Source organism: Equus caballus, chromosome 1 (assembly GCF_041296265.1).
Source record: "Equus caballus isolate H_3958 breed thoroughbred chromosome 1, TB-T2T, whole genome shotgun sequence".
NCBI classification, from domain to species: Eukaryota; Metazoa; Chordata; class Mammalia; order Perissodactyla; family Equidae; genus Equus; species Equus caballus.
The window spans coordinates 9,091,284-9,653,884 of NC_091684.1; the positions used below are offsets into that span (position 1 = coordinate 9,091,284).

A 562,601-nucleotide genomic window follows, 5' to 3' on the forward strand; every position below is an offset into this window, starting at 1 on the left:
ACGACTTGAGCACCCTTTGGAGCCAGCAGATTGTGAGCAACTCAGACTCTGAGATATGTCTTAAATGTGCCATGTGTCTGAACTGAGATTCATTGTTATACTCACCAGGGCGTTGGCTTTGATGTCCCAGGGCCAGCAGGGTGGGTGGGGACTCTGAGAAGGTGATTCTGTTCTTCGTGGCCCTCTTAGAATGCATCTCCTTCAGCAGGCAGGTGGTTCCATTCTCGACCAGGGTCCCGGCATGGAGGGGAGCGGGCAGCTCTCTCAGGGTGCTGGTCTTTCTCAGTCCTGAATCTCTTTGCCTTTCCTTTGTCTTTCCAGGGAATTGACCACACTTGGCCATTTCCTGAAAGAGCCCCACCCTGAGGGTGAGTGGCCGATGGGGAGCTGTTTCTGCTGGTGTCTGTCACCTTGGAGGTGCTCAGGACGTCGCCGCTGCCCAAGGCTGTCCAACTGAAGATGGCTCGTGCCCACCCTGGAATGGAGCCCAGCGCCTGAGGTCCTTACCATGGTGATGATCCTAAGTAAAAGCCTCGACAAACAGGGAGCTGACTCCATAGCATGCAGGACCTTCAACCCTGAGCTGGTAAGGACCCACTGGGCCTCATTTCTCTGATGGCCCTTTTTGAGGCCTGATGTTCAAGTGGGGCTGTGGACTGAACATGTAGGCTTAGCACGCTGAGTCCAGAGTACCCCAGAGCAGAGCTCTGTGAGACATTGCAGGCAGGCCAGTGGGGCAAGGTAACCAAAGCCTGGCTAAGTATTTGCAAGAAGGAAGTAGCCACCCCAGATTGGAGTCCTCTGGTGAGTGAGGAGGGAAGGCCAGCACCCTGGTAAATAATACCAAGCATGGTTCTGCTGCCTCTGCCAGGCTGAGGCCAACATTCTTTCTGGTCTCCACCCGGTAAGGGGAGGTGGTTTCTAGAAGGGGGGTGGTGCCCCGAGTGGGGGCCAAGATAAGGCCATACCTCCAAAGGGTGGTGCAGAGGGAGAGCTGTTGCCTCAGGAATGTCAAGAGTGGGAGACGATGGAGAAAGAAGGCGTGGCCTGGCGGCCAAGGTGGTGGGCCATGGTGACAGCTGCCCTCCGGCTGCCCTCTGCCAGAGTTGGCCTCTGACAAAGTGACCTGATGGGCTGGGCCAGAGAGGCAGACAACACGGCCTTTTCAGACTGAGAACAAAACAGCCTCCTAACCCTCCTTCCAGCTCTAATTCCTCAGAAGTGAGTGGGGCTGCTCTCCTGTGGAGGGAGCAGGAAGAAGTCTTACTCAGGCATAAACACGCTTGTGGAGTTTTGCAGATGGGTAAGTCCCCAGGACTGTCTGCAGCGTCTATGGTCAGCGGGGGGCCCACTGTCCAGGGTCACTTTGCCCAGCACCCTTCATGACGCCCTTCACAGCCCCTTATGAGAACCTACACTAGCACCTCCATGGGCTTCTCTCCTCGACTTCACACCAACAACCAAGCCGAGCACAGGCAGGCGGGTCTCTGGCCCTCGCAGGAGTGTCTGAAAACACCGAGACCTGTGTCTACTCCATAGGCCTTCACAGAGTACCTTGGGTGTGTCAGGCACTGGGCTGGAGGAATTCCACAAAGAAAGATGCGTCAGGTCTCTGCCCATCACTGCTTCCTTTCCAATTTGCATTTAATATCTAATGTAATTAGATTCCCTCTCACTGTCCCCACTGCTGCCACTCTGGTCCTACCTGCTGTCCTCTTGCGCCTGGTAACTGGTCCCCAGTGTCTGGCGCTTTTAGCCTGTTCTCCACCCAGCAGCCAGAGGGAATACAAGTCAGATCTGTCCTCCTTCTGCTCAGAACCTTCCACTGGTATTCCGTCTCAAGCGGAGCAAATGCTAAAGCTCTTACTAGGATGTACAGGGCCCCACAGACTCTGTTCCCCAAGACCACTCTGCTCTCTCTCTGCTACTCTCCTCCATTCAATCTCTTTAAGCCACACTGGGCTCATTGCTCAAACATGGCAAGCATGAGCTTGCCTCAGGGCCTTTGCACTTCTTTCGTGGCCTGGGACTCTCCCTTGTAGTAGGAGTCTCTCTCTCCCTTCCTTCTCTGATGACTTGGCCTAAACTGTGATTCCAGCCTGCCCCTACTATCCCCCAACACTTTGTCCCTTCCCCTATCTGCCCTTTCCTCTTAGGCACTTAGGCTTTTAGAACATTTTGATCTTGTTTGTTGAGTGATTCCTGCGCTAGCATGTGAGCTTCATGAAGGTGAGGAATTTTGTCTTTTGCTTGTTGCTGAATACCCAGTGCCTGATACCGGGGCCTAGTACATGGCAGGTGCTCAGTGAACATCGTAGAGTGAATGAGCGTGGGTTCCAGGAGCCCAGTGCTTCTCAGCTTGTCATTGTTTTAGTCCCTCTCTGACTGCCGCTCAGGTTCACAGCTGAGGTTGCCCTGTTTTCTGTGGTTGGTGGCTGTTTTCCTGGTGAAATCTGAACACATCTCCAGTAGCTCTGCCCAGAAAGGAACGTCCTCCAGAGTGAGGGCCTTCTGAGGTCCCTAGGGAGGACCCCTGCCCAGGCCCAGCTGTGCTGTTGGGACAGCCCCGCTGAGCTTGGTCTTGTCTCAGGTGGCCTGGCTGGGCTTGGCCGTGAAGCTGGATCCAGGGCACATGGGCCCAAGGTCAGCTCAGACACTCTTTGAAGAGACATGGCCTGAGGCCCTGCCAGGAGGAGCATGGTCTCCTGGCCGTAGCCAGGAAGGAAAACTTGTCTTCTCAGAAAAGGAAAGGAAGGGAAGTCAAGGGAAGCAAATGGGTCGTCGAAAGGGGCTCTGCTGTGCTCACTCCTGCAGCTTTACAGATGAGGTCCCTTTCTTCCCAGACCCCCCCCCCCCCTTCCTGGGAAGTCATAGGCTTTTCATTGTCGCCCAGCCCCTGGCACAGTGCTCGGCCATCCTCCTCTTCCCTCCACTTCACTCCCAGATGGCAGGGCAGCCGTGGGGAGTGGCTCCCTGTGGAGAGCGGGCTCTCTTGTCTGTCTGTTGGCGCATCACACCTTGTAGGCCGTGTACCTGGCCTGGCCTAGTTCTGCTTGCACAGCGCAAGTGGAAGCACAGTGTGGGCAAGCGGGCAGGCAGGCTTGGGTGGGGAAGCGTGTTCTATGTGCTGTTTGCAGAGGTCCTGTCACCCCTCCCTCTCCTGGAGCCCCCCCACCCGCTGAGGGGCAGGGGTGTATCTGTCTCTATCCTGTTATACAGACAGGAAACTGTGGCTCAGAGAGCCCAGGGGACGGGGGCCCAGGTCGCACAGCTGGCAAGCAGGGTGCCAGGGTGCAGGCTTCAAGTCCAGGCCCTTGTCTACTCCGTGCAAGGCCTTCACGCACACCCCAGCCTGGCTTCTCAGGACTCTGCTGGGCCCTGGGGAGAGGCACAGGCTGTAAACAACCAAAGAAAGACCCAAAATAATCTCAGTCTAGTGGTGACATCCACAAGACAGAATGTAAGATAAACCCATGTTAGAATTTGCTCTGAACAGCTAGTGAGCTTGAGAGGAAGTTGAGGGGGGTTTTGCTTCAGCTTCCTAAACTGGTAACATCATCCTCATGTAAATACCATCAAGATAACAACAGGAAAGATGGAAAAGCATTTCTCTTTTGTTTTCTAATCAGACTAAGAAGATAACAGAAGTGGGGGTTTAAGATTAAAAAAGAAAACCTGAATCACCACAGGCCACTTTGGAATTATGAGAGCAGGCCCCAGAGCATAGCAGTGGGGAGAGAAAGTCTAAAGCTGCAGGTGAAAGTCACCGGGCACCACCTGGGGCGACTTGGAAACGCTATGTGGAAAAGCCCAGAGCTCCCTCCCCTGGGACCTGTCCGGGGCCCCTCCCTGTCCTCTTAGGGGCATGTGCAATGGTCTCTTGTTCTCTTTTTCCTGAAAACTAAATACTGGTGACAATAACTGCCTCTACTCCTGAGAGAGATATAGGAAAACAGAAAAAGGGACTGACATGCGCTCCCCTGCGTAGGGCCCACCTGGCCTGGGAGAGATGGCCGAGGGCCCACTGCGCCCCCAGCCCTGGCTCGGCTTGCACAATGAGCAACGATGACGGCACTCAGTTCCCCTTTTCCCCACTCCGCCAGGGTGCTTTCCTCTGCCGAGTGGGCTCTTCCTTCTAGAGTTCTAACATTAGTTGCTGCTGCTGGAAGGCAGCCCAGACGTTTGACCTTGGGAGCAGCTTTCCCCCAGCTCCTTCCGCACGCCCACGCTCAGGCCCAGGGCCTGTTCTCTCTCACCAGAGTGACCATCTTCCCTGGCCAGGCCTCCCCAGCAAGCCTCCTAACCCGCTCTCAAGTCTGGTGACCAAAGAGGGCTGTGGGCGCACTGCTCCAGGGTGGAGGGCAGCATGTGCCTCCAGGCCTCCTCACTTTCCCCAGACTCGAGTTTTTCCCACAACAGCTGGCACTGGTTTTGGGAGCAGGTACTTCCTTCTGCGCTTGTCAGATTAGGATGCCAAGGTTAGGTTATTTATCCAGTCGGAAGAGTTAGTGGCCATGTCAGGCCTTGTACCCAGCTGCCTGGGCACCGAGGGTCTTCACAAACAAACTGGTGCGTTGGCTAACCCTGAAGCCTGGGGAGCGAGGGCTGCGCACCATATCTCCATCAGTGTCTTTGAGAGCCTCCACCCAAGGGCACTGCTCCCTTCTCAGCTTCTCTTCTTCCTCTCTGACTAGCTCTCCCTTCTGCTTCCACTGCCGCAGTCTCACCGTGTTCCGTTTCGGAGGCTGGGTGCTCCGCCTGTTCCCCTCAAGTGCGTGAGTGTGAGCTTGTCTGCGTTGCATTGTGCTCCCTGTAACGCTGTGTCAAGAGAAGGAAAAAGTGACGTGACTGCTTTAGTCAATAATCTACAGAAGAAAGTTATGAAGAAGCACGATTATAGCCAGAGAGGAGCTCTGCCATTTTCTGTCTGAGCTCGTTCCTCATTAAATAAAGACCTGAATTGTGTCTTTATTAAAGTCAGGGCTTCTTTCCTTAGTCGGACAGATGGCCCCTGAAGCCTCCAATTTGATTTCCAGCTTTTGCCTTTCTTAGGGAAGATCTGATTCCAAAACCTTTCTCGTGATCTTAGGAATCTCACAGAGACCAGGCTCTGCCTGGGGCTAGGCTTGGGAACAGAGGCCTCACAGTGGGAGAAATACCAAGGGGAACTGTGTTCATTGTCCTGTTTCACTGCAAACACCAGGCAGGGCCTGGGTGCTCACTTCTGTGTGTATGCTGAGTGTCTTGTGAAACCTTAGAGGGTGAGAGTTTCCCCCAGGGCCTGTCCGGCCTGACCACACAGTGATTGGCTCATCCTTCCTGCAGTGGGTGTGGAGGGTTCGAAGGGTTAGGAAGGCTGGCTGCAAAATGGCACAAACCAGTGGGAATTTTATCATTTACCAAGTATAATGGGAATAAAACTGGAGCCCAGTGGGAACCTCAGTGTTGGACCCAGGGAAACCTGCCAGTAGTCAGATACCCTGGGAAGCCATTGGGTATATGATGTTCTGCCTGCCCACTGCCAGCCCAGCCTCATAGATGAGGCTCAGAAAGCGAGATGAGGACCCTGATCCCATCTTGAAGTCTGGTCAAGCACGAAATTGGCCAGGGTTCCTCAGTTGTAAGCAACAGAGACCATCTCTGGGTAACTTATACCAAAAGAAAATTCACTGGAGTGACCCAAGAGTGCTATAGGCCTGGAGGAGAGTTGGTGAATGAGGCCCCAGAAAGGGCAGGACAGAGCAGCTAGGAGGATTTTGGAAGCAGGTACTCACGGCAGGCTCAGGACGTCCCTGCTGGGTGACCAGTCCCAGCACCCCCTTGGTCCAGGAGTCAGAGCCCTGGACTGAGGATTGTCTGGTCAGCCACATCTGCATCCTGGGCCCACCCCGTGCCAGGGGAGATCAAGGCATCGTCCCATCAAGACATTCTCCAGTGAAGGAGGTGGGGGGAGGAGTCCCAATGCAAAATTGGAATGCTGTTAGAGAAGAAAGGGGACTGCACCGTGGGGCCATGCATTTTTACATGCTCAACAAGGGGAGCAGGAGTGGGGCTCACCTGGAAGAGGGGACGTAGAGAAGGTGTTCCTTCAAGTTGTAAAATCTCAGTGTGAGCAATCGCCAGTCCACCCATGCTCTTGGGTGTGGAGTCAGAGGTCGGCATAGGGGTTGACCCCAACTCTGGCTGGCTGGTGCTCTCTCCCCTTCCCCACTGAGTTTAGATTTGGCATGAGCCCAGCAATTTTGGGAGGCACTAGGTTCTGCCCAGTGAAAATCTGTTTCCATTGGCCCTGCGTCCGCTGGGTTTGTGGCAGCAGGAGTGAGACAGGCTTGGGCTGACAGGTGTCCATAGCAGTTGGTCAACAGATAGTTATGTGGCACCTGCTCTGTGCTAGGAATATTGTGGACAAGGTGGCAGCTTCAAGAAGCTTGGTTCTTGGAAGGAGCAGAGAATAAGCAGAGAAACAAACAAACTGGTGCCATTGCTAAACATGTGCAGAAAGGTGCTGGTGGGGAAGGTGCCTTTCCAGCCAAGATGGTCAGGGAACGCCACCAAGGTGGCCATATGACAGGAATGAGATGCAGAGCCCATCAGGTAAAGACCTCACTGCAAGGGCCTGAGGTGACAGCGAGCTGGGTTGGTCCCCACTGAGCTATGTGAGTGAGGATGGAATGGACAGAGGCAAGGTTGAGGATGCCAGGGCTTGGCTCATGTGGGCCTGGTGGGCTGTGGGGAGAGGGGGTGGCCTGGATTTTATTCTGGTTGCCATGGGAAGTTGTTGGAGGGTTGTAAGCAGAGGAAAGACTTGGGCTGGAACTCTGCTGGGTTCTGGGTAGAGAATGGAGAACAGGCCCAGGGCACAGGTGGGGACCAGTTAGAAGACTCATTTGGTCTTTCTGGTGGAGGGTGGTGGTGGCTCGGGTAGGGCAGCAGAGGAGTGAGAAGTGCTCACATCCCAAGTGTGTGTTCTCCAACCTGGGAAATGGGTGTGCAGCAAATGCAGGTAAATCCATGCTGAGCGAACAAATGAATCAATGAGTGAATGAGGGCCTGCAGAGCCCCTGTGCGCTGGCCCAGTGGCTTCCCTCTGTGGGTGCAGACCCCAGCACCTCTGACTCCCACTCATGTGTCCACATTCCCTGGGAGGGCCCCGAGGTGCCCCTCTGTCTGGAACACGCCAGCTTAGGGGAAGGAAAAGACCTGTGAGCGGGGCTCCACTGACCATCAGCCAGTTGAGTCACTGGTTTGCTTCCTGCTATTTCTCTAAACGCCAAGTCTTCCTCAGTGGTATGTGCGCGCCACCGCAGCAAACAAGCCGCCCCAGTGTTCTTGCTCTCTTCTGCTTTCCCTGGCCCCATCCTGGTTTGGGTGTGTGTGGGCTCTCAGCCTGGGTAGCGTTGCACCCCCCAGCACAGGGGTGGGGGCTGTGGTTCCCCAGTGGGTACTCCTGTAGGGTTGGAGCTGTCTCCCTCAGCAGCCAGGGCGCGTGCCATTGGCTGTGCCCAACTTCTCTCTCTCTCTGCACCCTTCCCCTAGGAGCCGGGCTGCACTCTCTGGAGGCAGGACTCATGAGTGTTTGTCACCCACTCTCCCTTCAGTGATTTTGGTGTGGGCTTTCAGTGCGCATCCTGCTGCCTTCACTGTCAGCTGGGAAGGAGGCAGATGCAGCTGTCTTTAACTCTTTCCTGGTATTTCCCCGGATGGCTATAGATTGGATGGTTAGGTCACTGTGGAATCCAGAAGGGTGACCTGCCCTGAAAATATAAGAACTGTTTTAAACTGAGGAGAGGGGACTGGAGAAGGACTGCCCTGCCCCCCTTTGCCCTTTGTGAGCTCCTTCTGGTCCTTCGACCCCAACTCCTTCCCCCAGGAAGCCACCCCTTACCTCCAGCACTGCAGCACCCACGGCCTGGGTCATCTCCCCTCCGATCCCACTCTCTCTCTGTTGTCATGGTTTGTCTGTGTGACTGTGTCCTCCGTGAAATGGGAACTTCTGAGGGCCAGGGTGGGTGTCTTTCAACTCTGTGTCCCAGGCTGGTCAGGACAGACCCTTAATAACCTGAGTGGATGAACACATTGCTGACTGGGGGCAAAGGTCCCCAAATTGGGCAGCTGGGGACAGGGGTCGGGGAGATGGTGCCAGGCACTTGCCACTCTCTTATCTGGGTGGGCCAGGTGTTGCTAGTCAGCCCCACCCTTGTCCTTCCAGGCCTTAAAGAACCAGGGCCTGGGTTCCCATCCACTTCTTGAACTAGAAGCCTTGCGTGTCCCTGTCATCTGGGCCTCCTCTCAGAAGTTGGAGCCCTCTATGACTGCTGACTCCTCTGGGGCTGAGAGCTTTCACCATCGCATGATCAACCCCTAGCACAGCCTGCACGTAAATACTTACGGTACATACTTGTGGAATGAATGGATGAATGAATGAGTGAGTCTTTGGAATACTTGAGGCAGACCCTTCTTCCTAGAGCCCTGAAGGGCACAGTCTTCTCCTCACCAGAGCTCGGAACAGGCTTCTTGACCTGGGCCTCAGCTAGTGCAAGGAACCCTGGAATGTTCCATGCTCAGGTTACCGTGTAGCCGTGGAGCAAGTGCCTAGACCTGGGGTTCTTCTAGGCCTCACTCGCCTATTTTTCACCCCATGGCCGTAGTGTTCAGCTGAGGCTTAGGTGTGGGTTTGAGGGAAGATGTAGAATGTTTACAGTGGGAAGGGAAACCAGTGTGGAAATAATGGTGCCAAGGAGTTCAAACGCCATAGCTGTATGTTGAGACCAAATATAACGTCTGAGTTTCTGTTTCAGTTCAGAGAGGATGCCTCAGGGGGCCGCATAGCCACAAAGCAGCTTGTAGAGCAAAGGGCCACCCTCTTGGGCTTTACTTGATGCTTCTATGTGGAGAAGGAAGAGCCGTTCTCATTGTATCTTGAAGTGAGGGATTCGGGGGTGGCAGACGGGCCTCTGCTCTTCACTCAGGGTCCTTCCTGTCACCGCGAGGTCCCCTCCTCTCCCAGCCTGGGCTGTTGGAGGCCTGTTTACAGCCCAACTCAGTGAGCTGTTTACATCACACCTCCTCCTGTGCTCTCTTCGACATCACTCACATGGAAAAATCCCCCGATGTCAGAAGTCATGGGGCTTTCTGGTGTGTTTTTAAAGCCCATTAACTTGATGGACTCCATAACTCACTGGAGACTTCGGACGAAGAGTCCAGGCCTAATTATGGGCAGATGTTGTCTCTTTTAATACTTTTTTCTCCTTTCCCTAGTCTGACGTCGGCAAAAGGCAGTCACCCTTTTAATTATGACTTTAGCAAGGGATCAATACAGGGTCATGTGCAGACGTGCTTCTTATGATTTGAAGAGTGAATAGCTTTTCTGGTTGTTTTCAGCACACGCCAAAGAAGATGAGTCAAGGACCGACACTTTTCTCTTGTGGAATTATGGGTGAGTAACCAAGGCGGCCCTGAACGGTCCTCCTCTAGTCCTTTCTCCAGGGCCTGAGTCCTCCAGGTGAGATGCTGGAAGCACTTTCTGGACACAGGTTCAAAAAGAGCAGCCATGGGGACTCTTTTCTGTGTGTTTTAACTGTTTCAGTCCCAGCAGTGCTGGAGTGGTGCAGGGGGCTGCTGGGGCTGCTGAATGGATGGGCACTGGTGTGTGGTTTACAAATGTCATTTCCAACGATAACATTGAGAGCTTCTTTCTGATTATTAAAGTAATCATGTTCATCATTTTAATTCAGAAAACACACCATAGTGTAAAGTATAAAACAAAGTCTCTCATATCCCTAGTAGTCAATGATAACTACTGATAATATTTTGGTATATTTTTATGTTCTCTGCGTTTTTTTTTTTTTTTTTTTTTTTTGGTGAGAAAGATTGGCCCTGGGCTAACAGCTGTGGCCAATCTTCCTCTTTTGTGTATGTGGGGTGCCACCACAGCGTGGCTTAATGAGCAGTGTGTAGGTCTGTGCCCGGGATCCAAACCCATGAACCCCGAGTCTGTTGAAGCGGAGCAGGCAAACTTACCCACTGTGCCACCAGGCCGGCCCCTGTTCTCTGCATTTTTACACAGCCAAGTCCGTGATGAACGTGTGATTATATATAAAAAATATTTGTTTTGCTTTTTTCACTTAGTGGTAGTAACCATCATTTTGCCACAGCAGTAAGACAGCCCATTCCATGCCGTTTAATGAGTCTATAGTACTGCATTGTGGGATGTATCAAAGTGTATTTAACAGCTTAACTGTTTCTTGGTTGTTGGGTAAAAGGGCTGTTTTGTTTGCTGTTGTGATTAACAGTGACTAAGTGTCTAAGTCTTTGTCTGCCTTTTGGATTATTCCTTAGGATAGTTCCCGGGAGTGGGATAGAAAGGCCAGAGGGCAGGAACATTTTTAAGGCTCTTGCTTCATATTGCTGACATCTTTGCAGAAAGGTTGCGTCCGTCCCCTGCTGCCATGCAAGTATGGATTACTGTTTTTTATAAGAGGGCCGAAAAGATGACTGTATTGATTATATTGATTTCTCTATGCTTCAGATGATCGGGCACAGTTTCTCCTTTCGCCCTCTCTCCATGACTTCTGCCCACTTTGGGGACACCTTGCCAGATGAGTTTCTGTAATGTCTGTGTTGAGGCGGAAACCAGGCTTCCATGATGGGTAACCACTGCGGGCTTTCAGATCTCCACTTGATCTTCGCAGGACTGTCTGAAGTCTTCCTTGCCTTTTTTCTCAGCTCTTCCTCTCTGTGCACACTGTTTTCTTTTTCTTCTTCAGACTTAGTTCCCGTAGATGGGATGATGAGGAAAGAGGGGATGCTGGGTATGTCACAGTGAGAATGTGCTGGGCCACGCTTCTTACATGCACAGTCTGCTTGACTCTGCAGCCCACAGGGGGCAGGCGGGGGCGCTCCATTCATACATGGGGAAACTAAGGCCTAATGAGGTGACCCCCTCCCCCAAAGTCCCTGGGTAGGCAGAGTTGGACCCAGGTCAGGGGAGAAGGAAGATTGTTTTCTTCTCAATCACAAACCACAGCTCTATGGGAGAGCCCCAGGCGGTCGTCTTGATGCTGCCACCCAGAGGAAATGGAAACAGGGAGATCACCTGGCCTTGGTTTACCCGTGTGACACACTTCTGAGGCCTGTCCCCACATGGGGCTTGATTGAACCCCTCGCTGGTGGTTAACGGCTCTCAACAAACCCTTAGCAAGCCAGCCACGTGGTTCAGAAGGCTGCCTCATTGCCTGCTCCCTAGGCCAGACTCAAGCCTAGCTATGGTTGAGCTGCCTTCCTTTGTTGTGCCCAGGAAGGGGAGAGGCTCCCAGGCATGCCCAGTCCCTCTACCCAGCCTGGACTTGAGCTTCAGGCCAGACTAGCGCCCTGGCCTCTGGAGATGTTAGTCTTTATTTCACAGCCATCCACATGTTAGGCTTCCTTGCCCTTTACACTGAGTACATCATAATAAGGTGGAACTCTTGTGGGTTAGCAATGGGCGCTGTGGGACTCTGAACTACTTAACTTTTCTAAGCCTCAGTTTCCTCATCTGTAAAATGGCTATTTTGATAGCGCTTGCCTTGTAGGTTTGCTGTGGGGACTGTGTGAGATGATGTTTGTGAGAAGACTGGCACAGAGTGAGCTCTCCATAAGTAGTAGGTGAAAAAGAGGTCTGAGACCTAAATTGAGAATCCTGCTCCCTGCAGAAGGCCTCTGCGCCCAAGCAAAGGGACCACCATGGTTTCCTTGGAGAGGAGTATAAGTAGGGGGAAGATCCTCAGGCCCAGGGACCAGGGCAGAGGCCCAGGGACAGAGGCACGGGGGGGAGGGTCTCCTTTTAGCTTGTCCAACAGAATTCATCTGAGCCTGGGGAGCCCAGCTTTCTGCCCTGCTTTCTGCCAAGGAGGCCTGCTTTCCATGGGGGAGGCCTCTCCCCGGCCCAGTGTTTCCAGGAGGGTCTGTGCTGATGCTTCTCCAGGCTCTTGTTTGCATAGTGGCTCTCGGGAAGTGCTCCGTCACTCAGGGGCCCTATCTCGCTCCTGCTCTGCAGGCCAGTGCCAGGGCGCTGCCAGGAAATAGAGGAGCAGCCAGCGCAGCCGTGCTCGTGGTGGTCTGTGGATCCCCTCATCCTTCCCCTTGGCTTCTCTCTCCCCGACGTGCCCATCTTTCTGTTCTTAGCCTCTCCTTGATTCAGAAAGACCCTGGTCCATCTGACAGTGTGCAGTACCAAGGCTTTTGTTCACCACAGTTCAGTTCAGTAGCTTGTTCTAGTAGGTATTTATTGAGTACCTACTGTGAGTCAGGCACTTGGCTCAGGGATGGAGTGAATCAGGCCCTGCCCACAAGGGGGTTTCTGTCTAGTGGAGGAGAAAAATCGAGGAGAAGTGAATTCCCCATGGGCTAGGCCAACTTCCACGATACTTACCTACAGCAGGCCCTTAGAACTATGGGCAGATCAGCCCATCTTCCTGAGTCTCGATTTCTTCATCTTGGAAAATTGTTTGTGGGACTTAAAGAGACAGCTGCACGCAGGAGGTGCTGGCTCAGTCCCTCCCACCTCCGTCCCTTTCCTGTACTTGCGGAGGCCTTCCCAAGCCTGTGTGCTGGTGGAAGCTCAAATGGCTGCTCCTACCTATTTAATCCGTGAACGGGCGTGAGGTGGGGGGGTGGGAGGGGGCATCCCAAGCAGCAAGATTTCATCTTAGCTGTGCCTACTTTTCAGTAGCAGGGAAGAGAACACCCCGTGGGTCCAACTGGACTTTCAAGAGGGTTTTGGGCCCTTCCAGGGGTGGACAATGATGCTCAGCAAAGCTAAAATGTCATATTATAATCACCAAACCCCCTTGCCTGTCTGCTGGAGGTAAAGGACTCCTGTCTGGCTGAGGTCAGTGGAATTCTCCTGTGAGAGCTGGGGACAGCTTGGCCCTGTGACTCTGGGCATTTCCCTCCTAAGTGCCCATGCAAGGGTCCTAGCTGGAAGCCAGTACAAGTTGGAGTTTCCTAAGTGTTCCTAAGAAAATCCAGGCAAACGCATCAGGGTGGGGAGTGGGTGCCTGTTTGCCTCCTCTTAAAAAGCTACTCTTTCAAGTAGCTTAGCCTCCTCTGCACCCACTTAGATAAAATGCCTTACTAATATCATCAAGTGCTCACAACAGTGTTTTTTAAAGTAATTCACGCTCCATTATTGTGAGCTGGATTACAGGCCCCTCCCCAACTTTGTCACCCCTCCCCATCCAAGTTTGAGAACTTGATACAAAGAAGTGGTTTTCTGCTTTTCCAGATTGGGGGAGAGAACAAAGCTGGCATGATGTGTGGATGGGAGAAGCAGGGCAGGGTGGAGCCACACTGCTGCCCGGCCTGCTCTGTGCCCCTTAGTAGGGTGCCAGCCCAGCCCTGTCGCTGCAGGGCTACTTCTAGCAGAGACGATGTTTTGCCTCTTGGTTTCCTTTCTCACCTCCCAGACCATCCCCAGCACACCTTCTGTGCTGAACTGGAATTTCCTCTGCAAACAGCTTCTCTGGGGAAGAGCCATGTGCGTGACCGGTTATTGTGTTCTTGACACAGGAAACCTTGGTCAGGTGGCTGCTTCATTTGTGTGGCCCGCCCACTGCTCAGCAGGCCCAGCAGGCCTGCTGTTCCTGGCCATGATTTCTAGTGGATGCAGAAAGGGGCTTGGCTGTGCTTAGGGGAATCATTCTGTGCTGGGAGAGGCAGGGCTGCATGTGAATCCTTAGCACATGGCTACTTCGAGTGCTCTGTCATTTGCCATGGGAGATGCTTCTTCATGCTGACCCAAGGTCACAAGTGTGCTAGTTTAATCTTTTTTGGTGAAATAGGGCAAGTGGGATGAGAGCAAGCTCCATTCACCACCACCCGTGGCTAATTGCACCCATTAAATGAGTTCTGTATTGCAGGGACAATGCACTCTACACATTTCATTTTCCTCACCACTCAGGCGAGGAGAAGACCTGGAAATCAAATAATATGTGAGAAAGCACATGCAATATCAATTATTTCAAAAAGGCCACGAGGAAAGGTCTTGTAAATACCAGTCAATGGACAGAGAATAAAACAATTCATATGCTAAAAAAAACCTAGATGGAAACCCATAATTACTTTAGGAGTTATGGTAATAAATTATTTATTAATGTAAATTATTTCACAGGCAAAGAACATAGAAGAAACTTGAGCAGAAGGATCATACATTATGTATAAAAAGGAATTGTAAAAATATTATAGCAGCCCTGCTTGTGCCCCTCTGGTTCAGGTTTGTCAGCATTTTAATTATAAGCCCTTCCTTTCTATGTTTAATTACTTGGCTGTTAAAGTCTGCTCGGTACATAAAAGGGTTGTTCCCGGTGGCGCTGTGTTCATTTCTACAGGATAAACCAGTTGGCTGTGTTGAACCGTGCAGGACAAAAAGATTCCACTTGGAGATTTGGTAGTTTTTGGTCTTTTCCACTACTGTTTGTCGCTGAAAGTGGGATGTGATTGCCCCACGAATGAAGAAGCTGGCATTTGGAGGTGAAGCATGTTAGGTTTCTTACAACAAACAAACACATGACTGAAACAAAATGAACAAGAGCAATACCAAAACCAGAGCCTTTCAGGTCTGATTCTGGCCTCTGCCGCGTTGTCCCTCTCTCAGAGAGCGCCATTTTGAATATGATCATCAGACCAGGGCCTTCTGTGAGAAACTGCTTATTAACCAAAATAGGCTAAAGTGAGACTCGTTTTCATTTTAAAAAGTACATCTATATGCAAGTGTACATATGTATGATTTTAAAAAATTTACTTTTAATTTTTAATTTTTATTTATTGTGGTTATATGTGTGATTTTTCAATCTCTAAAACACTTTAAGGTTTGTTCATACAGAGTGCTTTAAATTTTTCCTTGCGCCATGTATTGGTTTCAGACAGTGTTTCTGGAATAAAGTACAGAATGGAGGTAGGTGCAAAGTGTAGTTGGCACATGAAAGCTGTTTACGGTGACAAGTGAAAAGGGAGCCTCTGGGCTGTCTTCTCACCCAGGCTGGCCTGACCTGGGGTGGGGAGGGGGCCACGTGGTGCCAGGGGACAGGGAATGGCAACTGCCAGACTGACTTTGGGTGCCACTTGCCATGGTGCATTGCCAGGTTGCCTTCCACGTGGAAAGATGGTCAAGATGGTGAAGTTAGGAGGCAGCCTGGCCCAACTGCAAGAGCATGGCCTTGGGATTGCAGACTCTGTCCTTTGCTAGCTGTCTGTTCACAGGTGAGATGTAACGCTGTTCTGAAGCTCAGTTTCCCCACCCGTGAGACGGGCAGTGCTGTGACCCCGTGAGATGAGTAATGTGCTTGGGATATACACTCATGCTCTTTCCCAGCTTCAGCAAGGATCCCGATGGGGTGTTAGTTAATTAATAGTTAATATGCATTTATTGACAGTTTCCTGACTAGCTCTCCCAGCTGCCAGTTTTCTCGTCTGTATAATGGTGCCAGTTTTACTCTGAGCATCAGTTTAGAGCTGAATCACAAGCAGCTGTCCATTTCCCATGCTCTGTGTATACCCACAACCAGGATAGGAATCCAAAGGAGATGGATAAAACTAACCTTTCTGTCCCTTCAGAGTTTTTGTTGCCACTGCAGCTACTATCTTTCCCCTGCACATTTCTAAATGCCCCTGGAGGTCGGGGAGTGGAGCAGGAGGTCTGGGTCAGAGCTGAAAGGGCTGTCACAGGGCCCCAGTTCACCTTGTCTCCTACAGATGGGGAGACTGAAGCCCACACTCCCAATGCTCAGTCTGGGATGTTTCTTATGCCTCTTCGCTGTTTGGGTCCTGCTGGGCCTCTTTTTTTTTTTTCCTGCTGGGCCTCTTTTTGTAAGAGCAAAGACTTCCCAGAAGCAGTGACAGCTGCCATGGGCCAACCCCACCCAGCTGGTGAGGGTAGGGCCCTGGTAACCACTCGGAGCCAATGATCCTCTCGGGCTTCTTCCAGGGCCCCTTGGGCCAGCCTTCCTGCTTCCCTCGATGGGGTTGGTGGAGTGTTATCTCCAGCCATCCCAATCCCTTGTCCTTGTGCCTTGGCCGAGGAGCTTGGCATCCTGTGTCACTGTCCCTGAACCCAAGACGCAGCTGACATTTTATAATTCATGACAGGTGAGAGGGCACAACCAGAGGCTGAGGCCTAGGCAGGCAAAGCCCGAGAAACTTTTCTTCCTGACATGGCTCTGAATTGAGTCTCCATTCTTGTGACACAGTGAAAGGGGTGCTCCAGTGGGCCAGGGGCTCTAGAGGACATTTAAAAATAAAATAGCCCATGGTGCTCATTGCTCCATGTGTTGTTCCCTCTGTGCTCTTCTCGTAAGATTGGTGTAGTAAAACTGCCTTCAGAAAGACTCCTCGAGTTTCTCATGGAAGGGTTGGTGAGCTTCGACCCCCAAATCAAGCACAAAGTCCTTGCAGCCCTGAGGCCAAGTTAGCACAACCCAACCCACGGGGCGGGGGAGAGACTCATCGTCAGCACAAGTAGACAGGTGTGAAATCCAGGAATGAGTCAGCCGGTCTCCATCTGGCTGGAGGCCTGCTACCCGGGCCTGGGAGGCTGCAAGAATCTTGTAGCTTGGGTCTGTGCTTCAGGTGCTTAACCTTTTCTAGAAACCACATTCTGCTGTGGTTATGTCACCATAAGGCAACCTCTAAAACATAGCCTAGAGCTATCCAGGGCTAACTCTCGTCTATCTTTTGAACATAAGAAGGCTCATAGTCCCCTAAGAATCTGGGCTCCTGGGAATTTCCCTTCAAGTTTAAGGGCAGAAATGGAGACAAGAACATTTGAGGTCAAGTGCTATTTGTGTTCCTCTGAGTGTTTTCTTTCTTTGAGCCTTAGATCTGTACACCTAGCAGCCTTCTGGCCTCCCTCGTCAAGGGATTGCAAGACGGAAGCCTTGTGAGTGCGGCTGGGGGCTCTGGGTTCTTGTCCCCATGTGTGTGAGGATTGGCTCTCCTGTGCTTCCCAGGGTTGTGTAGTCTTCCCAGAAGCCAAGCTCAGTCATCGAGCCTCAGCTTTGGAAGACACTTGGAGGTCACCGAGTCAGTCTTTCTGTGAGAGAACTGGATGGATTGTGTGATTTGTGTGTTTGTGTGGTTTGCCCTCCCATCTGCAGGCAGAGCCGTGTGTGTGTTTACAGTACACACACACATCACACACAATCCCATGTATAATCTCAAACTTGTGAAGATAGGCTCAGCAGGGAAATGGGGAGACTTCAGATGCTCCTGAAGGGTAAAGTAATGGGGCGGCATAGAACTTAAATGGCCAGTGCCAGTGCTCTCAGGCTGTGCACCATTGTGCTGGGCCCATGTCTGCCAGAGGCTTGGTGTCGGAGACTTCCCTGAGAAGCTTTAGGCCACAGCATGTCTCAGGGAGAAGGTGGGAGGCCTCACCTCTTCCCCTTCACATGAGTTGTTGGCTTCTCAGGCCTCTTGCAGTGGCTCTCCATCCAGAACATGCTGTGCAACTCGGGGGCCCCACCCCCTCCTGTGGAAAAGGGACCTCTAGATACTTGAAGGGTAAAGTTATCCTCCATAGTTCTTCTTTGTGTTATTGGCCCAAAACAAACATCAAAACACCAACTTTCAATTATGTTCTGAGCCTAAATTTGTAGAGACCAGAATCGTCAAACCTCCACAACGTTTCCTGGGTGTAGCTGGATTGTCTTGACTGGTCTACCGCTCTGACAGAGGTGTTGGAGAAGCCAGGCCCCTTTGTAGCCTGTAGTCTAGAGCAGTGATTCTCAACAACTTTGCATTAAAATAACCTGAGGAGCTTATTAAAATGCAGATTCCTAGCCCTAGAGATTCCATTTATCAAGTCAGGGACTGGGCCTAGGAATCTGCATTTTAGCACCCAAAAGGATGCTCTGAAACCACACTTTGAGAAACCTGGCATAGAGCACACAGGTTCCCATTCCAGCCAGGTCCCACAGAGATAGATACCCAGTTGTAGAAGCACCGAGCCTCAACTATACAAGCATTCTCCAGTGTTCTCATCATAGTCATGACGGCTGCCGTCATTGAGAGCCTGCTTTGTGTCCTCGCAGGCCCTATCCCAAGCAACTATTTAGTTCTCATAAGAGCTCTGTGAGGTAGTTACTGTTTCCTCATCTATCATTTATAGATGAGGAGACTGAGGCTCTGAGAGATTAGCTTGCAGAGCTGAAGTTCGAACCCAGGTCCACATGCTTCCCACCACACCAAGTGACCCCTGCTCAGTGCACTCCCCACGTCCATGGCCATTGTCACTTCTGAAAGAGTTATAGTTGTTTGTGCAGAAGTGATATTGAATGGAGGGGCGGGGGCGTCCGGTATCCTCTCCTCGGAGCCCTACCGAGGCCCTTTGTGCAACGTGACGTCGGGGCTGAAAGCTCAGGGCGGTTTGCCATTAAAAATTAGCTTCTATTCCTGTTTCTTTTGTCTGGTGACCTGACCCAACAAATCGCTTTCTGTTCTCTGAGCAAAGGGGGAAAATACAAGGGCTAAACATAGCCTCGATTGTTTTTACTTTTCTTATATTGTACTTCTTGAAGCGATAAAGATAGAAACAATTAAAATATTATCTGCCCCACAGACAGAACAAGTGGCCACCTGGCTGGTGTTGACACACAACGGCAGCACTCAACATTGGGCAGTGCTTTGCGTTTTTGAATTATCTTCGACATTATTCCATCGGCCAGTCTCCCTGCTGCTTCACACACAACCATCCATGGCCCCAGTGGCGTGGGGAGATCAAGGCAGAGCCCAGGTTGGATCTGCCTGCCCAAGAAAGAGTCAGCTATGCCCGGGACGAAGACAAGCAAGACCAAGGGAACACCTGTGACCTACTCTGCAGCTTTTATCTGCACATTATCCACTCCTTCCTCCACCCACCAGCAGCTGCTGAGGTCTGCTGTGTGCCAGGCTCCGTGGTCAGCATTGGGGAGCCATGCTGGGACTGTGCTTGAGAGCTTGTGTTCAGCAGAAGTAGCAGACATGTGAACAGATGATTGAGGTTCAGTTAACATGTGAGCCGTATGAGTGAAGCTCTAGGCAAGGAGTGGTGGTACCCAGGGCCGAGACAGGGAAGGCGTATCTACAGGGGAGTGATGTGTGAGTTGGCTTTGAAATGATGAGTAAGAGACTCTTGGTGGAAGGATAAAGGCAGGAGAAGAAGATTCCAGGCCTTTGCGAAGCTGTGAAGGCTGATGTTTGGGGGAAGCTGCAAATCCACAGCAGTCCTCAAATTTAACCAGTGAACTGACCTGAGAACTCTCTTTTAATCCTCCCTACAACAAAGACATCTTATATGTTAAGGTCATAGAGGCTCTTTAAAACAGAGTGGAGTAGTTCCCGCGGGTAAGCAGGAACACGTTAGAAGTAGCCATCCAACCCCAGTCCTCACTGGGGATTTGATAGTTAACTTAAAAATAAATTGAATGCCCACCCCTCTGTATATAGATGTTACCTGTGCTCATTCCGCAGTCCATTTGTTAAACTTTGGTTTTATAAAGAATTGCTGGTATGAAAGAGTTACTCTTCAGGGCTGGGTCCACAGAACCAAGAGGAGTGTGCTCTATGCGCTGTTTCAGAGATTTTCAAGGGTGATCTTGATTCCTCCTGATTCTTGTCTGACTTCCGATGTCGCAGGAAGTTTGGTGTGCCTGGTGTGTAGAGTCTCCTGGGGAGGCAATAAGTAGACAGGGCCCTGGATGCAGGCTCAGATGTTTGCGTTCTTTCTGTAAGGCAATGGGCAGCTGCTGAAGGGGATGGACTACGACAGGTGTGTTGGCCTCAGGAAGTTCTCTGGAGGCAGTGAGGAAGTGGGACTGGGTAGGGAGGCCTGAGGAGTCCAGTCAAGAAGCACCAAGATCACGAGATGGCCACAGGAGAGGAACAGCACTGCCAGATGAGAGAGACCACGTTCATGCTTAACTGGCTCCCAATTCCTCTTTCTTCTCATGATTTCCCTAGAGATGGGGAAAATTCCAGGCCAGTGAAATAAAAATGGAACAGAAAGTGGTGTCCTCCGAAGATGGGATCAATCTCTCTTAATTTCACGGGTTTCCCAGGGCCTGAATGAGACACATTCTGTAGTGTACTTCAGGCTCCTTACGGGGCTACTGTAGTGCCATCTTAGGGCCCTCACTGCTCTGTGGCTGGGCCCACTGGTTCCTTTCTCAGTCTGCCACATTCATGGCCCATCTGGCGCCTCAGTGCCTTGTCCCAAAAGAGAAGTTGGTGGCTAGCGTTATTCTACGGGAACTTCCCGAAAAACCAAAGGAGTAAACGGAGAGGAGGGTGGGGTTGTCGGCGTAGGCGTGACCCTGGCACGGTACAAGCAAGCTTGGTGGTCACGTCCCCCACATATCTGGAAATACATTTGTCCTTATGTGAAATGTCGAAGAAACTATAGGACAACAAAAAGGAGAAAATATAAATCAGCCAGCCATCTGCCAATCGTCTCTATCTTGGTTTATTTCCTTTTTATCATCACGTATAACATACAGATTTTACTAAGGAGGAATCATGCTGTCTATACAGTTTTACATCCTGTTTCTTTAAGCTCAGCTTTATATCGTTAACATTTCCCACATCATTGATATTCCCTTTTTTTTTTTTTTGAGGAAGATTAGCCCTGAGCTAACATCTGCTGCCACTCCTCCTCCTTTTGCTGAGGAAGGCTGGCCCTGAGCTCACATCCATGCTCATCTTCCTCTGCTTTATCTGTGGGATGCCTACCACAGCATGGCTTGCCAAGTGGTGCCATGTCCACACCCGGGATCTGAACTGGCGAACCCCCAGCCACCGAAGCAGAATGTGCACACTTAACCGCTGTGCCACTGGGCCAGCCTCATTGATATTCTTTTTAAAACTCTGCTTTTTTCGTGCTCCGTGCTTTTCTTTGATACTTTAGTTAACAAGTAGGATATTTTCGTTCTGTTTACCATTTTGCTATCACTCATATCATTTTGAGGAACATCATCGTACATAAATCTCTACTTTTTCCTGAGGATAACTTTTTTCTTCCAAATCAGATAACATGCCTCAGTCAGTGCTGGTTTGCCTTTCTTTTCATTTTACTTTAGCGTTAGTTTACTGCACTTTTACTGCTGACCGATGTCAAATTGAAACTTTTAACAGAATGGTGAATACTTAAGGGATGGTGGGTAGTGAAGACATATTTTGAACAACATATATGTTACTTGCAAAAAGTTAATTTTGGGTAATAATTTATCAAATTCAGTTAAAGGAACATGTATTGAGGTTTGCTGTGCACCAGAGCCAGGGAAGATTCAGGAATGAGGTGAACTGGATGTTTAGTGACAGTCCTGCTTTGTTCCCAGCTGGCCTAACTGGGCTTGAGGACAACCTCTCTCCCACACCTCCAGCTTCTGAGGCCCTCACGTGGGAGCAGCCTCTGGACAGTTCCTCCCGCATCCGCTGCCCAGGGTCCCAGGCTCTCAGGCTCTGCGTCTCGTGACTGCAGCAGGGTGCCCTAGAGGAAGGAGTGTCACATGTAGCCCTGATGTGGCTTTTCCTTTGGATCGTGAAGCTCCTTTTGGGCCTCACTGGTCATTCCCTTTGAACCTGTCAAGAAGCTGCCGCTTGTGACACTCAGCATGGGATCAGTCCCTCAGATGTGTCTCTCAGTGCCCTTTGAGAAGTGGCCACTGAGAGGAGAAAGATGTGTAGTCCTTGCTGCCTGGAAGTTACATCACAATTTTCTGAGCAAACAGCCCATCTTGCATGACTAGAAAGGTCCTTGAGAGCAGAGCCACCGTCAGGTTTCCCTGTGTTTCCCCTCAGTGCTGTAGTGTAGTGAAAAGAGCATGGGCTTTGGGTTGGACCAGCCCAGGTTTGCATCCTGTCATTTATTAGCTGTGTGGCCCTGGGCCACTTACTCAACCTCCCCAAGCCTCAGTCCCCCATCTGGGCAGTGGCAGTGTGGTGGATGGGATTACCCCGCCCATGGTGGGTGCTCAGGAACTGATTGCAGTGCTGTGAGGCTCCGTGTGCATTAAGTACCTGCTGAATATCGTTTCAGGTTTCACTTCTGTCCTTCTACTGACTGAGTCAAGCTGTGGCTTTCTCTGTATTCACATTTGCACAGTTTATAAATATATATAGATTAGAAAAAATAGAACATGTTAACATGTTGATCCTGGGGAGCACAACATATTTCTTAACTTTGCTTTTGTATTATAAACTTGAGTATGAGAACTATGTCAAATTTATCTTCATTCTTCTAAAATTCTCAGCACTTTTAATGATTCCATAGTAGAAAAACAGCAAATGGCTCTTGAATATTTCACTAAAATGAAGGTTCAAATACAAAGCCAGCATCTCATAGCTGGGTCAGCTTATTTATTCATGCATTCAAGTGGAGACTTGAATATGGAAGTTTCAATTGTGCCCTTAAGTCTCTGCTGCCCAAGGCTTGCTCCTCTACATTTTCACCACTTGACACATCCTTCGGTTCAGGGAGAAATCAAGTGCACCTGAGGAGAGTGCTCAGTGAATGGCCGCTACCTGGGTTGTTGATGTTGTGGAGGGGACATAAACCAGTAAAAGATCCAGTTTCTATTATCAGCAAGTATTTTAAAGATGGAATTCAGATGAACTAACCTGGCAGCACCCTCAGCCCCTTTTGACCTTGACCCTCTAAAATACCGAGGACTCATCTTTGGTCGTGGTCTTCTGCCCAGGCGTCGAGTCCCAGCTCAAGAGCAGCAGAGCGTTGAGATGGAGTGTAGCAGCCATGTTGCCCCAGCTTTGCTGCCGGCAGAGTATCAGGTGTCCCGGAGGATACCGGGATCCAGGTCTCACTCTACTTCTAACTCAACACCTTGGGACTTATGTCCCCTCTCTAAGCCTCAGTTTCTCATCTGTGAAGTGAAGTTGGACTGGATGGTTTTTAAAACCATCTGGCTCTAAAATCCTCTTTAAAATGGGCTCTTGGTGAGGAGATAAGAGGGCTGGCACGAAGGCTTTCTCAAATCCTGTTTTCTCTTTGTCATTTATAAACCAGAAAATGACAGATGGCGAGACCTGGACAGGAAATGCCCTCTTCAGATTGACCAGCCAAGCGCCAGCATCTGGGAGTGCCTCCCTGAGAAGTGTCAGGACAGCACTCTGTGGCACCGGGAGGCAGCAACCGCCTGTGCAGTGACCAACCTGATCAAAGACCTCAGCCTCAATGACCACAACGGGAACCCCTCAGCACCCCCCAGCAAGCGCCAGTGCCGGTCACTGTCCTTCTCTGATGAAATGTCCAGCTGCCGGACATCATGGAGGCCCTTGGGGTCCAAAGTCTGGACTCCTGTAGAAAAGAGACGATGTTACAGTGGGGGTAGTGTCCAGCGCTATTCCAATGGCTTCAGCACCATGCAGAGGAGCTCCAGCTTCAGCCTCCCTTCCCGGGCCAACGTGCTCTCCTCGCCCTATGACCAGGCGGGATTTCACCACCGATTTGGAGGCCAGCCCTGCCAAGGGGTGCCAGGCTCAGCCACCTGTGGACAGGCAGGCGACATCTGGAGTTCTGACCCAAACCCTGTGGGAGGGGGCCGGCTTGACATGCAGCGGTCCCTCTCCTGCTCACATGAGCAGTTTTCCTTTGCAGAGTACTGTCCACCCTCAGCCAGCAGCACACCTGCCTCAACGCCAGAGCTGGCGAGACGCTCCAGTGGGCTCTCCCGCAGCCGCTCCCAGCCGTGTGTCCTTAATGACAAGAAGGTTGGCGTTAAGCGGCGGCGCCCCGAAGAGGTGCAGGAGCAGAGGCCTTCCCTAGACCTTGCCAAGATGGCACAGGTAAGAGCCCCAGCCGCATGAAAGGTGCTGCAGAGGCATCTAGGTGCTCAGTGGAGCCTCCGCTGGTCCTGGCCCATCCCAGGCAAGTGCAGGCTGCCAGTTTCAGAAACGCCCAGGAGTGGGCCAATTTTCTTGTTTTTAAGTCCTATTCAAAGAAAGCTAAAATCAAGTCTTTTGTGTGTGTGTCTATTTTTCTGCATTTAAAATCAGAGATACTCTTTCTCTGTGAACACAGTGCTAGTGGTACAAGAGCAGACAGATGGTGAGAGTCAGGGCGTCAGCAGGCAGACCAGTGTTACCCAACACTGGTGGTTCCCTTCTAGCACTTCGCTGGAGCCTCTCCCAGGAACCCATCCTTGCAGCCGCTGTAAGAAATGCTCACACAGACCAGGATTCAGGGTCATTTGGATTATGCTGATCCTGAGATCAGGGACATGGGTAATGGCTTTAGAGAGTGCGAGATGGGGGGAGGCACTTACTCTTTTGATTAAATTGTCAAAAATGTGAGACCATCAAGAAATTGTGATCACTGTGCCACGTCTGTAATAGTCCTTGCCGTTTCCTGTAGGCGAGGCCTCCGGCCACATGCCCCGTCACTTGCATTTTATCTCTGTATCTTGGAGCCCTGCCTTGAATTAACATGATCTTGGGTATTGATTTGAATGAGATGAACTTGGAGTTAATACACCGTTGTCAGGAGTCTCTAAGCCTGAGTGCCACCTGCGTTTGGTTCTTATGGGGGAGGCCCGAGGATGAGAGCATTCTGGTGAGACCCTGAGAGTAGGGTTGGCCCTTGTGACCCGTCCACTCAAGGGCGGGAGATGTGGTGGGTGGAATGTGGTGCTCTGGGTTCTGTGTCTGGGCGGCTCTCAGGTGCTTAATGCCACAGTTTGACTATGGTCTTTTCTGGTTTTGTTACGTAAGCATTGGTCATTGCTGGGTTTGACAGGGATGGAGACCTTGGCAGTGAGAGCGTGGCCTTGCTCTCACAGCATGTGGCCACGTCTGGTCAGGCAGCCTCATCATGTCCACTCCTTTTCGGGTGGGCATGACCACCTTCCTTCCGTGCCCAGTGCTGCTGTTTCAGCTGGGCCTCCTTTCGTTTTAGAATGGCAATGCAGTTTCTGTTTATGAAGTTTCCTTCTCCCTCCTTTAGTTCCCCCTCCCAGCCTAGATCCCCCTCCCCGAAGAAAAGAGGTGCAGCTATCTCAAGGCTGGAGCACATACCTGGCCCCAGAGTCCAGACTTTCTGGCCACCTTTGCTCAAGAGCCCGGGCCACGGCCTGGCACGGCTGGAGGACGAGCTCGTCATGTGCTCCGCCTCCTCTGTGCCCATGGGGTTCACTTGGGGAAGAGCCCAAAGGAGGACTGGGCACACGTCCATTCTCTGCCCCTCATTTTCCAGTTTCCATTTCTTCCATCGCCGCTCCAGGTGTGTCCCTCTTTTTCCTAAGTGGAGGACATTTTTTACTTTAGTAGCTAGACAGCGATCGAACACGCTCATTTACATTGGACACGTGAGTGGAATTTTCCTTCTCTAGAAAAATTTAAATAGGTAAAAAGACTGGAAAGATGACAGATTTGGGTGACTTCTGAAGGAAACTCAGGGCCCCGAGTTCTGGGTGTGATAAATTTTTCAAAAATTTAACTGGCTTCAGTTAAATTTTTAATGCTGGGCTTATTTTATTAGCTAATAAGCTAGATAGGTAATAAAAACAGCTTACATGTGTTATTATCTTTTACCAGCCGCAAGTTGGAATAATACCACTGGCATCACTGGAGACGTTTCCCGTCCTCAATTGGGTAGAAATCGTTTAAAAATATATTGCTCGGTGGGCTGTGCCCAGATGTGTGGATTGCTTCATGGCTCTAGGCAGGCCTCCAAGAGGCTGAGGAGGCTGCCTGTCTTTCCCTGGCCAAGGCCTGGGTAGGGCAGAGTCTGGGGAAAGTGGAGAAGGGGCCCCTGGGAGTACGTGTGCAAAAGGGCTGTGGCCAGAGCCCTGGGGGTAGACCCTGAGTGCCCAACCTCACCCTAAGCCTCTAGACCCCTGCCAGCCCTCTCTCCATGGGGCTCTGTCTGCTTGGGCTCCTCCACTGGCTGACTTATGGCCTCAGGAGGTGGGTGTTGCTTTTCCAGGAGCCTTGAAAGCCAGGCCCAGGGCAACCCCTGTGCATTTGAAAAGAGCTCTGGACCCAGCCTGGAACCTGTGGGGCCCTGAGCCTGGTACCCTGTGAGCTGGCATGTCACTGGTGTATAGGGACGTGCTCACAGCCACATATCAGCTGACGTGGGCCTTACTGCCCACAGACCCTAGCCTCCGTAGCTGTGGCTTTACTTGGCATTTGTAACCCCCGGGCGGTGAGCAGGGTCTGCACATCTCTAGAAAGGCGGGCTTGTGCAAGGGTTGGCTGCTCCCTCTGCATTTCCTGCCATTGTTTTCCCAAGCAGGATCATGGACTCTCTTTCATGGGTTTTTTGATCTTGGTTTATACGTTCACTTTTTTGGGGGGGTTCTTTGATGTCAAAGAGCCTCTTTGTGCGTGGGTTCTGGGACCAGATGCGTGAGAACCTCAGATTGAATGTGAAAAATACCTTTTTGGTTAGACCTTTGGAATGGCTGGGGGTTCTGATAAATCCTGATTCCCTGGAGGCACTGACTGGGGCTGGGGCCTTCAGACCTCTCAGGGGATGTGTGAGCATGGGGCTTTTCTCTGGCCATTAGTTAGGGCACCCAGGGTGAGGATGGTAGCCAGAGTCCCTCCAAATTGCCTGCAGAAAATGGACCAGGGAGAGAACCCAAGAAAGTCTGACCAGCAGGGGAGGGCAGAAGCTCCGCGGTTCAAGGCCCTGCCCTTGTGCACACCCACGGTGAGTTTAGCAGGAGAACTGCCCTGGGAGCGAGACACTGCCCTGAGGTGCAGACTCCAGGGCTAGAAGCAGAGGGTGTGAGAGGTAGGTGTAATCTTGGGCCTCGTCCATTCCAGCCCCTTCTGAGGAAACTGAGGCCCTTCTGGAGCATGGTGGGTTTACCTGTAGATCTGCATTTGAGGGGGGGACATCAACAAATCAGAAGGCCGCCAGAGTAGGGGCAGGAGGCTGGCAGCCCTGGGCAAACTGCTTAACATCTCTGTTTAGCAAATACCATCACCACCAATGACAACATAGGATTGTTGGGAGGAACAAGGGAAATAACATGTGTGCGTGTGTATAATGTGTGTGCACACACATATATGTCCATGTGTATCTATATAGGGGTGTGCATGTGTATCTGTGTCTATCTATAGTACGTATGTGTGTGTATCTTTGTACACACACATACACACACCACCTCGTGCACTGGCTGGCACACGGTGAATGCTGATAAAGATTTATTATCATTGTCATAATTGCAGGACTTGGGAGGAAAGGCGTGGGTTTGTTCTGTGCAACTCTAGAGCCAGAACTGGGCCTGGAGGGTGGCGTTCCCAGAGGCATACTCAATCCATTATAAGGACTCCCTTTTTTCTTTATTTGTCCATCTTTTTCCTTCTGTTTTTACCCCCCCTTTTCTGACCTCACCCTTTATTTCTTCTTGTTTGTTCCTTTTCTTGCTTCATCCTCTTCCTTTGAAAATGGGAAGGAGGCCTGCCCTGCAGCTCAGAGCAGCCTGCAGTGAGCTCCGTGCTCAGAGCCGAGGGTTGTGACATGGTGACAGAATTGGAATAGCCACTTACCAGAGGATTGGCTGTGTGTGAGTGTTCTTGTTTTACATCCGTCGCCTGTGGAGCTAGAGTGGAAATGACCCTGGGAACCCACCAGATGCCCCTCCAGATGCCCTGTCCCTTCCCAGGCACACGTTTGAGGCACAGCTGTCCAGCCAGCTAGCAGCAGTGGCTCTCATCTCTCGTGGCAGTGAGGCTGGGATGCGGTGGATGGGGCTAGAAATTGGTTTCAGACTGTCTTTGCTCATGTCTTCTTAAAACCTCAGTGCCCAGCTCGTGGGCAGAGATGCTGAATGAGGCTGCAGGTGAACAGGCCATCTGCGTCCTGAGTGAGGGAGGGTGACTATAGTGAGGAGAGCCCCAACTGGGAGAAATGGTGCAAGGATCCAGCCCAGAAAGGCCCGCCCCTCCCTGTAATTGTAATTGCAACCACTTGGTTCTCAGAGCAAGATGCTCAGAGGCAGCCCAGAAAACCAGCCTGGCCCCATCCCTGCCCAGGTTTGATTCTACTAAGCTCCCCGCATGCTTTCCTCCTCACGTGGTCTGCTGAGGCCCCTTCTGCCTGGTGTTTTATGTGAAACCGCTCCCTCCCTTTTGCAAAATGACAGTGTGTGCCATTGAGGGCAGGGCTCAGCCTGAGCAGATGAGTTGTTTATTAGCAAGACTTTTGCTGACATTTTTAGTTATTGCTTTTTTGAGACCTGGTTTGACCACCAAGCGTTGTTTGACTCCCAGAGAGACCTGAGCTATGTGTGGCCATTTAGACATGGGTCACGTGTGTGTGAACAAAGATTTCAGAGACAGCAACAATGAAACATTACCCGCTGAATGCCGTGCCCCTGGCTGTCATGGTCCTTGCTGTATTTTTGACTCCAAGCTGGTGAGTTTGAAAGAGCAACAAATTGTATATCTCAACAGTGCTTTAAACAGAAGCAAGACATTTGTGAGGAGGGTCGGGATGCTGAAACAGAGGTTTGATTGATTGCAGCTGCCCACACACTGAGTCCCCCCGAACCCCCTGGAGCAGGCCTCAGAACAGGCAGCAACTGTTGTGTTAGCAGATGTTTGAGGGGCGCATGAAAGCTGGCCGGGGGCAGTTTGGGGTAGGAAAGAGGCATGAGGTAGAAACGACGCCAAGAGCTGTGGTCCTGTGGACGAGTCCAGGAGAATGGGGTTGGCCAGGGCCCAGGGACTCTGATGGGTGAGTGAGTGCTGCTACAGAAAGTCATCAGTTGGGTTATCTGAGATGCTTATCAGTAACTCGTGGTTCTTCGCTGGCAAGGGCATCCCTGGGTGAGGCTCCCTCTGGTCAGTCTTCCATTCTCTACCGTGTGCCGGTGGGGGCCACCTTTAATGAGGGAGTGGCCCTCCTCGGCCACTAGGTTGGGTGGCCCTTTACACCGTTGACTCCTCGACCTTCTTGCTCAGGCAGCCCCAGCAGCTGCAGGCCAGCTGTGCTTTTCCTTGGCAAAGTCCCTGGGCTCAGGCCTGGCTTGCCCGGGCCTTTATGGCCTTCTCCTGTCCACTCTGCCAGTGGCTGGCCACGTGGCTGTTTTCAGTTTCCTGCTGCCTTGCATCCTTAGCACCCTTCCTATGTGTACGGGGAGTTGTTCTGACAGCAAGCAGAGGAATCCAGAGGTGCATCACCCTTTACAACATGGAATGCAGACGGGTGTGAAGATCTGGTGAGGGGTAGGCGTGGAAAGCCCTGGAATCCCAACTTGAATGAAATAAATGCTAAATAAAAGCAAAGGCAAAAGATACTGTGGGCACATGAGAGTACTTGCTTCTGAGGAGGAAGCAGTCAGGATGGGCTTGAACAAGGAAGAGAGCCTTTAAGACCTGGACTCTCAGAGCTTACAGAGGCCAGGGAGTGGCAGCTCTGGGCACTGATCCAGTGTGCCGCCTCCGTGTTCTCGACAGACATCGCTAATCAATCGTGGCAGTCTTTCTGGTTGAACTCAGGAAGTCTTAGAATCCTCCCCTCAGCGATCTCGGCAGCCACTGCTAACTGATCTACCGTCTCTGCTCTTGTCTATTCCCTCATTTGAGGGTGAGGCCTCCAGAGGCCAGGATGAGTCGGTGACTTGCCCAAAGCCACGTGGTTAGTTAGGAGGCTGGGAATGTTGGAATGCGGGTTCAGTGCTCCTCCTGCTACCATGCTTCATCCTCGGTGAGGACTGCCCATTCAGCCCTTCCAGGTAGCTGGCACCTGCAGGGCAGAGGGCATGGAGGTGAACAGTGTGAGCTCCGGAGTCCGATGGGGCTCAGTTCCCCATTCTGCTTTTGAGCTGTGTGTCCTTGGGCAAGTCACCCTCCATCAGCCTCCGTTTCCTTGTCTAAGGTGGGAATGACAGTACCTATTTCCCGTGGGCATGGGGAGGAGTCATGTAGTGTGGATCCGGCCGTGGTTGGTGGTTGGCACTCAGTGAAAGGCAGCTTTGACAAAGCCACGCCTTGCAGCCTGTTTCCTGTAGCTCCCGTTCCGGCAGTCAGCTGGGCCTGCCACTCCTGTTATACGCAGTATCAGTGTGAGGCCCAGGTCCTGCCAACAGAGGAATGGGTCGGGGCCCGAGCCAGGAGACTAGTTTCAGCTATCTCTAGTCTTTCTTTTCTCTCAGAAATAGGTGTGTCAGTGACACCGTAGAACCCATGATGGAGATTCTCATAATTCGAGGAAACCCCTATTCAGACACCTGGGTCACTCCTTGCTGTCCCCAGTTGCAGTCACCAGGTTGCATAAGCAATTTGCTTAAGGTCACTCGGATCAGGGCCGAGTGTTGACACAATAGCTTTGATCTCCTAGGGAAATGAAAAATAGAAAGAGTTCAGCTGGGGACATGCCAGGGAGGCAGCTTTGAATGCCACTTGGTGATTTTCCATGCTTTAATTGAGAGCGTTTCTGAGTAGAAGAGTGTTTGAGAAGACGTGAGGCAATGAAGCTCTGGGGACACCCAGGGCTTTCTGGAGTCAGGGCCTCTGCTTCGTTAGCCAGTTGCCCAGTTGACGTGTTTGGAGCACCCTTAGCTTGCCAGGCCCTGCTCTAGCGCTGGGCGTGGAGGCCCCGGAGACACAACCCTGCCCTCAGGAGGCCACAGCCTATGGGTGGGAGGGAGAGGGAACTTTCCCAGGAGAGGCACATCTGAAGACATCCCAGTCCTGCTTCATGGAAGCCAGAGTAGGAAGGGCCAGTGAACCAACTGGCTCTTGCTCCTTTGCCCGGCTTGACTCCAAGGGCCCACAGAGGGTGGTTTAGAGACACCCTCACGTCACTCCCAGCCTGCTGAAGAATCAGAGTATGGGTTGAGACACCAGGAGACAGAGGCTTGTGGAGACTGGGGCCTTGTGCCAGAGCCCTGCCTAGGGGCTGGGCAACTTATGTGACCTCTCTGTGCCTCACTTTCCCCATCCATGAGGTAGGGTAGCAATGCCCTCTTTCATCGTATTACTGGCAGCATTAAAAGAGTTTATTTGTGTTTGCCCAGGGTGAGTGCTCAGTAAGAGTTAGCTACGATCGTTCCTCTTAGGAGTCACCTTTTAGGAGTATGGAGAGAAATTTGTCAGAAGGAAGAAACTGCTCTTCATCGAATGTGAGCGATCCTCACCATGGGGATTCTTTGCCTCTGCAGCTCTGAGGTTCTCAGCCGTATTCTGCCTCCCCAGAAGAGGGGCTGGAGCCCAGAGGCTTGCCTGAGGGCCTGAGTTGAGTTGCTGGGTTGCATCGTTGGGTTTTGAACCCAGGGCTCTCTGACTTCAAGCTCAGGGTTTTCCCCTGGTATTGCAGTGTAGATGCTTCCCATATCACAAGGGAGACAAAGTGTGGCCTGTTGTTGGAACAGAGCTGCATTTGGAGTCAGAAGACCTGGGTTGAGACCCAGCTCTGCACCGGCTGTGTTGTGACCTTGAGCCAGTTGTCCCGCTTCTCTGAGCCCCAGATTTCTGACCATAAGCACCTCTGCCCAGTGTGGCTGAGAAGCTGCAGCTTGCTAGGCTTCTCCCCGGAGTCTGAATCAGTGGGTCTGGGCCAGGCTCCTGGTACCTGGGTGTTTGGGAAGCTCCCCAGGTGAGTGGGGGTTTGGAAGCAGCAGAGATGGGCACAGGCCCAGCTCAGTGACTCTGCAGAGGCTGGGGGATGGGCTTGTCTCATGTGGAAACTGCATTGAGAGTTGCGGCCCCTCGGTCAGGAGGAACTGGCTCAGCCTGGATTAGGAAAGGCCTGACCTGGAGAATGGATTCAAGAGCCCAGTTTTCTAACTTCCAAGCCCTAGGACGGGGGCCTCCTGAGCCACTGTGCCTAGCAGAGCAATGGCATCCCCACCTGCTAGTGAAGCTTCCAGAGCACTAAAGAGGGGTTGGGGTTGACTTATGCTGAGTTGGGGATGTAGCTACCTCAGAATTGTCTGGAAAAACGTCTAATATGTAGTGTTGGACATTTCCAAGGCAAGTCCTTATGCATGGGTTGTTAAAAGCAGGTCCACTCGATATCCCGAGTTTTATGTTCGGCAGCAGGGTGAATGACCAGGACCCAGTGTGGGTGTTTATACCCTGTCCAGATGCTGTGTGTGGGGGGCTTCTCTGGTCCCTGGTAGTGTTTGAAAGAGGCCAGGCTTCCAGAATATTGTCATGGAGTGCACTGGAATCAGTATGATGAGGGAAACAAGCTGCGAGTCGGCCTTGGCAGGAGAAGTGCACGTGCAAAGATTGGAGTCAGGAGGGGGCTAGGAGGAGACCCGGTGTGGCTGGAGCAGAGTGGATGAGGGGGACACAAGTCCTGCGCACAGGGGACCTTCTTGGTAGGTCCTCCAGAGCTGTTTGGCTTTTATTCTGAGTGCAGCAGGAAGCATCAGAGAGTTTTAAGCAGGGGAGCAACAGCACCCCTAAAAAAGCTCCTTCTGGCTGCAGTGAACAGCATGGACTGAGGGGTTTGGGGGAAGCAGGAGGCTGTGGGCAGGCACACTAGTGGGCAAGACCAGGACAGGGGCAGTGGACATGTTGATTCCTGTTAGAGGCTCAAGCATTCTGGAGGTGGGATCAACAGGGCCAGCCGATGGGTTAATCCTGTCATTGGTTTCCAACCCACCCTAGTCATAGACCTCAATGGGCAAAGAATCAAGCACCCTGATCTCCAAAGATGATAGCATCCTTTAAGCTATCCTGTTTAGTGTTTGCTGATTGTAAGTCCCTCTTGTTATCTAACCCGCAGTCTTCACTTTGCTCACATTTCTTCTTGATCTTGTAGAAATGAAGTTTAATCGATCACCATGATTCATTTTGTTTCCACAAGTGTCCTTGAAGCCGTCCCACCCCCAAATCCTTGTGTATCGGTGCTTTGCCAGCCCAGGCTGCCCTTTCCTATCCTGTGGAAGCTTGATTCCTACCCTTTCCCATCAGTGCTGTCTCTGAGCCTCTGACTCCTTTGCTGAAGCTTCTTTGTCCCTGTCCACTTGAAACTGGGTGCCCCGTTTGGGACTGGGCCTGGAGAAGGCTGGGGTGGCATAAGGCCACAGGAGGATTCTCTCAGTTTTGAATGCTTGTCACTCTGGATCTCATCTCAGCTGTGCCACATCTGGTCTGTTTACAATAGCTAGGGCAGCATCTCTGGAAAATGAGGGGCCTTGATGGCCTGTCTGAATCTGCTAATAGAGCCACGTCATCCCAGCCCAACCTGGAAGGATGCAGGGCAAGGGGGCACTCGACAGACCTAGAAGGAATACAGCATTCCCTGTCCTGTTCCTGTTTCCATACTGGGATGGGATAGCGCCTCCTGGGAAGGATCTCCAAGGCGTTCAGAGCCCCAGGGAGGGCTGTGAGAGCCCCAGGGGCTGGAGGCAGGGAAGCAAAGAGAGGTGTCACTGAGACCGACATGTGATTAATTATGGGCCAGGCCCAGAGCCAATAGTTTTGATGCCTGCTGCTGGCTTTACCCAGTATAGGCCACTGCTTTTCGTGGGGACCAGCACAGAATGAAACCTATTTTTTTGGGGGGAGAGGAAGATTAGCCCTGAGCTAACATCACCCACCAATCCTCCTTTTTTTGCTGAGGAAGATTAGCCCTGAGCTAACATCCATGCCCATCTTCTTCCACTCTATATGTGGGATGCCTGCCACAGCATGGCTTGATAAGCAGTGCATAGGTCCTGGGATCTGAACCGATAAACCCCAGGCTGCCGAAGTGGAGTGCACAAACTTAACTGCTACACCACTGGGCTGGCCCCAGAATGAAAGCTTAATTTAGCCCATTTTGCCTTTTGTGACACAGTCCTCTGTCGTCCCCAGCAAGGCATCAACACAGGGTTTCCCCTGTTGACATGAGACATTTATCTATAACATTTTTGTGGTATTAGCTGCCCTGAATTACTGCCCTTTCTTGCAACTTCAGGCCACAGTCGAGAACTACAGAAAGCAAATGCCACACAGGAGGGCAGACCCTTTGCTGCCGTCCCCAAGCCAGCAGGAACTTGGTTTGACTGGACTTGAAGTGGGTGTTAATTGGCTATTTATGGCCAAAAGATTAACAATGCCTCCTTTGAAAGTTAGGCATAGTGGAACTCTTGGATAATTCCTTTTGGGGAGGGGTGACTTTTTTTCTCTTTTGGAAAACAAAAGAAATAGTTGGTTCCAAAATACAACGCAACCACCAGAAGCTGCGTTTGTGAGCAGTAGCAGTGAGCCCACATCAGTCATATGTCACAGAAGGCCACTGGGCGCCTAGCCCCTTCCCTGAAATAGTGCAGGGTCCCATCATGCATTTAATCTTCGTGGAGCGGGTGGGGGCTGTGGGGGGCTGCAGCTGTTTTCTTGCCAGAGTTCTGCACAAGGAGAGAGTGCAGCAGGCCGCCTGGACCAGCCGCGGCCCTGTCAGGGGACAGAAACCAGCCTGTGTGTCCACAGAGAATTCACTGTGAGCAGTGCTGACTAGGTTTCTGAAGAACTGAGAAGCAAAGACACTAACACCAGGTATCATAGAGGAAGCAACCGCAGGAAGCTGCTCCCACCCTGCCTGGGGCAGCCAAGGGAACAGGCTCCATTCTGAAAGCTTGCAGGCTTGGCATCCACGGGCCTCCCAAGGCTGGGACCCAGACCCTGACGAGATGGCGCTGGCTGCTGGGGTTGAGGAAAGGGAGGGTGATGAAGTTGGTTCTGCACGTGTTGGAAAAGCTGTGAACTGGAGGCAACTGCTGTGAATGGGGCAAACTGCTCCTGCTGGGTCAGGAAGCATGGCTGGGTGACAACGACAGCCATAGGAAGCAGACAGGAAGATGCTAGGCTGTCCTCCCTCCTCCAGCCTCAGGGTCTGCCCTAATACTCCTATTGGCAGAGCCTCTCCGGGAGCAGATGGAATAGCCCTGCCCCCTGAGCAGAGGGCTGAAGCAGGAGTGAGCCTGGAGCTGAGACACCTGGGGAGCTCCAGGATCTGAGCTGACCATTGCTGCCTGTGGGACTGCTTGCCCTTACCTTCACGTAATTCCTATGTGCGAGGGACTGGCCAGAGGGCAGACTGTCAACATCAGGCCAAGCATGCTTCTCTCACTCCCATCTCGCATCCTAGAACATGAAGCTAGGGATCTGTTCTCTCTTCTCCACCCCTTACTACTTCATCCTCACTCAGCAGGTACTTACCTGGTGTGTGCCGGGTGCCTGGCACTCGGCTAGGCCCTGGAGATATTTTTGCAAGACACACCTGATTGCCACTTTCATGTAAACTCCTTTCCAGATAGGGGATAGATAACAAGCAAGCAGCAGGTGACATCGGTTCAGATGGTGGTAGTGCCACGAAGGAAACAAACCAGGCCGCTGTGGCTGGCAGTGCCAGGAGGGAGGAGAGGAGATGGCAGTGGCTGGCTTTAGATTGGAGCGACAGAAGAGGCCGCTCTGAGGAGGTGACTTTTGTGCCAAGGGCCAACTGAGGAGACGTGTTCAGCCACGCAAAGGTGATGGGGGCGAGCATCCTAAGTAGAGGGAATAGCAAGCACAGGCCTTGGGAGGTGGGATGGATGTGGCAAGTTCAGGGCGAAGCAAGTCCATGTGACAGGGTCCTGAGCGAGGGGGTATGCAGGAAGGCCATTGGAGGGTTGGCAGGGCCAGCCCTGGGCAGGCCTTGCGCTAAGCCCAGGAGGAAGCCATAGGGGCTTCTGAGCCATCATCTGATGTGGTTCACTGGGGATGGGACCCTCTGCATCAAATGCCTTGGGAATTGGACCTCAGACTGCACTTGGGGGAGACTGTGGTGCAAAGAGGTCCTGGCAAGAAGGTGTGTGAGGGAGAAACCACACTGAGGGAAGCACTGAGGCAGGGGCCCAGGCACTGGGGGGCTGAGGGGCTGGAGGGGTAAGTTGGACACCTCCTGCCATGTGTCTCTCACAGTGGAATACCACCTCCTATCCCCCGCTGCTGGCCAGTGGCAGCGCGTGGTCCTTGGCTCATCCCCTCTCCACATTTTTACACATCATCCTGGCTCTGGCACTGGGAAGCGGGGTCCTGACTCCCAACTGTACTGGCCTGCGTTTGCAGGGGGCTTGGTTGTTCTGGGCCCTCCTTCAGGGGTGTGGTCTTCTCACTGAAGACCACAGGGAGAGGCTCCTCTGCTTCCTCTTCAGGGAAGAAAATTAAGTGTCAGCTGTCTGCTCACCTGCCAAGTGACAGAGCAGTGACTGGAGTCCTGTTCAGTCTTTGGCCCCCCCATGGCCCCTGGGCCATGACCTCTCCAAAGGGCCCGTTCCTGGGGTGAGCTCTGCCACCACTTGTGAATCACTGGCCCAGGTGAGTCTGGGACCTGTTCTAGGCTTCGGGTTCCCTGACAATAAGGTGGGGATGGTGACATCCTCACCATGGGACTGCTCACAGCCTTTGGCCCAGGGCCTGGTGCACAGGACATTCTCAGGAAGCATGGCTGTTATTTATCATATCCACTGGACCATACACTGATGAAGTTGCCTCGAGATTCTAATATCTGACCATCCAAACCCCATTGCCCAGACTCGTCCTCCCAGCCCTTGGGCAGACTGCGTTTCTTGAGCTGTGAGTTTTCTGGCTGGTAGACAGGGCACCGGGGGCCTTAGAGAGGCTTGTGTATGGCACTAGGGCCTCTCTAGGAGGGGCTTCAGCTCTGCCCAGGCAGTGTGCTTTAGCTGTCCTGTTCCAGGTCCTCCTCTTGTACAAGGCTGTGGCACAAGGGAGACCGGCCCGGCACTCTGACCCTGCTGTGCTGAGAGGAGGCATCCAGAAAATGCTATTATGTCCCTCAGGTGGACCTCTCCAGAATTTGGGATAATCCTTTTAGTGCCCAAAGCAGAGCCTTGCCTTCCCATTTTTTGCAACTTGCTGGAAGATCTCTGGTCCCTGGGCCACTGCCATCCAACCCCATCCCCAGTGTGGCTCTTCCTCACAGGGAGGGGAGGGGGTCCCAGCTGGTTCTGCACTTGCCCAGGCCCCGGGCCTGGCCGGCCTCCCCTCCGAGAACAGCCAGCTGTTCTGGACGCAGCCCCTGGGCATTCCTCTCCCTTCCCTCCTGGTCCTGCTCGTCCTCCCTGAGAGGCACCTCTGAAGTGACCGGCGTGCCTGGGCATGGGGAGAAGAGGCATGAGGAAAGGGCTTTCTGTGAAATGAAGATGCCTAGCACACCCCTTACTGAACTGACTTGGCAAAAAACGTGAGAGGTGGCTTTGAGGGTTGGTTGGGGGGCGCTCGGCCCGGCCTGGTCCTGGGCTATGCTCACACTCACACGAGGTGGGGGGCGGCCCGGGCTCCTCTCGGCCCTTGCAGCCCCACCTCTCCACGGTTCTCTTCTTGCCTGTCACCTCATTTTCTCGCCTTTGTCTTTGTCTGCCTGGGTTCCTATCTTGTCATGCCTTTCTGTCTCGGAGCCTTGCATGTCCCTGTGGAGGGATAGATCCTGCCTGGGGCTCAGTGCCATGGTCCAGTTGTCCAGACAGTTCTAACTGCACCCACTCTGGGCAAACGCATGTGTCCTGTAGCCCCTGGATAGTTGGGACCAGCTTTAAACAGGCCTAGTCCACCTAGAGAAATTCCATCCCACTTTAGTCTGGAATAGTCTTGAACAATGGAATTTTCCGAGAATTGATGGCAAATTAAAATGGGAACAAGTATGCAGGCTGGGGAGCTAGTGGAAGAAAAGACCCTTTTTTTGCTGGGTATGGGCCTGCTCAGAAACAGTCCAGGCAGGAGAGATACAGCACAGTGTGCTTTAGCAGATGTGGACTGATTATGCAGCATTAACTATTTGGCAAGAGAAAGGAGATGGTATCTGAAATGGTGTGAGGTTAATTGTCACTTGTCAGAGACACCACAGCTTCAGCGTGATGCACACGGGGAAACTATGAGCAAATACATGTGCCAGCATCTGCCCCAAAACCTAGGTTGCAGGAGATGGAAGGCAGGCCCTGGCTTGGATCTCCTGTGGGAAGGATCTGTGCTCCAGGGCCACATGGGCTGGTGTGGAATTTTGGCGTGCCCCTCACCAGCTGGGTGCCCTGGACAAGTCACTGTCCCTCTCTGGCCCTCATTGTCCTCTTCAGCATGATGTGAAGATTGAGCATATAAGTGTACTTAAAGCAGACCTGATACACTATGCCCTCAGGAGGTGTTGGTCCTGCTGGGATCAATATTGTCCCCACTATTGCTATTATTATTTCTTTGACCAATTGTTGGTTGTGGCGTTAAAGCAGGATTGCTGTTTCTTACAAGTTTCCCATTGGAAGCACATTGTCATTAGTTTGATGGGCAGCCCCGCGAAGGAAGCAGCATTCTCCCTGGTGGCATGGGACGCCTGGGGACACAGGGGGCACTCTAGGGGCAGCCTCTGACTACATGGGTGGAGTGAGAGGCAGCAGCTGTGAGGTGGGAGCAGATTTGCTGAAGAAACTCACCTATCGCATTTTCTCCTCAAAATAGCCTTGTGAGGTACACGCATCTGACCCATTTTAGGAGGAGGTAACTGTGTCTCAGAGGGTTGACATCAGCTCCGTCCACTGGAAACAGAACGTGAGCCACAGCGATCATTTAAGATGTTCCAGGAGCCTCAATGCAAAAGAAAAAAGGCACAGGTGAAATTAATTTAACAGTATATTTTATTTAACTCAATATATCCAAAACACTCTCATTTCAACATGTAATCAATAGAAATAAGTCATTAATGAGATGATACTCATTTTTTTGTACTAAGTTTCTGAGATCCGGGGCGTTTATTACACTTACAGCACGTCCTGGTTTACACTGGCCATATTTCCAGTGCCCACTGGCCGCACGTGGCTGGTGGCTCCCGTAGTGCACAGTGCGGGGTCAGATCATTTGTGCAAGGTGGCACTGCATTAAGGGCTGAGCTCTCAGACTCCAGAGCTTATGGCACAGCACGTAAGGAGGCTTTGGGATGTGGACATAAGAGATGGGACTGGGAATCGGCCTTGGTTTAAGTGACTTGGCCCTGCCACTCAGACCCTCTTCTTGGATAGGCCCCATGCGCCAGCTGGTAAAGGAGGGGGCTGGCGAGAGGCCCCTGCTCTGACCCCTGTGCTGGGTTGTCCGGGGCTGTGTGCTCTCTGCCGGGGCACCAGCCTGAGGGGAGAGCAAGCCCCAGGAGGCCTGAGCAATGAGCATTTGGATGCTTATGGGACAGCTCCATCAACGGAACATTGTGCGCTTGCCTGCCCCCGCCCCACTGTGGGGCAGATCGGGTCAAAGAGACAGGGCAGAGTGGGGGACATTTCTCTGAGATCCTACCCTTGTCTTTGGAGTGCTCGTTTCTACAGAAGTTACTGTACCCACGCAGCCCCACTTAGTCTAATATTCTTGGTGTATGGCCAGGGCAGGGCTGAGGGAGAAGGCAGGCTGCAGTAGATGGCGAGGGGTGGGGAGGCTGGCTCTTCTCATGGGGTCCAGGTGGGGATGCTGAGATACGCTTTGCAGCATGACAAGCCCTGGGCTGCTTCTGTATGCTGCAGTCTTGCCTTCTGATGATTGGGCTGTGCATCTGTCCCCACACATCTCCTGAGCACACCACCTGAGCCAGGCTCTGCACAGCTGACCAGCTCCAGGCCCCATTTCCGGGGGTGGGTCCCACGACCACTGGCACTCCGGCAGTGAGTGTGAGCCTAGAGGACTGCAACGGCACATGTGGAATGTGGCAGGGGAGGCCGTGGACCAAGCAGAAGGTTCCAGAGCAGTCCTGTCCTTGGGGCTTGGCAGCCTTCTATCCACAGTTTTCCTGGAAAACTGCATTTGTGGTTCTAGTTTGTGCTCCCTGCCAGGAGGGACTTAGAGGAAGGTGAGGCCTGCAGAATCAGTAGCCTGGGAGCTTCAAATACGGCCCTACGCACTGTGGGAACTTTCTGGCCCCTCAGACTCCAGGCAGCAGCAACCCAGCATGCGTAAGACCCTGTCCTTACCTTCAAGGAGCTTGCAGGCTCTGGGGACGGGGGTGGGAGCAGCTGTGTTTCTGCAACATCTGCAAGCTGATGAGATAGTTGTGTCCTCGAAGGCCTGGATTCAAATTGTGGCATTATCCCTTCAGTCAGCCACACTCACCAAGCACCTGCTGTGTGTCAGGCCCTCTAGGCTCCAGGGATGCAGCAGTAGACAGGACAGTCAACCCTGGCCTCCCATAGGTCACAGCCCCAACATGTTGTCACTTAGAAATGTATGTGGAGAGTGTGACCAGCTCTTGCAGCTCTGCCCTCTGAGCTTTTGTCTCCTCGCCTGTTAAACAGATGGCTGTGGTCAGGATTAAGTAAGATGATGAATACAGGGTGCTCACTTGGCTCTTAGGACACTTGCAGGAGTGGTCCAGGAATCCAGCAGGAGGGACAAGGGGCATGTCATGGATTCTCCCTGTCACATGCAGGGCTCAGCTCCTTTGTAGGGGAGCACAGAAGTTCTCTGGTAGGCCCAGGCATGGTGCCCAGCTGCAGTCCGGGCTGCACCTCACCTGGAGTGGAAAGGAGAGACATGGCACGGAGATGTTCCCAAGACCGGAAACCAAGCTGTCCAGCTGGAGCTGTGGTTGGGATGGAGCGTGGAGGGCCATGAGAGTGAGTTGGGGCCTTATTTTGTGTGCACCGGGGAGTCGGACAGTTTTGAACAAGGTGACTGGGGTTTTAAACCTCAGTCTGGCTGTGGGTAGGTTTGGGGAACATCCCAGGGCAGAGAGAGAAGGCTATGCCCATGTCTGTGGTCTGTGGAGAAGGGGGCTGTGGGAGCCCATGTTGAGTGAACTGCTTGGCCCTGAAGCCTTCAGAGAATTTCTTTTCTGGTTCTTACAGGCCCAAGAGTCCGGGACCTGATACAGGCTGGACTCGGGGGCCTGCTGGCTGAGTCCACCTCTGCATGGCTGCTCAGGAGAGCTCTTCCTTTCCCTCCCAGTCAGGGAAGTTCATCAGGGGAAGAGGAGGATGACCAAGTTTGTCTTTGGGAAGGCAAACTGAGTCACAAATGGCTTCCTTTTTCTCCGGGAGCCAAGAAAGCTGGAGGTGACACTCCTGAGCAGGGAGACAGTGGGGACTTGTGCCTTGGTTTGAGTCACCTGCCTGGTCAGCCTGCTGCCCATGTTGTCCCTTCTCCTCAGGAATGAGGACATGGTTCATGTTAGGAACCTTTCTCCCTGCACCTTGTGTGGTCTTAAAACTTTGGTCAATGTGCAAATGATAACATACGAGTCTCTTGTTGTGTGTGACAGCATGCTTGCCACTGTACCTGTGTTCCTGTGCTCCGCTATGCCCTATGGGCCAGGGTCAAGACTTGTGTTCTTGTAGTTACATGTTGTCTTCATTACAATTCTGGAAAATGGGGATTGCTTTCCCACCTTTGCACAAGAAAAGACCGAGGTTCAGAGTGGCAGCTGAGTTCACAGGGCTAGGCCTGGCAGAGCCAGGCATGGCTATGAGGTCCATGCTTATTCTACTCTCCATTAAGGGGCCTTGGCAGGGCTCAGGGTGCCAGGCCCATCCCATCTCAGGTGTCTGCATGGCGGGTCAGGCCAGCAGGGGCCGGAGTCACAGAGCTGCGGGTTGTCCAGGCGCAGGTCTTCCCTCCTCGGTGGTGGTGGGCCCTTGGTGGGACTGATTGCTCCTGGACACGTGAACTCTCTGGTTTGAGGACAGTGAAGCAGTTAGACTCAGGGGTCATTGCCCAGTTCTGGGACGGCAGCTGGGATCTCACATGACAACTCCAGGGGAGCCTGATCCGGCCCTTGCTCTGCCAGCTGTTGGAACCGTCTAGACGGTCTGAGGTGACAGTTGTCCCCATTCTGGATGAAGTAGGCTAAAATTGGATTATGACCGAAATCTGAAACTCTATTTTGAAGCTGCAACACTGAGCAGTGCCCAAACGGGGGCGCTAATGGTGGCCTTGGTGAAGCCTAGGGACTGGCCTGAGGAGCTCCATGCTTCTGAGGCCTAGCATGATGTGGTGGGTGGAGAAAATGAAGAGCCCTTCCCTCCTCTCCGTGGACCTTCCCAACTGCCCCAGCCCCGCACCCTGGAGAGACCCCACAATGCAGGGTGGTGGGTGTGAGGCTGGTCCCAGAGCCCGCCAGCTGGAAGAAGGAGAAGCACAGGGCGGAGCATGGTCCGCATCCCTGGTTTCAGAATCCGCGTTGGGCCTCTTGGGAGGGCTGGTGTCCAGGGCAGCTGGATTTGCCTTTGTTCCAGTCTCTTGGCGCCTCCTCTTCCTCTGGGGTTTTAGGTGGGACAGAGGGGAGCCATGAGTCCTTCCCTGCCTGCACCTCCCCCAGCCCTCAGCCCTTGGGCCTATGTGGGGAAGGGGGTATAGGAAGCGTCCTTGTCACGGAGCAGGACCTCAGGGGACTTGAGGCCTAGTGTCTGTTGAGTTCTGTATGGGATGTGACTTAATGTTTTGTAATAGTAGACTTAATCTGCCTAGAGCTCTGCCGAGTGGACCCCTGGGGCCTCCCGAGTCGGGGTTCATTGGTACTCTACGGTTTTAGCCCACGTCTTCCAGGAGTGGGCACAGTCATCACCTCAAACCATCTAGATCAGGGGTCGGCAAACCATAGGGCACAGGCCATTGCCTGTTTTGCAAATAAAGTTTTATTGGCACACAGCCACACTCACATATTTACTGTCGCCTGTGGCTGCTTTCGTGTTACAGCAGAGACCACACAACCCACAAAGCCTAAAGTGTTTACTGTCTAGCCCTGTAAGAAAATTTTACCAGCCCCTGATCTAAATGGCCCCATGCCTCAGTTTCCTCATTTGGAAATCTCCTGGAATTTGTTTGGCAGTTTCTCACTGAAAGCTAGTCCTAGAAAGGGCCTGGCACTATTATCCTGGCGGTCAGGAATGTGGGGTGATGTAACGCGGCCCGCCCAATTGTCTAAGGCCCTGCGGAGCCAAAACTTGGCCCCTGGGCGGCCTTTTCCTGTGCTCAAGTGGCAAATAAGAACGCAGTGCTGGTGAGGGGGCTGCAGAGAAGGAGCAGCTGGAGTGTGTGAGTGTCGGCTACCTGGGGCCCTGGCGTTGCAACAAGCTGTTCACTGTGTCCCAGTGCACAAAAGCATCTCAGGTTTTTTAATGAATCGCGTCCTCACAGTGGTGTTGCTCTGGGTTGCCTGTCCAGTCCCAAGGCCACTGTCTTTTCCAAGCTGCTCTGCCCTCCTTGCCGTGCTTGAGAAGCATGGGCCCAAGTGAGGCTTGTTCATTTCCTTCTGCTTTCACTCACTGCCTCAGTTTCCTCCTGTCCCTTGAAGATTTTTGGTGAGGTTGTTCTGCTCAGTATGGGAGAACAAAACTCAGATGCAGACAGCAGGGGTGGCCCTGGGGTTCTCGTCATTCATGACAAACCCCTAGAAAGTTCATCCTGGCTGAGGATCCACAAATCTCTCTGCTGGCCAGATGTGTTCTGGCCCCCAAGGCGGACAACCAGCTCGGAAGTTGCTAGAGGATATTAACTTTGTGGTAACAGAACTTGGCCTGCGAGGTGGTTTTGGAACAGCATTGTGAAAATAAGGGTGGGAGAGTTGGCTCTGACTTTTAAAAGCCTCAGATGGCCGTGGTTGTATCCTGTGCTCCACCTCAGATCCAGTCAACAGAGCCTGGCTTGTTCCAGGGCTGAGCCCCCTGTGCCTGAGAAATCCGCAGCAGCCAGCCCAGAGCCAGGAGGCTGTGGCCTGGGCCAGGGCATCTTTGGGGACCCAGGAATGTGGTTGGAAAGTTCTTAGTACAACCAAGAACCACTTCCACCATTGCTGTGGGCGCAGGCCTGCTGTGAGGCTGACATGAGAAAATGAGGTGTGAGGAAGAAAGGATGATGATGAGATGTGTATCTTCCTTTTATATAGAGCTGCTCCCATGTCCTCTTGTTCCTGCCTTATCCTGCAGGGGCAGCCTGCAGTAGGCAACTCTGCTTAGCCTTTAAGGGTCCTAAGCAGAGAAGCAGGAAGACTGGCTTGGGGGGTGGGGAGGGGGGTCACAATTTTCCAAAGAGGAGTTTAGCTTCACAGGTTGTACACAGTCTGTAAGTCCTGCCAATCTAAGCTAAGCTCCTACTGTGTACAGGATGCTGGAGGTGAGTGTGCATTAGCCACAGTCCCAGCCTGGGAGAGATGGATGCATAAGCAGTTAGCCAGAATGAGGGGGGGTGGTGAGGCCTATGCTAAACTGAGGTCCCTGGAACATTTTGGGATCCCTGAGAAAGACTGGGTGATGATAATGAAATTGCAGCCACTTCTCTAATGCTCCGTGTGCTCCCAGCACTGCCCCAACTGCTATTTCTGTATGAACTCGCTTAATGCTCACATCAACCCATGACACAGATACTGTTACTGTCATGCCAGGTTACCACCGAGGACACAGAAGCAGAGACTTGGTTAATAACTTGCCCCTTGCCACAGAGCCAGTCCCTGACGTGTATGGGATTTGAACCTGGGTGGTGTGGCTAGGAGTGGGTGCTGAGCCGGGTCATGGCACAGGCTCGGGAGATGCAGGGAAGAGGGTCCGAGGGCTGGAGGCTGGAGAAGATTTCATAGGTAGAGATGGGGAATGTGGGTGGAGGTGAGGAATGCAGCCCTGGAGTTCTGCCACTGGCAGCCTATGCCCTTCACCTCCCTGCACCGAAGCTCTGCCTCTGGGTCGCTGGGTGAAGTAAAGGTAGGTTTGCCAGAGTGCCAGGTCCGTTCCCAGGAACTCATGTGCACCTTCGTGCCTGTCTCCTGAGGTGGGCTTTGTGGACTCTTGTTCTGCTGGACTTGCACAGAAGGTTCTCAAAGGTCCAACGTGGTTAAAAAGGTCTCATTAGGGTGATGCTTCTCAGAGCCTGAACATACTTGTATCCCCACAGGGAGTGGAGAAGGCAGCATTTTGCATGAACATGTGGGGGCTGACCCTGTGGCAGAGCAGCCTTTGAGAAGCACCATTAACATGTTATCAGGGCTGGGCATGTGGCAGTGAGCAGAAGGGGACCCACTTGAAATCTCTTCTGGGGTCTGTGGCCTGGGACCTCTGCAGAGGTGACCCTGGGCTTCTGGTCCTGAAACCTCCCAGGGTGGCACAGTGTAGAGCAGTACAGAAGATGCAACTCCACGTTGCCTGGTAGGATCCCCCTCCTCCTAGTGTTTTCTTCAGTTTAGTGTCTAGCAATGTCCCCTCCCTGGGCTCCTTCTGGCCTGCCCCTTTCCCCTGCACTGGACAGTCTGCTTAGTGAAACTGGGAACTGACCTGGTTCTTTGTGGGAGAAAAGTCACCAGTCATGACCCAGATGCCTTGAGTGCCCACCCAGTTCCATAGTCTCTGAACCGTTTATGGTTAGTCTGACAGCTGCTTTCGGGGGCCAGGTAGAAAACAAGGCAGGTAAAAAGGAGCCCTCAAGTTTGCCCAGAGGCTGTGGAACAGATTGGCTGAGAGCAAGGCCTTTGGAAGCAGACAGAGCTGGGTACGGATTTAGCTGTGAGACCCTGAGCCTCAGTTTTCTCATCTGTAAAATGGGTATAATAATAGGGAGTTAAATGAGGTGATGTCTCTCTCACACTGAGGACATAATGGTACTTAACAATTCTTGGAATAGGGACAAACTTGTGTACCAACTCAATTAATTTCCAGGTTCATTGACATTTATTGTTTCTTCTGATTACAAAATCAATACATACATAGAAAAAATTTAACCTTCAGAAAGTAAAAACTTACAGTTCAGAAATGTAAAAACACAGTGAAATTCCTCTGAAATCCTCTTGCAGACATAATCGTTGAATCTTTGATGTAGATCCTTGCAGTCTTTTTTCTAAACAGCTAAACACTGAATGGAGACTCTTCACACCCCTTCTAGCCTCTGGAGTCTGTTGAGTCCTCAGGTTCAGATATGCTGTGTGTGGAATGACAACATGAAATAAGAATTCATTCCCTTTGAAAGAGAGAAATGAAAAAAATACTACTTATTAAAAATAGAAAATATCTGAGCCTACTACCAGTTTCTTACTCTATCCAATAAGAAAAGGAGACACATAGTTAAAAAAAGAAAAAGATACCACAAAATTCTTGGCCCTGCACAAATAGAGTCGAGTTCTTTTAGGCTCCTTGGTCCAAGCTCTGAATGTATTGATTCTCTTATATCATGAGTTTGTCATATGCTGTTTAACACCACAGAACACACTCCATGAGCTTGGACAACATGCCTTATGTGATTTAATCATCCCACCATCCATTCCGGGGGCTCGTGGGCCTGGGTACAAGAGCTGAGCTGGCCTGGCTGCTCTGAGCACAGTTTCTAGCCCATCCAAGCACGAGAGTCATTTCCAGCATCAGCCTTGTACCACAGACTTGGAGCAGGCATGTCGTGTGGGCAGGGCCCTGCTGCTGGTTCGGTTTTGTTCTTTATGCACGTGAGTCCACGGAGCTGGTTTGACTGTGTAATTTTCTCTAAGCAAACCATTCCGTTTTGGGGCTGTGGTGCCTGGGAATACCGGCATCCCCACCACAGCAGTACTCCCCGGAGCCCGAGGCCCCCTGAGCTCATTCAGGACACACTTATTTGTGGGGCTTCTTGTGCCTCTACACTGCCCCTGCACAGCCAGTGTGTGCATTTTGTGTGAGAAAACCCAGATTGTGTCTACGTACTGTCTGCTTCCCGGATTCTCAGGTCTTGCCCCAGGCCAGGGGCAGAATCTGGGCTTCTTTCTGAATTTTGTAGGGCCTAGGTTCAGGTCTATCTCTGTCACCTTCCTTTCAGTCCAGCACACCTCTCTCTGGGGACCTGTTGTGTGCTGGGCACTGTGCTAGGTGCCACAGAGCAGGAAGGATAGAAACCAGACCCCATTCTCTCCCTCTCAATGGATCCCACTCGTTCTGGGGCCAGTGTTGTTTGGTGTGTACTTGCTGTGTACAGGCATTGCTCTTGGCCCTGAGGATACAGTGTGGAGCAGGATAGCCACAGGCCCTGCTCTCCGGAGGCTTCCCGGAGACAATAAGCAGGAGCAAAAAAGATCAAGTCAGACAGAGTCAGTGCTGAGAAGACCAGAGACATAGGTATGGAGGAGATGATGGGCAGAAGCAGAAGGACTTTCCGTGGGGAAAGGTGGCATTAGAATTAACCCAGTGGCTGGCTGTGTTTGCAGCAGCTGGCTGGGGCAGGGGGCATGAGCACGGTGCGGGGTCAGGCACTCATACCTGGCCCAGCCCCAGCTCTGCCACTGAGCAGTGCCCTGGATGATGATGGTCCATCACCTGGTGCGGCTAAGAAGAGGCTGTCTCCCAGAATCCCAGTGCTGGGTGGTTTTTCCCCATTCTCTTTCCTCAGCATCCTGTATGTCCTGCAGCATTGGCTGCAGTGGAAGTCCATGGGAGTCCATGGGAGGGACTGTCTTGGTGGAGAAAGGCGACAAGGTGGGGAAAGGTGTCAAATTCAAGGAGCCCCTCATTTTCCTATTGACATCCAAGAGGGTTGTGGCTTTTGGGCCCCTCACCAGCCCAGTGGGTCTTGGCACAAATCCCTAATTCACGTGGAAACACCTAGCCTCAGAATGGACTGCCTACTGTGTGGGAGGGGGCATTGTCATGGCAGTGGTCCTGGGGTGTGGGTGGGAGATGGGGGATGACGGGGTCCTTGAGCTTCTTAGCAGCCCTGTCACCTGAATGTAGCAGGACACAGTGGATGGTCCACTCTCTCCGGCTGGGAGTGTCTGGTGTGGCAGTGAAGTTATGAATGGGCTGCTAGACCGAGGGCCTGGGGAGGCAGTGTTGGGCACTAAAGCTTGTATCCCGTGTCACCATCAGCTAAAACAGGATTTCTGAGAAGCCTGTGACCTGTGTATGCCTTGGGCTCATGTAACCTCATCACTGTTTTGGGACCCATGGCTCATGTCAGTCTTGACTGTTGGCAAAGCGATCCCCATGCCCTTCCTGCCTGTCTCACTTTTAAAAGAAACTGGGGTGCACTGCTCTGAACTCGCCCTCCAGCCTCCTCCAGCCAAACATGGATGGGTAAACGGTCACATGAGGGTTCCTTCTGTCAAGTGCCAGCCTGCAGACCCAGGAACTCTAGAGCCGGGAAATCATGAAGTCAGCAGCCACAGGCGGGCTGAGCCACCTGCAGCCCTGCCCAAAACGCATACCTCGTCAGCCCTGGCCATTGTGGTAATGGAAGGGAGCAAGTTCCTGCCACGGCCCCTTTGCACACGAGAGGACTCAGGTTTTCTGCCCTGGGCTGCCCCTGCATGTGCCTCACTGCCCTGGCCGTGGGAAGGGAGGGCTGTGGATGAGATGAATCAGAGGTGGATTCTTCCTTCCAGTAACTCACTTCTGTTTGTTCTACTCTATGTGGAAAATAAGCCCTCACCACCCTGCCACCCCCGCCACCATCCTCACACCTGGGAGCATCCCTTCCTTCCCGTCGTCTCCAGTGTGGCAACTGAGGTGAAATGCCCCGTTCCCAGAGCTCTGTTCCACTGCAGACCTGCTTTGGTCCCAGTGTGGAGAGAATGTCATTGCTCAGACCCAGGGGTTGGAAGGGCTGGTCAGGACCAAGACTTCGGGTCCTCTGTTTTCAGATCTTTTTCTGAGCACCGTAGCATTGGCTGAAGAGGACAATTGTACTTAGCATGAGCCGGGCACAGCATTTAGCTCATGACGTGTTTTTCCCATTTAATGCTTCATAATTATTTCCTTTGGTAATGATATGAGCCTTTTTCTTTAGGATTAAACCCAAGAGTTTCCAGAGCCACATTCTTTCCAAATAAGGAGAAATGTGACAGCCTAGCTAGGCTAGTGGCTGGTGTCCCATGGGTTCCTTAATGGCTCTGAGCATCCATCCTTCCTGCGTTCACAGGCTTTGGCCTGGGAAAAAGCCTGACTGGTGCTGCCAGAAGGCTGCCAGGTGGAACCCGGCCCCTGTGGTTTGCCAGCTGAGCCTTTGGCCAGTGCTGATCAGTGTTAAAACATAAGCTGGAGAGTCTGACCAGCGCTGGCCCTGACCTGGACAACAGGTGTTCCAGACGTGGTGGGGTATGCCCTCCTATTCATCTAATGCACTAGAGTCACAGAATACGTTTGTGCAACTTGTTTTGCTTCTTTTTCATGGAACACCAACCCCCCCCCCCCCCCCCCCCCCCGCCACTGGCCCCTTGAATAGGCTCTACTTGCCCAACTGATAGATGAGGAAAGTGAGGCTCCAGGGTAGTGGGCCTGCCCAAGGCCACACAGTGGGGAGGAGGCTGCAGAGAGGGCTTTGCAGGTCTGTCTGGCCCCTAGCCTGATGCTGCCATCCCAGTGGCACGCTAGTGACAGACCCATAGCCTATCCATCCTTGGCTACTGGCAGAGCCACTTGAAAGTAGAGGACAGAGAGTGAGGCCAGGCTGCCTGGGCCCCTCGCATTGTCAAGCTTTTGTTGGCTGCATAGATGCCCCTGTTGAGTCAGCATCGGAGTCCCCATGCAGGGCCCTTCTTGTAAGCCCCTGCCATACTCCAACCTTCTTGGCGAAGAGGAAGCCTGTCACCCTGGTCTCAGACATAGCTCTTCATGAAATCTGGAAAACACCACTTTCTAGTAGGCCTTGAGTTTGGGACTTCACCAGAGAAACTCATCAAAGCCTGACACTTCTCTCCAGGGAGCTGGAATGGGGACGCCGTTTCCCAGGGTGGAGATAGAAACCACCAATCTAAGTAGTTTTGAAGAACAAGACCCTGACCGTGTGTTTGGGGCGCCTGAGGTGCAAGCAGGCAACGCTTGAGACTCCCTTTAGCTGAGTTCTCTGCATGGCCCTGGGGGACCCTGTTGGAAAGCACTCTCCTGGTGTCATGGGTGCCTGGCTCCTCCTCTTAGGGCTGGCAGCAGGGTATCCTCATGGCCAGGGCGCCAGGTGCACCAGGGAAGGCGGGGCCTTTTATTCTCAGACCCTTGGAAGAGTTTGGTTGGTCAAACCCACGCCAACGTAGGGTATCCCGTGCCTGAGCAGCCATGGGCTGGAGGGAGGCAGGAGGGGCCTGTGACCTGGGGACTCGCCTGAGGGTGTCAGCTGGAAAGAGTGTGTTTCCTTTCAGTGGCAAGAGCATTCCCCTGGGATTCCTGCTGTTCTCCGTATTGAAGGAATTGGGTTCCCGAGCTGGGAACCAGATAGGGCAGAGGCCGCCTGCCATGATGCTTCCCTAACCATGTGAACACACACCATCCTTTCCCATCGGCACTGGACTTCTGGTATTAAGCCCGGCATGTTGGCACCCAGAAAAACCAAACATCACTCACCTTCTTCAACCACTCAACTCTGCAGGCAAAGCCACTGAGGCCTGGAGGAGGGAAGTGGCTATCCTACGGTCACCCAGCAGCTTGTTACCAGGGGACCAGATCTGAGGGCAGCTTCGGGCCAGCCTCCTTCTCAGAACTCCCCAAAGCCCACAGCAGAGAGGCCCTGGCCACAGCCTCGTCTGCCATTTGGCAGCAGCATGCACTGGACAAGTTCCAGGGCCTCGGTTTCCTGATCTGCGGATTGGACCCAAGTTGCTCGTTCTACCCACCCCCAGGGCTGGATGTGGATGTGCTGTGTGCATGATAAAACCCCACATGGCCTAAGCACTGTTATGGTGCAGACCTTCTGAGTAGAAACATTTGGGGAATGGATGATTTTCCCCTCACAAACTTGGGAAAGTTTCGGACCCAAGTGGAAAAGAGGGCTGGAAATGAAGAACTTGGGGAGATAATTTCAGCCTCAAAAAAACTCTCATTCTTATCGTACTTGGAGGAGTCCTAATTGTGCTGGTGTGTGTGGTGGTGAAACTCTGCAGGTGTGTCCTTTGGGAGGGGGCTCCTGGAAGCAGGGGCCTGTTTTGCTGGTCCCTGAGTCCATGGACCTCAGGACAGCACCTGGTGCACAGTGGGTGCTTCACGGATGGGGACGAGTAAAGGAGCCAGTGAGTGAAAGGCCTCTGGGTTGAGAATGGCCCTCAGTTTCAGGTCATCCGGACACTAGGGCTGGCATGAATATTCTGGGCTCCATCAGAGGGACCATGGAAGTCCCTGCCATGTGTCAGTGCTCGAGAAGCTGAGGTATGCTGACCTGGGTCAGGGGCCTGGTGTCTGCAGGGAGTGTTCACCAGCTGGCTTTGTGGCCTTGCCCCTCCAGAGAGATGAGGTCCCAGGGCAGGAACCACCACCATCTGACCATCTGCAGGGCGCTGCCCTGAGGAGGAAGCCAGGAGGCCACTGGATTGGGATGTCTGTTGCTGGGGAGGTGGGGAAGAGGAGGAGGCAGGAGAGTGGGGTGCTCAGTCTGGGTCCCTGGGGCATGTGTGTGGTCTCATGCTTTTGTCCAGCAGCTGAGCTTCCAGTTGTGGTGCCTGCCGGTCAGGAATAAGACTTGGCCACAGCCATGCCCTTGTACTTCTCCTCATAGCAGCCTTCCTCAGCTCCATCCCTGCCTGTCTCATGTAGCTTGGAGGCCAGGGCACCCCTGGGGAGACTGCAGGCAGCACCCTCCACTCAGCCCTGCCCCTCCTGCCTTCCTCCTGGCCTCCTCTTGCCCTTCCACACAGATGGAGATAGAATGTGGGGAGCCAAATTAGGGCATTTGGGGCCTCAACTCCTGGTAGCAGGCTGGCAGCAGGACCATAAGAGGCCCTGAGGGAAGGGTTGAGGGATGACCTTGCCCCCTCTCCCCATAGTGCAGAGGCAGAAACTGAGACTGGCAGGGACAAAGGGCTTGCTCTGCCTTAGTGCTAGAATGCAGGTGGCCCTCTCTGCCACTCTGCCTCATTGCCCCCTTTGCTGCTGTGGCTTTAGCCTTAGGGTGGTTTGAGCTGCAAGCAGCCTATGAAGGGAGGTTGGGGGGCCCTTGGTGAAGGGAGGTGCATAGAGCCCAGCAGCAGCCCTTGGTGCCCTGCCAGCACCCCTCAGTCCCCACTGTTCTTGCTTCCTTGTTGTATGAAGGAGTTTGCTTCCACTCTCATTGACGATGGCAGGGGAGGGGTCAGAGTCTGGAGCTCACAAAGTCCACTTTAGGACGAACGCTTTCCTTTCAGTTAAGCCTTTGCCTCTTAAAACAAATGCTGCTGGCTAAGGGAGGTTGGCTTGATGGGGGGATTGGGGACATTTGTACTGAGGAAATAGAGTCTGGAAATTGATCATCAGCAGAAGAAGTGGTTTCTCATCTGTAGTGGGTCACTTGGGGAAGCTTGAGGTAGAGGAGAAATAGCACCTTTAGAATCCGGTGGACCAGGGTTTGAATCTCAGCCTCAGCACTCTCACCCGGTAACCACTCTGAGCCTTAGTTTCCTTGTTGGTAAAATGGGGATAATAACAACTTACCTCAGATGGTTGGTGTGAAGATCACATAAGCCAAAGGGTTTAAAGCACCTAGCGTATTTGGCCACACTGTGGGTGCTCAGCAAATGGTAGCTGCTTGTCACAAGCACCACCATCATCATTGCCTTTATCATCAACAGTATCATCATTACCATCACCACCACCACCATCTCCACCATCATCACCGTCAACACTACCATCACCACGATCATCTCCACCATCACTATCACCATCAAGACTACTATCACCACCACCACGACTACTATCATCACCACCATCACTACCACCACCACCATCACCATCATCACTGCCATCAGTAGCACCACCACCATTATCACCATCATTTTCATCATCACCATCACCATTATCACCATCGTCATTACTGCTACCATGGTCACCATCATTGTTGTCATCTAGCATGGAGAGTCCAACCAGTACACTGAGAAGACTCAGTCTCATGCCTGGCTCTCTGAATCGTAGTGGAAGATACTTGTCATCTCACGGATATTGCAATGATCTGGGCTTCTGCCCCCTCAAGTAGGCTCTTTTACTTTTGACCTCCTCTAACTGGTAGAAAGTTCTTCCTTGTAGGGAGAGGTCCCAATGTTAGTTGCTGTCTCCTTAGTGCTTACTCTGGGAGCAAGGCAGAGCCTACAGTATCTTAAAATTATCCTGTACTTAATTATATTACTAAGAATAAAATATTCTGGCTCCATTAGGGAGAATAGTCTTCTGGTAGATAATTATGTCGTCTGTATGTGTCGCCAAATCATCTTATGACTTTAGCTCTTAATGCTATAAATATCTCAGTAGGTGACTGGAGATCTGCGTGCACAGTGGCCTCGGGCTGAGAGGGCCCTCCCACCTCTCTCATTCACTAGCTGCGGGATCCTGGGCAAGTTACTTCTCTGGGCCTCAGTTTTTTTTCCTGAAAAATGGTGCTAACAATACCTGCTTTGTAGAGGCATCGTGAGGGCTAAAGATGTACAACATATTTCCTGAGATAGATATGCATTCAGTAAATGGTAGTTGCATCTGGAGCCTGAAGGAATAGAAAGAATGAAGTGACACTTCCCAATGCGTGCCAGGGAGACCACGGCACTGTCAGAGTGCCTCCTGGGGAGGGCAGCTCTCGGGTCGTGAATCCTGCCATCTTCCAGTTGGGCACTGTTCACGGCAGGCATCCTTCACACAGTTGTGTGAACGCAGACTCAGGCTTAACCTGGAAGTTTGTTTAGAACTGGCATTGTCCAAATCTATGCAGTTGTTGGGATGTTGGCAACACCCTCTGGTATGTGGTGCAGGAAAAATATGTTGGGAGAAACAGCTGCTGACTCACGTGGAGTGGGGACCGGCCAGGACTGATCTTTCTGCTTCCCACCACTGCCTTTGATGCCTGGGCCAACGTGCTGGGCAGCACTTTCTCGACTCGTCCCCCATCCTGGTAGGTCAGGTGGCTGGTCAGAGGGTGCCAACCTGGTCCAAGAACAATACAGGGGCCCCTGCCAAGGTCAGTGTGCTAGTGTCTACTGAGATGACAGTATTTTCCTCTAGGAAGACAACATTAAAACTTCCAATAATCAGGGCTGGTTTCCCAGTTTTGAGGATGAAGAGGTGCGGAAGCTTCTAGCTAGAACCCATAAGTCTCAGATCCTGAAGAGTCCTTAGTCCAATCCTGTCACTGTACATCTGGGGAAACTGAGGCCCAGAGAGGGAGAAACTCTTTGCCCAGGGTCATATAGTGAGAGAGATGGTGACAGGGTGGTGACTAGCCCCTAGCCCTCTGTCACCTCTGTCGCCTGCCCTTCCCATCTTGGCACCCTCCCCAGCAGGCCTGCGGCTGTTCCTGCAAGTGGGTGGGATGTGGCCTCATCTCTCACTGCTTCTGTCCTGTCTACGCAGCCCTCGCCCTGAGCCTCTAAGTGTCTCTCTTGTTGTGGCAAGCACTTTCCACTGCTCTCGCCAGTGATGCTGCACATTCCTCAAGGGCTGAGATGGTGCTTTGTCTTCCCAGGGCAGCTTCCCACGATTCCTAATCCTGGCCAGGCCTCTTTGTGGCAAGAGGAGCGCTGAGCAGGCGGGGCAGGTCGCTGCGTCCAAGTTTTGGTGGGGCGACTTTCGGCTGTGGGACCTTGGGCAAGTTACTTAGCCTCTCTGAGCCTGTTTGCTCATCTAAAAGCGAAGGTCAGAAAAACACCTCTCAGGGCTTGTTGGTAGGGGCTTGTTGAGGGCTCTGCTGCTGCTACTTTAGTGGGTTCTCCCTTCCAAAGCCTCATGACAACTATTCTTGTGGCCTCCTGGCAATCCTACAAGGTGGGCTGGCCAGAGACCATTATTGCCATTTTGCAGATGGGGAGATGGAGGCTCTGAGGGGAAGGAGATGGGTGACGGCCTTATGGCAGGTGGTGTAGAGCCAGGCCGGGACACGGTAGGCTGATGTTCATCCCCCTGCCCGGCCCTAGGCTTTCCCCCTACTTGGAGACTATTGGCTCATGGGTACTGGGCCACTGCCCATCCATCCCTCTGTTTTGGAGTTTTCCTGCCCCAGGCTTGGCCCTTTGCTGTACCCTGGCCTGTGGTCTCAAACTTGAGGTTTTCCCACAAATGTCCCCAGAGCCAAAGAGCCTCAGTACCTTTGTTTCCTTCCAGAAGCTTGGGTGCTCTCAGTGCTCCCAGAAAGGGCCTTCTCAAGGAGGAAGGGTGTGCCATTTTGCCCTGCATAGGCGAGCAGATTTTCAACATCTGAGGGAGAACCGAGAATGCAGAAGTCTGGGGGTTGGCAGCGTGGCCTCAGCCTGCTTCTCGCACGTTCCAAATGCATTTCCTGTTGACTCCCTCCTTACCCACACCCACTTCCTTTCCCATCCCTTGCCCCACCCTGATCGCCCTGCTGGCTGAGAGCTAAGTATAGATACTAATGCGTTCTGTGTTTGCCTCCCTGCCTGTCCTAAGCCCTGTAGGGAACCCTGACCCCAGTACAGTGCCATCACGTGAATCCTAAATCTGCCACAGTGTGTATCTCGTGGAGCCAGACATGTTTCCTTGGCTCATCTTGGGTCTGCCCTCAACACTTCCAGCCAGGTGCTGGGGGACAACCCCAGGGGAGATTCCTCGTGCTCTGCTGCACCCTGGCTGTGACATTGGGCGTGTGCCCTTAGCTTCCACATTAGTGTGTGGGTGACATTTGTTTCTCCTCTCAGGGCTGTGGTAAGGACTTAATCATGCTCCTGTAAAAGATCCAGCACATAGTGGGTCCTCAGCAGGTCATCTTCCCTTCCTTCTCCTGCCTGCCCATTTGAAGGGCACCTCCAGTTAATTTGGTTCCTCAAAATGTACAAATCAGCATCCAGTTTGAGGCCCTGAAGCACCTGATCGTCATGGTGTGGGGGTTGGGGCAGGAGAACAGCCGAGGACTGGGGGCTCCCACAGTTCCTTGGAGGTGGGGAGACTTGCAGTGGCTTTCTGCCAGCCATTCATTCAAATTGCTGAGGCTCAAATTCCCCGTTTATGAAATGGGGATAATAATAAAGTTGAGTCCCTTAGGGAAGTGCTATATTAAATGAGATATTTCAAAAGTGTTTGGCAGAGCGCGTGGTACAGGCCAAGTGCTCTGCAAATGCTGGCCCCATACCCTGCTCTGAGCACCCCCTCACTGGCTCTGCCCCTTGCCCAACTGTGAACTCTGCAGTGGCGGGACTGATCCCTTCCGGTCCTGGGCTCCCAGGTAGGGCTCAGTGTCTAGTGATGGCCCTGTCAGGAGGTTTACCTTGTTACCCTGTCATGGTCCCTGGGGCTGATTCCAAGGGTGCCTGGGCACCTTGGATCCTCTGGATAGGACCTCACTTTAGACGTGGAGAGAGTGGCATCCATGTGTTCAAACTTTGACTCTGCTTCCGTAGGCACTTCTGCAGTGGGGAAAAGACACCAGCAGTACTCCCAGAATCCCTGGGCCTCTGTCATGACTGCTTCCAGTCTCCTGTAATCATATGAATCACCCTACTATCACAGGCTGACGATTCAGAAAGAAGGGAAGTCAGGGTTCACGTGATGGGGGTGGGTGCAGACTGGTCTCCCAGCAGCAGGAAGAGACTGGGGGAAAGAGCCACAGAGAGTGACCATTGCCACTTGGGCTGAGGGCAGGGACGCTGAGTCACCACAAACCCCTGTGTCCACTGTGAGCCTAATCTCGTGTCTTCAGCCCTTGGCCTAACATCACAAAGGCCCTGGGCTGGGAGCAAAAGGATGGAGGGGGAGTACACGGAGGGTGGAGGCCTGACAGCTGGAGAGCCCCAGTTTGGGACAGCTGGTCAGAAAGTGGCTCTCGTTGTTCTAGGATTCCTTCTATGCTTGGTTGTAGAATTGTGTGTTTCTCCTCCTCTCTACTGGCAGGCACCAAAAGCCTAGGGAAGATGTTTGCGCCACTGGGGAGCCAGAGCCAATTTAGCTAGTCTGCACTGAGCCACAGTGGGAGTATTCTTTGAGGCACCTAGCGAATGCCTAAAAGAAAGCAAGCTGCGCTTCCAAAAGGCAGGCAGAGGGAGAAGTGCTGTGATGTTAAGACACGAGCAGTTTCTCAGCCTTGGCACTGTTGACATTCAGGTCTTAATGATTCTTTGTTGGGGGCAGGAGAGCTGTCCTGCGTTGGAGGATCCCTGCCCCTACCCACCAGATGCCCATAGTCCCCGCCACCCTCCCCCACAAGTGTGACAGAGGTAACGTTGCGCTGTTGAGAATCACTGACGGGAGTGAAAGATCTTGACCTCCCTGGTGGCTGCAGTCCCTGGGGCCCTCTTGTGTCTGGCCTCACACAAGAAGTCCGATCCTTCTGAAGTGGGCAGTGGCAACGGAGAGGTGTCTTCTCAGTGTCCACTCAGCTCCAGTGCCATGCAGGGGGCGGGGCGCTGGGCAGCAGAGTGTCCTGGTCCCTGAAGACACAGGCAGTGCTGCACCTGTGCCCCCTGGGATTGGGTAGTTAGCAGTGTTGGCCCCATGTTTTCTCCATCCCTGAGTCCATGTCTCCAGGAGCTGGGAAGGATGTGGACACTGATGGCTTCTTGTCCCAATTCTCCCGCCAGCTCTCGGGCAATGCCAGGGTCTCCCCTGAGCCCCTCCAGGGAGGCCAGGCAAGCAGGCATTTCGCCAGACAGCCGCCAGCAGTGTGCGCCACTGCTTTTCATAAGAAAAGGCGCCTGCGTCCCACTGCCAGAGCTTTGAGCCATCTTGCTCATTAATCAGGATTTCGGGATTCTTGGAGCAATCTTAGCAGCTGCCTGGCACAAGCCCTCCTTGATTTACCATCACCTGTCTGCCTTCAGAGCTGGCTCTATCTATTGCCCCTCCTGGGGGGCTGGAATGGGGGCGGGCACTGCCACCAACCTTGGCCCATCCCTGGCCTGGAGCCTGTTTCAGGAGCTAAGGCTGTATCTCTCAGCAGGGCCTGAGGAAGCACTCACTTCGAATTAGTGTTAATTTTATTATGATTCCCAATTTTCAATTTTAAAAAACTTAAAAGAGAAAAAGGAAGATGGACTAGTAGTCCCAGATATTCTGTTGAGGAAGACGTTGAGAGAGCCGGAGCGAGGTGTGGCCACAGAGAGGAGGTGATGGCAGAGCCTGAGTTGCGTGGAGGCCTCCTGGGAGCTCTTGAGCTGGCCTCGGCTGCCCCTCTCTGCACTGAGGGCTCAGCCCAGCTCCTTGCAGGGCCCTGAGCACCCTGGGACATGTCCCCCCAACACACACATTGAGACTGAGTGTGGTCATTGTTCTCCAGCTGCCCCTGAGGCAGGTGACCACTGCTGGGGTCATTGCCTTTCGGGCCTGGCTTCTGTCCTGTGGACAGACAGTCACATGTAGCTCCTTTTCCTCTCATTCAGGGGACAATGTGAGAGGCAGGCCCCATAGGATTCTGGGTGTGGTGGGGGCCACCCTCACCCTCTCGGGGACAGATGCTCTAGGCAGTGCAGGGTCCCACAGCAGAGGGACCCAACACACCATCCCCTCTGTCTCCTGGCCTCCTGACCAGAGGAGGCTCTGGAAAAGCCGCCCCAGGCCGCCCTGCTTTGCGTCCCTCTCCCATTTTCATTACTGCTGCCACCTCAGGACCCGCCTATCCCGTCAGGCAAGCTCTTGGGCCTTGCTGGTCTCTCCCACTGCCGTCTGGGAAACCGACATCCCCAGCCTCTGTGAGCAACCGAGGGAGGTCGCCTCCGGCCTCCCTCTCTGGCAGAAACCTCTGAGTGTTGCATTTCTGATACGTTCCTGCGGGAGGACCTCATCCAGCAGCTCAATACCCGGGTAATTTGGAGAGGGGCTGCTGAATGCCTCACAGGTCAGCCGGAATTAACGTGCATTTCACTGAAAGAACAGAGTTGCCACCCACATCTTCATCCATTGCTGGGCTAGGAGCTGTCTTGGAATTCTAAAGGGCACTGGGAAGGCAGGAGGGAGGGCAGCGAGGGTTCCCCATCCCGCTTCCGGAGGTTCTGATTTACCTTTGTGGAACCAAAGCTCCTTGGTTTGCCGGCAGAGCTTCAGAAAGGGTGGTGGCCACTTGGTAGTGCTGTGGTCAGTTGTTGCAGCTTTGGCTTATCACTGGGTGAGGCTGTGTGTGTGCCATGCACTGCTAGCCCAGCAACTCTGCATGGTCGCTTTCATTATCGCCATTTTCCAGTTGAAACAGGTCCAGAGGGGTGGAGTGACTGGGCCTTAGATAAACAGCTAGAAAGTGGCTAGGGTCCCTTCTTACCGCCCACCAATGACTGTCTCAGTAGTCAGTGACCCCCTTGCTGACCCTCAGCATGCATCGGTTGGTGAATTTACCCCGGAGGCACATCAGCCTGGAGCAGGGCTGTGTGAGTTGAAGACCAACCTCCCATCCACATCGAGTTTGCCCTGTTTTCCTGAGCAGGTTTCGAGGCCTCTGGCACATGCAGGGAGCACTAGAATGTTCCAGAGACCTGAGGGGCCATGCTTTTCTGGGGACAGATGCCTAAGCGGGCCCTACTCCTTCCAGAAGCCCTGTGCCTCTGAGGATGGGGCGATGGTCTGATGCGGACCCATCCTCCCAACCTGTCACCCGCCCGTGGGAGAGTCCAGTATTCAGAGTTGTGCCTTGTTTTCTGAGCCTTCAGCCTTAGCTCCTCCCCATGAGCAGCCTGGGAGGGACCATACTTTTAATTAGCCTAGTTTGGGGATGGCTGCTCTAAAGCCCTGGGAGGTGAAAGCGGCTGTCTTGCTTTTGGAGTCCACTGCCAGTGGACACAATGTAGCTGTAGGAATGAAAACGAGGAAGAGAAAGGCCCACAGGCTCAAGATTTTAATTGGCACCATCCTCCCGGCCCTGCGCCTGCCCGCCGGCCCTCCCAGGACTCTGTTTGGGCGGCTGGGCCTGGGCTGCGAGTGATGGAGCCTTTCACAGCTGCAGACTGATTTAAGTGGACCTGCATAGATTCCTGCAGCCCTCGCTGAAAGAGCACGCGCTGATCAGCCCTGGGAAACGTATCAGCCACCTGCGAGCGCTGAATAGCGGTGGCCGCTGAGAGCCCGCAGAGCCGCCTGGGCTTCAATGGCCCCGAGGCCCTGCCGGAGAGAAAAGGTTTTCCTGAAGCTGCAATTAATTTTTTTCCCCCAATCAATTGGAAGTTGCTTTCTTGTTCTCAGCTGGGTGAGTGGGATGCTTGAGTCTGTGCTTCTCTGTTAACCTGAGCGCTCCAACAATTGATGTTTCTCTCGAGAGACAGTAAGCGCTTGCTTTCTCGTCGGCCATCGAGGAGGGGACTTTTTTGTTTGTGTTTTGTGTCTTTCTCTCTCTTTTTTCCTTTCTCTAAGATCATCTCAAGCTAATAGTGAGAAAAAAGGCATATGTGAGTGATTCCGCCTCGACAGGTCCCACAATACCTTCAGGAATGTCAGTTTTTCTTGCTTTCATGAAAACACTATGAGGTCTCACTTAGAGGGAACAATAGCGGAGATTAAAGAAGGAGGGAGAGCAAGTGAACACGGAAATTAGAAAGGCAGCGCTGTCTGACCGCCGAGAGCTTTATGATGCAGCCTGGAGGGGGTTATTCTGGACTCACCCCCACTCTGCCAGAACAGTTAGGGGGGCATTCTTGGCTCATACTTAGTTTTGCAGTGAGAACCAATTTTAAGTGCAAAAGAACAAGAAGGCCACATTTTCTCTCAGGAGTCAGTCTTACAGCTTCTGTGAATGTAAATTGTGTGTGTACATGTCTCGTGGTGGGTACTGACCCACAGGATTTCTGTTGGGCCTTTAGGGTGGGGCCCATAACCCAGGCCTGTTCTCCTGCAGAGAGGAGGTGCCAGGCTTGAGAAGGTAGCATCTGGGGCTGTCTGGGCTACACTAGGCAGCCCGTCTGTCGCGACAAAATCACTCTGTGCCCTCTACACCACCCTTGCAGCTGGCCTACTTTCCCCACAACGGCCCGGAGAGGTGTTGGTGTGGGAGGGAGACCATCACTGTGGACCTGTCCACATGCGTGGCTCTGGCTTTCATCCCCTCTTGTCTGGAGCCCCAGCCTCATTAAGATCCCTTGACCTGCTTGCTCTGCAGATTGCTGATAAGCCTCGGCAGGGCCAGTGTCCTTGAGAGGGAGAGAATAATGAGCGCTCTGTCTCCCGAGCCTGCCTGGCTCGATCACTGGCTTCAGTTGTAGTGACTTGCCGGTTAGGGCCCCCACGGCTCATTCTCCCTTGAGGTTTGCAGGGCAGTGTGTGTGTGTGCACGCTGGCATGTTGTACACACGTGTGTGCGCCTGTGTATGCACATGCCATTTTGTTCAGATGGAGAATGGCCTTAGGCTCCTACTCTTGCTTGGTGACCTCAGCAGGCTCCTCCGCCTTTCTAGGCCTCAGTTTCCTCATCTGTAAAGTAGGAGCACTCACACTTTCCTCCTAGCGGCTCTGGAGGAACGAGTGAGGCCACAGTGGGCGAAGTTTCTAGTGCAGAGCCTGCACCTAGTAGGCATCCAGTTCAAGGGAATATAAGTGTCGTCAGCTCTTGTTTCCTTGAAGACAGAGGGTAGCTGCTTGGAAGACAGAGGATAGAGAAGGGACTCTTTTTCTGTGGTCCAAGGGGCAGGTGTCCTAGCCTCTTGGGGGTGGGTCGGCTCTACGTCTGCTTTTCTCCAAGGCCGTGGTGGTAGCTCCCACAGGGATTTTAGAACCTTATCTCCCAAGGTCCCCCCATGGCTCTGGGCTCCCTTTTCCAAGAGAACCTGGGCCTCAGCTGATGATACTCCTTTTTGCAGTAGCCACTTACAGATGGAAAGTGAGGGACTTCCTTGTGGGTTCTGTGCTTTTTCCAAATCATCAGACATTTTCGCAAGACAGAAGGCTCATTTCCTGACCTGGGCTCAGCCAGTGATGGTCTTAGGCCAGAGGCTGAGGCCCTAGGCCCAGAAGCTGGTCTCCTGGTGGTGGGCACCTCTTCTACCACCACTGCTCCATCACAGCTCACCTCACCTGTCTGGACTGGGAGGACCACTGAGGGGTCCGAATCAAATCGACTGTATCATCATCAGTCATCAGTCAAGATGCTGCGGGAATTGCAGCATCTTGAAATGATTGCAAGATGGTGGAGCTGTTGTGTGTCTGAGATGTGCATGCACACTGACATGTGCATGCATTTACATCAAAAGGGAGGAAGGGAGCAAGGGTCAAACTGGGACCCTTGGGAAGACGCCGGATTCTGTGTGCATCAAGGGTTTTGTCACTGGTGCTCTGCTGGCTCCTTTTGTTTGTCTCGTTGGTTTCCTTCCTCCTTGGCACTTTCAGCCTCTGCCCCTGACACATCATTCATCACCTAGGGGTGGACTCTAGGGGAAAGTATAGATGCCTTTGCCCCTTTCTCCCATCTGGCCAAGGGCCTGGCTCCACGTGGGGTCAGCCAGGGCACCTCCTCTCTCTGGCCTCTTGCATAGCTGTTGCCTTGCTGGCATTCTGCACCATGGAGGCCCTGTCCTTTCTTTCTTTCTCTCCTTCCTGCAGTTGGGCACTTGGTCCCAGAGGCAGACTGCTGGGGTTCAGATCCCCCCCACTTGCTCCCTGGTGGCCTGAGCAAGATTCTGAACCTCCAGGGACAAGAGTGTACCTCCCCCACCACTCCCAGAGTTGTGTGAGGGTTCGGTGGAACAATCCCCGAGAAGCTCAGGGTAAATGCTTAATAAATGTTAGCTCTACTATTGTCAGAGGCCCCACAGCTGCTAGGACACGAGACAGACCCTGACTTTGAGAAATTCCCTGACTTTGGCCCTGGAACAGACAAGAGTCCAGGGAATGGTGGGAGGAATTTATGGTAGCTCAGCCTTGTGGCTTGGTTTGCTATACATGAAGAAATGTCTGGATTTAAGAGTGATTTAGGGTCGCTCCAAGCCCTGCGCATTCCTCGGGGGCCATCTTGGAGTCCTTGCCCAAGAGCCTTCGGCCGTTGTAGTTGGGAATTTTTAGCAAGGAGCAGTGGGGGTTGCTGGACGCTCTTGGGGGTAGAGTTTAGGTTGGGTTTCCATCCTGAATTCTGGCGTTTCTGGCAGCAGCGAGGTGCAGCGTGGTGGGTCAGGGCACAGGCTTTGACAGACAGAACTGGGCTTGAGCCTGGCCCTGCGCTGCCCCTCTGTGGGAGTTGACCTTGGGCTCTCTGCATGCACATGGGGATGCTGGCAGAGCCTGTCTCTTGGGATTAGGTGCTGAGATAATGGAGGCGAAAGGTTCCCCAGAGCTGGCCACTGGCATCCACCTAAGGTACGTTAACTTTGACTGCAAGGGCTTCTTGAGGTTTCTAGATGCCTCAAGATGCGGGTGCTGTGTTTGTATGTCCTGCCAAGCATTTAAATAGTAATGAACAAAAGGGAAAAAATAGAAAGGGAAAAAATAAGCCTATCAGGAAATTCACAGTTATGTTGAGGTGTGTCCCTGGGAAAGTCAAAGAAGCAGGGACTCGCCCTGGCCAGCCCTTCCGGAGCCCACGGTCAGGCCTGCAAGTGGGAACCACATTCTGTCAGCACACTGAGGCCTTGGGCTGGGCCCTCCACAGGCTCCCTTGCGAGGTCAGCATCATGATTCCTATCATGGTTCTGAGAGGGAAAATGACTTGCCCAGAGTCACTTGGAGAGCAGCATATCCTCCACTCCTGCGTCTATTTGGTGGCAAAGAGTGTGCTCCAGGCCACAGCTGTGCTGCTGAGGCCGCTTTCTGGCCTCTTTGGCACATCCAGTGCCCTTTAAGAAAATGTCTCCTGGGTGCCTGCCCCTGGCCCAGAATCTGGACCTCCTGCTGGGGTGGGGGGTTGTCCTGGTCCTGGGGGAAGATACAGAATCCCTTCCCATGCTACCCTACCCCCCACCCCTGCAGCCCAGGAGCCTCTGCACTAGGGGTTCCCTGCCAGGGCGTCCCTGGGCAGCAAAGACTGAGGAGTGTGTTGGGCTGGTGACCACAAGCATCCAGGAGAACTCTGGTGAGCACTATGCAGCCTCCCAGATCTTTGCACCCTCTCTGACCTCCAAGATTGTCCCTTGTCGTCTCTCACTGCAGCTCAGAGGAACTGGGCTCCCAGAGGGGATGAGAGACCTACTCAAGTCACCCCTGGGGCACTGGGCAGAGCTAGGACTCCAAACCACGGCTCCTGGCCCTCTACTGGGCTCCTGCCCAGCTGCCCAGGCACCCTGTGATGCAAACCCTGCCCTGCCACAGTTTGGTTGGAGACAGAAATGACACAGGTGAGAGGGCAGGTCACCCCAGGAAGGGTCCCTGCTGTGCAAGAGTCCGGGGTGACTCTTCCTCCACCCCCCATAGCCAATTAAGTGTCTTGCCTGCCTCCAGGTGAGATAAAGCTGTCAGGAGAGGCAGCCCTCTAACAGGGCCTCCAGGGCTCAGGAGCACCAGGGCCCCATAGTGTCCCTGCCACTCACCTTTGGCTCTGTGGGTGGGGACAGCCGAGCCCAGAGAGGCGGAATGTGCCCAGGAATGTCCTGCCGCACCCACCGCCAGCAGGCATGTCCATGGCCACCTGCCCTGCCCAGGCACGCTGGGACATGCTGGCCAAGCCCAGCTGGGCTGCCGCCTCTCCTCGCCCCCGCAGTGGCCAGCGAAGGCCAGCACAGCCTCTCTTTTCCCCAGCATGCCTTGGATTTCTGCTCTCACAGACCACTTCCAGGTGGGATGCAGCTCGGGTAAATGGTTCTCCTTATGCTGCTTCTGCTGGGGCTGCTGTGGCAACATGGGCCCTCCGCTCCATCTTGGTGCAGCTGGGCACCATAAAGTGTTGAAATCCTGCTGAGACAGGCCCTGTTTATGATGTCATTTCAGCCCTGTGAGGGCAGTTTTGTTTCCCCATTTTACAGATAGAGAAAGAAAAACTCAGGTTGCATAAGGAGCCCAAGGGAACACCAATCCTAGTGGCAGAGGCAGGATTCCACCCCAAATGGGTCAGTGTTTTCAACACTTCATTCAGCCACCCGACCCAGTTCCTCTAGTCATCAGGGATACAGCGAGCAGAAGCCTTGCTCCCTGGCTGAGCCCTCTGCAGCCCTGCCAGCAGCCCATGGATGTGGGTGTGGGGGCTCTAGGATTGAGGGTGTGGGGCAAGGAGGCTCTAAGAGGCCTTTGGAGGGGTGTAGGGGAGCGCATTTTAGCTGGACTGTGAAGGGAGAGAGAGGTTTATTAAGGGGGTTGAGGCAGGGCACCCCCAGGAGAGCATAGTGCATCCAGAGGAGCCTGAGTGGGCAGGGAGGGCGCGAGGAGGCAGGGATGGGGCTGTCAGGCCTTTGGCCCTGAAGTGAGGTGTTTGCTCTTCATGAGGGTCTGGGAAGGAAGGTGCTGGGTCAGGTTTGAGACTCGTGGAGCTGAGAGGCCCATGAAACGTTGGAGTGGAGGTATAGTTCCGATTTGTATTTGGTGCCAGGCCTCATGTCCTGTCGAAGCCAGTCTGGCACAGCAGCCTGTCAAGGAAGGGCAGGGACACCCTGGGCTCGTGCAGGATGACTCCCTCATTGTGTAGACGGGCCCAGAACCGGCAGGACTTTTCCAGGACACACCCAGTGCGAGGCAGGCTGGAGCCAGAAGCCAGGTGCCCACATCCCCATCAGGTGCCCTTAGAATGTGCTTGTTGTCTCCTGCTTTCTGCAGACTGCCATGAGGCCTGGAGCCATGAGGGACCCTGAGGGACCACTCCTCAGAACAGAGGACAGTTGGAGGCCCAGAGGGGAGCAGGGTTTGCCTGAGGCCCCCATTTCTGATGCCCCTGCCAGGGCTCACTATCCCACCAGCAGTGCCTTCCCAGGGGGTACTGTTGCCCTTGGACTCCTGACCTTGGACCAAGTCACAGAGCAAGGGAGAGGCTGGATGGCTTGTGACATGGCCAGCTTCGTAGCCAATGAGGAGCCCCTCTGGATTTGGTGGGGGAATTCTCTTGATGCTGCAGGAGTGAGGGCAGCCAGACATTTTGTACTGGCTCTACTATGTCCCTCTCAGGGGACCTGGGCAGACCAGGATGCCCTGTGGGTGGTCAGGGCCGGTCCACTCATGGGGGAGAGGCCCCTTCTTTGGGGTCTCCAGCATGTCCCTGCTCCCCACACCTGTTCTCCCATTCTGGCTCCGTTGACAGGCTCTGAGCTTGAGGTGAGCTCGTTCTGTGTGGGACTGGCCAAGATGGTGGCTCCTAGGAGTTAAGAGGGGTGTGCGTGCACAGTAGGGAGCTGGCCTTATCCTATGATCGTTGGCTCAGGCTCTCTCTGCCTCGGGTTTGCCTGGAGTTCAGTCTGACTGTGGCAAGTTGTGTTTGGATTTTCCAGTGTTTGGCCCTAGGAGACAGCAGAGGTTCTAGACAGCAGGCGTGGGGGGTGTGTTTCTTTTTCCTCTCCTGGCCCTCTGGCACAGGCCATTTAGCTTGGAATGAGTGCTAAGTGGCCATTTGCTGTGAAGTCCATTCCTGCAATGCCATTGATCTCGATGTGGAGGCTGGAAGGAGCCAATGATGTGGGATGGGTCCTGGCCATGCAGGTGGTCCTCCAGGTCCTGCTCAGGCACTGTCCTCCCTGAAGTGCGGGGCCAGGGCCCTAAAGGTGCAGAGCTCGGAAGGGGTTGAACCAAACCAGAGAGGGTGGGAGTGAGAGGGGCATGAAAGCACTTGATAGTCCTTTCGAGCCAGAGGGGAGTGCTTCACCAATGAAAAGGGTAGTCTAAGGGGCGTGGTTTGCTTCTGGAGTTTTCCATGCTGAGGCCTATTTGAGGAGATAAATCAGTCAATTGTGTTTCTGCAATGTTTGTCTGCCTTTCTTTATGATTTAAGTTTTTTTGTTGGGGAGGAGTGAAGAGATTCCCCCCACCCCCAAAGTGAAAGGAAATCCAGCTGAATCTGACACTTTGAACTTAATCTCTGCTTCTCATCTCTTTGCCAGGTGTAAAAATATGACAGGTGGAAACAGGGGCTCCGTGTTCACACGCACCAGAATTGTAGACACCTGGCCCAAACGTCCATCTTCCTCCGTGTGTCATAACGTTCCTGTGGCAGTGAGCCTCGGCAGACATGAGGGGCCATTCCCCCCAGACCATTTCTGACAAACAAGCAGCTTCCTTCTTTCGCTGCCGTGGGCAGGGCCAGGCAGCTGCTCTGAATGGCTGACGCTGGCCCATTTGGACAAGGCTGGTGTGCAGTCCAAGAGCAGCCTTGTTTAAGGAAAGCCAGAGTTTCAGGCACAAAGCAGCCCCCAGCCCCGCTTTGGGTCACCTACAAAGACTGGCAGTGTTCTCCTATGGAGCAAGAAGCCCCAAGCCAGCCCCTGTCAGGCAGGCAGAGGGCCTTGCTAACCTCCACAACAGCAAGATGTTTTCCAGGGGTTTCCCCTTTCTGTGTCCTATGAAAGCGCCTACCAGCTATGGGGAAAGGCCTGCACGACCGACCACCCTCATGCAGATGTCTGGCACATGTGTGGCCCATTTACCATACAGGGATTGGCTCTTCCTGATGTTTTCGCATTCTGTGCTTGTGTGAAACTCCTATTTAATTTGGTGATTATTAAGTGCAGGAACCTTGGGACTGGTAGGAGTTTTTTGTCCGAACAGTTTTGCAAAGTGCCGTTTTTAAAAATGCTTAAGTTTTGTTCCTGCCAATAAGTAGAGAAGAAAAGTCAAAAAGAACTTTGGTGGAGAAACATCAAAAATGATTTAGTATAGAGATGGAGGAGGGGCTTCTTTTTTGGGAAATATGAGTGGCGATTTGAATAAGATTTTGGCCTGTGGGTCATCCTTTTCTCCATTCCTAACTTATTGTGTCCCCTTCTCTTAAAATACACACACATTTTAGTTTTTGGTACATGGTACATTCACATCTTCAAAAACTAAAACAGTATACAGTGGAAAGTCTTACCCCCATCTCTCCCATCTTCCATGCCCTCAGGTTAACTGCTTATGTGTTTCTTGTGGTCCTTCTGGAATTCCTTTATGCAGATACAATCAAATAAAAATTTTGATTCTTATTTTATTCTGCTTTCTTATACAAAAGATAGCACGCTATATCTACCTTTCCACATCTTGCTTTCTTAAATAATAGATCCTGGAGGTTTTTCCATGTTGGAAAGGCTGCTACCTCCTTTTTTCCTGCTGCAGGATGTTCTGGTGCATGGATGTGCCCCACTTTCTCTCCCAGGCCCCTGCTAATGGACCCCTCAGCGGTGTGCAATCTCCTTCAGCTGTGAATTGCAGCGCTCATGAATCCTTTCAGATGTGGCAGGTATATCTCATGTGGGGCACATCCCACCAGTCGGATTGCTGGGCCACAGGTTGTGTGGTCTGTTGTCTTGGAGGATGTTGCCCAGGTGATGTTGTGGGAGCTGTGCACCGTGATGGAGGCTGGAGGTGGTCCATTTCCCCACTGCCCCTTCAACAGACACTGGTCTAATGTGGATTTTGCCAACTAGATAGGTGAAAAATAGTTTCTCTTTGTCATTTTAGTTTGTATTTTTCTAATCACTTGAGCATCTTTTTGTATATTTAAAGGCCATTCATAGGTCCTTTACTGTGTTCATTTGCCCTTTTAAAAAAGTTGAATTGTTGGTCTTTTTCTACTCTCTTGTATATTAGGGAGATTAGTTTTTGCCTGTGATATGAGTTGCAAGTGTTTATTTCTAATTTGTTTTGTTTTTTGACTTTGCTTTTGGCATTCTTTAACAGCTCTATTGAGGTATAATTCACATATTATAAAATTCACCCATTTAAAGTGTACAATTTTAGTGATTTTCAGTATATTCACAGAATTGTGCAACCATCACCACAATCAATTTTAGAACATTTTTCATCACGCCAAAAAGAAACCCTATGCCTATTGGCAGTCACTACTTATTGCCCTCAGCCACTCCCAGCCCCAGCCAACCAACCACTAATGTACTTTCTGTCTCTCTGGATTTACCTATTCTGGATAGTTCACGTAAATGGAATCATACAATATGTGGTCTCTTGGTGACTGGCTTCTTTCGCTGAGCTCCATAATGTTTTCACGGTTTATCATGTTACAGCAAGCATCAGTACTTCATTCCTTTTATGGGCAGATAATATTCCATTGTACAGAAGGACCGCATTTGACGTATCCATTGCTCGTTGATGGATTGGGATTTGGGTTCTTTCTGCTTTTTGGCTATTGTGAGTAATACTGCTATGAACATTTATGTACACCCTTTTGTGTGGGCATGTATTTTCATTTCTCTTAGGCATATACCTAGGGATGGACTTGCTGGGTCATTTGTGAACTCTGTTTATCATTTTGAGAAACTGCCAACCTGTTGGCCAAAGTGACTGCACAATTTTACATTCCCACCAGTTCTTTTATTTTTTGACATGTATATGTTTTTATCAAATTTATTAACTTATTTCTTTGTGACTCTGGATTTTGAGTTTTAGAAAAGCTTGTCTATTCCAAGATTATAAAGGAATTTGCCTGTGTTTACTTTTAGTACTTTTACGATTTTATATTGCGATCTTTGGTCCATGTGGAGTTTATCCTGTGTGTGTGGTGTAAATACGGATCCAAACTCTTTTTTTTTGATCTGGCACATTTGTCTCAATACCAGCTACTGAAAAGGCCATCATTTCCTCTCCGCTTTGAGACCCCACCTTTATCCTCTACTGAATGGGGTCTATTTCAGAACGTTCTTGGTGCGTCCTCATGTAGTAGTATACTCTTACTTATTGCGGCTTTGTTAATATGTTTTAGCACCTGATACGGCTAGTCCTGCCTCATTGTTCTTTACAGAGGTTTCTTGACTAATCTCATCTGTTTATTTTTTCATTAAAAAGTTGAGAATCATCTTCTCTGCAGATGGTGGGGGGAAGGGGGATGCTTGATATTTTAGATTGGGATTGTACGAGACTTATGAATTAACTTGGGGAGAATTGACACCTTCTTGAGCTCAAGTCTTCCTGTCCACAACACAGGATGTCTTTTTATTTGTTCGAGTCTACATTTGTGTTCTTTAAGGTTTTCTTCCTATCAGTTTTGCCAGTTCTTGTATTTTTATTCCTAGAGATTTTACCTTTTTTGTTGCTGGCATGCCTTCTTGCTCCTAAAAGTAGGTTACAGTTGAAAAGGGCAGTTGTGTTTGACTGCCTGTGGTATAGATTCTCTTCCCAAAGCTGAGCCCCTGGCCTCCACAGCTCCCTTTGCTGTGCAGCACTGTGTCCACAGGGAGCCACGGGCACAGCTCTGAGCCCGCGGGCAGTGGGTAGGCGGAGGGTGGGAGGGGGGTGCTCAGGTTTGCCAAGCATCCGCCCTGGCCTCCTAGGTGGTCTTGCTGCAATTAACCCTCCGAACAGTTCTGTGACTTTGGGGCTCTTATTAACCTTATACAAATGAGAAACCGAGGCTCAGAAGTTTAATGATTGTCAAGGTCCCCCAGAGGGCAGACCGGAGCTGAGATTCCAGCCCAGGCTTGTCCAGCCTTTCCTAGGCCACCGTCCTGCCCAAGGATCGAATGTTCTCCTGAGCACAGCCCAGAAGTCAAGAGGCTGGTTGCACATCAACTAGCTTGCAATTTGGGGCAAGTCTCATCCCCTCTCTTGGCCTCAGTCTGCCCATCTGCAGATGAGGTTGTTAAACTGGTTGGCAATTTGCTCATTTTTCCGAAAAGGATCCCCTTTCTTTGGAAGCCAATATCTGGAACGCAGACATGGAGCTGCTGGGGTGGAGCCGAGAGGGCCCCAGTGCTCTGCAGCCCATCTCCCTGTGCCCGATATGGCCCTTGGGGCACCCAGCTCCAGGCAGCTGAACAAGAACCAGTGCCCACCATGCCCTCTGAGGGCCTTGGAGCCATCTTCCATGCCCCTAACCCTGCTGCAGAAGCCGCCCCAGGTACTGCATGAGTCCCGGCAGCATATTAGCCTTGGCCTCCCGCCAGAGCCCTGTGTGCTTTGGAAAGGTCCCTCAACTTTTGTTAGGCAAAGAATTCTCTTCACGCCAAGCTGAGAGTGAGGTGGTTTCACATGTCCCGTCCTGAGTGTGTGCTGGCCGGAATGCACACCACAGAAACAAAATGTTTGTTTTCCAATTGTGAGAGTGCCGGAGGCCCTTTGGCGTCGGCTTCCACACCTTCTGTGTTTGGGCAGGCCATCCGCCCCCCGGGGGCCTGGTGCAGACACATCGTCCGCCACAATGTGGCCTGTGGGGTGTGAGCAGAGAGGGGCCTTCGGGCCACTGGGATGGCCACCAGTCAGAGGACGTGCGGGACTCTGGGCCACCAAGGCCTCTTCTTGCCCACAGCACCCTGGGGACCTCAGGGCTGCCTCGACACACAAGCTGAGCCAGGCGGGGCTGACTGGGCGGGTCCTTCCTTCCTGTCCCCTCAGGCTGCCCTGGGCACCTACTGTGAGCTGGCCTCTGAGCCAGGCAATGGGGCAGAGGGTCAGGGCTGTGCAGGGCCAGGCTAGGTGCTCATGGGCTGGGGCTGGCTTCCAGAGGAGACAAGGCAAAGTTGGGCGTTAGTGGGTGAGAAGGAGCCTGCCAAGTGAATAGGTGCTCAGTCAACATTTGTGGCCTCTGCAGAGTGAGCTGAGGAAATGTGGTGCAGGAAGGCAGGGACTTCCAGTAACTGCTCAAGGCCATCCTTCCACCCCACAGATCTTTCCTGCCCCCCTCGCCCCGGGCTGTTGGTGGTAGAACCTGTGATCTGGGAAGAGCCTCGAGTATCCATTGCCAAATCAGCAGTGCTCACTGGGCCCCAGGGGCTCCCCCCAAGGCAATTTTATTTCCTATTTTCAGGTTGCAGCAACCTGGCTTCCCTGTCTGGGTTGCGGGGCTGGCATTTCCCTTATTCTGGAGAGTAGGGAAGCAGCCCAGGCTCAAAAGGGCTGCCTCTTGTGGGGTCCAAAGGTAAGTTTTTCGCAGAAGCAGGCTGGGCCTGACGCAGGTCTGGATGAGCAGCTGACCCGGCCCGCACAGGAAGTGAAACTGGGCTGTAGCAGGAGCGCGGTAAGATGCCAAGAGTGAAGGGCTGGCCTTCAGCGGGACCTGTGCAGCAGCCCTGAGAGGGGTCAGCCCACGCCCATTGCGCTTGGCCCTCTCCAGCCCCTGCCTGACACCAGACCAAACACAGCTCCGACCCAGGGCAGCCTGGGGGAGCAGCCCCACCACCTGACCCCTTGTGCCGGGCCTTCCTGTGAGAGAGAGTCTGGCCTTCATGCAAAATTCAGATTAACCAAAGATGGATTAAAGATAGGCCAAAAATATGCTGGGGCCTTTTTCCCTCTTTTCTGAGAAAGTTAATAAGTGCCCCCCAAACCCCACCCCGGAAACCACATGCCTTGCCATCCTGGTTGTCTCTGTGCCAGCTTCCAGTGTGAATGAGGCTTAGAATATTTCCAGGCCACTAGCCATCCTCATGGCCTGGTATTTTCTTGATACTTGGAGAATTCTGTTCTTGTGAAAGTGTCTGTTTGGGAAAGAAATGCCTCAGCTTAGCTGGATCCCTCGGCCTAGCTTCCAGCGGAGTGGCTGCAGGGGGTCAGGAAACACAGGCCAGCCTGGGTACCTGGTCTGATGATCCTCACTTGCTTGGACTGGTTTATGCCCCTCTTTCTAGAGGAATTTGAGGTAGCCCCCTAGAAATCTGTAACACAAAGAGATCCATAAAACTGGGTTAAAAAGAGGGAGATAGCATTAAAAAGAGGAAAAGCGAATGTGCCAGCCTTGAAGAACTGAGCCAGGAGAGGGAAGTGGAGGGGACTCTGTCACACTTCTTGTCTGAGAAGGGGAAGCACACGTGCGCCTTGGGGAGATGGGTTTTGTCCCAGTACGATGCTGAGAGGAAGTTTCATGTGGGCACTATGCTTAGGACACGCACTTACCAAGGAGAGGTGTCCCCCACAACCTCTGCTCCCCAGCAGACGCAAGGCCAGCTGGTTCTGGCAGCTGGACTCCTGACAGCCCTGATGGCCACCTCTGGCCAGGGCCTGGTGTTCCTGTTCTGGAACGAACTGCAGTACTGATGAGCAGTTGTATAATGCACAACTACGTTAGCATACAAAGTGCTTTCACCTCCCTTCTTAGGCTGTTCCTTAGAAGCAGAGCCTGAGATGGGGATTCTGGTCCAAGTGATTGATTGGAGTGGCTCTCAGGAGAAACCTGGAGGGAGGTGGATGGGACAGGGGAAGGAGCTCTGCAATGTGAAGAGCCCTTGGGATGGGATCCCTCTGAGGCCTGGGGCAGCTCTGGCACCTGTGTCAGCCAGACCTTGGCTGTGGGCTACCCCCCCACCCTCCCCCACCCCCCCCACCAAGAGGGGTAACCTCCTAGACTTTCCAGCCCAGGGCAGTTCTCAGGAGGAAGGGGCGGGGAGCCATCAGCAGAGGGATGGGTGCCCCGTCTTGGCCTCTGTTTTCTCCTGTGAAGCAGCCCAGCCAGTAACAACTGTTCCTGTTTCCAAATGAGGCAACTGTCAGTGGAGGAGCCAGACTTGGGTCCAATTTCTCTGACTCCAGAATCTCTATCCCCGTGCTCTTCCAGCTTTCGGGGCATGTCAGGGCCCAGGGAGACAGGAATGAGCCTGTCCTCTTTAGGGCAAGACGACCAGGAGAAAGGGGGCTGCTGCTGCCCATTCTCAGCCACAGCTGCCGACAGCCCACCCTTGCCTTTTCCCCGGGATGCCCTTTACCCTTCATCTTGTGGGGACTCCAGGCACGCAGGCAGTGTTCCCAGGGAGGCTTTTTGTGCCCTGCCCCGCCCCTTACTTCTGGGTTATTACTGACACGGTGTGTGGTGCAGCTCAGCTGAGTAGACGTTTCTGGAGTCCCTCCCTCGTGCTTGCCCAGGCTGGCATGGGAGCCCTAGTACTTGGGGAAGGGAAGGAGCTCGAGCGCCTGGGACTTGGCAGGGTGGGTGGCCGTCGGCACACACAGCAAGATGGGGCTGAGTGTCTGCTGAGTTAGCGAGAGCTTTCCGAGGGGGCATTTGGTTTTCAGCTTGCAGCTCCAGGCAGAAGTGCCCTCCACTGGCGAGGAGCTGAGCCCTCTCCAGACTCTTCACAGTGGGGCGCACAGGCCCAGGCGTGGAGAGGAGAGCCAGGCCTGGCTCTCGGGGTATTCTCACTGCCCAGGTCTGATGGGCCTCCGTCTGCAAGGAGGGCTGCAGAGTTCCGGCGGGTGAGCACTGGGAGGCAGGGACCTTTGTCTCTGTCCCCAAAGCCTGGCCAGGGGCCTCCTACCCAGGAGGGTGTCAGAACATATATCTGCACAGAAAGGCTGTGCAGAAGAGGCCATTGCTCCTGGCTGAGAAGCCCTGGGAGACTGGCTGGGGTGGGCTGAGACGTGGCGGCCAGAGCTGAGGTCTGGAGGGTCTGATGGAACAACTTGACTTTCAGGGGCTCCATTCTGAAGTCATTCCAGACTCTAGGACTGGCGTGCTGACCGATGTCTCCAGCCACTAGCTTGAGCTCACGTGGACAGTCCCTCTGAGCTTTGTTACCTGGGCAGGCCTGAGCCTGTATGGGTGGGCCAGGGCTGGGCCTCGAGAGAACAAAATTTGGAGTGGGGGGCTGTTTGTCCCAGAACAGCCATTTGCCCTGGAGTGATGTGTTCATGTTGCACCTTGGGCTTGTTAGTAACTTTCCCCAGACATTTTTGAGGGCACACAGGCCTCCAGGGCTCCCACAGGCCCATGCAGCATTCTTCTGTGGGGGCTGGGCTTCTCGGCAGCTTGAGCTGCCAGGAGAGACTGGCTGGGACCCTGCCCCCAGGGCATGGTGGGCACAGGGCCTGGGCATGGGCTGCGCCCTGGACATGGCAGGGGATGGGCTCACCTGGGGATAGAGTCTCGGCAGGACACACGCTGCCTCATTGTGGCAGTCACATTCCTCCCTGGCTGGTGGGGCATGCCACCAGCTGGGGCATTCAGCAGGCGGGTCTTGGTTTTCATGGTGGCTGAAGTGGCTGAGTTTTGAGTCAACAAAGTTTTCATGGAGACACTGGCTTTGCAGCCAAGGAGCAGATGCCTTTGGGACGGTTGGGGGGTGGGGTTCATTAGCATCCTGGAGTTGGCTTGTGTTAACATTCACCAGCCAAACCTTGCAGCTTTTTGTCCTGCTGCAGAGCAAACAGGACACAGTAATTCCAGACAGCCAGAATGGAGGTGGCCCTGAGTGCCCTTCGCCCACCCCTTATTTGGCAGGTGGGCCAAAGCCCAGAAGTTGTGGAGTCTTGTCTGAAGCCATGATGCCTGTGTGTAGCAGAGATCTGTCACAGCCTGTGTGACCTCAGCCTTCTCTGGGGGATACTTGAGATAAAAGCTATGTCTCTGAAAGGTTCCAGCAAACCGGGGTCCCCCAGCACCCGGCTGCCGGCATGGCTAATGTTTAACATGATCAGTGCTCAGACACACACTGTCACATTTGCCATAAAGTCAGGCACAAGAGCTGCCCCCCAACATCTTAGGTATTGGAATGCACAGGGTCAGGCAGGATGATCTGAGCAGCATGAAGAGGTGAATGCAGACTCGGGGGCACTTTCTGTTCAGTTGATGCCAGTGCTTCCCACTGTGTCCACCTTACGGCTCACAAGACACAGTGACACTGTCTGGGTGTTCACGCTGGGGTGAAGGGATGTGGCCGATCCTGAGGGCCGAGGCATCAGTGTCTCCGTGTCACTTGTGGGCCATTCGCAGCTCACTGGACTGACAACGAATGTTATTATTTATACTAGCAGGAGTCACATTGCCCTTGAGGGAGATTTCTTACATACCACCACTTCTCTCAGGCAAAGAGACAGATTGCCCAGCCAAGTGTCAGGGTTGGAGCTGGCTTCCCGGCTCCTGAGCTCCATGATGCTTCCCAGCCTCACACTTGGGCCTCCTCCGCCCTGGGCAGCCTGGGCCAGCAAGGATGGGGACTCAGGTGGGGGTGGGGGTTAATGCCTCCTGCCCAGGCTGGGCTGTCTTCGCTCTTTTTTGTGCCCCTACCCAGTTCTCCTTCTGTCCTGGCTCAGCTCTATGCCAGCCAGGAGAATGGGGCTCAGAGACCCTCCCATCACAGGCATCTTGGGCCTTCACCCAGCATCAGGTTTGAATTCTGACCTGTTTTGCATGAGGAGCCGTTGCCAGCCTTTGCTGTGTCGAGGGAGGGGATGTGCTCTGTGCAGACTGGGGGGCCTTGCTGAACCCTACAGTGGCCCGGGGCGGGGGACTGTGTGGTCCCCAGTCCAGTGAGGCTGTGACTGGACTCCTGCCGTGGCCTGGGCCAGCATCTCAGGTCTAATGGGTGGCCTAGCCCTTCTCTCCTTGATCCCAGCGCTCTTTCCCAGAGCTTCCCAATATGCTAGCCTTCACTTTTCTCATTTAATCAAAAGATTCCATGAAAAGCAAACCCATCAGAACAGTTTTCTCTATGGAGTGTTTGGGAACAATGAGCGTGTGCACGACAGGCTTAGCCGCCTTCCTCCAGAGACGGCGCCTTTTATTTTCCATTTGCCGAGCCTGTTTCAGCAGCTTGTTCATTGTGATAGCAGTGGTCATCTTTATTTCAAAGTGACAGACACACTGTAGCCTGTGAAAGGACCAGGGCCCTCGGGACAGGCCTGTGATCTTGGCATCGGAGGCGTGTGATGCCCCACGTCCTTGCCTCTGTGCCTCCGTGCCCCACAGCATGCAGGGAAGAAGCAAAAGCCCAGAGTCCTCTCCCCTGCCTTCCACGCACATCTCTTCTGTTGCGTCCCCTCTGAGAAGGGACCATGTTGCTGCTGGTCCTATTGGGGATCTCCAGGGCTGGGCTGTGGGCGCCCCTAGCCACAATCCTCTGTCCTGATTTTGTGCTCTGCCATGAAAGCAGGCATTTAACTGAACCTTCTGTGCACAGTGCTGGGCCTGCCCCGCCTTGTGAGCTCCGGTAGCCCCGAGCTCCCTGGTGTTCTAGTTGCGTCTGCGTCCGCCGCTCCGGCAGGCCCCAGGCTGCCTACTTCTCCAGGCCAGCCCCACACAGGGGCAGCACTTGGGTGGAGAGCTCTTGACAGCCACACTCTCTCACTGGGATCTCAAAGGGTCCTGTGGGACAGGCAGGGACCATTGCTTGACTCTTACAGATGAGGCAGCCAAGGCCTAGGGAGGCTGATGGCTCTGCGTGACACCCCCAGCTGATGAGCACCAGAACCAGCCTAGAGCTGGGCCTCTCCTCCAGCAGAGCTGTGGCGTCTGCCACCAGAGGGCCTGTGGAGAGCACAGGGCCCGACTCACCTGGAGAATCAGCATCTCCAGGCGGGGCCCAGGGCTCCTGTGGAGACCAGCTCCCTGGATGGCTGTGATGTGCACCAGGTTGGAACGCCAGCTCAACCCTGTGGAGCCATCTCCCCATCTGCGGGGTGGCGAGTGAGTGGGGTGGGCATTACGCCCCTCCATGTGCAGCAGTGCAGCCTGGCAACGTCTCCAGTTGCATCCATCAATTCTCTCCTGCTGTGGACTTTTTAATTGCTGAAGAGCCTTCCCACGCCTGAAAAGACCTGTCCTGTGTAGCCATCATTGAGGGGGTTGGCTTGCTCTCTCCTTTCCCCTTTGGCAGCTTGATAGGAATGCTCACATCGCTGAATTTGTGCGTGCATCCTCAGTTGTTTTCTGTAGGTAGGAATCCTAGAAGTGAAGTTGCCCGATGAAGGAATCTGATCTGTTTTTACCACCTCACCCTTCAGAAAGCTTGTGCGGGAAGGGTTCTGAGCCTGCTCTTTTCTCTGCAGCCTCCGCAAATTGGGGAGTATCAAGTTGCGCTCTTTCCAATTTGTAGGTGAATAACTGAATTTTGCGTTTCTTTATTAACACGTATTCATTGGCCAGGGGTATTTCTTCGTGAGTGAGTTGCCGATGGCCCCTCTTCCTTGCCTAGCTGGTGGAGGAAGCCAGGGTTTGAGTGGTCTTCCACCCCCTGGCGACCCCATTGACAGGCCCGTGGGCTTTGTGGGGTGTGCAGTCCTTGGGTTCTGGGAAGGGAGTGTGACCCTTAGTGACCTGTGTGTCTGTCTCTCCCACAGAACTGTCAGACCTTCAGCAGCCTCAGCTGTCTGAGCGCAGGGATGGAAGACTGCGGCCCCCACAGCCCCTTTGCCCTCATCAGTGGCACCAGGTCCTGGACCGCCTTGCTCTCGGCCTCGGCCTCCGGCACGGGGGGCAGGACCCCTGCCGGGACCCCGGTCCCCGAGTCTCTCGCCCCGCCCTTTGACGACCACTTGGCCTGCAAGGAGGAGCCGTGCTGTGAGGAGTCAGATGGCTGTGCCCTGGACGAGGGCTGCGGCAGGAGGGGGGAGTCGGCTACGGCCTGGCGGGACCGCAGGGCCACCGAGAACAGCCCCTGCTCCCTGGACGGCGAGCTGGACATTGAACAGATAGAGAACAACTGAGGGGGTTGCGGGCCCCTGGTCAGGGGTGGGGGTGCATTAGAATCGACGGCCTCCCTCTGGGTACAGGGTGGGCACTGGAAGGGGGGAGCCCCACTCCTGGGCCTGATGAAAGCTTCCTGGAAGGCGCTGGGTCCCAGGGAGCGAGCCCACCCGCCTCCTGGAGAGGCTGTCCAGCCTGCAGGGGTCCTGGCCCAGGGCCAGGCGACCCGGCCGCACCACACGGTGGAACGCTCAGCCGCTCACAGCACGGCAGCCATGGTCCGCGAACTGCTGTCGCCGATAAAGCAGCTTCTTGGTTTGGGTCTCTTGCCCCTGTTTCCTTGTGGGACATCAGCCACCCCGCCTGGCACTTGTGGCACTTCCGGCAGGACTGGCCTCTCTGTGCGAATCCCGGTTTCTAGCCGGCGGGGCTTGTCGGGCGGCCTGGGCTCAGGTCCATCCAGTGGTGTCAAGGCCCTTCTTGGCCTCCTGCTCAGGTTCAGTTTTGGGGAGTCGGCCCCACAGCTCCGTTCACTCAGTTTTATTCCGTGCCTTCTCTCCCACATCTCCCTGCTTCAGGTTCGGGAAGGTTCGGGAGACGCTTCCTTCTGTAGTAGCACCTTGGCCTTAATTCCAAGTGTGGGAGACAGAGGCCCTGGGGTGCTGGGGTGGCCCTCCACGTCTGAACTCTCGGGTCCCAGGGAACGACTTGGGGTGCTTGTTAGAGGTCCCCTGCGCTGGGCAGGCATTTGCTGGATCTCTTGGCCAAAAAGACAGGCCCACTTGCCTCTCCGGTGGTGTGGAGAGCCTGGCCCCATGGCACTCTGCTACCCTGGGGGCCGTGCTGGCAGCTGGCAGCCATCCTCGTGGCTAACGTATCCCTACATGATTAGCTGAGTTGATTAAGGTGAGTGGAGACATGTCACCATAAAAGAGCGACCTCTTGAAAACGTCCTCAGGAGGCAGGAGCTATGAGCAGGTGCACAAATCTAGGCCCTGTCACATTTTGAGGGTGAAGGATGTCTGCTGGATGCTCGTGGGGGACCTGCGAGGCCCCTGCAGGATTCCAGGCACATTCTCCTTGGTGGGTGGGGAGAGCTGGCCTTAATCAAGGCGTGCCGTCCACCTCAAGACAAGCCCACCTGCTGGTCGGCTGTGGGACAGAGTGTCTTAAGTGCTGCCTCCTGCTGTGGTCCCACCACACGCACAGGGGTTGACGCGCACACCCGCCCTGGTTCCACCCGCGGACTCCCTGACCCCCTGAGGCTTTGCTCTCAGGCAGCCCTCCCTGCCTGGCCGGCAGACACACCACATGGGCTCTGCCCTCTTGGAATCTGGCTTTTAGTGAACTTGGCATCTTCTACAGACAATAGCAATTTGGTCAACTTATGAGCAACTTATGGCTCCTTTTCCCATGAGGCTAAAAATCACTGGGGTGTTCTCTCTCGGGTTTGCCAACACGTGATCAAGGCGCTTTCACGTTGCTGCTTCAGCTCCTCTCCTGTTGACAGCAAATGCCGCACTTCCACAGGTTGAGTACAGATGGTTCTCACCTTCTTTCTCCTAAAGAATGACCCTGTTTGGGAAACTTTATTTAAACCTTCACTTTTTTACTGCATCAAAAGTGTCATGGCTCAAGTTCTGATTGTAGGTGGCTTTTCTTAAAAATCAGCCTTAAGATGCTGGCAGAATCCCTAACTCAGTGGCCCTCTGAGGTTGCACTGAAAGCCTCTGTCTGGACAGTGTAATGGGTGTGCGGGTGCTGGGCCACCTTGCGGCAGGAACCAGCTATGCCTCGGTGGCTCCCACCAGAGGCACATCCCCTTGGGACCCTGGAGAGCCAACTCAGAGAGCTGGCGGCTCTGGGTCCACGATGACATCTTGCCTGATCCCTGCCTGGTGGGTTGTAGAGACCACATCTTAGAGCAAATCCGGAGGAGGCTGGGGCAGTTGTGTGATGTCTGGCAGCATGTGAACTCGGAGAGCATGAGCTGATGCCTCTGAGGTGGGAGGTGTGGCACCTGGCCCACACCAAGAGTGGCCACAGAGGAGCATGGCCTCTAAAGCAGCCCTTCCTTTGGGAAGGGAGGCAGGGCCCCATCTCCTGGTCCATGCCACACTGAGGGACAGAGGGCTGAGCGAGGATAGGCCTGGGCAGCAGCCCTGGCTGCCTCTCCTGGGACCAGAAGGGGAGGTACACGGTGGTGGGTGTGTGTCACAGGGCTGTGGTGCAGGTGACCTGCCCTCAGACCTTGCCTGCCGCCTCCCCCCTCTCAGGCCTCATGGCAGGGAAGGACAAGCAGGAGCTTGTGAAATGGCCCTCCCTGCAAGCCGGTCCCATCTACCCACAGGCCCAGCCCCAGGGCGCTTTCGGGCAGAAGCCATCCTGGCCCAGGGCAGGGCAGAGTTTGGTTGTTTCCAGCCTCCTCAGGTCCCTCTTGGCTGTCCCTGCCCCCTCAGAAGCTCCTAGCCCAAGCCCACACCAGCAGCAGTGAGGGGAGAAGACGGCCAGTGTCCTTTCTGCTCAGAGAAAGAAATGTCCGTCAGTTGGTTTCATGTTTGTCTTTGATTGGAGAGAGCAGACCCCAGCTAGAAGGTGCCCACACTGCCCAGAGAGGCCCGTTCGTGCACAACCCGCTGGCACCAAGACTTCTGCTCTTGGAGGAACGCTCGCCCAGGAGGCTCTCTCCGACCCCAGGTGGCTCTCTCCGACCCCAGGTGGCTGTCCTGCCGGGCCAGCTGCGGGCTGGCGGACTCGCCCTGCAGGAGCCTCACTTTTGTGGGGGCCCTGCCTCTCGCAGCCGATGCCCATAAACTCCTGCCTCTGCGGTAAGGCTGGGGGAGTTCAGCGCCAGGGAGGAGGGCTGTACCAGGCTGCCCGCCTGCCCGGGGCCTGAACCACGAGAGCGGGATCAGGGCTCCAGGAGAGCCGTGGGGAGGGGCAGCTTGCTGGCCCGCGTCTCCCTACTCCAGAGGAGCGTCCTCCAGCTCGGGCCATGGCCTTGCCATTTACATGCCTGCAACCCCCTTGCCTTATTCGCGGTGGCAGCCGGGCCTGGCAGGGCCACGGGCAGACGCACCGTCCGGCCACGGTGGAGCTTGTGCTCACCATATACATGGATTTTCATTCTCAGAAAGCCTTATTTTTCAACAAAATTTTTGTAGCAGGAAAGTTTTGTGAATTTGTATGCTGAAAAAAAAATTTAAATAAAGGAAAAGCCCACATTAAAAAGAAAAACCCAAATGTCCCGGTGGGTCCCCAGTGCAGGGGCCCCGCTTTTGAGCAGGCGGCCATGGCGTCTAGACCGCGCCCTGGGGGCTGTGCACTGGTTTGGGCTCGAGCTCCTCCGTGTCTTCCCCCAGGGTTCAGGTCGTCCGCACTCTGTGGCCTGGGGCTGGTCACCTGAACGGTGGAAGCTTCGGGCTGTGCCGCCGGGGCGTGAGCAGCACAGCCCAGCAGCAGGCTTGGCAGCCTCGCCAGGACCCAGCGGGTACCGCCCTGGCACCCGGCTCCCTTGTGGGCAATGATGCCACATCTTGCCAGGTCCGCACAGTTGGTCAAACCCCTGCCCTGGGCACCAGTCAAGAGAAAACCATGCCTCTTTAAAGAGAAAAGAAGAAAAAAAGATTTTTAAAAAAATCCCAGACTGCAGCAGAGATCTTGTAGCCTAGATAGGATAGTCTGACCTTCTAGCATAGTCTCTTTGGCAAAGAAGTTGTGTTTTCAGTGCGTGGAGGAGACGTCCTGGGGGCTCGGGTGACGGTGTGTAGGCTGTTTCTGGAGCCATGGCGTGCTTTCCCGAACCATACATTGTTGGTCTTGCAGAGCCTTGGGAGGTGTGGCGGCCAGCACATGTGCTGGGCCAGGCCCCGCCCGGGCAGAGTGATCTGGTGCGGAAGGCACTGGGTCTGTCCCCTCCCGCCTGCCGCAGCCTGTCCTCCGCGCAGGCCGTGACTGTCTTGCACTAGAGCCGCTCTAGTCTCTCAGGAATTTGCTTGTTACTTTTACTGTGTAAATAAAGCTTCCTGGTTCAGCACCTGCCCGTGGGAGCCTGCTGTGTGGTTTCTGTTGGGAGTGGTGCATCGATGGGTCCCCCCTCTGCCCTGGGCGCGCTGGCTCTGGGCTGGCAGGGACAGAGACTGGACCCTTCCGTCCCCTCAGCCTCAGGGTCTGGTCAATGAAACGGGGATGCGGACATCTCGGAGCTGTCAACAGCCTCGAACGCAGGAGGCTGTGTGAGTGACTGTGAGGGGGAGGGCTGGCCCCAGCCACCACTGTGGGCACGGGGGAGCCCTTGCAGAGGCATGGTCCAAGCAGCACAGCCCGGGGCTGTGTCCGTGTGTGTGTGTGTGCACGCGTGTGGGTGTGCATGTTCAGGGGTTGACAGGGCCCAGCTCCTCACTCCAGCCAGGAAACAGGGACCCCGAGACAGCAGAGTGGAGACACCCCTCTGTGTAATTTCCAAGTTAGGAGCAATGGGAAGCTGCCTTTCACAGAGCCCTCGTGAGCCCATCAGATCAGCCCTCAGCCGAGAGGCAAGGCCACATGGCAGTTGGCTCCAGGTATACTGTGATGGAGTGGCTGGCCTGGCTCCCTGTAGGGCCACCTGCCCACCAGGATAGCCATGGAGGTGGCATAGGCTGGGCCTCCACACTCCACGGAAGGCAGCCTGGCTCAGACCTGTACCACTCGGGCCACAGGGATGCCAGTGCATGCAGCTCAGCCCAGAGTGGCTCCTGGCATCAGTCCCTTGGCCTGGCCCTCCGTCGGGGGCCCCTGGCTAACCCAACTCAGGAGACCATGCTGTTTACAGCCTTGAGGACAGGCTGGAGAGGCTTAATTTTTGTGACCCCGTGTTTGCCCTCATGATCTGACCACAGCTTCTGCCTAGAACATCTTTGAGGTGCCTGAGCTCTCCGTTTAGACTCTTGTTTCTTTTGTGTTTAGCAGCAGATTCTTTTTCAAACAAAATGGCCTATGAACGCCTAGTTCACAATAGAGGGGAAGCAAGGCTGCTTGGGGTGCGGGGAGCTCCCCAGCCCCTCCCTGGCAGCCTGTGGCACCAAGGCCCAGGGACACAGGGACCCTGCCTCACCTCCCCCATGACTGGAAGGGCAGAGGCCAGGGGAGGCTCTGCAAGCACAGTGGCTCCCACACGTTCCCCACCCGAGGAGAGGGCACAGAGTGGCCTCAACAGGCCTCCAGCCCCTAACAAACAGCCCCTCAGCTGTTTCCTCAGGTGAGGCCCCTGGCTGGGCGCCGGCCTGGTGCTGGCCTGTGCTCTGGATGAGGCCCCAGGGGAGCAGCATCTGCCCTCCAGCCCAGCTTGCCCCGCTCTTCACCCTGGTGACTCCCGCAGCAGGGGAAGGAGAGTGCCACGCTCCCCTGCACCTCAAGATTTGCCAAGATCAGGATAGTGCCCGAGGCACAGGCCTGGGGGCTCCCTGCCCTGCTGTTGGTCCGGCTGCAAGGCACTGCGGGCGGGCCCCACTGTGCGCCTGAGCTGGGCCCGCGCACCTGCATTTGACAGGTGCTGTCTGCAGGACACCAGGCAGCATGCTAACTGAGCAGTCTCCTCGTGTGGACAGGGGCTGTAACACTTGTGGGGCTTAAAGGAGAGGAAGCAAAAAAGCCCCATACCATGCTGGGTGTATGGGCCAATCCAGACTGTTCAAACACTTCTCCCCACGCGGCAAGAGGGCCGAGAGGAAATGCCCAGACATTAGCAGTGCTCAGGCTCTGATGACTTCTGGTTTCTTTTTATACTTTTCTGTTGAATTTCCTACAGCAATACATATTGCATTTATAATCTTAAAAAAGAAAGAAACAAAAAATGAGAGAACGTCAAGTGCTGATATGTTTACCACCTAAAGCGGGACAGTTCCGAGGGACAGTGAGTGGTGGGTCATCACGCTGGGGTGGGAGGTGGAACCGTGAGCATGCGGTGGGCCGTGTGCATGTCCCTCTCTGCGTCCCCACCTCTGGTCCTTTCCTACCTGCCAGCTCCCGCCTGCCTCCCTGAGGGGCAGGAGTGGCCCAGCGGGAAGGACCAGCCTCTGCAGGGACCTTGTCCATCTGACCTGAAGGAGGAGGGAGCGCTGGAGCCGCCGGGCCTGGGGGTAGGCGCGCAGCTGGTGTTGAGGACCCTGATGTCCCAGCCGCTGCCAGCTGCACATCAGCACAATGGCAGTGTGGACGCCCCCTGTTTTCCTGTCCTCCTCCTGGTGCCATGCTGCCTCCCTCTGTCTTGTGGGAGTTTGGGTGGGGCGGCCCCCAGGTCAGCCTGGGACTTTCTTGGGACCCAGATCCAGCCAGGCCTGGACTTGTAAGTCACATGAGACAATAAACTCTCTTGTTGGATAACCAAGTTTGAATTGGGTTTTCACACAGGGCTGGTACCATGTGGACCCTTGAGTTGGAAGATCTGGGAGTAGATGAGGACCTTGTGCCCCCAAAGAGGTGACATACTCAGCCTCTCCTCTCCACCCACCCCCACCCCTCCCGACAGTGGCTCTGCTGGGTGTCCCTAGATCCTGGAACGTTCTGCTGGCAGGGGGGGCAACCTGGCCTGTTGCCTGGACTTTGAGTGTCTGTTTCTTAGCAGCAGGTCTGTGGTGCGTCACCTGATTGCAGACAGGTCCTTAGGCCATGGCCCGCCCTGAACTCCAGCCCCACACGTGGCCAGTGGCTACGGCCATCTCTGGCCGGAGAACTGTGCTGCGATGCTTGGGGCGTGGCTGGAGGGTCTGCAGCAGGCTGGGGCTGGGCAGCACTGTCACCCTAGGTGGCAGCAGGACAGATGTCATTATCCCCATCTGGGTGACAGCACCTCAGCATGGCCTGGCCCCCAGCAGGGCTCAGTGATGCCTGTTAGGGAAAGGATGAAGTAGCTGAGGCTTAGGAGTTACATGACACCCCCACAGTGGGGCCAGAGCTCAATCCCAAAGAATATTTTGTCTCTGGAGGGAGAACGCCACAGGCCACCCCCCACAGAAGGACTGTGGAAGAGACTAGAAAGGGCATGGATGTGGGGTCAGAACCTGATTCGGGCCTCAGTTCTGCCCTTACCAATTGTCGGCCCTCAGAAGAGCGGCTTTCTCCCTCTGCACCTAGTGTACTTATCTATCTGTAAAATGGGGGGACAACAGCATCCACTTACTGAACCCACAGCTCGGGGGTGGCACATTCTCTGTCCAAAGCAGGGGTCTGCACCTGCTGTCCCTTGGACACCCTCCCTGTCCCCACTCATGGGCAGCAGCCTGCAAGAGGAGACTCCTCTTGTCCATGGAGAGAGCGAGCGCCAGCCTCCTTCCTCCAGGGGGCGCTGCCCTGGTTGCTAGCTCCTGCCAAGGACGCAAAGGGGAAAGAAAAAAAAAGGGAAAACCAAAGACCCCCAAACCTGTCCCCCTGCAGGTGCCCTCCACACTGCAGTGAGCTGCGTGCCCGCTACCCAGCCACTGCAGAGCTCCCGGCGAGCTGTGACAAGGGACACCCGACAGGCCAAACGCCCCTGCTCCCTGGCATGCCAGCCACAGCAGCCGGCGCGGCCTCTCCTCTCCGTGAACAGGCTCGGCCCTGCCACTTCCTCCCCACCCCTACTTAATGGTGGGCAAGGCTGGGGACGCACAGCCCTGCTGCCGCCACCACCTGTGGCCTGGGGGGGACCCAGGCTCCGGGTCCAGTGTTCATCAGCGCCTGCCTTTGCTGAGTGGAAACCCGGCTGCGGAGGACTCAGGACTTCTTTTATGAGAAGCTGTATCCCAAGACTTATCAGTGGCTTCTGGGTCGATGTGGGGGGAAACGGAGCACTATCTATTGACAGCTGATGACTTTGAAACCTGAAACCCGGGCTGAGTGAGTGGGGAAGCCCACGGCCACGGGGCTGCTCTGTGAGGAAGGCCAACGTGCGCCCTGGCCCACCTGGTCCCTGATGGGGCCTCGGGAGCTCACTGTCCCCTCAGGGCCTCAGTTTCCCCACCAGTTAAACTCTGGGGCTGGGACAGGCGAGGTGTCTCAGGGTCCTGGCCCGCTGATGTTGGGGTTCAAGCACAGGCAGGCCCAGGGACGGTGCCAGGCTGCCCCCACCGCCCCCTACCCCCACGGCCCTCTGCAGTCAAGGCCTGAGTCGGCTGTGGGTCAGGGCAGAGCTTATTTAATTAGTCTCCTCCTGCCTGTGCCGGGCAGGACACACTCAAGTCTGAGCTGGGGCTCCAGAAGCACCCTCCGTGCCTGCAACCTCGACTCCAGAGGGTCATACTTGTGCTCTGTGGGAGGGTGTCTTTAGAGTGCCCGGGAGCTGGCCTGGCTTTTGGCTCCAGGGGTGACTTGCGGGGACAGGAAGGGTGGCGGGTGGAGGGTGGGCAGGGGCTGCTGGGCAGTCCCAGGGAGGCTGGCTCAGCTCCAGGCTGCATGGACTGTGCACGGGAGGCCCCTCCAGGCTCCTCCCTCAAGTGCACGGAATGTCTGATACGGAGGCAGTGGGCAGTGCCTCTGAGTCCAATCAGGTGGAGCAGTTAAAGGACCAGGTGCAAAGGGAGAGTGACGGGACCCGGGCTTCGGGACAGTCCCAGAGCACCCCCAGCCCAGGCCCGAGGGTTTCCTTCTCTGGAGGCCCCAGGTCTGTCCCCACTCGTGACTTCCCTGGGGTGCAGGCAGGGGTTCAGGCCAGCAGGTGGGGATGACCTCAGCTCAGGAGGTTGGGGGGCATGACTGGGGAGGGCGGACAGGGTACGGAGTGGGCAGGGGAGACAGAGGAAGGGGCTGGCTGGCACGGGCCCAGAGGCAGGGCAGCCTAGAGCTGCCTGGCTGGCGCCCTCTTCCCTGCCTGTTCAGGATAAAGGGCACAGGGGAGGGCCTTGGGTGGTCCAGGCACTGGGGGAGGGGTGGCAGGATGCTGGGGGCCGTCTCAGAGGGCCCATCACTTGTCCGCATGCTGCAGCAGCAAATCCACGGCCTCCGCGAGGTTGTCCACGTACCCGTCAGCCTTCACTTCTGGATGGTGCTCGTCACTGGGCCTGGAGAGCATGGCTATAGGTTAGTTGGTGGGTGACCCCATGGTGACCCCCTGAAGCTGCTTTCTTCCAGCATCTAGCACAGGCCTGGCCCTGCCCTCAGGAAACCTCCAGGCCCTGCTGCGTCTCATCAGGCAGCCAGGCCTGTGGCCAATGGCTCTCCCCCTCATCCCCACACCCCAGTCCCAGCCCCCCCAACTCAGGGCACATACATCTCCCTCCTGACTGTTCCTGGCACCTGCCCAAACCTTTCCACTGGAAACCTGCTCGGAGCCCTGTGCGGAGTGGCCGCTGGCCCCTGCTCCGTCCGTGCTGCCAGCAGAAGCAGCACAGCCTGAGAGCAGGGGTGGGAGCTCAACCCTGCTCCCAGCTCCCTCCTGCCCAGACCCCAGGGGCCCACAAGCCATCTGGCTGGGGCCCTCCGAGGCTGCTCCTGCCAACAGTGAGGGTCCTGGCGACGCTCCTCTCTGGCTGGGATTTTGTGGGCTAGAACCTCCCAAAGCCTTCATTCATTCCCCAGACCTTTCCTGAGGTCTGGCTGGATGCTGGGGACAAGGGAAGCAAGACCACGCCTATAGGGTCTGTGCAGCACCAAGGGGACCCTGTGTGGGGGCTTTGGGGAGGAGGGGCTGTGGGGTTCTGAAGTAGAACAGGGTTCTAGGTGGGCATGTGGGCAAGGGACTGTAATGGAGCTGGGGCCGCGGCCACAGGAGGCGCTCGGGGTGGGCTCCTGGGGACATCCCACCCAGAGTCTTGACAGTTCTGGAAGGAGCTAGGACCTTGTCCCCGTGGCCATGGCAGCCTAAGGGGGCCATGAGCTGGAGAGGGGGTCCTGGTGACTGGAAGGCCCTTCCACTGCTCTAGGCTGGAGCTGGGTGGGTCAGGGCCGCCCTCTGCACCCTCACTCTGCTGGGGGCTGGCTGCTTCCTTACCATGCAGCCTGGCCCGAGCTCCCTGGGAAAGCCCGAACGGCGCCCTCCCAGCCGCCGGCCCAGCACCTGGGAAGCTCCTCCCTTGTCTGGAAGGAAGTGGTTGAAGTTGGTTCTGACAACATTCCAAAAGCCAAGTTGTCCTTTTTGAAGGGTTTGGCTTCTGCAAAGCAATTTACCCAAAGACGGCCGTCATGGGCAAGGGCACCTTTTGTTTTTACAGAGTTTTCAGCCCAGTGGCCTGGAGGCCACTTCCCCAGGGGCTGCGGAGGCCCAGGACCTGGGGGGAGGGCAAGGTGGACACTCCTTATGACTGGGGGGGGCAAGCTTTGGCTCTGCCCTGTCCCCTGCCCCTGCCAGAGGACCCCCACTTACTCACCCACCCTCTCGTACGGGCCGAGGCCACTTTCACTTTCCCTCCTGCTGCCATCCCCAGGCACAGCCTCCACAAGTCTCATATCATCTTCTCCTCACATCCTCGGGGAGGAGGCAGGCACCCCATCTTAGAGATGAGGAAATGGGGGCTCAGAGAGGTTCAGAGACTTGCTCAAGGTCATGCAGCAGGGAGAGCAGAGCTGGGATCTGACCTGGTTCTTCTGACTCCCAGCTATATCCTGGGTGCCAGAGCCTCCAAGAGCATGCCTGGCGGCTGGACGTTCCCAACCCTCCAGGAAGGTCCTGGGTCAGCAGCGCCGGCTCTAAGCACAGAGACCACCTACAGGAGCCAGGGCCAGTGGGCATCGCTCCTCTGGCCTTCAAGGGTGGCCACCCTGCGGTTCGAGGATCAACATGCTCGTGGACAGATGCCCCAAGGGCGCATGACTGCCCCAGAGGTGAGGCCCCAAACTGTGAGCCTTGGGGACAAGACAAGGGGATGAGGGCACAAGGGTCCTCACCATCACCTACGGCATCAGCAACTCAAGCAAGAGTAACTCTCGTGTTGTGCACGTATCTTAAGGGATTGTTATTTTGTTCTTGCCATCACAGACACAAACAATCTAGGCACGTGGGAATTCAAGATCTCCGTCATCCTACGTCAGTGCCGAGACACGCACTCATCAGCACCAAAAGCTTGTATGTGGCCACTTTGGGAAACTGTGTGTCGGTACCTACTGTGACCAACCAGTTCCACTCCCAGGTGTACACACAATGAAAGTGCATCGACATGGTGCTAGAATGTTCTGAGCAGGTTTAGTCATAAGAGCAAAAAGGCAAAAACTGCACAGACGTCCATCAGCGGGAGAGTAGTGTGCACGTCAAAACAGCGCACGACAAGACTCGGAAGGAACTGCTCCTGGGCTGCGACGCCCATCCGATGTCATGCCCAGACCTCATGGCGGGCGCAAGAAGCCAGGCTCACAGACCCCGAATGGGATGAGCCCTCGAGACCAGTCTCCAGTGCAGAGGCCGGAGGAGGGTCACTTCCTGGGGGGTGCGATTGGGGTGCTGGCAGTGTTCTAGACCTTGACCTGGGGGGTTATGATGGGGGGCACACAAGGGAAATGCATCCTGCTGTTCATTGTCGTGCACTTATATGCACATGGACAAAGCTATCTAGAACATGCTTTTGAGGTATATTTTACCTTGAAAACTTAACTAAAATGTTGCACATGATCTCACAAATGCAAGGCGTCTATTTCCTGTCACTGTGGCCATTCTCTGCTGCCTGGGGGACAAATCCTGCCTGCAGCCTGTTTTTGTACAGCCCTTGAGCTAAGCACGGTTTTCATATTTTTAAGGCCTTGTAAAAAGAAGAAAATATGCAACAGAGACCACACGTCACCCACAGAGCCTCAACCAGCTCCTCTGCGGGCCTCTACAGCAGAGGCTGGCAGAGCCCTGGTCGGGCCATCCATCCTCCCAGGATGGGGTGCTCATAGCCTCCCACCTGCCCGGGGCCCTGTGGACGGTCCTTCCTGTGGGCAGCTCCTCCTCCGTGGGGACCCGGTGCTCTACACTCAGGCCCTCCTGGGGTGCAGGAGAGGCAGGCTCTGGGCACTGGTGGCATGCCTGGCTCCAGGGTGTGCAGACACCCCTCCCTGGTACAGACTGAGGGGCCGGGCAGGGGTCCCAGGTGCCCCTGCAGCTGCTAATGCACCCCCTCCCTCGCGTCTTTCCCGGAGCAGGAATTCTCTCGGCAGCTCCACTTCCCAGCCTGGCCCAGGACACACAAGGTAGGGGGCGGGGCCCTCTGCGAGAGACAGAGCACCTGACTGGACAGTAAACCCACTCCCTGGCAAACCGCCCCTCTGCCTCAGTTTCCTCATCTGTGCCCTGAGGATCAGCAGGGCTCCACCCCCACCCACCATGTGACCTTGGGCAAGGGCCGTCCACCTCCATGCCTTGGTATCCCTGTCTCTAAACGAAGGTGACAGCAGGACACACGCATGGACTCTCATGAGGAGTGCAGGAGCTGACCGGTGAGGCTGGGGGACAGGCCTGGCGTGGGGGTTCAGCACGGTTCCCGGGACCACTGAGAACCCAGCAAGCTGTTGGATTGTGCCCTAGGGCCAGGGCCGGGCTGGCAGGGAGAGGGAGGGTGACCCGGCCTGGACCCTACCCTGGCCCACAGGCTGGTGGGGGACAGACAGATGGGCCGGACGGATACACATCAGTCTTGGAGGCACAGGGAAGACAGAGTGTGTGTGTGCAGGGGCATGTGTAACCATGGGCAGTGGAGTGGGACAGGCAGGTGGGCTGGGACTAGGACCCTGGGGGGACATCCTGACAGCCTGGAGTGCCCAAGGAAGTGGTCACAGCGGGCTCCAGCCCGGCAGCCGGCTCTGCTGCGCTCTGCCCCTGCCCTGGTCTTGCCTCTTGCTTGGCCGGTGTGCCTGAGGCTCGAGTCCTGCGTCGCCCTGGATGCGCCCTTTCGGGCATCCCTCAGCTACCCCTGGGGCCCAAGGGTGGCCCCGGAGTCCTGCTCAGCGACGGGCCCCAGTGCCCCACTTCAGAGGGGGCCATTGGGGGCAGTGGGCGGCCAGGCAGGCTTCAGGCCCCGCCTGCCCGGGTGCTGACGCCCCTTGTCCCTGCTCTGTGCCCCCTCCCCCAGGTCCCCACAGTTCCCATCAGACTCCCAGCTTTTCTCTCCACCACAGTGAGGTCAGCGTGGCTGCTCAAAGCCAAACTGAACTTCTCCCAGCAAACACGCCCACCCCAATTCATCATCCAGGTCCCCGGGCAGCTGGCCCGGAGCCCCTCCTTGGACCCCTTTACTAGACCTTCGGGCCGGGTTTACTGTCCAGTCAAATGAACTCGACCTCGAGAGGGAACAAGAGATCCGTCCATAAAAGAAGACGCTTTGTAATGACATTCTAGCCGGTCCCACGGCATACGGTACCTAGCCGCATGGCGTGCATGGCTAATTATGTTTAATTACATATCGTTTAAATTCAAGAATCCATTAAAGGAAAGGATTGCATTAGCAGCCGGCGGTGTTTGCCAACACACAGAGGAAATCGTGGACTTTTATATCTTCATTATGTGACGCTGCCGTAGGCTGCGGCTCTCCGGGAGCTGGGGACGTGGAGGGGACTCATTATGGGCCTGCCCACTCTGAAGCCCCTGATGCAGCTAGGCTTGGCCTAATGGACTGGGCAGGAGAGGATCCCACTCCATGCCAGCCAGTGACCTATGACCCACGGGGCCTCCAAGACCTCACACTACGGAAGCTGAACCAGAAACCCAGCAAAGACTTGCCCCTCGGCAGTGGGAACCGAGCAGAGAGGGTGATGGAGAAAGGGGCCAAGAGACACATGGGCCTTGAGCAGGCCCTGCCAGGACAGAGCAAGCCATCAGGGAAGGAGGGGAGATGGGAGCGGGGGCTCGGGGGAAGAGACAGACAGAGGGACACAGAGATGTGCACACAGAGGAAGAGAGAGGCGAGAGGGAGGAGAGGCAGGAACAGGAAGGGCAGTGTGACAGAAACAGAAAGAGACATGGGGGAGGGAAGAGCAACTGAGTCAGAGACAGGCAGAGAGTGGGGGAGAAAACAGAGCAAAGAAGGTGGGAGAGAGCAGGGGACAGACACACCGGGTGGGGCAGGGGCAGAGAGAGACAGAGGCGGAGAGAGGGATGGAGGGAAGGAGGTGAGAAAGAGAGACGGGTAGAAAGGGACAGAGAGCACATAAAGTGTGTGTGTGGGGGGGGGACAGACACCAGAGTCTCCCGGGAGACAGATGAGGAAACTGAGGCTCAGGGAGGTGAAGAGACAGCTTGTAGGGGGCAGAGCAGAGAGCAGGCAGCACCTGGCCATGTCCCTGAGCGGGGCCGGGGCTGCCTCAGTGGCCCTGTTCCAGGCCACGTGTGCCCTGACCCCCTCTGCCCCCCGGGGACCTAGTGGACGCCCCCTTTCCCTGAACCCTAGGAGATCCCTGTGGGGGTCACGGGACTGCCCCTCCCCTGCTCCAGGCCTAGCCCAGGCCATGCAGGATGAACTCCCTGCTCTGTCCACCGCGAGCTGTCTCTTCACCTCCCTGAGCCTCAGTTTCCTCATCTGTAAGGTGGGCACATGACCCGGCACTCAGGGCCACTCTGAGCGAGAATCGAAGTGTGACCGAGAAGGCACCTGGCACTGTCTGCACTGGGGGGTGGGCCTCCTCCTGTCCTGCCCTCTGTCCTCCTGTGGCTCACAGCGGGAGGGGTCTGAGGGAATTTATGGGGGACCCAAGGGGTCAGGGAAGCTTCCAGAAAAATGGACATTAGGCTGGACAACCCCCATCCACTGTCTTCACCGCCATCCTCCTGAAGCATCAAAACATGGTCCTTGAGGATGTCTCCCTAACTAGGCGGGAGCGGGGCCCTCCAGTCCTGGCCCAAAGGTGGAGGCGGAGGCAGATGCCCCGGTGTCCAGGGGATCCTCTCTCCTCCCCGGGCTCCTGTGAGCGGCGATCTGGCGTCTCTGGGGGGTGGATCCTCCTTGCACAGCAGCTGTGAGTGGGTCCTGCCGCCCCAGTTTTGGAGCTGGAAGCGGAGGAGCAGGGCTGTGACAAGTGGTGGCAGGATCAGGAGGTCAGCCAGGAGCCAGCATGGCTTCCACCTGCCCCCTCGCTGGGCTGAGCCCATTTCCGGAGGGTGCGGTAGGGTCTTCTGCTCAGGCCTGTCCCTTCCCCTCACTGGCTCCTCCCTCCCTGTCCTGCAGCTCCCACTCTCCCTATGTAAACTCTGCTGTGGCTCCCTATTGCCCACGTCACAGCCCAGCTCAGCAGAGTAGACAGGTCCACTCTAACTGAGTACCCTCCTTCTACACGCCAGCCACCCAGCGTCCAGGGCCCGCTGGTCTTCAGACATTCCCTCTCTCACACATCATTGTCATGCTGTGTCCCGGAATGGCATGATCACTAGGTCCTGCTCCACCTGCAAACTCCTACTCACCCTTCAAGACCTCACCCACTTAATCCCATCTCCAACTCTGTGCTCCATCCCGCAGGGTGAGCTACTCTTTTCTGAGCACATAGGACTTGTCCCCTGACTCCCCTGTGCCATGCTGACTGGACATCTACTGGTGCCTGCTGACCTGGGCTGCCTAGAGGGAAGGGCCAGGCACCCAGGAAGTGTCCACCATTGAGTGAATGAACAAAAGGCCCCTGCCCAGGCAGGGCGCCGCCTGTCATTAGCCATCCCTCCCCCTCGTGCCCTGTGAGCCGAGGGCAGGAGGGAACGAAGGAGGCAGAGAAGGAGGCTGAGCCGGGACAGCTTCCCAGGCATGGTCTTTGTACCAGCGAAAGGAAATGGTGGCTGGACTCCCCAGTGGGGAGCGCAGCAAGGACGGTCGCCACTCCTGCCTCCTTCCCCTGGGCCCACGCGGGGCCAGCACCTCCTCCCCGGCTCTGCCGACTGAGGGGACACAGGGGCTACCTCTGCGTGTGGAGTTCTGGAGGGCTCGGCGCTGCCTGCCTGCCACCCCCTGCCCTGGTCCAGGGCAGGGCCAGACAGAGGCCACGGCCTGGCCCATACGGGAAGGGCACGCAACTTCATCCCCAGTTGTTTCGGAAGCGCTGGCCACACCACCAGCCAAGTGAATTCAGGGCCCTGGTGCCGGCACGGGGAGGGTGACGGCACTGAGACTGATGCCAGTGCTAGCTGTGCTGACGGCGTTGGAGGAAAGGACAGAGGGTGTCGATCCATGCAGCCGGAGGTGACGACACTGGGCAAAGGGGTCTTTCCATCTGAGCCCAGGAGTCCGAGACCCGGGGTAGGGCGAGAGCATGGTCTCCTGCAAACGCCAGGAGGACGTGCTGGGAGACCCGCCGCCACCCGCCCCAGGCACCTTGCTGCAGTTTGATTAAGGGACTCTGGCCTTTGGCCATGACCCAGACATGAGGCCCACGCCACAGGCTCCTTGCCGTCCACCTGCTGCCCCAGGATGCTCACTGTCAAGAGGGCAGCTTGCTGGGGCCCCGTGGGGCACGCAGCGACCCCTGGACCTGGGCTGGCTGCTGGCAGGTGCCTGCCGGTCAGTGACCTTATCTGGCCAGGAAAGTGGAGTTGGCCACAGATCTCAGACGGACTGCTTTTCCTCCTCTGTCCCCTGGGCCAATGCAGGACCTGGGCTCTGGAGGTGGGGCAGGCCCAGACTTGGGCAGACACCCCGGACTCCTCTGGGAAATGGGGTCCTGGTGCTTACAGAGAAACCTAGGCAGCAGCTTCTCCCCAGGGGCCTGTGCCCTCCTCCAGCCAAGGCCTGCTGAGCCCTGCTTCACAAGGGGACCCTGACCTGGCTCCTGCCTGCTGGGACGTCACCATGGAAACAAGAACCAGGCCCTGCGCCGTCCTGCCTGGATGCCTCAGCTGGGTGCCTGGTCCTCGGCTCCAGCCTCAAGCTCTGTCCTCACTCAGAGATGGGCTCAGCCCTCAGGCCTGTGGCCCCCAGCCTTGCCCACCAGGCTCCTGGACCCCTGGGTCCTGTGTCTCTTGCCATTGGTCCTCATTCCCAGTTGCCGGGGTCCAGCCTCTGCCTGAGGCCTGGCACAAACCAGCCTGGAGCCCCTGAGACCCACCTGGGGACCCTGCAGCCTGGGGCACCTCCTGCCACGGATGGCAGAGACCTGTCCTCCCCTGGCCCAACCAGCTCACACAGACAGGGGCTTCTTGGGTGCTTTCAAACCATGTTGGGGGGCTGGCCCCGTGGCCAACTGGTTAAGTTAGCACGCTCCGCTGCAGGCAGCCCAGAGTTTCGTTGGTTCGAATCCTGGGCGCGGACATGGCACTGCTCATCAAACCACGCTGAGGTGGTGTCCCACACGCCACAACTAGAAGGCCCCACAACTAAAATATACAACTATGTACTGGGGAGAAAAAGGAAAAAAATAAATAAAATCTTTAAAACCACGTGGGGAAAAATACCGAAACAAAAACCCTAGGCCTGAAAGAGTCCTCGGCCCAGCCCACTGAGGCCCATGGCTCCCTGGCCAGGAAAGGGAATGGGGACACACACTTCTGCTGGCTGGGACCTCCCTTGGGGTCAGAGCTCTGCCAGGGGAGGTGGCCACGCCCCAGAGCTCCCTTTCCTGGCAGGCCCCAGGGCCTCCCCTGTCAGTTGGGCCGTCTGCTCATCTGTAACAGGCAGGAAAGGGGAGGGGGGAGGGTGGCCCTCCCCCAGAGCACACCCCATGGAGTCTGTGCAAACAAGAAGGCAGAGGCGCACCCTGAGGATGTGCCGGCCTGTACCCCCCACACGCCTTCCCCACACCACCCTCCTCGCACCTCACGTGAGCCAGGCCCCTCAGGGCATGAACGTGGGGCCAGGAGCCTGGCATTGAAGGGAGGGACAGGGGCTCGCAGTTGGCTGCCTCCCCCTCCCTCCTGCCTCTGCTCGACAGAGGAGCTAAAGGCGGAGTGGGGTCCTGTGCCTGCCAGCTGGGAGACACACGGCATGTTCACTGTGGGCTGGGGTTCCCCCCCGGGGAGGGGGGGGCACGTTATTTGTGCTTTCTGCCTCATGGGCTCCGTGGTCCCTCCAGTGTCCTGGTGGTCTGCTTCATCTGGATGTGGTGATGAGTGGGGGCGAGGGGCAGGGCTGGGCTAACGGGTGCCCCTTTCCTTCAGGCAAGGGGTGCTCCAGGGCCCAGAACCCTGGCCTGACTGACCTGACCTCCAGCTGGGAAGGACCAGGGGTCTCTCTGAGGCAGAGGAAGGGACTTGCCACAGACTGGAGCTGCCACCCAGCCAGCAGGCAGGTCCCAGGATGCGGGCAAAGCTCGCCTGGCTTGAGGGGTAGGTGAGCCACAGACGCTGCACCACAAGGACAAGGGGACAACTGGAGCCCGTGTCTGCCGCGGGCAGGCTCTGAGGAGCATTTCCCATGTACCCTGCACGGCGCCCCATGAGGTGGGCACAACTGGCCCATTCTAGAGATGACAGACACCCAGATGCAAGCAGGGGTGGAACCTGCCCAAAGTCACAGCAGCACCTGGCAGAGCGGGGACTTCAACGTCCGTGTCTGGCTTTCACGCAAATTGAGATCGCGGCTCGTTCTAGTGCTCTGCCCTCAGCGCCCGGGACATGTTTTGCATCTGGGAATCACTGATGCGCTGGCTGACCTCCAGCCAGACTGAGTGCCTGTGGGCAGGGACGCCCTCCCCTCCGGATCAGCTCAGGACACAGGTGGCCCCGGGGCGTGACCACCAGCTTCAATGAACGCAGTGCGGACAGCACGGTGCTGTGGAAAACCGACGAGGAAAACGAAAGAAAAGTACTACGCACGCTGGAGCCGGCCCCAGGCAGAAGCACAGAGCCGCCGGTCTCCTTACCAGGCCGTGCCGTCCATCTCTAGCACTGGGGCCAGCCAGGAAGAGGGCACAGGCCAGAGCCCAGCCGCAGTGGGACTTCCCCATGGGCCCTGGCACCCGCCCTTAGGGCCACTCTGTCCACAGGGAGGAAACGGGCCTGTTGACGGCGGTTTCAGCCTGGCGGCACCTTGTCAACCAAAACCGACCCCCGGCACCAGCTGTTTCCTGCGCGGTTTGCACCGCCTGCGGGCGGCCGGCACCTGGAGGTGCTGAGAACAGAGACAGGACGCCCGAAAATAGTGGGTGGTGCTGCATGGCCGCCCACTGGTATTTGGAGTGGGAGACTCCCTCCCACTGACACACGAGCCCTCGGCCCCGGCTGGAGCCCCTGCCTAGGCTTTGCCCAGTCCACACGCACAGTACGGCCAGAGGCACAATCCAGGGACCTTGGACATGTCTGCGTGGGTGAGTGTAGTGTTTTCCAAAAACAGAAGCTGGAAGTCTGGCTTCTTTTGAAAATCTGGAAGATCCAGTAACAACGGGCTGGCATCCCCCAGGCAAAACTGAGCTGATGCAGAGGCAGCTGCCCCCTTAAATGGGGCAAACAGCTGATGGTTTGCCATACTCCCCACCACTCTCTCTCGTCTCCCTATTCTCAGACCAGGCCTGGTTCCCTCCACTACATTTCCTGCCTGCCCCTGCAAGTATCTGAATTTGCTGCCCTGCCGGAAAGTGTTGGCTATCTGGGACATACTTCCCAAGGAACAAGTCACCTCCTCCAGGAAGGCTTCCCTGAGCCCTTTCCTAGCCCTCACCTCGGCGAGGTGCCCATTCTGTGCCCCATGGCACCTGTGTCGACCCCTTCAGAGGACCTGTCACTCTACTGCAATTGTCTGGTTGCCTGTGTCATCCCCCTCCAGACTGTGCTCCCTGAGGTCAGGGGCATCCCAGTGGTGGTCCCATGCTCCCAGCATAAGGCCCTGGCTCCTGGCAGAGACAGGAATAGCCAGCCAACCACCTGAGCAGGCGAGCCAGCAGCCTCCTTCCGTCTGACCATCTGGGGCTGTGTGTTATCACCCATGCATCTGGCTCCCTAGAGATCTAGGCGTGGGGACCAATCTGTCCCCATAGCCCAGGGGGGCTGGGCAGAAGGGCAGGTGTCTGAGGGTTGGGGCCTTGGATCCCTGGCCTGGCCTCACCCTCCTGCTTCCCTCTAGAGCCCAGGCCCCAGCATGGGGCCATGTGCACTCCGAATTCCTCACCTCCTTGGGGAGGCCCCAGTGCTGAGTCCCCAAGCACCTGGGCTCTCGTCTGGGTGGCAGGGCCAGGCCAGAGAATTTCCTTCTGGAGAACCACTTACCAGGGTGAAACGTCCTCTCCCCCCAAACCCTGACTGTCAGAGCATGCCACCCACCCCAGGGCCAACCCCCAGTCTAAGTGAGTCCCAGAGGCAAGCCCCCAGACCCCAGGCCTGCAGCTCTCTGCGCCTGCAGGCTGAGCAGGCTCCAGCACTGAGGGCAGCATCCTGAACAGAGCTGCAGGTATGGGGGCTGCACACAAGCAGCAGCGGGGGCCGAGAGGTCTGGGCAGGGCACCCATCGCCCCTGCAGCGCCCCATCACCAAGACCGAATCCAGGCTCCCTAGCGTGGCCCATGAGGTTACCCCGGAGCCCACCTGCCACCCTCTTCTCTCCTTCCCTGTCACTCTCCAGCTTTGGTGTTCATCCTGTCACGTGCCTCAAACTGTCCACACGGCTGCCCAAAACTTCCTCTCACGCCCACTCCTCTCTGCAAGGCCCAGCTCAGATTGACCCCCACCACGTGGCCTTCAGGACGCAGCCTACCCCCTGAATGAACAAGTGAATGAATGAATGAACACCTGTAAGGCCTCTGGAACACAGGCCCAGAGAATCCAGTTGGGACCTTCCAGAATGGGGGCCTGACAGGGTCATGGGAGAGCACCCCAGCATGGGCGGCTCTGTCCACGGAGCTCCCTGGGAGGCAGGGCAGCCCCAGAGCACCCCAGGTCAGGCCCGAGCAGTCAGCCGTCACACCACAATCACTCCCACAGGTCGTCTAAATAGCAAGGGCAGTTTCTCTTTTCTTCCCCCTTTTTGTTGCCAGAAAGCATTTCAGGTCTGACCTGAGGTCCCCGACTATAGCCCCACGCAGGACTCAAGCCTCCCACACTTGGGCCAGGGATGGGCAGGGAGCTGGCGGCCCTCCTGCTAGTCTGGCCTGCTGGGCCTGGCAGAGGAGGCCTGAGCCGGGTTTGGACAGGGCTGGCCCTGACTGCTGTGTGACCTTGGACAAATGTTTAGCCCCTCGGAGTCTGGACTCTCTCATTTGTAAGTGGGGCTGAGACAACCTCCTCCGAGGGCTCAGTGGAGCCGGTGAGATGATGCAGCCGGCACAGGGTGTGGCCCCCACAGATGCACCATCTGGGTGGAGGGATGGACGGCAGGGGCTGGACCGGGTGGGTGGAGAACCTCAGGGGCCTGCTCTGGCCGGGGGAGCAGCAAGGTCCACAGCTCCTCACGGGAAGCTCATCTTGGGCTTGGTGTCTGGGAAGCAGATGCCATGTTTTGAGAAGGTGGCAGGTCCTGAGGGCCAAATACCTTAGGGGGCTTTGCCCAAGGGGCTCTGAACAGGAGCCAGCCAGGCTAGGGACAAGCGCCATGCTCCTACCTGGCAGGTGATGAGCAAACTCGGCGGTGGCCAATGCCAGGCCTGCAGAGATGCCCGTGTGGCTGTGCCCAGGGACAGGTGGCAAGGGGCCTCTCTGACTCCCCTGAGAGAGAGAAGGGGCACCCCTAGGGGCTGCTGACGCAGCCTGTGCCCCCGAGCCTGCCCTCGGGGCCCACTTCTCCAAGCTGACGGGATGCTCTGCTCATAATATTATTCATAATAGTGACAATCACTGAGGCTTCTCCCTCGGGGGACCTGGCGAAAACCCTGCTCCGGTTTTCGCAGCAGCATCTTACAACTGACAAAATGGAGGGTCAGAGAGGGTAAGCTGCCTTCCTGGGGTCACAGAGCCAGCTGGAAGGTCTGCTGCCCCCCCACCAGGAGCCAGGTAGCTGGGCATGTGGCCTCGTGGCTGAGGAGCTTCTGACGGCTGTTTAGAATATTTTGATAAAAACATGTTGAACACCTGGTGTGTGTTTTGATTAAAACAAGCTGGCCCAGCCCCCTGCAATGTGCTCTCCAGCGGCTGAATCCCCTGAGAGGTCCGCCTGTGCCTGCACCCAGGCCCCTAGGGGCACCGGGCGGGGCGCTCACTTGCGGCCTCCCCAGAAAAGCCACCGCACCCCCTCCTCCCCCCGCCTTTGAGGCTAAACCACTCGCCATCAGCCCAGCCGGCCCTGGGATCCACAGCCAAGTTATGAGTTCTCCACTGGTGGCCCAGGAGAGGGAGGGCATGGGTGGGGCCCCTCTCATGCTGGGGGCATGGGGGTCAATGGTCCCACACACGGAAGGCTGCTGTTGTCACCGCTACGTCCGGACTGGGGAGCTGGGCTGGGGACCCTGTTGATGACGGGGGTTACTATGGGTGGGGACCGTGCTGGCGCCTCCTCGAGCTGTCCTGGGAGGTGGTACCCATACTCCCCCTGACAGGCGGAGAAACTGAGCTCCGGGCGGCTGAGAGCAGGGCTCCCCCAGCACCTGTCCATCTGTGAGCTTCGGAGGAAGGTCTCCTAAGGCAGGGTGCCCACAGCCGATGGGCTAGGCTGCCCTGTCCTGGGTGCTGTTTAGGGTCCAGTAAGGAAGCTCTCATTCCACAGAAGCGCACCCTGAGCTGAAAAACGCAGTGTCACAAACTCCACGGCCTCAAGAGCCCCCATGGACTGTGGGCTACCAGCCCTTACCTACTCTGCGCGTGCGCCACTGGAAAAGGGTTGAAACCAGCACTCCACCACCAGAAGGTCCGACTGGCCACTGCGCCCGCTGAACAGCGCCCAGCATCACGAGCCGTCAGGGATGTGCAGACGCAGAGCAGCACCCACCGCACCCACACCAGGATGGCCAGAGGGAAAACCCCCGAGTGCTAGAGGACGTGAGCATCGGGGACCCATGCTGGTGGAGTGCAAGATGGGGCGGTGCTCTGGAAAAACGCCTGGCAGAGCTGTCCTAACGCTGGACACAGGAATACCGCGTGACCCGGCGATTACAGCCCGGGCGTGTGCCTGAGAGAAATGAGGCTCCGTCCATGGAAAGACAGGACGGGAACATCCCATCAGCTCTGTTCATAATGACCCGGAACCGGGAACCACCCAACTGTCCGTCAACAGCAGAATGAATAAATTGTGGCCCAGCCATACAATGGAACGACACACAGCAAGGGAAAAGAACAGGCTCCTGCTACACACAGCAATGTGGATGAAATAAAGAGTTGGTTTTTTAAGTGTCCCAGGCAGCCTAAAAAGGCACACAGTGATGTTTATACTAGCACAGAGCCAGAGGAAGTTAGAGAGGCAGCCCAGAAACCACAGTGAGCAAGAGGGGAAATACCTGTACCACAGGCCTGGGAATCTGAGCAAAAACATGTAGCTTTGAGTTCCCTGGCAGCCAAAGCAAAGAGAGAAACCCTGGGGGTTACACAGAAGCAGACTGTCCAGGAGGGACAATTCTCCTAAGGAGGCTCTTGTCCCTGCCTCAGGTGAGGGCATGCGTGGCCTTATGCAGGTGAGGCTTCAGCAGGGGTCTGCAGAAGCTCAGAAGTTGTTCTTCCCAAACGAGCAGACCCCTGGGCCTCTCAGTCCAAGGTGCCTGTTGCATGGCTCCGAGACTGGCTAGACCCACTCCCCTGACTTCCCGATGCCTGGCACCGTGAGCGGTCACTGGGTTGCTCAGCCCAGGTTCCCCAAACTGGCTCCCACTTGTTCCCTTGCTCCCACCTGGCCCCCACCTCGTTCATGGAAGTCCCTCCTCCTCTCTGGGCTTCAGAGTCTCCCCTCAGAACACCAAGGAGCTCCAGCTGACCTTCTGGCTCTCCCATTCCTTTCTCCCATCTGTGGGTGGACGTCTCACCTCAGGGGCTGACAGGGGACAGAGGCAGATGTGGCCCTGAACAGACAGTACGGGGAAGTGGGCACGGGCGGAACAGTGCAGTGCAGGCAAGCGGCGAAGGCCCCAGGAGCCAAGCGGAGTTTTAGAGCCTGGGTTTAATGAGCCCCATGCAGGGATTTCATCGTTCAGTTCCAATCCTGCACATAACAAGTCTCAGAGGGTGCCCTGGGGTGGGGTGACAGCCACTCCCCTCCCTGGCAGCCTCATTCACCCAGCTCGCCCCAGGGCCTGCATGGAGGAAAGGGGCTGAGCCGATCTGCCTGCAGTGCAGGCCCCCACGTGCTCAAGAAGTCCCCGCAAAGGCCGATGTGATGGCAAAGGTGGACCCGAGGCCCTCGCATGGAGAGGACTCTCCCGTCACAAAGAGGCAGCCCGGGCCCACTGAACGAGATGGTGAGCTGAGCATCCTAATGCTGGGCGCTGAGCACCAACGTGCTCCGTTGTGAGGGTCCCAAGTTAACTGTCTGTCGCTCACTCACCATCATCAGGAGCCTCCAGCGCTAACAGGGCAGAAGAAGAAACCTCAGCCAGCTTGCTCCCAACGTCAGTCTCCAGCCGGAGCAAGCGGGGAGAGGAGGGCCTGCGCCAGGCAGGGAGCAGCGCACCGCTGGTCTGGCTCCCACCCATGACTGAGTTCTGAGTGTGAGCGCCTCTTGCGCCAAGGGACCTAAGGAGACCCCCTAGGCCCCTCGCAGTTGGTGGGGCTGTGGGGGCAGCGCCTGGATGCAGCATTTTGCATGCAGGCTCTGGACTCCTGTGGCCAGGGTCCAAACCCCTCCTGAGAAGGTGACTCCCTGTCTCAGGAGCAGCGACGGGAAGCCTGAATAAGATGGCGGGTGCTGAGCACCTGGGTGGGTGGTGGGCTACCTAGGGGTAGTTGGCATGAGCACTTGGACATGATGCGGCCACGGTGCTGATGGCCTTCACAGATGACAGCACAGGCAGGACAAAAAGGACCAAATTGCCCCAAGAAACACTGCAAAGGGGCTGCTCATTCATTTGAAACTGACACCCTGGTTCAAGAGGATGGTCCCCTGCGGGTGGGTCTCTTCTGTAGCATCCCCGCCTCTGGGACGGCCTCCCTGTCCCCTGCGCAGGCCTCTGCGGCCACTGTGTAACTTCTCCATTTGTTGCTATACACCCTGCCTGGGGAGCAGACGCACACTGCTTTGAGGCCCCCTTCCTGGGGATGCAAGCTGACAATGCTTCTGGTGGGGGGTAATTTGGCTGTAGATCCATAAAAAGAATCACAATCTTCAACCCCATTTCTGGAAATCTTTCCTAAAGACTTAATTCTAAAGAGACCTCATACGGAGTCTGGCATGTGGAAAATTGCTGCACCGAAGGAAAAAGCTATGGGTGCCATAGAGATGGCCATGCCGGCACTGTGTACAACAGAAGGGGCCAGTCAGATGCCCAGCACAGGGGAGGGGTTACGGCTAGTATGTTTATCTGCTCCATAAAATATGATGCAGCTATGAACAATGGCCGGGGGCGGGGGAGGTAGACGAGGAGAGTTATCTGTGCACATGACCATGGCTACAGAAGGGAGCTGGCAGAGGCTGGAGGAGACAGCTGGCTGTCTCAGGGAGGTAGGATAATGGGTGGGACCTTCTCTCTAAGTTCCCTTGGAGGCTGCAGGAATGCTATGTTACATACGTTATAAGAAAAGCAGTTTCTGCAGCCCAGCCAAATAGGACAAGGGGTGCAGTGGCCCTCCTGGACCCAGCGGCTCACCAGCCACAGGAGGGGCAGTCCAGGCCAGCCCTGTTCCTGGGGCCCAGCACCTGGAAAGGCGCCTGCTCTGCAGAGCGTGTCAGTTAATTACAGAGCACCCTTAGCTGAGCCAAGTGCCCCGGGGGTCCCTGCAACGTCAAACAGACGTTGACCGCCACCCAGAGACTGCCCAGGGCTGGCCCTCACTGGAGGCCATCAGATAGGCCCAAACCCACCACCTTCAGGACAGAGAACCCTGGGGGCACACAGCACGTCCACAGAGGCACCTCATTCCTGTCCACCCGGAGAAGACTCCACATCCCACCCCTGGGAGGAGCACACAGGAGTGAGCGGTGTGCTTCGGGTTACGTGGCCGGCACGTGGGGGAGCTGGGACTCACGTACTGGGCTGACTGCGATGCTGGCATCTTCCCTGTACCCCTGGACAGAACAAGCCCCCAAACAAGGCAGATGAGCCCCCAAACCCAAGGGCTGGAAGGACTTCAGGGTACAACCCCTCATTACTCACTGAGGCCCACGGAGGGGCAGAGGCTGGCCTGAGGCAGCCCAGCAAGGCAGCACCGAGATGGGAAGACTCTATGTCCTCGCAGAGAGCTGAGCCTGGTTCTGCACAAAAGGCCGTCCGCCTGCCACTCACGGGCAGAGGCCCCAGCAGAAGGGGTCCCTGGGTTCCCTTCTCCCCGGGACTCTCTCTCTCTCTTGCCTGTACTTGCAACACTGGCTGGGGGTGGGAGAGTGGGTATTCCTCATCAGTTCCTCTATACAGATGGGGAAACTGAGGCACAGAAACGGAGGGCTTGGAGCAAACCGGGGGGGAGGCCAGCGCCCCTCCCCCTGTATTTATTTAGCATCTTCCACCCAGGCCAGGTTCCCCAAAAAGCTGACGGACACCACCTCATTCATCACAGTCCAGACGGCACCTCATAAATGGTCAAAGCCGCCCAGTGAGGGGGCCATTCATTCCAGCCCTCGGGGACGCCAGCCTGCCGGGGCAGCGTGCCCCACACTGGGTCGATTGTGCGTGCAGGGACCCCATCCAAGCTGCCCTGGCTCCTGGCGGGCCGCCTCGCCCTGGACGATTCCTAGATGGAATCTTGTTTTCTTCAGTTTCATCTCCAGTCCAGGAAGACGAGCTGCTCCTCCAGAACGTTTACTCAACACTGCTTTGATTTTCCTCAGACCCTGGTCCTGTCCCACGATTCATTGGGAAGCCATAAACTGGCCCCAAACAAGCCTGCCCTGTGGCTCGGAAAACCCTGGAAGCAGCTCCAGCAGCCTCCATCCACCGGCCAGCTGTGGGTGGGGATGGTGGCAGCACTCAGATGTGTTTGCTCAGTGGTCCTCAGGGGGGCGCTGTCCTCTTTACAGATGGGGAAACTGAGGACCGGGAGGGGGAGTCTGGCCGTTGGCAGTGGTTTAGGTTCAGGCTTCTGAGGCCAGGGCTTTCCCCAGGTTCAAGGAACACCCCAGTGACTGCTCTTCCCCCAACCCTCTCAGCCTCAGTGCCCTCCAGTGACCTCTCGGACTCGAGCCCCAGGTTTGGTGTATTTAAGGGCTCAGGGATGGTGGGATCAAGGACTGGCAGGCCAATTTGGTGACGGGTGGGAAGGTAACAGGACCCTCTTCCTCCTGGTGCTGTGTGGGTTGAGGGTTCCGTGGGAAGCAGGGCCCCAGATGCATCGTCAACCCGATTCCTTCCTGGGCACCAGGTGCTGGGCACAGGGCCTGGCACACACAGGAATGCGATCCTTCACTGGTCCCTTGGCCCGGGCGTGTGCCAGGACCACACTGTTCCAGTGACTGAGGCTTTACACCATTAACATCCGAGAAGGCCCATCTCCCTCATGCCCCACCCCACCAAGGTTTCCAGACTATTTCCTTGATTATTTTTCCATACATACTTGAGAACTAACTTGTCCAGTGTGTTTTACGTGGTGGGGAATGGAGGGAGCAGAGCACATGACCCCGCTGGTGTCTTAAATTGTCCCTAAACAAAGTTCTTCAGCAGGAAAAGCCTAATTTCCTCCTCAGAACTGTAGGAAGTGGACTGGGAAGTGCTGCCAGCTCCATTTCTACAGGCCCGAGATCAGACGTGAGATGAGAATGCTGGTTCTCAAATCCGGCTGCTCATGGGAATCACCTGGGGAGCTTACAATTAGAAAAATGACGTGCCTGGTATCAAAGCTGCGGGGTGCAGCCAAACAAGGACCCAGAGGGAAATTTATAGCACTAAACACTTAAGTTAGGAGGAAACGTCTCAAATCCATCATCAAGCTCTCACCTTAAGAAACTAGAAAAAGAAGAGTAAATAAACCTCAGACAAGCAGAGGAAGGAAATAATAAAGATCAGAGCAGAAAACAATGAAACTGAAAACAGAAAAACAATAGAGAAAATCATTGAAACAAAGAAGGAGTTCTTTGAAAAGATCAATCAGAAATGCTAATTGAATGATACCTAAACCTCCTCCCAGAGATTTTCACTTAGCTGGTCTGAGGTGTGGCCTGGGGGCGGGTGGTCCAGTCTCCCCAGGAGATTCTGATGGACAGCGCTGTCTGAGGACCACCTTGCTCCCACGTGCAGACCCCTTGAGGGCTGTCCTGCAGGAAGAAAGAGCAGCCTGCCACGGGATAATGCCACAGTTTCCTGTAAGACAAGGGAGGCAGCACAACGCCAGCCACTGGCTGTGTGGTCCTGGGCAAGTCCGTTTCCCTCCGGGCCTCAGTTTCCACACTAGACTCTGACCTAGACCTAACGTTCTCCACTGTGCTGCTTGGAGCCTCAGCTTCCCAGACGAGGCTGGGGCTGCAGGGTGGGGGTCAGGCTGCCAGGCCTCAGGAGCCCTGCCTGCCCGCCTCTTCCACTGGGGGGTGGTGTGGACTCTGCCCTCGCACCCCAGGCCCTGGGCCTGTGAATGCAGCCCCTCAGGTCTGCTCCACTGTCAGGAGGCCCTGCCCCGTGCTGTGGTGGCCTAAGTGGCCCCTGCCACCGTGATGGCCGAATTCGTCTCCTTCCAGAACTGCACGGGCCTTCCCTCCGCACGGCAGGGCCCCGTCTTTTCTCTCTGTCAGGCCACCCCCGCTGGACACTCACAGGAGGCTCGCTGGAGGGGCAGGCGCGGGGAGCCGACCCTCCTGTCCTGCCTCCCTTTCAGTTAACAAGCCCGGACCCCGAAACAGCACTGCGTGCAGCCCCACCTCACCGGTTCGGCGGCTGTGCCCTGCAAACTGCACACCCTCTCACGAGGCTGCTCTGTGCACCCCAGCGAGAACCGAAGAGACAGGACACCTCACCCTCAGCCATGGCGGAAACGGTGTGAAAGAACGGTGACCTTGGGCCTCAGGAGGGGAGGGAGTTTTTCTCTCTGGGACAGGGCTCCTGTTTCCTGCCAGGAGGTGGGCGACGGCTTTACCAAAAGCACAGTGCCCTCCCCGACATTACGGGGCACAGCCAAAGCTACGAACCCACTCTTGGTCCCACAGCAGTGCTGGGCCTAGGACCCTCAGTGACACTCAGCTGGGGGAAGCGGCAGACCCTGACAGAGGGTCCAAGGCCCAGCACTGCTGTGGGACTAAGAGGGTTTACTGCCCCTTTCTGAGCTTGCTTCCTCATCCACAGAGCAGAGGCCCGACCACAGCACTGCACGAACTGGCGGGCAGAGTGGGTCTGCCGCGTCTCTCAGCTGGGTGTCACTGGGTGCCTCCCGTGGGACGGGCCTACCGTGTGTACGTCAGGAAGCCCTGGGCAGATGGGATAGACCCTACCCTGCCTCCTGCAGCTCCTGCCTGGGGCTGACAAGTCCCAGTCCCAGCACGGGTGGGCCGTGGGGTGCTGGGCTGGGGGTGGGGGGTGCTGGGCCGGGGGGAGCCCTGTAACCCCATCACAGAGGGGCTGTCTCAGCGAAGGCCTGGAGATGCTCGCCATTGCCAATGCCCACATCACACTTTGACTCAGAATTCTGGGCCAGGAAAAGTTCTTTTGGCTCTGAGGGCACCTTTGGAGCACAAGCAAGACCCCCTTGACTGTGTATCCTTCATCCCCTCGCCGCCAGGAAAGGCAAGGGCAAGGCCAAGTGGAGAGCCCGCACGGCGCCGCCCCTCCCACCATGGGGAAGAGGTGGGCGTATAAATACATAGAGGGATTATTAATTAATCCAGGCCTTTTAAAACATCACAGGCATAAAGAGGAATGCCAACAGGGACATCCGGCTGCAGCAAACCCCTTGTGGAAGGTTTCAGCATTTCCCGGTGGCCACCCATGGGCACCGCCACTCCCTGGCATTCGGTGGCACTTTCCTTTGCACAGACCTCAGCCAGTGCTAGTTCTGCACCCCATCCCCAAAGTGCTCGCGGTCTGTGCTCTCCCACTTCATTTCATGTGCGTGTGGAATGAGACAGAGGAAGAGAGAAAAACGTTATGTGAATGAACGAATGAGCCCTTCACACTATTCTTTGGAAAGAATGATGGATTAAAAACCTGCAAAGCCAGTCAATTGCACATCTATTTTTCTAAGGGGGCAGGGTAGGGGTGGAGAGAACTTTCCTGAAAGGACTTGGCCTTGAAACATTAAGTCAAGCAACTGGATTTGGCAGCAGCCAGCTTCCGAGCACGCCAGCCTGAAGAAACTGCCGGACCAGCACGCTGCATCAGGGCAGGAATAATAGACTCATTCAAAGCTGAGCCCCGGAGCTGGAGAGCTAGTGCACGCAGGGGGCCTGCAGATCAGAGGGGCTGCAGCCCCGGGGACCCCGACCTCAGCTCTGCAGCCATGGCCAAGGCGCCCAGTGGGGACCACACAGATCTGTCCCCACAGATGTAGGAGAGCCAACAGGTCTGTCGAGATGGACAGGAAAAGGCCTCGCTCCGTCCATGCTATGAACACAGCAAGCAAGTGCCAGTGAATGGGACTTCCACTGTCCTTTCCACTGTCCCTGGGGCCACCCCCTGACAGGCGATTGAAGTCTCGAGGGGTGAGCCCTCCAGCACGACGGCCTTCCACGGAGCCCCATCCTCATATACATCAGAGGTCCAGCTCCTCCCCACTCATCCGGCCTGAACAAAGGGGCAGTGCTGAGCCTGCGTAGCCACTGCCCACACTTTCTCCTGGTTGCAGTCCTGCGTGGGCCCCTGAGATCATCAACTGTGTCTGAGTGACTCCGTGGCTGAGCCCGTGTCACCTTTTGAAGCCAAGTTTCAATTTCTGCTGATGGCCTTCGCCTTTGGAGGTACAACAGAAGCCAGAAGGGTGGGCACAGCGGAATCAAGCATTGGCAGCTTTGGGAACAGATGAGAGAAATGAGGACCTGGGACGCATGCTGTGAGCAAGTCTGGCCGCCACCAAAGGGGCTCCGTCTTTATGTTCTGAGCCGCTTATTTCGGAAAAGGTGCCTGCCACACATAGTCCTAACTCCCTTCCTCCTCTGCTCCGCCTGCTTCGAGCAGCTCCTCCTTCTGCGCAGACTGCCCCAAAGGCTGTGTGTAGACCCTGCAGCACGGAACAAGGTCTGCCAGGGGCTGAATGAGGCTGGGCAGAAGCCTCGGGCCTCGCAGAGGACAAGCCTTTTTCTCTTAGATAGTTCAGCAGAGAGGGCCCCAGGAGATCATTTTGGAGTCCACATTAGCTGCACCGCCGGGCAAAAGCCTTGATTTATGGACCCTCCACCATGGCTATAAATAACCACGCTTTGCTGGCAACACAGCAGGTCAAGAAAGCGAGCGTCTGGTTTTCCCCAAACTTTGCTCTTCCTTCCTCAGCTCCCAGAGCACACTGCAACGTGGGGACCAGCCCCTGTGGAGGGTGGGTCAGTGCCCCTGGTGCCCCTCACTGATGCCCTCTGTGCCCCTCAGTGCCCATCCCCAGCACCCCCCGTCCCCCAGTGCCAGGTGAGTGCCAGCAGTAGAGGGAGGGGATGAGGTTGGGTTGTGGTATGTCCCCCCTTGGAAGGCAGACTTATCCCCTGCAAGCTGTTGTCATGGGAGATCCTGAGGAATGAGAAGCCACCAATATGGATATTTTTGTGCAGACATTTGCAAAAACTTCTATTTTTTTAAATTAAAAAGTATAGATTGCTGCTCTAGAGAGCAATGCTTTGCGGTGGCTGGACCCCATGTCACCTTGGAGGCGAGGCCCAGGCTGACACGCGCTGTGCCCATGGCTCCCCCGGGCTGGGCACGCATGGAGCCCTAGACCTCCACGAATACCTGTCCAGCGGGTCACACTGCTCAGCCTTTGGCTCTCCTCGCACGGCGCCTGCGAGTGAGGTCTGCTGGGGCTGGGGGGCAGTGGGACTCTCCCTCGTGGCTGGCAGTGCTGGTGTGGGGCCTGCGGGTCGGGGATACCCTCATTACAGAGGCTGGCAGCCCTGTCCTCAACCTGCATCCGCACTCCGCCAGGGCTTCCACGCTCTCCTTGTGCTGGGGAAGGCTTGCAGGGTCAGCGTCAGTCCCGAGACGTTTCAGCAAACGTTTCTTGGCTTTTCTTTTTTTAACTCAGGGTGAGTTCTGGCCATACTTGAGAATGAACAGCCAAAGCAAAGGCCATAGGGGCAGAAAGGGGGACAGCGGTGATGGGGGAGGAATCGGGGCAGGGCTGGGGCACATCTCAATGGGGGCATGGGCCAGGCTACCGGCTGCCACACCGTCAAGGTCACCCTGGCCTCAGAGTTGAAGGAAGGGGTGGAGAAGAAGGGATGAATCAGAAAGGGAGAAATAAACATTCAGACTGAATCAAGGAGCAGGAGGTGAAGTGACAGGGCCCAATGTGAGAGAAGGAAGGTGGCTTTGGCCAAAATGACAGGGCAGAGGTGCTCACTACACCCCCAGGAAAAGCTCTCCTGCCATGGCCTGTTGAGTAGGGGCAGCCTCACTCCTCCGTGGGGGCCCACACACCAGCCCAGGCTCCCACGGCCCTCTGGACCTACCACCCCACTCAGTCCCAGGTGGCGCTCGGGAAGGCCTGAGGCAAAGGTGACCTGGGAGCCCTCGTGAAGCTGCCAAGGCGCTGACAGGGGCCGCGCCAGGGCCTCCGCGCCCAGGCTTGAGGAGAGACAGCTGGAAGGGGCACTGTGCCAGCTCCAGCACGGGCTCCAGCTGGGGCTCCAGCTGGGGCTCCATCTTAAGGGCACTGCTGGCTGGGACCAGGGTCCAGAGGTCAGGGGCAGAGGTGTCTGACTTAAGGCAAATCCCCTGACCCCAGAGCCTTCTGAACTCCTTGGGCTCTTCTCCAGATACCTGGCCTCCCCATCTAAGCGTTACTGAGAGTCATCAGACTTGGATGGCGGAGGGGTCAGAGCCTAGCAAACGCTCCTGCTGGGTGGCACATCTCACGGACTTGGGAATTCTTTGCTCTTTCCACCTCCTCCTCGTCCCTTCTCTACAACTCACCCAGAAACCCCTTTATTGGTTCACTTCTGACTGCTTTGTGCTCTGCAAAGACTAGACCTACAGTGTCCTCTCTGCATGACCCCCATACATCTTCTCTCCCAGGGTTATGTCAGCGCAACCACTGACAAGCACTAAGGATGAAATCAGCTGACATTTACATGGCTGACACCAGTTTCACCCCAGAAAGAGCTGTGGGACTGAATTTTCTTTACTAGAACATAAATTAAGTGGGCTGCACACAGTGGCGTGCTGGAGCTGGTGTGTACTGACTGTGCGCATCTCCTCCCAACTCCATGTTCAGTGACATTGCATTGATGCTCAAAATCAGCCACGATGGCAGTATTTACACCGTGGAAAGAGGCAAGTGCTACCAATCAGGGCTTTTTTCCCCTGAAGGGCTAGTTGTTAATTTAAAGCACACCACTTGAACTTGTTAATCCTCCAAGTTCCCCTTAGTTAAAAACAATTCCATGGGATGATGATTTATATGCTCACGTATACATGGCTTGTGTTCCCAGATGCACGGTAGGGCAATTTCCAAGATCATGACAATAAAACTTAATTACTATTAATCCAGAGAAGGTCTGTTGAAATGAGCAAACCTTTACTGTATAAAATTGTTCTGAGTCACTAACATTAACATTAGCAGGTGAGGTCCATGGGAGAGCTGCGGCCTCCTGCCCGCCTGTGGGCCTCCATGAAGGCCGTTTCCTGACCGGAAAGCCTACCCCTCTCTACCCGTTCGAGAATCTGCCTTTCCTTCAAGACTCAGCTCAGACATCTCCTACTCTGTGAAGCCTCCTTGGTCCTTCACAGGAGTGGCTGGCTGTGCCCTTCACTAGGCAGACCCCCTCCTGGGCACAGAGCCACGTCCCCGGGCCAGCCTTACGACTCTGTGCTGAGTCCACGTCTCTCTTCTCCACAAACCTGGGAGAGCCTACAGGGCAGGGTCGTCCCTCTGACCTTGACAAGTGATCACCGTCCACACGAGATCAGGCCTGGGGTGGGGGCGGTTTCCCTCACCTCTGCTCCTGTGCTGGGAGGGAGGAAGAGCAGGGGAACCCTTCAAGCCTTTCTCTCCCCCGGCCACACCTCTACACGGAGGAGTGACTAACCTCACTGACCTTTCCCCCGCCTCCCTGCCTCTCATGGACAGAAAGGGATCAAGGCAGGGACCCACTCACAACATCTGGAGCAGCTGCTGGGCCAGGACGGGGAGGGGCAAGGCGCTTCAGGACTCTCCTGCTTCACCATCTGGGACCCTCAGCCTGCCAGCTTAAGAAAAATGTACTCTAAAATGCTGTTTTAAAAACAACATCTAACAGGAGTGCAATTCTAATTACAACAGCATCAAAAAGAATAAAATACATAGGAACAAAGATTAACAACAGAAATGTAGAACTTATACTCTGAAAACTACCAAATATTGTTAAAAGAAACTTAAAAAGATCTAAATAAATGGAAAAACATCCCATGTTCATGGAATGGAGGACTTAACATTGTTAAGATGGCCACATTCCCCAAACTGAGCTACAGATTCAGACAATCCCCATGAGATCCCAGCTGACTTCTTCGTGGATTTTGACAAGTTGATTCTAAAATTCATACGGAATTGCAAGGATCCACAATAGCCAAAACAATCTTGAAAAAGAACAAAGAGGGGGATTCGCACTTCCCTATTTCCGAGCTTACCACAAAGCAACAGGAATTAAGTCAGTGTGGTACAAGGATGAACAGAAAGATCAATGGAATAGAACTGAGAGTCCAGATATAAAACTTTGTGTGTGGTTATCTGATTGTCAACACGGATGCCAAGACCATTCAAAGGCAAAAGAACAGTCTTTTCAACAAATGGTGCTGGGACAACTGAACAGCCCCGTGCAAAAGAATAAAGTTGTATCCTTATCTCACACTATGGGCAAAAATGAGCTCAAAATGGCTCAAAGATCTAAATGAAAAACTAAATACGAAACTCTTAGGAAAAAACCTAGGGATAAATCTCCATGGCCTCAGGTATGTAAAAGATTCTTAGATAAGACACCAAAAGCATGAGCAACAAAAGAAAAAATAGATAATTTAGACTTCATCGAAATTAAAAACTTTTGTGCTTCAAAGGACACCATCAAGAACGTGCAAAGACAACCCAGAGAATGAGAGAAAATATTTGCAAATCATATATCTGATAAGGGCCTATATCCACAATATATAAAGAACTCTCAGAACTCAATGATAAAAAAGACAAACCAATTTAAAAATGGGCAACGGATCTGAACAGACATTTCTCCAGGGAAGATACACAAACGGCCAATAAGTCCATGAAAAGATACCCGACCTCATTAGTCATCAGGGAACTGCAAAACCACAATGATACCACCTTCCCACCCACTAAGATGGCTAGAATCAAAAAGTCAGATAATAACAAGTGCAGACAAGGGCATAGAGAGATCAGAACCCTCACACACTGCTGGTGGGAATGTAAAAGGGTGCAGCTGCTTTGGAAAACAGTCTGGCAGTTCCTCAAATGATTAAATGTAGCTACCATACGAGCCAGCAATTCCACTCCTAGGTCTATACCCAACTGAAAGAAGCCGGTCACAAAAGACCACATATTGTATGGTTGCATTCATACGAAATGTCTAGAATAGGGAAATCTATAGAGACAGAAAGTGGATTCATGGTTGCTTAGGTTGGGGAGATGGGGGGTTGCTAGATGAGAAGGGTGGTACACGGTTTCTTTTTGAGGTGATGCAAATCTTCTAAAATTGACTAATGGTGATGGTGTGTGAAGATACTAAAAATCACTGAATTGCACACTTTAAATGGGTGAATTGTTCAGTTGTGGATTACATCTTAACAAAGCTGTTTTAAAAATACACATTTAACTGGATGATAACAAATATGGAAAGTTGATATATCACAGAGGTGGCATCAAAAATCATTGGGAAAGGGTGGGCTATTAAAAAACAGTGTTGGAACAGCTGGTCATCCACACAGAAAATAAAATTAATTATTTTCTATAATTAGTCCCTGCCTCACACCATGCACACGAGTCAACTTCAAGTAGATTTAGCAAAGCAAAACTTTAAAACTCTGGAGAAGAATGTAGAATATCTTTCTGACTATGGGAAAGGGAAGATATCTTAGACAAGGTGCAAAATGCATGAACCATAACAAATGATTAGTAATCTTATTGTATTTCAATTTAAAACTTCTGTTCAATAAGATGCCATAAGGAAAATGAAAAAACAAATCACAGACTGGGAGCAAATTTTTGCAACACAGATAACTGACAAAGGAGCAGGAGTAGAATGTATAAAGAATGGTTACAAACTCATTTAAAAAATGACAAGCATTCCACAGTAAAGGGTACAAAGGACAAGAATAGATAATTCACAAAAAGGAAACTGGAATGTCACTAAACATTTGAAAAAGTGCTCAACCACACCCAAAGTACGGGGAACACAGATTATATTAAAACGGGATACTGCACACTCTGCAGATTTGGAAAAGTTTGAGAAAAACCTCACAGTACCAAGAATTGGAAAGGATGTGGGAAAATGGGATTCTTTTCCACTGCTGGAGGGGACAGAAATGGGCACTCCGGAGTGGCCGACGATCTCTCATTAGTACACTGTGAATGCTCGTCCGCTCCGAGCCAGCTCTCCTGCCTCGGAATCAGGGTTTACTAAACTTGCCTGATAACAGGAACCAATGAAGCATTGCTGAAAGAAAGAAAAGATTCCCGGGTCCAAAACTCAGACCTGCCAGGGACAGACCTGGTATCTGTATATTTAACAAGCTCTCCAGGGTGATGCTTATTACCCAGCAAGTGTGGGGAAAATTGCCCTAAAGAAAGCCCAGCACATTTGCACAAGGAGGCCTGCCAACACTTCACCACCGCGTGATTTATAATCATGGAAACGTTGGAAACCATCTACACGTCCATCAACAGGAGACTGGAATACAAATTGTGGGGCAGCCATACGTTGAAACGCTACAGCGTAACTCTGGCCTCCTTCCTGGCCAACCCTGAAATGCTCATTGCCAGAGGCTGGCCAGGCCTCTAAATAAATAGGTCCTAGGTGCGATTTCCCCTGATGGCGCCATGTCGCATGAACACAGCTGAGGAAGGCTGGACAGCGTTCAGTGCTGTGGTTCTTCTACCTTCCCAGCAGCTGACTGTTTCCATCAGGAGGCAGGAGTGACTCACACCCACGCGTTCCAGGTGGTGGAGGGGCTGCCCGGAGCAGGAGTGCCTTCTGCAAAGGGCACGCCAAACCCTGGTGCCGTGAGATGCTCCTCGAAAGAAAAGTTCTGTGGTCAAGCTAGTTTGGGTTGCTTCTCAGCCAGGTTGCCTACCACAGCACTGGGAAGACCTGCCTTACAGACCCAGGGACCCAGTGACAGCGTCTGGGACACCTCCAGGGGCACATGTGTCAGCACTGGACCGTAAGCACGTTAGTCTACAGCAGCCAGCTTTTCCCAGACTAGTCCCTGCAGAACCCCTTTTCTGTGGAATCCCCTTTACTAGACACCCCTCTGACCTTCGATGGGGCCTCTGAGCAGCCTGATATGGGTGGGGCCAAAGATCAATGATGCACAGCTCATTGATCTTTGGATAGATGCTTTTGGATAAATGGTGCCTCTTCCCAAAGGCCAAAACCACAGTGTGTGAGCCACGACTGAGTGCCCACTGGCGGCCAGGCTGCACAGTGGTGGGGGCGCCAGGGCAGAGCGCAGAGGCCCAGCCCTCCAGGTGCCCACAGCACTGCTCAGACCCCACCAGCTTTGGACGCACGGCACAGTGTGAGTTCCTCATGGCCAGTGTTTGTGCCTGGGTCCCCTGGGGTCTGTGCCCCCTTGGCACCTGGCACAAGGCACACAGGTACCTGGACACAGGTCACAGGGAGGACACAGGAATGTCCTTCCCAACTGTCATCCCTCCTTACCCCTGCCAACGCTGGGTTAGGTGCTGTCCTGCCAGCTCCTTTGGCCCCTGAAACCCCGAGTCACGCCTGTGCCCTGTGGCTCATGTCAGGTGGGGCTCACAGAGCCACCCCTGAAGGCCCATGCTCAGCACATAGCCAGCAGCCCCCGTGCGGAGTTATACACTGGGAACCAGGGCAGGGGTCGCAGGGAGAGGTCTCTGGAGGATTCCTGGGGGCGACACATCTGGGGGGCCTGGAAGGGCAATGGGAACTGGACCCATGGCCATGGGAGGAAAAGCACCCTGGTGTGTGTGCTGGCTCCTGTCCTGAGGGCCAGGGAGCGGGGTTCTGAGCTGGGGACCACTCTCCTAGGGCCCCCAGGCCCCTCAGCTAGCCACCGCAGCCAGGCACTGAGGAATGCTCAGTCCAGCCTCTGGAAAGAGCAGCTGGGACAGGTGAGAAAAGGCCTAACCCAAGTGCTGGTTGTCATGATTTCCTCAGTCAGCTTCCCTGGCTGGGCCAGTGCTTGGACGCTGGTGATCATGACAGTGTGACCTCACCCCAGGGAGCTCACAGCCTGCGGGACGGGGGACACACACACATGGACGAATCATCAGGCAGCAGTTAGAGTAGCTAACCACAGTGTGAATGCAGCTGCGATAGAGGAAACGCCGTCTGCTGAGAAGGGGATCAGGAGTGAAAGTGTGTGCGTGTGTGCGGGTGTGCGCATGCGTGTGTGGGTTTATGCAAGAATGCGCACATGTGTGCAGGCATGGGCATATGTGTGCAGGCATGTGCACATGTGTGGGTCTGTGTATGGAAGCATGTGCTTGTGAGTGCAAGCATGTGTGCGTGTGTGTATACATGCATGTGTGTGCAAGCATACGAGTGTGGGAGCATGTGCACATGCACACGTGTAGGGTGGGGAGGAGCCTATCACCGCCTCACTGTGAGGGAGTGAGGCGCCCACAGCATGGCGCTGCAAGGTGGGGAAGGCAGGGCCAGGCCAGGCTCCAAAGGCCACCTGGCACCGTCTGAAGAAGGAGGAACGAGGGTCAGACAGGCACACCTGCGTGCCGCCAGCTGAGGCCTTGGGCTCCCCAGGGACCCTGGGAACTGCAGGCAGGCCCTCTGGAGAGTGTCAAGAGTGACAGTTTATGAACCTTATTAAGTTTTTTCTTTGGATCAATAAAATCTCAGGGTGGGCTCACTCCAGGGGAAGTCTTGATTTAAAGAGAAGGTTACATGGGGGACAGGCCATGTGGGTGGGCTGGGGGTGGGGGTGCCCTCCATGCTCAGGAGGCTGGGGTGGATCCAGGGACAGCCCGTCTCTAGGGGGGCTGGAATGGGGGCGAGTCACCCTGGTCCTGGTTCTCAGGGCGCAGAAAAGAGTGGCCAGCAGCAAGTGCTCAGGAGCAGCCAGCCCACCTGGCTCACCTCCTGGCTGACCACAGATGGCGCGGGCTGGCGCCTCCCTGGGCCTCTTCCCCAAGCTCCACAGTGGGGATGATAACATACGTCCTTCCCAGGAGTGATCAAATGAGTCCGCGCCAGGCCTAACGACAGTGAGCACTCAGCGGGCACTCCTGTTATTCTTCAATTTCCCTATCCTTAGAATGTAAATAATAGGACCTGCTCTGTCTCCTTAGAGGCTGCTGGGTGGGCTGGACAACATACCTGAGAGCTCAGGATGATAAACAGCCAGGTCACCTTGACCCTGGCAGATGGAGACCTGGCTGTGGCCTGTTGTTCAGCAGCCCATCCCGGGCACAGGCCAGATGGGGTGGAGGCAGAGCCTGGGGGATGGTGGGCTGGGGACGGCGGGGGTGGCAGGGCTCTTCCTCAGCAGCACAGACACTAGCCATGGGCACCCCGTCTGGGACGGGCCTTCCACCTGCAGCATGCCACTCTGCAGAGCCCTCCCTGGTCCTCCAGCTGTCCCTTGCTCAGGGATGTGCACACTCTCTGTGTGTGCATGTGCAGGGGGGGCCAGGAGACCCCTGTGCCTGTGTTTCCCGGCAGGCCTGGGGCAGGGGGTGGAGGGGTACCCGGGGCAGGATATGGAGGGGGGGTCTGGCCCAACCACGTACCCTAAGCGTGCCCTCCACATCCCCTCATCCCCTCACTGCCTCATGCTTTACACTAGTGCTTTATGTTCTGCTGGGTTCTTAACGTTTTTTTTCTTTAAATATATTTCTGGGAAAGCTGTATTTTTACTCTTGTCCTGCCAGGCTTTTTTTTTTTTTTTTTCTAATATGTGTGCACTCCATTAGGCAATAAAATCTCCACATGAAGTCATCCTCGGCAGCTAATAATCAAAACCCTGGGTGTTCAGAGAACAAAGCGATTAAGAGGACCAGGTCTGAGCGCTGCAGACCAAGCAGAAACGACCCGTGCGGTTGGGATCCACGTTTCCGTTCGGCTCATAGCTGTTTTATGAACCGCTGATGGTTGAATATCACAGCAGACACCCAAGGGGCGGCGAGCCTCTTGGTGGGCCAGCAGGCTGCCTGGGGTGCCTGCCCAGCCCCTGGCCCCGGCCGTCCAGACACATCACCACTCCCGCTCAGACGCCCACCGCGCCACCAGGATAAGCACTGACTCTTGCTGGGAGGCTTTTACTTATCCACACACATGGCGGCTTCGGAGGCCAGAGTGTGCAGGAGCAAGACACGGCCCCTGCCCCCTAGAGCGGGCGACGCGGGGGACAGCAGGTCTAGGGCAGCCAAGTGCAGGAGGGGGAAGTAGACAAACAGAGGGCAGGAACGCAGGGGAAATATGGACACAAGAGCCGGCCCCTTACATCCATCCTACAGACGCCGACACCTCGATCCTGGAAGTTCAGCCTCCAGAACTGTGAGAAACAAGTGTGTGTGGCTGAAGTGCCCCCTGCACCCCTGGCATGTGGTGGTTTGTTCTGGCGGCCCGAGCAGACCGACGCATGGCATCTGAGCAGAGGGAAGGGAGGGGGCAAATGGGCCACTCCCCTGGGAGAGTAGGGACCATTTTGTAGAATGTCCTTCAGTTTGTTTTTGTAACAGATTTATTGAGATATAATTCACATACCATATCCTTCACCTATTTAAAGTGTACAAATCAATGGGTTTTGGTATACTACATTATTAGTTTTTCTAAATTGTGGTAAAATATATAGAACATAAAATTTCCTATTCTAGTCATTTTTAAGGGTACAGTTCAGTGGCATTAATTACATTCATGATGTTGTGCAACTGTCACCACTATCTAGTTCCAAGAGTTTTTCGTCGCCCCAAACAGAAACTGTGTACCTGTTAAGCAATCACTCCCCATATCTCCTTCCCCCAGCCCTTGGCAACCTCCAACCAAATTTCTGTCTCTGTGAATTTGCCTATTCTGGTTATTTCACACAAGTGGAATCACATAATGTTTGCCCTTTTGTGACTGGCTTATTTCACTTAGCATAATGTCTTTAAGGTTCACCCTCGCTGTAGCGCGTCAGAACTTCATTCCTTTTTAGGGCTGAATAATATTCCATGACAGGGATAGACCACATTTGGTTGATCCACTCACCAGCTGATGGACATCTGGGATGTTTCCACCTTCCAGCTGTTGTGATGAATAAGGCTAAGAACATTCATGTACAAGGATCAAGTCCCTGCTTTCAATCCCTTCCTCTGTGTGCTTATGTCTGAGGCTTTCCCCTGACTGATGGGGAATGGCACACAGGGCTGAGGCGCCCTCTCGGTGCATCGTCGGGAGTGCGTGATGTCTTATGGCAGTGACACTAACCTTGACCACTTGGTTAAGGTCGAGTCCACCAGGATCCTCCACTGTAAACTTCCCATTTTTCCCTTTGCAATTGCTAAATATTTGGAGGAGGGGGGATCCTTGAAGGCTATGCAAATATTCTGTTTCTGCTTAAACTTCCAAAGGACTCTGTTTTGCACCTGCCACGTTGGAGATGTTTAATGATGGGTAACGGCAGAGGTCACGAGGCTACTGATGCCAACATCCAGAACGTGGGAGGGCCAGCTTCAGGCAGAGGTCAGGAGGCCTCCTCTGGCTGGGTTTAAGGCCGCAGGCCTGGCTACGTCACCTGAGGGAGAATGGAGAAGGAGAGCAGTGGGCCTAGGCAAACTGCCCTGGAGCCTGCAACATCTGACAACCGGGAAGGAGAGGGGCCAGCAGGGAGCCTGAGAAGCAGCCCCGTGAGTGGACTGCGAGGCTGAGAGGGGCGCATGGCCTCAGCAGGTGAAACACTAGAACCCATCCTTAGCTCTTCAGGATGGCAGGCCCACGCGTTCCCACCTCTGCATGTCTGCCCACACCCTTCCCTCTGCCTCCCTTCCATCCCTTCCCGGCCCCTGGCCCTGCATACCCTCCCTCTCACCCTACAGGGCCCAACTCAGATGCTGTGCCTTCCAGGGCCATTCCAGGTGCCCAGTGGGATGTGACCACTCCCATCCCTTGGCCCAGACTCCTCTGGACTTTGGTTGGGCCCTTGGGACAGCATGGATGCTGGGTATCAGTCCCCGTGAACTTGGACCCTGGGGAGCAGCTCCCACATCTGATTTTCCACTGTCCTGACTCACCCACCACCTCTGCATACGGGATACCTTGTGAAGTTTAAAGCCAGTGATACTCCCACAGTGGTCCTCTGAGTCAGGCTGTCTGTGTGTGAAGTTCTGGGGATCTGAGGTGACCATAACGAGGTTCCTCCCTCGAGGGCCCTGCTCTAGGGGAACGAATGAATTCTGTGTGCACCTGCCCACAGGGAGATGATCCCGCTGCTGGTGATGTTCCCGACTCCCACTTTCAGGCAAACCTGTAGCCCTCAGTGCTGTGCGGCTTGTTTGTGTAGCTGTGTGTTGAGAGCCATATGTCAAAAACGACTTACTGCTCTGTGTAACAACAAATATTTTGGCAGGCAGGTCTCCTCTGCTTGTCTGGCAGGTTTCACACATGTGCACACAGACAACACACGTCGTCCGATGGCAGATGTAACTCACACAGGCATCAGGAGCCAGCACCGCCGTTTTGAATCACCTGTGCTGTGCCAGGTGCGACCACAGACACAGCTCCCATGGCACTGGGCACCGGGAGGCGAGGCCTGAGCCTGGCGGGTTCATGGGCATGGCATGATGGCCAAAGGGTTCGTGGGGCTGTGCTGTGGCGCCTGGGGCCTGTGTGCCTGGAGGCTGCGAGGGCGACTGTTCATTCCCAGGTCTCAAACGTGAACTTGGACCTGTCCAAGTCTCAGGCACACGAAGCCATAGTCTGGGAGTGCAGAATCCTCCGTGTTTCAGGCGTGGAGAGGGAAAGCTGCCCAGCTCCATCCTGTCCCTGAGACCAGCTGCTGCATAAGTGGGGGCAGGGACCTCGCCTCTTTGGGCCTTGGTTTCCTTATCTGCAAAATGGCTGGCTTGGCACAGGGGACCCCAAGTCCAGCATTCCATCTGGGTCCACGATCTTACCTGGTGACAATGCTCAGCAGCCGGTGAGGCTGGGGCCACAGGCCCTCATCCATTGGGTGGGGTGATCAGTGGCGCCATATTTCTTGGGAGCGATAAGGCAACGGGTATGAGGGGTAAAATACATCCCCTCTGACCCCGCAACTCCACCTCGGGGAGTTTACGTTAAAGAAACAGTCAAACCAGTTACAAAAATATATGTTTGTGGTGAAATCCAAATAAAGTCAGGAGTTTAACAATATATGTCCAACGTTGGGTCTCCACTTGTGACAAGGGGACCATGGAAACGTAAGATATTGACAAGAGAGGAAAGTGGGTGGAGCACGCCCGGGAACTCTTGGTGCTACCTTAGTGACTTTTCCGTAACTATGAAATTATTCCAAAAGAAGGTTTATTCTTAAAAATACACACACATATGTCTGTATAGGAATTTTCACTGCCACACTGTTTAAAATAGTGAAAATGTAGAAACGGCAAGGTCTACCAGTCTGGGAGCTGTTAGATATGTCAAGGTACCATGGGGTCACACATACCACGCAGGTACACAGAAGGAGGTGGGAGCTCCACAGACACCGACCCAGGCACCCGGGGGACATGAAGCAAGAAAAACACTATTGAACTTTATACTCAGGGTATGTCCCATTAAGGTAAAAAGTGTGTGTTTCTACAGGTGAAAGAGTCTAGGAGGACCGATGTCGAACTGCAACAGTGGTGACATCTCTGGGAGGGCAGCCATGAGGGGATGTCCACGTTCTAGTGCATGTATTTCTGTGTTACTTAACAGGGCGTTTCTTTACAACGCGCCTACGGTACTTTGTGCAAGCGAGCACCCCCCCATGGGGATTACAGCAGAAGGCTCCTGACCGGTCTCCCTGGTCCGCCCTCACCCCCCTGTAATCTTCTCTCAGCACAGCGGCCAGAGGGACCTCTTTGAGACCTGAAGTCAGATCACGTCTGTCCTCTGTGCAAAACCCCGCAATGGGCTGTCCTGGCAGCACAGAAGAGAAAGCACTGACCGCTCCCTCCCTCTGCTCCAGCCACCGCCTCGGTGCTGCTCCTCCAACACTCGGGGTCTCCTGAAGCTGTCTTGCCACCTGGAATGGCTCCCCCCACAGAAATCTGCACCAGCCCCCACCATCTCCTCCAAGTCTTGGCTCAAACCTCACCGCTTCCATGAAGCCCCCCTGAACCCACGTGCTGACCCCACACCTGTACCCACAGTGCCCGGCACCCTGTTCACTGTCTAGAGCCCCTCTCGTCCTCTCACATACAATACAGTCTGCTTATTTGCCATCTCCACTGTCCGTCTTCCTCGGTCAGCATGTGAGGTCCAGCGGCAGGGACCTCCATCTCTACAGAGCAGCTATCCCCTGAGTTCTGGTTAAAGGAGGGAATGACTCAACAGAAAAACCATAAAACACTTCCCCTTATGAGTTCTCTGCGCTCCCTGATGGGCTGGACGTTACTTAACCTTTCCACGAAGGGCCTCTGAAAAAGGGGATGACTCCACCTTGCGCTGGTCTGCCTCCCGGACAGGTGGGTGCGGGGCTCCAGGGACTGCGGCCTGCACATTTGGGCTGTTGGGCCAAGGCTCCGGAGGTTCTCTTTTCATGTTATTTGGTAAGTTGCTGAATGGAAGTGACTACATTCTGTCTTTTCCTTACATATTTCTTATCCAGTTTTTAAAATTGGCTGCTGCTTCCTCAAAAAGTTAAACAGAGTTACCACATGACCCAGAACTAGGTACATATCCAAGACAACTGGAAATATCTGTCCACTGTCCATTGTACACGGATGTTCACAGCAGCTTTATTCACAATATCCGAAACAGTGGAAACAACCCGAGCGACCATCAATGGATGAATGGACAAATAAAATGTGGTATAGATGTGGTGGAATATTACTCAGCCACAAAAAGGAATAAAGTACTGACACACCCTACAACACGGACGAACCTTGAAGACATAATGCTACATGAAAGAAGCCAGTCAACAAGAGACCACATATTGTATGATTCTATTTATAGGAAACGTCCACAGCAGGCAAATCCAGAGACTGAAAGTAGACTGGAGGTATGGGCTGGAAGTATGGGGAAATGGGAAGTGACTGCTAATGGGTACTGGGTTTCTTTGTAGGGTGATGGAAATGTTCTGGAATTAGATGGTGGTCGTAGTTGTACAATTACAAATATTCTAAAAACCTAAAATCCACTGAATTGCACACTTTAAATGGAATTTTATAGTATGTGAATTATATATCAATAAAAAAAATTTAAACCTGGCTGCTCATAGGATAAAATCTCTGATTTGGGACCAATCTCAACTCAACTGTCCCCTTCAACTCCCCAGGCCCCGGACCAGCTCCATGCCTAACTCAGAGCAGGTCCTTAAGGAATGCTGGCTGCATGGAACTAACTCAGATGGAACCCAATTGAAGATCTGTGTGCTGGGGCCATGGGCATGGGCGAGCCAGCGTCATCCATGTGGTGGGGGAGACAGTGAGTCCACAGGCAGCAGTGACCAGTCAGGAGACGGGCAGGGAGGGGCCACTGTAGGGTGCTGTGGGGACAGAAGGGGAGCTCTTCCTCCAGTCTCGGGGAGCAGACTGTGGGGGCAGAGGGCACCTCCTGGAGAAGTGGCGGCTAACCTGAGATTTGAGGGGCTGGTGCCGGTAGCTCAGGGCGGCGCTGTGTCTGGAGTTCAGACGATCTCAAGAGTAATCCTGGAGCCACTGAAGACACTAAGGTGGGGAGGGACTTGGCCAGATCTGCCTGTTAGAAACATGTCTTAAGGGGCCAGCCCAGTGGCACAGCAGTTAAGTTCGCACATTCCGCTTCGGTGGCCCAGGATTCACTGCTCAGATCCCGGGTGTGGACTTACGCCTGCTTGTCAGGCCATGCTGTGGCAGGCGTCCCACATAAAATAGAGGAAGATGGGCACGGATGTTAGCTCAGGGCCCATCTTCCTCAAAAAAAAAAAAGAAAGAAATACATCTTTTTTTTTTTTTTTTTTTAAGATTTTATTTTTTCTTTTTTCTCCCCAAAGCCCCCCAGTACATAGTTGTATATTCTTCGTTGTGGGTCCTAGTTGTGGCATGTGGGACGCTGCCTCAGCGTGGTTTGATGAGCAGTGCCATGTCCGCGCCCAGGATTCGAACCAACGAAACACTGGGCCGCCTGCAGCGGAGCGCGCGAACTTAACCACTCGGCCACGGGGCCAGCCCCAAGAAATACATCTTAAACCTAAGTTAATAGCCAAAGTTTTCCCCAAGTAAAAGGCCTTCCTCCCCAGCTGTGAGGAACAGATAAAAGTGGAAAAGCTGATCTATGGGCTGCAAGCCAGACCAGCGGTTACCTTGGGGGCATACTGACTGGGAGGGGGTGCGAGGGAACCTTCTAGGGGCTTGAATGTTCCGTATGTTGATCTGGGTAGTGGTTCACAGGTGTACACACATGTAAAAACTCACCAAGCTGCAAACTTCAGAATAATGCACTCTACTGTATGTTAGAACCATCTTTAAAAAGAACAGATAACACTTACTGATGACAGTCATTCGTCCAACCATAGCTTGCTCCCCTGTTTCTCCCTTCTCTGCAGTCATGGTGTCTGTGCTTGCGGGGTGGGAGACACCTGTCTCCCTGCTGGGCTACAGCTCCGAGAGGGCTGGGTCCAGGTCTGTCTTGGTTACCGTGATACCCACAGCGGGGTGCCGAGCACATCAGGTCACCAGCAAATGCTTGTTAGTGACTGAGTCTGTATCCAGGCGGCCTGGTCCTCCATGCCCCCGCCTGCTTTGGAAACCCCGGCTCCGTCTTCAGACAGGGCACACGCAAGCCCAGCGCCGGCCAGCCCAGGATGGCAGAGCTGGGGTCCCGCTGCAGCGGACTGCTCGCTGACTGCCCATGCGGCCACTGTGCCAAGCAGCCCACAGAGACCCTGAGGGGCCGAGGGGCCTCACAGCTACACCTGTTGTGTACATCCCCAAATACCTGACCCAAGACTGGGGAGAGGAAAAACTCCCAACCTTTCCGAGAGCCTGGGCCTCTCAGCTGCCGAGCTCCCGCCGTCTCACACCACAACCTTGAGCCACTCATGGTGGTGGAAGGACAGCCACTCCGGGTCGGGGCCCTGCCCACAGGACGGGGTGCTGGCCGGAGTCGGAATGAGCCCGACCCAGGCCGTGAGTGTGGAGGGGATGGGGCCAGGGGGCGCTCAGAACCCCAGGGCATAGGCCTGGAGCCCCAGGACCAGCTGGCCCTGCGCTGCCCCCTGGGGGTCTGTTGCCCACGCACTGGAGTGAGACCCGGTCCTGACAGCCCTGCAGAGTGGAAGGGGGCTGAAGCGTGGTGGTTACAGCACAGCTCACTACAGACAAACCTGGGGATGCATCCTGTATCCCCAGGCATGTGCTGTCATGTCATCTGCTGTGCCTGTTTCCTCTTCTCTGAAATAGGGAAAGGTCACCGCAGCAGGACTGCTGTGTAAAGACTAAATGAGCGGGTGTCCTCCTCCCTGGCCTGCATGGAGAGCATCAGACGCTTGGCTCCCCCTCTGAGCACACACCCAGCAGAAACGCACCTCTTGTGCACCCACAACAGGTAGGAATGTTCCCGTGCACTGTTCCTAAGGGACCCACACACCCACGCAGGATCACGGAGAAATGGCGGAAACCGCACAGCAGTGAGAGAAGATGGGGTGTGTGACAGGCAGCACTCGGGACTCACAAACTTGGGTGTAGCAACAGCAGCCAGACACAACGGAGAACGCACTGCGGGGTTTACCCATATGCAGTGAAGAGACAGATGGAAGAGACCACGGAGCCCAGTCAGGAAAGTGCTCACCCTGGGGCCAGGGGTGTGACGTGAAGGGACATGTGGTGAGGTTCAAGGGCTGGAATGTCTAGGGGGCTGGAAACGTTTCTTGATCTGGGGCTGATTGCAGGGATGTATTTCACTTTGTGAAAATATACCAAGTTGTGCACTTCTCTATATTATGTGATTTTTTTTTTTTGAGGAAGATTAGCCCTGAGCTAACATCTGCTGCCAATCTTCCTCTTTTTACTGGGGAAGACTGGCCCTGAGCTAACATCTGTGCTCATCTTCCTCTACTTCATATGTGGGATGCCTACCACAGCATGGCTTGCCAAGCGGTGCCATGTCCACACCCGAGATCTGAACTGGCGAACTCGGGGCTGCCAAAGCGGAACGTGCAAACTTAACCACTGCACCAACGGGCAGGCCCCACTATTATGTGATTTTTAATAAAGCTAAAGAAATTTTTTAAAGAACCATGGAATATTATACAGCTACAGAGCAGAGCACAGGGAGCTGTGGTATGCATGTGCATGAGCCTGTGTGCACACGTGCATGAGTGTGTATCTGCGTGTGTACACAAGTGTGTACATGTGTGCATGAGGACATGCATGTGTGTATGTACATGTGGGCTGATGTGTTTGCTTGTACATGGTGTGTACATGTGTGTGCATGTGTATGTATGCATGCCTGTGTGTCAGCACTGGGCTCCAACCGAGGAGCATAACGCTCCGTCTACCGTAGGAGATCACAAGCCACAGCTGGTAACACAAGAGGCCACCTGAGGCTGACCGGGACGTTAACCAACAGTGCTGCCCCTTGTCACGCCAGAGTGCAGCTTTGTGGTCATCCAGGGATATTAAAGACTCACAGGACACCATAAAGGAGACCACAAAGGACATTTTCATTAATAATAATCAAACTAGTTCCTACTCACTGAGCATTGCTATGTGCCGGGCCAAGAACTGACTTGCATTTCCTATTCTGTTATTTAGGCCCATTTACAAGCGGAGGAGCCCAGGCTGAGGGGCAGCCAAGGTGCACTGAGAGCAAGAAGTGGCTGAGCTGGGGTTTGAACCCGCCCGTGCCTCTCGTTAGCCCACGAGCACACACTCACTCCCGGTTAGTGTCCTCCTCCTTATTTAAGAATGTTTATCACGCCCTGCTCTGCCCAGGCCTGTGGACACAGAGCTGACCAAGGCAGGACCCAGCCCCCAGGGAGCCTGCAGTCCACTTGTGGGGACAGACCCAAACAATTAGCCCCAGCAGAGGTCAGGACAAAGCGGTGGGGCGTCCAGAGGACAGGGGAGCTAGGTCCATGCTGTGTGGGACTGAGACTCAGTGGGAGCGCCAGCTCTGAGCTCCTGGGATCCCAGGGAACTCACCCTTCACCTCAACCTCCCCTGCCACCTCATTGTGGGACCCCCTCCCCAGCCGTCCTCCCCGCTAGACTGGCAGGGAGCTCTGTGGACCGGAGCTGGACCTGGCCCTGTCGGGGTCCTGGTACCTGGTGAACACCATCTGGAGAAGAGCTGAAAGGACGAGGCTAGCAGCCTCCAGTTTCCCGAGTGGCTTGTTTCTCCCATGGAGCTACACTGACAAGGTGTGTACTGTGTGCCAACACTCCTAGAAATGGGGGGCCTGACCGAGGGGGCAGGGTGCTGCTCCTGGGCAAAGTGCAGCTGCCCAAGATCTCCAACAGAAAGGGTTTGGGTGGCCGAGATGACCATACAGCCCTCAGGCTTTGCTGCTGACCCACGGCCTCCGTGTCTAGGTCACCCTAGACAGCCTCACAGTGGCCTAGCCAAGCTTCTGCTGGGATTCCATCAGCTCTGCACAAAAGACCGCAAATGCAGAGGTGTGCTGGTGAACTGGCTCCCTGAGGGCACAGGGGAAACTAGTTTGCAGCGTTTGCCAATTGCCGTGGTGTAAATACATACCTCTACCACAGCGGATTTCAAGCTGCCAATGTGACACGGCTGAACAGAGCTGGGAAGACGTGCACAACTGAGTCCTCCAAGCTGGTCCCTCTGGCTCCACACCCCAAAGGCCTAAATCACAGTTGCATATATCACCTGAGCCACACAGCTTGGTGTCGATGCTGGGAAAACCACAGGCAAGTGGGCAGAAGCCTCACAGGGGTTGCCGGGTGCGGTCCCCAGCTTAGCACCCTCCGAGGACAAACGAGCGGTATGCCCCTAGGGGTGCAAAGACAACCCCTTCTGAGAGTGGGTCTCCCCAGGGACCCAACGATGCTAACCAGACTCCTGGTACTGGGGGAGAGGGGTGCCCGAGCATGTGGAGGGGACATAGTGACATGTCCAGTCTTCAGAATCTGGGCCCCTAAGGGTAACTGGAGAAGGTGCTGCCCGCCGGCCAGGCCGGAGAACCCCTGGGCTAAGCCCCACCTGTCCCTCGGCCTCGCCTGCTGAGACGCCTGCGTGTGGCATGGCAACTGCCACAACAAACACTGAAGGGGCCAAGCCCAGCTCCGCAGGCCACCCAGGGGCCACACAGCCACACCACGCCCACCTCCCCACAGGCCTCTGAGGACAGCAGGGCACGGTCCACATTGGCGCCTTGGTTTTGTTAGGTTTCTGAAGGTGTAAAGTCCAATTTTCTCCTCAACTCGCACAAGCACAGAGGGGCAGAAGGCCCTCCAGTCTGGCGTGGACCCGCTGTAACCCAGTCCCCGGGCTGGAGCAGGTTGCTGGCAGCAGTACTCCAGGCTCGGTCTGCCAATCTCTCCAGCTGCCTCCCAGTGACCTTGAGCAAGGCCAAACTCCCCCAGGTCTCGGGCTGCACGCAGGACAACAGAGCTGCGCTTCTTCCCCTCCTGACAGAGCTGAATGTGCCAAGAACTGATACTGTAAGCCTAAATATAAATGCATTCAGCAGAGAAAGGCCAGTAAGTGAATTCCCGGGGACCGTGACCTGCACAGCAAGCCCGCAGGTGCCTGTGTTCTTTATCAACTTCCAGTAACGGATGGCAAAGAAGACTGTCCTTACTTCTGCAAGTAGTGAAAGAGCAAACAGATAAATAAAACCTCTATCTCAACCAAAAAGACTTTCCCAGGGAGGAAAAACGCCCTCTCACACTCGCCTCTCAGCTGGCTGCAGGTTCCTGCGGGAGGGGAGGTTTGCCCAGGGAAGGCCCTTGAGAATCTCGTGGGGCCTCGTTGTTGCCCGGCGGTACGTTTACAAACATGCAAGCAGAGTGGGCGGTGAGGATGCACGGAGGCTCCCATTCATGTTTTCAACATCTAAGCAATTCTCCGACCTCAGCTGGGCATCCTACAATCCGACTCAGTTCAGACACTATCTACCTGGAGATAGCGGCAGGTCCCGTGGGTCAAGGGCTCAGTCCCATAACACTGTCTCCCCACTCCCAACTTCAGATGTCAATCACAAGCCCGAGTTGTCACCTGTGCTTCTGACTGACCAGCTCTAAAGTTGGAGGTTCCCACAACCCCCTCCTCTGGTTCAATTAATTTGCTAGAACAGCTCAGAGAACTCAGAGAAATATTTACTTACAATTACCAATTTATGATAAAGGATATTACAACAGCCAGACGAAGAGGTACACAGGGCAAGGTCTGGGGAAGGGGCGAGTTCCCATGCCCTCTGCAGCCGTGCCAGGCCCCCAGCACCTCCACGTGTTCACCAAGTCGGAAGCTCCAGGAAGCCGTCCTTCTGGGTTTTTATGGAGGCCTCATTACGTAGGCACAAGTGATTAAATCATTGGCCAGTGGTGACTGAATTCAATTAGTGCTTTCCAAAAGTCACCTCATTAACATAAACTCAGTTGCGGTTGAAAGGGGCTTGTTGTGAACATGAGACACCTTTATCGTTCTTATCACTTAGGAAATTCCAAAGGCTTTAGGAACTCTGTGCCAGAAACAGAGATGAAGACCAAATATATATTTCCTACTATAAATCACAGAGTCACAGAGCCTAACATGGGATACGTGCAGGTGAGGACATGACCGCTGAATGAAGACACACGCTCCTGTGACAGTCCCCGCCGCACTCCTGCCTGGAAACTGCCTTCCGGTTTACTGCCTGGTGGGAGAACAGGTTAGAACAGGTGTGGCTGGCCCAGGTGAGCACACCACCAGCCTGGGATGTGGGTGTGTCAGGGAAGTACAGGGCGAAGCCCCAGCAGCAAGTGGTCAGAGCGAATCCCCCAGCCCCCAGCAAGTCCCCAGAACCCAGAGCTGCTGTGAAATGACTGTCTAGAAACTGGGTGCACCGTATGAGCTCCCCAAGAATGGCTAGCAGAAGAGCTTTACTTTGCTTTTGTGGTTTCCCTTTTAATGTATAACTTCATCCATCATAAAAAAATAATGTAACCATACCACATGCTTGGAACTTAGAGATAAGAAGAAAACACTACCCATAATTCCACAGTGCAGTGCACTACCCCAACCCCAGGCTCAGCATCCTGCAATGCAACAACCTCATTCCTCGTCTGTCTCCCACTGGGGACCCAGGAAAGACGGCAGGAGATGGATGTCCAGAGAGATAAACGACAGGTCGACGCCAATCCTCTAACTCAACCACATGAGCATCTGGGGATGCTGCCTTCCAGTCTCTTCCCCTGACAAGCAAGCTTATTCCAGAGTTATCATCGCTCTTCAACAAGCAAGTTTGTCACCAGCTCCTGTCACTTCAGATTACATCATAGGCAATTTTCCGGGTGGCTACTTACAAATGTTTTTCTTTTCCTTGTTCCACTGTTTTTTCAGTAAACTTTTAATTTTGAGATGCAGTTGTAAGAAATCTACTAAGTATAGATTTACCCAGTTTCCTCCAATGGTTACATCTTGCAAAACTACAGAACAACATCAAAACCAATATATTGACAAAATATAGAAGATTTCCATTACCACCAGGATCTCTCATTCTGCTCTTTATAGCCACACCCACCCCCCTCTGGCCCTGACACCCTTCCTAACCCCTGTCAGCCACTAATCTGTTTTCCATCACTACAATTTTATCATTTTAAGAATTACATTATATACGTGGAGTTGGATAGTATGTAATCTTTTGAGAAAGCTTTTTTCACTGGAGATTCACCTCGTTTATCAACAGTTTGTTCCTCTTCCTTGCTGAGTCGTTTTCCACTGTGCGCATGTACAGTTAAACTATTCACCCACTGCAGAACATCTGGGCTGCTTCTAGTTTAAGGCTTGGAGAAAAGCTGCTATGAATATTCAAGAACAGGTTTTTGTGTGAATTACAAGTTTTCATTCCTCTGAGATGAATACCCAGAAGTGCCCTTGCTGGGTCATATGACAGTTGCACGTTTAGATTTTTAAGAAACAGCCAAACTATCTTCCCAAGTGGTGGTACCATTTTACACTTTGACCAGCAACGTCTGAGTGCTCCCGACTCTCAGCATCCTCATCAGCATTTGCTGTTGCTGCTGTTTTTTATTTTAGCCATCCTGACAGGTATGTAGTAATATCTCATTGTGGCCTTCATTTGCATTTCTCTAATTACTAATGATGCTGAACATTTTTTAATGTGCTTATTGGCTATTTGTATATCATCCTTGGTGAAATACCTGTTCATTTTTTTTTGCAGTCTATTTCTACTCTGTTCTAATCGGGTAACCTCTATTTTTCTATCTCACATTCACAGATTCTTTCCTCTGTCCCTCAATTCTGCTATCAAGTCCATCCACTGAGTTTTTTATTTTGGCTACTGTATTTTTCAGTTCTAAAATTTTCATTTGGCTCTTCCTTACATCTTCTATTTCTTTGCTGAGACCTCCAACTTCTTTGTTGAGATTTTTGACTGTCATTTTTTTCAAGCTTATTGGCAATTGCTTATTGAAGCATTTTTATAATAGCTGCTTTAAAATCTTTGTCCTAACATCTGTGTCATCTCAGTACTGGTGTCTATTCATTGTCTTTTCTCATTCAAGTTGAGATTTTCTTGGTTCTTGGTAAGACAAGTGGTTTGTATTGAAACCTCGACATTCTGGGTATTATGGTATGACACTCTGAATCTTATTTAAACCTGCTCTTTTAGGTGGCTTTTTTTTGGATATAACTCTGACAGGGGAAGCAGGGTACAGCTGCCTCATTACTGCCAGGTGGGGTGGAAGTCCAGGTTCTCCACTTGGCCTCTGTTGACACTGAGGTGGGGGAGGGGCTCTTACTACTGCAGGTCAAGGGTGGAAGTTCTGCCCTGGTTGGGAGGAGCAGGAATGGCTCATGATTACTTCTTAGATGGCCTCCACTGACACTGTGTGTGTTGGGGGGGTGGGGGGGGTGGCCTTATTTGCCACTGGTTGGGGGCAGAAGCACAGGCTCTTCATATGGTCTCCACTGACATCCCAGTTGAGGGGCTTTCATTATCGCCCAGCTCCTGGGTCCCTACTTGGCCTTCTCTGACACCCCACAGTGGTGGGGAGCTCATTATAGCTTCACGAGGCTGGAAGTCTAGGCTCCCCACTTGGCCTTTGCTGGCCTGGATGAGGATGGACCACAGCTCTTCCTGTGGTATTTGACTGGCATAGAGCGGTTATCGTCTACAAGTTTTCTGTCTTGGTAGGCTGCCTGTTTCCTTTGTCTAGAGAGAGCAACTTATGTGGGGATGTTGTTGTCTGTGCCCACTGGCGTTTCTGGATTGCTGGCGTCTTTAGCTCCAAGTCTGGGATCTATGAGGCAAAAAGAAAACTCAGGGGACACACCACTAGGTTGTTCCTTGGGTCCCTAGATCCCTAGCTGGTCTGCCTTCTTCTCTCCATCTTTCAGAGTCTCCTAATGTCTGTTCTATACCTAATGCCCAGGGTTCTTCACTGTGCTTAGCAAGAGGAATAGGGAAACGTACTTCTACTCCATCTTGCCAGAAGCAGAAGTCTCTATAAAAGCTTTTCACAGTTTAGATTTTTTTCTTTTGCAACCAGGGTGAGTCTTAGGTGAAGAAGCAGCATACGTCTCTGACAGAAGACCCAAGAGAGCTCCTGAGGGACTCCCCAGGAAGGAGCTGGGCTCCAGGCCCCCTCCACAGCCGGGCCAGGCCAGGCTCCAGGACTCCTTCGGTGACTGCCCCTTCCTTGTCTTCGGGCTTGATGGAGAGCACAGCACGCGGTCTATGAGCATCAACGCCAAGCACCCATCACGAGGTTCACTCTTTGTCTTGGCTGATTCGGCCTTTATTTCACTGGAAAGAAAATGTGAGGCCACAGTGCTCCTTGTGCAAGGCCAATGAGAAGGATATTTTTAGATTTCCTCCTCCCACAGCTTCAGCTAAACCTCAGAAATCTGGTCTTTTCCTACAGCCCTTATAGACAACGCAGATGAGTCTATTTCAAAGCTGACAAATACATGCTGTAAACTTGTACATAAAACACAATCTCAATTATCTTTAAAAAATACTAAGTAAAGGAAGAGGTTGGAAGGAAATATGCCAAAATGTTAACTGATGTCTTTGGTGAATTACAAAAGGACTTTTTCTTAGCTGCTTCTTTCAGATTTTTTATAATTTCCAAATTTTCCATGTGAACATATGACATTTATAAAATTAAAAAACAAAAATTTAAACCAAAAAACAGTTCTCTCCCCTACAAAAGCAGACTAGTGACTATATGAAGCCATCACAGGCTGTTCATCTCATCTGGATCTGGGCTCATTCCTGGGGACCACAAGCTGTGGTCAAGACAGGACTCTGGTGCCATTGCATGTGATGCAAACCAGATGCACGGCTTGGAAAGTGGAAATTACACTTCTTCCCTGGGCACCTGAAGTTGCCATCTCGCTCAGCGCCAAGGCTTTCCAGTTTCGGTGGCACCTCAGGTGGCAATGCCCCTGTGGGGAGTCGCTTTGCAGCTCAGGCTGAAGATGAACCCCATGGAATCTGCTCTCCGTGGGCTATGGAGACACTGGTTGGTGCCCTCGGGCCCTGCAACAGACAGTCAGTGCCATCAAAAGACCAAAGTGCCGTACACCCAGCACTGCCAAGAAGCAATCTCGCATCACGGCCTGCCCCAGACTTGCCGGAGGAGGCCCTCCAGGATGGAGGTGAAAGCACTGCTCATTACGCTCCATGAAGCAACTCCACAGCAAGGTGGCCTCTGGCCTGGGCAGACCAGCGCCCAAATGTGTCATCTTCCACGTCCGTGGCCCCACCAGCAGACCCCCTCTGTGGCCTTGTGGGTGGCCTCCATTTCAGCAGGGAACTCTTGGTCGTGGCTTCCCTGGAAGGGTGTGGGGCCTGGGGAAGCCAGCCAGTCCCCTGGCCGGGAGCCTGGGACGCACAGCCAGGGGAGCGCAGGAACGTGATCACAGCTAAGAGCCAGCTGGTCTGCATCGCAGGCAGGTGCCCTCAGCCCCACCCAGATTCCTCCAGCAGTCGGTCAGTGTGGCCGGAGAGCTGAAGGGCCGTAAAGACCCAACACTTCCAACCTCCAGGACGGACTCAGCAAACATCCAAAGCATTCAAACACACCTTGATGGTACGGGCTTGCCGGAAGCCACACCTCTTAGATCCCCCAGCAGCGATCTCTGCCACTCCCTCTCTCTCGGATCTCTCCTTCCTTTGCTATCCTTGAGGGTGGAAACCTTGCTCTCTGCCCCTCTGCTATCTGGAAACGATCTTAACTTCCTCTCATGGAGGCGGGCCTCGGCAGGACCCTCGTGCTTAGTAACATCTGCGGAGAAACCACTCGTGGCCAGCTGGGAGAGCAGGGCCAGGCCTGGCCATTGGCTGAGTCTTTATTTATAACTTCTTTTACTTCTAGTGTTAAGGCCCTGCAATTCCAACCAAAAAGGTCGAGAGAAAAATGAATGCCTTGACATTTTTTCCAAACATCCTCCCAACGAGTGCTTGGCAAGGGAACTTGGTTTTGCTGAGAGCATGAGAATGTCTGTGGCCGCACAGCCCCCCTTGGATCGGATCTATTTTTGTTTAGTGAGACATCTGTGCTCTGCTAGGCTCGACACTTGGGACCATAAAGGAAAAACAAAACATGTTAATGGGAACTAAAAGCTCCAGCAAAATACAAGTGGGTCTGGAGCCGTTTTGTGACATGTTCACTGGGTGGTGGGAGCCCAGGGAGTGTGGTGACTGCCCCCTGCCTGCTGCCTGCCGCCACCCCCGCAGGGCCGACCAGGGCCTCAGCTCAGGGCTCTGCTCCCGTGTTTTCCTGCAAGCCTTTCCAGGAGGTTCTGTGTCTGAACTGAACAAACACAAACCAAGCGCATCCACCCACGGGAGAGGCTGGGACTCCTCATAACCAAGAGGGCAACAGCAGAGCGGCTCAGAGCACAGCTTCCAGAGTCAGAAAGCTGGGGGCTGAAGCCCGTCCGCCTCTCACTGGTGGGACCCGGGGCGAGTGGCTTATGCCTCCCACCCCTCCTTGACCTCATCGGGAAAGTGATGGATATAATCAGGGGCTGTGCAGGACAACCCATCACATGCATGGATACCATGTGAGCTGCATGCAGACCCACTGTGAGGGTGAGGTAGATGGTAGCTCCCTGGGGACAAGGAGGCCCAACAGCCACGGGAGGATGTCCACTCAGGGAGGACACGGAAAGCCTTCCAGCCACGCCCCAACATGGGGCTCAGATTCTGGACGTGTCACTGCCTCCCTCCCCGAGAAAGGCTGCTGAGAGCACTGCCGGGGGAGCTGCTGGGCCCATTCCCTGGGCCTGGTGGCCCAGCAGCTGCAGAGTAGTCCTTGAAGCGGCTGAAGCAGCTGTCCAGTTGCGGCACAAGAATGCAGGGCCACGTGGCTGTTTCTCTCTCCCAGCCTCATGTGCCCTCAACTGTCACCCAGAGTCGTCAGGAGGCCTCTCTTCTGTGACCCTGAAGTGCCAGCCAGAGAGGACGGCAAAGATGGGGAAGAAGCTGGCGTAAGAGGACAGGCTCCACCAGCCACCCGGGGTTGGGACACACTGATAGGAGGGACGGAGGCCACACCCCTTGGCTGCCTCTGCACCGGCCCTCAACTCCCTGGACTCCCACGGCTCACATGTCTGGTCAATGTGCTCCACCACTCAGCCCAAGACCACCATGTGGGTCCCCTGTCCCCCGGAGCCCCACAGTCCACCCCCGTGTCGCCTCCCCCGCACCATGTGCTCTGCACCCCTCCTCACTGTGGCCAGCCTTGCATCACTGCAGGGTACAGATGACCTGCCCCACCAACGGCCACTCCAGGGCTGAGCCCACCAGCTGGCTAATGACAAAGTCACACGAGGCTTCAGCCCCTAGCACCACCCGAAGACCAGCACCCAATCCTCTTCTAGGAAATAGATTTTCCAAATGGACTATGATTTTCTCCACGACAGAAATCATTTATTTCCGTATCCTTGTCTCTCCAATTCCTAGGGACACAGTGGTTGAGGACAAAGTAAACCCACGAAGCCGTGTGTGGACTCGAATTCTGAACACAAACAGAAGGGGCTGGTCTATGTGAGCCGGACGGTGCACCCAGCGAGCTCTGGGACCGCAGCCCGTGCAAACCACCTGGCACCACCACCCACCCAACAGGCATGTGCTGAGCATGGCTGAGCACCAGGCCTTCCAGAGGCCCAGATCCACCAGGCATTTGCTTGTGCCTCCATTCATTCATTCATTCACTCATTCATCAGCTCAAACCCAGGTCTGGAGCACATTCCAGGCCTGCCCCTGGCTTGGACACTGGGGACGGAAAAACAAAGATGCCCTGGTCCATGCGTGACCAAGGCACGGATGAGGTGTCTTGGGGAGGGGAACAGACGGGAAACACCTGCATTTCCCCAGTGGTGCCAGGGAAGGCTTCCTGGAGGAGGCTGCACTCACAGAAAGAGTCGTTGCCGGGAGTGTGAGAGAGGAGGAGGGCCTTGCAGACAGGGGAGACCTGAAATAGCACGGCTGTAGTTTGCCTGCCTGGAACTCAGTGTGTGAGGGAGGAGAGGGGAACGAGACCAGAATGCTTGCTAGGGCTGTTCTAGAAGGATCTCAAATGCCAGGGGTAGGAGTTCAGACTTTATTCTTTGAAAAAGGTGCAGCAGATCCTGGACAAGCGCCTGCAAAGTTGGTTTCAAAACTGCTCTGAGATACTCGATGTGGCCTCACCTCCTGATGGAACCAAAGGCCACTTGGGTGGAGGCCACAGTCCCATCATATTCACTGAATCAGACCCGCATGACCCTACACAGTCTCAGAGCTGCCTGGGCACCTTCCTCCCTCTCCAGCCTGATGGGGCCCGACTGACGCACGAGGCCCAGGACCAGGGGGCTAAGAGGCCAGGCCTCGCCTGACCCCTGCTGCACACACTCAGAACACGAAGCAGGTGAGGAGGTCCTTGCTGGGCACAGACTCAAAGACCCTAACGCAGGACCACGTCCAGAACGAGCCACAGTCTTGGCTCTGCCACTCCCCAGCTGCGCTTTCTTGGGCAAGCCATTTTCCTCCCTGGGCCTCAGTTTCCTGACCTGTAAAATGGGGCTAAGACAGCATCTGCCTTCACGCTCAATAAATGTTCATAATTATGAGACTACTGGCAGCAAACCGGAACATCCTTTCTGCCCACCACTCAGCTGCAGATCTCTCTCGCTTTCCCTCCCCCTGCGGCAGACCTTTAGCACATCCAGGACCCCTGCTGGCTTCCCTGGCACGCCCGACATAATTAGCACGCTGATGCCCCAGCAGTGATGCAGCCAGCTGGTTTGAGTCACGTCATTCAAGCATTCCATCCTCAGCTTCCTTCCATTTGCCTGACATCTCAGGCCATCAGGAGCGATGCCCGACCCAGCACCAGCCATATTTGAAAAACAGCCTCTCCCACAGCTTACTGTAGAGTTTTTTTCTCTTTTGGTGGGTAAGATCCACCCTGGACTAACAACCACTGCCAATCTCCCTCTTTTTTTGCTTGAGGAACACTGTTCCTGAGCTAACATCTGTGCCAATCCTCCTCTATTTTGTAGGGGGGATGCCACCACAGCATGGCTGACGAGTGCGTAGGTCCACACTTGGGATCCCAACCTACAAACCTCGGGTCGCCAAAGTGGATCGCACCAAACTTAACCACTATGCCATGGGGCCGGCCCCTGTAGGTTTTGATTTGCAACAACTAAGATTTTCTTTACAAATAACTAAATTATACCCCCTTCCAGACTAAAGTGGCTTTTTCTTCTCATTTATTCAGGTATCACCAGTACCTGGGGATGAGACGGAGGCTGGAGATAACACTGGCAAAGGTTCACCGAGTGCTTACTGTGTCGGGCGCAGGACGAGCCACAGCACATCCGCCCAGACCTCATTGACACTGCTTGGCAACCCCAGGGGGGTCCTCATTCTAGGGCCCTGAAAATGAAAGTTTTGAATGGCTGAGGGGCATTCCAAGCTCATCCTGTCTGAAAGTGGCTGAGTGGGGATTTGAACCCTGGTCAGTGAACCCAGGCAGCCTCACAATTTTGAGTAACTGGGATTGAAATATAGTTTTCTCGGCTAGGGTCCTCCAACAAACCGACCGCCAGTCTCGCTTGCCAGACATTAATTTGCCAACATCTTTTACACTTGGTACCCGACTAGATTAGAGAACAAAAAAGAAGCATCTTTTCCAGAGAATAAATGAGCCTCAGACTCTGCGTTCCATCTTTGATGAAATGCAGATTTCTCATTAAAAGAAAAGCCTTGGTTTTAAAAACATAACAATGAAGAATGAGAAAGGATATAAATATGCAATTTACAGAAGGAAAAATATCAGTGACCAAGGAAGATGAAAGAAACCTTGAGTTTCATTAGTAATCAGACGGTACCAGTTTTTTCTATCAATGGAAACATTTATGAAAACGATGACACTGATCACTGGTATTATTTGTTGGCGAGTGTGAAGAAACAGAGCACCATCTACACTGCAGACGGAGTGCAGTTGATGTTGGGGGGGAGAATTCTGCAGAAGTACCAAAAACCTTAGAATTTTGCATACCCTTTGACCCAGCAATTCCACATGCAAGAATTTGTCTTAATGCAAAATCACAACTAAGTGCAAGGCCATGCTCCAAAACAGGCAGCACAGCCCTGTTCACACTAATGAAGAGTTGGAAACAAATGGAACGTCAAGCAATACAGTGGGTCCACACGATGGAGCTGGACGCGGCCGTTAAAACGATGACATGGGAGCACAGCACTGATGTGGAGCACTCTTCTGGAGCAGTCACTGGAGAGAAGCACCAAAAACAGCACGTGCTCCTGACCTCACTTTCGAATAGAACACAAAACCCACAACCTGTGTACTCTGCCCAGGAGCTCTGGAAGGGACCCCAGGCTTCATCAGAAGTCTCTTCCAGATGCTGAGCTGGTCTGAGGGTGACTTTCTTCCTTTCACTTCTTCCCTTTTTCTACATTTTCAACAGTGAACATGAGCACAGGATGGGGAGCCGCACGGCCTGAGTTTGAATTCTGACTCTGCCACCTTGTAGCTGTGGCTTTGGAGGTTGTAGGGACAAAAGGAGCCAGTGCACATAAGCACTGGGGTCAGCTGGTGAGGGGCTAGCACGGTACCACGTCCCAGCTGCGTGACCTCAGGCAGGTGGCTGAACTCATCTGTTTGGAGGATAATGACAGCATGCACACCGTTGGCTCAGCGTGTGGCTTCAGTGAGGCACACAGGCAAACAGCTCCTCCCCTCCCAGGACAGGAGCTCAGCACTGTCCATAGTGTTAGTATTGATCAGAAAAAAATACGAATTATTATATCAAAGTTTTGAAAAAATAAAGAGGCTAACAGTCACGTTGGAGTGATTCTCCTGAAACAATGGTATTCAGACCCTGGACAACAGACTGTGCAGGACTGCAGTCCCAGAGGAGGGAGACCAATGAAGCCAGGCCCCCAGCTGCCCCAGGTAAAGGGAAAGGGGGCCCTGCACCTCTGCTCACACTCGGGCTGCGTCCAGGCGGAAGGTCAGGTGTGATCCCACCTCTCTGCAGGTGGCCCCATCCTATAGGTTCCTTCAGGGAAGAGGTGGCCTCGCTGACCCCCAGCCTACCCGGCGGGCCCTGAGCAGGGTCTCCAGGGTGCAGTTCCCATTTCCCCTAGAGAGGGGCCTCCCCCAGCATTCTGCAGGCTCCTCCCCCTGGTCCAGCCAGGGGCTGTCCACCTTGCCCTGGGCCGGGCCCCCTGCAGCCCGGCCCTGCCTCCTCCTTCCTATTCTCCACTATGGGGTGAGAGGAACATCCGCATGCCCACCCCTTTACCCAGCCCCTCTGGCCCACCCAAGAGAGAGCAGGTGGGAAGCTCCCCATGGAAGGGAGAGGGTACAGTCATGGTGAGAATGACTGGGTTCAAATTCTGGCCCAACCACCCCTTGCTGGACAAATTCAGATGAATGACTCAACCTCTCTGAGCCTCAATTTTCCCATCCATGAATGGGAATAAAATGCCAACTGCATGGAGCTGCTGTCAGGAGTCAGTGAATGAGTCTATGCGGTGCTTAGCCCAGAGTCTGGCACACAGTAGGTGCTCAATAAATGCCAGCTGTTATCATGAATTGTCATTTTCTCCTGATACGTCTGTGCGGCCCCTGACCAATCACCTGGTTCCCATGGAGAAATCCCTGTACCCACATGCCTCATTCCTCCATTAAAGAACCCCGTCCTGTATGCAAACTTCTGCCAGAGTTGCAAAGTCTCTGGCACCCAGAGACGGGAAGGTGTGCAGAAATGAAGGGAGAAGAGCCAGCGCCAGGACCCAGGTACCCCAGACTCAGAGTCGGCGTGCTGGGGACAGCCGAGACACCTGTCCCTGTAACAGCCCACCTAGCCCCCCACCTGGCCCTGCCCTCACCTGGCCCCACCCCCACCTACCCCTGTGTCCTTCAGCTCCTCCAGGGCTTTTGTCAATGACAGTGACGACAAGAACAGTGGCAGCAGCATTGGCTGAGCATTTATTGTGTACCAGGCACTATGTTAAGCATGTCATGTCCATTACTTAACTTAGTTGTCATATTCCCATAAACTGAGACTTAAAGTGGTTAAATAACTTCTCCCTGGCCAAGGTCACACCAGCTCTAAGTGGCACAGGCAGGATCTGAGTCCAGGCAGCTTGGGCTGAGAGCGGCCCTGCCACACTCCCTCCTAGGACAGGCCCTGGGGGCTCCTTCTATCTACGCCAGAATCCCTCCCACAGGATCCATGGAGCACCTGGTTCCCAGAGGACAGCGCTGCAAGGACAGCAGGAGGCCCTGTCCCTCCTGGAGCGCTGCTGCTTCCAGAGCAGGAAAAGGGCAGATTCCAAGTGGATTAGTCTGCGGTAATCCCACCGCGGACACTGCCTGCTGGGGCTGCCGCTTATCTCTGCTCAGATGGGGTCGGGGGCGGGCGGGTGGGCCTCTGTGCAGCTCACAAAGCTGATGATATTACCAGGAACCAGGCAACATCCAGGAACAGGAGCGACCCTGGCCCTGGCGCACAGCTGTTGACTCTCCCTGGGGCTGGGAAGGAGTGGAGAGAGAAGAGGGCAGAGGTCTGGAACATTCTGTATTAGAGAGGGCTCCTTCTCCTGGACACACAATTTGGAGATTATGCAAAAGCCACAGACGAACAAGGGCATCTGGATTTCCTGGCTGGCTCCCCCCAGCCCCAGCCCACGCACGGCCCCTGAGCACTGGCTGTGCCTCCTTGGTCCCTGCCTGGCCTCTCCCCCTGCCACCTGCAGCCTCCCACACCCACCAGGCCCAACTCTCCCTCTCCTGAGGAGGAGCCCCAGGGACAGAATAGGGCACAGTGAGGCCAGTGCTTGAGGGCAGTCTGTCCTGCCACACTTCTGCCCCTGGGGCAGGGAGGGAGCACAGGTGTAGCTGCAGGTGCAGAAGCGGGACAGGAGGAGCCCGGAGGCAGACCCTCTTCCTCCGGAGGCTGGGGAGGAAGCTCCATGTTCTCTCCAGTAAGAACCTGAGTTTGGTTTTGCCTCTAGTTCAACACGAGGATTTCTCGTTCTCTTTCTCCAAGATCTACTTGTCAGGCTGAGTCTATTGAGCCAGAACACAAGCTGAGCACTGGGGACAACAGAGTCACAAGGATCTGGGTCCCCTGGTGCCACCGTCATGAGCCGGGTGCCGGTCTCAGAGCCCTGGGGTGGAAACGGCGGGTGCTGACCCCACCCCAGAGAGGTAAGGCGCGAGCACTCTGTACCCAGAGGCCCGATGTGCAATCAAAGAGCTCCAGGAGGCCGCGGAGCGCTGAGCGGCCTCATTATCAGCTCGGAAGGCCAGCTTAAAGGATATTCCAGTAATTGCCAGGTTTTTTGTAAATGTTAATTACGGTTGCCTTAATTAGCTGCGAACCCATTGATCTATGGATTATATTAGGTTTATAAGTGTAATTACCTTAACAGGCATATGGATTACAATTATGCTCCAATTAAACCCCAAGCATATAGCATATAAATCAGCAAAGGGGGTCCTCCTCATTCTTCGGGGTGAAGCTATTAAAATGCTGGCGGTACTTTGAGGGCCTTACACTGGGGCTGGCCCTGTGCAGGCTCAGGGGCATTTGGGAGGTTAGAGGGTGGGATGGGGGAAAGCAGTCCACAGTCTCTGACATGTTCCAAAGGATGGTGGCCACACATCCAGTCCGTCTAGGCCTGATTTAGAAATGATGGCCATGCAGGTCAGGGGATGGCAGCCCCCCCCTGCGAGGCAGTGACTGCAGGATTAAGAGCTGGGCCCGGCTCAGCTGCTCCTCTGTGAGGACAGCCCAGAAGCCCCCTCTCTTCCCTCAAGGAGATGGGGACACTCAGCTCGTTAATTACGACTCCCGGCACCTCCAGGCAGAGCTGGCTTTCTCTCCTTATCTCACTGGCGGCGGGGGATGTTATTAACCCACTTGCCAGAGTGGGCAGTGGGCAGGCCACACGGCCAGCGGGGTGCGAGGGCAGGAGCGCCGGGCACCCCCACCCAGCAGTCTGGAGGATGGGCTGACAAGGGTGACAGTGAGAAAAAGCTCAAGAAGACAGCCCAGCGGAGAAGGGAGGGAGGACAGGAAGTCACTGTAGTCGGTGGGGATGTGAAGGGTCTCAGGGCCTCAGGACGCTGGACCTGCCCTCAGTCCCTAGTAAACCCGCTGTCAGGAAGCTGCTCACAAGACCGCAGAGTGGGCAGCCTGGCATGGTGCGTCTGGATGTCCCCTGTGTGTCCCAGCGATGAGCCCAGGCTCTGAGGGGAGACCAGCAGCTCAGCAGGCCAGAGGTGGGCGTCCCTGCCAGGGCCAAGCCCCATCGCTACCCAAGGAGGCCTGCCAGGGGTCCCCACACTGCAGTAGAGGGGCTGTGGGCCCCCCACATGCCCACCTCAACCAGTCCTCACAGCTGTGGACTTTCTTCCCATGGAGGCCAGCCCAGCCCAGCAGGGGTCACTGGCATCAGAGCTCGGAAGTCTGTAGCACTTCTGCCACCCCGGCAGAGCCAGCTCTCCCAGCCAGGGCCCCAGGCTCCCTGCCCACCTTGGCTCCTGTGGTTCTGAATCTCCCACTCGGGATCCTGTCCCATCACCTGGCCCTTACCTCCTCTTCAGAACAAGCAGCGAGGAAGGAGAGCCCACAGGGAAGGTGTGGGGGGTGGGGTGCACCGGGTCAGCAGGCTTCCATGAAGCATGAGGGCGAGCATGGGCACCTGGGAGGCTGGGGTGTGGGGTTTGCTGATGGCAGAGTGTGACCGCCAAGGGGGCAGGGGAAAGGCTCGCTGGGCAGAGGTGAGAGTCCAGAGCCCAAGGGGTGGTGGGCAGGCTTGAACTCTGGGGGGCCTGAGGCAGATGGGACAGGGCCCCAGGCCTCTGAGGAGAGAGCTAGCTGGCCATCAGTCCAACCTGTCTTCATGTCCACTTGGTCTCAGAGACAGGTGGGTGGGAGGCTTGGGGGCCTTCTCCCCAGGAAGCCTGGAGGGTGGACACGGCACTGATGCCAGTGGGCATGACAATGATGACAACAGGCACTATTTCTGGGATATACGATTCACGGCAGGTGGCGGCTCCCAGGGCCCCATTTCACAGATGGGTTACATAGAAACGGAGGCATAGCAAGGCTTACACACAGAGAGAACCCAAGATGGCAAGGTTATTCAGCGGTGGACCAGGGATCTGCGCCCAGGCTGTCAGTTCAAAGCTGGGCTCCAGACCCCACCTAGCCCAGGGCCCTCTGTGGGGCACAGAGCTGGTCCCTGCTTCTGAGTATGACTGTTACCTGGGGGCACCGAGGACACGGCAGGGCTGTGGGCATGGGGGCTTGGCCGTCTCAGGCCTCTATGGGCCGCTGGGCCCTTCCCTGCTCCCTGGCTTCCCTCTCCCCGAGCTGGCATTCCGGGGTCCCTCTTCTAGAATCACAGCCTAAAGAGGGATAGCATGTCTGTCTTCTCCAGGGTCAGGCAAGGGAGGGAGAAGCCGTGCAAACACACCTGTGCACACGTGTTCACACGTAGGAAGGAAGGGCCCTGTGCACACAGCCTCGCTGTGGCTGAGCTTTTTGTGGTGGCCTCTACACCCCTGCAGCTGGACCATCCTGTACATGAGACACACAACGTCCCTGCGGCCACCTGCACGTTTCTAAAAAATCTTATGAACAAACAAAAGCAGACGCACCACTGAACACAGGCGCTGCAGAGAGAGTGGGGACGGGTCCTCTCCCTGACAGCACAAGAAGGGGTGGGTCTTGGGGGGGCAACATCCTCAAGCCAGGGTAACACCTCAACAACCAAGACTGGGATCCCCCACGAGCCCCCTGCCCCACAGCTGCCTGACAGCAGAGGCCACAAGGCATGGGTCAGGAGAGAGGGTACACAGACGACGGTGTCAACAGCAGACCAGGCTCCCTCGGGCAGGAAAGAGCTCCTCATCACTGGAAGTGTTCAGGCCCAGTTGCAGGCACAAAGAGAAGTGAAGCGCGTCCAACCCCAGGGCTCTGAGGGGCTGGGTGCTGGGCCACCAGCCCTGCTCACGAAGGGCAGGACATCTGTGCCACCCATTCCCCGCAAGGCCAGCGTCGTCCCATGGCCAGCAAATACCACGCGAGATGCTTTACGTACACAGCTTGACTTGATTTTATCCTCACAACACCTGACCAAGGAGGCATTACTGGCCCCACTTACAGATGAGAAGAACAAGGCTCAGAGGGTCTGCCACCTGCCCAAGGCGCCCTGTCAGGCCGTGACCGAGCCGGGAGTCAAAGCTGGGCTTTTGATTCCAGGCACCACGCCCTTGAACACCTCCCGAGGCAGCCGGCCTGGCGGACTTGTCCAGGGACGAGAGGCCCCATTCTGCAAACCACACTACTGGTCACCACAGGAACCCCAGACATTGCCCCCAACGATGGGAAAAGAGCACCAACTGGTTTCTTCGATGAATTTTTAAGGCTTTACAAATAAGAGGAGACCCAAAAAAGAAAAGAGAAAGCTTTTTTTTTTTTTTAAGAGCCAGGGTTCAGAAGCTGAGTTCCTTCCTTTCCCTTAAACTTCTGACTCTAGCAGATAAGATTCATTCATCAAAGGGCTTTTGTGTCCACGATGCATGCTGGGAAATTGTTTTGTGGGAAAAATCTCATTAGGCTAGATTTTTATATTACACTGATTATTTCCCATTCAGGGCTAAACACAATAATCACCATTGGTAGTTAAAAGTTAAAAGAAGCCATGCCTTTAAAAATACCTGTGTTTCTTCTAAAATGTCCCCCTTCTCCGTTTCTCTCCAGGCCAAGGAGGCTCCAAGGCCATGGACCTTGACCTGTGAGGGGACAGCAGAAAGAGCCGGCCTCGCTGTCTGGGGCCCGGGTTCCAGTCAAGGCTCCGCTGGACAAGCTATGTGGCTGATCCCAGCCCGGCCTGCCACTCGGAGCTCCAGACTCCAAGACCGCACAGCCCACCGGGTCTCCACCTGGGTGTCTAACAGCCTCTCCATCATAACACGGTCCCCAGCCGCCCCAATGGCCCAGCTCCCACCCTACCCCCACCTACTGCTCACGCCCCACCCGCCATCTCTCTGTCTCCCCTCTCCCCAGCCCCTCCCCAGCCTGCCAGTCTCTAGCTCTGGACTGAAATGTTTTCAGATGAAATGATATGGCATCTGGTATTTCTTTCAATTAGTACTAGACAGGCCTGGCTGATACTAATTATAACAAAGTACCACAAACTGTGGGGCTTAAGGCAACAGGAATTTATTCTCTCACAGCTCTGGAGGTGAGAAGTCTGAAATCAAGGTGCTGGCAGGGCCGAGCTCCCTCCAAAGGCTCTGGGGGAGGACCCTTCCTCGCCTCCTCCAGCTTCGGGTGGCCCCAGGCATCCTTGGCTTATGGCCACATCACTCTGGTCTCTGCCTCCATCTTCACGTGGCTGACTTCTCTGTGTCTTTCTGTTCCTTCTCCTCTTCTTATAAGGACACCAGTCACACTGCATTAAGGGCCAGCCCTACTCCAGTATGGCTTCAACTGAACTAATTAAGTCTGCAACAACTCTATTTCCACATAAGGTCCTGTTCACAGCGCCATGAGCACCCTCCCCAGCTGGGGGCGCCCTTGCCCTGGAACTTTTTTCTGGAGGGAGACTGTCAGCCCAAACCTCCTCCTTGAAGCTGGAAAGCCGCCAATCTGAGGCGATGCTATGTCACCGAGCACGGAGCCAGGTCAGGGGCCCTCAGAACAGGTCCCAGGGAGCCCTGGACTGGAACCTCACCCAGGAGACTGGGGGACAAAGGTTGACCCCCTGCTCACTCAAACCTCGGCCCAGTGGACACTGGGGGAAGATAAGCTTTGGACTTTTCCAGAACTCTTCCTTCCTCCACAAAGAGTTACATGAATAGAATTAATAGAATCATTACTAGAATCTAAAGTCCAAACCATTTAAGTGAGAAACTGGAAAGAGTTTTAAAACACGAAAATAAGCTTAAGAAAGCATATTTTTTACTTGCAACGGAAAGAAAAAAAAGGAAAGAAAAAAGCCCCAATATCCATTAATGGGCGTTTGGAGGAATAAACTGGGATGTCCACCTCAAGGACACACGTGCGCTATCACAGCGCGAGGCTATCAAAGAGCCCGAGTTAGTGTGTCTGCGCGGACTTGGCGGGGCGTCCAAGATGCGAAGTGAGGAACGCAAGGTGCAGAGAAAAACAGTATGATTCCATTTTCTAAAAGGCAAATAAGACGACCCCTCCTGTGTGTGGGGTGTGTGTGCAGGCGCGAGCAAGGAGAGGGGCAGAGCAGATGGATAACTCAGATTGGCCTGGACGGAGGTGGGGGGAGGAGAGAGGAGGGAGAGTTGGCGTAGGAAATTTTAAAGACCACAGTAAAAGAGAACAACACGCCTGCATGGTGGAACGTTAAGTGAAAATGCAGAGTACAAAATTCTAACTACAACATATTACTGCTAAGTATCTAAAAACTGATATGAAGAAGTCCCGGGCTGGCCCAGTGGCACAGCAGTTAAGCACGCACATTCCGATTCTTGGCGGCCTGGGGTTCGCCAGTTTGGATCCCAAGTGTGGACATGGCACTGCTTGGCAAGCCATGCTGTGGTAGGCTTCCCACATATAAAGTAGAGGAAGATGGGCACGGATGTTAGCTCAGGGCCAGTCTTCCTCAGCGAAAAAAAAGGGGAGGATTGGCAGTAGATGCTAGCTCAGGGCTAATCTTCCTCCAAAAAAAAAAAAGAAGTCCTAAACATGCAGATGGACAAAGAGCAAGAATGGAGAGACAAGGCTGGGGGACGTTAGGGGAAGGTGACAATGGAGACCTGCATTCTTCACAGGCCACAAGACACCCGTGGCGGCGTTCAAGCTTGGGAGCAGCTTGATCGCATTTGCATTTTAGGTCCTTCTGGCTCCCAGGGAAGATGGATTGGAGCGTGGGAACAGGACGGAGACAGAGGACCAGCCAGCAGCTGCTGCCACTGTCGGTGTGACTGAGCTTGGGGCATGGGCGGGGGTGCAGAAGAGGGACGGACTCGGGACTGGGGAGAGTGACTGTAGGACACGGTCTGGGTGAGCAGTGGCACCAACAAAGGTGACACAGAGGGGTGAGGCAGAGGGGCTGGGTGCTCAGTGACAGGCACGGGTAGTCTGGGGTGCCCTGGGTGGAAAGCTCAGGGAAGTGGAATCCTGGGATGGGGCGTGGGAGCCTGGTGAAGGCCTCGGGGTCTGGAGCAGGCACAGTCATCTTCTCAGGGCCCTGACTGGGCAAGGGCCCATCCGAGCTGCAAAACTGGTCAGCCTCAACTTTGTGTGAGGCAGCAATGGGCCCATTTCTAGGCAGAGTGTCCCGGCTGGCTAAGCTGGCTGTGGCCTTCCCCATCGTCCACCAGGTACTTCCCTCTGGAGAAGCCCTGTAGCCAGGCATGGTCATGCGATGGAAGTGGACGTCTGTTAGGGAAGGGGAGCACCTCTGGGAGAGCTTTTGCATCCATTTAAAAGGGACACTCATGAGAGTAAAGCTCACCAGCACTGCCTGGAAGGTGACTATGACACCCAGTGCCATGGCAGCCATCTTATGACCATGAGGTAACAAACGAGAGAAAGACAAGCCAACATGCCAAGCAGGAGTGGATTCACCATGAAGCTAATGAAGCTTCCGTTTCAGGCCCCTCGATGGCATGGGCACCTTCTAAGGCCCCAGCAATGTGTTCACATAGTCACTTTTTAAAAATTGACGTAAAATTCACATAACATAAAATGCACCATTTTAAAGTGCAAAGTTCAGTAGCTTTTAGTGCATTCACAATGTTATGCAACCATCACCACTATCTCATGTCGGAACACGTTCCTTGCCCTGTACCCATTAAGCAGTCATCACCTTTCCTGGCTACCCGGCAGCCCCTGGGAACTGCCAGTCTGCCTTCCAGCTCCGTAGAGGAGCCCATTCTGGACATTTCCTGTAAGTGGAAGCGCACGATACATGGCTTTCTGAGTCTGGCTTCTTCCACTTCACACAACGCTTTCAAGGCCCATCCACGCTGCTGCGTGAGCCAGCACTTCGTCCTGTTCCGTGGCTGAGGCCCGTTCCACTGCATGGCTACGCCACATTCTGTCTATCCGGCCACCAGCTGAAGGACATCTGGGTGGTTTCCACTTGGGGGATATTATGAATAACGCCTCTCTGAACATTCGTGTACATGGTTTTGTTCGAGCATGTGTTTTCAATTCTTTCAAACCCAACTTTGTATTCATTAAAACTAACACTGAATTCTTCTTCTTGAAGCGGCCCCTTCCACCAAGTTGTCTAAACTCCAGGCCTCAAAAACCGCAGATTCACACTGATATTAGGGCTGGTGGGTCAAAAAGAGAGAAGATGGCCCTTGTTACACGGCACTGCAGCCCTGAGTCTGAGGACCCCCAACCATTTCCTTAGGGAAACAACCAGCCACTGCTGGCTGAGCGTTCTGTCGGCCGCAGTCCAAGGCGTCCGATGGCACAGGAGTGTACAGGGGACCCAGGCCAGAGGCAGTGTGGAGTGGACAGGGCCCCGACTTGAAGCGTTGAGAGGGGAGGACTCAAGACTTGGCGACTGAGGACCTGAGCGGGGAAGAATTTAGGACGACTCTGGACTTCTCTCATCAATCACAAATCGATAGTGAATCACCGTGAAATAATTCACTGTCTTCTTATTTAGCTCACAATATGAGCAAATATCTGGCTGGTAGAGCTCAGAGCCGGGCAGCGGCCTTCAATAAATCACAGGTGGCGGCTGATGGCCACTGATGGCAGGATGTGCACAGCACCCGGCACGGCCCCAGGTGACAGCAGACACTAGGCCACCCTCCTTATCCTGTCCATTAGCAGCCACCCAAGGTCAGGATAGGGTGGTGGTCCAGTGGCGCATCTTTCCACCCCACACTGCTCCTGAAGAAGAGATGCCCCTGCAGACCCCATGCCCCTCACAGAGTCCCGTGAACGTTGGACCTTCCTACCAGCTTGGCGCAGCGAGGGAGCGAGGGCAGCAACTGAGCAACGCCCCCATTCCAACAGTGCATCCCTGAAACAGACGCCTCATCATGCCCCATCTCCTCCCTCTTCATGAAGTTCAAGCCGAGCTGCGATTACCATCGTCCGGGGTGGACTTCATGCGCTCCTAATGAGAGCAAAGGCGGGTGCATTTTCTCCCTGACTGAATTTCTCACCTCGTTCGCCACAGGATGACAAGGTCCGCCCTCACAGATCTGAATTATGCCTGACGATTTGTACTGATTTTTGGAAACATTAAGAAAATCGAAAACCACAGGAGACATGCTAAAAAATATTTATCCTCCAAATGTGCTTACGAATATGCATGTGCACACAGACTTGCATACACACACGGATACACAAGCGTACACACACACACTCTGCTGGGTCTTTCACACTGATACACACACACACGCTCTGCTGAGTCTTTCACAGTGATACACACACACACACGCTCCGCTAGGTCTTTCACGCTGACTGCGGATTTCGGCCCTTCCTCTTACATCTCAGTAAGGCACCCGAGTATTCCTGACACTAACGAGAGCACAGGCTCGCCCAACGCTGTGCTCCAGACACCCAGCAACTCCCTGCCCGTGAACCAAGATCAGAGTGCCAGGCTTCGTGGCACGGCCTGGACACGGAGGCAAAGGTAAGGAGCTTCTGAGTGCGCAGCGGGCTGCTGAGGGGGAGCCGGTGGTGAGCTACAGAGAGGAGACACAGGGCCCCTCCTTGAGGCCAGGAAGGCCCCTCACCCCCCAGGAGGAGGGAAGCTGGAGGCTGACGTACAGGACTGCAGGATGGCCCCAAACAGGCGAGTGAAAACCATTTGTCACATGCATGATCTCATTTAATCCTGCGCTGCCGTGTGAAGTCCACACCATTGCACGTCCCCATCCAGGGAGGAAGCAGATGCTCAGGGAGGTAAAGGCCTCAGCGACAGGCCCAGGGAGCTGCCTCCCGTCCTCCGGAGTTTCTCACAGGCGCAGGAGGCCCTCTTCACTGTGAAGGAGCTGTGGGGTCAGGCAGGGGCTGACGCCTCTCTCTGCCCTGTGGGAGGGTGACTGTGGGGGGCCCCGGCAGAGCTCTCTCAGAAGCTCCATCTGTAACTCCGCTCTTGGCACTGACAAGGGAAGGGGATAACAGGGGGATATGGCTGGGAGCCGCGGTGCCCCCAGGCGAGCTGGCCCCCCGTGCAGCACAGTGGCGGATGCAGATCGTACCTCCAGGGGTGCACTCACTCATGGGACCCAACTCCACGGGTGGGTCAAATGCTATTGGCTCCCATGTGCTGGTATCCATGCCAAGAGGGATGGCCATGTCCTGACTGAAGGCTCGATGGGCACCCCGCACATCACACCTGCAATCTCATTTACCTGTGAGGCCCCGAGAGGTAGGCAGCCTTCTCCCCACTTCAGAGATGAGGCCACTGAGGCCTGGCCCACCTAGCCACAGGGCCAAGGCTTGTGCTCTGGACAGACTCTTCCTCGCACCTCGTACAACCTCACGGTGATAAATACAAAAACAGGAGTCAGGTCTCCTGCAACGAGGGGCTGCCAGCCAAGAGGCAGATTCCGAGCCTGTCGGTGAATCAAGACAGTGGAGTTGGCTTGAATAGAGGGGGCCTACTCGGCATCAGCATCCCAAAGTGGCTCCTGGGAGGAGGCTGAGCCGCCCAGCTCCTCAGAGACTCTGGAGGTGGAGCGAGGAGGGGTCCCTCTCTTACACAAGGACAAGATCAGTGGCCCCTGCAGGGCATGAACCTGACTGACTCAGTGGTACTTCTTGGATGTGTCCTGGCCTCTGCCAAGGTCAGGGCCCATCCAGGGCAAAGTACAAATGGGGCACTGGCCTGTCCTGCCCCACAGAGCATCCATAATTCCAGGGAACAGAGTCTGAGATAGCCCCTCACACAGCTCCTTATCTCAGAGCGACGCCATTTATACCATCTCTGCACATGGGCCCCTAAACCCAACCACAGCCCGTCTCCAGCTCTGCCACGCAGTCCTGCTTCCCTGCGTGCCCACCATCCCTGCCGACCCACATTCAGGCACACAAGGCCTTACATTGTGATGCTGCCCTCCGTCTCAAGTGCTCACCATGGGTGATGGACCCTCAGTTATTCACACCACACATCTAATTGGCAGGTGGTCAGAGCTGGAAGGAACATCAGAGACCTCTCTACCCAACTCCTGCCTCTTCTGGAGGCTCGGCGAGGGGCAGGGCCAGGCCAAGTCATGGCACCCTGCTCCCTGCCCTGTCCTGCATCACGCTGTCATCATTCCCAGAAGCATCTGCCCTAAGCCTTAGGTCTCAAGGTGGAAGAAAAGGCTCTCCGCCTGTTGAAAGAACATGGGGAGACATTTTTGACAGAGTTTCTTCCTGGTTCCTCTGGGAATCCCAGCACATCTCGTGTGTGCTGCTGGCTTAGAGCCCAGGAGACAGAGGCCCTGGCCCAACACCAGGACACATGGTGCCGAAGAACGGGCCTCCTGTCAGAGCTGGGTGGGCAATGAGCTCCACTCTGGCTCCTGACTTGACTTGATATGTAGCTTCCTGGGCCCCCAGACTCAACAGGGACAGGGCAGGGGTGTGGCTGGGTCTGCATGAGCCAAGGCCATGCTGGGAAGATGAAAGCTCATGCTCTTCCTTCTTCCTGACTTGCCCTTTCTCCAGCTCTTGTCCCTCTGGCAAACTCTTCTTCATCCTTCAGAACCCCACTCAGGCTCCACCTCTCTCAGGGAGACCCTGATCACCATCTGCGCTAGCTCTGTTTCCTGTGGGCACAGCCCCCATGCCATCCAGCCCCAGAAGGAGACACTGCCTATTTACATATTGGCTCCCTGCCCTGTGGACTGAGAGTTGCTACAAAGCCAGGCCCTAGCGTCCCTCACACTGAGCCAGCGCTGGCAGGGAGCAACAATCGGGAGCCTTTGCAGAGTGACTGAACAAACTCACCCACAGGGGCAGTTGGGAGAGGCATCGCTGCCCACCACAGATGCCAGATGACACCGCATGGCTCAGCCACACACCAGCAGAAGCCCCTTTAAAAGTCTGACCATAAGAAAGAAGAGCAGGGCTGGCCCCGTGGCTGAGCGGTTAAGTTCACGCGCTCCGCTGCAGGTGGCCCAGTGTTTCGTTGGTTCGGATCCTGGGCGCGGACATGGCACTGCTCGTCAAACCATGCTGAAGCAGCTTCCCACATGCCACAACTAGAAGGACTCACAACGAAGAATATACAACCAGGTACCAGGGGGCTTTAGGGAGAAAAAGGAAAAAAATAAAATCTTCAAAAAATCAAATCAAATCAAATCAAATAAAGAAGGAAGAGCATGTGCGGTATGGTTCTATTCATAGAAAGTTCCAGAACAGGCACACTACCCTCTGCTGTCGGAGGTCGTCAGGGTCGTGGTGATCTCATGGGATGTAGTGACTGGAAGAGACCCAAGGGGGCTTACAGGAGGCTGGTCACGTTCTGTTACACAGGTGGGTTCACTCAGTAAGAGTTTGTCTAGCTATACACTTAAGTTCTGTGTGCTTTTCTGTGTATTATGTGTTAATAATTAAGTTTAAAAAGCATCCTGACCACAGTAAATGGAACCCCGCCCAGGGGCTAACAGCAGCCAGGGGTGTGTGGAGGCCGCTTACCACCCCCATCAGCACGGCTGACACTGCAGCCCAGGGGCACCCATTCTCTGCCCTCTGCCACTGTTGCCCACCGGGCGGGCCACCCCATGAGGGTACGTCCAGGGCTGGCTGCGCCCCACGGCACTAGGTGGGGTGGGGAGGAGAGGCACATGTAGACCCTCCCCCGGGATCTCCACACTCACCGCCCAAAGACACTCACTCGTCGAACGGCACATAGAAGTGGACGTGGAGCCTGCCTGTCACCACGCGTCACAGCATCCTTCCCACCGTGCCCCCAGCCGGTCAGCTCCTGGCCCCTGGGGGCTCCAGGCTAGCAGGCTCCCCCAGAACCATGGAATGTTCATGTCCAGGGCACAGTTCCTCCCACCTCAGGGGTTTCAGAGCGGGGAGAAGTTCCCCTCCATTCCCAGGAGAAATGATGGGATGACCAGCTTTCCGCTGCACTCAGGGGCCAAGAGGCCTCCCTGCTGGGCTGGAGGCTGGGGAACGTGCCTGGCTCAGACCTCGGCCTCTTGGGGCAGCCTGGGTCGGGAGTGCCCTCCAGCCTGCCCTCCGGCTCTGCTGGGCTCCCAGCTTCCTGGGCAGGCTCCACCCTGGAGGGCTGCAGCTGGGAGGGCACAGACACATCCCCGAAATGGGAACACGCTCAGATACAAGTGACTCTCTGGGGATGATCTTAACTCCAAAATCGTGCTTTACAAATGATTGCATTTAGCACAACTTTTTTAAAGAAACAGGATGAACAAAATGGTAACTGTGGCTCCCTCTGGGAGGTGGAATTGTGGATTATTTTCTTCTTTGTGCTTTTCCGTATTTCCCAAAGAGAGCTTCCATTTCTTCCATAATTAGAAAAATTACATTAATTAAAAAAAAAAGAAAAAAGAACCATTGGAGGCATTGTCAAAAGTGCAAAAACTAAGATGATTAATGGAGTTCTTCAGGGTAAATATGGCTTTTCCACGGGCTGCTGAGCTCGGGCCCAGACAGGCCCCACTAAACCCAGCCCGCAGCGGATGAGAAAGGCAAGAAAAACCCCGTGCGCGCTCCCCACCAGCAGCTGAATTCCGTGCTGTGAGGGGCCCTGGCAACCAGGATATTTCTTCTTGGGAAAAGAGCTCTGAGCCCAGAAAGACGCCCTGTTCCCAGGCTCCAAGGTCTTGCCCTCCTGGGGCCCTTGGACCTCACCTTTCTGGGGCATCTCTGCAGACGCAGTCACCTGGTCCCTGGCATGACACCTCGAGATGGGGCCTGGATTTCGGTCTCAGGCTGGCCTGGGCCGGCAGGGGGCGTGCAGGGGCTGGAGGACAGGCAGCGTCTCCCTCAGGTGGGTCATGAACTCGGGTCCCTCTGGGGCGTGTATCCGGCCCCCGCTGACAGGAAGTGAGCTGCCCACCCCACGTGGGAGACTGTGAATGTGGACGCTGAACAGGAAGCAGCAGCCCCGTGGCTCAGGGCCCAGACCTCAGGGACGCAGAGCTGTGTTCGGGAGGATGGAGACTTGTGCTCCGGCTGCAGGGGAGACATTCTCTCTCCTGGTCCCTGAGGTACATTTGCCGAGCCCCTCGGACAAGGCCCTGCGCGGCTGACCATCCCCCCCACGGTCCTGACTGAGGACCAGCTGTCACACACCCCAAGGTGGGCATCACATGGCAATGAGGACCAGCACAGGTGGCCCCTGCTCCCAGGACTTGTGTAGCATAGTAGGGACAATAGACAGTCACTGCATCCCAGCTGTGGCAGAGCTCTGGGGCAGGCGGGTGCCACGAAGAGGGCATCCGCGACGGGCACAGACCTGCAGGCCGTCTCAGTTCTCAGTCAGGAGACAGCCGGACACCAGAGGCACAATGCAGGTGGGACACACCTAGAGAAACCCCATGAAATGGAGGGAGGTCACACAGGGAGGGGCAGCAGAGCCCCAGGAAGGAGCTATGGTGAGAGGATTCCAGGGAAGATGGGCCTCAAGCCAGGATAGGTCCTAGGGGTGTAGGGGGCCAGGATGGGGCCAGCGGAAGACCCACTCCTCCAACTGTCCGCTCCCTTGGGCAAGGACCCGTCCTGCCCCTCTGTCTGGACTCTGCCTGAAGAGGCAGGAGAACTGTGGGCGAGGCCAGAGCAGGACTGATGAGGGAGGGTGGCTCTGCTCCCCCAGTATGTGCTCTCCAGCCCTGAGAGATCACCAACTAGAACCCCAGTTCCCCCTCGGCATCACTGCCAGGGAGAGCCCCAGCCTGAGCACACAGACTGGGAACACAATGCCACTTGCTGCTGTGTACTCTTGGGTAGGTAACCCAACCTCTCTGTGCCTCAGTTTCCTCACCTGTAAAGTGGGGATATATTAGCATTCACTTCTTTGGGCTGTCGTGAACATATTTGTAAACACATATGTCAGTAAATGAGTGGAAGTCACCCAGTGGCTGAGCCCCACAGACAGCCTCAATCAGGGTCACAGTCTGGTGTTGTGGAAGCCACGTGCACATCCAGGCCAGAAGGCACCCACACCTCTGTGCTGGTCCGAGTGCCAGCCCTGGGCCCTGACTGCCTCGGATGCCTGTCAGGTCTACTGCGGGTCACAAGGCAACGAAGTCGAGAGGGCAAATGAGTGACAATGGCCTTTGGTGACTCAACTCCCGGCCTGAGGACTTCCAGCTCCAGGAGTGTCAGCTGGAGGCGAGTCTCAGGAGAGCCGCCCAAAGCCCTGTGGCTGCCCTCCGTCCCATCTGGGCAGGGACTGTGTGTGAGCATAAGTCCCTCAGGGAGGGAGCAGCCCTTCAGAGGGAATGTGGGGTGAAGGGGACTGTCACCTCCTCCTGGCCCACCAGCCCTCCCCACTCTGGCCTCCAGCATCACAAATCCGTGCAGACAGTATTTAGAACTGCCCCATCCGTGTGTTCTGAGGCCCCTGTAGTGTGTATTGAGGGCGGAGGTCACAGGAGCTCTGAGCCCGCAGGACCACGGTGCCCCGCCTGCCCACAGGAAGCCCCAGGCCTCAGGGCCCCTCGCTGGCCTAGGCCTTTCCCCAGAGGCAGTCCTGAGTCTACACTGCTGTCACGCAGACAGGCAGGAGACTTGCGAGCCTGGCTGCCACTGGAGCTGCGGGTGGAATCCCTTGGGGTGGCCGTGGTCCCCATCACCGTTAGGTCACGGCTAGCAGGAGCTGGCTCCTCCCCAAGCTGTGGAGTTCAGAAATTCCATCCCACATGGCCATTCTGAACCAAAGGCAACGTTCCTGCAAACTGGAGCCTGACCCGGCTCCCTCCACACAGCAGCTCTGGGTGAAAGTTCCCACTGCTTGGTGGAGTTGAGCTCAGACCTAAACTATCCGCAGGCCTGGCGGGCTATCTCCTCATCCAGCTCTCCTCTTGCAGCGGGGCCCCCATCCTCGGGTGGCTCACGATCCGTGGCTCTCGGGGACGCACGCCTGCTGTGGGCATGGTGGGCTCTGACACCCCAGGCCGCTTTATGACTCTCAGGCCCCTTCCTCCATAAAAATAATTTTTAATAATTTAATAGATTTCTATGGGCCTTAAAAATATCATTTATTTCTGATGTGAGGAAAAACATTAGAACATTTTCTTCCACCTTAAAAGTTTGGGAGTTTTTTATTTCTAATTTTAAAAGAAGTTAAAACATTTTCACAAGCCCCTGATGGTATTGTGGGCTCCAGGTACTGTGTCTCGCAGCCTGATGGGTAAGGGGGCCCAGGATACTCTGGCTCCAACTCCTGGGAGGGTCTGGAGCCCAGACCTGTGGCCAGAATCTGGGAGTGGCTCAGGGAATGGATGGAGAACAAGTGTCCTCTATGTACCGCCGAGCACTCTGACCCGCTGGTCCTGGTACCCGCACCTGTGCAGGGCCTGCTGGAGAGGACACAGGTGCTCCCTGGGCCCTGGCCCTGCCTGTAGAGCCCAGGTGCTGGGGCGGGAGCAGTGATGGGCAACATGAGCCCTTCTCCAGGCAGCCAAGGTGGGTGGGTGGTGTGAGAGGCTAGCTCACAGCCACCCCGATCCCCAGCAAAAAATTCACTCACACTGCAAATGGCAGCACAGAGTGAACGGAGCAGGCTGCAAGGGGGGCAGGAACGTGAGACCGGGCCACGTCGACAGGGCTTGGGGGCCTGGTGGAAGGAGCCAGCTCCCCAAGGCACTGTTCTTTGTGGCTGTGACTGCCCCGGCACGCTTCAGAGCAAGTCCAGAGGCCAGTGAGCGCAGGCTCCAGATGCAAGGAAAGGCCCTCTCTGCGTGGCTCCCCCGGCCCCACCCTGGCCATGAGAGAGATCAGCCCCACCACCACCTGGTGGGGGCCTGAGGCCATGTGGACCTGCAGGGACAGGGTGGCTGACCCCTGGCCTCTGGAAGCCTGACAGCACAGGCACCTGCCCACCCGCCCAGAGCATCTGTCCAGAGACCGCGGCTCCCAAAGCCTCAGGAGTACAGTGACACTGCAGGGACAGGCTGGCCCGAGGGCCTGGGAAGTGAAGCCCCTCCCCTCCACGTTATCCCGGGGCCTGTTTCCCCAAATAACCACACTGACGGAACACCAATAAGAACAACAGCTACTATCCGCCTAGCACTGCAATGTGCCAGAAATGTACTGAATGCTTTCTGCAGAATATTCTGTTCTGTTCTCCCTGACCTGGGAGTCAGTACGCTTTATTATTCCCATTTTAAAGATAAACTGAGGCCTGAAGTGTCTGGGGCTGGATGTGACTCAGGCAAGAGGCTCTGACTGAAGGTGCCCCGCGGCCTCCCCTGAAGCATTCCTGATCCGCACCCTGGGAACTCGGGGGGTGGGGAGCATTTTGGTTCCAAGAGGATGGGGGAGTGACGTGGAACACTTGGGGGCCCTCTGGTAAGCCTCGGGGGCATCCCACATTTCCTCAAATCACCTAATTCTCTCAGAAAGAGGCACTGAACAACCAACCATTCTACGCTTGAAGTACGTCTGCCCAAGTTGCAGCAAACTTATTCTTAGATCCCATGAGGCCTGGCTAAAAATACTTCGATCCCTACAATCTTTAAAGAAATCAAGTGCCCTGAAATGTCAGGGGAGGCAGTGCAAAGTGCTCAGGAAGTGTTCCCTTCCTTGGCCAGCTCCAGCTGGGGCAGCTGCCAAAGAGCTGTGCCACCTGGGCACGCCAAACCCCCCTCAGGGCTGCCTTCTGTACCCTGGCGTGGGAGGGAGGAACCTGGAGAACGTGTGAGTCTCGGGACAAAGGTGGTATCAGGCCACATATCGTCATCAGGGGTCTCTTCCGGCTCCAAGGAGCCGGAAACAAGCAGCAAAGCCTCGTGGGGAGGGCACTGTCAGGACAGCTGTGAGGCCCCCATCTCAGGGCGGGGACACTGTCCGCCGTTTCCTGTCCGGCCAGCTTGGGCAGAGCGCTCGGAGCAGCAGCCTGCTCTCCTGAAGCTGCTGGAAGGGTGCAGACCAGGGCTTCATGGCATCGGGCCTCCTTCCCTCACACAAACATCCCACCAGGTGAGAGGAGAAGGCGACCAGGAGACCAGACTGTGGGAAGGGCAGAGGCAGCGCAGAGCTGGGAGCCAGTCAGGCCATGAAGAGGCCTGCTGACCGCAGGAAAAGCGACAGAAAACTGCTCAGCAGCACCACGTCCTGCAGGGCCCCACCCTCGGCACCAGGCTGTGAGGCTCGGCGGGGCCACCCAGGAGTGGGAAGCAGGAGGAAGCCCAGAAGAGGGCTCGGTCACAGCAGAGGGTCAAGGACCCTGCCTCGTCTGGAGGGTCTGCTTGCCCACCATGGTCACGGGCCACACCCTCATGTCTATGCCCTGTGTCCACTCTGTGGTGACACATGTTTGGGGCACAACCCCTCACCCCCACGTGTATAACAGGGCAAAATAAACCCAGCGGTTTTTGTTTGCGCCACAGCCTAAATTGCTCACACCTGGCTGACAGATCCAATTTCTTGGGCAATATCAGCCCCCCCACCCCCAGGGCAGTGGCACAGAAATGGCCCACAGGAGCAGGAACTGGGGAGCCTGGCTCCTGGGGCCAGCCCTCACACTGGCCACCAGCTCTCTGGCCTCGGTTTCCTCATCTGTGAGGTGGGGGCAGTGTGATGGATGAGACAAGGCCTGGCCAGTATCTCTAAAGGGCATGGCCTCAGATTGCATCTCTTGATGGAGCTGTGGGAGGGCTTATGGAAGCTCTGGGCTCATGGCGTCTGCCTGGGGCCTGGGGCTGGGCAGGTAGGCTGAAGAGGCTCCACTGGGGCCAAGAGCCTTCAACAGGGCCCGGCCTTCCCCCCAACACTTTGCAGCCCCAGTTCATGCTGCCCGGAGCCTCGCCCAGGTCCCTACTTCCAGCAACAAGAAGGGGCCCTGCCACCTGGGCTGAGCTCTGACACTCCCCACCGCTCCCCGTGGTACCCCGGGACCTCTCATGGCAGCAGGGAGGCAGAGAGGGCAGAAGGGGAAACTGAGTCTGGCAAGGCTGAGTGGGACTGCAAGCAGGGGCTCTGGAGTCAGACACATCTGGTTTGACTCCCAGGTCCACCAGGTTGTTAGCGAACATCTCTGATGCTCAGATTCCTTATTTAAAACCCAGAGACAACAATATTTACCTCACGGGCTTGTTTCACAAGGGAGGAAGTGGCTGTGCCTGCACATCGCTACGTGCTGGATTATTCTAAAGAATGACTACCATTTTTATTACAGAGAGGTCAGGAGGCCTGAGCTACCACCTGGCAGTCCAAGTGCCCACCTCTCATGGCTCAGCCCCTCCATCTCTCAGCAGCAAAAGGAATGCCCATAGCTTCCAACAGGACCCGTCAAGGGCCACTGTCCAAACCAAGACCTGTGGATCCATCCAGACTCCCCCAGGGCTCAGAGCTGGGCCACAAGATTTGTTTAAATATCTCAGGTTCCCAGTGGTCTTCTCCCAAATGGGGGCCTGTCCCGCTTCCTGCCTTCAGAAGGTTCCTTCCAAAGTGTCTCCCCCCGCTCCCCCACCTCAGTTTCACCAGCCCCCAGCTCACAGAACCCTCCAGGAGCCTTCCACTTTGGCTCTGGGACACATCAGCTGGTCCCTGGAGTCCCCAGGCCCCTCAGGCTGCCCACGTCCAGCCCTGCCCACAACCTGCAGGCCGGGGGGCTCTCTCAGGCCTGCAGACAGAGGTGCTGGGACACTAGGAGGCACTCATGAGCTTCCATCCGGTCCCAGCAAGATCCTTCTGGAAAGGCCTCAGAGGGGCTGGACAGGAGTTTATTTTAAACTATTTCATGTGGAAACACTGATGCTTCCTCTTTACTGGCGGGTTCCAAACAGGTTAACCCCTTCTTCTCCCTCCAGGCTGACTCTGGCCAGAACAAAACAAGGAATGACTTCCATATGCCGCCCAGATCCTGCCAGCCCCCAGACACAGCATCCATGAGCCCCACAAGGCCCCGGGGTGGAACACCCAGGAACACGCCCAAGGACCGGCCAGACCCATTCGGCTGTGACGTGGGCTGCTCACACCAGTGGGGGCCCTGGTGCCAGTGCTGGCCCTCAACTCGCAAGCCTGCCCCCCTCAGCCTCGTCACCTGTAAAAGGGCGGGAGGGGAACACGGTCTGGAGAGATCAATGCTCCCCAAAGCTTTTAAATGCTTTTCAGGTTTTTTTGGTGAGGAAGATTGTCACTGAGCTAACGTCTGTGCCAATCTTCCTCTGTTTTGTATGTGGGAGGCCACCACAGCATGGCCAATGAGCAGGATGCAGGTCCGTGCCCCAGAACTGAACCAACGAACCCTGGACCACTGAAGCAGAGCCAGGGACCTTAACCACTTCGCCACTGGGCCGGCCCCTTAAATGCTTTTGAAGCAGCAGAACCTTCCACCTCAGCCCAGTGGAATTTGCAAGGAACCTCCCCGCCCCCCCCCCCCCCCCCCCACCGCCCCGATACAGACCAGAGAGCTACTCCCATTGAATTAGGGGCAGGACCAAGAAGCCCCACCTCAGTCCCCTAGTTCCCAGCCTGAGGACCCTGAGCCAGCTGTTCTCTCAGCCCTGGGGCTCTGAGCTCCTTGGGCAGCTGTGAGCTGCTCCTGCCGGTGCCAGGGCACCCCCGCCACCCATCCAGAGGACTTCACAGCATGCGCCCTGGAGGCCAACACGATTTAAAAATCCACTGGACTAACTTACAAATAGCAAGACAGCAATCACAGGTAACACCATCCATGGTGGAGGGGTGCAGAGCACGGACTGTGGAGCAGACTCTGAGGGCTCAAAGGCTGGCTCTCGCCAGCTCTGTGACCTCGGTGAGGTACTCGATCTCTCTGAAACAACAGCAGTTAGCCGTCCCGTGCAGTTGTTTTGAGGTAAAGGAGCTAATGGAACCATCTCTGGTGGAGTAGGCCCTGTGTCTGTCCCTGTCACAATTAGGGTTTTCCCAACAACCTTAGGATGGAGACACAGTACTACCCTCATCTACAGTGAGAAAGCTGAGGCACAGAGAGGTTAAGTAACCAGTCCATGGCCACACAGCTGAGAGCCCAGAGCCTCTATGCATAACCATTAGGTTCCAAGGACCAGGGCACATGAGAAATTACCCAGATCCTATGAGAATCTTTATTTGGAACTATTTCTAAGGTCTAACTGCTACATTATACGCCAGGTCAACAGGCTCTCCCCAGTCCTGTGTAGGCTGGAGCCATGCTACCGACAGCACCAGACACTGTGAGCTGACCTCTGGTCAGGCACAGGGGGCAGACAGGGCTCACTTGGGGCTCACCTGTACCTCACAGCATCCTCAAGATCAGCAGCATCTGGATTTTGCAGATGGGAACGGAGGACGGAGAGGGAAAGTGCCCTGTGCAGGGCCACACACTGGCAAGGCAGTGGCTCAGAGACTTCCTCCCCTGCCACGGACCCCAAAGCCCAGGGCCTTCCCCAGGGCCCCTGCCGCCCATGCAGGCCGCCTGCCCCTGCGACTGCAGCTTCTAACAAGCCAGCACTGCCCCTTCCTGCCACTGGCTCTCTACAATCTCACACCCACAGGAGAGTGAAAAATTAGAGCAAACCCTGCGGTGCTGTGGTGGAGGGAGAGCCGGGCCGACCCAGCGCTGTCCCCCGGGCTGAGCTCCCCAGCACCAGGGGAAGGATGGCGATGCCAGCCTCCTCGCAGTGGCCCGTCCAGCAGGCCCCACGGGAGACATCTGCTCTTGAAACATGGGTGACCCACACTGCCGGGCTCTCTCCGCTGCCTGCCCACCTCTGTGTCACGCTCTGGGGCCTTTGAGGAATTCCCATTGCAGCAAAGGGCCGCCGTCCCTGGGCTCCCACCCCAGGCCCCTTGCGTCCTCAGCCCCAATCCCCAAAACTCTGCCACTGAGAGCCCGCAATGTGTCCAGCCCTGTGCCCACAGTGGGTAGGACACTGACCAGGGCAGAGACATGGTCCCTGCTGACCAGGTGACCCCTGAGCTGCCACTCCCACCCACATGCCTCGTCCCCCTGCCTTCTGCATCTCACTGAGTCCTCCTAGGCACCCCCAAGTCCCCCTGGACACGCACAGTGTGCCCAGCACTGGGCTGGGGACCCTCCAGGCCCCCTGGTTCATTCATCTCATGTCCCTGCACACTGCTGAGCACAGAGTAGGTGTTTGCAAAGCTGAGTGGCCTTTCGGATGCAGTCTGGGTGGTGGGAGCAGGCGGCCTGGCAAGGGGGGCTGCATCTCCCTACATGGGAGTGAGGGAGGCCAGGAAGGGTGCACCCCCCCACCCCCGCCATGCAGTAAGCCCAGATATAGCCAATCGCGGCATATTTAAAGAAACGCCAACTTTTCTGATCAAGCATCCATCCTCTGGGAGAGGCTGGCCCTGCAGCGTGCACCTTCTGCCCAGCTGCCACAAGGTCATGAGCAGGAAGAGAAATCTCACGTGGTTGTACCTGTCCTTTTTCCTCCCCGCGTCCAAGTATGTCGTCCACTCACCCACACAGGGAAGGCCAGGCTGGGATCCGGCTGGGAGAATGTTTTGGAAATCAGAGGACATGGTCTGTAGGGCGAATTCTCATAGTGGTGCCCTGACCGTCCTGGTTCCTGACCCCTGTGCTCTGTGCAGGAGAGGGGACCTGGCCAAGCTGGCCCCCAGGGATGCCCTGGGCATCTGGAGGGCCGGGCAGCAGCCTCAAGCCCTGCTGTGCTGTGGTTTCCCTGACACACCTCCTGCAGTCGTCTATGTGTTGAGCTCCTCCTATACTGAAGAGGCTGAGGACACCAAGGCAATACTTCCAAAAATCCCCATTTTACAGATGAGAAAACCGCGCTCAGCGCTCTCCCAGCTGGTAAGCGGCAGAGCCAGGATTTAAGCCCTGGGCTCTTCTCTGTCTTCTGAATGTGTGCTCTTCCACAAACGCACCAGCCCAGGGGAGTGTCCAGCTGCCAACAAGAAATGGCCGCTGTGCCCCGGCACTCTTACACCACGAGGCCAGGCTTTCACGGGGCACAGGGACAACCGTGACAGACACACTGGTAACTGCCCTGGAACACCCTTACCAGCTGGGTGACCTTGGGCAAGCTGCCTTCTTCCCCAGAAAACAGAAGGCTTCCTCTGCCTACCAGTGAGGCCTGGACAAGAACCACGAACACGAAAATGATCTGGGAAGCTCAAAGTCCTCTCCCAATGGGAAAGACCACTGTTACACATTTAACAAAAAGAGTGTCCACCATGTGCAAGGCATTGTGGGGACATCAGCAGTGGCATGGACCCAGTCCCTCCACTCAAGAGCAGGGTGGGAGAGAGTGGGGAGACAGACAAGCCAGCAGAGGCCTGGGGTCTCCCTTCCTTCCTCGTGGGAGGGCAGCCCACGGTGCCCGGCATGTGAGGGGGTAGGGCCCCACGTAAGGAGGGCTTTGGGACAGTGGGTGGGACGGTAGCCCAGCAGGGTCAGAGATTGGCTATATACAAGGGGACTCAGAAAATCAGTAAACAGAGAGAGAATAACGTAACTAAGTTTCTCCCTGTCAGAGGAGAAGGTACAGATTTGCGAGGGTGTAGGGCTGGGATGAACCCTGTGGCGCTGGGACGGGATGAGGTGTTAGGGGTGAACTCAGGGGTTTGAGAAGTAAAGGTACAGAGACATGTACTGATGTGTGTGAATTACACGTATATACACATGTATATGTTTCCTACCTCTGACCACGAGAGGGTCTGAGAGCAGTGACACCCAGAGGCAAGATAAGAATATTTAGCACCCGGGTGTTCGATTATAAATATCACTTCCCACTAAAACAAACTAGGGCTCCTTGGAGAAATGGCCGACTCCAGGGCTGAGGCAAAGACAGCACCTGATGAACCTGAAACATCTTCTTGTGCCAGAAAGTAAGGAAGGGCTCAAGGACGGTGGGGATGTGTCAAAAGGACACCAGGCCAGCTTGAAGGGGCTGCCACTGGCCACATCAGGGACCACTGGAGCATCAAAATAAATAATGATGGTAACAGATTATAACCCATTGAACTAAATGGGAATCCATGAGTCCACACTGGCATAAATGAATGAAGGGAGAGAAGAAAACCTTTTTCTTTACAGTAGAATGCCAACAACAAATGTAAGAAGGAATGACAGAATGACCTGGCAGCCATCACAGAGATAATTAATTCAAGAAGCAGCAACAGACATCAAAACTTGTAGATGAAAGTAGGGTGAGGAAAGGGACTTCACAAAATCTCAGAGTATCTCTCCCCAAGTAGTTGTTAATCCCACAGGGAAGAAAACCCACAACTTTACGGCAGTCACCATCTTACTCAAATAATCCTGTTGACATCACCAATACTGGGCAAACGGACATGGCATGCCTCCTGACAGGACGCCCTGGGAAGCACGCAGCATCACTTCTGTGAGATGCTGGCCCCAGAAGCATAACCTGGGTCACATCACGAGGTGACAGACAAACTGACTGCCTTGTAATCGAAAAACTGTCAAAGTCGTGAGAGTCGAGGCAGTACGGGCAAAGTACTCAGACTGACGGAGTCTAGAGACGGGAGCTGGAAGCTGCCTGCCCCCACTGGATCTTCCTCTCTGTGAAGGAGCTCATGGAGCAACGAGTGAAACCCGGGCGGGTCTGGCTCTGGAGGAAGGGTACATGGAATTTGTCTATTCAGGAAATCTCAAAAATGGTTTGGAAAGAAGGCTGTGGGAAGGCAAGGGAGTGCCAGATAATTCTCCCGGAGGTGAAGTGTGTTTGAGTCCAACAGCAACAGCCCTGGTGTGGGAAGGAACACAGACCCCAGCCTGCCATGGGGTTACCCTTGACCTTGAGATGGCCCCTCTGCCGCTCTCCCTTTGCCAGAGGGCTCCCGAAGGGCCTGTCCAGGTGGGAGAACTCTGGGAATTCCACTGTCGGGAAAGGTCTGGAGGGCAGCAGGATTGAAGCAAGCTGAGGTAGGGGTGGTGGGAAGGTGGAGAGCAGGGCATGAACAAAGGCTTGGAGGCAGGACAGGGATGGAGGGGAGCCCGGGTGTGCTGGAGGGCCGTGCTTGAGTGGATGCCGGCTTTTCCTGCACCCGCAGGGCACACGGGACCCCATGCCAGAGCACTGGCCGTTCTCAGGCTCCCCTCCCCCGAGAAAGGCCAGCTGGGAAAGGGAAAAGGTGCTGGTGAGGCTGCCGTGGGGCCACTCACCTGCTTTAAATCCCGGCCCGCCAGCCCCCAGCACCTCTGTGTTCTCCCCGCCTCAGTGCCCGCGCCCACGAGGGGCGGCAGAGGAGGGAAGAGCGGAGGGGTGGGCAGGCTCGGGGGCGGCTCTGCAGTGGGACCCAAGGCCTGGCTGCCCCAGGCTTGGCAGAGACGCACAGCAGCTGCGAGCAAGGGGCGGGGGGGGCGAGGGGGGGGCTGGGTGGGAGTGTGTGCAGATGTGCCAGCAGGCCCACGTGTGCCACCTGAGGTGCGTGTGTGAGGGGGGCCCGGACGTGAGTGTGCATGAAAGTGTATGTGTAGGGAACCTGGTAGTGAGTGTGTGGGGGACCTGGGTGTGAGTGTGCATGAGTGTGTAGGCGTGGGGCCTGGGTGTGAGTGCGTGTGTGAGTGTATGGGGCCTGGGCATGAGCACATGTGAGTGTGTGAGCATCCGGGGCTCTCCCTGCACTGGAACAGGCACCGTCTAGTGGCCCCAGCAGAAAGCAGCGTGAGGAAGACAGGAAAAGGAAAGTTGACCCTAAAAGATCTGGAAAGAGGCAGCCAAGCCAAGGGCAGAGATGATGGTCAGGGAGTGGGGACAGGAGGAAAGAGGCAGGGAGAGAGTCTGGAGGAGAAAACAAGAGAGGGCCGGATGTGTGCTCCCTTGGGTCCTTGGGGAGCAGCGGGTCTTGGTGGCTCACACTGACCCCCTGCACACCCCTCTGGGTCTTCTCCAGGCCTCTCCCTCCACGTCATCTGAGGTGTCCTCTCAGATGACATGGGGCTGATGGGCTTGGACTGGCCTCACACGACACGTCCGGGCTGCCCTGGTCCTTCAGCAAGGGGAGCCTCAAGTCTGCCTTCTGACCACTGCTCTCCAGCCAGCGCTCAGGCTCCTCTGCCCGATACGCACCCTGATCCCCCATCCTGGGTCTGCAGTCTGCAAGTCCAGAGACAACAGCCCCAGGCACCCATTCCATGCTGGGCACAGGGGTCCCACCCTCAGGAGGCCACCCTTCCACAGGGCAAAATGTGTGTGTGTGTGTATAAGCCAGGGTGTGGGACCTGGGTGTGAGTGTGGGACAAAATGAGGCCACATCCCTGCCACGCCTGGGGGACAGAGAAAGCCACGGGGAGGTCAGAGACAGCTGTGTATGTTTGGTGGCCCAGAGAAGGCACTGATTTTAGTCACAGGGACCAGAGCCCCTGGCCCCCAATCCTTCCTGCGTGAAACTCCTCAGGGTACAAAGTGAGCCTCTGGACGTGTTCCTGGGGAGTGAGGGGCGGCAGGAGGAGCAGGGCAGGCCGAGCGCCGGCTCAGTGGGCCAGCCGGACTGGGGCTGGCTGGGCTCTCCAACACGAGGTGGCCCATTTTCAGTGATTCACAGCCTTGAGCGGGAGAGAGAGCCTGGCTGCACGTCTGGGGGCCAGGTGAGAGCCGCACGGAGGCTCAGGGTGCTGGCAGACTTGGGTTGGTGTCTGTTTTTAAACTAAGGAAGTTGTACTTTGGGTGTTTTTCTTTTTAAGAATCCCCCCAATTCACAAACCTACGGGGGGAAGGTGGCACAAATGTACTGTAAAGAAGAACTCTTGTTCTGATAAAAGCGTTATCCTTTCTAATATTTAGAAGACACCCAAGGATGCAAGCACAAGACCAAACAACCTGCAACTAGTGAGGTCTTCCCTGTTGGTCTCCTTGCTATGCAGATACCTGCACACCTGCATCGACACCTGTGGTTTTAACTGTGGGGCTCCAGCTCTGATGCTAACAGCCCGTGACCTAGAGAAGGAGGTCACAGGCTGGCTGGAATCCAGGGCTTGAATGATAGTACCAATGCCCCTGCCCTGTCTGGGCCTCGTTTTCCACATCTGCAAATGCAAGGTGGCGACACTTGTACTATCAGTGTCCATCAGTGGGGAGACAGGACCAGCCTCCCAGGGCTGTCCCAGGGACCAGAGCTACAGAACCGACCTGGCACCCGCAGGTGCCAGCTAAAAGTCAGCAGCCTCAGGAGGGGCTGAGGCTTTATTTAGTCCTGGACCCTGGCAGCTGCAGTCCCTTCTTCAGCCGCCTCGGCAGGAGGTCCGCCAGCCCCTGCGGGAAATCTCTAGTGATGAGGACTCTCCCCGCTCCAGGCAACCTGTTCTATTTTGGGACAGCTCTGACACACCTTTGTGGGCAGTTTCCTCCAAAGTTAAATGACGTCCTTTCCAACACTTTCCAGAACATGGAGAAAGTCAGCAGTGGCGTGAGCTGAAGGCCGTTGCAAAGGTCTCTATCTGGCCCTTGGAAAGGGCAGCATGGACCAGGCCTTCCACACCACATCACCCACATGCATAAAGAAGGCGGAACCCTGAGGCAGGCTCCTCAGTGGGCATATGTCAGAAAGAAGCCCACGTGGCTGACCAGCCGGGGAGACCTCAGAGACTGTCTGGACCAATTCTGAGGTACCACAGTGCTCCCTGCTGCATTGCTCACAAAAATGCTAATTTATCGGCCCACGCCACTAAAAAGGCCAGAAGTAGGACCAGCTTCAGGCAGAGCTAGATCCAGGTGGTTGAACGATGTAATTGGGAGTCTCTGTCTCTGGGCTGTGCTTTCCTGCTTGTCGGCTTCACCTGGGGAAGGCTTCCTCCTGGCGTAGCAAAGATGGCCACTGGTACTTCTTGGCTTTTATTTCACTGGCCACCTTCCTAGGGGTTCTGGAAAATCCTGGGCCAACTCACTGGCCTGACTCAGATCACATACCCATCACTGTGGCCAGGAGCTCTGCGTGCTCCAGACTGGTCAAGCCTGAGTTCCAAGCCCAGGCCTATGGCTTGGTGGAGGGCTGGGGGTGGAGGAGGGTGACCCCAAAAGCACGCAGGGACCACACGCAGAGCAGGGAGAAACAAGTCCCCACCCCGCACCCTGTGTACGTACCACGGCCCTCTGGGAGGCTACAAAACACCGTAACATCAAGTTTTTTTACTCCTAAGAAGCATTTTGGCCCCCTTGGGGGGAACATCACCCCCGTTGGGAATGCATGGGCTAAATGAGGGGGCCAGACACTGAGGCGGCTGACACCCCTGACCCACAGTTGAGGCGCAGAGAGGCAGCTGGGCCCAGCCCTACACTGCCTGCCCCCGCCCCCGACCTATGCACCAGGTGGTCAGCTCGGCTGCCCCAGGGACCACTGCCAGGCAGGGGCCATGGAGGTGAGGGTGACTGGGTCCCAGTTTGGTGGGGAGACAGTCTGAGCCCAAGGCTGGGGGAACCCATGAGGGACGCTTTTCCCAGGAGCTTCCCAGGAGGGGAGTCAGGCCCTGAAGGAGGAGCAGTGATCTGAGGACCCCTGGTGTGGGGCAGTCCAGGCTCTGGGAAGCATGTAAGCAGGACAGGGGGTGTGAAAGTCTGCCTGATGGGGCAGCTGGGCAGCGACAGGTGACGGGCTGCCAGGAGAGGAGGCTGGCAGGCTAATGGGTGTCAGGAAAGGGCTGTGGAGCTCCATTTCTGAAAGGATCTTGCTTGTGGGTTTATCCACTTATTTACTGCTGCCCCCTCCCCACTAGAAAGAACAGCTCTGGAGGGAAGCAGACCCCATCACATTCCCTCTAGTTCCCTGTCCAGAACAGAGCCTGGCACATGGTGGGTGCTGTGTAAATATTTGGGGAGGGGGAGAGAGGTGTAAAGGCAGATGGACTTGGGCTCCTCCCATCAGCAGTGGGAAGGATCAGGTCTACGCTCTGGAAACCCACAGTGACCACTGGGTGGAGGGCTCCCACGGAGCAGAGAGTACCCCGGAGGCGCTGAGCCCAGTGGGGAGGCCCAGGGAGTCCAGAACAATACCCCATCAGCCTGGTCTGGGCTGGGTGGACAAAATGGGACCCACTAGGGGGAAGATGCCACCGGCGGGGGTGGGGGTGGAGATGGGGGTCGTATGCCTAGCCTAACCCTCCCCTGTGCACCCCACACACAGAAGAGGGGAGCCTGAGGGAGGGGAGGCTCCTTCCCACTCGACAAATGAGGAAACTGAGATCCCAGCTCACACCATTAGCAAGTGGTGGAGTGACTGAGACTCATGCCCAGCTCCTTGAGACTCAGCTCTCACTGCCTCCCTCACGACGAGGTCTCCGGCCAGCTGGACTAGATGCCCTCAGAAACAGGAGCCAGGCCCTGGGTCTCCCTACTGCCCTGGTCTTGGCACAGGTAGGTGCTCGTGCATGGTGAAGGCAGGGAGAGCCACCGGGTCACGTGGGGTCCAGCCCGGGGCTGCGAGAGGAGCTTGGGGCAAGGGCCTTGCCCCTGGGTGTCCCCACCCAGAGGAGCCCACTGCCACTGGGACTGGGGAGCATGCTGAGATCACACAGGCATGATCTGGGTCCTGCCCAAGGCATAGATGAACCTCAACACAAAAACAAACTAGGTATCGAGTGATCGGCAGAAATAAGAACCGGGTGGGGGCTGGTCCGGTGGCACAGTGGTTAAGTTTGCATATTCCGCTTAGGTGGCCCAGGGTTCGCTGGTTCGGATCCCAGGTGCGGACATGGCACTGCTTGGCAAGCCATGCTGTGGTAGGCGTACCACAGATAAAGTGGAGGAAGATGGGCACAGATGTTAGCTCAGGGCTAGTCGTCTTCTTCAGCAAAAAGAGGAGGATTGGCGGCAGACGTTAGCTCAGGGCTAATCTTCCTCAAAAAAGAAAAAGAAAGAAAGAACTGCGTGGAGCTGTGTCTGTGAGCGCAGGCTGGGGCCCCAAGCCACCATCTTCCTTTCTGAGGAAGATGTAGAAACCAGAGACCCCATCAATGGATCTAAAATGCACCTTCCCTGGTATGCTAGAAAACAGCAGCAACAAGGACAGCTTTGGGGGACTCCTCCCCTCCCCTGGCTCCCTGGGCTGGCTCACGCCAACCGCACTGACCACGTCCCTGAGCAACAGCACTCCAGCGAGGGGGCAGCAGTTGTGCCCAGGTCTCAGAGGGGCTCTGCCAGCAGGTGGCTCTGCCAGCCCTGGGGGCATCCAGCAGAGCCCTAGTGGCCCAGGTTCATGCTAGGGTTAGAGACCACTGCAGGTGGGCGGCTGGCCCAGCGCCGGACAGCCGGTCCACAGTCCCTGCTGCACTGTCAGCGCAGCGTCCCCCGACTTCTCTGGCCCACTGCAGCCATCCGAGCTGCCCAGACCTGCCTGGCACCCCCTCACCTCCCCCCTACATACAGGAGGTGTAGGGAAGGCTCGGGTTTAGCTGGCTTTAACCACAATGGCAGCAAAGACATGACTTCTGGGGAACCAGGCCCTGGGTGGGGTCAGGTGACCAACTTCCGGGCCTCCCAGGGGCCAGCCCCTGCTCAAGTCACAGCTCATCTCCACTCGGCCCCTTTCCTCGGCCACGGTGAGCACAGGGTAGTTTGAGGAGGGGGCACAATGGGGCGAGGGACCTACACAGTCCTGCGAGTCCCACAGTGGCCACTCTTGCTTGGCGAGACCTGGCCCCGGCTCGGAGCTCCACTGAGACTTGGCTAGCTGGGGGAAGGGGGCAGCAGGGTGTGAGAGCATTCAGAGCACAGACCTTGGAGTCTGGCAAAGAGGGTTCGAATCCCAACTCTGACACTGGCGGGCTGTAGGCCTTGGGCAAGTTGCTCTACCTCACTGAGCTTCCATTTCCACGTCTATAAGGTAGGGTAAGAAGAGGGGCAGCCCCCCAGGCAATTGGGAGGTTTGGACGAGCCGGGTGAGACGCAGGGGGCACTGGCACAGGCCCTGATGTGTGAGATGCTCTCTGTGAGGCACCACCCTATTCTTACACCTTCCTTGCCAGCTCGTTGTAGAACAGGAACCATGACCCCGGTCCCCTCCTCGGGACATCATGAGGGTGAGGAGCGAATGGGAGTGGGAGTCCCAGAGCACACACCTTTGGACATTTGCTCAGGGACTCCTGGAATGTGCCAGCCATCCAGAGGGATTGGAGGGCCCTGCTGACCAGTCCTCCCTCCCTGTCCTACCACTCCAGAGCCTTCCAGGACCCCTGAGTTACCTGCAGGTCCCCAAGAGGCAAGTGCCTGGGACTAGGAGGCTGCCGACGGGGTCCTAACTTCTGGGCCACCCCCTAAGCCTCATGGCCTTGCTCTGCAGCCACCTCCTGGCCTCTACCTGGGACCCCCCCAGCCCGGAGCCCACCAGCCCTTGGCCCGCTGGTTTCTCCATGACCCACGCAAAGCCCAGCAGGGCTGTTTACGGTTTGAAGACCATTCCCCTCTTGCCCTGGGCTCGAAGCAGCCTCCAGCAGGGATCAAGGATAATGAGCGTCAGGTACCAGAAAGTGATACTATTCCTAGTTCTGTACCCCTCGACCCCCACAGCTGATCAGAAAGCAGAGAAACCGAGTAGGTTTGGATGAAGCCGCCCAACCCAGGAAAAGCCGGAGGGGCTGGAGGGGGCCGGCAGAGCCAGAGCGGCGGGGCAGGTGGAGCCGGAGGGGCGGGGCCAAGATAGGCCAAACCCACCTTGACAAGCCACTGACCTTGCCACAAGTGTCCCCTCTGCCTCTCCAATGCCCTCCCCTGGGGCCCCTCAGGGTCCTTCCCCAACCTCTCAAGAGGCCCAGGGTCTAGGTGAACTGGTCTGTACCCAGCATTGTCCCTGAGACCCCTTGGGACCATAAACTGGGAAGAACACCAGGCTCCCTCCCAGAACAGCCAAGTGGTGACGAGCACGGGAGCGAGTGGGGCTTGGCCCACTGTGGTGCGGGTATAAACAGGCACAGCCGATTCGGGAGAGTCTAGTATTATGTGGTAAAGTTGACCATACGCATGCCCCACGACCCAACAACTCCATCTGTGAGCAGATCTATCCTAGAGGGGCCGTGCCCAGGTGCCCTGGAGGCACGGACCAGAATGCTCCTGGCAGCACTGTGCAGAATGGCCAAACCAGGACCCACCCAAGTGTCCCCTCTGGGAGGGGCAGAGACAGACGTGTCCACATCCTGGAGGACAAAGGGCACATGGCCACAAGGATGAACCAGTGGCACATGTGGTGATTCTGGGTGGATAAAGGTCAGGAGACCAACTCCATCGTGGAGGGAGGCAGACCCACGAAGGAGAACCACAAAGAATACCAAGACATGGCTGTGATCCCGGGCCCCATGGTCTCCTCAAGGCCAGGGCTTGATGAGGGAATGGGGTCTTCTTGGAGCTGACAATGTCCCAGTTCCTGACCTGGGGGAGCTTCCTTCCTTATTCATGTATAAAGTGTGTATTCAGATTTTATTCACATCACAATTTTTTAAATGGCAAATTTTACGTTATATATATTTTACCACAACAAGAAATTTTTGAAAAATGTTTTTAATGAAAGGAAGTGGCAGAAAGTAGACTGGTGGTTGCCAAGGGCTGGGAGGGGTGGAGGGGATCTGGGAATGATGGCTAAAGGGTACGGAGTTTCTTTTTGGAGTGATGAAGTATTATAAAACTGACTGTGGTGAAGGTTGCACAACTCTGTGAATATTTGAAAATCCACTGAATTGTATGGCATGTAAATCATTTCTCAATAAAGCTGCTACAAAAAAAGACACAAGAAAAAGAAGGCATATAGGCTCAAATCTGGGCACACCCCTACTGTGTGACCTCAGGCGAGCTGAGGGACCTCTCTTGAAGCCCAGGAGTGCCCCCGACAACCCGAGCCCACAGTCTCCATCTACCTGCAAGACCGAGGCTGCCTAGCAGGCTGACCAGCTGGCCCACTGACGCATTCCAGTCAATATTCCGCAGGTTTGTCCCCACTGCCCTCCTCTGACTGGTAGACAGGACTGGAACCTGAGACACCCAGGGGTGAGCCCCCAAGTTTAGCATTAACCCCTTCTCCCCTGCTGGACCAGCTTGGATGCAGCTGGGGTGGCAGCTGGGCCTGTCTCCAGTTTGTGCCTGGCCTACTGCCCCACCTGAAGGTGCCCAGGGCTTCCTCCCCAGCCAGGAGCATCTCCCAGCGTCCCAAGGCTCAGGAAGTGTTCATCCACGAGGACAGGAGATTCTGCTCAGTGCACACATGGCAGTGCTGTGACATGACACAGGGATGGAGGGCTCCTGATTCCTGTGTCTGCTGACCTGGGCCACCACCCCCAACCCCAGCCCTCATAGCTAGCACTGTGCCTGCTGAAAAATTAACACCCAGCTCACTCACTTCCCTCAAACACTACCTGGCACTAGAAGTAAAATCTATTTCATTCCAAAGAGAAAGCAGAGCCTCTTCGTAAGAAAAACTTTGAACTCAGTGGCTGCAAAGCCACGGGAGCCCCAGGGGGATGCTGGCAGTAGCTGTTTCAGGGTGCATCTGAGTCGGGCTCTGGGGTAGTTCCACTCCAGTCTCCAGTTCCTCTGTCAAGTTCTCTGCATCCCCTCATCTTCCAGCCTCTGTAAGGTGGCTGGAATCCCAGATTTGTCAGCTGCCCCACTGGGCAGAAAGTGCCCAGCAGAACCCGGGCCCCAGCTAAGCTTTGGGGCAAATGGAGCCCCGAGCCCCAGCCCAGGAGGGGCCCTTGGGAGGACATCTGGAATCCCGGTCCCAGGAAACTTTCCCTCTCGAGTCCAAAAGGGCAAACTGTCAAAAATGTTCTGGGCTCATAAACCATCTTCCAACCTTGAGTAAATAGCAAGAGAAAATCCAATGCGGGCTCCGTGTAGCTGGTTTATTTATACAGCAACTACACAACTGGAGGGGACTTTCAGTGACACCTATGACTGTGCCTAAGAACCCGGGTGCCGGCTGTGGTGTGCAGCGTGGAATGGGGAACGGAGTGATGTGGGGACAGTTCAGGGTGACACTATCCCGTCTGTGGCATGTCCCCAGGAGGGGCCAGGTGGGGACATACGGAGGTATGAAGGCTCTGTCACACACGCTGCCAGCTACTCCTCCTCCACTGGGGACAGACAGGCCGTCTCAGAACTGGGAAGAGTGTCCCTTGCCTGAATTTTCCAGAATGGGGTACACAGGAGCCAGCCCCGGCCCCCATGGAAGATGAGGCCTGTCCCTCAGAGAAGGAGGGAGAAAAGGAGGGGGGCTACAGTGCCCGGGAGTGGGGGAACCGGTCCGCCCAGCCAAGCTGCCCATCAGTCAGCCATGGAGCCCTGCCTGGGCCCTGAATCGAGGCTGGGACCGTGACTGCTATGGCTGCAGAATGTGACCACAAGGACAGGATGTTCCCAGTAGGAAAAAGGTGGTGGCAAAGGCACCCAACTAGGGAAGGAGAAGTCGGGCTCCAGCCCAACCTCTGCGAACCGTCACGAGGTGGCCCTGGGCCAGGCTTTAGCTGTCTCATCTGAAAAGGCCCCTGGTAGTGCACAAGCCAGCACCCTCTGGGTCTCCAGGACACACTGGGACCAGAAAGACTTGCCAGCAATGGCCACAGGGCCCCCAGTGAAGGAAACACCCTTGTGTGTCTGGAGCCTGTGGTCAGGGTGGGATCTCAAGGAGTGTGGAGGAGTAGCAGCCTCCTGGCCTCAGGCTGGAGGACGGTTCTGCCAACAGACCCAATGCGTCAGACATGCCAGGAACAAGGCAGGTGGGCAGAAGGCCCAAAAGGCCTTCACCTGCCAGCCAGGTGAGGGCCACACCCTGGCTGGGCTGGACTTCCAAATAGAGCAGGTATGAAAAGAAAGCTTTGTGTCGTTCCATCCACGGCTCAGGTCGCCTGCTGGGCGGGGGCAGGTTTGCAAGCCGTCTGCCCTGTGAGCCTCTCCTGCCCGAACGTGTGGGGTTGGCATAGTGACCCAGCCCTCTGGGCAAAGTGCGAGGCCCCTCCTGCGAAGGAGCTGAGCCTTCCTGGCGGGGCAGGCCCTCGAAGCCCTCCTTCCCAAGTTGCGGCCGCCCTGTGGCCTCTCCAATTCTGAGGCTTCAGTCTCCTCTCTTTGGGCCATTTTGTGATAAAAGCAGAAAGAGGCAAGGGGGATGAAGACATGGAAGGTTACAGGGAGATCTCACAGCCACGGGCAAGTCCAGATCTCACACCCACCAGCAGACATCTGACTGGCTGCCTCAGAAACAGAATCGTTCATGTGTGTGTGCAAGCACATATGTGTGTGTGCATGTGTGTGCACAACTAGAAAACACTGGCCTAAGGGGGCATCCTCAGCGGGGCCATCAGGAGGCCCTATGTCACCCCCTCCAGCCTCCCTCCCTTTCCAGTGCTACAGACTGACAGTGCCCAGATTCGCACTCGGCTCAGCCTCCCCATCCTGCCCTGGGCCTCAAGCCAGCAGAAAAGCCCCTTGGCCCCAGGTAAGCGCCAAACCCACTCACTGCACGGCTCTCTGCACCTCTGCCCATGACAAGGCCATTCTCCACGCCCCCCAGCCCCCAATTCAGCCAAGGCTAGCCCAAGGCCACCAAGAGAGGACATGGGACCTTCCAAAGCCCAGCTGACCCATCCAGTGACCCTTGGCTCCTGTGAGGCCATGCAGGGCCTCTCAGAGGAGAGGTCCTAGCACACAGGAAGGAGACACCTTGCTCGCATATGGGACACAGCCTCTGCCCCTGCCTGGCTTACGTCTTGTGCAGACATGGGCCATGCTGACCTCCAAACCCAGTGCTGCCCGCTCAACAGAGGGGCGGAGAGCTCCAGGGGTGGGCCAGGACAGCCCGGGAAGGAGCTGCCTGGAAGGGTGGAAGGAAGGGACGATGCTCAGTGGCGAGGGTGCTGGCTGACTTCTGAGGCTGTTCACCAGCCCTGAGCCAGACACACATCTGCAGAGAGACAATGCAGGGTGCCACGGAGGCCTCTGTGGATTTCCCACCTCTTAGGGGCTGCAGAGCACACAGCCGGTCTGGCCAGCTGGCCATGCCCCGACCAGGGTACGGTCCACGCTCCAAGAGTGCCATCTGCAGGGAGAAGGGGGCAGTGCAGGGGCCCCTCTGTCCAACAGAAATACACCGACCTCTAATGTGAGCCGAAGAGGCAAGCTAGAACTTTCTAGTAGCCACATTAACAAAGATAAAAATATCAGCACTTCAACATTTCAATGTAATTAGTACAAAAAATTATGAATGAATGAGCTCTTTCACATTCTTTTCCTCCCACTCAGTCTTTGAAATATGGTGAGTAGTTCACATTTCCAGCACATCTCAATTAGGACCAGCCACATTTCAAGCGCTCAGCAGCCACCTGCAGATTGTGACTACCGTACCAGACAGCTTGGCCTTATATAGTGGCCAACGGCAGAGACGTCTCCCGCCTGCTTTCTCACACACAGAACCCGGCCTCCTGCTCTGCTGGGTGACCTCCCCCGTGGGTGGCTCACTGGCTACCTTAACTGAGCGACAGTTCTCCTCCCTCCATCCTGCATAGTTAACAAAGCAGATTTATGTCCTTACAAACAAGCAAATCAAAAGATCTGAAATTGGGGCCAGCCCGGTGGCATAGCGGTTAAGTTCGCAGGTTCCGCTTCTCGGTGGCCCAGGATTCGCTGGTTCAGATCCCAGGTGCGGACATGACACTGCTTGGCACACCATGCTGTGGTAGGCATTCCACGCATAAAGTAGAGGAAGATGGGCAAGGATGTTAGCTCAGGGCCAGGCTTCCTCAGCAAAAAAGAGGAGGACTGGCAGTAAATTCAGGGCTAATCTTCCTAAAAAAAAAAAAAAAAAAAATCTGAAATTTTAAATACCATCAAGAAAAGAAAAGCCTCATCTTCTCCACTCAGGGCTAGGTGGTTGTATCTGAAAGTGAGACGGACATCACCATCCATCATCACCTCACCTTTGCTGAGGGCTTGCTGGGTGCCAGGCAGGAAAGAGGACTTACATATAGTATCTCCTTAGGTATTTAAAATTATGAAGAACAGTCATGAAAATAAGCCATAAAACATCGTTCAAGAAAAAAGTCGGTTATGAAATAATATAATCCCTTTTTGTAAAAAGAAAAAAACCAAAATATTAGCCACATGTTTATCTACACAGAGAAGGCAGTCTGGAAGGATTTGGCCATCCGTTAATGGGGTTTCTCTCTCCGGGGGACAGGGTCATGGGAGACTGAAAAGTGCCAACCCTGGTGGTGTATGGTGGGATACAGCCTCGCACACACCCCCCTGCCCACTTGTGGGCTTCCCCACTGTGTGTGTGGGCCTTCTTCAGAGTCCCAGCAACCTAGAAGCCTTCTTGGGGCCTAGGGCAGGGCCAGTACATTCAGTTTATAGGGGCACAGCTTAGGCTGGCCAGAAAGACCCCCAAGTGAGTTCACATTCAATTGGGACAGATATGTTTTCTCCCCAAGAAATCAGAAATCCTGTGCAAAACACCGCATAGTTCTCACTCTTCACCTCCTTCAGAGCCACACCGCTGTGTTTTCAATAAGGAGGTGTCCCTCCTGTGTTTATCAGTCACTGATGCTCACTGAGCAGGTGCTGGCTGCTGGGCTGGGCTCCTGATGGGACAGTGACCCTGGGGCGGCACCACGAGCCAGGCAGCACTGAGGAACAGCATTACCTAAAGGGCGCCCAGTCCCACTGCTCAGCAATAGGACTAGGCCCTGCAAGTTTGGGCGAAAGGCGAGATTAGGGACCTTGGGGCCCCCAGCTGCCCTCCTGGAGAGAATGTTTCTGAGGTTTGTGAGTAGGGTCTCCCTCCTCAATTAGGCCAGACATGGCAGAGGGGACTCAGGAAACCCTTCTTTGAGGACCTGGGGAAGAAAGAAGCTCCATATTTCAGGCGTGCCAGGGGCTCCAAGAGGGCCTCTAGTGCTCTGGGATGGTCTAGGAGGTGGGTTCCAGAACTTTCTGGCCCCAAACCCCAGGTGCACCGAGACTTCCTCACTCACCTTATGTCCATCTACGGCCCCAACCCACAAGTTCTTTGGGTCCCTCACATAGGAGAGGGGCCTCAGAGTGAGAGCCAGCCCTCTAATATATTTCTCTGACCCTGTCTAAGCAGATCGCTAGGGACACAGGTAACAACCCCTCCCTCCAAATCCAAGGACCCCTGGGTAGCCATGTTTTAACCAAGTCTCTCCAGCATCCAGAAAACTGTCCTTTCTCTGAATGGCCACAAACGATACTATCTAGAATAAGGCAAGACAACACTTTGACATCTAAGGCACTCTCAACAGCCAAGCGAGCCAGAGCCGGTCACCACAGGGCACCCCCATGTGCCCGCAGCGCCCGACCCCCAACAGGCGCCCATCAGCGACCTGCTCACGACCAGACTGACTTTTGACCAAGAAAAGACACAAGCTCCTCTGGAGGCGGTGGTTCAGTTCCAAGCGTCCCTGACTGAGGATTGTCGCCTCTGGATTCTGTGTCTCTTGCAGATCAGAGAAGTCGGGGCAGAAGGAGAAAGAGGGTGACGAGGCGGGCAGAGCGCCCACAGCGGTAACCTGCAGGCGCATGCGCAGCGGAGGATCCCACCGCCCTGCCGAAATGGGGCAGCTCTAGTCCCGCCAGACTGGCTGCCGGCGGGGCCTGCGTCGCCGGAGCCTTTGTTTTTGTGTGCGGTACACAGCTATGCACATCCTAGTTTCGAAACTCGGACCGGATTAAAAGCTGCTTTCCCTTACCACTCTCCGCTACAGGAGGGCAGGCAGGCCCGTCCTTAGAGCACAGTTACGTCAAAGTCAGCAGATGCCCACATATTGCTCTTCTACTTGGAAAGAATAACCCTCTCTATTTTGAAGAACAAAACAGAAAAATGTGGCCACGCGGGGAATCCACGAGGCAGGCAGGCAGGCTGAGGAACCAGGCCGCGCGGCGACTCACCTGAACTTGCCGGTCCGCACCTGCAGCGCTCTCATTCCACACTGCTGGGCACCGCCCACGTCACCCACGATATCGTCCCCAATCATGACGGCCTGTCAGACAGCGAAATGCACTCAGAAAAGGTGGCAGAAGGGTTTTATTCCTGTGCTCCTTCATCCTTTCTGGCATCATAAACTGCTTGACTTGATGTTTAAAACCACCATAATACAAATTAAACAAAGTAATATTGTCATCGCACTGATTAAAAGTCAACTCACCTTGAATATGTCTCCCACTGGCCCCCATGGGCCGACACTCTGAATGGTGCATATTTAGGCCATTTAAAATCGATCAGCAGACATCAACGTGATATGGTGCCCATGACACGTGATGAGGCTGACACTGTCTCGCCTCCACTTGAACATAAGCTGAATTCTACCTGCAGCTCAACACCGTGTAACCAGGTTATTTTGCCAACTGTTGTTTTTGTGAAAACTAAGTAAATCTCTTTCTGTTTTTTGAGTTCATAATAGTTTACATCAATGTGAGGTTTCAGTTGTACATTATTGCTTGACTGTCACCATATAAGTGCTCCACTTCATCTGCTGTGCCCCCCCAACCCCCTTCCCCTGGTAACCACTGAACTGTTTTCTCTGTCCATGTGTTTGTTCATATTCCACATACGAGTGAAATCATCTGGTGTTTGTCTTTCTCAGTCTGGCTTATTTCGCTTAGCATAATTCCCTCTAAGTCCTTCCATGTTATCGCAAATGGGATGAATTTGTCTTTTTATGGCTGAGTAGTATTCCATTGTATGTATATACCACATCTTCTTTATCCAATCATCATTCAAGGGGCACTTGGGTTGTTTCCATGTCTTGGCTATTGTGAATACTGCTGCAATGAACATAGGGGTGCATATTTACTTCAGATTGTTCATTTTAAGATGTTTGGGTAGATACCCAGTAGTGGGATAGCTGGGTCATATGGTATTTGTATTTTTAGTTTTTTGAGGAATCTCCATACTGTTTTCCATAGTGGCTGCACCAGTTTGCATTCCCACCAGCAGTGTGTGAGGATTCCCTTCTCTCCACACCCTCTCCAACATTTGTTATTTTTAGTCTTAGTGATTATAGCCATTTTAACAGGCGTAAGTAAGGTGGTATCTTAGTGTAGTTTTGATTTGCATTTCCCTGATGATTAGTGATGCTGAACATCTTTTCATGTGTTCATTGGCCATCAAAACTAAGTAAATCTCTTGGCAAATCTTTGTAGCCCACAATTTAGAAGGTTTTACTTTCAACAGTGGAGATACTACTTATAAAAAACAAAATAACATGCAAATAAAAATACACACACACACACAGGAAATGCTCATAGCCTGGATATCATTTCAAAAAGCGGCCTTTGGTATATGTATTCTCCCACCTGAAACAACTAGAAAAGCAGTTAAACTATGAAACGACGGTTTTCAAGACACTGGGCATCAAGTGATGAAGGACGATTTCGGCGAGTCAGGAAACCAATGAACCAAGGAACCCTGCGACTCCCCACTTACTCCCTTCAGAGCTTCTAGACGCACAGGGAGGGTGGAGCCAGGTGGAGGCTGGCACACTCCCTGAATTGAGGAGATGGAGCCAAGAGCTGGGAGACCCGGACAGCCGGCGTTGGTAGGACAGAGTATCTGGGAGAGAGGGCTACCCAGAGAGGAATGCAGAGATCTGCAGAGGGTCCCCAAATGATGCGGCATTCTGCCAACTGCTGATCAGCACGTGCGAGCAAGGAAACCATCCAAGGCTAGGGAAAGCAGCACACTGAAAAATGAAAGAAAACAGTGCCTGGACCTCACACAGTGTTGAGAATCAGGCCTGTTCCCACCAGCCAGACTGGAAAATCTCATCATTCACAGGGCACTGGGTAGCCTTCTCAGAAGCATCCTGCCTCAGGAGTGGTGAATAACTGGCCCTAGACTAACCTCTGCTCGGGCGCTGCCTCCCAAATCTTAAAATCAGACCTGGAAGGATCAAACTGTTTCCAAGTAATTTAACTGCCTCCCACAACAAAGCTCAAAAACATTTATGGGCATACGAAAATATCCAGCAGCCCTAAACGTAAAATTCACAATGTCTGGTATGCAATTAGAAAAAATGATCAGACACACAAAGAAGACAAATATCACACATAATGAGAAAAATCAATCGAAACTGACTCAGAGCTGACACAGATGTGAGAATTAGCAGACGAGCGCATTACCTCAGTTACTGTAACCACATTCCATATGTTCCAAAAGTTAAGCAGAGACATGGAAGATAAAAGAGAAGATCCAAATCAAGCTTCTAGAGATGAAAACTACCCGACTGCCCGACTGGTAGGATGTCTGGAATGAAAAATACACTGGCTGACAATAATTCCAGATTAGACAGTGCAGAAGAAAAGATTAATGAACTTGAAGGCAGCAATAGAAACTATCCAAAATGAAACACAAAGAGAAAAAGTAATTTAAAAAAAATGAACAGAGCATCAGCAAGCTATGACATGACTCTAAGGGGCCTAATATGCATGTAATTGGAGTCCCTGAATGCTAGATGAGAGAGGAGGAGACAGAAACAATATTTGGGGAAATAAAGGCTGAAAAACTTCCAAACGCAATAAAAATGATAAATCCAGAGGTCCAAGATCCCAACCAACACCAAACACAAGAAACATGAAGAGAAGTACATTAAGGCACAACATAAACCAAATTGCTGAAAACCAGTGACAAGGAGAAAATGTTAAAAACAGCCAGAGAAAAAGAGATGTCATGTACAGAGAAACAAAGACAAGACCTCAGATTTCTTGTTGAAAACAATCAAGTGAGAAGACGGGGGCACCCTCTTTCAAGTACTGAAATGGGGGAAAAACACCAACCTGGAATTCCATACCCAGCAAACCTATCTTTCAAAAACATGTGAAATAAAGATGTTTTCAGATATCTGCAGCTAAAAGTCTTCCTCACCAACAGATCCACACACAAGAAATGTGAAAGGAAGTCCTTTAGGGAAGAGGACCATGTTACTAAATGGAAAGATGGATCCAGAGAAAGGATTGGAGGGCCTCAGACAGGGTGACGCATGGGCACGTGTTGACCTTTCCGCCTGCTTATGTCCCTACATCTCCTGGCCAACGCCGACCAGTCTTTCAGGACTCAGCTCAGGGCATCACCACCTTTCAACCCCCTGGCCGGTTCTGGGGCCCTCCAAAAGCACACTCTGATTACCCCCAGCAAGGCATGCACCTGACTGCATTATACTGGCCCTACCTCTTATCTCACTCCAGAATGTGTGAGCTCCCTGAGGGTGGGGCCCCGTGCTGATAACTGGCACTTAGCTGACGACCAACAAAAGCTTAATGAGTAGATCAGTGTTCTGAACTGAGGCATGGCTGTCCATGTCTGGAGACACTCGGGGGGCATGGCCAATAGGACTTCTCATTGGTCACCAACAAAAAGAGTTGGGGGGTAGGTAGTACAGTCCACTTCAGTCTTGCTGAAACTTGAGTCCGTACTGGGTCTCCTTTTGCCATATCAACAGGATTGTCAATATTATTGTTTAAATTGATTTATACTTTTTTACATAAATGTATTTTTAAAGGAAAAAAGAGCAGCCTCCCTCACTCAACTACCACAAAAAGCTGATTAAAAGCTTCGAAATATTTTCAGGAGATTCTGCCAGGGGAAGAAGACTCGAACACCTCAGACACCAGATGTGTTCCAGATCTGCTCTCCAGCCCAGTCAGGAACTTCCCTGGTCAGAGGCCAGACAGGCCTGAGAAACCAGACTCCTGTGACAGGGTGAGCGTCCCAATGTTGCTGGGACAGCAGCTCTGAAAGCGACAGTTACTCCACAAGCTTCCTCTCTGGAACTGAGATGCTAGGCAGGGCTGACCGATGAATAAACACACAAACCAAAATCAAGGAAAATCAAAATGAAGACCATGAGGCACTCACAAGTGGGGGTGTCTTACCATGAGTACGGACCCTGCCTGCGAGGACTGAGTCCAGATAGAACTGCCTTCCATCTCGGAGTGGGGGGTAAGGGGTAGTGGAAACAGAGACAGGCCCTGTGTGACCAGCAGAACGAACACACAGAGCTCAAGTCTCAGACGGGGCCAGAGCAACTAGGCTCAAATCCCAGCTCGGCTCTTTGCAAGCTCTGTGATCTTGGGTAAGCCTCCACTTCAACCTGAGAATGGGTATAACTGGTGTGGTGTTTAAAGGAGATCATATAAGTTAAGCATCAAGGACAGTGCCTGGACATAATAACTTATCTATACAGGTTTAAAAGGAAAAAAATATTGGGAAACGTTCTGTTAAGGAAACTCCTAGTCTGGCCCTGTTGGAGACAGTCCACAGTCTTTACAACGGCACTCCATCCTCCAGTGACCCAGCACCTGGGTATCCTTTGTGTGCCAGGCAGGAAGGACACAATCAGTGAAAGAGACACTGTCCTCACTCTCGTGAAGCTCCCAGTTAAATGCAGAAGGCAGATGTTCACCAGATAATTTCACCGACACATAGCCAGGCCCTGTGACAAAGCACAGGGAAGAAAAGTGCAGGAAGCTGTGAGTCCTGACCTTGTGGGTTGGTGGTGGTCAAGGAAGGCTTCCTGGAGGAGGTGAGGTTTTGAACTTCAAAACCAGGGGTCAACCAGGTTAGGGAGTGTAGCAAAAGGGGTAAGAGCATTCCAGGCAGGGGACACCACACATCTGCTAACTACCCATCTGCCACCATTCACCAGAGAAGGCCACACAATGAATTCCAAAAAGCACAGGCTAATAAGCCTGAAGCAACTATCCTTGGAAACATCTGTTGAATAGGCCTTCAAATAACTGGAGGAATCACGAGGATCTTGTGGAAAAGGACAAAGACTGAGCTGGTGCCAGGTAAATACGAGGCTTTTCTAACCATCAGCACGGGATACCTTGGGGGTAACAAGACCCATCACTTAATCATGTTCAACAGAGGCCAGAGGGACCTCCATCAGAGAGGCCACGGGGACACTGGCCGAGGGAGAAAGCCTGGAGGAGCTGGCCAGCGACCAGCAGTGCTGAGGACTCTGCCCACTGCAGGCAGCCACAGCCCCTGCGGGACACAGGAGGCACCTCAACAGCACTGTGAGCCTCCCCAATGAATAACGGAAACTTCGTGCATTTCACCCGTTTTCTCTGACCTTTTCTCCATCTAATCCCATGTTTACCAAAGTGAGTTATGCATCCTGGTGATATACTACTTGATTTTTGGTAGAACAAGAACATACATTTTTAATGTACGTGTTTTGTATTTATTTTTAGAGTAATCTATTTCTGGTAAGTGAGTGATTCTAGTTTTCCATTTATAGTAGTGATCAAAAGTTCTTTTAAAATACATTTATTTAAGTTAAAAAAAAAAAAAATCAATTTTGGGCTGGCCCCATGGCCGAGTGGTTAAGTTCGCGCGCTCCGCTGCAGGCGGCCCAGTGTTTCCTTAGTTCGAATCCTGGGCGCGGACATGGCACTGCTCATCAGACCACGCTGAGGCGGCGTCCCACATACCACAACTAGAAGAACCCACAACGAAGAATATACAACTATGTACCGGGGGGCTTTGGGGAGAAAAAGGAAATAATAAAAAATCTTTAAAAAAAAAAAATCAATTTAAAGAAACATTAAGTATATAATAGCACCAGTAGCAAGATTTTTTTTCTAGAATGACGGATGTTGGAGAAGACACTACCAAATCCAAATCTGTGTGTTTATCAAGCTGCCATACATCTGTGTGGAAATCATCAGTCACCAGAGGAGACAGCCAGAGGCTACGTGTGTTCCCTGAAGTGGGACCAGCAGCAGAGCCTGCTGCACACACAGGCGATTCTAAGGGTGCATGTGAAGCCAAGGTCACCCGAGCAACCGCACGGCTCACCTGGGAGGAGAGGGCTGGAGCAGGGAGGCCCCGGCGCCTGGGCCAGCTGTACACGCCAGCATGAGATTCTACTTTGCCCTTCTCAAGAAGGTGTCTTGGAACCTGAACATTCACAGTGTTCCGGCTTAGGCCCCTGTCCATTGCTGCCAGAGGCTCCAGGGGCCATTCTGCTAGAAGGTTCCTTGGAAATGAAACGGGTCTTCCCATTATTACATCAGCATCTTCCGTGCTTTTGGTGAAAATAAAACATTGTGCACATGCACACATGCGTGCACACACTAAGGCAGCAGAAATTCTTCCCCCTCAGAATAGAGACTCCCAGAGCTTCCCTGATGAGGACACTTGTTGATGTGGCCCACAGAGATGGAACCAGAGGGACCCGGGCCCTTGGAGGAAGAACTCACATTGAGGAGCAGTAGCTGTGGTTCCGCATGACAAACTGATGCCAAATCCAGGCAGAGCCCCACAGCGTGTGTGGTGGGGGGGCGCGGGGCGTGGGATGCTGGGGGTGCAGCTGCCCGGAGCAGCGAGGCCTGTCTGGGCCAGCTTGTGGGCTCCGCATACCAAAGTGTGCTCAGGCCCCCGGGGATTTCACAGATTTACTATCGGTCAAGGGCAATAATCACGCAAGGAGGAGCAATTATTGCCAAATCATTTAGGATTTAAAAAATCATTGGCAAGAAGATAGAGGTCAGGAGGTGCGCTGCCGGGGGAAATAAAAAAACCCCACCTGTCAGGCCTGGGTTGCAGTTCCTTTCTGACTGCAATATGGTGAAAGGAAGACAGAGACACACGGGGAGGTCGGACTCCCACAGAACACGGAGAGCAGAGAGCTGGAGGGGGCACCACAGCCCTTCAGGCAGCTTTTTTGGTTTGGGTTCAAAAAGCCTCCTTGGGGTTGGCCCAGTGGTGCAGCGGTTAGGTTCTCACATTCTGCTTCGGTGGCCAGGGGTTCATCCGTTTGGATCCCAGGTGTGGACATGGTGTGCCTGGGAAGCCATGCTGTGGCAGGCGTCCCACATATAAAGTAGAGGAAGATGGGCATGGATGTTAGCTCAGGGCCAGTCTTCCTCAGCAAAAAGAGGACTGGCAGCAGATGTTAGCTCAGGGCTAATCTTCCTCAAAAAAAAAGAAAAAGAAAACAAAACAAAAGCATCCTTCTTAAATATCTGTCTGCCAGCCACAGTCTCCTCTTCCCCATCCAAGGTGCAGGGGCAGCACCCATTCTACAGATGGCGATGTCTGGGAGTACAAAACTTCCAGCACCAAAGAGCTTTCCCAAGAAAGCCCACAGTCCACAAGTTTCCTAGTTATCCCGGGACTCTGCCAGGAGGAGGACTTCCTCTCACGGGCAGCAAACAGCAGGGCTGGGGCTGAAGGGGCACCAGGCTCAGTCTGTACCTCAGCCCTGAGGGGCACGCACCCACAGGGAGAGGCCTCAAGATGACAACCAGCACTAGACCTGCAGCCTGCAGCCCAGAGGAACCCGGGCCCCGCAGACTCCTGGAGACGCCTCCTGGCTAAGGAATGTGCACAAGGAACAACGTCAACACAGTCAAACTCAAAGACCACTATTCTATAAAAAGTAAGAAACAGGCGTGTACGCGAGGATGCGGGGAAATGAGCACTGGTATGTGCAGCTGGTAAGGACGCGGACTGATACCTCCTTTCAGAAATGGAAACAGGCACTGAGCCTCATGGCCCCACAACCACCCCATGAGGACTGCTAAGCAAATAATCAGGAATATAGAGAAGGATGTATATACAAGGGTATTCACCTGGGCTGCGTATGAGAGGGAAACTGGAAGCAATTTACATGTCCAGTAGGGCACTGGCAAGGAACGCTATGGCAGGTCGTGATGCAATACTACATAGCCACGAAAGTTACTTAAAAGAGCTTCAATAAGGAAAAAGGAAATTGCTTTCAATAGAATATTAAGGGGGGAAGGTCAGGTTTCAAAAAGCAGATACAGAATTATCCCAATTTTGTGTTAAAAAAGACGTATATACAGACACAAAGAAATTGAAAAGGTTAAGCATGATTTGCATTTTTCTAGGTTAGTGGAACAATGAATGGTTTTGGGGTTTTTTTCTCATACTTTCTGAGTTTTTCCTATCTCCTTTAATGAACATGAGTTACTTCATAATCAAATAAAAACATACTTGTGTTTTGAGGACAAGAAAATAAAATCTACCCAAAAATGCTCTAGGAGAGAAAATGTCTTAGGAAAAGTGAAGACATGAGGTTTTAAAGATACTCTATGACTGAGATGAGCACAAAGACAACCTCAGAACAGGAATTTCCAGAAGCTCCTGGCAGTTTCAGACCCACTGTTGCGGTGTCACTGAGCACTCCTAGCCTGCGATCTCCCGGTGCTGGAAGCTCACACTGGCCCAGCCAGGGTCCCTAAACCAACACCCTAAGACCATGCACACAGCTGGAGGGGCGAGACCTGGGCCAGCAGAGGGGCTCAGCCAAGAGGGGCAGGGGAGGGCTATCCATGGACATTCTTGAGGCAGAGGCGGCCACGAGAGAAATGAGAGGCCCCAAGCGGCCCCATGTAGACATTCACTCCCCACACAGGCCTCCGCACCCGGGGAACAGGCTGTGCCCAGAGCCCCACAGCTGGGATTAACACCCTGAGAACCAGGGAGTGGACGATGAGGCCCAGTCCATGTTTTATGCCACCTGTGGATAAACCTACAAACCTCGCCCCCATGTCCAACAGGCCAACCTGAGGGCACTTACCCTCACCATCCAAGACCTTGTCTAACTTTATTTTCTATAGTTTATGTTCTGCCAACAATATACATTTTAATATTTTTCAAAATAGAAAATGATATTGTACTACTAACTATGCCTTTTCAAACTTCATTTCCCAAATCTAAAAATTCCACTGGCCTCTCCTTGAGAACTGGGGTACAGCAGAGCCCTGGAGGGGACTGGGTCCCGGCCTCACTCCTCCTCAGCAGAGTAATCTCAGGCTCGATGCTAGACTTTTCCGTGACTTCTCCAGTGCTGTGGTTCTCCACTGGGGGTGGTTTTACTCCCCGGAGGACATCCGACCAAGTCTGGAGACATTTGTGGTTTCACAACTGGGGGAGGGGGTGCTACTAAGCATCCTATAATGTACAGGACAGCCTCCCACCACAAAGAATGATCTGGCCCCAAAATGTCAACAGTGCTGAGGGTGAGAAATCCTTCCCTAAGCTTAGCATGGAAATGCAAGTACCTGCAACAGGGGATTGGAGAAAGGATCTCATGAAATAAATGGGTCAGTGACAGTACCCAGGTGTGCTGTGCCCAGCACACGTGGGGCTCAAATTATTCTAGGTCCTTCCTCTCTCAGCCTCAGGCTCCTCATCTGTGAAACGGGCGCCCAGCTTGGCAGCCCCAGGCTGCCTCCTGCGCTAACTAAGCACTCCGGCTTCAACGGTCCCAATTTCCATTAAACCTGCACAGTTTACAGCTGATGGAACTTCTTATGATTACGGAAAACTGCCAAAACCTTCACAGCATTTGGGCTTCACTACAAAGCTATTAAACCACCCACTGATTCAGAAGGCTTAAACCAGGAGAATTAGGTATTTCTACAAGTAACCTTTAAGGTACGTTATTCTTTGCTTTTATTACCAAATCATAGAAAGAGCCTGGTTACCTCTAAGAGGTTTGAAGTTCCAATCTATTAAGAGTAATACTGGCAATTCGTTATTTCTAGGCGATGGAGGGAAGGTTAAAATGAAAATTGGATTTGGGGAGTTATATCCATTCCGAGAGCAGGCTGGAAACTCAGTGGCAAGGAGCAAGCCTGGGTCTGGGAAGAAGCGGTTATCAAGGGAAATGACTGGTGATAACTTTATTGATTAAAGCGCCTTGAAAAATTTAAGGTTTGCCACAGCCTGGCACTTCGACAGCAAGATAGCCACTCACCGGCATTTTTCATTAAACAAAAAAAAAAAGAAGCAGGAACAGAGAATTGTTACCTTGTGCATAAAACGCAGTTCATTTGAAATGGCCTTATTTTGAAATACTGCTTTAAAATGTCTACACATCCTGAGGCTCAAATAACATCAACGAACATTTTAGAAAAACTGTGGGGCGGGAGTGTTAAGAACCTGTAATTGCTGCTCAGCTGTCTGTCAAGGGCAGAGACGAAAATGACATTTGAGGGTGAAAGGGAATGATCGCGTGGGAGGTAAAGAAGATTCAGCTTTGCCACGTGCTCAGAGCCACAGAGAAAACCGTTCCTTAGCTACTCAGGGCCCCAGACGCTGCGATGGACCGGACAGCACAGGGGCCACAAGCCCAGCAGACACAAAGACCAACTGCCAGGAATCCAAAAGCAGCCGCCAAATGAGAAGCCCGGATAACCTCACCCCGATAAGGGCGTGGGCTCCTCCTCGGGGTGTGGGGAGGGCAGTCTCTCATTCAGAATGTAAATGACGCCAACTGTGAAAATCCTGGAAAATGCCAAACAGGGAAAAAAAGTCAGGGGAAGAATCACGCACGGCTAACCTATCCAATACAGCCGAGGATGCCGTCTGGGTCTTTGGTTCCTGTGGTCTCATTTCCTAGCAGTGGCGGTTTATTGCTTTTGCTGTTTGAGATGGTTGTCACACTGCTTATGTAATTCTAAATACTGGTTTTTTAACTCACATTACATTAGCCTTTCTGCTACCCGATCACAAGTTATCTTAAGACTTTATTCTCTCTTAAACTCATCCTATGAGTAGGATGTAAATATATATATAGTTGTTTACATGTTAAAAATGGAAAGATCAGCCATGAGATATATAAAAATGGCTCCCTATAAGATGGGTGGGAAGAGAACATAAGGAAGAGCACAGAAGTAGACTTCCTTGAATACATCTCGTTTTATGGGTTTGATTTTGGAACCACATAAATATCTTACATATCTATAAAACAAATTTAAATAGTGAAAAACCAATTCCCTAAAAATGAGAAGTAAAGTGAATTCAAGGAGGTCCTGTTGGTACATACGATCCAGAAAGGGACTATTCATAGCAGCTTTAAAATACAGTAAATCTCTAGAGGGATATGCTCTAAGCAAAAAAAGAGCTGTGAAAAAAGAAATCTTAAACAGCACGGGTGACCAGCCTCACCACTCCCGGCCAGCAGTCACGACAGCAATGCTGGGTACACAGCCCGGTCCACGGGCACGGCAAGCACAACTCGCCCCAGTCCCCGAGGCACCGGTAGCACGGGGAGTGGCATGCTCTCTTCTGCCCCCGGCTTCTTTCACACAGCATGTTTTTAAGACTCAAGGCTCGTGTGTATTATGGGCTAAAGCAAATGAGTGATTATGTTGGTACTTCTGAGAACCAGGATTTCTGACGTGGAAAAAGGAAATACAGGTCTAAGACTGATGAGATAAGTAAAAACCCACAGGACTGAATGTGCACCAGAAGATCAGTACGAACTCATCATGTACTTCATGTTTAAAAACACATATTTTCCCGAGTCTTGTCAACTGAAAACGCTTAGAAATGATGACCAACCCAGGAGCAACGAGACCAGGACTGTGCCCACTATGGTTCCTAGATACTACTCCTCATCAAAGGTAAGTATGGCTCCTTGGAAGGAGGGTGGATTCCAGGCTCAGGAAAGGCAATGTGTCAGGCAGGTGTGGAACATCCTGCAATAACAGAGAGTTAAGGAGCCTCAGGCACCACTGGGTGGGGTCAAAAGGACTCAGATGCTCCCCTGAAGAGGCTCCCACTGGTCAGGGGTGAATACTTCGAACAAGAAGAAGATGAGAACTGCAATGGATAGAAACACATCAAATATGCTTACGTCTAATTATTTATAATGAAATATGTAGTTTTAAACCTCCTTTGTCACCTTGGGAGGGTGCTAGAGAATCAACTCCTTATTCTGAACACTAATAAATGATGGGAAAGAAACAGGCATTTATCTGGAGTTTCCCATATGAACTGTACCTCAGGGTAACAAAGAGTTGGTGAGGAGAAGTTTTCCTGTTAGAAGTAATCCAGAGAAAAATGAAGGAGTGACAGAATTTGAATGTCACCGTCCTACAGCCCTCAGTGAGTCACTGGAGTTAGGCAGTAATCATCAGCGGCTGCTGACACTGTAAAGGGATGTGACTGGACACTCTGTGCCTCCTGATGGAGGACACACCACCACCTAGAAAGTGCTCGTCAAAGAATTGAACTGGACTCTGACCAAGCTTCTAGGTCTAACTGCCAACATCCCGGAGGCAGAGAGGACAGGGGAGCACGTGAAAGGACACCACTGAGGCGCGACCAACAAAATCCACACTGTGGGAAACGCTCCAGGACATGCAACCCAGTTTCTTCTTCAAAACGTTACAAAAGGGAGATGGACTCGCACTAATGAATCACAATGCAAGGACCTCATGTGGATCATGATTCAAACAAACTGTAAGAAACAGAAAACAATTAGAAGACAATCAGGGACATGCGAAGAATGACTAGATATTGGATGACATTAAGGAATTATTGTTAGTATTATCTAGACATGACAATGGCATTATCTATGCTTTTAAAACCAATTTCTATTTTTTAGAGACAGAAATATTTACAGTTGAAGTGATAGGATTTCTGGGATTTGATTTAAAATAATCTAGGGGAGAGGAATGGGTGGGGATATAGATTAAACAAGTGGCAATAAATGTTGGAGGGGTCCCAATGGCCAAATTTGGCCCAATTTAAGCAACAAAATAAATAACAGTAAGAATGGATTGTGGGGGCCAGCCCCACGGCCGAGTGGTTAAGTTTGCAAGTTCTGCTTTGGTGACCCAGGGTTTGCTGGTTCAGATCCTGGGTGTGGACCCACACACTGCTAATCAAGCCATGTGGTGACGGCATCCCACATAGAAGAACTAGAATGACTTACAACTAGGATATACACCATGTACTGGGGCTTTGGGGAGAGTGAAAAAAAAAGAATGGCAACAGATGTTAGCTCAGGGCCAATCTTCCTCACCAAAGGGGAAAAAAAAGCAAAAGAAACCCAAATGGATTGTAATTCGTAGAATAAAGCAAATATCCTTGAGTCCATGTTGGAATAAATAAATAAACAAGTAGGGGCCAGCCCTGTGGCTGAGTGGTTAAGTTCGCAGACTCTGCTTCAGTGGCCCAGGGTTTCGCCAGTTCAAATCCCGGGCACGGACATGGCACTGCTCATCAAGCCATGCTGAGGCAGTATCCCACATGCCACAACTAGAAGGACCCACAGCTAAAAATACACAACTATGAACCAGGGGGCTTTGGGAGAAAAAGGAAAAATAAAATCTTTAAATAAATAAGCAAACAAGCAAGCAAATGGGAGAAAAAAGAAAGCTCTTTCTTACAGTAAATTCCAAGTAGTAAACGTGGAAGGAACAATGGAAACAGGAAATTGCCATATGGCAAACACCACAGTAAGAACTGTTTCAGGTAAGAATTATCAATGGGTGCTAACATTAGGAGGGGAAAGAATGACAGGACAGAGGACATTTACACAGTGCCCAAGTCCTTTCCTACAAGGTACTCATTAGGTACAAAGGGACAAACAGTAACTTGCAGTGGAGAACCCTGGCAGACACGACCTCGGCCTCGATCAGAGGAACATCACCCACCACAGGGCAAAGTGCCATCATGTGCTTCTCGATGGGACGCACAGCATCGTTTCCATAAGATTCCTGCCCACGCTGTATACCCTGAATTAAACTATGAGGAAACATCGAGAAAAACCAAATTGAGGGACATTCGAGAAAATAACTGACCAGGATTCTTCAAAAATGCCACAGTTATGAAAGACAAAGACTGAGAAACCACCCCAGAGCAAAGGACACCAGGGGACATCTGCTAAATGCAATGTGTCCCCAAAAAGGATACTAGCGGGACGGCTGAAGACGTCTGCAGAAGGTCTCCAGGTTAGTTGATACCGCGTATCAATGCCAATTTCCTGATTTTATAATTGTTCTGATTGTTATATAAGACGTTAGCATTTGGGGAAGCCGGTTTAAGGGCATATGGAAAATCTTTCTACTATTCTTGCAACTTTTTTGGAAGTGTGAAATTACTTCAAAATGAACAGTTAAAAACAATTTTTAAAGTGGTTCTTAGTTGATAATTATTGAAGCTCAGTGATGGGCACCGGGGGTTCATTACGCTGTCTCTACTCATGGAGATATTTGAAATGCTCCACGATAAAAGATTAAAAAGAGAGGTTTCAGAGACAAAACCACCACATGCCAGGTATGGACCTTATGTGGATTTGATTCAAACAAATCAACGTAAGAGAACATTTCCAAGACAGCCAGGGATGTCTAAATGCGGACTGCTACTAGATAATCCAGAGGAATTACTGTTGATTGTGTTAGGGAGGGGTTTTTTTCATCGTGATAAAATACACATAACATAAAGTTTACCAAAATTACCATTTTAAAGTGTACAAAGCAGTGGCATTAAGTATTCACAATGTTGTGCACCATCACCACCATCTAGTTCCAGACATTTTTATTACCCCAAAAGGAGACCTCGTACCCATTAAGCAGTCACTCCCCATTCCCCCCTATGCCCCCAGCCCCTGGTGACCACTAATCTATTTTATGTCTCTACGGATTTGCCTATTCTGGACATTTCATATAAAAGTCAAGTAATGTATAAAATATGGCCTTTTGTGACTGGCTTCTTTCATTACCATAACATTTTCTTTTTTCAATACTTTTTTTTTTTTTGCTGAGGAAGATTAGCCCTGAGCCAACATATGTGCCAATCTTCCTCTATTTTTTATATGTGGGATGCCACCACAGCATGGCTGATGAGTGGTATAGGTCCATGCCCAGGATCCGAAACCACGAACCCAGGGCACTGAAGTGGAGTGCGCCAAACTTAAACACTACACCACAGAGCCAGCCCCACCATAATATCTTCAAGGTTCATCCACGTTGTAGCATTTATTATTACTTCATTCTCTTTAGGGCTGAAATATTCCGCTGTGTGAATATACTACATTTTGTTTGTCCACTCATTTGTTGATGGACATGGGCATTGTTTCCACCTTTTGGCTATTGTGCACAGTGCTGCTATGAACATTCGTGTTTAAGTTTTTGTCTGAACACCTATTTTCAATTCTTTGGGATCTATACCTAGGAGTGGAATTGCTAGATCATATGGTAATTTTATGTTTAACCTACTGAGAAGCCGCCAAATTGTTTTCCATAGTGGCTGCTCCATTTTACGTTCCTACCAGCATTCCTCTAAAAGGGTTCCAATTTCTCCACATCCTTGCCAATACTTGTTATTTTCCATTGTTCTTTATTAAAACAGAACATCCTAGGGGCTGTGAAGTGGCATCTCACTGTGGTTTTGATCTGCATTTCCCTAATGACTGAAGGCACCAAGCATCTTCTTGTTAGGTGTTTGAATGCACTGTGGTTACGTCAAAAATGACCATGTTTTTTTGAGAAGCACACTATAATATGAAAGGATACAACAACAGTAAGTCTGCGATTTGCTTTAAAATATGACAGCAAAAAATAAGTAAATTTTTAAAAAGAAAGAAAAGGGAGAAAAGAAGAGAATTTGACAAAATCTTTTTTTAAGTAATTTATATATATATATTTTTTGTTGTTGCTTTGTTTTGTTTTTTGAGGGAGATTATCCCTGAGCTAACATCTGCCGCCAATCCTCATCTTTTTGCTGAGGAAGACTGGCCCTGAGCTAACATCTGTGCCCATCTTCCTCTACTTCACATGTGGGACACCCGCCACAGCATGGCTTGACAGGCAGTGCATAGGTCTGCACCTGTGATCTGAACCAGCGAACCCCAGGCTACGGAAGCAGAACGTGCGAACTTAACTGCTGCGCCACGGGGCCAGCCCTGACAAAATCTTTTAATTGCTGAATCTGGGTGATGGATACATGTACCATTCTCTCTACTTCTGTGTGTTTGAAATTTGTCACAATAAGAAGACAAATTCAACTCTGAGAAACAAGTCCTGAAACCCAGGCTGTGCATGCCTGCAGTCTTCACTCACTCAAAACACACGGTTCTCCTTCTCCACCAGCCCCACAGGGCATATCCCGGTGTTTCCTGGGGACCCACAAGACCCCACACCTTCTGCCCTCTGTGAGTCTGAGGGGAAGGGGGGGCACAGAGTTCCAGACTTCCGTGCCCGTGGGCCGTCTTTTTCTAACCATTAGATCAGAACACATGCGGCAACCACGGGTCCAACGGTAAGGGAGTGCACGGTGATCCTGGGGCTCAGCCACGCCGTAGGATGCTGACACCGTCCCAGGTGCCATGTCCAAAACAGACAGCAGGATAGCCGTGGGCCAGCTGCAGACACGTGCCCATTGTTTCAGCTATGCTTTCAGGAAACCACTGGCTGGAGGGGACCAGCTCCACACTAACTGGGAAGGGGCGTGGGCACTGTGGATGCTAAAATCATAACCCCCGTTTTTTTTGTTTTCAAGACATATGTTTGGAAGGCAATCTGTCTCACAAATAGTCATCCTGCAAAGGCGGCAAGATGTGTGATTTCTCTCTTAGAGTGTTTTAATTTTGCCATTATATTGTCTTCCCAATGAAATATTTCTAATACACTGATAGGACTTGTCAATTCTTATCCTTCCAGACAAGAAGTAAAAGTTGCTTAGAAAAAGCCACAGGCATTTCTGTTTCTCACTCTTACACTGAAACATTTAACAGGCTGAACACGTTCAGGGGGCCTCCTGTGCTATCTTTTTTCCCCCTTTCCAGCCAAATCATCTCTCATGGTGGGTCTGCCCTGGGCTGCCTGAGCCCCCAAACCCATCTCAGGCCCCACGGCTGCCCCAGCGTGGGCACCCTGGGCCTCCCCCAACACTGCTGCCTCTACACGCGCCCTTGGTGAGGGGACACCTACCTGGTGGGCTTCCAACCCCATCTCTTGCAGGGCAGACTTGAAATACTCAGGAGAAGGTTTCCCCACCACTTCGGCTTCAATGCCACAGGCATACTTGGAAGGAGAGAAGGACATGGCACGGGTTTCGGACAAAGCACCAGGTGAATGCCCGACCGGAAGTGAAGGCCTCCCCCTGGGGAAGCAAGGGAAGACGCCCCAAACATGCGCCCAGGGGCCTCCAGGGGGCAGGACACTTGGGCTGAGAGACACATCTCAGAGGCAAGAGATCACAACTCCACCGGGGCTGCCCAGATGCTTGGGGCCCCCCATCAGGCGCCCTGCCATCTGCTCAAAAGCCTGACCACAGCAGAGGTAGCCCATAGCTGGCCAAGTCACAGGTGTCACATGGGCCACCCTGACTATGTTCTCACTGGCACTCTTGCCTCTGCCCCTCCCTTCTCCCCGTCTCCCCCCGCAGGTCTGTTACAGGCCCTCCAGGGGAAAAGGTCCAGGACTCCATCTGCCTGCCTGTCCACCTTCCCACCTGAGTGCAGGTGGGCGGCAGCCAGTGTAGCAGTGAAGATGGGAGGTGACATGAGCTGACCTGGGGCAGAAGCCTGGCTGGGGCAGCTGACAGGGCATGGGTCAGAGCGGACGCTGGGGAGCCTCATCTGGCCTCGCCTTGGAAATGGGGGAGGGTGTCGGGAAGAGGCCCGTTAGGACCCATCAAGCTCAAGGTGCTGCAGATGACCAGTCCAGGAATGAGGAAGATGTTCCACACAGATACGGAAGCCAGGAGTCAGAGAGGAGAGTGGCAGAGAGCATGCTGGGAGGGCCAATGGGTCAACGGCAGGCAGTGCTGGGTTGGGGAGGAGTAGGAGCGACAGGGGAGCAGAGTGACTGCCAGGGCAGCTGAGGGGCCAAGCTCCAGAGGAGAGGCAGCGCTCGGCTTGAGGCCCCAAATAGAAGGGCCTACTTTGAAAACATAAAAGGCAATTTTGGATGCTGAGCACACCCCTTTCTCCAGAAAGACCGGAAACATCCCTGACGGCCCTGAGATCTGAGGAGGGCTTGGACAGACCCCGGGTAGGTACCTCGAGCGCCTTCACGTAGGCACCAACGTCCAGCATCAGTCCAGAAGTCTCCTTGTAGTAGCGTCTAGAAAAGAGCAGAAGTGGACAAGGTGAGCTGAGCCTGGGGTCTGGGAAATGCCAAGAGAAACCACTCTGTCCTGGTTCTGCCAGCTCAGGAGAGTCTAGTTCCAGGCAAGGGTCAGTCCAGATGCCAAGCTGAGAGTAACCAATGGAGGTCAGCCCCACAGAGCCCAGTGGTGGGTTACCACACCTGGGTGAGTGAGACAGCAGGCAACAGCTCTCAGTCACAATGGCCCCCTGCTGCCAGCCTTGTGGGGCCCCCGCCGTGGTGATTAACAGGGGACCCCAGGGGCAGATGGATCCAGTTGCTAACAGAGAGAAAGACAAGTAACCTGTGCTCTGGGAAAGGACAGCAGGTCCACAGAGCATGTGGTGAACCCCTAACTGCTAATAATTAAGCCCTAATTGCTGTCTGAAGAAGAAAACTCCATTGGTTCCACAGCACCCTGCCCCATCTCCTATTAGCCAGAGGCCAAGAGAGCTGTCGGGTTCCACAGGCGCCAGATGCTTTTAGGGGAAGACAACTGTTTCTTCCCCATCTCACTAAAGCCGAGACAGGCCGGCTCCCAGGAGCACGCCTTTCTGAAGATGGTTCACCGCTCTTGCAAGCACTGTGCTGAGCCCCGGCCGCCACTGCCTGGCCCACCTCAGGCCACACGCAGACCTCTGGGGACACCCAGTGGACCAAGCCCTGTTCTCTCTGAGCAAAGCCGTTGGACTCTGAAGAGGGGAGAAGATAGTTTAACCCATGCTGCTCTGAAGACAGGGTCAGTGGAAACTCAGGACTACGCAGACGTTTCGAGACCCGTCGCAGCAGTTAGCTCTCTCCCGTTCCCAGGCCCTTTGAACACAGGAGACATTACACAACGTGTATGCAGAGAGCCTAGGAGAACACTAAAGCATGCTGACTCCAGGGTTCAAATCCTCTCTCCATTTCTTTTTAACTAGGCTTTGGGTTGCTTAAGCCCTCTGGGCCTCAGTTTCCTAATCTGTAAAATGGGCAAAAGAAAACCCAGTACCTACCTCATGTATTGTTGTGAGGCGTGAACAAAATAATGCACGCAAAGTTCCTCACACGATGCCTGGCATGTGGAAACTGCTGAAAAAATACTAGAGAATATTGCTATAAATAACTTTCGCCCAGACTGAGACGTGGCAATAAGACCTGAGCTGGGGAGGACAGAACGAGCGCAGGTCTTTCTTTCCAACCTGTGGGAGTGACACCTGGTCTGCACCTATTTAAAAGGTTTGAACTGAGCTCTCAGAATCCACCCAGGGCTGTGCTCTTCCTCCAGCTCTGCCACGCCCAGGGACTCGGCCTGTCCCTCTCCGCCCTCGTGAGGCCGTGAAGGCTGCGAGGCTGCACTGCCCGCCACTTGACCCGGCGCTCGGGGACAGGCGCTCTCCCGCCCTGCGCTCTCCACTGCCTGGCTGGGCTTCCACTGCGGCTTCAGCCACACCCTGGGCCTCAGCAAGGACTGGTTCCCTGCCACTCACTCCTGTCCAGTGGATTTGGGGCCTGGAGCCCGTCTGTGGAAGCCCTGGGAGCGTCTCCTGTCGTGACAGGCTTCGCTGGTCTTCAAGTGAACCCGAGGCCTCTCCACGAAGGTCCAAGGCTCTGTGCTCTGGAGCCACCCCACAAGGACAGGGACTAGCTGGGACACTGCACACGGCAGGAAGGTGCCTGGTAGCCAGAGAGAACTACCACCTGCTTACAGAGGCAGGACCTCCAAATGCTCCCCCTTTTAAAGGGTGACCCCAAAACAGAGTCTTAGAGATCCCTAATTGCATTTGTCTTAAATCCAGAATCTAGACACGTATTCTGCATTCATACAGCCTCAAAAGAGTGTTTCCTTTTATTTTTCCCATTTCTACCACAAACTACTTTGTATGACCATTTCCTTAGCCAGGTCCCGAGTTGTAAGGGAGGAGTGAAGGATGAAGTAAAGCGGAGTCTAGCCGAGAGGAAGAGGGAGACGCCGGGCGCTGGGGCCTGCGCTCGTGGGCATTGCAGTTGGTGTCCGTTAACTCAGTCCCCCAGACACTCAGGATGCAGCTGCCCCACACCCCCTGCAGGACTTGGCGACACTCCCAGACCCAAGCCGCCCCCAGGGACTCCCAGTCTGATGGGGAAGCAGACAGTCCACAGACAAATCTAAAGGGCAGGACACAGGCCATGACGAGGGACCCCGTGCTCTGGGCACCCTGCGGGAGTGGGGCTGGACACCCTGGGGACAGGGAGGCTCCCAGAGAAGGAGACATCAAAGCTGAGACTTGAAGCCCAAGGGCAGGGAGTGGAAGTGTGTGGGCCTGGGGAGCCCCTCAGAACTGAGTGCAGCCCCCTGTTGGGGACCCGGTGGTCCAGACCCTGCTCTAGGCCAGGCCTCAGTCAGGCGCTCGAGAGCTCCACTCGTCCCCTTGCCCTCCACGTGATGACCGCTGCAGGAGGGGAAGAAGGGGGCAGTGGGAGCACAGACTGGGAGGGAAGGGGACCAGGGGGGCCTCCCTGAGGCCGGGACAGGTGGAAGGGAGCCAGGGCGGAGGGCAGAGGTGAGGAAAGCATGCAGCCGCATAGGCAGGGCTTACCCAGAAGCCAAAGAGCAAATTATGGGACAGCGCCACCCAGTAGCCGTAGGCCCAGCTCTGTCTGGAGCCGAGCATCCGGGGGCCTCCGGGCTGGCTGGAGGGGGCACCTCCCCTTTGGGAAACCCTCCCCAGGACACCCACGTGGCACAACTTCTGCCTGCCTCATAGGTGCCAATTCCTTCTTCCAGTGACAGAAACCTGGACTTTCTTAAGTATAAATTTATTCCTGATGGGAGGAAAAAACTGAACATGCAGCTTAAAATACACAATCAAGACCTTGTCTCTGGTACATTCATTTTTAGTTTAAAGAAAAATCTGACTTTCATAAATCAAAATTAGAAACCCAAATATTTCTTTTTTAACTGAATCTGGACTTGTTTTTATAGTGCCCAGAATTTTTCTTTATTTCTTATTCATTCAGGAAAACAAAAAGGCATCTTGAAGGCCATCTGTTAGCTGAAAACATTTTTAGAGATACAGTAAATACAAGGACCTAAGTTAATTTTTTTTAATCTAAAGGCCCAGGTTATTCCTGAAACACCGGAGCTTTGATATATTTATCTCTGGTTCCTGGCATAATGAAAGCCCCAGCAGGCCTGGCGAGAACCGGAGTGCTCCAGCCACAAAGAAGGGACTGTGGACGCCAGAGAGACAGGAGAAGGCCGGGGAGAAGCACTCAGATAGATTTTATGCTTTATTCTCCTGCCCTTCCGATTATTCAGCACAGCCTCCCTTCAAAATGACCACTTGACCTTTCCCACAAGAGCCATTAACCTTCCATCATCTGTTGCGTAAACAGCTTAATTTTCTGACGGCAGCATGACAGAAGAAATTACAAAGGCAATTCCCACTCTTGGTCCAAACAGATGCCAAATGTAAATCACTCCATTTCCAGGAGGAGGACACTCTGCCCCAGTGCCTCCGCCATCCTGCCTCTTCAGGGGCGCCGCTTGGCCCGCTCCGGTGGGGGATGGCCCCTCACCACAAGTGACCCCCACTCTGATGTGACAGCAGCTCCTCATGGATCCTAGGCTGTCCCGAGAACTGTGACCTAGGCCCAAAAGCTGTTAGTTCCTTTCTCTGGTTTTTGAGCACCCAGCACACAGCCCGAGTCAGAATGCCCATCAGCTGGCGGTCTCACTAACCACTTATTTGCGAAACAAGCCCTTGCCTACTACTGAATTTGCTGCAGAATTACAAAGCTGAATGCAACTGATGCCGTGTTTTTGTTTTTGTTTTCAACAACATATCTATTTTGACTACTACCCATAATCTGGAATAATAACTTTCAATAATTAGAAATAATTTTAAAGAAAAAAATTTTAACATAAATGTGCTCTAACAGAGCTTCTTAATTATGCTCTTCTCCAGCGAGGGGTTGGTAACTGTAGGGACCAAGCCTGGACCGTAAAGGAACCAGGCAGGCCAGGTGCTGTGGTTTGTAGTAACCCAAATTGCAGAAGGTTAGAAAGGGACAGTGATGGTTAATTTTATGTGACAAGATGGCTTGGCCACAGTCCCCAGATATTTGGTCAAACATTATTCTAGATGTTTCTGTGAAGGTGTTTCTTGGATGGGATTAGCATTTAAATCAGTGGACTGTGATGAGTAAAGCAGACTGCCCTCCATAACATGGTGGGCTTCATCCAATCAGTTGAAGGTCTGAACTGAAGAAAGTCTGACCTCCCTGAGCAAGTAGGAATCTGCCAGCAGACAGCCTCTGACTCAGACTGTAGCTCCTCCGCGTCTCCAGCCTGCCTGCCTGCCCTGCAGATGTTGGACGCACCGAGCCTCACGATCAATTTCTCCTTATATATATAACTCTCCACATCCTGTTGCTTCTGTTTCTCTGGAGAACCCTGACTAACACAGGACACATTTATTTTATTTGTATAAACACACTAGAATATTTTTAGTTCCTAAAAGAAATATATCCTCTCTTTTCTTCTTTGAAATCTCTTTCATTTGCCTATTTTGATAGAGACATAGCCATGAAGAAATGTTTCTCCACTATGAGAAAAACACAAACCGTATACGATAGTGGCAAGTGACTCTGAAGCCTGGAGAGGGGGACAACAGGAGGCAGTGCATTTGTGGTGAACTGGAACGAATGGAGGCCGTGGCTTTGGCTGAGCTGCTGTGCGCTCTGGAACATGGGGCCCAGCACTGTCAGATCTTCTGATTTTTCAAAAGAATCCAGAAATATGGGTATTTTATGTAAAATCTCCCACTTTTTAAACACAGCTCAAAAAATTTAAGATCTTGTGTGGCCCAAACATCTGCTCTTGAATGCAGCCTAGAAGTGAGGAGCACAGGCTCAGGGTGGCACTGCTGGCTGGGGGACCATGGCTTATTTCACCCCCTATGCCTCAATATACCCTCCCGTAAGATGGCAATAACACTGCCTACAGCTCACAGGGTTGTGGTGGGAATTAAACAAAATGGAGTACATAAAGTGCCTGCTAATGGCCGGTGGCCAGATTCCAAGTCCCTCCTTATCTATGCGAACAGCTGACCCCATTCAGCAGGCAGAGGTAGGGAGTTCTCAACCACCAGAAGTACCAAAGCTGGGAAAGGCTTCCCCAGAGATGGCCCCAGAACTCCTGCACTGCGTGAGAAGCTGTACATGTAGGGCTCCACAGTGTGCTTGCAACTTTAAGAGCCTGTGATTCTAAAATCCTAGTGCTGCTTCTGTTGATGACAGAACAAATGTGCACGGCTTTCTGGGAAGCAACCTGGCAATACACACCAAGAACCTCAAAAATGCACATCATCTGAAACACACAAATGCTTACCACAGCCTTGCTTTGGTACAAAACCAGAAACAACCTAAATGTCCATCAGGTGTCGGTTAAAAAAACTACAGGATATCCTGTAAAAAAAACTTATAGGAATGACCATCTACAGAGATATTTATTTATTGCATGGAAAGTTGTTCACAAAATATCGTGTGGTGAACAATAAAAAACGGACACCATCACTAGGTCAAGATGGATGCCAATGTGAGAGCACATCCGTTTGTAATGATCTGTCTGCACAGGAAGCCGCCTGGAAGGACACACACCAAACACTGACGGCTGTCTCTTACACAGTGGGACTGAAGATACTTTCTGTTTTCTTCTTTTTGCTCATCTGTATTCTCTAATTTTTCTTTAGTGAACATGTGCTGTCTTGGTGGTAAAAGATGTTGAGAAAGATAACCAACATGGTTTTTTAAAAGAAAGAGATGGCGAGGCCATGCTAAAGGCTCCGACAAAAACAGTGGTCACAAAGTCACAACTTTGCAGAGACTGTGGCCAGAGATGTGGGGTCTGGACCAGAGTGTCCCACAGGCCAGAGAACCTATTTCTCTCCACTTAGGTGTCCCCTTGGCACAGTCCTTCATGCCCTGTGTTGCGTCCTGTGCATGTGCACCTAAACTTGGGACAGTCAGCACCTGCTCTCTGAGATCTCCAAGAGGTCTCTGTCTGCAAGGACCCTCCCTGCTCTAGCCTCTCCCAGCCAAGGGCCCAAATGGAAGCTTGACCAACTAGCTCCTGAAGACAGAGTACGCTGATTTCCTAAAAAATTATTAAAAGGAAGGAAGGAAGAAATGAAGAGAAAAAGCAAGAAGGGAGGGAGGGAAAAGAAGTCACCTTGTGCCCACTCCATGCCTTCTCTCCTGATTCTTTTTTTTTTTGAGGAAGTTCAGCCCTGAGCTAACATCTGCCAATCCTCCTCTTTTCGCTGAGGAAAACTGGCCCTGAGCCAACATCTGTGCCCATCTTCCTCTACTTTATATGTGGGACACCTGCGACAGCATGGCTTGATGAGCGGTGCCACGTCCGTACCTGGGATCTGAACCAGCAGACCCCGGGCCGCCAAAGCAGAACGTGTGCACTTAACCGCTGCGCCACCGGGCTGGCCCCTCTCCTGATTCTTGAAGTTAGAGATCCATGGAGCACCGTCCAAAGCAGCCAAAAGCAACTCCCCCTGGAGCCGACTCACCCTTTCCCCAGAGATATGAGCACGGGATTCTCCAGCTCCATAAGCACCTGGAAGGCCTTATTCATGTTCTGATAAGAAAAGCTTTCTCCTGCGTCTGCAATGACCACACAGTTGGGGTTGGACGTGTCGATCTGATCAAATTCTGAGCGGATTCCTGGAAAGAGAGAGAGAGAAAGAGGGATAGAGCCTCTGGGTGATGCGGCCTGCCTCCCATCTCCTACCAGGGACACCTTCTGTCTGTCACATCTGCCTGTCCCATTCTCGGATGCTCTCTTTCCAATCCTCACTGCTGCCATGGGAGGTGGGCAAGGAAGGGGTGTATCCCCATTTTACGGATGAGGGAATTCCAGCTCCCCACAGTTAGAGAGCTTATTAGGAGACAGATGGGCCCAGCCCTGGAGCCCCACCCCAACACAAGCATCACTGCAAGAGCTCCTTTAGTTCAATACCACAGGCAGGAAACCTGTAGCTTTGCAACTAAGAAGGGAAATCTGTCTGAAAGACACAGATTCCTAGACGTAGCACGAAAAAAGGCTGCTGCAACCTTTATAGAGTTGGTACTGCTGGCCCCAAACTCTAAGAACCATCGACACATTGCAGCCAAACCCCACTGGAGAGGGGACAACAGGGGCACACACATCCTGAAAAGGAGCAGAATCTCATCCCCACCAGCCCGGTTCACCAGCCTCCTTGGGAACATCTCTTTCTCCTTCACCTTCCATGCCCTCCCCCATTTCATATTAAAAAAGAGAAAGTTGAAAGGATAAATCGGGTCATTGGCCTTATATCTTCAGTCCCTAGGAAGAAACACTCTCATCTATCTTGGTATCAGATGTTGACATTTCTCGACTAAAAAACTGAAGTAACCACAATGCGATACCACTTCATACCCACCAGAATAAGGAGAATTAAAAAGACTGACAACACCAAGTGCTGGTGAGGATGCAGAGCAGCTGCAACAGCTGGCAGGAATGTAAAATGATACAGCCCCTCTGGAAAAAGGGCTGGCGGTTTCTTATAAAACTGAACATACATCTACCCTATGACCCAGAAATTCCATTCCTAGGTATTTACCCAAAAGAATTGTACAGGAATGTTCACAGCAGATTTATTCCTAATAGTCTAAAACTGGAAACAACCCAGGTGTCCACTAAAAGAGGGATGGACAAACCAACCACAGTGTGTTCACTCAAGGGAATACCACTCTGCAAGGAAAGGAAGACACCTACTGACACATGCTGGTCTCAAAACAGCATGCTGGGTGAAAGAAGCTGCACACACACGACTACAGCGAAAGGGTGAAGTCAGCAGGCCTGGGCTGCTCATACCCTGCACGTGCCAAGGAAAGGCATCTCCATGACAGGTCCTCCAGCAGCTCCTGGGAGGTCACCTCTGAGCCCTTGGAATATTCTGCCTGGAAGGAAGGTTTTTGGAAGCTGGGGCCCTGGGCCATGCTGTGTCAGTTTGACATCTGGGGGGCTGGAGACTGAGTAGCCAAGGTCAGATATGCAGACACTGCATGCCTACCCAACTGACCCTTAATAAAAACCCTGGACACAAAGTTCCAGGGGGCTCCTCTGGGTGACAACATGTCACATGTGCTGTCACCCATCACTGCTGGGAGAAGTAAGCGCATCCCAGCACAATGCCACTGGAGGGGACAGGTGGAGGGTGCACCTGGAGGCTCCTGGAGTTTGCCCAGGCGTCTCTTCCCTTTGCTGAGTTGAATCTTTATTCTCTCACCGTGATAAGCCGGAACTATGAGCACGACCGCTTCTGAGTCCTGTGGGTCCTTCTCGCAAGTCTTCATGCCTGAGGGTGGTCTTGGGAACCCCCAACATAACCAGATGCTGTATGAGTCTATCCATATGAAATTCTAGACAAGGCCAACTTACTTATAATGGAAGAAATCCAAATAGTGAGTTCCCCTAAGGGGGTTGGGGGTTTGCTTCCTCTGGGAAGAGCATGCAGGAAATCCTGGGGTGACGCTAATGTTTTAGATCTGTGTGCTTCTGTCAAAAGTCTGCGAGTACACTTGAGATTTTTGCATTTCGTTGTAGGTAAATTTTACATGAAATGAAAAACTAAACAGATACTGAACTTTAGTTAACGATGTGCTGAAGTTTTAGGGCAAGTGTACCGATGTCTGCAATTTATTTTGAAACACATCAAAAAGATAAGATGGATAGATGGATGGAGGGATGGGTCGATCTATAATGAAGAAAATATAGTGAAATGTCATTGATAAAAATAAGGCGATGCGTATTCAAATATGCCAAGGAAAATTCTTTGAGCCTTGCTGTATGTTTGGAAATTTTCATAATAAAATGTTAGGGGGAATAAATTCATCAACAACAAAAGTTGAAAAAAGATTCGAAGTCTGAAAACACAGGCACATTCATGAAAAACACAGAAGCAGGATTCCAGCTAAGGAAGGGCCTCTGAAGCTCTCAGATCTGCTCGGGGCGGGGGCGGGGGGGGGCCCTCAGTGACTAAGGCCACCTTCAGGGCAAACCCTGAATTTTCCTCTCATCTCTGCTCCTTTCTCCCCCACCCCTCCCTTTGCCCCGCAGAAGGGGGTTTTCCTTCTTAAGTCTTTTCACTTCTCTGAGGACCTGTTATAAAGACGCTGCAGGGCGGGATCCTAGATCACAGAGGAAAGATTTTGAGAAACCGGATTTCTTAAGGCCAGGGATGTCACCCTCAGCTGGCAGCAGAGCTACGGATTTGACACCCAGGCCCTTCAGGGAGCACCGTGCAGCTCTGGGAGCCCCCTCCCGCCGGGGGACAGACAAGCGTGCTTGTCCCTGCCAGTGGTTTGTAAGCAAAGAGACCAAGTGCAGATGAGGGAAGGAGGAGGCCTCAGTGCGACGACAGGAAAGGGTCCTGAATTCTGAAGCACCGCTTCTGCCTCTTCCTAAATATTCAGAAGGCACCAGACAGTCCTGCTCCTTCCACTTCGTTCCAGAAAAACTCCCCCCCGAGGGTCAAAGGGGCTCTGTTCTCGCATTCAGGCTATATCAGGACGTAGACCTTGTTCCCTTTGCCAGGGTGGGGCTGGTTTTCACACATACAGTCCGAGGCTATGGGTGCCAGATGTTAGAAACCTACGGGCCTCAGGCTAGTTCTTCATCCTGTCTCTCTGTCTCTGTCTCTCACTCTGTCTCTCTCTCACACACACATACATACATACACACACACAGAAGCTAGATTTTTGCCCCCTTGACAATTCCCTGCCCCCTTGGTCCATCCTGGATCACAGAAAGCTGGCTCAGGGTTTTCCTCCAAGGAGCCACCAGGAACCTGCCCCTAAGGGCTGTGGTGTGAGACCCTCTGGTAGGAGGCCAGGGGATGGATGGGGCTGGATCCCCAGCAGGAAGCCCCACAAGATTTCCACCCCATAGGAGCCAAGTGTTACCTCGGTGTCCTTCCTAGTGGTTTGGCCCAGGTGTGAGTGGACACCCTCCCCTAGTCCCACCCCAGAAAGTGGGCGCCTTCACCCCCACGAGGTCCCAGGGCCCCGGCAGGCCTACCATCATGGATGAGCAGGTATGGCCGCAGACCTCGCTCCTTCAGGATCAGGCAGGTGGCCGGGGCCGGAGCAGTCACCTCCCCTTCGGAGATGTCGAAGCCCAGCTGCTGAAGCAGCCTCACGAGGTCTCCCAGGGACTTCTGCGACTCGTTGGTGCAGAACCTCACCTTCAGCCGGGACCGCTTCAGTCTGAAAGTGGAATGATAGGTGGAGGTTGCTGTCAACACCAGGGGCGTGTTGTCTCCTGGGGAGGAAGCTGAATGGATGCTTCTCGAAGGGCGATGGGTACAGTCCCAGAGAAGGCCAGGTCACCACTGGTGCCTGAGGTAGGCCTTGATTGAACCCAGGGATGTTCAGATTGGGATTTCTGAGCTGGAGCAGACCCTTTTCAAGGGACCTGACCATGCCCCACAACCCTCCTTTTCATCCTCACTGAGCATGGCACACCTGAGATTCCCCAAGCTTCCCATGTGACTTTTGCCCATGCCTCTCCTTCTGCCTGGGACACATCCCCACCCTCTCACCTGGGACATGTTGCCTCTCCACAAGTGCCAACTGTGCCAACTCTCCCACCCTCTGAGCCCCACTTAACACCTCCCCTTCACCACACCATCCTGCTCAGCCTGGCTAGAGGTCACCTCTGAGCATCCGCAGCAATCTCCCTGTACCTTTCCACAACAACTAGCACTGCCACTTTGCATCTGAGCTACATGTGCCGTATTAACTCTGGATCCATATTTCCCAAAAAGTGCAAAGGCTGAGGGACCAAGCTGAGGTGTGTCTTCTCATCGCTGTCACTGAAGAAAGGTTTGCCTGACAGAGTCATCAGGTACACGGACGATCCCATGCAGACCCAGAGTTAACGGAACGTGAACCTGAGATGCTGCCAAACGTCAGCAGCACTGATGTCTTTCCCGCCTGAGCTCACAGGAGAACGTCGTGTCCCAGCTGCACTGGGCAGGCTCTTGGAAGGCAAAGCCATAAAGCAGATGCATAAAGAGGCCCCAATGGAATAACACTGAGCCCTTCTACAAACGGTGATTGAGCTCCTACTAAGTGCCTGGCTGGGCTAGGGCATGGAACCGCCAGCAGGACCACAGGTAGGCTCTTGCTCCCCTGGGGCCCACAGTCTGGTGGGTGGGGTGCGAAATTGAGCAAAGGAAGGGGAGTTTGTGATTAAGAAAAGAGAGGTGCTATGAAGGAGGGAAACGGGTGAAGAGACAGAGGGCAGCCAGGGTGGACAGGAAGGTCGGGGGAGGCCTCCCGGGGGAGACAGCTCAGCAGCTGAGACCTAAAGGGAGAGAAGGCGCCAGCCATGCAATGAGGCAAAGGAAGAGCTACCAGCAAGGGAAGGGCGGACTTGGCCACAGTCAGCACTGTGGGCACAGCTGCCAGGAAAGGAGGCCAGCGTGGCTGTGCCCAGCAAGGGGGCCAGCAGGACGGGAGGAATCTCCAGAGGCACCGGCCACACAGGCCGCAGCTCAGGGCACACAGCCCTCCCTGGACAAACCCCTGACAGCAAGGGAGCAGTCAGTCACATCTGGCACCTGCGGAGAGCCACAGCATGGGGTCGTGGGAAAGACACCAGGCTGCCAGTCAGGAGGTCCAGGAAACCCTAGTGAAATTACCCAGGCATACTAATCGTCACCAGCACTTTTGGTACACAGGTCCCCAACACGCCCCTGTCAGTGGTCTCTGAAGATGCAGGAAGACATCTTTACTCGTCAGCCATCCTTCCCAGCTTTATATTTTTTATAAGTGATATATTAACACAGTGTTAAATACATAATCTATCCTTTATTATTTATAAGTAAATATATATGGAAGGTATGGGCTCCAACTTTGTGCTTACAGATGTAGCCCCATGTCCAGAGGTAACACACAGATTAGACCCAGTCACTCAGAACTATGGACTTGAAATCAACCTCCATTTGGGCAACTAAGTGAGACCCAACTAAAAATGCAACTCCACCTGAACCCAGCAGGAATATACTTTTTGTCCCGCTTTATGAATGAGAACACTGAGTCTCAGAAAGGTCAAGTGCTTTCTGCTCTTCCTCCTGGATCTGAGACTCCAGGCCATGGGCTAAGCCCTACTGGACCCTGACATGGATCCTGGGACTTCCCTGGAGTCGGGAACAGGCAGCACGTGCACCAGAGCTAACGTACAAAGCCAAGGGGTCCAGAGGTCTTATCCCAGGGCGGGTCTTAGAGAAAGCTTCCCAGAAGAGCCAGGTCTAACGAGAATCTTGCAGGAGGACAAGGAGATGGCAAAGGACGGTAGGCAGAGCAGAGGGAGGCACAGGCATGGTGCGGGCCCCACCCTCCCGGGCCCTGGTCAGGCATAAAGAATGGCTGAGCCGGATAAACAGGCTGGAGAGGAGGTTTGGGGACAGCTCAGGCACTCTGTTCACCCTGGGGTGGAGGAGATCTGAATGAAACTCCTTAGCAATGACAGCAACTAGGGAAACGGTCTGTCCATTGCCTCTTCTCCCACCACCCTGTGTGACACTACTCCCACCCCATCTCTGTCCATGGTTTTTCTTTCTTTATAACAGTAACCAATAGCTCCAGCCACCCCATTTATATATTTGTTTATTCTCTCTCTCCCAAACCTTTGTGCTCCATGAGGCCAAGAATGGGATGCTACTCTCCTCGGCATTCCCAGTGCTTCACACAGGGCTTGATGCACAGCAGGTCCCGGATAAATGTTTGCTGAATGACCGACTGATGGAAAGTCCAAATGACAGCCAGTGAGAGGGACCCTTCCTTATGATCATACCAACCACACAACTGCTTCCCCAAGGGTGTCCTGAGCACGGAGCCCCCTCCTAAGCCCTGAGGGAAACAGACAGGATTCAGTGGTGAAAATGCACATTCCCACATTACAATGCGCCTCCAGACCCTCCAGGTACTGGAGCCCACATGTGTGATTTGGGAAGAAATCTGTAATCTACAGACAACAGAGTGAATGAAAACTGAGAGGCTGACAATGTCTTAATCAATAGCCCAGGTGATTCAGTCCTTTCTTAGTATTTGTCTTTCCTAATCAGAGGGTTATGAATTATCAATTACGCTGAGTGGTTAATTGCCCTTCATAAAGACAGCTTTTGTATTTTTAAATTAGGCAGTTAATATATTGTAACTAATAGCATCACCTTGTACATTACGGATGGATCTTCATTGATTGGTGCCCGGAACGCGTGATTCGCACCCAAGTTAATGGAGCTGTTGAATGAAGACGTGCAGGGGGTGCCGGGGGACTAATTATTGCTAATGAATTATGATGTGACCTTCTCAGAACAGTGAACAATCCGTGTGACAGTGAGATGACAGTGCCCCACATCTGCTACTCCAAACACTTCAGATGCCGATGAAAACACAGTAAATAACAGAACCCACTTAAGGACACTTCAGCCACTGGTCTCCTTGGAAACACCATGTCAGTTCATCCAAAACATAGGCTTTAAAAGCAAAGTACATTTTAGGATTAAATCAGCCTCTGAGAAACGCTTGGCGAAGTCCCCTCCCTGGGGGTCTGTCCATTTGTGCCCCCCAACACACCCCCTTTTGAGGTGTCACCATTGACTATTTCTGACCACCTGGGGTGAGTCCCAGGTCCTCTCTTCATTTTTCTTAATCACTGAAAATAATAAAAGTGTTCATTATTATTATTAAAATGGTAAAGCATGAATACAACATTACACTGAGCCTCACCTTAGGCTCCATATCCGTGATCCAATCTTGTCCTCACTCCCTGAGGGCACAGCCACACAGTCTGTGTCCCCTACATACATCCCCAGGGCCAGGTGCCTGGCACGCAGGTGGCACTCACTGAATGAGCGATGAGGTAAGACCCATTATCCCCATTCTAGAGACAAGAAAATGGAGGCTCTGAGAGACAGACACCTACAATGTCATGCAACTTGTGAGCAGCAAAGCCCACGAGCTCTCGACCATCTCGTGGTGGCATGCAGGTACCCTCACACCGGTGAGCAAAGGCAGCTGGCACTTTCCCGATAAGGGAAGCACCATGCCAGGGCCCAACAGCCTCAGGAACACAGCATAGCTCTTCCTGCGGGAAGGGAAACTGACACTCTACAGGTGTGAGGTGCACCTGTGTGTGCATGGGGGCCAGAAGGCATGAGATGATGGTCAGCACTGCAGGTGAGGCCCTGAATGGCCAATGCTATGGACTGAATTGTGTCCCGCCTACCCGCCCCTCCACCCCGCAAATTCATATGTTGAAGCCCTAAGGAGGTAATGAAGGTTAAATGAGGTCATAAGGATGCGGCCGTGATATGAAAGGACTAGTGTTGTACAAGATCTATCCCTCTCTGTGCACAAAAGAAGAGGCCATATGAGGATGCACCAAGAAGGTGGCCACCTACAAGCCAGGAAGAGAACGCTCACCAGAAGCTGACCCTGTTGCCACCTTGCTCTTGAATGATCAGCGTTCGGAATGGTGAGAAAATAAACTTCTGTGGTTTAAGCTCCCGAGTCTGTGGAATTCTGTTATGGCAGCCCGAATAGACTAAGCAGAGGAACCAAATCCTCGGCATCTCTTGGTGGGGTCTGCAGCCAGACGTCACAGATTTGGCCTTGGGAGGCCTGGAACACAAGAATTCAGAAGGTCAGAAAAGCCCGAGGCAGTGTGGCTTCAGGGCTGAGGCACGGCCTTCAAAGCGCCCCCCACAGGGAGCGAATCCGAGGGGTTTTGGCATGGGGCCAAGCCCAGCTCTGGGACAGGCTGTGTTATCCTCGCCCCTCAACATCCAAGAAACTCACGGACAGGGGGCCAACAGCAGGGCCCTGGTGGCACAGGGCAGGGCTCTGGCCAGGTGGCCCCTCTAAAACCATGAATGCCACCTCAGCCCACTACCGCCTCCCCAGGATGCCCGTGAGAGTGGGATTTGCCCCCATTTCCTGAGGCCACACGGGATCTTTGAACTGACCTTTACCTCATCCCAGCAGGCCAGGACAAGCCTCTGACTGACAACGTCGCCTGGTGCAATTACCGTGCATCACATGAACCAGTCCCTTGCAAATCACCTCGGACCTCACACATCTGCTGGCTGTCGGCATCTGCCAGGGGCGCTCACCCGAAAATAATGGAAATCCTCTCATTATCGTTCAGTAGCAGGTAGAATGCTAGGACGATTACTGGACATCCTGACTGACCTTGGCATTGCTCCACAGCCTGCTGCCCTCTCGGCTCGCAGAGTCGGGGCTGGGAGGGGAGGATGCCCCGAACAACACCCCTCCCAGCTGGGCCATCCTCCCTCCCCACCCCACCCAGCCCTCAGGAACATCTGACCCAAGAGGCCCTGCTGTCGCCCCAAGTCCTTGCCTTCACTCTCCCCTACAGCCAAATCCTACTCATCCTTCAAGGCCTGGATCATATGTCCCTTCCTTCGGGAAGCCCCCCGAGCCCCTGCCCAACCCTGCACAGCCCATCCTCCTGCTCGGCTTTCACAGCCCTTGAAGCGTGGCAATGCATTTCCGTGAGAAGCACCTAACTGATCCACGTTCCAGATTTGATGGGCCCACCCAGTAACGGAACCAAATCATTCCGGTTCCAAGGGACCTCAAGAAGAAACCCACGCTCCCTGCCAATCCCACTCACGGGCAACACTGCTTCACCACTGCTCTAGTGTCTGCCTCTTATCCTTTCTGGTGTGAGGTTTCTAGAGAATTCCAGAGGAGAAAGTACAGCAGAGCCGGATGAGTCCAGACAGGGAGATGGGAGGATGGGCCTGTGTAGAAGAATGCAGGATTGATGCACTCCTTTCTACAGGCTGTGGAACAGATGTGCAAGAAGATGCTCTCTGCTGAGTGAGGAGGCCAGGGGGCCAAGTGGAGACAAGAGGTGCTTCAGAGTCTGAGGACTGTGGGCTGGGTCCCAGCTCTGCCACTTAATGGCTATGGTACCTCCAGCAAGCTATTTCTTTTCTCTGTGGCTCAGTTTCCTCATCTGTAAAATGGAGGTGATAATAGCCCCTACCTCACTTTCTGAGGATCCAGTGAGACCTGCCATGTGCTTGCACGGGCCTGGCACCCAGTGAGTGCTCACTAAACGCTAGCTGAGAACATCTGCCAGTGGGCAGTGGGCAGGCTCCTCCTGCCTTCCTCATTCCCCACTCCACCTGTCCTAACCTTTCAGAGCGGGCAGGGTGCTTGTCCACCTCACCCTAGACGCCCTGTAACCAAGCAGTGGTAGCAGAGAGGCCATCAGCTGCCAGGAACTCCTCCTTTCTTGCTCCCACCACCCTCGCCCACCTGGACAACCCAAGGAGCTAGGGGCAGGTCCTATGAAGGAGGGATGTGTGGAGGGTCTGGCAGACCAGGCCGACGGTGACTCCAAATCCCACCACCTCCACCCAGGAGGAGAGACCCCTATAGGACGGTGGAGGGGAGGAGGCCTCAAGCTGAGTGGTTCCTGGGTGGGAAGGTGAGGGCGCCAGCTGGCAGGTCACACTGGATATGACAAATGAGATTAGTGCCCAGAGGGGAGGGGTGACTCGGACATCTCAGAGAAAGCTGGGTTTGCTTTCTTTAATCTGCTCGTCCCCGGGCTGGTCTTCAAAGAGCTGCGTGAGGCCTCCGGGCCCACACTGGACTGTAATTCTGGTCTCCTACCGGGGCCAGGGCCACTTCTACTTCAGAGGCCAGGAACCCTCTCCCAGATGAGGCAGGAGAAACTCACACCAGAAGGAAAGGGGGCTGTGAAGGCAGGGAGGGCATTTCCCCTCATTCCTGCTCCCTGACCCACAGCCTGCTCTGCCCCTGGGGACGTTATCTGGTGGGGCAGAGGGTCCCTATTACTATAGAAATGGGAACAGCTGCAGATAAATAAAGCTCCAGGCCTCAGTCTCCTCAGAGAGGGAAAGCACAATCGCAAAACCTGGGGAGTGTTACGGACCTAACAGCAGCGGCCGCGCCCAGCCGAGGCCCGCAGTGAACACCAGCGTCAGCCGCCCCACGGCATCCAGACCTCGTCACAGAGCCGGGCTGGCAGCAGCACCAGCCGCTGTCTGATTTTGAGATCTCTGGCTGCTTCCCTTTAAGAAAGCCACAGAGACTGAAAACGTGTTTAGAGAATTGAACCCTGTGAAGTGCTTATTTGTCTAAGAACCCAATTTTTTAAAATAGAAGGTCAAATAGGAGCCCGGAAACAGAGCAGGGATGGTTCTGAGTAGAAAAATACAGTCATTCCAACACTCCAAGGGGCGCCTGTGTTGATCCGGGAAGGGACCCGGCCCAGCTCCCCATGTGCCCGGCTGATGGGCATCAGCTCAGGGTGAGGCAGCTGCCTTATGGCTGGAGCAGCTACAGAAGAGCTGGCTTTCTTGCCCCCATAAGAATGGGGTCTGGCTTCCCAGCTGGGGTCCTGCATCTGTACCTTGCACATGCCCTTGGCCAGGCATCCATGGGCCAGATTCTTGGGGTCCTTGAGCCCCAGTCATGAAATTGGGTAATGGCAGCACCTGGCCTGCTGGCTCCCCAGGGCTGGCCATGGCGGACACACCGTGACCCCTCCCTCATGCTGGCGTCACCACAGGACCACGGACGCTGAGGGGCACCGGTAGCAGCCTCTGTCACTAGCTCCAGCTGGGCCTGCTACACCTGCCCCTTCTTTCCACCAACCCCCCCCAGAGCAGACCTTTCAGCCAGGCTGATGGCATGCAGCTCACCCACCATGTAGGTCCCTCCCCATTCTCCATCTGACACTCCCCTGGGCAGCGATGCACATCATTGTGTCGTCAGAGTCCAGGCAAGAAACAGAGTCCAAACTCTGGGCGGAGAGAAGAGATAGAGCAAGAGAGGCAGTGACGCACATGGGCGGGCCCTGGCTGGGCCTCTTGGTCTGGGCCACTCGGCCAGTGACCTCAGCGGGACAGCGATAAGGTCAAGTAGACATCGGGAAGGCCTCAAGCCAGTGCTCTTACAAAATGCATGGCACACCTTTTCCATGCCCGTGACTGCCTCACCTGCCATGAAGTGTTATCACCCTGACCTGCCTGAGCCTCTGAACTCAGATCAAAGGGACATGCTGAGCCCACAAACGTCAGTTTACTATTTATTAACAAACACAATTAAAAGTCAAGTGCAGGGAACCTAGAAGCCAGAGACCTGGGAGACTGTCCAACCGAGTGGCTCATTTCACAGAGGGGGAAACTGAGGCCCAGGGGGCACGGGGTGCCTAAGGACATGTTTCAGGGAATCGTGGGCTCTTTGGACCTCTCCCCAACCTTGTAAGTTACCCACCAGCCAGTCACCTGAGCGCCGTCATGGGCCGGTTCAGTGCTGGCCACTGCAGGGGACAGAGGCCAGACATCCTCAGGGTAAGTGGGGAGCCTGGCTCGGGAAGCAGACACACCCACAGCGCCTCCACTGCCTTCTCATTTGTGACAGAGGCTCGTCACCTAACCCTCTCCAACCTTGGTCTCCGCATCCATGAAGTGGGGCGCTAATAGTAGCTACCTGACAGGGCTGTCATGAAGACTATGTTAAAAAAAAAAACATGAGAAGCCGCTGGAACACTGCAGTGAAGACGGCGACAACGACAACCACACCTCTGGTAAGCTGGGTGCTGGGGACATCTAGGCCCTCGAAGCGGACAGTCTGGCAGGAAGCCAGATGCCCAGTGAACCAGGGACGGCAGGGGGAGCCAGGAGGCAAGGGAGGCCTGCTGGAGGGAGCCCAGACAGCATCACCCAGGGGCACCGTTAAGAAGGCGGGCAAAGTTCAATCCAGCAAAGGGAGCCTAGGGTGAAATCCGGGGCTCAGTGACCTGGCGGACATCCCTGGGGCACCCAGGACAGAGGGAGCTCCCATAGTAGCTACCACAGCTCCCAGTGACTGGCCGCCACCCGCTACCCATGGGTTAATGACAGGCTCACACTGAATCCTGGCAACAATCTGAGAGATGGCTCAATATCCCCACCTAGAGATGAGGACCTGGGGTTTGGAGGGGCTGAGTGCCTCGCCCAGGGGCAGGGCTTGGACGAGAACCTTTAACATCAGCCTCATGAAAATATATACAAATGTGAAAAAGACAACTCCCTGGGCAGAACAGAGCGATTTTGTTTCAAATGTGCACCAAGTTCCACAACCAAAAGACTGCTTATTTGCAAAATAACCACCTCTTCACCATTATCTGACCCTTCAAGCAACAAAATGCTCCTTTAGCTCCCAGATGTGGAACAAGAAAAATTTTGGTTTAAGAGAAAATATCTCACTTAACTCTTAAACCCCATGACGCAGGTGTTACAGGCGGGAAACTGAGGCACAAAAAGGCTAAGAAACCTGCCCGAGACCATATCGCCACCACAGGGCAGGGCTGGGACTCGAAACCCAAGCCCTCGCCCACAGGAGCTGACACCTACCTTTTTTTAGGTGACAGGTAAGAGGTAGCACCTGCCCTGGCGAGGATGCTGGCCCCACTCTCCTTCCTCACGAGGCGAATTTGAGCAAGTCCCGTCACCTCTCTGAGCCTCAGGTTCCTCCCGGGGCAGCATCCTGCCAGCCCCAGGGTCATGGGAAATCGCCCTGCACACCATCAGGGGAAGGGCCTGGGCACGGCTTTGCCAATATGGCCTCTCCATACATCCTTGGGGTGCTGGGGGATCATGACTCCACTGATGAGTTTCATGAGGAACCGGTGCCATGCTCAGCGCCTAATCAGTGGGCTTCCCACGGACGGCAGGCCTGTCGGGGTAAACTAGTAACTGTTCCAGAAGCCCCGCCTGGCTGCTCTTGATTTCCACAGAGCCACGCCTGCCCACCAAAGCCAAGGTCAGAAAGTGAGAAAGAGCTGTGTCTGGTGCGGCCTCACCATGCGCCACCGTCCCTCAGTCTCCCTCCACACAAGCCATGTTCGAGGTCCTGTTATTACTCTACCCCAGATACACACAGGTGATGTGTCTCCTTTCTCTATCTTTTGGAACAAAAATGGTATTTCATACACATCATTCTATAACTTTTTCACTGACTATATTCATGTCATATAAACTAACGTCAACACCAAACGGAGCTACCTCACTCTTGTTAACAGCTGCAGAATATTCTCCCGTCTGGATAAACCAAAATTTATTCCCCCTCTCCCCTGCCATAGACACGCAGGTTATTCCCAGCCACACATATAAAATTATAAACATATAAGCTGTGTTGAGCTGCCCACTGCTCCAGACTTCAATATTGTTATTCATCAAAACTCTTGCATCATTTTCACTGACTGACTTTATAATCAATATTATAGATTGGAACCCAGAAAATATACACTATTCAAACATTGCCCTTATATCTGTTTTTTAATTTAGGGGTTCTACCCCAGATTTCATTTGAAGAATAAATGCTCTGAGGCTACACAAGAGTCTGAAACCCCTGGATAGGGATGTGCAAGCGACTCTGGCCTCCAGCGACATGTGAATGAACAAAACATGTCCCCTGAGCATGGGGCTGCCCGAGGAGTGCGAGGCAGCAGCAGAGGGTATGACGGGGAACCGTCCGGAGGCGCTGGACCAGAGCCAGGAAAGGGAGGGGGCTGCATCTTAAAGTCCTCTGTGCTTTCGAGGAAACAGAGAGGAAGAGGTCTGGAAGGATCCACAGGGTCACCCTGGGGGAATGACTGGCACGGGGCAGGGAACTACAATTTGGACTTTTTACTCTGTACATTCACGCACTAGGAGGAGTGTTTACAAGGGAGCCGCCTTTGACTTCTGAAGCTTAAACAGCAGACGTTATAAAATAAGAACACAGCCCAGGAGGCGAGCGTTGAGCTCTCATCCACCCCCCACCTCTGAAGACAGCATAGTTCACCCCCAACAGTAAATGACAGCACGGGTGACAGGACATTCTCAATGAACACCCCTCGTCCAGAATCCAGGCTGAGTCAGGAAAGCTCCTGTTGGCCTAAACAAACTCAAACAAGCACCCACCCCTCCAATAAGCCCCCTCTGGCAGGTGCTGGGCCATGAGTCGGGGGATGGGATGATGCAATGCAGGTGAGGCTCCTGGCCTCGGTCCCTAGTAGCTTTATTATTATTGCCACTCCTGGAGAGCCGATGGTGCCAGGGCAGCAGAGCACAGAGGATGAGGTCGGTCTTAAAGGCTGTGGGTGAGTCAGACTTCAGACAGGGGTCCCTGGACCCTATTCCTGGCTGCTCCTAGACCTGCTGGGAGCACTTGAATTTTAACAGGGTCCCAGGGCTTCCGGTGCACACTGGGGTTTGAGAGGCCCCACTTGGAAGGATGGGTCTCAGGTCTGGTGGTCCTGGGTGGCAATTGCTTTATGAGGCTGCCCTGGGCCCAGGCCAGGCCTGCTTCCTTCCGCTGGCTGCGAAAAGGCTGGACAGGGCTGGGCCAGCAGATGTGCTTTAGTGGCCCTGAGACAGGATGCAGTAAATGCCCACCCGCCTTTCACATGCAGATGCCTCCAGGGCTATCTTTTGTGCTGGGCAGGCCCTAGGCGGGCCCCTGAAGCCCCTGCTGTGCCCAGCCCTGCCTCTGAATGGCTCCCCTCGGAGAGCCATTCTGCCCGAGAATGGGCTCCAATAAAGGGCCTGGTGGGGGGACCCAGGCCGGTTACAGATGTCCCATGACCACGCCCGCCCATAAGCCCTAGAGCAGCAGGAGGGCCCCACCTGGCCAGCACGGTCCCTGGCAGCTCCAGGAAGGAGTCAGCGTGGCCTCAGAAGCCTGGGCTTCCTGTTCTCTTGTCTGGGACACTCCTGGCCCAGATGAGATCTTGAGACCCAGCTCATACATCTCCAAATCTGTGAGGCCATGCTCCCCCACCCTCAGCTCCCTATCTTCCTGCAGGATCAGTCTCTCCATCTGACACTAGACTTTGTGGGTGCTGTTTACGCCAATCTCCCCATACTGGATCATCAGTTTCACAAGAGCCGTGTTTTTAGTATAGTAGAAGCACTCAATAAACACTTGCTGGGTGTGTACGTGAAGGAAGGAAAGCATCTTCACTGAGAGGCACTGTGGTACTGGGGGGAAAACTGGGGCTTTGGAGCCAGGTAGCCCCGGGGGGAAACCCTGGCTCAGCCCCTTTCCCTACCTCTGCCAGTTCCTGAATCTCTGAGCCTCAGTCCTCATCTTGATAAGGGGCGACACCCCTACCCCAAGGCTGCTCGTGAAGCTGGCATGTGTGGCAAGCACCTACCTGGGACAGGACAGGCCTCCCTCAATCATTGGTGACTGCTACTATTGTGGTCGACGTTGTTTTAAAAAGCAGAGTTTATACTCCCCGTGTGCTCTGTGTCCCAAACAAGGTAGGAACCTTTCAGAAAATCTGGGACACCTGTCATCACAGAAAGTCTAAGAAGAAGAGTGGTGAGTCGCCCCCTCCGGGGTTCCTGGAACGGAAGGTGCTGTCTGAGAACCCACAGTGCTGGGAGCTGCCATGGAGGCCAAAGCTCCCAGGACCCCGGGTCCCCCATCATGCTTGTCACACTCTCCCCCCCCACCCCCGCAGCGCTGCTCTCACCCCAGGAACTTCCTTTGAGCTGCTGGCGACTTCAAAGCAGGCCGTGAATATCAAGGAGGCCACAGAGAGCAGGGTGCAAAGAAACCTCACTCCTGCGCTGCAAACACCGCACGGAGCAGCCGAATGCCCAGCCTTGTGCACCTGGCAAGCAGGCGTCTCCCAGAAAGGGCTCCTGGTAGAGTCCATTCCAGGCTCAGCCACCACAAGGGAAACGTGGTGTCCTGCATGTCTGAAACACCCCCACGGAAAAGTCCAAGTGCAGGCATGTTTGACCAGAGGGAAGTGTCCCGCACACACTCGCTGCCACCAAGCTCCTGGCCACTGGCCCTTGTGGAAGCCGAGGCCGCCCATGAGGAGGACCTGTGGGGCTTCCTGGATCAGTGGGCCATTGGAGGCTGGGCCCACGTGGAGGGGCCTCATCTTTAAAGAGCGGCAGAAGAGCCAAAGAGAGAAAAGGACCGTTGGGAGAGCCAGAGGGCACTGCCATGAGGCGGCCCAACTCTGGGTTACTGGAGGCTCGGGGCTGGGTCAGTGAAACCCCCACCCGGAGTCTGTGTAACTGGGAGCAAGGGGTGAGGTGGGCGGAGGGGGAGGAGAAGGGCCACAAAGGGGACTAGAGAAGGCCCGGGTAGGCCGCGAGCAGGGGCCAAGCAGGGGACGTAGTCCTGTGCCATGGGAGCCCAGGGAGGTCTCAGGGAACCTGGCCATCATCCTCCAGGCCCCTGGGCAGCACAACGATAAAATCCCCGGGGGAAGGAGTACCATGCCCGCTCACAGAGAATAACCTCCCCGACCCCCACGCTGGGGAAGGGACTCCCTCTCAGCTACATAACCGGCGGGGATGGATTTTAGGACTGCTGTTCTATCGCCGTTAGGTCTGCACAGTGTAGCTGCTACCAGAGACACCCCAGCTAGATGAGTCCCCCAAGTCCCCGCAAATCCAAACAACACCCTCCGGGGGATGAGTCGGAAGATGCCAGGGCAGCACCCACAGAAGTGACGGGACGAGGGACCACCCTCCTAACGCCACACCCTGGAGTCTGTGCCTGCATTTGCTGGACAGTTGTGAGTCGGGGGGAGCAAGACTCAGGAGAGGCTGTCAGAGAGGAGCCCCTGACCTTTCTCAGTGCCCCCTTCTCCCTCAAAAGATTCTAAGGACAATCTGACTCGGGGGTTAGGAGGCAGGAAGACCTGGGATCCTGCGGTGCTGGGCATCCCAGCTGAGCCACTTGCAAGCCCTGAGCTGCAGCTGCTTCAGCTGATCCCTGGGGATAACAATGGCTCCCCCTTGGACTGCCAGGGGACTAAAGGAGACAGGCAGGGACGCCCAGCACAGAGGAAGTGCTCTGAGAGCAGCTTCACCCCCAGGAGGGGAGGGGGAACCCCAGACCCACTCCTGACAGGAAACAAGGGCTCAGCAGGCAGCCTGCCTTCCCCAAGGCCACTGCCAAATCCATTCTGTGCTCCTCGGCAGAAGTGGACGGGAAGGGATGGAGGATCCACCCATATTCTTGACCTACTCTACTTCTCAGGTGTTTTTAGAGGCAAAGTGACCGTGCTAAAATGAAAAGCACTGACAAACCCAAGTGTTGAGGACGCAGAGCAACTGGGACCCTCACACGGCAGCAACTATGAAAGTCGAACACGAACCTCTCTCATGACTCAGCAATTCTACTCCTAGGTCTCTACCCAACAGAAATGCATCCGTGCACTCACCAAAAGACATGTTCTGGAATGTTCACAGCAGCACTATTCATAATAACTGAAAATGGGAAACTACATCCTATCAATAGGAGAATACATCTAAATTTTAATAAAAAGTTGCTTTTAAGTGACCCAGGTTTTAAAAGAATTAAAAGCCTATAGAACAGGAATTCCTAGATTAATAACATGGGACATGAGATTTAAATGTTATACTGTCGTGGGGTCTACTGTGTGCCAAGTGTCAGGAACCTGACATACATCATGAGCCATCATGGCACCTGCCCTGAGCCCTCCTCCTTGTCCCCTCTCCATCTCCTCAGGTGTTCCAGTCCGACACCAGCAACCATTCTTTACCTCATCTTCTCTCTGGTATCCACAATGTCCAATATATTGGCAGGTCTATTGGTCCTACTTCCAAAACATCTCTTTAACTCATCAGCTTCTCTCCATCTCCATCACCCACCCTGGTCCAAGCCCTGTCACCTCTCCCTGGACCACACAACGGTGCCCTAAGTGGCTCCCCTGTTTCCTCTCCTGAGCCCTGCTGTCTGTCCCACTCCCAGGCCATTCCCCACTTTGCAGCCAAGGGAGCTTCTTAAAATTTTCCAATTTTTTTTTTGGTGTGGTATTTTTTCTAGCTTTATTGAGATATAATTGACAAAATACTTGTAATTTCATATTTTGAATGGGAAATACATTCACGTGGTTCAAAAACTTTTAGAAATGGTCACATACAAAGTGGTACAACAAAGAGTTTCGCTCCCACCCCTTCCCCACCCCACAATCCTCCCCAATTGCTTGCCCCCCAGATCTTCACACAGGGAGGCTCCTCCCTCCAGTTTCCTTATGCCAACATAGCAGCAGGAATACACACTTGCATTTCTGCCTTTTCCACCCAGAAGACAGCACACTACGCATCCTGTTCTGTGCTTGCCGTTTTCACTGACAACAAGTCTACATGGCAAGAGAGCTCATTCCTTTTTATGCTGCACGGTATTTCCCCATATAGATGAACCATAATGCTCCCCAATTGATGGATACTTGAGCTGTTTCTATCTTTTGCTACTTCAGAAGGCACTGCAATGAACAACCCCAGACTTACATCACGTCTCACGCATGAGACAGGACAAATTCCCAGGAGCGGGACTGCTGATAGATAATGACAAACGTATCTGCAATGAATGCCAGGGTCTGCTTCCGCAAACTCTCGCCAAGTGGATGCATCCCCAAAGTTCTGGATTTTTGCCAATTTTCTCTAACTGTTGAAAGATGGCATCTCCGCATAGTTTTAATTGCATTTCTTTCAATATGCTTAGGGGTCATTTGTTTTTCTTTGTGAACTGATTGTTTATATCTTTGTGCATTTTTCTATTGGGCTTTGATTTTTTGTTGTCGATTTCTAGATTTTGAGGCATAGTTATGAAAGTCTTCTAGTCCAAGATTTCCAAGGAAATCTCCCCTGTTTTCATTTAGTACTTACATAGTTTCACTTTTTACACTTAAATTTCTTTAAAACAAGTCAGATCACATGACACTCCTGCCTAAAATCTTCAGTGACTTCCCACTGCACTCAGGATAAAATCCAGACACATCTCTGTGACCGTCAAGTCCCTGCCTGCTACAGCCTTGCTCCCCCTCACTACTCCCTGAAGGAGAATGTGCCACGCTTACTTCTACCTCAGGCCTTTGCAGCCGCTGTTCCCTCTAGCTGGAATGCACTTCCTCCGCCCCGTCACCCAGATGGTCCTTCTTCCCTCTGGTTCAGTCCAATGCCTTCTCCTCACAGCTGTCCCTGGACCCTGGCACAGACAGCCTCATCCCTGTCACACTCTCTCAGTACCCACTTTTTTCACGTCACCTATGCCAACCTGGTAACATGGTTTATTCATTTGTGTCCAAATGAAGTTGGACACAAATGAATAAACCATCTTTTACTGTCCATCTTCCCTCCAGACGTCACCCCATGAGGCTTTCTCTGCCTCAGTCACAGCCCTGAGGCTCTGGCCTCCTGCTCCCCCACACTGGGCCCACTTCACCCCGAAACACAGCCCAGTGTCCTCTGCTCCATTCCCAAAGGCGCCACCCCCATAATGCTCTTGTCTGTGACAGAGCATTCTGAAACCTTGGCATAAACAGAGACCAAGGCAGAGAACACTTAGACCCAGACTTCGGGAACTGCGCCCCCAGGGCCGCCAGGAGTCTCCTAGGTCTGGATGTCCTTCACATGCTTTCCTGCAGGCCCTGTCTTCCTTTCCTGAGTTCCTGGCCTCCCCAACACGTCATGCTCTGCTATGCAGGACAGTTTGGCTTTTGTAAAGACAGCTGGGATGGGATCTCTGAGAAGGACCAAGAGGCTCACTTAACTGCCATCTACAGGAAGGTAAACTGAGTTCCAGCCAGGTCAAGCCCCCAAGCCACGGTCCCCGAGCTTGTGACTCTGGGAGGTGAAGTGTTGTGCAATTAGCCCTTCCCAGCTTCCCATCAACATCATGGCAGCAGTGGCCCACGATGTCAATGGCAACTACAAAATCCAGGGTCCAGTGGTGCCAACCTTGGTCCTGGCAGCATCCTCCTACACACGACTTGGTGGGCAAGACGCCCTTCTCCTCCTCCTCCCCTGTAAAGCAACGCAGTCCAACTGAATTACAAAGCCAGCCACATATGTAATTTAAAGTGTTCTGGCAACCACATTAACAAAAGTCTAAAGAAACAGGTGGAATTCATTTAATGTATTTTATTTAACCTAATATATTCAAATTATTATCGTTTAAACATGTAATCAATATAAAACAATATAATGAATTATTTCACATTTTTCTCTCTAAGTCTTTGAAATCCCCTGCCCCGCCTGCCCCCCGCCAGCGGCCTGCAGCGGCCAGTGGGTCTCGGCTGAGCACCGAGCCCGGCGCCCTTGGCTGCCAGCGCGGCCCACTCACCTCGCCACCGCCTCCACGGAGCCGGCGATCGGCACGCCGCTGCCCTCGGCGCCGTCGAACAGCACGCCCGAGACGTCGAGCAGCACCCCGCGCACCCCGGCCAGCCTCTGTCCCCACGCAGCCATTGCGCCCCGCTGTGCACCTCAGCCCCCGCGTCCCAACCGGCTGCTGGAAACTGCGGCCGCGCATGCCGCGCAGGGGCGCCTGGGAAATGTAGTCCGCTGGCCACCACTGGGCTCAGCCTCCCTGCTCAGGGGTCACGCGCGCCCCGAAATGAAGCCCTTTCCGGGAGATTAATGGACAAAGAGCAGGAAAAGCAGAAAACAAGCCTCTGGGAAGTAGCTAACTTCCCTAAAAATCAGAGCAAGGCAAGTTGAGACAAAAAGGAGGCACCTGTAAAAGGAGCAAAAATCAAAGAGAACAGGCAATACCAGTACTTCGGATGGTGTTCTCATCTTTCAGCGAGAGAGTGTGACAGTCCTTGGAAAGCAGTGGAGATACTTGGACCCATTGACCGAACAACCCCGCGCATGGGAAGCGATGCTAAGGAGACGATTCCAAAGACAGCTGCAGTGTAAGTTATCAGGCCAGAACAAGATGGAAAAAAAATAAATGTTCAAGGACAGAAGTTGTTCAAGAAATTCTAAGATAGCTTCTGAAAGAAATATTATGCCATCAAAAATGAAGACTAGATAATAACATGGAAAATGTTCATGTTATAACGTTATATGAAAAAGTAGAACACAAAATTAGACAACAGCCTGCAAAAATAAGGATGCATAGGAATAGGGCTGAGAAGAAAATCAGAATACTGCAATGCGTTAGGCCAGTGAGATTTTGGATAATTTTTACATTCCATTTAATGGTGCATCATTTTTGCAATAAATAAAAATTGATAGAAAAGGAGAACTTCCTTGACTGTCCTTCTGACCCTTTCAAGTATTTAAATTGAAAAAATTTGACTTCTCCTGGCCTGACTTAGTTTTGAGGTTTCAGAAGAAGACCATATTAGGATGGCCCCTCCACTTCAGGCTCTTGATTCACTAATAAGATGAAGAATTTGTCAAAATGCTAGAACTTTGACCCAGTTCAATGAATTATGCATACCATGTTGATAAGATTACTAAGAGAATTGTGTACTCTGCTGATTATACAGGAGAAATATAAAAAGTACTTCCTGTTCTTTGGGATTTACAATCTGGTTGGGGAAGAAAAGAATGTTAGACCTTGTATTGGCCATGGTTCTTAGTTGCAGACAATCAAAACCACTCCAACTAGAGGGGTGCATTTACACAGGGCATTAAGGAGCTCACCAATTTCCATGGAGATTGGGGAACCAAGCTCAACCAATACAGACAAGAGCCATGCGGCTATGAGAAACGCCCAACTCATGGTTCCATTGGCTCCTAAGATGCCAGGGATCTGATTGTACAGCCCCCAAAATAACCAAATCTGCCCACCACTTTGCTGCCAAAGATTCTTTCTCTCCGCCTGTGGCTGCCACCTTGCTTTCACTACATCTGGCTTGGTAGAACCTAGTCCAGCCTTCAAGGGAGTCTGGGAAACGCAGTTTACAGCCTTCCAGATCTGTGGTATAGGAGCTGAGTGAGTCAATCTGGATAACCTACCACAAAAATCATGATCCAGTAATGAACTTTTACTCTCTTGGGGGCTCTAGGGGTGCAAAAAAGTCTAAAGTGTGATCTTTGCCTTTGAGTCAAGACTGGGCAGAGAACAAGATGTACACCTTTAAGATTGCTGACCAAATGTGTGCCGAGCACCAATGAGTGACATAGACACAGTCAAGAGGATGGGCTCTGTGGGCCGTGGAGGGCAGCAGTGGTTTCAGAACACAGGGGCAGCCTGAAAGGAACCTGGCAGAATGGTTGGGCTATAGCTTCATGCCAAGGAGGAGGAGAAAGGGCACTTCTGCCAATCGTGGTGAGCCTGTGCATCGTTCTCCCACTTCCACCAGCACTGTGTGTGACCTTGGGTGAATTGCTTTCTACATCTACGACTATGGTAGACAGAATAAGGGCCCCTTGAAGATGTCCACTTCCTACTACCCAGAACCTGTGAATGTGTTACCTTATATGGCAAAAGGGACTTTGCTGATGAGATTAAGCTAAGGATCTTGAAATGGCGAGATTATCCCAAATGATCCAAATGGCTTCAGTATAATCAGAAGAGTCCTTATGAGGGAAAGAAGGAGGCAGGAGGGTTAGAGTCAGAGAAAGAGACATGACAACAGAAGCAGAGGTGAGTGAAAGAGATCGGTAAATGCTACACGGCTGGCCTTGAGTATGAAGGGGCCATGAGCCAAGAAATGCAGGTGGCCTCTAGGAGCTGTAAAAGGCACAGGAATGGATTCTCCCCTAGAGCCTGCAGAAGGAATGTAGCTCTGCTGACACCTTGATTTTAGGACTTCTTACCTCTAGAACTGTAAGAGAATAAATTTGTGTTGTTTTAAGCCACTAAATCTGTGCTAATTTGTTACAGCAGCAATAGGAAATGAATACAGGGACCCAGGTCCCTCACTTGAAGAATGACATGTTGGTCCAAGGCGACAGGTCTCTGAGCATGGGCCACTGATGGGCTGAGACTAACCCAAAAGGCCACCTTTCTTTGGATGTAATGGGCAAAGGGCATTGTATAAGCTAGGGTTACATTTGACTGCATGTAACAGAAATCCAACTATAGTTGCTCAACCAAATAGGTTACTTTTTCTCATATGTCAAGAAGCCAAGAGGAAGGCAGCCCTGGGCAGGTACAACAGCTCCCAGGAGCATCAGGGAAGAGGCTACTTCCACCCTTTGCGGTACCATCCTCAGCATGCGGCTTTCATCCTCCCCCTCTCAAGGTGCCTGCTGCACCCCCAGGCATCATGTCTGCATTTCAGGCAAGAAGAAGGGGAAGAAAAGGGGGAAAAGGCCTGTGACAGCTGAGTCTTGCCTTTATACCAGGAAAACAAAAGCTTCCCCTGAATCCTGATCCAACAGACTGTTGTTTACATCTTTTGGGCCAGAGCTGGTCACGTGGCACATTAACACACTACAGTGTGCAGGGATGTATATTTCATCAACAGAGCTTTGGGCCTGTTACATTTCCAGTAACAAATCTACAAATCATATCTGAATTTCAGCTCAAATATGAATCCATCCAATCTTCTATTGCTACAGTAGATATATGTTTAATCCTTCCAAATTTGCTCGTATTAGCTGGGACTATTTGGTTGCCAGTGACAGAAACACAATTTCAATTGGCTTAAACTTACAAGGAATTTATTGGCTCATGTAACCAGATAGTCTAGCCATTGATGGCTTCAGGCATGGCTGGTTCTAAAGCTCAAATGGTGGTGTTCTGGGCTCTCTCTCCATGTCTTGGCTCCGCCCCGGTCTGTAGGTTGACTTCCTTCTCTCTCACTGCGGCCAGGCTTTCTCCAGGCAGTTCAAGGAGACAGCTGTGGCAGTTCCAGGCCAGCAGAGTCCAGGGTAAACCACGTGGTGAGGAATCTTTTCCTCAACTTGGTCTGATAATTCCAGGAAGAACTCTGACTGGCCCTCTTGTGTAAGAGCCCCCAAATCCTTATGTCTGTGTACAGAGGGGAGTGGTACCATGATGATCCAGCCTGGCTCAGACCCCCTACCAGGGCTGGGGATGGGCCCCTGTGTACAGTCCTACCACGGCCACATGGGATGGGGGAGGAGAAGAACCCCAGCAAAAAGCAGAGCACTGTAACCAGAGTGCTGTGGTCTGAACGTTTGTGTTGCCACAAAATGCATGTGTTGAAATCCTAACCACTAAGGTGATGGTATTAGGAGGTGGGACCCTTGGGAGGTGATGAGGTCATGAGGATGGAGCCCTCATGTATGGAATGAGTGCCCTTATAAAAGAGAGCCCAGAGAGCTAGCTGGTCTCTTCCACCCTGTGAAGACACAGGGAAAAGCTGGCAATCTACAACTAGAAGAGGGCTTTCACCAGAACCCAACCCTGCTGGCACCCTGATTTTGGACTTCCAGCCTCCAGAACAGTAAGCAATAAATTTCCATTGTTTATAAGCCACCCAGTCTGTGGTATTTTGTTATAGGAGCTGGACCAGACTAAGACAAGGAGAATGAAAGAAGAGACACTGTGCAGGCAACATGAGCAGGTGCCCACTACCCACAGGGACCCTTTATTCTTATTATCAAATTCTGTCTCCCCTGGAAAGTGAGACCAGACCAAGTGAGGCCCATGTGGGCCAAGAGGTCTTCTGTCTTCTTGAGATGGGCCATAGTGGGAAAAAAAAGTAGAGAGCCATTGGTCTGGAAGTGCCTCACAAGCGTTAGTGTGCATTCGAATCTCCTGGAGGGTTTGGATTTAGGGGGCCTGAGATGGGCCTGAGAACCTACATTTCTAACAGGCTCCCAAGCAATGCTGATGCTGCTGGTCTCTGGATCTAGATCAGAGTTTCTCAGATTTTAAGGGGCATGTGAATTACTTGGGGGACCTTATTAAAATGCATATTCCAATTCCGTAGGTCTGCAGTGGATCTTGAGATTCTGCATTTCTAACAAGCTCTCAGGTAGGCTGTTGCTGCTGGTCCACAGACCACACTTTAAGTAATGAGGGTCTAGATTCTAGACTCTAGAATGACCTCTCATGCCCCTAGCAGCTCTGATATTCTATGATCCTGTGATGGGTTTTTTTTTTCCTATAAAGAGATCACTTTGCAGAGGAACGGCATGTTTGAGACAGTACCCACGTGTACGCATGTTGTTAGTAGAAGCGCTTTATGTCCAGTTTGTAATTATGCTCATCATTTGCTTCTTCCCTCCTTCCTGTCCCTGCTTGGCAGGGTGTCCTAGCAGACAATGAGGTGAGGCTCAGGCTGTCTGCACCAGTGCTTTGAGCAACCTGGATGAAGGTTGGTAGGAGAGAACACCGTGGGTGACGCTTTTCACGGGATTTATGTGTTTCTTCAGCCTCTCTTTGGCCCCGGAGCCACCTGTTCCATTTGTATAAAAAGTGGGGAGTTAGCGGCTTTAAATAAGCATGCTGAAGTTTTAGGATCTGGCATCAGACTATCAGCACACTCACATGAGATACTTTTTATTGAAGAGGCTATTGACAAAGACCTGGGCAGGGTCAGGGAAAGCCGCAAAGAACTTGCACTGGGAGCTTAGCAATAGTGGAAATGTTACCACCCCCAGGCCTGAGTTCTTACTCAACTACCCAAGAGCTGTAGCCATGGGAGAGCTATGACCTTGGGTAGAGGAATGCAGCCACTGCTGACCTGTGGCTGGGTAGGGAAGGAATAAATCTAATCTCTTTCCTCCCATCTGTTTTACCCCTGCAGATTTCTTTTGCAAACAGCAGGATTACCCGGCATGGATGGCCTGCTTAAAAGCATAAGGTTGTTCCACAAATGCATTGGATTTCCCCTTAGGAAGTTGGATCCATTATGAACCCATATCCATATCTAAACATTTCTGGATCCTATTTTTATTCTCAGCGTAGCCTGCACCACTTCTTAAGGTGGCATCGTTTCCAATCCATCTTAATCAGACTGTGGAGCTTTGGGTTTATGCTATTGGGCCACCATTTATTCCTTTCAGCTCTTCAATCTGCTGAATGCCAGTGCGCTAATGGGGCACAAAGACAAATGCTGTGTGGCCCCTGGCATTAGGCAGTCGGAGGACCAGACAGTCTGTATCCCTGCAGTGTGATAAACGGTGTGCCAGGCGGGGTTCTTGACCCTGCCTAATTGAATGCCAAATGGGATTTGGAGAGAGCTGGGAAGAGGAGAGCTGAGAAGGCGCTAAGACAATTTACAGATTCAAAGAAATGCTGAACCACCAGACTTCAGGAAGTACTGGACCCATCAGCTCCAGGAGCGGGAAATAGCAGACAATTTCTCTCAGGTGTTGCTGCCAGGAGGAAGCAGCCCCTCCCTAGAATCCCTCTGCTTCCCATTCCCAGGGGAGAGGGAGCCTGATTGGTCCTGCAGGAGCCCACTGCCACCCCGTGACGGGGAGGGTAGGGCCCTTGATTGGCAGTCCCACCCCTACCACATGTAAAGAGGAGTGAGGTGGGGCCATCTGAGCAAAGCCAAACTACCAGAACCAGAAAAGGAGGCGAGGATGCTGGTGAGGCAAAAGCAAGAGATGCCCACCAAGGCTGGGGGGAAGCCTGGGATCCTGTGAGAAGGAGGACCTGGTCCACCTGGGTGAGACAGGGGAGGCCTCACAGAAGACACAGCACTTGAACAGAGGAGACCTGAAGAGGAAAGGAGGCTCCCAGGTAGGCACAGGATGGAGAGAGCATTGCTGGAGCGACACGCACACAGGTGTGACAGCGAGTTCTACCCAGGGGTCTTCCAGTTGCCAGGATTCGAACCCCTCTCAAGGTGTGTGATGGTTAATTTTATGTACCAATTTGACTGGGCCATGGGGTGCCCAGATGTTTGGTCAGACATTATTCTGGGTGTGTCTGTGAGGTTGTTTTGGATGAGATTAACATTTAAATTGGCAGACTGAGTAAAGCAGATTGCCCTCCCTTGTGTTGGGTGGGCCTTATCCAATCAGTTGAAGGCCTGAAGAGAACAGAAAGGCTGACCCGTCTCTGAGTTAAGAGTGTTCTTCCTGCCTGACAGCCTTCAAACTGGGACAATGGCTTTTTTCCTGCCATTGGACTTGAACTAAAACATTGTTTTTTCCTGGGTCTTCAGCCTGCCAACTCACCCTGCAGATCTTGGGACTTGCCAGGCTTTGTAATTGTGTGAGGCAATTCTTTATTAAAAAGTCCTTTTGGGGCCCGCCCTGTGGCCGAGTGGTTAAGTTCACACGCTCCGCTTTGGCGGCCCATGGTTTCACGGGTTCGGATCCTGGGCAGGGACACGGTACGGCTTGTCAGGCCATGCTGGGGAAGTGTCCCACATGCCACAACTAGAAGGACCCACAACTAAAATATACAACTACGTACTGGGGGGACATGGGGAGAAAAAAAAAAAGCAGAAAAAAAGAAAGTCCTTTTATATCTATCTCTGTCTCTGTATCGACACACCCTGTTGGTTCTGTTTCCCTGGAGAACCCTGACTGATCAGGGTGGCTTACACCAGAGTGGGGAGGAGTGTTTGTGAGGATGGAGAGAGGCTCACTGGGAACCCACAAGAAGCAGAACATCCAACCTCAGAGAGACCAGAACTCAGGCAGCGGTTGGTGCTCGCCCATCTGTCTGGGTCTGTCACAGCTTCTCTGCTGTGCTCCACACATCTGTTCTGTTCAACTCTCTCAGCTCTCACTGAGTCTCAACTTCTTCATAACGTTGATGCTCATGTGGCCCCTTCAAGAGCCACCCCATTTCCATTTTCCTTGCCCAGTGAGCTCAAGCACCCCCTACTGGCAGGAAACATGCCCCTGGGTCTTAATCCAGACTCCTGGAGAGGGGTTTGACTGGTCCAGCTCACCCGGTTGAGCTGATTACATTAGGCAGCCCAAGAATAGGCCAGCCATGGGTCAAGTGTCCCCTCACCTGACCCACTGCCCACTCAGCAGGCTCCAGGGGCTTGGCAGAATCTCTGAGAAGGTAGCATGCATGGTTGGGGGCCCTACACTCATCTCACACAGAACATAGCCTGTCCGGGGACCAGGGCTGCACAGGCAGTTGGGTTAGATAGAGATAGAGAACCTTGTATTCAGTGCTAAGGCATTTAGTCTTCACCCCGTGACCACAGTAGCCATGGAAATGCTGTGAACAGTGAATCAGGTGAGGCCACTTGGCATGTACACAGCTGAGGTGGCCAACTCAACCCACAGACCTCTTTCTGATGGCCTGTTTTTCAAAATTTTGAATTGCTGGCCAGCATTTAAAACTTTGGAGATGCCACATGAGAATCCAGATTTCCAGTTTCTTTTGGGCAATATGGAGACCTGGCAGCACTGATCAGGGTTCCCACAGGGTCACCATCCACGAGTGGAACAGCAGCGTCGCCTTTCCATAGACCCCAACACTCCAGCCTCTAGGCTCCTTGCCCAGCTGGCTTTGCTCTTGTGGCCACAGCCTTGCCCTTGGAGAGCTGGAGTTTGCACACGCATGTGAGGCGAAGGGCCTGTGGACGTGGCAAAGCTGGCGGCAAGGAGAGCAGGGAAAAGAGGATGAACTTCGGGCACCGATGTGGAGAACAGAAGGGCTTTCCCTCTGCCTTGCAGAGACCACCTAAGAATGACAGATCATACTGGTCTCCATTCAGCTGGGAAGCAGGTGCTTCATCTACTTGCGAAGTCCTACCTTGCTTGCTTGTCTTTATTCCGTGCACGCCTCCTTTGGCATGGTATTAACAGGACGCGCGAGGCTCATGGTCAGAAAGAGCCTAGACCGCATTTGTTTCCCTGTTCCTTCTTGCCCTGTCTTTCACCAGTTCTCTCCTATGTCCTCAGCTTGTCACGTGGCATTCCCCACCCCACCCCCCCCCCGCCCCCGTTCTCTTTCTTCCAATTACATGTCTCTACTTTTCCAGAGCAATTTGGCTTGCCTGGCAATTCCCTGCTCTTGAGCTCCTCCTAGGAATATCTTAAAACGTTAGAAAACATTGAATGTAAGAGCTTCCAAGACTGGATCCCCAAACCTGCACCACAGTATTCTCCCAGGCAGAGCTTGGGCTCATTTATTTTCTTGGAGGTCCTCTTACATATCCCAGCTATGTGCCCAACTTTGAAGGAAAGCCATGCAATAAATGTCTGCAATTGGATTCCACCCTGGGGCAGCAAGGTGACTTCCTTGATAAGAACCTTACTGAACCGGGCTCTGAAACCTCACTACCTGGGTTCAAATCTCAGCTCCATCACTTCGTAGCCCTGGGGTTGTGGGCAAGTGACTGAAGTTCTCTCAATTCGGTTTTCTCAACTGCTAAGTGGGGATAATAGTGCCTACTTCATGGGGTCATGGGAACAGTTGAATGAAATAACCCAAAATAAGCAAAAAGCTTAGCCAAGTGCCCGATCCAGAGCAAGTGCCCAAGAAAGAATAGCTAATATTGTTAATACTAATTGTCATTATGGAGGGAGGGTGCTTAACACGCACTGTGCTTACCAATATAACCCCTATCGCTTTATCACTTTCTTTGATGCTTCCTTGATGTTTCTAAGATAAGGAAGCTAATTGTTTTTTTAACCTGTTGATTTCCAAGAAGAAACACTGATTTCTTAAAGCAAAATATGTCGAGTAAACATTTTGATTTTGGTTGCAGTCTGGGGATGGGTGGGAAGGCTCCGCTCTTGAGCTCTTACAAATCAGGCTCCGAGGTGGGTTTTGATAGGAGTGCTTGCTCCGCTTGGCAGCCTGAGTTCAAAGCCCTGGTGGGAAATGGTAGATACTGGCCTTTAACTGTAGATAAACTCTCGGCAACAAGGGGCACAGAGTCAGGCAAACATTTAATGACTGATCTGCGGCTTTCAGGAGTTCAGGAGTCTTCTTTTCAAATCCAGCACATTCCCCCTCTCATTTTGAAGAGCGATTTCAGCTGAAGGAGCACATCTTGGAGAAAGCTGGCTGAGGTCATGGGTTGCCCTCATGGCTGGCTGTCCCTGCAGATGCCTTCTCCCCGTTTGTCACCACGCTGTGCTTTATGAAGCTGTCTCTTTGGCACATAAGCCCTACCCCGTGGGCTGCCCCAAACCACAGGGTTTTACCTAGAGAATTTAAGTGCTATTTTATTTCATGAACATAAGATTTTTATCCAAGGTACTTTATTTAATGCGGCTCATTATACTGCTCTCTTTCTGCGTAAACTGCAAATTCTTTCCACTGTTAACACTGCTCATGGCTCGGGCAGCAGCTCCTCAAGGCTGTGCTGGAATTATAGGCCACTTTGTCTATGGAATAGCTCGAGAAGCTTGGCATCATTGATTTGCATCAGTGCCTCCGGAATAGCCTTTGCCTTCTCCTTAAAGATACTATCTAAACTGTGAAATTCATTAAATAGCCCCAGAAATGGATCAGGTTATTTAACACAACATCCCTAATGGTGCAATATCTCAGCTGTCTGCGCTGATAGTGAACATTGTCTTGGACGGTGTTATCAGCCCAGGACACCCGCTATGAATATTGATCCCGAGCTTGTTACAGCCGTCGCTTGCCATCGGGACAGGTCAGGGTTGGAACCCACCTAGCATCAAAGCAATTTAAAGACTGCACTCAGGCGGAATTTTAATGTCCACGCTGAAAAAACAAATCAACTCCACGCACTGAGGGAAAGTGGCTTGCTGGGTATGGATATATTTATTATATAGGAATACCTTGGGCATAAACACCTGTGTGAGGACGTTAGCGTGTCAACGCATGGCCAAACTGTACCTACAGGAGGTCTCACTGCCTCCTCGTCATTTATGAAGCAGGTGGCCAGAAAAACAATTGCCCAAGGGCCCCCCACCCCTCACCAAATTGAAGAATTTAGCCTGTTCTTTGGTTGAGGGGTTTCTCCTTAAGTTGGGTGAGTAAGAGGGCGCATTTCCTATTCCCTCAATGTTGGTGGGAGACACTGCAGTGTTTCTTCTGTGTCATCTGTTTCCAGAAGTCAACCAACATAACTTGTGGTGCACTGAACACACATATCAGAAATACAGAGAAAATAAAGGGCAAGAAAAATAAAAGATAACTTTAAGAAGGAGTTCTTAAAGATTGACAGTCTTAAAGCACATGGCCTCGATGTGTGATGTGTTCTTGACCTTCCAACTTCTTGCTTCTCCCTTTTCTGCTCCTTTTCTATATTTAACACCTGTGGACCTCAAAAGAAAGATGATTCATGTCATTTAAACAAAAATTTTTGAGGCAATTTATAAAGTGAAATGAAAACGCCCCAGGCTGGGGCTGCCCCGGGCCCCTGCACCTTCCCTGTCTCTCTGGGTGGGGGCAGAGGGTGCCCTCTGGAATGCCAGCCCTCCTTCCTGTGAAAACGGCTTCAAGGTTTCTTACAGGAGAACAGAGAAGAAGAGGGATGTGGGAAGCCACAAATGCCATCTGGAGCTCCCTTAAGGGGATCCTACCCGGGAGAAGCTGAATATGAAAAACATGAACGTGGGGAGAAAAAAGTAAAAGGGGGCTGGTATCAATATGGGGAGGGGGAGAAAGAAAAGAAAGATAAAAAAAAAATCAGTGGGAAAGTTGTCAAAACAGAAAACAGAGTACCCTATCTGCCTGTATTGGGGAGGGTCAGTGATTTGCAATCGGCTTCCTGGGTGTCACTGTTGCTGCCAGGGCCACCTTGTCTTTGGTTTTCACAGGCTCATTCCCTCTGGTGGGAGGCAGCCTGGCGGGCTTGGGCAGGGCACTTCCTTTCCTGATCTCCTTTAAAAGCACAGTCCATCCTCGCTTTTGAACTGGATCCGGCTTGAATTTCCACAGGGCTTTAAAGTCCGCAGGGAATACAGTGGCCGCCTCTGGGAGGGGCCACGAGGTTTGAATGAGAAAAGCTACAAGGAGCTGCACGGTAAGGCCTACCCTTCAGTTAACAGATGGGATTAGCCGCCCCTCGCACTGTAATGAGGTTTCTCCTCCTCTTCCCACCCCTACCTTCTCGAACAATATTAATTGCCAAGTCATTGTTTGGAAACCCCATGGGGCAGGGAAGAAAGGACCAGCAGAGTCAGAAGTGGTTCTGGGCCAAGGGGTAAGGGAAGCATCAGAATTTGCCGCTGGGATAAAGGCTTACTGCTCACAGACTGCACCCGAAGTGACAGGAGGAAAAAGGAATGTTAAGATGGGCGTGGCTGGGGGAAGCTTCCCCAAGGACTGGGGTTCGCCATTCCACGGACTGGATGGGACAGACGGGGGCCATTTCAATCGTTTCCATTCTCTGAGCTTAAATGCAAACCAGATAAGCATCTTTTAACCTTTTTCTTCTTGGGGCTGGAAGGGGATGGGGATCAAAGATGTAACCTGGTTCCCAGAGACCCAATGTCTGTTACAAAGGATCGAAGTGGTGACTGTGCCGAAGGTCTGAAGGGCATCAAGCGTTGTGCTTGGCAGCCGCCCTCACCTGGCTCACCTGCTCTCACCAGGGCATCTCACCTGGCTCTGAGCCCGCAACCCGCCAATATTTCCAAAGCGGCGGGCACCTTGGTGGGGACTCAGACATCTCTCCAAAACTCCCGCTGCTTTATGACCCGGCCCACTCAGAGTGGAAGGGAAAGCCTGGACACGGCAGGGTCTTCGTCCTCCATTTCTGAGACAGCGGGATGGGTACTGGAAAGGGTACTGATCCAGGAGTAGCCCTGGGTTTGAATCTAGACTCCGTCATCAACCAAACAGTGACCCTGGGCAACCACTTCTCATCTTTGAACCTCAATTTCCGCATCTATAAGACGGGGATAACAGTCTTGCCAGGCCACGCCCACCTCACAGGGATGCTCAGAGAATCAAACGAGATGGTGAAAGCCCAAGGGCTTTGTAAACTAAACTGAGGACACGAGAGCTTTTAAATCCGAGGTGACCGGGACTGAGGCTATCGCTCTGAATCACTATCGGGGCAGGAGATGTGCTGAGCGTTGCCTTGAAGTAATCAGTGCTGGCCTCAGTTGCATCCCCAGTTCAAGGGCGGTGCACAGGGGAATGGGCGCAAACCCAAGCCCAAGTCAGTGTGTGTGTGTGTGTATGTGTGTTGGGGGGTCTCCCGAATGAAGTGTTCGGCCCTCCCTCTCTCCCTAGTGCACACCCGGAGTCCCCGCGGTTGGGCGGAGGCGCGCGGAGCCAGCAGCGCTGTCTGGGCGCGCGCGCGCGCACGAGTCTCACTGAGGCGCCCCCTCTCCGAGGCGAGCGGCCCCAGCGCAGCGCGGGGCAGTCTCCGGGCTGCTGCGAGCGCGTCGTGCACGTGGCGGGGGCCTGGGCCGCGCAAGTGCCAATCCGCGTGCAGTCCCCCGCCCCCGCACATCTCTCCCCGCCCCTCCTCCACATCCCCCTCCCCAGCTTCACTTGGCCGCCCCGACCCTCCTACCGCCTGGAGAGCTGCGGCCGAGCCACTGCCGAAGGCAAACCCGAGCGCGGCCATCCCGGACCCCGCGCCGCCGGCCTCTGGCCCGCGGACGGCGGGCATGCTGGCATGGCAGGACGGCGGGGCCAAAGCGGCTCCTTCCCACCACAAGATCTCCTTCTCGGTCCTGGACATCCTGGACCCGCAGAAATTCACCCGCGCTGCGCTCCCGGCCGTGCGCCCTGCTCCCCGGGAAGCCAAGAAAAGTTTGGCAGAGGCCGAAGCGGGGAAGGACGCCAGCCCGGGGGACCAGGCCTGGCAGCGGGAGACCCCTGGTAAGGATGCGAGGAGGCCTCCGGCCCCGTGAACCCCCAGCTCTGATGACGCGAAGGAAAGGTGTGTGTGGGGGGGACAGCCAGGGACTCGGTAAGTGGCCCTTAGTGGCGCCTTGCCCAAAGGGAGAAGGCGCACAGGACGAGGTGAGAAGTGAAGCCCCTGTCTTGGAATTGGATTGAGGCAGAAAGGAGGCCCCCAGCATTCCAGGCCAGGGATTTGCCACCGAAGCCCCATCCCTGCTCACCCGCCGAGCGAGTAAGCACCACAGCTCTGATTTGCTCGCAGTGAAAACTAACACCCAATGCCCACCTTGCCCAGTCTCATTCATTTATCGGGTATTTCATGCGCCTGCCATGTGCCAGGACCTGGGCTAGAGACTTGTAAAAGTCATGGAAAACTTCAGAACCTGCGAGGTAGACAGCATCATTAACTGCGCCCCCATTTTACGGATGAGGGAGCTGAGGTTAAATCGTGGGTAGCGAGGTCAGGTTTACGCACCTAGTGCCCCACTTCCAACCATCTAGTAGTGTGAGACTCCGCTGCCACACGCTCACGCTCCCCAGACCCAATGGGGTGGAGTAATGGGATGTTTTTGGTCCTTTCTCCTCGAAACTCCTTTTGACTTACTGCTAACTCTGGCGGACACCTGATGAAGGGTCCAGGAAAGTTTGTGTCTTGAAAGAAGGACAAAAGACAGCAGGACCCGTACTGAGTGGGGCGTGGGCACTAGATTCCCTGGAAGGACGCCGAGAGTCAGAGGCGCAAGTCCGGGAGAGGCTGGCTGCCATGCAGCCCCCTGCTTCCCCTCCCCAAGTTTGGCGGTGATTGTCTGGGGCTCCGGGCGCCTCTGGCGGCTGCGCTCGGGCCCAGGCGGTTCGCCTGGTAATTGTTCGGATCGCCCCTCGGAGGGGCCGCGCTCCCCTCCCCCCACCCTATGATCGATATTCTATTACTGGCGCCTGCATATCTCCTGCCCGCAGCTTGCAGGTACCGACTTCAAAACCCCTTTCCCTGTCTGATCCTAATATTGTTCGATTAAAACTTACCTTTAATAGATGACATCTATCGATCCGGCCCCGCACAAATCTGAAACTCTATTAACACGGCAGGAGAGAGAAGATGGGAAAAAGGGAATTTCACTTTAAAAGGGGGGGAGCGTAATAACTTCTTTTTTAATTGCTAGGAGTCCCAGACCAAAATAGGCTTCTAGGGACTGGGGAGACACAGCCCAAAACGCACTTGACGTCTGGAAGTCTTAATATACAATGACCCTAGCCCCTCCATAAGGTTGTCCAATAAGGTCATTATTTTTCTTAACGCGGGGTGTCATTCATTCAAAATACACTTAGACGCCTGCTAGGTGGCAGATGCGTAAAGGGCAAGAGGGCACTGCACCCCTACACCCAAATTCCTGGGAAGCGCTTTCAAGGATGTGCGGTCGAGGGTAGGGGGAGCACAATGCTGGAAGAGGAGCAGAGCTGGGGGCGAGTTGCGCGCTCTGGGGAGGACAAGGAGGTCTGGAGACCTGCATCGGTCGGGTGGTTCGGGGCTTCTGGTCACCGCCCCCTTCTCCCCTAGATGCTGCTGCGTCCCCCCTGGAGGGCTCGGAGGCAGAGGAGGCGGAGGAGGAGGAGGAGGAGGCGGAGGACGCGGGGCGGCGGCGGCGGCGGGAGAGGGCTGCGTGCCTGCAGACAGGCTTGGCGCGCTCCCCCGAAGCCCCGGCAGCGGCGTTGGCGGCGGGGGAGCATGGTGCGGGAGGCCTCGCTGGCTCCCCGGGCTCGCCCGGCTCCCCGCGGCCCCGGCGCCGGCGTGCGGAGCCCAGCTGCGCCAAGCCGCGGCGTGCGCGCACCGCCTTCACCTACGAGCAGCTGGTGGCCCTGGAGAACAAGTTCCGGGCCACGCGCTACCTGTCGGTGTGCGAGCGCCTGAACCTCGCGCTGTCGCTCAGCCTCACTGAGACGCAGGTCAAAATTTGGTTCCAGAACCGCAGGACCAAGTGGAAGAAGCAGAACCCCGGCGCCGACGGGGCGGCGCCGGCAGGGGGCGGCGCGCCCCAACCCGGGGTGGCGGCGGGGTCGGGCGCCGGGGGCAGCCCTGGTCCGCCGGGCCCCGGCGCTGTGCCCTTCCAGACTTTCCCCTCCTACTCCGGGGCCAACGTCCTCTTCCCAGCCGCCGCCTCCTTCCCACTGACGGCCGCCGCCGCCGGGGGCCCCTTTGCGCCCTTCCTCGGGCCCTCCTACCTGACCCCTTTCTACGCCCCGCACCTGTGAACCCGAAGCCTCCCTGGGTCCCGTTTCATCGCGACTCACGCATGATTGCTGTCGTCGTGAGGTCCCCACTCCACCGAGGGGCGCCCACGCGCAGGGTCCGCCCCCTCCTGGTGCGCGGGTGTCTGCGCGCCCCTGCCCCTCCAGCTGCCGGGAGGCGCCGCCAGAGGGCAGGGAGAAGCTGCCTGCCGACTCCCAGCCGCGCTCCTTCCCGCCGCGCCGACCCCCTAAATCCACGCGGTCCACAAAGCGGGTCAAGGATCTGTCATCTTTCAAAGTGTCCTGAGATGGAGGCTGTCCTCAAATCTTCCCGTTTCTGGACCTTGCTTCTCACTTTCGGGCAGACTGACTTCTGTTCAAGGGCTTTTGTTGAGGGTCTGCGTGTTCCGCGCGGGGCTAACAAAGCTGCGAGGACGGAGAAGCCAGGGACCCCAGGCCCGTGCCGCTCTGCTCACACCTAGTATGGAATCTTCAAAGGTTTTCGCTCACTGGGAGGGTAAGGAGCTTTCCCTTTTCATAGCTGATTGTTTCCCTTTTCATACTTGATTACTGGCCCAAACCCAGCTATCCCTCCCAAATACTGAACAAAGCTGGAGAGGGCTGGGTCCACGAGCACACACTGCCGCTGTGAAATGGACTATTTTTTAAATGCATAAAACTCTGCATTTTTAGATGTTCATTTAAGATTCGGACTTGAGCTGAATTTGTTCCAAAAAGGCTCTCCATAGGCTATTCCTGAGAGAATGGTACCTTATTTTCTAAGAAGACCAGAAGTTTGTGCTAGGAAATGTAACTGCTCTGTAGCCAGACTTACCTGCTGGAGTAGACACAGTTCTGCTGCGCTGCGAGTTTTCAGAGCATCTTTGACAAGCCACCGCCATGGCCCCAAATGCATTGAAAAATGATAATGAAGGGACCAGTGGCTCAACTGAAATCTTCAAGTCTATGCATGAGACTGCCCATTTTGATTTGCAGTATTTGATACTTTAAAACTTCCGTCCCAGCCCTTCCTAGGCTGCAAATAGTGCACAAAGCTGGGGGAGAGTTAGCGCCTGCAGCACACATTGCCGTCATGAATTGGGCTGTTTTAAGATTCTGGCTTGAAAGCAATTCTTCTTCCAAACAGACTCCGTGATGGCGTGATGAACAAGCAAAAAGTTGTAACAGGCTGTGAAATAAATACTTTGAGTGTAAAGAGCTACCGTGGAAGCAAAAAGCACATTCATGGTGAATTCAACTGCAGGAACGTGATATGTGGGCATGCATTCTCACTGCTACTTTATCTCCCTTAAAAATTAGTTCTTCTGCAAAGTTCTCTTGCCAGCTTTGGTTGGAATACTCTTCCCTTAGTTGTCTATGTAGTATGGTTTGTAAGCCCATATGTCAGAAACCCAGATGTCCCCGACTAGGTCATGTATGTTTCGTTCTCACCTTTCTTTGATTACCTGAGGCCTGCTGATATCTATATGGGTACCATATTCCTTGCTATTTCTTGATAGCCTATGCCATTAATAATTGTATTTAATGATCAATGGCTTTATATAAAGGAAAAGCACACTGGTATTATGAACACATGATATTATTATAATCTTGAAATATTTAGATCTATTACTATCAGGAATGAAAGAAAATATCCTCCCTTTCTCCCAAATTAAATGGAGACTTCATATTCATGTGGCTCTCACAAGATCTGAGAACATGTATTATTTGTATTATTTACTAAACTCTTTGTCTTCTATTCTAAAGAAGAAAAGTGTCCCCAAACAACACACTGTAACTTTCTAAAAGACAATTGATGCCAGATGAGATTAAAAATGCCGTTAAAAATCTAGTAGAGAATATTGTTTTATTCACTTTACATGTTGCTAAACACCCCCTCTGTAACCATTTGTTGGTTTCTCAAAAGCAACACATTCCCTGTGTTGTGAACAGACAATTCAAGGGCACAGAGGCAAGATCTGTAACAAAGAAGCTGAATTTCTGTAAGATGTGGGAAACATTTCATTCCTCTCTGGTACCCGAATCACAGAAGACTCCAGTTGAAGAGAGGGACAAGGCAGGGAGGCGGGAGGCTATTGCGTCTGTGGACCAGCATGGAGGGCTGTCGTTCCCAACTTTTCTCATTTCTACAAATTGTAACACAGCTCAAAGTGGGTGACTTTGGACTTCTGCTGCTTTAAAAGGCCCAGTGGCTTTCCAACCAAATCCTTAGACTCAATCTATTGATGTGTTTGTCTAATAAATTCGTTTTGTAATGATTTCTCGTTTAATTAATTCTTGTTCTCCATTAGCAAAGCTTTTAACTAATTTTATAATTATCAGAATTTGTATGTATCCACTTCCCCTGCCAGCTTGCATTCACAAACAGAGGGTATTTCAACCCTAACAGGACTTTCTTATGCCGTCCTTTTCAGACTCTTGCTGGATATGCACATACTGGCTACACCTGCAGGCAGGATATACAAACACACATTTAGGGCCATTTTCATACCAAAAGCAAAGTGTCTATACAGAATTTTTATCAGTGGCTACCAGTTAAATCAATACATACCTACCAGATTTCTAGGACATTAACTTCCTAGTACTTAGCAAGTTCTTAATACCCCATAAAAAGCCTGGTAGATAACTTTTCAGATTTGGGCCGTCTACCGGTCACAGATTTCTGATGTTAGAAATGACCATTTTAAGGGCCGGCCCTGTGGCTGAATGATTAAGTTCATGTGCTCCGCTGTGGCAGCCCAGGGTTTCACCGGTTCGGATCCTGGGCACAGACATGGCACCGCTCGGCAGGCCACGCTGAGGCGGCATCCCACACGCCACAACTAGAAGGACCTGCAACTAAGATATACAACTATATACCAGGGAGGATTTGGGGAGACACAGCAGGAAAGAAAAAAAAGATTGGCAACAGTTGTTAGCTCAGGTGCCAATCTTTAAAAAAAAAAAAGAAAAAAAGAAATGACCATTTTAGACCCTCCCTTGAAGTTATGTAGCCAAGGAGCCTTATATTTAAGAGGGTGACTGGAGAGCATTTCTTACGTTGAGAGACCCTCATCCATTTTATGGGCACAGATCAACGTACAGTAGTATTTGTCTTATTAGAAATAACTTGCAAGAACATTTTAACTAGCTTTTAAAATTCTGAGTAGGCTGACAAGCAATTCTTCAATAAATGCTAAGTACACTTAAAGACGTAAGTTCACCTTAAGGTCAGTTGAAGGGAAGCATCTAAGTGTCTAAGAAGTGGGAGGACACAGTTTCCAGGAAGGAGAAACAGAAAGTGCACCCATGCCCCCTCCAGTGGGAGGAAAACAGAAGGCGCTGGGCTGTGGAGAGAGAGGGGGAGGGAGGGCCAGCTCCAGACACCCAGTAGGGTCTCTCTGCTGGGTATCAGCCAGAGAAAGCCACACTTGTCACACCCAACCCTTCGTGGTTTCCTGGGGCTGTGGTCTTCAGGACTACAGGTGAGGCATCTGGCCTCTGAGTAGCTGGGTTCAAAGCCACTTCGACCCCTCAGTCAATGTGTGACCTTGGCAAGTTCCCCACGTTTTGGGGCCTAAGTTTGCTCTCCATAGTGCCTAGCTCAGAGCACTAAAGAGAGGACCACGCGACCAGGCGAGAGGTTATGTAGCGAGTGCTCAGTTTAGTGGCTGGCACAATGAAGACAGTTATTCCTGTTGAAGCTGGAAAGAATGTTAAAGATGCTGCACCGAGCTCAAAGTGGGTGACTTTGTACACAATTTTTACTGCAGTATAGTAGACATGCAGAAAACTGAATATATTGGTTGTGTACAGCTTGGTGCATTTCACACACAGAACACCTTAGAACCAGCACCCAGATCAAGAGACAGAACTCCCTTGTGTCCCCTTCCGATAATTACCTCCCCGAGGGTCATCACTATCCTGACTTATAACAGCAGGGATGAGTTGTGACTGTGTTTTCCTTTTAATCATAAAAATTTTGAAATCTTTTGTGTCCGGCCTTCTTTGCTCAACATTATTTATGAGTTTCATCCATGTTTTCTGTGTAGTTGTAGATTAGTCATTCTTATTGCTGTTGGCATATTATTGTAGACACGCACCACAACTTATTTATCCATTCTGCTATTGATGGGTAATCAAATACTTTCAGGTCATTTTGATTAAACAGTCTTATACATATCTTTTGGTAAATTTATCTTCTTATTTCCATTGGTAATATATCTAGGAGTGGGGTTACTGGTATGCATATGTTTACCTTTAGTAGAAATGGCCAGGTTCCAGTGAGGTTGTAGCAATTTACATTCCCATCTGCAAAGGACGAAAGTTCCAGGGGTTCCACATCCTTCCAGTGCTCAGGATTGACCACCTTTTCTATTCCAATGACTCTGGAAGGTATGCAGTAGTATCACATTGTGGTTTTAATTTTCATTTCCTGGTAAGTAGTGATGTTGACAACTTCTCCATATGCCGGTTGGTCATTTGGGTATCTGTTTTGGTGAAGTGCCTGGTCAGATCTTCTGCTCACTGCTTGACCCCCTCATTTACTGGTAGAATAAACTGAGCCTTAGAGAGGAGGTGACTTGCCCAAGGTCATCCACGTTACCTAAGAAACTGAGGCTCTGTGAGGTTATGTGACTTGCCCCAGGTCACGCAGCTACTAAGAAAAGGGTAGAGCCTGAAACCTGGGCCTAATAACTCCGGGGTGATTTAAATTGTACATGGGGCTGCCAATCATATAAAACATTTTGTGAAAAATATTTTTAAACAATCTGTGAGCTGTCTGGGCATTCTGTAGGTACAGGTAAAGTGTCAGTACCGGAAAGAAAGGTGTTCCCTCGCTCCTGCTTTCTCCCTCCCTCCCTCCTTCCTTCCTGCCGCAAACACGTATTGATCACCCATTCTGTGCCAACGACTGTTTTGGGTGATGGGAATTTATTTAGGCAAATGGGGTTCCAGGCACAGGGATGATTAATCTCTATTCCCTTCCTTTCCTGTGACCAGGGTGGTTTGTGGAGTCAAAAGAGAACGGCCCTTTATTTCCTCTCTCCCCCATTTACTAGCTCTGCAATCTGGGGCTAGTTTACTAAATTTTCTAAGCCCCGGAGAGGCACATAGTATGCTCTCAGTAACCTTTAACGTCCCTCCTGCCAATTTATAAACTCGCGTATTTAGGTAACCGTGGGGTTTGGAACTGGGTCCCCAAGTGTGGACTGCATTTTAATAAACCGCTCTCCCAGGCGGCTGCTGATCCTGCTGGGGTCCTCATCTGCAAGCTCCCTGCCCCCGCTGAGAACACTGGGGCAGGAGATGCCAGTCCACACGAAAGAGCTGAGTGGACAATCTTGTGAAATTACTTATTTAAAAAAATCGATTCCCTTCTCGTGGCCATTTTCTTTCTCGTGTAGTTAATACATTTCCAAAAGGGGCCAATGTTCTCTTTGCTTCTAAATAACATGCAGATCCTGAGGTAGAAGGTGCTGGATCTGGGGGAAATTTAGACACCACTTTCACAAGTCCATACTCATGAAGTCTAAAATTACCACAAATGTGCAGGAAGGTTTTAAAATAACTGTGTAAAGGAGAGATTATTCCCTTTTCGAAAGTTCTGTTCTTTCACTAATGCATTTTTTCTAAGGGTTCTGGTTTTGCATAGGGGCTTTTTCGGGTACCTCATCGTGGCTGACTAAATCACTCTGAGTTCAGGAATTCAGGATACTTAATCCCTACAAATATCTCTGTAGGGGGAATAAAACTAACCAAAGCTTCTTTAATCTTAAAAAACCCCACTTAGGGGCTGGCCCCGTGGCCGAGTGATTAAGTTCGCGCACTCCGCTGCAGGCGGCCCAGTGTTTCGTTGGTTCGAATCCTGGGCACGGACATGGCACTGCTCATCAAACCACGCTGAGGCAGCGTCCCACATGCCACAACTAGAAGGACCCACAACGAAGAACATACAACTATGTACCGGGGGGCTTTGGGGAGAAAAAGGAAAAAATAAAATCTTTAAAAAAAAAAAAAAACCCACTTATCTCCAAGCAAGATTTTGGTGGAATCTTTTTAAAGACTTCAAAATTCAAGCTGGTCTCTAATTGAAATTAGCTTTCTTCCATATACATCAATTCAGTAATGGGTGAATGACAGCAAATAGCAACTCTGCTGGAGGAAATCCAAAGACGATGTGTCTTGTGTGATAAATTCACAGGCTGACTTAATAAAAATACCCAACATGGAATCACATTTCTAAATCTTTCAAAACACTGTTTGTTTCAAATGGTGGAAAAATTTACATGACATAAAATGTACCATTTCAACCATTGTAAGTGTTTGATTTAGTGGCATTAAATATATTCACAATGTTGTGCAACCATCACCTCTATCTAGTTCCAGAAATTTTTCATCACCCGGAGCAGAAACCCAGTACCCGTTGAGTAGTTACTACCCAGGCTTCCCATGCCCGCTCCCTCCAGCCCCTGGCAGCCTTTAATCTGCTTTTTCTGTGCATTTGCCTACTCTGGATATTTCATATAAATGGGATCGTATAACATGTGGCTTTTTGTACCCAGGTTCTTTCACTTGGCGTAATGTTTTCAAGGTTCATCCATGTTGGAGCCCGTGTTATACTTCATTGCTTTTAATGGCTGAATGATTTTCCACTGTGTGGATAGACCACATTTTGTTTATCCATTCATCTCTTGATGGACATTGGGGTTCTTTCTACCTTTTGGCTATTGTGACTAGTGCTGCTGTGACATTCATGTGCTAGTTTTTGTTTGAATGCCTGTCTTCAATTATTTTGGATCTATAACTAGGAGTGGAATTGCTGGGTCATATGCTAATTTTATGTTTAACTTGAGGAGCCACCAAACTATTTTCCACCACTGCTGTGTAATTTTACATTTCCACCAGCAATGTCTGAGGGTTCCAATTTCTCCACATCCTTAACAACACTTATTATTATTATTAAAATTAAAACCATCCTAGTAGGTGTGAAGTAGTATCTTATTGTGGCGTGCAACAGAAAGACCCTAGCTGGGCATGGAGAGAGGAGCTCAGGTGAGTGAAAGACAGGTGTGCCGTTGGCGCAGTGGAGTGTAGAAAATGCCATGACCTTCTCAGCCATTTCTGTACAAAGAAACACTTTCTTTAGCACTGACATCATTTGGAATTCAGGCTGGAAAAAAATATGCTAATAATTTTGCCTTTGCCCTCTTGGTTCTACACAGACTTGGTCTGTGTTTTAGAAAGGTCTTGCCAGGCTTTCATAACTCCCAGACAGTGGGAAAACATTCCTAACAAAGAAGTTAATGGTAGCACCAAGATACGTTCAAGAACCAGCGTTACTTGTTTTCCTGAGGTGAATCATAACTGCATTTTCCCCCTTAATAAGTTGTTAGCTTCCATCATGGCTTTCTAAAATAAGCAGAGTAGAACTGCTTTCAATGATTTAGAGAAATCTATGCCTTCCCGGCAGCAAGATTCCATCTATTTATGGAGCATAAACCCATGTCATTTGATCTGCCGGCTGGTTTCTAATTTTTCTTTTAACCTAGAAGGCAAAAATACTATGCGTGAACAACAACTTCACAGCTGGACAGACATAGGATGTTTTGTCCTCTTTCTCTCTTTCTTTGGAAGCGTAAATATTTAGCAGCCACACCTGCAGAAGCTGGACGCAGACACACACTTGCAGAAGCCTGCAAGCACCTTGATGCAGGGACATATTTTTAAAGCTGTGTCAGAGCCCACACTAGGACTCTTGGCTTGCTGTGTGTCAGGCCCTGTGTCCCCAGGGGTGCAATGGTGAGCTGGACAGACCCAAACCCTGCCCTCTAGTCCCTCCACGTATCTAGGCCAGGGGGCCTTTCAGCCCTTCAGATCTCATACCTTTCAGAATAAAAAATGAGGAGGCTGCATCCCCAGTATAGATGTTTGTTTAAATTGTCTACGTATACTACAGTGCTAACAGATTATTTACTTTGCAAAATAAAAATGTATATTTAAAAGGATAAGATTATAAAACATAAATAGAATTTCTAACATTTTCTTCCTGCACATTACTATTTCGTCTTACACCTCCTTCCCATTTTTTGGAGCTTGGTGTCCTGGCAGACAGGATGATTCCTGACACATTGCTTTTCTGCCCGGGAGCCCAGAACCCTCTGCGATGAGGCCTCACCATGTCACCTAGCACCTCCTGCACTTTGTATTGTGTCATTGTCTACTTGCTTCATGGGGAGAGGCTCTCTCTCTGCCCCTGGTAATTCATCCATGTACTTTGTGGGTCTTTTATCTCCCACATCAGAATATGTTGGTATTCAATCAAATGTTGTTAAATGATTGAAATATGTTTTTGCTTTTGGGTTAGCCTAATTTTGCTTTATTCTTTGGTGTTTAGGGGTAGTTCTATTTTTCCACAACTTTTTCAGAAGTTTGGATAACAAACTTTACTGAATTTGAAATGATTGGAAAGGAACTGTCATATTAATAAAGAAGTTGTTGATAACTTTTGCATAGCCATAGAAGTAACGTTTCTATTTCCAGTCATCAGAGGTGGATAAAATCAATGAAAATCAACTATTTAGAAAAATGACCATGCGCTTGGATGTCATAGCAATGGAAAATCACTGAAAGTTTTTTAACTACTCTCAATGTCTGCACTAGCCCGTTGCAGAGGCTGGTACCACCCCATGGAGCACACATCGAGGAGCCTGCTTGACTGTCCGAGCCCCGGCTTTAGCTGTCTTAGCCTTGACACTGGAAATGTAGGCCCGTCCTTTGACTCAGCAATCCCGCCTCTAGGACTTTATCCTAGAGATATACCTTCATGAAATGTCAGAGATGAGGTGATCTGTAGTGACACTGTTTACAACAGTGAGAGATTGGAAATAATCCAAGGGTCCAGCAATATGGGGCTATTAATGCAGCTATAAACAAAAGAATGAGGGCAATCTCTCCAATCGACACGGAGAGAGCACCAGGACACATTAAGAAGCACGGTACAAAGAGCGCAAATAACCTGCTATCTCGGGTGTTATAAAGTGGAGAAAATAATGACATGTATTGGTATTTGCTTCTATTTGCATGAAGAGTGATCAGAAGGATAAACAAGAAGCTCAGATAAAGGGCTGGACGGGGCTGGGGCAGGAGGAAGACTTCTCAGGGCGACTTTTTAATTTGTGTTGGTTTGTAAATGAAGCAAATGTATTAACTATTTACAAAACAAAAAGAAGTGATTGGGAGAGAAAATGTCAGAGAGGAAAGTAGTTCTATAGAGTTATCAAAAAAAAAAAAGAAAGGAAAAAAGAGCTAGATACTTGCTATAATGTGAAGGCTTTCAAAGTTGCTTCTAGTATCAACCGTGGAAAGTTAAGGAGAGAATTGAACCTGTCTTTCGACAGTCTGCCCGGTGAAGCATGGGGTTACCTCCCTGGATTTATCTCAGCTTCCTTTAGAAAATTAACAGACATGGGAAGCGGTTACCAAAGCTTGTCTAATGATCAGAAGAAGGCCAGCTCAGAGTGAAGCTCCTAACGTGTAACCTGGCCCACCGGGGCTTCCCAAACTCCATTTTACAGGATGGGTGAGTGAGCGGGTCTTGGGTCACCCAGCTAAGGAGCGGTAGAGTTGGCATTGAATTCTAGATTGTCTGACTCCAAAGCCTGCATCTTAGCCAGTATCGGCTGGGATGCTAGGTGCTCTGGAGCCGGCTAACAGGTTTGTTAGAGCATTGTGTCAGACTCACTCCTCCGCAGGCGGGAGCTACAATTTCTTCAGTCCCCTCATTCTCTCAGAGCTCAGCCAGGGGCTTTGTGAGTTAGGAGGCACTGCATACATAGTTCAAAATTAAATTAAAAATGGGGAGACTAGTGTAGCGGAGATCTTCTGGTGCTTGAATCTATATCCAAACTAATGCAGACGTCAGAAAACAAAAGTAAATTAGTTCAATGAGTGGAATAAGTTAAACTTGAGGTGGCAGGGAAGAATATAATTTCTCACCCCTAATTTAAGGGTTTAATCCATCTTCATCACTAAACTCCTTCGAGGGGAGAATCCAAATCAGAAGAAATGAGAAGGACCATGTGCCATTATTAACGATGTGACAGCCACAAATGCACAGCCTACTAGTTACTCGAATATCAGGCTGGCAGCGCTGTCTGTCACTCAACTTTCTAAAATGATGAGCCCTCTTGGCAAAATTCTGAGCAGAACACACTTACTGTCTTCAATAAAGATGAAATGATTTATAATACCATGTTATAATATATTTATTTAATAGCATTTAACGGAAATTTCAAAAATCTTAAAACTACCTTTAAGTCAACAATATCAAGAGAAAAGTTGGAATTGTTTTTAATTAATAAGTTATTTAAAAAAAATTTTTTTTTACTGTAGTCCAACTGAAATGAGTCAGAATTAAAGCTCTCCAGAGAAAAGTTATAAAAGTTATCCCAAGTTTTGGCACTCAGAGTTAGCCTTCATAGAATCAATAAAAAAAATCATTGCAAAATACACTGAGGTTTTTAGTACCTGAATAGATAAGGATGTAAATATTTAACTAGTACTTGAGGTTTCTCATATTTTATTTTCTAATTAAGGAGCGATGCAAATATTTTCCAAATAAATGCTACTGCTAACTCACTACTTAAACTTTTGCCAGAAAATTTCACTTTTACCTTTTTTGTTGCTAGTTGAAATTCTTTTTTCTGATTAAGTGTCTGAAGCATGGAACATGATGGTGTGGAACACCTGGCTTCTTGGCTGCCCCATTGTCTATTTCGTAACACTGGCTGGGGCCCTTTGCCTTGGAATCTTGGATGTCTCTGTCTTTAAAAGTGTAAGATTAGGTCTTTAAAGCTCTTCAGCTCTAAAATCTATTCTGCACTTACAGCTCTAGTTCATATGTTCAAAATAACATATTCATTATCTTTCAGTATTGAGAATTAGCTGACTTTTCGGGTCCACGAGCCAAATCTCTCTTTGAATATTTGCCATCGAGCTGAATTACACCTTCACCTTAGAGCTGGCCTGGTGCGTAGTGGTTGGGTTTGCGTCCTCTGCTTCAGCGGCCTGGGGTTCGTGGGTTTGGATCTTGGGCGGACCTGCACACTGCTTCTTGGGCCATGCTGTGGTGGCATCCCACATTCAAAAACAGAGGAAGGTTGGCACAGATATTGGCTAAGCAACAATCTTCCTCAAGCAAAAAGAGGAAGATTGGCAACAGATGTTAGCTCAGGGCCAGTCTTCCTCACCAAAAAAAACCCTGAAAAACAAATGAGAAAACCCACTTTCACCTCTAGCTCTTGGAGCCAAATTGGCCTGGTTTGCCTCCATCTCTCTTCTGGTATTTTCTGCTCTCTTTTTCTACTCAGCTTTCCAGGCACACAATGTCCTCCACCTACAGTCGACAACTCCCAAGAACCTCCCCTTCTGGACCCAGCTCTGTTCCAGATCTCATCCCCCATGCTAAGAATTGGTCTATCCCCTTCCGTCTAGCACATAACTTTATAAACTTACTAGGACTTTAAGGAGCATGGAAACGGGTTCTGGGAGGCTGTAAAAATCCTGCAAGACAGGATTTACCTTCAAGAACTTAGAGTCTGGTTGGGAAGATAAGACTTAGATAGACCCGGAGATGTGGAGTAAGTTAGTCAATGGCCACAGGCAGTACTGTGACAAGTGGACAGGCAGAGCTAAGGGAGAGGGGGACGTGGGGAGTCAGGGAAGGTGTGTGGGGGGGGAACAGGAGCTGCAGCTGGAGTTCTTGGGCGGAGTTCAGCTATGAGGGAGAGAAAGCAAGTACTCTTGGCAGGCACATCCTCGTATGAGAGTCAATATTTTCACTGCAAAATTTCTGAATCTCTGCCCATCGTCTCCATTTCAGACTTCAATTCAGAACTTCTACCAGCTTCCCCTCTCCTACGCTCATCACCACTTTGCTTCACTCACTCCTGCCAGATCCCTGCCATTCTGGACTTTAAAGAGGTTTACTCTCCTCCAGATATAAACGCCCTCCCCGGCTCAGGGCAGTGGCCCCAGGAGGAAAGAGTTATGTATGTCACCGAGTCTTTTGTTGGAAGACATCTTTTTAGAGTGATCATAATCTGGAGCAAAAAAAAAAACTTCTCCTGCTGGATAAAAATCACCAAACACTTATTTTCTGAGTCTCTTTACCAGACTTTCTCCTTGGCTGTCAGCTTGGATTTTCCTTTTTAATCACTGCAAACCAAGGATATGTAGGCTATACTGATAATGAGTTGGACACTGTGGGAAGAAATGAAAAGCAAGAGGCTTGTGTAACCCATAACTTGTTTTTCTGGTCCTGGAATAATTGAGAGTTGACTGTATAAGGAAATTAAGAATTCTTTCCTTTTTTATGTAGTTGCAGCTTTTTTAGATGATCACAGTTGCAAGATTTCAGTTCATACCCATTGAAGGAGCATTTCCTGAACTCCTCCCTCCTTAGTAAAGAGACCCACATGCTCTTGCCTGGTGTGAAACCCCTTGTAGTGTCAGGCACGTGGGCACACAAGGGACATTTGTCGAACGTATGAATGAAATTAATTTAGGTGTTGGATATCTGCTACAGAGTCAGTCTTTATATCTTCCAGTTTTATGGTTCTCGTATGGTTAATTACTTGAATCTATGAATGGTTTTAGAGGATCAAAAATCTTTCTAATGTATGCTCTGTCCTTACATCTTTCCAGACTGAACAAATAAAATGCATACAATAGAACAGCTCTGTTTCTTGGTTGAAAACAAGCTGCTTTCAAGTCCAGGTCTCCAAGGCCACATTAAGCTGAAAAACAGCTGCTAATAGAGAAACCATAAAATATTATCATGCTCTCTGTACCTATTGTGTTTTTCTGATAAGAGAGAAGAGATAAAACCTAGACATTCTCAGCAGTTTCTCGAATATGAGAATTTTTTTCATTAAAGAGCACGTTATCTGTGAGTCCAAAGGGACTGCAAAATATTGTGATGTTTCACTCGGATTTTGGGTGTCATGTTCCCCTTCACGAACTCAGAAGCACCTGCTCCTACTTGTCAAGGCATACCGGGGATTCCTGGGCTCAGTCAGAGTTCCAAGAGCTGGGCTGGGCCCCACACACCTGCCCAGGTTGGTAGAGCAGGACGTTGGAGAAATCTTCTTCTCTGATCCCTTGGGCAGAACGACCCAGCTTCCAAGAAATTAATCACTCTGTATCAGGGGTGTGGAGGGCCAGCAAAAAAATAAAAGGCAAAGTCCTACTCTGCATGAGAGGGCACGGCCACAACCGTCCGAGTGAGTGGCCTTGGTCTAGGGCAGATGCAATCAAGGAGGACTGAATCCCTTTTGGCGTCTTGCTCCGGACAGACACCTGCAGACATGGGCTCTGCTGTTCACAGCTCTGCCTCTGCGCCCACCCCATTTTCCAGGCACTGCCATATAGCTTTCTACTTAGCTAAGACTTATCTTAGCTGGCTATGTGTGTTGAATGTCTGCCATTTGCCCTCCCACAGAATCTGCTCTCCCGCCTTCCCCACCCTGGCTGTGTCCCAGGAGGCTGACTTGCAGGGGCTGCCTTAAATGGCTCCCTAGGTCTCTGGGTTCCTAGTGGGTTGGGCTTATTGGAGAACTCTGGCAGGAGATGAGAGGTCAGAATGCTTACCACCCCGCTTCCTCCCTGTGAGCTCTCTCATGACCATGGCCCAGGCACGTGGCTTCTCCCTTCTTTCTCACTCTAGGTTCAGGAAACCACTCCCTTTAGGCCTAGGATTGACAATGGCTCTCCCTGGTGCACTAGCCGCGGGTTACTTCTCCACCCCTTGTGGTTTATCTGTCCACACTTAAGCAATTCCTTTAAACAAATACACCTCAAATTTCCAGACTTGTGCTGGCTGGGCCCTTGACCACCACAGGTGACCTGCAGTCCTCTGTCCCTGCAGCTCTGCGACTGCTGTCAGAGCAGGGTGGTGGTACACAGGGCTGGGCTGCTCCTCACCCTGGGATAACCCCCCGTAAGTCTCTTCCCCTCTCCCAGGCTCTGTTTCCTAGTATACAACAAAAATGGTGTAGACTAAATCATGCCCCAGTCCCTTCCAATTCGAACAGGAGGTTATCCCGGACCATCATTTTGAGTTTTGAGTTTTATGTCGGGTTGCGGAGGGCGCCGTAGACAAACTTCACTGAGTGCGTTGCAGTTGTGTAAGTATCCATCAGCACCACGAGGACGTGGGCAGCGCGTTTTCCAGCTGCAGTGAGGACGTCTGGGGGTGGACTCAGAAGTGCCACAGCGTTGCTGCACACCAGGGTTCAGGGGCGTGGGGCCCGGAGCTGCGTCTGGGGCGAGGCTGGGTCGGCGCCCACGTACGGCTCTGCGAGGCCAGGGGCGGGGAGCACTGCAGGGGAGCGCTGGGTTGGATGTCGAGCCCGCTGTCCGGGGGGGCCCAGGAAACGCCGCGAGCCCAAGGGGGCCCAATCGACGTTTCATCCCTTCGGGTCTCGTTTTCTTGTCAGTAAAGGGAGGGCAGTGAGCGACCGAGGGAAAGGCACTGGCCAGGTGGGCGCCCGAGCGCAGGGCCCGGGCGGCGGCCCCCAGCAGCCCCGCCCAGCAGGCGCCAGCGCGGCTCGAACTCTGGGCCCTGGCGGGGTCCGCTACGCGCGGCTGCGGGGCGGGCGGCAGAGGGCGGGCCACGGCGATTGGTGCCCAGCCCTCCGCCGCCAGCCAATGGGCGGCAAGGGCGTCTTGCGGGGCGGGGCGGAAGCCGCGCCTTAAGCTCCGTGACGCGCGGTCACTGCCGCTATCTCTCAGACGGCGCCGCGTGTCCCCGCTGGTGTCGGAGGCGCTGCCGGGTATCCGCGTCGGCGCGGCGGGGCGGGGGCTCGGGCGGGGCCGGGGCGCCGCCGACAGCGGCCGGCGAGGCGGGCGGCTCCGGGAGGGGCTCCGGGGAGCGGGCTGAGGGGCGCGCTGGGCCTCGGCGGGCGGGTGGGCTGTGCCTCCGCGGCCCGGGGAGGTGGCCGGCGGCGGGTCCCGCGGGCCGGCGCGCAGCCGCGGCGGGCAGGGGCGCGGCGCATCCCGGTCCGCAGCGCCGGGGGGGCGGGGCGGCGGGAGGCAGAGCGAGGCTGTGGATGTGGCAGCACTACCTGCCAGAGCTGGCGGCGCCGGGCGGGGCCCTCGGCGCGCGGCCCGTGGGGGCCGGCCCGCAGTCCTCCCGGCCCGCAGCCCCCGCGCCGCGGCCCCGAGCGCCTCGCGCGCGCCTCCGCGTGTCCGGGAAGGAGGAGTTTGGGGCGCCGGCGCCTGGGGTTCCTGAGGTCCGCAAGGAGCGTGCACTGTGGATGCGGGGAGCTGCTCAGTGAACGGTGGCTTTTGTTACAGGGCGGGGGGCGCCTATGGAGACTCCGGGGAGGGGGTCCGAGTGCCCCTGGGCAGCTCCTGGGCCCTGCAGCCAACCTGCCCATCTCTCCCCTCCCCCAATCTCTCTCTTTCCACGCCGTCCCCCCTCCCCCCCGCCTTTGTCCAAATAAAAAATTAGGGAAGTAGAGCCTTACCTTACAGTAAGGTGCAGGTTAATTTGACGATGTCAGGGGATTGGGGCCAACAGGGCTTTCAGCGCTAAGACTTCATCCTTAGCGTTCCTTTGCAATATGCTGAGCATCAGTCAATTCTGGTTGAATTCATTGGGACACTTGTTCTCGGTGACCTTCGGTGTCCTCCGTTTGTCACTCTCTCTCTTACCTTCTTGGCGTTCCTTTTTACCTCTGATAAGGGGAAAAAGGAGTGACTTTAGAATGAAGTGGCTTTACCTTAAGAAACTACTAATCTCTGGTTTCTCATTTCTGAATCTCTTCTTTGGAATTGTAAGAGTTCCTGTGGGTAATGTAGATCTCCCAGTTTGAACCCGGAACTTGTTCTTTAGGTATGTAATCCAAGTTCTTTACTTAGCCACTTGAAACACACAGTAGACTTCTTTCATTAGAATATCCTGGTTCCATCTTCAGAGAATCTAGCTCCTGACTATGGAAAAGATCCAAGTATGAAAGTGGAATCTTTTAATAAAAACAAAATTTAAATAAAACTCATTGTTTTGAGTTTACAGATTTTCGTGGTGTTCAAGGTTAATTTTGCATCCTGAAAAAATTCAGTATAACTTTAAATAGTAAAAGTTCTTGAAAAGGCGTTTTTTTCCCCCTCAGAGAGGCTATCTTTTTTTTTCTTTGGTTTTTCAAAGACTGGCATCTGCGTTAACAACTGTTGCCAATCTTTTTTTTCTGCTTTTTCTCCCGAAATCACCCCAGTATATAGTTGTACATATTTTTTTAGTTGTGGGTCCTTCTAGTTGTGGCATGTGGGACACCGCCTCAACGTGGCCTGATGAGCGCCCAGGATCCCAACCCTCAAAACCCTGGGCCTCCGAAGCTGAGGGCGTGAACTTACCACTGGGCCTGGGCCAGCCCCAGAGAGGCTGTCTTAAGTGTATTTCCCCTTATGGTCTGCCTTTATTACAGTTACTTGTGTCCATATTTTCTGCCCTTTACTGAGTTCTTGGAGATGGGCTAAATCTCATATGTTTTAAAATAGTGATGGACCAAATTTGGAGCTGTGTGGAGGGTGTGGTGTAGCCGAGCCAGTCCTTTTCCAATAGTAATGCTTCAGGTGTTTGCCAGTGACGCACTTGAGTTGAATTTTAGCCAGATTACGTAAAAAAGAAAGCCAAAAAACTTTTGTGGGCAGAACTTTTAAAAATGGACTGTATTTGTGAATGGTTACCTCCAGAAAAGTAAATATTTGACAAATATAGTAAAACCAGATTTACTCCTCAAGTGGAATATTTTAAGTGGCTTTTTGATGAATTTGCACTGGTTTTTCTTTTAGAGTGATTTTAAAAACTAGTATTTCATAGTGTACACTACATTAACTCTTAAAAATGCAGCCTTTTATGGAAATTCTATTTTAGGTATGTTCTCATGTAGACAGGATGGATTAGACAGGAGGGAATAAAAGTAGCTTGAAGAACTTTGTTCATTATGTGGATTACTGAAAACATTCAGTGTTAAATTTTTTGCTGTCAATAGCAACGTATGCCCTTCTCCGGGACCTGAGTGTGGGCCTGGCTTACATGTAGGACAGCAGCCTGGAATGGTCACAGATAGTATACAGGTTATTGGACTCTTGAAGGCTGTTAAATCTAATGGTGTGAACTCTCCATGGAAAGAGTGGTTCCTCCTGGTGACGTCTGAGAGAATGTTAGCCTCTGGAGCTAGACTCAACTCCATCAGGGATTGGGGACTTAATCTTCTCCCTGGATGGACTTGCTGACTTTCTGTTGCTGCCTTGACTCCTTCAGGAGTTCTAAGTGTATTTAGGAATAACCTTGTTTATGCAAAGTCAATTTTAAAACACACTTACTGTCCTTTTAAGGAGCCTAGTAGGATTCTGGTAGGGGGACAGGCATGAAAACAAGTGTCCTGAAGGGTTAGGACCTGTGACGTGAGTCTGTGCAACGTTCCTGGGAGTCTTCAGGAGGGTCTTATGTGGTAAATTCTATAGGGAAGTGTGGAAAAAAAGCTAATGTGTGTAGTATTTATACACAGAAAAAAAAAAGTTGATGGTTATCTCCTAAATATGGAATTGCAGCTAATTTTCTTGTCTGTGTTTGTAATTTTTTATCACTAGAAAACTTTTTTTTCTTTTAAGAAAAAACCTCCAGTTTAAAAAAGAAACCATGATACTGTTGATTTTTATATGGCAGAAATTGGCTAACTCTATTATGAATTTACAGGAGGAAGGGAACTAATTGAGTAGCCGTGTTGTGCTAGCTTTGGCCCTTATCATTATCTCTTAATCCTCCTTGATGACCTTGAATGGCTTCGACCTCATTTTACAAATGGTGAAATGGAAGCTCAAAAACATCCTCTTGAGAGCCCCAGCCAGAATTTAAATGCTAGTCTGCAAACTCTGTGGACTTTTCATTCTTCTCTCCTGGTTTTCCAAGGCTTTTTGGAAAAGGGAATTATTGATGTTGGCTATTTTTAAGCCCATCTTAATTCTGTTCTAATATTTCTTGTGTAGTGCCAAGCACAGTAACTTGAACACAGAAGCTTCTTTAACAGAAAAGTGCTTACAGGATTCTAGTACGTGTCAGCAGGCAACCGGCCACCGCGGACTTCTCCCAGTAGGATTAATTATCCAGAGTTGGTCTTTAAAAACCTTAAGGATGAGAATTAGTGATGTTTTGAATGTGACTATTTTGTCAGTAAGCTGTAGTTATCTTTAATAAGACGGCCTGAAGGCTGCAGATAAATGGATATTTTCTCCCATTTCTGTTGCAAATTAGTTGAGCAAATAACTTCTTGTATAAAATGAGAATGTTGAAAATAGATAACGTCAAAGATTCCTTTCACTTGCAATATTGTTTTAGACTGGTAATTAACTTAAAAGATACTAGTTAGAGAGTTTTTAGTGCTTTTTTTGTTTTTAGTCCCTCTCTGCCTGGTTCTAGTGAATTCGCAGACCTGCAGACCTTGATAGCAAAATCATCTTAGAGAATAGTTTTTATTTTAGAATTTGACCATGTCCCTTGTGTTTCTTTTAACCACAACCGGTTTTCTCAAGCTTGTCAAACCGTTTCTTTTTCTTAGTTTTGTTTTGTTTGTTGCCTAAGCTTTCTCTTTGTCTAATGTGACAACCTAGGCAGACACTGTTTCTTTCTCTTTTTTTGAAGAAGACTGGCCCTGAGCTAACATGTGTTGCCAGTCTTCCTCTTTTTGCTTGAGGAGGTTTATCGCTGAACTAACATCTGTGGCAATCTTCCTCCATTTCATGTGGGATGCTGCCACAGCGTGGCCTGATGAGCAGTGCTAGGTCCCTGTCTGGGATCTGAACCTGCAAACCCACGGCTGCCGAAGCAGAGTGCGTGAACTTGACCACTATGCTACATTTCATTTCATTTTTAATAATTTTTTAAATAACTTTTTTCCTGATTATAAATGTAATTCATGGTCATTAGTAAATGTGGGAAGTACAGAATAGTAGAAATATAACCACAGTGAACTTATTTGTGCCTTTCTGTATACTTTTTCCTTTTATTTTTTTCAGAGTTGAACATTCTGCATATATCATTTTGTTTTCTTCACTTAAACATCCTAAAACGTCTCTCCATGTCACTAAAAACTGTAATTATTTTAAATGGCAACATGTTACTATGGATGTGATTATTTTGAACTGTTCATGTTGTTGAACAACTTTCATGCATGAATGTTTCTCCCCATTCCCGAGTGTTTCTTTAGGATAGACTCTTGAGAGTGAAATTACTGGTCTAAGAGTACAAACATTTCTAAGGCTTTTATTGTGGCTACAAGGTTTTTCAGAAAGTGTTTCAGTTTAGAGTAAAACTAAGGAGTGCCATGTTTTATTGCTAATTTGATCAAGGCAAAAATTAATGTGTGGTTTTAATTTTAGTTGGTCAAATACAGCCTTAATTCTTAATAGAACATAAAGAGCCAGAGAAATAAAGTTAAAATCAATGTTTTAGACTTAGCAGTAGTATTTTGGGGAGATTCTGTCTAGTACTAGATGTTTTTGCTAGCAGCTATCTTCAGTCTAATGATTCTCATGCACCTTTTTTTTTTTTGGAGGAAGATTAGCCCTCAGCTAACTACTGCCAGTCTTCCTCTTTTTGCTGAGGAAGCCTGGCTCTGAGCTAACATCCGTGGCCATCTTCCTCTAGTTTATACGTGGGACGCCTACCACAGCATGGCTGCCAAGCAGTGCCATGTCCGCACCCGGGATCCGAACCAGCGAACCCCGGGCCCCCGAGAAGCGGAACGTGCGAACTTAACCGCTGCGCCACCGGGCCGGCCCCTCTCATGCACCTTTTTAAATTGTTGATACATACATCCTTGAAATAAAATCTGGTGAACGTTAGGGACCTTTTCCTTAGAAAAACACACTTATACATACAATTCTGCATTTTATTTCAGTAGCTATTGGACCCTCTGAAGACTGTCCCTGGATCTCAGGTTAGAAATCTGTATTCTATTTGGAACCGTGGGAAGAACGGATAGCTGGTGAGTCTTGACAAACCAGAGTGCTGGGTTTTGTTTAGTAATTGCAAATTCCTGAGCATACTGGATTTGCTGGGTCGTGCCAAATTGAAAGGGAAGTAAGCCAAGCTCCAAGTATTAAGTTTTGCTAATTTGGCAGCTCAGAGTGAGTGCTGGAAGATTATGCATAGTTTGACTTGTTGATAGAGTTCTGTTGAAACATGAACTCACTAGTCTTTTTAAAAAAATAAGTGTAGACATACTAAGTATACCTAGTTGTTGGCAATTTTCTATTAATCTTGAATTTGTCTTTTAAAAAAACACTCCCTCCCTCTATGATTGCTATGCATTTTCTCCAATTGCCTTTTTATTCTTAACTTGTTTTATAGCTTAGTCTTTACTTCATGGGTTATCATGCCTATTAATGTAGCGATTGGATACAAAACCGTAAGGGAGGCACTGTGGAGGGGCCAGCTGTAGGGCTGGTAGTGACAGGATAAGAGAAGCTGAGACTCTGACATATACACACTGCAAGTAAATGCCGATTTGCTCAGTGATGTTTAGGTTTTATTACTAAAATTCTTAGCTTATGGTACTTTGATGTTCTCTAGTTCCTAATTACCTTTTTTTCTTTTAAACAGTTGCTTTTGTGTTGCAGTTTTTTTGGGATTAGTTTTATAGAAATAACCATCCTAGCAGAGTAGACTCTTTCTTTTGGGAATTGCCTGTTTTCATTTCGTATATGTGTGTGTAATATATAGTTTATTTAACTTATAAAATTATATAACATATACCATGTGTAATATATACATGTTTTGCTCTGGTGAACTTATTGTAAAAGCTCTTCAGAGGCTATTCATTATAGATTACAAAACATGTTTTTCCTGGTCTTTTTGCCTTTCGCCTTTGTTTATGATAATTTTGACCTCCAGAAGTTTTAGATATTTGTGGCTAAATAATAGATTTTACCTTTTGTAGTTTCTATTTTCGGTGTTATACTTAGAAAGCCCTTCCCATCCCCCAAGAAATCACTTTTTCCTCTCCCCACGTGCTCTTTTTCCTTTAGGATGGTCCCTGTTATCTTTGTTTTTATTGAAGTATAATTGACACACAATTTTATGTTGATTTCAGGTGTACAGCATAGTGATTCGACGTTTATGTACCTTACTAAATGATCACCCTAATATCTTTGTAGAAACCAAATTCTGTAGTTTCTTCCCTCCTCACACACAGGGAGAGGGTGATGTGCAGAGTGGTTCTCAGTGCCTCTGTCCCGTCCCCGTGACCACTCTTGGCAGGCTGCCCCTCTCATTTGTCTCCTTTCCTCCCATCTCTGCCCTACAGTCCTGGCTGTCTGAGGTCTCGCACTCCTGCTAAATGCCTGTCGGGTGGTTGCTCAGTCTACAGGGCCAGGTGCCAACTCTTTAGTCCTCTGCTCTTCAGCCTTGCCTCACCCCCCAGATTGAGTTCCCTGTCCTTGGTGGGCTGTCGGCACTGAGGACTTAACACAAAGAGTGAGTGCGTGTGTGTGTTTGTTATAAAACGGTCAAGCGTGCAGAGGAGGGTAAGGGAAGAGTCAAAGCCCCTGGCCTCCGATCCATGGTTTCCTCGTTTTCCTCACGTGCTCTCTTGGACTTCTAGCCTGTAGCACTTTGTGCACATCCTGCCGTAGCACTTGTCAGGTCTTACTGTAAATGTTGACATGCTTGTTCCCTTTTTTGGCCTTCAAGCCTCCCAAAGGCAAGGGCTAGGTCTCAGTTCTCGTTTTCATGATTCTTCATCAGACTATGGTAAATGCTCAACACGTATGTAATGATTTGACATACATCACTCTGGGAGGAGTCTTACTCTTTTTTTTTTTTTTTTGAGGAAGATTAGCCCTGAGCTAACTACTACCAGTCCTCCTCTTTTTGCTGAGGCAGCTTGGCCCTGAGCTAACATCCATGCCCACCTTCCTCTACTTTATATGTGGGAGGCCTACCTCAGTATGGCATGCCAAGCAGTGCCATGTCCACACCCGGGATCCTAACCGGCGAACCCTGGGCCACCGAGAAGCGGAACGTGCGCACTTAACTGCTGCGCCACCGGGCCGGCCCCAGAAGAGTCTTACTCTTAATGCCTGCTCTTCTCTTTGGACAGGTTGGTGATATTCCTACTTGAAGGACGCGATGTTTTCCAAACTAGCACATTTGCAGACTGTTGCCCTGCTTCGTCGTGGAGTTCATTCTTCAGTGGCTTCTGCTACATCTGTTGCAACTAAAAAAACGGTCCAAGGCCCTCCATCCTCTGATTACATTTTTGAACGGGAATCTAAATATGGTGCCCACAACTACCATCCTTTACCTGTAGCCCTGGAGAGAGGAAAAGGTACATTTTGAATTAATCTAATCACCCCTCCCTGCTTTTTCGGCTTGAAACCTTTTGTAAAAATTGCTTTTATGTTTTCTCAGTATACATTTTTCCAGATGCACTTAATTTCTATATTGCAGACACGGTTAATTCAACATTTATTGAGTGCCTAGCTCTTGCTCTTAGGTGCTCTGGGGAATACAAAGATGAACTCATTTCAGACTTTGTCATGCTAGACCTTGCCAGGAGGGATGTAAGATACATAAGTAAAGTGCTATAATATTGCTATGCTTTTTTTCCTTTATTTTGGCATAATTTTAAATTTAAGGAAAGATAAATTGGAAGAGTAGTACAAAGAATTTTCTTTTGTTCTTCACCCATATTTCCCAAGTGCTAACATTTTACCACATTTGCTTTATCTTCTTTCTCTCTCCACACACGTACACATGCCACACATACACAGCACGCACGTGCACACACACATACACACACACACAGAATCACTACATTTTCTTCCTGAACCCTTTAAGAGGAAGTTGCAGACATGCTGCCTCTTTACCCCTAAATACTTAGTGTGTCTTTCCTGAAACACACGGACTTGCCCTTCTGTAACAACAGTGTGATTATCAAAATCAGGAAATTAGCATTGACACAGCACTGTTATCTAATCTACGGCCCTGATCCACATTTCATCTTTGTCCTGTAAAGCAGAAGAAAATCTCAGATCATGGGTTGCATTCAGTTTTCAGGTCTGTTTAGTTTTCTTTAGTCCAGAACAATTCATCAGTCTCTGTCTTCTTGACCTAATATTTTTGAAGAGTATGGGCCAATCATTTTGTGGAATGAACCTCAGTTTGGGGTTGTCTGGTAAGGTACTGTCTGCCAGGCTTCTCCACAGCAAAGTTTTTATTCTTCCCTTTTAAATATCTTGTGGGGTCATGGTCTGAGACTGCAAATACCCTGTTACTCATCAAACTTACTCACACTTGTAGCATCCATTAGCGATTCTTTCCTGAATAAGTGGTTACTGATAGTTGCCAAATGGTGATTCAATCTACATTTTGAAATAACAGCCTTAACCAAATAAAACCTAAGTATATTACTTAGCTTTGGGCCAGAAGATGATGTGTAAGGTATTAAACATTTTTGTCATTTACTTGTATTTTATTTGGGGCCAGTAGTGTCATACAGATAAATCTCCTTTTGAACAAAGGAAAATCTAGATTTATATATTACAAATTTGGAAACAGTTTGGTTTGCAAAAATATTCTTCACTTATAGCAGCAGAGCATGGACTCGGGCATCTGACTGCCTGGGTTCGGGTCCTGGTTCCATGAGTGCCAGCCTGGGCATGTTATGAATCTAAGCATCTGTTTCCTTATCTCTGTACTGCAGGGATGGTAGCACTCTCACAGGGAGCTTTTGATGAGAAGAGGTACAAAAGCACCTAAGACAGTGAGTTAGGCACATGGTAAAGGTTAGGTGTCAAGCCTCCCACTACATTTTAACATCTATAGTCAACTTTTAAAGAAAATTGTTGTAAATGTACATAACATAAAATTTACCATTTTAACCATTCAGTTCAGTGGCATTAAGTATATTTACATGTTGTACAACACTTCTAGCTCGTTCCAGAACTTCTTTATTACCCCAAAAGAAACCTCATACTCATTAAATAGTCACTCTCCATTCCCCCCTCCTCCTAGAGCCTGGTAGCCGCTAATCTACTTTCTGTCTCTATGGATTTGCCTATTCTAGATATTTCATATAAATGGAATCAGACAATATGTGGCCCTTTGTGTCTGGCTTCTTTCACTTAGCATGTTTTCAAGGTGCATCCATATTGTAGCATGTGTTCATACTTTCTTGCTTTTTATGGTTGAGTAATATTCTAGTGTATGTATAGACCGAATTTTGTTTATCCATTCATCAGTTGATGGACATTTGGGTTGTTTGCACCTTTTGGCTATTGTGCGTAGTACTGCTATGAGGATTCATGTTCAAATTTTTATTTGAACAACTATCTTGCACTCCTTTTGGGTATATACTTAGGGGTGGGATTACTGGGTCATGTGGTAATTTTATGTTTAATTTTTTAAGGAGCTGCCAAACTGTTTTCCACAGCCGCTATACCATTTTACCTTCTCCCTATCAATATACGAGAACTCCAGTTTTTCTACATCCTTATTAATGCTTGTTTTCTTTTTTTAAAAAAAAATTATAACCATCCTCGTGGGTGTGAGATGTTATCGTTGTAGTTTTGATTTGCATTTCTCTAATGACTGATGATGTTGAGCATCCTCTCATGTACTTGTTGGTCATTTGCGTATCTCCTTTGGAGAACTGTCCATTCAAGTTCTTGCTCTTGTTTTTTTATTTTGAGGAAGATTACCCCTAAGCTAACATCTGCCACCAATCCTCCTCTTTTTGCTCAGGAAGACTGGCTCTGAGCTAACATCCGTGCCCATCTTCCTCTACTTTATCTGTGGGACGCCTGCCACAGCATGGCTTGCCAAGCGGTGCCATGTCCACACCCGGGATCCGAACCGGTGAACCCTGGGCCGCCGAAGTGGAACGTGCGAACTTAACTGCTGTGCCACCGGGCCAGCCCCTTGTTCTCGCCCATTTTTTAATTGGATTATGTGTCTTTTTGTTGTTGAGTTGTAAGAATTCTGGTTACTAGATCCTTATCAGATAGATTTATGATTTGGAAATTTTTTTTCCATTCTGCTGATTATTATAGTCAACTAATTATAGTCTCTTGCAATGTATAACTTCTGCCTTTAAATTCCACACTCCAGTTTGCTAGAATTAAAGGTTTCACTCCACAGTTTATAAAATCTTTTCATGTTATACTGTTCTTGTTAAATGTGTAATTTGAAGCTGGCCAGATAAAATATAATTCCTTATAAACCAGAGTTTATTATGCTTGAGCTAAAACATGTCTTAAACCACAATTCTGTATTAAATAAGAGTTCCTGTGTAGGTATTCATAGGGCTTGCTAGGTGTCTTAATCTTTGAACTTTATGTAATTTAGTAATTTTCTAAAACGATTTTCCTTATATGTTATAGGTATTTACGTATGGGATGTAGAAGGCAGAAAATATTTTGACTTCCTGAGTTCTTACAGTGCTGTCAACCAAGGGCATTGTCATCCGAAGATTGTGAATGCTCTGAAAACTCAGGCGGACAAACTGACGTTAACATCTAGGGCTTTCTATAATAATGTGCTCGGTGAATACGAAGAGTTTGTTACGAAACTGTTCAACTACCATAAAGTTCTCCCTATGAATACAGGTAAAATGTTTCCTTTTTTTGTTAAATAGCTAAGAATATGATCTTATTATTTTCTGATAACTTAAAACATTTTTAAAACTGAAATGTTTTCTCTTGGTAGGAGTGGAGGCTGGAGAAACCGCTTGCAAACTTGCTCGTAAATGGGGATATACCGTCAAGGGTATCCCGAAATACAAAGCAAAGATGGTTTTTGTAGGTATGTGAAATTCAACATGATTTAAACATACAATGTTGCTTGCCACTTTAATTTACCTATTGTGTATTTCTAATGTGTTCGCCTCATACATATTTGCCAAGTGTTTCATAAAATTAATGAGGGATTTCCTTTGCTTGGGTTTATTTCCAAGTATTTATATATAAGATTTTTCTCTCCTAAATAGCTCCCTACTCCTCCTTCCCTAAAATGAGTTACTGTATGATTTATTTCCCATTCACTTATCCAGTTTTTTTAATAGTAGTTTTCTGGGTAATTAGATGGTCTTACTGGTGGAGGATTTTTGTTAGGTCGTTGAGGTTGGGTTATGTTAGAGTGAAGTCATGTCCTAGGTGTGATGGGAAGTTTGAATCTTAATGTTTGATGTATTGTATCGTGTTCTTAGAAGCTGTTGGAAGAGGAGGGCTGGGTTTGCCCTTGGATGTATTTCTGGGGATGGTTGAGAGGAATGACTTGAATACTGATTAGGGAGACTGAAACTCAATTGAGATGATAGAATCTGACTTTTGGAATCTTTATAATGCTGTTCAATTGATAGGTTCTGACTGTTTTTTAAAGCTTTGATTTTAATTTTTAAAAACATAAAGTATGTATGAATTTGTCACTGCACACAGTCAAAATTCATTGTTGTGATAGTTGAAATCATTAAATATTCTGCCTTGTGAGTAATACAGTTAAATTATAAACCCCACTACATAATAGAATCCAGATTTCAACTGAGAGGCCATAGTTGGTATTTGGGGGTGATAGATTAGTATTCCCAAAAAAGAAATCTTTGCACAGCTCTGTGACCTGCCATTTTGGAATCTTCTGCCTTACTTGCTGGATAACATAACTGTTTCGTAAACAAAAATGGCATTTCCAGTGATTTTAATTCTCACAGACTGTATCCAGTCTCTTTCATACTAGGAAAGGGTGCAAAGGTGTTTTCACCTGAGTACTGAGAGAAGCTGGTGAGTCTGGGGTAGAGAGACAGAGAAGACTGTCCCCAGCTGTAAGTCCCTTATTCCTGCAGGGTAAGCTACGGAGGATGAGACCCCTGAGGCTGGAGGGAGCAGAGCAAATAGGCTCATGGTGTCATTGGTGCATTTTCTCTTAAACATGCCTGGTCAAAATCAGTATGCTGTTGCTTGTGGACAAGTAAAGTGGGGATTGCTCACAGGTTAGAGAGGCTTTGCAAGAGTGGTATTTAGAGATGCTGTGAAGCCACAGTACAATAATTCAGTACTGGGTTCATTGAGTTGGTGCTGCCGGAGGTGGTGGGAAGATGTTAAAAAAATAAAGCGTAGGCGAACCCCCAACCTCTCTATTATCCTGCATGTTTCTTCCTGTCCTTGAATTGAACCCAGCTGGAAGGATCTCGTTTGTGCCCTTTACTGGTTTATGGTGTTTTCTTCCCTGCCAGAATCCAGGTTCCTTGAGGGCAGAGTGCCTGCCAGTTGTCATCACTTTTCCATCCCCGACACAGAATAGTGCCTAACAGTTAGGAGGTCCTCAATCCAACTCATTAATTCAATAAGTTAATGAGTAAAGAATGTTCCTGAATAAAGGCAAATGTCTGTCATTTAGCCATAAAAGATTATAATACTAGGGAAGGCAAAACTGAAAGTGTTTGGATTACCTGAGGATATTTTCTCCAAAAGAAATGTAAAATTCGTCCTGTAGGGTAGTTAGCCTGTAGTATTGGATTTTTAAAAGGAAAACTGCTGATTCTCTGTGAAGGATATTATCTTTCTCATATCACTATCATAAATGCACCATCTCTAGAAAAGCATGTGTCGAACGCCTCAGCTGTTAGGGGTCGGGATTGTTGGAAGAAAAGATAAGTATCTATCCTCAGGGCCATATATTACAGTCAGAGGTTCAGCAGACAAGTGCCTGAAATAGTAATTGCAAGGCCAGACCTTAGTGGTCATATGAACCATGGTGTTTAATATCAGACTTTGTTTTAACAAGTGGAGGCTCGCTGGAGGCTCTCTAAAGCAAACCCGTGGTATTTTAAAAATTAAACTTCCTGGAACCAGCCCTGTGGTGTAGTGGTTAAGTTTGTGCGCTCTGCTTCCGCAGCCTGGGGTTTGCAGGTTTGGATCCCGGGTGTGGACCTACACACTGCTGATCAAGCCACGCTGTGGTGACATCCCACATACAAAATAGGAAGACTGGCACAGATGTGAGCTCAGGGACAATCTTCCTCACCAAAAAAACCAAAAACCAAAAAACTTCCTAAGGTATTTTTGGGGGACAATGCTTATTAAATTTGGAGGTTTGTTTGGAATAATCGCTGTTTATTTCTCACTTCTAGCTGGAAATTTTTGGGGTAGAACATTGTCTGCTGTTTCCAGTTCCACAGACCCAACCAGTTACGATGGTTTCGGACCATTTATGCCAGGTTTTGAAATCATTCCATATAACGATCTGCCTGCTCTTGAGGTACTCACTGACGTTGTGATGTTTTAGCTCAAAGTCTATAGAAATTAAATTTGCTAAATGTATGAATTAAAAATAGACAATATGTGCCTGTAATGAAGATCTGTCTTAAGTTAGGCTGAGAAGATTTCAGACTTGCTCTCTGTAATGGTCAGTTAGTTTCCAGCACGGCACAGTCAGGTTCCATGGTGTAATCCTGATGACCAGCCAGTCACTTGAGATTTGCGTCCTGCAGAAGTATTAACTCAGATATTGCTTGTTCAATTACTCTCCTAAACAAAATCACTCAGTTTTCAGCCAGCTTTTTAAAATCACGTAGTAGAGGACATGTAAAATAAAAAGATTCACATAAAATGGCTTTTAAAAAGGGCATTTTCTTTAGTTTTTCTTTGCGGTACATTTGACTATATGTTAGAAAATGCAGGCTAGAGGAGGTTAAAGCTGAAGTATTTGGAGCTTCTGGTAATCGCGTGTCAGTCAGAAGTGTTATACTTTGAAGTCAGAGTATAAATTAGTGAGAACTTGATTTGCATACTTATTCTTAACAGGAAAATATATGCAGTGTATGAGATTGCAGATTTCCAAGTAGGTTAGAAAGGAAGTTACTAAAATGTGTTCATATTTTTTTGTAGCGTGCTCTTCAGGATCCAAATGTTGCCGCATTCATGGTAGAACCAATTCAGGGTGAAGCTGGTGTTGTTGTTCCGGATCTAGGCTACCTAACAGGCGTGCGAGAACTCTGCACCAGGCACCAGGTTGTCCCTGTTCCCACCCGCCTGCATCCTTTAGGGTTTGGCTGGTAGGATAAATGAAAAGATTACATCACCTTTCCACTAGAGGGAGACGTCATCCTGAGAGCTTCAGAACTTTCTAGTGCTCTCTATCAGCAGTCTGCACGGAGGCCAGGTTTTTACTGGCTCTGGAGCCTGGCCAGACCCTGGCCCTGGCCAAGCTGTGGACTGCCCGGCCCTCCCTCCCTGTGCTTCCTTCCCCTCCTCCCCGGCAGCCTGGGCTGCGATCCTTCCTGGACCCCTTGTTGTATCCCTCTGCTCCGACATTTAAGCTCTCTGCTCCTCTTCCCACCAAGCTAGTAAATATTTAATAAGAAATAAATATTTAATAAATGTTTATGGAATAAATAAGTGAATTAATTTGTTCCCAGAGAGTAGTTATCTCCAAAACCCCCCACAAAACCCTCACTTAGCACGAGTGCCTTTCCACTACGTAGAACAGTGCAGAGTGGGCCTCTGGGGAGAGTGGCCGACACAGGAAGTAATTGGTGTGTCTACAGGATTTTCATAGAATTCTGTTGAAGTTGTGTAGGTTGCTAAAATGTTTTCACAAATGCGAAGGAATCTCAGAATGACAGATTTGTTTGGGGAAAGGTAAAATAGAGGTCCTTCTTTTCCCGGTGGAAACGAAAATAATAATAATTATGTTATTTTCCAATAGGTTCTGTTTATTGCTGATGAAATACAGACGGGATTGGCCAGAACTGGTAGATGGCTGGCTGTTGATCATGAAAACGTCAGACCTGATATAGTCCTTCTTGGAAAGGCACTTTCTGGTGGCTTATACCCTGTGAGTTCTGTTCCCTACTCCCCTGAAATGTATCCTTAAGATATTTTTACGTCAGCTGATTTTGACAATAATATTTTCCAATGGTTTGGTTTTATTTACTGTGCTCTAGGTCACCTGAAATATATATAATGAAAACATTTCAGAGTTCCCTAGGGTGATCTGCTTAGTAAATGTTAACTGAAGAGTTGAGCAGGCATTAGAATCTGCCACAACATTTGCTTCGGACTGGAATGGAAACATTTACCCCCTAAGTACTCCTGTAGGCCTCCACGTTTTTTCCATTGTTCAGAAACACAGCATTACTAATTTAAAACCATGAATGATTCAAGTATAGATTGGGAAAAGTTAATGTTTGTAGTTCTGTTCTTGAGCTTGCTGTTCAGAGGTAGTGCTGGTGCTGGATTAGAGGGCTCTGATGTATTAAAGTGTGGAATGCTGTTTTCTAAGCAGTTAAACAAAGCATTTCACCTTGAAAGTGGAAAGAATTCTAAATTCCATCATTGCAGAAATAGCTTTTGTCTTAATTCAAAAATGCTCTTGTTCTGTGCCATTGAAGTATGCCTGATGCACTTGTACTCTTGGGGTGTTCCTCAGTTTGTCACTGTTAGTTAAGATGGCAGATGTGTAGCTCTTGTTTGTTGAAGCTTTATGTCAAATGTAATATCAGCTTCATATATATTTGTGTTCCTGGTGTGCTAAACATAAGAGTAGTTAGTTTGAGCCAGCCCTGATGGCCTTGTGGTTAAAGTTTAGAGCACTCTGCTTTGGCCGCCCAGGTTTGGTTCCCCAGCACAGAACCACACCACTCATCAGTCAGTAGCCATGTGGTGGTAGCGGCTTACATAGAAGAACTAGAAGGACTTACAAGTATAATACACATCTATGTTCTGGGGCTTTGTGGAGGGAGGAAAAAAAAAGAGAGAGAGGAAGATTGGAACAGATGTTAGCTCAGGGCAAATCTTTCCCAGCAAAAAAAAAAAAAAAGAATAGTCTGAGACATGACTTGGTTAGCACTGACTTCTCTGTCTTTCAGGTATCTGCGGTGTTGTGTGATGATGAAATAATGCTGACCATTAAACCAGGGGAGCATGGGTCAACATACGGTGGCAATCCTCTCGGCTGCCGAGTGGCCATTGCAGCCCTTGAGGTAAAAACTGATGCAGCCATGTGGTACCCATTCCTCTAGGTGGCGTTGAAGTGACTTTTAAGTCCGAGCCATAGGTGTAAGGAGAAATGTAATAAGATTGGCAAGCATGTGGAGCATGGAGTCTGGAGGAAAGGTTTTAGGGACAAGGCAGTCTCAAACAGTGACTTAGCCTTGGCCAGATAGACAGGAATCCTCTGGAGGCTTCCCAGGTCCCAGGTGGCTTAGGGCCTTGGGGCCATAGCCCTGGCTGGCCCTCGCAGAGCTCACTGTGTGACCGAGCCTGGCCTGTCGGGCCTCTGCTGTAGCACACATGGCTTTTTCTTTTAAAATGTGGATTTGAACATTTTTAGACTTATTCCTTAAGTGTCTGCCAAAGGCATAGAATTATTATGTAATCTCTAAAGATGGACTTTTTAGGGAGGGAAGGAAACTCTGTTGCAGTTTAAAAATTAAAATATATTTAGTTCTTTGATTTATTCAACTAATAAGAAAATATACCAGTTGTATTAAATTTTAATTCCTGTTTGCCATCACATCTGACTGATGATGGATTTGTGACTAGAGCAAGGTTCTGTCTGAGCTGGTGTACATTTAATGCGAAGTTAAACTGGGAGAGGCTTAGAGAAATAGAAACGGACGTGAAGTCACTCTCGTCGGCATCTGATCGTGTGCTTCCTTCCCTTACAGTTCACGTTCCCTTCCCAAGAACAACATCAAAAAAGGCAATCTCAACATTTGTGTAATTTCTCCTTAAACATAGGTCTTGGAAGAAGAAAACCTTGTTGAAAATGCAGAGAAAATGGGTACCGTCTTGAGAAATGAACTCATGAAGCTACCTTCTGATATTGTCACTGCCGTAAGAGGGAAAGGATTATTAAATGCTATTGTTATCAGAGAAACCAAAGGTACGGAGACACAACATTTTACTCAAAATATTGTTTTTATAGGGGTTGGCCCTGTGGCCGAGTGGCTAAGTTCGAGCGCTCCGCTGCAGGCAGCCCAGTGTTTTGTTGGTTCGAATCCTGGGCACGGACATGGCACTGCTCATCAAACCACGCTGAGGCAGCGTCCCACATGCCACAACTAGAAGGACCCACAATGAAGAATATACAACTATGTACCGGGGGGCTTTGGGGAGAAAAAGGAAAAAAAAAAAAAAAATCTTTAAAAAAAAAAAATATTGTTTTTATAGGAAGACCTGAACACCATTGGTGCTTTATCTGGTTGTCGGGTTCCTCTGTTCCAGACTGTTGACTGACCTCCTATTGACCGAGTCTTTTAGGCAGAGTATCATCTGATTTATATTAATGGTCTTAAAAAGATAGCTCTTTCCTGCGCAAAGGCACATTCAACTAATTTGCTCCATTTTTGTTCCTTTCAGTCATTTGTTATCCTGCCTGAGGTTGGTTATGCAGCACTGGGCGAAGTCAGGGTTTTTCTGTTAGTGAGTCTGCACAGAGCACTCTCCCTTTGTTTCCTCTTCCCGGTGCTTTCCCACCTCACTTTAGTACTTTGCATATCTGTAGAGGCGGCAGGAGCAGCAGTAACAAGATGATACTCTGCCTAAAAGACTCGGTCAATAGGAGGTCAGTCAACAGTCTAGAACAGAGGAACCCAAAGACCAGTTGGTCATAGAAATAACCACAGCTGCCACTTAATCGAGTGTTTGATGTTTTAGTGCGTCGTTTGTAAGCCTTGAGGGTTCCTTGCTGGATTTTCTTGCGATAATCCTTTTAAAGCAGTGATTCCATCCTTGGCTGCACTTTAGAATCACCTGGGGAGCTTTTTAAAAAATTAGTCTGAGCCTGTCCTTGCTCGGAGATTCTGATTTGATGGGTCTGGGGTGGAGCCCCAGCATCAGCAGGGGCCCTTTTGGTGATTCCAATGTGCAGCCAGGGTGGAGAATCATGCTGTAAAATAATGAGAGTCTAGGTCCACGAGCTCAGGAGGCAAATCCATGTTAGGAATGTGTTGCGTTTGCTGAGTGGTGAATATTGCTCATTCTCTGCCAGTTAATTATCTGTATCATACCCAAATTCTTTTTGCCTTGGTTCCTCATGTAATTAATACAGCAGCCTCAGCACATAATTTTTTTGCTTGGTCTTTCTCATTTATGAAAAACTAATAAAAACCATATGTCTGATCATACCATTCCAACCTAGTTAGGCACTTGCTGCAAAGTACTTCCTTTTTTTTTTTTTTATTTTAAAGATTTTATTTTTTTCCTTTTTCTCCCCAAAGCCCCCCGGTACATAGTTGTATGTTCTTTGCTGTGGGTCCTCTAGTTGTGGCATGTGGGACACTGCCTCAGTGTGGTTTGATGGGCAGTGCCACGTCCGCGCCCAGGATTCGAACCAATGAAACACTGGGCTCCCTGCAGCGGAGCACGCGAACTTAACTACTTGGCCACGGGGCCAGCCCTAAAGTACTTTCATTTTTAATAAGAACAAACAGCAAGCTTGCAGCCCGAGCTGCCTGTCTCAAGTTGGTACTGGGAATTCTGTTTGGCCAGGCTGCCCGTGCCCATGCACACTGTAGAGGAGTGTTTAAACATTTATCTTTGATCAGTGCATGTTTGGCCATCTTTCTTTAGATTATGATGCTTGGAAGGTGTGTCTGCGACTTCGAGATAATGGACTTCTAGCCAAGCCAACACACGGTGACATCATCAGGCTTGCACCTCCGCTCGTGATCAAGGAAGATGAGATTCGGGAGTCCGTGGAAATCATTAACAAGACCATCTTGTCCTTCTGAGTGTGGTGGCTGTTCTCACTGGTTCCTGGGAACCCGCTGGAGAAAGGCGGTTTGTTGATGTCTTGTAAAGCCCCTGCATTTCTCCCTTAATGCAGGCACATTCCACTCCCCTGTCTTAAAGAACATTTTTTTTAATATATATATTTTTCAGTTCATGCATAATAGAATGACATTTATAAACGTGCAGTTTGCTGTGTAGCGTAACTATAAGAGAATGTAATGGCATCTATATTTGATTAAGTGTTTTTGTGTGCCTGCGTGCTTTCTAAGGTGAAATATACATCTGTGTATATCGACAGCCTTTTAATCAAGACCTTCAGTATCATTTACATACGTTTGTATAACTTCCTTGCTGGTATAAATGTTTTGTATTTCAAAAAGTTATATGTGGTATTATATAGAAGACTTGCTTAACCTTATAAAGTTAAATCATAATCATTGAATTTTAGGAAAGATTAATGGTTAGCTTATATAAAATACTAGATTTAAGTAAACTTCATATTGGCCCAGACCAGGATATATTCTATGAAGGTCATTATTTTGAATTAAGAATTCATGTTTAATATTTCCGAATTAGTTTTAAGTCTTTGATTAATTTGTAAAAGGTTTATTTTCAGTTTTTCTTTAAATTTAAAATAAAGCTTATATTTACAATGTCTATTTTGTGATCAGTATACCATTACTGCAGTATTATCAATGACCTAATGTTTTAAAGCTCTTTGAGAATGTTCTTACCTTTCTTTGTTTCATCTGTTTTCTAAGGGCATTCAGATTCTTTGATAATCTCTGGAAAAACAGAAATTATAAAAAGAAAGTCTCTTATAATAATACTGCCTTCTCCCATTTCAAAATAATTGCTTTTTTCCCTTGTGTATACTAGTATTTACCATTTTTATTAAAGTATCCTTATTATGCATGGTATTTTGCAATTTTCTGAGGGTTTTTTTTTTTTTTTGCCCGAACAGAGCATTTTGGATGCTTTTCTATGTCAGTAATTGTAAGTTTATTTCATTCTCTAACGATGATAGTATTTCATCATACCTGGATACATTATAATTTCCTGCTGGGGGACATTTGGGCTGTTTCCAGTTTTTCACTCTTTAAACAAAGCTTGTTGTGACCACTTTGGTTGTGTCTGTACAGTTGTGTTTCTGTGGAGCGGGTCCCCAGATGTGGACTGCTGTGTCACAGGGCAGGAATGTTTGAATTTAACAGTGCCCGTTGCTCCCTGCCACCCCGCGTTCTAATGAGTTACCTCTTAGCAGCGTGGGAGTGGATGACTAGACGTGTGAGCTGCTACAGGAGGGTCTGCTCACACCATCGTGGCAGTGCTTACTGGGCTGCGTGCATGTTTCTGATCGAAAGGTCGCAGGGGCCAGACAGATCTAAGTCTTTATGAGACCCATGGCAAGCTGGAGTGTGAAGTCTGTCCTAAAACACTGAGAGGCTGCCAGTTCTCCACCCCAGGTTTGGACTACAGAATGGGGTATTCCCGGTGCTGGTCCCAGTCTCTCAGCCTGACCGCGAAACCTGCTGGAGCCCCCCGCTTGGGAACCCCAGATAGCCTGCGGCTGCACATTAGAATCACTGGGGCTGTGCAGGCCTTACCCAGAACGGCATCTCGGGTGGCACCAGGCATCGGTACCCTTAAAGCTCCACAGGTGATTCCGGTGCGCAGTCAAGGTTGAGAACCTGTCTTGGGAATCTTACTAAACTGCAGATTCTGGTTCAGTGAGTGTCTGTGGGGCTGGAGGGTACCTGAGATTCTACATCTCCAGCAACCTCCGAGTCCTGCTGATGCTGCCTTCAGGCGAAAGATCGGTGTCTGCAGTCAGCGAGTCTCAGCCATCAGAGAAGCCCTAAAGGCTTGGTGAATTTAACAAATCAGCAAGCCTCTCAAATTGTTTAAAGGCTTTGACAGCTTGAGAATGGCCCTGCAGGAGAAAGCTGAGGAGCCTGTAGAGAAGACTAGAACCTGGGGTGGAGGAAGACAGGCAATGACAGTGGAGAGTGGGATTCCCAGCAGGGAAGTGGGGAAGCCATGGGGTTGCTGAAGGGTGGAGTGATGCATGGAGGAGAGACGATCTCACAGCTGTTAGGAAAGCCCACTAGGGTGAGTGCTGTGGACTGCTTACCCAGTATGTGCTTACTGGTGTGCCAGCCCCCCTGGGGCTGGAGCAGGGGTGTGTGGACAGTGAAGGACAAGGCGGAAGGCCTGCATGCTTCGCTTTCCAGGCTCCCGGCCATAAGGTGGGGGGCCGTGTGATGGACAGCCCAGGTAGCAGGCAGCCAGGAGCAGGCGGAGGCTTTGGAATCAGACGTGGCGTGGAACGTCAGAGCCATTGCTGCGCGTCTTAGAGCCTCACTCTCCTCATCTGCGGAAGAGGGATGAGGAGAGGTTTTCAGGAGAGGTCTGAGGAGTAAAACGGATGGGGTAGGTAAAGCTGGCCCAGGACCCGGCAGAGCTGTAGATCAGTAAGTGAGTTGCTAACCCGCATGGTGCAGATGCTGCTGATGGCATCTGAGCATTGTCAGGAGTCTCCAGCACACAACCGGAGGGCGGGGAACCTCTGTATGAGGGTGATAGCCGGAGGAGGAGAGATGGGGTAGAGTTGATAGGACTGGCCATCCCCCAGCAGGGGAGCAGTGGCCCAAAGGAGAGAGAGAACCTGCCCAGAGTGTGGGATGCCCACACGCAGAATCGTCCAAAGAAAGAATAATCCAGGTGCTATTTTGCACATAAGTCCTCTATTAGTCGCCTGGGGCTGCCATAACAAAGTGCAACAGACTGGGTGTCTTAAACGACAGAAATTTATTTTCTCACAATTCTGGAAGCTGAAAGTCCGAGAGCCAAGTGTCTGCCTGGTTTGTTTCTTCTGAGGCCTCTCTCGCATGGTCTGTCATCTGTGTGTCTGTGTCCCAATCTCTTCCTCTTATAAGGACATCAGTCACATTGGGTTAAGGTTCACTCAAATGACCTCATTTTAACTTAACTACGTTGACAAATAAAAATGGCAAGTAATAGGATATATTGGAATATATGAGGAAGCCATTTGGTATAAACCTAATTCGGCCTGACCTTGTCTTTCCAAAAGGGCCTGACTGAGGCCATTGAGCATGCATTGTATATCTGCTTTAGAGATTCCCTATGGCAAGAGCAAAAGGCCCTTGAGATAAAGGTGCAACTTCCCTCCTCCTCCCAACGTTGGCGTCTCCTTAAGGATTAAGTATCTTTCCTTAGGCTAGAAACTGATTGCTGCGCCCACCTGTGACCACCCAGCTGGAGACAATAGACTTGCCTCCTGCTATGCCCACCAAGATAGCAGACCACTACCTGCTGTGTCCATCAAGCGCTGTGCCGACAGGGCAATCTTGTGACTATTGTGGGAGGGACATTTCAATCATATGTGAAACACCCTCTTTGAGGGTATATAACCACCCTTATACCCCCACTTTGGAGTGCTCTGTTCCTTTGTGGAAAGACTCTCCTGGGTTATAATCCTAAGATTTAAGCTCAGAATAAACTCACCCAAATTTTCATTTATAGATTGGTTATGGATTATTTTCGTCGACAACATCTTTAAAGACCCGCTCTCCAAATACAGTCACCTTCTGAAGTATTGGGGGTTAGGATTTCAATATATGAATTTGGGGGGGGAAATTGACATAATTCGGCCCATAAGAAACCCCAATAATGATTTGTTCTTTGGATTCTGACCTTCCAGAACACCTCATCTAAACTAATCATTGCACATAAGAAAACAGGTTGGGACAAGACTTGTGATTTACCTAGGATGATACACGAGGCAAAGTTACAGTGCATTGCAAGCACTCGGAATTTAAAATTCCCAGTGTCCTCCCTACACGATGGGGACACACCATGTGGGGGCCACTTGTAGGTTTAGAACTGAGCTTCTCAACCCTGGCTGCTTATTAGGGTGAGCTGGTGTGCTTAAAAATTAATATCAATGCCCAAGCCCCATCTCAAATCAGTTCCGCCAGAAGCTCTGGGGATAGGGCCCGGACAACTGTATATTAAACTCTCCCCAGGGGATTCTAGTGCAGGTTTGCAAATTGGATATTGAATATAGATGCATGAGTGGATACTGAGTGTAGGGCATGGTGTTGTCCACCAACTTACCTTGCCAGGCACTGGGTTTGCACAGAAAGTCTGCTGGTGAATAAGACAGACATGGTCTCTGAACTTTTTGGTCAGTACATGTATTTGAAAAATACTTATTGAGCACCACTTGGCTAACCCCAGAGGAGAGGCAGTGGTTCAAAGAAATAGCATTTATCAAACAGCACGTGCCAGGCACTGCTCCAAAAGTGGTATTTCACCACAGGTACAGTTAATGCCATTTTACAGATGATGAGGAAACCAAGGCTTAGAGTGACAAAGAAACTTGCTTTAGGTCATTGAAACAGTAAGTGGTGGAGCCCGGAGCTCTGGGTGGGCTGGACAAGGCTTCTGGGGGCAGGCAGGAAGTAGCCCCAGGTGCCCCAGGGGCTGGGGACACTGAGGGGCAGCTCCTCCATTCATCTCAGGAGCAGGCTGAGGGGCCCCAGGTGTGTGTAACAGCATTCCAATTTGTTTCCAACCTGGGGGAGGGATTCTTAAAAATACCAGCAGGAGCCATTCAAATGATAATATATACACTAAAGCAGCTTAATCACTTTAGGAAAAACTCTTTAAAACACATTTCGGGACTTAGATGTTGTTCCTGAATGTATAATGGCTCAGAGGAGTTTTATTAGCTCCACAGTCTTTATTTTGATTAACTTGCAAATGAGATTTGTTCCCCCATGCACTGGTCCAGTCCCTCAGATCGTTAATGAAATATGTGAGCTAAGAGTGCTTTTATAATTTGCATCACAATACTTGAGCGCAGAGCAGATGGGAGCTAAATGGAAGCGGGAGTAGGGCAGAACCCAGCTCAGAGCAGCCTGTTCAGAAGCAGCCTGGCTCCTGTGGAATGGGTGGTGGAGGGTCTGGGTGCCTTCTGATCTTGGTGGTCTCCTCCCAGGCCAGCCGAGTGGATCTTCCTCTGTGAGATGGAAAGTGAAGGGCGCTAGTAAGATCCACCGGCCCCCAATCTCTTCTGCCTTCCTTTTGATCACAAAAACACTTTAATTTAGTGGCTCCTGAGTGCCGAGCCACATACTTATTAATGACCTGGAAGTTAATTACTCCTGGGAGTAATTTAAAAATACCTATGCAAACAGGACACAAAGCTGCAGGATTTCAGCGGATGACCTCTGAACTTGAACCTGAGTGAGAGTCTGCACCTGCCCCGGGAATTCTAGAATCATGGAGGGTCCACTGCCAATCATTTCGTGTTAGAACACAGACCTGAGAGATTGGGAGAAAGGCAAGGACTTGCCCACGTGCGCACGGCCAGCGATGGCAGAGCTGGGATGGGGGTGGTTTCTCAGCCTCCTGGTTTCTTTAACTGTGGGATGAGGGTGGGGTGGCAGTTGTGCTGTCAGAGCTTTTCCCTCCCCGGAGCGGTGTGACCTCAGGCAAGTCCCTGCGTGTTTGTCCTTTATGAAATGAGGGTTGAATTAGGCCAGTATTTCTTAAAGCGAGGCCCCGGCCAAGAACGTCTCTAGAGGTGGTGCCCTGCACTGACCTGGGTGAGCCTGAGCCCCCAACCAGTGAGCACCCAGTGTCAGTGGTCTCTCTGTGCGCCTTGTGAAGGCCTGGAGGAGCCAGGGTCTGAGACCCCTGGCAGAAGATTTCAAGTAGGGACGGCCAGCAAACAGCCACTGCGTTTTGTGAGGTTCCCATGCCTGGTCTCGGGTTTTAAGATCCTCTTGTGACTTAGTTTCCTCCAAAGTCAGTTCCTCGCAAACGGGAGGCCCCAATTCTGCGTGCGGACAGGGAGCTTCGGAATTTGGGTGGAGGACAGGGCTGTGGCGAGTTGCCCCCTAGTCTCTAAGATCCAGTACTCCCTGTGCAACTCGACAGCACCAGGAGCCGGGTTTTGGGGTTTGGCCAGAGCCGTTCGCAGGCGCAGGGCCCAGGGCGCCGCAGGACGGCAGGGGGCGCTGTCCGCAAAGCTTTGCTCCCGTGGCCAGACCTGAGGACCGTGAGCGCGCGTGCGCTGGGGCCCCAGGCTCGCACGGCCGGGGCCCCGCCTCTGCGGAGCCGGGCTCGGAGCGGGTGGTCTCGGTCCCGGCGCTGCAGAGCCAGGCCCGGGAGCCCGCGATGCAGGAGGTCCAGGGGCTGCTGCAGCCTGCGCGAGCCTCGCCACCGTGCAGTGTGCTTTGGTAAAAGTTGTTTTATTATTATTATGAAAAGATCTCCTCGTAGGAAATTGGAAAACGTAGAAACAAATCTCCCACGGCCGCTCCCTGCCGAGACGGGTGCTGTTGCCGTGGGGGCGCCAGTTCAGGCTCCTGGGCCTCCACATGGTTATAGGGCTCGGCCTTCTAGCTTGCTGGGGGTCGCTGTGGATGGCTTCTGCCCTCTCAGAGCCCAGGCGTGGCCCCCTGCACCTCTCTGGAGCCCCTTTTTTTCCCCTGAGTAGAGGTGAGGCTTCCCGAGCGGCGGGAGGATCACCCACCGCGCCGGGATGGTGATTGTAAAGAGCTGTACGGCCAACTTGACAGTGATGGTCGCCTGTGCCTGCACCGGGCAGGAGACAGGGGGCGCTCTGACCTTGGGGGAAGGCCCCCCGCCCCGGAACTCCCAAAAGCTCCGTGGACTGGCTGCGGTGGGAGGGATTTGCAGCCTGAGGTCTTACAAGGACCGTGGGGTGGTTTTTTGGTCTCTGGGGGCCTCAATTGGGGGCACAATGGGGTTACTAATACTTGTCCTGGTGGTTGGGGGAGGGGAGTTGTGCAATGAGTGGGAGGATGTGGGGTCTGCTGCTCACCTGGCCTGGCTGTAGCCCGGCAGACCCCGGCTGCACGAGATAGTGACAGCATTGCCCGGGGGATGTCTGGCAGACCCCGGCTGTGTGGGCGCCAAGGGCCAGGCCCGTGGCTGGGGCCCAGACCTGAACTTAGTGCAGTCAAACTGGATAGATGGGGAGCGGGGAGCTGAAAAGGGCGAGACCCCAACCCCTCCAGGCGCTGCCCCGCCCCCAAGCTTTCTTCTGAGTCCTTGGAGCTGGGTACCAGCTCGGCCTTGGATAAGTTCTGAAACCTGTGTAGTTTCTGGTCCTCATTTGGAAGTGGGAGCAGGGTGTTGGGTGGGGGCAGTGCTGGGACCTTGGTCCTACCTGTCTCCCTTTCTTTCCCCACCTTCTCCTCTGGGAGGGCACTGGGATCACCCAGACTTGATAAACTTGCAGGTGCCCTGGCCCTGCTCCGACTAGCGGCTTCTGTAGGTCTGGGTGGCCCAGGAATCCTCCTGGGAAGAACCCTCCTGGGGTCTGGTGGTGGACCCCATGGGCCCCAGCACTGGGCAAGGAGGGGCCAGGGGAGTGGGGTGTGGGGAGGTGCCCACCCTAAGACCCATCAACCCGTACAAGGCGATGTCGAGAGTGAGGGAGGTCAGCGGTTTGGGGGACTCAAGGCAGCACACTGAGTCCATATTTCACCTGGCAGGGCTCCTTGCTCCAGGAAGTGAGGACACTCCGGACTTGGATGGCCTGGGGCCCAGGTCCTAATAATGGTTCACTGGCCTGAGGCCTGGGTTCTAATCCTGGTTCACTTGCCCGAGGCCTGGGTGCTAATCCTGGGGTCACTGACCCAAAGTCTAGGTTCTAATCTTGGGGTCACTTGTTTAAGGCCTAGGTTCTAATCCTGGGTGCACTTGCCCAAGGTCTGGGTTCTACTCCTGGTTCACTTGCCCGAAGCCTGGGTTCTAATCCTGGGGTCACTGGTCTGAGGTCTAGGTTCTAATTTTGGCTCACTTTCCCGAGATCTGGGTTCTAAATCTGGGGTCATTGGCCTGAGGTCTGGGTTCTAATCCTGGGTTCATTTGCTTGAGGCCTGAGTTCTAATCTTGTGGTCACTTGTTCAAGGCCTAGGTTTTAATGCTGGGTTCACTCACCCAGTGCCTGCCCCTCTCCCCATGGTCTCCATCTGATGAGTGCATGAGTAGGGATAAGGGTCCTGTCCTCTCTTCCCCATGGGGGCAGTTCATGCTTTCGAGTCAGGAACCCCCATGCAGCCCTGCCAGTTGGTAGCTCACGGGGAGGTCAGGCAGCTCTTGGCGTCTTCAGGCAGGAGTTAAGGCTCGACCCCCATGGAGCCTGGGCCCAGACGCCCTGTCTTGCTGTGGAGTTAACCGATACTCCAAACCCCATGCTCATGCCAACAGTTACCCCAAGTTCTCCAACCCAAGAGTGGCTGAGGCTGGTTTGGTAAGCAGGGCCCAGTGGGGGGCTCCCGCCTGTTCTGGAGGCCAAGGGTGGGGCCCAGGTAGCTTCCAGCCCTGGCTCCCACACTTCTATCCAGTTCCTGCTGCAGGAGCTGAGCCCCAACCCCCAGGCAGAGCTGTGACCCCACCCCACCTGGGGCCTTGCCCTCTCTGGAGAGATCTGCTGTTTCATTCCTTACTGGAGCTGGGCTCTCCCGCAGAGGGGAGGGGCCTTGCCTAGTCTGGAGGAATGTCTGCCTCACTGCAGCCCTCTCTGGCTGCTCTCCCTCAAGGTGGGGGAGCCCCTCATGGGGTGTGGGAGCATTGGACTGCAGGAGCAGTGTCTGCCCCCGTTGGCCAGAACTCAGTCTCCCCTCTGCCTGGCCTGGCTGTTTGCGCTTCTCACCTCCAGAGTGCGTTTGTTTGGGTCGACTCGCCCCCTGCCAACAGCCAGCCCAAGGCCTGTCTGCGGCAGCCAGACAGGGCCCCGCCTGTGGCCAGCCACTTTTCCAGAGGAAAATGGGGCCCCACAGGAGCCCCCACACGCCCTGATCGCAGCTTTGAAGGTGGAAGCCGGGAGGCGAAGTCAAAATTGCATGAAGGGTAAACAGCTGAGGACCCAGTCTGGCCTGGTCGGGATCCCGGCTGGCTACAAAGAGACACTGTGAGGGATCCCCTTGGAGCAGAAGAGGCCCATTCAGTTCTCCCAGAACGGGATTTGCCTGCTAATTAGGTTGGGAGGACCAGGACCGTAATGGTGGGTGGGCTGCAGGAAAGGATGGGATGGGTGGGGGAGCTAGTGACCCTGTTGGGGAAGAGCCTACTGGCTCTGACCGGCTAGAACCAAAAGTCCAAACCTGGTGCTGCAGACCAGCTGCTCCAGAACCATGCAGGGAGCTCATTAAAAATGGTGATGCGTCTGCTCTGTCTCAGACCTCTCTGTTGAGACGACAAAACCAGCACTGGGTGGGGGGCTTAGCATATGCTAGACCCCTGCCTGGTGCTTTAAGGTGACCAGGCCTTCTGCACCATTGCCCCTCAGCATCTTCCTGCATGTGAATGGGAACGGGGACAGAGAATGGGAGCCCTCCAGCTCTGGGTGAGGGTCTGGGCCAGGAGGAACCTCCAAGTGGTCTTGTTCCTTTACTCAGTGCATCGTGCAAATATTTTCACGTTCTGCACCCTGTCGTGAGAAAGGGTGTGTGAAGCACCAGATTCTTTCATTTCCTCTCACAGCCAGATGGTGCTGTCATCCTCCCCATTCCAGAGGTGAGAAGACGGGCTCCATGAGGTTCACTGACTTACAAAGGCCACACCGTGCTGGGGCTGGGTCACTCCCCACCATTCTGCCTTCTGGGGGTGGACAGGCCTGGGCACATGATGTTGTGAAAAGCTCCCTGTGATTTGACTGGGCAGCCCTGTGGAGAGCCACGGTCCAGGTAACTTCTTGCTGCTACTTCACATGGCCTCACTGCATGTGGGACATGCTTCAGGGCTTCCCAGGGCTCTGGGTCGGGGAGGTAAGGGAGATTCCCCTAAAAGTGCTGATGGATAGCAGGAAGACAAGCCTCAGGGAGGACCTGGCTTTCTGGGAAAGGAGCCCACTTCTGTAGAGGGACGTCCACTCATGTACAGGGTCCTCTGGTGTCCCATGTGGCAGTGGTGGCAGCTGAGAGTCATTTCTAGACCCTTCTGGAGATGCTGCTATTCCTGTGACAGCACCAGCTTGCTTGCTTAAAAATGGTCTGAATGGGGGCTGGCCCGGTGGTATAGTGGTTAAGTTCACGTGCTCCACTTTGGCGGCCTGGGGTTCGTATTTTCGGATCCTGGGTACGGACCTAGCACTGCTCTTCCAGCCCCACTGTGGCAGTGTCCCACGGAAAACAGAGGAAGATGGGCACAGATGTTAGCTCAGGGCCAATCTTCCTCACACACACACACACACACACAAATGGTCTGAATGAATCTTGGTGGGCATCCAGTGGGCTCACTCCAGCTCACCTGACTTTGTGCCCACCCTCTGGGCCGGGCTGGGAGGCTGGCACCCAGCAGGCATCGTTCAGCTTGTTTGGAGTGTGGTAAATGGATCCCGAAGGTGGGACTGAACAGGGTGGCCAGCTGCCTGCTGCTGGAGTTAGGGCCCGGGGCTGAGCAGGGCGTGGCAGGGGCAGAGCGAGGGTGAGTGCTGCTCAAACCGGGCCGAGGGGGTCCTGGGTGACTCCCTGCAATACACTCGTGGGTCTGCAGCAGGGTGTCTTGGTGGCCGGGTGCGGGGCAGCCATGAGTCGCTGACCACAGACACAAGCCTGGGGCTCAGTGGCTCTGATGGCTGGGTCAGCACTTGGTCTTCGGTGCTCCCTGACCTGCACAGCCGCACATCCAGGCCCCAGCCCCTCCCTGCCCCGTTGCTGATTTGGGTTGCAGAGGGAGGCTTGGGGACATCCCTGCAACAGGCTTCTCACCCTCCTGGGCACCGTGACTTCCTGTGTGAATTAGCCTGTGAACGGGAGCTGTGATTCCCATTATTCTCTCTCAGGGCTCAGAAGAATGTGCTGGGACAGGTGAAAAACGGGACAAGTTTGCTTAGCCAGCAGCCTGTTCCCAAAGCAGTGCACAATTTGCATTGAAAAATGGCTTTCTGTTGCTTAGGCTGTCCCTTGAGTCCTGGTAGGCTTCCGGCTGGAGGCCAGAGAGGGAACTTGGCTGGGGGCTGTGAGGCTGGCCGGAGCCCAGGAAGGCCCCTGCAGGTGTTCCAGTCTCCAGGGAATCTGACATCCGTGCTGGTTCCTACCTCTGCTCTGGTTTTGAATGAAGGATCAGTGGACTGATGGAATCGAAGATAAGAGAATGTGGAAATAAATGTGACTTCTTCGGCTCTGTAAGATCTTACTCTTGAAACTAGAGACTGAATTTCAGAGCTGCAAGAGGTGAAGAGCCCTAGGCGGCCCCCTGGTTGACGGAGAGCTGAGACTTGCTCAGGGACACACAGCAGGTTAGTGGCGGGAGCTTCCTTTGGAGTTGGAAATCAGAGCCAAGCGGCCTGGTTCGTGTCTGCTTTCTTTTAGACCCAGACCCTTATGTGCTGATGACATGTTCACTTGACATGATGAAATAGGAAAGAAATTGTCTAGTTTTCTACTGCGGTGTAGCAAATTACCACAAACTTAGTAGATTAACACACATGCCTTCATTATCTCGTCATTTCCATGGGTCAGGAATCGGCATGGCTTAGCTGGGTCCCCTGCTCAGGTGTTGGCAGCCTGTGTTCCTTTCAAGAGCTGGGCGCCTCTTCCAAGCTCACGGGATTGTTGGCAGAATTCAGCTCCTTCTGGTGGTAGGACTGAGGTCCCTGCTTTCTTGCTGGCTGTCGGCTGAGGCCACTCTCAGCCCCTAGAGGCTGGCAGTGCCTTGCCACGCAGCCCCCTCACACAGTGCAGCAGCTCACTTCTTCAGGGCCAGCTGGAGGGTTTCCCGCTCTGGTCTGCTAAGACATAATGCAGTGTGATCAAGTGAATCAGCTGAGGGACGAGCCCACACCTTTGCCATATTCTGTTGGCTAGGAGCAAGGGACAGGTTCCACCTGGACTCAGGAGAGGGCAGTAGACCAGGGTGTGTCTCCCAACATAGAGAAGGAGGTCTGTACAGAGAAAGCGTGAGAGAGCACACAGGAGGTCAGGGTTTCCAGGTAAGGAGGTACATTGACTTGAGGCATACTGCCCACCCCCCCACCTGCGTTTAAACTGTGCTTATGACTAACTGCATTATTTGGCTAATATGGGTGCTGATTTGGCTGTGCTGAGATATGACACTGGACCTGATACTGCTGCTGAATTTCAGGAGCCTGAAAATAATGGAAAGGTTGATTTCCGCTCTGTGGCCCCTCTTCCTGGAAGAACAGCCAAGGCTCTGTGTGCTGAGTTGGCCTCCTCACCCTGGGAGAGGATCAACAGTTTCTTTGTATATCCAGGGCCCCCCTCAAGACAGGCCCCCTCAGCCCCTCTTTGGGTCTGCAGAAGCAAGGACAATGGGCGTCAGGGCAGGAGGCCGTGTGCGCTTTGAGGGAAGGGCTGGGGTTTGGTTACTGTGATTGGCAGAGACTGGTGCCCTGGCACCCCCAGATGGGAGAGTGGCTGCACAGATGTTGGGGGTGGGCATGAGGCTGGATACCCGGGGCTGTGACAGCAGGAGCAGCAGCTAGAGGCCCCGTGGCCAAGCTCATGGTCAACGTAGCAAAGGCCCAGTGGAGTAAGCTGACCAAGGACAGGGCTTCTCTGCCATGGGCCCTGGGTTCATGTAGAACCAAGTCTTTGAGCGGCAGAGGGAGGCCCTAATGTTACTAATTCTGGATGTCTGGCCAACCCTGGGGAGCGGGGTGTTGAAAAAAACCCTAAGCAACCCAAGTTTGAGTGCTGAGTAGAAACGTTTTACTGTCAAGTGGGGAGTCCAGTCTAGACCAGAGATCAGGCTGGGGGGTGGGTTTGGGAGAAGAAACATAAGGTAGGTCTTCCAAAACCCAAAGACCTTGAACTGTCTGTCCCTTTTCAGGATCGCGAGGCTTCCGAGTGATGGCTGGCCGTGACATGGGCTGGCCAGAGGGGCCCGCTGCCTGGCTGAGGTGCATTCCTGGGCTTATGGTGCCCAGCTAACTCAGCTGTGCGTGCAACCTGCCCTAGTGGGGACTGTGGCACTCAACCAGGTCTGCCCCGGGGTGGCCAAGTGACCTGGCCAGGTTGGGATTTGTCAGCGGCCTTAGCTAGATTTAATTTTAAGAAAAATTATCAAAGGAGATATTTCTCGAATCTGAGTGTCATGGAGCAAAGCTGTGCTTGTTACATAAATAAAATGCTATTCGTGGCTGGCAGCTGCTTTGTAAGGTCTGCAGAGTGAGTTCCTGCGCCTTGGGTGGACCTACATGGTCAGAGGGGTCCAGGGTTTTATTATATCTGTTTTCCAGACGAGGAAGCTGAGATCCTGACCAATAAAATGAGCAGCACCAACTTCACAGGACTTCAGTGGCAGAGCTGGGGCAGTGTCCCCTGAGTCTGCCCATCTGCGAATCTGGTGGTCCTCAGGCTCCGGAGTGCCCTCGAGACCCGTGGGAGCATCTACGGCTCCTGCACGCCCCGCGCAGGGCGGGTCCACTGCGTGCATCTTTGTAGCAGCCTTCCCAGGTGCTTCTGATGCGCAGCAGAGTTGAGAATGCCTGGAGCGAGGTTTCAGTGCTCAAACCCAGCAGCTTTGCTCAGTGATGAGACGAAGAGAAGCATCATCCACCACTTGAGTACTGAGTGATTTCATCTAGGACAACTGTTCACAGATTTCTTTTCCTCGGACTGAGTCAGACCATGCAGGTATGACTACCTATGTGTTCCATGCTGACCCACTGCCCACACTGAGAGTTCAGAATCCACAAGTCAGCAAACTTTATTGGGCACCTGCTGAGTGTGAGGCAGGGTGTGCTGAGTTGGACACCACAGACAGCCCTCCAGAGGCCAGGAAGCTCCCCTTAGCTCTGCATAGTCTATTTGTTCTCGTAAGAGGCGCCCATCAGGGCAAAGTGGAGGAGGCTTCTGGGTGCTTTAAGGGACACAGAGAGCGACAGGTTCAGGGTTGCTGTGGGAGTGGGATGCCTGCTGCCTCCTGCAGTTTTGATCTCAGTAGGGGCTTGTCTTTGCCACCCCTTGGCTGCCTGTCCTGGCTCTGACATCACTGGCCTTATGACTTGGGTCGCTGCCTGACCTTCCCACCTGCAGTGGGAGGAGGAGCTGGGGCGCCAGGGGAGGAGCATGGAGGAGCTGAGGTGCCAGGGCAGGAGCACGGAGGAGCTGGGGCGTCAGGGGAGGAGCACAGAGGAGCTGGGGTGTCAGGGGAGGAGCACGGAGGAGCTGGGGCGTCGGGGAGGAGCACGGAGGAGCTGGGGCGTCAGGGAGGAGCACGGAGGAGCTGGGGCGTCGGGGAGGAGCACGGAGGAGCTGGGGCGTCAGGGGAGGAACACGGAGGAGCTGGGGCGTCAGGGGAGGAGCACGGAGGAGCTGGGGCGTCAGCGGAGGAGCACAGAGGAGCTGGGGTGTCAGAGCAGGAGCATAGAGGAGCTGGGCCCTTTAAATGGGGCATTATAGCCCATGCAGTAGTGTGACCGGCAACGGAAGGGGCTCGGGCCCAGAGGCTTGGCGGTGGGATGTGGGTGCTTCTCCCTGGCCCCAGAGTGGGCAGAGTTGATTGAAGGCAGGGACAGCTGCCATCCTGACTAAAGGGCACAACGGTATCACAGAAAATAAGCTTAATTGGCAAAATGTAATTGGATTCCAGGAGAGAAATGAGCGGCCTCTCCACACCTCCTCTGGCAGTGCCTGGGTTAGAAAGTCACATTCAGGAAGGGCTCAGCTTTGCACACAGTGTGGGAAGGATTGGTCCCTTCTCTGCACTTGACAAATAAACGTGAACACATGTATCAAGAATGTCAATCGGAAGGTACCAAGTTATCTGCCTTCGTGGGTGCCTGCTGCTTCTCTGGCCCTTAGAGTTGAGCACGTGCCCTGAGCTACAGGACACCCAGGTTTGGTCCCCAAGTGGTGCACATCCACATGCTCCCTCCACATCCGTGAGGTGAGGTTGTTGACGCTGCTCTCTGAGATGGTGACTTGGAAGCAAAGGGCCTGGGAAAGAAGCTGGATCAGACCCTTGGCTCTCGCTGGTGTCTGGCTCCTCGGGAAGGCTGCGGCTCTCTGCAAGGCTCTCGTCCGCCTCGTTCCTTTGAAACGGTGTTTGTGTTGGGCTAGGACTCCGGCCACCCTCGGAAAGGCCAGGGGCGTGACTATACATGCAGCACCTGGGATGTTTGATACTTACAGGGACAAGCCCCTCTCCCCTCGCCCCTTGGCAGATCTCGCATATGTTAGGATGCTGTCTGCCAGCTCCCGCCCCTGAGATCTCTGCCGACAACTGGCAAACTGTTGGGGAGACGAGAGAGTGATGACTAAACCTTTTGGGAGTTTCACACCCCGGATGCGTCCTCGGTGTCTGAAAGGCTGACAAGTGACCTCCTTGCTCAGCTATGGGATGTTCCGTGACGCCAGGCAGGCAGCATGCACGTGGCTCAGCTCGGCCCCAAGCTCGCCCTGGCTGCCGCTTCCCCTGCCCCATGAGGGGGTCTGCTCTGAGCGGACTAGGGAGCGAGGGAAACCCGACTCCATTACACATGCTTGTTTTTCTGATACAGTAATATATGCTGACTGAGAAACGCTTAATACAGAAAAGATGCACAGGCGGGCAGAAAAATCACGCATAACCCCTCTCTCAGAGAGAACCCCTGAGGATGTGTGAGCACCTTTCTTTCTGGGCTTCCTGTCTATACCCTCACATAACCGTTCCTGCCACAATCGCGGCACCGTGGGTAACAGTGTCTGGGAAGGCAGAGGTGAATTTACCGACTGTGTTCCCCTCAAGAGTCTTGTCTGTGGTCTCCCTGAATTTTGCAGATGGAGAGCAGGTGGTGCCCAGCTTGTGGGGGGGCATGAATCTTGAGACTCCAGAGAGGAGGTGTATAAGGAGCCAAGGCCTTTTGGGAAGACGCTGGGCACCAACTGCCCGGTCCCAGTGCCCCAAAATACCAGGTAGGGAGAGCTGTCGAGTGGTTCACTATGGCCCCCGTCTGCTTCTAGGGTCAGAGTAGGCTCACAATGTCTCTATCAGAAACCTGTCTTGAGGAAAGGGGGCTTCTAGGCTGGGGAACTGGGCTCCACACCGGGGCAGAGTGTCCCTGTGGCCCCCCTGTGGTCACTCTTGTCCTCTAGGACAGTGCTGCAGTGTCCTGGGTGGCCCCCAGGTCTCCAAGGGTAGTGGACATCTGTATGTGGTGGACGCATTCTCCAGAATTCCCTTCCCTACATGGTTTCAGGTTAGTGTGAACCACAGAGATGTTTTGCTGAGATTTCGAAGGCAGGAGTGAAGTAGCAGCCATATTCTCTCACACGTGGGAGACTGGAGCAGGGCACAAGGCACTGTGGCAGCTCACAGACCTCGCTGCTCACCAGCAGGCTCACCTCGCTGACCTGGGGCCGCAGCTCCTCCAGCTCCGGCTGGCTCTCCTCCTTCAGCCTCTGCAGCTCCTGGGCTGGGGGTGTGTTTGGCTGCACGATGAACAGCCCCAGAGTCAGGACACCCCCATCATCCAAGTTGGTTCCAGTCCATCCTTGTGGGCTCTGCTCATCTTGTTTTTCCTGACTTCCCCCACTTCACACCCACTTTCCCTTCTCGGCTGCCCACTTCAGGCTGTGGCACCAGACAGAGAAGGGACAGCCTCCCAGAGACGGTTTAATCAGCTCTCACAACTGGGCAACACAAAACCCTATAATAAATCATATATATATGTGTACATTATTTATATATATGTATTTATATAATCATATAATTTTGTGATAAGAAATTGTTATATTATTTATTATACAATTCTCACATCCAATTCTTGCCTGGGAAGTGACCAGGCTGTAGTCACACTGCTCCAGACGCCGGCTCAGCCCTGGCCATGAGGCACCACAGTCTGCTGAGGACATGCTCCCCACTTCAGGGAAGAAGCAGGATGGGGAGGGCGCTCCTCACCACCATCTCACCCCACTGTTGCTTCTCCGTTTCTTCAAAACGGTCAGCTCACAGGGCCAGAGCTGGGCCTTGGGCCAATCGCCACGGACACTTGGCTGATTCAGAAGGGAGGAGGGTGAGTCCCGGGTGGAAGAATGGGGAGACAAAAGCTCAGAAAGGAAAGGGTGCCAGGAGGGGAGCTCTCGAAGACTAAAGAGCCCCCATGTGGTCTTCACCCCAGGGGAGGGCACAGCGTTGGGATGCTGCCTGGTGCCAGCAGCTGGGCTCTCTGAGGCACGCACAGCAGCCTGGCAGGTAGCACTGTCCCCTGGCCCCTGGAGACCCCAGGCACCAGGGCAGAGTGAGGTCAGAGCCGCAGACTACTGAGGCCCATCTGGAGGGGTTTTGTGCTTGAGAGAAAACTCAGGAATACCTTCTGTGCACAACATGCAGGGGCTGAGGGGCTGGGAAAGACCCCCACCTCACAACCCTCAAGGTGGTGCCCAGAGCTGGGGCTGGAGCACACGCCACCTTCTTGAAGCCGAATAATAAAAAAGAGTTCCTTTATACCTAGGTTCACAAGGCTGTGACATCACATGGGACCCGGGGGGGTTGGGAATAAAGGGGCTCCCTGTCCTTGAGCCCCATTGGGTAGGCCCTCTGGATTTAAGGGCTAAGGGATTAGAGACTTCGAACAGAGATGGAGTCACCCACCTTCTTGCAGAAGTCACCTGACAGCTCTTCCAACACACGGCCTCCTGTCCCAAAGGCTGCAGCAAGGATCGTGGAGAGCCTTGCCCCCAGACCCCCACCTCGCCGTCTGGCTCCCGTGCTGCAATCTGGGAAGAAGTTATAGATGTGACATCTTTATTAATATTGCCTTCGGGAGAAAGCAGGAGGCGAGCCAAGAGGCCTGGGACGAACTCGCTCTGCCTCTACAGAAAGCCCGGTGGAGGGACTCCGAGGGGACCAGAAGGGAAAGGGCCTTAGATCTCAGTGGCAGAGCCCGTGTAGGGGACACCTGTGGGGAAAAGAGTCGGTCCACTCACTTGCTAAAGGTGCCTGGGTATGGCCCTTGGCCCCTGGCTCTCATCTCCCTGGAATCAACTAGCACCAGCCCTGCCACACTGGGCCCCAGTGTCCAGGTATTTGGTGATTGATCGCTGGGCTCAGCACTGTTGAGGGGCTGTAGGAGGGCGATGATGCGTAGTTTGAGATCCACTAGAGATTGCTGCGGGGCAGGCAATGCCGAAGTCCAAGGTTGCCTGTTCGTGGAATCTGGTCAAAGAATGCAGCTGGAATGGGCCCGGAGGCCCGGGCCGGTAGAAGGCTCAGGGATGATGGAGGGGAGGTGTGTCATGCAGACTCTGCTGTGGACCAAAGCTTTTGGGGCCACCCCATACGTAAGCTTCCCTGGACCCTGAGAAGTCCCTGTGTCAGGAGTGCCCTGTCAGCCGTAGTCAGATCCCGTGGCAGCTGGTGGTAGAGCCCTGCTTCGTGGCCTGGTCCTCAGCAGCCCAAGGCGTGGGGGTGTGGCTGGATTCCACGTGCAGTAGCAGTGCGGGCTCAGAAGACAAGCTCCCGTGTGCCTCAGCCAGCATCCTCTCAGGGACAGGTGTGCCCCTTCCTGTCCCCCTCATCCCAATTCCTCCAGCAGCAGGGAAGACCCAGCAGGAGTGAGCCTCAGCCTGGGCTCAGGAGACACCCTGGGCCTGCTGATGTGCGGGTGGCCACCAAAAACTGGTCAGAACTGTGGCCTCTGCCACACGCCAGGGCTCCTGCTGTGACGGATCGAGTCAGCTCAGCTACCCACAGTCCTCCCTCAGAGTGACGTGGATATTGTTCAAGTGAAGCGCACCCCAACCTGCCTGGTGCCTTCCACACCTGACAGCCCCCAGACTCCCCAGGTCACCACTCATGGACCAGCACCCCGAAGTCCAGATGACTAGGTTGAAAGAAGAGAGAAGGTCCAGTCTTCATCCTCACACCTTGCTCCAGCCCTGAGGAGGGGGCAATGCTGAAGGACTTTCTGCACAAACAAAAGATCTCAGCTTCTTGCAGACAGGGCGACTTCCGACATCGCACTCCTTCTTAAAGCCCAGAACCTGGGGCCTCAGATGATGCGCAACCCTTCCTCACAGTGCTTGGGGACAGCCCAGGGCTCTCACCTGATCTGCACGAGTGATCTATAGATAAAAGGAGCAGACCAGGTGGGCAGGAGCTCCCAGAGCAGTGGCTGGAGGCTGAGGGCTTGCTTGCCACTCGCCGTTAGCTCACATAAGCTCTGGAAGCTTCTTGTTATAGCAAGTAGCCTCTCAATTTCCCATTCTGGAAGAAGGATCTGGACTGTTTTGGTAAGGTGAGCACTAGGAATGATGAGTGACTGGTTTTGATAACAGTATTAACACTAGGAGGATGCACAATGTTCGCCTCAAATGATAAGAAGCTCAGGGTCTCACTTTGAGTCAACCCTCACTACATTCCAGGTTAGAGGAAGAAAGGAGGCAGTGAGTGGTGGTTCAGCTACGTGACTTGTTCGTGGTCACACGCTAGTGAGTGCAGAGTCACAAGCAAAGGCCAGCTGCCTCGACTCTACCCAGAGCGCTCTCCCCTCAGGACTGCCTGCCTCCACCTGGACAAGGAAGTGGGTTTACCCCATAGGGGAATACACAGATCTTCAGGCTGCCAAGCCCCACCCTGTCCCTCGGTACCTGACTTTTCAGGCCCAACTGTATGCCCTGCCTCCGCCCACCCAGGGCCCCCTTTCTTCACCAGGGCCTTTAGCATCTCAGCGTGTGGCTTCTCCCTTTCAGGGTCCCTCTTCTGCCAGACCAGCTGTAGCACGTGCACAGGCCCCCAATTCTCCCTGGAAGGAGAGTTTCATGCCCGGCACTCCAGGAACGGGCATAACAGGTCCAACTCCAGAGCAGAAGTCTCACAACCTCCCTGGGCCCTCAGGGCCACTGGCCTGGGCTGAGGTTTCTGCACACACCTCCCCTCGCCCCCTTCTGACACAGTTGTGGAAACCCCCAAAGGCTCTTTGTCCTCTCCCTCAGTCCTGAGGGGGAGCTCGGTGAACTCAACCTACCCAGCACCTGCTCTTCCCTTTGTCACCCTGAGCTTGCCCCAGGAAGGGACACGGCAATGCCATGGGAGGGAACAGTACACCAGTGCCCAGGCAGCTGCTCTGTTGACCCAGGGGGTAGTTTGCATCTCAAAGACCCCAGACAAGGAGATTCTCCAGTCTTGGGGCTTCTTGTCCCACAGGGAACCTTTCCACATAGATGCATGCGACTACGCTTTTCTTAGAAAGGGTCCTCAAGCCAACCATGATGTTCTTAAGTGACATAGGACCCAAAATAATTTAGACTGATTCTAGTAGGATACCCCATGGTGTTACACAGGAAGTGTCCAGGCGCCAGCAGGGGGAATTATCTTTAGGTGGGACTCACAGCAGGAAGTGGCCCTCCCTCCCAGGAGGGTTTCATGGCAGAGGAGCAGCATAGGATGTAGGGTCAGACAAAGCTAGAGCGCATCCTGCCTCCATCCTTCCAAGCTGCGTTGCTTTTGGCAAGATGCAGACCTTCTTTGTACCTCAGTTTCCTCCCTGAAACTGGGCACGAATCTCGTCCATGCGATAGCGTTGTGATGAGTAAGAAAAGGCACTTGGGATGCTCACCGCAGACCTCGCCTCCAGCGCCTCCAGCGCTCACTTAGTGAAGGCCTGGGCAATGGAGACTGGTTAGCAGTGGACCGGGGCGTTTAAAGAGGGGACAGATGTTGCTTCAAAACTGAGCATCTCAATAGTCGAGCAATAAAACTGCCCACAGCCTAGTCATTTTGCTTCTAGAAATCCATCCCAGGAAAACAACCTAGGATGCAGTCAAAATTCTGCGTGCAAATATGCTTTTACAGCGTAACTTGCAAAGTGGAGAATGGGAAATAGCCTAAATACCAAACAATAGGAGCATGGCTAAAAAAAACTATGGGAAATCTTCATTCTGGATGGTTAGACATTAAAGATCAGGCTCTCAAAGAATACTAATGACGAGGGAAAATGTCCACAAAAAGCATTAAGTGGGGCGCAGAATTGTGTCACCGGGACCCAGACTGAACCTAAGCTTGTCTAACGCTGGGGTTGGGGCCTGGGCAGGCTGGGGTGCATCCTGGTTGCAGGCAGCCATTTGACCACGATGCAGAGGGTGCCCTCTGGGGTGATGCGGAGAGGCACAGTGGACCTGGGACCGGGGTCCGCCTGACAGGCTAGTGGGACAAGCCAGCAGGAATCTGATCACATGTCCTGGGAAAGAAGCCTGGCAGACTCTGTCCCGGGCTCCGTGCTCGGCGCCTTGACTGTGTTTGTTCATTTAATCCTACATTGCTTGGAGACTACTCTACCGAGGGGAAAAAACCCAGTTCAAACCAGCCTAAGCTTGAAAGGAGGCTGACTGGCTCCTCTAACCGAAAGGTTCAGCAGGAGATTTAGCTTCACGCCCAGCTGGATGCGGGAGCTGGAAGGTGTCTCCAGTGCCGGGTCCTTTCGTGGATGCGCCCACGGATGAAGTCATTTGCCCGGGGTTGAGAAGTGAGTGCCGGCGCTGAGCATGGAGCCAGGGTCTCCCGTTTCAAGTCCTGTCGCAGGCTCTCTGCATGGGGACCAAGCCTGTGATGCTGGCTGCAAATGAAACCCGTGTTTTAGACCTGGCTCCTCATTTGCCTGAGATCACACAGTCAGCAAGTTTCTTGACCTTCCTACGTCTCGGTTCTCTGGGGAAAATAATCATTCTTCTCTCATAGGGTTTTTGTGAGGATAAAATATAATTCTATAGAGCACATAATAAATGTTGGCTATGTGGTAGCTGTTACTATTAGTGATACCAATAGGGCAGAACCCCAGATCTCAGAGCCTCCAAGGATGTGCACTGTGGCCCCAGGACGCCTCTGCTTCCTGCCTGCCATGCTCAGGCCTCTTTGTTCCTCTCTGTCAGCCAAGCCCCACTCATTATACTGGGCCTGACTCAGCTATCACCACCTCCAGGAAGCCCTCTTTGACTGTACCAGGCAGAGCTGGCTGCTTCTTTCCCGTGTTGGCACCTCCCTCGCCTCTCAGGAGCGTGGACATGGACGTGTGGGTGGAAGGAGCCTGATATTACCCTCCTCAGATCTGGGTTGGAATCCTGGGCCCATCACTTACCAGTATGTGGTCTCAGGGCTGTTCTCCACCTGATCTGTTACCTGTGACATAGGGTTGACGATGACAAGCTCTCTCTCAAGGTGCCCTGAGGCCTGAATGGGATCACTCTCTGGAAGCCCTGCCCCCGGATCTCGCAGATGTTAGGTTCTTGGTAAATGGTAACTGCATACAAGGAAAACAGAAATCTCACAGTTACTTGGGACTGATGGATCAAAGCACCAAGTATGTCTGCTTTGGGCTGGAATCACGTCAGTGTGAGGGCTTAGCTCCCACACATTGGACCCTAGTTACGGCCACCTTTGATGAGCAAAAATGGGACATCAGATCAATTGCTATGAAGCATGTGGGTTGATTGAAACAATACGGTGCTTAGCGGGAGTGAATATATTCCCGGGGTCCTTGGTGCTGTTGGGGGGCTCAGAGGCCGTGCCTCCAATGATTTTTCTGTCTACTGGGGCTATGTTTAAACGGTGGTGGTGGCAGTGGGCTCCCCAGGCCCCGGGAATCTGGTTACGATGCTGTGTGCCCCACCCCCAGTCTGTGGAGGTGAGGGTCCCCCAGAGCTCAGCCCAGGGCTGTGTGGTAACAAGGTGGGGAGGCCCCACCCCTGCACGGTGGGGTGAATGCTGCCCGGTCCCCCGCCTCTGAGCCTCCATCTCAGGGCGCTTGTGCTGACCTGCTTCTTTGCCCCCATTGTCTGGGTGGCCAGCCTCATAAGCTGAGTGTTGTCCTGAGGTTGTCCCGGGTCCATAAATGCCTTATAAAAATCGCTGGGGAACAAGAATACTCTATGTTGGATCCTCCAGCCCAGGCCATTAAGTCTGTCCCAACACAGGGCTGGGGCCTGTGGGGGCCCGGCTTGCAGGCTCTGTGTAAGACCCTAATTAGGGATCCTGTGCCCCTGGCTCTGGCACTGTGATCCCCTCGGGCCAGCCCTGCTGGGCTCTGCCCTCAGTCCTGGCAGACTCTCGGGCTCCTGGGGCTGGAGGCCAGAGGGCTCTGATTTATATTGTTTAATACCTTCTACCCATTTTTCCTGTTCAGTTCCCCTCCTGTCTCTAATTCCCATCCTCGGAAGTGACATTCTCCCACCAGCTTCTGCTTTTCTCTCTGTTTTGCCAGTTTCCTTGGTCTCATCCTCAGCTTGAAACCCTAATTCCTAGAGAAGGGGCTTTACCATGACATAGGGTGACCTGGGGATCTTGGTGGGTGGGGCTGGACCTCTGATGCTCAGGACAGGTGTTTGCCGGGTGGGAGTGTCCAAGGGGGCTGGAGAGGACAGGAAGCAGCCTGGGCGGGGGTTGGGCAGGGAAGGGGGTGCTGAGTCTTCCTTCTTTCAGGGTTGGACCCAGACGTGGAGGGGAGGATGGTAGGTGTGGAGGAAAGAGTCCAGACCCTGTTGCTAAGGTTTGGCGTCCAGAGCTGACCCTCTGCTTTCTGGCTGTGTGACCATGGCCATGTGCCTACCCTCTCTGAGTCTGTTTCCTTATCTTGAATTGGGCGGAATATCAAAAATCTCTTCTGCTTGCCTCACAGGGCTGTTCTAAGGGCCAGCTGTGATGAGGGGTAGGGGCAGGTCTGGCTTCATGGCGTGTGACCCGTGCAGGCATGCAGGACCCCAACTCAGAGGACCTCATGCTTGGTTTAATGCTCTCCTGTTGCTGTCTTGAAATTCTTAGTCGTTTGGAACAAGGGCCTGCATTTTCATTTTGCACTGGGCCCTGCAAATTACGTCGCCACTCCTGGCTAAGAGAATGCTTTACGGACTGCAGGGTGCTCTCCAGACGGAAGGCCAGGGTGGCTGGAGCCAAGTGAGCAAGAGAGATGGTAGTCAGAGATCGGGGCTAGCAGTAATGCTGTGGTGTGTATGAGGGGTGGCTGAGGACAGCATAGGGCCCTGGGGGCCCTTGTAAGAGGTTTGGCCCTACTCACAGAGAAAGAGGAAGGCAAAGGAAGGTTCGATGAGAAGAGTGATGTTGTCTGACCTAAAGTATAGAAAGATCAACTTAGCTGCTGTGTTGGGAAGAGACTCCAAGGGTAGAAGCAGGAAGACGAGTCAGGCGGAACCTGGGGAAAGATGCTGGAGACGGAGACTCGGCTGGGAGCTGTGGGGGTGGAGGAGGGGTGGCATCAGCATATATTCTCAAGGCCGAGCTGACAGGACCTGTAAGGGACTAGCTGTCAGCCAGGGGTCTGGCTGGAGGACCAGAAGGATGGAGCCGTTATCCGCTGGGAAAGGCGCTGGGGGAGCATGTCTCGGGGGAGATTGCGAGTTCAATTTCGGCAGGCTGGGTGTGAAATGTCCTGGTAGAAAAGTCTCTAAAGAGAGCCGCTGACAGTTCTCCTTCCATACCCCTCCTTCCATACCCCCTGCCACTCAGCCGTTTTTCCTCCCCCTCATCCCTGGTCCTTGAATTAGGGCTGGTCTTGTAACTTGCTTTGATCAGTAGGGTGTGGGGAAAGGATGCCATGTCGGTTCCGGGACTCACCTGGAAGAGGCCTTACGGCTTCTTCTTTTGCTGTCTTGGAACCCAGCTGCAATATAGTAAGGAAGCCGAGAGAGACCACTGGAGGGCAGGCCCATGGAGGACAGCTGAGGCCAACAAGCAGATCAACTAACCGCCAGGCATGTGAGGAAAGCCTTCTCCCACGGTCCAGCCTCGGCTGAGGTCCAGGAGGAATGCAGCTGTGGGAGGGACTCCAGCCGACATCACAGGGAGTGGAAGAGCCACCCCGAGGAGCCCTGCCCCAACCCCTGCCCAGCAGCATCCTGAGAAACAACCTGTTGTTCTTTTGGGCCACTAGGTTTTGGGGTGTTTGTTATGCAGCAGTGATAACTGACACAGATATCTGTTAGACGTCCAAGTGGAAATGTGTTCAGGAGGCAGCTGGATATGTGAGCCTGAAGTTCAGGAGAGAGATCCAGTCTGGAATGTCAGTTTCAGAACTTTTGCCATACAGATGAAATTAAAATCTTGAAACTGGATGAGATTAACAAGATTCAGTGTGGAGAGAGAAGAAAAGAGACCAAGGACCAAGCCCCAGTGGCCTTGGGGTCTTTGAGTGGGAGATGAGGAGGGGCCAGCCCAGGGGAGAGAAGGGGAGAGCCGCTGGACACGCACGTGCTGGCCTCTCCAGGCCAAGCTGACTAGCACCCAGCACCTCGACCTCCCTCCCACTCTCTTCGCTGGTGATGTTTGTTCTAACATGACTTCTCCTTTCTGGTGTCTCATGTGAACACAAATTCATTCAGCTGAGAATGTCAACTGTCCTTCTGGGCCTCATCCATTCCTGCCTTCTCTGGGTTGGGGTCCCAGCGAGCATTCCCTCTCATCCTCCTCCATCTCAGCCCAGGGCTTGCTGAGGACTCTGCATCCTGAGCCCCAGGCAGAGTTCTTGTCCTCTGTTGGCCCCACCGTGGTGGGGGGAGGCAGGTCCCTCCGAGGAGCTGACCCGCTCAGCTGTGCCCTAGCTGGGAATACCGTGTCTCCCCTCTCTCCAGCAGGAGCTGCCAGGCCCCCAAAGCAGGTAGGAACCCGCTTCCCTTGTCTAAACACACCCTCCTACAGCAGGCTCAGTGGCACAGAGCTGGGCATGGGATACACTGGTAATTGAGCCCAGAGCTTTGGCCTAGTGTTCGTGGAAGCAGGTGATGCAGGATTGCAGCGTCATGGGGAGAGCGTCCTGGCAGAGGGACAGCCTAGGAGAAGGCCCCGAGGTCAGAGAGAGAAGAAGGAGGTTTAGAAGAGAAGATGGGGGGCGGTGTCCACAAGGTCTCTCCCTCTGCCCTCCTTCCATCAAGCCCTTCCTTCTCCCCTAGATTCCACAGGCAGTTCCTTGGCACCTCTGCTGTGGGAGGCGCACCAGTCCTGTCCAAAGGCCCTCACTGCTCAGACTGTCACCCCCAAAAAGGTAATAATTGCCGACAAGGCAAACGAACATCATTCCCCCGACCGTGCCCTTCCACAAGCTTCTGGCCTTTTGCTGCTGCTGCCGCCGCCGGGGGTATGTGTTCACCCCCAGAGTCCAAGCAGCCTTGGGAATCCCTGAAATGCAGGACGGGCATTTCTGTTCTCTCATTTTACGATCATCTGAGCTGAAATCTAATTAACAAGAAATAACGCTCAGCAGTCATTCAGACAGCAGCTGAGACTGTGGCTGTCATCTGGGCCATCCTTCCAGGACTCCAGGGCTAGGACCCCAGAGGCCTTTGGGTCCCACCCTCAGTGTGTGCTGGGCTTCCTGGGGGCTTTGCTGAGAGGTGATGTGGGCAGGGTGTGGAACACCCGACCTCCCCAGTCGGCCCTCACCAGATACAGAATCTGCCAGCACCTTGACCTTGGACTTCCCAGGCTCCAGAACCGTGAGAAATAAATGTCTGTTGTTTATGAGCCACCTAGTCAGTGGCATTCTGTTATAGCAGCCAGAATGGGCTAGGACAACTTAAAACACACTCACACACACGCACACTCCCCTTTTCCATTCCTGAGCGATGGGCCCTACGACTCTTTGTCCAGTGAATACTCTGTGCTGAGCGCCCTTCTCCGTGTCTCCTGGTGGCCTGGCAGGCACATCTATGGGACACATCTGCAAAAGCCACACCCCTGTGTCCCATGGTGGTGCACACACTTAGTGGGTACTCCTGCCTGGCTGGCTGCAGTCCTGCAGCCGTCTGTCCTCCTAGCCGAGTCGGCGACAAGCTCCTTCTGCAAGCTCACAGCTGCCCTTCCTTTTGCCTGACCTCCGATTTTCTGCAGATCAGATGCCTGGGAGGCGGTGTCTGGTTCTGGTTTGGTCTCTGGCGATGGGAAGTAGAGATCTCCTCACGTCCTCCTCAGCCGGCAGGCGCTCTCTGCGTTAATTGCCTGTTCACACCTTTGCTCATTTTCCGGAGGGGCTGACCCTCTTTCACATGCTGATTTGTAGGCGTTAGTTGTATAATTTGCATACTTGATTCCTTCTCAGTTTCAGACATTGAAGACAAGCTTCCCGTCTGTCACTCAGCTGTTCAATTTGTCTGTGGTATTACTTACCACATAGAAAACTTTCATTTTGATGAAGTCCAATCTGTCGTTTTTCTTCTCATAGTTTGTTCTTTTGCATCTTGTTAAGCCACTCTTCCCGACTTTGAGCCTATAAAGCTTTTTCACTTTTCTTTTATTAGCTTTATAATTTAATTTACATATTTTAGTCCTTAAACTGTTTGGAATGTGTCTGTATATTATATTATCACGTGATATTATATACATATATACTATTTTCATTTTTATGTTCTTGTCTTTATTTGCAATATGAAGACTTTCTAAATACCGCTGACAGCTGCATCTAAAGAACGTTAGTGTTGTTTATTTTCTTTCTTCATAACCTGTACTGAGAATCTAAAATCTCTCTCTGTGTCTGAAGGAAGTCAATATCCAGAGCAAATATTTTTCTTTCTACTTCCTTTTGTTTCTTACTTTCCTGATGCTGTCTTGTTGGCATCGAGCGGCAATTGTTTGTCCCGGGTAGTTCTCCTTGGCGTTTTGAGAAGCCGCCGGCTCCAGGAGGCTACCCTCCCTCTGAAGCAGCCGGTTACTTGCTTGCTCAACTAACTCAGTGTAAGGATTTCAAGAACCTGCTTTTCGTTTAGAATCTGCTTCTTTCCACCACTCTCCCACGCAGGGGAAGTTTGGTTACATAAGCGCTCAATGTGCACTAAACACTGAAAAATATCACGACTGTATGTTGGAATTATCAGACAGGCTGCAATACCCAGACTAAAGGTTGTCAAATGGGCAACCTGATGTTTAGGGGGTAAATGTGGCCCCGAATCAAGCTGTGGACCGGACACTGGGCCGGGGGCTCTCCATTTGGAGTATAGTCTGTACACCGTAGGAGCCAAGATCTTCGCACAGCAAGCTAACAGCTAAGGCATCATTTCCTCAATAATTCATCTTTTCCTCTCTGATTTTTGATGCCACTTCCATCATTTTGGTATGGTTCTGGAATTGCTATCCTGTTTCTTTGATCCTCTCATCTCTTCCTTTGCCAATACCACTTCTTTGATCTTTTAGCCGTTCATGAATCTTTATTTTTCCTATGAATTTTTGAGTCAATTTGTAAAGTTCCTGAAAATACATTGCTGTGATTTGATTGGATTGTCTTTAACTTACAGATGAGCTTGAGGAAAACTGGCGTTGGCAATGTTCAGTAGTGCCACCTGAGAGTAGGGCACAGCGCTCCATTTTCTCACATGTTGTTTTGTGCCTTTAGTAGATTCGAGATCGTCTCTATAGAGATCCTGTGCATCCTCGCTTAGGCTGACTCCTAGATGCTTTCTATTTTTGTTGCTATGATAAATGCTATTGTAGTTTTGGCTACATTTTTCCAGTGAGTTTTGCTGGAACGGAGGGACGCTATGCATTCTCGTGCGTTGATTATGTGTCTGGGACCACACTGGACTCTGATTCGTTCTAATAGTCTGTCTGTCGGTTCTGTCGGGTTTTTACTTTCATGGCTATTGATTTATTCAATTTTTCTATTTTCTCTTGAGCCAGTTTTGGCACTGTGTTTTTCTTCCCCCCAGAAATGTATCTATTTAACCTGTTTTTAAGTGTCAGCTTGTGGTTGTGAATAATATCCCTTAAATATTTAATCTAAAAATATTTGTTATATCTGAGTTGTTCCCTGTTTTCATTTTATATATTTGTATTGGATTTGTATTTTGATAGTGTGTCTGTTTTGTTCTCAACTTTTTTCTCTTTTTTGTTCTCAATTTTGTTGTCTTTCTTACTGCCTTGGGTTGACTTGTTGCTCTTTGTCTGGCCCCTTGAGCTAAACTAATTTCCTTTCATTTTTTCTTGTTGGTAATTAATATATTAAAGGCTTTGAATTTTGCTCTAAGGATGACTTCAGCCACTATCCATGAATTTTTACTGTAGATGTTCATCGTGATTCAGCTTTTTTTTGTAACTTTAGCTACTCAGTATTCAGTATTCTGAATGATTATCATTTTCCCTCTCCTTGTTAACTCTCATTTTTAAAGTGGTGGGTCTCTTAAACTTTCAGCCTTTTAAAAAGTTATCCGTGGGATCAGCCAGGTGGTGCAGCGGTTAAGTTCGCACGTTCCGCTTCGGTGGCTCAGGGTTCGCCGGTTTGGATCCTGGGTATGGACATGGCACTGTGTGGCATGCCATGCTGTGGTAGGATCCCACATATAAAGTAGAAGAAGATGGGCATGGATGTTAGCTCAGGGCCAGTCTTCCTCAGAAAAAAGAGGAGGATTGGCAGTAGTTAGCTCAGGGCTAATCTTCCTCAAAAAAAAAAAGTTATCCTTGGCTTGAAAACGACGTGCTAGAAGGTATAGCCAACCCAGAGTGGGAGAGGCGGTGGGAGGCAGAGTGGTGCCAGCATCATGAGACCCCCGAGGCCTGACGGTCAAGGCTCCTCTCCCCATGTTCCCGTCTGTGGAGGGTTTTCTGTCTCTTGCAGCAGAACAACTGCACAGTCTGGGGTTGGGGGAATGCTGTTGCTCGGTGAGTCTGCATGTGCTTGGACCAGCAGCTGGGCCCAGGGCAGCCCACCAGGTCAGGGCAGGGCCAGGCTGGGCAGAGCCTGCAGGGAGACGGGTGGAGCAGAATGCAGCTCACGCAGGACAGGTGGCAGAGTTCTTCCACGTGTGGGCAGGAGGGCGGAGGGCCATAACCTCCGGAGTGAAGCTCACCCAAGGAGAGCTTATATATTGGTAACAATAACAATAACAACAATGACAATAGCAGCTAAAGCCTCTTCGTGAGGCTACTTCTGGGCCAACCTCTGTTCTAAGGTCTTTACAAGTATTACCTCATTTCATCTCCACAACAATTCACACCACAGGTGATGCTATAAGTTTTCTAATTATTTGGCCTTGAAAGACAAGGTAATGATGCTCCTGGCCCTCAATATGCTGCATGCTGTTTAGGAATCCAGCTTGTATCAGAAAGCCTAACCCAAACTGGCTTCAACAAAACATATTTTCAGGCAGATTCTCTCCTCATGGGCATAGAATGGCTGCCAAAGCTCCTGGGGCTACGTCCTTCCTTATTTGTGTCCAGTGGGAAAGGTTAAGTCTCTTCTTATTGCTTTCTTATGGAAGAAGGGGCCTCATTGATTTTGCCTGGCTTGGGTGCCCATTCCTGAGCCAATTATTGAGGCCAGGGAAAACAGAATTTGCTGATTGGCTTAAGAAAATCAGGGGCTGGCCCTGTGATTGAGTGGTTAAGTTCTCACCCTTCGCTTTAGTGGGCCGGGGTTTGCCAGTTTGGATCCTGGGGTTGGACCTATACACTGCTCATCAAGCCAGGCCATGGTGGTGTCTCACATAGAGGAACCAGAATGACTCACAACTAGGATATACATCTATGTACTAGGGCTTTGGGGATGAAAAAAAAAGAGAAAATAAGATTGGCAGCAGATGTTAGCTCTGGGCCAATCTTCCTCACCAAAAAAAAAAAAAAAAAAAAAAAAACAAAAGGAAAATCCGCCCCACCCCTGGATCAGGAAAGCAGGGAGGCATCCTCGGTGGAGCAGGTCTGTCTGGGCCTGGCTGATTAATGTCCATGCTAAGAGCATGTGGTCAGCACTTTGGTTTACACACTTTTCCAGGTGTAGGGGTTTAGTTTTGAGTTGGGGCATTTCTTTGTTTGGTTTGCTTATAGCCCTGGCTTTTGTGTCTTTCTTCTTTAAGCTGTACAACTTTGTAAAAGGTGTCTTTATGAACCTTGCCTAAATCACCCAATTTCATGGGCCAGCGGTCTCCCACCAGGTCCCTGACTAACACAGGGGTGGCACGTGGGGTCCTGACAGCAGTGGGCACCTAGGCCCCATGGCAGCAGTGTCCTGAGAGGTGGCAGGGCCTTGAGGGGTGACCAACCAGTACCCCTGGTCACCAGGTGCTCTGGCAAAGATGCCCCCTACTCTGCCCCACTCAGCGTGGGGACAGGAGAGCTCCCTGGCCCTGAGGATGCCAGGGTGGACTCAGAACTCACAGAGAGTTCTACTCTGCATGATCTCCCCAGGCCTTTGCAGGACCCTTAGGGGACGGAGATAGGGTTGGCAGATAAAGTGTAGGACACCCAGTTCAATTTGAATTTCAGATAAACAATGAATAATGTTTTAGTATAAGTATATCCCAAATATTGCATGGGGTATACTTATGCTAAAAATTATTCGTTTTTCATCTGGGCATCCTGTATTTTTATTTGTTAAATCTAGCTACCCTAGTCAGAGAGGGAGCCCTAATAATGACAGGGTGAATTTGACATTAGCCCCGAGGTGAGGAGCCTGGGGTCAGATTTAATTTGCTTTTGAAAAATACACAGTACCATTTCTTGGTGCCTTCGCCCATGCTGAACCCAGCAGAGTAGAGCCGCCTGGGAGACGCAGGATGTGGGGATGGTGCCTGGTCTGTGCAGGTCCCCCCGCCTCCCCCCCCACCCCCCCCCCCGCCCAGGGTTCCTTGAGGAATCTCAGGGCCTGAATCCCAGGATCCCCGTGCAGAGGGCTCCAAGTCACGCCTGCATTTCACACCAGCAAGTCAAGCTGTCTATTCCTCTGTGATGTTTCCTCTTACTGTCAGTAGAACATTTTTTCTCCCTGATTTCTGAAGTAATTCGTGTTCATTATTGAAAACTGGAAAATACAGAGAAAGATAAAAAAGAAATGACAAACCTCGTTCATTACCGCACCGTTCCGAGACAACTGCCATCGGCATTTGTGCCTGTCCTCACATTCACGGCAGATTTCCGCACATTTACATAAGCGTGTGTTATATTTTGAAGCTCAGGCTTCGAACCCAGTCTACACACTGTGCCTTTCACTTAATAATAGGAGGGGAATACTTGCCCATCATCGTTAAACGTTCTCCCAATCATTAAGTTTATGGCTGCATCGTATTCCATCTTATTAATGGGCCACGATAGGTCAATTATTTTGACTTCCTTGGTCAAACAGAAGGTTTGAGCGGAATCAGTTAGTTAATTAATTCATCCAGCACACACTCATTGAACACCTACGGTGTGCGAAGGGAGGAACTTGAAGTCCCATGGTGCCGGTTGCTCTCTTCACTGTCTTGCCTTGGGCAGCTGCTCTCACGGCCCTGAGGTGATGTGGGCCTGGGTTATCAGGATGACAGGCCCCCCAAGCCCTGGAGAATGTTTCAAAAACGGCTTAGCCTTTTCAACTCTACCCCAAATAGTCGTTGCCAATAATGAGATGAGCCTCATTCTTCTATGTTTTTAGAAAGCCGTAAAAACTTTGCCATAAAAAAATTAATAAAAAGCAACACGATGATTCATCCACCATCAGAGTTTACACTTCTGACTTTTAGCCCACAGCTGCCTCCCCTGAGGAAATAAAATATGCTTCTCATTAGCGGAGCTTTTACAGAGAAAGCTGAGCGCTGGGCTTTTCGAGATAAGGGGAGAGCGGGAGATGAGGCTGTTCAGAGCGCAGCGGCGGGCCGGCCGTGTGCCCCGGCTGCTGAGGCGCAAGGGCCTGGCCCAGGAGGGGCCAGGGCACAGAACAGCCGTCCTGCCCACCAACCACCTTCTCGTCCATCTTGCAGACCTGACGGGGCCATGCTAACTCCATGAAATGCGTGAAAATGCTCCGCTTCTGGGGAACGTGCTCTTTCCTCCAGCTTTGCCCCCTCTGCCTGGAAGCCCTATGGTCCACGGGCTGGGACCTGGGCTCTGGGTTTGAACCCAGCTCCACCTATCCCTGTGGGGGCCTGGGTACATCTGAGCCTCAGTTCCTGCATCTGAGAAATGGGCATAAGAACAGCTTCCCCAGAGGACCTTGGAGAGAACTAGAGGACGTGGAGGTGCCCTGAGGTCCTCATTCCTTCACCCCTCCTTTCTCCCTCCTCCACTGTAGGACAGAGTTTCTTCCAGCAAGTCCTTCCTCTTCCAGCCTCTGAGCCCTGGCCCTCTGACTTGGTTTGACCTCCCTCTCCCTTCTCTGCCCCGCCTCCTGGGAATAGATCCTGAGGCCAGGAATGGAGGGAGGGCGAGCGTTTGGGAGGTGATCCCAAAACACCCGGCGTGGAGACGTGAGCCAGGGAAGGAAGTTGCTGCGGGGGCTCTGGGAGACTCGGCCTGAGATAGCCCACCTGAGATGCAAGGTTGCTGGGGGCTTCACATGTCAACCCCTGTCAGTCATTGTTGAGCACTGCCCCCAGGGACTCCCAATTCCCGTGCTTCTCTGGGCTTGCAGTGCCTGTGGCCAGAGCAGCCCCATGCCCCCAGGCACCCTCAGCGGTCTGCATGCAATGTTGGGGCGTGCGTGGGTATCCCTTTTAGGGGCGCAGGGGTGGCTCCAGTCTTTGGTTTAGTAGCACAGCTAAGAAGGAGCCTGGAACAACAGCAGGGGCCCCAGCAGCTAGGTGGGAGGAGACTCAGGGTCCAAGGGCTGCTCTCTCCCGCAGCGGGGGTTAGATGGCCTTCCCCTGTCCTCAGCTCTTCTTTGATGATTCCCCTGTCTCGGGGGAGCTCCAGAGCATAGAAAAGGATGTCCTTTTACCCTCCTGGGGCTGGAGTGTCAGCAGCAGCGGGTGAGAGCTGGGTGGGCCCGTGGCTGACCTGGTTTCCCCAGGCTGCGCGGAGCCTGCAGAGGCCTGAGACCACATGCTGTGGGTACAGTGGGGAGATGGGGCACTCCTGCTTGGGGTCACCTTGATGCTGAGTCTCACCCTGCGTGCGGCCTGTGGCCTCCTCTGCTCCCTCCGCTCTGCCTCAGCATGTCTCTGGCTGCGACCACAGGAGCTTTAGGGGCGGGCATATGGTTTGAAGCCCACAGGAATCGTACCCTGTGGTCTGGGGTGTTGGGAGGGCCTCCCTCCTGCATCCCTAAACCCACGTGTGTGGTCAGGGGGTGCCTGCGCAGGACAGGGAGGCCGCAGGCAGCTGTGAGGCCTGGGGGGTGCTTTACCTGCCTCTGAGGGTAACCCAGACTGGATGTGGCCTCAGCTGGCCAGTGCTATCCCCACAGCCCAGGCTCAGGCCCGAAGGACTAACTGTGGTCGCCCGAGTGATGGGTGTTATGCCGGGACTCTTGAGTTCCGGATCCCCTGAACCCAGGGCCCAACAGCCGCCTGTCTCGGGGGCGGGGGGGGGGGGGGGGGGGGGGGCGTGGTGTGTGGGGGGGAAGCTTGGTGAGGGAGGGTAATCAAGGGCCCACAGGGAGGGAGCTGGCAGGGGAACACTCTGAGGACACCGCCTGGGACTAGGACTGCCCTGGAGATGGACAAGCCCACGAGGTAGCCTCGTGAGAGGAGAAGCAGAACAGAAGGGCTGGCTGTTTCCCAAACATCCCTGGCCTGGCCAGGTCGGGGGCAGGGAAGCCTCTAGAAGTTAGAGATCCTTGCCCAGAACAGGCACCTCAGACCTCAGGTCAAACCAGGAAGGCAGCTGTAATCTTCTCTTAGGTCCAGTGATCTCCTCCAGGTCATGCCTACCTATAGACTCATCTTGGCTGTTCAAGTGCATTTTAACAATCTCCTGGCCTTCCTGATTTGGTTGGAAAAGACACTCTGGATGTCCTAATGCTAATAATATTATCAATTCTGAAATAATAAATACGTAATAATGATGATGATAAGAAGTCTTTCATTTACACGACCTTTAACCATTTGCAGAATTCTTTCTCATGAATTCTCATTTAATCCTCATAAAACCTTAGGAAGTTCGTGTTCTTTTCTCCATTTTTATAAATGCAGAAACTGAGGCTCAGAGAGGTTAAGTAATTTGCTTAAGGTCACAGAGCATGAAAATGGCAGAGCTCGTGCCGCCCCACTGGCATGTTTGTGCCTCCCCTTGGAGGGTGTGTGCATGTGTGTGTGTGTGTGTATGCGTGTGTGTGTGTGAGTGTGTGTGTGACCACTGCAGCTAACTGCTCCAGTTCATCCTGGATTTTCTGAGGCTCCAGAGGGGTCCTCTCCCAGCCAGGCCCCAGGTTCCCCAGACACTTTCTGGTCAAAGTGGCACCAGGAAGATGGCTGCCAGAGAAGGGCACCAAAGACCCCACTGTTTGACATGGAGACTTGCCTGGGCTAAGGGACCAACTCTAACGACAAGATAGGAAGATCTGAGCTGTCTGGGAAATGTGAGCAGACAAGTGTCCAATGACTCATTGGCTTTGGGGCCAGATCCAGACTGAAGCCCAATGCATTGATTACTGGCAGTGAGTGTGGGCAAGCGTCTTCCCCTTGCTAAGCCTCCGTTTTCTCATCTATAAAATGGAGACATGTCTCTGGGAGGGAGGTGGTAAGGATTCCCTGAGGTAACAAAAATGACAGTGTTTGCTAATGAGAAGAACTGCCCGCAGGAAGGTGTTGTCATCATTATAAGCGTTTGACCTTATGAACTTCTCATTGAAGATAAGAACTTTGAGGTGGTTCTACCCACCGGGGGAAGACAGATGGAGAAATAACCAAAGGCTGCAGATCAAGAAAATGCTGACCAACCCGTGTTAAATAGGAAGGAAAGTTATCGCCCATCTTACATACTGAGACGTCCAAAAGCAGGATAGGCTCCTGGATTGGTCAGTTCAGAATCTCAGGAGTGTCATTAAGGACCTGAGTTATTTCCATGCCTCTACTTTGCCATCCTCAAAGGTCAGCTTTGTCTTCAGGCTGGTGCCTCTCATGTTCACAAGACGGCTGCTACAGCTCCAGGCATCACAGCTAGACATGACAATGTCTAGAGGAAGAACGAAGCTGTCTTTTCCCATACCTTTCTTGGCAGTGCCTTTCCCAGAAGCTCCCTAGTCAACTTCCGCTTGCACTTTGGCCAGAATTTGGCCACATGTGAATTCCTGTTCCAGCTGGAAACTTTCAAAGGGGACGGAATTACCACAGTTGGCTTAGAGTGACCATCTCAGATGGAACGGCTGGTGGAGAGTCACCACCATAGGCACTGCAGGCATGGTATGGTGAAGCAGAGAATCTACCCACATAAGTGAAGCTCATACGCACAGCTTGGTCAGTCCAATGTACAAATAATGTCACCTCACGTCAACTCCTCAAAGTCGACGCCTGGGTTAGTGGGAAGTCTCCAGTCCTTCTCCTGGGTCCCTCTCCCTAGATAGATCCCCAAATCCTCAAGGTGACTTTTGTTCTCACCACTCACTGATGGAGCTCAGATTTGCTGCCTGGGATTCTGGGGCACAGCACACTGGACCCCTGTGGGCCGCGATGCTGCCCCCAGCGCTCACAGTGCTGAGAGGAGCTGCCGGGACGCCGCTTGCTGATGGCCTGGATATATCCTCGCTCCTCTGTCTGCGCATCCGGCTCACGGTGCTCCCACTCCTGGGAACGCTGACCTGGGCTGAGGGGCAGATCGGCCTTCTCCTCCTGCTGTTGCTCAAGTGTGCGTCCAGAGCCTTCCAGCTGTACCGTGAGCCGAGCCAGACCACGGCCTCTTACAGGCTGCTCCCAGTGTCCCGCTGTTTGGGGGCTGCTGATTGCTTCCCACCAGGAAACCCTCCGCTCAGATGGCTTCCTACCACGAGACCGTCTCCAGGATCTCTACACCTCAGGCTTCAGCAGACCTACCCATGACACGGAGAGTAGTTTCTCTCCATGTGACCGGTCAAGACAGCCGTCCGAGCCTCCATTGCCTTCCCCCATCTCCATTCCCTCCGTGTGCCTCCAGTTCTTCATGTAACACTCTCCAGGGTGGCGGGAATATCCATTCCTTTCAGGGAACCCTGCTCCGCAAATCGTCCTCAGAGAGCCCGACTCTGGCCCACCTCTCCCAGGCTGGCTCCCAGCCCTTGTTCAGAGCTTGGAGCTGTCAGGATGGTCACTGGGGTGGAGGACGGTGCGAAGATTCCTGAGAGGGTGAGGGTCGGGAGCAAAGCCGCAGATCAAAGCAGCTGAAGGTGTGTGAAGAATTGGCCAGCGGGAAACTAATTGCATCCAACAAGGCAGTCTTTGAATTTTTGTCTTAACCTCACTTTGGGCAGCAAAGAGGATTGTGCTAAAGAAGGCCAGTCTGATACACGAAGATTACAGAGGAGATGGGGGAACTGCCACGTGCGCCTCAATGTGTCTCACTCCACGCCCATCCAACGCTGGAAAACCTTGAGTAAATAGCCATTAAATCAGTGTGTGTGCCTGCTATACAGAAGTCTAGCTTTCCAGATGAATTTGAAGTGTGGGTTGCTCTAGAAAAAAATCCAGAACTTATGCAGTGGGTTAAATGAGATCTATCTATCTATTATCTATCTATCTATCGTCACTTTCTTGGCTCGAGGCGGCCGCTGCAGAGGCCTTCCCTTCTCTATCTGTCTATCTACTTACCTATTCATCCATCCAGGTTGCTGCCTAGATATATATAAATATCTCTTTATAAAAATACGTAGATACACAGGTGTGTAAAAACAGAATTTTAGCACGTAAATGGTGGGGGGCGGTGGCTTGAATAATCTTATTTACACTTTTCTATTTATTTATTGAGGCATCAGGTGATTCCAGAAAGAATTTAAAGGAGGTAAACGCAGACGGGGTGATCCTGTGCTCGGAGTCCAGGGGCTGGGAAGGCGACTCTGGCAGCCAGGGAAAGGATGGTGGAGAAGGGGGAGAGGTGACGATAGAGGAGGTTGTCCTCATCCGTTCCAGGACCTGGGGAGCAACAGCAAGACCCCAGACTGGACCTGCACCCAGAGTCGTGGGCCTCGTCACAGCAGGGAGCAGGGTTTCAGAGAATCTCCATGGCTTGCACAGCCTGTGGCCTCAGCAGGGGGGTGTGTGTGTGTGGGTATTTGGACAACAGCATGTCCATCCGGGTCTTTGCTGCTGCATAATGACAGCTTATGGTGAGGACCGAGTGAAGGGTCCAAGGCCACCCTGGGGCGAGCAGTGGGTGGCCTGGCGAGGGCAAGGTCCTCATGGGTGGGGTTCTCAGCCTTCCATGGCCGCCGAGCCTGAGGCTTGGACAAGGCCCTGCCTCCCTTTCTGGCCTGCTTTCCAACGGAGAAATCTCTGTGTGCACTGGAAGTGGGGTCTGCAGGTCCACGGCTCCTGAGTCCCTCAAAGGAGGCCCGAGCCCCACCGCGACAGCCAGGTCCCGAGTGGCACCATCAGCTGTGGGGTGAATGGGGCCTGCGGCCCAGAGGTGGGGCTGGAGAGACAGGTGGGGATCCTGATGCAGGGCGATGAAGACGGCCCAGGAGAGGGCAGACTCAGAAGGGGCTCAGGACGGACCACGAGGGAACCCCAGCATTTAAGAACCCGTTAACACTGCCGAAGAGCCTGGGAAGGAACAGCTGGAGGGGAAGGGGGTGCAGGGGAGCCCTGGAAACCTAGGAGGAGGGACTTTCAGGACGCAGGGCGGTGAGCCAATCGCTTTGCAGAGGCGCTTGGGACAAGTAGCACACTCTGATTTCACGCTGGGGCCCGCAGCCGCCAGAGCCCTTGAGTTTCGGCCGGAGAGGCACAGGCAGCCGTCACTTTCTTGGCTCGAGGCGGCCGCTGCAGAGGCCTTCCCTTCTCTTCCGGCTCTCCAGGGCTCAGGAGGAACAGGGCACTAAGGAGGCCTCGCCTGCAGGGAGGCCGGGATGGGCCAGGCTTTCTAGGCGTTTTCTGGGGACACTCAAGGTCAGGAGGAGGATGGGAGAGTGGCTGCAGTCAGGGCCCAGAGGCAAAGATGGGTGGGGGCGGGGACTGCGACCCACCTTGAGGAAGATAATTACAGAGCGGGGGAGCTCCTCGGAGGGAGTTGTCAGGATGTGGCCTGGGCTGGCCACAGCTGCTGACAGCTGTTTTAGCGCCGTGCCAGCCACAGGCGACAGGCCCCGCGAACATGGAGCCGGCTGTTCCCTGTGCCTGCCTGGCCTCTTTTCTTGCTGAGGCTGGCAGTTTCCACAGTAATGACCCCTGTCATTACCCGGGGCCTCCTCCCTGCCCTGGCTGTCAGGAGCTTTGCCCTTGAGGGGTGTCCTAATAGGGCCTGGGTACACGTGGCCCCTGGCACTGCTTGAGCCAGTTCCTGAGGCTGCGTGTGTGTGTGCACGTATGTGCATGTGTGTGCATGTGTGTGTGAGAGACAGAAGTAGACCCAGCCTGGCTGCGGGGGTGGGGGAAGGTGGCTGCAGACGTGGGACATGGGTGAGCTGATGTCTCTGTTCTTGAGGTCACTGCACTAAGCCCCAGGCCTGGCTGGCACCCAGCTCATCTCCATTTCTCAGGTGTGCACTGATATGAATGTGCGAAGTGTGTCCCAACTAGCGACAGATAGCTCTGCACCCCCATGGGGACCGAGGCGGCACGAATGTCCTCGAAGCCTCTGGAAAAGGCCAGGTTTTGCCTTTCCTTGCCAACGACAAAGACCATGTAGCAAAAATTTCTTAGTGCACATTGCCAACATTTGGGAAAAACTTCCTTTGCAGAGCAATTCAATAGCTATTTCTAAATTGATCTTCATTTATCACCCCGTTTACAGATAAGGGAGCCGAGGCAGAGAGAGGTTAAGCAACTCACCCTGGTCACACAGCCAGGAAAAGTTTGAGCTGGGGACTGAACCTGAGGGGTTGGGCACCGTCTTGCCTGCCAGGGATAGATTCAGCTCCATCCCAAGCCAGGCGGCTGCTCCGCACTTCAGCAGGCGCACAGCGTCCAGGTGCGTCTACGGTGGAAGGCCGGGTCTCAGGAGCAATCTTCGGGAGTCATCGAACTCTGTCTTCAGACCCCAGAGCTCAGGCTGGGCTCTGGGCTGCCCAGGCCGGCCTCAGTGCTGAGATAAACGGCCTGTAGGGCCATTTCTGGGCCGAGGGTGGCCCTGGACAGGGATCAGACGTGGGCCCCACCTGCAGAGCCAGATCATTTAGGTTCAAATCCTGCTCTACTACTTGCAGTTGCATGATCTTGAGCAAGTCACTTAACTGCTCCATGCCTCAGTTTCCCCATCTGTAAGTTCCCTCGTAGGGTTTCGGAGAGGACTATATTACCTGTGAAGAGCTGGGACCGGTGCCTGGTGTAGGTGAGAACTCAGTGCTAGCTGTTATCCTACCTTGAGCCTTGGCACCCACGGCCCGGCCGTTGGGATGGCTGTGGCCCTGCCGTTAGCCAGGCAGCCCCTCTCAGCTGCGGGTCCTGGCACAGCATCTTTTCAGAGGGGTCTTTAGGAGGTCTTAGCACAATGGCTTCGTTTCTATCACAGCTGGCAGCTATTCTGTTAGTTAGTTTCTTCGATTTGCGTCTGTTTATAAGTTCCAGAAGGGAGGGGCCTTCTTGGTTTCTCTCACGGCTGAGTCCCCAGCATCTGGACAGAATGAACCTTTGCTGAGTGAGTGAGTCTGGCAAGGGCTTGGGGAGGCCCTGTCCTTCCTCAGCCGGCAGGCCGCCTGGGTGCTCTAAGAGACGGCGCTGTTAGAATTGTCCTTATCTCCCAGAAAAGCCCAGAGGGTGGGTCACCAGGCCTGTCTGCAGCCTCTCTCCCTCGGCTCCCAGCAGCGTGCGTTGTCACCCCAGGCCCCACTTCCTCCAGTGTCCCTGGAGTGGTTGCACTTGGGGTTCCAAGTAGAGGCAGCCGGAAGCCTTGTTTATTTTCCAAGGAGACTGATGCTGGTGAGGTCCAGCTCCTACAGCCCCCAGACCACACGTGGGGCCTTCGCTCTGTTCTGCACAATCCCAGGGAGGGGTTGCGGTGAGGACAGGCCATTCACAGGCGCTTTGAGCTCCCTGGTCTGCAGCCGCCATTCAGGCAGATTCAGGCCCTGCAGGGCAGCGAATTGCATGCTGTGAATGTAACCCGCCTCTCTGTAGAGAAAAAGCAAAGGTGCATTTTTTCCAGCATTCTCTAGTGTTAAAGCCTCCGGCTAAGAACTCGAGGGTTAGGAACCAACGTTTACCGTGTGTCTGCCGAGCCTGGCCCAGGACTAGGCTGTGGCCAAGCCCTGTCTCTAAACTAGGCTGAGCTTGCTGGAGGGGTGGGTGTTATCCTTCCATTTTTTGAGGAGGTTGCTGAGGCTCAGAGAGGGTAAGTAACTTGCCCAGGGTCACAGAGTGAGATGTGGAGGCAAAACTGAAACACAGGGCCTGACACCAAGATCCATTCTTCTTGTGCTTCCCAGCCACAGGGCACCTAGAAACTCAGATGGGGATGCCGCCTCCTGCTTCTTCAGGACATGGGCCCTGGAGTAGGTGGTGTCAACACTTTAAAGTCCACCTCACTCACTCTCAGGCTGGTGACTCTGTTGGAAGTCTGCTGGTGGGTGGGAGTTCGGGTTTATGCAAAGGAGTTGGCTCTGACAGCCTGCTTGGGGCAAAGGCCACGTCTTACTGGATGGCTAGTGGAGAGGAGATGACCCCTGGGAGCAGAGGCCCGTGAGCGTGGAAGCAATTGTCCTGTCCAGTGGGACGGTCCGAGGAAGGCAGGGGGACAGGAGGCCCTGCAGGTCGTCGTGCTCCTGGACCTGGCTGTGCGTACTTAGCTGTTGACGAGGAACTTCTTCCAGAGTTGATGTGAAAATAGATCTAGAAAAACTTCTGGGCACTGTTTAAAGATGAACCCCGAGGGGAGCCACACAAACCTTTCGTGCTGGCAGCCTGTGGGCATCTGTAGCCATCGATGCTCATGGATCCCGAGATGTTTATCTCTGCGGGCAGCAGGGACCCTGGTGGGCCACTGGGCAGGCATGGTGGTCCTGAAAAATCCTTTCTCAGCAGCCATCACGTGGACCCAGAAAGCTCTCAAGAGGCACCAGTGGTGATGCTATGATGTGGTGACACTGTGACCCGTGAGGTTGTGACTTCCCTGAGTCAGACCTGCAGTGTCTGGCAGGTCTGTGGGCTCTATCCAGAAGGAAATCCTTGCTGCTGGCCAGGTAGAGCTCATCCTGGTGGACACCTGGCACTCCTTGTCCTCTGGGCCAGCCTTCTTAACTCCTTGGACCACCAGAGTCCTGGTGGGGCACAGTGCCCTGTCCTGCCTCAGCTTTGCTGGGGAGACCTCCCAATTCTTTCAGGTGACCCTGGAGGAGGCAGGCGGCTCTCCTGCTGGTACTGGCCCCTTTTCATGGCAGGGTGCAATGTGCCGCACTCATGGGCTCTACGTGACTCTGCTCTCTGACTTCCCAGAAACCCTGCCCCTTTGGGGTGATTGGGGCTGGGCAGAGGGTGCAGTGGAAGAAGGAGGGTGTGATGGGAGGAGACTGTGCAGCTCCTTGGTGCTGACCCCAGGCCCTGGGCGAGGGGCCCCCAGCACTCCCACAAGCGGGGCCCCTGCTCCGAGCTGCTGACTTTTGAGTCCAGGCTTTGCAGCTGGAGACCATTTTGGCTGCTACATCTTCTCTGGTCCAGAGAGAGCTTCCTTACTTTCGGCCATGCTCTGGGGGGTCTCTGATTACCCCAAGGGATGCTACAGAGGCTGCCTCAGTTTCCTCATCCACCTACCAGGCTTTAGAATAGTGCCCATCTCTCAGTGCCCTTGGGAGGTGAAATGAGACAAAGTGCTTGGTGTGGCGGAAGTGCTGATCTGGCAGCTGCTGCCGGGCACGTTGCCCTCACCCCCAAGTTCACGCTGACGCTCTTGAATCGTGTGTCTGTAATCTGAGATCAGCTCAAGGCCCTGGAGGCACAGGTTAGGAGTGGTGTGGACGTCCCCTGTGGCTTGGTGAATGTCATCTCTGGGAGCATCCACCGCCCAGAGCTTGAGGTATTCCTGCTGGATTCCAGCTGGATGCAAAGACACCTAATGAACATCAAGTAATAGTTCTCTACATTAATTTAGTGGTTGGTGCGGGAGGTGGGTGAGCCCTGCTCGACCCTCACATTTCTGATCTTCACAGTGAAAATAGCTAGCCTTTAAGGGGCACTGGCCATTTTCCATGCACCATGCAAAGTGTTCTCCCCTCACTGTTGCATTTAATCTTCTTGGCAGTGCTGTGAGCTGTCCCGCTCACAGTAACACTGTCCTGGTCTCAGCATCCTAATTTCACAGGTCAGCACTGGGAGCTTCAGAGGCCGCTGATGTGCTGAGGTGTCCCAGCATGTGCTCCGTGGGGCCTGGTGGTTGGAGACCAGGACAGCTCCTCCCCTGGCTTTGGCTGTGCACCGAGCCTTTCTGAATCTTGAAGTCCGCAGGGGACCACAGGCAGGGGCTCTCGTTCCTATTGCTCACAGTCCATCATGGGCCACTTTGTCACAGTGGCCTCAGCAGGGTGCTGGACCATCCATCCTGGGGAAGGAGGAGTCATTCTGGGGCGGCCTCAGACCACACCCAGCACGGTCACTGTGGGACCTGCATGGACACCTTTATGAGGGTTTTGAGCAGCCTGGCAGCCCTGCCAGCATCACTGCTCTGGGCTGCCTGCTGTGGCCTCAGGCTCCACCAGGCTGCTGTGGCCCGAGGAGTGGGTGCTCTGGAGAGCAGCTGTGGCCTGCAGCGTGCTTCTCTTTGGAAGGCGGGAGCCTCAGGAGGGTGTTTACACAAGCATGCCTAGAGAAACATACATGTTTTGAAAGTAAACGATTCCATGCGGAAAGCACACTTGATCAGTCATGGGAAAGTGGCAGGTCACAGCACAAATTTGTCTGTGTCTGGAAGCTGCACAAGGACGGGGCAAGACATAAATGCGGCTCCACAGCCCCAGCTCCCACCCCCAGCTCCCACGCAAATCATCCAGCTTGCGGTTGCAGAGGAAGAGAGATTCATGGCGGGGAAAGGGGAAATGACATTTGCAGACCATGTGTTTCATGAAGTCCCCAGGCCCCGGGATTGGGACCACTTCAGAGGTCAAGAGTGGAGTGGAAAAAAGAAGCTCCTTAGGTCTGGACTCAGACCTGACCCAGCCTAGCCATGGGACAAGTTACCTCCTGTCTCTGAGACTCAGTTTCCTGATCTGAAGAATAGGGTGATAATTGCACCTTGTAGGGTTGGCCCAAGGCTACAAGTGAAGTTGCATGTGAAGTGTGTACAAATGTCAGCCCTGCGTGCCCTTGAATGGTGCAGGTACTGGCATTGTTCAGACAGTCATGAATCGCTGCCACCTGGCATCCAGAGGTGATGAGTGTGGCAGTGGTACCCTGGGGCCCATCGTTCCACTGAGGGGCCACCTCCAAGCCTGTGTGCACCATGGTGTCTGTAACACACTATGGCACCTGACAGAGGACTGGAAGTTCTCGGAGGCAGGAAGGGGCCTGTCTGATTCTCTTGTTGCCTGCAGCAACCTGCCCCGTACCAGGAGTAAGTGCTCAAGAACTGTGTGCTGGAGAAGTGAATAAACGCGGTGGTGAATGCCCTGCGAACCCATGTGAGCAGGTGCTGCCCTGCCTCAGGATGTCATTTCCTGTCCGTCTCCAGCCTCCTCCTTCGACTCCACCAGGCTCGCATTGGCAGCTCAGTAGTAGGGACGCTGTTGGCACATAGCTTTGCCAGCTCCCCACTTTCTGCTCACCTTGCCTGGCTGGTGAGCCTCAGCGGGGGCACCAATCTCCTTTGTTGAAGAAGGAGTGTCTGGGCCTGTCTGAGTTAAAATAAGCAGGTTGTTTACACAGGCCAGCCCAGCTGGATGGGAGAACTCAACTAAGCCCAAAGTTTGAGGCTGTTAGCTCTCTCGTGGCATGCGAAGGGGAAGTAAGCATGGCTCCTGGGCAGAGGGTGACTGCTGGGGATTGCCTTGTGTCCACCCAAGATCATATGTTGACTCGCTAAGCCCCAGTGTGCTGGTGTTCGGAGATATCTTTGGGTATCTTTTAGGTCCTGAGGGTGGAGCCCTCACGAATGGGATTAGTGCCCTTATAAGAAAATACACAGAGACGATCTCTGTCTCTGCCACGTGAGGACAAAGTGAGAAGATGGCCATCTGCAATGCAGGAGGAGAGCCCTCGCCAGATACCAACGATGCTGGAATCTTGATCTTGGCCTTCCAGCCTCCAGAACTCTGAGACATAATTTTCTGTTGTTTAAGCCCCCTAGCCTGCAGTGTGGTGTTATGGCAGCTCGAACAGACGAAGACAATGGCCCTCTAGGATAGAAAGGGAATGAATTCTGCTCTGGTGCTGAGGGCGGGTGGAGCTGCTCTGACTGTGGGATCTGAGTCATTGTCCCTCTTCACCTCTCAGAGGGACAGAGGGCAGTGCCCTTTATCAGATACAGCTTGCCCCTCCTGCCACGTGTCAGACTAGCCTGTAAGGGGCTCCTGTGACCCCACCCCTGAGCAGGAAGCCCTGAATCAGGGCTGAGCAGGGCAGAGAACTTGGCGAGGGGCGTCCTGGGGCGTGGCAGAGGAGTGCTATGAAGGTCGAGACAACTGGGACCAAGGCTCCGGGAAGGCTGAGGTGCTGCAAGGTGGGGACATCGAGAAGAGACATGTGGCCTGGGGGTGTCTGGAGAGAAGGAGAAGTACATGGATGGGGCCAATAGGGAAAGACCCTTGACAGCACAGTAAGAAGTACAGATCTAGGAGAAAGCTGACTTTCCATCTGTTAATCAGGGAGTTTTAGACTTGGAGAAATAACAAATGATGTGCCAAATATTTCTTTTTTAAGTTATTATTTTACTATGAGATATGTAGACATGAAAGGAGCTGGGGAGGGGATATGGGAATAGGGCAAGGTGAAATACCGCAATGCACACTGTCGTTACCGACATTCATCCATTTTTCTTTTTGAAGGATTTTTTCTCTGGGTGTAGAATTCCAGGTTGACTCCCTCTCCCCTCAATATTTAAATATGTAATTCCCTGGTCACCTGGCTTGTATAGTATCTGAGAAGTCTGCTGTCATTTTAATTTTTCTTCCTGTTTACGTCTTTTTCTCTGACTGCTTTTAAGATTTTTCTCTTAATAACTGGTTCTCAGCAATTTGATTATGTTGCGCCTTGGTGTGCTTCTCTTTATATATATCCTGTGTGAAGTTAGTTGAGCTCCTTGGTTCTGTGAGTTTATAATTTTCACCAAATTTAGAATAATTTCAGCCATTACTTTGTCAAATATTTTTTCCTTCTCCCCTCTCTCTGGGACTCCAATTACACACATGCTAGACCACTTGATCTTATTTTACAGTCCTCTGTCTCTCTGTGCCTCATTTTAGATAATTTCTGTTGTTAGTCTTTAAGGTTACTAATATTTTTTTCTGCAGTGTTTAATCTGTGTTACTCTCATTCAATTTATTTTTCCATTGTATTTTTCATCTTTGGAAGTCTATTTGTTGTTTGTTTTTTGCAGGGAAAGATTAGCCTGAGCTAACATCTGTTGCCAATCTTCCTCTTTTCTTTCCCTCCCCAAAGCCCCAGTGCATGGTTGTATATCCTAGTTGTAAGTCCTTCTACTTCTTCTGTGTGAGCCGCCACCACAGCATGCAACTGACAGACAGGTGGTTCTGTGACTGGGAAATGAACCCAGGCCACCGAAGCAGCTAGAGTACCAAACTTTAACCACTAGGCCCTCAGGGCTGGCTCTATTTGTTTCTTTTTTATATCTTCCACTTATCTCTTTCTCGTGTTCTTATTTTACATACTTGAGTATATGGAGCATATTTATAATAGTTATTAAAATATTTTAAAATTAATGTATAGTAAAAAACACTTTTTTGGAAGGTGTATAGTTCTATGAATTTAAGACATTATACATTGTGTAACCATCACCACAATAAGAATACAAAACACTTCCATTACCCCCAAAAAACTTCTTCATGCTCTCCCTTTGTAATGACTCCCCACCATAACCTCAAACCCTGAAACCCACTTATTTGTATTCTGTCACTAATTTTGTCAGAGAGTCTGTTTGAGAACTTTGTTTTTTGGGGAATTTTGTCTTTTTGAGAATGTCATATGGGTAGAATCATAGAGAAGGTAACCTTTTAATATTGACTTCTTTCACTCAGCGTAGTGCCTTTATGACTGGTTCAAATTGTTGCATGTGCCAGAAGTTGAGTTCTGTTCCATTACATGGACGCACCGGAGTTTACTCACTCCCTTGCTGAAAGAACATTTGGGTTGTTTCCAGTTCTTGGCTATTACAAATAAAGATGCTATGAACGTTTATGTACAAGTTCTTGCGTGAACATGCATTTTCATTTCTCTAGGCTGTATATCTAAGAGTGAGATTGCTAGGTCAAATGGGTGGCAGAGGTTTAACTCTAAACGAAACTTCCAAAACTGTTTTCCAAATGTCTGTACCGATTTGTATTCCTACCAGAAATCTGCGAGCATTCCAGTTGCCCTACATTCTCACCAGCGTTTGGTATTGTCATTATTTTCTGTTTTAGCCATTCTAGTAGGCGTGTAGTAGTATCCCATCATGGTTTTAATTTGCATTTTCCTAACAGCTAATGATGTCGAACACCTTTCATCTGCATATTTGCCTTCTGTGTATCTTCCTTGGTGAAGTGCCTCGTCAAGTTTTGCCCATTTTAAATTTTGGTTGTTTGTTTTCTCACTGTTGGATTTTGAGTTTTCCGTACATTCTGGATAGAAGTCCTTTGTTGTCATGTAATTTGAAAATATTTCTCCTAGTCTGTAGCTTGTCTTTTAATCCTCTTACCAGTGTATTTCAAAGAGCAGAAGTTTTTAATTTTGATGAAGTTCAACTTGTCATTGTTTTCTTTTATGTATTTTGCATTTTGTGTCATGTCTAAGAACTCTTTGTGATGAAGATTTTCTCCAATGTTTGCTTTAAAAAGGTTTGTATTTTACATTTAGATATATATTACATTTTGGGGGTGTTTTTATATGTGGTGTATAGATCAGTTTTTTAAAATTTATTTTTTCCCATGATGTCCAATTGTTCCAACACCATTTGCTGAAAGGACTGTACTTTGTCCATTGGATTGCCTTTGCAACTTTGTCAAAAATCTATTGGCCATATTGGTGAGAGTCTATCTCTCAATGTACTGTCCTATTCCATTGATATGTGTCTTTTCCTTCATCAATACCATACTGTTTTGATTAATGTAGATTTTTAGAAAGTCTTAAAATCAGGTAGTGCGATTCCTCCAATTTTATTTTCTTTTTCAAAATTGTTTTGGCTTTGCTGGTTTATTGGTCTTTCTGTTAAAATTTTAGAATCCATTTGTCTATGTCTATAAAAAAATCATTCTGAGATTTTGATTGGAATTGTGTTAAATCTATAGATCTCTCTAGGGAGAATGGACATCTTAACTTGGTGGCTCTTCCAATTCATGACCGTGGTATGTCTCTTGCTTTATTTCAGGCTTCTTTAGTTTCTTACCTCAGCTTTTATAGTTTCTAGCATGCGGATTCTATCCATGTTTTGTTATATTTATGCCTAAGTATTTTTTTTTCAGGATCGTGTAAGCTGTATTTTTAAATAAAAATTTGGTTTCTAATTGTTCATTACTAATATACAAATTTGATTGATTTTTGTGTTGATTTTTAGTCCTGCAACTTTGCTAAACTCATTAATTAGTTCTAAGAGAACTTTTTGGGGGCAGGTTGCTTGGGATACTCTACACGGACAATCATGTCATCTGTAACGGGCAGTTGCATTTCTTACTTTCCAATCTGTATGCCTTTATTTCTATTTCTTTCCTAATTACACTGTCTAGGACTTCCCATATGATGTTGAATATGAGTGGTGAGATTGGACATCCTTATCTTGTTCTTTAGGGGGGAAACATTCAGTATTTCACAAATATGATGTTAGGTATATGTATTTTATATTTGCCCTATATCAAGTTGAGGAGGTCCTAGTTTTGGGGGAGTTTTTATCATAAATAGATGTAGGATTTTGTCAATTGCTTTTTCTGCCTTAACAAAGGTAATCATGTAATTTTTCTTGTTTAGACTGCTAATATGATGTATTACATCAATTTATTTTCAAATATTGAGCCCGGCTTGCATTCTCAGGCAATGCTAAATCATGCTTTTAGTCATGATATACAATTCTTTTTGTATGTTGCTGGATTCGACTTGATAATATTTTGTGAGGATTTTTGCATCCATATCCATGAGAAAGCTTGCTTTGTAGTTTTCTTTTCCTGTCCTATTGTTGACTGGTTTTGACAGCAGGGTAATGCTGGCATAATAAAATGAGTTGGGAAATGCTCTCTCCTCTTCTATTTTCTGGAAGTGCTCATGTAGAATTGGGGTGGTTTACTTTTTAGATGTTTGGTAGAATTCACCAGCAAAACCATCTGTGCTTGGATTTTTCTGTTTTGAAAGGTTTTTAATTATGAATTCAACTTTGAAAATAGTTATAGGGATGTGCAGATTATCTCTTTCATCTTGGGGAGTTTTAGCAGTTCTTGTTCTGTAGGATTCTTCCATTTTATCATTGTCAATTTTATGTGCATAGAGTTGTTCATAGTATTCCTTTATTATCCTTTTAATATCTGTGGGGTTTGTCGTGATATTCTTTCTTTCATTCGTGATATAGGTTATTTGTGTCTTCTCTCTTTTTTAATTTGTCAGTCTTTCAAGAGGTTTATCAATTTTATTGATCTTTTCAACTATTCTTTCAATTTCACTGATTTCTGATATCTCTGCTTGTGTTGGGTTTATTTTGCCATTCTTTCCTGGTTTCATAAGATGGAAGCTTATATTATTCATTTGAGGCTTTTCTGATCTAAAACAAAATTTGTTTTCAAATCAAAATAGCTGTTTTGATGCCTTTTTCTACTCCATCTTCCCTGTTATTTCTGGGTCTATTTCTATGGAATGATTTTTCTTCTAGTTTGGGGACAAATTTTCCTGTTTTTTTTGTATGTGTAATAATTTTTGATTGGATGATGAACTTCATGAGTTTTACACTGTTGAGTGCTGGGTTTTGGTATATTCCTTTAACTAAGCAATTTGGTGCTTACATGTATTTGTTTAACTTTGAAGGAAAAGTGTTGAACTTTTTAGACAGGCAGTTAAGTTACTTAGTTTGAATTAGTGGGTTAGTTTGATTCTTTTGAGTTTTGTTTTTAGGATTTTTAGGCAGGTATCAAATATCCTTTGTTCTAAGGCTAATTTAGCTCCCACTCCTAAGGCCTGGCCCATCTGCGTTCTCTACTGAACGCCCTGTGTTTTGAATGATGTCTCTCCACTCTCTCTGGAGGGAAATGGACCAAGTCCTGGCCCTGTGTGAGCTTTTGGAATTGCTCATCGTACAGTTCCTCATTAATGGCTCTTTCCTTGAAAGTCATTCTTCTTGGCCTTTTGCGGGTGTCATTCTATTCATGCTCAGATTGGTATTCAGCCCAAGACTCAAGTGGACCCCTATTTAGATTTCTAGTTTTCTTTCTCTGTGATGCCTCCTCCTCTTGGGTATTCTCCCCCACAAATTCTAGCTACCTTGGCCTTCCTGAACACCAATGTGTGCTTCCTCGACTCTGTGCGATTGCAGGTCTCTGTTTGGGTTCTCCTTGCACCATGGACCAGAGTTGCCTCTACCCTGAGTAATACTGAGGTTCACCTTATTTGTTTCCCTTTTCTCAGAGATCATGATTCTATGCTGCCTGTTTTCCAACGTCTGGAAAGATGTTTCCAGTTTATGTTTTGTCCAGTTTCTAGTTCTAGATGTCCAGTTTCTAGTCCAGACATTCTTACTCTCTTATGGCTAAAAGTGTTTTTGTTTTCTCTGAAAAAATATCTTTGTTATGCCCTTGTTTTTGAATAATTGCTTAGTTACGCATACTAGTTTAGTGAAAACATATTTGCTATCAGTATTTTGAAAATATTATTCCACTGACTTCTTATTTCTGTTGTTGTCCTTGAGAAGCTTATTGCCAGTCTCATTGCGGGTAATCTGTCTTTCTCTTAAAATGCATTAAAGATGTTCTCTTTGCTTGGTGTTCTGCTATCTGTCTAGATGTAGTTTTCTTTGTGTTTATTCTTCTTGGGGTTTGTTAAGTTTCCTGAATATGAGTATTCACATCTTAAATCAGTTCTGGAGAATTCTTTTCTTTCCAATATGGCTCCTCTCCATTGTTTCCATTCCGTTTGTCTTCTGGAACACTAATTAGAAGTTTATTCAAATTTTCTTCCTATTCCTAAACTTGTTTTCTTTGCTATGTTCTGGATACTTCCTTCATCTCTTTCTTCTAGGTCACTAATTATCTCTTCAGCTGTGCCTAATATAATATATATGCATCTATTATATATAACGTGTATTATATACACATATGCATATTACACACACATGTGCACACACATTCCTCTCTAAGTTCTATTTGGTTCTTTTTCAAATTCAAATCGGCCTGGTCTCTGTTAAGAGTGTCTTATTCCTCATGTGTTTAATTTTATCTTTTGTTTGTTTGAACGTTTGAAACATTCTTATTTTGGATTTGGCGTGCAGCAACTCTGTTATCTGCAGTTTTGGGGACCTAATTCTTCTGGGTGTCACTTATCTTGGTTCTTGCACACACCACTTGTGTTCTTATACATTTTGTAATTTTGGATTGTGAGCTCACGTTGGGCCTGGGATGAGGTGATGTTTCACACAGAGTATGTGCATTTTCTTCTTGCAGTTTCCCTAAAGTGTTACCTTCTGGGGTTCACTTTATAATAATTTCTTGGCTTGAAGTTTCCTGCGGTGTACATGTGTAATATAAATGTTAATCCCAAATCTGTCTGAGGATAGGATTGCCCCCTCCCCCACCACCTAGATTTTAGGCCAAGAGAGACAAGTGTCTTTGTCATCTCCCTTTGTCACTGGGAGATTTTTCTCTCACTCCACTCCTTTACTGAAGATGTGGCCTTCAAGGGCTGGGCTGTAGGCGGAGGTTGATGTGGACCCCAGTGTGGGCCCAAGGCCTTGTCTCTATCCCTGTATTGTTCTTAAAACCTCAGCCCCTTGGTTAACAAGATTTGCATGTTCCCAAGGTAGATGTGGCAGCATCATCATTATTCTGATTTTCACTTTCCCTTTTGTGTTTGGCTTTTAATTTTTTATGAGCTCATCCAGGTGGGGGTGTCTGTTTTATTTTAACCAGCATTTCTAGATGTTTTATAGAGGAAGGCAGGCTAGTTTCTAGGGCTGCTGTAACAAATTACCACAAACCGGGCGGCTTGGCACACAGGAATGTCTTCTCTCCCAGTTTTAGAGGCTGGAAGTCTGAGAGGATGGTGTCGGCAGGGCTCTGCTCCCTCCAGGGCAGGATCCTTCTTTGTTTCTTCCTAGTTTCTGGTGGTGGCTGGCAATCCCTGGCATTCCTTGGCTTGTAGGTGTAGCATTCCAGTGTCTGCTTTTGCCTGGCCTTCTTTCTGTATGGGTCTCTGGGTCCAAATCTCCCTGTCCTTGCAAGAATGCTAGTCATCGGGCTTAGGGCTCTCCCTCATTCAGTATGGCCTCATCTTGACTTGATTACATCTGAAAAGACCCCATTTCCAAATAAGGTCATATATACAGGTTCTAGGTGGACATGAATTGTGGGAGGTCACTATTCAATGCAGTACGGATGGTTTTCAAAATACCTAGTCTGCCATAGTTCCAGAAGTTCAAGTCCTGCATGGGCAACCTGCAGTGGCTTCTTGGAAGCACTGGCACTAATTGGCAGCTGGGTCTGTTGGAGGCGCCCTAGGCTGGAAAGTACAGGCTGGGCTCTGGTCCTGATGTTACGACTTACCTGCTCCATTCTTTTCAAGGTGCAAAAAAAGATGGGGACCTCAGATCACCTGGACTTTGCTGAGCATGTGTAGTCAAATCTAAGATGGTCCCGAGGCCCTTGGTTGCCCTGTCTTCACCTCTGTTGCCTTGTGTGCTGCTTTACTTTTTCTCCATCTCCCTCACCCTCTATTCTGTCTTTTTTCTGCCTCAAAGGCAGGAATATTCAGCTGATGTTTGGCACATAGAAGAAGGCAGGGACTATGAGTGACCCTCTCTAGAATAAAGCCAGCACTGCGACCATCTTCTGCCCACACGATCTCTTGTCTGATCCGTGATAGGAACGGAACATATTCACTACAAAGGAGCTCAGCTAGTGTGACACTGTCAGTTCCCCCACAAATATGCATGGGAAGCAGCCCAGCCCCTTGCCTATGAGCAGCCATGGGGTGCAGCTGGCCGATCAGTGATGAGAGGATGGGAATTGCTCCCTTTCTACCCCTTCTGCATTTGTGAATCTGTTTCCAATTTCATTGTTGATCTTTCTTTTGCTTTACTTTGGAAATTTAAAAATGAGCAGGCCTTTTATAAAACCAGGAGTGGCTGGTCAGGAAAGGGATGAGAGCAGAGTGTGGAAAGGGAGGTAGCATGGCTGTGGGTTTTGGGGATGACGGCTTCTGCTTTCAGGGTGGGGATGGGGATCTCAGATCAGAGATGGTGGCCACCCAGAGATGGTGGCCACCGCACATCAGTACCATGGGGATCTCAGTTGCTGGCAGTCTCCTGGGAGAGCCCAGGGTGTGGGGAGTAGAGTTCCAAACAGGGACAGGCATAGGCTTTGTGGGTGACAGGCAGGGGGAGGCAGGGGGAAGTAGAGAGAATTCAATGCACAGAAGACTCTGGAGACCAGGAGAGTGTAGTTAGTTGTCCTTGTTCTTAGGGAGAGCACAAGCACAGAACTCTCTTGAGAGATGAAAGGGGTCAGGTCTGCAAAGAGCTGATGGGTTCATTGTTTTCCTAGAATCTCCTTTGCTCATTTCACTTTCCATGGGGCATGTGTGTGTGGGGAGCATATTCATTGGGCTGGAGATATATTCGGGCCCCTGGGGCTTTTCTTTGAGCTCTGACAGGGGTGGGACTTTTCTGCTTCCCTCATCACTTCAAGGAGCATGGAGCGCTGGCCTTTTGCATGTTAGGCTAACAGGAAGGAGCCTTGGGGAGGGCAGAGCAAAGAGACGAGACTCATGGCACCATTGCAGAGTTAAGGGTGGTCAGCCTGTGCAGGACAAGGTATGTTTGCCAGGTGGATACTTCTCTCTGAGCCTAGACCTGGATGGAACCCCCTTCCTTCATCTCTCAGGATCCCAACTTTCTCCTTGCTCCTTCCCCCCTGGGTTGGGACAAAGCCAGTGGGACTGAAACGTTGGCTGGGGCCAAGGATGAATAAGAAGTGGGATTCTAGGGTGATAGCAGAGAGGTTAAGAGAAGGATGGGGCAATGGTGGGGAGGAGGAAGAGAGAGGAGCTCCTTCTGCCCATTCAAGGTGGGCTTACTTGGCCCAATGGGAGATTTTGGGGAAAATCAAAGGATCCTTGGCCTCAATCTCTGGACTGCTGTGTGTGCTGAAAGGTCTAACAGGAAGACTTTATGGGTTTGATCCTTCCTTCCAAACATCCGGGGCATAGCAAAGGGATCCTATACCCACTCCCCAAAGAGTGTGGATGGGGTTCTTTGTACCCGACTGTAAGCCTTGCTGAGTAAGGCACTGGAACGCGAAATGAGTGGGACCTAATTCCTGTCGTTAAGGAGCTCAGATATCCAACACTTGTGTCAGAACCTTCATTTACGAGTCCTCAGGGTGATCAGTTTTATGGAAACTTGCTGTGGGTTGGCAGAGTCCACCCCCTCACCCCAACACCCTAGGGAATATCTAAAACATGGGCCGGAACTGGCACTCCTTCCGTCACATCTTAATAAGTTTAATGAAGCCAAGGCAACATTTGCCAACATTAATTCCAGACTGGGATCATGAAGTGAACTGTGCTGGCATGTTCTTGGCCGCAGGAGTTTCTGACAGCTTGCTCTGGGTGGCCCAAAATGGGTCGAACGTGTGCCCTTGTGTTTTCCATCTGGTGAAGCACACCTGCCCACCATTCCTCACGTAGGTGTACCAATTTGCAGCAGAAAATGCTACCTACACTCATCCTTCCAGAGTTGTCACTGTGCCCTTCTGCAGAGGTGTTTGCACATCTCTGCTCTGACCATCCACCCCTTCAAGCAGGGCCTGGAGACTTTATGCTGGGATGCAGACCTGCTCGAGTGTGCCCAGCCTAAATCCCAGGCGGAAGCAGAGTCCTGCCTCCCTGTGCCTGAAGAGAGTCACTGTGAGTGAGAGACAATTTCCTCCTTGGCAAGGCTCTGCCTGTGTTTCTCCTGGCTGCTCAGTCCAGCTGTGTGTTTAAGAAGAGATGAAAACAGTGCCCATGGCAACCCCTGAATGTTGGCTACTGTTCCATCTCAAACTGAACCATTTCCAACAGTCTTTTAGTAGACCTGACTGAGTAGCTTTGGAATCTGTGAATTCCACCTGGACAAAGTCATGGAACCATCAAGGGCACTGGGCTTCATAGAGACAGCCTTGTTGGCAGTTCCGGGCCACTGTCTTTGGGTGTGGGGAGTGCAGAAAAGTGATAGGCTACGTCTATGAATGGGAAATGAGCCCTCCGTGGGCAGAGAGGAGAGGGTGATGGTGAAAGTATGCATGATGTGGAGGGGAAAGGGACTCTGCTCTCTGAGAGGTGAGTCCAGCTGTGAGTGATGAAAGGGGAAGGACTGGAGACCTGGTCCATTCGAGGCCATGCAGCCCTGTCTCCCATCAGTGCAGTGATGCTGTGGTCACCCCTGTGTCATCTAAGCTTTGTCTGTGAGCAGAGACTGGGTACCTACTGTGGGTTCTGTTTGGGAGCCAAACCTATGTGAGGACAAGTCCAGAGCTGGAAGTCAGCACTAGAGTGAAGGTGACTCAGTCGAAGGCTGATTCAGCTGAATCAGTTAAGACTTTTCATCTCAAGTACCAAAACCCAGCTCAAACTGGTTTAAATGAAAAGTGACTGAATGAGTGAGAAAATAATGAATAAGGCTTACATTGACTTGTATAACTGACACGTCCATGGATTGATTGATCCAATGTCACCAGGGCTTAGTTTCTCTCTCTCACCTCTTTTCTTCTCCATGCTGGCTTATTTCCCAGGTTCTATGTGTTGGCAAGACAGCTTCCAGCAGCTCCAGGCTCATATCCTTCCAGGCTCAGGTACAGCAGAGAGAGAAGAGGCCTCTGTTTGGCAGCTCCTCAAACAATTAAACACAGTCATCCTAAGACTCAGCATTCCACAACTAGGTGTATACTCAAGAGAATCGAGAGCATGTGTCCACACAAAAACTTGTACCCCAATGTTCATAGTAGCATTACTCACAATAGCTGGAAAGTAGAAACAACCTAAATATCCATCAACTAATGAATAAATAAATAAAAAGTGGTCTATTCATACAATGGAATATGATTTGGCAACGAAAAGGAATGAAATATCTCTATCCACAAGGATCCCACGGTGTAGGTGGGGAGGGAAGAAGGAATTGTGAGCGAATAATATTATCCAGGGAACAGTGGTCTTCTGTCTCATCTGGATGGCCCACTCTCCCCATGATATGAAGGAATCTAGGTCCCTGGACAGGACAGGAGGTCTGAAGGCAAAGACTAGACTGGGAGTGGAGCCTGCAAGTATAGAGTAGGGAGGGAAGACATGATCAGAGAGGCAGCATCCAGGGGCCAAACCAAAATCCCAAAAGAAGAAGGCAGCTCAGTGGGCTGTCACTGATCTGTGGAGCTGAGCAGAGGAAAACTTACACCAACAGCAGGAAATGAGCTGAGAATGCCAGCCTGGGCAGAAAGGTCCAAGTCAGAGGGTAGCACAGGTTGAGAGAAGCCCCTGAATCATGTGGTACCACTGGCTGTATGGGGGTGAGGTGGATGCAGATAGGGCACCAGGACAGGGGTTTTCCCGGAATATTGTGCCTCATTCCATAGGAGGCAATGAACAGAGAGTTGATGCCCCTGTGGCAGTGCTGGATGAGTAAATGGAGGTCCAGACAAAGGAGAAGCTCACTCTGGTCAGAGTGATGAGGAGATGGTTCAATGCAGGAGAAGATTGGAGGGTGCCCTTGAAATATCCGTAGACATTTGACAGTCAGAAAGGTGGTAGAAGGCCTTCCTGGTTAGGAAAATAGCTTGAACAAGGCAGAGAGTTGGGGCGCACCCTATAAGGGGAGAGTGTGGAAGTTTTCATGCCAGTTGGGGAGAGCATAGGTGTCTCCACATCAGATAGGGGGAGTGTGGAAGTCTTCACACCAGATGCAGAGAGTGTGAAAGTCTTCACACCACATAGGAAGAGTGTAGAAATCTTCACATCAGATCAGGAGAATGTGGAAGTGTTCACACCAGATGGGAAGAAGTGTGAAAGACTTCATACCAGTTGAGGAGAGTGTGGAAGTCTTCACATCAGATGAGGAGAGTGTGGAAGTCTTCACACCAGATGCAGAGAGTGTGAAAGTCTTCACACCACATAGGAAGAGTGTAGAAATCTTCACATCAGATCAGGAGAATGTGGAAGTGTTCACACCAGATGAGAAGAAGTGTGAAAGACTTCATACCAGTTGAGGAGAGTGTGGAAGTCTTCACATCAGATGAGGAGAGTGTGGAAGTCTTCACACCAGATGCAGAGAGTGTGAAAGTCTTCACACCAGATAGGAAGAGTGTAGAAATCTTCACATCAGATCAGGAGAATGTGGAAGTGTTCACACCAGATGGGAAGAAGTGTGAAAGACTTCATACCAGTTGAGGAGAGTGTGGAAGTCTCCACACCAGATAGGGACAGTATGGAAGTCTTCACACTAGATGGGGAAAGTGAAAGTCTTTAAAGTCTTCACACCAAATGGAGAGTATGGAATCCTTCACACCAGATGGGGATAAGGGTAAAAGACTTCACATGAGTTGGACAGAGTGTGGAAGTCTTCACACCTGAACAGGACAGACAGGAAGTTTTTTCACTGGGAAGGGAGAGTGCAGTGAGATGCACAGTGCCCTGAGGATGGGGCCTTGAAGCTCCAAGGTCTGAGAAATGGGACTCAGGTTTGAGTGAGCTTATTTTTGGAGTCCAGGCTGGAAGGGCAGGCATGAGGTACTGTGGTACGTGGGGCATGAGACCCAGGGTCCACCAGCACTCACCATACCATTGAGGCGAGGGTCCTAAGATGGGGCTTGTGGGTCCTCTTGAAGGGAGAGGGACACAGTGCGGCGCAGAGGTGGGGAAGCCAATTGTACCCAGCATGGTGAGTGTGGAAGGTGGTCTGCCATGCCCTCTACCATGGGGAGCAGCAGGACCAGCCTGCCAGCACCAGGCACATAGCCAACTCCCGTTGTAGGAGGGGCCTGGCCTGAGCAAAGGCCAGTGTCAGCTGGGGCCAGCCAGTTGTAGGAGGCTCTAGTCAAGGGGAGGAGGGTGTTGGGCAATGGCCTGGAAGGTCTGGAAGCTCAGAGTCAGGCTGAGGCGAGGCCCCGCCCACCAGCCAGGTGGAGCTGGAGCAGCTGGAGCAGGAGCGAAGCTTGTCCATGCCACATGGGTGTTTAGGGCTCACCTCTGGAGCAACACGGCCTGGGATTTTGGGCAATACAGGTCCTTGGGAAGGAGCGACAAGCCCAGCATTCATTCATTCATTCATTCATTCATTTTACTCTTTTTAGCTTTTCATTCAAGCAGCAGATCTTCTTGAAGGTGCTATGTTAGGGACTGCAGCAAGCTGACCCCGTCCCTGCCTGGCCCTGTGGAACTCACTGACTGCAAAGGGAGACAGACAAGCCAACTAGCTCTTCTCTCTCAGAGTGACAGGGGCAGTGCGGGAAGCGGGGAGTGCAGGGAGCTGAGAGAGAGGGAGGAGGGGCATCTCTCCTTGTGTGGCAGTGGTCAGAGAGGGCTGCCTGGAGGAAGCACTATCCAGGGTGAGACCTGAAAGGCCCATGGGAATGAGCAGTGGGAAGTGGGCGGGAGGTGTCTGAGGCAGAGGGAACAGCATATGCCAGGCCTGGAGGCAGGAGAGAGTAGGCAAGGATTTTGGGGAGCATTGAGGAGCCCAGTGTCATGCTGTGCTTTGGGTACTGACTGTCTTCCCCACCCCAGATGATGGAGTTTTGCTCCCCTCTCTCCCTATAGTCACGGCTGCTGACAATCCCTCCGATGCCGATGACCTCGGACCTGGTGGTGGTCTGCCGCTGCAGGGGGAGGGAGGAGGCTCTGCTGTGGGGCCTGGGGCGTCAGGGGCAGGGAATTGGGGGGCGCTGACTCTGGGACTGAAATCCTGGGTGCGTCCGCGGCCAGAGCATCTGCAGTCTCTGGACAGGGCCTGGCCTTGCTGAGCCTGGAGAAAACACCGCATGTCTAGAAGGACGGAGGCAGCTGGAGACCCCACCAGAGGTTGCCGGGATTTACATCTGAGAATCCAAAGATGACAAATGTCCTTCCTAATTCCAGGTCGGTGGAGGGAGAGAGGGAGATGTAAGCCGGGCATGCCCCGCCTGCCAGCCGCCTCAGGTACAGATGAAGAGCAACGAGGTTTATTTCCCTCCTGACACTCGGCTGAGGCTCCCCCTGTGATTTAACTCGCCTCCATCCCGCCGTGCACCTTGGTGCAGATGAAAGGGTGATGCATCAAACATTAACAAGCTCCAGGCCCGGAAGGTGGTGTGCAGGCTGCAGGCGCCCCAGCCGGCCTGGCCCCATGCCCACCGTTCCCACCCGCCGTGCATCCTCGCTGGCTGAGGATCAAACAGTGCAGACGTGGCACAGGAAGCGGAGCCGCGGGCAGGGGCCTTCTCTGTGCACACGGCCCCCCAAACATGAAAGCAAGCTCCGCGAGTGCCAGAAACTGACCACAAATCAATATTTCTCAGTGATATGCTGCCTCACGCCAGTGAGGTAAGAATGTTCTAATGAACGCAGGTCCTTTCCCAAGCAGGAAGGAGTGGCTTTTACATTTTTCTCCCTCCTCCGCATCTTTCTGAAGCTTAAGGCCTGCAGTGTGCCAGTCGGCGGGCAAGGGGGTGTAAATATCTATTTGATCATCCGCGGCATTTAGGAAGCTGCCAGCAGGAAGAGTCAGGACCTGATGCCTCTGAACCTGCACTGCTGAGTTTGATGCTGGGTCAGTTCTGAGGGTCCTGCTCCCCAGCAGCCATGCAGCCCACACGTCTCCCCAGGGAACATGCATGGCCAGGCGTGCGGCTGACCTTCCAGGACACGAGCTCAGATTTGCTTTCTTCCGCTATGGCGTGTCTGAATGCCCCACCATGAGCTTGTCTGCTGCACCAGCGCAAAGAGGGAGGGTTGGAGAGGAGAGGCGGGAGGGCTGCGTCGGCAGGTTGGGCTGTGGGAGACGGCATGCGTGGGGAGGGCCAACAGCTGATAAATCTTGGACACGGTCGACAGTGGGAGGCAGGGACTTGCTTGGCAGGCAGTGATGGGTGAAAGCAGGAGGGCTGGGTGCAGAGACAACAAGCAGATCTTGGCCCAGGCTCTGCAGTATTTTTATTGCGAATTCTTGGGTGAAGCTCCTTTAAAAGGGTGTGGACGGAGTTGGTGGCATCTGGCAGATCCCAAGGGTTTTGTGGGCAAGAGGTGAGTGGAGGGAGGTCATGAGGTCTGAGAGGGGCCCCTGGCTCCCCGATCTTCATCACGCTGGAACCAGGAGGTCAGAGGACATCTCAGGGATGCTCTTGGGAGCTCTCTGCCCTCTTGGTGTGAGGGCAGGTCTGGCCCTGCCACTTATTAACTGTACAAGTGGCCAAGGCGACTTGAGATTGGGTTTCTCCACTGCAGGATTATGTAAGATAAATAATAACAGTGCCTCCCTGCTCTTGAGTACCTACTATGTGCTGGGACCTTTCATGTCTTATCTCAGGCAATCATCCCACACCCTGGAGGTGGGCTCCATCTCGTTTCATGGAGGACTCACATGAGGCCTTGGGGAATTCATTCACTCATCTAAGCTCAGAAACCAGGAACCTGGACTGGGCCTCTCTGGATTCAAGTCAGAGCTCTTTCTACCTACTGCACAGCTCTAATGTGTGTGACCGCGCCCAGCTCAGCACCTCACACGGAGGAGGTGCCCAGGAAATGTTAGCATGAACACTGCCCTCCCTCTCACCCCAAAGCCTCTCTTTCCTCCACTCTCTGGATATGCTCAGTTCAACACATGTTTATCGAGGCCTCGTCTATGCCCACTGCTGAGCCGAGGCGGAGATCTGTGCTCCCCTCTGCAGGGCTCCCTGCCCAGCGGCCACATTTGCCAACCCCGAGGGGTATGGTCACGTGGTGAGCTCTTGCTATCAGAATGTGAGTGGAACTGACACACATCATAGCCGACATGGTTGAAACCGGGCATGCTGGGAGGGTGAACATGGAGCTGTTGTTCAATGGGTAAGCGTGTCAGCGGTGCAGGAGGAAAAAGTTCCAGAGATCTGCTGCACAACAATGTACATGAAATTAACACTACTGTACACGTAAACTGGGTAAGATGGTAAATTTGATGCTTTCAATTTTTTATCACAGTGGAAACCAAAATCCAAACCCGGATGTGATCTCTCTGCAGAGAGGACTCCAAGGGTGGAGTGGAGGGTGGAGCCACAGGATGGATGGAGTCCTTGAATGAGCCTGTGGAAGGCGGCCCACCAGGAGCACCAACATTGGACGTGACATGAGTGAGACCTCAACGGTTACTGTGTCAGGCCACCGAGATTCTGGGTTTATCTGTGACAGCAGCTGGCATCGCCTCCACTGACCATGGGCTTCAGAGATGGAGACGGAAGTCCCCCCTTCCCTCCGGAGTTCACAAAGGTCGGAGGAGATGGCAAATGTAAAAGGCTGTAAACCAAAGTGGGTGGGTACCTTCGGGGCACAGGGAAGGATGTGGAGGAGCCAAGGGAGGGGAGGTCTCATTGGGGGTTGGGGAAGAATTCGTGGAGGCTGGGCTGGGAAGAGGACATTTCAGAGCTGCTAAGGAGAGGAGAGGCCACCCAGGAGGGGAGCCCCATCTGAGCAGAGGCACAAGAGCTGAAGTCCAGGAGATGTGTCAGAGGCCCTGGGGCAGTAGTAGGGCCAGGTCGTGCCAGACTGAAGAAGGTGGGCTTGATTTTGTAGGCAATGGGAGCCATAGAAGGTTAATGAGGGAGAGTATGACAGATATACTGTGCTTCAGGCAGGCTCCTCCAGTTGTCATGTAGAGGCTGCCTGGAGCAAGAGACGTAAGATGTGGGAGACAAGAAGGCTGATGGGGGATGGAAGGGAGAAGCCCAGGAGGGTAGAACCCCAGGACCTGGAGACTGTGAGGAAGGGGAGGCTGTGCCCTGCATGCGAGGTGGCACCTTTCACAGAGACCGGGAGCCCAGGGAAGGGACATCAGGATGTAGGGGGGAGACAGAGCCAGAGTTTGTTGACCCCAAAGTGGATGAATGTCCCTTTGTGTGGCCGAGGCCGAGTCCTGAGAATCAGCCCCCAGGCTCTGCCCTTCTCTTTGGTAGAGTCTGGAGCTTGTCCCTACCAGGGCAGATGCCTCAGGGGGTGCTGGGTACTAGAGGGCCCCCCAGAATGGCTGTGGTAGCCCCACTCCCAGGCCTCCTGCCCCACAGGTGCCCAGTGGATGCTTCCTGGAGCCGATGATGGTTTGGGGCAGGCGTGACTGCAGAGCCTGAACATGCAGGACCACGAGGTGCAGAAAAGTGATGCTGCAAACACATGCACTCAGAGAACCAATCACGTTTTCGTGTTACTTTTTAAAAAATCTATAGATTTTGTTTGGCTTTTCTGCATTTATGAGAAATCTACCTTGCAAATAGGTTTCAAAAATAACCCTTCTCACAGCTCCATGTAGTGCTCACCATCTGCGGGGACAGGGCATGGATGTGTGTGCACGCCTGTGGGTCCCAGCCTGGGGCAGGCACATGACTTGGAGGGCTCCCCAGTTGGCTGTGAGAGGTGGTGTGTCACGGGTCCACTGCACCAGGGACTTAGGCCTGGAGGGTCAAAGGTCAGGGGAGACAGACATCTTTAGGGGAAGGGGGAGATGACACATACACCCCAGATTCCGTGAGGATCTTAGGGCTCCCTCAGCTGGAGTGAACTGAGGCCAACATGACTCCGACAGGGCTCCCTCTCGGTCACCTGACCCTTTCACTCAGCTCTCCTCATTCATCAGCAACCATGGGGACATCCTTTCCCATTTCACACTGACCACTCTCCATGGCCTTAGCTGCAGAGATGGGAAGCGGAGCCCATCCCCATTGTCTGCAGGGAGCAGGAGGGTTTCCTGAGTGGCTGCAGCACAGGGCAGGAGGGGACGAACACGTGTGTGTTGGACAAGCCTTCAGACTGGAGGAACTGTCTCAAACCAAGCCTGGCTTCTTCCTCAAACCCGTTCCTGCTCCTGTGCCCTCTGGCTGGGTAACGGCCCCACCCCACCCCACTGGCACGCCAGAATCCTGAAGTCAACCCGTCCCCTCCACCCTCTCCACGTCCACATCCAACCAGTGACCACAGTGCTGATGCTCATTCCATTCTCTCCTTCCCCCAGCAGCTCTCCCCTGCGCTCTGGAAATCTCCGAACTGGTCACCCATGTCCAGTCTCTCCTTCCTCTGGCCATCCCCAGGGGATGTCCTGAAACTCATCTGCATGCCTGGCCATCACATGAACGCTTAAAAAACTTCCCTTGACCCCTTACTGTTTACAAGATGAATTTTAATGTTCCGGGGGGTCTGGATCCCCCTGTTCCCACTTTCTTCACAGAACTTTGCACCTTTGTGGCATCCCAGGCCCACGGGCAACCCCCTGTGTTGTCACCTCTTGCTCTTTTGGTAGGAGTGCTTTCACCTCTCCCCCGTCAGCAAGGCCTGGTGATGATTAGGGTAGCAATCCCAGAGTATACAGCATCTTGGCATGTGAGGGACCCCAAGGCATGCCATTGTAAGGGGGTGGGTAGGTGTGTACGTGTAAGTGGGTGTGATGTGTGCACTTTTGCATTCACAGCCTGGCTTCTGGGAATATCCTGCAGCAGGAAAGTTTTTTCCAAGCCCGCTCTGGGCTGCAGCCCCTGGGAAGTGTGCCCTTCCTCCTTGGACCTCTAACACTGCAAGCTGGGCCCGCGGCTCTGCTCCACTGCTGGACATCAGTCATATCAGACAGCAGCACCTAGCATGAGCCTTTGAGAAATGCGTACATCAGCGCAGCCCCATGGACCTGCTGGGCTGGCCAGGTGCAGGAATCTAGGCAACTGCAATTTGCACAGGTCGACCCTCAGACAAGCGCCGCACCAGTTATTTCTTGGTAAGCAGCTGCACCATTCTTTTGTGGCACAATAACAGGGAGTTCGGGGAGCAGACATCTGTGCAGGCTTTGGCTGGGGAGCTTTTTCTGCTGGCTCTGTCTTTGCCAGCTACTGTCACTCAGCAGGCACAGAAGAGACCTTGGCCAGCCTGCTGGGGTCCGCTTACAGCCAACCCGCAGCTCTTCTGGCACGGCTGCTCCAGGCCTGGCACCTGGCCTCATCTCCTTCTCACTGCAGCCCTTAGAGGTAGACGCTCTTATCCCTGATGAAGGATAGGGACGTTAAGGATTAGCAAGGGGCCTCACAGGGACTCATGGCAGAGCTGGAATTAAACCTGGGCATCTGCCTCTCAAACTCTGTCCCCTTCTGCTACACCTTCTGTCCCTGAGGAGTCAGGGATGAATGCCTTTCATACCTGCGCCTTGCCTATCTCTTCACCCCCATCCCCAGCTGATCCTCTCAGACACCTTACGCTCCAGGGCCATGGAGCTTAGGTCCAGGGAGGGCAGAGCAATACATGCTCTATGTCCCTGATGCATGTGCGCAGCCAACACGTGCTGGAGGCTTACTCTGTGCCAGATGTGGTTGACTACAAAAATGGCAGTGGATTCTTCCCCTCCCCAGAGTCACACATCCTTGCTATGTTTGTTTAGGAGCCCTCTCATTCTAACTCTGGACTTGGCCACATGACTTGCTTTGGCCGATGGGATGTTAGCAAATATGTCACAAGTAGAGGCTTGAGAAGCTTGCACACTGGGGCTAATGGTCTCTTGCTGCTCTTGGAACTCTGCTCCCTTGTGAAGAAGCCTGGGCCGGCCTCCAAGATAGTGAGAGAACCATGGCCCAGTTGCATCTTTTGCTCAGTTGACAGTCTGCCAACTGTCAGACCTGTGAGTGAGGCATTCTAGCTCATCCAGCCACCAGCCAACCCACCAGCTGACCACAGACACATCAGAGAGCCCAGGAGAGATCCACTGACTCAGCCCAAAGCATGAACTGCCCAACTGACCCACAGAATCATGAGCTAAATAAGTGCGTGTTGTTTTAAGCCACTACATTTTGGGGCGGTTCGTTATACAGCAAAAGCTAACTGATACAAGATATTGTATTTCAGTTCCTGTTGCAGTCTAACAAACCACCCCCAAACATAATTGCTCAAAACGACCATTTCATCACATTCCTGGATGTGAGTTAGGGGTTTGGACAGGGCGTGCAGGAATGACATGTCTCTGCTCTGTGATGTCTGGAGCCTCAGCTGGGAAGACTCAAGGGCTGATACCCCGGAGTATGGTCAGCTGGGGGCTGGAATCATCTGGAGGTGTCTTCACTCACTGCTAGGAGCTGATATTGTCTGTTAGCTGGCATCCCAGCAGGGGCTGTCCATTGGAGCGGCTGCACGTGGCCTCTCCCTGGGGCCTGAGTTTCCCCACAGAGGGGTGGCTTCCAGGTAGCTGGACTTTAATGGAGGCCCAGGGCTCCAAAGGCGAGTATCCCAGCCAACAAGGGGGACAGTGACTGCCTTTTATGACCTTGCCTTGGAAGGCAAGCATCACTTCTGCTCGCTTCCATTGGTTACAGGCCAGTCACAAGTTCTCTCCTGCCCCCAGATTCAAGGGAAGGGAATTGGACCCCATCTTGATGGGGAAGTGGCAAGGTTCTAGATGAGCCTGCGGAGCAGGAAATACACTGTGGTCACTTTTGGAGAATACAATCTGCCACTCATTATCTCACCCACTTCCCGCAACAACCCAACGAGGTAGGTGTCATTGTTACCCCTACTTTGTAGGTGAGAAAACTGAGGCTCAGCTGGCTGGTAAGTGCTCAAGGGCACATAGTGAGTGTGGGAGTTGAGTCTAGCCATCGCTCTGCTGCCTGTCAGAGGCTGCCTTTTCGTCCTTGGACGGAGCATCTCAGTAGACTTATTCCTCCTCTCTTTTAGCTTTATGTTTTATCTCCACTTTAATGCGACACCGGCTAACCAGCAGCTGCACTTCTCAGTGTCTTTCTCGACCCTGTTTGGGGTCTCTACCGCTTCCCTAATCCCCATCTGGAGGCCAGGGGTCTCTATCGTGGGGGAGGAGGGGGGGACTCAAATAGACACGATGGATCACCACCCTCTCTCCTTCTACAAAAACAGATGAGTTTTAAAGCTACCTAGTAGGCAACTTGAATTTAAATCCTAAGAGGACAGAAACAGGTTCTATCTCTGGACTTGGAAAGATTGATTTTCTGTGTTACAAAAATTACTCCTGCATGAGCATTTGCAGCCTTGTTTTCTACTCTGACCCTCCTCTCGGCCTACTGAAAATTCCAACTTGGCTCACCGACGTTTCCCTCCTCCCTTCTTAGGGAAAAGAATGGAAGGATCTACACTGACAGCAGTGTCTGTGAGGTGGTTTTTTTTTTTTTTTTTTTTTTTTAACTTTTATTAACTTACAAAATACACTTCTGATATGTTTTGATGGACAAAATGCCCATTAACAGGGGAATGGAATAGGGTTGTCAAATAAAATACAGGACACTATTAAATTTGAACCTCTGATAAACAGCAAATACTTTTTACTATGTGTGTCTCATGTTTATAAAAGGGCAGATATCACAAGCATACATTTTGATGAATCTTCACAAAGTGAACACATCTGTGGAACCAGCACCCAGATCGAGAGACAGAACATTCCAGGCTCCCCAAATGCCCCTGGTGTCTCCATGCAGAAACTACCTATCCCCCCACTATCTTGATTTCTAACAGCACGGGTGAGTTTTGCCTGTTTTTGAATATCATATAAATGGAACCACCCAAATTGTATTCCCTTGTCTCTGCCTTCTTTTGTTCATCCTCGTGTCTGTGAGGTCCGTCCACGTCGTGTACGGCAGCAGCACATTTTGGGTAATATTATGTATGGGACATACTTGTACTAAAAAATTATTTGTTGTTTATCTGAGATTCAGTTCTAACTGAGTGTCCTGTATTTTATCTGGCAACTCTATTCCATTCTCCTGTTAATGGACATTGTGTAGTTTTCTGTTTGCGGCTATTATGAATAAAGCTGCTATGAATATTCTAGTATCTGGTACGCGTCTTTTGACGAACATATGGACTCATTTCTTTTGGGTATTTACCTAGGAGTGGAATGTCTGGGTCATAGGGAATGCATGCGTTCAGCTTAGTGTATCCTGCCAAAAGGCGTTCCAAATGGTACCAATTTACACTCCAGCCAGCAACCTGTGAAAGTTCCCGTTGCTCTCCCTGCTCACCAATAACTTGGCATTTCCTGCCTTTTTCGTTATAGTCAGTCTAGTCAGTGTGTTCTGTTTTGATTTCATTGCGGTTTTAATTTGCTGCATGTCCCTGAAGACTCACGAAGCAGAGCCCCTTCTCGCTCGCCTAATGGGCATTCAGGCCTCCTCTTTTGTGAGTTGCCTGTTCTAGTGCATTGCCCTTTGTTTTATTGGGATGTCTGCCTTTTTCTTGTTGCCCTGTAGGCATGTCTCACGTAGTTGGGATACAAGTAATCTGTCAGATATACGTCAACTATCTTCTCTTGGGGGGCTTGGGGAACAGTTGAGAAAGGATTTCTGGCTAGCCGTGGGTCTTGGAGGTGAATTAGAAGAATTGAGCGGAAAGGGGAGTTTAATAAGGATTGCTATGGATAGTGAATTGGATCTCCTCAAATGGTCTTTAAGAGACGTAAGTGAAGACCAGACTGCTCCTTTGAATGTCTTACTCATTCTGAGAGTGGGTCACTTGGGGCCCTTACGTGTATTCAGATCTTGGCATGAAGGTGCAGATAGATTTCCTTGGTATTGAGACTATAATGTATTTTGGGAAATTTAACCCAAGAAAGTTGGAAACACTTCCAAGAAATTTGTGTATGTCCTGGCACAGACTGTATTGTGTATTCCCCCACGTGGAGGGCAGAGTTCATCCCTACGAGAATGGAGATCCTTATTTTTCATGGGAGAATAAATCCTCCAGAACACACACTTGATAAGAATAAAATATGTAATATTTGAACACTAGTGACATCTAAAAGGTACACTTAATTCATAAATCAAGGCTGCACAGCAGATGATATTTATGGCAATTCTTGCTGGAGGAAATATGAAAATTTGTAAGAATAGTAAATGCTGTTAACACAAAATGCTACAGTCACTGGTCATAATTGATGACTTCCTCGTGGATGTATTGAATAAATTAATTTCATTGCTATATGGATGACAATAATATGCTTTTATAGCTAATTTAGTTCTAAGAGCTGCTTTGGATGCCAAGATTTCACTGAAGGGAGAAAATGGCTCAAGGAAAAAGGTGACACGTAAAGAATAATTTTGAAATCGAATAGAAATAAAGAATAACTCTGTAATAGGAAGTAGCAGGCTTGGTGGGACCCTGTCACAAAAGAGAACAGAGCAGGGAATTGTTGGGAGGCAGAGACCAAGATCAGGGCTGCGTGAGTGTTCCCGACATTGCTGCACTTCCAGTGGGATTTCTCGTGCCCCGAGTCGGCGGTTTAAGAATGGATGTGTGGAAAAGCCTTCCTCTTCAGTGGGGATCTGGGAGCCGTGTTGACACTGGAGGCTTCCCTACAAAGCTGGGCTCAGAAGCAGCTCCAGCTCAAAGCGGCTCCAGGAAGGAGCATCAAATTGTCAAGGATGCTGCTCTCTGGGGAAGCAGGCTCCCTCCCAGTGGGTTCTTTATACCAAAAACAACCAGAAAGCAACATCCGTAGAACTTTTCCTCCAGGAGGCCCTTTGCTGAATTCTTCACATTCATTGTGTAATAGGATCATTTCTTTCCTCTTTTGAAAAATAACCCTTAACTTATTACAAAATAGTGGATATTTATTGGATATTCTTTAGAAAACGTATTTCAACAAATCCAGCCGTGCTGTCATCTCTGGGGTGCACCATTCGCAGTGCACCGTTCAGGGGGCTTTGGAAGTTGCAGCCCCTGGACTGAGGAGCTATTTGGCCATGGACTATTTTCCCCCAAATTTCTCTTTCCCTTAAAAGGATCCCTAAAATGTGTGGGGGCGGTTTGCTGGGAGAAAATCTTTTATGCTTTCGCCTCACCCACGTGCTTGACTAAAGCATAGGACTTAGACGTGGCCTGATTTACAAAGTCATATTTCGTTAAAAATCCCCCAAAGCATGGTCAGTTCAGATGCAATTTGCAGGAAAGAGAAATGCTATTTCTCTAATTCTGAGAAGCACGAGTTTAGGGCTCCGCACGCATACATGAATGCCCAGGAGGTGATGTTAAATGCCTGGAAAGATTAATTGGAAAAAAGGATCCCCAAATACAATTTCCCTGGACTTAATGTTTCATCAATGCTATCAACTCCGACAGAGCACCAGCCACATGCTGGGACCCTGGAGGGTGCTAGAGGGGCTGTGTGGTGTGTGAGTGTGCGTGTGTGAGCACAAATGAGGGTATGTGTGGTGATGTGTGAATGTGTGCTGTGGATGTGTGTGTATGACTGTGTGTGCAAGTGCATGTGACTTGTGTATTGTGTGCGCACACATGTGGGTATGTGCATGAGATTGTGACTGTATGTGAGTGTGTGTGAGTACATATGGGTTGTGTCTGTGTGACTGTGCTTGGGCACGTGTGTGTGTGTATGGTGTGTGTATGCGGCGTGCGTGTGTGTATGTGTGTGTATGGTGTGTGTATGTGTGTGTGGTGTGTGTGTGTGTGTATGTGTGTGGTGTGTGTATGTGTGTGTACAGTGTGTGTGGTGTGTGTATGTGTGTGTATGGTATCTGTGTGGGGTGTGGGGGGGGTGTGTGTGTGCGTGTGTGTGTGGTGGGAGAGGAGGGCATACGGAAGTGAATGGGACGCTGTGTCCTGCCCCCAGGACCTTGCCAGGGAGAGACTACAAGACCTGCACACAGCACCTGCTTCCTCTGATGCCCAAAGCCCCCTGACCTCCGTCCCCACCTTTCCCCTCCTCTGCCCTAAATTCTCACCACCCTGGATCGCTTGGGCTTCCTCATGAGAGCCCCCAGCTCCCCATCCATGGCGTCTCGGCTCTGCCAGGCCTTTGCCCAGAATGCCTTCTCCTCCGTTTCCTGCCTCTCCGCCCTGCCTGTCTGTGTGGGGACAATCCTGAAGGCATCACAGGCCCCACGTGTTCTACCCCTGAGACTTTACAGCGGTTTTAGAATGATTCCAGGTGGGAGGCAGCTGGGCTGCTGTGAATGTGCAGTGTTGTGTGAACGTAATAAGGGAGAAGCAGGTCGTATGTCAGTGTCTAAGGTGATAGAGAAACGTGTGTCCCAAACTGTTAAGCATAAGTCAGGGGCTGAGGTAGCGGAGGGAAAGCTAATCTAGTGAACAAATGAAAACCAGCAGCTGGGTCTGGTCCAGAGTGCTGGGAAGTTGTGTGGGGACACCCCGTGGAGAGGTGGGTCCCCACACTTGGGGGCCGGTTTGCACAGCTGGTGACCTTCGTTAGGCTCCTAGTTCTGGCTTCACACATGAGACTACATGCAATTGAGGGAGAAAAAAATCAAGTTCGCCTCCTTGAGATGAATCGCCTGCTGGACAGCTTCTACCTCAGAATTTGTGAGGAGACACCCAGCCGTCCGTTCCTCTATGAGCCCAGAGAGCTGTGTGCTCATGCCTGTTGTCTGTGGGGGCCTGGATCTTTTAGTCGTGCTGGCACCAAAGAGGCCAATGTGTTGTCTGGCCTCACTCCCGTCTCTTTAGAGATCTGGGACGATGAACTGCCTTTCCAGAGCCAGCATTTCCAGTCTCAGTCTACGTCCCTCAAGTGGACTTGGAGCAAAAGTTACAAAGTGTGGAAGGCAGCCTCCAAGATGGCCGCCTTGTGATAGTCATGCTCTTGTGTAATCCCTCTCCCTCTGGACTTATCGATTCTCTTCTAACGATAGAATATTGCAGAAAGGATGGGATGTGACTTCTGAGGTTAAATTACAAAAAGGCTGTAGCTTTTGTCTTGGTGTCTTGGGTCTCTCTTCTCTCTCTCCGCCCAATCTTGAATCACCAGTTGCTGTGTTGTGAGGACGTTTAGGTGGAGAGGCCCTGGTATGGGCTGATTGATGTCCAAAATGCATGTGTTGAAGTCCTAACCCCCAGTACCTCAGAATGTGACTGCATTTGGAGATAGGGTCTTTTAAGAGGTAATGAAGTTAAAATGAGGCCATTGAGGGCCCCTGATCCAGTATGACAGGGGTTCTTACACAAAGAGGAGAATAGGACACAGACACACACAGAGGGACCACCATGTGAGGACAGAGGGAGAAGACACCATCTACAAGCCAAGGAGAGAGGCCTGAGGAGAAACAATCCTGCTGACACTTTGATCTCAGACCTCCAGCCTCCAGAAATGCAAGGAAATAAATGTCTGTTGTTTAAGCCCTGAGTCTGTGGTACTTGTTATGGCAACTGGAGCTGACGAGCACAGGCCTGCAGCCATGTCAGCGAGCCTGGAGGCACATCTTCTGAAACTTGCCGGCAGCTGCACGAGTGGGCCTGGGAGATTTCCCAGCCCCGGTGGAGCCTTGAGATCTGACTGCAGCTCTGGCCGACAACTTCACTGCTGCCTCATAGGAGACCTTCATCCAGAGGCATCCAGCTGACCCACATCTGGGATCTTAAGCCACATGGTGTCTTGTCTATACTGTGAGATAGCAACTGTTGGCTGTTTTAGACTAAGTTTTGGGGTAATTTGTTACACAGCGATAGACAGCTAATAGGCCTCCTTATCCTTCATGGCTAGAGTGACATAGGTTTTATTGACACCACCAAAGCATTTTTGAGAGCGAAAGGAGATTCTAAAATAATTAAAATTTTGTATACTTTGAAAATATTTATTTCTCCACTGACAGATCGGTTTTATTACACTGGTGTTATAAATGGTTTTGTTAAAAACTATTTTCAGAGCCAGCCCTGATGGCCTAGTGGTTAAAGTTTGATGGTCTCACGACTTCAGTGGCCCAGGTCGTTTCCCTGTTGTGGAACCACACCACCTGTCTGTCGGTAGCCATGCTGTGGCGGTGTCTCATATAGAAGAACTAGAAGGACTTACAACTAGGATAGACAACCAGGCACTGGGGCTTTGGCGAGGAAAAAAAACCAAACAAGAAAACGAACTATTTTCAATAATAAAATTCCTTCTGAAACAAATATTAACATATATTCATGTACAATGAAGCAAAAGTTAAAAACACTTTTTTATATTGACTGTCTGAATATTAAAAATATCAAAAGCAGAATAGTGTACTTTAATCAGTTTCTTAAGCCATGTCTGTCTCTAATATGATGTCAATGGTATTAAAATCTTTTCCCCAATATGGTCTCATCATTTTAATTGTTTTTTCCATAATCAAAATTTACTGTAATCTTCAAAGAAACATTTTGTGGTTAGTAAATTTGAAATTATTATAATAATATTTTTAATTGGGGAAATGTTCTCTCTACGAGTGTTGAGGTATCTAGTTGGCTCTGGGCAAGTGAAGGCTCATCTCGGTGCTAAGTTTTTGGCATTAAAATGTGGAAACCGTTCAGCCCAAATATTTTACCAGGTACTGTCTTTTTGCCTCCTTTCAGAGTACCTTTCTTCAACAAATATTTTTCTAAGATAAAATTCATCAAATAAATTGCCTTTATGATTCTTCTGAATGCTTCATTAAATTTAGATGCTTCAAAATTGTAGGCTTTTTCTATTTCATGCCCTTTTGGGACAGAACGTAATTTCTTAAATTAAAAATAAGAGCTCCATCAAAAGATTCTTCTTACAAGTCAAGATATTCTGAAGTATCCTTATAGAATTTCAATACTGAGCTCTCATTCTTTAATGTATTCCTTTTCTCCTTTAGTTTTTAGGGGTAAATTCCAATGTCTTTTCATTTGCAAGTTTTGTTTTCAATTAGTGCAATTCTTTCCAAGCTTCAAAAACTGAAAGTCCATGTGCTCAATATTCTTTTTTCGTGTGTGGAACATTAGCCCTGAGCTAACATCCGTGCCCATCTTCCTCTACTTTGCATGTGGGATGCCTGCCACAGCGTGGCTTGGTAAGTAATGTGTATGTCTGCAGCCAGGATCTGAACCCGTGAACCCCAGGCCACCAAAGGGGAGCGCATGAACTTAACTTCTATGTCACTGGGCCAGCCCCCATGTGCCGAATAATTTGATCAAAAATATTTAGTTTTGAGCAACATGCATCCAAAATTTAGAGCACTCTCATTTACAAAAAAGTTCAATATCATTGTAGGACATTTAAATTGACTTCAAAACTCCAACTCTTCTAAAATCTGATAGATGGCAGGCAGCAGAGAGAAAGCACAGTAAACTATGCTGAAGTGTGTTTTTTGTTTTTTCATTTCTCATCATCGTTGTCACATAATGTTGGCAACCGCAGCTCTTACTTAAATTGGTAGAATATCAACCTATTTGGATGCGATTATGAGTGACATGCGCACCATCACCAATTCCATGTCAATTTCTGCTTCCTCGGTTTCTTAATTTAGTAAGGATGTGCTTTTTACCCTGACGTTGTGCTCCACCAAAAACCGTATTTGCATTGTCATTGCAAAAACAAGAACTACTTAATTTCAATGTCAGCTTCACAATAGTGTTCTTAATAGTCTCAGATGTTGCACAATTAATAACGAAAACTTCCAAAAGCTTTCTTCTGAGTCCATGACTTGGATGAAAAAAATAAAAACATTATTGGAATTAACTGATTTCCTATTTGAAGAATCAGATGACACTGGAATAAAACTTGCATGATTTTACTATTTATATAGTTTTTATAATGGAGCCAACACGTAAATAATAATTGCTTTACTTTTTGTACCTGAACATGATATTTTAGAATTGAAAATGAGTGAAATTTGAGCTTTACTTTTGATTAGGATGTAGAAAATGGTAGAAGACTGTCTCTCCTGAAGAAACACTAAGAACACACTGGATAAAAAATTATATGTATTTAAAAAGCTGTTGAAGAGCCGTAATGCAAAAAAGTTTGTATACCAGGGAGAGAGACCAATCCTCTCTAGAAGAGAAAAGACTGGTGGCTAATTTTATACCTGGAAGATGTTACCTACACAGTATGTGAGTGGGCAGAGGCATGAGTTTGCCGTAGACAAAGATATTTTGCTGGAATAAAATAAGCTAAACTTTTAATTTCTGTGTGAGCCAACATGAGGGATTGGAACTTTGAAGAGCACCAAATGGAAAACTAATCTTCTTTGCCTGCTAGTAAACTGAATAAGTTATGGCTGAGGGTGTGGCTAGAAAGCAGAGAGATCTCATAGTCTCATGATGCCTGGTCCCCAAACTGTGCTGGAAGGGGAGGCCTGATTTCAATCTCAAATATGTTGAAAGCAGAGGTAAATTGAAATTAATTAAACTTGCAACCCAGCTCCAGCCAACCTCAATTCCTAACTGGGTCAAAGTGATCAACTCTTTTTTTTTTTTTAAGATTGGCACCTGAGCTAACATCTGTTGCCAATCTTCCTATTTTTCTTCTTCTTCTCCCCAAAGCCCTGCAGAATGTAGTTGTATATTCTAGTTGTAGGTCCTTCTGTTTGTGCTATGTGGGACGCCACCTCAGCGTGGCCTGATGAGCGGTGCCATATCCATGCCAGGATCCGAACCAGTGAAACCCTGGGCTGCCGAAGTGGAGTGCATGGACTTAACCACTTGGCCACGGGGCCGGCCCTTGATCAACTCTTTGGCTTAGCTGTTTGACAGAAGAAAGGGCATGAGTTATCTACCCTTATCTCTACTTTTCTTTAATATTCAGTGTCCAAAATTCAATAAAAAATATAGAACATGTAAAGAAGCAGGAAAATGAGACTCATAATCAAGAGAAAAATATTGTAAATAGAGGCAGACCCACAAATGATCCAGATATGGGAATTAACAATCAATACGTTTAAGATATCTAATATAAACATGTTTAAAAATTAGAAAAAAATGAGCGATGTAGTTGAACAGATGGAGAATTTTAGCAGAGAAATGGAAACTCTAAAATGAACCCAAATAGAAATTTTAGAACAGAAAAAAACAACAGTGTGTGAAATAAAGAATTAGTTGGTTAGGTTTAACAGACTAGACAGAACAGAATAAGGGATTAATGAACTCAAGGATGCTCAGTACAAATGATCCTAACAAGCACAGAGAGAAAAAAGAATAAACAAGAGAGAACAGAGTTGAAGAAGCCATGCTATTTGGTGCACGTATTTCACACACACATTACTTGCTGTCTCTCATGTAACCTGCTGACCCCACTGACTGAAGGCCTGCCTCTCGTGGGCCGCGGCACAGGTCACAGCGCACCTGGCTGGTATACTAAGTGGCCAGAAAGAGCCGCAGACTGGGAGACTTGTCCCACCACCTGAGAGTGGAAGCTGTCCCTGGCTGCTTGTGTTCCTGAGGACTGATAAAACAACCAGGGAGGGCCCTGCACGGTCTTATGGAAAGGGAGGTGTTAGTTACTGGGACATAGGTCACCCTATTAATGAACCTTGACCCATGGCCTCCAGAAACTCTGTGTGATTCCTGCCGTGTAATATCTGCCAGGGCTGCCATAACAAAGTACCATAGACTAGGGGCCTTAGACAACAGACATTCATTTTCTGACAGTTCTAGAGGTTCAAGCTCAAGGTGCCGGCAAGGTTAGTTTCTTCTGAGGCCTCTCCCCTTGTCTTATGGACGGCTCTCTTCTCCCTGTGTCTTCACATGGTCTTCCATCCATATGTATCCACGTCCAATTTCTTCTTCTTATCTGGAGATCAGTTATATTGGATTAGGGCCCACTCTAATGATCTCATTTTAACTTAATTACGTCTTTAAAGGCCCTATCTCCAAATATAGTCACATTCTGAGGTTATGGGGACTTGAACATATGGATTTTCAGAGGACTCAATTTAGCCCATAACACCCTGCATTGGAGTAGCCTCTCTTTTCTCTGCACCTTTATTTAAACTTTCCTTATGAGACTGACCACCACTGTACTGCATCTTCTGGACACTCCTGTATGTGGCTAACCTCTTTTGTTAGAGTGGGGGCTCCCTGAGGGCGTGGTGAGTCCCTGTTTCATCCTGCATCAACACATCACCTAGCACACTGTTCAGGCTTTATCATTATTTCGGAGAGAGACATTGAGAGGACAAAAATATAAATGTGGCCTGAGACCCTCTTGGGTATGTGTCAGATGAAGACAGAGAGAATGAGTGCCATGAGCCCAGGGGAGTGAGAGGAGCTTCCTGGCTTTTCCGCACCCCTTCCCGTGAGGGCCTGTGTCTGCTCCAGCTCGTTATTCCCAGGGTAGGGGAGAGCTTAGCCGTCGAGGAGGCATTTGAGCTGGTCTATAGGTAATGAAACGGTCAGAGGAACGCAGTTTTATTTTTACTATGAAAGAAATGTGTATGCACATAAGAAACAACTCAAACAGCTCAGAATGGTACAAGGGAAGAGGGGAAAACTCTCCTAACCGTTCTCTACAATCTCCACCTGAAGGGTTACTTATAGAAACAGATTGCATTGTTTTCAGCAGTCCGGGGCTCACGGCCACGTCTCCGTGTGCTTTGCTCTCACTATTCTCTTTGTCAGGCAACGTCCCCTGCACTGAGCGGGTCCCTCATGTGAAAACAGGCTTAGCTCACTTCTACTACCCACTTCCCTTCACCTCGGTCTCTTCGAAACGTTTTCTTATTTTACTGTTTCAGTTTTACCGGTTCCCTTTAGAAATTTAAATTCTATCCTTGCGCCTCTATTTTTTTGTTCTATCCCCTTTATACAGATTTCCAACTGCCGACCATGTAAGGGATAGAATTAGTGTTCTTATAGTTTCTTTGTATCTTCTCTCTTTCTCCCACCCCTTCTCAAGTGTCTGTCAAGCACACCATAATTTCCACGCTGTTCATGTTTATAACATGTACCTTCCCTTCTTAGCTATAATTGAGTGTTTGGTGCTTTATCTATAAATTAGTTATTGAAGGAGAAAAAAATAAATGCTAGGAGAACATTTTAAGAGCCTGAGTGAAAAGGATTTTCTTTTGTTATATTCCATTGATTGCTTAAACTTTGCTACATTTTAGTTTCTTTATAATTAGACCATGACCTTTTCTTCTTCTTTTTTCTTTCCTTAGTGGAGTTTCTAATTGCCTTGTTTTCTTCTTTTTGATAAAGGAACTCTATACTGCCATTACATCTTTATGGCTATCCGTCACTCAACCATACTTTGTTAAAGAAAATGTTTTCTTCTTGAAGATTTTTTTCCTTCTCAGAGTTCTCTGATCTGCAGTTATGGTTTAGCCAGATTGTATCTAGTTCTGTGGCCCAGCTGTGACCGTGGAATTTTTTCCTTGGACTCCTGGAATGTTTAGTCTTTTAAAAAAATTCTCATGTCTTTTTTTCTTGCTTGGATTTCTTTCTCATTTTTCTGGAGCATATCCTGAGAGAATGTCTTTCAAAAAGAATGTTTGGGATGTAAATTTTCCAACCATTTTTACACCTGAAAATATTTGTTTTGTCCTTGTACTAATTTAATAATTTTTTTAAAGAAAAGAGGGAGTTGTAAGTTTAGAATTTTATATCTTTAATGAGAACTTGGGAGCATTGCTCTGTTGTCTTCTAGTTTCCAGCGCCGCTGATGAGAAGTCACATGTTGATGTGCTCGTAATTTCTTTGCAGATAATCTGTTTTTCCTGTTGGAAGCCTTGAGAATCTTCTCTCTACCGCTGGAGTTCTGGTTTTCAGGGGAGTATCTGGGAGCGGGTCTTTTTTCATTCATTCTTTGGTACCTGGTGGGTTCTAGCAATCTGAAGATTTATATGTTCCTTCAGAATTTGGGGATGTTATTCCATCATTTGTATAATTTATACATTTTCTACATTTTTTTTTTTTTAGAATTCTTAGTAAACGGATACACGACTTCTTAAATTGATCTTGTATCTCTCATATATTTTCTCTCCTATTTTTCTCTGCCTTCTTGATATACATTCTGAGAGATTTCCTGAAATTTAAGCTTTTTTCTATGGAATTTTTATTTTAGTAATCACACGTCTAAGAACTCTTTCTTGGTCTCTAATTGCTCCACCTTGAGCACAGCCTGTTCTCCTTTTTAGGGACACAGTATCTTCTTGAATTTCCATTCCTTGAACTTTGTCGGCTGGTTCACTGGGGTTTGCACCTTCTGTGCGGGGGGTTCTCTTCAGTGCCTGGTCTGGTGGTCCGTGTTTATGGACAGAGAACCGGGGTGAGGAAGGCTGTAGCTGGTGAGGGTTTCTTTGCCTGTAGGGTGGACTCATTCTGCGTGGATTCTGCTTGGACAGTGGATCCCATCCACCTGAAGATTTATATATTCCTTTAGCACTTGGGAATGTTATTCCATTACTCACATGTGTAAAGATGGGACAGTAACATTTTTGTCACTTAACTTTTCTAAACCTCGGGTGCTTCCACAATAAGTGGAACCAGGACAGTACCTCTCAGGGTGGCTGTGAGATGGGTGCAGCGCCCATGTGGTCATCACTGCTCCCAGGTCACACCTGAGGATAGTACCTAAGGTTTGGTGGCTCCCCTCTGGGCCACCATGGACCCAGGTTCCATGGCTGTGGTGGAGAACCTGGGACCTCCAGATCTTGGTCCAGTGCCCTATTGGTCCTGCCTGTTGAGCTGGACAGAGCTGAGGAACAGCCCGACTCCCTGCGCTGTGCCAGCTGAGTTCCTGCTCCTGTGCCAACAGCGCCTGTCTGCCTCCCTCGGAGAAGAAAGGAGAGTGTGAAATCGCCTTCCCAGGTGGGAATATGTGACCGCTTAGCAGACACAGGGAAAGGCTTCCAGCTCTGTTCTCACACTTTGACTCAGAGGGAATGGGCAGCCAAGTAAAGAAGAGCTCGGCAGAAGCTGTCACTGATGACATCCATCCTCCACTGCCGGTTCCAAGATCTGCAGAGGGGGACCAAGCTCTGAGCAGCGAGTCGGCTTTGACCTCCGAGCACCACGGAGCTGGACTGCAGACAGCCATGTCTGTTTTACAGCGCAGTGGCTGCTTGGAGAACTGTGTTATGATGCTGAGCTTGCTGGGTTACTGAACATAGTTCAGACTCTGAAAGGAAGTGGATTTTGTGTCATTCAAGCTCATTCGGAATCAAAATCAGCTCCCTGCTGTCCACCTTCCCGCTGGCGCTGGCTGCTCCCGCTGCTCCATGCCCATGCTCGTGGAGCCCAGGGGGCCGGCCTGCTCTCTCCTCCGGGTGCACATGGGCTCCAGAGTCACTGTTTATAAAGCATCTCCACCATCCTGCTTGCGCATGGTGTTCCCCAAGCCCCTGAGGTAGGCAAGCCAAAGCACGTTCTGCCCATTTTACAGCAGAGGCCGGGTCAGAAGGGCCTGTGCTTGATGTAATGCTCTTTTGCTGCCATCTTGAAATGTTAATAATTTTATCTTTGAACATGCGTTTTGTAAGGGAAGTCTGAAGGGACCATGGAGCATGCACATGGGCAGAGGAGATCCGTGCAACATACCCATCAGTTGTTCTGTGCTGCCCCACTTGCATAGAACGTTCTTAAAGCCCCGTGAGCACAGAACTCCAGGGGACCCCCATGCACTGGAGTTCAGCGAGACTCAGGTGAGTACAAAGCACGCATGTTATGTCAATGTCTGGGTGAGTGAGGGCGCTGACGTCTCCGAGAGGCTACACTTTCCATTCAAATCAGAACTTGCTTTGAATGCAGAAAGAAGGCAGTGATGTTCTAAGAAACATGAGGACCAAGTCTTAGCCTTTCTCACTTGTGTTACTTCCCCATGTTAGTCAGGCACTTGCACTGAAAATGATGAGACAGAAGGAAAGGGAGAGACAGGACCGCCACAGCTCCCTTTCCTTCAGTCCCTCTTACTCAGCAGTGAGGCAAAGGCACCGAGTGTGGGTAGAATGTCAAGGAGTGAAAGAAAAACCACTGAGTTTTGCGCAGCATTTTCACTGTTCTGGTAAGGACAAAAATAAGTTTGCATATGCGAAGTATGAAACACGAGGTGTATAGTTTCCATGATTCCACGTGTGAGTTAATTGCTCTTTTATTTGCATTGAAAACTGGCATTGCACCATATAGTGATGAAAGGTGTACTCAGGATGGCATTAAATAGCAAATAAAAAACACCATGACTAGTTGAGAGACAGACACAGAGAGAGAGAGAGAGAAGGAGAGAGACAGAGAGAGAAAGATGTCACGGAAAAAAGGAGAAAGCTTGGCATTTTAGTAACTTTCATGACACTTTTCCCTGGTGTTTGAACAAGGGTCTCACATTTTCATTTTGAATGCGGGCCCTGCAATTATGAAGACAGACCTGGCATAGGGAATGGAGCCTGAGAGGATGGGAGGCCCATCGAGGTCCCGGAATTATTCAGGGGTGAGCCAGGAGTAGATGCTGGGCTCTGATGGAATCTGGGGGCAGAATCCATCATGACGATGATGATGAAGAGGCAGATGATAAACGCACAATATCACACTGAGCGTGATACATGCAGTAGCGCATTCATCTCCATGGCGATCTGGGAGGCAGGTACAATTACTTTCCCCTTTTCAGAGGAAGAAACCAAGGCTTTGAAAGGTTGTGCCTGCATCCCTAGCTGGCAAGTAGTGCAGCCAGAAACCCTGGACCATCAGGCCTCAGTCGCCAACTTCTCTGCTTTCCTCCCTGCTGGGGGTAACATACTTGATTCTTTTGCCTCTGTCTGATGACCTCAGCCTCCTCTTGGTAAGACATAGGGCCATTCACTTTATTTACTTTTTCTTTTTATAAAAAAATGAATAATGAGAGTAATACATGATGAGAAATAAAATGTTCAAACTATATATAGCAGTGTTTTCAAAGTAGCGATAAAAAAGGTCTGCTGGTAACCCCTCCCTGGCCCCTCCCTGTTTGGTGTGTGTCCTTCTAGACCTTTCTCCATGCATGTATGTGCCAAGATAATTATCAAGATGGAACCTTCTTCTCGTTCTTGTAAGTATTTTCCTGCCTCCAGATCCTTAAGGTAGCCAAACAGGGGTTTACTACCAGCTTTTGGGGTTCAGGACCCAGAGCAGAAGATGCTAGGCACAGAGAACACAGCCCCGACCCAGGAATTTGTTTCAAAAGCCAAGCAGCCAGGAGCTGTGGGCTGGTAAGCTCTTAAAGGTGGAAGTGGACCAATGGGAGGAAGGGCGTGGACCGGGGCTGGGCCTGGGTCAGGGGTTTTGTGGGTTCTATAAGTAGGGGGAACCTGGCCACACCCCCCCCCAACATCTCCCAGAGTAGCAGTGGTGGGGGAAGGGTCTCAGAAGGGCATGGCTGTCTGGGGCACATGGAGAGCTGGTCTGCAATGGCTAGGGTTGCCATGCCTAAACTTGGCACAAAAATAGCAGAGTTGCCCACCTTCACACGACCATCGTGGCCAGATGCAGAGCCCTCAGGGAGGACAGCTGTGGCCTGAAGACCCAAGATCCCTCCCTAAGGTTCCTGGAGCTCTTGTCTGATGCCAGAGAGACCACTCAACAGGATGGCATTAAATTGCTTATCCATCTTGTTGCGTGGGGATTCCAAGACAGGTTTATGTCAATTTAGGACAAATTAAGAAATGTGACATCTTAATACCCAAGTGAATTAGTAACATTGGACTGGATGACCCTGAGGTCCCTGCCAGCTCTGGCTTCTTGGCAGGCCTCATCTGAGATCAGCTCTTGCCCTTGGGGGGGGGGGCCAAAGATGCTTCCTTCTCAGGGCCACATATCTGTGGCTCCCTGCCTAGGACCCTATCCCTTGAGAGATGGGCTTGCCCCACGGCTCATGACAGCACGTAGTTGTCTCATTGGGATTCCACACAGGGAGGAGGGAGATCCCACAGCAGCTCTTAGAGGGGCACATGCTGCACTCCTGTCCCGGCGAGGACCTACCTTTGATAACAAGTGGGTTGTCCACAGCTCTGTGAGGTGCTCAGCTGGTGGTGGCTATTGGGTCCAATTCAGGGAGCTGGTAATTTTCCCAGAGCTCCTCCCAGACAAAGACCCTGATGGCCAAGCCAAAGGCCACTCGCTGGGATCTGAACCAGGCCCGTCTGGCTCCCAAATCTAAGCTCTTGAAAGACAGGAGCCGTTATCCTGCAGGGGAGGAGGACAGTCTGGGTGGCCTTGCCCTCTCTGACTTCTCCCTACAGCCCAGAAGGGACCTCCATCACCGCTGGGGCACACCAGCTCTGCTCTTACAGCGCATTTGGGCCTGGGACCTGGAGGGAGGGCTACAAGGACTGGGGAGCCCTCCCCACAACTTGAGGCCAGCCTCCCCTTTCCCGTAACCTCGCACAAGCCCAGGCCTCCCAGCGTTCTCAGCCAGGCTGGGGCTCAGACTTGATCGGATCGCCAAGGGGTGGCAGAAATGGCACGGTCCAGGGGACCTCAGTTTCCTTTTCTGGAGAATGGGGACTGGACTTGATTGTCTCCCAGACCCCGTGTTCAGATGACCCCGCAAAGCCATTTCCCATAGGCCAAGTTTTCAGGTTAATCTGGGTGAGAGTTCCACCAACGTGCAGCCCCCACCCATTTTGGGGTGAGGCTGTGGGATCACCTGCCAGAGGCAGCCCTTGACTCCTCAGGGGAATGAGGTGGGTGGGAGGGCACCCAAATGAGCCTGGGTTGGAGCAGTCTTTACCAGCAGGCCAGAGGGGGGCCACCCGCCAGCCAGAGCTTTCTGGAGCATTGATTTACCAGATGCATCAATCTACCGGATGGTAACTAATTTAAAACACCATTTTATTAAAACAAACCAAGATATTATGAATTAAACATAAAGTCTGCGTGAACTCTGAAGATCAAACAGGAGTTACTGCAGAAATTTCACATTTTCAGAGAGCTGCTCTGAGTTACTGCTCCCAGAAGCCCACATTCAAGCTTACCCTCCTCTGCCTGGGGCTCCCCGGGGCCAGAGGGAGGCCGGTAAGGATCACTAACTTCTGCCCAGCACTCTGCAAACTCTCCATGCCTGTGGAAGTACCCAGCGTTAATTACCTTATGCATTTCATAGGCACAGAGAGGTTAAGCCATTAGAGTGGCTGCAGCTAGCCCTGCTCAGCCCAGATGGAACCCAGGCCTTCAGACAGAGCTCCCAACCTGTCTTCTGCACATGCTCCTTTCTGGGTCGTGTGCTCTAGGATGCCCCACGGCTGCCTGGGGGACCCGGGAGGATGGCCTTGGCTGCTTTAGGAATGTCAGGATTTGCTGGAGAGCTGTGCTGCCCCACAGTCCCGACGGGGGGGTGAAGGCTGATCTTGTCCACATGGTAGATGGGGGAGAAGGTGGCCCTCTGACCTTTGTTCAAGGACATGGCCACATGAGTGCACATGTGACGACCGAGTGCCACGCTGTTTCTCTTTGCCAAAGGAATGTTCCTGTCTCCCTTTTTCTTATCTGTACCAGGACTCGTGTGTGCATTTGGGGAGAAGTCTTGTGTCCAGCCAGGGATGGAGCTGGCCCGTCCTGTGTCCCCCTGGCCCAGCACCTCATCCCTGGCACACATTCCCCCCGGGCCCACAGATGGCTTCAGGGGCGTGGGAGGAGAAGGCGGGGCTGGGACTCTCGCTTCCCTTCAGCGGGGCTGGGGCAACGAGGTGTTTGGTGGCCGAGCTGGCTCGGATTGTCAGTGGGGAAAGGGCCTGTCAACCCCTGGTGACCTGACTTTGTTCTTCCCTCCAGCCTTGGTGGCGGCGGACAGCCCCGGGGAGGCGCAGGCCTGTGATGCGCAGCAACCTCTCCGCCCGCCTCCTCTGAGCCGCGTGTTTTTCCACTGATGAGAAAACAGTTGCGGCAAAGTCCTGGCGGGGCCTGCGCCGGGGGAAGGAGAGCTGTTTCCCAGTCTCTGGGATGTTGTCAGCACACAGACCATGACCACACCCTTGCTGGGAGAAGAGTCAGCTCCTGATTATTGTAATAAATGGCAGCTACTAATAACCATAGTCCCAAAAAGGTGAAAATAACGCTGGCAGCTATTCCTCAGAGCTCAGAGTGAGCTGGCCCCCCTGATGGGTCCTTCACGGCAGTGGCACATCGCAGTGATCTCATGATGAGTCCTGTTATCTGTCCCATTTTGCAGAGTCGAAAACTGGGGCTTACCAAGGCAAGTGACTTGCTCTGAGTGGCACAGTGACTAAGTGGCAGCCCTCGGGTCTGAGGGCTCAACCTCTGTGCTGTCACCTGCCAAATCCTGAGACTTTTCCGTGCCAGGCCTGGTGTTCTGGCTCAGCAGGCATCATTCCATTATCTCATAATGACCTTTGGGGCAGGTACTGCATTGATGTGGTCTTATAGGCAGGGGCACGGGCTCATAGAGGCTCAGTGACTTGCCCTGGTCACACAGCTAACAAGTGGTGGACCTGGCACTAGACTCCTGGTCTGTCTGACCCCAGAGCCCTTGCTTTTTAGCACTGGGCTGCAGCTCCGTGGCTGTTGAGGGGGCTCTGGGGGAGGAATATTCTTGCAAGCAAGGGGCCGAATCAACTGAGATCACAAGACAGAGGTGATGTCCAGGCCATGGTTCTGCTATCCACCCTCCACTGGGCACAGAGTAGAGGCCACGTCCCCCGTGAGGGCTGCTTAGGAAAGGCCAAGCCACCGCATCTCAAGGGGGACAGTGCATGGAGCAGGGCCAGATGCCTAACCAGCCAGTCAGGGCTGGCCATGAGCCTTGCCTTCCTGTTGAGTTGAAAACCACATCTGAGCTTCTCCCCAGCCCTCCAAAAAAGCACAATAACCTAGACAAGCTGATTTTCCCATAATTAAATTGTAACATTGTCATCCTTTCAACAAAAATGACATATTAGCATTTCCCTGTTCACCTAGAAATTCATTGCACACCTAGGGAATTCAGAGATGGGCATGGGCATTCAGGGCCCTTTTGCTCAGTGCACTGACTCAACGTCTCATGCATCAAATGTCCCAGGCTGGGGGCTGGGGACTCCCCTCAGGAGACTCAGTCCACCGGGTGATGGAGAAGTATCTGGGGCAGCTCTAGAACCAGGGCTGTATTGATCGATTGACTGATTAATTCACTCAATGAATATTTATTGAGCATCTCTTATGTGCATGAAATTGATATTTCAATTATTCATATTCTGCATTCATTTATTGGATTTAGAATTCAAAAGTGCCCTGTGATGTGCTCTATAAAAACCCAAAAGACTTGTGACCTTGTTCACTTCTGGGATAAAGAGATCATCTTCTACAAATTGAAAATTCACTTGAGTTTTTGAGCATGCCCCGTATGTCCAGTTTTTGAGTGAGAGCTGGAATCTACCCTGGTATTTCTCCACCCTGGCTACAAGTTAGAATCATCTGGAGAGGTTTTCTAAAAGATCCAGTGTAATGCCTGGATCTCATACCTATAGATTCTGATTTGATGAATTTGAGGTGGGGCCCTGGAGAAAAGGTGTGCTTTTAAAAGTCCCAGGTGATTTTCACGTGCAGCCACATTGTGGGCCATTGGTCTATACAGTAGTTCTTAACCTTAGCTGCACATTCGAACCTCCTGAAGAGTTTTTAAAATTTCCATGTCTGGGTTGCACCCAGTCCACTAAATCAGAATGTCTGAGAGTGGCACCCAGCCATCAATATATGTTAAAGCTCCCCAGGTGATTCCAAGGTGCAGCCAAGACTGAGAACCATTGGTCTGCACCTATATTATAATCATAAATCACAGAGGATGTGAGGTTGTACCTGGGTTTTGAAGGATGAATAGGAGTTGGCTAGGATCCTATAGGGGAAGAAGGGACATTTCCAGGTAGAGAAACCGGTATACACAAAGGCAGCAGAGCGGGAAGAAGAGTGGAGGATTTGGATTGCAAGGAGACTGGAGCAGGGGCAGGCAGGCTGTGCAGGCCAGGAGAAACGAGTACGGCAAGTGAGACAACTGGCTCTGTGGCCCTGGCTCTGCCAGAGGAGTCCCAGGAGGGAGCGACCGGACCTGCTTCTATATGAACATCCCTGCTGGTGATGGATGGCCTGGAGGGCGGGGCTGGAGTGAGGAGAGCAACAAAGAAGTTGCTCCACAAGCCCAGATGGGAGAGCCGGAAGCCCGGGACCATGGAAGAGGCCAGGGGGCGAAGGAGAGCCTACCTTCTGGAGACTCTCCTGAGACGGTGGGTGGGTTTGGAACAGGTTTGCAAATTTCATGACCCTCTTCTCATGGAAAGGTGGCATTCATGTCCCTTCCCGTTGAAGCTGGGCTGAACTTCTAGGTGCCAGAATGCACCAGAAGTGACAGTGCATAACTTCTGAGGCTGGGTCCTGGTTCTCTTGAGACACAACTTCGAGCCCTGAACATCGACTCAGAAAACTGCCCACCCCGAGGCCGCCATGCTGGGAGGGAGCCCAGGCTGCAGGAAGAGGCGCATGGACACGCTGTGTTCTGTTGGACAGATGCTGCTGAGGTCCCAGCTGACATGAGCATCAACTGCCGTTCATGCCAGTGAAGATGCCTGCAGAAGATTCTAGACTTCAGTCTCAAGTCTTCCCAGCTGAGGCCCAAGAGACCGTGGAGCAGAGACAAGCTGTCCCGCCATGCCCTGCCTGGACTCCTGGCCTGCAGAATCCAACCGATGAATGAAATAAATGGCTGTTTTATGCCACACAGCAATAGTTAGCGGAATGGGTGCACCCTGTGACTTGGTGACCAGTCAGAGGCAGGGGTGAGGAAGAAGGAGCAGTGAGAGATGCCCCCGTGCTTCTGGCCCTGTTGGATCTGAGGGACTTGTAGGCCTCTGGCTGGAGGCATCCAGAGGGTGGAGGAGCTCTCTGATGGCCAATGTCCCTGTCCCTCCTCAAACCATCAGGTCAGATGGTCGCGCCTCTGGTCGTCTTCAAAGAACTCTGCACGTCCCTTGACAGCTTGCAGCAATCCCCACTGAAGTTCGGTCCCTGCCCAGCAGCCTCAGTATCTCTGGGGCCTGCTTAGACATGCTGGGCCCCCACCTGGGTTGTCACAAGCTCTCCAGGTGGCTCTGAGCTGCCAGGGCCTGGGAAGTGCTGGTTTCCCTCGGTGCAGGTCCGGCCCTCCCTGTGATTAGAATCACCTGGTGTGTTTGCTAGCCATCCTCATGCCAGGGCCTCTGAATCAGAGGCCCAGGGAGGGCCTGGAAGCCCATGCGTGACTTACAGGGGATTCTTCTTGTTGGGGCTTTGAGAACCGCTAGGACAACAGGCCCCCATGCTGTGCTGTCGCTCAACCACTGTGGGCCCAGGGCAGCTTTAAGGGATGGAGCCCAGGAAGGGGGCTGTGGCTGTCACCTCTGAAGGGGTCTAAGGGCAGCAGGGGCTTGTGAGGCAGCAGCTGCTCCTGTTGCCGGTGCCCGTGGTCCGCCTGGTTCCTGTGGTTTCCAGTGGTTGGGGCCTGACCAGTTCCAGGGCTGGAGGGCCTCTGGTTGCTGGTTGTGTTTAAGGGCTAGCCATGGAGCTGTGGGGAAGCTTTTGAGGTGGAGAGACAGCTGGGATGGGGGAGGGAGGAGGTGGGGACTGAGAAGGAGCCCCCGGCCCAGGACCAGACCAGCCTCTCCAGGCGACCAGGAGGCCTAAAAACCAAGCCATTAAATCGCTTAGCTTTGTTTTTATTACCAAGTGTTGTGGAAGGTAAAACCCTCACCTGATGGCTGGGGCTCACCTTGGGGTGGTGACTGGGGATGGAGTCGGGGTCAGGGAGGGGCAGGTGTCCATGTGAACCAGTGAACACAGAGCTGGATGCAGCTGCTCAGTGGCCACATCCAATGAGCTGTGTACAGGCCCTGCTTTGCCTGTCGTGTGTGTGTGTTTGTGCATGTGTGTGTACGTGTGTGTGTGTGTATGGGTGTCAATGCATGTATATCAGTTTATGTGTCTGTGTATGTAAGTGTGTCTGTGTGTGTGAGTCTATGAATGTCAGTGTATCTGTGTATGTGGGGGTGTGTGTGTACATGTGTGTGCATGCGTGTCTGATTCTGAGTGTTAGAGTGTGTGTGTCTTTGGGTGTGAGTGTGTGTGAGTGTGTGTGCGTGCGTAGCTTCTCTGAGCCCCCCAGAGTGTCCTGACTCCTGGTAGGAAACTCTCTATCTGTGGCGTTGACTGACAGTGGCCAGGCCCTGTGCTAAGCGCTTCACATGACCATGGCTGATGTGCTACGAGGTCATCCTCATGACAGCCTAGGGGTGCACACCTCCATCCTCTCTGCCACCCAGGGGAGGAAGTGGAGGTTCAGAGGGGCTCAGGAACTCACCAGCATCTCCCGATCAGTAAGGGGCTGCTCTGGGCTGTCTGACTTCAGGGCTTAGTGAGGCCCATGAACCTGGTAGTATCCACCTGGGTAACTGTTCCAGGCCAAAGGGCAGGAGCCCTGGTCCACAGCCCAGCTCTGGGATCCTGCCCTGGCCAACGTCTCCCCCAGAGCCTCCCAGTCTGTCGTGAACACCCTGCAGGACAGTTCCCATGGGTTCACATACTCAACCCCGCGCTAGCCTCCTCAGGCGCCCGTGACCACAGAGGAGCTGAGTAAGGCGAAAACCTCAGCTGGCCTCACGCCAAGTAAGATTTACTGCGCTGCTGAGCCCGAGCTGGACATGGTTGGCAAAAGACAGTCTTGGTGTTTGCAGAGGCCGGCAGCCTGGCATTGGGCCAGGCCTGGGTGTCCCTTCCCTGTGGACACACCTGGGCCAAGAGAGTGAGATGGAGAGGACCACCAATTCTGAGATGTCACTTTGCTGCTGAAACATGCTGATCTAAAAGAATCCAAGAGAGTGGTTTATTTATTGCTGAAGTCATCTCAAACGGAATTAGGCACCTAAATCAAATTTGTTACGGCTACTTGTCTTTCTCCACCACCTCCAGAAGGTAGAGTTCGCATTAACTCTGTGTATACACGGAAAACTAGGTTCGTAGAGAAAGCTCCGGCTGGAGGGCCTTGGAGTCATGCAACGCGTTCACCTGTTCATTTATTATTATTAAAATCACGTGGATAAATTACAATGCAGTAGGACGGGGTGGCCCTTCACCTCTCCAGGAGCTCCTCCACACGGGACCTAGGGGTCGATCCTCCCAGCCCTTCTGGGAGCAGGGAGCGCAGGTTTATTGTTAGCCCCAAGTCGCAGGAAAGGAAACTGAGGCTCAGACATTAATGGACTTGGCTGGGCCACACAGCCAGGGACAGGGGAGCTGTCATCTGCCCAGGTCAGTCTGTTCCAAATTCAGGCACGTTCTCCAGTCTGATGATATTATTCCTAAAGCCACAACTTCCACCCCTGCCCATCACTCCACCGGATCGCCTTCGGTCACCAGGACCTCGTGTGGGAAGGGTGTGAATTCGGGCACCAAACCCCAGCCTGACCTTCCACCAGCACTATGGGGAGTAGTCAGGGATGCGGGCTGGGGCTGCGGGAAAGAATAGAGGACACCAGTTAGATCTGCATTTCAAATAAACCATGGACACTTCCTTAGAATAAGTATACCCCAAATACTGCACGTGACGTACTCGTGTTAAAAATTTACTAGCTGTTTATCCGAAGTGCAAATGTCACCAGACATCCTCTACTTGTGTTGATCAATGCCTGCACCATGAGGAGGGGAGGGGTCTTCTCTGGCTACTTGTTCCCCCTCAACCCCCAGAACCTCTCACTGTCCAGGGCGTGGGGCCCCGTTTTCCAGGCCAGCCCTTGGGGAGTTTGGGCCCTGCACTTATCAAGCAGGAGAGACTCCAGATCACAGAGGGAGGCGTGGGAGCCAGGGGACCTCTCCCAAGGGCTCCGCGGATGGACATAGACTCCACCCTTCTGGCCATGGCTTGGTCGACTCCGTCCTTGTCACCACTGGTCGGTAGGCCGACCCCGTTGGAGAGAAGGGTCAGCTTAGCCTTGGGCAAGTCCCTTCACTTCTCCATGCCTCAGTTTCCTCATCTGCCAAACTAGGGGGATGATGGCACCCATTCTCCCAGGATGTCCTGGGGACCAGAGGAGTCAACATTGGAGGGCTCTTGGCTCAGTGCCTGGTATGCGGGAAGCCCCGAGGAGGAGGTTGGTAACCAGGATGAATCACATGGGACCAGCCCATATGCCCTGGCTGTGGAGCGGGGAGAGGAGCAAACCCCGGAGAACAGAACGGGCCGGAGGAGGGGGGAGGAGGAAACATTAGTTACACGTATTTTAAAAGAAACACGATACCACCCGTTTACCTGCTGATTAGAACCCCGGGTTTGGGAGAGATGTTAGGACCGGGCGGCAGTCTCTTTGCAGAGGAGGCATCCCCATTAGATAAGAACGGACTGAAATTACAGCCCTCTGAGGTCCCGGGTGTCGTTCCAGCCCCCGGGGATACGCAGCAGCCCCTTGAAGCCCCCGGGGCCCCACAGGCCTTCTGGGCCTCCTCAGAGGGCGGAGTGGACGACTGGTCTCAACGCCCGGAGCCCAGCTGGCTGTGGCCCCTGGGGCAGGGACGGGTCCCAGCCACTGTGTACGGCAGCGCCGGGCGCGGCCATCACGTGCATCAACGTTTGCTGCAAGGATGCAGGGCAAAATGGGCCGTCTCCGTGGGCCTGAGAATCAGCTCCAGGACAAAGAACTCCCCTGGAGGTGGAGGGGAGTGTCCTCCATGGAGGGCCCCCCATGGCACACCAGTTCCCGCCGCGCCACTGAATTTTCTGACCGCCTGAGATGCTCCACAACAAATTCCCTCACCCAGCTATTATTGGACCCTCAGCCATATGTACATTTTTTTTTTCTTGAAACAGAGGAAACTTTAGCAGAGATGACAGAATGAGAGGGGCAGTGGCCTTTATGATAAACTATGCACAAAAAATGGTACTTTCTGAGAACTTTTTGTATATTCACTCATTTAATCCTCACAACAACGTTATGAAGTGGGTTTTATTATTTTTCCAATTTTACACATCAGGAAGTTGAGGTTCAGAGAGGTTAAGTGACTTCCTCAAGGTCACACAGCCAGGAAATGGTGGAACTAGAACTTGAATCCAGGCCATCTTGCTCTGAAGTGTGTGCTTTTAAACATCTCATGATAGAGCCCACCTTTAACCTCACCAAAATATCTGTTTTCTGGCTTTGTACCAGGGGCCTTCTGAGGGCAGATCCTTCCACTCCCAAACCAATGACTATTCCATTCATCAGCCTTCTCTGAGTAGCTCCTCTGTGCAGGTTCTGGGACAGGCATAGGAGAGAGAGAGGATTCAGACACAGTTCCTGCCCAGAGGTGCCTGCAGGCTAGGGGGAGACAGGCAGGTGCCACCAGCGCAGTGGGTGGTGGGCACAGGTGGGCACCGAGGGGAGGTGGCAGCCAGGTCACAGATGCCCACTTCCTGCCAGATTAGCAAGGGGACACCTCCCTTGCCTCCTGTCCACCTCCACCCTCCAGGCCTCTCCCAGGCCCTGAAGGCCGGGGCCCCAGCAAACTTTCTCATCCCTGTTTCTCAACCACCTTCCTGTCCCCGCCCACGCCACCACAGCTGGACTGAATGGCCCCATTCAGGGGGGGCAGCTGCAAGTCGCTGGCCACACCTGATCTTTTGCTTTCTGAAACCAACATCACGCATGAGCCCATGCTCCAGGGACAACCTTCAATTTGTGGCGTGTGCCCTCTGTTCTTCTTTTTCTGTTTCTGTCTGTCTGTTTCTCAACAAACGTAGTTAGATCATCTTGAATAAGATGTTTAGTCCCCGGGCAAGAAGCCCATACCTGGAGGAGTGGAGCCATCAGTAATCCTGAGATTTATGGCATCAGTTCCTGGGTTAGGGGAAAGAATGAGTGGGTCATGGGGCAGCCCGAGCAGCTGATGCCACCACTCATTTCTGCCGACCCAGATGAAGACTCCGCTTCTCCTACCCCGCCTCTTCCCTGGGGGGCTGGGAGGGCTGTCACGGGCTGGCTGCTGCCTTTTTTGAACATCTCAGGAGCTGCTCTCGTTCTGACTGTCAGAATTTGACATGTTCCATCTTGAAGCCAAAGTCTACAAGAATATAAGTCCTTTGAAACCAGACACGGTGGGTAATCTGGGGGAACGTGTTTCACCTTCAAGATCGCTCATGATCATGCAGATATTCGGAGAGCTTCACTTTGCCTTTTAACAGGGATTAAAGAGGAAAGCTGGCCGCCGTGGGCTGTGTTTCAGTCACTTACAAACAGCAGTGCAACCATTTGTTCAGCCCACAGTTATTTGCTGAATGCCTACTATGAGCTAGGCTCTGGGCCAGGCCACGGGGACTGAGACAGGCTGACACTGGTGCCTCCCTGGAGGCCCAGCCCTGCTGAGGAGCACTGCTGGGAAGACCACCACAGCCAGGGACAGCTGGGCCTACCCGGTGCTCTAACACAGTGTGGTGGAGGCCATCTGGAGGAAATGATTCGGCATTAGAGAACAGTTTACAGCCCATGTGCTGGGTATCTTCTTTCTGCCACAGGAAGAGGTTAAGAAAGAGTAGTCAAGGGCCTGGATTCAAACCCCTGTCCCTGCCACTTGCTGGCTGAGTGGCCTTGGGTAAGTTTCTTAACCTCTCTGAACCTCATCTTCTTTAGGAAAGCAGGGTTAATTGTCGTCCCCATCTCATAAGGGTTTTGTGAGGATAAAATGAAATCGTGCCCATACAGTGTTTTGCACATGGCTGGCACACTGTGTGCACAAACAGCAGCTGACACCGTTAGGCTGTCACATTCATTTACACTCTCTGCACCTGTGGGTTGAACAGTGAGGTTTCATGTGAGCGCCGGTCCGGATCACACTGCTGCCCATCTTGGAGTTTCCAACAGCCTCGTTGCCAGGAGGTTCTTCTCTTGCCATTCAGGACCCCTAGCTGCCACTCGGCCCCAGCCAGGCTGCTCCACTGAGGCTCTCTCAGAGCGCAAAAGGCTGCTCTTAAGCAGACATGGACTACAAGGCTCCTTGAAGACACTCTGCGCTTGCCTGCTCCCTGATGCTGGCCAGGCTACTCTCACTCTGAAATGCCTTCTGCCTTTGCAGTCACCCTGGTCAATGCCCTGTGGGTGGGCCCATCTCAGGGGCCACATCTCCAGGAAGGCTTCTTGGATTTCCCCTCTTTCACAGCCCTTCTCCTGTCCTTCCATGATTCCTCTCAGCTCGGCTGATGAGCCCTCCAGGGCAGAGAAGGGGGTTTCCTGATCCCTTGTCCAATGCAAGTTGGCACTCCTGCAATGCTGTCCCGGCCCGGAGCTGGGCCATAGATGGCTGGACACTGGCAGCGGTTGCAGCAGGGGGTGGCGTGCGTGGCAGTGAGTGGCCGGATGTGCTTGAGGTCTGAGGCCGGAGGAAGGAGCAGCTGTGTCCTCTTGCTGGTCTTCGACAGCTCAGTGCCCCAGGGCCGGGAGAAGCAGGGCTGAGGCCCCAGGTGGGCAGCAGTGCTGGAAGGATTCAGCCTATGAGCTGACCCCTGATTTAAACCATCATCTCCCTTCTTCCCTCCCCACCACTCCTCTCCCCTCTGCCCACCCCCCAATAAGGTATGGAGTGCCAGTGATGTGCAGGGAGCATGTCTGAGCACAGCCACTTGTTCTCAAGTCAGGGTGGTTGTTTCATGCACAGGATCCATTCTTTAAGCTACTGTATTGTGCACAAAGTGAATAATTCAAGACCTATTTCTCGCAGCATGGATAAAGGGCAGGGTACGATTATTCACTAGCTGTGGTGGTGCTGACATGGGCAGCACAGAAAGCTCCACTGACACCTCGTTCGTTTGCAGTTATGCAATTCTTGACACATTTTGAACATGTGAAAAGGGAGATTTGCATTATTTTAAATTTTGCACCACAGGAGGCTTTCCTAACATTTTGATGCCAGATTTTCTCCAGAATTCAAATCACCCAGAATGCACTGCACACCTGTTAGTTCCCCAAGGGCTGCGGGTCCTGTGATGCCCTCTTTGAGAACCACTTTTGTGGCATTTCATAGTGACAAAGTGCTTCCCCTGCTCCTGGGAACTCCCAGCCAAGCAAGACAGAGCACTGACTGCAGAGCTGGACGAGCGCTTCCACTGGTCGTGGCAGTGGGCGAGCAGCTTTCTCTTTCCTGCTCTTCTCCTGTCTCCCGACCTCTTAGGGCAGCAGCCTCAATGCCGGAGCACTGGGCCCTGGGGACCTCGGAGCTAGTCTTTGCCATTGATTGGCTTGGTGGGACTGGTTCTCCTCATGTTTTCACCACTGCTGAGTCAAGGGGCTTGGAAAAGAGCTAAGAGAGTCACAGCATTGGCTTTATTTAACTTCTTTTTGTAAAGTCCGCCAACAGCTAAGGCAAAGGGGAATTGCTTTCCTGAAGGTCCTCTGGTCCTCAGTTCAGATGCCCAAAGGGCTTTTCAGGAGTGCAGGCGCCTGCTGGCAGGTGGGCTTTTAAAAATCATCCTTTGAGCCCCTGATGTGTGCCAGGATGGTTCCAGGCACCTGGATCCTCTTCTCTTTCAATCCTGACAGCAACCCTACAAGAGAGGTTTTCTGGTTCCCATTTTCCAGATGAGAAAATCAAGTCTGAGTATGGTTAGGTCACTTTCCCAAGGCCACATGGCCAGGGAATGCCAGAACGAGGGGAGGAATGCAGACCCCAGGGTCGCAGACCCACGCTCCTTTCTCGCTCCTTCTGAGACCAAGGAAGTGTATGGTGATGTTGGACCAAACTGTGACGTCTTGCCAACCCCTCTGTGGAAGCAGGTCTCTCAGCCTGGGTTTGTCCAAATGCCATGCACACTGTGGTCTCCTACAGTAATAATGACCCTGTCTGACCCTGTCTGGCAGAATTCTAAGTACTTCCATGTCGGAGGCATGGCTGATGTTTCCGCCAGCCCAGCAGCTATTATCCATCCTTTGGGAATAGCCCCTCAATTTTCCTTTGGGGAAGCCCCCCACTCTCAATTGTAGGCCCCCCTTGAATCATAGAGACTGGCTCAGGAATGGGGATGTGGCTCAAGCTCAACCAGTGAGACCCAACCTTGGAAGTTTTGCTGGAAGGAGTCACTTGCTCTGTGGTGGTTGCCAGATGGGTAGAGCCTAAGCCTGAAGTCCTGGGACCGTCTTTGTCACCTGTTGGAGAGAGTCTGCTTAGAACAGAGCCTGCCTAGGAGAAAGCAGAGTGAGAGATGAAGGAGGTGGATGCCACACATCGGTTGAGCACCTGGAGCCAGCTGTGCCTGAACTTTTCCATTTCATGAACCAAGGTATTTCCTTTTATGCTTGAGCTTGCCTGTTTGGGTCTCTGTCACTTCTGTCCATGGGAGTCCTGTGTCATGCAATCTCCACTGAGAGGCACCATTGTAGCATGGTGGTTAGGGCAGATTCCAGACCTGTAGTCAACTCTGCTACTTGCTAGTTACTGTGTGACTTTGGGCAGGTTATTCAGTCTCTCTGTGCCTCAGTTTCCTCATCTTTACAATGGGGATTAGGACGGTACTCCCTCCTCATAGGGCTGTTGTGGGGATTAAATGAGTTGGTGCAAATAAAGCTCCCAGTACAGGGCTTGGTGCATAGAATGAGCACAATAAATATTAGCTGTTATTATCCATTATCTTTAAAAAAATTATCCTGGTCTCCCAAGAACAGATATGACCCCTTACGTTTTAGAGATGAAATGCCCGAGGGTCTCCTGAGTCCCAGGGCTGGGGAGTGCAGAGTGTGGTCTGCTCTCAACTGGCTCTGTGGTCCTGGCAAGTTACCCATCCTTGCTGAGCCTTGGTTTGTTCATCTGTACAATGCAGCTAACCAGAGGGCCCCCCGCAGAGTGTTAACTGAGACACTGCAGGCGAAGTGCAGAGCCCTGTGTCTGCCCAGGTGAGTGCTCGAGAGGTGAGAGCTGCCGTGGTTGTTACTGTTATGAAATGTAATTTCCAAAGAGACTCACTTCCACGGGGGGCTGTTCAGGCATCATGGAGGGCTTGGAGAAAGCAGAACAGGGGGCTCCCTTGTGCCCGCCATGACAGCATGTGGAGGGTGCTCCATCATCCTGGGGGCACCCTGTGTCCGGGCCTGTTATTCTCCATCTCCGGCAACAGCGAGCTCCTGTCCATATGCTCAGCTGCACTGAACTGAAATAAAAAACGATAAAATCTGCCAGTGGGAAGAGGATGAAATTTTATTTGGAGCTCAAATATATTTTGTTAAGATTGGTTTTTGCCACTTCCCCTCCTTGATCTGATGGCCTTCTCCTTGAGAATTCAATATGTGGTTACTTTGACAATGACAGGCAGATGGGAGGAGGAGGGGGGAGAACGGAGCCTGAGGGGATGAGCATTGTCTGAAATTGATTTATCCTAATTGGGTTCAGAGCCAACAACCTTTTAGACTGAAAGGGAATCGTGGCATGCTGAAGCTACAGGCTGCAGCAAGATCTAGTCTAAGCTGCGCAATTTTACAGATGGGGAAATGGAGGCAGAGAGCGAGGGAGAGGCTGCCCTGAGGTCCCGCAGCCATTGACTGGTTGAGCAGGGAGCAGGGCCCATCCCAGCACCCTGCCTCAGCCATCTTTTTTAGAGGACAGGAGCGGCCACGTCCTAACCAGCTGTGTGACACTGGCACTCCGGGACTCAGCCCCTCATGGGTGAAATGAAGAGATGGGATAAGGAGGGGTCCAGGCAGCTTTGAACATCCTCCGCTTCCCTGCAGTGAAGTCGATGCTGATAGGATCTTTCCCTTGCAAACTGCCACCTTATCCACGGAGCAATGTGTGCCAGCTCAGAGCTTAGCTGGGGGGCCTTTGGTGGCAGTCTCAGTGTCCTTTGACCCTCTGACAGGGGTGTAACGAGAGTCCACAAATGGGATACTGTGTCCTTGTGTCCCTCATTTTCCCTTTTGTCCTCCTAGGTCTTCATCCAGAGGGGACACACGTCCTGCATCCAGCTGGCTGTGGGATGTTGGGCAAGCCAGGGGCTTTATGAGCCTCAGGCTCCTCAGCTCTAAGGGCATGGGAGGCATGTGGTGCAGGCATCAAGTTCATAGCCTCTGACTGCCAGGGCAATCCTGCCTACCTCCTTGGCCTCTCTCTCTGCCTCAGTTTCTTCCTTTGTAAAAAGGGAATAATAATAGTTCCCACATCACAGAGTTGTTGTGGGATGTACCGCAACACTGCTGTAATCCAGCCGGTACCTGGCTCATGGAGGGCTCACTGCTTTCCCTGGAGAGCAGAGTGCTGGCTTCACTGTGACATTAAGGGAGGAGGTCACCGAGCTCTGATGCTGCCATAGCGCCCTTCACAGCTGGCCAAGAGCGGGCGTGCAAGGGTGAATCACGTGGAAGGGTTTTGCATTCCTTTAGCAAGTCAGATTTCATCATATAAGCTTCACATCTCTTTAGCTGCCCTTACCAAGTCCTCGGACACACAAAATCATTGCAATTGGCAGCCAACAGTCTCCTAAAAAACGTTCTTGAACTTGCCTTTCAAAATCTCGAAGGCCTGAGAACACACAAGGGGTCAGAGCCAATGGCCATCCCAGGTGTGTGTGGCATGCTGGGTACTGCGAGGCTGAGAGCACAGGACGCTGCAGGGGTTGGTCCTTCACCGGGAGCAGCACAGCCTGACTGGCTCCGGCCTCATTTCCTCAATTGTCAAATGCGTTATTAATGCTTGGCTCGAAGCAATTGCCGATGCCTTTCTCCTGAGCCTGGCAGCCTGTAAGCTGAGTCCCTGGAGCGGGTGCTGCTGTGGGTCTCTTCTGCCGTGGGCCCTAGACAGGAAGCAGGAGGGGGCCTGCAGGGCGCTGCGACGGGCAGGGGAGGACAGGGTAGCAAATCATCCGGGAAAGAATGCGGAAACCTCCCTTCGGACTGGGTTGGGAAGGGAAAAGGGAGCAAGCCCCCTAGAGACCTGTATTTAAACCCAGTTCTTACGGCCCTGTGACCCCGCAAGCCACTTCCTGCCTCAGAGTTGCAGTTTCCTCTTCTAGAAAATGGGAAGAACGGTAACGCCAGCTTCCCAAGCTTGTGGCAGGTAAACAAGATAGGGTAAACAAAAACACCTCACGTGGTAGGTAGTTAAAAAAATCCCCTTTTTTCTCCTCCTCTCCCAGCTTCTTTGTCCTTCCCGCGTAAACCAGGCGGCCCTGAGCAGGCGTTTCCGGAGCCCAGTGCATGCTGGGAAGTTAAGATGGCGGCACCCTTGGGGAAGTCATCTCTAAGGCTGTACTAGTGGTAGCTGAGTCTCCTCTCCATGCTAGTGTTTTCCATTGCCTGAGACGGGAGGCTCTCTGTTCTGCGTGGAGCCCCTCCTAGTGCCAACCTGCCTGCGGCCTCCCTGCCCTCTCTTCAGCCGGCCTTGGGCGCCTCGGCCGCTGGGTCTGTGGCCCAGCAGGTGGGGAAGCTCTTCCATGACCAGGGCAAGGCCAGAGCAGCCAGGCGAGTGGCCCGGTCACACCCAGGCTGCTCTGTGTCCCAAGAGCCACCCTCTGTTGAGGTGACCTTTCTATCTGCCGTCCCTGAGAGTCCAGGGCAGCGGACCTGGCCTGGCGGGGTCTGCGAGGCAGCTCCTCTCCGGTGAGGCGGACCGGCCTCAGGCGCCGTGCCCTGTGGGTCCGGCCAGGCGCTCGATGCTCCCAGGCCCTGGAAACACAGCCAGCAGGGATTTTCCACCCACCAGGCTTGCTTTTGGATTATTACATGTTATTAACAAAGAAAAGGAAATGTGTGGGTTTTCTCACACACAGCCGTCTTTCTCTTCCTTTTCTCCCTGTGAACAAACATGAAGAGGCACCGTGGACTCACACAGAGGAGGTTCCAGTCCCAGCCCTGTCCCTCCCTTAGTGGCCACATGGATTCCGACAGCTCCTGGCCTTCACCGAGTCTCAGGTTTCTCACTGGCAGGTCTGGGGAAATAATGCCCGCTGAGGATGACCCTGAGGGAACACGTGTGGAGGCCTCACCTGCACCAGGAGCAGAGGAAGAACCCAGGAAATGCCGGGCCCCCTCTCTGAACGGCTGGTGACTTGTCCTCTGGATGGAGGAGGTGAGAAGTAGGAGAGGAAGGTGGGGCCGGGGTGGAGTCCAGAAGCCCTGCAGATAGAGATGCAGCTGTGCCATGAAGCCTGAGATGGCTGGTGGATGGATGGGGAGGCACAGGATGTGGGAAGTCAGGAGGGTCTCAAAAATGAGGCCAGTTCAGAATGGAGAGAACACTGGAGCAGGAGTCAAGAGACCAGTCTTGAAGGCCTTGGTCCTCTCCTTCCTTGGTCTTTGGCCTCGGGGCAGTCGCTATGAAGTGGTGGCATTTCTAACACCTGCCCATGAGGCAGAGCAGGAGTGGGAAGATGAGCGGTGGGAAGGTGGTGTGTGAGCTTGCAATGCCCAGAAGCTGGGGTTTTGCCTACCTGTCCCTCGCATTCAGCATCTGAGCCTTTCCAGCTGGAGAGCTCTCAGAAGTGGGTAAGGACCCACAGAACAAGAACAAGGGTATGTGACTGAGGAGGTGAGTGGGGCTGAAATCCAGCCCAGCTCTGCTGGCCACGCTGTGCGTCTTGGATCGGGGCTGTCTCTATCCAGAGATGAGGGCACCTTTTTCTAAATCACCCCAAGGCATGTCTGCTCAACAAGCTGTGTGCTCACGGGCTGCATTTTCCCAGATGGGCGCTTTCTCGGATGTGCACAATGGTGCGACATGGGCTATCAATGGCCCGAGGCCTGACCGTCTCCTCTCCCTCAGCCTTGGGGCTGCTGTTTAGCTGCCCAGTTCACACAGGGGGCTGCGTCCTGCTCCGTCTTTCATCTCTTCTCCTGTCATTTAGGTACATGGAGATGAGCAGAGGTGCAAAGCGTAGCACTGTCACCATTCAGGGGATGTAGATCTCAAAGAAAGCATTCTTTTCTGATGATAAAAGTAATGCACATTTGTTGTAGAAAATTATGGAAGCACAAAAAAGTATAAGGCAGGAAATGAAAATCATGCATAGTCCTGTTGCATAGAGACGCTCCAAACTGTTAAAAAGGAGAGAGTTCTTTTAATATTTTTCCTCTATATATTGGAATATTGGAATCATATTGCATGTGATTTTTGGTTCTGCTTTTCTAACTTAATATTATATCATGAATGTTTTCTCATGGACAGAAGTTTCTTCTATGTCATCGATTCCATCATATGAATGATTTGTAATTGAATCAGGCAGCCCAGGTGGATTCCAGTTGTACGCTATTTTAAGCAGCAGTGTTGACTGTACATTTTCATACTTGTCTGGTTATTTCTCTTAGGGTAACTTCCAATAAGTGGAGTTATTGGGTTCATGGTTTATGAGCAGCCTGTAATCGGCCCTCCGTAATCCCCACCTCCTGATATTCCTATGCTTCTGTAATCCCCTCCCCTTGAGAGTGGGCTAAGACCTATTGAGTTGCTCTAATGAACAGAATACAGTGAAATTGGTAGGATTTCACTTTCAAGATTAAAGTACAAAAAGACCATGACTTCCATCTTGCTTACGTTTCTTACTTGTTTGCTTTGAGCAAAGTAGGCTGCCCTGTTATGAGCTGCCCTGTGGTGAGGCCCACATAGCAAAGAACTGAAGGAGGCCTCTGGCCAACAGTCAGTGAGGAACTGAGACCCTTGGCCCAATGTCTGGTGAGGAAATGAACCCTTCCAAAAGCTGTGTTAGTGAGCTCGGAAGAGGGTTCTCCCACAGTTGAGCCTTCAGATGAGACTGCAGCCTTGGCTGACACCTTGACTGCAGCCTGTGAGAGGCCTCAAGGCGAAGCCCCCATCCATGCCGTGGCTGAACTCCTGACCCAGAGGAGCTGTGAGATCATGTTTGTTGTTTTAAGTGGCTAAGTTTTGGGGTGATTTGTTACACAGCAATGGATATCTAATACAAAGGGTGTGCATAACCATTTTGATGTGTATTTTCATCATGCCTCCCAGAAAGTTTATCCCAATTCCTACCCACCTCCCCAGAAGATGGGAGTGCTAACAGTTTAATTTTCATCGGAGGACACTGCTGATGGCCAGGGCCACTGACCGTACCCCTCATTCCGAATAGCTCCCATCTCTAGAGAAGCCAGTCCAGGAAGTGTGGACAGGTTCCTGATCCAGCCTATGTCCAGGGAATTATCTTGGGGCATGTGTCCTACCATCTTAGCAGAGACTTTGGCAGGCTGGATGCGGGGAAGGAGGTCAAGTTTGGTACCCGTTCACTCTAATGGACTTTCAGGGCGTCTGAGCACATCCCAGTAAGCTGTTTATCAGTTTCCATGGTCCATGTCTTTTATTTTAATTGCAAGAGAACACAATTTGGTTCTTCAGATTAAATAGACATGTCCACATTTTGAATTCTTTTCAGAGCCCACTGTGTTTCTTGCAATCTCAATAATTTTGGAATTTAATGGAAATGAAGGAAATTCCATGATCCTCCAAAACCAAATGTCCTCTTTGGTGATGAACAGAGCAGTGGGAGGCCTAGCCATGTGCCTCTTTCCCTTCATCACTCCCCTTTCTCTGTTGTGACATCCCACATGGACACGTGCAGCCTCCCCTGTCCCCACCCCAGGCCTCTGGGAAGGTGAGACCACTGGAGGCTGAAGTGCTCTGAAGGGAACAAATGACTGTCTCCAGGCTCAGTCACTTCCTCAGGAGAGAAACCCACTTCCCTCACTGGCCGGGCTGTGGGGAGGATTAATGGCCCTCTGCAAGGCTCTAATGGATCCATAATCGGTTTGCTTCATTAGAGTCTGCTGCCTGGGGAAGTTAATTGTGCACTTGGAGATGCGATAAATGAAACTCTGCTGTGTGGCTCAGAGATGTGGAAATCTCTTGTGTAGACATCAAGCCTGTCCTGAGAGTCTGACCCTTCCTTATAAGCCAGAAACTTGGCCATGGGGAGCAGATTAGTACTGTTTATGTTCTTCATTCATCAGCATGTTTGAAGGTCTGAAGGAAATGGTTCTTAATCTCTCCTGGGTCATGGACCCCACAGAGAATATAAAAACTGCACGTATCTGTACAGCCCCACTTGTACACTGTTTTTTATTGGGAGAGGGGAGCATGGATGTTGCAGACTCCCTGAGCCTACTCATGGCTCCCTTGGAAAGTTCATGGACTGATATCCCACACCCCCTCCCAAATGGGACGTCTGTAAGATGATCCTTTTGTTCATGTACTCATTTATCCATTCTCTAATTTATTTAACAGATATTTATTGAGCACCTAGTATGTTCCAGGGAGATTATCTTTTTTTTTTTTTTTTTGCCAAGTTTTGAGCCAGCCCTAAATTGAAAGTAAATTAGAAACATCTTTTGAGGAGATAGCAACTATAACTGTACTTATTCAGGTGTTTGTTTTCTCTTCCTCTCTAAGTAAAGCCAGAGAGTCAAGGATAGGGGAAGAGATTAGTGAGCATTTATGCATTTGCCCACGCGAGAGGAGCCACTGACAGGGACCTGAGTTCCTTCTGAGGTCGAGAGACGTGGAGACATCATAGGGTATTTTAACTATCTTCTTTCTGTTATGAAACAAGGTATACTTGTTTCAGTCTGAATTCTAAGTCTCCAAATTCCACCAGCCCACGAGAACGTTAGGATAGCCCCTGATGCTGCCCTAGCAGGAAGGGTCAGCTGCTTTCTCCAATTAGACCAAAAGGTTAAAAGAGAACAAGGGCTTGGAACCATTCCTCCAGCTTCAGGCTTTTCAAAATGAAGAGTCCTCACTGCTGTGAAGTTCTTGTAAAAGCTCTACCTGTCATGTCTTGGGAGCCTGGCCACCAGCATCTTACATCACCAGCGTGGAACCTCAATGCAGAACTTGAGCAAAAATGAGGGCTGTGGAGCTGGAGGGGCAAGTCTGCTATAAGAGAGAGAGAGAAAAAACAAATACATTGGGGACTTTCATTTCTGCCCCAAATGGAGTAACCCATATCAATAATTACATCAAACACATACTACCAAATATTTAAGGAAAAATTTATACCAATTCTGCGCAAACTCTCCCAGGAAATTGAAGAGGAAGGCATACTTTCCAACTCATTCTATGAGGGCAGTATTGCTCTCATACAAAACCAAAAAAAGATATTGCAAGAAAAGAAAATTATAGACCAAAATCCTCATACATGCAAAAAGTGTTAACCATATTTTATCAAATTGATTCCAGCAATAAATTAAAAAGATAATGCATCATGACCTAAAGTGGTTTATTCCAGAAATGCAAGGTGTTTTAAAGTTGAAAATCTATAATTGTAATTCTCTCTATTAATAGGTTAAATAAACCTATTTATAAGAATTATGAATAAATCTCAATGGATTAAGAAAAAGCATAAGTCAAGATACTATTTCTGTTCCTGGTTAAAACTCTCAGAAACCTAGGAAGAGAAGGGAATTTCCTCACCAGATAAAGTCATTTATGAAAAGCCTGCAGCTGGTATCATACTCAGTGGTGAAGGGTAAGTGTTTTCCTTCCAAGTTCAAGAACAAGTCAAGGATGTCCAGTCTCACCACTTCCATTCAGCAATGCAGCCAGTTGACTAGTCAGTTCTAACCAGAGCAATATGGCAATAAAAAGAATAAATGGCATCTTGATTGGAAAGAAAGAAATTAGACTGTGTTTATTCTTAAACAACAGCCTTCTGTCTGTAGAAAGTCCTAGAGAGTCTACAAAAAAGCTATTAGAACTAACATTTGAGTTTAGTAAGGTTACGGGATAGAAGATGAATATGCAAAAATTAGTTTTTTTCTGTATACTAGAAATGAGCAAATGGAAATTCAACTTGAAAATTGTCCATTTATGTTTGACAAGCCCACAGCCAATGTCATACTCAATGGGGGAAAACGGAAAGCCATCCCTCTGAGAACAGGAACAAGATAAGGGTGCCCACTCTCACCACTCTTATTCAACATAGTACTGGAGGTTTTGGCCAGAGCAATTAGGCAAGAAAAAGACGTAAAAGGATTTCATTGCCAAATAGGCAATGAAGAAGTGAAACTCTCGCTATTTGCAGATGACATGACTTTATATATAGAAAACCCTAAAGAATCCATCAGAAAACTATTAGAAATAATGAACAATTGCAGCAAAGTTGCAAGGCACAAAATCAACTTACAAAAATCAGCTGCATTTCCATACTGTAATAATGAACTAACAGAAAGAGAACTCAAGAACAGAACCCATTCACAATTGCAACAAAAGAATACAATATCTTGGAATAAATTTAACCAAAGAAGTGGAGGACCTATACAATGAAAACTATAAAACAGTACTGAAAGAAATTGATGAGGACATAATGAAATGGAAAGATACTCCATGCACATGGATTGGAAGAATAAACATAGTTAAAATGTCCATGCTACCTAAAGCAATCTGCAGATTCAATGAAATCTCAATCTGAATCCCAAGGACATTCTTCACAGAAATAGAACAAAGAATCCTAAAACTCATATGGGGCAACAAAAGACCCTGAATAGCTAAAGCAATCCTGAGAAAAAAGAACAAAACTGGAGGTATCACAATCCCTGACTTCAAAATATACTACAAAGCTGTAGTAATCAAAACAGCATGGTACTGGTACAAAAACAACACATAGATTAATGGAACAGAACTGAAAGCCCAGAAATAAAACCACACATCTGTGGACAGCTAATCTTCGACAAGGAGCTGAAAACATACAGTGGAGAAAAGAAAGTCTCTTCTATAAGTGGTGTTGGGAAAACTGGGCAGCCACAAGCAAAAGAATCGAAGTAGACCACTATCTTATGCCATACACAAAAATTAACTCAAAATGGATCAAAGACTTGAAGGTAAGACCTGAAACCATAAAACTTCTAGAAGAAAATATAGGCAGTACGCTCTTTGATGTCAGTCTTAAAAGGATCTTTTGGAATACCATGTCTGCTTGGACAAGGGGAACAAAAGAAAAAATAAACAGGTGGGACTTCATCAGACTAAATAGCTTCTACAAGGCAAGGGAAACCAGGATCAAAATGAAAAGACAACTCACCAACTTGGAGAAAAATATTTGCAAATCATATATCTGACAAGAGGTTAATCTCCATAATATGTAAAGAACTCACACAATTCAACAACAACAACAAAACAACCCAATCAAAAAAATGGGTAGAGGATATGAACAGACATTTCTCCAAAGAAGATATACAGATGGCCAATAGGCACATGACAAGATGTTCAACATCACTAATCATCAGGGAAATGCAAATCAAAACTACACCAAGATATCACTTTAAACCTGTTAGAATGGCTGTAATAACCAAGACAAAAAATAACAAATGTTGGAGAGGGTATGGAGAAAAGGGAACCCTCATACACTGGTGGTGGGAACGCACACTGGTGCAGCCACTATGGAAAACAGTATGGAGATTTCTCAAAAAATTAAAAATAGAAATACCATATGATCCAGCTATCCCACTGCTGGGTATTTACCCAAAGAACATGAAATCGGCAATTCAAAGAGACTTATGGACCCCTATGTTCATTGCAGCACTATTCACAATAGCCAAGACATGGAAGCAATCCAAGTGCCCATGAACTGGATGATTGGATAAAGAAGATGTGGTGTTTATATACAATGGAAAACTACTCAGCCATAAAAAAGACAAAACCATCCCATTTGCAACAACATGGATGGAGCTTGAGGGTATTATGTTAAGCGAAATAAGTCGGACAGAGAAAGACAAACACTGTATTATTTCACTCAAATGTGGAAGATAAACACATAGACAAAGAGAATAGTTTAGTGGTTACCAAGGGGAAGGGGGTTTAGGGGTGGGCACAAAGGGTGAGGAGGCACATTTATATGGTGACTGACAAATAATAACGTACAACTGAAATTTCACAATGTTGTAAACTATCATACTGTCAATAAAAAAGTTTCCATTTACAATAGAATAAAAATATGAAACATTTAGGGATTTATTAGCTTCCTGTTGGTGGTATAACAAATTACCACACAATTCGTGCCTTAAAATGAATAAGACAAATTTGTTGTCTTACAGTTATAGAGGCTGGAAGTTTAAAATTTGTCAACATCAAGGTATCAGCTGGGCTGCATTCCTTCTGGAGGCTCTAGAGAAGAATCTGTTTCCTTGCCTTTCCATCGTTTAGAGGCTGCACAATTCCTTGGCTCATGGCCTTCCATAACAGTGACCTCTGCTTCCTTCATCACATCTCCATCTCTGACTCTGACCCTCCTGCTTACCTCTTATAAGGATCCTTGTAATTACTTTGGGCCCATGTGGATAATCCAGGATAATCTCTCTGTTGCAAAATCCTTAACTTGATCACTGCAAAATCCCATTCACCATGTAAGGTGACATATACATAGGTTTCAGAGATTAGGACATGCACATCTTTGGGGAAAATTATTTTGCCTACCACAGTCTGCTCTTTGACCCTCAAAGATTCACATCCATCCCAACATCCCTGAAAGTCTCATGATGATGTATAGCCGCAAAATCTTGTTAGCTCAAAAGTCCCAAATCTCATCATCTAAGTCATCCAAATCAAGTATGGGTGAGACTCTGGATATAATTCATCCTGGGGAAAAAATCCATCTCCATCTGTGGACCTGTGAAACTAGAAAACATGTTGTCTGCTCCCAAAATACATTGGGGGTGGGGAATGGGACAGGCATAGGATACCAGTTAAAGACATTTCTGCTCAAAAGGGAGGAAATAAAAGGAAAAAAAGGAATCACTAGTTCCAAGTAATTTCAAGATCCAACCAGGCAAATTCCATTAGGTTTCAAGACCTAGGAATAATTCTCTGTAGCTCTCAGTTCCGCCCTTTGGTTTTGAGGCTCCAACCTCTGGGTTCAAGCTTCTGTGTTCAGAGTTGTCCTTTCTTTTTCTTGCAGAGTTGCATGTGTTTGAGGCTGAGTAGTTTTATCAGCCTGTTTCCTGCCTATATAGTTTTGGGAGTCTAACATCCCTCTTTCATTTTGTCCTCTATCTGTGCCTTTCAGTCTAAGATGGCTCCAACATCTGTTTATACCAACATAAGTTGGTATAAAGTTCTTGACAACCCTCTGGGTCTCCTATGTACATCACAGGGATTCACTCCATTAGACCTGGCTCCTCCACAGGTTTTTCCTAGATAATCTCATCTCTGTCTTTGGCTTCTGCTGAGATGGCTGAGGGGATTCATGAATCACATTCCTAGTCTCTTCAAAGAACTCTCTGTGTGACTGAATACTGTGACTTTTGTTCCTTTCAACACACTATAAAATGTTGTCCGATATATCCTCCTTCCTCTCTCGAGTGTGATTTTTCTTGAGAGCAAATTTCCCAATTTAGTGTCTTTTGCCATCTGAATGGACTGATAATTTTCCAGATCTTCATACTTTGGTTCCATTTTGCTTCAAAGTTCTTCCCTCAATCTGTCTTTCCTCTTACATTTTAATATCAGTGGCTAGAAGAAACCATCCTGCACTTTCAATACTTCGCTTGGAAATCTACTCAGATAAGTAGTCAAGTTCATTGTTTACAAGTTTTGCTTTCCATGTAACCACAGGACACAATATCACTAAGCTTTCTGCCACTATATAAAGAGGATCCCCTTTTCTCCAGCTCCCAATAATGTACTCCTCGTTTTCTTTTGAAACCCCACCAGCAGTGCTTTTAACATCCATACTTCTAATAACAGTCTGCTTATGATGATTTAGTTATTCTCTAAGACAATATAGACTTTCTCTACCATACTCTTCAGTTCCTTCTGAGCCCTTACCAGCAGATATTTCTAGACTTTTTCTATCATGCTCCTCAAAAGTCTTCCAGCACTTTCCCACCACCCAGTTCCAAAGCCACTTCCAAATATTTAAGCATTTGTTACAGCAGTACTCCACTTCTGGCACCAAAATCTGTATTAGTTTCCTGTTGCTGCTGTAACAAATTACCACAAACTTAGTAGCTTAAAGCAGCACACATTTATTATCTTATAATTTTAGAGGTCAGAAGTCCAGAATTAGTCTCAGTGGGCTAAAATCAAGGTGCCATCAGAGCTGTGATCCTTTTGGATGCTCCAGGGAAATGTGTTCCTTGCCTTTCCAGTTTTTAGGGGCTGCCTTTATTCCTTGGCCCATGGCCCCACATCACTCTGCTCTCTGCTTCCAATGTGACATCTCCATTTCTCTGACTCTGACCTTTCTGCCTCCCTCTTACATGGACCCTTGTGATTACGTTGGGCCCACACAGGTAATCCTGGATAACCTCCACATTGCAAGATCCTTGACTTAATCACATCTGCAGAATCCTTTGTTATGTAACATGACATGTACACAGGTTCTGGGGACTAGGATGTGGGCGTCTTGTGGGGTAGGCATCATTTTGCCTATCAAGAGGTAAATCTGACAAAAGATAGGAAAGAACTGTGCACTGAAAACTGTAAATCACTTTTGAGAGAAAATTTAAACGATCAAAATAAATGATATGATATTGGTGGATTAAAAAACTCAATATTGGGGCTGGCCCCGTGGCCGAGTGGTTAAGTTCGCGTGCTCCGCTGCAGGCGGCCCAGTGTTTCGTTGGTTCGAATCCTGGGCGCGGACATGGCACTGCTCATCAAACCACACTGAGGTGGCGTCCCACATGCCACAACTAGAGGGACCCACAACGAAGAATATACAACTATGTACTGGGGGGCTTTGGGGAGAAAAAGGAAAAAAATAAAATCTTTAAAAAAAAAACAAAACTCAATATTGTTAAAATGTCAGTTCTTCTCAAACTGATCTATAGGTTCAACTCAATCTCAATAAAAATCCTAGGAGGATTTCTGTAGAAATGAATAAGTTGACTCGTATTTGGAATTTATATGGAAATGCAAAATATCTAGAATAGCCAAAACAACTTTTAAAGAAAAGAACAAAGTTGGAGAATTATGCTACTAGATATCAAGATGTATGATAGAGCTACAATAATCTGAACAATACGATACTGGCATAAAAATGGACATAAAAGTTAATGGAAAAGAATAGAATATCCGGAAATAGACCCATTTATATATTGTCAATTGACTTTTAACACTGGTGAAAGGGCAATTCATTGCAGAAAGGATAGTCTTTTTAACAAATGCTGTTGGTATAACTGGATATTGATATGCAAAAGAAAAGAAACACGATCCATTCCACACACCGTGTAGAACATTAAAAGGGGTCATAGACCTTGAGTGTAAGGCCTACAGTTTATAAAACTTCTAGAAGAAAACATAAGAGGAAACTTTTGTGATCTTGGGTTAGGTAAGTATTTCTTTGATGTGACACCCAAAGCACAATCCATAAAATTAAAAAATTGTTAAATTGGAGTTTACCAAAATTAAGAAGTTTTGTTTTTCAAAGACACTGTTAGGAGAATGAAAAAGCAAGCCGCCAATTAGAGAAATATGTTTTTAAATCGTATATTTGATAAAGGACTTGTATCAAGAATATGTAAATAATTCTCAAACTCAATCATAAGAAAAACCACCTAATTTAAAAACAGGCCAAGAGTGGGATAGTTACTTTACCAAGGAAGATATATGGATGGCAAATAAGCACATGAAAAGATACTCAGCATCATTAGCTATTAGTGAAGTGCAAATTAGGACTACAGTGAGATACCACTACACATGCATTAGAATGTCTGAAATAAAAAGACACTTGTCAAATGTTGGCAAGAATGTGAAAGAACTAGAACTCTCATACTTTGCTGGTGGAAGTTGAAATGATCCAACTACTTTGGAAAACATTGTCGCAGTGTCTTAAAAAGTTAAACACAGCTACCCTATGATTCAGCTATTCCATTCTGAGGTATTTACCCAAAATAAATGGAAGCATATGTCCATAAAGTTGTGTAAAATATTTATAGCAACTTTGCTTGTAAGAGTCGATGAGGGGATACAACCCAAATTTCCACCAACAGGTGAAATGATAGACAATTTGTGATACAGCCTTACAATGGAATACTACTTAGCTATAAAAATGAACTATTGATCCATGCAACAACATGGATAAATCTCAGAGTAATTATGCTGAGAGAAAGAAGGCAGACAAAAAAGAGTATGATTCTGTTTATATAAAATTCTAGAAAATGTGAAGTAATCTACAGTGACAGAAGCTGTTCTGATTCTTGACTCTTTGTCTGCTATCTTCCCCATCCCACCCTCAGAAGCTTTCAGCATCTTCAGAATGCTGAAAGCTGACAATGATGAGCTCAGATGTGGGTCAGTCCTGTCCTTTGTGCTACACTCTCCACGAGCCCTTTCAATCTGGAAACTCATATTCTTCTGCTCTGGGAAATGTCCTTCATTTGTTGTGTTAGATGATTGCCTCCTTTTGGAACTCCTATTGTTTTGATGTTGGACCTTCTGGACCATTCCTAATATCTTATTTTTACTGTTTCTCTTTTCTTTAAGTTTTTTGCTCCACTTCCTGAGAGATTTCCACAACTTTATCTTTCAACATTTCTATTAAGTTTTTCATTTCTGCTATTCTATTTTTAAATTCCAAGAGTTTTGTTTTGTTTTAAATAGTCCCCTTCCCCTTTTCGAACAGTGTTCTGTTCTTGCTTCATGGATGCAATACCTTCTTTTAACTTCCTTATAAGAGGTTTTATTCAGATGTTTTGCAATCCTTTACCATCTGTTCATGATTAAGAGTTGGGGAATAAAAAGCTGACTGGAAGCTCTGAGCACCTGTGTGTGGCTTGTCCACTGTTGACCTCACTGTTGACTGATCTGGTTGGCTGTTTACTTGGAAAACTCCAGATAACAGGATCTTTAGGTTTCAGTTTTTGGACCCACCAAATTTTCAACAGAAGGATCTCCTAATATCTGGATTGTAGGTGTAGGTCTGGCTCTCACTATGCTTGGAGCTGAGACAGGGAAGAGTGCTTGAGTGTGGGGCATCTCAGCATCAAGGATGCAGATGTCCACTTCATGTCCTGTGCCTGGAATCCCCCACTGCAGAGACCTCAGTTTACTTCACTCCAAAGAATGGCCTTCCAGGCTTCTTCCAGGATGAGGGAAGGGCCGTGCCTGAGCTGTGTGGAGTGGAGAATGAGATCTGGAGGTGAGGGCGGTCTAAGAGCTCTTTAAATGGCCTTTTAATGAATCCTCCAATTTTTAGCTCCATCTTCCTTCTACTTCCAGAAGCAGCTGTTGCCACCAATTCATGACCCTTTTGAGGGTTCTAGGGTGTAATTTGGGTTCTTTTTGCCCTTTTCCCTGGTGGACTTATGATTTAGATATTTTTGGATCTCCTAAATTACTTACTATTCATCCATCTGCTTCCCAATTTCTAAAATTTTGTGCCTGTTTTCTCTTCTCCTATTTTTTTGTCTTCAAGCATTTATGCCTTTAAAGAGTGAGAAAAAGTAAATACGTGTATTTAGTTTGCTGCCTCATCTCTAATATGTCTCCACTCCCTTCTGAGTGATTATCCCTTGAGTGTTTGGAGATAGCCTTTGATTGTGGGTAGTCAGAGGGGAGGAGGATGAGGAGAAAGGGAGGAGAGGCTCAGGGCATGGTGCCGGGGGAGGGTCTTTTCAACCCTGGGAAGAAGCAGGTGCTGTAGACAGCGCACCAGGCCATGGAACTGCAGCAGAATGTGGTAAGGGGAGTGGAGGGTCCCCCTGGGTTCTGACGGGGCTCTCCTGGGGTTCCCTCACAGCTGTGCTGGGCGGAGAGGTTACCAGAGTCTCTTTCCTCACAGGCCTCCAGGTTACCCTAGGTCTCCAGCACCACAGAGTGACCCTGGAAGAGGGAGTTAATCCTTCTGCTTCCCCCCCAACAGAATCTTCTCTGGAGGGGACAGTACTGGGTCCTTCAGCCACCTGTCACCTTACTTGGAGGGTCCTCTTGCCATCCCGTCACTCGCTTGACCCAACCACATTCAGAATGACATCTCCAGGCTATCTCCATCTCAGATTTCTCTCACTGCCCGTGTGGCCACAGCAGACAGGCCCGACACGGCCTCCTCGTTCCACCTTATGTGTTGTGTGTGCACAGGTGGTGTCCGCCATGCCCCTGCTCCAGCCTAAAAGCCTCCACAGGTCCAGGAACCTCCCATTATACTTGTGGCTCACCTGAAACCCAGTCCCAGCCCCCTTACGCTTGCCTGCCTCCAATGTAGAGGATGGAAAATCTCCATACCCGCTTTCCCAGCTTCCCTCACAGCTGGGCTGGCGTGTTGCTCCTTTCTCCTCTTGCTTGGGGTGTGCTGTTTGTTCCTGGAGCCACAGGAGCCATCTTGTAACTGCGAGCAGGAAGCTAAGAAGTCATGGTGGCTAAGCCACTGAACTGGTGTCAGGGGCCACCTCCTTGCAGGTTTCTTGTTACTGTGAGAAGATGAACACTGTTTCTTTCTGCCACCATTAGTCGGGTTTTCTGTTACTTACAGCAAAAGCATTCCTAACAGACCCACTGCCTTCTAGATGCAGGTCTGAACCAGCATCCCTGGATGATCTTCTTCTCCCCAGGATGAAACACCCCTGGTCTTCTAGGCCCCCCTGATTGGGGGCCGATCCAATCAGCATGGTCATGGTGTCAGCCCGCTCTCACACCCACCCAGGACCCCTGGGCCTGTCCCAGGGAGAACTGTGTACATGCATTTGACCCTGTCCCCAAGGAGTGATCTGGCAGGGGCAGGTTAGCCAGCTGGTGGCTCAAGGACACACAGGAAGTGCCTGGAGTTGTACTTGCTCACCATCGCCCATGGTCATAGTCTGTGGTTCCAGAAACAAAGAGAAGGATCTTCCGGGCCACAAAGGAGCCATCCAGCAAGGAAGATGACAAAGGTTGCAGTGGTCAGAGGTGGGAGGCCTGCATGATGTGGAGACGCAGTCTGAGCCCGTGTGGGGTTTTTGGCATTTCCATTTGTAGCTCAGAGGCAGGCTGGGTCTCCTTGCATGGTCTGAGATGGAAGGGGCAGGAATGTGAGTCTGCACCACCATTTCCTGGAAGTAACAGACTCTTCCATGCTTTCCAGGGGTGACTGAGTGTTAGCCTTGGAAATGCCTGGAGGTGAGAGGGGCTCAGGCTCCCCCCAGCCCCATTCTACCCCTGTGCATCGGAGCAGCCTCCTGGGGGCAGGGGTGGCCCTGGGTGCCTCTGGGAGCAGGTGCTTTGCTGAGAACTATGACTAGGGGGATGTTTACAACCAAGGCTCTCTGGGCCATGGCGGAGCACACACTGCAACCGCCCACAGTGATGGCCTGTCCTGGAGCCCATCCCTGTGGGGTGGGGGTGGAGTACTGTCCTCTGTGGGGAAGACCCAGCCCTGGGGGGACTCTGCATCCCAGCCAGAGAAGAATCCTGGGGCTGTTTGAGGAGAGGCCTGCGGGGAGCTGGCAGTGGTAGAATCCAGGGCGCAAGCTTTCCACCTTCCTTCAGTGAACAGCTCCCGTGGCTCGATTCCTCCCATCAGGCAGGTGCTGGGGTGAGGGTGAGGGGTCACGAAGATGAATGCTGTGTGGGAAATGCTGGGGCAGGGGAAGTGTCCCCTGGTTGGGGGATTTAACGCGAGATGCTCTTTCTGTACACAGAAGCTGGTGTCCTATGTGGTTCCCTTCCCCAGATGGGGATGGTTCTGCTCTCCCCGCCCGGGGGTGTAGGGACGAGAGGTGTGGCTGGTGAGGCAGGGTTTAGTCACAGCCTTGCCACTTTCTCGGCAAGTTTCTTAACTTCTCTGTAACTCTCCTAGCAGGGTTGCGGTGGGTGGCAGCTGCGGGCTCCTGGCCCAGTGCACGGCGCCCGCAGGCATCCAGTGGATGCTTGTAGGGTCTCTCACAGGAGAAACGAGGAGGTGCGCTGAGAAGCCAGAGGACAGGATGTTCACTGAGGATGGAAGCCAGGGGGGTTTTGGGAAAGGGGTGAGTGAGGTGGGTCTTGAGGACTGAGGAGGACTTCTGAGAGTGTGGGGTTGTGGAGGAGGGAGGCAGCCAGGAAGGGCTCAGGAGCGGAGCCTGGGGCTGCCAGGTTCTGGGAGGGGAGTCTGGGCAGGTCACTGGCAGCAGACATGGAAGGGGCTGGAAGCCAGGTCTACAGCTTCGGTCATTGATGGTTTTACGGTTAGGATATCATATCCTACCTGGGTGGGAGTTTGTTATTTGGATGTTTATCACAGGAACAAATAAACCGTATCAATAGGAGACAAACTCAGGCTCCTGCGTGGCCCAGGAGAGGATCTGAGGACAACCTGGGGCGACGGGGGAAGACCCCACGGAAGGAAGTGATCCGAGGATACACCAGCCTCTCCTGGAGAAGAACAGAGGACCCCTCCTGTTCAGAAGCATCGCCATCTTTGTCTTGTGAGCAGCCCTTAGTGTGACTGCGGCTGGAGTCTCTCCCCACAGAGGTCAAGTGAGGGAGGGAAGGCGGGGGCAATGGTAATAATCCAGTAAACTTTGTGCAGGGCACAGCACCACAGGTTCATTACCGCATTTAATTCTCACAGCAAGCCTTTGACCCAGGTACAGATATTGTTCCCATTTTACAGATGGGAAAACTGAGGTTCAGAGATGTTAACTGCCATGGATGGGCTGACTCTTGAGAGCAAGGCTCATTGAGCACCAAATATGTGCTAGGCTGTGTTCTGCGTATATTACCTGGGCCAGTCCTCACAAGAGCCCCTGGCAGCAGATGCCGTCGCAGCATTTTGGCATCAAGGAAGAAGCGAGTGTCAGAGAGGCAGGAGAGGCAGGTAGCTGTGGCCAGACCGTGTGGGGCCATGTGACCCCGAGGGCAGGGGACCACTGAGATCTGCATTTGGGAAGAGGCTGTGATGGCAGCATGGAGGCGGGGAGGCTGCAGGGGCGCCGCCGGAGGCTTCTGGAATGCTCCGTGCAGGAGATGACTGGCCAGAATTAAGGCAGGGGCTCCCCACATAGCAAGTGCTGCATCAGTATTTGCTGCTGAATGACAGAGGGGATGGCGAGGAGGGAAGGATATGAGGGCTGTCTCACAGGTGGAATCAACAGGCCTTGGAGGCTGGACGTGGCAGTGTGTGGGTGGTGAGGGAGAAGGGCGTCCTTTCTTGTCTGGGGCAAGTGGGAGATGGCAGTGGCCTTCACTGGGGTGGGGACACCTGAGGAGGAGCAGGTTTTGGGAGGGAAGGGTAAGATTCATCCTGGACAGGTTGAGTTGAACAGGTCGATCCCTCTCCCCTGAGGTCATGGTTTGGGGAGCAATTGTGAGAGCTGGGCTGGCTCCGGAGGGTCTTCCCCAAGCCCCAGATTTCACCTTTGCACAAACTGGGGCCTGGACGGAGAAGGGACTTGCTGGCTGAGGGCCAGCCAGGTGGAGATGCCTGCAAAGTGGCCCCCGCCACCCTCAGTTGAATCCCACTGGGATCAAGGAGCCTTTCAAGGCTTCAGGTGCTTCCTCTTTTTGTTCCTTAGTGTATTGTTCTGGACACAGCTGGAGACACCTGTCTTTCTTGCCAGTGCCTTTGTTATCAGAGTGGATTCTTCTGACCCCAAATCCCAAGGAAATGATGCTCAGAGGAACCTTGATAATGGCCAATCAAATGCCTCGATCATCATCTCTCAGTATGTGTTTTGGAAGTAACAGGTGTCCTTAGAACAAAAGTTTTTTGTGATTACATAAATTAGGAAAACTCTGGCCTCCACATGTAGAACAGGGGCTCTGTGTGCAGGACTTGTCAGGACCTTTAGTAGTGCCGAGTGGATCTCCCAGAGGGGGCTTTTGTGTGTAGGGTTTCCCACGGGCACCAGATCAGTGAACAGCTTTCCCATGGAGCACCCCTGTCCATCTCCCAGACCTAGTGCTCTGGGGGAACTATGGTCAAAGCTGGCCTGCCTTTGGGGGCTCTTCCTCAAGCCCCTCATTTCTTTGTTGGACAAACTGAGGCCTGGAGAGAGAAAGGAATTGCCTGGCAGAGCCAGCAGGGGGGCTCTGGGCTCAGGATCCCTTCTCCTTTGTGGGCTTCCTGCCCGGCAACATATGTGCTCAATTTCCCTGGGGCCCCAGAGGGGCCTGCTTTTTCTTTCCAATGGACTCTTCTGGAAGGGTGGGAGGTTGACCGGGGATTGGGCTTTGCCCCTGTCTGTGTCCAGGCCTCTGATGTGGACCTGTGTGAACATGCCCTTCCCCACCCCCAGCCTTAGAGAGAGTTGTGTCTGAGCACCAAATTGGACACAAGGCAAAAAGCAATTATGGCTCTGGCATTCCCCAGTGGAGCCATTTGCAGGCCAGTGAAGCAGGAAGAAGCCTGCCTTGGTGGTGACAACAGAAATGGGAGCTCTGTGGGTCCAGAGACAAGGGCCAGTGGTGGCCTCTCTGAGCCTTGCAGCGGGGCCTATACCATGAGGGCTGTGCATGCCATGGGCTCCATGGGTGCCGCTGGCCCAGAGCCATTGTGCTCGGCTGAGATGTACGTTGGCCCTGGCAGGGAGGGGCCAGGATATCAGGACACCCAGCTTATACCATAGTTTCGCTGTGTGCCTCTCCTGGAGGGATCTTTACCTGGCTGTGCAGAAGACAGGGGCTTCCTTAATTCATCCTGCAGATACTTATGGGGGATCTACTCCACTCCAGGCCCCATGTGGGGCCCAGGGGTGGGGAGAGAGACGGTGTCTTAGTGTGGGTTCCCTGTACACAAGACCCGAGACGAGGGCCAGGGTGCCACTGAGTTCACTGGGAGCTGATCCCAGGAAGCAGGAGTGAGGGAGCATGGAGAGTAGACTAGAAAAGGAGAAAAAACTAACACAAGGGTGTGGGAGAGAGCTGCTGTGGCCACGATGCCTTATTTCACTGGGACCTCCAGGGATGGGGACAGACTGTCCACAGGAAGGATGGAGGCAGGGCCCATCCACCCCCACCCACTGGCTCATCCACTCTGCCCCAGGTTTGCCCTGGGGCTTCCCCCTGCGCTCCTGGCCGTGTGCGCTGGCCCAGGCAGGCTTCCATGTGCATGGAGACGTGCAGCATGCAGGCGTGAGGCGGATGCTGTCTGATGTCTGAGGTCACTGGCACCTGCCCCCAAGGCGCAGCAGAGTCGGAGATGGGCCCGGGGGTGCCATGTGGGGCACCAGGGGTGTCTGCCTCATGCCACCTGTCTCCGGACGTGGTGAGGTTGGATGGTTTCGGGCTAGGGGTGAAGAGGAGTGAGCCCCGACCCTCCCGTCCTGTGGTCTTGCTCCCACGTGACTTTCTCTACAGGCCCTGCATTATCATCTAATGACTACTGTCACAACATATTACCTTGGAAGAAAGAGTTGTAAAAGGGCCACTTTTGGAAAATGTGGTTGGGAGACCCAGATTCCTGCCACCCCACTTCCTGTACTGCTAGAACATTCCAAGAAAGATCTGAGTAATGATTACTCACCACCTTCTGATTTGGGCAGTCTTATCTGGCTTCTTGAAAAACTGCAAGTTAGAAAACCAAGCTGGATTTTTTTCCATAGAAACTGAATTAGTAATGTAATTTGTTTTAACGTGGTCATGAAAATGTTAATCTAAACCCTGAAAACAAGCTCTGCCAAGGCTGCCGAGATGGCTCTTCAAATCTGGGGGCTGCCAGGTTATGAGAGGGTTCCCCCAGCTAGTGTATCTGGAATGGGCGTTTTTGAGATGCTCCTCACCTTCAGAGAGCTGCGTTGCAGAAAATGTGTGTCCTCAGAATCCAGTGAGTTCCCCATGTCTCCTCGTAGCCGGCGGAACGTCCTTGACGAGGGTTTCCTGTTGGAGCAGCACTAATTCTCAGCCTGTCACACAAGAGTCCTTCCTGGCTGGAGGAGCCGGGGCTGCCTGTGCAGTAATGTTTGGTGTCAAAACAGTTCAGGTGGAAATGTGTGTCCTTCCTGCCATCCAGGAAGGTTCCGCAGAGGGGCTCTGAGGCAGTGGTCTGTCCCCGTGTCTATGGGAGGGGCTTCAGAGGCCAGGGGCTGCAGGCTGGGACTGAAGCAGCCACGTGGGGAGCCCTGATGTGCTGGGGTGGGGAGCCAGGCAGGGGTGTGGAGGTATGTGGTTGTCAGAGGGCAGGGCTGTGTTGGGAAGCACCAGGCCGGGAGGGTGGGCAGCAAAGGTGGGAACCATGTCTATAATCCAGTTGGTCAAATTCTAGCCACAGAGGCCTAGGCAAGGACCCAAGGTTACCCCACCAATGCCCATCCAGCCTGGGCTAGCATGGTGGTTAGAAGCTTAGATGGGGACTCAGAAGATACATACATCAGACTTTGGAACAGCACAAAGGAGGGAGAGCATCTATATTTTAAGATAGAATTGGAATTAAAACAATACCCCATTGGCTGGTGAGGGGGACAATTTTGGAAGACGAAAAGATTCAGGAATAAGGGGATAAGCCTATATCAGGTCCATTGTGTAAGTACAGGGTGGGGCTGGAGAGATGGAAGGATCTGGTCAGCAGCATAGGTAGCACATTCCTGGGGGAGGGGAGGGTCTGCTCACCCACACCCTCCCCTGGGGGGCCCCTGAACTTTTGAACTCTGGGGCCCGCCCCTCCTGGGCCACAGCTGATTGGAGCAGAGAGGAGACTTAATCCAAGGAGAGCCAATCTCTTGGCGAGATGAGTTTATCAGCTTCGTCTCTTGGGAATTTGGGATTGGGATCAGAGATGTTCACCAGCTGGAGGGTGCCACTGGAGCTGGGGCAGCCAAGTTTGAATGTTTGAGCAGGGTGCAGAAAAAGAGATCTGTAGGAGAGGGAAGAATGAAGAGACTGATGGCCAGAGAGGAGAGATGAGAAACCGTGCAGGCCTGGGCTCAGCTGGGGTGGAGCTGGAGAAGGCAGCTGACTTGTCCCAGCCATCTGGTCCCCATTTCCCATACCTGCACTTTCTGCCCTCAGTTCCTGTACATATTCTCAGACCTCTGGTTAAAATCCACTTTTTTGTGAACTAGTTTGAGTGGGCTTCAGTTACTGGTATCTGAAACAATCCCTGGGAGAGCCAGTGTCCTCACTGTCATCAGCAGGACAGAAGCCTGTGGAGGAGGAGCAGGCAGGAGCAGAGCCTGGGATGGGGTGGGGGGGGGGGTGGTCCTGCCACTCTCTGCGTGGCTGGACTCATCAGCTCATCTGGGGCACCACGCCTGGAGAAGGGCAGACCAAGCTATCTTCTGCTCATGCAGAGTGACGCCAGTGTCAAGGGCACCTGGATCCCTGGCATGCAAGGAACAGCCAGAGGGTCACACATCCAGCCTGGAGAGAAACAGACTCTGTTCTAGACGTAAGAAGTATTTTTGATGTTCGAAGACTTGTTAGAGGAAAAGTGAAGACCGTGTTCTGTGCTCTCCAAGAGTGTTGAATTAGTTCCGAAGGTTAACGGCCTACTTTTGGCTTAGTGTAGGGGAAACTTTCTCCTGGAGCTGCCTGCCACAGGATGGGTGGGCTTGGGCACAGGAAACCCCCTGGTCCTGCAGCTGAAGGACACTTGAATGGGTGTTACAGGACATGCAAGAATGGAGTTAGTGGCCCGACTGGACAACCATAAAGAATATCTTCACCTCTAGGTAGGGCTCAGTCCCAGGATGAGGATACCTCCAGCCATAACCACGAAGATGACAATGACCACAGAGAACTTCTTCACCTGCAGGTAAGACATGGTCCAAGGCAGGAATAGCCCTAAGCCAGGACCTTGAAGATGACCATGACCAAAGAGACCATCTTCTTCACCTGAAGGGCAGTACCCAATGCCAGAGCAGGGACAGTCCCAAGCCACGACTGTGAACATGAGCGTATTGCAGAATCAGATGGGCCCTGTGACTCATGGGACAGGCAGGTGAGACTTGGTCCAGAGACCTTTGGCAAGGACAGAGAGCTTCTCCCAGGGGAAAGCTTGAGAAACTATGGCTGGTCATGGCATTGTTGACTATGTACATTTGGTGGCTGTTGTCCCACTGGGGGACATCTTGGAGGGATGGTGTTGGAGGGTGTTCTGTGGGAGCAGAGCAGGGCCAGTGAGGCTGCAGTGAGGAGGAGAGAAGTGTCTTAGGGACGAGGTGGCTGCAGTACGAGAGAAACAGGGAACAAAGAGATGCCAACGTGGGATTTTGACGAAGTATTGCATTGAGATGTGCAAAGTAATCCCCTCCTTACCTGCCTATGAAAATGCTTGTGTGGCTGGACTTCCCTCCAGGTGCGGGGCGTGTTTGGAGTTGGGGGGAGATGCAGTGACCTCTCGAGGTGAGAGCAGGTGAGGCGGAAGAGGGCCCATTTACTCCGTGGGCTACACACCTGCTTCCTTTCTTAGGCTGTGGGACCAACTTTTTGGTCAGGTGACCAGTGTTCCCCAAGGGCCACGTCCCAGCCAGCCTCAGCATGCCCTTCCCTTTCCCAGACAGCCAGGGAGGGCTCAAGCCACAGGTGAACCTCTGAGCCCCTTCATCAAAGCATGTCCCAGAACCACGCCTCTATAGCGAATGTCCCACTGCCTGCTGTCTGCTAACTGGAGGGAAACAGGCTATCTGAGAGGCCAGGTTAAAATCATTGTGCTGTATCTCCAGGGAGGCAGGTTATAACCTGGAGGAGCTTTCCAGTGATGGCAGAGAGAGACCACGGCCAGGGAAGGAGCAAGAAGAGAGAGCAGTGGAAAGTCCTGCCTGGTGTCCTTCCCAGAAAGTGACTTGTGCGGAATCTCTCTGGAGGGAACCCATTTATTTAGCGTGGTAAAGCGGATCAGGGCTGTGGCCATTTCTGGGGCAGCTGCAATCGGGCAGCTTTTCGCCATTATCGGTTAGTAATTATCTGCTAAGACTTTGGTAAACAGCAGTCTGTTTAGCCATCCTTGAAGAATTAAATCATTACATTTATTGCTCTATCCACTTGCTGTTAACCTCCTAAGAGGCTTTTCCACCTCAGAACTAGGGTTTTTATTTGATGAACTCTAAGGAGCGCATTAAGTCGGGAGGCATTGGGGGTGGGGAGAAGCTCTTTATCTGACGGCTGGCTGGAGGTAAATCTTGTTGATTGCAGCACTCCATCAGCAGGGCTGTGTCAGGAGTCCTCTTGTGACTAGCATCCTTGACAATGGGACGTGCTTTTCAGGGAAGTAGAAACTTCTCGTAGGGAGTACATCTTAAGAAGCAGAGAGCCTAGCTTGGAAGGGCCTAGAGACTTCTGGGGGGAGACACAGGCAGGCAGGCAGGCTGGGTCTTTCCAGGGATGGGATGGATGGCTGTGGCTGGGATGGTTGGAGGTCATGGTCTGAGGGCCAGAAGGATTGATGGAGTTCTTCATGTCCCTTAGAATGTGCAGTGAGCTCAGCTGCTTGGATGAGGGTCAGATGAAGAGCAAGGCCATGCATTCAGTGAGGACCTGCTCTGACTTTCCCTTCGGGCTGTGGTTGCCTTTTCCTTTCTGGACGTTTCAGGGATAGCCCCAACCATGACCTTGAAGGAGAGCCCACTGCAGAATCTGATGGGCCCCCAACCCTTGGGTGAAGCTTCTGGTCCAGAGGCCCTTGGCAGGGAGGGAGAGCTCCTCCGAGGGCCAAGCACGAGAAACCATAGATGGTCACAACATCTTTGGCTGTGTGGTATTTGCTGGCCATTGTCCCGTTGGGTGGCATCTGTTAGCTGAGGGGATTGGGGGGAATGACGGTGGGGGCTGTTCTGCGCTCTGAGCCACCTCAAGGGGCATGGTGGGACTATGCTCTCGGGGACAGGGGGTGCTGCACAGAAGGGACACAGACCTCCTCCCAGGGCTCACCGGCTAGGGAGGGCTGTGACTGGCTCTTTCCACTGGGGGCTTCTTGCGTTGGCAGGTAAGGCGTTGTGCTGTGACGTGGTAGGCAGGCAGTGGGTGTCCAGGGAGCCCGGAGCAGGGGTCACAAGGGGACTTATTCCTGAATGCCTCCTGTGTGCCAGGCACTGTGCCAAGCAGGAGATGCATAATGGTAAGGAAATCTAGATTCGGCCCTCACTCTCATGCGGAGGCTGATCTGGAGGAGAGGACCGTCATAGATCTCGAAATAGGACCAGGACCAGCAAGGACACCAGACACGGTCGTGGGGGCTGCAGGGTCTAATGGGAGATCAGATATTCAGGCCTAATTCTCTAGCTTGTTCCTGAGACTCCAAAGCCATTATCCATGAAGCGAAATTAGAGGAAATGAATGAAGGGGATCAATGCAAATTCATTTGGGAAGAGGCCGTTATAATGGCTTGTTTTGGAAATCCTTCTGAAGCTGACCTTCTCCATCGTCTTTTCAACATCGAGAAACCCTTGGTGCAGAGTGATGGAAAGCAGGAAAACCCCCAACTGGATCCAGGAAGGGTCAACAGATTTTTTAAATATGTAAATTAATTTAGATCAAGAACTTAGGTAGAAAATGAAATAATTCCCATTTTAGTGTAAATTACACTCATTTCATTCTAAGAAATGGTGATAGTATCGGAAAACGGGCTGGATAACGATCCTTGAGAGTAGGGGCTTTTAAACCTGGTTTGTGTCAAAATGACAGAAGGGAGATTAAAACAAAAATGCCATTCCCCTCCATCTACCAAATCCCAAATCTCTGTGGGCTCCAAATCCCGTAACCCTGCCGGGGTGTCCTGTGGAGAACTGGAGGGGTGTGCAGAAAGACAGCAGCATCGCGAAGGAGCCACTGAGGGAAAATGCTCCGGGGGCGGATTCTCTGAGGCTGCCTTGCGGGCCCTGTGGTCCAGCCCCTGCCCTCTGCTCCTTTCTGCCCCACAGCTCCTTGCCCACCCTGTGCTGCCTCTATCTTGCCCCTGCCCCTTGGTCCATTCTGTGTCCCAGGCCAGACACCCTTGTCCCGGCTCTGGCACCATTTGTTCCTTGTGGGGAGCACCCTCTAGACAAGACTGTGTGGATGGGCACCTCCTGCCCAACTCTGCCATGTTGTCTGGCTGAAAGGCCTCCTCTCCGACAGGTGGAGAGGGGCGGGAGGAAGGGCTGAAGGGGATCAAGCCTCCTGCCCTGTCCCAGTTACAAAGCTGCTCAGGTGACCACGCCCACCTTGGGGAGAGCACCTTCAGAGCTTGTGCATTTAATAGGTCACGGCCTCCTCCAGGAAGCGGCTACGCAGTTCTTCCCACGGGGCAGCTGGAATGCCTCCAGTTTGAAGCGTGCCCATCAATCACAGTCAGCCCCATATTGGCCCTTTGCTGCCCTCTGCCCCCACCACATGAGGACCTTCCACTGGGTCAGAACCTGTGCTAAGTGCTGGTGGAGTGTTGGGACAGTTTACAATGGACTCAGGCACAGGGAGGGAGCAGGTGGGGATCAAGTGATGTGTTGAATCCGTGGATGAAGAGCAGGATGGAGATGTCCGCCTCCCTGAGCCAGGATGGCAGCCCAGGGCCGACCCCAGCAAGGGTAGAAGGATTTTTCCAGACGCCCTGTGTGAGGGTCCCCACAGGGTAGCGCCAGAAGAAGAGCTCTGGGAAGGCTTTGCCCTGGACTCGTGTCTAAAGGGCCCCCCCACTAACTGTAGGAGAGGGTCCAGGAGGCAGGGGACCTTCGCTCTGGTCTCAGCCTAGCCCTGGAATTGACCTGCTGTGACTTGGGCAAGTCAATTAATTGGCTCAATCTTACAGCCACTCAGCACCCACTATGGGTGGACCCTGGCCAGATTCTCAGGCTATGCAGGTGGATATGTGATGCCTGGTCATGCGGCTGTGTAAAAAGCTGCGTAGGGGTCCAGGGAGGCAGAGGGTCCTGTTGTAGGTGGGTGGGTGAAGGCAGCAGAGTGAGGAATAGAGAAGGCTTTGTGAGGAGTAACATTTGACTTGGGCTTTGGAGGTTGAGTGGGAGCACTCTGTGGGAGAAGGGCGTGACAAACAGAGGGAGGATCACAAAGGCGTGAGCCCAAAAGGACCAGTCACATTCAGGGGACCTACAGAGAGTACCGTGTGCCTGGGCTTTGGGTTCAGTCCCCTCTTCAGCCCGGCCCCAGCTCTGATTCCATCCTGTGGTGGGCTTGCTTAGTTGGTGTAGGAGTTGACCTCAAGATGGCCCCCAGTGACTCTTGCCTCCAGGTATCCACGCCTTTGTGTAGTCTGCTCTGACATGGAACAGGGCTGACCTCAAGGGGAGAGCATTACAGGAGGGCATGAAAAACCACCCAGGAGGAATGCTGCTGAGGTGACGGTGCGTGACTTCCAAGCCTGGGTCATCAAAGCATTGCAGCTTCTGCCTTGGTCTCATGGATTGCACACCCTGGGCAGGCCAGCCGCCCTGCTGTGAGGACACTCAGGCAGCCCTGTGGAGAGGCCGGTGTCGTGAGGAACGGAGGGCTCCCACCAGCAGCCAGCGCCAACTTGCCAGCCATGGGAGTGGGCCGCTTGGCAGAGAATCCTCCAGCCCCAGTCAAGCCTTCCGAGGACTGTAGCCCTAGCTGACCTCTGACAGCAGTCCCACGAGAGACCCCCAGATAGAACTCCCAGCCAAGCTGCTCTGAATTCCTGACCACGGAAACTGCGAGATAAGTGATGATTGCTGTTTTAAGCCGTTAAGCCACTAATTTGTTCTGAAACACTAGATAACTGACATGGTTGATTGTTGTGATAGGCAGCTCTAAGATGGCTGCCAAGGATCCCAGGCTCCTGGCGGGTTGTTCGTGCCCTCCTGTAATGCCCTCCCCTGAGTGTGGAGTGGACATGGTGAGCTGCTTCTAATGGAAGGATAGGCACACCTGAGAGGCATCACTTTGAGATGACATTGCACAAAGACTCAGCTTCCTTGACGCTTGCTCTCTCGTGCTCTCACTGGCTCTGAGGGAAGCAGCTGCCATGTTATGAGCTGCCCGGTGGAAAGGCCCACACAACCGAGGACTGAGGGACGTCTCCAGCCAGTAGCCAGTGAGGAACCGAAGCCAAGAGTCCAACAACTTGTGAGGACCCGAATCTTGCCGCAACCATGTGGGTGAGCTTCGAGTTGAATCTTGAAATGACTGCGGCCCCAGCAGACCCCTTGATCCTGGCCTTCTGAGACCCTGAGCGAGAGGACTCGGAGAAGCCGGTTCCTGGTGACAGAAACCGTGAGGTAGTAAATGTTTGTTGTTTTAGAGCTGCTGAGTACAGGTGGCATTTGTCCCGTAATAGTGGATAACTAACACAGTTACGATGAATGGTGCCAGCCTCGCCCGTCCTAACCCCAGGTGAGCCACCCTGTCTAGGCTTGGGTCTCAGCCTACCACTCTACCCTTGGTCAGCCAGGGGCCCAGAGCAGATGGGGCCATTGAGGGAATGACAATAGGAGGGGGCACATCCCGTTACCTGCCACTTTCTGGAAAACCAAGCCAGCCTCCATGAGACCATCAGAGGCGAATAAGCATGTGGGTGAGACATAGGCTGAAGGCCAGGTTCTCTCACCTCATGCCTGTGTGACCTTTGAGTTACAAGACCTCCCTGAGCTCCTGTTCCCAAGTGGCCCTCCAGGAGCAGAGAGGGAAGCCACAAAGGGATCAAACCACCCAGTCAGCACCAGCCAGAGAGCGGACAGGAGGATTAAGCGAGAGCATCTTTGGAAGGAGCTTGGCGCTGGAACACGGCGGGTACGTTATTATACAAGCTTGACTCTGTAGCTGTTAGGATTCTTGGCACCATGGTCTTCATCCCAGCCACTGTTGTCACAAAGTCCTCTCAGTGCTGTCCTGGTGCTCGGACCTGGGAGGACCTAAGGAGGATGCCTCCTCTTCAAGGACGGGGAGGTCTCAGCTGTGCATCACCGTGACTTTGCATGGGGCTTTCCGAGGAACATTCTTCTGGATCAAGTCACCCCCGTGCCCAGCAAGTCTGAGCCTGAGCTTTGCACGACATCCTGCCTGGAATCCCAATGCCTCCGTCTAGCTCCCCAGACCTCTCCCACTCTCCTCCGCCGCGTGCGCGGAGGGTCTGCCTTGCTTGGGTGTTTATTTCTTGCTGGATGATGCAGATGATTTAATTCTTGCCTGGGGCATCATTCAGCCCAAGTTCGTGCTGAAGTGAAACATATCTCAGCATCCCCCGATTTCCATATAGATAAAAAAAAGAAGAAAAAAATGAAAGGAAGAAAATCTCAGCCAGCATCTTCACAAACTCTGCATTTGAAACGTTTCTTGAAGATGGATTGCTCCGTTAGGCTGTTAAGAGGTTTTTCTTGACTTGTCAACAGTTTTATCCCCCCCACAAACATTCCTGGCTATAAATTATTCATTGCCCAGTTAGTGGTTAAAAAAAAAAAAAAAAAAAAGAGATGCCTGGGGCTGAGGCACTTTCTTAATGCTCCCTCTGCTTTTCAAGTCCAAGTTGTTTTTTTCCTTCCTGCTGCTGGAAAAGTAGAAATAACTGGAAGTCTCTTGACTCTGAGGGTCAAGGCTGGAGCCTAATGAGAAAGTTGTGTGGAGCCCAGTGTGACCTTGGCTGGGCAGGGGTGGGGGGTGTTAGTCATTTACATTTGGGGTAAGGGAGGACCCTGGGGTATCAAATATATGTTAATGTAGGAAATAGGTGTATTTGGGGCTTTCTTCTTTTTTTTTCTGTTGGCAGGAACTCCAAGGTTTTCAGAAAAGCAGAGAGCAGGCTTCATTCCGTTCTAGTCCTAACCATTTCAAAGTCCACAGCTGAAAAGGATCTGAGACTTTCTCTTGACAAATAAAAATGGCAAGTAATAGGGTATATTGGAGTATATGAGGAAGCCATTTGGTGTAAACCTAATTCAGTCTGACCTTGTTTTTCCAAAAGGGCCTGACCGTGGCTGTTGAGCATGCATGGTATATCTGCTTTAGATATTCCCTATGGCAAGAGCAAAGGCCCTTGAGATAAAGGTGCAACTTCCCTCCCCCTCCCAATGTTGGCATTTCCTTAAGGATTAAGCATCTTTCCTTAGGTTAGGAACTGATTGCTGCGCTCACCTGTGACCGCCCAGCTGGAGACAATAGACTTGCCTCCTGCTACTCCCGCCAATATAGCAGACCCACTACCTGCTGTGTCCATCAAGTCTGTGCTGACAGGGCAATCTTGTGACTACTGTGGGAGGGACATTTCAATCATATGTGAAACATCCCGTTTTGGGGTATATAACCACTCTGTACACCTCACTTCTTTGGTGCCCTTCCTTCAGGAAGAAAGGCCTCGGGCGATGGTCCTCAGATTTTAGCTCAGAATGAACTCTCCCAAATTTTCATTTATAGGTTGGTTATGGATTATTTTCATCAACACTCTGCTCACCTGATCCCACTCTCCCTGGGCCCTTCCCCACGTGGGGGACAGCACCTCTTTGTGTCTCCCTCAAGCCCAGCCTCTCTTGTCCTGCAGGCCCCTGGACCATCCCCCCACTCCGCCGGCCTGGACTCTCAGGCTTACTGTCTCCGCACCCCCATGTGAGTGGGTAGAGGTGGCAGGGTGGGATTAGGCTTCCGAGCTTGGGGCCCATATTAGCTGCGACAAAGCCCCGCAAACTGTGTGGCTTAAAACAACAGAAATCCATTTTCTTGCAGTTCTAGAGGCTAGGAGTAAGCAAGCAAGGTGTCAGCAGGGCCGTGCTGCCTGGAGACTCTGGGTAGAATCCTTCCTTGCCTCTCCCTAGCTCCCAGTGGGCCAACGATCCCTGGCCTGCAGCTGGTGTCCACCTCCACTGTCACACAGCATTCTCTCTTTGTGTCTCTGTGGCCAATACCCTCTTCTTATAAGGACACCCATCATATTGGATGAAGGGCTTACCCTACTCCTCATCTTAACTTCACTAGTTACATCTGCAAAGATCTGATTTCCAAATAAGGTCACATTCACAGGTACCAAGGGTTGAGACTTCAACATATCCTTTTGGAGGACACAATTCAACCCATGACAGGGTTAGTGGAGCGGGGGAGCCCCCAGTGATCAGGACCCAGAGCAGAGCATCAGAGGGATCAGAAGGCCAAAGAGTGGGCATCCCGCTGAGACCTCATCTCCCCCATCTTGCATGTTATTACTCTGAAGGAGGGTCTGCGGCCCCCAGCCTTGAGGCACAGGACCAAAGGCCCCTTCTAGGACCCTGGCCGTGGAGATGTCAGGCTCTGGTGTGGGCCTGAAAACCTGTCCTTTTGCCCCTGCCTAGAGAGAAAATTGGGCTGACCATGGGACTAAGCTCTCTGGAGGGCGGCTGCCTTGGATGTTGTCCAGTGGCCTGATCTGAGGGCACAGGGTCCATCAGCCACTGGGAGCAGGAGATGTGGCCTCTTGTCAGTCCCCCCCTCGATGACTCCACCTTGACTCCCAATTCCTTCCCACTCCCCATGTTCTCCCCAGGCACTGGGGGCTTTGCCAGGGCAACATTTCTGGGTGGGCTCTGGGAAGGCCTCCTCACTCTGTTGCTCAATCTGGAAAGAACTGGCTAGCGGCAGCTAAACAGTCCCCTGTGCTGATGAAACCGTGCCCTGCTGAATGAGGCAGTTTCATGCGAGGAGTGGCGATGGGAACAAATGGCCAAGAGTTCTGGCTTTCAGAGAAAATTCCCAGATGCTGCATTTACAAACACCATTGGACATCGGATTTTATCAAGGCCATCCAGCGCCTGGCATCCATCACCTTTCACTAGTCCAGCTATGGCTACGGCATATGGGGTCCCATTACCCAGACAGTGGACCGAAAGAGGCAGGGACCCCATGGCCCCTATCCAGCTCATTGAATATGGTTGTTACTTTCTGGGTCACTCACCTTTGGTTCAACTTAAGTTTAAGTGAAACTAAGCAGCCTTTCACTGGAGACCCTCAGGTTTCTCTGAGCCCAGGCCTCCTCTGAGTGTGGGAGTGAGTCAGTGAGAAGCAAAGGCAGCTGAGGGAATGGACAGGAGATCGGTATGAGCCCCTGGCCCATGACAACTGAGGAAGAAAGGAAATAAGCACCAAGCACTCCCACATACACTATTTTACTTAATCCTTACAATAGTACACCCATTGCACAGATGAGGAAACAGGCTCAGAGAGACCAAGTGACCTGCCTAGGTTGCCAGGCTAGTAAGTGGCAGAGCCTAACAGACCTAAGTTCTTGAAGAAGAGGGTTGCTTCTTCAGCCAGCTAGCTGCTGTGTCCTTCGGATCACATGGTGGTGGGTGGTGGCCAAGTCCACATGGTCTTTGGGAAAATGAGCTTCCTTCCGGGAGTGGGGGTCTGAGTAGAAGCCTTAGGAGCTGAGCGCTGCCTTCTCTCTGGCTGTCTGGGAGCTGCACGTGTAACAAATTGGGTGTAGGCTGTACTGATGGTGGAACTGCAAACCCAGGATGGGCAGCCCCACCCTTGGGGCACCTGATAGGGACTCAGGAAGAAGATATAGCAGGGATCCAAGGGAATAGGTGCTTCTTTTTCCATTCAAGGGCCAAAGAGTCAAATCAGAGAAGGTCTTTTGAGATGAGGGTTTGTCAGGGAGCACTTGGAAGCATTTTGCCGAAATCTGGACTGTTGTGAAGAGAAATAGGAGTAGCAAGATGTCCAAAAATTTGTTAATTAATTCCATCCAAGTCACTTAGCTTTGTTTTTGTTGCATTATTTCCTTTCTTAAGACTGGATTCTTGGAAATAATATTGGGATGAATAAGTATTAATTTTCCGTATTCTTTTTTTTATATTTTGTTTTTTTATTGAGGTTATGATAGTTTACAACCTTGTGAAATTTCAGTTGTACATTATCATTTGTCAGTCATTTTATAGGTTCACCACTTCATCCTTTGTGCCCAATCCCCTTTCCCCTGGTGACCACTAATCTATTCTCTTTGTCTATGTATTAGTTTATCTTCCACATATGAGTGGAGTCATACGGAGTTTGTCTTTTGCTCTCTGGCTTATTTCACTTAACATAATACCCTCAGGGTCCATCAATGTTGTTGTGAATGGGATGATTTTATCCTTTTCTATGCTGAGTAGTTTTCTATTGTATATATACACCATATGTTCTTTATCCAGTCCTCAGTCGATGGGCACTTAGGTTGCTTCCACGTCTTGGCTATTGTGACTAATGCTGCAATGAACACAGGTGCATGGGTCTCTTTGAATTGCTGACTTCAAGTTCTTTGGATAGATACCCAGTAGTGGGATAGCTGGATCATATGGTATTTCTATTTTTAATTTTTTGAGAAATCTCCATACTGTTTTCCATAGTGGCTACACCAGTTTGCATTCCCACCAGCAGTGGATGAGGGTTCCTTTTTCTCCATAACCTCTCCAACATTTACTATTTTTTGTTTGGGTTATTTTAGCCATTCTAATGGGTATAATGTGATATGTTAGTGTAGTTTTGATTTGCATTTCCCTGATGATCAGTAATGATGAGCATCTTTTCATGTGCCTATTAACTTCTTTGGAGAAATGTCTGTTCATATCCCCTGCCCATATTTTGATCGGGTTGTTTGATTTTTTGTTGTTGAGTTGTGTGAGTTCTTTATATATTATGGAGATTAACCCTTTGTCAGATATATGATTTGCAAATTTTTTTTCCCAGTTGGTGGGTTGTATTTTTATTTCAATCCTGTTTTCCCTTGCCTTGTAGAAGCTCTTTAGTCTGATGAAGTCCCATTTGTTTATTCATTCTATTTATTCCCTTGTCTGAGAAGACATAGTGTCTGAAAAGGTCCTTTTAAGTCTGATGTCAAAGAGTGTAGTGCCTATAGTTTCTTCTAGAAGTTTTATGGTTTCAGGTCTTACTTTTAAGTCTTTGATCCATTTTGAGTTTATTTTTGTCAATGGCATAAAAGAATGGTCTATTTTCATTCTTTTTTTTTTTAGGAAGATTAGCCCTGAACTAACTGCTGCCAATCCTCTTTTCGCCAAGGAAGACTGGCTCTGAGCTAACATCCATGCCCATCTTCCTCTACTTTATACATGGGACACCTACCACAGCGTGGCTTTTGCCAAGCAGTGCCATGTCTGCACCCGGGATCTGAACTGGTGAACCCCGAGCCTACGAGAAGCAGAATGTGTGAACTTAACCACTGCACCACCGGGCCGGCCCCTATTTTCATTCTTTTTACATGTGGCTGTCCAGTTTTCCCAACACCATTTGTTGAAGAGACTTTCTTTTCTCCATTGTATGTTCTCTGCTCCTTTGTCGAAGATCAGCTGTCCATAGATGTATGGTTTTATTTCTGGGCTTTCAATTCTGTTCCATTGATCTGTGTGTCTGTTTTTGTACCAGTACCATGCTGTTTTCATTACTATAACTTTGTAGTGTATTTTGAAGTCAGGGATTGTGATGCCTCCAGCTTTGTTCTTTTTTCTGGGGGTTGCTTTAGCGATTCAAGGTCTTTTGTTGCCTCATATGAATTTTAGGATTCTTTGTTCTATTTCCATGAAGAACGTCATTGGGATTCTGATTGGGACTGCATTGACTCTATAGATTGCTTTAGGTAATATGGACATTTTAACTATGTTTATTCTTCCAATCCATATGCATGGCATGTCTTTCCATCTCTTTATGTCATCAATTTCTTTCAGGAAAGTCTTGTAGTTTTCATTGTGTAGATTTTTCACTTCTTTGGTTAAATTTATTCCAAGATATTTTATTCTTTTTGTTGCAATTGTGAATGGGATTGTGTTCTTGAGTTCTCTTTCTGTTAGTTTGTTATTAGAGTATAGAAATGCTACTGATTTCTGTAAGTTGATTTTGTACCCTGCAACTTTGCTGTAATTGTTGATTACTTCTACTAGCTTTCTGATGGATTTTTTAGGGTTTTCCATATATAAGATCATGTCATCTGCAAACAGTGAGAGTTTCGCTTCTTTCTCACCTATTTGGATTCCTTTTATTTCTTTTTCTTGCCTAATTGCTCTGGACCAAACCTCCAGTACTATGTTGAATAAGAGTGGTGAGACTGGGCACCCTTGCCTTGTTCCTATTCTCAGAGGGATGGCTTTCAGTTTTTCCCCACTGAGTATGATGTTGGCTGTGAGTTTGTCATATATGGCCTTTATTATGTTGAGGTAAACTTTCCTTCTTATACCTATTTTATGGAGAGTTTTTGTCACAAGTGGATGTTGGATCTTGTTGAATGCTTTCTCTGCATCTTTTGAGATGATCATGTGGTTTTTATTCCTCGTTTTGTTAATGTAGTGTATCATGTTGACTGACATGTGGATGTTGAACCATCCCTGTGTCCCTGGTATAAATCCCACTTGATTATGGTGTATGATCTTTTTAATGTGTTGCTGTATTTGGTTTGCCAATATTTTGTTGAGGATTTTTGCCCCTATGTTCATCAGTGATGTTGGCCTGTGGTTTTCCTTCTTTGTGTTGTCCTTGTCTGGTTTTGGGATCAGGGTGATATTGGCCTTGTAGAATGTGTTAGGAAGTGCTCCATCTTCCTCAATTTTCTGGAATAGTTTGAGAAAGATACGTATTAAATCTTCTTTGAATGTTTGGTAGAGTTCTCCAGAGAAACCATCTGGCCCTGGACTTCTCTGTTTGGGGAGGTTTTTGATTACTGTTTCAATCTCTTTACTTATGATTGGTCTATTCAAATTCTCTATTTCTTCCTGATTCAATTTTGGGAGGTTGTAAGAATCTAAGAATTTACCCACTTCTTCTAGGTTGTCCAATTTGTTGGCATATAGTTTTTCATAGTATTCTCTTGTAATCTTTTGTATTTTTGTGGTATCTGTTGTGATTTCTCCTCTTTCATTTCTGATTTTATTTATTTGAATTTTCTCTTTTTTTTCTTAGTGAGCCCAGCCAAGGGTTTGTCAATTTTGTTTATTTTCTTGAAGAATCAGCTCTTTGTTTCATTGATCCTTTCTACTGTCTTTTTTGTTTTGATTTTATTTATTTCTGCTCTAATTTTTATTATTTCTCTTCTTCTACTGACTTTGGGCTTTATTTGTCATTCTTTTTATAATTCTGTTAGGTGTAGTTTGAGATTACTTATTTGAGATTTTTCTTGTTTATTGAGGTGAGCTGTATTGCAATGAATTTCCCTCTTAGGGCTGCTTTTGCTGCATCCCAAATGAGTTGGTCTGGTGTGTTTTCATTTTCATTTGTCTCCAGATAATATTTGATTTCTCCAATGATCCACTGGTCATTCAGTAGCATGTTGTTTAATTTCCACGTCTTTCCCCCTTTTCCAGCTTTATTCTTGTAATTGATTTTTAGTTTCATAGCGTTATAGTCACAAAAGATGCTTGATATTATTTCAATCCTCTTAAATTTGTTGAGGCTTGCTTTGTTTCCCAACATATGGTTTATCCTTGAGAATATTCCATGGGCAATTGAGATGAATGTGTGACCTGCTGTTATTGGATGGAGTGTTCTATATATATCTATGAAGTCCATCTGGTCTAGTTTTTCATTTAATTCTACAATTTTCTTGTTGACTTTCTGTCTGGATGATTTATCCATCGGTGTTAGTGGGGTGTTGAGGTACCCTTCTATTATTGTCTTGTTGATATCTCCTTTTAGTTTTGTTAATAGCTCCTTTATGTACTTTGGTGCTCCTGCTCCTGTGTTGGGTGCATATATATTTATAAGCGTTCTGTCTTCTTGGTGAAGTGTCCCTTTTATCAGTATAAACTGCCTCTCTTTGTCTCTCCTTACATGTTTTGCCTTGAAATCTACTTTGTCTAATATAAGTATGGTGACACCTGCTTTCTTATGTTAACTATTAGCTTGGAGTATCACGTTCCATCCCTTCACTCTGAGTCTGTGTTTGTCTTTGGGGCTGAGGTATGTTTCCTGGAGTCAGCATATTGTTGGGTCTTGTTTTTAAATTCATCCTGCCACTCTGTGTCTTTTGATTAGAGAATTCAATCCATTTACATTTAGAATGATTATTGAAATGTGGGGGCCTAATGCTGCCATTTTATCACTCATCTCCCGGTTCTCCTGCATTTCCTTTGTTTCTCCTCCCATGAATTTTGGACTACCAATTCAGTTAGGCAGTTTTCTATGTTGGTTTTCTTAGTTTTCTTCTTATTTGTAATTTGTGTCTCTCTTCTAATTATTTGTTTAGTGGTTACCATGTGGTTTGTATAAAACATCTCATAGATGAGATAGTCTGTTTTCTGATAGCATCTTATTTCCTTAGACTAAGCCAGTTCCATCCCTTTCCTCTTCCCCTTCTACGTTGTTATTGTCACGTCTTTTTTTCTTCTTGTGTTGTGAGTTTGTGGCAAGATTATATTTATTCTTGGTGTTTCCCTTTCATTTATGTTTAATGTTATACGTAAGCATTTGCTAACCTGTTCTGATGGGGAGCTGCAATTTTCTGATTTCGTCTTTCTTTCTACTTATCTCCTTTGCTTCGGGTTTTGTAACCCCCCCTTTTTTTTTTTTTTTTTTTAAGGTATGAGGGCCTTCCTGAGCATTTCTTGTTGGGGGGGGTGGGGGGTGGGTCTTGTGGTGATGAACTCCCTTAACTTTTATTTGTCTGGGAAAATTTTTATTTCTCCATCATATTTGAAGGATATTTTCACTGGATAGAGTATTCTTGGCTGAAAGTTTTTGTCTTTCAGAATTTTGAATATATCATTCCACTCTCTCCTAGCCTGTAAGGTATCTGCTGAGAAATCTGCTGACAGCCTAATAGGGCTTCCTTTGTAGGTTATTTTCTTCTGCCTTGCTGCCCTTAGTATTTTCTCTTTGTCATTAACTTTTGCAAGCTTCACTACTATATGCCTTGGGGTTTGTCTTTTTACAGTGATAAAGTTTGGAGATATATTGGCTTCTGTCACAGGGATTTCCAGCTCTCTCCTCAGGTTTGGGAAGTTCTCAGCTAGTATTTCTTTGAACAAGCTTTCTGCTCCATTCTCCTTCTCTTCTCCTTCTGGGATACCTATAATCCTTACATTGTATTTCCTAATTGAGTTGGATATTTCTTGGAGAGTTTCTTCATTTCTTTTTAGTCTTAGTTCTCTCTCCTCCTCTATCTGGAGCATTTCTGTATTCCTATCCTCCAGACTGCTAATTCTGTCCTCCATATTATCAGCCATACTCTTCAGGAATTCCAGATTTTTCTTAACCTCCTCCATTGTGTTTTTCATCTCTAACATTTCTGATTGGTTCTTCTTTATAGTACCAAGCTCTTTTGTGATGTAGCTCCTGAACTCAGTGAGTTGTCTATCTGTATTCTCTTTTAACTCATTGAGTTTTTTAATGATAGCTATTTTGAATTCTTTGTCGTTTAGGTTATAGATGTCTGTGTCTTTGGGATTGTTTTCTGGGTACTTGTCATTTTCCTTCTCTTCTGGAGATTTAATATGGTTTTTCATACTGCTTAATGGCGTGGATTTGTGCCTTTGCATAGAGATAGAGTTTGGTTACTGCTTCCACTTGCTGCCACTGGTGGGGAGGGGGCAGAAGCTGCGTAATCTGTGCCAACCAGGATCCCTGTCAGCTGTTCCTGACCAAGCCTGGGCCACTCCTTGGGATTGCAGAGGCCCTGTGGGGTCTCCTGTAAACAACACAGGGGCTTTGGCTTGCTAGTACCTGTTCCCACAGACCCACCTAGACACACTCACTCCTTAGGGACTGCAGTGGTGTTATGGGCTTTCGTGGTAGCTGTGAGCTGGTTCACCCAGACTCGCAGCTCTACCACCATCTGGTCCTGCTGGATCTCACTTGCCCATTCTGGGCTGCAGCAGAGCTATGGGCATCTAATGGAGCCAGCAGTTAGCTCACCCAGCTGTTCCACTTCTGCTCTTGGGTTGCCCAGCCTTTATTCGTGGTGGGTCGTGCCTCTCCACTAGGGCCGAGCAGAGACTCTCCCTGGGGCTACTGTGGGACTGTGGATATTTCCTCTGGACCAAGGAGCACTCATGTTGAGGTTCCAGATTATCCCTGCCCACTCATGTGGTCCCACTGGATCTCACTTGATCCCTTAGGGCCACAGCAGAGCTATGGGTGTTTAATACAGCTGGTGAGTAGCTCACCCAACTGCATTACTCCTGCTCCCAGGTGTCCCAGTCTTTGTTCTTGGTGGGCAGAGCTTCTCCACTTAGGGCCTAGTAGAGACTCTCCCTGTGGCTGCCATGGGACTGTGGAATTTCTCACTGGACCAACGAGCAATCATGCTGTGGCTCTGGATTGTCACTGCCCACTTGCTTGCTCCTGCTGGATCTCACTTGCCCCCTTGGGGCTACAGCAGAGCTGTGGCTGTATAATGCAGCCAGTGGGTAGCTCAGCCAGCCACGCCACTCCTGCCCCAAAGTCACCCAGCCTTTGTGATTGGCAGGCGGGACCTCTTCACTAGGGCCAACCAGAGACTCTCCCTGCAGCTGCTGTGGGGCCATGGATTTTCCCCCTGGTTCACAGGACAATCACGGGGGGCTTAGGGCTATAGTCACCTGTTTCCACAGTTGCGCCAATGCACACACCCACCCTTGGGGCCATGGCAGTGCTATGAGCATGTCAGCCTGGAGAGAGTCGCTCACACACACTAGGCTGTCTAGGGGCTGGAGAGTTCTCACCTATCTTCACCTCCTTCCCGGAGGTAGTCCATCCACCTTCCGATGTATAGCAGCGCAGGTCTCTCATGCGTCCTGCGGTGCTGTGTGAGTATCCTCTGTTGATCAGTTAATGTCCACTTAGTTGTAGTTTGAAGGGGGAGAGACAAAGAAAACTGCGCACTCTGCCATGTTGCTGACATTGCCCCTGTATTCTTTTTTTTATTAACAATTTTGTTGAAATATAACTCACTTATCATATGATTCATTCATTTAAATTGTACAACTCAGTGGTTTTTAGTATATTCACCAAGTTGTGTATCCACCACCACAATCAATTTTAGAGCATTCATTATCTTCAGAGGGTGCAGCCTGGGCCATGAGCTCAGTCACCCAGGGCTGATAGTGGTCTTAGCCGGCCTCTATTTGTGTCTTTTCCTGATCTCTCTGTTGAGCTGTGTGTTTTATTTGGTAATACACCCAGCCCATTAGACTCCACTAATCACCTGCTGATTGCTCTCTTGTTTTCACAAATGCCATGGGGCATAAATTGTTCCACAATCAGATCCAATTAAATTCAGGCAGGGACACATTTGGAGGCCAGTCTCTGAGATTTGTTTGGAGCCAGGGGGGCTCTTCTTGGTTGTCTCTTTCCCTGCTTCTCTCTAGTGAACTAGCTAGCTTTGGGTTTAGCTTCTTGTTCTTAATTAAGAGGGGCTGTTGTTTTCAAGAGTGCCCTTAGGGCTGAACTTCCCCACATTCTGTTTTAAACAGAGTCAGTTCCTTTGGGAGAGCTTCAGAACTCTTTTCTCATGGACTGCCTCTCCCTCTGGGCAAACTCCCTGAGCTCTAACCCTGGATGCCTGCCTCTCCTATGGAACCCATGCCCTTTGAGCAAGCTGGGGTGAGGGTGGTTGGGGTCCCAGTCTTCTTGGCCTGCCCTTCCTTGTGTGAAGCCTCCATCCTATGGACAGTGGCTGGGAGGAAGGTAACCCTGACCTCTTGGCCACACTCACCAGGAATTTACCCTTTCAACTTGGAGGGTGTGAGAAATGCTGGTGGCTTGTCCTTCCTGGTGAGATATGGTAAGCCTTGACTAGGAGGTGAGGGAGCAGGAGCCCTGCCTTCTTGTCCACACCCACCTGGGGTGAAGCTTCTGTCCAGCTGAACCGCAGTGGGGGAGGAAGAGAGTGGATTGTGGCTGAAATGCCACAGACTCTTGCTGTTTTTACTGAGTTTGGTAGATTTTCTTGAATAAATAAGATTTTCTGGAAGATTTTCTTGATTTGTCATATGCCCTGGATAGTTCCCAGAGGCTTTAAATGGTTGTTTGTTTTTCTAAAAAATAGTTTTTGCTAGCTTTGTTGTTTCTCTAGGGAGTTACTATGGAGTTACTCATGCTGTCATCCCAGAAATGGAAACTGCATTGTTTTATTTTAGTACTGAAAGCATCTTTATATTATGAATTTACCTCTAAATACAGCTTTGATGGTAGGTGGTATGTTTTGACAAGTCATATTCTAATAGTCTGTTGTATTTATCATTTATTTTCTGAACTCAATAGGAAGAATACTTTAGTTTTCAAATGAGTTATCTGTCTATATCTATCTATCTAGATGGATCTCCTTTTGGTTTTCAGACTTTTTGCATTCCGGTCTAGCTATTGTGGCTTGGAGAATAGCTTGTGCAATTTCTGCTCTTTGAAATTTAGAGAAGTTATCTTTTTGGACACAAAATATGTGATAAGCTTTTGAAAATGCTCCATCAGAACTTGAGAAAAAGGTATATTCTCTGCTTGTCGGGCACAAAACTTAGCATCTGTCTATTAATTTGACTTTGTTAATTATATTGTTTTGATCCTCTGGGTATATGATAGACAATACTCCAACAGATAGAGATGAGGTGGAAGGAGCAAAGAAATTACAAAGTGAATTTGTAAAGAGATTTTAGTTAGCTCATGGTGATTTCATGGGCAATGCTACTTGATGCTACTTGAAGCTTTTCCAGGTAGCAGAGATTCATGAAACTTTTGGCTTAGAAGGGACTGTGGAGGTTTTCCAGTTCCACCTCCTTATTTTACAAACAAGGAAATTGCCTTGCCCAAGGTCACACAGCTGGCAACCTCTGAGGGTGTGAACTGAATTCAGGTCCCTGGATTCTGGTAAGGGCCTGAAGTCTCTGTTTTTGCCCTGCTTCTGGTGTGTTGTATTTTGTTTCAGTCTTCCTTGTTATCTCTGAGACCGTTGGTGCCTTAAGAATGGGCAAGGATTCATTTCTTATGGAAAAAAATGGCCTTATGTATTTATTTGTTGGTACTTTACAATTTGAAATCACTTCACAGTTTGCAAAGCACACTTTTATATGCCTCATCTCATTTAATCTTCACAGTCAAGTGATGTTTAGTGCAGTACTGACACCCCAGTCCTGTGCATTCAGTCTCCTTGGAGACTGGCAGCCCATGTCAGCATCTGGCTGTTCTGCCCCCTGAGGCCATGCGCTCATTTGCAGGGCCCTGGAGTCCAGTCCCACCTTGGCCTAGAGCCAGTGTTCAGACTCGTGCATTTCCTGAGTGGTTCTTTTGGGGTAAAATTGTAACATCCTGCAGGACTTTTCCGTCCTCCATTGGAACAATGTCCTGGACAGCTGGCTGAGTTTTGTGAACAAAGAGATAAGTCTGGGAAATTTTAAATTTTTAAATATCACTCTGCTCTCTGCACCTGCCATCAGTAAGTTATACTCGACTGGGTATGCATTTGAGGCATTTCTCTGCTTGTCTTCTGGGACAATCTTAGCTCCTTCACTGCGTTTGCTTCCCCTCCTCTGCAGGAGCGTGTAAGTAGCCGAATCTCAGCTGCACTCTCCCACCCAGTGCTGGTGCTCACCCAGTCTTTCACATTCTCATCCGGGTGTTTTGGATCCACCAAAATTGGCTATGGAGTGGCCAGAGGCTCCTAACCGCCTCTCCTCCAATAGTTGGCCTCGAAGAATAGTTGCTATGTAGTGTTGCGTTGGTTATCTCTTACTGAGTAACAAATTACCTTTGAATTCAGTGGTTGAAAACAACAATCTACAATGACTAACTCCAGCAGTTCCTGTGGGTTGGGAATTTGGGAGTGGCTGGGCTGAGTGGTTCTGGCTCGGGGTCTCTCATCAGGAAGCAGTCAGATGTCACCTGGGGCTGCTGTCATCTGAAGGTTTGCCTGGGGCTGGAGGATCAGCTTCCAAGTGGCTTCACACACGTGGCTGGCAGGTCACTGGCAGCTGTTGGCAGGAGGCATCAGCTCCTTCCATGTGGACCTCTCCACAGGGCTGCTTGAGTGTCCTCACAACATGACGGCCGGTTTCCCCCAGAGCGAGTGATTCAGGAGAGAGAAGTCAGAAGCTCAATGTCTCTCTAATGGCCTGGCCTTGGAAGTCACTCTGGTCATTTCTGCAGTTTCCAATTGGTTACATTTCTGCAATATCTCTATTCAGTGAGGGAGAGAGACTACACAAGGCTGTGACTACCAGGAGGTGAGGATCACTGTGGGCCACCTGGAGGTGGCCAACCATGCGCCAGAACCCACGCGAGCTACTTTACATACATTTCTCCACTCAACAGCTCTGAGAGGCAGGCCTACTTCATTGCTATTTACAGAAGGGGAAACAGAGAGATGAAGTAATTTGCCTTCTTTTTTTTTAAAGATTGGCACCTGAGCTAACAACTGTTGCCAATCTTTTTTTTTTTTCTGCTTTTTCTACCCAAAACCCCCCAGTACATAGTTGTATATTTTAGTTGTGGATCCTTCTAGTTGTGGTAATTTGCCTCTTGACCCTCCAAGTAGATTTGAACCCAGCTACAAAGCTTGTGCGTTAGCCCCTTGTCCTGTACTGACTCTTGGTGTCGCCTATGCCTTCTGTCTTCCAACAAGTGTCATGTTCTGCTCACCTGTTCTGTGAGAGACTCAGCAGCTCCCTGTGTGGGCAGCTGGGCTCTTGGACTGGAACACAGTACCAATGCAGGGTGGAGTTGCTTCATTTGAGCTCAGTTTGGATTAACAGAAATATGATATCTAGAATTTAGTAGGTGAGAGTCTCTGCTCTGGTCAGATTATATAGGATTGTGGTTACCTGGCTGTGAGAAGTCTAGAGATGCTGGAACCTACTTAGGGAGGGCAATCCTAGGGCAATGGGAAAGCTGAGGAACTGGAATGCCTAACCTGAAAAGAAAAAAAGATTTAAAATAGGGGCTGTGAAAAGTTTACGCACTATTCTGTGCTAAGGCCCAAGGCATGGAGGAGGGCCCGGTCAGATGACTATAAAATTCTCCAGACTGCTTTCTCCAGCATCTGACTTTGCCCCCTCCAGGCTAGGCGCCTGAAAGCCATCAAGGAAGTTCATTTTAAAGTGCAGATCTCACGTGTTCCTGCCTGCTCAGAACACTTGATGACTTTGCGTCAAGACTCTGGTTGTGAACTTGGCCATCGAGGCCCAGCTGGTCTAGCCCCTGCCTCATCTCACTGCAGGTCTTGCTGTCTGTGCTTCACCCAAACTGGCCTTGCTTTTCCTTCTGCAAACGGTCCCTGCTCACAAGAACACGTCCACACCCACTCATACATACACATGGACACACACATGTATACTCAAACAGACATGCACAAAACAGACATATATACTCTCACATGAGGAACATGTTCACACTTGTACACACAAGCACACACATACAGATTAACATACAAGAAACATGTTCATACACACATGCACACACATACTCACATACACAAACACACAGGACGTGTTTTCCACACTCATGCACACATGTGCACACAGACACACACTCACACATAGGAACATGTTGTCCACATTCCCCCACATTCAGACACCTGGAACACACTCATACATAAACATGCTCACACACATGCATATACAGACACATATTCACACAAATACATGCACACACAAGAACGCATTACCTGTGTTCACACTCACATGCACACACGTGGGCACACATGTTCATAGACATATGCTCACACACATTTACACGTACTCACACACTCTCACGTGCACACTCATGTGTACATCTATATGTTCACATGAACGCATATACTTACCCATACACACTTACTCATGCCTGTTCACACACACACACATTCATGTGTGACCCACACAGACTTCCACCCCCTCTCATATGCACACACACACTCACCCTCACACACATATTTGTGTTCCCATGCTCACCCTGCACACACACTTGCACATGCAGGCCCTGTCTTTGTCTGGGTAATGCCTGCTTGTTCTTCAGGTTGGGTCATGTTCTCAGGAAAACCTTCCCTGGCTCTCAGGATAAAGTTGACCCTTCTATGTGACGATGACAGTGCAGATTGTTTACAATTACTTGTTTGATGGCTGTCACCCCCACTAGACTGTGGGCTCTGGAGGGCGACTTGGGCTGGGTCTGCTCCCCTGCGTCTGAGGGCCGTGGCGTTAATGAATGGTGGGAGGAGTCGCCGTGGGAGGGAGCGCCTGCTCTAATCTGTGGGTGGCACCTTGTTGAGGGTGACCTGGGGAGAATTCAGTTATCGGGGTTGGGGACAGATGACCATTTGGCCTCTCTCAGTCCCGATAGTCTCTGAGTTTACTGTGACCTTGTGCCCTGGGGTGCACAAGCCTTGTTTTAGGAATTGACTTGACACTGATCCTGGCTGTTTGCTGCACTCAGAATCCCTCCTTGGAGTTGCCCGGCACCCAGCGCTGCTCATGTGGACACTGAGGATGCCCTTCTTTCCCACCGTCTGGCCTTTTTCTCGTTGGTAACACTTTTTGTCTACCACGTGCCAGGCACTGTCCCTCCCTCTTAGGTCTGGGTGGGATCTTCCGAGAGACCCCAGGGCCTCCAGGTGGCCCTCCTCTCTCCGAGGCTGCCTCTCGTCTTTCTGTGTGGCCCCAGACGAGGGGGCAGGCCCTCCCTTTGTTTCATCAGTGGACACAATGCGCCAGCCAGGGTATAATCGAGCTGGTGGTGGGGAGGGGCGGGCGGGCTGTCCCCAGCCCTCTGTGACGCCAGCGGGGGAGGTAGTTGGAATGGCCCAGTCAGCTCTGAATGAAATGAGGCCGGTGTCCGCTCTGCCTGTGGATTCCGAGGGGAGTCCTCAGAACATCAGTTTCCTGTTGAGCTGGGCCATGTGAACTCTTATGCAGACTTTCATTTTAAGTATTAAATTAGAGGAGACGTTTTCCAGGAGAGAGGAATCTGTGAGAGAGCCAACATGCTTCGGGCACCGTGGACAACACAACTCAAAGTCAAGGATGATTTTCTAGGTCTTTAAAGAACTGGAACTCAGTCCTGGCTCTGACTCTTACCTCTGTGTCACCCATTGCTTAATCTCTGTGGACCTCAGTTTTCTAATCTCTAAAATGGGCTAATAGGCTGCCTGGTTGGGGAGAGTTCCATGAGGTGACACATTGGAAAGCGCTGTGCGTGGATGTGCTGGCTCTGCCCCTCCCGTGCATGGCTGAGGACGCGGGGGGCCTTTGGACCCTGGAGTCATTTCCCGCCAGGCTCCACCTGGTGCACTCACCTGCCAGGCTTGCTGTGAAGTCAGAAGGGGCCAGCCAAGAGAGCAGAGGGCGAGGGCCTGAGTCTGGCTGGCTGAGTCCCAGGAAAGGGGCTGAATTCTTACTGTGCCAGCCCGCAGGTTAGATGGCGACTCCTGTAATTTTCTCAAGATGGGAGCCGCCTTTCACAGAGTGGCATGCGTGTGTCCTGAGAGGACGGCCAGGGTCCCTGCAGCGAGGCCCCAGCCAGGAGCTCACAGGGACCACCCCCTCCTCCCTGGAGGATGCCTGTGGAGAGGTGCCACCTTACTCAGCTGTTTGAACCAGGCAATGTGGTTCTTGAAGGTGATTTCACACCCATTAAGTTTGGGAAGCCAGCCTGGAAAGGGCTGAAGGGGGAGGAGGGATCTGTTTGAGGGCTGTGGAGAGGGGACTGTTGCTTGTCTGTCCCTCAGCTTGGGACCTGCCACCCCTCCACAATGACCTGGCCACTATCCTCTCCGTCCATCCCTACCTGCTCTCCTTGGCTCAGGCTGCGTTGCCCTGAGCCTGGACTGCTGTTGTCCTGTCTTCTGCTTCATCTCTCCCCTCTTCATGGGCTGTTGCAGGCACGGTCCTAATGTCACCTCTGTCCCTTGTCCGGGAACCAGGGAAGCCTGAGTTCCTTGGCCTGAGTTTCAGGCTTTTGCCGTCAGCCCCGTCTGTCCTTCTCATCTTCTCTTGCACACGGTTCATTCATGCCTGGGAGAATCCTGCTGAGGGAAAGCCTCCATCTTTAGACTGGTGCCTAGCCGAGCACGAAGGGGGTGGCTGGCACCTCAGTGACGGAAAGGCCACCTGGAGGGTCAGGGCTGACCATAGGGGCTGCCACTGAGGAGAATAGCCCACCGTGGTGAGGCCCACATCGTCTTTCCCACCCGGACTCCCCTGGTCTGTCCCAGGTGGCTCTGCTCTGGGAGGAGGCCCTACATGGGGGTGGGAGCCCCGAAGTGGGATTCCAGTGCTGCCGCTCACAGCTCTGAGTCTTTGGATGAGTCACTTAGGCCTCAGTTTCCTCATTTGTAAAATGGGCGTGATAACAATACCTATCTCACAGTTGTGAGGATTCAATTGGAACATTGTTAAAGGTGCTTGGCGTGTCGCCTGCTCACGTACGTGCTCAGTGAGCGAGTGGTGGTGTTTTTGTGCCCATTAATCACTGGTGCTGTGGGCATCTGATCCCCTAAGAAGGATCCCCGGGCACTTTTGCTGCTGAGCATCTTGCATCTGCTCAGGGAAGGGGAGGTTCAGGGTCGCCGTTGTGAGGCACTGTCCAGCAGCTCCACTGAGGGGGGGGTGAGGAAAAGGCACCAAGCCTCTGAGAGCATGGGCAGAGAGGCCACTGACAGGCCGGGGCCTGGAGGGGTGTCCGAGGTTAGCCAGCAGGATCTGGATGGGGAGGGAGGGGCCGAGGGTGCAGGGGAGGAGGGGGCGGGCTGGCATCCTCTAGTCCTCAGTCCTCCCTGTGCTGGATCTCGTGAGGCACACGGGGTGCAGCCTCTGTCACGGGGACAGACTGCTAACGGGCCTCTCGAGGGATTTCTGATTTGTGTATGCATAGAGACAGGACAGATTCGGCCCCCACTGGGTCCCCCCTGCCCCGAGAGCCCTGAGAGCCCCAGCTTGATCCCCGCTCTGGACAGGCAGCTGGGCTGGGCAGAGCTGGAACCAGATCCGTGTCCCTCGGTGTGAGGCCCAGGGACTGGGCTGGGGCAGGGGCCATTAGTGAGCAGGTGAGTACGGAGATCTAGAGCTGGCATTTGGGGACGGGACAGCCATTTGAACGAGTAATTGTCTGGTGAATGTAGTAATATAATATATAATACTGTAATAAAATGTAACAATGAAAAAGTTGGCTTGCATTTTGTATGTCTTTTCTTCCGTATCATTTTTCTAGAAATTTATTTTTTATTGTATTTTACAAAAGCATCAATCTGTAATAACTGGAAATTAAAAAACAAAACCATGGTTCATCACCATCGATGCTTTAGGTGCTGGCACCAGGGGCTCCCTGGAATTCTCTCCGTGCTGAACGTCCGGGACACTTCGTGGGGTTGGTGCCGTGGCCTGCGGTGACCTTGGGCCCCTGACCCCCAGGAGTAATTGCTGTGAGAAGGAAACACGGGGCTGGCTCATTGGGCCCCGAGCCTGGCTCTGAGGCTCGGCCCTGGCTGGCTCATTGGGCCCCGAGCCTGGCTCTGAGGCTCGGCCCTGGCTGGCTCACCTGGCCTGGGATATGGACCCTGTATGCACCTTCTGTTGCACCTGGAAGATCCTGTTTTTATTTAAAATTTTGATACTTTGCTCATCCTTTTTTTGCATTCACTTTGATTTTTTAGAATACTACATTAAAATATTTTTCTTGATTAGAGTTTTTGGTGTCCCTTAAGTTTTGCTCCCTGGGCCTTTGCCCTGATGGAACCTAGGGGCTCCAGGGTCACACAGCTGGAGGGCCCAGTGCCCGAGGGGATGCGGTAGGCAAAGCAAACGGATAAAGGTGTTCAGAGGCTTATAAAGAACTGTCTACGGGGACCAGGGGGCTGATTGCTGTGTGTCGGGGCAGGCCCAGGCAGTGAGGAGAGGAAGTCAGATGATGAAAAGGCTCTGGCTGAATATTAATATTCCTCTATATCCTTCCACAGGCTTGTGTTCTGAGAAGCCCATAGCTGATAAAATCTTAAAAACTGGCTGGGTTCTGCTGAGGAGTCAGTCGAGGATGTCAAGGATGGAATATTCTATTAACTCGCCCACCCTAACAATCCTCACCCCCTCCCCTTCACATTCTCTTGTCAAGTCTTGCTTTGTGGGAGAGACGCTTGTTGTTGTTCACACTTGAAGAAGGGGTGACCCCCCAACACAGATAGAGGTTCTGGAAAGTTCTCTCAGGAGTAGAGAGGCATGTTCATCCATTGATGATTTTCTACCTAACGTGGTTACTTTTGGTCCTGATCATAAGGTGACTTCACAATTGGCAGTGCTTTTTAAAAGGAAAATGTCAGGGCCTGGCCCCGTGGCCGAGTGGTTAAGTTCGCGCGCTCTGCTGCAGGTGGCCCAGTGTTTCGTTGGTTCGAATCCTGGGCGCGGACATGGCACTGCTCATCAAACCACGCTGAGGTGGCGTCCCACATGCCACAACTAGAAGGACCCACAACGAAGAATATATAACTATGTACCGGGGGGCTTTGGGGAGAAAAAGGAAAAAAAATAATAAAATCTTTTAAAAAAATTGCTATTAAAAGGAAAATGTCAAACATCCCTATAATTGTTCTACAGTCACCTTTGTCTTAGCTTGGCAGCCATGACAAAATCCCACAGACTGGGGGGCTTAAATAACAGACATTTCTTTCTCACAGTCTGGAGGCTGGAAGTCCAAAGTCAGGGTGCCGCCAGCACGGTTGGGATCTTGGCGAGGGCCCTCTTCCTGGCTTTCAGAGAGCCGCCTTCTTGCTCTCTCCTCACATGGAGGACACCAATCCCATTTTGGGAGCCCCACCCTCATGACCTCATCTAAACCTAGTTATCTCCTAAAGGACCCATTCCGAATACCATCCCGTTAGGGAGTAGGGCTTCAACATAAGGATTTGGGGGAGACACAATTCAGTCCATAACAGTCTTCAATCCTCCAATTGAGAAGGGCGGGTTTGTCCCATAGTTTCGTTGCTTTTTAGCCTATGAGGCTGGAGCTTGCATCGAGGCCACTGCCATTTCAGTATGGCTCCTTAGCAGTCCCTGCAGTCCCCTTTGGCCAGTGTCTTCAGTCCTGGGGCGAACCAGTCTCAAACAGTAAAGTCTAGGGGGGATCAGGGCTCCATTAATAGTGGTTTCTTCACCGCAGCTCCTTCCTCTAAACCTCCACCCCAATTCTTGGCAGGTGGCCTGGGGGAAGTGGCCTGTGGCAGGGGGAGCCCAACACGTGGAGCCCGGAGTGAGACGCTGCACCAGCCCACCACCGTTTCCTTCTCTAAGGTGAGCTGTGGCTCGCGTGCTTTGTTTTCCGAGTGAGAAGGGACCTTGGCATTGGAATTTGTGGGGCTGTTGTGCTGGGCAGCTAGGCTGGCCACGTCGCCTTGTCTGTGTGGTCTAAACAGCGCACAGTGAACTAACACTGCAAGGTCTGGCGACTGTGGATTGGCGTGGAGAGCGGTTACTCCTCAGCGGGGTCCCAGCATCTTACCCTGGTTGGGCTCCTCCTGTTGTAGTGTCTCCTGAATGTTCCCATTTGTTCTTCCCAGAAAATATCCCCTGAATCTCAAAGACCCCGAGATGCTGCAGCTGGGAGAAACCCCCCACATCTGAACGAGTGGGAAGTCAAGCTTCCAGGTGGAGCGGCAGGGCTTCATTGGCCACCACTGCCACCTGGCTGACCCCCTCCTTGTTCCCAGCTTGGGTTTGATTTGATTCTGGTGGGTGACTCATGCCCATGGCTTCCTTAGGATGCAGAGCTGGATGTTAGCCCCCTAACCTCCTGGGGAGATTCATTCTGCAGCCTGGCCAGCCTGCTGTGACAAAGAGCCTCGCCTGATCATCACAGAGGTGGCCTGGGGCTTTGTCTGAGGAGCAGCACCCGGGTGACCCTCATCAGGGAGTTCCCTGGAACTGGACCTAGCTAACGGGGTCCCTGCCCTGGCCCAGCCCCAGGCCCAGAGAATCAGAGTCACACAGACTCAGGCTGAGGAAAACTATTTTTCAAAACGGTGTCAAGTGATTTAAAAAAAAATAATGATTTCGTTGCTTTTGTAAAAGATACATTCTAATTATAAAGATTCAAATCACACAGAAAACACAAGAAAGAAAGAAAGAAAAAAGTCATCCCAATTCCACCACCCAGGAAGAGCTGCTGTTGGCTTTATGTAGACAGAACCCCAGTGTTTCTCTAAGTGTCGGCACTGATAGAAGAGGCTAGACGGACAGACAGAGCTGCCCACGTCTTCCACTGCAGGCGGGCTCATGTCAGGTCTGCATCGCCGGGGTCAGGGATCTGCTCTCTTCACTTCTGGATCCATGGCCAGAGAAAACTGCTGTAACAGGAGAAGGATGGCAGTCATCCAGGGGCTTCATGACCTACCAGCCTTTTGCCCTGAGTGTGAAATACGGCACGTCTGGTCAGAGCTGAGACCTGGCAGAACTGCATTCATGTCCTCAATCCCCACCTCCCGCTGTGTGTCCTGGTAAAGGTCACAGCCTCTCTGGGCCTCTGTCTCCCAGCCTACAGAATGAGGATGATGATGATGATGACAACGATGATGATGACCATGAGGAGGATGATGGCGATGCCCACGGCACTTGCCTTACAAGGAGGCCATGACAACCAGATGCCGTAGCGTAAGTGGGAGAACACCAAAGAGCAGATCTAATGGGGATAAAAATATCCAGACTTTGGAGACCTGAGACGGTTATCATTCTGGGATTGAGAAGTGATGGTAATGAGATGGATAAGCTAACAGCCCAGGGTAGCAGGTTCCCAGCGTCCTGGAGCTGTCCCTGGCTTTTTGCCCTCGGGGAGCTGTAAGAAGATTTGCCCAGCTGACATGGAGGTTAGCTGGCTCCACAGGACACCAGCGTCCAGGCTTGGGTTGGGCCTCAAAGGCTGAAAAGAGGGGGAGGGTTTTTCCTGGGGTCTCCTCTCCCCTGCTGGACTTGCCTCAGCCCTCCCTTCCCCTGCATGGCCTCCGAGCTGCTGCCTCGAGGCAGCTTTCCGCAGCACCGCTGCAGGTTGGTGGCATAGCTGCCGTGTGCAGCCCCCTTAGCTTCTGCCAAGGTAAACCAAGTCCAGATTCATAAATATGTCACGTCAAGACTTTTCAGTTCCTTTTCTCTTTAAAATGGAAGAAAACAATGCTGAACAAGCTGAAAAAAAACCAAGACAAAGCAAACCACCAATCATGCCTTCAAAGTGTGTGGGGAGCTGCATGAAGCAATTTCGGGGCTCTCAGTTTCAGAAATTCTCAAGTCCTCAGGAACTTGGGGTTCCTAAGATCATCTCCTTGTTAACACGAGGGCAATGTCGACGACTCGTGGAAATCATCTGTCCACATGACGTTAACGGTGACAGCTCCTTCTGCTGGCTCCCTTACCTCTGCCAGGCCCCCACATGCGAGCGGGTTCCCGTCCAAGCCGTCCTTGCTCTCACACTGGCACTTGGTGCGTCCACTGCAGGCTGCTGTCTGAGCCACCGGGCCTTCCTGTCTTCTGCCTCTTCCCTCCAATTGTCCCCCACCCCATCACTGTCCCAGCCACTCTCTGCTCAGAGCTTGGACAGCCCCCAGCCCACCCTTGGTCTGGGCAGAGTTTCCCCCCAGCTTCCCACCTTTCTAGGCCGCATCCACCACAGAAATGGCTGCGGGCAGCTGGAGGTGGCCCCAGTCCCAGAGTTCCACTAGGAGGCCCAGGGCATCCACCATCTCCGCCCCTGTGCCACCTGTTCACACACTGCTGGCCAGGTTCGGCTGAGCCCCACACCCTCTGACTGAGGGAAAACCAGCCATTCGTGAGGAGAGACAACACGTTAGTGTCATGGTCCACCAAAACCGTGGGAGGGCAAGGTGTCGCGCTTCAGGCCGCTCAGCCCAGGGCCTCTGAGTCGAGCTTCCTGACTGAGGGTTATGGCATTTGACCTCTCAGCCCGTGGTGAGGCTGGGGTGGGGGTGCAGAGGCAGCCAAACCCCCAGGCCAGGCGCGCGCAGCCTTAGGCAGCCTTGGTTACCCCCGCCTGCTGCAGAAATGGTGAGTGGGATCCTCTCTACATCGGCTTCGTATTCGTGCTCTAGGGCTGCTGCAACAAGTTATTACAAACTCGGTGACTCAAAACAACAGAAATTTATTCTCTCGCAGTTCTGGAGGCCGGAAGTCCCCAATCCAGGCGTCAGAGGGCTGGGCTCCATCGGGAGGCTGTAGGGAAGCCTGCTTCCTCGCCTCTTCCAGCTTCTGGAGGCTGCCGGCGTTCCTTGGCTTGTGGCCACATCACTTCCATCTCTGCCTCTGTCTTCACATCGCCTTCTTCTCCGTGTATCTCCTCTTCTGTGTCTGTTAAGGACACTTGTCACTGGATTTAGGACCCACCCTAATGGGGATGATCTCATCTCAATATCCTTAAATTGCATCTTCAGAGACCCTTTTTCCAAATAAGATCACATTCACAGCTTCTGGGACACCGGCTGTGTTTTTGGGGTTACCATTCACCCCACTACAGCTGTGTTGTGAGAAGAGTGAAGGCTGTCCAGCAGCCTGGAGTGCAGCATCAGGACCCTGCTCAGCCTTGGAGAGGTGTGATGGCTGAAAGTGTGTCCCCCGCCTCCCCCAAAGTCATGTGTTGAAATCCTAACCCCCAAAGATGATGGTATTAGGGAGGTGATGAGGTCATGAGGGTGAAACCATCGTGAGTGGGATTATTGCCCTTAAAAAAGAGACCCCACAGAGCTTCCTCACCCCTGCCACCATGTGAGGACACAGCAGGGAGTCTGCCATCTGGAAGAGGCAGACGGTGCTGGCACCCTGATCTCAGACTTCCAGCCTCCAGAACTGCGAAGGGTAAGTTTCTGCTGTTTGTAAGCCGTGCAGCCTGTGGTGTTTTGTTACAGCAGCCCAAGCCGTCTAAGACAAGCGCTTCCTCCAATAAGGGCTCTGCCACTTTGTGTTTCTCCAACAAACTGCTGAAGCCCCATGTGGGCTTGGAGAGCTTCTGGGTGCTGAACACGTGAGGTGCTGGGAGGGTGGCGCCTGGAGAGGGTGTGGAGCTCTGTGCCCCTTCCCCATACCATACCCCATGCATCTCTTCCGTGCGGAAGTTCGTCTGTATCCTTGATCATAGCCTTTATTATATGATAAACTGGGAGACGTGAGTAAGTGTTGTTCTGACTTCTGGGAGCTGTTCCAGCAAATGATCAAACCTGAGGAGGGGGCCGTGGGAACCTCCAATCTATAGTCGGATGGTCAGAAGCACAGGTGACAAGGTGGGACTTGCAATTGGCATCTGAAGTGGGGGGCAGTCTTGTGGGACTGAATCCTTCACCTGTGGGGTCTACACTAAATCCTGTTAGTGTCAAAATTGAATGGAAACCTTGGACACCCAGCTGGGGTTGCAGAGAATTGCTTGATGTGGGAAAACCCCCCCGACACCTGGTGTCAGAAGTGTCGTGAGTGCGTGACTAAAGGAGAAACCCAGGAGTGTTTTCTCCGATGCAGTTCCCACGAGGCCACCAGGATGAGGGGCACATGGCCCGTGTCGACAAACACAGGAAGCCGCTGTCCCGCTCAGCCCCAGGATGTCGGGTTTGGCCTGGAAACCTCTCGTCCTAGCCTGCAGCTGAGGAGGCTTCCTCAGCACGACCTTCAGGTGCACATGGGGGAGGGGAGAAACGTTTGTCTGGGGAGGCCCCTGGCTCTGCTGTTTTCACAGCCTATAATTCTCCAGAGCTCAGCCCGTGTTTCCGCAGAAGCCCCCAGCACCCCCAGAAACCATCCATCCTTTAGCCTCTAGCCGGCCGAGAGCAGCCGATAGCTGAGGGAGGCAGGCTGTGGGCTCTCAGCTAGCCTGCCCCCAGGTCTCACTGGGAGCACACAGGGAAGGTGCCAGGGAGGAAGAGGAGGCTAATAGCCTGGGAAGGGCAGCCTCCTGCTCTTACTCGGGGGGCCATTTCCCCCCAGGGTGCAGTGAACTTGGGGCCTGAAGACCGGGTTTCTGTTCCAGCTCACAACAATCTGCTGTGTGGCCTTGGGCCGACTTCCCCTCTCCGAGCCACAGCTCACTCATCAACTAAATGTCCCAGCCCACTTCCCACCCTGAGAGGAGGCCCTGTGGCCCGCAGCACAGCATCTCCAACCTGACCCTGGCGGGAAACACCTGGGGGTGTCTGGAAATGCAGAGTCCGACTCAGCAGGTCTGGGGTGGGGCTGAGATTCTGGAACAGCTCCCCACTGGGGTCTTTGGACCACACTTTGAGTAGGAGGGTTTGTGGGATGAATTCTGGCATGGTGGCACGAGGGGCATGCCTAGTCATTCATTCAACCACACCTTCAAAGCGCCAACTAAGTGCCTGGGGCTGTGCAAGCCTCCAGGGTTCCAGGCAGGAACAACCCAGCTCTTCCTCCTGGAGACAGTAGTCTGGTGGGGGTCAGCTGGTCAGCTGTCTAGGACAGCCCCAGTGGTGAGCTCTGTGATGCAGGGGCCTGTGGGAGTGCTGTGGGGAGAGAGCTCGAGAGAGGAGGGGTCTGGCATGCCTGAGGATGGGCATGATGCTGTATTGGCAGGCAGGTCAGTGCCTGCCCGGACTGCTGCATAGGTGCGTGTTGAGGCGTGGAGGGCGGCAGGGCAGATGCAGGCTGCTTGTCAGTCCCACCAGGGAACCTGGAGCCTGTCCCCCAGGAGGCAGGGTCAAGGGATTAAGCTGAGATATGACTGGTTTCACCACATCACCCACACAAAAGAGTACAGGATGGAGAGCTGAGGTGGAATGAATGGGAATTCTTATTTCCAGGAGGCCAGAGGTGGGCAAGGACACCCCCTTTATCTTCTAGACAAGGAGTGAGGCTTCCTGGCCCGTGGTCCCAGGCCCTGCTCAGTTAAGGTCAAATGGATGATGGCTGTGTGATGAGAAAGAGCTCAGCCCACCCCAGGAAGGGGACCTTGGAAGGCCAGAGGAGTGTGAACCCCAGGGGAGGCTGTCACTTTGTGAGGCCTGGAAGCAAAAGAGTGTTTGGTGGGCTTTGGTGGGCTGGAAACAGGAGATGCCCCTGGGTCCCATGTCTGCTGGGTAGGAGAGGCAGGTGCAGATTCTAGACCAGGTCCTGGGGTGGGAACGGAGCAGAAGTGCTGACGCCCCCATGCCCTCGCCCCTCAGCAGACCACGCCACCCTGCTCTGAGCCTCCACTTTTTCAGCACATCCAGTTGTAGCGCTGGCTTCCCTGCCCTGGGCTGCTCTGGGGATGAGTTTCTGTCCCTTTTTGGTCTGGGGGCTCCTCCAGGGCTGGGCCGTGTCTGACTCATCACTGGTGAAAGACCAGGCCCCCATTAGTGCTCACATCTTGATAACAATGATGATAACGCTCACACCCTGCATTAGTTTCCTATGGGTGCGGTAATAAATTACCGCAAACAGCGCTGCGTTCCTTCTCGGGGCTCTGGGGGAGAATCCATTTCCTTGCCTCTTCCAGCTTCTTGAGGCCACCTACATTCCTTGGCTTGTGACTCCACCCCACCCCACCCTCTGCTCCTGTCATCACCTCTCCTTCTCTGAGTCTGCCCCTCTCACCTCCCTCTTGCAAGGACCCTGGCAATGACACAGGGCCCACAGATAATCCATGATCATCTCCCATCTCTAGATGATTAATTTAATCACATTGCAAAGTCCCTTTTGACATGTAAGGTGACATAGTCCCAGGTTCTGGGGAGTAGGTCGTGGGTATCTTTGGGGGCCGGTGTTGTGTCTACCACATGCTGTTTGTGTGAGGCACAGTCCTAACAATTTAATCCTCATAACAATGCCGTGAGGTCAGTATTTACAATGTCCATTTTATAGATGGAGAAACTGAGGCACAGAGAGGTTAGGCAGTTTGACCCAGAACGTGACAGAGCCAGACAGCATGGCTCCAGAGCCCTAACTTCTGCACTGCTAGGGCCGCCCTGAGCTGAGACGAGAGGAGGGCGTGAAGACCAGCTCCTGGGAGAACCAGCAGAGAGGAACTTGGGCAACAGTGGCGCCTGGGCGGCGGACTCCTGAGAGCTCATGGGACCAAGTGCTCCTGTCCCTCCCCACCAGCACAAGCCGTCTGGCCACACTGCTCTCCTGGGCGGAGTGGAGGCAGTGTCTGTGCTTCGGCTTCCAGGCTTGAGTCCCAGCTTGTCTTCAAGTAGCTGTGCACAGGCCACCCACCCTCTGAGCCCCGAGAGTCCTCGTCTGTGAAATGGGAACAGCTTTCTCCTTTCTCAGAGTTGTGGTGAAAGTTCGGTACAATGATACGCGTCAAGTGCTTTAGAACAGAGCTTAGACGGGAGTTAGTGTCAGTAAATAATGACAGGTAGTCACTACTAATAACGCCCTCTCACGGAAGTGAGCCATTCGAGCTTGTCGGCCACCTGTGCAATGAGGCCCCTGCTGACTGGAAGTGAGGATGATGGTCCAGCTCAGCCACAAAAGGAGCCCCTCTGGGTCTCCGTGTGGCTGAGGAAGCCGTCACTGGCACTGGATTGCTGTGTGGCCTTGGGCTACTCCTTTCCTCTTCTGTTTTCCTACCTGTAAAATGGCAGAGTCGTCTGCAGCTGCTTAAGTCCTTCCCAGCCCTCCTTCTATGGCGCTGTGAGGAGGAGAGGCCCCCAGAGGCACTGCGGTCAGAGAGGGAAGGAGACTGCTTTCCGGAGGGCACCGGGGAGCATGTTGGCTGGCAGTCGGGGGACAGGTTGGCTGGCACTTGGGGGATACAATCCGGGCATTCGGGAATGACCCGGAGCTGCCCTGGGGAGTTGCTCTACATTGCACGAGGACCGGCCTAACCCCTGAATAAGATGCTCTGTGTGGAGCTGAATCCGAGTGCTAACAGGCCATTGGACAGTGGTTTGAGATTCAGGCTCAGACCTTTGGCTCTACATTTCTTTCTTGATTGTCTTTCTCTTCGTAAGGTAATTTCAGGACAGGCACCGTCCTTATGTAAACTTTCTGTTATCCTTGTAAGCATGTAGTTGTCTACCAACAGGGCATTGCCCCAGCTTCCCTTACTGACGGAGGCAGCAGGGACTCACAGAGATCCTTTCTCCGTCCCCTCTTGGAAGGATGGAAAAGTAACAAACATCCCTTAGAGAAAAATTGTCCGGGCAAACAGCTGGCCTGGACCGGCTCTTCCCCACTGTGGCCAGAGAAGGCCCAGGGGCTGCAGAGCCCTGTCCCCCAGCCCTCCTCTGCTGGATCAACCCTGGAATGGCCCCAGCGGGGCAGCTGTCTCCACTCATCCATCCTGCTGTGGCTGCACTTTTTCTTTCCAAGTGCAGTGTCCATGGTAAACAGGAGACACCAGATTTCTTTCCGTCCGTCTTCCCCACCCGTGTCAACCCACCAGACACATGTTTTCCACTTGTCCTTCCTCTGCCCTGGCAAAGCAAAGTTTTGAGTCAGGAAAGGGAAAATATAGTTGCAGTGGGAAGTCAAACATCTTTACCTTTTAAAGAGAACAAGCCGTTCATTTATTCACTGAGTTCTTTCTGAGTGTGGCACTGGGATGTGATGGGGTCTGGCCCTGCCCTCAAGGTGCTCGCAGTCTGATGGAAAGGAGATGGGGAGAGATGTCTGCTATGGAGCGGCCTCCTGGGCATGCGAAGATGCAGCTGGGGGCACTGAAACAAAGGAAGTCTGGAACTAAGGTGGAAGGCTCCTGGGGAGGGGAGGCTTGGAGGGCAACTAAGAGTTCTCTAGAGGAAGAAGGATGTTTCCTGTGGGGGGATCCCCATCTGCAGAGCCACAGCAGAGTAAGGAAGTGGGGCATGTTGGGGAAAAGGTGGGACTGGACTTTGGGTGCATGTGGCAAGGTGAGGCCAGGTGGAGCCCGGGCCAGAAGGAGATGAAGGCCTTGAACGCCGGCTGAGGCACGAGGGCTGTATTGCAGAGACAATGGGAGCTCCTGGAGGATTTGAGCAGGAGCATGGCGTGGTCATGACTCAGAAAGAGGGCAAGCTGGAGGCAGCAGATGGAGGTGACGGTTCAGGTGAGAGAGGACATGGGCCTGATGAAGTCCAGACCAGGGAGGGTGTGGGGCTTGTGAAGTGCTGATGAGATTTTAGAACAGTATGTCCTGAGGAGCCCTTGGAATTGGGAGGAATGAGGGAGGGGCTGGCTATGAGAGGTGGAGGGGAAAGGCATCAGAGCCTCAGAACCCACTGGGGGCTCGGGGCTGGGGCTCCAGGCTCAAATCAGCTGACTGGGGCAGGTTACATACTGGCCCAGTGGAGTGGGGCCCTGTTCAGGTACCAGGACAAGGGCCTGGGAATTTAAATACGCACACACACATACACACATGGGGTCTGGGGAGGGTGGAGATAATAACAGACATTTACTAAGTGCATACTCTGTGTGAGTAAGCGCTTGACATGAGCTATCTTCTTTAGTTCTCTCCATTTTACAGACGAGAACACTGAGCTTTGGAGAGAGCACATAGCTCACTATAGGCATGGCTGGCGATGGCAGAGCTGGATCCTAAACCAGGATCTACTGGAGTGCAGAACTGCTTCCCCACCTGGGGCTCAGAGAGCAGACATTTGTCTTGCGTGACGCAGTGTGACTGTGTCAGTGGGGTTGACATTTGGGTCTTCTGTCTTCTAGCACCCTTCGAGCTGCCCATCTGACAAAGCTGTTCCTCTTAAGCTGGTGAGCAAGCCTCTCACATCCCTTCTTTCCTGTTGTTTAAAGGGCCCCAGGTACACGGCTGGGTTACACATAATCCTGTTTATGACAGTCTCAGCACTCTCTACGCAAGACTGTCTTCCTCCCACCTCCCTGCCTCCTTCTTCCTCCTTCCTTCCTCCCGCCTCCCCTCCTTTGTTTCAATCTAATAAGCACCAGTCAATCATCATCCAACAAGAAAGCTGGAACACTGACAACAATTTTCCACGCTGCTCCCCGTCCAGAATCCTCCCCAACCCAAGGGAGCGGCGTCCATCCATCTCATGTTTCTCATTCCCTCGCTTCCCATTTTACCACATCTAAATGCAGCCTCTAAAATATTTTTAGTTTTAGTCATTTTTAACTTTAAGAAGGGTATTATGCTATATAATTTTTAAAAAGACTTTAACTTTTAGAACAGTTTTAGATTTACAGAAAAATTGAGAAGATAATACAGAGAGTTTGTATGATCTTTTTGGACTTTCTTTTTTTCTCTCAAAATTATATTGCCGTTTTGGGAAACAGCTTGGCATTGCCTCTTAAAGTCGAGCCTTCACAAGCTTCACATGCTGGCTATTCCTCTCCTAGGTATGTACGAGAATATTCATACCAGCACTGTTCCCAGTATCAAAACGTTGGAAACAGCCCAAATCCTGTCAACAGAAACAGATAAGCAGATAAATAAATTGTGGTATGTTTACACATTGGGATATTACAGAGCAATAAAATTGAATAACAGCAGGCAACAAAAATATGGATGAATCTTAGAATCTAAGTTGAATGAAAATAAAAGGAAGTCGGAGATTTTTTTCCCTACTCGGTATATAGGGGACTCCAAAAAATTGTCCCAGCATTTAGGGGCAAGCCGGGCCAACGGCTACCACCTTTTGAGAAGAAGATGAGCAAAAATCAACAGAAAAAGGTGCGTCTGTATGCAGGAGGACCGCCAGGGGGGCTGGTCTGGAGCGCCAGGCACGGCCAAGTTGAGTCAAGGTGAGCTGAACTGAAGGTGCCTGTGGAAAGTCATAACGCGTCCCAGTGGGGGGCCTCTGCCAGTGCTGGAGGGAGAGGAGCCAGCTCTCAAGGCAGAGGCAGGGAGAGAAAGACCCGAAACTGGCTGCACAAGCATTGTGGTCCCCAGAGAGAGGCCCAGAGCAGGGCAGGGGCACATCTCCAAGTGCTGCCCCGGCTGGACAAACTGTCCATCCAGGTTCCATGCTCACCTGGCAACCCACATAGTTTTCAAAAAGAATTTTTATTATAAAACAGTACTTGCTTATGAAAGAAAAAATTAAAAATGCATAAAGTAGAAAGAAGGAACAAAAATCACCCATGCTTTCACCACTCTTGGTTACATTTTGGAGATTTCATTTCAGCTTTTCTCATACGCTGAGAATCATATTGTACCCTTTATTTTAACTCATGTATTTTATCCAAACACATTTTCCCATGATAAACCCTTTGCAGTCATCATTTTTAATGAATGTCTATGGTTTATTGAGTGGAAGCTATCTATCTATCCATCTATCTATTATCTATCTACCTATCTATCATCTGCCTACTATCTATCTATCCATCCATCTATTGCACCTCCATTTCACAGAATATATTCTATATAGAATTTATATATATATATTCCAATGGCTGTTCTCCAAAGGCTGGATATTTTGGTTGTTTCTAGGTTTTCACTATTACAAGTAATCCTGCCAAGAATGTCCTTAGTGCAAAAAGCTTTTTCCATATTCAAATTACTTCCTTAGGGGAGATTCCCAGAAGTAGAATTATTAGATCAAAGGGCTTGAATATATTTAAGGCTCGTGATACTTATTGCTGGATTGCTTTGCAAACGTGTGGCAACCATCTACTCTCCTGGAGGCGGCCTGTGATCTAGCCCATTTCACTGCACCTTCACAAGCGTTGAGCTGTCTAATTTTTAAATAGCTCTGCTAATTACTGATGATGAGTTTATGGGAATCAGTGGTATTGTGGAAAAGAAGGGAGCTGCCCTAGAATATCAGGTCCTGGGAAAGCTCTATCTTGCAGTCTGAATTCTGCTCCTGTCTGATTGACCACTAGCCTGTCATCATTTTACTCCATGTAAACCAGTTTCCTGGGCAGGATGATAAAATGGAGTTTTGGGGTCAGCTGAGCTGAGGCCCAGACCTCGCAGATTTAAGGGCCAAAGGATCCAGCCAGGCCTCTCTTTGGTCTCTCCTAACTGCACTCCTTTCTGGAGAAAGAAATGTAATAGAAGGAAGGCAGAATATGAGGGTGACCGTCACGGGAGAGGGCCATTGTTAACCAGCCGACATCTCTCTCACTCCCGTCTTCTTCCCGCCCACAGGAGGCAGTTTGTTCACGCAGTCATGTAGCTTCACTGACCTCAGGGAGGGCGAGCCCCACCCCAGCCCCAGGATGAACCACGACTGGACTAAGGCTGGCATGCTAGCATCATTCCCACCTGCAGGCATCGGTCTGGGGCGGGCATGAGATGCAGTTTTGGTCAATGAAATGTGAGTAAAAGTTGGCTAGTGGGACAGATTTGACAGGCATGGCCTTTTAGCCCTTTGTCCTATTATCTTCTTCCTGCCTGGGCTGCAAATGGAGCGTCAGAGGTGCAGCAACCATCTTGTGGCTATGAGTTGACAAGCATGAGGACAAAAGCCAACACACCAAGGATGGCTGAGCAGAAAGATAGATTGAGCCTGTGTCCTTGAGCAGCTGCTCTCCCCTTGGATTGCCTAGTCCAAGACTTCTTGTTATGAGGAAAAATAACCTTATTTTTATTTATGTTGCTTTGGTTGGCATCTCAGTTACTTGCATTTGAGTGCATTCTTACTAAGAGATACGCTGGCATTCTGTAATAGTTGGGATAAATAATGCTAGCTGCTGTAACAAACATACCCCAAAGCTCAGTGGCTAAACACAATAAATTTTTTTTTCTTAAAGATTGGCATCTGAGCTAAAATCTGTTGCCAATCTTCTTTTTTTTTTTCTCTTCTTCTTCTCCCCAAAGCCCCCCAGTACATAGTTGTATATTCTAGTTGTAGGTGCTTCTGGTTGTGCAAAACACAATAAAGTTTTGTTTCTCACTCATGTCACAGTGTGATGCAGATTGGACAACGCTCCTCCAAGTGATGACTCAGGGATATAGGCTCCTTCCATCTTGTGGCATTACTTTTTTCAACACGCAGTCTCTGGGGTTGCCATGGACGGGGAGGGAGCATAGACAGCCACGCTCACAATTTTACGGCCAGGCCAACCTTGTAAGTGGCAAGCCTCACTTTTGCCAACATCTCGTTGGCCGGGACCCAGTCCTAGGGCCTCAACTTAACTGCAAAGGAGGCTGGGAAATGTAGTCTTTCTGCATGCCCAGGAGGAAGAAATGGGGTTAGTGAGCAACCAACCAGCCTCTACTCCACACTCACTGAAAGGGAAACATTCCAGAGATGAACGTGTTCGCACCACAATTTGCCAAAGGCCCCACTGGGAATGGGTGCTCTGATCTGGAAAGTGAGCCTGCTCTAATGTGCCGTGGCTGAGCTGTGCCCAAAGATCGGCAGTCTGTCATGGGCATGGATGGTAACCTTGCCAAATGCCTAATCTCCTCTTTCCTAGTTTTTAATCCTGTGAAAAATGATATTGACATTTCCCCAAGTGTGTTTTAAAGGATAGTAACACTTTTTCTTCTTTTTAAAATTTGTACATTCTGAAAAGATGGATGACCCGTAGCTTGGTTCAGAGTGGACTCATCAGGGACTAAATGACCTTGGTCAGATTGTCTTCTCTTCTCTTAGATGCTGTTTTCCTAAATTCACCCGTTAAGAGTCATGTGCAAAACTCTGGGCCATCCTTGGGGCCCAGACACAGATAACCTGAGGTTCTTGCCCACAAGGAACTCGCCATCTGGTCGGCATATGTGCCCACACATGAGGGGAAAAGCCAGAGAGGGGCCCTAATGGGTGCTAATAGCCTACAACCCAGGCTGGAATGGCACACAGTTACACAGGGGAAGCCCACTGGTCAGGGCCTCTCAGAAATCTGAGTGCCATCATCCATTCATTTAACCTGTCAATGCATGCAAAATGCTGAGAACAGTGTCTGACATATGGCACTCTATTTTACTTACTTAAGCAATTCAAGCATCAAACAAGGAAGGAGTGCCTGTTATGTGCCAGGCCTTGGGCCAGCTCTGAGAACAGGCAGAGAGCTCTGTAGGGTTGTAAATTTGACGATCCTGTTCTGGAGCTCCGGCCCAGCTGGGGAGCAGATTAGATCAACAGACAGAGCACAGTGGCAGGAAGGGTGCTGTTTATTGTGGAAGCACGCAGGAGGGACATCTAACACCTTCTTGAGGGCTTAGGGAGGGCTTCCCGGAGGAGGTAGTGCCTAAGCAGAGCCTTGAAGGATGAATAGGAAGGTGCTGGCCAGGCAGGGATGGTTACATAATTTGCAGGGCTTGATACAAAATGGAAATGCAGGGCTGCTTGTTCAAAAAGCAGGAAAAAAAGGCCATTAAAAGGTACTAAAATATAAAGCATTTTCCTTTCTTCCACAGTGTTTCTCTTGACTTATCATGGTGTTTTTTTATTTGCTATTTAATGATGGTCTGAATAAAGAAAAATTAAATTATTAGCATGCATTTTACCATTCATTTTATATTGTGTAACGCCAGTTTTAAATGGAAATATGAGAGCATTTAACTCATGCACAATCACTGAAATGACACAAGTCATATTTCACAGCTCCTGCATGAATATGTATTTCATTCTTACCAGAATATTTTTATATTTTGCTTCTTGATAAAATCACATTCCACCCACACTCTCTGCTTAGTCTCACGGCTGAATAAGGAAGGACGGAAGGAAAGGCGGCCGTAGCCCCGGTCTCCCTTTCCTTCTGCTCCATCACTTTCAACATAAGTGCTTGGCTGACACAGGGACATAACACAAGTAAGAAAGGGAAAGACCGGGTTCCTTGGTCCTTCTGGTTTCTAGGAAGGTCTGGGGTATGTGTGTGTGTGTGTTCGAGGCAAGTGCTGGTTTGAATGGAAAGCATGGTCTCCTGGAGTTGTTGGTGACCCCAGTCCTTGCAGACACACACACATCCCTCTCGCTCTGAGTCTCACCCAGCTCGCCCGTCATTGGGTCACGGAGCAGCCAGGAACGGCAGACACGCATACCGCACAGGCCTCCTCTGCTTGTGTGCCTATTTCATTGTCTTGTTGGATTTCACTTGGAAAACACAAGTTCAAAGACAAAAGTATTTGGAATTTTAAGATGGTCCCAGCGGAACATGAAACCAAGTGTGGAGCCCTTCTGAGTGTGGGACCAGGTGCAAGTAATTGTGTTATGGAAGCCGTGCAGTGAGCACAGAGAGCGCTGCGTCAGCGTGAGATGCATGGGATGGTGGTGGACGTGCATATTACATGTACTGCCTCTGCTCACATGCATGCTCCATTGTCCCATCTGACCTCACTTACAAAATACAAGTTCAAAGATAAAAGTGTTAAGAATTTCAAGAGGGTGACAGAGAGCATTACATCAAATGCATGGCCCTTGTGAGCCCAGTCCCTCCTGAGTATGGGGCCCTGTGTGCCTGCACAAGCCACACAACATGCTCTGACTGGCCCTGTGGCTAGGTGAAGGGGAGCTGCACAGATGAGAGCTTCCAGACACAGGGAAGAGACTGTGCGAGGCCCCAGAGCCGTCCAGGCTCTGTGTTTCCCTTCTGTGCTTTACAGGGCCTGGGGCCCCCTGCATCCTGCCTCCTATCCACTGCCCGTCTGTCCGTCATCACTATCACTGTTCCATGACTCTGGGGACCCTTGAGTCTAAATACTTGGCTCTGGTTGTGCTGGGCCCACGTGAACAGGCCTGAGAGCTAGCCTGCTCTGGGAGCTCCACTGCAGGCAGGGCCTCTTGCCTTGAGCTGCTGCCTACCTCGGGTCTCAGGAAGGCCTAGCAGACAGAGAGCTTATAGGAAGCCTAGCTGGAGTGGGGGGTCTCATCCTCTTACTGACATCAAGGCTGCCCAGAGTGGGAGAGCCCAGCACGGCCCTGCCACACATGTATTCAGCCACCGCTTCTCCACGTCCCCCAGTGCTGCCTCCACTGCAGCAGGGCAGCCTTCGAAAGTACCCATTTGCCCACAACCAAACCTTGACCTGCCAGTCTGGCCCGTCATCCTTGGCTGGTATGCCAGCGTCCCTGGAGTCAGTCCCCTGCTGCCTCTTCAGCCACATCTCCATCTTGTCCAGTCTCTTTCCAACTGTATGATGGGGTCAAGTCACTACAGGAGTTACATCATGATGTCAGCTGCCTGGGGTAGGCAGGCTAGTAGGGCGAGAAGGTGTGTCCTGGCCGTGGGGAACCATAATCACTCAAGTACGTGACTGTTGGACTCTGACTTCCAGTCCTGTTCAGTCGACTGGAAGCTGGCAAGGCTCGAGCATCTGGTTAAAGAGATGCAAAGCAATAGGACGTCTGGAGGGCACAACGGGCCGGGAGGAAGTGGAGCCCAAAAGTCTCTTCTGGCCAGGCACCTCTCTGGCTTCATCCTCTGCCTTTGGTCTGAGCTGCCCATAATTAGCCATCTTTAGTTCCCCATGGGGTGAGCTGGGCTGCTGAGGTTCCAGAAGGCCTGGAGCATTTCTTGCCACTTCTGGTCCAAGCAGATCTATTTCTGGCCGTTTAATTTTGGATGCTCTTCTGCTGGCGTGGGAAGGAAGGCAGGAAGGGCATTTAGGTAGCTGGACCAGAGGGGAACCATGGCTGCACGGCTTTTCAGACCATGCTCAGTTAGGAACAGGCTGCTCTTGGCAGCTAAATTGTGCTGCCCACACCTCGTTCCAGGTGGGCAGGCCAGGAGGGGAGGGGATCTGCCTTGGCAGAGGCCAGATGTAGCCGGGAAGCTCTTCATACACCAAAGACACTGAGGTGCATTTGCAGAATAACCATCACATTATGAGTAAATCGCAAGGATGGGAATGGGCTTGGAGTCCAACAGGCCCAGGTCAACAGTTCTGCTGTCCCTCCCAGGGTCATTCGAGGATTTGTAGAAATAACAACATGTCCAGGGTCTGCTCAGTGTCTGGCACCCAACAGATGACTAGTCAATGGTTGTCTGCATTCTCTCTCTTCCTTCCATAGTAAAGGCATCTCAGGAGTGAAAAGGGCTGGGCTGGGATGGGAGAGTTCGTCTTCGGGGACTCCAGCCAGTGTGGAAATCCACAGGCCTGAGGGTGGAGGCCAGCAGGAAAGAATTTGGGTGGGGATGGTCTTTAAGAGCCAGTCAGAGCAGGAGTGGTGACTGATGAACCTCCTGATAATTAAGAAAGAAAAAGGGTAGGTTTCAAAATCTAAGATTGATTGGTTGTTTTTTTGATTGAGTTCATCCTTGGCATGAATTCTGGGACATATTATAAAACAGAAAACGAAGTGGAGATGATGAAGAAGTCCAGTTTGTTGGTTATTACTTTGTTTATTTACCTGTTTGTTTATTTACAGGGCTGGGCAAAGGGCCAGTGCTCAATCCATTCACTTGAAAGTGAACGGACAGCAGCCCAGGGAGAGGCCATTTTCCTTTGCCGTGGGGTTACTGTGGTGTCCCGGAAAACGCCCTGCACATAGACTATCTTCAACTCTGGCAGGGCATTCGAGAGTCCCTCTTGAAATCTTCATGAACCACAGATGGGAATATGGACTGAATGTTGGCCGGTTAAGGTAGGGTTGAGTTTGGATGTTTAAGTCGCTATGAATCTGGTAAACCTATGAAACTGCCAATATTTGACTGCTTGACCTACAAAAATGGCCATTTGATATGGTTCACCTACTACTTATTGGACTAGGAACTGCCTAATGCCCTTCCAACACAAGGACTCTGTGCTCCTATGAAAGTCTGTTTGCCCAGAGGAATCGCAACTCCAGCCACTGCATGATAGAGTAAAAAGAGCTCGGTTTTGGGGTCAGACGGCACTGGGGTCAAATCCTGGCCCTGCTGCTCCCAGGATTCATGAAGGAGCAGGTGTGGCGTGCCCAGCACGGTGCCTGCCCGCTGCAGGCTTCCTGCCTCCTCTCTCTGCTGAGGGTCTTTGCTCTGTGGCCTTGTCTCTGCTGTACCTGCTGTGAGGAGCTGAGCAGGAACGAGCCAGGAGGTGTCCGGTCAGAGCTGGAGGAGCAGGAAGTAGCAGTGCGTAGACTCTGGGATCTGGGGGAGGAGTTGGGGTAGGGAAAGTTTGGGACAGCAGGTAGAGCCAAAAGATGACGAGGTGCCAGGGAGGTGGCATAAGGAGACCAGCGTTGGTGGCAAAACGTAGACAACCTCTGGGGCTGAAGACATAACCCCTCCTGTGTCTACTCAGCTGTTGACACAAAATGCTGCAAAACTGACCCCCTCCCCCAGCTCAGGGGCCTCCAGCAGCAAATCCTCATTCTCCACATCAAGGATCTGTGGGACCCTCGGATGGAGGTGGAGGTGGGGGAGTGAAGCAAGAATCTGTTTCACCAGCACATTCAAGACCAGGACACAGTCAGCAGGCACTGGGGTAGGGGCCTGCAGGAGAGCTTCTCTTTGAAAGGCCAGGTGCCCACTTGCCAGGAGACTTCATAGAGGTGCTCCACACCCTGACAGTGTCTAGTAATACAAACAGCCACTCCTATCGCACCATGGGCCATGTACATTGTTGCCAGTCCTCGGATCAGCCCTTCCAGGTGGCAGCATCTCTCCATCTTCCAGTTGAGGAAACAGAGCCTTAGAGAGGTTGTGTGGCTTGTCCTGGCCCATAAAGCATTTCGAGGAAGATCTGGGATTCCAAGACAGGTCTGGGTGCCCAAGGTCTGTGCGTTCTACCCTGTGTCAACCTTGAAGGCCTGTGACCTTGGGTGCAAGTGATTCCAGCTTCAAAGGCTACAAAGAGGCATTTGGGGGCAGAGAGGGCTCCCTGTGGGCCCACACATAAAATTGAGTCGCATGCCTATCTGGGTGCTTTGAGGGGCTGGCTGTAGTGACACCATTTTTCACAAGACTGGATGAAACTCATCTTCAGTCACTTTTATGGGGTCCTCTAAAATGGCCGCTCCACAAGAGCATGGGGGTAAACCGGGCTTCTTTATGTGAGATGTCTCATGCTGAAGACGTCATGTTGGCCCACTGAGAGGTCGGAGACGATGAAGACGTCATTGCTCACCAGGGTTCCCCCTGTCGTGAGCACCACTCTGTCACGGGTCACCTTGGCAGTGGAGATGCTCAATAAGGTGACAGACTTAATTCCACTGCCTGCTACTGCTGAGCCTTTGCAAGGACCATTTGCTGTTCTGTTCGAAGTCATTGATCTTGCTGGGATGGATGGCTCTGTGCTCCTGCCAGTACTTCCCATAGACTCTTGAGCTTTGGGTGGTCTGTCATGCACATCACTCCTGGAAATGACCTTGGAGAATCATGTCTCCAGCTTCGGAGCAGGGACATTTGTATTCATGAGGAAACTGACGATCTCCTGCCTCTGGGCTATAAAAGGGCCTTCGTGCAAGGCTAATAAAACTCTGAAATCAATATTCTGCAGGCTCTAAGCGTTGGGGGATGAGGAGCTGTTTGCAGGTTTGCCTCCAAAATTAGACAAATTAACGTAATGAATTCTTGCAACTCATTTGCATACATTGCTAATTTGATTATAGAGGGAGACACTGGAAAAGATGGTGCTGTGGATACACAAGTCGGGGTTTGACCTCTTTTCTGAGCTGTTTGTGTCTGCAGAGTTTGCACATTTCCCCCTAAATGAAGCTGTCGGTGCTGTGCTTTAGAGAAGCAGAACGGCCTCAGCCTACACAGAAAAGGAAAGGGTTCGGGGGCTTGTGAACTTTGGGGACACCCTGTGCTGCTGGCAGCGTCTGAGTCAGCGAGTGACCTTGGGAAGGCGGCTCCATCTCCTAGAAATTCCATCCCACATCTCTTCCAAATACGCACCCATGTGTGTGAGGGAGGAAGTGGGGGGAGTGGCTGCCCACAGCCCCATGGGCTTTGGGAGGAGGTGGAGCATATGTGGCCGGCCCTTGCCCAGGCTGGGAGTTGCTCTGGGGCTTGTGCTCACTCACCTTCTGTCTTCTGTGGAGCAGGTACCAGCTCCCGGAGTCTGGGGGCTGCCGGCAGGGAGGGGCAGCCCCACAGCCTACCCATCCTCAGGCGGCGTTAACTCTGTAGCCTGGTCCCAGCCACGTGATGCAGTGCATTAAGCAGTTTATTGCTCCAACAGCCTCCCAGACATGCGGGGAGCGAGGTGTCCACCTCAGCGTGGAAAGGGCCAGAGCTGTGACTGATTCCGGGGCACACTCCACCCACCCCCAGGTGGTATTCAACACCGTTTACCTTCACTGAGGAGCCTGGGGGTGCTGCCTCCTTGCTGAGCTTGCCAGGCTCTTAGGGAGGTGAAGTCCCTTCACATTGGCCCAAGGGCGGGGCCTCAGCCCCGGGAAAGAAGGTTTTCCATGAAGAGTGCTCATTTCGCTTGATGTACGCAGACAAGGCTCTAGAAGCCCAGAGTGTGAATGTGAGCATGTGTGTGGTATGTGTGTGTGCATGTGCGTGTGTGTTGGTAGAGAATTTTCAGAAAGGGTTGGAAACAGTGCCAGGTGAGGAGGTGAAAGCTATGTGAAACCAGTGAAGATTTCTCAACCCGAAGAAAGAAGGAGAGGAAATTGTGAACTCACTGTTCCAGGCTGTGACTCCAGACGGGTCTCCTGTGTGTCTGTTGACTGTAGTCACACAGACATCTCGCTGCTCCCTGGGCATGGCTTGCACATCCCACCTCCAACCCTTTGTTCTCGGAGGAGCACCTGGAGCAGCACCTGGAGCCCGGGAGAGCCCTCGCCAGCACGGTGTGCCGGGTTCCTCTGCTGATCCCAGAGCCTGGCTCTGCACAACCTCTTGGGGCTGAGTGTGGCACTGTCAACAGTTCTGCCTAGCTCAGCTCTGCTCCTCACTTGCCCAAGTCCCACGTGTACATTCTGGAACATTCTGGGCAGGAGATTTAGCCAAACCCTGGAATTACTCCTTGCACTTTGCAAGAGTATTCTTGGCTGACATTGAACAATGGGAATTTGCAGAAGTGTGTCATCAGTTTTGCCAGCTGCAAAAACCCCCAAGTCAAGTGTCAAATGTCCTGGACGCAAGAAAGGCAGGAGGAGAATTCTGCCAAAGTGTAGGCATCTTTAAACAAAGGAGGCCTTGTACAGGAGCTCAGGATCTGGCTTTGCCTGTCATCCCCACGCTCGCTCAGAGCCTCCCCCGCCCTCCAGCACCTCCACCTGGGGAGGATTGCCTAGTGGTTGGAAGCAGGCCCTGGACTCATGCAGCCTGGGTTGGAGTCCGGCTCAGCCTTGAGCACCTTGTGACTCTGAGCAAGAAACCTCATCTCTCAGCTTCGGGTCTCTCAGCTGTGAAATGGGCATAAACAGTTCTCACCAAGCAGGACTGAGGAATCAACGTGTTAATGTGGTTACTGTGTTTAGCACAATGCCTGGCATGTAGTGACATTTCATACGTGTCACATGCCAGGGACATTGCCAGCTGCTGCAGCACTGTCAGTCTCTCTGAATCCTCTCACTTCAGGGTTTGCTCCTCAGCCATGGCTGGGATGGGACAGACGAGGCTGGCTCCGGGCCGAAGAGGGAGCCTCCCGAAGGTCACCCTCGGATCTCCCTGCTGCTTCTGACCCTGGGAAGGGGAGGAAGGACATGAGAAGCGGCAGGTGGCAGAGGCCAGCCTGCTGGGGGCAGACGGCCCCACCACCAGGGATTTCATGGTGCCTGGTTTTCGCAGGCACAAGACCTGCTGCCCCAGATAAACCGAACCTGTGGGCTAGGATTCCCCTGTCCCCACATCCTCTCCTGCCCCAGGCACAGGGTGTAAGGTCCCAGCATTGCAGCCTGAGCTCTGCTGCTCACTAGGTTTTAGTCTCAGGGCAAAAGACTCCTGGTTCTTGAGACTCAGTTTCCCATTCTGTAAAATGGACATAATACTGCCTCCTTCTCCAGGTTGTGAAAGGAGCAAACGAGAGACATACACGGGGCAGGTAAACAGTGGGAGCTCTGGGTGCATCTTGGTGACCACACATCTGGGTTTTCAAGGGGTGGGGTGAAGACAAATGTCTCTCGAAACATTCTAACTTGACTTTTTATTTAAGATTTTATTTTTTTCCTTTTTCTCCCCAAAGCCCCCCAGTACACAGTTGTATATTCTTCGTTGTGGGTCCTTCTAGTTGTGGCTTGTGGGACGCTGCCTCAGCGTGGTCTGACGAGCAGTGCCATGTCCGCGCCCAGGATTCGAACCAACGAAACACTGGGCCGCCTGCAGCGGAGCGCACGAACTTAACCACTCAGCCACGGGGCCAGCCCCTCTAACTTGACTTTTTACAAGACTGTTGCACAGGTATTAGTATCTCCATTTTGCAAATGACAAAATGTTGATGAACCCCAGAGAGCAGGAGAAGCCATTGCTGAAGGGTGGTGCTTCCGGGTGAGCGATTTCAGCTTCGGTCGTTTTTAAATTAGACAGCTCACAGCTCGGCGGGACGGTGGTGAGGGGTGAGTTCTCCATCCCTGAAGATGTACTGCTCTGTGGGGTCATGGTAGAGGAACAGAAGGACAAGATTGGGGTGGGGGGGAGCAGGATGGGCCAAACTCAAGACAGAGGTAGAGGGGCCAGTCCGGGAGGCCTGGTTGGTCCGTCTCCACCTGACACGCCCCGCTCTCCTCAGTCGCCAGCATCCTCCAGAGGGCTGACATCTGCCTCAGGGGACACCTTCATTAGCATGTTGGATCAAGAAGCCCCTCCCCAGGCATTGGCTCCACACAGCGGAGTGTTACTGGGGGACACACTGTCCTTCTCTGCTTTCCTGGGATGACCGTCTACAGGGCAGGATGAGCGCTGACCGCTAACCACAGTGTCCACGAGGAGCTTCCTCACCCCCCATGAGGGTGTGGGGTCCAGGGCTGCAGATGTCAAATGTCTGATTGCGGGTCCAGGCTGCTGACTGGAATGCAGAGAGTGGACAGGGCAAAGCCACTCCAGAGGGGCCGCAGGAAAGGGCGAGTCCACCGCTCTGAACGGGCAGCATGCTCAGCCCCAGCCACAGAAGAAACCCAGGCATGGGTGTGTGCTGTGAAACCTCCCAATTTTCAAGGGATAGAAGAAATTCAGATTTCTGTAAGACACCAGGAAGAGCTAGGCGAAGCCTGGTGGTGACAAGATGGGGGCTCCTCGAATAGAGACAGGAGATTCCTCGGGCCTCAGCGCCCCCTCCTTTCCTCCCTCAGGCTCTGTGTGTGTGTGTGTGTGTGTGTGTGTGTGCGTGTGTGTGTGTGCGGTGGGGAGCAGCCTCCTGTGTCCTCCCCAGGATGCACTGCATCGTCCCTTCCTCCCCTACCGTGTCTGTCCTCTCTTCCTTTCCCTGAGCATCATTCTGCTGTCCCTCTGGCCCCTCTCCCCCTTCCTCTGGATTCTGCCCCATCCCTGTCTCTGACCTCCTCACTATCTAGATCTTGGAGACAGACTCGTGCTGCTCTTGTCCATTCCCGGGCCCACGGAAAGGTGACTCCTCAGGGACATCAGTGTGGTGTTCTGGCCCTTAAATGAACTTGGGCTGACCAAGAAATTCCTGCAAGGCTGCGGAGGGAGGCATTCTGTGCGAGTTTGAGGCCTCAGGGGGCCTGAAGCTTCTGCCTTTGCCTTCTTGGAATGAGCCCTGAGCCCTCCCTGTGAGGAAGCTGGTCCAGCCTACTGGAGGATGAGAGGCCGCGTAGAGTGAACGAGGAGCTCAGCAGCCAGCTGAAACCACTCCCCAACACACGAGTGAGGCCGTCCTGGGCCTCCCTTCCCAGCCGGCCCCCAGATGATTGAGCCTGGTCACAGAGGGACCAGATGACAGCAGGCAACTTGCAGACTCTTGAGAAGCAATTGTTGTTTAGGACCTTGAGATTTGGGGTGATTTGTCTTTCTCCTGCTGTCCCCTGCCTGTACCATTCACGCCTGGTGAACTTGACCTGTCCATTTAGGCTCCGTGTGAACGCCCTGACCCCTAGGAGGCTTCCCCTCAGGCCCTGCCTAGGAGGGACCTGTTACCCTTCCTTCTCTGGGGCACCCGGCTCTGCGCTCACTGGGGTCTCCCACCGGGACTGTGAGCAGCCTGGGGGCCGTGAGGGCTGGGCGGGCTCCTCCTCCAACCTCAGCGTGGCTCCTGCAGGTCACCTGCAAACATGGGCAAGAGGACACAGGAAGGATGCCAGGGCCATTGGGCCTCACGGCGTCGGGCTAGGTGTGCCCTGGCCTGCGAACTCCTGAAGGGCAGACACTGGCTTCTCTGGATCTTTGAATTCCCAGATCTTCTGACAGGAGGCAGGGCCCAAGAGATGCTGGTGGAAATGGGCTCAAAGAGACGATTTTGGGGTTTGCGAAGCTGCTGGACGAGGGGTGTGCCTCCTCAGCAAGAGAAATGCAGGGGAGGAAACAGCCTCTTCAGGGCTGCCCAAGAGGATGTACGTTAACTCCTCCAGAAACCACAGCACCAGGGGGCTTCGGGGCCGAAATTCCTGAAGGAAACCAGAGATTGTTCTATAAAAATACCCTTTCAAAAATAGCAGCTGCTTTGTTTTGCTTCCTAAAGGCCGCAGAGTGCGGCTTCCTGATTTGGGAAGACGAGTGTGTGAGCCGCATCACGAGGACCAGGGGGTTTGGTGCTGGCGGGTCTGGCCAGGAGCGTGCGGTCCCATCTGTCATGAGAGTCCCAGAGGGCCATGTGTGGGTGCTGGGCGGCCGCCTCGACTTGGAGCCCTGCCAGTGGGCAGTGACCAGGGACATATGGAGCCTGTTTACTTTTCGTCTTGACTCCCCCTCCCCACCCCTTGCCTTGCCCTGCCCTCCCCTCCCCTCTCCCACGCCCCCTCAGTGTATAACCATGTGGTTAAGAGAGTCCAGGGTCTCACAAACTGAGGGGCGAGTCCCAGTTCTATTAATTCCTAGCTGTGACATCTTGGTCAAGTAACTTAACGTCTGTGGCCTCATTTCCTCCATCTGTAAAGTGGGAGTAACAAGCATCTGATTATTACTCTAATTTCCCCTGGGAGGAAAATGAGGCTCCAAGGGTTATGATGAAGAATCAGGAGGCGACCACATCTGCCTCCGAGGCCCCAGCTCTTGGTGGCTCAAGGGCCGCACAGCACATGGCGGGCCTGGAAAGGAGTCCCCTCCTGGCTGGGAGACCCGCTCTGAGCCGCTGGGCTCTCTGGCACGGCTCGGAGCACACCTCCGGCTCACTGGGCCTGCTCCTCCTCTGAGAGCGCACGCGTGTGCCGTCTCCCAGACGGTCAGCCGTGGTCAGCCCCGAGCTGTGGAGCTGATGTTTTCCCCTTTCAATGTTCTGTGTTTTCCAGAAGGTCTGCCTTGTGCTGCCCGGTATTTGTGGTTAGAAAGACAAAAACAATAAATGCCATTCAGAAAAAAAATAGCTTTTGCTGACCACTTTTGCTTCCTGATCTCGTTAGGGACTCACAGAGGCTGGACGGACTTCTGTGGGGGGCAAAGGCCACCACCTGACAGGGGGGAGCCACTGGGCAGTGGGGGCCAGGTGCAGGGCTGGCAGGCTGCCCCAGTCCATGTGGTCTCTGCGGGGACCAAGCCTGCTCCCCCGGCCGGGCGGCCTGCAGGAGCACACGGGCCAGCCTCAGCGGGGCCCCCTGGGGAGATCTGCACTGGGTGGATCCTCGCATTCCGTCCCTCCATGGTGTTTTCTAGAACTATTACCCCTCCTGCCACTCTGCCTTTGGGTCACTGCTTTCTCCCGCTCTACTTCTGTTGGGGCTGCTGACTATAAAACCTCAACCCCTTGGTCAGGGGCTGGGACATTTTGACCCAACTTTTCTGCTCCTGTGGACATTTTGACCCCAAGGACGTTTTGAATGCAAGCGTTTTATCAGAATTACGCAACAGTGATGAGTTTTCCTCTGGAAAGTACCAGAATTCCACAGGGAACGCCATTAAGCCGATTTAATCCCTTTATCAATTTTCTATACAGCACAGTTAAACCATTTCCGATGTTTCTGTTTCCATTTTGCTGAAATTATTTTCATAGAGATCAATTCTTTTGCATTTAGAATTTCATAGCGGAGGTTTGCTTCATAAATCAGTTTTTTATCCATCTTAAGCTACTAATTGCAGCTTCTGCCATCGCAAGTGGCCACGGTTTCCATCAAGGAGCGTTTTACTGGGTTTATGCTCTGGTTTGTGTCATTTCTGAGTTAATCCATGAGGAAACAGTGAGGGATTTTATGAGACAGGGAGATAGCTGGGAGGGGAGCGAGGAGGAGGGGAGAGGGAGGAACAGGAGGGAGACAGACGGCCTCTGGGTGGAAACAGGCCTGCAGCTGCTCTGGTGGCTGGGGTGGGAGGGGGCAAAGGTCAGAGCCACAGGGTCATCACATGGCACAGCCCTGGTCACCTAGCACACAGGCTGGAGGGTGAGACTGAGGGGCTGCCAGCCACCACATTCTGCCACAGGAAAGAGCCTGTCAAAGTAGGAGGGTCAAGGAGCAGAGAACAGTGGGCGAAGAGACAGAGGGAGGCCCAAGGGCCTCTAGCATTTCAGATCCTGGATCCAGCCGTGCCTGAGAAAAGCTCTCCAGCTATCCTGTCACATCACTCAGTTAAGCTTCCTCATTTTTTTAGCTTAAGGTAATTGATTTGGGGTTCTGTCACTTGCAACCAAACACATTCTCCCAAATACCCTCCAGCTCTATGGTCACAAGGCTACGGTGACGGCCCATCTCATGTGTTTTTGATCTCTCTGAAAGTCTGGTGGAAACTCCTTCTCTTCTCGCTGTCACCCTCTGCTCAGGGCTGACGTACCAGGAGTCCACTCACTGTTCCTCCTTCAGATGTCCACCGAGTGCCCAGCATGTTGCAGCTGGTGTGCTGGGGAATGGGGAACAGAGTAGAGAACATTTGGGACAACTTATTCAGTCTCACTGAGCCTCAGTTTCCTTCCCTGTGAGACGGGTACAATCACGAGTACCGTGTGGGCGTCTGTGAGGAATAGCGGAGCCCAGGTTTGCAAATGCAGAGAGCACAGGTCATAGGGGACACTTACTACTCGAGCGTGGGCAGAGAGGAGGCCCTTGGCCTGGGGAAGGAGCCTCAGGACAGACAACTTCGATGGTCTGTCTCCTCGCTCTCAGACGGCAGGGAGTCAGAGACGTGAGACCCGCCCCCAGGAGTGGGAAGCTCGGCATTGAGAAGCCAAGATGGGTCCGAGTTCTCAGGGGGCATGCTGAGCCCCCAGCCCTGCCCGCAGCAGAGAGGGGGCAGCAGGTGGGCGGCCCTGCGGGACAGGCCGCCCTGGCTCCCTGGAGACCTGGTTTGGTGCTTAGAGGCCATTCCACCTACTGCCTCTGGGTTTTTGGAAGCGTGGTGGAAGCCAAATCCTCAGAAATGAGCTGGCACTCTCCTTTCTCTTGGTGCCTCCAACCTTGCGTCCATCTGTCTCTGCTGTTTACCAGAGTCCAGAATGGTGCCTTCTGCAGCATCCTGGGCCCTGGTTCTGGCCAAGACATTTGTTAGAAACAGGGTGGGCTCCTTAGCAAGACTCGCCTTAGCAATCTGAGCCTGCCCTGGGCACTCGGGCCGGCCGCGCAGCTGGGAGCGTCTGCTGGTTGGTGGCGAGTGAACCTCTGTGTGCATGTTGAAATCTGGGAGTGGGGAAGCTGGGACAGGTGTTTGTTGGACCAGCTTATTCAATATTTGAATATTAGTTTATATTTGGAAAAGTAAAAAGAAACTCCTATTGTTCGAATAAAACAAAGAAAGCAAAGCTTGAAAAATTGCCCTGGCTGCAGAGTGACATAGATGACAGCACTTTCTCACGGGCAGAGAAGGGTGGCAAATGTACATCTGGGGTGGGGACATGCCCCTGTCAAAGGCTGCCACTCTGCACTGCTCCAGTCTGCCTCACCTGGATCAGCCCCACCCTGATGCCTCAGCTGTCCTGTCCTACGTCCTCAGGCAACAGATTTGGAATATTGTGTCAGAAATGTCTCTCTTCACCATGGAGGACATGTGTCATGTTATAGAGAACAGGCTGTCAGGGTGGTAGAGGTTGTGTGATCCACATATATTCCCTAGGCCACCAAAAAATACCAAGGAGGTGGGGGCTTGCGCCTCTGCAGCGAAGTAGGCAGGGGCCAGTGAGGGGCGGAGGCATCCACTGTGGGTGTCCTGGGAAGGTCAGTCCTCCTTCCTTGAGTCCTGAGCTGATCCACTGGGACCTGGGGGGCCCTCTCAGAGAAGGCCAGGAGCCCTGGACTCTGGTCCTCAGCTCTGTCCACAGAGACCAGGAAGGACAGGAGACTCAAGTCAGATGACCTGGGCTGAGTTACAGTTGTGTTATCGATTAGCTGTGTGACTGTGGGCAACTCGCTTAACCCCTGTTTCCATCTTTACGAGCCAGAGCTGCCGCTCCTCCCTTCTCCCTCTTCTGAGCGTCAAGGATATCCCTGTTTCTCTCCCTGTAAGACTGTAGGCAGCGGATGTATCGCGAAGATCCTCGGCTAGAACCAACACAAATAAGAACCAGCATCTGTGGAGGGCGTCCAGGCCAGGCATCATTCAAGTGCATTTACATGTACTTACTCCATGAATCCTCCCCACGACCTCGTGGGATGGGTACTATTTATTACCCTATTTTACAGCTGGGGCAACTGAGGCAGAGAGCGCTACGAGAGGAAGTGCCACTGGTTGAACGTGGGTGGCCTGGCCCTGAGTCTCAGCAGGTGGGCGCCACACTGACCTGCCTCCAATGAAAGTCCCACCAGTCAGTGGGGGAGTGGATGGCCCACCCCTGGCCACCTGCCCCCCCCCCCCCCCCCCCCCCCCCCCCGGGCCATGAGAAGGGGGAGGGACTCCACCTGAGCTTCCGGAAGCCAGGAGCTTTCTGGGGCACAGAACCGGCACTGTTTCTTTCTCTTCCTCTTCGGCTTTCCTCAAACTCTTCTGTGCTGGCTTTTTGATGAATCCTTTTTTTCTCTCATGGAAAGAAGCTTCCGGTTGAGGAAACTGAGGCACAGAGAGGTGACTTGTCCAAGGTCATGAGGCACCCTACTGACAAGAGGAGTTTGAATGGGATGGCGGCAGTGTCCTCTCCAGCTGCAAGTCACACGACTTTATGGTCCTGCAAAAGGAATTTTTAAGCTGTAGTATGTTGAAAATGTAATAGAGGGAGGGAGAAAGAGAGACAAAGAGAGAAGGGGCTCCCTGTTTTTCTGTTTCAGACAGGGATTCCCAGAATCGGGGAAAGGAACCTGGTGGGCAGGCCAACTCCAAAGACGAATGCCAAGCCGAGGGCCCATGACAGTGAGCAGTCCGCCTGCTGGCCTCTGGGATGGAGCTTAGCCAGAGACCAGAGGCACAGTCAAGGCCCCCACCCCCTTCCCTCTGACGGTGACAGACCTGGCGCCTGGCAGAACCCTACTCATGCTGTGGGGGATGGAGGGAGAGGCCGTTCCTCTGGCGACACTCAAAGGGGGCTTGTTACTGAGGCCTGGGGACACCTGCCCCGAGCTTCTGAGATCTGCTCCTCTGCCCACACCTCGTGGTTAGCACTCGGGCTTCAGGGACCAGGCTTGGAAACCCAGCTCAGCCATTCACTGGCTGTGAGATCTTGGGCAAGTCACTCACCCACTCTGTGCCTCAGTTTCCTGGTGTGAAAAGTAGTGACTGTTACAGTAGCCACCTCAGAGGGCTGTTGTTGGGTTAAACGAGACAGGCAGGAGCAGTGTGTGGGTGCTCAATAAACGTTTGCTATTGTCGGTATTACGATTATCTTCAGCCTTAACTACAGCCGTCAGCTACATGCCCGGACTGTTTGAGCCTCGTTCCTGGGGTGATGGTCAGAGATGCTTGCAGGGTTTATACGTGTGATTCCTCACTGAGGCACCAGACTATGGTGGGGGGACCAAGTGACAAGAAGCCTTAAGTCACAGTGAGTCCTAGCTCCACTCTGTATTCTTATGGGCACGTCAGTGGGTCACCTCATCTCTCTGAGCCTCAATTTCCTTATCTGTAGAATGCAAGTCTATTGGTTAAAAATGCTTTTCACTAGGGGTAACAGAAAACTCCACTAACACCAGAAGAAAAGAAGAGCGATTTTTTTGGCTCACCTACCCAGAAGTCTAGAGTAGACAGGCCAGGGTTATTGCAAAGGCGCCCAGCAGGGGCCCTGACTGTATCTCTTCCTTTTCCCATTCTTAGCGTGTTGGCTGTGTCCTCATGCTTGCTGCCTCATGGCCTCAAAGTGGCTGCTCCACCTCCAACCTCTGGTTTGTGTTCTAGTCAGAAAGAAGAATAAGGGATTCTGTGTTCAGATGGGGGACCTGCCTTAGGGCCTTTGGCCTACATCTTTTTGGCCAAAATCATGGTGATTGATCACCTCTAACTTCAACAGCGTCCAGGAAATGGACTCTTCTAGCTCCCTAGACTCGTTAGCAGAGGAAGGCAAGGAGAAGGCAGTTGTGGATGCCCTTCAGGCGGCAGATCTGCAGGGTCTCCCATGGGGCCTCAGGGAGGACGTGTGTAAGTGCTAACCTAGTGCTGACACAGATTAAGCACTCAAGGAAAGAACACTTTATCCTTATTAGCTAAGTGTGGTCAAGAAGGAATTCAAAGGAGGGAAAGATTAATATCTGACAGTGCAAAATGGCCCTTAATAAATGGATTTCCTTCCAGTTCTCCTCCTGGTCTGCACCGGCCTGCTTGGGGTTGTTCTTGCATCCCCCATCTACGACCACGCTCCCACTGAAGTTGCCAGCACAGGGGCCATTCTGAGGCCCCTACCTTCATGGACTCTCTCTTCAGGCTGGCAGCTTCGTGCTGGCTGTGCCTGCCGGTTACCAAACCACCGGAGAGCGTGTTGGGCCGGAGTCAGGCTGTGTGCCCTCCATCCTGTCAGCGCTCTTGGTTGACTGCACGGCCCGCTCTGCCCTGATCCAATCAATGACTTCAGGACTGAGGCCCGAGAGGTTCCGCCCAGCCTCCTGACCTCTTCAGAAAGATACAGTCCTGTTCTGAATGGTTTCATTTTTAAATGTATTGTAAAAAATGTGTTTATCCAGATACAATGCAGAATTCACGATGACACCTGGGTGTTTACTGCAACAGCGCTTCCTTCGGGCTCCTGATTGTTCATTGACCGGGTAAATTATGCACGCGGGAGGTAAGGAAGGAAATTCATTCATTTCACAGTCAACCACAGGCCTCATCGCATAGTCAGCAGCTCACCTCCAACTGGTCTCAGCAGCTAAGAACTTGAACCTCAAACTGGGGGCTGTTCCTCCTGGACTTTAATGGAGGCAGATTTCAAGGCTTTTGGGAGCTAGGGGTGGGGACTGGATTGTTCTCGGGAAAAACCTAGAGGACTAACGAAACTGACCTGCTGGTTCCCAGGTGTGAGTGACCGAGGGACGGCGCAGAGGCTGGATGTGGGGTGGCAGCTGCTGATCTATAGGTCTCCCGATGGACGGGAGCTGATTACGGCAGCTTCTGATTTACTCTTGAGCTGAACGGGGTTGAGCTGAATAACAGCCCTTGGAAAGTGGGAATTAAACCAATCTTTCTGCCCCGCCTCCCCTGCTTTATGGGTCTTGCTAGGAAATCTCAATCGGGCTCCAGGCTGACTTGGTAGTTCTTCGACCAAGGGTATCATCAATCTTGAAACTTTTGGAGAAGTGTATGGATTTTGTAGGGGGAGGAAACTAGCTATGTTTGTGGGATAGACAGCGTTATAAATTAGAAGCATGGCTCCTGGTAGTATTTGTGAAGTCTTATATTCATCCTTAAATAATGACTAACGTGTATTTGAGTACTTCCTGTGTGTCGGGCACTGTGCCGAGGTCTTTTCACGGTCGAGCCTCAGGTATTAATCCTCACTATAACTCTGGGAGGGAGGAACGATTTTATCCTCACACTGGAGATGAGGAAATTCAGGCTCCAAGAAGTTGCTCACCTGGAGCCACATCGTAAGTGTTGGACCAGAAACCAGAACTCCTGTCATTCTGAGTTCACTCTAGAATAAACAGCCAGGCAGGTGAGACCAATGGGTGAGGCCAGGGAGTCAGGCCCCTGGGGTCTGGTGTCTCCCTCTCCAGATATCAGTGTCTCCCTGAGAAGTGAGGGGTTGTGTTAGTCAGGATTCTCCAGAGAAACAGAACCAATAGGATGTGTGTGTGTGTGTGTGTGTGTGTGTGTGTATGTACATGTATATAATACATATAGGAAGAGATTTATTGTAAGGATTTGGCTCACCTGCTGGTGGAGGCTGACAAGTCCTGAGATCTGCAGTCAGCAGGCTGGAGACCCGGGAGAGCCGAAGGTGTCATTCGAGTCTGAAGGTTGGTAGGCTTGAGACCCAGCAAGGGCTGATGTTTCAGTTTGGGTCAGAAGGCAAGAAAGCACTGTTCAATGTTGCAGCTTGAAGGTAGTCAGGCAGGAGGAGTTCCCTCTTACCTGTGAGAGGGTCAGCCTTTTTGTTCTTTTCAGGCCTTCAATGGATTGGATGAGGCCCATCCCCCCAGGGAGGGCAGTCTGCTTTCCTCAGTGCACTGACTGAAATGTAAATCTCATCCAGAAACACCGTCACAGACACACCCAGAATAATGTCTGACCAAATGTCTGGGTACCGTGTGACCCAGTCAAATTGATACATAAAATTAACCATCACAAGGTTGGTCTCCCAGGTCTTTGGGACTTTTCCAGGTGAGATATTCCGTGCCCAGGAATTAATGCCAGCCCCAACCAAGCCTGAGCTTGCCAGACCCCACCATATATGGTAGATTGTCCCTCTGTGGCCAGCTCTGTGGCTGGGTCAGCTCCCAGCATTGTCTCTTTACCACCTCCCAGTCCTTGCCTGGGCCCCAGAAATGCCTAATGGCTGAGCCCAAGAATTATGACCACAGCTTGTCACTAACTTCCAAAGAGTAAACAGCCAGGAAATCACAGAACACTAGTTCTCCAAAGGTTTTGAAGTCCTGACCGAGGCATGCAATTGTTCCTGCCTAGCCAACCAGGGCCCCGAGACTAAACCTTCGTCCAAACCATCTGGAGATCTTGTTAAAATGCAGATTCTGATTTGGTTGATCTGGGACAGGGCAGATGCTGTATTTCTAACAGGCTCCCAGCTGGTGCTGATGCTGCTGGGCTGCAGGCCACACCTTGAGTAGGAAGAAACTAGAGACCCCCAGTTCACTAGTTGAGTATTTACTATGCTTCAAATTTAGGTCATTTTCTGCCAAGCTTAAGCAAGTCTCAAACACGAATCTATATTTTGCATTGTGTAGAATGCTGTTTTCATCATTTTGTTGTTAAGATTTTTGTATTCGTACCTCCATTGGGAAACAACTTATTCCCATTTTAACAGAAAACCAATCTGAGTTTTTCCTCAAAACTTGTCTGCCCTTGGCTCTCAGTCCCTGTAGGGATATAGATTTTGGATGGATAAGACAATGTCCCCTCCTGCAGACTCCTCAGGACTTCTCTTCTAGTATCAATGTCAAAACAATCCTGATTCCACGTTCCAGTGGAAGGCACTGGAGAGCTGGCTAAGACAATGTCACTTGTCCTTGGGTGTGTGCTGAGGCACGGGATTCAACACGGTGCTCAAGGCCTTTGCACCCAACCCCGCACCCTGCGTACCTTGCCCTGGTGGGGAACGCCACCATGCTCTCAGCCTCTCACTGCTCCCAGCCTGCCTCCCTCCTGACCTCTGAGCCTCTTTGTGATGAGGATCATGTCAGCCCATCTCTATGACTCTTGTCCCTGGCTCATTAGGTGCCTAATAAATGTGTGCATTAAATGTATACCTCTCAGAGGGCTTCCACTTTATCTCCCTGCCTGAGGGCATAAGAGACCTGCCCTAGGCCCCACAGCCCTGACCGGGAAGGCAGCTTCCTCTTGTCTTTCCTGAACCAGCCTGTAAACTGATGCAGATGAGACCTGGAGACCATCGTGTCCAGCCTAATGAGTTGATAAACTGAGGCCAAGTAGGGCCAACGATTCGGCTGGGAATCTTCAGCAAGTTTGAGAGTAGCTGAGCCTGGATTCTGGCTGTCCTGACATGGGTCTCTGCCCACTCCTCCTTCAGATTTCATTTGTTTTTCCACTAAAAAAAATCAAGAGGAAAGATAATGAAGAAAATGCTCTAAGCCGAATAAAGAAGGATGGGGGCTGAGCCTGTGAGTTTTGTTGTCTTCTGGGCTTGGGGCTCCCAACCTGAGACCCTCCCGGGTTTCCTATCTGAGATTTAGGGGGTGCTGACGCCATTGTCTCTGCGGGAAGGTGAGACCCTGTGACTTTTGTTTGTTTGAGGATGCAATATGATGCAGTGGAAAGCACAGGGGCCAAACTTTACGGTGTATACCTTATGGCCTAGCGATTCCATTTCTAGGAATCTCTTCTACAGAAATTCTTGTACCTACGCACAGAAATTTATATGGAAGGATTCTTGTTGCAGTTGTGTTAGAAATAAAAGTCCATCTCCTTAAACATTCTGAAGTCGTTGAAAAAGAATGCGGGAGAGCTCTTTATGTACCAACATGGAGAGAGGTCCAGGATATACTGTTAAGTGAAAAAGCAAATCACAGAAAAGTTTGTATAGTAGGACCTTGTTTATGTTTTAATAAAATTGTGTGTATATAAATATATAGGAAAGATCAGAAAGGATGCACAAAACTACAAACAGTCGTTCCTCTGGGAGGAAGTGGTTGGTGGTGGCAGAAGGGTGAAGAGGAGCTTCGGATTTTAATTTTACATATTTTTTGTTTGAATTCTAAACAAGGAACTAATTAGTATAGAATATTGTGTTAATATTAATGTACTATTACTTCTGTGATTTAAAAAAACACACAGAGAGAAGCAAACAAACAGGCGCTTTGGCATCATTCTACCCTACGTTTGATCCTTGTATTCATTGCCTCTTGCTGTGCAACAAATTATCCCTGAACCCAGGGGCATAAAATCACACACATTTATTGCCTCCTGCTTCCCGCTGGTCAAGAATCCGGGCATGGCTTAGTTGGGTCGTCTGGCCCAGCATCTCTCACAGGCTGGAGTCAAGATGTCAGCTGGGGCTGTGGTCTGGTCTGAAGGCTCTGCTGGGGGAGGGAGCTCTTCCAAGGTCACTCACACGGTTGTTGGCAGTGTTCAGTTCCTGGAGGGCTATCGTTCTTTGCCAGGTGGACCTCTCCATGGGGCAGCTCACGACCTGGCAGCCAGCTTCCCTCAGAGTGAGTGAATAAGGGAAACTGGGCAAGGGGAAGCCCAGGTCTCCTTTAACTGAATTTCAGAAGTGACTCCCCTCATGTTTGCCATATTCTGTTCATAGCAGTGTCCCTAGGTGCCACCCACACTCACGGAGACAGGATTGCAATGTGAGGTGGGGGTCATTGAAAGCCAATGTAGAGATCGCCTACCACAATCCCAGTCTCTTCAATTCACTGTTCACGAGCTGTGTGACACTGAGCAGGTCACTGAAAATCTCCAGACTCCAGTGCCTTCATCTGTAAAATGGGCTCACAGCAGCTGTTGCGCAGGGTCGTTGTGAGGATAACATGCAATAAAGTGTGTGAAATGGCCAAGCACATGACAAGCCCTGATTGCCCTCTCTCCCCCTAGCCATGGAAGAGCCATGGATTACACATTTTCCATGATCATCTCTACAAGCAAAAAATCTATCCACAGACTCTGCTTCTCCAGAAACTCACTTTCAGGGAACTCTCCAGATAAAATTATGTCTATGACAAGGAGCCTGGAATAAAGAGTTCTCTGAAGGCTGTCAACACATGGTGAGGAGGCAGGATTGAGCGCGATGTTAATAATTGTGTCGAGGGCATGAAGGTGCTGCAGATTATGGAACGCTTGGAGAAAATGGGACGTTTTACCGCGGGTCTCAGTCATGAGCAAAATTTCGCATTCAAAATTAGTCAGAAAAGGTAATTAGTGTCAAGGAGGGATTGCTGCCTCCTCGTTAACGTGACGGATGTTGGTGTGGGCTCCCGCTAATGACTTCTGGAATTTTCATTCGGGAGACAATCGGAGCAATTTGGTGGTCAGCAGACAGCCTGAGAATCAATCACCACGATAGTCAATAATTTATCATTTCTATTTAAAGTCTGGAGTCTGCATCAGCTTAAAAGAAGCGAGCGCTGATGGAGGAAGGTTGGCATCCAGCGGAACGCTGAGTCCTGGCTCCGTCTGTGTAAGAGGCATCCTTTTCCTCCCCAGCGCAGAGCAGACAGGGAAGTCATTTGAAGGATCTGCTTCCCACTCTGTCTTGGGGTGGAAGCAGCCATGCGCTGCTGGCTGCAGGGAAATCAGCATCCAGATGTTAACTAGAGCTAGCTTCACAAGTTCATCTCTGGTGATTAGAAAAGCGATCACCACTCAGTGATCCCTGAATTACATCATGAGGAACTGTGAGGTGGGGCGGGTCAGCTCCCCTCCCTGGAGGACACTGGCTTGGAGAGCCCTTGTCCTTCCAAAGAACCCCAGTTAGTAAGGGACGGAGCCGAAGTTCTGACCTTGGTTGTGTAGTGTCCTTTCAGCTTGAGTCATACCGACAACAACAGTAATAGTAATAATCCTTGAGAGTTTACTGTGTGCCTGGTGCTCGCTGAGTGTTTTGCATGCATTATGTCCATGTGATCTTTACAGACGGAGGCTTAGAGAGGTTGAATAAGTTGCTCAAGGTCACACAGCAAGCATTTACAGGGCTGATCTTCGCGCCCAGATCCTGGTCTCCTAAGTACTGTGTTAGATGGTACTGTGTTGGATGCAGGAAATGATGCTACATTCTCATTACCTCAGCCCTCTCATCCATAAAATATGAAAGATGATGTGCTCCACATGCAATTGCAGGAATAGGTTTCTCGGTAAGCGGTAACGTGGACACCTGAAGCCTCAAGGTAACTGAGATCTGGTAACTGCAAGATGTGGTCACACGCAGGCACCTCTGTGCTGTTGGTTGAGACTGAAGCCACCCATCTCCTGCCCGCCCCCCCAGATCCACGGAGGCATCAAGTCCTGCCCTGTCATTCTTGACGGTCTCGTGCGTCCACGCCCTATGTCACACTCATATCACATTTGATCTATAGATGCCACCAAATTAGCCTTCTACTACTTTATGTCTGCGTCCCCTCTTCCAAAACTTCCAGTGGCACCCGGTTCCTTTTGGATTAAAGGTGGCCTCCTCAGAGCAGCATTCAGGGCCCCAATCCCCTTGCATGATCTGGCTCCAATCTGTCTCCAGAGTACTCTCTTCTGCACGTGCTCACTGCCTGCTCAGATCCCTCCTCTTCCTCTTTATCTCCTTCTCTTTCCTCTCCATCATCATCATCACAGTAATTGTCCTCCTCACGACCCCCACCAGCTTCCCCAACCCATCAGGTGCCCAGGAAAGTTTCCCTATTCCTGGCCTGTCCCCCAAGCAGGGGTCCACATTCTTTGTCCCATTCTCAAGATTGGGACTTATCAAGTACACATTGGCACCACCTCCATGCCCAGGAAGTCCCAGAGAGACGACTGAGGTTGGAGGCACAGTCTGGACTGGAGAGAGGGCGAGCTCACTGTACATGGATCTACCCTCCCAGCTCAATGCAGTGACCACGTGGTCCAGATTTAAAGCATTTCCTTCATCTTCTTCTCTGTTTCTTATATTATCTATAGGCTATCAAGTCACATTTTTGGTTCAAAAGTGATGGTTACCAACCTTCTATCCTGGGATGTCAAGCTTTCAGGGAAAGAGAACCCCTGGAAATCACATCCAAATACAAATTTAAGAAGACGGCTCCTAGCTCTCATAAGTACTTACAGAAGTCGGTGACCCAACAGGGCATCCCCTTGTGGACTTGAACTGCCTGAGGGTGAGACCTGTGTGATGCCCATAGTGACCCCTGCCAGACTGCGAGACTGGAGACCAGAGGGAGCACACAGCAGACAGTAAGCAGGCCTTGACGGAAGTACAAAGAATCAACAAATCCACAATCATAGAAGATTTTAAAGTACTTCTCTCAGCACTGATAGAAGAAGAAAACAAAAACATGACGAGATTGTGGAAGAGTTGAACCACACAATGAACCAGGTTGACCCAACCACAAATACAGAATCCAATACTTACCAATCGGAGAATACACATGTTTTCCAAGCGCATGATTAATATTTACCAAAACTGATCATATTAAGCCATAGAATGTGTCTCAACAGCTGCCTGATCATCAAATCATAGAGAAATTATGTTCTCTGACCACATGGAGTAAAATTAGAGATTGAAATCTTTCATATAGTTGGAAATAAAATATATTAATAGAAAACATACAAAGAACTCAGACATCTCAACAAGAACAAAACTAAAAACCCAGTTGAAAAATGGTCAAAAGAGCTGAATTGACATTTCTTCCAAAGAAGAAAGACAGAGGGCCAACAGGCATACAAAAAGATGTTCAAATCATTAACTATCAGGGAAATGCAAATCAAAACTACAATGAGATATCACCTCACTCCCGTCAGAATGGCTATAATTAACAAGACAGGAAACAGTAAGTGTTGGAGAGGATGTGGAGAGAAGGGAACTCTCATACACTGCTGGTGAGAGTGTAAACTGGTGCAGCCACCATGGAAAACAGTATGGAGATTCCTCAAAAAATTAAGAATAGATCTACCATATGATCCAGCTATTCCACGGCTGGGTAGTTTTCCAAAGAACTTGAAAACACAAATGCATAAAGATACTTGCACCCTTATGTTCATAGCGGCATTATTCACAATAGCCAAGACTTGGAAGCAACCTAGGTGCCCATCAAGGGATGAATGGATAAAGAAGACGTGGGATATATACACAATGGAATACTACTCAGCTATAAGAAATGATGAAATCTGGCCATTTGTGACAACATGGATGGACCTTGAGGCTATTATGCTGAGTGAAATAAGTCAGAGGGAGAAAGTCAAATACTGTACGATCTCACTCATAAATAGAAGACAAAAATAACAACAAACAAACACAGAAACAGATTAGATTGGCGGTTACCAGAGGGGAGAGGGGAGGGGGGAGGGCAGAGGGGTGATTAGGCACATGTGTGCAGTGATGGATGGTAATCAGTCTTTGGGTGGTGAACATGATGTAATCTACACAGAAACTGAAATATATAACAATGTACACCTGAAATTTATACAATGTTATAAACCAACGTTACCACAATAAAAAAATAGAAAGACTACACACACACACACAAAATAAAATATATTAGTAGATAATTCGTACATCAAAGAAGAAATTACAAAGGAAATTATAAAATATTTAAAACTGAACAATAATGAAAACATTATATGAATCAGCCAGGATAGGTTAGGTTATGCTGAGATAACAAACAGCCGCCAAGTCTTAGTGGCTGACACACCATAGGTTTGTCTGTCCTTCCTGTTACATGGCAGTCGTTGGCCAGGGAGGCATTCTGCTTCACGTCTTCTTCTTCAGAGACAGAGGCTGATGGAGCCTCAACCATGTGGAGCGTCACCAACCCCCGTGGCTCAGGGAGGAGAGCCCTGGAGAGTCTTGAATCAGCTATTAAATGCTTCTGCTTACGAGTGGCACTCGTTGCTTGCACACACATTTCTACATGGCCAGGCCAAACGTGAAGCGAGTGAAGAAATGCAGTCCGCCCATGGGGAGGAGGGTACCAGCTACCTGCGAGTGGTAGCGATGGCTGCCACAACCCATCAACACATGTGGGATTCAACTCAAGCAATGGTTTGAGAGAAATATATGGCCCTAAATATAAAAGTTGGACAAAAATAAAGACTGAAAATGAATGATCTAGGGGTCCAACTTAAGAGAGTATAAGAAAATAAAACAGAGAGACCCCAAAGAAAGTAGGAGAAAATGATGACGTGGCAGACAGAAATGAAGGAAATAGAAAACAAAAAAATAACTGAAAGGGTCAACAAAAACCCAAGCTGATTCATGAAGAAAAAAAAAAAACTAACAAAATAGAGAAACACACAGTAAGACGGAGTGATTAAAAAAGAGAAAGAAAACATCAATTAGCAATATCAGGAATTTCTTGTCAAGACATCAGGAAGGCTCAGCCTTGACGGCAGTGGCAGCCAGTTTCCTGTGGGTCAATAAGGAGCACAGAGGACTTTGTGAGATGAGGGAGCGGAACCAGACTTGCTGCTTAAAACTGGGGAATGGGGTGGGTTTCTCAGCTTACAAGGGAAGGCTGGGGCGAAGAACCTGAAGCCAGCCTGCTGCCTGGGCTCTGGTTTGTAAGAAACTGTGGGCCTCAGGAAGGGAAAGCTAACACTGAGATTCTAGAATGTTCTAGGCACTGTGTTAAGCATTTTATACACAGAGCCTCATTTATTCCTCCTCACAACCCCGGGACCAGGGACTGGTATTATTCCTTTATTGTAGATGAGAAAACTGAAGTCCAGAAATTTAAACAATTTCCCAGGGTCACATGGCTGATCAGAGGTGGAGCCAGGTTCAAACACAGGTAACTGGACCCCAGGACCATGTGCTCAACTGTGCCGCTTTGTGTCCTCCAACCTAGAAAGTGAATCTGGCTGCCCACAGACCCAGAGATGCTCCAGGCTCACCCTGAGGCACCCAGTGTCATTTGTCTTTTACTTTACTTAATGTGGTTTTGCCATGCAAAAGAGCTTTATTTTAATGCGCTCAAATATGACACGCTTTTTCCCTACTGCTCTGGTTAAGAAAGTTTTTTCCGTACCCGGATTATCTAGACCTTCACCCATGCTTTCCTCTACTACCTACGGGGTTTCAGTTTTGATATTTAAATGTCTGATCCATTTTGGATTTTACCCCAGTATGTGGTATGAGCTCCAGGCTTGACTTTTTCCATATGGTTATCCAATTATCTCAACGCCACTTATTAAAAAAAAAATCGTCTTTCCGCACAGATTTATGAAGCCACCCTTCTCATATAATAACTTTCCAGATGCAGTCGGATCTATTTCTGGATTTTTCTTCGCTCCCATTGGTATATCTGTGTATTCGTGTGTCAATACCAGACTCCTAATTACAGGCTTTACCGTATGTGTTGATGGCGGTAGCCCTGCCCTCATATGGCTCTTCTTTTCCCCGGTTCTCCTGACTAGCTTCGCTTTTTTGTTCTTAAGTAGAAACTTTTTAATCAACTTGCCTGGGTCCAGAAAAAAAACCTGGTGGTGTTTTTTAAATTGGAAGTGCATTAAGCCTGTAAATTAACTTAGGCAGAACTGACATCTTTGTAATGGTGAGCCTCTTTAATTAAGAATATGATGTCTCTTCATCCAAAATAAAATTTTGAGGGAAAAAATAAGTTTCAAGAGGATACATACAGAATGATCGCTATTTAAATGAACTCTTAAAAGCATACACAACAATAGCCTGTACAGTTTATGGGTTCATAGGTTTGTAGTAAACAGACTGAAATCAAGATGGGAATGACTCATGCCATGGCAGGGGAGGGCTAACTTCCGGGGTAGGGGGAAAAATGAAAAGTGAGGCTTTAACTGGTTTCAAGTCATTTCAGAGAGAGAGAGGGATTTGAAGCAATTATGGCAAACGTTTGATCTTGGTAGAGGATAAATGTCTGCTACATTATTTTTCTATATGTTTGAAGTGTTTCATAATTAAAAACTAAAGAAAAAGGAAAAGAAGGCTGTTTCCACTGCTTAAGGGTACTCCCCAGAAAATAGCACGTTTCAATTTTCTTTTATGTGGTTCCGGAGTGGTGTCTGCTGGCGAGGCCTCTGTCAGGAGAAGTCTGCAGTTCTTTCTGTGGAAAGGAATTCTATTAAGGACTTTGCAGCCATCTCCGCAGCTGGAGTGGGACGATTTCCCTTCTTTAAATGGGCGTCTTAGCAGTTCTGAAGCAGACATGAGGTGGTGTGAAAACGGGAGTTTAATGAAATCTTCCTGCAGCCGCCTGAATTTGTGGCAGGAAGGGTTTCACAGTATTAAAAACCTGTTTCTCAATATGTAGTAAACATCTCCTTTCTTCCTCCACATCCATCCGCAAGATTTAAAATCACCAGGGGAAAAAAAAAATCTTCCCAATGGAAGAGGGAATCATTTCTCCTGCCGACTACACAATGGTCTTAAAAGAACCTTATTCAGAACAGCTGACAGGAAATTGTATTTTCGTAAACTGATTTACTGTGAGGTCCTGATACCTCCTGTTTCAATAGAACTGAAGAAAACAGTTTCAGAATTGAGTTACAGGGTTGGTTCACTCAAAACACTTTTCGTCGATGAGGAAAAGTTTGTGTTACTGAAAGTGGCCCAAATCGACGCCATTGTGTTTTCCAGAATCATCACCTCGCAGAGAGCACACTTCAGGAGGCCCGCGTTTCCTCGCCGCCGCCCGCGTCATCCACCTTCCAGGGGAGCTGGGTTTGCTTTCTGAAGCTCTTAATGTGAGCCCAGCCGATTCCTTCATTTCTCTTCTCTGCAGTGGGTTTGCATATATTTACCATCGCCTCCCCCGGCCCACACAAGATTTCCAGAGAAACGAGCATTGCATTAAACACCCCATTTTACGTGAGGAGAAACGACGATAAGCAATTAGGCCTGGGAGCCACACTTCGTCTCCACGGATGACAGAGTGACCGGGAAGGCCCCGCGGGTGCCACCTCTGCCTCAAGGAATCCTTCTCCCTGCTCCTTCCTCCTTGAGGAAAGGCCCCACCTGCATCCTTTAAAAAAGACTTAAACTGCTGGTGAGAGAGCTAATTCTGAGAAAGAACTGCTGACAAATGTCAGGCGACCCTTTGTGAAAAATGTGATGTCAAGCTGAGGTTCCCAAGAAAGGGCTTGAGAGAATTTGTAGTGTCTCACAGAAAAGAAAATCTTGATCTAAACTTACAAAAGTCACTTTTCCTGAACTGGAAATGAAAAGTGGGAGGAGTGCTCCCCATGTGAAAATGTACCAGAAAAAATTTCTGGAGGAAATGATTTGGCCTCCATCGAGTCTTTAATTGAAATCATGAACATCAAGAAATGAGTGGGAGAGGAGAGAAAACTGGCTTCCCATTTTGTTCTTGGTCTTTCTATTGGATTCGACTTTGAAGCGCTCAGTTTCGTCCCATGTAAGTGAGCAGAGGGGCAATGAAGGCCCCATGTGTCCGGAGAGTGACGGGGAATGGTCCCTAAAAGGAAGACCTGAGCTGTGATTCAAGAGATCCAAATGTTTCTCTCCAAACCTTCTCATCCTACTGTTTCTTGTTGCCATTCATCAGCCCGCATTCTCCCGGGCACCCAGGCTGCGAATGTGGTGATGGCGCCAGCTCCTCCCAGCACTTGGCCACTCATTGCCATCAGTGGCTAAACCATGTGACTTCACCCCAAAATGCCCGGTCCATCTGCCTGTCGTAGACCATCCGGTGAAGCTCCCTGACTCCCAGTCTAGTCTTCTTTGCCGCTGTGAAGCTACAAAATGCTTAGATCGAGCTGCCTGGGGTATAACTGCGATCCTGTTCCCCCTCTGCTCAAGGACTTTCCTATGCTCCCCCTTGTCTGCAGCATTAAGCCCAAGCGACATTCGAGCTCCCTTCCCAGCTCTGACTCCTCTCCAGCTGTTTCTCGTGTCCCTCTGGATTTCCAGGCCCCAGCCATCCTGGCCTCTCTTTGGTTCCTTGAGTCCTGTAGGATCTTTCCAAACTCGGGACGTTTACCTCTGCTATTTTCTTTACCTGGAGCCCTAGAACCCCTCTCTTCTCATGGCTGGCTCTTCCTCCTTTAGATCTGGGCTTAAATATCACTCTTTCAGAGAAAACTTTCAAGAGCATTTAGTTAGTAATGCTGTTATTGCCCACATTCACCCGACATCCTTCTGAGCAATGATAACTTATCCTTATTTATTTACTGGTTGTATACTTGTTTATTGTCTCTTTCCTCATTAAATTGTTAACTCTTCAGGGAAGGAAATAAGTCTTTTTTATTCACTCATTAGTATTTAGTATCTAGCACAGCAAATGGCAGATAGTAAGCATCAAGAATGATTTATTGAGTAAATTAATGAATATTTTTAGGATAAATTATCAGAAGTATAATTATTGTATCAAATGGGCTGTGCACATTTTTGAGGTTTCCAATGCATGTTTCCAAACCGCTTTCCAGAAAAGTGTACCAATTTGCACTCTACTGGCAGCTGGTGCCGCTGGCCATCTCACCACATATTTGCCAGCACTGAGTATTAATTTTAAAATATTTGCCAGTTTGAAGGAGAAAATAATTCAATTGATTACTATCGGAGTGGAATGGTTTTTCATATTTTCTATTTTCTGTGAATCTTTAAAGTTTCCTTTTGGGTTTTTTAGAGCTATTTACACATTTCTGTGAGAATCGCTCACCTTTCTATCGGTGGTGCTGGAGGACCTTGGCTTTTGATCAGCCTTGCAAAACACAGCGTTTTTCCCAGTCACTTAGCAGGGGTGCCTTCTCTCTGCTCTAAAATGTGGTTTGTGTTTGCAGCTCTTCAGACACTGTCTGTCCTCTATGTCTCCATGACCTCTAAGTCCGTTTGGCAAAAACAAAAACCCTCAGACCCGTTGTTTGACATGATTAATTATGTTTTGCATGTCTCATCTGGGACTTTGGGTGTTGTGTACACACAGACGCTGGCTCCCTGGGGACAGTTAAAGAGCTCTGAAAACAGTTGCCCTTTCTCTGTTTGTTTCATTTTCCTCATAAGAATGTCTGGCATTTTTTTCATGTGGCTGACAAGATGGAAGGGTTCCTGAAGGGTCAGGGCGTGTGTTTGTGCCAAAGCAGATGTTAAATGGACACTGCATTTTTGCACACAGCTCTGGGCACAGGGTTTGCAGATGCCTCAGAAATGGTCTCAGCTTGGGCCGTCAGCATGCAAATGCTTTAATAGTGGTTTCCTAACAGGTGCACCTGAGTGAACTTGTTATTGACCATAGTGTAGTGTGAAAGGGTCTGTTCTTGGCTCATTCGTTCATTCGGCAAATATTCAGGAGCTGGGAGTTCAAAGCAGGACTAGAGAGACAAGGCACCTGCCCTCAGGGCCTTCCCATTCGGTGGAAGAGACAGCCAATTAAGAAATGAGCAAATACATAGGGTGCTGGCGTAGAGAGGAATAGCGGGATGTGCTTTACATGAAGTCTTTGGAAAGAGGACGCTGGCTCTTTTAGCCAACTGCCAAGAGTAGCAAAGAGACCTATTGAGTAGATATATCTGTTGGCTGAAGAATTGTGAGGCCTTCACCAGACTCTGGGAAAGAAGTTGTTCGTTGCCCCCCAATACTCATTCTCTCCTTTCCTAATACTAGAACCCTCAAGTTTTACCTGGGCACAGACTGCTGTGAATAAAAACTGGCCCTATGACCAAGTTCTGGCCAATGGGATATAAGCAGAAGGGGTGCATGCAATGTCTGCTCATTGTCTTTAATGGAAGAGGGTGTACCCTTCTTTATCCCTTCTTTCTTCCTTCTAGATAAAAAGAGACATAATGGTTGGTGCCCAAGCAGCCGTCTTGGACCAGGAGGTAGAAGTCTCATGCTGATGACAGCAGAGTAACAAGATAGAAGGGGCCTGGGTCACTGACCTGGTGGGGTGCCATAATCAATCCAGATTGTCCACCTTTGACCTTATTTACTTAAGAGACATAAAAGTCTATCTTGTTTAAGTTTTTGTTGCTGTGTAACCAATAGCAGCGTCATACACACAGCTGAGATGACTCCTAACTGACATAAGCTCTATGGAGACATCATCTTGAGGGCAGGGATCATGCTTTGACTTATTTTATATCCACCCCCAAAAAGCTTTGTGTGGAGTGGGAGGCTGAATGGATGCCGCTGGGGGATCCACTTTCCAGGTGGCTCACTCACATTGCTGGCAAGTTAGTGCTGGCTGTTTGCAGGAGGCCTTTGTGCTTCACCATGTGGATGTCTTCATAGGGTTGGTTGAAGGTCCTCATGACATGGTGGTTGGCTTCTCCCAGAGAGAGGGATCCCAGAGAAAGCAAGGCGGAAGCACGATGTCTTTCATGACCTCATCTCTGAAGTCCTCCTCTGCCATTTTCATGACATCATGTTCCACTCTGTTCAGTGTGGGTGGAGACTACACAGGGCGTCATCACCAGGAGACTGGAATCATTGGAGGCCATCTTGGATCCTGCCCCATTCCATCCTTGAGATCCTTCTCCATCCCAAAGGAAGGCACCTCACAGTTCTCTTTTCACCCCCAAGCAAAGAGAGTCTTAGCTGGACATGCCACAGAGAAGCCTCATGTTCCCTTGGATCAGTGGGATGGAGACATTATTTAACAAAGGACCACTTTGGAGAGTATCAGATGGAAGAGGCCACCTACACTTGAAAGATGAGTGGTTAGTGCCCAGATCTCCCTTCCTGCAGGGAACTGGATATAGAGTTCAAGATCTGATCTCATTTGGGAGGGAGCAAAATATATGATAGCATTTGAGCTGAACAATTGCTTAGGCTAATTAATGAGAAAAGAAAGTATCTGTCAACAACTGAGAAAAAGGGTCTTCCTTCCTGGCCAGTGCCCATCTGCAGCTGAGCTTATGGGGGGTTGGGAAGCAGTGCAATGGACCTCTCCCAGGCATGTCCGGACTAATGAAGGTGACGTATAAGCACCGATTTTCAGCTGTGGGAGTACTACTTGTAAGAGCCAATCAAGTTTTCAGGAATTTTGAGAGCTGGTTGTTAAACATAGCCATTATTAAAAATTAAATTATCTAAACTCATAATTAAATAAATTCTATTAAAAGAAAAGGTAATACATACTCAAACTCATCACTTGCTAATTATTTTACTGTGATAACTGCTTTTACCTCTACTGTATCTGTATGGGGAAGGCACCGTGCAATGCTGAGCTGCTGAGCGTCTCTTCCCAGTGACCTGACGCTGGTAGCTTGAATTTGGCTGTGGTGGGAGTATTTACACCACAGAAGTTGGCATATGTTATAAGTCAATGGCACCCCCATGCCTAGAGCCCGTTGTTAGACACTGGCCAGCACACTGTTGTGAGGGACATGACGTGGAAGGATCATCTGGCTCCAAGGGTGTTGTCGCCCGCGGAAGAGGGCACTTGAGGGGCAGTAACATCTCTCAGGCTTTGGGTGACTGAGCAAGTCTCTTCTCCCCTCTGGACCTCATGAGGGACAGGTGGTCTGGTTCCCTCCTGGCCCTAGAATATATGCCAGAGCTGTTAATTTTAAGAGACTTAGTGGTACCCTTTAGCATATCCCGGATGTCAGCCATCAGAGATTTCCTGTCTCATGGAGGGTGATTAATTCTGGGCCCGGGCGGCACTGAGGGTGTGAAGGTGATCTCCTGGTAGACTTTGAAGTGTCCAGGAAAGAAAAATGAGCTGAATGTGCTCAAAAGGCTGAGTCATTCCTGCCTATTGGCAGATACAGTAGAAAAAGGGAAGTTCCAGAAGCTCTAATGTAAACCAATTACTAACTTCAGAGCCGTACTGTCTTGACAACCTTCTTGCTGCCCCCCAATCCTGCATGGCTGTCCCCTAATTCATTTCACTGGAAGACGGAAGAGACCAGAAAAGAAGGAGTTAATCCGTAGCCGCCACAGGAATGATTCTTCATTCGCCTCTGATGCTGCAGACCATTAAAATGTAATATTACATGTATCATGGTCCATTTCCTGTGTGTGCGGAGTGTGGCAGCGGGTCTGCGACTGCAGCATTTTGTGCGCTACGCTCCAACTCCCCAGAGCCGTAGATCACGCCAGGATGGGGAGGGAGGAGGCTGGGCCCAAGGGTCAGCTCGCTGGAGTTTGCAGCAATTTGACTCTCCCTCAGAGCTGTGACCGCCTGCAAACCTTGCTGGGGCCCAGCCAGGGAACGGGGATGTGGAATCCAGGAAGATTTTGCTTTCCCTTAGGTGAGAGTCGTGGGGTCATTCACACTGAGATCCCATTATACAGATGAGGAAACTGAGGTTCAAAGAGGGCAGTGGGCTCACACCAGAGAGCCCCCTCAGGGGAGCCGAGGCCCAGATCAGTGGACACCTGGTCCAGGAGGAAAGACATCTGGTTTACTGTGAAGGAAACAAGGCTGAAAGTCTGTTCATTACTAGGCCTGGATCTGCCCGCTCCTTTCCCAAAGGGTTCCAAATGCGGAGTTAACAGCACGGCAGCTGTTTGTGCATTATGGCTTGCAAGTGCAATCCACAATCCTTTCAATTAAAATTGCCGGCTCCAACCTGCAATGCCTGGGAAGCCATGCCAGAATTGGGGAGTGGAGACAGACCCTCATCACTGTTGCTGAGGGCAGATCCAGGCTCACCCTCCAGGAGAGGCTGTGTCTGGGCAGGGCCGGCCCTGGGAATTGCTGGTGGAGAGTGGAGGGGCAAACGCTGGCTGCTCCTCAGGCTGAGGCCTGTCTGCAGCAGCAATTAACCCTGCTCTGCGTGGCAGCGACTGGCGGGTTGGAATCAATCACCTCCACGGCTGAGCGTAGCCTGCGCCTCTTCCACGTTGCATGTCACTCGGTGCTGCCCCTGCTCCCCTCCCTGGGCATTGCCTTAATTCTGCAACCCCTCCCCTCCCCACCCCATCTTCTGCCTGGACCACAGGGCAGGACGCTCAGGACCACCTCCTCTCTGGCTGCCACTGTTGCTCCCCATGCTCCCTCCTCCTGGCACTCAAAGTTCTTTCTAAATACAATGGGATGGATCAGGTCACTCGTCCACTGACAATCCTCATGGGTTCCTGGGGGCCACAGCAAAGTCCAACAACTTACCAGGCTGACCTGGCCTGAGAAGTTTCTATCTGGGGCACCTTTCCTGAATTACTCTCGTGGCTCGTTGCTCACAGTCCACTCTGTTGGAAATTCTCTCCCTTCCTTGGGTGTATCAAACTCCCTTGCTCCTGGGCCTTTTTCTCTGCCAGTCTCTCTCCTTAGAATATTCTTCCCCATTTCGTTATTTGACTAATGAATTAACTTTACCAGCCAAGACCCAGTTTTCTGTGTCTGCAGCCTCAGAGCTCCTCGTTACAGTCTCTCATCACACTCTGCTGGGTTTTGCTTTGCTTTGGGATGCTTTCTGCTCCAGACTGTGAACAACACGGGGGCAGGGGTCATGTCTGTCCTAGCTGCTACTGGGAATAAATGCCCAGCACAGGGCTTGGCACAGAGCTGCCACTCAGCTGACTTCAACCAATGGGCAAAAGCTACAGGTGATGGAACTTTCTAGAACTTTCCATAGACGCCACAAACTGCCCTGGAAGGTAGTGAGTTTTTTGGGGATATACTAGTAGAAGTTAGCCACCGTCTGGCAAGTTTATGCATCATAGTGGGGATAGAACCAGATGGCTAGTTAAAATGTGAAGATTCTAGAATTTCCCTCATGTACCTGTCTGGAGGTTGAAGAATGGGGAACATGTGGCAGCACAGGTAGAGCTGGATGGGGAGGAGGTGCAGAGTGAGGGCAGAAGTGGCTCAGGAAGGGCAGCCAGGGAGGAGGGTGGCATCAGAGATGAGAGAGACTTCGCAGGGTGGCTTGTCTCCACCTGCGCGTGCCAGATGGCTCCACTGACTGATGCGCCAGGTACTGTGCTCAGGGCATCACTGTATCTGCTCAGTCAGTCCTGACCACCTCCCTGTGAGAAAGGCTCTGTTCTTATCTTCTATAGAGAAAGGATGGAGACCCAAACTGCCTCCCAAAATCATCCAGCCTGTCGGCGGTAGAGCCAAGACGGACGGGGGCTGTCTGTGTCCGGAACCTGGGCTCTCAGCTAAGACGCTCCATGCTCCCCACCACACACGGAAATGCCTCTGTTGCTCTGTCTCCTCCAGGCTTTGACCCCTCTGCCAGGACCTCCCTTCCTTCAGGCCCCTGCCCTCACTTGGCTCTGCTGTTCCATGAACCTCCCCTGTCCTGTCCTGTCCCTGGGCCTCACGTGCGGGTGCAGGGGGTCATTCTCTCTTATTGGCTCCCGTTCCTGGTTGCATGCACCTCACAAGATCTCTGCTCAGGGCCTTCCCCAGAAGAGGCTGTAGCCGGCCTTCCTCTCGTGCTCCGTGCTTAGTGCCCGCCACCAGGCCACAAACGCCTCTCCTTTCCTGTGTGAAGCTGCACAACGGCGATGAGAGGTGGGAGGGTTTGGGGTGCTGATTCCCTTTTGCCCCCAAAATAAATTTCCCCATTGAAGTCCAAGAAGGGAAAGAATGCTCTTCCCTAAGCCCTGCTCAAAAAAATACTCTTAATTAGAGTTTGTTAACGATGATAATGAGAACATATTGACATATTCACTCTGAGCCGGGTGCCATGCTAAGCACTTTGTGTGCGTTACTTCATCCAATCCTCATATCATCGCACAAGGCAGATTTCCCATCTTTCTACTTTATAATCCTCATTTTACAGATGACAAGATTGGGGCTGAAGAAGTAAGGTCCCCATGGTGCTACATCTAAGTGTCACAGCCAGGACTCAAACCCGGGTCCATTCGATTATCAACCTCATACTCAACTCCCTTGGTCAGCTGTCTTCCAGAAGAAGACTGTTAGCAACTAAGGTGAACCTCACTGAGCGACTGGAACTGGACGATGACAAACCTCAGGGCTGAACAGAATCCCCGCTCGGGGGCCTCCACGCACTGCCGTCCTCCTCTGTAATACGACGCGTTGGAGGCAGCCGCTCGGAAAATTGAAAATGATGAAGGCCGGAGTAAGGTGACCATTTTGATACCAGTCAATGGTTTTATGTTGTGGGGGAGACTGGGCAAAAGCAAGAAGGCCTTTTGTCAGAGATGTCTTCAGGAAGGTGGATACAAGCCACAAGATCGAGCCAGTGCCAAGAATAAAGGGCCGAAGCTTTGCCGTTTATCCCTTGCGGGAATCTGCTCAGTGGCACGGCCCTCCAACCCTCTCTTGGGGTACCCTCCCAGGTGCAGGAGCTTTGATGGGGGCTCCCAGCCCTGCACTCTCCCAGACCAAGGCAGGAAACGAGGAAATTGCCCCCTAACCCAGAGCTCCCCTTCTCAGGAATCCAGCTGCCCAGGTTTTATTTTTAGTAAAAGTACAAGATCATTGAATTGACAAAACATGCTTTAGTTAAAGAGCAGCACGAGGAGCGGAGGGCAGTTTGGGAGGCTTCTCAGAGGACAGGCAGAGATGGAAAGTGGCTGGCAGGCTCTGTGCACTTCGGCCATCTGCTCAGATGCTTTGGACCTGGCTGTCTCCAGGCCACGTCAAGCCCAGGATTTCAGAATCCCGGCTGGCAAGGGTCCCGAGGGAGCCCAGGGGCCTGGCCTTGACCGGCGCAGCCCATGCCCACCCCACCCACGCCCACCCCAGCCTCTGGGACAGGCTGGTGTTCGTTGGCAAATACTTCCACCTATTGCCCTGAAAGAAAACCTGAAATGCAGAATGAGGTAGTGAGGAGAAAGAAGGGAAGTTCTGTTTATTGAGCATTTGCCAACTCCAGCGACCGTGCTTTATAATTTCATTCACTCCTCTTTGCGTTCCTTGGAGGCACATATTAAAGGAAACAGGAATTTGAAGTGTTGGGTCTGTCACACATGTTATTTCATTTCTCCATCAAAACAGCCTCCTGTGGTTGGGAACTCAAGGGAGGTCAAGTCACCGGCCCAGGTCCCCAAAGCTAATACCTGGCAGAGCAGCAGTTCGTGTGTCGCTGCTTCCCAAACCCACACCATCACACGTCTGTCCTGCCTCGGTTCCCAGCGTTGTTGAGACAGGGCCCCTGGTTAGGAGAGTGAAGGCCCTGGGGATTGGGGCCCAGGGAAGGAGAATGAGCAAATCCAGGGAACGAAAAGTAGGGATCAGACAGGACAGCCAGCATCTGGGGGTCGAGGAGGCGTCCCCAGACTCCAGGGGAGGGAAGGCAGAAGCAAGCATCCTCGAGGCTACTTGCTGACTCACCTGCTGGGCACGTGGACCGGAGGCCCACCCGGGTAAGTGCAGAGTCACGACTGGGTGCTGGCAATGGGCTCTGTGCCAGGTTGGAGGAGGCATGGAGGTACAGAGCAGCAGTGCCCTGGGGGCCAAGGCTGGGAGTGCGTCTGTGCGCTTGGAAGCATCCGCAGCCTGTGCTGTTTGCTTAGCTGTCCTCAATGTCAGCAAAGGGCCCAAAAGGAGACAGGTTTCCCTTGGCTTAGGAAGGATTTGCGTTAGACACAAGGATAGTATTGTCAGCCCCTGGAGCAAGTGACTGACTTCTCGAAACCTGTTGTGCTGAGCCTACAATCACGTATCAATGAACACCGTGTATCACGTAGTGGAAGCAATGTACCTCCAAGCAAGGCTCAAATCCCAGCTGTAGTGGTGAACAGCTGTGTGATCTTGGGCAAATTGGGTAACCTCTCTGAGCCTTGGTTACTAAGCTTCAGTTCCCTTGAGCGCATGAGAGGCAAGCTGATACACCTTCCAGAGCTATCATGTGGTGCCCTTAGCACAGTGCCTGGCATGGGGCATACAAGGTGTGGCTGCCATTGGCACCATGGCCAAGGTAGAGAGTGAGGACCCTGCAATAAGTCATGGGTGAGGAGGGACACCTCTGGAGGGGGCCCAAGCCTTTCCCATCTGCAAATTGAGGTGAATGAGGGGGCTTGACTGTATCATAGTGACCTTTTATACTTTCCCAGCTACTTTAGTCTCAGATTCTGGGTTTACAAGACTTGAGTCAGTAGGTTATGGAAAGGTAATTTCTCTAGGTCATGGGTAGATTGCGATGGGAGTTTCAGGTAGACCAGTTGGCTAATTGCTCAGAGAGCCCCAAGAGTCGTGGCCTTTGGCTGGGGGCGTGCCTCTCCTCCCACAGCAGCACTGATGGCTGCTGTCCTGTTCCCCACACCTGGGCGCTGAGGGAGCCCTCTGATAGGCAGAACCCACTCCCCCCATCAGAGAACTTTCAAGCTCGCTGCATCGACGGGGGAGTCACAAATGGGAAAATGATGGTGATTCTGATGAAATGGGGTCTGATTTCTTCTTGACGGCAGCCGCCAGCACCTCCCCACTCTGCCTGGCTCCTCGTTGCTTTCTCTGGCCCAAGGTGTTGGAAATTTACAGCTTTGGAACCAGTCCCTGCTTCAGCGTGGCCCACATCTGCTGTCTCTGTGGAAGGGGACATCTTTGAGCAAGGATCCAAACAGCCCTGGAGATTGGGGTGAAGGGTGCAGGGTGCAGGCCTGCAAGGAGGCCTCTTTCTAGTTGTTTTCCCTCTGGATATGGAGAAGGGAAAATATGTTTAAAAACAGCACTCAAAAAAAAAAGTGTCAGCCTAGGTTTGTTACCAATTCCTGTGAACTACAGAAGATAGAATATTGTTGCTTTTTCTTTAGTACTTTTATAGGTCTCTGCAGCAAATGTGGAATACTACCACAATTTATACTTAGATTATGTAAAAATGTCCTGCCTTGGATGGAAGGAAAACTTCTTTAAACCGATTCTCGCCTCGCCTCTCCTCAACAACCTTTGCTGGCTCCTCACTGCTCACAAAGAAAGACAAGGCTCCTCGGTGCCCCGTAGACCGGGTTCACCCACTTCACCAGGCTCCCATCTTCTCGGCATCTGCTAGGATGGAGGCGGAATGCTCGCCTGCCTTTCCACCTGGCAAAATCCATCCCTCAAGGCCTGTCCCAAATGCTCCCACTGCCCAGGCACCCCCACCCACAATACCCCACAGCACACTGCTAATGCCTCCCCTCCTGAGTGCTCAAGTCCCTTCCCGGTGCCGTAGGCCTCTGAGTGCATGTCTGCCTTTCTTCCCCCATCTCCTCCCACACTTGAAGCGAGGGAGAACAGTGCCCACCGGGGAGTCGTCCTTGTCCACCAGCATGTAGCAGAGAGCTGGCATTTAACCTCTGAGTGAGAAGCCCAGGACCAGAGCTGAGAAGACTCTGGCTGTAGTGGGGCTAGTGAGGAGGCACTAGTGAAGAAAGGAAATTTCTCTTGAGTTTGAAATTGGGGAGATAAGTAGGGTCCTGACAGGCGGCAGAGGGAACAACTTAAAGCACTGATCTAAGAGAGTTAAACGAAGTGTCCATTTATGAAAACAAGAGCAGGATGAAAGGGAGCTGGCAGGGGACGGGGCAGCACCCAGGGCTGGTCGCAGGAAGAAGCCTGTCGCCTTCAGGCTAGCAGGGCGGAGGAGGAAGGTGGCCCTGGTAAGGGCTGTGCGTGGCCTTAGGAAGGAAATGCACCGCCCTCGGACTGTGGCCTTGCAGGAGAAAAAGGATGAATAAATACCCTGGCCTGCCTCTGCTCCCGCCCCTGATCTCCAGCCTGTGCTTCCCATTGGCCAAAGCCAAGCCAAGGGAGCTCGGCTGGTACACGCCACAGGTGAGCCTCCTGGCCCACAGAGCAGGGTGCAGAATGGAAGGGGCACCTGGGAGATGCCCAGCCACGTGGTGACCGGTTGTCCTTGTGCCTGGCTTTACCCATTAAATAAGAGGTAGTTGGTTTACCCGCCATGGGTCTCCTAGGGAAATCTGTCATCGGTACCACCCTCAGACCTGTGCAGGCCAGGCCCCGTCCCAGGTCCAGAAATTCGGAGTACCTCCATCAAATATTTTAAAGTCTATCTCCAGTGCTTGGAACAGCGGGGGCCAGCAATGCTGTCGGGGCAGGAAGCCGAAAGGCTGACAGGGACCCATGTGGGCCCTGAATCCCATTTCTTTCCTTTGAGGATCTCTCCGACCCTCTTCCCTCTGCCCCTACACCTATTGGATGGCCCAGATGCCAGGACTTTCACCTAGGGCTTGTCCTGAGCCCTGGGATCCTGGGTCCAGCAGGGTGGCCTGGTGGGGGGATTATTCCCTCTGGCTGGTGGGTGTTTATTTCCAAGCTTTACTGAGATATCATTAACATATAATGTGTAACTTCAAGGTGTACGGCATATTGATTTGATATACGCATATAGTGCAAAATGATTCCCACAGGGTGTTAGCAAACACCTCTGTCACATCACATAATTACCATTTCTTTGTGGTGAGAACATTTAAGATTTACTTTCTTATCAACTTTCCAGTACATAACACAGTATTATTAACTATAATCACCACGCTGCGCTCCGGATCCCCAGAACTTATTCATTCCACAACTGGAAGTTTGTGCCCTTTGACCAACACCTCCCCATTTTCTCCCCATTTCCCCCACCCCCAGCCCCTGGTAACCACCATTCTCTTATCTGTTTCTCTGAGTTCACCTTTTTCAGATTCCATATAAGTGAGATCATTTAGTATTGGTCTTTCTCTGTCTTACTTATTTCACTTAGCATAATGCCCTCAAGGTCCATCTGTGTTGTCACAAATGGCAGGATTTCCTTCTTTTTAATGGCTGAATAATAGTCCACTGTGTATATATATACACCACATGTTCTTTATGCATTCATCTATAGGTGAACACTTAGCTTGTTTCCGCATCTTGGCCAATGTGAGTAATGCCGCAATGGACATGGGAGTGTAGATATCTCTTTGAGAGCCTGATTTCATCTCCTTCAGATATACACCCAGAAGTGGGGTTGCTGGATTATATGGTAGTTCTATTTTTAATTTTTGGGGGGCCTCCATACTGTTTTCCATAGTGGCTGCACCAGTTTGTGCTCCCATGAACAGTGCACGAAGGGTCCCCTTCCTCTGTAACTTCGCCAGCAGCTGTCATCTGTCTTTTTGGTGATGGCCATTCCAACAAATGTGAGGTGATATCTCATTGTGGTTTTGATTTGCATTTCTGGTGTGGAATGTTTTTTGCAGGATTATGTGAGATGGGGTTGCTGATTTTGGGCGATTTAAATCGTTTATAGACAGAAGCCTGAAGACAATATTTGTCCAGGGGCCTACACACTAAAGACAGCCCTGCCTGTCATCTGTAGGTGCGCCTTCCTGGGAATCTGAAGTTAGACTTCCTTGACCCAAGGCAGGCCCATCGAATCAGCAGGTCACGGCCTTAGTGTATCGGCAGGGCTGCAACAGACCTCTGCTAGTTGGGTCCACAAATGGGACCAACATTGTAGAAACCTGGGAGATCCCCAGCAGGGTCCCAAAACTGGCACAGGCCCCATGACCCACTGACAATCTCCTCCATGTGTGGCCACGTCTGTGGAGAAGCCTTATGCCTCTTATGGCTAACGTCACCTGCCCAACGTTTACTGGGACGCCCATCACATTTCTGAGATGTCACAACCTTCCAAATGATGTTTTGATTTCACAAATCGTTTACCCACAGGAAATTAATACGTTCATCAGCCTTCTAGGACTCCTGGAGGGAATTTTATTCTTGAGATAGGACAGAGCCAAGAACAGGGCTAATATATTTAAATAAATGTCTTTCCCACTCTCATCTGCTGGTAGGAAGACAAGCTGTTCTAACCTTTCTGGAGGGCTATTTGGCAACACTGACTAAAGCCTTTAAAATGTACTTACCCTCTGACCCCACAACTCTACCTCTAGGAATTTACCGGAAAGAAAGAATTCAAGATGTGTTCGGAGATGGATCTATGAGGACACTTGTTCAAGTGTGGTTTATAATAGTGAGACATTTTTAAAAGTATATTAAAAACAACCATTGGGAGTGGGTTATACAAATTATGAACATGCATACGATAGAGCCCTATCTGTTCACTGGAAATGTTGTTGCAAGAGAATAATTACTGATACGGAAAGATGTTTACGATGCATTTTATGTTTCTGTAAAGTAACAAAACAGAACGGGCAGTAGGATCTCAGTTTTGTTTTAAAAATCGATGACTGGGTGTGTATGAAGAAAAGGATTAGAGAGCTATATATCAAAATCCAACAGTGGGATTCCATTTCTTTATCTTAATTTTAATATTTCAATAATTATCACATATTACACGTGCAATCTTCTTACAGTAATGAAAAACTACGGTCCAATTACTTTAGTGCTCCCCCACAGCAAGCCCAGGGAACTGCCCCTTTGGTGAGGCTGCATTAACAATCAATAATCACCGGGCCTGCTGTGTAGGCATCTCCCTACCCGGGCCTGCGGGCGTGGAGCAGACGCGTGACTCCATGCTCGCCTTCAAGGAGTATGAACTCTAGAAGGGGAGATAGACCCCTCCAGGAGGAACCCTGGAAGGAAGAAGCCCTGGGTCCTTTGCAGTGTGTGGGGAGCAGGTCGGGGAGGGGCTCATGGTGAACTGGACTCGTCGAGGCGACTGCGTGTAAAACACCCTTGACCGACGGGCAGGGTCTCACGGTGCAGCTGTGGGACGTATCTTCAAGGGAGTTGGGAGGGAGACCCTGTCAGCTCTGCAGTGGGGGTCCTCCCCATCCTGGGGCACCAAGGCCTGGTGAAACGCTGCGACTTTGTCTCAGCCTCCGGCAGAGACTCCCTTCTCCCAGAAGCAGGTCCAGTCCTGGCCTAGAAGCCCAGAAACTCCCTCCCACTGCTTTCTCCAGCCTTCCTGACGCGTGCTGCTGCCTGCCTCCAGCTCATGTGAGGGTGAGAAAAGCTGCCCCTGTTTTCTAAGCTGCCGTTGCTTGGATTTCTGTTTTACTTGCAGCTGAATGCCCTCCTAAGGGATAGTGTCACTGGCTGCATGGCCTTGACACAGTTACTTCATCACGCCAAAGTCAGCTTTCTTCTCTGTAAAATGGAAACAAGGTCCCAGGCTGCGGTGAGGATTAAATAACAATGCACCTCAAGAGCTCAGCATAGCAGGTACTCACTAAAGGCTCCTCGTTTCCTGCGCGGCGTCACGGAGATGTCAAGTGGGCAGAACGTCTGGGGTGTCGGCCCGGGAGTCCATGGCAGGTGGTCTCTCCCAGAGCAGGCAGGATCTCCCTGCCAGCTGTGCCTGCCCTGTTGCCCCCCACAGCTGTTAGCACCATGCTTCCTTCTCCCTCAGCCCCACAGCCCTGTGCAGGGAGAGCTTTCCCCAGGTTAGCATGCTCCAGCCCACCTGCTCGCTCCGGTGGACTTAGAAGAGCAGACCTGGGTGGGCCTGCCACGCACCCCACCTCCAAGGAGGATCACAGCTCAGACAGGAGTAAGTGGAACATCTGAGATTTATGCTTCCAGGCCTAAAACAACATCCTAACCATGAGTTATCTGAAAGGACATGCTCTCGAGGCAGCCTGGCTGCTTTATTTCCTCTGACAGCCGCTGCAGACTAAGCCATTGGCTGGAGGCCTGTTTCCTCCTCTCGCTGAGCCTGAGAGCTGGGGTGCTGGGCTCTGAGCACGCAGCCAGAGCAAAGTAGTCTTTGCTTTGCTTCTCCGCGCAGTGGGGTTTTAGAGTAGGTGAAACTGAGCGAACCCTGGCCTGGTGACCGGCAGGAGGAAGGCTGAGGGAGGTTGGGCCCGCTCCACTGCTCTCTCTGCAAGGGTGGCAGCAGGCGCACAGTAGGCAACCTGGCTACCGCTGGCCAGCCTCCCTGAGATGAGCTGTGTCCCGGTGCTGCCTCAGGCATAGACGGATCTCCCGGTGCCATCAAGGAGCATGCACACACCTGTGCAACACACACCTGTGCACACACATGCCCGCTGGGCCAGGCCATCCCCGAGGCAGGAGAGCACAGTGGAAGCAGCCCAGCAGCCCAATGGTTGGAAGTGTGCATTCCAACCCCACCCCTTACCAGCTGGTGGCTTTTGAGTAAATTCAGCTTTCTGGGCCTCAGTTTCCTCGTGTGTAAAATGGCGATAGTAAAAGCATCCACCTCAGAGGGTTATTGGGAGATGGTGGCTGCTCACAAGAAGGCTGCTGCTATGATTAGATGACAGTGCACATTGGCACAAGCGGGGTCCCAAGGAGGAGGGGGCTGGCTGTGCCTACCTGCATGAGATGTGGGTGCTGAAGACCAGTCATGGGTGTCCCTGGGGGTAGGGTGTGGGGACAGGCAGAACACTCTAGGTGTGTGAAAACTAAGAGGAAAAGGCAGGAGCAAGCCAGGAGAATGGGCAGCTGAGCAGCCCATGGGTAGGCATGGGGGGTGGGGGCCAGAGGACGGCTTGAGACAGGAGCCAGGCTGGGGGAGGGGGAGGCTGGACGTAGGAAGCAGTGGCCTGGGTCCGGGAGTTTTACGTATCACCGAGGCTTCAGCTCTGAATCTAGGGAGAAAGGAGGGGAGGCACATTTTGGGCCACCTGGGAGTATGCCCTTGTCAGCATCCCCCAGTCCTGGGATCCCCCCTCCCATGGGAACGTGTCAGCCAGGCTTCCCAGGTGGGCTCCAGGAGACTCTGAGGTTGATTCAGGCCACACGAGACAAGAACCTCACTTGGGGTGGGGCAGAGTGGAGAGAGAGCAGAGACGTCAGACACGGAGGAGAGACAAGGACTTCGTGTGGTCCGGGGAAGCGCTCTACTGTACCCTGGGCAGTGGGAAGGTGCAGAGCCATCCTCTGTTGTCGGGTAGGGGCCAGCGGAAGGACACTCTCCACTTCTCTGAGGCCCGATGGGCTTCCACGAGAGGAGGAAGCACAAGAGAGATTGGAATGAAATTCAACGTGGTGTCAGCAAATTGGAGTGCCACAGGCAGGGTCTCTCCCCGGGAAGCCTCTCCCAGCTGCCTGCCTGTGGCTCCTCCTGCCTGGGCTGCAACGCAACCCTTCCTGGCCACTGGACACGCACAAATGGCCCCAGAAACACATCGTAGGAGAGGACTCCATGTCCCAGTCTCCAGCGGCAGCACTGGGACAAGGTGACCGCCCAGCCCAGCTGAGGAACAAGGGCCCGGACACCCTGGCCCCATTTTCCCTTGGACCTTAATGAGCCTCCGGCCTATATTTTTGGAAACAGTAATGAGGGCTTTTCAGGAAATGAGAGGCAGGGTGAAATATATTGCTGCTGCCACACGTTTGTGGTTGGTTTGTTTTTATTTTTAAAATAACTATGCTGTTGGATTCAATCCTTTCTAACTGTGAAAGTGACTCAATTCTAATGGATCTGGAGTTTGTGGTCTGGAGCCAGGAGTAGACATTTAAGGTGAGGTTGGGGGAGTGAGATGCTGGGGTCCAGACTATGAGGAGGGGAAATGAGGAAGCAGAGGCAGCTGGGTCAGAGAGCGGTGTCTCTCCACAGCAACTTGTCAGGTGTCTTGTGCCCACTTCACAGATGGAGAAACTGAGCCTGAAGGAGTTCTTGACATGTCCCCCGAGCTCCTGACTTCCTGCTCTTCCTGATCGCTGTCCTGATGGGGGTCTGGACCAGGCAGAGGCTGAGAATTCCTGCTGTGGGACCTGCACGGAGGGCCCCTTAGGAAGGACCGGTTTTCAGGTCTGATCTGAAGACAGTAAGTGCCTGCGGGGTTGAGGACTGCATCTGTGGGGCCCCAGGCTCAGCATCGCCAGCCAGCTCGGGAGTTCAACAAGCACCTTCTTCTTATCACTTTCCGTTAGCTCTGTGTGATACACCGCAATCTCGACTTTCCTTCTGCTCCCTAACCCTGGGATGGCTGGATTGCGTGCCCCTTCTCCTGTGACTGCTGTCCTTCTCGGCTGTGAATCCAGGCCCTCCTGAGGCCAGAGGGCACTGGACGCCCCTGCTGGTCAGACACACATCACCGTTGCCCGGAGCTGCCTGTTCCTGCCTGAGGCTGGGTGAGCAGGAGAGGCTTGCCCGGTGCCAGCTCCGCCCTCCACCCGCTGCCCACCCAGGCAGGAGATGCGGGGCCTTTCTCAAGCCACAATGCCACAGTAGTCCCCTGTCTATACCATTGTGGGTAAAACCTTTTGATGACTGTGAGTTTCCCAGGGCTGCTGCAACAAATTGCCACAAACTTGGTGGCTTGAAACAACAGAAATGTATTCTCTCACACCTCTGGTGGGCGGAAGTCTAAAATCAAGGTGTTGGCAGGGCCACACTCCCTCTGAAGGCTCTAGGGGAAGACCCTCCCTCACCTCCTCAGCTTTTGGGGGCCCCAGGCGTCCTGGGCGTGTGGCCGCATCCCTGCCCTCTCTGCCTCCATCTTCCCGTGGCCTCCTCCCCTATGTCGCCGTGTCTTCTCCTTTTCTGTCTCTTACAAGGACGCTCATCATTGGATTTAGGGCTCATTTTGATCCGGGATGATCTCATCCTCAGAGCCTTACCTTAACTACAGCTGCAAAGACCCTTATTCCAAATACGGTCACATTCTGAAGTTCCAGGTGGACCTATCTTTTCAGGGCCACGATTCAACTTACTAGAGAGACTTTTTCTTGCTCTTAGGGAAGGTTCTTAACCCTTTGCACGGCCCAGGCACCATCCGCTAGTGCCCCTGATGGCCTTTCAGTAGTCTGGTCTTGCACTATGTGACCCCTTCTTCTCCAGGCTCTTTCTCATCCCATCTTCACGGCTCCCAGGCAGCCTTCAGGTGTCGGCTGGAATGTTCTGTGCTCAGGGCTAGTTCCCTGCAGATGCTGCCCTGGTACAGGGTTCCCTATTGCCCCTCCCCCCAAGATGGGTGACCTGCTAACTGTGTAGCAATTTGTTTAACATCTGCCTTTCCTGTTGGAGAGAAGACTTCAAGAGGCCAGACAGCCCCTCAGTGATACTCAGTACTTACAGCCCCCACATCCAGGCCCTGGGTGCTATGCTGCTCAAAAAATATTTGCTGGATGCAGGAGAAGCAGTTACCAAGAGGAAGTGGGCACCCAGGGGCCTGGGTTTTGGTCCAGTCCCCCCTAACACGGACCACTTGAGCTGATAAGGGCCTGGGTGAAGGTGTTGGCCCAGGGATGGGGAGGAACAAATCCAAGAGACATTGAAGTCACCGTTCTCAGGGTGATATTCGTGATGCAGGGATGAAGGAGAAGGAGAAACAGCCACGAGGCTGAGCTGATTTTCGAATTCAGCAGAGGGCCCCTGCTTGTCTTCACAGATGCTGAGCAATCAAGGTAGGCCGAGGCAGAGAGAGAAACTGGGCTCCACCCCCTCCTGCTGCTGCGCAGGCTACTTGTCAGGCCAGGCCCTTATCTCTTCCCTGAACCTTTCTCACTGTCCTTCCTGTCTCCAGGCCCACCCTTCTCTGATCCAGCTTCCACCGTGAAGCTGGAGGATCCAATGAGAAAGCCCTTCCCTGCCTCTCCCCACCTAAAATCTTTCCATGGCTCCCTATTGCCAACTGGAAACATCTGAACCCATTAGCCTGGCTCCAAAAGAAGCTTAATGGTATAGACTCAACTGGCTTCCTGAGCCCCATTCCCACGGCCCTCCCCTGTTCACCCGGAACTCAAGCCGCTCTGAACTCCCTGCAGTTCCCCAAGCACGTCAGACTCACATTCTTCGTGCTGTTTACATGCCGTTCCCTCTCCCTGGAAGCCTTTCCCTATGATTCACCTGGAAATCTTTACTCATTGCTTACGACTCAAGGTAAAAATCATCTCCCGGGGTGGCCCCCCTGAACTTCCTGGGGTGGGTGAGGGACTACCCCCACCTGCCCTCCCCACACACATCGTCATGGCTTGTCTCCACGGCTGTCTCCCCTACCTGGGCCTAGTGCAAAGTCAAATCAACAAATACCTCCCCAGTGAGCCGGGATGTGGTCCCCTGTGCAGACAGCATCCAATCCTCCTTAGAGGAAGGCCTGAAAAGGGGTCTCTTAAGGCTGACAGGCTCTCTCAGGCCCCTCCGAGGCCTGCCCAGTGAGATGCTGCTCCCGTGTGCTTGAGCTGTGGCATCAAGAACTTGGGAAGCCTGCTTGCGGAGGGTCCTGGCTCCCTTGCTCCAGACTCTGAGATGAGGAAGGGGCTGGACCTTTTCCTGCCCGGACTTTCTTCCTCCACTGGCTGTAACCAAGAGCGGGGACACCTGTTCTCCTCTGAAAAAAGATAGATTGGTTTACAGCTCATTGCCAGAGCAGCTGTGAAGACAGTTGGAAAAGCAGCCCCATCAGAGGGGCCGCCAACAGCAAGGACATGAAAGATACACGTTCGGAGAATTCGTTTGCATACATCCCAGCCATAATTTTTCCCCTCAGGAGAATGGAATGTCACAAGTCTGACAGGCGTTCAACAACTGGGGTAAGAAGGGAAAAAATAGCAAGCTGCCAGGGCTTCAAAAGCAACACTTTCTTGGCGGAAAGGACGTGAGAACAACTTGACAAGATAAAGGGTGCAGAGTTCTGAGCTGCACAGTGATGGATGCTGAAGGCAAAATTGGCCTCTGGAAGACCAGGCAGTGCTGGACGGTGACTCTGAAAGCATAGGAGAAAGAGGACTACATGCCATCAGAGAGGACCATCCCAGCTCCTGGGATGGTGACCATTCATGCCACTGCAAAGGGGTGTGTATGTGTGTGAATGTTCCACAGGAGTGCCTATGAGTGATCTGAGGGTCTGTGTAGACTTTGTACGAACTTGGATGTTGTATGAGTCAGCTATTGCTACAATAATGCTGCATAACAACCCATTCCAAAGTTTAGTAGCTTAAAATGACAATTACTTATTGGCACTCTCCTTGGTCCTCGGGTCACCTGCAACTCAGCTGGACTGCTTTTGACTTTCGGCTCCTGGCTCTGGGCTTTAGGGCCCTAGCTGCAGTTTGGGATTAGGTGTGTCCACAGGCCGTGCATCCTACTTGGACCAGCAGCACCAGGGCATGTGGCTGCTTCGTGTGTCTCATTCTGGGGCCCAGGCTGAAGCAGCGGCAGTTTCTGGAGCATGCTCTTATCAGGAAGGAGCCCCAGAGTGAGAGAGCAGACACCACTGTGCAAGAACATCTCAGGCTCTGCCTTTGCTGGGGCTGATAACAGCACCCAGTTGGCCAAAGTGAGTCTCCTGGCCAAGCCCAAAGTCAAGGGTCAGGGAAGCAGGCTCTGCTCAGCGTGGGGCCACCACATCACGGAGAACTGGACCCAGTAATTCAGTCTACCACAAAGCTCTTGTATGTGAGGCTTTGAGTGACACAAAGGTCCTCAGGGTTGGAGTGCACATTGCCACATGTATCAGTGTCTCTGGAACTACCCTGTGTGTGCATTATGTTTTACATCAATACACTCCCAGATGAGCATCATAAAATTACTCCAGTTTGATGACCAGTGGGGGTCACGTGAGAGAAGTGCCAAGGCTCACAGGACTGTTGGCACTGCTTGAATTTTAGTGCAAAGTCACACAATCTGCCCCTGGTCTAGAAGTCATGAGCCACATGACGCCACCCCGTATATCCGTCACCTTTAGGGAAGGTGATTTTGGGTCCTATTTCCAGCTCCTAAGAAAGGAGGCTTAATTTTCCAACCAACACCAGTGAGCCCAGCAAGCTATTATTTGGAGCCTACTGAGGAGAAGCTGGAATGAAAATTAGGCTTGAGGGACTGCCCCCATGCAAACGGAGTTGAAAGCATCCCCACAGGTCGGGAAGAAAGCCAGGTCTCAGCTGGGGCCGTTCCCCAGGGCAGAGACCAAAATGAGTGTATCGATGGATGTGAGGTTTCCAGGTGAGAGGCTACAGCAGCGGCGTGTGCTCTGCAGAGCTGGGCGGGGGGAGGGTCTCCAGCGGCGCGGCCAGCCTCTTCGCGTCAGCTTTCAGCAACTGAGCCAGGCTTCCTCTGTTAGTTACACTTGCCTTTTATTTTTCGAGAGATGAATTTTTAATTTTTATGACAGTATTGGGAAAATTCAAAGTATCTCCACACAGCAGGCTCCAAGTGTGCTGTGTACTTGGTCAAACAGTCAGGGCTTGCAGACGGGTCAATACAGCTTCAAAAAAGGAAATGAAAGTGGGTTCCTCCAGCCTTTGGAAGCGGGTTGGTGTCCCAGAGCCTGAGTCACTGACCCCCGTGGACTGGGTGTTGCCTTCCGCCCTTGGGGTGGGGCCGTTGGTGGGTGTGTCCCGGTCACAGACTTGGTGCTAGGCGCCCTGCTGGGCTCTGCAGCTAGAGCACAAAACAAGACAGGCAGGCGTGGTCTCTGCCCTCCCGGAGCTGACATTTCAGTGGGTAGCCAGATCCAAAACATAGAAGCTGATGAGCTTAATAACTAAGCCGTAAATGACCCCTCAAGGAGGTGAAGTGGCAGATAACAGCAGAGGCCTCTTTAGGAGGTGAAGTGGCAGATAACAGCAGAGGCCTCTTTAGGAGGTGAAGTGGCAGATAACAGCAGAGGCCTCTTTAGACCTCATCCAGGCTGAGGTGAGGGATGGGAGGAGCCGCCCGGCTGCACCTGACCACCGCAGGTGGGTGCCTCCAGCTTGGCTGTGATGGGAATGATGCATCCCAGCTCTCAGGTTGCCCAGCCTGGCCCAGGATGAATGCTCATCACAGGTTTGGTCCCCCACCCATCTCTGAAGCTGGGGACCCACCCTGGATAGCGAGGTCCTGCTTCCATCTCCTGCCTCCGGCGTCTGAAGACACCCTGGCCCTGGCTGGGAGCAAGGAACCCACCAGCCTGTTTCAGCCCTCCAGGGCCAGGTGAGGTGATAGCCACCAGCTCCCGAGCACTGTGGCCCTCTCTCTTCCCTCCTGCTGGCCAAGGCCCAGAATCCAAAGGCTGAGAACGTAGAGGAGTTGAGGAGCTGGGCCTCCGGAGCCACTGCCTTCTCTTCCTACACCTTCCTCCTCCTCTCCATGCCTATTTCACTGTCTGTCAGAGAACCCGAGAATTATAGTCCCTGCTTAGGGGCTGCAGTGAGAAATTTGATAATGAGGTCAGGAAAAGGTCCACCTCTGAAATGAAAGCCTGTTAAGATCACAGGGGCCTAGAAGGCCTGAGCTGCAAGGGGCCTTCATTACCTACTTGGTGGCCTAGCTGGTGGTATTTATGGAGCATGCGCTGTGAGCCCACGACTGTGCCAGACAGATGTGGGGCACCCTCACGGTTCAGGCAGGCGTGGTCTCTCCCGCTGGAGGGTGGGGCTGAGAATGTCTCATGGGCACTGGGAGCTGTGCTGCAAAGGACCAGGAGAAGGCGCCAGGTGGAGCAGTGGGACCACGTTTTGGGGGTAGTTGGAGAAGGTCCCACTGAGGATGGGGTGATGTTAACTAGGTAGGCGGGGATGCTTGTCTGAAATAGTCCTTTATCCTGCCTCCCTTCCCATGTTCAGACAGCCGTTGGGGTCCTCAGCCTCAGCAGGAGAGGAGGAATCTGGCCTGGAGGTTCACCTGTTGGGGTCATGGCCTAACAGTAGATTTTGATGATTACTTGCTGAGCTGGCCTCTCACCACAGGGGAGGTGAACATTCTCCAGGAGAGAGGAAAGAGGATGACAGCGGACACTGGAGTGGGTCTGAGGTGCATCCTTCCCTGACTCAGATCTCGAAGGGAGAGGATGATGGGCTTGGAAACGTAAGAACAGAGGAGACCCGCACTCTCCCCTCCCCCGATGTCAACTCCTCCCCCTTCTGCTTCCCCCACATCTACCACACTCACAGCATCAGCTAAGATTTCTAGTTCCACTTGACTTTTAAGTGGAAAGAGAACTTCAATACTCTGAAGCAATGTAGCTCAGACTCCTTCTAGGTTTTTACCATTTTCTCCAATCTCTTACAAATGGCAACTCTCATCTCGTTTGACTGACAGCCTTGTTAGCAACTAGCCTTACCAGGTCTTACCCAAGTATTCAACTTAGTTTTCATGGAAATGGCATTAGCTTAAATCATATTTAATAAAACTATATCATTACAATAGCAAATAAAACGGATGCAAACAGGTTTGGGACCATCATATCCAACTCTTGGTAAACACACGGCTGGACTTATGGGAGCAGAAGCAGGCAGGGTACTGGTACTCGTGTGTTGGTGGAAACAGACAGTCTCATTCACAGAGGGAAAGCAGAACGTTGCTTACTCCAGTAGCTTCCTTAGGTGGAAGGTGGTTAGCAGAACTTTTCCCGGGTTTGCAAGAGAAGAGTTGTATTTTAGTTCTCCAAAAGCAGACTCTCAGACAAGGATCTGAGCTCAAGTAATGCAAGCATTTATTTGGGAGGTGATACCAAGAAGCAAGAGTAGGGGAGTGGGGAAGCGAGTCAAGGAAGGGAAGAAAGCGGGCTCAAGGCCTGCTCATAGCAGGTTTCCAATGTGGGTAACTGGGACTTGTGTATGCTGTGGAAGTTAGCAAGCAAGAGCTCGCTGCCCAGTGTGCATAAAACCGGTACTGTGGCAATGGCTTTTGTGAAAAGAAAGAACTTTATTGCAATGTTGACCGGCAAGGAGTCAGGAGGCAAAGCTCTCAAGTCTGTTGCCCCAGTCAAAGGTTCAGGGCGAAATTTAAGGAGTTGGGGCTACTAAGCTGCAGCTGAGCCCATGTAAGCTGGTTGGCTGGTCTTGAATCAGTCCATGTATGGTAACGAAGCTACTTGGGCTACTGGAAATCAGATTTTCCTTATTGAAGGCTGGGGTCATCCTGAGGCTATGGGTTCCTGCCTGGTACATGTGCAGTGCCGTCTCTGTTATTGAGCAAGCTTCGATCAATCAACAGCCTGTTTTAAGGAAGCAAAACTAGTTTAAGCTGGTCAATGATTCATGGACTTCCAGGAGACCACACAGAACGTGACTCAGAGTGTCCTCCTCAAAGGCAGGAAGCTGGGGCCATTTAGCCACCAACTCCCATCCGTCATTCGCTGGGGCTGCTCTTGGGTACAACTAGCTGCCTGGCACAGGGAGCATCCTGCTTGCAGCTGAGCACCCTGCTGCACCCAGGAAAGCCCTCAGGCTGGGCGCCAGAGGCAGCACTGATTTATCTGTCAGGTTTGATTGGCACAGTGCCAGGACCCAAGATACTTTCAGGGTTTGTGAAAATGTTTCCATTTGTTTTTACTTAGAAGGAAATAAAATGATCTTTAAGGTTGAAGAAAATGTTTCAATATATAGTAATATATTTATCTTTATATCAGTGCAGTCATAAAATATCATTTTTAATATTTTTTCTTATGGAATGTCTTCACCTAGTCAGACTGCCATAACAACATCTCCTAGATGGAGGGGCTTAAACGACTGAGATTTGCTTCTCACAGCTCTGGAGGTTGGAAGTTGAAGATCCAAATGCTGGCTGATCTAGTTCTGGTGCGGGCTCTCTTCTCAGCTCGCAGCCGGCCACCTTCTCATGGTGTCCTCACACGGCGTTTCCTCGGTGCAGGCCCATGGAAAGAGAGATCTCTCTCTCTCTTCTTCCTCTTGTAAAGCCACCGATCCTGTAGGATGAGGACCTCACCCTTATGACCTCAATTAACCTTAATTACCTCCTAAAAGCCATAATTCCAAATACATTCACATCAGGGGGTAGAGCTTCAATACCTGAATTTTGGGAGGACACAATTGAGTCCATAGCATGGGGGAGGGGCCCAAAAAGGTGAGACTGAGGCCTGGTTTGCAGGTGCTTTCAATAAGAAACAATCGATAGGTACAGACACGGGAGGGCCAAGTGGCTCTAGTGTGGCCCTGACACTGTACAGTAGATGGTAATGACGGTGGACATAATCTAACTTGAATAAGGAGAGTGAACATGGGAGGACCTCGTGGACAGTGAGACAATGAAGGGGTCAGTGGTTTGGGGGATCTCCAAAGGTCACAGAACGGTTGGAGTGGAGTCATGTAAACTAGTGAGCTGAAAAGATGAAAGGTGGTGTGAATTTGTGTTTTTAGAGACCATGCAGTTTCTGGGCTGTGATGAGAGTGCGTGAGTGAGATGCAAATCATCATAGGCAAAGGGTTGAGGAATTGTGAGCCAGGCCACCCACATGGGTCGTCCAGGTGGACACTAACAGTTTAGGGTGGTGGCAGCACTGGGTCTGAGGTAGATGGTGGCAGGTATGGAGGTCTCCAGTGACAGAGGGAGTGTGACCAACAGGGCAGGTGAGCAGAGCTGCTTCCAAGAGGGAGGGAGACCAACGAACCAAGTGTCCTTGGAGGACAAGAAAGAAGTCAATTTATGCCCGACCTGAGGAGCACGGGGTAGGAGGGAAAAACAAATATTTGTGGTTTCTCTAAGCGTTACCTTGTTCAATTCCCTCGTCGTCATGGTGGGGAAAAGGAGTACTTCCCTGGAATTATTACACCAGATAGCGGCAGAGTTGAGACTAGAATCCACCCTTCAAACTGAATCATGCAGGCTAATTTTAAAAAGGAGTTTATGAGATGGACAGTTAAGCTATATTCTTGCTCAGCAAGATGAAATATTGAACAGATGTCTATCCTCCTCCAAGCTAGTATATGGATTCAACACAACTCCAATCAAAATCCCAAGAAGACGGCTTAAAATCAATATGCTGTGAAGTCCCATGTGAAAAATAAGAGTAGGCCAGAATTTCGAGGAATGTTCTTGAAGTTAAGAGCAGCAAAGTGAAGGGGAGGGGGCGTGCGAGCTGAGGCTGCCGTAGCCAAGAGCAAGTCATCCAGCTAAGCTGTTGAAACCTCTGAGCTGGCTCCTGCACAAAGAGAGACAGACGATCAGCAGCCCAGAGAACCCGGAAACAGACTCGAGTGTGAAAAATGTTACACACGAAAGAGTCCACTTTCCAAAGCGAGTGCTATGGAAGGAGTGTTTTTAAATTGTGTTGGATACTAAGATAGTCATTCGGAATAAAAGATTAGGTTGGAGCCAAAGAACACCAAATACCCAATAAAGCCCAGGCAGATTCAAGTATTAAACATGGAAAAGTAAATTTTAGATAAACTGGCAGGACAGAAAATAGAATATTTATCAGATCTCTGGGTGAATTGCTCATCTCACAAGCAATGGAAATAACCGCAGTGACAAAGATTGCCTGAGTTGAATAGAGGTCTACAAACTTCGAATAATGACAGTAACGGAAAAGAATGTAAGGGATAACACACTGAGAAAATACTTACATGAGAAATGAAAAGAACATGGTTTTCAAAATATGACTGGCAAGGGGCTGGCCCGGTGGTGTAGTGATTAAGTTCACATGCTCCACTTTGGTGGCCCGGGGTTTGTGGGTTCAGATCCAGGCCACAGACCTACACACCACTCATCAAGCCATGCTGTGGCAGTGTCTCATGTACACAATAGAGGAAGATTGGCATAGATGTTAGCTCAGCAAAAATCTTCCTCAGGCAAAACGAGGAGGACACGTGACAGATGTTAGCTCAGGGCCAATCTTCCTCCCAAAATAAATATATGTATATAAATGACTGGCAAATAATTAATATAATATAATAAAATAATATCAAAAGAGCTCACTCAAAGTTATAAAAACAGCAAGACTCCCAAAGATATCCAAGCAAAGACCACAAAATCCTTCACAGAAGAAGAACAAATTGCTGGTAATTAAAGAGATGAAGCTGGGGATGCCATACTGGACTTATTTAACAGCCTGATATTTTGAACAGTTTTGGTTTCACACTGAGGCTGGGGTGAAGTGGGGACACTCGCTGATGCCTGCAGCATTATTGATGGGCTCATAAGCTTGAAAAGCAAAATGGTGAGATGAAGCAAGAACCACAAAGACCTATGCAGTCTGAGCCCTCATTCCCGCATCTGAGATTCTGTTCGAGGAAAACGTCAAATGGAAGCAATAGCCACACACATGAAGGTGTTTGTTATTGTTTATAATAGTCTGTTTAATAGTAAGGCAAAGCACAGAGAAAGAGAAATGACTGGAATATCCAAAAGTAAGAGCTTAGTTCTGCTGTACTGTATCTACGCAACGCAGTGTATTCCGCCATTCAACCTATATAGACAAATGTAGGGAAACGCTAAGATAAAAAATACCCCACAGGAAGGGGGCTGGGGGGAGGGTGAATGGGATAAAGGGGCACGTATGTATGGTGATGGATAAAAACTATACTGAGGGTGAGCACGATGAAGCGTATTCAGAAATTGATAAACAATAGCGTACACCTGAAATCACACAATGTTATAAACCATTATGATCTCAATAAAATTACTTGGGGAAAAACAAAACCCACAACCTCGTGTGTGGAAAGATTGTAAGTCTTCAGCTACACATGCGAAATTAGCATGTGAGTAGAAAAGGACCCAAATGTAAACGAGAAAAGTAAAAATAGTCACCGTGTTAGAGTCACAGATTTAAAGATAATGCTTTAAATAATTTTGAGGGGGAAATCTGGTATATATAGCTTTCCTTGCTTCCTTCCCTCCTTCTCTCTTTCCTTCTTCCCTTCCTCCCTTCTCCCAAGCAGAGTGGACCACGCACCTGACTGACAGCAGAGCTCAAACCCCAGCCGTCTCGGGCAGCCTCCCAGAGTGCAATGCGGCCAACACTGTCAATCAGCAGCACTTGGCTGGGGCACGGGGCATCGGGGCACCGGGAGCGGGTGGGGATCTCCTTTCATCTGCCAAACATGCACACACTCAGTGGGTGTGACTCCAGAGAATGAAACGTTAGAAATGCAGTCCGTATATTTAGAAAAGTCACGTATGCTGGTTCTACCAGATATGTTCCCAGATGAATTCGAAATACTATTTTGAGTGTGTCTGAAAAAAACTTCACGTCCTGGTGAAAGTGAGTCACATTCACAGCAAAACCACAAATCTCAATGCTCTGGGCTTCTTCCACACACTGGACTACAGGAGAGCTTGTCTTTCCTGGGCTCCGTCTATCCATCCAGTCCTTCCGGGGGTGGCCATCATGGGCCTGGGGTCCCGTGTGGAACTGCAGCTGTGGGTCCTGCTCTCAGACCCTCTTCCTCCAGCGGCTGCCTCTCTCACTTCCCGCTGCCCGCTGCCCACGGGGGTCTGCGTCCTCAGACTTGCGCTGCCCCTGCCCTGGATCCCTGTGGCCCACCCCATCTGCCTTGGGGCCTTGGCTCCTCCTCTGCCTCTTCACTCAACCCCTTCTAGGCTCCAGCTCTTGGAGAGGCCTCCATCCAACAGGGCTGCCAGCTCCTAGTGACGCGGTTCATTGCTTTCCACTACAGCCTTCTCTTCCCAGAGTCCAGGGCCCTGCTGGGGGCAGTCAGGTCGGCCTCACTTGGTGGCCACTTCCTTAGCCACTGGTCAACTCCTTCACTTTCGGTGGTTTTCTCTCAGGGCATCACTGTTGCTCCCCCTCGTCAGACCCCTTTAGGGACCCCTCCCCTGAGCCCATCATAGAAGACCTCAGAGGTGTCCCTGCAATTGGTGACTTGGTCCAAGTTCTCACTCCCAGGCTCCAGGGCCCCACATAGGTCAACAGGGGTGACTGGGAGTTTATTTCTGTGTTCCAGGCAATTCTGTAAGAGCTGCAGGTCTGATGTGTCCAGGGCACAGAGGGGACCCTGGGGGAACTTGGCTTTTGTCTCATAGCAGCCTGATTGAGCCCCATCAGTAAGCAGGTCAGGAGACGCACAGTGGGCCCTGACCCCATTGCCTGTCTGCACTGGGGAGGGGCCACACCTGTAGAGAGAAACAGAGAGCAGAAGGCGAGACCGGCAGACAGACCCGGAATGAATCCTTAGATCCGTCAAGCTGGAAGCCAGCTCTAGCCCTGGTTCTTATGCAAGACGCCTATTTCACCAAGCTGAAGGGGAGCAGAATTTGCCACCCCAAATATGTCTCTGGCATAAGGATTATTTTAGGCAGATTTATTTTTAAGAAACAGCAGACACAGGAAAAGTTCTGAAACTTGAGTAGAAGTTACCCTTTTGTAAGAGAAGACAAACAAATGGCAAGTCATAGGATATATTGGAGTATATGAGGAAGCCATTTGGTGTAAACCTAATTTGTCCTGACCTTGTTTTTCCAAAAGGGCCTGATGTGGCCGTTGAGCATGCATTGTATATCTGCTTTAAGCATTTGCTATGTCCCAAAGACAAGAACAAATGGCCTTAAGATAAAGATGCAACTTCCCCCACATTGGCATTTCCTTAAGGATAAGCACCTCTCCCTGGGCTAGGAACTGATTGCTGTGCTCACCTGTGACCACCCAGCTTGAGACAACAGCCCTGCTACCCTGCTGTGTCCACCAAGACAGCAGACCTGCTACCTGCTGTGTCCATCAATCGTTATGCCTACAGAGCAGTCTTGTGACTATTGTAAAAGGGACATTTCAGTCATATTGAAACATGCTCTTTGATGGTATATAACCGCTCTGTACACTCCATTTCTTTGGTGCCCTTCCTTCCTTGGGGAAGGAAGGCCCTGGGCTAAGCTAGTCTTCAGATCTGGCTCGTAATAAACTCACCCCAATTTTCATTTATAGATTGGTTATGGATTATTTTCGTCGACAGAGACATTTACATTTATAAGGAAAATCTCCGTTTGTAAGGGCATCTTCCTCTCTGTAGCAGAAGGAGGAGAATAACTAAATCCAGAAATTTATCAATGGAGAGGTCATGGATTTAAATCTGCACAATGACCATACGCTTGTTTATTGCACTTTACCTGATAATCTCCCATAACTGACTCCTCCCACCCCCAACATCTTATTTTGTCTTTAGCTGGAGATGGTATTTAAGGTGATGGCTTGGGCCATTTGGGGAAGTTACTCAGTTTTCTTGAGTCTCTTCCATGTATATAGGAGGTTTACATATCATTAAACTTCTATTTGTTTTTCTCCTTTTAATCTGTCTTGCTTATTACAGGGGAGTTTCAGTGAAGAACCTAGAAGGGTAGAGGGAAAATTTATTTTCTTCATGCGCAAAACTTATCCAAGGAGGGTTTCTGACATGTAACAGAAAGAGTCACTAAGGGTGCAATATTCATTACTATTCCTTGATTATTCCAGTTCATCTTCTTGTACATGTTCAAGCTGTGACCACAGGACCAGGAACAGAATTTGCCACTCCAAAATATACCTCTTTGGTATAAAGGCTATTTTGAGCTAATGATTATTGAAAAAACAGCAGACACAGGAAAATCTCTGAAAACCTAGTAGAAGTTACTCTTTCGTAAGGGAAATTTAGCTTTATAAGAGAAATCTCCATCTGTAAGGGTGCCTCCCTGTCTGTGCCAGGAAGGGGCACATAACTCTGAATCTTTAGAAACTCTCACCAATGGAGAAGGCAGTGACTTAAATCTGCATAACAGCTTGACCCTTGTTTACTGTGCTTTTCCTGGTACCCTCCCAAAGCTGACCCCATCTTAACAACAGGATGTTAAGGCTATTTTTCAGGGGCTGCAAGACAGCCAAGAGCATGTGCAGAAGACAAAATTTTGATCTGCCAATCAAACTCATCCTGCCAGCACCACCGCGTACCAGCCTGGCTTCCCCAACCCCTTAAACCTTACCCGCTACCTTAGATGGAGAGACAGATTTGAGAGCCTGTCCTCCTGTCTCCTTGCCTATTGATTGTGCAATAAAGCCTTTCTTCTTCCAAAGACCAGTGTGCCACGGTGTTGGCTCCTGTGTGCACTGGGTGGCAAGCCCTCACTTGGTAAGAATAGGGGTGAAGGTGTGGCTGCCACGTGCCTGGGGTGGGGGCTGGGGATGGAGTAACAAGGTGGCTAAGCAGAGCCCAGGGGACACTGTGTGTCTTAGTGACACGTGCAGATGGAAACCTCAGTCCTCTGTGGCCTCTCAGGTTCGAAAGTTGACAAGCAGGACCTGAAACCCTCTCTGGGTCAGTGTGTGGAGGCAGCAGCCGGGAGGATCCCAAGGGAGGTGACGTCTGTGTTCCACAAAGTGTTCATGAGAGACAGCATGATTGGGGAGGCTGGTCCAGTGCTGACGAGTTTCCGACAGTCTGGACCCGCCTGATAAAGTCATCTCAAATCCCAAGGAGGTCCCAGCATATCTCTTCCAGAAATGTGAACTTTAATTTATTTAAATTTAATGGAAAAGCATATGGAGGGAATGGAAAGTTAATTTAAAATAGTGCTCAAAGCAATCAATATGTTAACAGATTCCTTCAACTTTTTCCACTTGGCTGCAGGGGAAAAAAACCCAACAAACCTTTAAAATGTAAGTGGATCCCTTTCATCCCCCTCCTTCTGTGTTATGAAAACACAGTTCTTGATGTCTGGTGCTGAATCCTTGGGAGTTAAAAATCAGTCATTCTTGTAAACATTAAAATATGCTTTTGGAAACATAAATCATCTGATAAAGTTGGAAGTGGTACTGAAGATAACTTTAGTTAAAGAAGATTTTTTTTGGCGTGCTGTAACAGGCGAGGACTGTGAAGTCTTTCACAGCAAACTAGTATTGTTGTCTTTGTGCGCCGGAGTTTTCTCATCTACAAAGTGGGCATAACCATCCCCCGGTGTTCTTGTGAGAATTCAGCGGGATGAGATACGAGAGCGTGTTTTGCAAACTGCAAGGCTGTGCAATCGTTCATTTAGGACACGAGCTGTATTCCTCCCTCTCCCACGACGTCACTGAGCAAGGGCTCACCGCCTGATGCACGTGAAGAACCGACTATTACGGCAACAGCCTTTGGGAAAAGAAAAGTAGCTTCGTTTTCAAGATTGGTCTGCAAGGAGACAGGGGCGTATGCTCTCAGATCTGTCTCCCCGATCCAGGGCTTGGGGCAAAATTCATGGGATGAAGGGCAGGGCGGTCTGAAGTGTGGAGAGATATGATTGGAGGTGAGGAGAAGTGAGGTGATTGATGATCTGTGGGAGCAGAGGCAAGCTTCACGGCTCTTCATAGGATGTGTGTTCACAAAATGGTGGTATTAGCATGATCTGAGGGCGGAGTTTTCAGCCCTTTGAGCTCAAAGGGTCCCTTATTGGGCATTTGCACAGGCCCAGTTGATGGGCTGGTGGTCTCAACTGGCCCAAACTAGACAAATGGGGACTCTCAGATCTTGAGAAACCACTCTTAATTACTCTGTTCATAAGATGGACTCAGTTCAACTGCTCCTGGAGGGTCCCGGTTACAACGAGCCCGAGGATTCTTCCTGGGTAGAGACCTCTCCTCACCATGCCCCTCAGAGGGGACAGCCCGGGCCCAGCCCCAGGGCCTCCCACCGACGTGCTGGATTCAACTGAGCTGATCTGAGGAGGCCAAACCCGACCCTCCCACCTCCTTGCCGGTGTGTACACAAGAACCACAGTGTCAACACTTCCACCAGTGGAGAGTCATTCCTCTGTCTCATTCTCCCCTCTTAGTCTCTTCCAGCGAGGCAGCACGGAGCAGGGGAAAGAGAAGCTTTGCAGCAAAGGGCTTGAGTTTGAACCTTGTCTCTAGCACGCTTCCAGGCTGCGTGGACTTCTCCAGGTCACTCTCGCACGCCCCGGTTGTTTTGTCCGTGGTGTGTTAAGGATGGTTGTAGGGAAGGAATGAGACAGAGTAAGTGCTCCCTGAGCACTTTATTCTTTCCAAAGGTCCAGTCCGCCGCTGGGAATGGTGCAAGGAGAAAACACACGCTGGGCTAGCGAATCATGACTAATCGCTGGCCTGCCTTCCCGCTGGGAGCGCGGAGAATGAATGAAGGCTATTTGCAGGTGGGGAGGAGCTTCTGGAAAGCCTCATGGAAGGGGCTGACGTGAAGGAAACTGGGCCGTTGGGAAGTCGTGGCTATAAATCACTGCCCCCGTCTTCCCATTCTGACGCCTAGAGCAGCCTCTACAGTGGGAACAGAGGCCTTGCTCAGTTTGGGTGCTTCCTTATTCCTGAAAGCACGTCAAGGTCAATGGTTTCCAGATTGAAATTTGGATACCGCCTGGCAGACACCATCAGCATCCCAATTCTCCCGCTCCCGCTTGGCGCTGACCTTCATGGGCCTGGACCGTGTTAAGATTCTGGGCTTCTCCCTGCTCTGCTGCCAGGTGCAAGGAGCCCTCATTTGCTTATATATTAAAAAAAGGGAGAAAAAAGGCAGGACAACTTTAGAATTTCATATGTAATCAAAATCTGCCTAATTGCATTTTCTCCTGGAAAAAAGAGAATTTCAGGGCTATTGAGTTACTTTGGAGTTTTGAGTAAAGGTGGGCTTCATTTCCATAATGTGTCCCAACCATGGCTTCCCCATCTGAGAGGCCACGACTGAGACACTCTCTTCTTCCAGGAGGAGCATCGGAGCCTGCCAAGAATTTGCCAGCTTAAAGGTCATCAGGTTGACTGACAATGTCCTTCTCCAAGTGCCCAGAGGTGGCTTCTAGAAGGTTAAAGGGTTGCAAGGCTGTTCCCCAAACAGAAGTTGAGATCCTGGAAAGGCAGGATGATTCTTTTCTCTCATGTAGACACAGAACCCTCCTAGAGGGCGAGGACCATGGAAGATCCCAGGAACCGGGGTTGGGGTCTGGGGATCCAGAAAAGATGTCCCAGAGAGCCGTGGAGTCAGTGAGGGGGAGACAGACAAGGAAATCGTTCACAAACTATCAGAAAGCCAGGAGGGAAAACAAAACTGTAGCCCCAGGAGAGATGCAGAGCCCCACCCCTTCTGTAAGAAGCAGGGAGCAGGGACCTCTGCTCAGCCTCACACGGTTCCGTGCAGCAGCCAGAACGGGACCAAGAGAACCAGAGCGACAGGAACACCGAGAACCAAGGCCCTGGAGAAAGTCCCACACCGTCTGAGAATTCTTTGCAGTTCATGTACAAACCCTGAGGCTAGGAAATTACTGCTCTGACATGAGGAGTGTGGGACACAGATTAGCGTGGGAACCAGAGAAGAATCCATATAATGACACAAAAGAAGCACCTGAACCAGCTTAAGGCCGGGAGGTTCCTTGAGGCCAGGCCCTTTGGCAGCGGGTCTGGGTGGCACATCTGGAGGTCACTGTGCTCTGGGGTTCGTGGGGAGACGCATGCATCACGTTCCAACTCTAACGTGGCAGCCACCAAGTGGGCTTGGGAGCCACCCGGCCTTGCGTTTGAGTGCCAGCTGCACTCCCTACAAGCCATGTGGCTAGTCACCTAACCCTCGGAGTCTCACCTGAGGGCTGGGGACCGTGGGTGTGCTTGCCACTGGTTGGGAGTACTAAAGTAAGTAACGCACGTGACATCAGTATGCGACCTCACGGTGCCTAATCTTATGCTAAGAAACGCCACTGTTCCTCCTTGCTCTCACTGTTATCATCGACATTATTTGTCTCTAGTCCTTTGGCTGGCTTTATAAGGGTCTGGTTAAAGAGCTCCTTTGGGTGGTCTCAAGGAGAAGGACTTTATCCACGTGACCTTCAACCATGTCCGTCTGGACCTCGCAGGTGCCCCTGCCCCTCAGAGCAGAGCTCAGCCCTGTGGGTCCCCGGGGAGCGCTGACAGGTCCAGCCTTGCTGCCTGGGGAGTTCCAGGAGCGTGTGTTCCTGGCTCCCTGACTCCAGGCTCCCTCCTCCCTCTGGGAACACACTCTGGCATGCCCCTCTCACAGCTCACACGTAAAACAGCACAGGGAGCCGCCGTGACATAGACGACGGGAGCCATAAGCCAGAGCCTAGCTCTATTTTCAGAAACAGCATTCACGACTGGGCAATGTCGTGAAAGGTCTGTAATTTCTCCTGGGCTGAGAAGAGAACGTGGCCTGCAGCAGCACTAGAGGAACGTGCACTATGAACGAAGGGTTGAGGTGACACGGTTGTCCAGTTCCTCCTCTGTTCTTCTGCTGACCCTCCCGGGTGGCTTGGGGCCCAGCTCACCTGGGTCAGAGAATTGGACACTGTTCTGAGCGTTGGCGTGGGTGGTCTGTGCCTTGGCAGAGCCGTGGACAGCACCAGGGGGGTTATCCCAAGTGTCAGGAGTGAGGCCCCTCCTTGTGGGCTGGTCAAGGTGCTTGGAGCAGTCTTGTCCCAGGGGGACACTCAGGATATGCTGACTCCTACTACGATGAGGGGATGTGAGTCTCTCCCCATTCTGTCCCTGTTCCCTCCATCTGGACATGCCCCTGGTTGTCACTGTCCCTCTCATGGGTCACCCCAGAGAAGATCTGGGTGCCACGGGGTGGATAACACACCTAGGCTCTCATCACAGCTGGACCCCAGGTGAGCGTGGCTGGCCACATAGGGCTGGGCGGGAGTCAGAGACAGAGAACTGGCTAAAAGGCCAGCGCTCCTGCCCAGGAGGGGAGCCTGGCCTGGGCTGGGGGTGGTGGGGTGGGGCAGAGTGAGGGCCCCAGTCAGGCAGCCTGGCTTTGCCTCAGCTCGTCTTCCCACCCTGGTGTTCGAGCTGGTGCTTCATCCCTCAGCCTCGGTTTCCTCTGCTGTAAGCGGGTGACTCTTACTTCTGGTAGAGCGCGTGTGGATGGGCATCCCCAGGGCTGTGCCTTGTAGCAGAGGGGGCTCCAATCTAAGCACCCCCTGACATTGGAGCCATTTGGTAAGGCCTCCGGGCATCTGCCAATGGGTCCTACCGAGCAGAAACCTGGGCACCAAGGGACTTAAATGGAGGCGTGGGTTTTTTTCCCTGTACAGAAATAAAAGTGTTGACCAAACGTTTCCTCCGGTGGTCTAGGTTTTCAGACTGCTGAGTGGGACGTTCAGTGTTTAACCCATATCACAAATCCCACAGGAAACAAACGGGCCTTGGGCCAAGGGAGCAGACTGTGGGTGAATGCTCTGCCCTGGAGAGCAAAAGTTTAAGGCAAGAAAACTGGGGCAAAGGTGATGCTTCCGCAGTGCCCCTACCCCGGAGACTGTCCGGGGAGGGACCAAGGGTGCCGGCTCCGTGTACCCCACGGGGAGAGAGCAACCCCCTCACGCAGACCGTCTCCCTTCTGCTCTGCCTCCTGCCCTCCTAGGGAGCAGGGGGCATGACTGGCTCTTTTGAGATCCCTCTCGAAAATTAAACCTTAGGAAGAGAAAAGAGAGAAAGGGCAAGAAGCAGACTCTGGCAGAGCTGAGCGACCACGCGGATCTGAGTGCCCTGTATTCCGCAGGCGTGGCTGGTGTGTGGCTGCCCCGCCCAATGGGCTGGCCTGGCTGCCACCACGGACAGGCCCTGGGGGTGCCCCTGGCCCGAGCGGTGGTGTGGGCACAGGCCCTCACCAAGGGGGGCCCCTCTGTCACTCTGGGAGAAGGCCTCCCTGCCACTGTTGGGGGGGTGTGAGCGTGTATGGGTGTGTGTGAGTAAATATGTGTATGTAGTGAGTGTGTGTATGTGTATGTGTGTGTGAGTATATATGTGTGTGTGTATGTGAGTGTATGTATATATGTGTATGTGTGTGAGTATATATGTGTATGTGAGTACATATGTGTGTGTATGTGAGTGTATGTATGTGCGTGTGAGTATATATGTGTATGTATGTGTATGTGAGTACATATGTGTGTATGTGAGTGTGTGTGAGCACATGCATGTGAAGACTTCCCACAGCACAGCTCCAGCCCTCTCAGTCGACACCCTTCTGTGGCTCCCCTGCCGAAATGTGTTCCAGTCCAGCTGTTTTCAGACCCTCCGTGGTGGTCACCTCTCCTTTCTTCCCCATTCCCACGGCCTCAGCATGTGCTTGGGGTCTACCTCTGGTTCCTAGCGTACTCGGGGGCTGGCCAGCTGCTTTACCCAGGCTCCTTCTCTGCCTGGAATGCCCATTCCCTGCTTGTATGCAGCTGTTGAGATTCCCACCCCCCACCCATCAATGCCACCTCCTCCAGGAAGCCTTCTCTGACTGGCCAAGTCATTCCTCCTCAGAGCCCCCACTGCACTTAGCACACTCCTGTGGTGGGCACGCCTGAGGTACCTGCTCTGTACCAGGAAGGAGGTGGTGGCAAGAGGGTGCCTTTGGTGTTGAATCCCGGCGCTGCCGTCTCCCAACCGGGGGACCTTGGGCAGATGACTGCAGTGCTCTGATCCTCAGGTGGAGATGGTGATTTGCCCTCAGAGGCTGTTGGGGGATGAGATGAGAGAATTCCTACAGCACAAGGTGGAGGGTACCGACGTGGGCTCCTGGCTCCTTCTGACCGTGGGGGCTGCCAGGATGCTCCGGGTGGCACCGCTCTCCCTGGGGGCTGGTGAGCACAGGGAGAGCTGGGCCACCCTGAGCCAAGGTAACTCCTGGCATGGGGGCATCTCGGAGTCGGGGCTCAGGGGAGCGGGCGGAGCAGGGGCTGGCTGTGGCTGTGGCTCCAGCTCTGACTAGCAGGGGAGCCTGATGCCCTCTCAGGGGATAACAATACCGACCTCACAGTGACCCGGTGACGGGGCGGGGGGAATGGTTTGTGGTTCCACGGGAGGCCTCAGGGTGCCCCATGAGGCCAGTCAGTCTTCCTCAACTGAAAGCAACGGAACAGAAAAGCTGCAAGCATGAGCACAAAAGGAACGTTCTGGAAGGAGACCAGCTAGCCTGCAGACTGGAAGGAAAAGCTCAGGGGATGGGGTAGCAGAAATTCTGCCCGGTTCCCAGATCCAGGGAGAAAGCTGCGGATGTTCTGCCTCGGGCCACCTGACAGCCTTGACTGATAGTCCCCTGAAACGAGGTCTCACGGGGGCGCTTTTCCCCCAAGGCAGGCCTGGCCAGCCCGCCGCAGAAGGAAAGGGGTGGCTGCGGGCAGGCAATCACAGGGCCAGGTGCAGGACTCAGTGCCCCAGGGGAAGCTGGCAGTCCTCTGCTGGCATCTGCTTTCCTCGGGTCTGACACCAACCCTGGGAAAAAAGTCCCTGTGCGCTGCAAAGCTGGCCTCAGCTTCAGAAAGAGGCAGCCACATCAACCCCTGGGGCCACCGACCTGTCAGGAGATGAAATCTCTTGGTGTTGGGGCTTGGGGGCAGCACTGAAGAGCTGATTTCTTGAGAGGGTCCGTCTGCCGAGACTGTGAGGCCTCCCCCAGGGGCCCAAGCCCATGCCTCCAGGGGCGCGCCTGGGAAGCTGTCTCTCCTCTCTCCGTCTCCCTGGTCCCTTGTGGACTGCAGGCCTGGGCTGCCAAGCCTTTCTGCAGGCTTTCCCGCTGGCTGGGAAGCAAGCAGCACCCGTCCCCTCCCGGTGGTGTCCCCCTCACTTCCTGGTGGCATCCTCATTTCCATAGCTGCTCACACGGGCTTGTTTATTGACACCACATTCATCTACCAGGTCAACAGGCTCTGTGCGCCCCGGCCCCACTTGTTCCAAGTCAGTGCCAAGTTCCAGCTGGTTAACCACAGCCAATTTCCCAACCTCTCTGAACCGTGAGGTGGGATTGATAACACTTATTTTACAGGCTCAGTGTGAAGGCTAAACAGGAAAATGTCCGCATGACTCCAAAGCATCTGGACCCCGTGAGCCCAGGGCCTGCACGCTGGCCATGGAGACACGCAGGAGCACAGGTTGGGCTCCAGAGTGTCGAGGGAGATGTTTACAAGGCGTCCTTGGGATGACACGAGAGGAAGTCAATCCAGTAGGACACAGCAGTGCTCCCCCGAATTCTCATTTAAGCATTTCTCTCTGCAGTGGTCCCCCCTCCGGGGCTGTCAGATCTCCTAGCTCTCTGCAAGCCCCCAGCCTGGGGCGGGCTCCTCTCTCCCACCTTCCTGCTCCCGCCATCTGCCCTCTAAGCTAAGCAATCTCTTAGCTTCTCCCATTTGCATTTCCTCCAAAAGTTTGATTTCTGAACTTCCGTGTTGGACGAGGAAGGGGTGCTTGGACGCATTCATGATTTTGTTTATTTCTCTGCTGTCAGCCACGTGAAGTTCCTAAATGGCGCATGCCCCGTGCTCCCGTTTAATCGATCGTGCTTCCTCGTTCCCAGGCTGAGTGGCACCTTCCATCCCCGGGGAGAGGGACCCTCCAGAGGCAGAGGAGCGGGGTCTGCTCAGAAGATGCTGGCTTTCGGAGCCCAGCTGCCCTCTGCATGTGGGGCTCCCCTCGGGGTCTGGAGTCTCTGCCCCAACCCATAGATTTATTGTGGGGCTGGGTCTTCATCATCCCCAAATAGGCCACTGGGAATCAGGGCTCATCATGCTTCCATGACAGGTCTTCATTCATTTTGAAGAGCACGGTGATGTCAAGTGGGACTGCCAATTGGTCGTGTCTCTGCCCGGAGCCTTCACTGGCTCCCCAGCACTGTCAGGGCAAAGGCCCAGCTCTCTAGGACGGCATCTAGCACCTTGGTGGTCTGGGCTGCGCTCACCACCCAGCTGCCCCTGGACTGTCACCTCAGGCCGTTTGCGTGTGCTGCTCTCTCTGTCTGCAGCAATCTTACCATGCCTCCCTTTCTCTCCCTGGGCTAGCACTGATCCACCCGCCCCTGATGGTTCAGCTTATTCATCCTCAGCCTCCTATCACTCTGCTCAGGGACACAAGGCCCCTCCCAGCATCATGGGCTCCTGTCTTCCCCCATCAGAGCACTTCGTGGCCTGGCTCAGAATCCCCTGCTTTCTTCCCAGAGCCCCTGCCAGATCTGAGCTCTGTGAGGGCAGGGCTGCGCCTGTCTTGCTGCCCTTGTGACCCCAGAACCTGCTATGTGGTGGAGACTCGTGCAAGGAGCGAATAAATGAAGGTCCTTGTTTTGTTCAAATGCCACGCTTTTAGCAAAGAAAGTTTTGGTTCTGTTTCAAGAGGATTCCCTAGCTATTCATCTTTTAAATGATAAACTTTAAAAAAATAATGGACACTTTGTTTTTGGTTCTTGGTTCAACATAAAATTTGACTTGTGGAGGGCCTGGCCCAGGGGCGTAGTGGTTAAGTTTGCACGCTCTGCTTCGGCGGCCTGGGATTTGCTGGGTCAGATCCCAGGCATGGACCTAGCACCACTTGTTGAGCCACACTGTGGCGGAGTCCCACATAAAATAGAGGAGGATCAGTACAGATATTAGCTCAGAGACAATCTTCCTCAAGCAAAAAGAGAAGGGTTGGCAACAGATGTTAGCTCAGGGCCAATCTTCCTCAACAACAAAAAAAATTATATATATATATCATTATCATATATCAAATACATCATACATCAAACATCATATCAAATATATCATACATCAAATATATCTATATATATGATTTGTTGAGTTTCTGGAATCTGAATTTGGTTTAGTTTCTGTAAAAAGTAAAACTTCTCAGTCAAATCAATTATTTGTTCATGAAAAAAATAAGTCCACACCCAGCAGTTTGGTTAAATTAACCCCCCCACCACATCCCCCACCCCTGCCCTGGCCCCGGATCTGGGGCCCCCCCAACACGATGTTCCTACAGAGCCTGACATCAGCCAGCCCTGGAGCACGAGAGCTGCCTGGGCCCCTAACGTTCCGTCTGCATTTTCAAATGATTTAATGCTCTGGAGGAAAATGCTTTGAAAAGAACGCCTCCCCCCAGCTCTTGAGCAGGTTAGTTTAGCTTAGTAATTAGCAATCACAATATAAGCTGGGATAATTATCCCCAAAAGTCAAAAGAAAAACACAGATGTTTTTAAAGCTGCACAGTTGAGATTTTGCCTTTCGGTTGTAATAAGTGAGCATGCGAAATGAACGAGATGCTGGCTTTTCCTGGGACTTAATTTCCAAGGTATGCTAAGGATAGCCCTGCTGCTTTTGAGAAGAACCATTTTCCCTGGGGGGCAGTTGGGGGGGGCGGTGCCCATACACACATGACAATGTTCAAAATCTAGCAAGAAGCAAAAGGGGCCAGACTGAATACAGGAAGGAGATTCCCCTCCTGGGACTGGGTGAGAGCGTCCCCATAGCTGGAAACTGTGGGATGCTCCTCTGTGCTGGAACACAAAACGAGAGGGGTGTGCTTGCGGCTTGGCGTGGCTGGGACATGCCACACAGAGGTCAAGAGTGAGGTGGGTCTGGGGGCCGGCCCGGTGGCGCAGCGGTTCAGTTTGCACGTTCAGCTTCAGTGGCCTGGGGTTCTCCGGTTCCGATCCTGGGCACAGACCTACGGGCTGCTATCAAGCCATGCTGTGGCAGGCGTCCCACATATAATGTAGAGGAAGATGGGCACAGATGTTAGCTCAGGGCCAGTCTTCCTCAGCAAAAAGGAGGAGGATTGGTGGCAGATATTAGCTCAGGGCTAATCTTCCTAAAAAAAAAAAAAAAGAGTGAGGTAGGTCTGGACAGAGGCATCAACACCCCCAGCCAGCAATGACAAGGCTCTGGGCTGCTTTCTCTGGGTTCCAGACCTCTCCCAGGGTTGCCGTTCTCATTTACTCATCATGATTTTTCCCTAAATGTGGGAAACTGTTTACCAGAAAGGCCTTCAGCAAAATAAACAGGCAACCTTGTTTCTGGAAATGAGTAAAAAGATCAGATCATTGGGGAGATAGAGAAGGTGTCATTGAGTGGGGCCCCTGGTTGGATTGGGTCCCTCTCTTTTTGCACTGGGTCCTTCCTGCAGGCTCCATCCTTGGGAAGAAACAGAGCCAGGCCCTGGCCCTGGGTCAGCTCACGTGGGTTTGAGTTTCAGATTTGCTACTGGCTCACTTGGGTTTGTGGGTAGACCCCTTTCAGGGCCTTAGTTCCCTCAACTGTAAAAGGGAAGCTGGTTTTGATGGATGTTTTCCATACTGTGTTCCACAGAGTTCTAGTTCCAAGAGACTTTAAAAAACAAAACGGAGGGAAAAAACAAAAGGACCTAGTGGACGACACCTTTTCCCTAGGGCCCCCAGGGGACATCTGGTGATGTCTGGAGGCATCTTTCGGCTGCCATGAATTGGGGTGGGGGTGCTACTGGCATCTGGTAGTAGAGGCCAGGGGTGCTGCTAACATCCTACATGCCCAGAACAGCCCCACAAAAAAGATTTATCCAGCCCCAACTGTCAGTCGTGCTGAGGTTGAGAAACACTGCCTGAAGGTCCCAGAACCTGTCTGAATACTACAGGCTACGAGCGGTCAAGAGAGCCTCTTAACTTTGAAGACAGAATTCCTTAAATTTATGTGCAGGCAGAATCCCTGTCGTTTCCCCCACTAGTGATGGGATTAGCGTTCCTTAGAACACACTCTAGGAAATACTGAACCAGACATTGACTGATGCCCTCGGATGCTGTCCTCAGTGAACAGAAATTCCAGGAACGTTGTGGGGCTCCTGACCACCCGCACCTGTGCGAGCATCGCTCAGAGGAAGGGTCCAGGAATTGCCAGGGGAGTTGAATCAAAGCTGGTCTTAGTGTATGTTCTCTGAAGCAGAGCCTGAAAGAAAGAAGCTTGCTGGAGAGGTTTATTGGAAAAGAGCTGTGGGGAGCAGAGTGAGGGAGGCGGACGGGTAGGGTAGGAGCTCAGCGAGGGTGTGGTCTCTGCTTCCGTCTGATCCCACAGCTCCGGAGCACGGATTGTATCACAGTGTCAGAGTGACCTTGAAGCAGAGGCCAGTCTACCAGTCTACTGTTCCCGCCTCAGAGTCCATCCAGCATTGGCCTTGGTCTTGGGGAGGGCATGGCCTCCCTGGCCAAGGTCAGTTCTCCGGAGAAGCGGGAGACTCTGACGTGTTATCTGCCACCCCTCACAGCTTCTGGGGGCTGACTGATGCGCAGGGAGAGGGCACCTGGGTGGGGTACCAACAGCGTCCGCTACTATGCAGCATAGTGTGAAAGTGCTCAGGACTCTCAACGCAGGGAGCCCCCCAGGCTGGAGGAAAAGCATGTCTGTGCTTGAGTGACCTGCCTTTGGCACTCGGCTAGAACTGGGCGAGATGTGGGGGTCAGCCACACTGCGCACTCCAGCGGATTCGCAGCCGTAGGGAGGAGGAAGCGCGTCAGGGGCAGACTTGAGAGGCCACTTCCCCTAGTGGGAGGACACCGGACTTGAAGGCAAAGATTCTGCCATCAGGGAATTCCTAATAGCGGCCTTATATCCCTCCATATGGATTTACTCTAATTTTCACGAGCAGTAATTTATTCTTGGACATTTGGGGTATTTTTTTCCAGATATTTTAATAGTAAAGGTAACAACACAATGAATATCTTTGTGTATTCAGCTCTGCCTACATCTTGAATAATCCCCTTGGGATAAAGTCTTAAAATAATTGCTGGGTAGAATTTACCCACGTCTTAAAGGTCTCTCCTACACGCTGCCAGATTGCCCTTCGGAAAGACCGTGCCGATGGAGCGCCCAGTGTCAGGGTAGCGAGGACCCATTTCTCTGACCCCTCACCTGTGCTAGGTGTTCTCCTTGCCAACCTGTTAAGAGAAAAATAACATCCTGGTGTTTTAATTTGCTGTTACTGTTTACCGGTGAGACAGCATTTTCCCCTACGCTTTTTGACCGCTTGTGTCTCTTCTTTTCTGACTTGCCCACCGTGCTCCTGCATATTAAGCACTTTGATGTTAGGGTATCAGCTTTTGGGGTGAATGTCGTCCCCACTTTTCCCAGTTTGTTGTTTGCCTAGTTTTCCTTTTGTTGGAATCCAGCTCTGAAACGTACACCGTCCAGGGAGAGATGGTTTCCCGGGAAGCGTCCACTGATTGAACTTTCCAGTTAAGGAATTGTTTCCCACCCCATCCGAAAAAAAAAAAAAAAGAAAAAAAGGAAGCTCAGCTAGAACCAGAGAGTTCGATGGGGAAGAAGTTCAAGGGGTCAGAGTGTTTCCGGTTCCTCATTTCACAAATCGTGCTGCTAGTTGCCCAATGTAGACTGATTTGGTGGCAACTCTCGGCACAGTCTGTGCGTCACCCCACGCACAGGATGGGTGAGGATGTTTTCATTTCGTTGGGTGATGTGTCCGGAAGCCCCACGGTGGCCTCTGGGGCCAGTGACGAGAGCCTTGGTCTTGGAGTTGGGCAGCCCTGATGAGCTCCTGGTGCCATTTAGCCCCGCTGAGCTTCCTGTTTAAAAGATAGGCTTTTACGCTTAGCCTGTAGTGTGGCTGCGGCCATCCAGCGGTGGCCCATCTGGACATTGTCCTGCCTGTGAGGCATTTGAAAGGACTCGCCTTACCCCCTGAGAGTGATGAAACACGGTCTGAGAGATCTTTATTGATGCCCGTGCTCTGTGTGTGGTGATTCAATGTCCTCTCTCTGTCTATAAAATATAATCGTTTATTACGGTGCTGAACGTGGCCACCACGTCCCCCTCTCTGAGCAGAACCCTGGGTCGCACAGTCCACAGGAGTCCCTGCCAGCTGCAAAGTGGCAGGAAAGGGACCACCTCAGTCCGTTCGTGCTGCTGTAACAAAATACCACCAACCGGGGGGCTTATAAGCAACAGAAATTTACTGCTCACAGTGCTGGAGGCTGGAGGTCTGGGATCAGGGGCCAGGGGTCCTTGAGGGCCTTCTTCCTGATTCACAGCCTCACCTGTCACTGTGTCCTCCCCGGGGGGAGTGGCCGGGAACTCCATGGGGTCTCTTTCACAAGAGCGCTAACCCCATCAAGAGGGCTGCACCCTCACAAACTTAGCACCTCCCAGAGGCCCTACTAGGAGCATCACATGTGGCGGTTAAAATTTCTACATATGTATGTGGGGGGACACAAACGTTCAACCCCGAGCGGAGGCCCTCTAAGTCCCCACTTTGCAATCTCCTTTCCTACAGGAAATGGATAATTCAACAGGAGGAGCTTTGTCCCCAAGTCACCACAAACCTCCAGCTGGCCTGTAATAACAGTAGGCTGAGTACAGCTGAGCACCCCTGGGCACCAGGCGCCGTGCTCGGTGCTGCTGAGGCAACGTCTCTACACGCCTGCAACTGTCGCCGCGGAGCCACACCCAGCTCTCCCTTTGAGGACGTCCGGGAGAGGACTCGGAGACCCACACACAGACACGTGTGTGCACACAATGTGTACACACACACTTATACACTCTCACTCAGACACACACATATGCACACAGTCACTCGCATTCTCTCACACACTCAGACACATTCACGCACAGTCTCACACACTTACACAGACACACATACACACACTCACAACACACACACTGATACTCTTACAGACACACCCACACTATGGCATCAGAGCCCATTCTGTGCCCATGGACACACCCAGAGTGCTGGGCTGGTTCCTGACCGTCGCATGTGAAGAAGGACAGACAGAGACTGAGGCCCGTCCAGAAGAAGGTGGGCAGATGGGCGCCCTGCGCCTGTGAAGGAACCATGAGGAAACTAGAGGCGTTCGGCTGGGAGAAGAGAAAACTCAGAGAGGCCCGTGAGCGCTCTTTACATAGTGCATGAGCTTCCCCGGGGAACACAGTTGTTCCCATTGCCTTGGCCAAAGACAAAGGACGACTATGCTTCAGCAGAGGATTGTTTCAAGTTGGGAGGGCCAAGGGGGCAGAGCGGCGAAAGAGAAAGAGCAAAGAGCGTGGAATGGGAGGTGGGAAGCCTGGGTTCAGTCCTCTGCTCTGCAACTTACTTGCTGTGTGCCTTTAGGCGAATCACTTGCCCTCTCTGGGCCTCTCCTGTAATTTGAGGGAGTTGCACTGGTTGATTTTACGGTCACTCCAGCCCTTAAGGGCTGCAAATAACCCTGTGCTTACTGAGCCCACTACAGTCACCCACAAAGCGGATGGGGAGGGGGCCGGCCCGCCTTCAGCAGCTGCCAGGCCCAGATCAAACCTCCAAGCAGGGGGTTTGAGGGATGCTATTTATGCCTTTCTGGGTTTCAGAACAAAACCCCAGAAGCAGAAACCACTTACTTCTCAGCCCCCAGAAGTTTCTTTCCAAGGATGATGTGTTAACCAAAGACGGCTGCATCAGAACTGAGATTTCTTTCTTTAAACTCTCCTCTGTAAACCTCTATGCCGGACACGGCGCTTGTCTGCTGCAACTCTAAGACTGCAGCTTTAAACAGACATCCTCAGGGCCTCAGATTTCAGCGGAGGCAAAATTCACCAACAGCCACAAGCAAATGGGAAAATTTAAAGTTTCAGAAACTTACATTTTAAAACTTACAGTGAGCGTGCAGCAAGTTTACGAAAACACTCCACGGTCTGACTGGTCCACCCCCCTGATCCTTGGACTAAATTGATGCTGGTAATATGCCTGCCATCCGGCACGACCTCTGAACAGTTTCTCCAAAGGTCTTGATGTGGGTTACAACCTGCCCCTACCCCAGGTGACCCAGAGGGCTGGCTTCAGGGATGGACACACGCCCTGTGCTCAGAAGGGCCCCAGGCTTGGTTTAATGTTCGACGATCACTGTCTTAAAAGTATTAATAATTTTTGCACAAGGGGCTCTGCGTTTTCCTGTTGCACTGGGCCCTGCAAATTATGCAGCCTGCCTGAACCCCAGCACGCACACCCCAGGCCGGCACTGAACTGACGGCAGAGTGCTAATTTCTGGTCTAAAGCCATTCAGAAGAACTAAATGTTGAATTTTGGTTTTATGAGCACAAGACTCAGCCACCTGCCCTGTCCTGAGCAGGTGTTCAGCACAAAGGAAAGATGGATTTTTTCGCCCAGAGAAATAAAATCAGGTCTATTTCACATACAATTGTTCTTATATGAAATTTCAAATACAATTGCCAAAACATGTACAAATTTACTGGGGCACCTGTAAAGACCATAGGGAATTCTCAAATCCCCAATACTTGAACTCGATGACATAGATCAGATGAGAACACTCTGGCCCGTGAGCTGAACCTGGCTTGCCGCCTCTTTTTGTAAATAGCGTTTTATTGCAGGGCCGGCCCAGGGGTGCAGTGGTTAAGTTTGCATGTTCCACTTCAGCAGCCTGGGGTTCGCCGGTTCGGATGCCAGGCACGGACCTATGCACTGCTTGCCAAGCCATGCTGTGGCAGGCGTCCCACATATAAAGTTAGAGGAAGATGGGCACGGATGTTAGCTCAGGGCTAATCTTCCTCAAAAATAAATAAATAAATAACATTTTATTGAAACACAGTCACCTCATTCATTGACCAATTGTCTATGGCTGCTTTCAGGCTACGATGGCAGAGTTGAAAAGTTGCAAGAGACTGTAGGACCAGCAAAGCCTAAAATATTTACCATCTGATCCTGTACAGAAAAAGTTTGCCAATCTTGGTCTAGCTATCAGAATTGCTAAATTTCCAGAATACACTAGCGAACTTCCGAAAGCATAGCGTTTTTTTTTTTTTAAGATTTTATTTTTTCCTTTTTCTCCCCAAAGCCCCCCGGTACATAGTTGTATATTCTTCGTTGTGGGTCTTTCTAGTTGTGGTATGTGGGACACTGCCTCAGCGTGGTCCGATGAGCAGTGCCATGTCCGCGCCCAGGATTCGAACCAACGAAACACTGGGCCGCCTGCAGTGGAGCACGCGAACCTAACCACTTGGCCACGGGGCCAGCCCCCGAAAGCATAGCTTTTAAGAACAATGTTGTACCGTTGGGATAAGGAATGATTACTTAGACATAAAGATTTATAAATTTAATTATGTTAAAATAAAAATTTTGCATGGCAAAAATCACCATCAAAAAGGTTAAACCAAGCAGCTGTCTGGGAGAAAATGTTTTCAAAACACTAAACAGAATGTAATTCAGATTACGTGAAGAAATCCTGCAAATCCGAGAAAAGTAGGAAAAATTGGGCAAAGGATATGTACAGAAAATTCACAGAAGAACTAAAAATGGCCAAAAGCATATTAAAAGATGCCCCCCCATTTAATAATTGGGAATATGCAAATTAAAATGAGATGCTGTTTTTCACCCAGCAGATGGGCAAAAAATGTTAAAGTCTGATAGTTTCACATAAGCAGGGATGTAGGGAAAATAGCAGGCATACACACTGCTGGGGAAGAAAAAATTGTTACAACTGCTTTGGAAAGCCATCTAGCAGTGTCTAGAAATCTCTGTTTGTGTTCTGTGGGTCCTCTTCTGGATCCTCTTCTGGATACATAAATCCTTGAGAAACTTTCAAAGGCATGCCAAGAAAGCATGTGCGACGATGTTCACTGCAGCAATGTTTATAGCAGGGGGAAATGAACCAAAGGGAGTACCCACAGAGAATGGACAAATTCAGCTACTTCATTTCTTCTCTTTGACATTTCTTTGCCAATTTCTTAGCCAAACAGGCAATATTTGGTAGATGTAACACCTTCCACTGGACATCCTTGCCTCTCTGTGGCTTCTTCACCAGAGTTGATTCACAGGTCATAGGGGACCTGGGCCTGTGGACTGTGCACACAGGGATGAGTGCAGAGGTTCACATATGGATGAACACAGAGGACACCTCCACTAAGTGGTCAGAGTGGTCTGTTACTGTGTCTGCGTGGATGGTAGAGATCCAGAGTGCTCTCACCAGGCTTCATGGTGAATTTGGCCCTAACCAATCAAAGCAAGGTAGTCGACCAGAAGTGCACAGATTTTGTTACCCATGGTCTTGAGTTTGAACTCCTACCCCATCATTTACTGTGTGTATGGCCCTGAGCCCCAGAGCCTACCCATTGTAAGCTATATTTAGAAGCTCCAGTTTAAATTATAGGAGTTCCAGAAGAATATAACAGAGAAGAAATATTTGAATAGGTAATAGCAGATAATTTTCCAAAAATGAACAAAGATACAAATCCTCAGACCAAAGTGAAAACTGTGAGAACTAGGTGAAATAAAAATAAATCTCCATCAAAACACATTATAGAAAACAGTAGAATGTTAATGCTAAACAGAAAATTGAAAAATCTCCCAAAAAGCTAGGGCAAGTTAACTAAAAGGACCATCATTGGACTGACAGAAGAATTCTCAACAGTAACCATAGTTTTCGAGGACAGTGGAGTAATATCTTACAAGTGCTGAGAGAAAATAATTACAAACTTAGAATTCTATATCTAGCTAAAATGATAAGTTAAGAGGGAGGGGGAAATAATGACAGTCAAAGACATAAAGACTAACACAAGCACAACAGACTCTCATAAAACACTTTCAAATGATGTAAATAGGCAAGAAGAGAAGTAAATACAAGAGAGAAGATATGAGAGACATGGTGTATAAGAAAAAAAGTCAGTGGGAACAGAAATAGATTTAAGTGTTTGTAAATTTGGTTAATTATTTGACTGCTAAAAATAACACAAAATCCTACTTTTGTGTTTAAAAGATAAGGTAAAACTAAAGCTTTAATAAACAAAAGTGAAGTAGAGTGGTTTTCAGGAATAGTTAAAGCATCTTAATATTTGTGATGTGCTTTGAGCAAGAGTGGAAATCTACACGTATTTTTACTTTAAGAAAATTTGTAGTTCAACATGTTTGTTTAAGATTTAAAAGTAGGCACCAAAAATGTTAATAATTTAAGCAGAGCAAAAAGAAGGAACTACAGAATACTTTATCAGAAGGCAGAGAGGATGGGGGAAAAAAGAGAAAAATAAACATACAAAAATACTAGAAATTAGTCTAACTGTATTCATAATCAGTATAAATTAAATGGACTAAGATCACTTATTAAAAGAAATATTGTCACATTGGATAAGAATACAAAATCTAGCTAATATATTGTTCACTAGGGAAGAAAAGCAAAATAATTGCAAACTTAGAAAAGACAAAAGTAAAAAAAGTGGGAAAGAGTATGCCCTAAAAATGCCAACACAAGGAAAGCTGATCAGCAGTAGAGATGTCTGATCAAAGAGAATTGAAGGCAAAAAAATGATCAAGAATAATGTGAGAGTTACATAATAAAAAGTAACAATGCCTCAGGAAGATGCTACAATATGATACATATTGAACTTTAGAGCCAAAAAAACGTCTTGAGATATATAAGATAAAAGCTGAAACACAAAGAAAACTTGAGAAATCCACATTCACAATCTATTAATCAAGAAGGTAAAAAAATTAGCACAGATATTGAATAAAGTTTGATTTTATGAAAGAATATATAAACAACCCTGCAGCCAAAATATATTTATAACTTATTTTAAGGATGTATGAATGGTTGTAGAAATTTATCATGTGCTAAGTCTTGTATAAAATCCCAAAAAATACCAAAGAACTAACATCATACTAACTCTGTCTCTGAACACAAGCAATTAAATTAAAAGTCAACAGTAAAAAGACAAAAGTATGCTTGGGAGGTTTAAGATGTTCTGCCAAGTAACTCATGTATTAAGGAGGAAATCTTCTTGGAATTACAAAATATTTAGAACTGAACAAGAATAAAAGGATGATATATAGAGATGGTGTCAAGATGGTGGTGTAGGCGACTCTGAACTCACCTCCTCCCATGGACACAATGAATTTACAGCTACTCTCAGAACAATTACCTCTGAGAGAGAACTGAAAACTGGATAAAAAGAACCCCCACAACAGAGGACAGTGCTGACTGAAGTGGAAGAGGCAGAAACTCCTTTCTGGAGAGAAAAAAGCCACCTTCTAGCCAAGATGCTTCACAGCTAGCTGGGAGCAACATTAAGGTATGAAGCCTTCCCTGGAGGAGCAGGGGATCTGAGTGGGGCAGCATAACCACAATAAGCATCTTTTGCACTCAGCACAACTGAGACAAGTATCATAATACCTGGCTTTGCTGGCTATTAACAACAATGGGGAATACCCCCAGAAAAGCTATCAGACATAAGGGGGGGAAGGCTGCTCTTAAAGGGCCCAGGCACAAATTCACCCATTTCAGAAAGCAACCTAAAATCACCAGAAAGAAAGGTACAAAGTCCTTTGGTGAAAAGAGATTCACCTGATAGGCTCTGGGTGCATCTCAGTGAGAGGTGAGACCTCTGGTCTCTGAGACCACTCCCCCAGGGACTGAGACATTGGTGGCAGCCATTATTGTGACCTGTTCCATTGTGCTGACACAGACACTGGCAGATGCCACTGGGGTTCTTCCCCTGGCCTGTTAGCCCAAGGGTCTGCCCCACCTGCTAGAGCACTGATTTAATCCAGCTCAGCCGGGGCAGGCAGCCTGTCCTAGGGACTGGCCCCACCCAACAACAAGCCCTTAGGCAACTTGTGGGCCCACCTAGATGGGGTGCCTGGAACCTCTGCAACCAGGTGAGTGGGTCTGCCTCCATGGGGCAGAATGTGCATGAAAGGCAGGCCTGTGTGGGTGGAGTCTGTGGAGCCTCTGCAGTGGGGCAACTTCAGTGAATTGGGGCACATGCACTGGGCAGTAGTGTGTTGACAGGGTGTGTGACCCTGTAGGTGGTGTGGCCTGTCAGCTGCAGCAGACTTGTGCTTCTCTAACAGCCACATAGGAGATCAGCTCAACCTTCCAAAGCCTGAAACAATTAGGTGCTCCTATGCCTGGGGCCAGTCCCACTCAGCTACAACCCTGAGAGAGCTGACAACAGCCTTGCAGGCCAGAGGCCTACAGCAACTATAAGCCCCTGAGCCTAGCAACCAGCCATGCAGGGGTCTACTCACTAACAGAAAAACTACAATAGGAATGTGCTGTTAGATCTTGCAGCCAACTGTGCTGGGGCTCCCCACACCCAATAAAGTAACTGAAAGGACCATAGCAGCCACATGCAACTGAGCATTACAACCAGCTGGCCAGGGGGACAGCCTAGCTTCTCTGGGCACCTGCAGCAAGAACAACTCTGCTGCAACAGAAGAACATCCATAGAGCACACAGGATACATTCCTGGAACATTTGGAACTGGTGATGAGAGGGAAGCACACTGCTGGGCCTCATAAGACATCTCTTAGATAAAACCACATCACCAAGATTGGGAGACATAGCTGACCTGCCTAATACAAAGATATAAGCACAAAGAGGCAAAAATGAGGAGATAAAAGAATACATTCCAAGTAAGGGAACAGGACAAAACCCCAGAAAAACAACTAAATGAGAAAGAAATAAACAATCTACCTGACAAAGCATTCAAACAAAGAGTCATAAGGACACTCACTGATCTTGGAAGAATGGATGAACTTAGTGAGAACTTCAATAAAGAATTGGAATATATAAAAAAGAACCAACCATAAATGAAGACTACAATATTGGAAATGAAAAATTCACTAGAGGGATTCAATAGCAGAATAGATGATATAGAATAATGGATCAGCGAGCTGGATGAAAAACTAGAGGAAATCATCCAAGCTGAACAGACAAAAGTAAAAAGAATTAAAAAGAATAAGGACTGTCTAAGACACCCGTAGGACAATATCAAGGGCACTGACATCCATATTATAGGTGTCTCAGAAGGAGAAGAGAGAGACAAAGGGGCAGAGAATCTATTTGAAGAAATAATAGCTGAAAACTTTACTAACCTAGGGAAGGAAAAACAGACATCCAGGTACAGGAAGCACAGAGTGCACCAAAAAAGATAAACCCAAAGAAGCCCACACTAAGACACATTATAATAAAAATGTCAAGAATTAAAGATAAGAGAGAATCCTAAAAGCCAGAAGAGAAAGGCAACAAGTTACATACAAAAGAAACCCCATAAGGCTATCAGCTCACTTCTCAGCAGAAACTTTACAAGCTAGAAGGGAGTGGCATGACATGTTTAAAGTGCTGAAAGGAAAAACCCTACAGCCAAGAATACTCTACTCAGCAAGGTTATCATTCAGAATGGAAGGAGAGATAAAGAGTTTCCCAGACAAGCAACAACTAAAGGAGTTTATCACCAGGAAACCAGCTTTACAAGAAATAATAAAGGGATTTATTTAAGTGGAAAAGAGAAGACCACAACTAGGAATAAGGAAATTATCAAAAAAAAAAAAAAAAGCTATAAAATCACTAGTAAAGGCAAATATTCAGTAAAGGTAGCAGATCAACCATCTATGAAGCTAATATGAAAGTCAAAAAACAAAAGTACCAAATTTATCTATTTCGATGATAAGAGGGTAACAGAGACACACACACAAAAGAGGTTAGATAGGATATCAAAAAACATAAAATGTTGGAGGAGGGGAGAAAAAGAGTAGAGCTTTTAGCAAGAGGTCAAACTGAAGAGTCCCTCAACTTAATATTGATTACTATATAGGTAGGTTATTATATATGAACCTCATGGTAATCACAAGCCAGAAACATATAATAAATTCACAAAAAATTAAGAGAAAGGAACCCAAATATAATACTTAAGAAAGCCATCAAACCACAAGGGAAGAGAGCAAGAGAAGAAGAAAGGAACAACTGTTACAACACCCAGAAAAAAGTTTAAAAATGGCAATAAGGATATTTTTATCAATAGCTACTTTAAATGTCAACGTACTAAATGCTCCAATCAAAAAGCATAGGGTGGGCAATTGGATAAAATAACAAGACCTGTATGTATGCTGCATACAAAAGACATGCTTCAGACCTAAGGACACTCACAAACTGAAAGTGAAGGGATGGAAAAAGATACTCCATACAAATGGCAATGAAAAGAAACCTGAGGTAGCAATACTTATATCAGACAAAATAGACTTTAAAGCAAAAACCATAATAAGCGATAAAGAAGGGCTCTCCATAATGATAAAGGGAATGACCCAACAAGAGGATGTAACACTTGTAAATACACACAAAACATAGGAGCACCTAAATGTGTAAAGCAGTTATTAACAGACATAATGGGACATATTGACAATAACACAATAATAGTATGGGACTTTAACACTCCACTTACACCAATGGATAGATCATCCATGCAGAAGATCAATAAGGAAAACATTGGCCTTAAATGACACATTAGACCAGTTAGACTTAGTAGACATATACAGAATGTTCCAACCCAAAACCACAGAATACACATTCTTTCCAAATGCACAAGGAACATTCTCCAGGATAAATCACATTTTAGGCCACAAAACAAGTCTCAATAAATTTAAGAAGATTGAAATAATACCAAGCATCTTTTTTGACCACAATGGTATGAAACTGGAAATCAACCACAGGAAGAAAATTGTAAAAGCCACAAATATGTGGAGATTAAAGGAAATGCTACTGAACAATGACTGGGTCAATGAAGAAATCAAAGAGAAATAAAAAAATATCTGTAGACAAATGAAAATGAAAATACAACACGCCAAAATTTATGGGATACAGCAAAAGCAGTTCTAAGAGGGAAGTTGCTAGCAACGCAAGCCTACCTCAACAGAGAAGAAAAATCCCAAATAAGCAATCTAACAGTACACCTAAAGGAACCGGAAAAAGAAGAACAAAGCCCAAAATCAGTAGAAGGAAGGAAATAATAAAAATAAGAGCAGAAATAAATGAAATAGAGACTTAAAAAAACAATAGAAAAAATCAATGAAACTAAGAGCTGATTCTTTGAAAAGATGAACAAAAGTAACAAGCCGTTAGCTAGACTCACCAAGAAAAAAATAGAGGAGGCTCAAATAAATGAAATCAGAAATGAAAGAGGAGAAATTACAATGGACACCTCAGAAATACAAAAGATTATAAGAGAATACTATGAAAAGCTATATGCCAACAAATTGGATAATCTAGAAGAAGTGGATAAATTCTTAGAATTACACAATCTTCCAAAACTGAATCAAGAAGAAATAGACAATTTGAGTAGACCAATCACCAGTAAGGAGACCGAAACAGCAATCAAAAATCTCCCCAAAAATAAAAGTCCAGGACCAGATGGCTTCCCTGGTGAATTCTGCCAAACATTCAAAGAAGACTTAATACCTATCCTTCTCAAACTCTTGCAAAAAAATTGAAGAGGAAGGGAAGCTTCCTAACTCATTCTGTGAAGCCAACATTACCCTGATATTGAAACCAGAAAAGGACAAACCAAAAAAAGAAAATTACAGGCCAATATCACTGAAGAACAACAATGCAAAAATCCTCAACAAAATACTAGCAAATCGAATACAACAATACATTAAAAAGATCATACACCATGATCAAGTGAGATTTATACCAGGGATGCAGGGATGGTTCAACATCCACAAATCAATCAATGTGATACACCACATTAACAAAATGAAGAATAAAAATCACATGATCATCTCAATAGATGCAGAGAAAGCATTCTACAAGATACAGCATCCATTTATGATAAAAACCCTGAATAAAATGGGTAGAGAAGAAAACTACCTAAACATAATAAAGGCCATATATGAAAAACCCACAGTTGATATTCTCAATGGAGAAAAACTAAAGGCTATCCCTTTTAGAACAGGAACCAGACAAGGATACCCATTTTCACCACTCTTATTTAACATAGTATTGGAAGCCCTAGCCGGAGCAATCAGGCAATAAAAAGAAGTAAAAGGTAGCCAAATTGTAAAGGAAGAAGTTAAACTGTCACTATTTGCAGATAACATGATTTTATATATAGAGAACCCTAAAGAATCCACCAAACTTTTAGAAATAATAAATGAATATGGTAAAGTTGCAGGATACAAAATCAACATACAAAAATTAGTTGTTTCTATACACTAACAACAAAGTAGCAGAAAGAGACATTAAGAATACAATATCACCTACACTTGCAACAGAAAGAATAAAATACCTCAGGAATAAACTTAACCAAAGAGGTGAAAGACCTGTACACTGAAAACTATAAAACATTGTTGAAAGAAATAGAAGACACAAAGAAATGGAAAAATGTTCTCTTGGATTGAAAGAATTAACATAGTTAAAATGTTCATGCTGCCTAAAGCAATCTGCAGCTTCAGTGCAATCCCTATCAAAGTACCAATGACACTTTTCACAGAAATAGAAGAAAGAATCCTAAAATTTATGTGGAAGAATGAAAGACCCACCAATAACAAGAGGAATCTTGAGAGAAAAGAACAAAATTGGAGGCATCACAATCCCTGACTTCAAAATATGCTACAAAACTATAGTAATCAAAACAGCGTGGTACTGGCACAGAAACAGACACACAGATCAATGGAATAGAAACCAGAGCCAAGAAATAAACCCACACATCTACAGACAGCTAATTTTTGACAAGGAAGCCAAGAACATACAATGGAGAAAGGAAAGTCTCTTCAATAAATGATGTTGGGAAAACTGGACAGCCACATGTAAAAGAATGAAAATAGACCATTATCTTACACCATACACAAAAATTAACTCAAAATGGGTTAAAGACTTGAATGTAAGACCTGGAACCATGACACTTCTAGAAGAAAACATAGGCAGTATGGTCTTCAACGTTGGTCTTAGCAGCATATTTTCAAGTACCATGTCTGGGCAAGAGAAACAAAAGAAAAAATAAACAAATGGGACTACAGCAAACTAAAAAGCTTCTGCACAGCAAAGCAAACCATCAACAAAATGAAAAGAGAACCTAACAATTTGGAGAAGATATTTGCAAACTATATATCTGATAAGGGGTTAATATCCAAAATATATAAAGAACTCATACATCTCAACAACAAAAAACCTCAAAACCCAATTAAAAAATGGGCAAAAGATCTGAACAGATATTTATCCAAAGAAGATATACAGATGGCCAACAGGCACATGAAAAGATGTTAAACATCACTAATTATCAGGGCAATGTCAATCAAAACTACAATGAGATGTCACCTCACACTTATCAGAATAGCTATAATTAACAAGACAGGCAATCAGAAGTGTTGGAAAGGATGTGGAGAGAAGGGAACCCTTATACACTGCTGGTGGGAGTACAAACTGGTGCAGCCACTATGGAAAACAGTATGGAGATTCCTCAAAAAATTGAGAATAGAACTACCATACGACCCAGCTATTCCACCACTGGGTATTTATCCAGAGAATGTGAAAACACGAATGCATAAAGATATATGCACCTCTATGTTCATTGCAGCATTATTCACAGTAGCCAAGACTTGGAAGCAACCTAGGTGCCCATCAAGGGATGAATGGATAAAGATGTGGAATGGAGTACTACTAAATGAAATCTGGCCATTTGTGACAACATGGATGGAACTTGAAGGTGTTATGCTAAGCAAAATAAGTCAGAGGAAGAAAGTCAAATACCACATGATCTCACTCATAAATAGAAGATAAAAACAACAACAAACAAACACATAGTAACAGAGATTGGATTGGTGCTTACCAGAGGGGAAGGGGGAGGAAGGAGGGCGAAAGAGGCAACTAGGCACATGTGTGTGGGGATGGATTATAATTAGTCTTTGGATGGCGAACATGATGTAATCCATACAGAAATTGAAATATAATGATGTACATCCAAAATTTATATAATGTTATAAACCAGTGTTACCACAATAAAATATATAAATTAATAAATAAAGAAAAAACATTAAAAAAAAGAATGATATATCACAACTTGCAGGGTGTAGGAAAAGCAGCACTCAGAGGAAAATTTATAGCCTTAGCTATGAATGAGTTCAGTGTTCAACTCAAGTGTCTAGAAAAAACTTTGAAATGACTAAAAATATAGAGAAGAAAATGACAAATATAAGAGCAGAAATTCATAAAATAGAAAACAAAAGAATCAATTGTTATAGTTGAGAAACATATGAGCAGAGTTCTAGACTTTATTATGCTTTTTTATCGACATAAATAATTTCTTCAGTAAATGTAGGTACTGTCTTCCCTATCACATAATATATTCTATGCTTGTTTTGTTCACCATTTTATGTGCCTTTGACCAAGTTACTTAACTAATCTGAGCCTCTCCTTTCTCATCTGTCAAAGGAGGGGAAAAAAAACCCTCACAGGGCTGTTGCAAGAAACAAAAGATGTAATGTACTTGGAGTTCTTGCACAGTTCCTGGCACAGGGTGAATAGTCCATAAACACAGGGAGGTGTAATTATGAGTCATGGACTTGGCTCTGACACTGGAATGTAACCTGCCTGCCCAGCAGCCCCCGCCTCCATCACATCCCCCCAGTTCTCTGAAGGGTAGCACTTCACTCTGCTGGAAGGCACCAAAGAGCCAAGCTTGAGTGGGAAGGGGAAATCTGGCAAATGAGAATGTTAAGGACGGTCAACCAGATGATCAGTGCCGGGAATGAGCCTGGACTCTGACGAGGAGGCCAGTGCACCCATCCCTGCCCCGCCCGCTTTGTATTCCTTTTGCTGGAATTCTCTTCCCCCAGATCTTTGCACGACTCCCTTCTTTGAACATATGGGTCTTGACACAACGTTACCTCCTGTTCTGGCCATATTTGCCTGTTTGCCCCAGATCCACACCCCTCCTCCTCCTTCCCCTGCCCTGCTGTATATCACAGGGCTCTGGGGGAAAATGCGTTTTCCAGTCTTGCCTGCCCATTGGCTCTCGGTGAGGTTCAGCTGTTGGGAGGTATTGGCAGCAGACTGAAGGCGGGAGGAAGGGAGAAGCCAGGGTATTTCTAGTCCCTTCTCCCCCTCTGCCTCAGGGACCATCTCCAGCAGCTGTTCCATCTCCCTGTAGTCCAAATTCTCCTGGGCAGTCCTTCCCTCTGTGGTGCCCCTTCCTGTGCTCTGGGACACTACTCCTTCCTTTGGTCTCTCCACTAGGGTTGGCAGCCGCTGCCTGCCACTGCTAATCTCTCGTTGACTCACCATCCCGTTCGTCCTTTCTGCCCTTCTCTGTGTTTGTAACCAGTTCTCTGTATTAAAATCCTTCTCTTAAACTACCTGGTATGAGATCTGCTTTCTCGGTGGGCTCGATGTTAAATATCTAGTGTCAAATATCTGGGCTTCTGTAACTTTGCAATTACTATTACAATTCAGCCAATTTGGAATAACTCAAAGTTTTGAATTTCGTTGCCCAGAGCCCTGTTAATAAAAGTCAGAAATCATTGATCCCTTAGAGTGCTTTGTTCCGCTGGAAGGCCATTTGTCCTGGGGAGCCGCTGTCCCATTAGGTGCTCCAGCCTGTGCACTCATTAGGAAGAAATGGAACAGAGAGACCATCACTCAGATCCAGCAGTGACCTGACAATGTGGGCAGCTCCCACAATCCGTTCCAAATACCGACGAACACATAATTACAGCGTCAGAGGCCAGCAGACCTCAGCCAAGTTCATGGGAACCTGCCATTCCAAGCTGTCTCCAGCAGCACAGGGCAAGGCTGGAGCCTTCGCATTTTGAACTTTAAGGCAGCTACATACCAAGCGGTCATTTGCCTGCGGGTGCTCCACAAGCGTTAGAATTCTTTTGAAATATGCATTGGACACAGCATTTAGACAGCGTGTCTCACCCCATTGCCACTGCCTGCAGCTCAGAGCCCCCTCACTTCTGGTCCAGACCACTCCCCAGCTTCCTTCCAGGGCTCCTGCAGCCAGAATGCACCCCCACCCCCCACTCTTCCCCCTCCCACCCACCCTCCCCACCGCCATGAGCATGGCCTTTCCAAAGTGCTTGGAGGGCTGAATCACTCACCCACTTGAGACCCTTCAATAACTCCCGGGTGCTTTCAGGATCATTTCCTGGCTCCTTCGCTTGGCACTCAAGATCACCGCCTGGTCTGCCCCCGCCAGCATCTCTGGCCTTGACTTGAGCCATCCCATCTTTACGTGTGCCTTACACACCGCAGTTCTCGAGGTTTCCCCACTTTCCTGCTGGACTGTCCCTGCTCGTGCTGTTCCTCCCACCTAGAATATGCTTTCCTTCCTTCTTTGTCTGACACGAACTCATTCTTCTTTTTCTTCAGTTTTCAAATAAAATATTTGGTGTCTGAGAGATATAAAGAATATCCTACCAAGCTTAAGAAATAAAGTATATCAACTCAGTCAAAGCTTTCTGTAGCCCGTCCTAATCCCATCTCTCTTACTCCTTTCCCCCAGGGAACCACATTCTGAATTTGCTGTTCTATCAATCCTGTAAGACCTTCATATGTTTACAATGAAGGTATGTCTGCATCCCGAAGCGAGAGGCACTGTTGCTTAGAATATTTTAAAACTGTATATAAATGGCATCGTACTCTATGTGTGGTCCTATGACTTACACTTTTTGCCTAATATCACGTTTTTAAGATGTTCCATGTTTCTGCATGTGGCCTTAGTTCACTCATTTTCAGCACTGTATAATATTCCATCATGTGTGCGTGCCACCATCTGTGTGTTCACATCTGTTCTCTTGTTGAGGGACATTTTGCTTGTTTTCTTTCTTTTTTTGCTATTACAAACCTTACTGCTGTGAACACTATACACACATCTACTTGTACAAGTAGACCCCAAGGGCATCGTGCAGAAGCAGGATGGCGTTACAGGGCAAGCACATCTCCAGTTTTACTAGGTATTGTTGTCAAGCAATTTGCCAACATGTTTGGAGCACTTTACATGCTCACCAGTGGCACATGAAGAAAATCCCTTCAGTCTACATGGTGGCCTAAACTTTTTAATGGCACATTTTAAAGATTTTTGACAACAAATGGGTATGAAATAGAATCCCATCGTAGTTAGGATTTGGTGTTTCCCTGACAGAAAGTGGATGGCCCTGTTTCCCCTTGTGTGAAATGCCTGTTGGTAACTTTTTTTTAATGATCTTTTTTGGTGAGAAAGATTGGCCCTGAGCAAAAATCTGTTGCCAATCTCCCTCTTTTTGCTTGAGGAAGATTGTCACTGAGCTAACATCCATGCCCATCTTCCTCTATTTCACGTGGGATGCTGCCACAGCACGGCTCAACAAATGGTGCTAGGTCTGCGCCTGGGATCCAACCCTGCAAACTCCGGGCTGCCAAAGCAGAGTGCGTGAACTTAAAACACTTCACCACTGGGGCTGGCCCCATTATGAAGATTTTTAATTTATTCTCTTCATTGGGTTAGGTAAATTACTATCTTTTTCTAGATTGCTAAGAATTTTTATCATGAATGAGTGTCAAATTTTATCTAATGCCTTTTTCTGCTGTTAATGAGATGTTAATATACTTTAATTCTCTTAATCTAGTGAAATTAACAATAATTTGCTAATAAACTTCTTCACATTCTTAGGATAAACCCAACTTGACGATTATGCATTATTATTTTATAGGCATTGGTAGATTTGGATTGCTAATATCCTGTTAGGACCTTGCATGTAAACTTGTGAAAAATGTCAGCCAAGTGATTTTCCTTCTCATACTGTCCTTCCCTGGTTTTATTATCAAGGTTATACCAGCCTCACAAAATGGTCTCTCCTTTACTGTTCTCCAGAAGAGCTCTTGTAAGGTTGGAAGTAGAAGTTTGGTACAATTCTCTTATAAAACCATCTGGGCCTAGCAGGTGGGTTTTCAGCGGGCCCTAATCCAGCTCATTTAGGGATCATAGAACTACTCAGGTTTTCTATGTCCTCTTGGGTCAGTTTTGGTGAGTGAATTCATTAGGACTTAAGACTAAGCTCAGGTGTCATATCCTGTAGGAAACCTTCTGTGACCACCCCCTGCCCATATGTACCAAATTATCCTCCATTTAACTCCTACATAGCATTGACATTCATTCACTCAAAAAATATTGATTGAGTGTGTACCATATGTATATTTCTAGATGTTTGGGAAACAACAGTGAATAAAACAGGCAAAAATCCCTGTTCTTACAGAATGTATATCCTAGCAGGGGCAGGTAGGCAACAACAAAAAGAAATGAATGAATTATATGATATACTGTAGAGAAAAACCCAGAGCATCAAAGAAGGGGTCCCAGGGGCACCGAGGCAGGAAGGGCTGCGAGTTGTAACCCAGCAGTCAGAGAGGCCACTGTGGACATTCTTTCTATCGACTGAGTATCTACTAGGTCTTAGGTACTAGGACTATGTTGGAGACCTAAATAGATGATGTTCTTGCTTTTGTATTTATATCTTAGTGGGGAGACAAGTGAAAATTAAAAATCAAATAAATAAAAATTATAGCTATTGATGAAGGAAGTCAAGGGGCGCTTTGATAAAGAGAATAGGGGGATCCTGCACTGAGTGGGATGTTTATGGGAGACCTTTGAAAGGATGGCCTTGAAGTTGGGACTTAAAGAATGAGAAGGAGGCGGTTGTGCAGAGAGCCATATTGACATGATTGGTCCCGTCTTTTCCACTAGACTATGAGCTCCTTGAGGGAAGACACCATGAATTATTTATTTGGGGGTCCCCGACCTGGCACAAGGCCTGGCACATTGTAGGTGCCTGACAAGTGTGTGACTGAGCACACCACACATTTTGACAAGGAATCAAATGTAAGAGTTGAAAGACATTTGAAAGCCTATATGGGCCAGCGGGAAGGATCAGAGTTCATAAAGCAAATAGCTGACATCCATTCAACAAATACGGACAGTGCTCGGCACTGTGTGACAGGTTGTGAGGGAGACTGCCCCCTGAGGTGTCACAATCTAGAAAGGGAGGTATACTGGGTTTTTTCTCATTCAAGACAGAGTCTAGGCCTCAAGCAGCCCCAGTACAGAGAGGCTGGTGTGTGGGATGGCAGCAGGCCAGGAGCTGTGCCCCCAAACAGTCAGCGTTGCACAGCCCGGGTGTGCGTGGCCCATGGGATGGAAAAGTGGATGTGATGTGAGAGCTGCCCTGGATCCTCTTCGGCCCAGGCCTTGGAGACAGATTTGAGCAGCAACCAGACTCCACTGGAGGATGAGCCCACAGGGCACATTGGCTGGGTTCCTTGCCGACGGCAGGACATGAGCCGACTATGTTGAGAAGACAGCCTCTGCAGGCATTGCCCTAGCATCTAGACCCTGATTCCAACATATTCAAAACCACTGGGGATGTTCTCCGGGCCATCCAGCCATTTCAACTGTGTAAGCATTTCTGCCCTGTCTCGGGGAGTTTGATAGGATTAATGGGTTGATTTGCACTCTGAGAGGGAGAAAAATGTCCTTCTCTGGGATGTGTCATCAAAACAGTGACAGCATTTGGAATTAATTGGGCAGGTCCATGTTTCTTCATTTCCTAGCAGTGCCCAAGTGGCATTTTCTGCTAGTTTGCTACATGCAACCCTTCTCAGAGGGGTCAGAAATGTTTTTATGTGCTTGGGTGTCTGTATCATTCAGCTAATGCTTCACGAGGGAAGCTGACATTTGGAGGAATCCGGAAAACAAGCTTTAAAAATACTTAAATAATAACAACGCTTTGCTTCAATATTTACCTACACTTTGTAAGCGTGGATTTCTGAGACCTTAGAACCTGCTAATTTCTTCCAGATGCTATTCGGTAGGTAAAATATATATTGAAAATAACAGAACTCTCCTGAAACAAAAATTGAAAAGGAATCTCCAGCTGCTATAAACAAACTAAGTAATTGACAACCTAGGACAGAATCTAAAGAATTACAGATGTACGGGGTCAAGCAGGTAGCTTCTCAAATACTCTAGTTATTAACTGTCACTGCTCAGTCAAAACCTCTTCTTTGCCCACAAACCACCTCCTAATTGCTACCGGAAGCATTCGGGGCCACACGAATGCCCTGGAAGGCTGGGAGAAAATCCATCTGGATCCTCTCTCAGGAGGGACCTTTACTGCCCACCTCATGCTGGGCGCTGTAGCCCCCCCCGTGCCGGTTCTCAGAGGCTCTGGGCTCTGGCACTTTCCTGGCTTGACTGGTAGAGCAGCAAGTGAACAGCAATGCCATAATAAGGGACAGTCTTCAGACAAACTTTCAAAAGAGAGTCTATGATGCTTTTCTTACTTTTTCCAAGTTTTCTCCGTTTTACCTCGCAACCGCCAACAACTGATCTCCTTAGGAAGCTCATCTGCCTTTTCTTCTACCTGAACTTAGTGGGAGCTTTTGACTCCTTAAAGAGTTTTATAAAAGAGGCTTTATAAATGAAAATTAAACCAACAAAACTCTGTCCCTCTGTGCAGAGTCAGGATCTTGGTTTCCCTTCTTCCCTGGGCTCGCTGTTGCCATGCCCTTGCTATTTTTCAAATCGGTCTTCAACTTCACCGTTCTTCAGCCGCTTGTCTTGGTCAGGGTTTGTCAAACAGTGTTACCCCTTTCCTCTGATGGGGAAACTAAGGCCTCAGGAATTCGGTTCCTCATCTATCCTTGCTCCTATTTTCTCCTCTTTGTCAGTCCCCACTGCCATTGCTGTAGATCAGACGTCACCATCTTGTCATCTTGCACTTGGAGTCCACAGTAGTCCCATCCCTGGCCTCCGTGCCTCCAGCATTATCTGTCTCCGTTCCTCTGTGAAGGACAGCCAAGGAGCTGTCCTCACTGCGGCAGCCGCAGCCCACGTTTCTTCCACAGTAGCAGATGGAACTCCGTGTAGTAATCAACCCAGGACAGGAGGGCAGGAGTGGGTCTCAGTCAGAGCTGTCGCCTCGTTTGTCTGCACCAGCTAGACATCCAGAAAGGGCCTCAGTGAATGGTTTGAACTTACATGTAAGCAAATGCAGAAGAAAAATCTAAAGATGGAATGAGGTTCTCAAGTTTCCTTGGCTAGTTGGGGGCGGCGCTGAGGGGAGAGACCAGGGCCCCGACTCCTGGTTTAGGACCCTCCAGTCCCATTGTGACTCCTCTTCGGTTCCCTTGGAGCTGTGTGTTCCATTATCTTGCTTTACTTTTCATGAAGCGGTATTTGTCAAACATGTGCTTTCTTTATTTTGCTGTTAAAATCCGGGGATAGAATTAAAATGTTTTTTGCACCCATCAATTTATAAAAGGGCATTTAAAAAGTGATTGGTGGTGAGATCATGATGCTCTGGGTGAAGGGAAACCCCACCGAGTGCCTGCCTCAGAACTTGCCTTTACCTGCGACTGGGCCTAGGAGATGCCCGGCGGGGGCAAGGCCTCTCTCCTCTCGCTTCTGAGAGTGTAACTCACTCAGCACCCCTACCCCAGAAGCCAGATGCTCCGTGGGACACCTGGCACCATGGCCCTGAGCCGGCACGACTCTGGCAGTTTCGGCAGGCCTGCAGTGTTGCTTGCTGTGGGATCACCAGCTGGCCCTCCCGCCACGCTAGCCCCTGCCCCATGGCCCAGGATCCAGCATTGCTCCCGCAGGTAACCACAGCCCCATCCTCTCCCTCCTCCCCAAGCTGGCTCTGTCTAGGTATTTCATATTGGAACAATGCTTTTCTTTTTCCTTCCAAGATGATAGATCGGGGGATTAAACTGACTGGTGGTTTGGAAAGTCTACCAATGTTCAAAATATGTAAAAATACTCCAGCAGGTTTCAATGGTGCCGTTTCCTTCAAAACCAAGCCGGGAAGGCGGTGGGCGCTACATAAACATTTGTGCAGTGCGTAACGAAAACGTCAAACCCTTGAACCACGGGCAGGAAAAATGGTCACACGGTAGCTGAATTCTGAATTCTCTATTTTAGCTTGTTCTGGCTTTAAGAAAAGTGCATGTGCCAATGTTAATGTTTAATATCTAGGAGCTTCCAAGTTTCAGCCTGAGGCTAACTAGAAATATCAGTGGCTCTGGAGAGATTTGACAAAGTGACAGCAGAAAAGGGGAGGAATGTCTTCCGCCCGCGGGTCTGCAGGGAAATCCCAGGATGCTGAGTGAAATGCTGTCAGTGATGGTGTTTCAAAAGCCTTTTTCCTTATTTAATTTTTTGTGCTATTTGCTTTCCTCCATTATCTTCTGATTTCACTCTCATGACTTCCAGGCTCCCATCATTCCTCCTTATTTCCTATTTTCTGGGTTCATTTCAGTCCCCCAGAGACTAAACTGCACAGTCCATTTCTGGCTGTCGTCCAGGGAGCATGGAGGGGCTGGGAGAGGAGTAAAAGAGAAAGCAGAAAGCCACCGAGAGGAAGGGGGACAGGAAGAAGAGCTTTCTACCTGCTCCCCCGACGTCCGAAGGGGGGGGGGTCACTGGGGCCTCCCCCTGCAGCAGCTTCAGCCCCACACGCAGTGGGGCCACAGTTGGGAGAATGTTACTGGCCTGGCATTTGATGTTCTGGCCATGAGCTCCCAGTAACTGTGCACAGACTCAAACCCTTTCCACACCCTAAGGCCTTGGTATGCTCCGCATTCCTGGGTGGCTGCCTCAGTTTCCCCGCTCAGCACTCCAGGTCTTAGCCCCCTCCTGAAACCTGTCCTGAGCTGCAGGCTTCTTGGCTGGAACCTAACCAGTGTCTTAGCGCCCCTTTGGTTCTTCTCCACTCCCCGGCCTGGGCCTCCTTCACAGCAGAGTTACTTTCCAAAGTCCCTTTAAATGTTCTTCTGACCCCAGGAGACTAGTTTAGGGCTCTGAGGTCCCTGTGCATCTCACACTCAGGCCCATATTGTGTGTGTGTGTGTGCATACTGTGTGCGTGTGTTTGAGGCTGCCAAGTCCTCCTTTTCTCCATCCTTCCACTTCCAGGGAAGAAGCAGTGTCCCCAGCATGAAAGGAGAGAGCTGCCACCTCTCTCAAGTGTCCTGGAGATAAGGGGGTGCTTGGCACGGGATGGCTTCTCTCCCAGCGCTCTGGGGCAGGGGCAGAGAACAGCATCTGCAGCACTTGAGTCCTGGTCCTGCTACTCCTGTGTGCGTGTGACCCTGTGCAAGGTTCCTAACCTCTCGGGCTCAGATAGCACACCTGTAAAGCACCACACTGCTGACAACCTGCTTCTCAAGGCCGCTGTGAGACGAGAGGCCCTGGCTGTGGACGGCACCGGGTCACTGTCTGCCTTCCAGGCTGAGCTCCTGGACAGCCACACAGAAGCTTCAGCTCCTCCAGCCTCGGAATCAGGCAGGTTAGTCACAAACAGCTTCCCCTTTGGAGACTAGGAATGGCTGTTTGTAAACAGAGAGCTGAGAAACGGTGGCCCAGAGCTCTCAGAGCCGAGGCAAGGCCCTCAAGAGGAGTCTGCTGGGCCTGGCTGTCTCCCTCACTCCCTGCGCCCCGGCACAAAGGCCTGGATCCCGGTGGCGTGGGCCTCTTTCTTTAACAGTAAAAGGGACCAGTGCAAGTGGGTGGAACTCCTTTGAAGAAACACATCCTAAAGTCCTCGGTGCTTCTGGAACCATCTCGGGAGGATTTGTGGGGTGACTCAAAGTTGCAGCAAGAGTCATAATTGGAAACTCTTTTATTACATTAATTATCCTCTTGGAGATGAGAGCAGCGGCTTCCCAGGAAGCTTTTAACGTCCTGCATTGCGGCCTGGATGGCTCAGGGCTCCACACGGAGGGAAGGAGGCTCGTCAATCATACAGGGCCCGAGGGTGGTGGAGGCGGCTCTGGTGGGAGCCTGGGGACTGACGGTGGAGGCTCAGACCATAATGCACCCGGAGAGGGAGGAATATGGCTCGTCTCCAGGCCACCCCTCCTGGCTTTGCACCACCTAGGCTGTGCCTCCCCTGGGGAGTGAAAAATAATCATTTGAGTAGTGAAGGTTGAAAGCAAACATAATTGTTGGGAAGCTGTGCAAAATGGGGCTAGTTAATGTGTGAAACAGAGAAGGAAGGCCTTGTTTCCCCTGGCTTGCCAGGCCTCCAGCTCACACGTGCTGATGCTGGAGTTTGGGTGGTTCGTGCTGGAAAAGCCGTGGAGAGTGTCTAATCCATGCCTTCAATTTATGGATTAGGATGCACAGAAGGAGAATACGACCCTCCCAAGGTCACACAGCAAGTAGGGAGAGAGTAAGATGTCGTGGAATAGAGAGGCGCACAGAGGGGCTGCCTGGGGGGAGCCTGGGAGGTTGGGTGGGGAGAGAACTCGGTTTACCCCTTCTAGGTTTTGTGGCATCACAAACCTGGGGCACTGAATGCCTGCTGCTCCTCCTCCCAGGCAGCCCTTTAAGGGCAGCCGAGACCCCCACGGCTTGCCTCCTGCTTCCATTGAGCCTGCCTTGAGCATTTGGGAGGACCAATGAGACAGGAAGAGGGAGGAAGGAGGTGGGCGGGGTGGGTACAGCAGGGAGAGGAGACAGACAAAGGATGTGATGGGCAGGCCTGGGCAGAGGAGGGGGCCCACCTGTGCCCACTGTAAGGGGCGGGTGCCGCATAAGCATCTCTGGCATTCACTGAGCACTTTGCCCTCTCTGGGCTGTGCCACCCTGTCTGGGTAACAAAGGGCATTGGACCTCCTGGCACCCAGACTCTCCTGGGCAGGCATTCACCAATTCCATCCTCTCTGGGGGTTCCAGATGGTTCTCAGCCCCTCCAATCCCACCCCTGCCCCCAGGAAGTAGAGAGCTCACTCTTGACCCCCATCTCCCCATCAACACCCCCACCCCCACGAGGAGGGGAGGGGGCCCTGCATCAGCCCTGGGGGTCAGAGTCAGAAGCGTTGATGCGCTTTCTGTCCACCGTGGGGATTGGCCTCAGTTTTAAACACACACTGTTTAGAAATTTTCTGGGTGTGTTTTTAATCGTCTTCAAGTGGTGGTAACAGCTGAGCATCCTGCCCTGTGGGAAACACTCCGGGGCAGGCGGCCTGGACACAGCCTGCTGGTGCTGCTTGGGCCTCCTCGGCCACCTTGAGGCTTGCTTTGTCATCTCTTTCCCCAGAAGAGGAAACCGAGGCCCGGAAATGGCAGCAACTGGCCACAGTCACAGGGTAGTGGGTGGCAGGGCTGGGACTGCAGCCCAGGTCCTTGGGTCCTAAGCCTTTCCCTACACCTGAGAAACATGGGGCTGGTAGGCCCTCCCAGAGCCTCTGAGAGCAGTCTGCAGACACTGTCCTCGGCCTTGTCACCACAAATGACTCTCAGTCCTGCTGGCTGCCTCCTGCTACTCTAGGACCAGGGCTTCTGCAGCCCCACTGGTCTCGTGGGGTGGGCGAGGCTGGCCATCCTACTGCCTGGCCACGGAGGCCCCATGATGGAGCTTGGGAGGCTGGAGGCTGGGCTTGGCTCTGTCCTGGGAGGGGAAGATGGCGGCAGAGGGAGTGCACATGAGAGCTGCTTCTGGACAAAGGACTCGGGCCTTCCTGAAGAAATGCAGCCACTTGGTCCTACTGACTATCTGAAAAAATCACTGTCTTGCCTAAAACCCCCAGAGGCCTTTCTTTCTCCATTGTCCTTGGATCCTGGACTGAGTCCTCAGCATGGCCTGGGGGCTGCACTTAGGGCTGGAGCCTCCTCTGTGCCCGCACTCACCTGGCCCCACCGGGCCCTGAGCACCCAGCCCCACCACTCCTTTCTGTGCCTCTGCCGACCCCTCCTCTCCTTTGCAGCCCAGCCGTCTGCACCTTACTGAGAGGGACAGAGCCAGCAAAGCAGCATGCAGCTCAGAGGAGGAGACCGAGGGCCTCCAGCCCGCCCTGCTGCCATGGTCCTGAGGGTGGCTCTGCTGGGGTTTCCTCCCAGCCCTTGGTAAGGCCAATGTCCAGCCAGGCATCCTGGTGTCAGGGAGCCCGTGAGCGCCCCAAACCACAGCTGGCCAAGGCCATGGCTAAATCCCCAGACACGAGAGCCTGTCAGGTGAGGGAACAGGAGTGGTGACCGGGACCTTACAGGGAAGAGGACAAGATGAGGGCCTGGGGAGGGCTGACAGCTGGCCAGTGCTACAAGGAAGGGCGGCTGGAGGGCTCGGCGTCTGGGAATCTTCCAGGGGGTCATGCAGGGGCTGGGGATATTGAGGCGGATGATCATTTCAGGGCTGGAGCAGCTGCGGGGGAAGCGCCCTCTGGGGTCTGCCGAATGCACGCTGTGCAGATTGGATGAATCACCCGGCATTTATTTCTGCAAGTGGTTCTGCTGCTGGATGGGCCTCCTGGGGTGAACTCAGGGTACGGTGAGGCTAGCCCAGCCCTGACTCACTGGCTCACTTCAGGCCCTTGTCACTTACTTAAGAGAACGTCCTGAGGGCCCGGCCTGTCCAAGGAGACAGAGTTCCCCAGGGCCAGGGTGCCTTGGGCTTCTCCATCAGGGACTTGCTCTGAAGGGGACGCCTTGGGAGACATCATGGATGGCAGGGCTGGGAGATCTGTCTGGTTGCTGCGCAGTGAGAACCTGTGCCACACTGTATGGCCTTCAGCGATCTCTGAACCTCTCTGAATCTTAGGCAACCTATTTTAGAGAGAAAAATACATTGATGTTTGGGTCTGCTCAGAAGAGAACATCGCACCCCATTCCTCTTGGGGAAAATCCTCTCCAGTTACTGGCTCTGGGGATACCGCTGAAGAGAAATTCCGGTCTTCGATGGCATCTGAAAACACTTGGCACAGTGTCGGCCATAGAGAAGGACTTGGTGAACACAGCAAATGCAGGCAGAGCTGTCCTTTTCTCTCCACTGGCCCCTCCTCTGTCCACACGGGGTCAGGGGAGAGGAGGCAGAGCTCGACCCTGCACCCACTGAGGCCGGGGGCCACAGCGCCCAGCAAGCACCGCGTGGAGGAAAATGTGACGGAGGGGCGGAGTTCTGATGTCCAGTATGGATTTTGCATCCAGCTCACCCTGCAAGGCTGCCTCTGGGCTTCCTGTGCTTTGTCCTGCCCCACAGGGTGAGCGTGGAGGTCTCAGGTCATGTCTGGTGTCTTCGCCGTAAGCATCTTTGCTGTAGACATCTTTGCCGAGAGCATTTTCCCCGCGAACAACTTCGCCGCTAATTGGCCGTCAGGCAATTTTGCCGTAAAAGAGAAAATGACGGTTGACAGATTGGTTTCGTTTCTCCATCGGCTGCAGTACTCCCATTTCTCTATTACAAAAGTCTTAGCTCCACAGTCCTGTAGAACTTTGGAACATCCACGAGCGGACGTGTGACAATACGCCAAGAACAAACAGCAGTGGAGAAGACTTTTCACAGTGCAATAGTGTTAGAAATATGCATTCTAGTATTTGACACTCTTCCTTCTCTTAATGGAGGAAGAAATTTTAGCGAAAAAGAAAAAGTGTGATGGATGCCAAATGAGGAGACAATCAACAAGCAAAAAGAAAACGTACAATACTATGGCAGAGACCTGGAAGACAGTTACTTAGGGACAAACCACAAAAGGAGATCAGTTGCTTACACAGTGCTGCCGTGACTCTACACACATTTTAAATGTATTCAAATATTGTGCATTTATTTCACAATAAAGTCTTTTTAATTTTAGCATTAATTTTTCATGTTTCATTATTTTTTTTAATGTTGCTCTTTTGTTTTTCGTTATTTTATCTTTTAGGGCAAAATGACCTTACAAGCTAATTAGTTACACAGGGAAAAGGTTTGGGGCAAAGATGTCTACAGCAAAGACGCTGATGGCAAAGGTGCCCAGGTCTCTCTCAGGCACCTTCCCGAGGCTCTACCCCGACAGCTGGCATCTGCTGCTGTCCCAGAGTGTGGACTGGATGCGCGTAGGGGTGACGGGGCAGGCAGCCTCAGGGCCTTTCTCGGGAAGGCTGGGGCACAGACGTTGCGCATCAGCTCGCTCTGGGGAAGAGGCTTTCGTGAGTGTGCTCAGCTCAGAGACCAAAGGCAGACCAGGGCTCTGTAGCTAAGAGGCCACACAGCCAAACTCAAAATGGGAAATAAATTTGGTGCCTGGCAAGAATACCACATTAAAGGGTAATTTTTCTCCTGTTATAAATCCATTAGGAAATTAAAAATCTGGGCTGTGACTTTAAAATATGGAATAGAATTTTCTCCAGTGTCCCCTAGGTCATTTTTTTCCTGAGTAAATGCTGAAATCTAATGAATCTAAATCCCCTCATTGAGGGTAATGGGCCCAGGGGTGGCGGCTGCTCCTTTGCTGTTCACTGACTTGCAGCTAGGATCTTATTTTCAGAAACGTTAACGTCAAATCTGACAGTTTGCCCTGGGCTGGAACTGAGAGCTGTGCTCACAAGTGTTAAGAAACACCTACTGCGTGCCAGGACCCTCTGGGCACCGAGCCGGGGAGCGGAGGGGGAGGGCAGAGAGCCAGGCGGCTCAGAGATGGGTGAGGTCGGCTCGGATGCTCCAGCCCACAGCGGGTTTGGGAGACAGACAGGAGAGAGACAGTGCAGAGAGAGTGTGACAAAGGTGCATGGCAACAGGGCAAGTTAGGGTTCACCCAGGTCTAGTTAGTCTCCAACTAGGGATGTTAGTATACAACCAGGACTAGTTAGTGTACAGCCAGAAAAATTACTGTATATCCAGGGAAGCGAGTGTACAACCAGGTCAAGTTAGTGTACAAGGACAAGCTGGTGGATAACCAGGATAAATTAGTGTCTCCGGAGTGTGCAACGGAGACAAGTTAGCGTATAATCAGGGAAGTCAGCACATAACCAGAGAAATTAGCGTACAACCAGGTCAACTTAGCGTCCAAACGAGGAAGTTAGTGTACAACAGGAGAAGTTAGTGTACCACAAAGACAAGTTAGTGTACCACACGCAAAGCCTCTAGCACGCCACCAACGCAGAAATCAGGCTTTCAGCAAAGCGGGGTCTGGAGGGTCGTGAGCTCGGGGGCCGGAGCCGGAGGTAGTGAGAGGCTCTGCAGGTCCACACTGCGCTCCGCGGCTCTTCCCTCAGCGTCTGCGCTTCCAGTGCGGCCGGGTCAGGGAGCAGGAGCCGCTCTGCCCCAGGGGCTATGCCGTGGAGAGCGGCGGGGAGAGCAGAGCAAAGGCCCGCCGGAGGCCTGCAGCCGGGGCTCAGAGCCCGCAGACGGCCACAGAGCTGTGTGAGCTCAGGCTCAGTGACGATCTTAGAGCCAGGAAACTGCAGTCTTCTACTGATGGCAGAACCCAAGAGGCACATGCAAATGTATCCAGGTTTTTGACCAAAGTGGTTGAAATTTTAAAACTCACGTCCTCAGGGTGAACATCACTGACCTGAGGTATTTGATTGAATTTGACACACATTCTCCAACCGTGCTGATGAGTGTGAGTGTGCGTGTGGGGTGTGCATGTGTGTGCGGTGTGATATGTGTATGTGTGTTCAGTGTGTGGGGGGTGTGATATGTGAGTGTTGTAGTGTGTATGTGTGATGTGTATGTTAGGTGTTGTAGTATGTACTGTGTGTGGTAGTGTGTATGTGTGTGTGTTGTATGTGTGCATATGTGTGGGGTGTGTGTGTGGTGTGTGTGGTGTGTGTGGTATGTGTGTGTGGTATGGAGGGGGTGTGTGTGATGCGTGAGTGTGTGGTGTGGGCTGTGTGTTGTAGTGTGTACATGTAAGTGTGTGTGTGGTGTGTGTTCTGCATGTATGTGTGTATTGTAGTGTGTATGTGGGGTTTGTGTAGTAGTGGTGTGTGTAGTGTATGTATGTGTGTATATTGTAGTGTGTTGTGGTGTGTGTGTTGTGGTGGTGTGTGTAGTGTGTATTGCAGTGTGTGGTGTGTGTGTGTGGTTGCTGAGTTTTGAATAAGTGTAAAGAGGACGCCAAGCAGTGAGGGTTTTAAGGAGAAGGGGAGCCTGAGCTGACTCCAAAGATGGGCGAGGGCACTGGAAGCGGGAAAGCCAGAGCAAAAGGACAGCCTGTTTTGACTCCCAAATCATATAAGTCCTCTCAAACTATTTTACACAACTTGGTTATATTTAAGCCCTATCAACAAGGAGACATCTCCTTGGCAAGTGTCCCACCAGTGGCATCAGAGGCTTAAGAATGTTACGAGGAACTTGCAGATGTGGTTCCTGAACAGGGAACCACACAATCAAATAGCCGTTAGGAGACCAAAATTGTGGTCCCAGCTCCACCCCTGACTGGCAGTGTGATCAGGCATAGTGAGCTCTCTGGGTCTCATTTTCTGTAGAACCTGTAAAATGAGGAAGTTTGTCTAGACACCAGTGGATTGTAACCAGAGCTTAAATCAGAGTCACCTAGGATGCTTTGTCACAATGTGGACGCCCGGATCACACACCAGATCTACCGAATCAGAACATCCATCGCGGAGCCCGAGGAGCTGGATGTCAAATAAGCTCCACACGTGACTTTAGTCACAAGACCGAGCTGGGAACCGGTTACGTTAGACTCGCCCCGCTCCTGTACATTTCATTGGATCAGCATGACCACAGTTTGTTCTCTGTCACATCGCAATCCACGCAAATGCACCAGCAGCAATGCTCCAAGTGATGATCCGGTCACCCTGACTCATTCTATCCTATGACTCTGTCATCTTCAATGTTCTCTTAACTGCGTCTGTGGTCTCGTTGGGCGTCATCTCCAGCCAGTGAGCTGGAAGGGGAAAGAGCATGGAGGATCCACGGAGCGTGGAAGGCTTTGATGGGCCAGGCCTGGAGTAGTGCACATCACTTCTGCTCACATCCTTCTGATGGGAACCTGTCACAGAAGCCACATGGACCACCAGTGCAGGGCAGCCTGAGAAATGTAGTCTGCAGGAAGATGAGAAACTGGGTTTGGGAAACAGCGCAGTCTTGGCCACAGCACGGGTAGGAATAATTGCTAAGATTCTTTTTAGCAGCAAAGTTCCTGAATGTTTGTCCCTTTTGCAGCCACAGCCCTCGGAACAGAACCTCTCTTTCTAGTTCAGAGCTCGTTTCATTCTGCCTCTGGTTTCATTTGTGTCAGTATCCACCCCAGATGGTACGCTCCCTGAAGCAAAGACCGTGCCTTATTCATCATTCTTTCTGTTCTGCAAAGCACCCGGCACACTATATTGCACAGATTATGCACTCAATGTTAATAGGCAGATGACTTAAATGTATTATTTTTAACAAACTTGTTAGCCCCAGAGGGAGGACAGGGGCCCCAGCATCTGCACACCCAGGTTCTCTCCTGGCTCTGACTTTTACTGAACTGCGGGGCCCTCCCCAAAGCTTAGTTTCAGTAAAATTGGGCAACCACAGGACCAACCTCACAGAGCCGTTGGGAAGATTAATGAGATAAAGGTTATGAGGTGCTGAGCACAACATCGGGGTCAACAATGGTACCTCCTTTCGTCTTCACATGGGTTCGTGCCATCCTGAGAGAGGCTTAGCAGAGGTCACATCCACAAGCAGCAGGACCCAGAGAGATCAGCTCCATCTTGTATTTGCAAATGGCCTGGAAGTTTAGCACCATGGAAAGTAATATCTAGAATGTTCTATATTTTATCCAGAGAGTTCAGCTGACTCTTGAAGTCCTGGCAGGATGAGAGACAACACAATCGTCACTATAATTCCTTACATTTATACAGTACATTGTGGTAGTCTAGGTCTTTCACATGTAGGTCAGGGTTCAGCAAAACTTTTCTGTAAAGCGCCAGATGTAAGTATTCTAGGCTTTGCAGGCCACGTAGTCTCTGTCACAACTACTCTACTCTGCCAGTCTGGTGTGAAAGCAGCCACACACAACATGTGGACGAATGGGTCTGGCTGCGTCCTGATAAAACTTTATTTCCGAGGACAGGCCGCAGGCTGGCTTTGGTCTGCTCATAGCTACAGCAAAGGTTCAAGCTTAGTCATTGGGGTACCATGTGACTCTTCTTGTTGTAGTTGTTTGGACCAGGGATGACAGTGACCCAAGGCCAGCCAGTCCTTTGATTGGCCAAATTCTTTTCCTAGAGAACAGGAACGATAATGTAAGCCCCTGAGGGTCAGTCTGCCTCGCTCATCCTCTGCCCCAGCGCTCACAGTGCCTCGCAGATGGCGGGCACCTCACGGCTATTTATTAAGCAAAGGGCTAGACCGAGCAGCCCAGAGCCGAGTCAGTGTGTGGTGGACAATAAAACTGCGGGACCATATATACTTGTCGCAGATCAAAAAAGAGAAAAAAGAGAGAACTGGAGAGGAGAGAGACCAGTGGTCTAAGGAAGAGACAGGCAGACAGACAGAGACAGAGGGAGATAGACACAGAGAGATTTTGAATCCTAGTGACCTCCCAGCTCCACCTGAATTCTGCTGACGCTGAAAATGAACTCCCCCCCTCTGAGCCCCCTGAGAGGGTTTCTGTCCCTAACCAAGGCAATGGTGTGGCAAGGAGGAGGATTCATCCTTCTGAGCTCTGTCCCAGGACTTTCTCTACTAATAGACAGTTCTCAACCCTTTGTATCTCTTTTTCCATCAGAGAGTAGATAAAAAAGCTGGGGCTTCTCCGTGGTGGAAATGGACACCAGCTTTTCTGAGAGAGCGTTAAGTCGGGAGCATTCTGTGTCTTCTACAGAATTCCTGACACCTGGTATCTCACCTGGATTCCATCTTCCCAGCCTTGGGGGTTGCCTTTTCTGCCTGCAGAACTCCTGGGGGTCAGAAAGCACCTCAGGCTGCAATGGCCTCGGCTCCATCCACATCCGTGAATGGAGCTCATTCCACAGCTGTACACACACACACCCCCTTTCCTGTTTCCCATCACTGTCAAGCCTACCCCTCCTGGGTCTCCTCCTCTCTATACCACCAGCATCTTAAACGTGAGGCTTCTGAACAATTCTGCAACATTCAGGCAGTGTTCCCAGTTCCCCCTCATTTCCTCCTATTGTTTGAAAGGAATGTGTTTGATGCCATGTGTGCGTGTGTGTGTGTGTGTGTGTGTGTGTACGTGTTTGTAAATGAGGAAATGGCTGCAAGATGGTCTGTCAGGTTTACAAGTGAGGGGAAGGCAGTTTTAAATTCTAATTCCTGAGGAAGAAACCAGGAGGGGAGGCAATCCCACGTCCTCTCCTTCTGGGTATTTTTAATGCATTGGAAACATATTTGCAGAATGTCCACTATACTCAGCCCTTTGCCAGGTGCTGAGAAATGCATGGGAGAAGACAAAGGAAAATAAGACCTGGACCCAAGTCTGGGGGAAGCTGACACTTGGCACGTGATGAGGGGCGGTAGGCAGAAGAGCTGACATTTGTCGAGCACTTGCGGGATGCCTGGGACCGTGCTAACCAAGCCCTTCCGTCCCTGCCACCCTGGGAGGTGGGATCCATTTCATAGATGAAGAAGTTGAAGCTCAGAGAGGACGTGACACAGCTACTAAGTGGGGAAGCCATGATCTGAGACCAGGTCTGCCGTGGCTAGCTCCCCAGGCCAGGCTGACTTTGAGAATAAACAAACCTAGCAAAAGAAACATTTGCTGCCCACCAGACAGGAGCTGGGCATGAGGCAGCTGCCAGACCTGCAGGTGCAGAGGAGGATTCAGGGAGTAACCGGAGCTCCTGGGATGAGGAAGCCCTGACTGAGACGGACAAGTGGCCGGTTCTGTGTTCCAGAAGGGAGCCTGGGATCTGAGTTGGCTGAGAATGGCCATCCCAAACAAGTGGCTCCCAGGAAGGAGCCCCTGCCCAGGGGTCTGGGAGGCTGAGCAGAACCAGTCCTGCTCTGGGGACCTTCCTTATGGCCTGAAGGGAACCTTGACCCAGCACACTGGGCTCCCCCTCCACTCCCCTCCCCTTACCTTCTCCTCACCTCCGCGCCCTAGCCTCACCTTCCTTCCTCCTTTCAGGTAAAGCTGACGGGATGCTGTGTGATGCTGGGTCTCCCTGTGTCTGGGATGAGCTTATATGTGAATCTGTTTCCTTAGGACCAGAGAATTGTGCATTTTACAATGTGACAAGAAGAGAGTTATCTTTCTCAGATTTACGGGGCCCAGTCTTGTTAATACATCCGAATGGGAAAGGAGATTGCTTGATGCCACCTTCAGAGTGTCAGTGTGCACCAGTGGGCTCACCCTGATGCTGGGAAGTTAAAAAGACGTGGGTAGATGGAATCCCAGAGTGGGCCACAGCTCACTTACCGGGAGGAGTGAGGAGGTAGGCCTTCCCCACGGGCGCTGCTCGCTCGCCCCGTGTCCCACCAGCCCTGCATAAAGCCAGCCTGGCCTGGGCGGTTTGGGGAGCTGGGGCCCAGCTCAGGCTCTGAGACAAAGTCCCTGTGTGAGCTGGACAAACTACTCTCTTCTCTTGACCTCAGTTTCCCCATCAGTTCAGCGGGGCCGTTTGACAAGGTAGTGGCTGCACATTAGAATCACAGGGGAGCTTTAAAAACATGACGCCACCCAGCTCCAGGCCCGGAGATGCTGACTTAATTTGTTTGAGGTGGGAGCTGGTTATTGGCGCTTTTAAAAATCCCCCCCAGCAGATCCTGACGTGCAGCCAGCGTGGAGAACCGTGGGGCTGGATGACGGCCAGGATGCTCTCCCCTGGCTCACCAGGGGTGTGGGCTCTACGCCTTTAGAAGGAGGAACCAACCTATTTGAAAATCAGAACTGTTTTCACTTCTGACTGTCTTGTCTTTTTATTTTGCTGATCAAGTCAGAGAATTTGTAGGTACCCTTATCGAGATATTGGCTAGAGCGTGCACGTAATTTGAGAGTATCTGAGAGGGGGGCCCAGGGCAGCTGGCGCTGTGGTGCCCCGTACGGTAGTCACTAGCCACGTGGGCCAATTTAAATTTAAACTGATAAAGATTAAATCAAGTTAAAAACTCAGTTCCTCAAGTGTTCAATAACCCCCATTGACTGGTGACAGCTCAATTGAACAACACAGGTAGAGGACATGTCCGTTATCACAGAAAATTCTACTGGGCAGGGCTGAAACAGAGGCTAGATCGTAGTCCAACCTCGTCATTTTATAGATGGGGAAACTGAGGCCCAATGAGGCTAAGAATCTTCCTCATGGTCTCAGCTCCCAACAGTCACCCTGGCTCCTCCACGCGAGGAGAACTGGGGAAAGAGTTTGGACTTTTGAGACTGGAGGTTTCCTGATCCACACATTTTCCTTCCTCCTGTCCGCCTCCCCCCACTGAAATGTCAGGTTCCATGTCTGCTCGCCTCTGTCAGCGCCTGGCACATGCTGGGAGCTCAAATGGTTGCTGACTGGATAAACGAAGACCAGGAAGGTGGACGGAGTCATGCAGGGAGCAAGCAGAGAAGGGGCCACAGCAGGAATCTTTCCAAAGGCGGGTGGAGGAGAAGCAGGATGAAAAGGAGTGGACGGAGCTGCAGGAGGCAACCTGAGACAGAGAGAGAAAAGAGAGTTCCAGAAGGAAGGTAACCATCAGTGCCTAATGCTGCCAAGAGACCAAAACGGGGACCCAAAGTGTAGGGGGCATTGAAGGACAGTCAGGGGCGCTGAGGCTGAGGGCTCGTGGGGCTGAGGCTATGGCTGCGTTTGGGCGGTCTGTGTTTGCTGACTCTGGGTCGGTGCCTGGCCGCGTCCTGTCCTTCAGGACCTTCTGCGCCAGGGTGTGTCCCAAAGGACATCCACACCCTTGCCCTGGGCCCCTGTTCACAGAGGTCACACAGTGGCTGGGCCCTGTGGTAACTTTGCCCATGCTGGTCACCCACACAGGTGCTCCTCCCACCTTCTTTCCCTGCTGAGCCTGGGGTCTTTCCCAGGGGAGGGAGCGGCCTCCTTCTCGAGCCTGGGCCTCTCCAGGCAGCACCTTGGACTGACGTTCTGGGGTCTGCTTCTGAAGCTGCCACAGCCAGGCGTGGAGGCAAATGGATTTTCCTCTGTGGTCCCCCACCTCTCAGCCACAGAACGTTGGAGCTCTGAAGCATCTTTACAAAAGGGTGTTGATTTTATCAAGTGTGGCTCAGAGCCAAGTCTGTTATCTGAAGAGATGCCTGCGCTGGGCTGCTCAGAAGCAAAATGCCCCTCTCTCTCAGCATCCTCCTTCTCCGGGCCCAGCCCAGCCCCCATCCCGGAGCCCCACGTGCTCATCTTCAGGCTGAAGGGAAATTTCAAATGGAAGGTGTTTTTAGGATAACCTTGAGTGGTTTTTAAAAAGAGCTATTTCATTTTCTTTTCTCTTTTCAAATTCTCTGTGGAACATATGACTGCGAGGGTTTTTTTAGTATTCAGGGGGCTGAGCTAGGGGCAATTAGAACAGTCACTTAAAATATTCCACCCCAGTGCTCTGAAAGTGGCGTGCTAATGGTGATCGAATTGTCAGTGCTGGCAGGGTTCCCACCAAAGGGAGAAAGAAGGGTGCAGCTTTGCCGTGCTGAGCTCCAGTCTGCAAGTTGGGACAGAGGAAATAATGATGGCAGGAAGGTGCCCTCGCCCCTGCAACACGGTCAAGATGTTATAAAACACGACAGCATCCTTTAGGTCCCTAGGGGTAGGTGGGAAGGGAGTCATGATCACTCTCTGAGAGGCAAGCCCTCTGCATCCTTAGGAAAACTGCCCGAAGTGCTCCGCAAGTGGACTGAGGGTCAGAGGGCCACCCCGTCTCCTCTCTCTGCTGACGGCCTTGCACCTGCTTCCGTGAGAAAATTAGAGCAACCTTGGAGATGCCCACAAGCTCCCCCACCTCCCACCTGCCCACCTGTGTGCTTTCACCATCAGTCTTCTCTCCTGGCACTGCGGATGGAGCCTGTCAGTGCCCAGCTAAGGCCAAGCCCCCGCACCAGACCCCATCTTATCTGGCCTGCTCTAAAGACACTGCAGGAGGAATGTCCCCCTCTGCTCCTGCATCAGTCTCCTTTCTCTCCGGGCTCACTCCCATAGCATCCAGACATGCTGCACTTTCTCCCCATAAACCAAACTCCTCTCGTGACCCGGTCCCCCTCCCTCTGCTGCCCTCTCTGATCCTTCCCTTCACAGCTACACCCCTGGACAACAAGGTCTCTCCTCGCTGTCTCCAGTTTCTCTCTGCACAAACTTTGGCTTTGCCCTGCCTGGGTTTAGTTTCTCTGTTCGCATCTATCGCTACCGAGCTATGCATCTTTCATGTTTCTCTCTTTGTCAAATGCCCTCCTGCCCCAGGAATTGATGTCCCCGAGGACAGGGATTCAGTCTGCTTTATTCACAGCTGCCAGCTTAGTGCCCAGAACAGTGCTGGTATAGAATAGGGGCTAAACGAATACTTTTTAAATGAACGAATGGATGAATTCATAGATGACAAACGCTTCCACACACATCAGTGAGTTATTTCACTGGATTTTCACAAAACCTCCTGAGTTTGGTCCAGGTTGGTCTCATTTTGCAGAAGAGGAGACAGAAACAGAGAGGTTGATTAACCTCCCCATAGTGACTGGGTCAGGATGGTGGCGGGTCCAGCTCGTGTCTCTGACTCCTACTTCAGTGCTCCATCCTTTACCCCACAGCTGCTTCCAACAAAGGACCCCCACTTCTCTTTCTTTAGGGCCCTGATGGGACTGGCTTCCTGTCCTCCAGCTTTGCAGATGGGCCCAGAACTAATGAGAACGAAGCCAGGACTCAAGTAGCCCCTGACCTGCATCAACCCCACAGCCTAATGCCTTAGAGCTCCCCTCCCCATCCAGGGCTGACCCTCCATTGCCTCCCGAACTTTCCTGATTCAGCAAAACATGGATTTGTGTGATGCATTGGTTAAGATATTACATTTGGGGGTGTAATTATTTCAAAGGCAATTAGGTATTCAATATCTCTTATTCTGCCTGCCAGTAGGAATTAATAGGAAACCTTTCAATCAGGGACAACTGCAAAACAATTTATGGCCCCAAAGATAATCAATATTACCCAGCAGAGCTTTCTTCTGTCTTCAGGAGGCTATTCATTTCTGGCGCTTTCAAAACCAGAGGGAAATGCTCTCTTTCCATTTTCTTCAGAAGCCCCTGCCTGCAGTCCTTACGTGCAGTCTTTAAAAAGACACAGCAATCTGTATGGCTTTTTCTGACTGTGCATCTCCATGTCACATTCCAGGGTGCTGGGAGTAGGTCTAGATAAACCTGCCCTGTGGACAGTGAGACACCAGCATGTTATTAGGAACAGTAGTATCAGGAACATTAGTATTAGGAACACTGTTTTGCCTTGAGCCTAGCGACCAGGTTTTCTGGGGCCTGCAATGGGAACATGATGCCACTAGGTGTGTCCTAGAATTCCCCAGAGGCCATGGACCTGGCATCTCCCAGGAGAACCCCTGGAGCAGCTGGTGCCATGTTCTCTCCCCTCTGCCGTGCAGGCCCAGTCCCAGGGCTGGCCCCTGCCTCAGTTTCCCTGCCCTCTCAAGGACGGGTGACCTTCCTGCTTGGCAAGGTCCCTGACATCCTGTCTAGCTCCTGCCAGGCCCCTCCCCAGGGTGAGAACTATGTGTGTGGGGGAGAGGGGACACAAGGAACAAAGGCTTATTGTTGGGTCTTGCTCTTTCTGTCCTCCTGCCATTTTTCTGTGTTCACACCATGTTCTGTTCTTAAGTCCACAGGAATTATGGGAAGGGAGTCTGGAATAATCACAATCAATGGAATGGGAATATTTTTCATATGCTAATAGGGACGGGGATCTCAGACCACAATTTACATATAACAGGGTAAGGGAGACTATAGGTCAATAGGTCAGAGGTGGAATGCAGAGAATGTTCTAGAACAAAGGGCCTTTTGCGTTGGCTTCTTGGATATGAGGATCTGGTTTCCACTGGAACCAATGTAATTTCTGCACTTCCAGGCTTCACCATCTGCAGAAGTGCAAACGTCCCACACCTTGGTTTATCTGTAATGCTGGCCGCATAGGCTGCTGTCTTGGAGACACCGTGGGAGTTTTGACAGCTGATGGAAAAATTACCGCACAAACCCCTCTCCGGAAGGGAGAAGTGGGACTGATGAGCCTCAAGATTTGAAGTCAGAGGTAAATGGCGAGGGTGTCTCTATGGCCAGCTGAGCTCTAGTGTGCAGGAGAAATCGGAGGAGCCTTGGGCCTCCATTGGAGCCCCCCATTTCAGTTTGTGACAACGTGGACTCGGGAGAGTGCAGCTCAGCTGGGCCAGTGCGGAAAGCATTTGTGAAACAACCTATTTAAACAGAACACAAAGGTGTAATAGTTTATCTATGGAGGAGAATAAAATTTTAAGAGGCTAAAAACCACAGTGAGAAAAGACTCATTTCTAACTACAGACCAGGGAGCCCATCCCTCCAGCCCTGCTCTTCCCCTCACATCCCCCTCCCTCCATCCCACCTGAATTCTCTGCTTTCAAGCCCTCCGAAGAGCCACGCTCCTCCCCTCTACCTGACACGGATCTAACTCTTACAAGAAAGAGCCCTCCATGTTACAATTGGGGAAACTGAGGGAGAGTGACTGCCTCAGGGTCACCAGTCAGGCAACGGCAGAAGCGCCACATAAACCCGGGGATGTGGGATTCCACGTGCCTCCCCCAGCCAAGGCTCCTGAGAGGTTCTGGGTAAACGCCACACGAATGTCCCACGAGTGCCCTGAGCATCCGGTGGTCCATCGACTCAACGTTGAATGAGCATTTAGGACACTGTAGGCGCTGCCCCAGTCTGAGTGGCTCATCTGAATAGCACACATGAGACCAAATGCCCTAATTCTGTGACCCGCTCTGTTCTTCAAAGACCTCACACTGGCACTTCCTGGGCTCTGGTCTGAGATGTCCCTCTTGGTTTACCGTAAAGGAATAAGGAGGTGGCAACTGTGGTTATGTGGTTGTGTTTTGAATTAAACACGCTCTCCTGTGACTGTGTGTTGACAAGTCAGGCACAGTGCTGTCTTTGTGGGCTGAGAGATGATGGGCATTGTGCCCCTGGTGGGAACCCTATTGCGTTGGCTGTCTGGTGTCTTCTAGGCCGTGGCACACTCTCAGTGGCTGGATGGGCAGACCGCTCCATGTGTGCCCCCCAACCCTGGTGAAGTTTCTTTGCAAGGGTGGAGAGTGGCATGGATTGGTGGGCCCCCAGTTCCTACCAGATTCCAGTCTTTCCTGCTGCTGACTCCAGAAGCCCCATTTTGAGGAGTCCTTTACAGTAGCCCATGCTTTTTGCCCAGGCAGCGGCTATCTGTCTACCTGTCCACACATCTATCTACCCATCCACCAGACATTTTCCTCCAGGATAAGGCCCAGACTCCTGATGCAGCAATTTAGGATGATTTTGCTCGAAGTAGTAGAAGGCCTCAACTCAAACTGGCTTAAACCATAAAGACATTTGTCATCTCACAACCCAAAAGTCCAGAGTGGGGTGTGTTCTTTACAGGATGTCAAGGTTCTGGGCTCATTTCTCCCTGATCCCATTGGCTCTGCCCAATCCCATGTGTTGGCTTTGTCCTCAGACTGGAGGTGAGATGGCCACAGCCACTCTGGGCATCATGACCATACACAGACACGACACTGTCCCAGGGAGGAAGAGGAGCCCTCTCTTTTTCTGTCTCTTTTGATGGCCTTTGCTTGTGGATTTTCTCATCCCTAGGAGAAGCCGTGAGCCAACCATGAAGACTGAATTCGAACCCAGCTGGCTGTCTCAGTGCTTCTCACACTAGGCCAGGCTGGTGGAAAAAGACCGGCACCTTCAGCCGGTTCCTGGAGGCCGAGTGACGGTCAGCTGACACAGTCGTTGCAACAAGCCCCTGCTCGAGGACAGCCCGGTCCTCTGAGTCCCTCTCCCCCTCCGCTCCTCCCCAGTGTCTGGCATCACCCAGTCAGCCGTTAAAGGACAAAATCCAAACTGTCTGTCCACTGGCAGCTCTCCTCCCTGCACCCCGCCCCCTCCCGGCACTGGCCTCCCTGGGGTCTTTCCGACAGTCTTCTCGCTGTTACCTTGAGTTCGATTTTCTTTTTGCTCAGGAAGGAAGACAATCAGCATAACGGTTCCCTTGTGCTAAATGTGACACCCGAGACAAGGCTACCAGCTACCAGCGCTGCCTGCACGCTCCCTGCTCCATCCTGGATTCCAGCAACGATGACGAACAGCCTCAGGCCCCAGCCCAGCATGCCTCCTCTGCCCCCAGAACAGAAGCAACATGGGGCGGGGGAGATCCCTTGGGCCCTGATGTCGGAGGACCTGGACTCAAGCCTTGGCTTGGCCTCTTATGAGTTGGCTGAGCAGGGGTAATCTCTGGGCCTCAGTGTTCTCACCTAGGAAATGGGGACGATAATCTCATATCTCAGACTCAAATGAGAAAGTGCTTTGCACACAGGGGAGGGCTGTGCAAATTTGGGAGTGGGAGCCAGGGGGCTATTCTAGGACTGGAGGGGCCAAAGCCTTTGACTCTGTGTCAAGGAAGAAGCAGGTGCTGAGGACCGTGCCCACTCCATCCTTCTTTAGTTTTCTGTAAAAATAAAAGGGGGGGTGGTGGTTTCATCACAAAAGTCTTCTGCAAATCGAGTTGAGAGGAAACGTCAAGAGTCAGCTGCCCTGGAGGGAGAGGGCAGAACAGGAATCTTTCTGTGCGTGACTTACCACTTGCCCCCAGCACCCAGTAGGCAGCCCCACCTCCCGCCCTGAGACTCTACTGCATAAAAGGAAGGTCTGAAAGCAAGCATCATTTATGTATTCATTCAACAAACTTCACAGAGCACCTGTGGTGTGCGAGAACCTGTGTTAAGTGCTGGAAGCAGATAGGGAGGAGTCCAGTGCTGGTGAGGCATGTTGGCTGTGGGTTTGCACAGACAGACTGCCCCTCGGCACATGGGTGACCAAACAAGGCACAGAACCTCTCTGAGCCTCAGTTTCCTGGTTTAAAAATGGGATCAATAAATAGTGCATACCTCAGAGGACGGACGTGCAGAAAGCATTTAGACAGTAGTCAAAAAATGATAGACGGGGGGCCAGCCCCATGGCCGAGTGGTTGAGTTCTCGTGCTCCGCTTGGGCAGCCCAGGGTTTCGCTGGTTCGGATCCTTGGCGCGGACATGGCACTGCTCATCAGGCCACGCCAAGGTGGCATCCCACATACCACAACTAGAAGGACCCACAACTAAAAAATATACAACTATGTAGTGGGGGAATTTGGGGAGGAAAAAAGCAGGGAAAAAAAAGAAGATTGGCAACAGTTGTTAGCTCAGGGCCAATCTTAAAAAAAAAATGAAATGATAGACAAAAATGATGGGTAGGAAGGAGATGACAAAGTTCCCCCCGTGGGGAACTCACAGCACAGTACAGAAGTGCAGGCTGGGAACATGAGTTTCACAGGGGGCCTGGGTGGTGGGCTTCTGGAGGGGGTGACTCTTGAGTCGTGTGAAAGAGGGAAGGGAGACCACCAAACCTGGATGGGCGAGGCCTCTGCCGCCGTCACCACAGCCCTCCAGTCTCAGGGGTTTGACGCGTACGATTCATTTCATGTTCCTGCACAGCCAGGTACGTTGACAGACTCGACATCCAGGTGATGGAGGCTGCCTTGACCGGGGATCCACCATCTCTCCAGACAGCACGTGGAGAGCTCTCACCTGCTCTTCTATGCTTCAGCCGGAAATGATGCCCGTCAGCCTACTGTCAGTGCATTGGCCAGAGCTCTTCACATGGCCCCCCTAACTGCAAGGAGGCCCAGGCTGTCGGGGGCACAGGGACACTCGGCCAACAACAGATGTTCATGCAGAGGGTGGGGGGGGGGGAGTGCCTCCCAGGCTGAGGGAGCAACAGACTGCAAGGCCCAGGGATGAGGGAGAAGTGCGTTTGGGAAACCGCAAGCAACTCGGGGTCCCTGCAGTAATGAGAACATGGAAAGGGGGTTGAGGGCTGGAGTGGGCATGCGCTGGGGAGCACTGGCTACGGTGGGTTTGAGGGCACAGCTGGAAGCAAGGAGATCCCTCAGGAGGCTCTTGACGGAATCGGGCAAGAGGACTGGAGGCCTGAGTTGGGGCCATGGCAATGGGGCAAGAGAGGAGGGGACAGGTCTTTGAGCAGTCAACAAGTGGAATCAAGTGACCAGCTGGAAGTCGGGGAGAGGGGAGGTGTTTAGGGAAATTCCCAGCCTTCTCAGCTGCACCGTTCCCTGAGATGGGGATCAGGGGGGCTGGGGCAGTTTTGGGGGGCAGTGAGGAGCTCAGGGGTGCATCTGCCCAGGACACCACATTCCAGGGCTTGGGAGACCTGCGCTAAAGAGTTGTCAACCCACCTCCGGGGGCGCCATACCGAGTACCACCCTCCAGGCTTCACCGCCCTCCTTCCGCAGACCCCCACTGGGCACCACTCGGAGAGGCAGGGAAAGCAGCCGGGGCCTGGAAGAACAAAGGGGAGGCTGACCGAGGAAACAGCACACTGTCAGCCCAGCAACTGGAGTTCTGAGCTGGGATCAATTCCTAGTCAGGACACACCCCATCCCGGGGCGGGGGACACAAATCGAGGTGCCAATGATGGCACGTGGAAATATACTTTTAACACAGAGCCCGGTCGGGCACATCAAACCAATAGCATGCTCTGCAACTGTTGAGGTCATTGAAACATGATTACGCCCCTGGGCTTCGGCCTTTGGGCTCTGGAATCCAATACGCTGGAAAACTCTCCCTCCTGAAGCTGCCATCGGCCGGCCTCCAACAACAGGAGCTCTTCACAGGAGCGTCCAAAAAGCATCCTGCGTAGCTGAACAGCGGAGGTCGTTTTCAGCGCCCGAAGCCCTTTGCCGTCTTCTCTGCAGCGCTCTGGCTCTTCAAAGGCTCCTTTCAAGTCACCAGAGACCCATGGTTCAGCCTCCCGGGAGGAGACCTGTGGCCCTGAGCCTCGAGTTACTTGAAGAGGAATCAGAGGCGGGCTCTTTGCAAATCAATCAATACTTGCATTTTATTCTGGCCATTTCGCAGATGGTTAAATAGAGGTGCTGAGGGGTTAAGTCTTTCACCTGGCTCACCCAGTAAAACCGTATTAGGGGGAGAATAGGACCCAGAAGCCCTGCTCCGGCTTATGAAGTCATGGCTGCACCAGCCTCTGCAGAGAGAAGGCACAGCCCCGCTAGGAAAATAGGGGAAGAAGCTCCACCTGAATGATCTGGCCGGAAGCGGCAGGCCTGGGAAACACAGCCACGCTTGTCCGAGCCTCTCCGCCCCGTAGAAAAGGCCCGAGAGCCTTTCATTTAAACAGAGGACTATTCAACAATAAATATGTCTCACACACGGCCAGGGAAGTTACCACAACTGGCTCTTGCCCAGCCTGCCTGAGTCAGCAGGAAATTAGCCAAGGGGCAGAAAACCTCGTGTTCTGTGGGTTTGGTGTGTTGATATTTTTTAAATACCGGGCTGGGAAACAACAAGCACTGAAAACACAGCAACGAGGACTGAACACCACCACCCTTGTGGGTCCCCGATCCTGGGAAAAAAGGGGTCAGGATCCTAGGGAGCCGGGAGCCTCCTGCGGGTGGAAGGATGGGGGGAGTGTCAGTCACATGGGATTTGGGAAGGGTCCCAGGCAGAGCTCCCTCCACGGCTGTTTCCTTATCTGTGAAATGGGTTGAGTAACGTCCACTCCTGCGGTGACGTCGTGATGTTCTGCTAAGCAAAGAGGGTTTTATAGGGAGAGCATACGCCTTGGGTGAAGTCCTCCCCATAAGAGGTAGGACTTCTTAGCTGAATCCTCAGGCAAGACCCTTTCTCTCTCTGAGCCTGCTGCTCCGGTTTATAAGGTGGTGCATTTCTATCTCACGTGTGGCTCTTTAAGAGACAGATATGGGGGCCCAAAGGACTGATCAACTCGGAAAGTGTCTGTAAATCATGAGGCCCTAGATGGCCGCGAAGGATGCTGTTTCGGTGCTGTTGTCCTGCGGCGCTTTACCTGGGGCTGGTTCTGATCGAGGTCTTTCGGCCACACGTGTGACCTTGTTCATTTGTGTTTGGCTTTCCACCGAGACTGGGGACAGTTCCTTCGTTGGAGCTCAGCAGAAAAGGACTGGTTCTGTCCGTCCCTTCACATAATTAATATTCCAAATAAGGATTACGCGCTTGCTCCTATGAATACTTAATTCTTTGACTCTTCAAATATCAGCTCAGCTCTCCAGCTGAACTGAAAGAAGAAATAATTGTTTTTACAACATCCCCCCTGGACAGGCCTCTGTAGGCCCTCACCACAGCCCGAGAAGTCATGACTTAGTTTGTTGACAAGATGTGTGATGCAAATGTCGGTGGTTCCTGAAGGGAGAGAGAAGTGCAGCTCAGCTCCTTCTGAGGCACATATCGAAGGAATTGAAGTCCTCCCTGGGGCCCCTGTGAGGCAGGAAGGAAGCCCTGCATCAAGGCGGGTTTCAGATGCGCTCCCGACAGGAAGACTAGTGCTCAACGCCCAGGAGTCAGAGGCCCAGTGGTGGGGACGTCGTTGGCAGAGGGTTGAGAAAGAGACTGGGTTTCATCTGCAGTGTGGACCCCGGGGGAGCGCCTGTGGGAGGCAGGCAAGGACCAGGACTCAGGGTGAATAGGTCCCCTCTCACCTTGGTGTGAAGACCATGGGTAGCCCTAACTCTAAAGAGGGACAGCAGTCCTGCATGCACTGCAGAGTCCAGAGGCCTCTTGGTCCAGGAGATGACCTCTCACGTCTTGGCTTCTTGGGTCCCGTCCAGCTCCTCCCTCCCAGAATTCTCCCTCTCCTGGGACCCACCAGAGGCCAGATGCATGACATCTACTGTGATACAGTCTGGCCTGGGCCAGGAGTAAACAAGAAATGACAAATGGTCCTGAGGATTGTCATATAACATTGTCATCTGAATATGCTCACAGTCCTTGCTGGCATGTGCATAACTATGCAAATCAGGGGCCAGGTGACTGCTGACCTCTTAGCCTTACCCCAGCCCTCACAGGAACAGCTTAGCTGAAGCATCTGGAAGCCATTGGTACAGAGCTACAGAAGGGGTAGCCTATGGACATCTCTCCTGCAATCTTACGAGGTTGGCTCTCACTGTATTTACAATTTTTTTTCTGATTTAGTTGCCAATTAAAGATTTTTTAAAAAAAATTTGGGCTATTTCACACTAAAACTCAGGTTTCTGGCTCCCATGCCCCATCTAGCAGGAGCTGAGACCCAGCCGCTTCCTTGAACGGGTGTGTATGTTCACAGTACCTCAGACCCCACCGTTTCCCACTGGCCACCTCTGGTCCCCTTCATAGTGCCTGAGCCTGAGGGATGGCATAGCACCAGCACAGTGCCTGGCAGAAGGCTGGTGTGGGACAAACACCCTCTTCCCTGGTCTCTACGCAGCGGCAAGGCTGGGAGAGCACCCTGTACTCCTTGGGGGAGACTGGTCCTTCTTCCTTCCCTCCCCTCACTTGTGGCCTCAGTACAGCCAGGCAGTTGGCTGATCTCCTTGCTCCACCCATGTCCTTAGGAGGCTGGGGCAGGTTGGAGACCAGGCCTCCAGAAGGTGCCAGGAGGACAGGAGGCCTGGCCTCGCCATTGACCAAGAGGGCCCATACCTCGGTTCTGAAAGGATGGACCAGCCGTGAAGCCAGCCTCTTCCTGGTTCCACTGATGTGGCCCATGGGTTTAGGCCCCCAAGTGATGTCTTAGCTGAGCACCCTCCATCTCAACCTCCTCAAATGCTCAGGAGGCCTGAGACTAAGGAGGTGACAAAGCCACCTGCAGTCTCCTCTTAGACCTGGGGAGGGGAGGTGGAGGGACAGGAGGAGAAGGGCCTTCACTGGCCATTGAGTTACAGTGTGCAGGGCCGCCATGCTCTTTCCCGGGGCCAGCCTGGGCCGAGGGTGGGGGTGTGAGCAGTGCTTCGGGGTCTGAGTCTTGGGGGGAGGGGTGGGAGTGGGATTTAGAGAAGCAGGTCAGGGGCCCAGGTAGGGTGAGGAGCAGAAGAGGAGCCCAGACTTTCCTTCCCGGGAGCCTCTCCCGGCTGCTCCAGCTGTTCCTCTCCACCCTCGGGCCCCTCCCCTAATCCGCACCCCCTCTTAGCCCCCAGACTCACATACGGTATACCCACAGTCACAGACTGGGACACTGCAGGGTGGGAAGGGCCTCAGAGCTCCTCCAGACCACAGGGGTCCTTAGGGATGCTGGACGGGGCATTAAATACAAGGGAGCTGCTTACTGGGAAAGTTTTCAGAAGGATTTAAAGAAAACTGATGTCTTCTTAAAAACTCTCCCAGCAAGGAAACCCTCTGGGGCCCAGCCCTTCCACGCTGCCACTTGCTAATCTCCCTGTGAACAGGAGAAAGCACCCATCAGGGCCTGGCTGGAGTTTAATCACTTTGTTTTAATTATATTTACTTTTTGATAATTTTTTATGGCAAATGACAGTGGTTTTTCTATTTATGATGAAAATGAAAAATCTTTTAAAAATACATTTTAAAAACTCTTTTTATCGTGGACACTTCCAAATTCAAATGAGAAACAGAGATGGGGGCTGATATCTCACACTCCAGCTTCAGCCATCAACACCATCATTGACCCACAGTCGGAGTCATTTCTCTATAAGCCCTACTCTTCCCACACTCCGTTACTGAAGCAACTCGCAGCCACCTTACAACTTCGTCTGTCTACATCTCAGAGTGTAAATTGCTTTTATATGAGTGTATTGAAAGAATGTAGTAAGTAAATCATTGTACAGGGAGTTCCAGATAAAACAAAAATCCAAGGGAGGCCTGGCTGACTGGGGGTTGGAGACCCTCACCAGGCCAGTTTCTTATTGGGTGCACGAGATGCCTGCACCCCAAGAGGAGGCAATGACTTGCCCCAGCCAGGCCTCCGCCCCAGGCCTGGCACAGGCACGGCACTTTGTCCTTCCTACCTGTGTCCTTGCAGACTGTGGGGCTCCAGAGGGCAGGGCTACAGTCCTGGAGGCTCGAGTGTGGTGTCCGTCAGCCCTCGCAGGAAATGTTTGCTGAAGACGTGATGGCAGGCGGGAGGAGCTAGCCTGGTGGACTTCCTAACACAGGTGTATGGTAGGCTGAATTTTAAAAGACCCGCATCACCTGTGGCCCCAGTGTCATGCCTATGAATATGCAGGTTACATGGCAAAAGGGACCTAGCAGATGTAATTAAGGTTAAATAATCAGTCGACCTTAAGATAGGGAGATTATCCTGGATTATTGATGTCCTGGGTGCTCCTTGCTGGGCTCGATGTAACCACAGGAGCCCTTAAAAGCAGGCAGAAGAGAAAGGCATGGGCGGTCCAAGAGCGAGCAGGACTTGAAATGCAGTTGCTGCTTTGAAGGTAGAGGAGGCCACGTGAGAAGAAATGTGGGTGGCCTCTAAGAGCAGAGACAGAACCTAAGCTGACACCCACCAAGGAAACGGGACCTCAGAAACCAGGGAGAAGTGAGTTCTCCAACAACCTGAATGAGTGCGGAAGCGATTTCTTCCGCAGGACTCACGGGTAAGAGCCCAGCCTGGCTGACACCTTGATTTTATTCTGGTGAGACCTGGAGCAGAGAACCCACCAGACTTCTGGGCTACAGAACCGAGAGGTAATGAATGGATGTTGTTTTAAGTCACTAAATTTGAGACAATTTGTTACACAGCAATAGAAGACTGATACAGATAGTGAGCAAGTCACTTTCTGTCACCTCCCATGATGGGTAATAAAGATTCTAATGACACTTTGGGGAGGTCACAGTCCTAAGAGATAAGCCAGTCTGTCCTTCATGTCACGAGCAGGGCTGTGAGGCCCAGAGAGGGGAAGGGGTCCACCCAGGGTCACAGCAAACAAGGAGTGGAGTCGAGGTCAGAACCCGAGCCCGGGGACTTGCATCCCATTCACCAAGGGCCCTAGTAGCTGAGCAAGGCTCTGCCGGGTAGGGGAGGCCCCTGAGCAGGGTGCTCACACCCTCCTCGCACCACCACAGACACAGCCACAGCCACAGCCACAAACACACTCACGCTGGATTTTGGTTTTTGTCTGTTTGGTTTTTGTTTTGGCTTAAACAACAGAAGTTTCTTTTCTCACAGTTTTGGAGGCTGGGAAATCCGAGATCAAGGTGCCAGCAAGGTAGGTTTCATTCTGAGGTCTCTCCTCTTGGCTTACAGGCAGCTGCCTTCTCGCTGTGGGCTCACAGGACCCTTTTTTGTGCATGCTTGTAGAGAGCGATCTCTCTCTTTTCTGGTCACCGATCCTGTAGGATTGAAGCCCCACCCCAACAACAACAAAAACAAATCTAATTGGTCACCATTGGGGGGTCCTGGGGAGCCAAGGCATTATTTTGAAAACTGTCAATAAAAGGAAAGAATTAAGCACTTGTCCTGCCTCTTCTTTACTAACTGTACCACAAGCCAAAAGAAAGTGGACGAGGAAAAGTTTACTTTTATTGGAGACTTCCAGCTAATAAAGGAGGAGAGAGCAGTGGGTTTTGGATCTAGGAGCATTGTTAGCTATTAATATCCCCCAAAGAAAGACAACCAGACATTATGTGCTCCTGGTGGAAGCACACATCACCATCCAGCAAGGATTCTTGCCCAAAATATCTAGCCTGAAACCGAGCAAGCCATACAGATCTAACGACCAAGACAGAAATGGAGGAGCGTGTTGAACAACACCATGGGAGGCAAGCAGCAAAATCCAGACTCGGGAAACTAGAGGACAAACGGTCTGTTTTCTTCAACACATGAATTGTAAGGAAAAAAGTTAAAAGATGGAAGGGAAACCTATAGACTAAAAGATTGTAAACACGTATCAACCAATGGCAAGGTGCGCACTTTATTTGGATTCCAATTCAAAGAAGCTGTAGAAAAAAGGAAAAATTAATGACATGTATGAGACAAATGGAATTCTGGATATTCACTGGATATTTGATGATGTTATTAAGTGATTCTTAGATGTGATACTGACATTATAGTTATGTACAAAAAAGGGGTCCTTATACCTTTTTGAAATAGATATTGAAAAGTTTACAGGTGAAATAATATGATATCTGGGATATGCTTCAAAATAATATGGGAGCAGTGAGTGAATGGGGATAGAGATGAAACAAGATTGGCCGTGAGCTGGTACATACTCCTCACGTTAAGCCACTGCGGTGTACAGAGGAATTCATTCCGCTCTTTGCTCAACTCTGTTGGTATTGAAATTCTCCATAATAAACATTTTTAAACGGGGCAATGGGACAAAATTTTGATAACAATATCACCCTGTCTGAGTATGGATGTTATGGATGCTGGCTAATTCTCAACAATGATAGAAAAAAATATTTTTAAATCTCTTTGTCAAAATGTAGTATACCATCAGATAAATAGAAATAAAATATATAATTTTTAAATGACAAGGGGAAAGAAAAGGTATAAGATCCTTAAAAGTCCAGTAAAAGGCAGAAGGGAAATACAAGAACAACACAATGAGAAAGCTTTCCTGTGCTTAGCTAGTTCCAGGTGATTCTATTTGTGTAAAGATCCCGTATGTTTGTAAATACAAGAAAAATGGAAGCCCAGACACTTGACTGCAAGGAGAAGGCGAGATTTCAGTGGGAATAAAGACTGACTTTCATCTTATAAAAAGTCCCATCTTTATGACCTCATTTAACTCTTCTTTTAAATTACAAAGTACAATTGGCATATAATGTTATATTAGTTTCAGGTATACAAGATAATGACTTGATATTTGTATACACTGCAAAATGACCACCACAATGAGTCTAGTTAACATCCATCACCAAACACAGTGGAAAATTTTTTTCTTGTGATGAGGAATTTTAAGATCTACTCTTAGCAACTTTCAAATATGCAATATAGTATTATTAGCTATAGTCACCATACTGTGCATCACATCCCCAGGACTTATTTATTTTATAGCTGGAAGTTTGTACCTTTCGACTCTCTTCACCCATTTCATCGCGACCCCCGACTCCCCGCCCCCGGCAACCATCAATCTGTTCTCTGCATCTATGAGCTTGGGTTTTTGTTTGTTTGTTTGTTTCCTTTTTTAGATTCCACATGTAAGTGAGATCATACAGTGTTAATCTTTCTCTGTCTGACTTATTTTACGTAGCACCATGCCCTCATGGTCTATCCATGTTGTCGCAAGTGGCAAGATTTCACTGTTTTTTATGGCTGAATAATATTCTATTATATATATACATATATATATTTACATATACACACACACATATATATATATAACAATTTCTTTATCCATTCATCCATCAATGGACACCTAGGTAGTTTCCATGTCTTGGCTATTATAAATAATGCTGCAATGAACATAGGGGTGAACACACCTTTTTGAACTAGTGTTTTTGTTTCCTTTGAATAAATATGCAGAAGTGGAATTGCTGGACCATATGGTAGTTCTATTTTTAGTTTTTTGAGGAACCTTCATATTGTTTTCCATAGTGGCTGCACCAATTTACATTCCCACCAACAGTGCACAAGGGTTCCCTTTTCTCCACATCCTCGTCAACACTTGTCAGCTCTTGTTTTTTTGATAACAGCCATTCTAACAGGTGAGAAGTGAAACCTCATTTGGTTTTTTGTTTTTAATTATTTTAAAGATTGGCCCTAAGCTAACGTCTATTGCCAATCTTTTTTTTTTTCCTTGTCCTTCTCCCCAAAGCCCCCCAGTACATAGTTGTATGTTTTAGTTGTAGGTCCTTCTAGTTCTGCTGTGTGGGACGCCACCTCAGCATGGCTTGGTGAGCGCTGCTAGGTCCACGCCTAGGATCCTAACTGGGGAAATTCTGGGCTGCCAAAGCCAAGCAGCAAACTTAATCACTCGGCCACCGGACTGGCTCTCTCATTTGGTTATGATTTGCATTTCCCTGATGACTAGTAATGTAGAACATCCTTTCACGTGCCTGTTGGCCACCTGTACAACTTCTTTGGAAAAATGTCTATTCAAATCTTCTGCCCACTTTTTAATCAGATTGTTTGTTTTTTTGCTATTGAGTCCTTTATATATTTTGGATATTAACCCCTTATCAGATATATGATTTGCAAATATTTCTCCCATTCAGCAGATTGCCTTTTCATTTTGTTGATGGTTTTCTTTGCTGTGCAGAAGCTTTTTAGTTTGATGTAGTCCCACTTGTTTATTTTTGGTTTTGTTGCCTTTGCTTTTGAAGTCAGATTCAAAAAATCATCGCCAAGACTGATGTCAAGGATCTTGCCACCTAGGTTTTCTTCTAGGAGTTTTATGGTATCAGGTCTTACACTCAAATTTTTAATCCATTTTGAGTTAATTTTTGTGTACTGTAAAATAGTGGTCTAGTTTTATTCTTTTGCACATGGCTGTACAGTTTTCCAACATCATTTATTGAAGAGACACATTGGGTTTTAGTGTCATCAAAGCCACTTCTAAGGAGCTGACTTTTCTCTCGTTACCCTCCATCCACGAGATAGTCCTTGCAAATGGACACCAAGTTTTCATGATGTTATTGTCGCAGAACTCACTCATCTTTTCAGAACCACCATGTGTGTTGTCCCTGAGCCACTTTGGGAAGCAGTGTGAAGGGAGAAGATGACCGTCCAAGAGCTGAGGAGGGAGACAGGCCTGGAGAGGAGGCAGGACCGCATCTGCAGGGCCTTGGACCCTGCCCGACTCTCTTGTAGGTGCAATGGAGGCATCCTGGGTGTTTAATTATGGGGCTGACCCAATCAGATCTCCATGTTGGAGAGATCCTGGCTGTGTGTGTAGAAAGAACCAGTTAGTGGAGGTCAAGGAGAGGAGGCAGGGAGAGTAACTGGAGGCACTGTAGGTCCCAAGGGAGAGATGAGACAGGTCTAAACTAGCACTTCTCAAACTTCAAAGGGCATCAGAGGAGCTTGTTAAATATACAGAGTCTCGGGCACCAACCTAGAGATTCAGATTCCTAGGCCCTCCCCTACCCCAGACCTACTGAAATGGAATCTCTGGTATTGAGGCCCAGGAATGTGCATTTTTATGAGGAAGCTTCACCCTGAGCTAACATCTGTACCAATCTTTCTCTAGTCTGTATGTGGGTTACTGTCACAGCATGGCCACCAACGAGTAGTAGGTCCTTACCCAGGAACCGAGCCTAGGCTGCTGAAGCAGAACGCACCAAACCCAACTACTAGGCCACGGGGCTGGCCCCAAATGTGCATTTTTTGAACCTCCCAGGCTTCTAAGATGAGCCAGGATTGGGAAGAGGACGGTGGCTAACTGGAGGTAAAAGAGCCAGGAGCTAAGGATGACACTGGGGCTTCCGCCTCAGGCACCTGGGCAGGCGCGTGGTGGCGACACTCACAGAACTGGGGGTTGCAGGGGGTGAAGCAGGTCTCGGTTGGACCCAGCAGCAAAGCCAGGCAGAGAAGGAGTGCAAATCACGAACAGCCGCTCGGAGCCTCCGCGTGTGGGTGTGTCATCCCATTATCCTGCCAAGCATCGCTTTGTAACATTTGACTGCATGAAACGCTCAACCAGGAAAATGAAATTTATTTAGAAGGCTCAGGTATTTCACATCCAGAGCGGGCGATGCTGCTCTAAATTTACCAAGTCAACAGCTCATTTTTGCTGTCGGGCGGGTTGTAGATCTTACGACAGAAGCAAGTGAAAACACTATCGGCCGTAAACTTCATCTTATTGGCGAAGTGTCTATTATGCAGCTAAAAACATCCAGTTAATAGGTGCTGCCCTTCAACAATTGGTAGTAACAGAGTCTCAGCCAGTGACAACAATGACATTATGGCTCTTCCATCACCCATAGGTTCTTTGTATTGCCAATTACTGGCCATACGTTCACTCTTGGCCTCACATGCTGCAGAACGAAGAGGTGCACCATTCCGACAATACTGTCACTACTAAAATCACTCAGGGTCCTCATGTGATTTCCCTTCAGAGGTGTCTGCCTGTGCTGTTAGGATCCCCAATCTTCATTGGTGGAGAGGACATCTGATGTTAGGATATAGTGAAAATCATATGAAGTTAAGTCTGGCAGACAAGCCACTAATCAAGCCAGGAGATTCCAACTGGGTCATTCACCGGACATGTACTGGGCGTGTCCACTGTGCCAGGCTCTGAGCCAAAGGCTGGGAATGCAGAGACACCCAACTCCGTTCCCCGCCAAGGGCTTCTGGTCCCTCAGACTTCTCAGGAGGGAACTCCGAAATAGAGTTCTAAAACCTTCAAGCTGGGGCAGCATCTTTGGAGTAAGTGAACTGCCCCACAGAAGGATCAAATTAGAGTAGACATCTCTCATGTGAACATTCAAGCCTGGATGTTTGTTTAAAACTGGCCCCACTCCTTTCTTCACTGAGGTTTAGATGGAGAGCTGAAATCTGCAGCTTTAAGGAATTTGTTATTATCCTAAATCCGGTTGAGGTTTTGGATCAGGTATAGGAAATATTCACAAGAACCTAAATTTCACGTCGATTTGTGATGGATTAGCATACCAAAATTGGCTTAAAGTGCACTTAATGGATGCATTACTGCAGAAGAGATCTGTCTAACCAGAGTATTTCTAAATTTATGAAATTGAAATGCACTTTAGGTTACCGAGCAGTCTAAATTTGTCAGTCCCAGGACTGCAGGCAGGTCGTTGCCGGAGGCAGAGGTGGCAGAGATTTTAAGCTAGGTTCACTGAAACAAATTTGAGAGCCTGTACACTGATCCCCAAGGGCCCCCTTGTGCCTAGGGGCAGCCCTTCCCAGCATAGGAAACTCTGACTCGAGCCCCCGTCCCTCATGTTGTCCCCTTGGGCACCACCTCAATAAGGTGAAGGTGAATTGAAACCTCATTCCAGTCTCTGCTAAAGTGTTAACTGAAATTAAAGCGTTAGCTGAGAACTAAGGCCTTTGGCATCCAAAACGGTTTTCCTTCAGGGCATTGCATCCTGATAGAAGGCTCTTGGAAGACCCCTAATGTCCTAAAGTCCGGTCTCAACCAAGGGCAAGGGTGTTGCTATTGAGCTGGGCCCGAAATGAGTAATGCCCAAGGCCTGGCCTTGTCTCCTTTTCCCCTAAGTGGTCTGGGGGCCCCACTTTCAAATTATTGGCCCACTTCCTAGAACCGTGATTCCTATCCCTTCACCCCCTAAAACGGACTTCCTATAGCAATTCCTCTTGAATTCACAGCTTTACAAAATGCCCGAGCTGCAGCTTTCGAGGTCCCTTCCCCCTCTGCTTGGGGGAAACTGAGGGCCAGAGAGGGGCTCAAGGTCTTAGACACAGATGGTGGCAGAAGCAGAACCTGGGTCTTCTGAGCCTCAATATTCCCACGCATCTACCATGTATGCGGCATGGAGAGCAAGGCAAGCTGTGTTGGCCCCTCTACTCTGGTCTCCCTGTTCTTACATAACAGGTGTGCCCTTGAACCATTGACTTGAATTCATTGGCACCAGCATACCAATGGTATAGGAGTGGCCTTTGGTCTTTTCCCCTGTTGGTTGGTTTC

The 562,601-nt window shown here is 51.1% G+C and overlaps 4 protein-coding genes and 2 long non-coding RNA genes across 20 annotated transcripts; 4 read left to right on the forward strand and 2 right to left on the reverse strand.

The window, feature by feature from the left end:
• The first annotated feature begins 445 nt into the window (after nucleotides 1-445).
• On the forward strand, nucleotides 446-82,141 carry FAM53B (family with sequence similarity 53 member B). 2 transcript variants are annotated; one of them, XM_023637451.2, is made up of 4 exons: nucleotides 446-586; nucleotides 9,382-9,436; nucleotides 23,030-23,808; nucleotides 77,754-82,141. In XM_023637451.2, the coding sequence occupies exons 1-4, from the start codon at nucleotides 509-511 to the stop codon at nucleotides 78,117-78,119; spliced, it is 1,278 nt and encodes a 425-aa protein (XP_023493219.1). In that variant the 5' UTR covers nucleotides 446-508; the 3' UTR covers nucleotides 78,120-82,141. The 2 variants fall into 2 exon arrangements, with proteins under 2 accessions (XP_023493219.1, XP_070131928.1); XM_070275827.1 differs by lacking the exon at nucleotides 446-586 and adding an exon at nucleotides 8,252-8,390.
• Nucleotides 82,142-86,229: 4,088 nt separating this feature from the next.
• On the reverse strand, nucleotides 86,230-225,792 carry LHPP (phospholysine phosphohistidine inorganic pyrophosphate phosphatase). Of its 6 annotated transcripts, XM_070275835.1 has the most exons (8): nucleotides 225,217-225,400; nucleotides 208,079-208,266; nucleotides 204,546-204,699; nucleotides 197,913-197,976; nucleotides 196,840-196,932; nucleotides 180,028-180,119; nucleotides 106,030-106,218; nucleotides 86,230-87,113 (listed from the first exon to the last, which is right to left on the reverse strand). In XM_070275835.1, exons 1-7 carry the CDS (start codon nucleotides 225,339-225,341, stop codon nucleotides 106,056-106,058), a joined length of 879 nt encoding a protein of 292 aa, XP_070131936.1. In that variant the 5' UTR covers nucleotides 225,342-225,400; the 3' UTR covers nucleotides 86,230-87,113; nucleotides 106,030-106,055. The 6 variants fall into 6 exon arrangements, with proteins under 6 accessions (XP_070131936.1, XP_001489740.3, XP_070131942.1 ...); XM_001489690.5 differs by lacking the exon at nucleotides 106,030-106,218 and having other exon boundaries at nucleotides 225,217-225,748; XM_070275841.1 differs by lacking the exon at nucleotides 180,028-180,119.
• Nucleotides 225,793-234,653: 8,861 nt separating this feature from the next.
• On the reverse strand, nucleotides 234,654-240,868 carry LOC138925454 (uncharacterized). Its single transcript, XR_011441659.1, has 3 exons — nucleotides 240,805-240,868; nucleotides 239,542-239,589; nucleotides 234,654-235,977 (listed from the first exon to the last, which is right to left on the reverse strand). It is a non-coding gene; the product is annotated as an uncharacterized lncRNA (long non-coding RNA).
• Nucleotides 238,230-243,020, forward strand: NKX1-2 (NK1 homeobox 2). Its single transcript, XM_023637550.2, has 2 exons — nucleotides 238,230-238,494; nucleotides 240,074-243,020. The coding sequence occupies exons 1-2, from the start codon at nucleotides 238,281-238,283 to the stop codon at nucleotides 240,763-240,765; spliced, it is 906 nt and encodes a 301-aa protein (XP_023493318.1). The 5' UTR covers nucleotides 238,230-238,280; the 3' UTR covers nucleotides 240,766-243,020.
• Nucleotides 243,021-255,384: 12,364 nt separating this feature from the next.
• OAT (ornithine aminotransferase) lies at nucleotides 255,385-275,459 on the forward strand. 9 transcript variants are annotated; one of them, XM_070275928.1, is made up of 12 exons: nucleotides 255,456-255,578; nucleotides 260,706-260,792; nucleotides 262,113-262,282; nucleotides 262,908-263,135; nucleotides 266,191-266,415; nucleotides 266,516-266,611; nucleotides 268,932-269,059; nucleotides 269,689-269,811; nucleotides 270,509-270,637; nucleotides 271,671-271,784; nucleotides 272,545-272,689; nucleotides 274,378-275,459. In XM_070275928.1, the coding sequence occupies exons 4-12, from the start codon at nucleotides 262,937-262,939 to the stop codon at nucleotides 274,536-274,538; spliced, it is 1,320 nt and encodes a 439-aa protein (XP_070132029.1). In that variant the 5' UTR covers nucleotides 255,456-255,578; nucleotides 260,706-260,792; nucleotides 262,113-262,282; nucleotides 262,908-262,936; the 3' UTR covers nucleotides 274,539-275,459. The 9 variants fall into 9 exon arrangements, with proteins under 9 accessions (XP_023493339.1, XP_023493364.1, XP_070132029.1 ...); XM_070275937.1 differs by having other exon boundaries at nucleotides 255,474-255,578; nucleotides 260,706-260,744; XM_070275932.1 differs by having other exon boundaries at nucleotides 255,486-255,578; nucleotides 260,709-260,792.
• A 5,213-nt stretch (nucleotides 275,460-280,672) lies between these two features.
• LOC106782035 (uncharacterized) lies at nucleotides 280,673-353,868 on the forward strand. Its single transcript, XR_011433835.1, has 5 exons — nucleotides 280,673-280,811; nucleotides 287,807-288,203; nucleotides 335,827-336,071; nucleotides 338,257-338,553; nucleotides 353,278-353,868. It is a non-coding gene; the product is annotated as an uncharacterized lncRNA (long non-coding RNA).
• The last annotated feature ends 208,733 nt before the right edge of the window (nucleotides 353,869-562,601 follow it).

Coding starts and splice junctions, on each gene's coding strand:
- FAM53B (XM_023637451.2), top strand. CDS start 509: ATGGTGATGATCCTAAGTAAAAGCCTCGACAAACAGGGAGCTGACTCC. Junction 9,437..23,029: donor TTTCTCTTGTGGAATTATGG/GTGAGTAACCAA, acceptor TTTATAAACCAG/AAAATGACAGATGGCGAGAC. Junction 23,809..77,753: donor ACCTTGCCAAGATGGCACAG/GTAAGAGCCCCA, acceptor TCTCTCCCACAG/AACTGTCAGACCTTCAGCAG.
- OAT (XM_023637571.2), top strand. CDS start 262,937: ATGTTTTCCAAACTAGCACATTTGCAGACTGTTGCCCTGCTTCGTCGT. Junction 263,136..266,190: donor AGCCCTGGAGAGAGGAAAAG/GTACATTTTGAA, acceptor TATATGTTATAG/GTATTTACGTATGGGATGTA. Junction 269,812..270,508: donor AACTCTGCACCAGGCACCAG/GTTGTCCCTGTT, acceptor ATTTTCCAATAG/GTTCTGTTTATTGCTGATGA.
- NKX1-2 (XM_023637550.2), top strand. CDS start 238,281: ATGCTGGCATGGCAGGACGGCGGGGCCAAAGCGGCTCCTTCCCACCAC. Junction 238,495..240,073: donor CTGGCAGCGGGAGACCCCTG/GTAAGGATGCGA, acceptor CTTCTCCCCTAG/ATGCTGCTGCGTCCCCCCTG.
- LHPP (XM_070275835.1), bottom strand. CDS start 225,341: ATGGCTGCGTGGGGACAGAGGCTGGCCGGGGTGCGCGGGGTGCTGCTC. Junction 208,267..225,216: donor TCCGTGGAGGCGGTGGCGAG/GTGAGTGGGCCG, acceptor TTCCACTTTCAG/ACTGAAGCGGTCCCGGCTGA. Junction 180,120..196,839: donor TGGGGTTGGAAGCCCACCAG/GTAGGTGTCCCC, acceptor GCTGTCTGACAG/GCCGTCATGATTGGGGACGA.